We start from the raw sequence: 576,716 nt of genomic DNA, 5'->3' as shown, positions 1-576,716 counted from the left end.
TCTATTTTCCCTATTTCAAGACCACCATGTGCAGAAAGGTGTAGCTCATTTAGCCTGCATGACAGAGTGAAAAAGATAAAGAACAGAGCTGAAGTTGCTCCCGAAAAGACAAGAGTTAGAAAAGAAACTTTGTTTTCGTAAGGTACTGAGACTTTGCAGTTGTTTCCTATCAAGCATCACTTAGCCTAAACTGGCTGATAGAGGGGTCAACACAGTGTGGGCAAAGGCTTGGCTCCTTGCGAAGGTCAGCTGCTGCCTCTGTCTCCATAGGATCTGATGAAGTAGCATTCCCAGGCTACAGGGTCTAAGGCAATCATCCTTTCTCTTAAAACATGGCTTGGCAGTAGGTAAACTTAATAGGAAAGAGTAACTGATTGGGTTGTGATACAGTGAAACAGAGGAAGAAGTCAAAGATGCCTTCAATGTTTGTATGGTTCTGGGATGCATCGACTACTGATTTGTCTTTCCCCCCACTCCTTCTTGGTCAAGTCCACCATAGTTGAATCTTTAGTGATGTTGATTCATCCTTGAAAACTTCATGGTAAATGAAAAAAATTTTGATCATGAAGAACTGGATATAAGTCCTGGATCTGCAAATGGCTAACTTTGTGACCTTCAGAATGTTAGCTATTGCTCTGATCCTCGAGATTTTTCAACCTGGAATATGGCAATAATCATTTTCCTTGTCTTCATTTCAGCTCCCTCCTGTCCCTGTCCCTCTTTTGCAAGCTTGTCTGTATAAAATACATACTTGCTTTTATCCTTTGCTTGCTTATCATTTTTCAAGAAGTCCTTCTGCCCACTAGACAAACTCTAAATTCTTTGACAAGGCGTACAAAACCTCCAAGAACTGGCCCCTATCTACTGCTACAGTTTTCATCTCTCGATGTCCCTTACCCTCACTTTGTGCCCTAACAATATAGAACTACTTGCATTTCCCCAGATGAGACCACGTCTCGCTGTCTTCTACCTGCAAACCTTTGTATATGCTGCTCCCTCTGGCTTGTCCTTCCGCTTGGAGCTCCTGCTTCCCTTACATTCGGGTTTGTGGTTTCAGCCGGAACTGTTTTAAGCACTCAGAAAACCTTCTCTTGCTTTTTGTTGGGTTAATACCCATTTATGTTTTCTTAAACACACAGGGAAAAAAAAAAAATCCAAGATAGGCATTTTACAGTGAAAAGAAGCGGTCTGGACTTGTCTTTTGAGAAAAAGGAAATATTCCGTAAGGTTCAAACTCTTATATTCTATGATTAGCAAAACATAATACTTTAAATTTATTTGTGATGTATATCTCTATCAGCAACCTCAAGAGGAAGAGGGTCTGGTCCTCTGACTGAAGATAGACCTGGGACAAAGATATTCTTTTTAAAATTTAATTAATTAATTAATTTTTTACTTTATATTGGTATTTTTAAATTTAATTTTTATTTTATATTAGAGCATAGTTGATTTACAATGTTGTGTTAGTTTCAAGTGTACAGCAAAGTGATTCAGTTATACGTATACATATAGTCCTTCTTTTTCAGATTCCTTTACCATAGAGGTTAGTACAGAAAATGGAATAGAGTTCTCTGTGCTTTACAGTAGGTCCTTGTTGATGATCTATTTTATATATAGTAGTGTGTATATGTTAATCCCAAACTCCTAATTTACATTAAGCGGTTTTGTAATTAATGGTTTACAGGTCTTCCCTCCATTGTAAACTGTAATGAACTTCAAGATATTAAACACGATCTTTCCATCTTTGGAACCCCAGTGCCTAGCTCATGCTGGTTCATTATAAATATTTTATTTTAATTTATCTCCAGAATAGAGTTAGATTCAGATTGACTAATATGTTTACTAGACACAGAGTACTAGGCACTTTGATATGTTATTTTATAAAATCTCTATTCATTGTATAATTTTCATTTCATAGCTACAGAAACTGATTTATTAGAATATAAGTTACACAGTGTCAGATAATAAGAACAGGACCAGAAATTCAACCGAGGCCTCTTTGAATCAATGTGTTTTGTTGCTTTTACTATATTATAGTCTGGCTTTATTATTGAAAAAAGCTACTCACAGAAATACTTAATGACCTTACCTCTAAAAGGAAGAAAAAATAATTAACAGTTCAAAGTATCCCTCTCATTTTCCTACTAAATTTGAAACAAAAAGCACTGATGGGAGGTTACGGGAACAGTGTGAGGGAAGACAAGAATGTTGAAGTTCATCTTCAGGAAAAAAAAAACAAGGACAGATCCTTAATATTTCATGTCTTGTAGGATATCAAAAACTATAAGCCAGACACTATGACAATAAGAGAGTAAAAATCTTAATAAATTTTGTAGACAGCCCACATTTATTCATTTTGCTATCAACTTTTTATTTCTCCACAGTGATTCACATTTAAGCCCTTAAAACATGAAAAGAAAGTGGTCTCTTGGGAGAACAAGAAGAAAGAATGGAGTCAGAGATATTACATCTTTCCATTTCAACAGCCAGGCATGGAGGAGAGCGATGTTTTGGGATTGAGTCACTTACATGAAGGAGGAGAGAAGGAAATGAGTCATCACAGTCTGTGAAACAGAAAGAAAAGAAAGAAAAGGAACCAAGGAATAACAAGGCTCATGTGAGTTAATAGGTTGTGCCCCTGGAAAATTACTTATGATCGTCAATCCTGAATTCCCTCTTTTTTAAAATGAGAATAATCGCTCTCATTTCACAGCGTTTCCTTGATGTTAAATTATGTAGATAACATGGGTATTGCATATAGAATTATTTCTATCATAATAATTCAGAGCTGAATTGTACTGGGTGCTTCAATAAATATTAGTTCCCTTCTCCCCAGTAAATGCTCATTTTTTGATCTGCCTACCTTTGGTGGTGATATTCACTTATTTTAAAGCTCAAGTCTTTGTGGAGTCTTGTGATTTTATCTCTCTTTCAAAGGAAACACAGAGACAGATAATATACTGCCTTGGTGGATTTGTAGCTATATGACTTCTTCTCAAGATCCCATATACCTCCATATCCCTCAAGATTCTTAGGAATGAAATATAATTCTTTAGGAGATACACAGACCAGTCTCTCTCTTTGGCAAGGCCAGTGCAAGGGTAGAAATGGAAGCTTACATACCTTATATCTAACTATCTAAAATTCATAAACACCAACGATCAGTTATAAGAATTATGTTCTATCTTCATGCCTTGATAAAATATCTTCATAATAAAAAATTTTTAAATGCACTAACCAGTGATTTTATATGATTAAAACTAAGGACAATGTTAAAAACTACTAATTTAATTTTTATTGCACATGTCTGCATGTTTTGTTGATGAGGTACTGATGTTTGGATGAGTAATTAAAGAAAAGAGATGTAATTCATAGTTTATTATATGTTTGTTCCATAAAATTTATTTTTATTGCCTTCATTTCAACAAAATCGCTATTTATATTGGTAAAAATCAAGATTTCTATATAATTTATGTTCTGTTCTATTGATAGTAATGCCTAATTAGGCAATCGTTACTAAGTCTTTGAAGTTTTTTTGATGAGCTCCTGTTTTTAGAAAGTTTCCTTTGTTGAAACAGAAGCAGCTAGATTTCTCAATGAAATTCTTTTTTTTTTTTAAGGTGATTTAAAAAAAATAAACTTTGTTTCTTTGTTTGTTTTTGGCTGTGTTGGGTCTTTGTTGCTGCACGGGCTTTCTCTAGTTGTGGTGAGCAGGGGCTACTCTTCGTTGCGGTGCGTGGGCTTCTCATTGCGGTGGCTTCTCTTGTTGCGGAGCACGGGCTCTAGGCATGTGGGCTTCAGTAGTTGTGGCATGTGGGCTCAGTACTTGTGGCTCGCGGGCTCTAAAGCACAGGCTAAGTAGTTGTGGTGCACGGGCTTAGTTACTCCGTGGCATGTGGGATCTTCCTGCACCAGGGCTCTAACCCATGTCCCCTGCATTGGCAGGCAGATTCTTAACGACTTCGCCACAAGGGAAGTCCCCTCTCAATGAATTTCTTAAAACCACACTTAAATTTGAAATAAACAAAGGATTTTAAATGTCGTGTTCAGTCTTGATAATGGGGTCATAGATGCTAAACTATTGGCAAGCAGAAAATATTGCAAGATATTTTGATTGCATCATAGAATTTTCTACAACTTTACTTTGATTTTCATAAACTCTTAAAGCAGTATCTCCATTTATATATAAGAAGTATCACACTTCAAATATATTGTCTAGATTTTATATATATGTACATAAAAATATATGTACAAATGCATACATAAAATTTTAGAGTAATGTGAATTATCTAGTATTGCAGACTGTTTCTCAGCTGCCCTTTTTAAAATCATGATAATTTGTGAGTACCTCTGGAGCAACAAATTAAAACACAAAACTAAATGGATGCTGGTTTCTTATGCAAGAAAGAGCATTCACACTGTTTAAAAGGAAGGCTTTGACAAGTTAGTGAACTTGTCTTTTTTTATTGAGACCTCTGTTGAAGTCTTCTTCCCATTCTGAAGCAGCATTGGTATCTGAAGTTTTCTGTGACACAACCCACAAACTTTCAACTCTCGTTCTGGCACAGTTACTAGCCTGAATTGTGCTAGTTATGGGTCAGAGTGTACCAGCCATAGTGCTGGATCCTGAGTGACAGAGACACTCATGGGCATCTCAATAAATTTATTTTGCATGTGCTTGTGATATGTGGGGCCTTCTACAGTACAGATCCTAAGGACAGGGATCCCTGTAAGGAAGAGTGTTGTAATTTTCATAAAGTGATCAGAGTAGCTCATGGAGAAGGTAATGGAGCAAAAAATTACAAATAGGTAGAGTGAGCCATGTGACTATAAGAGGGAAGAACATTCCAGACTGAGGGACTAGCCAGAGCAAAAGCTGTTGGGCTGGAAGTGCGGCAGATGTGTTGATGGATTAGCATGGATGTCAGTATGGCTGAATCAAGAGGAGAGTGAGTAAAGAGGAGCATGGTAGGAGAAGGAGGCCACTGGTGTGTTCAAATCAGAGGGTCGACATGGTTTTATTTATGTGCCAGACCACAGCAGCCAGAGTCATCTTTTTAAAGCACAACTCTCTCCCACTTCTTCTCCAACCTTCAGTCATTCCCTACTACCTAGAAAAGTAAAAGTTCATTCTCCCTAGGCTACCTCTTAGCAATTTCCACACTCTAGATACAATCTATCACCTGCTGTTAATAATCCCAAAGCACTATTTGACTTTTTTTAATTAATTTATTTTATTTATTTATTTTTGGCTGCATTGGGTCTTCGTTGCTGCACGTGGGCTTTCTCTAGTCGCGGTGCGTGGGCTTCTCATTGCGTTGGCTTCTCTTGTTGTGGAGCACGGGCTCTAGGCACATGGCCTTCAGTAGTGGTGTGCGGGCTCAGTAGTTGCGACTCACAGGCTCTAGAGCGCAGGCTCAGTAGTTGTGGTGCATGGGCTTAGTTGTTCTGCAACATGTGGGATCTTCCCAGACCAGGGCTCGAACCCATGTGCCCTGCATTGGCAGGCAGATTCTTAACCGCTGTGCCACCAGGGAAGCCCTTGACATTTTTTTTTTTTAATTTGTTCTTTCCTAAACATTCTCAAGTCTTTTGTCTCTATGACTCTGCTCAAGACCTCTCTCCACTTAAAACATTCCACCTCTGTCTTTATTGATGTCTTTCCGCAAACCTCACCTCCTCCATGGCAGTAGTCTCTGAAACTCTCAGCCAGAAACAATCCCCACCCTCCAGAGAGCTTGGCATTTGCATCCCTTATAGCAGTTAACATCTTCTACCCTTTGTCAGGATTATTATGCTCATGACTCAGTTCTTTTACTATTGAGTCAAGAATGCTACTTTATTTATCTTTGGATTTCTCTCATATGTTGCGCTTAATATATTCTCATAAGTGTTCTCGAGTAAATGAATGAATGAAAAGTCTTCTCTTCAGTTTACCTCAATATGAAGACAAAATAATAGTTAATGCTGTAGAATGCAGGTTAAAGGTCCCTTTAGAGTCATGATTCCAGACCAAGATCCCAAATATGAAGTCTTTTTTGAGTTTCTAAGAATGTGTCTTGAAGTGTGGAAGATAACTGTTTATAGAATTGAGAAAGCTATAAATAGGAATTGGTTTTTCAAATAATCTGCAGTTCAGCATTTGGCATGCTATAATAAATATAATGCTAAAAAAGATCTCAATGCAAAGCAAACTTACAGGTAACTTTCACAAAACACTATCTTGCATTAGCAAATTCTAAAAACGCATTAATTATACATTTATAATGGAATTAGATCTTTGAAAGAAGTTTTTCCCATGGCTTTTTAGTGGATCTTATTGTTTTCAGTATGAATTGCTTTTCTATACCACTGCATAAAAATAATACAATTCAATTAATTATTTTGTATGTTCAGCACAGTGTTAGGTTTATAACTCCATTTTGTTAAATTAAGACATTTAATATGACAAAAATTTCATTTTTGAAATCTCACATCATAGTGCTTATTCCTTTAAAGATAATTTGCCCTAGACACCATAAACTTGTATAACACTATTAATGAAAAAACCCAATATTATGCAGAGTTAGTTCAATAAAGTCGAGTGCTTGGAAAACTCAAGACCAGTAGTTATTTAACATGTTGAGAGATGATAACTAAATGACATCCATAGTGATGGAGAGTTTGTTTCTGGTGAAGAATAAAGTGCACAATTCAAATGATAAGAGAAATGCCACAAAAGAACAAGGTTATAAAAAGACAAACTGTCTTTGAAAGAGCAAAGAGAAGGAGAAAGAGCAAATAGAGTGTCAAAATAGTGAAATAGTTTTCAGGGGCAGCAATATCCATTTCCACCAAACTGAAAACTTTCTGCCAAATGCGGCAAGATACTGTTAGCATTTTATTCTTTTTCTGCCTAGATGGTTTAAATTCCTTTGGGTGTATTAGTTGCCTAAAACAATATTTCAAATGAGAAGTATTTGTCTTCCAACATTCAATTCAACATTAACACACTTAGAAGTAGAAGTAGCGCTTTCACTTGCGTGTGGTTATTGTAAAAGCTGAGAGAAAGTAGCATAACTGAACATAATAATACAGAACAGGTCATCAACCATTGTTCAATCCATTACTAGTCTAGTAAGACAGTCCTGAGTCATGGTATATTGTAATTATTTTTCCCACCTAGTTGCCAATGATCTGTATATTCTCTCTTGTCTCTTCCCCTTGTTTTCTTCCCAAAGTGGTTTCAGGCTTTTTAACTGATCTCCTTTCCTTGGGGTCCGGATTCTCCATTAATATTTTCCATTTGGAACTGCAGGTCGATGCAGGTTGCAAGTCACTCTCAACATGTGAGCTCCTTAAACCCAAACTGAAGAAGTTGGATTACCTCATTGCTTTATTGGCCTTGTACTTGGAAATCTAGGTTTCCACATAAAAATCTCAGAATGGTGAATAGTGGGGTATGGGGGAAGTGGTAGGTTAGATGGTGAATTTAATCTTCGCATCAAAAAAGGCAACTCCACTTTATTCTAGCACATTTTGGAACTTCACTTATGATTTTCTTTTTATTTTAATTCCACCACTAAAAACTGCTGTAAAACCACAATTTTCTTGAAAGTTTAAATTTAGTTTACCTTTATCTTCTTTATGAATTAGCATACAAAACTGATGTGTGATAGAAACACACTTTGTTGAGGTAGAAAAACCAAAGGCAATAGTAAAGAACCATTTTCAATATAAACAAAGAATAAGTCTTGTAAACTGTTTTCTACTTTTTCTAAATATTTTATTTCATAAAAAGTTTCCATGGTCAAATTAACTTAGAAACTGCTGTAAATCTCTTAGAGATTTACAGTGTACATTAATTGATTAAAGACACTGGTAAGTCTTTTATATTTTGTTCAACACAGTTTTCCCCAGTTTTATTAGATGACAGATGACAGACCTTCCTTTTAGCATAATATCTGTTACTCATTTATGGAAACATGCAGCCATAGGGAAATGGAAGTGAACCAGAAAGAAGATACTTCATTTTCCACTGTCTCTGTAGCCAGTACTTGGTGAAATAATCCAGAACATTAGCGAACTTTACATTCCCTTATTTTTTGACAGCGATATCTTGGATTCCTGCTACAGCACCCACGCCAAATATTGCCTGACATACTGACACAGAAGTTTTCAATATTGGTAAAAGATGACTTAATGCAGAATACATTACACAGGACTGTAGAAAGAATAAATAATTGTGAGTTTCTTTTCACGTCATGTCTTTTTAATAATAGGAATGGAATCCATTCACAGATAGGAAAAATACTTAGTTGCCATAGAAATGATATATGTTCATTAATAAAAGAAAGTGAGCTAAAGGCTTCAAATAAGAAAATTCCATTAATTAGTGGTTTCACAAAGTATTGATTGGTCTTATCAACTTAAAATAATACAAACTTTTAGCTATTAGTCTAATTGCATGCTATTTTAATCAAGCTTGTTTCTTGCATATGTGGTATTGCAATAGCATTATTTTTATATAAACTAGCATAAAATATTATGGTTGTGAATTGAATTAATCTATTTTAGCAAAAGAGGTAGAAATAAATCAATTACCATACCAAGAAGTCACAAATTGTATTCTTGGTGATCAACTATTTTATATGTTGGTAATATGGAACCAAACAAGGATAAATGAGTTATGTACACAAAAGCCTGAAATGTAATAGGGTCTCAGAATTGATAGCTCTTATTCTACATTCTACTGCTTCCTGAAATAGAAGCTTTCTTGGGCACATTACTTAAGAATTTAGAGTCCATGATTCTTTTTGTTGTTGTTTTAGTTTTTTCATGATTCTTTATTTTTTAAGTGGTCCTAATTCTAAGTCTCTGCTAACCTCATATAACTCTTGTGAGGATTAACTGATAATTCAGTAAAAAAAAAAAAAAATTCTCTCACCTCATGCAATGAAGACTGAAATTTGGGAAATTGAAAAAATGAGGTCTGGGGGGAATAAAGATTACGTATCAACTGTACACATTTTACTTAGTGTAAAATTTAATCTATATTTATTTTTCAGTCTTTGATTTTAGGTCAAAGCTTTTCCTTTAGCTAAGGGTCTACTCTGGCATTCAGACTATCTTTTGTACATATAAAACACTCACAGGCATGAGGTCAGTGAAAATGTTGGAGTAGGGACATCTGAGGACTGTCCTTCCCCAGAAAAATCCTAAAAATTTATCAAAAACTGTCAGGATTAACCTATTGAAATGCAGAAAGATAGTCAAATGTTTACATCAACTAAAAGGATGCATAGGAGGAGAAAGGCTACTGAAACAGCCTAGATCTTAGCAGCATATTAACTAACCTAGATCCACCCCTTCCCTTAGGCATCAGTGGTTTTGGAGATGACAGCCTGTTCCTAGTGTGGGCACAGAGTAGATATGGTTTCCAGGGAATTGTGTTATCTGCTTTTATCTGACTGGGGTTTTCCTGAAGGACTCCTGCATAGAGTTTCCCTTTGTTTTGCCTAACTTGGAACTCTTTCAGGGCTGAACAGCTGGAATGAAAAATAACAGTTGGGGTAAACAAATGATATACCAAAAACCTGGGAGGAAAAGCTGAGTAGTGAGGTTTTGGTGGGGGGAAGAAGGACTTTGAAAAATTACCACATAAGCAGAGGAAACTACAAAGCTACATAAATGCTCAGGATAGGACGCATATTCAGAAAAGACCTGAGGAGGCCACAGGCTTTCAAATGTAGCCAACTTTTAGGCTCAGGGCAAGCTGGAAGTGTAAACTAAGACAAAGTTGTAAACAGCCAGGGAAAGGGTTGAAAGAAAGCCACAGCCCAGAGCAAATCTGAAAAGACTTGCCGAGTGATTTTTTTTCATTATTTGCTTTATTGTTTACACATCATAATAGTCAAAGTGTCCATTTTTCAACAAAAAAATTATGAAGCATGCAATGAAGCAAATATGGCCCATACACAGAAAAAAAAAAATTGAACAAAAACTATTTTGAGAAAACACAGATATTGGACTTACTAGACAAGACTTTAAATCAACTCTCTTAAATATTCTCAAGAAGTTAAGGGACACAATACAAAATAAATAAAGGAAACAGGAAAATAATGGCTCAGCAAACAAAGAATATCAACAAAGAGAACCTGTGAAAAGGAATCAAATATAAATTATGGAGCAGAAAAATACAATAGTTGAAATTAAAAAACCCACTGGAGGGGTTTAACAGCAGATTTGAGCAGACAGATGAAAGAATCAGCAAAGTTAATAACAGGGCAAATGAAATTATCCAGTTAGAAGAGCAGAAAGCTCTTCCAAAGCATTCAAGTTAGTTTTTAATATAAGCAACACTCTCTATTTGCACTTTGATTTTATGAGCTTGCATAGAATTTAGTTAAAATATTTAATTGTATATTAATATGTTAACAAACATATTTATAGAGACATGTAACAGGAGTAAATAGTTCGGAGAAGAAACTCAAGTAATTTGCACTAAGTAGCTCAGCTGTCAGTAGCAGAGGGATGTGAGTACATAGCGAACATGCTACTACCAAGAATATCTGGGTACCATGGGCATCTATCACTATATTACTACAGAGAGAATCAAGAGAGTGGATAATTCAGGGAGTTGGTTGAAAGCTTCAACTGTGATTTGTATAGTGAGCTTTGGTTTACAAAACATTTTCTCATCAACTCTGTGACCTTTATTTATGCAAAGACCTTGTCTACATCATTCATAACTGGGTCCACAGTGCCTAAAAATAGTATGTGGCACATAATCAGTTCTCAATAAATATCTGTGACCAAGAAAGGACTCAACAATGGAGGGGTAATATAGGGGGTTGGGGAGTGGGAGGTACAAGCTATTGGGTGTAAGATAAGCTTAAGGATATATGGTACAACACGGGGAACATAGCCAATATTTTGTAAAAACTGTAAATGGAAAGAAACATTTGAAATTGTAGAAAAGAACTTAAAAAAAGAAGACTCAACAAACATGTTTTCTTCATTTAATAAGAGAGGATAAAATGTATGTGAGGGCTTCCCTGGTGGCGCAGTGGTTGGGAGTCTGCCTGCCGATGCAGGGGACACGGGTTCGTGCCCCGGTCCGGGAAGATCCCACATGCCGCGGAGCGGCTGGGCCCGTGAGCCATGGCCACTGAGCCTGCGCGTCTGGAGCCTGTGCTCCGCAGTGGGAGAGGCTACAACAGTGAGAGGCCCGCGTACTGCAAAAAAAAAAAAAGATGTATGTGAAAGTGTTTGAAAATATATACACTCTATATAATAGGCTTCATAATAACATATTTCTTTTTAATTTTGCAGCCCATATCTTCCTGTAGTATATACTTGATTTAGAACATGAACTTTCAATCAGCAGTCATTTGAAACTGTCTTATAAAGAGTTACACAGTTCTCTAAGAAAACCACAAGACAAAATGAATGGCACTTTTCATTATTTTGTAAGTTGGATTATGGGGCCAACAATTTACAAGGCAATAATAAAATGAAAATATTTAAGTAGAGCTTATGTACTATCATATACTTGTGTGTGCCAACTTGCTTTTGAATCTTAGCTTTGCTTTACAAGCAATTCTGTTAAGCCTGAAAACTGTCAAATGTGATGGGTGTGAGTATGTATACCCTAGCTTACCAAAGACTAAGTGATATACTTATTTTTAAAGATAGTTTCCATTCTTATCCTTGCTTTCCACTACTTAAATCTTTCTTTAAAAATGCCTCTTTTTCTTGAAAATTTGCTTGTGTGGTCTGACTAAGTGTAAACTCTCTTTGGGGCAAGAGAGGGAGGAAGAACAAAAGGACTTCAGCTATTTCCAAGTAAGGCAAGCATATGCTGTGTATGACCTTTTTTTTGTTTTCCTTTAGCACTTTATTATGACAGTTTCATAAACAATATTGAAGGAATATTACAGTGAGCACCCGTATATCCACCACCTGGATTTGGCCATTACCATTTTACTTTTTCTGGCTTTATTACATATTTATCCATCTATCCATTTCTCTACCCATCCATCAGTCCTTCTTATTTTTTTGGACACATTTCAAATGCAGGCATCCTTTAACTCCCCTAAAATACATCAGCATGCGTGTAATTATTTAGAGTAGGATATTTGTTTACATTTTTTCTTTTGATTTGAAAGTTACATTCAATGAAATGTACAAAAATTTTTAAAATTAATTTATTTATTTTTGACTGCATTGGGTCTTTGTTGCTGCACGCGGGCTTTCTCTAGTTGTGGCGAGCGGGGGCTACTCTTCATTATGGTGCGTGGGCTTCTCATTGCTGTGTATGCCCTTTATTTTAATGAATTAAGAACAGGCATTTGATGCTCCCTCAGCATTTTAAAAGTCATCCATACCTATCCTGGAGGCAGCGTGGATAATGGAAACATCAGGAGCCCTAGGACCAAAAAATATTGATTCCAGTAGAAACATTGCCACCTTTTTGGCGGCGTGATCTTAAACAAGTCCTACTACCGAGCCTGGCCTTGCTTTCCTTATTAGTCAATGTGAAAAATAATAATACCCATGAGAAAGCGGTAGTAAAACAGTCTGATAGCTTTAGCAGATAATATTAGTTACTATAAAGTTCTCAAATATAAACATGAGGAGTATGCTGAGTTCATACACACATATATAATTCTAATTTTAATCACATTCTTCACTTCTGCAAACTTTAGTAGCTTTTGGTATGATGAAATAGACACGATTTTCCAAGTGCTGATAAGTTCCCAGTGGTTTCTGCTATGAGCCATATGAGACTGCTAGCGCTTTATCAGAATCTACCCATATTTTGAGTCGAAAGAGAAAAAAAGAGAGTGAAACACTTTCGTTGAGTCCTTTCTTGGTCACAGATATTTATTGAGAACTGATTATGTGCCAGGTACTTTCTGTGGGCACTTTGGACTCAGTTATGAATGATGTGGACTAGGTCTTTGCATACACAAAGTTCACATAGTTGATGAGAAAAGGTTTTGGAAACCAAAGCTCACTATACAAATATTAACCACAACTGAAGTTCTTTCAACTCGAAATATGGGTAGATTCTGAAAATAAGGAGCTAGCAATCTTATATATGGTTCATAGCAAAATCCACTGCTAAACTGATCTACTCACCAGTTCCCCAGAGGTGGGGCAAATCCCTGAGGCTTCAGCTAGCTTTCACTTTTAGTTGTAGTTTTCTGCAAAAATCCCCAGCCTACATTCAGGTCCTGGACTCACTGCCATGGTCTAAAAACCCCAAATTGCCTAGCTCTGGGATAGAAAACTTTCCATAGACTGATGACAATTATTCTTTTTTCAGTCTTGCTTTGACTACCAACTTTGTCACCATCGTCTTCCATTATGGCTGCAGCAATTCACACACAAACAAATATAAAAATGCAGTGGGTTATTCAACCATCTGTGTACAAACTGTGACTAAAAGATGTTCTCTCTCACAGGAAGACCACGAGTAAAGTCAAGTTTTATGTATGGTTGGCTCTTTAAATATATGTGAATCTTAGTTTATCAATACTTTCTCCACAGGAGGACAGCTGCCCTCCCTGCTGCCTTGCTAATTCAACTGAGCATGACCCCTTCACATCCCAAAGACACACAGACATCTACTCATTATATGAGTCATGGTCTTCTCCTGATGCCAAGAAAGAACTTCATAAGGTAACACCTTTTTAAGAAAAAAAAAAAAAGGCAGAGAAGTGGAATTTTCAGCAAATTATTTGACCTCATTTTCATAGGAATATTTAAAGCCTTCATAGAAGTTGTTTGAGTGATGATCACTTTGAAGAAAGACATCCCAGAACAATCACTTTATTAAAATGGACTGTTTTTAGGATGAAATTTAGTAGGGCAGAATAAATGAAATGAACAGATTTTAGTTAAACAAATACCATACGCTAACACATATATATGGAATCTAAAAAAAAAAAAATGGTTCTGAAGATCCTAGGGGCAGGACAGGAATAAAGATGCAGACATAGAGAATGGACTTGAGGACACAGGAAGGGGGAAGTGTAAGCTGGGACGAAGTGAGAGAGTGACATGGACATATATACACTACCAAGTGTAAAATAGATAGCTAGTGGGAAGCAGCCGCATAGCACAGGGAGATCAGCTCAATGCTTTGTGACCCCCTAGAGGGGTGGGATAGGGAGGGTGGGAGGGAGACACAAGAGGGAGGGGATATGGGGATATATGTATATGTATAGCTGATTCACTTTGTGGTACAGCAGAAACTAATGCACCATTGTTGAGCAATTATACTCCAATGAAGATGTTAAAAAAATTTTTTAAAAAGAACATAATCCAGTATCCATAAATGAAGTACTATTCCATCCAACATCATGGAAATAGTACACGAAGGAATTTTTACATTCAGAAAACATTCAGACTTGCTATGGTAGCATTTTCCATAGGAATAGATAACAGTGAAACTCAAAAGCATGATTCTACAAAACTCTGATTTGAACACGCAATTGCTTTCCTGTGTGAGGTTTGAGATATGTTACCTCCCTACAACTGAGCATCTGTTTTTATAAACCTAAAATGGCAGACTATAAAATGTCTTGTTATTGAAAGCTCCTTTCAAAATATCATCAGGGAAATTAGCTATTTAAAAGAAACTCCATGTTCCTATAAATACCTTGTTAGAAAGTCCTCAAGCTCTTTCCTGTTTCTTGCAGGAGAAGCAGCAAAGGAACAAGACAGCTTGAGCCAGACGACTCATTACACCAAGAGCACATAAGACACACAGATCAAAGAGAATCTCAACCTCTTCCAGTCCTTTCTACAATACTCTCTTGCTTTGTGAAAGTTAACTCCTTTGGCTTTCTGAAGGATTCTTCAGTAGACGATTTATTCAAAGAAAAATGGGTATGTTTCCAAAACAAAGATACGGAGATAAGGACACTTCAAATAAGATGGAGCCCAGGGGCAACTCAAACCTTATCCCACACCTACTTGTATTCTGCACGGGAATAAAAACGTGGGCAAAGACAAGAAGTTCATCAAAGGACAACATTGACCTTGAATTTCTACCAAAGAAGATGATCAGGCTTCAAAACCTGAAGAAATTTCACAATCTTAGAGCCATAGCTATTTTTTTTTTTTTTTTTGGAAATTAAGGATTTCAGCTCGAAAAGAGGAAAGAGCTTATCATTGTGGTAGAAGCTAAGTAAATGTATTTTTCACATTTAAAGTTCATGAATGAGACTTTTGTCAAATCAACGTACGTCTCAATGAAGAATCACAGGAGAAATGTGAAGAGAAACAAGGAAAAAAATTTTTTTAAAGTATATGTTTTCTGACATAAGGGCAAACAAAATACAAATGATTGTTTCATATAAGAAGAAAAAGGAAACAATGAAAATGAAGCCTCTTTACTGTGACTGTAAAGCTGAAAAAGACAAATTTGGGGATAGTGAAGAATAAAGAAGAGTGATGGAATCCAGTGGCCAGTTAATGGTAATGGCACTTATCCTAAAGGAATGTCTGGGAAAATGTTTCCAGTGGAAGCTGGTGCATGGCTGGTCCCCTGATGAAAATGAAAGTGGGGAACCCCAGCCAGCCAAGGTAGGAGCATGAGAGGCAACATTCCGCTGGCCAGGACAGATGATAAAAGCTGAGCAGCCACAATCAATGCCAGGTCGGGGACAGTCTGGAGGGAGAGGACGCCAAGGTGGAGTCCGAGCTGGTAGGGGAAAAATACCCAAATCCCGAGTTAGAAAAGGCAAAACCAGAAAGGTCACTGAGGTACCCCTTACTCTTCAGCTTATGGATATCATGGTGGGACATTAAAATAATACTTCAGAAGTGCGTATTTTGATGATATGACCCCAACGAAATTGAGGGATTTTTAAAAGTGACTTTAAGCAGTTTCTTTATTCAAAGAACATTCACCTAGAGCCTATTCTTTGCTAAATACCAAGCTAGGTTTCAGGAATACAAAGACGAAAAGGAAGTCAGGACAAGAAAGGGTTTCAGTACTCTACTATGTTTAAAATAGATAACCAACAAGGACCTACTGTATAGCACAGGGAACTCTGCTCAATATTCTATAATAACCTAAATGGGAAAAGGATTTGGAAAAAAAAATAGATACATGTATATGTATAACTGAATCACTTTGCTGTACACCTGAAACTAACACAACATTGTAAATCGACTACAGTCCAATATAAAACAAAATTGTTTTTAATTTTTTAAAAATTAGAAAAGAAGATACAGGACCACTATTATTAGATACCACCAAGAAATCAAGATCAAACTTAAAAGTGTCCATTGGATTTGGGAATTAGAAATTGGTGGATGATTTTAGCAGGAGTACTTTTAGTGAATGGCAGGGGCAGAAAAAAGAATGTAGTGAACTGAAAGATAATTTAGTAGTAGGTTCATGAAAAAAGGAGTACATGTAAGTTTTCCATGTCCCTGGATGAAAGGAGGAAAGTAGGGTAGAAACTGAGGGGATATAGGGCTCAAATGGGTTTGGTGTTTGTTATTGCTGTATTGTTTTTCAAAAAGAAAATAGTAATTCAAATTGATAGTATTGTTTGATACATTATTTGATTTACCATAGTACTAGAGTAGTGATAATTTAGGCTGGGGGAAGACCCTAAAGATGATGCACTTTTCACATTTTACAGATGAAGAGCTGAGGACCTGAAGTATAGCCATTATTTTATAATAACTATAAATGGAGTATAATCTATAAAGATTTTGAATCACTATGTTGTACACCTGAAATCAATATGATATTGTAAATCAACTATACCTCAACTAAAAAAAAAAAACTTAGGACCTGGAAGTTGTGATTTTCTAGTCATTCATTTTAAAACCTATACCTGCAGACATCATCTGGGAATATGTGACATTATGAGGGAATAAAAAATGCGATGATAATTTAGGACTCCTTTCCTTCCTTCCTTTCTTCCCGTCTTCCATTTCCTCCCAAAATTTGAAATATCTTCCTAATGCTACCCATTCTATATAAAGTATATTATTGAAGCTAATATCAAGATAAATTAAGGTGAAAATATATAAACCATAAGTTTTAATATAGCCATGCATTCAAGCCATATAATTAAGTGAAAAGTGCATTTTGGAATTATTTTATTGTTACATTTTACTTTGCTTTTGTGTACCTGACATTCACATATAACTCTTCTTATAAAAGGTAACTTGTTTTAAAGCTGGGCTTCCCTGGTGGCGCAGTGGTTGAGAGTCTGCCTGCCGGTGCAGGGGACACGGGTTCGTGCCCCGGTCCGGGAAGATCCACATGCCGCGGAGCGCCTAGGTCCGTGAGCCATGGCCGCTGAGCCTGCGCGTCCGGAGCAAAAAAAAGGTAACTTGTTTTAAAACTAAAACAAACAAAAACTGGACACTCTTCCTGTACAAATTCTTAGCAATAATTTTTAAAGAAAACTGGACACTCTTCCTATACAAATTCTTAGCAATAATTTTTAAAGTATTGTCATTAGAAACTATAGATCTTATACCTGGATTCTCTTCATTTAAAGTGTCAGTAAAAGTACTAGTAAGTTGTAAGAATGCCTTAACCCTATACCAAATAGTAGACATTTTGTAGTGCTGAAAACGTTAGCATTAAACATATTTAGTGCTTAAAAGCAGGCATTATGTGAAACTAGAAAAAAAACCCAGGATTTAAAAACCTTATGTGACCTTCTGCTCTAATTGAGCCAAAATACATAAATTAGCGCACCATTGAACTTGTAGGAGGAAATGGCCTATTAGGTCACTTAGTATTTCCCTTACTAAATTTAAACAGTCCCCTACAGCATATTTTTTAACACTGTAAGTCTAGTTTTGAAAGTTTCACGTGATAATACTTTTCGCCACATCCTTAAAAAGCTACTAATCTAGTTGAGCTTCATAGGAAGTCACTAATAATGTTGAACTAGAAGCTTTCCTTTCTTAACGTGATTCCACCAGCTTCCTTGCCAGGTATCCAGGTATCCATCTCCAGAACTCTTCTACTTCCCTTCTTTTTTTTTTTCTCTCAGAGTATTTGAGTCGTATGGAATCCACCTGAAGGAAAACTGCAAAAATGGCAGAACGTTGTCAATAATGAACTTCCTCTTCCTGCTTCTTCCCCAAGTTTGGACAATGACGATGAAATGTTGCCCCTTGTACTTGACATTATCTTGCCCTTGTCAACTACAAATTGGCACTTGCCATTGGCACTTGCCATCTACCTCTACAGGGATTAAATCATGGGCTGCTGTATCTCTAATTTTCACCACCCCCTGAAAGGAGTTCAGGGTGGAGAGCAGAAATGAGGCACTCTGTGCTCTGAGAAAACTGGCAGAACAGGTCTTCAGAGAGTTAGGTATTTTCAGGAGCTGATTTTATGGGCCCAATTCTTGTATCTCCTCATATCTAGAAAAGCACTAAAACTCATCATGGTGATGAATGCTCCTCGTGACTAGCAGAAACCTTCTGCAAAACAATATGTGCTTGATTGCGTGTACTCTCCCTTCACCAAAATCACATATATACTGACCTTCCCCTCTACCTCTTTGGAACAGTTTCTCAGAGCTATGTGAAATGCTGCAGTCCTCATTTTGCCCCAAATAAAACTTAACTCGCAACTCTCATGTTGCACAGTTTTTAAGTCGACACCCTTTCCTTTCTTCTAAATGTAGTGTCCCCTGAAAAAAGGCTATGGGAGTTTAAAATTGTATTTACCATCCCTGAGAGATGGAATTGTTGTTGTTGTTGTTAGCCATATGCTTTCAGAAGCCTATGGGGAAAGCAGGGACTTTATTACTGCAGCTTGTTTAGAATAGATACAAAATGCCAAACTGATAATTATCCGAAGTGAATTTAGTCTCTTAATGCCTTTAGAGAGCAGAGACATACTTTGGGGCTTATACCTTGTGAGTGATAAGTCATTAACTTTTATTCTAATTGACAGCTGAGGTAGTCATTCTGAAAGACAATGGAAAGACGATTTTGGAAATTTGGGTCAACAATTGCATAAGTGATATTTAAAACACACTGATATATACGCATACATGTGTATATATGTGTGTATATATATAAAATATACATGCATACATATATGGGCCATTGTGTGCTAGGGCTGGCTTATACCTGCCCAGGGGTTCAGATTGTTGAATTTTCAGGAATTTTGTGAAGCAGGTAAACACACCCATGATTAAATATTAAATTATATAAGCTAATAAATAAATTATATTAAAACAAAGGTAAGCAATTCTAAATATTCATAGTTCCCTAATTTTTTTTACTACATTTTGGTATTATCAGTGCTCTAGAGATTATTTATATTTACTGCCTCCATATGGTGGAAACCCTATAAACTAGTGAAAACCTGAGCATTTCTTCCCAACACTGTGTTCAGTGAATTCATGGTGCTCACTTGAAATCAGCAAATGCTACAAAGCAGGGCCCTTCAGCCCACCAAAAGCTGGTTGTTATGCATTTACTATCACACTACTGTTAACAAAATTATAAAATAACTGTATTTTTAAAAACGCTAAACATATAAAGAACAGGGAAGACATTGAATATCTAGCCACAGTTTTATCAGTTGTATAATGTCATTTTTGTATGTTCATTTTGATACCACTATACATTTAGCTGAATTCCATTATTGATTTATTTTAATAATATTCTTCATACTATAATAATTGTGATAGGACATAAAATTTAAAAAATAAAATGAGAAAAATTAAAAATATAATCAGGCTTCCCTGGTGGCGCAGTGGTTGAGAGTCTGCCTGCCGATGCAGGGGACACGGGTTCGTGCTCCGGTCCAGGAAGATCCCACGTACCGCGGAGCGGCTGGGCCCGTGAGCCATGGCCACTGGGCCTGCGTGTCTGGAGCCTGTGCTCCGCAACGGGAGAGGCCACAACAGTGAGAGGCCTGCGTACCGCAAAAAAAAAAAAATATATATATATATATATATAATCAAAGTAAGGTTAATTACTAGAAGCAAAGTTATGGATGTCACTTTGTAACTTGAATAGGTTAATTCTTTAAGTACTGATCTGGTTCCAAATTTTCTAGAAGCAAAATAAAAATGGAACTCAATTAATTATATTGTGCTTTTTATCTGAAGAGGCATTTATTTTTATTGCCACTGAATACAGAGGTAACACATTATATGGGTCACTCTGAAATGGGTATTAAATAATATTTTTTTAATGTTGTAAGTCTCTAGGGGCATTAAGTTAAAACCTATATGCTCCAAATATGTTTTTTGAATCAACAAATTCATGAGCAGTTAAATCAATTTTTTTCTGATTACCCTTTATGTAAACCCAAGGTGTAACTTTTTAACAAATTGAAGGAAATTCTCTCACAGGGTTAGAGCTTAGAAAACAGAGAGAAGTGTTGATTTTTCGACAATATTTATAATCTTCTGTGTGCTACAGACTTAAATATTTTATGAAACAGATTTATTCCTGGCTTGAGAAACCTAAAACATAAAGCGAGAGATTTTTCACTATTCTCATTTTTACTATTCTCTTAAATGATAAAATTAAGTCCTAATCTCAATGACTTGCTCAAAGACACATAGCAAATAGGTGGTGATGTCTGAATTGCACCCATCCAGTCTGGCATTAAATGTCTGTTACATGTTATCAGGAGCTCAGTCTCAATCCAGAAGCCACATTATGTTTGCCAACTGGAAAGATATCCATGGGCTTAAGACACCAAGTACAAAAGAAGCCAAATTGACACTTTTTGACAGAAAACTTTGTGTACTAACTTATTTTTTCACAGATGGGTAAGCCAAACTTCCTATGCAAGGAGGTGGCCTACAGCTGTATTTTAGAAAAAGAAAAAGAGACATTTCTCCATACAACGAGGCAAACTGTCCCAGAGGCCATGCAATAGAAAGCTCACAGACCAAGGTAAGATTCTTAAATTACACACACACACACACACACACACACACACACCCGTCAAGAGCATAGATATTGTAAAATGTAGAAAAATATTGGGTCAATATTTGCAGATTCACAGGTTTGTTGTTATGATGCCACAAAATTTTCTATTTGTATCTCCAGAATAAACTCATCTGTATGCCGTTATACACTCTCCATTTACTTTATGAAGGCAACGTAATTTTAATACCAAAACTGTATCTGGGGAATGTACAAAAATAAAACTACAAACCAACCTCACTATGAAAAAAGGCAGTTTTTAAAATAAAATACTGCCAAATAGCAATGTCATGAAATAATATTTTAAATAATGTTATTCTAGTAGTTCAAGGGTAGTTCATTATTAGAAATCTATCAGCATAATTTATTAAGTCAAAAAAAAGAAAAATATCCATAAACCACAACAAAAGATGTTGCAAAGGCCTTCAATAAATTCACTGAGAACTGTAACATTCTAGAGCATATGCAGAAGAAAACCACTTAAGTATGATAAAAATTTAGTGTGGCCCAAATCATATATGTGTTTAATTTATTCCCAAAGTTGATTTCATGTTCAGAAAAATAATATAAAAGAAGTCTGAAATACTTTCATGTTCAAGTGTCAAGAAAAATATCACAGGAAATTAAGATATAAGCACTTCACAAGATCCAGATTTGAAAATGAAATGTGAAATCTGGAAATATTACTGTAAATGTCTCTTTTTGGTGTGCATGGAGAAAATATTATTCTGGGAAACCATGAAAGCCAACTGACTTAAATTACAGAATATTTTATATCTGAAGTAGCAGTTCTGTGAACTTTTCCTTTGTATCTCAATTTTTGCTCAAGATAAATCTCAGCATAAGATTACTTTTGATACCTAAATATAAGATATGACACCATAAAACTCCTAGAAGAGAACACAGGCAAAACACTCTCTGACATAAATTGTAGCAATATTTTTTAGATCAGTCTCCCAAGGCAAAAGAAATAAAAGCAAAAATAAACAAATGGGACTTAATCAAACTTAAAAGCTTTTGCACAGCAAAGGAAACTGTCAACAAAACAAAAAGACAACCTACGGAATGGGAGAGGATATTTGCAAACGAGGCAACCAACAAGGGATTATTATCCAAAATATACAAACAACTCATACAACTCAATATCAAAAAAACAAACACCCCAATCAAAAATGGAAAGAAGACCTAAATAGACATTTCTCCAAAGAAGACATACAGATGGCCAACAGGAACATGAAAAGATGCTTAACATCGCTGTTTATTAGAGAAGTGCAAATCAAAACCACAATGAGGTATCACTTCACTCTGGTCAGGATGGCTATAATCAAAATGTCTACAAATAATAAATGCTGGAGAGGGTGTGGAGAAAAGGAAACCCTCCTACACTGTTGGTGGGAATGTAAATTGGTGCAGCCACTATGGAAAACAGTATGGAGGTTCCTTAAAAAAATAAAAATAGAGCTACCATATAATCCAGCAATCCAGGGTATATATCCAGAAAAAAATGAAGACTCTAATTCAAAAAGATACATGCACCCTAATATCATAGCAACATTACTTACAATAGCCAAGACATGGAAACAACCCAAGTGCCCATCAACAGATGCTCGGCTTAAGAAGATGTGATATATATATATATATATATATATATATATATATATATACATACACACACACACACACACACACACACACACACACACACAATGGAGTATTACTCCCATAAAAAAGAATGAAGGGTTTCCATTTGCAGCAACATGGATGGACCTAGGGAATATTAATGCTCAATGAAATAAGTTAGAAAAGACAAAAATCATATGATATCAATTATACGTGGCTAAAAAATAATACAAATGAATCTATATACAAAACAGAAACAGACTCACAGACATAGAAAACAAACTTATGGTTACCAAAGGGGAAAGGGAAGGCAGGGAGGGACAAATTAGTAGTATGGGGTTAAGAGATACACACTACTATACATAAAATAGATAAGCAACAAGGATTTACTGTATGGCACAGGGAATTATACCCCATATCTTGTAATAACTTACAATGGAATATAATCTGCAAAAGAAAATCACTACGCTGTACACCTAAAACTAACACAATACTGTCAATCAACTATATTTCAATTAAAAAAATATTACTTTCGATTTTAATCAGGAATTCCAGCTGCCCAACAGCTGCTGCATCCATATGTGCTATTTCTGTGTTTATGCTAAAGTCACCTGCATCAGAGCTCAGCACCTTTCAAGTTGCGCTAAGAATCCAGTCTCACGCTATCAGTTCTAAGCAGTGTACAATTTACTGAAGATTTCACATGGGAGATGGGGGATGACCTTAATATTGTATATTCCTCAGCAAAGTATGTGATCAACCCCTGTCATTTCTCAGAAGTGTTCTTTTGGTGGTGTGGCACCAGCATAAAAGTCCTTTGATTTGCGTTTCCCTGATGATTAGGAATGCTGAGCACCTTCTTAATGTGCCTGTTGGCCACCTGCACATCCTCTTTGGATACCTTGATACTGGTAAATTTATGCTTTCTTCCTTTATCTTCATCAAATTAATTAATTTTTTGTACACTTGATATTCTGAATGATACTTTTTAAAGAATTAGTATTTTATTATCTTCTTATAAAGAGAAGCAAACATGTTACCTTGAACTTGTAGAGGATAGATCTTTTGTTTTTTTCTTAGTTTTAGGATGAATCCCTTAGTCCTGACACGTTTTGTTCCTACAATGTAATCACGATGGAACTTAAATAGAAAGTCACGGTTTAAGGTCCTCTAACAATGCAGGACTCAACCCCAAACTCCAGTCTTTATTCTGCCTTTTCAGCCTTTTTTAAAAAAAAATGTATTTTATATTGGAGCGTAGTTGATTAACAATGTTGTGTAAGTTTCAGGTGTACAGCAAAGTGATTCAGTTATACGTATACATGTATCTATTCTTTTTCAGATTCTTTTCCCATTTAGGTTATTACAGAGTATTGCTTTTCACTGGGTTCCTTGAAGTTCCCTCCATCCCCACAAACACACTTACAGTTCAGCCAAGGCTTTCATGGAAATTAAGATGCAGACATCGAGGTCTCCTATTCTGTGGCTGTTTCCTGTTTTGCATATTCCACCTCTATTTCTGGTTTTACTGGAAGCTCTAAAATCCATTCTCGGACAGCTTAAGCCAGAAAACCGTGGCTCTCTTTTTGAGTTCTAGCCAAACTACGCTACATGGGCAATGGACTGTGCTCAGGAGTAAAGCTCTACAAATGTGAATTCACTCAGTACAGTTCTTTTCTTTCAGAAGTATAAATCTCTCAACTCTCTGCCTGCTATTGATAGTATTTTATCCTGACACTAATATAAAATATTCAAGTAAATAAATATAGCATAAATATATTAAATTCAAATAAAATAAATACATTTTATCCATCAGCCTCATTCATTTGAAAAATGAACCCTAGTTACAAAACATATAACTTGTAACTAATTATAGAAAAAAAAGGGAAATTATAGTGCAAGATACTGAAAGGTTTTGTATCCCCTTTATCAGGGATTTTTGGGTGGAGATTTTTAAAAATATATCTTTTGCTTTTATAAAAATTTATTATATAAATGTGACAACAGAATTCTAGCGAATTCAAAAGATATAACATAAAGCATTAGGAAGAATCAAACAGTTGTACAAATGAGTTTTGAATTTGTTTCCCTTTGAGTCAGACTGTTTATATATATATATATATATATATATATATATATATATTTTTTTTTTTTTTTTTTCCGGTACGCGGGCCTCTCACTGCTGCGGCCTCTCCCGTTGCGGAGCCCAGGCTCCGGACGCACAGGCTCAGCGGCCATGGCTCACGGGCCAAGCCGTTCCGCGGCATGTGGGATCTTCCTGGACCGGGGCATGAACTCGTGTCCCCTGCATCGGCAGGCGGACTCTCAACCACTGCGCCACCAGGGAAGCCCAGACTGTTAAATATTTAACCATGCCCAACAAAATTATTTTTGTTGAAAAATTTTCAAACTCCTGAGGAAGCTTCAGCCAAAAATGCAGAACCTATTTGTCACATAACATTATCTTTAGTCTCACACTTATTTCTCCTATTTTGTAAATGCAGTTATTCTTTATGTCCTTCCACATAAGGCTATGATCTCATGTCTTTGATGATATTTATGTTGTGCCTTTTCATTGTGTTACCAAGTCCAAGCTCATACTGCTCGCCCTGCGACAGGCAAATAAATCGAGAGATGAGTTGCTGGGACAAGGAATATTGACTTTATTCAGAAAGTCAGCAGATGGAGAACATGGTGGCCTTGTGTCCCAAAGAACCATCTTGCCTGATTCAGAATTCAGGCTTCTTTTATACTAAAACGAGAGGAAATAAAGTCAAGCATTTCCTGGTTCTAGTCAGCCTCTGGAGGGGATGTGTTAATTTCTTCCTCCCTGCAGTCATTCACAGGTGGGTCTGGTCAACATGTTTCCTGTGCTCTAAGCAAAGGTATTTTAGCTTAACACTTATTACCTGGGAGGCAGGGTTCCCAGAGATGGACCACTATGTATAATTTAAGCTTATAGGCAACATCCCTTTAGTGATTAGCTTGTAATAGAATACAAAGTTTCTTCCCTATTACAACTTCAAGCAACAGAAGAATCGTCATCAGAAACATGCACTGAAGGTAAACTCAACAAAATCATGTTCAGTTTTTCTACATGGTTGTATTTCTATAAGACTATTACCCAAATCTTTAATTCTAGTCGAAGTTAGACCAGAACCACAGAGCACCCTTCTAGCCCTACAGTCACACACTCTGTCCTCTCTCCTCTCTTTACATACTTGCACTAGAAATATTATTTCCCACTGACCCTGCTCATATTCTTCAACTAGGAGCTGTGAAGAAAACCCATTACTGATTTAAACACACTTACAGCAGAAATATTTATATGAACAAATGAGTATTAGTACCGAGTCACTTATGAGACACAAAATGTGGAGAGAAGTGACATAGAACCTGGGAATAATGAGTGACCACTTGGACCATAGCTAGGTCTTAAAGAACAAATACTGGTAGGAAGAAGAGCCTGGAATAAAGAAAATAATTAGATGGGGATATTCAGTTGAGCAAAGCAGAGAGGTATAAAAAGAATGTTATGTTTAGGGAAAATAAAATGAGTATATCATCCTGGCTAATTCTACAATCAGAGGGTCCATTGAGAGAAAGGGAGATACTTCATGATAGAAAATATGCAATGGGGCTGGATTTATATTTTACAAATTTTATCCCCCAAAAAATCAGTTAATAAAGGCAAAGAGAAAATTCCTTTATCATATTGATTATTTTAACAGTTTCTATTTCTGAAAACTGCAATATTTAGCAGTGATCCTGTTGGAAAATAAATTCAAATTGTATCTTCTGTGAGCAAACATCTTTTGATGACTAAGCTGAACTCTGACTTTGTGTGGGCTTCTTGTTGATTGCCATTTTTAACTGAGAGTCAGTTCAGAAACACGAGTTTTATTTTCACAGCACAGATTACACAGGATGCTTCACAAAATCAATCCAGTTGAACAGACTCTCTTAAAATGAATCATAGGAGTCAGCAAATGATGGGCAGACAGGCCTTTCCCAACAGTCAATATTTTTTCTGTATTTTGACAGAATGTATGGTGAATGGATGAAAGGATGGATGTCTCAGAGGAAATTTAAAGATAGCTCTTAAGACATAAGATGAATCCATTTATGGGGCCACAGAGTCAACAAAGTTGTAATTTGTTGTAACCTGAACTAAGACATACAATATCAAGGATGTATAGAAACGTTTAAATAATTTCAAAAAATAATTTTCTCTTATGTCAATTTACTGTAACTTGAATATTCTCATTAGAATATTCAGTGTTAACATAATAGGTTTACTAGATTTAACGTTCATACCAAAAGAGCAGATAAAGTGTTCATATTAAAAAAATTCAAGGGCTTCCCTGGTGGCTCAGTGGTTGAGAGTCCGCCTTCCGATGCAGGGGACACAAGTTCGTGCCCCGGTCCAGGAAGATCCCACATTCCGCGGAGTGGCTGAGCCCGTGAGCCATGGCCGCTGAGCCTGCGCGTCTGGAGCCTGTGCTCCGCAACGGGAGAGGCCACAACAGTGAGAGGCCTGCGTACGGCAAAAAAAATAATAAAAATAAATAAAAATTTAAAAATTCAGTAATTCAACCCCTTTAAACAAATATTTATTAAGCACCTGTGTCGTATAAACCACTGTTTTTTGTTGTTATTGTTCTATAGACAAACAAAGATGGAAAACATACTGTTTGTGTTCTCAAGAAATTTACAATCTAATGATGGGGGTCGAATGCCCAGAATGCTGGAAGAGAGGCAGAAAGTGGTAAGTGCCCTAAGAGGGCAAACAAAACATTATGGAATCACAAACAGTAGTAAAAGTAGCAGTAGGGGAGGAATTGTGAAGAAAGAGCGGGGAAGAATTTTTTTGCTCTGGGCCAGGCTCTGTGCTAAACATTATATGCACATTACTCCATTTAACCTTAATAATTTTATGCCTTAAATACTACTGCTACATCAATTTTTTTTTTTTTAATGAAGAACCTGAGGCCTAGTGAGATTAAGTAACAAACTCCTACAACTGGAAAGCTCACATACTCAGATTTTTCTGACTTTAAATGTCCTCTTAAACCTGCACTATACTGCCTCCTAGGGGAAAGTTGCACAGAGATGGTATAATTATAACTCCCTTACATGAGGTGAAGATGGGGATAAGGGTATTCTGGAAAGTCACAAATATGAAAGAGAAGAGAACAAGGTTTGTCCAGGAAATGCTAACAGTATAACAAACTCATAGTGTCAGGTGTATAATATTGGGTAAGATGTATAATGTATACGCTTTATATACAGTGTTAAGTAAAGACTAGACTGGCAGAGCCTTGGTTCCCAGGAAAGTAGCTTGGACTTGACCAAGGGTATTGAGACCCCTTTCATATGGAAATAACAGTATTTGAATTACCTTTCTTTTTCTGTTTTTATATTTTCAGAATTGTAATTAGATATTACCAAATAAAGTAATAAACAACTCTTAACTTGGAGTACAAAATGAAAACACCTTATTATTTTAAAGGTGCAAAAGCAAGAAAATATGACATAAACTTATACATTTTTAGTCATCTGTATGATGGGTAAATGCCATTTAAAAATATTTTCAATAGAAAAATGAGTTATAAATCAGTTTTCAGAAGATCAAAAAAATCAATGTTTAATACCAACTTTAACTATAAATAAAAAGAATATTGTCATTTCTCCTGTTTTTGCTTCAACATTTATGTCTTCTGCTCTTTGCCTTTTGGAAAAAGTATTGCATTGCAAGGCTGCCGTCTTTTTGGACGAGGAGAAGGATCAAGATCTTTAATGTAACCTCTTCCCATACAAGTCTGAGTGGAAGGAAAACCAACTTCCCAGAAATTCTCTGGTGTGTTGGGTGGAATGTAGCGAAATCGGTGTCTTGAGCAGGAAGCCAACTTCTTTTCTCTTCTGCTGGAAAATCTGCATAATAAATTTCACATTCCTTACATGTGTGTCCAAGCAATTTTTTTCTTTCTTCTTTTTTCCAAACCACCTCAGTATGAGGAAAAGTTTGTAAGCTAGTCTCTCTTTCATCGTCTTTAAAATATGGCTTCACAAACGCTTTCTGTTTGACTTTATCTTGTTTATCACCAGGAGAGTTTGGTTTTTTTGTAGCAGTTGACAACTCCTTCTCTTCATCTGCTACTTAGGGGAAGCTATCCACCAAACAGGATTCATATTCTTCATGTGTAGTCCGATCAAACATATCTTCCAAGCTATCTTTCATTTTTCTTTCTCCATTTGGAATTTTTTCTCCCTTCTGCTCTTGGTTCTTCATTTTTAAAAGCATAGTTTCACTAACCAACCTACAGTCCATGTCCACTGTCTTTCCTCCTGCTAATCTTGACTGACTGCCACCCTTTGTATCTACTACAGTAATATCCATTTTATACTGAGAAAGATTTGCTCCTGGATCTATACTCCACTGGATGTTTTCAAAGGATACATCTTGGTTGTTCTGTAGAGACTTTGTTTTAACAATTCTACATGGATTTAACTGAAGAACTGATGCAAGTTCACATGTTCCATGGACTGACCTGGTTTTTATTTTTATAGGCTCACGAAAACCAGCACCATTCATGTCATCAAAAAGATTCTGTCTCCAAACTTTCACGTGGACATAGAGGAATTTCAAAGATAGAATTTTCTTCCTTTATTTGTAACAGTGCTTTATTATCTGGAGATTTACTCAAGGACGGGAGGAGGGACTCCTGTAAACTGCTGGTCTCTTCTGAGGAATCTTTGGTTAATCCACAGCTCCCACTCAAGGCCTTACGGCTTGAGGAAGAGCCCTTTGCAACACGCTTCAAAACCTCATAAAGGGTCACTTGCCTAAATCCAGTTTTAGAGTTGTCACTTCCTTGGCTTTTCTCTTGTCACTGAATAGCTGAAAATCGATCAGACAGATCCAGAGGTTTATCCATCACATGGTCTCCATTCATGTAAGAATGACTATCCAGTGGAAAAGGAAAAGCATTTTCTTTATCAAAGGAGGCTTGGGGGCAGCTTACTTCATCTTCACTTTCTTCCTTGATTTTCTTCCATTTGGTTCGGCCTCCCAGTGATTTCAGGGGTACCACATGTTTACCTTTATCAGTAACAGTATCTTTTTTTTTTTTTTTTTTTTTTTTTTTTGCGGCACTCGGGCCTCTCACCGTTGTGGTCTCTCCTGTTGTGGAGCACAGGCTCCGGACGCGCAGGCTCAGCGGCCATGGCTCACGGGCTCAGCCACTCCGCGGCATGTGGGATCTTCCCGGACCGGGGCACGAACCCTCGTCCCCTGCATCGGCAGGCGGACTCTCAACCACTGCGCCACCAGGGAAGCCCAGTAACAGTATCTTTAATGTGACCAATACTATCCTGTTCACTTAGGGGTTCACTTGTATTTTTATTTATAAGCATCTGCTTATTAGAAGATGACTCGTTAGTGATCTTGTTCACTTCAGCCCCAAGATTATGATGTGTGAAACGGGCACCATCTTCAGATTTTCATATAGGTTTCTCCGATCTAGAATTAGAAGTGTTGCTGAAAGACATTGTTTTCAGATGGTTTTTCTTACGAGTCTCTAAAAGAGAAGGGGACAAACTTGTATTCAAACCTAAACTACTTTTCACATTAGAGGTAGCTCCAAATACAGGAGATGATACCCAAGTAGTCAATTCTTCTTGAGGAGGAGCCTTTGAATTAGAATCTGAAAATCTTAAACTATCTTCACAATTTCTTCTAGATTCCTCAAAAGGTTTTCTGTGATCTCCTTCCACACAGTGGTAGAGCTCATCACCAAGTGGGCTCCTAGGGCCTCGAGATTCAGATTCATCTTGAACACTAAGTCCAAGTGTTTCAGCAACAACTGTAGCTAAATTATCAGGAGGATAACTGCTTTTTCCATGTGTATTAGCCACTGGAGCTTGACTCTGATCGCAAGTGTCAGCCACTAGAGTTTTACGTTCATTATGTTTATGTTGTGGATGAGGTGAAGACTTTGGTACTTTTCTCCATTCACGTGCACACCCAGAGTGCTTCAGTTTAGTATGTGTTGGTTCTACGTGTCGGACGTGGAGGTTCTCCTTCCTTCACAGCCGGTTAGTGCCAGAAAATGAAACGGTTGTTGCTGGTCAATCTGGAATAACATCTTCCTCAGATTCAAGATCGGTCGCTTGTTGTGGTTGATCATTCTCAATTTTCTGCTGCAGCTGTTCAGAAAGCTTTTTATTTTCTTCCTGCATTCTTTTCATTCATAAGCTCTGTGATAAGCTTAAGATTCTGCTGCTGAATATTTTCAAACTCTTGCTGTTTCTTCCGCATATGTTCTTCAGTTACCACACAGTGATCATGTAAACCTGCTCTTAATCGGTCTTCTAAAATTTTAATGGTTTCATGAAGGACTTTCCGTGGCTCTCTCAGCTGTTGATTTTTGGTGAAGAATTCTTCTAGTCTTAGTGCATCTCAAATCCATTCCTTTTTCAGTTTGGTTACTTTTACTTGTAGACCTTGTACTTCTTTATCGTGATACTCCTTTAGTGTTGTCCAAAGATCCTTAAAGTCATTAGATACATCTGCAGAACTAGGGCTTCCACAACTGCTTCCTGAGACGTTCATCTTACTTAATTTAATATGCTCACACTTCTACTGCCTAATGTTTTCTGACCTTTGCTGTTACATTATACAGGTCTGAAGTTGTCTTTGGCCAGTTCAAATACGGCTTGCAAGATGGCCTCGAGATTCTCGAAAGCCCCATCAGGAAAGCGAGCACGCTATGGGGCAGGGAGGAGACGGCCGTTCGCTTTTCTCCTCATTCCCTCACCAATCTGCCAAACCGCCTGCAGCCGAGCCGCCCCCTCAGGGCAGCCTGCGGTTACCAGAGCTGAGGGAGGGCCCAAGGGCCCTGAATTACCTTTCTGATGATTTTAAGTAAATTAGTATCTCCCGTTTTTCTAGATCTCATATCCACATTTCCTTATGGTAATTACAGCATGTCAGAATGTCTTAAAACAACCAGTCTTTTCAAATTTCCCAACAATGGACTTGATAAACAGAAAAAAATGAACCTAACAAAGAAATCACCATACTATTCAATTGAGTCCTCAGCCAGTGATTCATATGTGTAATCTGTCAAACATAGCTCATTCTATGTGAAAAAATCTTTCCTATAAGAAAATTTTTCTAAAAAATCCTTCCACAGTAGCACAGTTCATCTTTTGTTTGTGCGAATGTATAAATGATCTGCTTTCCAGATGTGGGTGGTTGAACACATCAATCGTTAAGTAATTTGTTAGTTTCTCCGTAGAAGTTCTATCAGCACCTGGTACTCTAACAGATGCTAGTATAGCAATAATGTAATGAGGTTGGTGATGCTCCAAGTTTGGTGTTTGCTTTTCTTTGAGGAATCATAATGGAGAAAAGGAATGTCACAGTTTTCTGGCTGATTAAGCACCAAGCAGTCCTGCCCTTTGCCTGGGTTGTAGCATTTTCCAGCATCTTAACATGGCTTGATGACACGTACTTGATAGGATTGTCTCTTTCCTATCAGTCTGCCTTTGAGAATCACTGAATCTGAATTATATGTGTGACTTCTGAACTCATCTCGGTCCAACTCCATCACGTTAGAGATGAGCAATCTGATGTCCGGAAAGATGAAATGACTGACAGTAATCTTTCAGCTGATCAGTGCTCACGTAGGATGTGAACCTGGGCTCTCAGCCGCGCTGTTACACTTCTCTTTCCGTCCTTTTGCCCTTCTTGAAGCTCAAGTCATGGTATCATGATCAAGTATAATACTTGATAACTAATGAAGGTTTGTTGTTGAATGTATGAATTAGGTACACCAAAAATAACTTATTTTGCCCTCAAATTTTTTTGAAAAATTTCAACTTTAAGTTAATTTGTAAGACATGTAAAATAAATATACATAACACCTTTTACCTAGGATCATCAATTCTTAATAATTTGTCACATTTTCTTTCTTTCCTTTTTCTTTCCTTCCCCCTTCTTTCCTTTCTTCCCTCCTTCCTTCCTTCCTTCCTTCCTTCTTTCCTCCCTCTCTCTTTCTGGACATATATATATATACATATATATACACACCATATATATGAGACATACATATATATACACAATGTGCATACATACACTTATGTGTATATACATATATATTCATAAGTGCATATATATATTTTCTCTGACATTGAGAAAAAGTTTCAGACATCATGAAAATTCACATCAAGTTCTTTATTGTGTATCTCCTCCACCCATTATCCAAAATTACCATAATGCAATTATCACACTCATGAAAATTAAATTGATACACTACTATTGTCTAATTTATAGTCAGTATTCGAATATCCACTTTTATTCTAGTAATGTATCTTATAGCTATTTCTTTTTCCATCCAATTCCTGATCCAACCAAGGATCAAAATTGCTTTAGTTATCATTCTCTTTAGTACTTTTACACCTAGTAGAGTTCTGCATTTTTTTAAAAGTCCATGACATGGACATTTTTGAAGACTCTAGACCTATTTTTTTTTAACATCTTTATTGGAGTATAATTGCTTTACAATGGTGTGTTAGTTTCTGCTTTATAACAAAGTGAACCAGTTATACATATACATCTGTTCCCATATCACTTCCCTTTTGCGTCTCCCTCCCTCCCATCCTCCCTATCCCACACCTCTAGTTGGTCACAAACCACCTAGCTGATCTCCCTGTGCTATGCGGCTGCTTCCCACTAGTTATCTATTTTACGTTTGGTGGTATATATATGTCCATGCCACTCTCTTACTTCATCCCAGTTTACCCTTCCCCCTCCCCGTATCCTCAAGCCGATGCTCTAGTAGGTCTGTGTCTTTATTCCCGTCTTACCCCTAGGTTCTTCATGACCTTTTTTTAAATGTTTTTTTCTTAGAGTCCATATATATGTGTTATCATGCTGTATTTATTTTTCTATTTCTGACTTCACTGTATGACAGACTCTAGGTTGATCCACTTCACTACAAATAACTCAATTTCGTTTCTTTTTATGGCTAAGTAATATTCCATTGTATATATGTGCCATATCTTCTTTATCCATTCATCCGTTGATGGACACTTAGGTTGCTTCCATGTCCTGGCTATTGTAAATAATGCTGAAATGAGCATTTTGGTACATGACTCTTTTTGAATGATGGGTTTCACAGGGTATATGCCCAGTAGTGGGATTGCTCGGTTGTATGGTCATTCTATTTGTAGTTTTTAAAGGAACCTCCATACTGTTCTCCATAGTGGTTTTATCAATTTACATTCCCACCAACAGTGCAAGAGGGTTCCCTTTACTCCACACCCTCTCCAGCATTTATTGTTTCTAGATTTTTTGATGATGGCCATTCTGACCCGTGTGAAATGATATCTCATTGTAGTTCTAATTTGCATTTCTCTAATGATTAAAGATGCTGAGCATTCTTTCATGTGTTTGTTGGCAGTCTGTATATCTTCTTTGGAGAAATGTGTATTTAGGTCTTCTGTCCATTTTTGGATTGAGGTGTTTGTTTTTTTTGTTATTGAGCTGCATGTGCTGCTTGTAAATTTTGGAGATTAACTCTTTGTCAGTTGATTCATTTGTAAATATTTTCTCCCATTCAGAAGGCTGTCTTTGTGTCTTGTTTATGGTTTCCTTTCCTGTGCAAACCTTTTAAGTTTCATTAGGTCCCATTTGTTTATTTTTGTTTTTATTTCCATTTCTCTAGGAGTTGGGTCAAAAAGGATCTTGCTGTGACTTCTGTCATAGAGTGTTCTGCCTATGTTTTCCTCTAAGAGTTTGATAGTGTCTGGCCTTACATTTAGGTCTTTAATCCATTTTGAGTTTATTTTTGTGTATGGTGTTAGGGAGAGTTCTAATTTCATACTTTTACATGTACCTGTCCAGTTATCCCAGCACCAATTATTGAACAGGCTGTCTTTTCTCCACTGTATATTCTTGCTTCCTTTGTCAAAGATAAGGTGACCATATGTGCGTGGGTTTATCTCTGGGCTTTCTATCCTGGTCCATTGATCTATATTTCTCTTTTTGTGCCATTACCATACTGTCTTGATTACTGAAGCTTTGTAGTATAATCTGAAGTCAGGGAGCCTGATTCCTGCAGCTCCATTTTTCGTTCTCAAGATTGCTTTGGGTCTTTTGTGTTTCCATACAAATTGTGAAATTTTTTGTTCTAGTTCTGTGAAAAATGCCAGTGGTATTTTGATAGGGATTGCATTGAATCTGTAGATTGCTTTGGGTAGTAGAGTCATTTTCACAATGTTGATTCTTCCAATCCAAGAACATGGTATATCTCTCCATCTATTTGTATCATCTTTAATTTCTTTCATCAGTATCTTATAATTTTCTGCATACAGGTCTTTTGTCTCCTTAGGTTGGTTTATTCCTAGATATTTTATTCTTTTTGTTACAATGGTAAATGGGAGTGTTTTCTTAATTTCACTTTCAGATTTTTCATCATTAGTGTATAAGAATGCCAGAGATTTCTGTGTATTGATTTTGTATCCTGCTACTTTACCAAATTCATTGATTAGCTCTAGTAGTTTTCTGGTAGCAGAAAACTTTTATGGCTGTTAGTATTTGCCTTCTGTATTGAGGTGCTCCTATGTCGGGTGCATAAATATTTACAATTGTTATATCTTCTTCTTGGATCGATCCCTTGATCATTATGTAGTGTCCTACTTTGTCTCTTGTAATAGTCTTTAAAGTATATTTTGTCTGATATGAGAACTGCTACTCCAGCTTTCTTCTGATTTCCATTTTCATGGAATATCTTTTTCCATCCCCTCACTTTCAGTCGTATGTGTCCCTACGTCTAAAGTGGGTCTCTTGTAGACAGCATATATACGGGTCTTGTTTTTGTATCCATTCAGCCAGTCTGTGTCTTTTGGTGGGAGCATTTAATCCATTTACATTCAAGGTAATTATCGATATGTATGTTCCTATTCCCATTTTCTTAATTGTTTTGGGTTTGTTATTGTAGGTTTTTTCCTTCTCTTGTGTTTCTTCCCTAGAGAAGTTCCTTTAGCATTTGTTATAAAGCTGGTTTGGTGGTGCTGAACTCTCTCAGCTTTTGCTTGTCTGTAAAGGTTTTAATTTCTCCATCAAATCTGAAGGAGATGCTTGCTGGGTACAGTAATCTTGGTTGTAGGTTTTGCTCCTTCATCACTTTAAATATGTCCTGCCACTCCCTTGTGGCTTGCAGAGTTTCTGCTGAAAGATCAGTTGTTAACCTTATGGGGATTCCCTTGTGTGTTATTTGTTGTTTTTCCCTTGCTGCTTTTAATATGTTTTCTTTGTACTTAATTTTTGATAGTTTGATTAATATGTGTCTTGGCGTGTTTCTCCTTGGATTTATTCTGTATGGGACTCTCTGTGTTTCCTGGACTTGGTTAACTATTTCCTTTCCCATATTAGGGACGTTTTCAACTATAATCTTTTCAAATATTTTCTCAGTCCCTTTCTTTTTCTCTTCTTCTTCTGGGACCCCTATGATTTGAATATTGGTGCATTTAATGTTGTCCCAGATGTCTCTGAGACTGTCCTCAGTTCTTTTCATTCTTTTTTCTTAATTCTGCTCTGCAGTAGCTATTTCCACTCTTTTATCTTCCAGGTCACTTATCCGTTCTTCTGCCTCAGTTAATCTGCAATTGATCCCTTCTAGAGTATTTTTAATTTCATTTATTGTGCTGTTCATTGTTGATTGTTTCCTCTTTAGTTCTTCTAGGTCCTTGTTAAATGTTTCTTCCATTTTCTTTATTCTATTTCCAACATTTTGGATCATCTTTACTATCATTATTCTGAATTCTTTTTCACGTAGACTGCTTATTTCCTCTTCATTTGTTAGGTCTGGTGGGTTTCTACCTTGCTCCTTCATCTGCTGTGTGTTTTTCTGCCTTTTCATTTTGCTTATCTTACCGTGTTTGGGGTCTCCTTTTCGCAGGCTGCAAGTTCGTAGTTCCCGTTGTTTTTGGTGTCTGCCCCCAGTGGCTAAGGTTGGTTCAGTGGGTTGTGTAGGCTTCCTGGTGGAGGGGACTATTGCCTGTGTTCTGGTGGATGAGGCTGGATCTTGTATTTCTGGTGGGCAGGTCCACGTCTGGTGGTGTGTTTTGGGGTGTCTGTGGCCTTATTATGATTTTAGGCAGCCTCTCTGCTAATTGATGGGGCTCTGTTCCTGTCTTGCTAGTTGTTTGGCATAGGGTGTCCAGCACTGTAGCTTGCTGGTCGTTGAGTGAAGCTGGGTGTTGGTGTTGAGATGGAGATCTCTGGGAGATTTTCACCGTTTGATATTATGTGGAGCTGGGAGGTCTCTTGTGGACCAGTGTCCTGAAGTTGGCTCTCCCACCTCAGAGGCACAGCACTGACTCCTGGCTGGAGCACCAAGAGCCTGTCCTCCACACGGCTCAGAATAAAAGAGAGAGAAAAATAGAAGGAAGGAAAGAAAGAGGATAAAATAAAATAAAATAAAGATAAAATAAAATAAAGTTGTTAATATAAAAATTATCAAGGAAAAAATTTTAAAAAGTTAAAAAAAAATAACAAAAAACGGACAGACTGAACCCTAGGACAAATGGTGAAAGCAAAGCTATAGACAAATCTCACACAGAAGCATATAGATACACATTCACAGAAAGAGGAAAGGGGAAAAAATAATATATCTTTGCTCCCAAAGTCCACTCCTCAATTTGGGATGATTCATTGTCTATTCAGGTATTCCACAGATGCAGGTACATCAAGTTGATTGTGGAGCTTTAATCCGCTGCTTCTGAGGCTGCAGGGAGGGATTTCCCTTTCTCTTCTTTGTTCGCACAGCTCCCGGGGCTCAGCTTTGGATTTGGCCCCGCCTCTGCGTGTAGGTCACCGGAGGGCGCCTGTTCTTTGCTCAGACAGGACGGGGTTAAAGGAGCCGCTGATTGGGGGCTGTGGCTCACTCAGGCCGGGGGGGGGGGAGGGGGGGGAGGGAGGGGCACGGCGTGAGGAGCGTGCCTGCGGCGGTAGAGGCCGGCGTGACGTTGCAGCAGCCTGAGGCGCGCCGTGCCTTCTCCCGGGGAAGTTGTGCCTGGATCACGGGACCCTGGCAGTGGCGGGCTGCACAGGCTCCTGGGAGGGGCGGTGTGGAGAGTAACCTGTGCTCACACACAGGCTTCATGCCCGCGCTTTTAGGCGCGGCTCGCGCCAGTCTCTGGAGCTCATTTAGGCGGTGCTCTGAATCCCCTCTCCTCGCGCACCAGGAAACAAAAGAGGTAAGAAAAAGTCTCTTGCCCCTTCGGCAGCTCCAGACTTTTTCCTGGACTCCCTCCCGGGTAGCCGTGGCTCACTGGCCCCCATCAGGCTGTGTTCACGCCACCAACCCCAGTCCTCTCCCTGCGCTCCGACTGAAGCCCGAGCCTCAGCTCCCAGCCCCGCCCACCCCGGCGGGTGAGCAGACAAGCCTCTCGGGCTGGTGAGTGCTGGTCGGCACGGATCCTCTGTGCGGGAATCTCTCCGCTTTGCCTTCCGCACCCCTGTGGCTGCGCTCTCCTCTGCGGCTCCGAAGCTTTCCCCCTCCGCCACCCGCAGTCTCCACCCGCGAAGGGGCTTCCTAGTGTGTGGAGAAGTTTCCTCTTTCACAGCTCCCTCCCACTGGTGCGGGTCCCGTCCCTATTCTTTTGTCTCTGTTTTTTCTTTTTTCTTTTGCCCTACCCTGGGATGTGGGGAGTTTCTTGCCTTTTGGAAGGTCTGAGGTCTTATGCCAGTGATCAGTGGGTGTTCTATAGGAGCAGTTCCACGTGTAGATGTATTTCTGGTGTATCTGTGGGGAGGAAGGTAATCTCCGCATCTTACTCTTCCTCCATCTTCTCAAATCTCTCTAGACCATTTTTTTTGTTGTCTGGATTTGTCTGATTTTTCCTTATGATTAGAATCAGGTTAAACCTTTTTGGCAAGAAACTGCCAAAGTGATATTACATCTTTCTTAGCACATTAATTCAAGTAACACACGATGTCAGCATAACCCATCATTGTTGATGTTAAATCAATCAACTAGTTAAGGTGATGTCTAGTTGATAAGAGCCTTTTAAGCAGTTAAATATTATCTGGATTCTAACTTTGTCATATAGTACCTACCAGATTGTCTGTACATTTCAATTTTTATGTTCTGTAAATTTTCAAAATTAAAAATATTGGTTATATAGTAAAAAAATTTATTTTTAGCCTCAAGACTAATTTTTTATATTTTCATCTCCTTTCTTTACACCTATTTTTAATATATTCTGAAGTTTGGAATTCATTATTTGTATGCTTCTGCTTTTTTTTTTTTTTTTTGCGGTATGCAGGCCTCTCACTGTTGTGGCCTCTCCCGTTGCGGAGCACAGGCTCTGGACGCGCAGGCTCAGCGGCCATGGCTCATGGGCCCAGCCGCTCCGCAGCATGTGGGATTTCCCGGACTGGGGCACGAACCCGCCTCCCCTGCATCGGCAGGTGGACTCTCAACCACTGCGCCACCAGGGAAGCCCTGCTTCTGCTTTTTGATGACAGATTTTTCAGCATTTTAAATATGGTTTTATTTGCTATTATAGAAGAAAGCATGTCATTTACACAGTTATTTATTTGAGTAGCATCATCATTTCTTCTAACCCAATAAATCAAACATCACTAAATGACTAAGATCTTGACCATGGCTGTAGTCATGACATATTAAGCTTTTCAACCTACTAATAACCTCATAAATTTAATATGCAGAATATGCACAATGAAGTAACTTGTGTTCTGTTAATATTGCATTAAACATCTAGCAATTAATAACATTATGTTCAACTGTGTGATTCCAATTAACAATTAACATAGGCATTAAAAACACCAATAATTACTGACTTTTTTATAGAGTACAAAAACACTTTGACATCTTCTGAAGTATTTGCTGTATGAAATTAATTATCTCTCATCAGTGTTATATTTTGACCTGTACTTAGTGTAACTAAATTATTTTCACTTGAATCTGATAACTTGAAGTTTACATAAAAGATAACAATTTGATGTTGCTTGTAACCTCATTCAAATACCATGTTGCCTTGGATAACCGTGTTTGCCAGTGTTTAATTAGGAGTACGCAGCATCATTTTGACAAAAGAAAGATATTCCAAGAAAGAAAGCATCCCTAAGGCCTTGGTGTTTCTTTTGCATCACACTAATTCTCTTGCCAAGTTGGCTATCTTTCATTCAGGCTGCTTGCCATTGTACATTCCATGTGTCAGCCTGAATCCGTCTCTTCAACACTGACAAGTTTTTCTTGATCTCAGAGATTGATCAAGGTTTTCACACAGGAAAAGAAATTAATATTTTTTTCAGAGTTACTTTTTATTTTTTAGTAAAACCTGGAACTCTTAAAGAATTTATTTGTCAGCAAATTATAATCAACTCTGTCTCTGTGATTTGACAAAAAAGTGCTATACCTGGAATGCTTTTTCCTGAGGTTTCCAAGTAAAAATTGAAAGGGCATTAAGTGAGGCCATGTGGGAAGCCATTCACTGCTCCATGTTTCTTGTAATGCACGCAGGTATCCCTGCAGGTACAATGTTGTCCCTAATAGTCACATTTAAGCACGACCACCAGGGATGCTCTTCCTATGGAGGAATCACCGTGAAAACTTCTTAACAACCTTGTCAATTTCTAATAAACTATTTCTAAAAGGTAATGTTCTCATGTGGTGTAACCCCATAACAGAATGGAAACAGGCTTAGAGAAATTGAATTTCATGATTTGGAAGGGTTATTTAGTGTAATGTTTCTTAAACTTGAAAGATAATCAGAATCATCTGGGGAGCTCTTCTGAAATAGAGATTATCCAACTGCAGACCTACTGAATCAGAATCTCCAGGAACCTGTGTTTAATTTGTAAAATTTGTTCAGCCTTCTAAGTAAGTTAGGAATGACATAAGGCCTAGCTCAATATGCGCAACCTTTTTTTCACATTATCCCCCACAAGGGAAGTTACCGTATTAATATGGCACACTTGGATAAAGGGCTGGGACGCCTCCAGAGGAGCTCCATGGTCCAACCAGTTGTACCCAGGCTGGAAGAAGCAGTATACAGGCACATCTATAACACATCTTTGGGTCATCGATATATTCTAACAACCCAGATTAGCTAACAGGAAAACCTAGGAGTAGAAAATAATCTAGAGTGGGCTCACCCTCAGAACAGTGTGATCTTTCAACTCTTCCACTCTTTCTCTGTTTTAAGACAGAATGATAGGATTCAAAGAGAAATTTGTAGCTTATGAAGAAAGTTAAGAAAGTGTACTCCTTAGAATTCTTCCTTTTAACAGTGACAAACACAGCTTACATTTGAAAAATTTAAAAAAAATATATATATATATATATCTCTCCAGTCTCCTGTATATCTGGGTTCTGCTTTCCACTTAGAGTTTCATTTTCAAACAGTCTCTCTCTACATTATCTCAAGAGGGCCACTAGCAGCTCTCAGTGGGACTAGAGCAGGGTTGTGGGAGAGAAATATGATGCTCATGGTAAAGAGATGCTAGGTACACCACTATATGTTTATGCTGAATAGAGAATATGTTCTTGCTCAGAGCCATGTGGCTGATAAGGAAAGAAGGAAAGAGCAAAGCTGTCCTAAATGTTCTAGATACAAAATGGGTTGGTATCCTACAGCAGTGGTTGCCTAGGGAAGGTTTCTTGCTCAGAAGATTTAGACTCTCCTAACACAGCAAAAACCTTAGGCTATCTGAAAGATTAGGTTAAATCGATAAGAATATTACTTTAAATTAATCTGTGCTTTAAATTTTTATTTATTTCATATAATAGTTATCATTGGTTTTTTATAAATAAAACATTTTTGTTATACAAAATATATAACACAATAGAAAGCATGCTGTATTTTTCTCTGAAAAATCTGATTTTGTAGAACACAAGGGTGTAATGAAGGCATTAATATTATCCATGTGGTTCCTCACCCCAATTAAAGGTAATTTACAAAAAAAGGTCATACTGAACTTTATGAGGACTACTTTGGCATAGATAAATGTAAAATTGCATTAAACATTACTTAACCTGACAGAGTCTTTAGTAGATAAATTATCAAGCTGCTTTTAACTGAATCATCACCACAGGTCACTGTGCCTGGAAATCCCCACCAGGAGGATGACTCCTAACTTCACCAGGCCCTCTTCAAGAGCTCAGCCTGTACAAATGGGTGAGAGGAAACTAGGAGACTGTTAATGAATCAAAATTGTTTTAGTTTGTCGATTTTTGCTATGAAAATCTGACTATGGGACAGTGTAGAACATAATTTGTATAAATTTATCTAATAAAATAGAATACCTGAGATGACTCACAATGAATAAACAAGTCATTCACAATTATTGAGTATTTTTGTATTTTATAATACTGATATTTATGATGACTTCCTCTAGTTTATCACTTTAGAGGTAAAGTATTTTTGTAAAGCATATGCCAGTTGAAAGTGTTCTTATTAAAACAGTACCATCAAATACCAGAGAACACTCTTTTAACGTTTCACTACTATTCTTTCCTTTGGGTTTTGCCTGTGGCAGTATGTACAGATTTGCTAGGCAGATCCGGAATAAAATCCCAGCTGATTGACTTTGTTTCCTAAAGTCAGCTTCCTAAACGTCAGTTTCATTTTCTATAAAATGTGATCTACAATTTTAATAACTATAATACTACCTATATCACAAGACTCAGAGAATAACATTAGATATTACCTATTACTTGTTCAGTACCATGTGTAATATGTGTTACTTTTAGATATTGATATTAAGCCCTATAAATATTCTTGAAGCCATATCTAAAAAAATCATAAACACATTTCCAAAGATATAAAACACATCCTTATTTTTAATTTCACCATTTTATTAATACTTCAGACACATCACCTTAGTGATTACACACATTTTTATACCCATGCATTAATTTATATTATTCTACCCAGAATCCCACGAGACAAACCTTTCAGGAGACTGGGATAGATTAAGATTGAGTGATTTTTCACACAGTCATTTGGTTATTATAAGACCTATGCTTCTATGACTCTATGGCTCTGTCACCTAAGGTTCTTGAGAGTCCTGCATTTTCTCTGAAATAAAGCAACACAGCTGTTAAAGAAGTATCATCAATCCTGTTTAGGAATCCAATAATATCACATTATATAATAACATAAATCTTCTTTTTTTCAAAGATTTTGTTTTTCTTAAGATGTATTACATACAAGGTCTTAACATGTCTTAAGACATGTTAGATTTCCCTGGTATACTCATTATAATTTAGTCCAATGTAGCATGAAAATATTTTTGACCCTGTGTTATCTCTAGCATTATCTGTAAATGTTAGAACTACATTAACATTTAACTTTAATTTTAAACTCATTTTGGGAGATACAGTAAGTTAAATATAACGTGTAATTAAATTCAAAACTACGTATTGACTACTTTGTAAAACACACGATAGATATTGTGAAAGCAATAGTATTGATTAAATCACATCTAGAAGAAAAAAATAGTGATAAAGAATAGTAGTACAGAAAGAGATTGATTTTAAATAGCAGAACCTGAGAAGGTTTACAGAGGAAGTAGTATGAGTTAGTTATTGAATGACAAGAGGGAAATTCATTTATTCACTTCTTTATTCATCAAATATTGAATAACATCTATTATATTTATTTTCTCATTCATTCATTCAACAAATATTTATTGAGTATGTACTATGCCATTCATTGTCATTGTCACTAGGGATAAGGAAATGAGCAAAGAGATAAGCGTTCTCCTTCAGGTATTATGTATTCCATGGGGCAGGAATAGAAAATAAGTACAGAAATGAATAAATATAAAATAATATAGATATGTAAAACATAAAGCCAAATGCTTTGGAGAGCAATGAAGCAGGATGAAGTGGTCACAGACAATGAATTTTGCTCTCAATCTTAACTGAATTGAAAGTTACCTGGAAAGCTTGTATTTTTATTGTTTTCCAGGTTTATTGAGATAAAATTGACATATAACAGTGCATAAATTTAAGGTATACAACATAATGATTTGATAGATGTATATATTGTGAAATGATTACAACAAAAATTTAGTTAATATCAATAACATAATCACAATTTTTTCTTGTGATGAGAACTTTTGAGACCCACTCTCATAGAGAGTTTAAAATATATAATACATTATTGATAATTATAGTAACTAAGCCATATGTTATACTCCCCAAACTTATTTATCTTATAACTGGAAGTTTGTACTTTTTGACCACATTCACACATTTTCCTTACCTACTACCTCTGGCCCTGGCTACCACCAATCTGTTTTCTGTTTCTATGAGTTTGGGCATTTTAGATTTCACGTATAAGGGAGATCATACAATATTTGTCTTTTTCTATCATATTGTTATGCCAGTACCATACTGTTTTGATTATATGTTTGTAATATAGTTCATTTTGATATAGCTTTATAATGTACTTTGAAATCAGGAGTGATGTTTCCAGATTTGTTCTTCCTCCTCAGGATTGCTGTGGCTAGTCAGAGTCTTTTAAGGTTTCAAAAAGACTTTAGGATTGTTTTTTCTATTTTCTGTAAAAAAAAAAAAATGCCATTGGAATTTTGATAGCAATTGCACTGAATCTGTAGAGACATTTTAACAATATCAATTCCTCTGTTCCATGTTCCTTGAACACAGGGTATCTTTTAATTTATTTGCATCTTCAGTTTCTTTCATCAATGTCTTATAGTTTTCAGTGTACAGATCTTTCACCTCCTTAATTACATTTATTCCTAGGCTTTTATTATTTTTAATACTATTATATATGGAATTCTTTTCTTTATTTCTTTTTCACCTAGTTCATTATCATAGATCATTGTTAGCATAAAGAATTGCAACTGTTTTCTTGTATGTTGATTTTTTATCCTATAACTAAACTGAATTTGTTGATTAGATCTAACTTTTTTTGGTGGAGTCTTTAGGATTTTCTCTATATAAAATCATGTCATCTGAAAACAGAGAAAATTTTACTTCTTTATTTACAATTTGGATGTCTTTTTTTTTTTTCTTGCCTGATTCCTCAAGCTAGGGCTTCCAATATTATGTTGAATACGAGTGGTGAGAGTGGCACCCTTGTCTTAGAGGAAAAGCTTTTAATCTTTCACCATTGAGTATGATATTAGCTGTGATCTTATCATATGTGGACTTTATTATGTTGAGGTATGTTTCTTCTATATCCAGTTTGTTGAGAGGTTTTATCATGAGTGGATGTTGAATTTTGTCAAATGCTTTTTCTGCATTTATTGAGATGATCATATGGTTTTTATGTTTCATTGTATTAATGTAATGTATCACATTTATTTTGAACCATGTTTGCATTGCAGTGATGAATCCCACTTGATCATGATGCATGAAATTTTTAATGTGCTGTTAACTTTGCTTTGCTAGTAATTTGTTGAGAATTTTTGAAACTATATTAATCATAGGTATTAGCATCTAGTTTTCTTTCCTGTAATGCCCTTATCTGGCTTTGGCATCAGGAGTATTCTCATTAGGAGTATTCTCTCCTCTTCAATTTTTGGAAATATTTGGGAAAGACTGCCGTGAATTCTTATTTAAATGTTTGATTAAATTCATCAGTGAAACCATATGGTCCTGTGCTTTTTTGTTTGGAGGTTTTTAATTACAAATTCAATCTCCTTATTTGCTTGGTTCTGTTTAGATTATCTATTTCTTCATGATTCAGTTTTGGTAAATTGTATATCTCTACAAATCTATCCATTTCTTCTAGGTTCTCCAATCTGTTGGTGTATGGTAATTCACAGTAGTTTCTCATGATCCTTTGTATTTCTGTGGTATCAGTTGAAATATCTCTTCTTTCACTTATAATTTTGTGGATTTTGGTCTTTCTTTTTTCCTTGGTTAGTTTAAAGCTTTGTCGATTTTGTTTATATTTTCAAAGAACCAAATCTTAGTTTTGTTAATATTATCTGTGGTTTTCTGTGTTTTATGTTATTTATTTATGTTCTAACTATTATTATTTTCTTTCTTCTGCTAACCTTGGGCCTAATTTGTTCTTCTTTTTGTAGTTCCATTAGGTGTAAAGTTGGGCTGTTTATTTGCTATCTCTCTTTTTTCTTGAGGTATTTTTACTGCTATAATCTTCCCTCTTAGAACTGGTTTTGCTACATTCCATTAACTTTTTTAACATCTTTATTGGAGTATAATTGCTCTACAATGGTGCATTAGCTTCTGCTGTATAAAAAAGTTAATCAGCCATACGCGTACACATATCCCCATACCCCTCCCACCTGCGTCTCTCTCCCACCCTCCCTATCCCACCCCTCCAGGTGGTCACAAAGCACCGAGCTGATCCCCCTGTGCTATGCAGCTGCTTCCCACCAGCCATCCATTCTACATTTGGTAGTGTATATATGTCCATGACACTCTCACCTCATCCCAGCCCACCCTTCCCCCTCCCCATGTCCTGAAAACCACTCTCCACGTCTGCATCTTTATTTGTGTCCTGCCCCTGGTTCTTCATAACCATTTTTTTTTTTTAGATACCATATATATGTGTTAGCATATGGTATTTGTTTTCATTTTCTGACATACTTCACTCTGTATGACAGACTCTAGATTCATCCACCGCACTACAAATAACTCAATTCCGTTTCTTTTTATGGCTGAGTAATATTCCATTGTATATATGTGCCACATCTTCTTTATCCATTCATCTGTCGATGGACAGTTAGGCTGCTTCCATGTCCTGGCTATTGTAAATGATGCTGCAGTAAATATTGTGGTACATGACTCTTTTTGAATTATGATTTTCTCAGGGTATATGCCCAGTAGTGGGATTGCTGGGTGTATGGTAGTTCTATGTTTAGTTTTTTAAGAAAACTCCATAATGCTCTCCATAGTGGCTGTATCAATTTACATTCCCACCAATAGTGCAAGAGGGTTCTCTTTTCTCCACACCCTCTCCAGCATTTATTGTTTGTAGACTTTTTGATGATGGCAGTTCTGACCGGTGTGAGGTGATACCTCATTGTAGTTTTGATTTGCATTTTTCCAATGACTAGTGATGTTGAGAATCCTTTCATGTGTTTGTTGGCAATCTGTGTATCTTCTTTGCAGAAATGTCTATTTAGATCTTCAGTCCATTTCTGGACTGGGTTGTTGGTTTTTTTGTTATTGAGCTGCATGAGCTGCTTGTATATTTTGGAGATTAATCCTTTGTCAGTTGCTTTGTTTGCAAATATGTTCTCCCATTCTGAGGGTTGTCTTTTGCTCTTGTTTGCGGTATACTTTGCTGTGCAAAGCTTTTAACTTGAATTAGGTCCTATTTGTTGATTTTTGTTTTTATTTTCATTACTCTAGGAGGTGGGTCAAAAAAGATCTTGCTGTGATATATGTCATAGAGTGTTCTGTCTATTTTTTCCTCTAAGAGTTTTATAGTGTCTGGCCTTACATTTAGGTCTTTTATCCATTTTGAATTTACTTTTTTGTGTGGTGTTAGGGAGTGTTCTAATTTCATTCTTTTACATGTAGCTGTCCAGTTTTCCCAGCACCACTTATTGAAGAGGCTGTCTTTTCTCTATTGTATATTCTTGCCTCCTTTATCAAAAATAAGGTGACCATATGTGCGTGGGTTTATCTCTGGGCTTTCTGTCCTGTTCCATTGATCTATATTTCTGTTTTTGTGCCAGTACCATAATGTCTTGATTAGTGCAGCTTTGTAGTATAGTCTGAAGTCAGGAAGCCTGATTCCTCCAGCTTCATTTTTCTTTCTCAAGATTGATTTTGCTATTCAGGGTCTTTTGTGTTTCCATACAAATTGTGAAATATTTTGTTATAATTCTGAGAAAAATGCTATTGGTATCTTGATAGGGATTGCATTGAATCTGTAGATTGCTTTGGGTAGTACAGTCATTTTCACAATGTTGACCCTTCCAATCCAAGAACATGGTATATCTCTCCATCTGTCTGTATCATGTTTAATTTCTTTCATCAGTATCTTATAGCTTTCTGCATACAGGGCTTTTGTCTCCTTATGTAGGTTTATTCCTAGGTATTTTATTCTTTTTGTTGCAGTGGTGAATGGTAGTGTTTCCTTAATTTTCCATCATTAGTGTATAAGAATGCAAGAAATTTATGTGCATTAATTTTCTATCCTGCTACTTTACCAAATTCATTGATTAGCTCTAGTAGTTTCCTGGTAGCATCTTTAGGATTCTCTATGTATAGTATTATGTCATCTGCACACAGTGACAGTTTTACTTCTTCTTTTCCAAATTGGATTCCATTTATTTCTTTTTCTTCTCTGATTGGGGTGGCTAAAACTTCCAAAACTATGTTGAATAATAGTGGTGAGAATGGGCAACCTTATCTTGTTCCTGATCTTAGTGGAAGTGATTTTAGTTTTTCACCATTGAGAACGATGTTGGCTGTGAGTTTGTCATATATGGCCTTTATTATGTTGAGGTCAGTTCCCTCTATGCCTACTTTCTTGAGGGTTTTTACCATAAATGGCTGTTGAATTTTGTTGAAAGCTTTTTCTGCATCTATTGAGATGATCATATGGTTTATCTGCTTCAGTTTGTTAATATGGTTTATCACATTGATTAATTTGTGTTTATTGAAGAACTCTTGCATTCCTGGGAGAAACCCCACTTGATCTGGTGTATGATCCATTTAATGTGCTGCTGGATTCTGTTTGCTAGTATTTTGTTGAGGATTTTGCATCTATGTTTATCAGTGATATTGGCCTTTAGTTTTCATTTTGGGGACATCTTTGTCTGGTTTTCGTATCAGGGTGATGGTGGCCTCATAGAATAAGTTTGGGAGTGTTCCTCCCTCAGCTATATTTTGGAAGTGTTTGAGAAGGATAAGTGTTAGCTTTCCTCTAACTGTTTGATGGAATTTGCCTGTGAAGCCCTCTGGTTGGGCTTTTGTTTGTTGGAAGATGTTTAATCACAGTTTCAATTTCAGTGCTTGTGATTGGTCTGTTGATATTTTCTATTTCTTCCTGGTTCAGTCTTGGCAGGTTGTGCATTTCTAAGAATGTGTCCATTTCTTCCAGGTTGTCCATTTTATTGGCATAGAGTTGCTTGTAGTAGTCTGTCATGATCCTTTGTATTTCTGCAGTGTCAGTTGTTACTTCTCCTTTTTCGTTTCTAATTCTGTTGATTTGAGTCTTCTCCCTTTTTCTCTTGATGAGTCTGGCTAATGGTTTATCAATTTTATTTATCTTCTCAAACAACCAGCTTTTATTTTTATTGATCTTTGCTATCATTTCCTTCATTGCTTTTTCATTTATTTCTTATCTGATCTTTATGATTTCTTTCCTTCTGCTAACTTCGAGGTTTTTTTTGTTCTTCTTTCTCTGATTGCTTTAGGTATAAGGTCAGGTTGTTTATTTGAGATTTTTCTTGTTTCTTGAGGTAGGATTTTATTGCTATAAACTTCCCACTTAGAACTGCTTTTGCTGTGTCCCATAGGTTTGGGGTCATCCTCTTTTCATTGTCATTTGTTTCTAGCTATTTTTTGATTTCCTCTTTGATTTCTTCAGTGATCTCTTGGTTATTCAATAGTGTATTGTTTAGCTTCCATGTGTTTGTATTTTTACAGTTTTTTTCCTGTAATTGATATCTGGTCTTATTGAGTTGTGGTTGGAAAAGATACTTGATATAATTTCAATTTTCTTAAATTTACCAAGGCCTGATTTATGACCCAAGATATGATCTATCTTGGAGAATGTTCCGTGAGCAGTTGAGAAGAACATGTATTCCATTGTTTTTGGATGGAATGTCCTATAAATATCAATTAAGTCCATCTTGTTTAATGTGTCATTTAAAGCTGTGTTTCCTTATTTATTTTCATTCTGCATGATCTGTCCATTGGTGAAAGTGGGGTGTTAATGTTCCCTACTGTCATTGTGTTACTGTCAATTCCCCTTTTATGGCTGTTAGCATTTGCCTTATGTATTGAGTTGCTCCTATGTTGGGTGCATAAATATTTACAATTGTTATGTTTCCTTCTTGAAATGATCCCTTTATCATTATGTGGTGTCCTTATTTGTCTCTTGTAATAGTCTTTATTTTAAAGTCTATTTTGTCTGATATGAGAATTGCTACTCCAGCTTTCTTTTGATTTCCATTTGCATGGAATATCTTTTTCCATCCCCTCACTTTCAGTCTGTATGTGTCCCTAGGTCTGAAGTGGGTCTCTTGTAGATAGCATATATATGGGTCTTGTTTTTGTATCAATTCACCCAGTCTATATCTTTTGGTGGGAACACTTAATCCATTTACATTTAAGCTTACTATCTATATGTATGTTCCTATTGCCATTTTCTTTATTGTTTTGTGTTTGTTATTGTAGGTCTTTTCCTTCTCTTGTGTTTCCTGCCTAGAGAACTTCCTTTAGCATTTGTTGTAAAGCTGGTTTGGTGGTGCTGAATTCTCTTAGCTTTTGCTTGTCTGTAAAGGTTTTAATATCTCCATCAAATCTGAACGAGATCCTTACTGGGTAGAGTAATCTTGGTTGTAGGTTTTTCCCTTTCATCACTTTAAATATGTCCTGCCACACCCTTCTGGCATGCAGAGTTTCTGCTGAGAAATCAGCTGTTAACCTTATGGGGATTCCCTTGTATGGTATTTGTTGCTTTTCCCTTGCCACTTTTAATATTTTTTCTTTGTATTTAATTTTTGATAGTTTGATTAATATGTATCTTGGCATGTTTTTCCTTAGATTTACCCTGTATGGGACTCTCTGTGCTTCCTGGACTTGATTGACTATTTCCTTTCCCATATTAGGCAAGTTTTCAACTATAATCTTTTCAAATATTTTCTCAGACCCTTTCTTTTTCTCTTCTTCTTCTGGGATCCCTATAATTCGAATGTTGGTGCATTTAACGTCCCAGAGGTCTCTGAGACTGTCCTCAATTGTTTTCATTCTTTTTTCTTTATTCTGCTCTGTGGTAGTTATTTCCACTATTTTATCTTCCAGGTCACTTATCTGTTCTTCTGCCTCAGTTATTCTGCTACTGATTCCTCCTAGAGAGTTTTCATTTCATTTATTGTGTTGTTCACCATTGTTGGTTTGCTCTGTATTTCTTCTAGGTCCTTGTTACATGTTTCTTGTCTTTTCTCCATTCTATTTCCAAGATTTTGGATCATCTTTACTATCATTACTCTGTATTCTTTTTCAGGTAGAGTACCCATTTCCTCTTCATTGGTTTGCTGCATTTTTACCTTGCTCCTTCATCTGCTGCATATTTCTCTGTCTTCTCATTTTGCTTAACTTACTGTATTTGGGGTCTCCTTTTCGCAGGCCACATGTTTGGAGTTCCCGTTGTTTTTGATGTCTGACCCCAGTGGGGAAGGTTGGTTCAGTGGGTTGTGTAAGCTTCCTGGTGGAAGGGACTTGTGCCTGTGTTCTGGTGGTTGAGGCTTTCTGGTTGGCAGGACTATGTCTGGTGGTGTGTTTTGGGGTGTCTGTGGACTTAGTATGATTTTAGGCAGCCTTTCTGCTAATGGGTGGGTTTGCATTCCTCTCTTGCTAGTTGTTTGGCTTAGGGTGTCCATCACTGGAGCTTGCTGGTCATTGTGTGGAGCTGGGTCTTAGCATTGAGATGGAGATCTCTGGGAGAGCTCTCGCTGATTGATATCACTTAGGGCCAGAAGGTCTCTGGTGGACCAATGTCCTGAATTCAGGTCTCCCACCTCAGAGGTTCAGGCCTGACAGCTGGCCGGAGCACCAAGACCCTGTCAGCCACATGGCTGGAGAAGATGGGCTATGAGTTGGGTGTCAGCCACTGCCCTGTTGTAGGTCTGTCTCAGCTGTCTCCAAAGGTCACCCAGATACACTGGGTTATTACACCATTCCTCAGAACTCGCACATGCCAGTCTGGGATCTGTAGATGTCCTCCTGATACTCTTCACTGAAATACCTTGCATTCATGGTGGTGAGAGATATGCTAGTAGTGTTGGTTCTCTTCAGTTCAGAGACTGGGACAGTCTGAGCCTTCATGTGGCCAAGTTAGGAGCAGCTGGCCAACAATCCCAAAGTGATAACATGTCAGATTCCAAGAAGGCTTTCTGCAGCACCCGAGCAGCAGTCCCAAGCAGCTGCTCCTCTCAGCTATAGTACTCTGACCAGGGAACTCGGTGGGACCCTCAAACGAGGATTTCTGCTGACCCTAGAGCCTGACTTGCCCACCCAGGTAAGGAGCTGAGGAGAGCATCTCCCCGCTCTGTCTCACCAGAGGAGTGGACACCTGCTATATTCCATTAATTTTGATATGTGGTGTTTCCATTTTCATTTGTCTCAAGATACTTTTTTGTTTCCCTTCGACTTCTTTGATTCATTGATTTTTCATGTGTGTGTTTAATTTCCACACATTTACTAACTTTCCAGTTTTTCTCCTGTTATTGATTTCTAGTTTCTCACCATTGTGGTTATAAAAAAAAATTTGGTATGATTGCAGTTTCTTAAATTTGCTAACCGTTGTTTGTGGTTTAACATATAATCTATACTAGAAAATTTCCTGTGTGTACTTGAGAAGAATATGTATTCTGCTGCTTTTAGATTGCATATTTTGTTTACTAGATCCATTTAGTCTATAGTGTTATTCAATTCCTCTGTTTCCTCATTGCTTTTCTGTCTGGATGATCTATGCATTATTGAGATTGGGGTATTAAAGTCTCAATTATTATTGTGTTGCTATTTATTTCCCCTTTTAATTCTGTTAGTGTTCGCTTTATATATCTCTTATATTGGGTTCATAAATATTTAAAATTTTTATATCTTATTGATGGATTGATTACTTTACTATTTTATAGTGACCTTCTGTTTCTCTTCTGAACATTTTTAGGTAAAGTTTATTATGTCTGATATAAGTATAGGTAACAAGGACTTAACAAGAATTTTGTTAAGTCCTTGCTTTCCTTTGGTTACCATTTGCTTAAAATATCTTTTTTTATCCCTTCACTCTCAGTATTTGTATGTTTAAAGCTAAACTGAGTCTCTTGTAGACAACACATTGTTGGATTTTTTTCTTTTTTAAATCCATTCAGCCACTCTGTCTTTTGATTGGAGAATTTAATCCACGTATGTTTAATTATTGATAATTAAAGACTTACTATGCCGTTTTGCCAGTTGTTTTCTGACTGTTTTATAGATCCTTTTTCCTTGCTTATCTCTTTGTCCTCTTTTGTGATTGGATCACTTTGTGTAGCAGTATGCTGTGATTCCTTTATCACAATCTTTTGTGTATCTAGTGCAGTTTTTTCTTTTGTATTTACCATGAGGCTTACATAAAATATCCTATTTTTGACATTCTATTTTAACCTGATATGAACTTAACTTTAATAGCACACCTAAACTCTATACTTTTATCTTTACCTCCTTCACATTTTAGGTTATTAATATTATAATTTACATATATTTATATTTTATATAAAATAAATTATTGAAGTTATGGGTTTTTTTTTAATGTTCTTTAATATGTTTAGTTTTTAAGTTTAAACTAGAGTTATATATTATAGAGTGATGAATTATGCATTACCACTATAAATTCAGAGAATCTGACTTTAACTATGTGTTTACTATTACCAATGAGTTTCACACGTAAGTTCATATGTTTTTACAATGTTAATTAGCATCATTTTATTTCCATTTGAAAAATGCCCTTTAACATTTCTTGGCAGGTCTAGTGGCTTTGAACTTTCTCAGCTTTTGATTGTTCAGAAAAGTCTTTATCTCTCCTTTATTTCTGAAGGACAGCTTTGACAGGTAGCATATTCTTAGTTGAAAGTTTTTTCTTTCAATATTTTGAGTATATCACCCCACTATCTCCTGGCCTGTGAAGTGTCTATTGAGAAATCTTTCAGTAGTCCCTTGGAGGTTTTCCTATATGTGACAAGTCACTTTTCTCTTGTGCTTTAAAAATTTCACCTTTTTCTTTGACTGTTGACAATTTAATTATAATATGTCTTGGTGTGGCCTTTTTCAAATTCAACCTATTTGAGGTCCTTTAGGCTTCATGAATTTGGATATCTGTTTCTCTTCCCAAGTTCAGGAAGTTTTTAGCCATTATTGCTTTAAATAAAACTTCTGTCTTTTTCCTATTGGCTTCTCTGCCCAATTTGGACTCCATGGTTGCCTGGATGCTCTGGTCAGTCTTCCTAGTCAGGTGGAACTAATGCTATATTCAGCAGTTGAGTGGGGCTACAGATTTGCTTCTCTGTCCAGGCAAGCTCACAAAATGGGCTCCATCACTATTATGGCTCAATGGCTAAGGACCTGAATTAGGCAGAACTGCCCACTAAGCCAGTGGGGGCTACCAGCTCAGCTCTTCAGGAGGCAAAATCTTTGGATCTAGGAGAATGGAAGTTCAGATTCATGACTCAAATTAAAAGCCTGGATCCCCAAGACTGTGGAGCAATGGTAGTCCTCACACACTGTTGGAGCGAGTATAAATTCATGCAATCATTTTGGAAAGCTCTTTGGCATTAACTATAAAGCTGGTCATGTTCATCTCCATGATGGAATATGACCCCTACTAGATATTTATCCCAGGGAAAATCTTGCTCTTGTGCATAATGGGTACATATAACATAATGTTCATAGCCACATTTTAGGTAACAGCCCCTCATTTAAAACACACATGTCCATGAATGGTAAAATGGATACAGAAATTTTTCTGCACTTAATGTCCTGATCCCTTTTTTATTGGTGTCAAATAACCACATGTTGATAGATGTCAGTTGCAATAGCAATCTTCCACCATACAAAAAATCATTACAAACGAATTGGATTTTATGAAATAAAAAAAAGTAAAAGCAATTGGTTAGGTGTTATCACACTCTTCAAGTGCATGTAAGGTGCCAAAATTCTTAAGTCCTCTGATTCTCTTTTCACATTCATTAGTGGTCCACATGTTGGAAAATGAGAGTCAATGAAGCTTTCTTTTTCATCATAATCAACTCTCCTTCTATTCCTTGCCATAACAACCCTGTGAAATTATGCTCTTTTAGTAAAAGATGACAATATAAGAACTTGGGGAAAATTTTAAAGGGATATAGACAGTTTGTAATGTAAGTTTTCAGCAGAAGACCTCAACATCTTAAAGCTGATTACAAAAAATAAATTGAATCTGAACCTTCCATCTTCCTGGAGCTAAAGAGTAAATAAATTTCTCTATGTAAATGCATTTACTGATACATATTATCTACTCATATCTCCCCTTTCAATGACAATTTCTATAATACCTTTGGATATAGAGTCACATATTCTTAACAATAAAATATGGCACCATTTACACAGATATGATTAGGTGTTTTTTATCAACAGACCTTATAGCCTTGCTGCCCATTCACTAAGTCCCTTTCTCTATACCTGTTTTTTCCCCTCACAGGCTCTCTAGCCCCTACTTTTTTCCCCTAAATTTCTCGGTGTCTTCTTGGACTCACTTCCTACTGTAAAGAACTTAGATTCAGTGGTCCGTCACTTCAGACACACTCAGGTCATGATATTTGCTCGACTAACTTACCTTATTTTATTATATGCATGATATCTCTCTGGCAAAGACACAAACCTACCTCAATCCAGTTTTCTGTCATTCTGAACACTCCTAAGGAAATCACTCAACTGGGCACATTTGAGACACTGGAAATGGCTAGTCTCCCACTTTGACTGGGCCCTCTGGGCTGCTCAGCAATACATCTATGTTTTCCTAGCAAGGTCTTTCTCAGCTTTCCAAAGTGACAATTTCAGGTCCCCCATTCTTCTCCAACTTCTGACACTATGACTTCCACTTCACTCACAGCATATAATCTTGCCTCTTAACTGACAGAGACAGTAGAAGACATCAGATTAGAATTCTCTCGACTTCTTTCAATTACAATGGCAAAATTACCTCTACCTATCTACCTTCTTCCCTTCGCTTTGGCCATTTTACAAAGAAAGTAGCATGATTCCTCTTGTCCAAGTGGAACTCCCTGTGCTCTGGCTCCTGACTTCTCCATTTTGGTAAGTTAGTTCACTCAATCACCAACTCTGCTGCCACCACTCATCCTTTTTATATCTGTAGACTTTTTTGTTGTAATGGATCCTTCTCTTGAGTATTTAAAGATAAGCATCTTTTAAAAATATCTCTTATTTTTCATTCTCACATTTCTCTTTCAGCTAATGTTAACTTGCCTATCCATTGAGAATCACATTTCTTGAAATAGTCCTCTGCATTCTCTGATTCCCCAACTCTCACTCTTTATCTCACATTTCTCATCATTCTTTGGTCTTCTACTCAGATTTTCTTTCTCTCTCCTTATCCTAAACATAAGCTCCTTGAACTCCTGTCCTTGGTTCTTTTCATTCTCTCCACTCTATACACTATGCCTGTGTGATCTCTTCTTTCAGTAACCATTTAAATAGAGATTATTCAGACAGAGTCTGTTCAAAATTGAATATCTGCTCCAGCAAAGCTGACTTTTTTCTCTCTGGGAATGAATATCACACTAACCAGTTATCCAGGCAAGAAAACACCCTACATCTCTACAACCATTTACTAGTACGAGTCATTGCAGTTTTCTGCCAGGATTATTGCTAAAGCCCTTGGCTCATCTTTATGAATTTAGTATTGCTCTTCTTAAGACGTTCGCCCTGAAACCAGAGTCATCCTCTAAAGAGCACATCTACTCCCATCACGCTCCCAACCGAAACCCTTAAATGGCTCTCCACGGATCCCTGATATAAACCTAACTCTTTTTCAGAGTTTACGAAGTCCTGAATGATGTGATTCAGGCAGGAAGGCCAGCTTCCTCTCATGTTACCTTCTCTTTATAGACTAAAAAAACTTAATTTTTCATTTCTGAGGTATATAATTCATCCTTTACTTCTGAAGCTTTCTAAACTATTCTTCTGGGTGGAGTAAGTTTTCCTCTGTGACCCACAGAAAACTGGCCTTCTCTAAAAGCACATATTGCATTGTGGAATTGCCTGTTTTCTTGCCTGTGGTCTCTGATAAAATTCCTGGGACAGAATCTGGGCAAAGTTTGTTTAACTTTATATTCCTAGCACCTAGCAGAGTGCTGGACACAGCGAAGGCAACTCAATATAAATGACATCTAATTTCATTGTAAAATGAAATCTAACCTGTCTGGTTCTTTCTACAATACCAAATTCCTGAGTTTAAATGCACATATTAGGTGTTAAATGATTATTGAATGATGCTTACTGAAAATTCTTTTCTTAGTCCACCTCTGGTTGAAATAATTTACACTTCTCCTCTTTTTCCTTTTTGTTTTTATTTGCTAGGAATATTAGCTTCATTTCAGGTTACGGTCATATGTTTTTCTATCCCCAATTCAAACTCTGCCAAATGCCTCTTTCCTTTCTTTTCTTTCCCTGTGACCACAAAGAAAAAATATATACACCTTGTTATGTCAAAAATCTGTGTAATTAAATGCAGCTGCTCCCCTTTTTTCCGGGATCTTTCTTTCTTAACTGTATCCATTAATTCATTCAGACTTATTCTTTCTAATTAGTTTTTTATATGCTGTCGTTAATTTACCTATATCCAAGTTCTACCCCTGATTTAGATAATTAGAAAATAAACTACTTGGATCAATCTGAAGAAGAGAAAAGAGATCAGAGACAATACAAACTCTGAGCTTTTCTTTACAATATTGTGAATTTCTTAGAACAAAAGTTATGCCTTATATATCTTTATATCCTTAGGACCCCAGCTTTGTCAGGCCTATAATAGTTGTTAAATAAATCCTTGTTGAGTGAATATCAGTTTAGTGTCCTTGAATTTAGACCACATTTTGTCCCCAGCTAGCTTTGTGACCCTAATCAAATCATCTTCCAAATGAAACAAGAGTAATTCATTTTTAAAGTCCTTCCAAGTTCTAAACTCTAAAATTCCATTTAAAAATTTTTCTACAGTAGGGCCCTCCCTGCTTTACCATTTAACATCCTCTCTTTGTACAGCACCAATTGAGGAATCGTTCATCAAACAAGTGTGGCAGTAAAATTAATCTATTAAAACTTAACCACAGATTAACTTAGCAAACTTTTTTTTTGACTAAAATTTAATCTTTGTGGGATGGAGTTAGTGTATTGGAAAATAATGATGGTGATGGTCATTTGCACTGGCTTACTAATTGTGATGAGTTCATGTGATTTTGTGATATTTGGTGAGCAATTTAACACATTTAAAGACAGAAAAAATGAGTACTGAAGTTTTCATATACAATATACATTAAATGTCAAAAATCTTCAATACATAATACAACTTAATTTGGAAAAAACTTGTTTTCCCACATAAAATATAACAATACAAGGGGCTCTGAATTATTACATTTATTTTAGGTAGATATTTGCTTTGCAGTTTATTCCAAGAGTAGAAGGATGTATCCATGGGAAGCGCCTTCTCTTGTTGGCAGGGAAACAAAATCACCAAGGTACTAGTTGACACTTGTGAGCTCAAAAAAATAGTAGGGACATTCATATTCTGCGGAATCCCCAGGGTAACCATGGATATATTGAATATACAGACAACCACAGAGTTGCTAGGTGTGTTCGGTGGAAAATTCATCTTCATGTCATTTCTATGGCAATCATAAATAAATCTAACTACTCAGAAATCAATACAGCAGCTGCACATAAAATGGATATGTTCAGCAAAATCTGGAGAGTTTTAGTGTACATCAGTAGTTTGGCTCTAGGCATGCTTGTTTACAATAACACAATGAGTTGTTGGGTAACTCTTACTTCCTACATCAACTCCCAAAGCTTCATTTTAGACTTGACTTTGTTCATGTTCAATAAATATTTTGAAGAGAGGACTGATGAGTTTAATTTTCCATGTAGAAAGACTGGCTTAATAATGTCTCCATTTATCAATGTAAGAAATAGTAAAAAAAAAAAAAAATAATTGGGTTCTTTGGAAAAAATGGTAATTGGTTCAGCACTCATTTCATTCAACAACAACAAAACAACTTGTTATTATTATCTTGTTAGTATAAGATAAACATTATGCTAAATACATTAAAGCTATTATCTTATTTAGTCCTCCCCAAACCCTATGAATTAGATGGTATTGTTACTCCATTTCACAGAGAAGGAATAGGCTCAGAGGAATTAAATTATTTGTCTAGATTACACAGCTAGTTAGAGGAAAACCTGGAATTTGAACACAAGCAAGCTTTGATTATTTTTGATTGAGAAAGTTTTTTCTAAGTAATATACAAAAAGCTAATGCCAGAAAACAGAAGGTTATACATTTGTTAACATAAGACATTTAAAAAAAAAATTTTGTATGATAAAAATCATAGTAGAGTTAAAGAAAACAATAAATCATGAACAAATACTTACAGCTCACAATGAAGCATTTATTTCCCTAATACATAGAGAGTGCTTATAAGTCACTAATAGAAAGATCACACATTCAATGGAAAAATAGGCAACAGATATGGAGTATGTACAAAAGGAAATACACTTAGCTTTGAAATATACGAAAGAATGCAAAACATCGCTCTCAATAAGAGAAATGTAAATTAAAAAACAATACCAAAATGTTTCTCACTTATCAGATTGGCAAAGATCGAAAAGGGATAAGAACATGAATTGAAAAAGATGTGTGAAAAAAGGCACTGGTATATCGTTAGTGAGACTATAAATAGGTACAAACCATATGGAGGATGATCTGGCAATAACTGTCAAAATTACAAATTCACTAACACTTTGACCAAGCAATTCTCCTCTAGGAATTTATAGCAAATATACACATTTGAAATGAAGTGTACATACGTTTCTTGTTGCAGTAATAGAAAAATACTGGAAGCAGCCTGAAGGCCTGCCAGTAGGGGACTGGTTAGGTGAATTGTTGTAGACAATGAGGTGGGTTATTTGTTACTTTGTAACCCCTAAGGAATCCCCATTTACTGGGACCCTAAGGCTGGGTACTGACTTGACCTCATTCTATAGTTTCCTCATTTACCACCTCATTTCCTGCTTCTCATTGGACAAGAGCCTCCATCCACATGACCAGACCTTGATACGCTGTCCATTTCTTTTCCTCAGAAGATACATCATCTCCTAAGTTAAAGACACCTTCATGGATGTGGGAAAAACATGCACACCATCTTGAAATGGTGTTCCAGGGGCAACCCATACCCTAGGCTCCCCATTTGACAAATAGGACTGTAGTGTCTTTTTAGGACACTGTGTACCACAAATCTCCAAATATTCCATTGTAATATTTTCTTCCTGGATGCAAAGTTTTAGGCCTTTTAAATATATTGTGCTATATCTTTTTTTTGAGAGTATTATTTTGGCTCCCATTTTAAATGGGTAGGAAATCTTGATTTTATATTCACATGTTCAATGAACATTTATTGCACACTTGAATACAGCACATGTTAAGCATGGTGTTAATTGGGGAATACAAAGAAGAATAACATGGAGGTTCCTGGTTCAATGACCTAACAGTCCAATGGGGAGTAAGGATAAGACAACAGGTGGCATAATCAAGGTGGTCCAGGACAGTGGGAAAGGGTGCATAATTTAGCTTAGCAGGTGGGAGGTGAGGCACTCAAGGTTTTGGAGAGAAAGTGAAAGTCAAGCAGGAATTGGGAGCAGAAAGCTAAGTGGATAAGAGAGATTCAAGTGAACTTCTAAGATAATTTCATATAAATGACTTAACAGGATGTTTAAAGGGCTGAGAGATTTCTTGTTACTTAAAGTTCACTAGCTGATGACATATAGTAAATGTTATCTGCTTAGTTATTTCAGACTTTGAGAACATCCACATTGGAGCAAAATGAAACCTTTGTTCTTTTTAGAGCATAATACCATGTTTGTTGATTTTGTGTCTCTGTGCTTTTTTTAAAACTGATGACAATCATGAATAAGTTCTCTTGCTGAAACTACATTATCAATTTTATGTAGACAGAAATATAATTACCGAAGATGGATTTTAGCCAGGCCACCTGAATTAATAACCAGCCCGAATCTTCTTGCTCTGGGAGAGAGTGGAACAGAACTTTATTGACCACAAACGGTCATGACCTTTGCTATCTTCCGCACTCAGAATACCACAGGAGGAAGTCATCTAAAACACCATGACATTTAAACCAAGTGAGAAATACGTGTGTAAAATTTATGAGGACAAACTAACACTTTTCTTAATTTGCACCACTGTTTTTTAGGTACCATGATTAAAATACGCCTATTTAATACCTCCAGAAAAATACTATAAATTTTTTTCTTTTTGATATATTGCTACTACCTTTAATCTATTTTTGCCCCACATGAAAATTTACCTTCTTTTGTTTTTTATGACTTTTTATGCCAGGTGGATGTAAAAGAAAATACTCAAATTCTCACTTTGCAGTCATGCATAGTAGCTATTCAGTCTTGGCTGGAAAAATGCATTCTCAATAGGCATATTCAGCCAATAGTCTATTCATAGCTTTGATTATATTTGCTATAGCTAAAGCCTAAATAGCCAAGGTGAATATGCTCTAGGGCTTAACTTAACTCTATTTTGATTGCAACAATAGAAATACAATTCAAAGTAGCTCAAGTAATTAATAAAGTAATTTACAGTTCACTTTACCAAACCATTACAAGAACGAAGAGTAGCTGGTCTTGCGGGGAGTAAAAACCAGAAATTCAAATACCATAAGGACTTCTTCTTGGTCTCTCGATTGTATTTCCCTTTGTGTTTCATCTTTGTCATTCATCCTGGCACCTCCATGTGGCTGAGACTTGGTGCATGGGTAGAAAAACACCTGTCCCTCAGCTTTGTTTAGAAATATACCAAGAAAGGGTATTGTTAAACCCAAATTAGCTCATAACTACCATAACATTAGGTCAGAAGACTAGGGCTGAAACAAACAGGGAAAAATAATTTCCAAAGAGACAGAGATGCTGTTTTCATGAGAAGCAAGAGTACTGGGCAGACAAAACCGTCAACAGTCTTTATGAGTGTTAACGCATCAAAATTGCATTTGTTCAAGCTGTAAACATAACTCTCAAGGATTATTTATTTTTCATTTTTATACACAAAATAATCACTAAGGCAGCAGAGTTGCTTGAGGACAGATGTATCATTCAGGGTAAAATCTGTTGATTTGCTGTTTATGAGGGATATTAACTCCTCTTCAAAGCATAACAGTGTGTATTATTGTGAACATCAAAAAATTTCAGAAAACCATAAGTTGTACTCACATTTTCAGCCTTCTGGTAGTTATTATCCTTGAAAGCAAACGCATTTGAAAATAAATATACAGGAAAGAATCAAATTACTGGAGGAAAAAAATGGTCATGAAGAACTTAGGGGCAGGATGGGAATAAAGACACAGACGTACTAGAAAATGGACTTGAGGACACGGGGAGGGGGAGGGGTAAGCTGGGACGAAGTGAGAGAGTGGCATGGACATGTATACACTACCAAATGTAAAATAGACAGCTAGTGGGAAGCAGCCGCATAGCACAGGGAGGTCAGCTCGGTGCTTTGTGACCACCTAGAGGGGTGGGATAGGGAGGGTGGGAGGGAGGGAGACGCAAGAGGGAAGAGATATGGGGATAATATGTATATGTGTAGCTGATTAACTTTGTTATAAAGCAGAAACTAACACACCATTGTAAAGCAATTATACTCCAATAAAGATGTTTAAAAAAAATAACTGGAGAAAGAACTGATATTAAAACAAAACTCACTATGATGAGTCATTCTTTGCCAAGTCCCTTTCAATCCAAAAAATCAATTTCATAAACAAATAATCCAGTCTATGGCCATACCACCTTGAACATGCCCAATCTCATCTGATCTCAAAAGCTAAGTAGGGTCGGATAGTACTTGGATGGGAGACCGCCTGGCAATACTGGGTACTGTAGGTTAAAACAAAACAAAATGAAACAAATAATCCTATGCCTTATTTGCTGGGAAAAGTCAATTCAGCATCCATTCATTTATAATAGAGCAATATTTGTTGAGTGCCTTATTAATAGTAAAGTACTGTGCTGGAGGACAGCTAGTATCTGTCCTTGAGGAGTATATAGTAATTTAGGGACAGTAAGACATAATCAGAAAGAGATATAACTTTAAAAAGTAAAAAAGGGCATATGGAAAGATAAGGACAGTTGAAATTTAAAAGAGAATGAAACATATTTCCAGATAAAAGAATAGAGGATGACTTTCATGGAAGAAGAATATCACAATTTGTTGTCCACGGTAATTTTTTTTTCTTTTTCGGTACTCAGGCCTCTCACTGCTGTGGCCTCTCCCGTTGCGGAGCACAGGCTCTGGATGCGCAGCTCAGCGGCCATGGCTCACGGGCCCAGCCACTCCGCGGCATGTGGGATCTTCCCGGACTGGGGCACAAACCCGTGTCCCCTGCATCGGCAGGCGGACTCTCAACCACTGCGCCACCAGGGAAGCCCCATGGTAAGTTTTATTGCTATGAATCTCCTTGTATTTAATCTTGAAGGAATTGCCCACCAAAGCAGAAGACAGTGTTGTGGGCATCATTTTGGCACCCAAGGCATCTTTGACAGTCCAGCTGTTCATCTTTCTCTTTAACTTCCACTCTTGAAGATTTGTCATTTGGTGGTAAAGAGTGAGGGTGGGAATATTTTCTATATATACTTGAAATATATATATTTTTTAACTTTCAGGTTTAATGCACACGAGCATACATATGAATGTAAATATGTGTTAGCATTCATTGTTGAAGTAATTATTGAGAAAAGTACTGTATTCATTCATTCATTTATTCATTCAGTGAATATTTAGTGAGGATTGAGGACATGCTGGTAAACAAGGCAAGGTTTCTGCTCTCATGAAGATTACAGTGTTGTGGGAGAGACTGGCATAGTCCTATGGGATGACAAACCATAAGTAAATACAATACAATAAATAAATACAATTGGAGATAGTTAAAAGTCCTTTGAAAATAATAAAACACAGTAGAGGGATAAGGAGTAACAAGGAAAAGACTCTAGGATGAACCATATAAACAGAAATGTCTTAATGATGAAACAGAAAAAGGACAACACTGTATGTGCAGTGTAATATCATAAGGCACTATACTAGTTGCTGAGATGTATAACAATATATGTTTGGCATGATGTTTACTTTAGCAACCAGAAGTTCTAAATTAAATTGGAGAAACAGAGCATATGTGTAGTAAAAAAAAAAAAATATGGAATAGTACATGTGACTGTGAACCTGCATATGAAGTATCAGAGTTTATGCAATCATGCAGTTATAAGGCTGTGAAACATAATTCATTATTTCGTGAACATATTTGATATGAGTGAATGAACTACCAAATTAGTATCTAAGCAAACATTCCTTCCAGTTAAACCCAATATCAGTATTTTTGCCAGTGGGTCTCTCACATGTTGTTGAAGATATACGGATGTAGAAGTACGTCTTCCTCCATGAGTGCCTGTCTCAGAAATCACCCAAATGCCTCAGCTAGAATAGCAGAGCTTACTTTTAACACATCTGCACTTACCCCCCATATTTGGTGCATCACTGAGGGCTTCTACTTGCCGAATTTCCCCCTAGTATTATTCTCTGCATCTTCACAAACTTTCCCAGCAACTTCTTTTATGGGCTGTTATGAAAACTAGTGCAATATTCTTCCTATTATTCTCCTAGCATCCTCTCTTCCCCTATTCCATTTTTATTTCCTAGGCAGCCAATGTGAGCTTAAAAAACTGAAATCTAATTGTATCTACACCCTTTCATCACTTCCCTTTGTTCATCGTACTGAGACCAAATTCTTTTTTTTTATTTTTTTATTTTTTGCGGTACGCGGGCCTCTCACTGCTGTGGCCTCTCCCATTGTGGAGAACAGGCTCTGGATGCGCAGGCTCAGCGGCCATGGCTCACGGGCCCAGCCGCCCTGAGGCATGTGGGATCCTCCCGGGCCGGGGCACGAACCCGCGTCCCCTGCATCGGCAGGTGGACTCTCAACCACTGCGCCACCAGGGAAGCCCCCTAGACCAAATTCTTTATCGTAGACTACAAGCCCTTTGGTCTGACCCTTTTCTGCTCACATATATGCCTGTTGTTCTCTGCATTCCAGCCACACTGAGTTTCTTCCAGGTCCTAGAATATGGGGTGCTACTGAAGCTGAATCTGACCACTGTACCCAGACACCAAATTAAATCTAGGAGACAGAGTTTTGCGTGAAGTAGAAAAGAACAGCTTTATTGCTTTGCCAGGCAAAGGGGGCCACAGTGGGCTAATGCCCTCAAAACTGTGTGTCACAACTTGGAGAGGGTAGTGAGGAGTTTTATAGTAATGGTTCAAAGAGGGCGTGATCAGCTCGTGGTCTGATTGGTTGGTGGTGAGGCAAGTGGGAGTCAACATCATCAACCTTCAGGTTCCAACCGGTCTGGGGCCTACGTGCTTGTGGACAGCATACCGCCGTTAACCATTAGCTTTTTCTACCTAGTGGGTTTCGGTATCTGCAGAACAGCTCAAAGATATTGTTGTGTGTATCCCTCGATGGGGAACCAGGACGCAGCCCCAAGTCTGCACTATTGTTTCTCTTGACTGTTTGTTTCTCCCTTGTCTTGCATCCCCTCCCTTCCCTAATTAACAACTGCTTGAATCTGCCCGTTGGAACTCAGGGAAGGTCATAGAGGCTGAATGAAGCCTATTTCCTGGAATCAAAGAAATGGGGGCACAGAAAGGCTTTTGTGCCCAGGAGCCCCACAGGGCCCTGCTTGGTATTGCTACCTCTTGCTTCAGGACTGTGCCAGGCTCTCTTGATTTTTTTACCCATTTCTGCTGCCTCACCTTGCTTGCTTCTAATGCTTGCTCATCTTTCATATCCCAGGTTGTTTCTTTTCCTCTGGGAAATCATCCTCAACACCCCCAAGAGGTGCTGTGTAGCTTCCCCCAAAGCTGTTATTATAATTTTATTTTTTTGTGTGATTGTTTTAGTAATATCTGACTATTAGGATGTAAGATCTAATGAGGATGGGAACTGCTTGTTTTGTTAACTTAGCACAGTGCCTCTCATACTGTTTGTTGAACAATTGACAGTATTTGAAGGTATTTGTTGAATGATTAAAAATCATTAATTTAAATTCTTTAAAGCTGTGTTCAACTTTGCCACTTCCTGCATTCTAAGGGTATAGTAGTGAATATACAAAATAATAAACTTTTCAAAACTATTGGGATACTGAGTTAATATGATTGAGAGATCTAGATTTATTGGGGTGAGAAAATGATAACCTTTCAGCATGATGTTTCTCTAATGAAGAAGACATTTAATTTCCTCCAATGTCTTTTCATTGACTTTGAAGAAAACTTAATAAGATGTCAAATCACCATAACAGGTTGTATCTTACTTCAAATATATGACTTCCTACTTGCTAGAATGAATCCAGATTAGCGTTTCTGAATGACTAGACTTAAACGGTCATACCATTTTTTTTTTCACCTGTAGAAACAAATGATGCCTGATATATTGCCAAAGATATGTCATTTATCTTTAAACCTCTCAGAAGCTGGAAAAGACACTAGAAATGCAATATATTTATATAATTCAGACAAGTAGAGTGGATTCCAGGAGTTCCAGCTATTTCCACCTCAAAGATTTCTGTCCCCCAACCTGCAGGCTCCTTCCCAGCTGCTCAGTTATTATGTTTGTACTCATTCTACATATGACCTCAAGGATTTAACAAAAGCCCTTCTGATAAGGACCCAAGTGTATATAAATAAATTCTATTTCTCCTGAAGTCATGTAGATCAACTACCCTATTATAACTTGAACAATACAAAATCAAGGATGACTGTTTTTTCCAATTTTACCTTTTAAGAACTCATTAGCAACACAAATTGGAGATCCTGGTAATTCTTCTCTTTGCTGGAGATTTTGTTTGGTTTTTTTTTCTATAGATATCTTAGAATAAACAAGCATACCAAAAACATCTCCTGGTTACTTTTTTAAAAAAATGTAATGACTAAATGGACAGAGCAGTTGTTGATTCCAGGAGGGTACTGTTAATCAAAAGTAGTGTTTTCATTTAATTTTTAATATATTTATGTCTCACCTGGTTTCACAAAAGATTTGGGGGTGTTTATTTATGTTCAAATTATTCAATGTTTCCTAAACACACCCTAAAACTTAGTGGCTTAGAAGAAAAACTATCGTTGTTTTGCTCATGGATCTGCAGTTCCCCTAACGGGATGGTTTGATTTGCTTCTTATGGCATCAGCTGAGTATTATGTATATATTAGGGGAATATGTGTACATTAGGGACTGGAATATCTACTTCACATGGTTGGGAAGCTAGTACTGGCTGCTGACTAGGAAGACTGTAGACTTGGAGCTTTTGTTCCCCTCTACATGGTTTTGCTTAGGTTTCTTCACAGTATAGCATCTGAGTTCCAAGAATAAGTATCTTTTTTTTTTTTTTTTTTTTTTTTGCGGTACGCGGGCCTCTCACTGTTGTAGCCTCTCCTGTTGCGGAGCACAGGCTCCGGACGTGCAGGCTCCACGGCACGCGGGACCCTCCCAGACCGGGGCACGAACCTGTGTCCCCTGCATCGGCAGGCGGACTCTCAACCACTGCGCCACCAGGGAAGCCCAAGAATAAGTATCTTAAGAGAGCAAGTCAGATATGCATGGCATCTTTATAATCTGGCATCACATGTTACATAGAATCATTTTTGTCACATTCTGTTGAATAATAATTAAATCCCACCCAAGCTCATGGAATGGTGGCATGGATCCCATCTTTTGATGGGAGCAGTGTCAATGTCAAATCCTCAGAAGAACATATAGAGTGGAAAATGTTGTGTCTACCTTTGGAAAATACACACTTTCCTCTTTGTCCACACAATTTATATCCCTCCCACATGAAAAATACAGCTATCACTCTCTCAAGAGTCTTGAAGTCTCATCACATTATGGCCTCCACTGAAAGTCCAACATGTCATCATGTAAATCAGAATTAGTCACAGATGAGAATTCTTAGGTACAGCTCCTTGGATAGTATTTTCTCAATCTAAAAATCCATAATCTAACAAGACAAGTTATTTGACCATCAACACTCTTTATACTATGGTGCAAAAGGATTGAATTACTGCTATAGCCAAGTCCATTCCAAAAAGACAGAAAAATGATATGCACACAGCAGACATTGGTCCACAGCAATTCTGAAACCCATCTGGGTATCTGTTGCCACCTTCTTAAATATGGCTCACTCCTACTTCCTGAGGATTGTTTTCCCCAGTCTTTGGCTCTGCCCTTTGAGTTCCTGTTGCCATCCTGATCATCTTTCCTTTTCCATACAAAATAGGTCTTCTGTGTAGCTGAGTAAATTTCTTACAATGCCTCATTCTTAGGGAATTTTAAGCTTCATAGTCTCAGTTCATTTTGTATTCTCCCTGTACTCTTCAGTCAAAATTGGCATAATTGTTTTTAAATCTGTGTTTCTTTTGTATAAATTTATAATTCACTCCATTAGAAAAAAATGGATTTCTTCCATACCTTAACCTCCTTGTGAAATTGCTGTATAATATCATTCTCGTGATTTCTAAAATCTCATCATTAAATAGAGAGAATTTGTGATACATATTGAAGCTTCTTAGAGGACTTATTTGTGTGTCTGGAAGTTTCTATGAGGTATTGCCTTCAAAATTTCTGATGTCTTAACAGAGAATTTTATAGTCCAATCCTGGATTTGATCTTTGCTCTGAAGCAAAGATTTCTTAATTTGAGAATTGATTGTCATACAGAATGGCTGAGAATGAGAAGTAGTTTTAGTTTTGAACTCAGAAGCTCCCAGTATCTTATATTTTACGGCTTTTTAAAAAATTTAGTTCATTTCTCTTGTGCTTTATTCATAGGTAGCAAGATCAAGTCAGAGGTCACTTTTTCTTCCCCACAAGGCACATTTCTTTTTTTTTTTAATTTCTTTATTTTTAAAAAAATCTTTATTGGAGCATAATTGCTTTACAATGGTGTGTTAGTTTCTGCTGTATAACACAGTGAATCAGCTATACGTATACATGTATCCCCTCCCTCTTGCATCTCCCTCCCACCCTCCCTATCCCACCCCTCAAGGTGGTCACAAAGCACCCATCTGATCTCCCTGTGCTATGCGGCTGCTTCCCACCAGCTATCTGTTTTACATTTGGTAGCGTATATGTGTCCATGCCACTCTCTCACTTCGTCCCAGCTTCCCCTTCCCCGTGTCCTCAAGTCCATTCTCTACATCTGCATCTTTAGTACATGACTCTTTTTTTTTTTTTTTAACAGCTTTCTTGGAGTATAATTGCTTCACAATGGTGTGTCAGCTTCTGCTGTATAACAAAGTGAATGAGCTATAGGTGTACTTATATCCCCATATCCTCTCCCTCTTGCGCCTCCCTCCCAGCCTCCCTATCTGCCCTTTTAATATTCTGCGGGATTCTCTCTTGCGATGTCACTGAGTTGGCTCCCACCTTTCCACCTTACTGCAGGGATAGTGTGGCCAGCCTTTCTACCTCCACACAATGTCACACTTTCCTGCTAGTACTAAAAGCATCCCTCTGGCTCTCCTTTAACATCTTACCATCAGCTTTCTCAAGTCTTTTTAGGCATCCATTCACACCATCCTCAAAGACTCTTAGTCTTTGCTTAACAGTATCCTCACAGTCCTCCCAGCTTCCGTGAATCTCTTGATCTCCAAGCCAAGACTGCAAATTTTTTTTCTTTTCTTTTTCGTCCTTGCACTCTTATTTGTTCTTATCAAAGTTGGCTTATTTTTTCAGGTCTGTTTCCATAATCTGTCAGTTTTTTTAAAAAATTAATTAATTAATTAATTTTTTGGCTGTGTTGTGTCTTTGTTGCTGCATGTGGGCTTTCTCTAGTTGCGGCGAGAGTGAGCTACTCTTCGTTGCGGTGCGTAGGCTTCTCGTTGCGGTGGCATCACTTGTTGCGGAGCAGGGCTCTAGGTGTGAAGGCTTCAGTAGTTGTGTCACATGGGCTCAGTAGTTGTGGCTCATGGGTTTTAGAGTGCAGGCTCAGTAGTTGTGGCACACGGGCTTAGTTGCTCCACGGCATAGACCAGAGCTTGCACCTGTGTCCCCTGCATTGGCCGGCAGATTCTTAACCACTGCACCACCAGGGAAGCCCATAATTTGTCGTTTTCATGTAGACTAAAATCAATTTCAACATCTTCAAATTAGGCTATTCTTCTCGAGACCAAAGCATTAATTCTTTCTTGGCTGAGCACCTGTAGTTTGGATGGGGCTGATTTTTCCTTTTCCCCTACCTTATAATCAATCAGTGCTTAAAACTTTATTGCTTCTCAGAAGTACGCTTTGCTACCCAATACTGAACTAGATCTATCTTATCAGGATTATTCTGCTTTCAATGACTCTGTTAGAAAACCTGGGAAGTTTGATTGATACTATATGCTAGGTACTATTTTAGGTGCTGGAGATAAACAGGTAAATAAAGAAAATGTAGTGGGCATGAATCTCAATTTAGGGCTCTCCCTTTTAGCTTTTTACTTTCCTCAATTTTCTTGCTCACTTTCCAGCCACTCTAGCAGGCAACATGAAACTCTGACCTTTAACTTCTCAACCAAATAAGGCTACTGATTTCTGCCTGATCTTTACTCTCTATGGAATACAGAAGACGATTATCTTCAGGTCAAAGCTGTTTTCATGTGGATCTCACTCACTGTATTTGCTTCTTTCAAGGGCCTTATCCATCCAGTTTCTGTCTGTGTTTGGTGCTATCTAGTTGCTTCAAGCTATAGTTGATTATATATATACATATATATATAATCAATAACTATTATATGTATAATTATATATATATAATTATAACTATTAAATTATTATTAGGATCATCTGATACTAGGTACTCTGCCTTTACTAGAACTCCTATCTGTATTAATGTTTAAAAATAAAGTCTCATCAGTGACACTAACAGACCCATATTAATAAATTTAAATTTCAACTACTTCATTTCTTGCAGGTATTGTGGTGAAGGAGTTGACAAGAAGCAAATTAGCCAATTTTCCAAATGTAGGAAGGAATAAAACGGGTTAATACCAATGAGATCCTTGGTCAACAGGCTAGTGATGTCAAGAGTATAGATTCATTCATTAAAACACTGACTATAAATAGTTCTTTTTACTTATTGTCTCTGTTAGGGATTCCCCCCCCCTTGCCAAAGAATATGTTTCTCTGACATTTGACTCATATTTTGCCAAGCATGTTGCCAATGAAAAATTTTGTCAAGAAGCATAATTTTTCAAAATCCTTAAAATTCTCTAGGCAAGTTTTTATTTAAGATCTGTTTCCACAAGAATTGCATGATGCATATGAACATGAATTTTGGGGTGGAGCCATAACTGATAAGAAATAAAAGAGTTCCTTTGCTATTTAGATATTGAGTTATTAACATACTTCTTGCAGTCAAAAGCAAATATCTAAACCGGAACTCATCATTACACTTAAAGAAAACTCCTGTTTTATGATCTGTGTAAATGAAATTAGCACCCAGGTGAGAGATCTGTTGAGACTTCCATGTTCTGAAAGTTTAGCCCTGAAGTTTAATTTTCTCTTTATGAAGGATTGGAACTATAGTTGAAGCACTAAATTTCTAGAAAGAGAGGTCCCTGAGACATGCCCAGATGGATGTTGGTGTATACATGCATAGGCCCATGTGGGAGGTGGATTTGGTGGATAAAAGTTAGCCATCAACTAAAGATATTATTTTTCATATTTTACATAAGACTGATGAAACTTCAGCTATTCATAGAAGCATATGGATGAAGATGAATGTTGGGGCTATAACCATGTGTATGTGCCAGTTTTTTATGCTATCAATGTTGATAAGATCACAGTCTACAGGCACAAGACCAATATCTCATGGGAGGATAGAGAACTGAGATCTTCCTGAAAAAAAAATATAACATAACCCATAAGAAAGATTATTATGGTCAGACTTGGGGACTTCGTGTTCCACTTCTAGTTCTGTCACTAACTGGTAAATCATTCACATGGCAAATTTTAACATCTTTCAATACTTGAGGATTTTTGGTTTTGTTTTCTTTTAATAAAAGGAGGAAATCAGAATGGAAGGCATCTAAAACCTACTTCATCTCTATAAATTTTTTGAGTGAAGAAACGTAAAATATTAAAAATAAATTGTCCCAGGAACTTTCTACCTTAGGTTTTTTGAGTATTGACAGCCACTGAGCAAAGATGAAACAAAACCAGGGATGATCAAAAGCTCAAGTGAGGCTTTACTTAACAGGGCCAAGTATTGCTTTTAGAGGGTTTTAACACTTATAAGGCTTGATTAATATCCTTAAGCATCTCAAAAATCTAAAAAGAAACATTTAAACATAATTATTCTTTAACACATCTATTACCTGGTCTAATCTTTCTAATTTTTGTTAACATGGCAAATCACCTATTGAGAGACACATTATTTTTTCTCATTTTAACACCACTGAAATCGAAATGGGCCAAATAATAAAAGATGTCTTAACATTGTGTCATTGTTTATTTGCTGGTATTTTTTTTTCCTTCTTGGTGTTACATAAAATAATGATGCATCTTAAAAATCGATGGTATTGGGCTTCCCTGGTGGTGCAGTGGTTGAGACTCTGCCAATGCAGGGGACACGGGTTCGAGCCCTAGTCCAGGAAGATCCCATATGCCGCAGAGCAACTAAGCCCGTGCTCCACAACTACTGAGCCTGCGTGCCACAACTACTGAAGACCGTGTACCTAGAGCCTGTGCTCCGCAACAAGTGAAGCCACTGCAATGAGAAGCCCACGTACTGCAACGAAAAGTAGCCCCCACTCGCCGCAACTAGAGAAAGCCCATGTGCAGCAACAAAGACTCAAAACAGCCAAAATTAAATAAAATAATAAATAAATAATAAATAGTAAAACAAATCGTTGATATCTTAGATTAGGTGAAGTACAGCATATGCATCTACCTTGGAATCCACTTTAAAAAATTTTTTTAAATGAATAATCTATAAAATGCCCAATAAATTCTCATTCAGATATTGATTATGAAAAACCTAGCAGATAGGCTCAGATCTGTGATACCTTGACCTTATGCTTCCCACCAGTGCCATCCAATGTCAAATGTCAGCGATGCCAGAAAGGAACAAATACCTCCATGATTCTGATTGGATCACTAAGTCCTTCTCAGAGTTTAATGCTCAATGTTTTACCAGATGAGGTCCGAAAACCTTTATAACTGAAAAGCTGAAGTTAATATTTACAATAATTATAATGATTGTTATATATATAAATAAAAGAAATTAGTACTTCTGTAGAAGTTAGTAAACTGGTCAATGTGCCAGGCACAACTACTGTGATATTTTTTGTTTTATATTGCACAATAACCTTATAAAAGAAGTATTACTGATACCCCTACCTTACAAATAAGTGAACTGAAGCATAAACTGAGTAACTTATTTAAAGTCCCAGAGTGAAGAGTGTGGAGAGCAGAATTCAAAGCCAGACCTCTGCCCCTTAACACAGCGTGGTACTTTCTCCCAGAAACATACAGAGGAAAACAAATAAATATAAGCACTAAGATAATGGAACCGGTAGAAAATAATTAACTATTAGATTGTTTGCTCCAAGAGGGAATTAATTTCAAACAGATTATTCAATCAATAATCCCATCTGATTTAAAAAATGAATTCAGCAGTGTGGGGATTAAGGGCAGATCCAAATGACACAGTAGGGTCAACCACTCATAGAAATCTATCCAACTGGAAAATTAATGGAAACAAACCGGTAATTAATGAAGATGACATGTCCCTTAGAGCTGCCAGAAATGATATCCCAACTCTGAGTGCTCTAATGGAAAAAGTAAACAAAGGGCGAGGAGCCACCAACAAAACTGTGGCCTTATGTATGTCCTTAAAAGCCTTTTGCTTCCTGATGTTTCAGTGACTTTAGAGAAGTTTTCACTGAGATGGCATAAAATTGAAGGGAGGGAACTCAAATAGACTACTTTTTCTACTTGGCAGAGTGTCAAAAACAATTTCCAATATCTTGTTTTTCTTAGTTTAAGATAGACTTTTTAAAAAGGTTTACACACTAAAAGATACAATGGGGCATCTTATGTTGCTATTGGTCAAATATACATGTTAGTTTCTATTTCTTTTAAAGGTATATTATTGTTATTTGGGTTTGAAAAGAAAACCATAAAGCTCTTGATATTTGAAACTGCTAAAAATAATCAGGCTCCTTCTGTCAGATGACAGAAGGTCATATTTGTGACGCAAACCTTACAATTACATGCAATTCAAACTTTACAAATGCAAGAGTCATTGAAATCAGTGATTAAACTTTTATTTATGCAAAAATATTAATTAATATGTCAGGTAGTCTTCCCCAGTCTTTTTCAAACAAGTTGTTAAATATACTGAACCGTAACGTATAAATCCTTGGGATTTTAGCAAAAAGAATATTTTGTTGTTAGTATATTTAGCCATTTTCCGGGTTAAAATTTTTTTTTTTTTATTTGAGTGCGTAAAAGCTGAATTTTCTTTTTACTCACAAAGCCATTACTGTTTCAGAAGGATTCCCCTTTAAAACTATTAATATATTTGATTTCCACTTAAAACCATAAAGGAATTCTAAGATTTAAGAAAAGTCTAGACTCCAGCTAGGCTGAATGTATATGTTCTTAGGCTGCATTTAAATGTCTGAATTTATTCTGAAACACATTGTCATAAGAGAAATGTATTATAACAGTATGTCTATTTATTTCATTGTTTATTCACTATAGCTTCATGTGTGCACAGTATCATTCATATAGTGGACCATTACAGCATTCTGCAGAGTGTCAAAACAAATGAAATCCCTGCAGGATATTTTTTGACAGAGAGCAAAAGATTTTACATGGTCTTATGTTAAGGCAATGAATGAATAAATGAATGAATGAATGTTCTGTCATTCCCATGTAAAAGTGAATTGCTTTTGATTTTCCTTATTGATATATTTTTTGAGAACTCATTTACCGTGTTAATAACTGCATAAAGAGTTTCAGAAGCTGGGGATCATTCCAGTAAACATGACTTATCTTGTATGGCAACTGCATTATACAGACTTACGATAGTCTACCATCACTCACCATAATCAGTCTGGTTTTTGCAGATTTTAACAAAGAAATGGTAGAAATCATCCCCTCTGCATTCTTTAAGATTTTGATAATCCCTCCTACAATTTTATTTTATCTTAACTGAGGGTTAGGAGAGGTTTTATATTTATAAATTCTGTATCCATTCATCTGTCGATGGACTCCTAGGTTGTTATTTCCATGTCTTGGCTATTGTAAATAATACTGCGTGAAAATGAGGTTACAGGTATTTTTCAACATACTGATTTCACTTCCTTTGGTTATATATCCTGAAGTAAGAGTGCTGGACCATACGGTAGCTCTATTTTTATTTTTATTTTTATTTTTTATTTTTATTTTTTTGCGGTACGCGGGCCTCTCACTGTTGTGGCCTCTCCCGTTGCGGAGCACAGGCTCCGGACGCGCAGACTCAGCGGCCATGGCTCACGGGCCTAGCCGCTCCGCGGCATGTGGGATCTTCCCAGACCGGGGCACGAACCCGTGTCCCCTGCTTCGGCAGGCGGACTCTCAACCACTGCGCCACCAGGGAAGCACTATTTTTAATTTTTTAAGGAAGCTCTATACTGTTTTTCATAATAGTTATACCAATTTACATTCTCTCCCACAGTGCACTAGAATTCCCTTTTCTCTACATTCTCACTAGCACTTGTTAATGCTTGTCTTTTTCATGATAGCCATTCTGACAGGTGTGAGATGATATTTCATTGTGGTTTTGATTTGCATTTCCCTGATAATTAGTGATATTGAACATCTTTTCATGTACCTGTTGGCCATTTGTATGTCTTTTTTGGAAAAATGTCTGTTCATATCCTCTGCTCATTTTTAAATTGGATTCTATTTATTTGGCTGATTGTTTCTTTTGCTGTGCAAAAACTTTTCAGTTTGATGTAGTCCCACTCGTTTATTTTTGCTTTTGTTGCTGTGCTTTTGTTGTCATATCCAAAAAATTGTCTCAAAGACCAATGTCAAGGAGCCTTCTTTCCTATGTTTTCTTTTTGAAGTTTTATGATTTTATATTTTAATCATTTTGAGGTAATTTTTGTGAGTGGTATAAGATAGAGGTTCAATTTCTTTCTTTTGCATGTGAATACCCATTTTCCCAAACACCATTTATTGAAAAGACTAATGTTTGAATGTTCTTGGCTCCCTTTCCAAATATTAGTTGACCTTCTTTGCATGGGTTTATTTCTAGGCTCTCTATGCTGTTCCATCGATCTATGTGTGGTATATCTCTCCATTTGTTTGTGTCATCTTTGATTTTTTCATCAGGGTCTTATAGTTTTCTGAGTACAGGTCTTTTGCATCCTTAAGTAGGTTTATTCCTAGGTATTTTATTCTTTTTGTTGCAATGGTGAATGAGATTGTTTCCTTAATTCTCTTTCTAATCTTTCATTGTTAGTGTATAGGGATGCAAGAGATTTCTGTGTATTAATTTTGTATCCTGTGACTTTACTAAATTCATTGATTAGCTCTAGTAGTTTTTTTTTTCTGGTGGCATCTTTAGGATTTTCGATGTATAGTATCATGTCATCTACCAACAGTGACAGTTTTAGTTCTTCTTTTCCAATTTGGATTCCTTTTATTTCTTTTTCTTCTTTGATTGCTGTGGCTAGGACTTCCAAAACTATGTTGAATAATAGTGGTGGGAGTGGGCACCTTTGTCTTATTCCTGATCTTCCAGGAAATGCTTTCATTTTTCACCATTGAGAATAATGTTTGCTGTGGGTTTGTCATATGTGGCCTTTATTATGTTGAGGTTGGTTGCCTCTATGCCCACATTCTGGAGAGTTTTTTTCATAAATAGGTGTTGAATTTTTTTGAAAGCTTTTTCTGCGTCTATTGAGATGATCATATATTTTTTACCCTTCCATTTGTTAATATGGTGTATCACACTGATTGATTTGCATATATTGAAGAATCCCTGCATCCCTGGGATAAATCCCACTGCATCATGATGTATGATCCATCTAATGTGTTGTTAGTTTCGTTTTGCTAGTATTTTGTTGAGGATTTTTGGTCTATGTTCATCAATGATATTGGCCTATAGTTTTCTTTCTTTGTGACATCTTTGTCTGACTTTGGTTTCAGGGTGATGGTGGCCTTATAGAATGAGTTTGGGAGTGTTCCTCCTTCTGCAGTTTTTTGGAAGAGTTTGAGAAGGACAGGTGCTACCTCTTCTCTAAATGTTTGGTAAATTCACCTGTGAAGACATCTAGTCCTGAACAGTTTTGCAGTTTCAACTTCAGTGCTTGTGACTGGTCTGTTCATATTTTCTATTTATTCCTGGTTCAGTCTTGGGAGATTGTACCCTTCTAAGAATGTGTCCATTTCTTCCAGGTTGTCCATTTTATTGGCATACAGTTGCTTGTAGTAGTCTCTTATGATCTTTTGTATTTCTGTGGTGTCCATTGTAACTTCTCCCTTTTCATTTCTAAGTTTTTGAATTTGAGTCCTCTCCCTTTTTTTCCTTGATGAGTCTAGGTAAAGGTTTATCAGTTTTGTGTATCTTTTCAAAGACCAAGCTTTTTGTTTCATTGATCTTTGCTATTATTTCCTTCATTTCTTTTTCATTTATTTCTTATCTGATCTTTATGATTTCTTTCCTTCTACTAACTTTAGGTTTTGTTTGTTCTTCTTTATCTAGTTGCTTTTAGTGTAAGGTTAGGTTGTTTATTTGAGCTTTTTCTTGTTTCTTGATGTAGGATTGTATTGCTATAAACTTCCCTCCGAGACCTGCTTTTGCTGCATCCCATAGGTTTTGGGTCGACACTTTGTAGATACTCATTTTCAGTCAAGGAATAAAGCTTTAGTTAACAGTTGCTTTTGGATTTAAATTATGTACTGAAAGATAATACATTGATTTAATAAATGAAATTTTCTTCAGTCATAAATTATTCTATCATTTTTAGAAAATTGGTACCTTTTAAGTGTACTTTTTATCTGTAAGTGTGGACTTGGTCAAATATTATTTGAAAAATAAGTTTTATGTAAGTTAAAAAATTCAATTCTTTTTTCAATTCTATGAAGTAATTTTTCTCTGATTTAATTTTCTTTTCAAATGCTTGAAAAATTATCAAGGTAACATGTACATAATTTAAAATTAAAAGAGCACATCAGATTCATAATGAAAAACAGCTTTTCAGTGTTTATTTCATGACTCATAAGACCAATTCCTTAGAGGTAACCCATTTCAAATAATTTAACTCTTCATTCTAGAATTTCTATCCATAAAATGCCTGTAATGGTATTTTTGATCCATAGATTATTTATTATTGGGTTATACATTAGCCATTATTACCTATTGCTTTTTCATTATGTAAATAGTTTTTATTTCCATTTCTTCATGGAGTTTTATACCTACCATTTTAATTTGCTAGGTTGTATTTATAGCTAGGGCCATACTATTCACTTTGATAGCCTCTGATATAATTTTCCACTAGTGGAACCTCTCCGTTCCATTCTCCCTCCCACACAGCCTGCCTCCTGAGCCCTTGATATTGGTACTCTTTCTCAGTTTTGATTTGCTTCATAGCAATGAGGTCCTGGAATTTGCTTTCACTATTATTCTAAGTATTATTCATCTCTTTCTTTCAGTGCCTATGTTTTGGATCATACCTTTTTCTTCCTTGGTGTATTCTATTTTTTTTTTTTTTTTTTTTGTGGAATACAATCTCAATGGGTTTCCCAGGGAAGTTGCATGGGAGGAAAATTTTTGTAGTACGTGAAAATAATCTCCTCCCTCTTGATTAATTTTTTGGGCGGCTATGGGCTCCTAGCTTGAAAATAAATTTTACTCTAAATTCTGAGGGCATTTGCCTCATTGTTTCCTGGATGTCTTCTGTTGATCTTGAGAAACACGATGCCATTCTGATGTCTGATCTTCTATATAGGACATGTTTTTTTCACCCATTCTTTGGCCTTTCTGCATATTTCCTAGTGGTGTGATTTGATAATGATCCCTTATACAGAATTTCTACTCATCTCTTTTCATCTCATACATCACCCTTTTCTGAGGAAATAAGTGTCTTCAATGTTTAAATCTATCCAGGGTTCTGTAGCATACATAGGCTTGCTGCTTGGTAATATCCCCTCTGCAGTCACTTGGAATTTGTTTGCTCAGTTGGGTAAAAATCTCACCAGATTTCTATTGCTCCCAAATTATTCATGCATCTTGTGCTTTATTTTGCTTTTCGTCCTTGTACAATTATAACTTTTTCTCATTTAAGTGAACCTCAGTAAGGGAGAAGATGTAAATGTATGACTTCAAACTGCTACTTTCAATTCCAAGTTTATTAATCACCTTTAAATATATTTTACTAATATAGATGTTATTATAGGAAGTTCAATTAAGTTATTTTTATATCTCCTGTTAATAATTATTTTTCTGTTTTTCATTTTACCTTTGTCTTAAACAAATAAATTGACTCCAAGTTTGGGCCTTTCATATATAAACAATATACTTATTAACATATATGATAGCAATCATTAATCTGGTAAGATCAAGCAATTAAGTTACTTTGAAAAACAAATTATTGTAGAAAATTGAAGTTTACATTTCAACTTATTGAAAATCGGTTCACTATTTTTGGGTGAAAATCTTCCTAAATACAGTGCTTACTTACTTTCTATCTTAAACTGGATCACATATACTAAATATTCTTTCAGCTACTGTCAATAATTTTTATTTATTTTTGATATATAAAAATTATATATAATAAAAATTATATAATAAATTGTATATATATATATAACTCAATAGCAAGAGTAACAATTCAGGTGCAGTTGAGATATGCAGGGAAGCTTGTTATGAAAGTATTACCAGATCACCATTAAGTTGATATTTTTCCTCTTGTCTTTGCTATCTACTCCTATAGTGATCATCTGATTTTCACCCTTTAGGCTCCTTTTTTAATCCCTTACTGTCTACTGGAGTCTATCAACTAAGGAAAAATCAAATAACAAATTTTTAAGTAAAGACATATATTTTGCTCACAATTGAAGCCTGTTATTCTTGGACTAAGGGCTCGTGTTTAAATAAAATAATAGGCTGTATAATAGATATTTTCCTCAGAGATTTTTCCCCCCATTTTTCTGGGTTCCCAGATGGGTTTTGACTGCTTTTTAACAGGGTTTACCTTCAGCTCTATTTCTTGTCTAGATATTGTAATTATCAATACATCCTCATTGAATTAAAGTTGAATTATGATAGACAGGATTTCTCTTAGTGATAAAATAAAACATTAAAATAATTTTAATAATTTATAGAGCACTTACTACGAAATATTAGTTAAAAGCACAGACTTCGAGTTAGATGTCTGTCTCAGCTCCATGTCTCACTGGCTGTGTGGTTTATTGCAAGACATTTAACCTTTCTAAATTTTGGTTTCCTCATTTTTAAAAACACAGGATTTTAGTAAAGATCAAATCAAATAGCCCACAGCAAACTGCTTCATGTGTAGTAGTATCTCCATAATCATCAGCTGTTATTTTATTGTTGTTTTATACCAAGAATCAAACTAGGTGTTGGTGATGAATAAAACAGTGTCAGCCAATGCCTTAATGGGATATTTCTTCTGCATTTCATGATAATGATATTTAATCAGAGTCTCTGGTAGTATAAGAGATGATTAATCCTAGGACAGAGGTGGTAGATGCAAGCGGCTTGCATGCAGATTGATCTCGATTTGGCATTAATATTTACGCCCATAACTAAATGTAAAATTTAATTAGTTAATGCTGTGTGTACTAACCATGATTTGTCATTTGAAAATTATCTATACATACCGAAATTTGATTTCATGTACACACTTTATGAAAAATATATCAAGTTTAAATGTTTACTATAATTATCTCTGGCTTCACATCATATCTTTTGAGAGCTGTCTCTTTGGGGGAATGTTTTGAATAACATGAAGGGATTCTATTTTTAGAATAGAATTCAAGAGGTAATTCCTCTTTCTGAGGAGGAATTCAAGAGGTATCTCCTCTTTCTGAGGAGAAAGCCATGTAGCAACTTTTAGTATGGATTCTGCTTTTTCTCTGAGATACAGATTTTGTTTTCTTTTCTAACAGAATGTTAGAGTTGCCAATTTCTCCTTCTCATCCCAGGTCTCCTGGATGTGGGTGTCCAAATTAGTCTCTAGGATCCTACAATGAAATTGGTGCAAACCTTTTTTTTTTTGCGATGAATCATAACAATCTAAAGCTTACTGGTAATATCTAAACAAAACCATGTTATTTAAATAATGTGAAATTATTCCTTACATCTCTTCCTCTGCAAGTAAACATGTCCAAAATTTCTGCATAGTTTTCTACATGGTATTGATACAACAAGCAATTCAGTGAATTGGGAGCTTTAAGAAACTTAGATTAATGATACCACATTTTGACAACCAGATAATTGATTAATTTAATTGTCACTTTTTTATAACATATTTTTGTAGCATTACCTAGACAAAAACCTAATAGAAACAATCATATTTTTTATTTATCGGACATTTTAATAGAATTTTACAACAGAAGAACATTTCTTTGCAAATGCAAGTTATCATTACTTCCCATGTCTAAAACAGTATATGATTTAGGATTAAATCAAATAAGCAGGATTTTACCAAATAACCCAGGACTTATATGACAACACATATAATAAAAACTGGAGAATTTGTTTAAATATTCTAAATTTGGGTCATTTCCCATCTAGAGAAATAACATACTAGTTCATATAATAAAAAGGAACACAAAAATAATACTTAGTGAGATGGGAGTCAGAGACCCACAATAGACAGAAATCTGTGAACAAACATACATACAAGTAGGAATGTAAAATAATAGTAATGGGGAAAAAAGTAAACGATATGTAAATACTAAGGAGGAATATGTAAAACTGTTACAAGTTTCCCCTTATATTATCTTCAACATTTTTGACACAGCTGATGTTTTGTCAAGTTTTCACAAGTAGTGAATTTTCCCTAATAGCAAGTAAGAATTATACAAACTATATTTCTTATTTGTTGAAACTTTTAAAAAGTTGCAATGTTAAAATAATTGCTGTATGCAAAAGTCAGTGAAGTAAATTTAAAGGTCATTTGTTGAACTATCGTATTTTATGGATGAGCAAACAAACCAGCTGGGTTAATTGAAGTCGTGGAGATCATCATGTGAGTTACTGGCTGATCTGGAGATGGAACATATGTGCTCAAGCTTTTCTGCCTGCATCACCCTATAGCCACATTACAGCAAAATGCTTCCATCTATCTGTGCTTTTTCAACAAACTTTTAAAATCTCTTTCCTTCTCTACCAACCTATTTCCTTTAATCAATAGCAAAACATATTAAAGAAGTCCTGTGTACCACCTGTCTCTCCACTAGGGTGAATGAAACTCGGAGAGTGTGCAAGACTAGTCACTACAGTACAAAATAAATAAATTAATTAATTTTAAAAAATGAGCACTTCCACTTACATTTACTTTTATTATAAGAAAACAAAGAATTAAATTTCCTGAAAAATTTATGTCAAATATCACAGTCAGATACTTTGGAGGACAATCCCTCTTAGTTTGTTCAGAGTAATTTTAGTTTGTTCCTGTCCTCTTTCACTTTCAAAATTGGTCCAGTTTGGACAATAAGTTATATGGTCCACATATAATTTGCATCTGTGGGTATATAAAAATACTCTGATAGACCAGTGGGAGTTTGAGAGCCTGGAAGTGTCCACTTGATCACTATTTCTCATTTGAGCATATCAGTGTATTTCAACACATTATTATTAATGAAACATAACAAAAATGGCAAGTGGCTGAAAAATATTACTACCAAAAAAAGTCTGTAGTTCTACATTTGCAATCATAATGTAAACATGAAGAAACCCCTAGAAAATGTCAGAGGGGATACTTTCAACCTTAAAACGACTAAAGCCATTTGTCAGCCCCACTATATGATGAAAGCTGAAAAGAAATAAACCAGGGAAATTATTAAGATTTCTTGAAATATTAATTTACATCATTATTATTAATTTTGAATCTTGCCTTAGGAATTTATATTAACAATTTGAGGTATAAACTGTCATGATTGGCAAGATATTTAAAATTAAAATCCATAAAATAAACTTATCTTCCAATTGTTTTGCAAAAATGTTTGGCAAGTCAATGCTTAACCCAAGTACTTTACAAAATATCACAAATTTCATTAAGCTTTAGAATAGTAATAAATAGTTAGCATTTTTGAACACTTATTATGTCCCAGGGAATGTTTGAATATTTAGCATATATTAACTCATTTGGTCTTTAAAACAAATCTAGAGGGTAGAAATGACTATTATCCATGCTTTAACTGATGATGAAACTGAATAACAAAGATTTTAAATAACTTTCCCAAGGCCCACAGATATTCTTTGTTGAAGGCAGTCTGGGGGATTTTTTAAAAAATTATATTATTAGTGTAATATTTTAATATCATTCAAATAAAAGCATTTATAGTGTAAGACATTTCAGATTGACTGTGGTTTTGGTCCATAAAAATGAAAAATAAGAACAACCACCTCTATTTTTGAAGTTTAATCTCCAGATTTATTTGCAGACATATGAAATAAACATATCTAAGTTTTTTCATTGCAGCATTGTTAGTAATGGCAACATTTGGAAATAACCCTAATGTTCATTATTTGAAGATTAAACAAATTACAGCAAAAAATATTTTTTAAAAGTCAGCTATACAAAAGAATTAGGACATGTCCTATACAACTATATTAAGTGGTGAAAAGCAAGATACAAACAATGTGTATAGTAGACTGCCTTTTTTAATAAAATATGGAAATAATTTATATTTATATTGGTATGTACATTCATAAAGACATTATGGAAGTTTAAAAAAAAGGGAGGGAAAGGGAGGAATTAATAAGTGTTTACCTTGGGCAGCATTGAAGTACAGGGCTGGTAGGCTAGGGAACCGGGATGAAAGGGAGATTTTTCACTTTATATTTTTGGCTTACTAACTATGGTCTTATATTGCCTACCAAAATTAAATTAGCTTAAAATTTAAAAGGCTATTAAACTACTGTATCACAACTGATCATGTTGGCAAAGAGAGGTAAACACATTTCAGAAAATAAATAGCCATGGTAGAAAATTAATAATGAGACATATGGGATGTAAACGACATTTTTCCTATTCAAGTGGCTCAAGTGTCAGGACCCCTGAAGGCAAAGTAGAGGAATGGAATGTGTCTTGTCACGAAGCAACAGATTTAGCTAGATTTTTTTGACAAAAGATAATAACAGTGGAAGAATCAAACTCTTTCCTTTTAAGTTCATTTATCATGTGATGATAATGACTACTCTAAAAATAGTTCTGTTTGTAAGATAGTATGATCTCGAAATGACCAAAATGATACTTAGTGTTAATTTGGAGCAAAAGGGATTTCAGATGAGTTGCAGAATTGTTCCTGGCATATTAGGATCTACCTTGTCAGTGTTAATTATAAAGGAAGCTTACATCAACTCTGAAAATAATCACGGACTTCACAAAACATGTTATTATATTTCTGAAAAGATTCCAAAATGAGTGTAAGTGATAAGCCTCCCAATGATTCCAATGAAAAAGGAGCATCACTATTGTAAGAGTGTTCACATATTGATTAAGGGTAAATTGTTAGTGTGGACAAACTCTTTGTTTAGGAAAAGCATTTAAAAATTATTTTCTTCTAATGTGTCTTTGAAACTGTAATAATGTACTAGAGGGATTCCTTGGTATAATAAAAATCAGCTTTAATTTTAACTTAAATTTAATTTTAATTTAATCTAAGGAGCAAGTGTATCACCTGAACGAAAATCTGGGCAAATTCCATGAAGTCTTTGCTTTCTCTTAGGCCATAAGATGGCCTTAAAAGATACTATTGGTTAAAAAATTCAGATGCCCAGTTCCATTATTAATAAAAACTTGAAAATTCACTTAAACATATTCTTTTAATCTCAATTTGTGGATAACTGAAGTGGAAAAGGGACATATTTGGCATCTTATTTTCCCTGCTTGGGTTTCTATCTGTTCTTCTTCATTGTATTAACTGTGGGTGAAGGGGTAGAGGAAGAGTGGTATCAGGAGAGGCCTTATTGACCAGCACCACCCAAGATGGCACGGCTCACCCACCTAGCCCTTGGCAACAATCTAAAATTGCTTCTTCTCATGAGTATCTCCATGGTCTCTTGAAAAGGTTCACTCTTTCTGGGCATCTTTTAACTGCAGGTCCCTCTTTTGATCTGGACAAATGGATCTTCTTCAGTTCAGTATTTATAGCCTTGTTCTCAGCCTGTGGAAACACAGAGCTCTTCCTCCAGCATTAGTTCAGTGTTTCCCTCCACGTATCCTCTGGATAACATCTAAAAGTAACTCATTCCAGCATGCTGTTGCTGGTAGCCCATGTAAGACATTGGGAAATATTCAAATTTGCTCCAACAAATTCTGGAAGACTCCCAGGGCAGCATTCCTTCTGTGTTCGCCATCAGAGGATCCAGTCAGTCTCTGGCCCTTTCAACTTCAGACTGTGTTCACCACGTCTACAAAATTATGAGGCCATATGTTAAGCTCTCTAATTGGTTGCACTAAGTCCCATTGAAGCCCCCTTTTGTAGGCTGATGAGAGGAGAAGCATTTCCTATATTACCCCTTAGAATGGATGTGTTAGGGGACCATTGACCAAAACCACCCACCCTGGCCATGTATAATAATAACTGCTTGTATGAGTGGTCTCACAACAGGAGGTTCCAATAAGGAATATGGCGCTGCCACTGAAAACTAACTGGGAGAATTCGGGAGGGGCCGAAAGGCAAGAGGAGATGCCAGCCTGTAATATGCCCTGCCAAACTCCCAGAAACCCTCACACTGGAATCCATCTTGGCTGAGAGATGCACCCGCCACCAGGAAGGACCCTGACTCAGACCAAATATGGGCACGAGCAAGATGATTGGCCGGAGACACCAGAAAGCTAATCCCACTAGCATAAACCCTGAGATTAAGAGCCATGGCAGAGCAGTTCTCTTGGCTTCCCTTACCCCTCTGCTCTCTGCCAGAGTGCCCCTTCCCAATAAAGTCTTTTGCTTTGTCAGTACGTGTGTCTCCTCAGACAGTTCATTCCCAAGTGTTAGACAAGAGCCTGCCTTCCGGTAACATAAGAGGTGAGTGGTAGGGTAAAAAAACCTACCAACTCTCTCCAAAATCTTCTGCTAAATTCCAATTATGTTCTCGTTCTCTCCAAACCTCCTATATAGGCTGAAGGTGGTGGTCAGCAATGTTTCACATACCTAGTTGCTTCCATCATTTTTACCAAGTCTTGCATGACGGCCTCCCTTTCAACTCCTTTCTATTACCATGGAGCCTAAACTGAAAATGAGGCAGTCATAGTTCTATTTTTATATCCTGTCACCCTTGCTAAGCTTAAGGGCATGCAAATCAAATGCACAGAGCTCTGATTTTGGTTAATGACTGGAATTTCACAGGGTAACCTTGAGAAGACAGTGTGTTCCACCATAATTCCAGATATTGCTGGTATGTTTTATAGGAATATTTGTGTGATATATTTTTTATGTTGCTAATAAATTATAAAATATTATAATATATAAATAAATATTTTAACATATAAAATAGAGATATTTAAAGTGAAATAACACATTTTACTTCTGTAATTAGAAGAGCATTACTGTATAGGAAAATAAGATAATGTAGCTTTTAAAGTATTTATCTGAAATCCATTCAAATTATTTTAGTGGGATTTAGTTAGATTATCCACCAGTAAGAGACCACTAAGTGTTATTCTGAACACAAATGAAAGATTGGCTCCCTGCCAGCCTTCTTGACGGACGTTGATGGAATGATAAAACAGTCAGCATCTGCCTGTTCTTCTATAGGACATTGTTACCATTGCACATTGCATCTGGGTCACAATCCCTTGGAGTTTATTATCACTGTTTCTAATCCTAGGTAAAGACTCCTGACAGCACCAGAGTAGTTCAAACATTTTAGACTTTTCTACTGTGAGATAAAGGATTAATGTCAGGTAAGGATACATTTTCCAAGGTACCTTAGGGATTGGTTAGTTGGACAAGTTGTGCCTGTAAAAAGAGAAAGTTAGAAGTACTGTAATGAAAACCATTTGGGCAGATACTGGATTGAATGCCAGATTCAGGACTTCAAAGAAATGCAAATCAGCCAAGCCTGAAGCTTCATTGTAAAATAAACGCTGCTTTGGGGAAAGCCCAGTCCTCTAAAGAGAGAAGAGAATGGAGAGGGCTGAGCATAGACCTACCACTTAGTTTTTTTCCTAGGTCCATCCTCTTCCTACTCTCACGTCCTTTTGATCCTCCTTATTACTCAGCATGAGATTTATCTTTATCTATTATACATTTCTTTTTATGAATTTAACCACATTAATGTTTTCTCTAAACCCACCACATGCATTCCTAAACTTCTTCTATGCTTAACAAATCATACACTGATATATCTCTGAAGAATTTAAGAATAGGCAAGAATTTAAGACCCTGCCCTTTGACAAGCTTGGTCACTTCCACATTTTATGAGATAGATAAACTGGATAGGGTTCTTAACCTACTGAAATCTCCAGTAAGGAATTTAGACCTAAAATTATAAAGAACAAATAACTGTTAAGGGTTTTTGTACGAAATGTTCAGGGTTGTGCTTCATGATGAAAATCCAGCAATAGCATATTTAGAGTGAAAAGAAGTTGGTTAGAAGAAATGGATTATGAGTCTTTAGGAAAAGCCATATAGGAAGTAAATAAGAAGGATGGATCTGAAAGGCTCTGGTGAAAAGGATGGAGTAGTGGCTACTAGAGATTCAAGGAAGGAAGCATCATAGAAATTTTACCTACCCATAAAGGAAACAAAATGGCATAGCTAGCATACATGGAAATTTGATAATGAATCACTGCTTTGTGGCATTGCCCAAACATTGTGTACTTTTCTTTTAGATGTCATGCCTAATAATATAGGGTGAAAGGTTTAATATTTATTGCACAAGAGATGTACCAAGAATCTAGCATTTGATATATAATCATCTTTCTTAGAGATGATTAGTCCTAACTCTTATGCACTTGGCATTTAATTTTTTTAAAACATCTTTATTGGAGTATAATTGCTTTACAATGTTGTATTAATTTCTGCTGTATAAAAAAGTGAATCAGCTATATGCATACATATATCCCCATATCCCCTCCCTCTTGTGTCTCCCTCCGACCCTCCTTATCCCCCCACTCTAGGTGGTCACAAAGCACTGAGCTGATTTCCCTGTGCTATGCAGCTGCTTCTCACTAGCTATCTATTTTACATTTGGTAGTATATATATGTCAATGTTACTCTCTCGCTTCATCCCAGTTTACCCTTCCCCCTCCCCGTGTCCTCAAGTCCATTCTCTACATCTGTGTCTTTATTCCTGTCCTGCCTCTAGGTTCATCAGAACCATTTTTTTTTTGATTCCATAGTATGTGTCATCCACCTCAGCACAAATAACTCAATTTCGTTTCTTTTTATGGCTGAGTAATACTCCAATGTATATATGTGCCACATCTTCTTTATCCATTCATCTGTCAATGGACACTTAGATTGCTTCCATGTCCTGGCTATTGTAAATAGAGCTGCAATAAACATTGTGGTACATGACACTTTTTGAATTATGGTTTTTTCAGGGTATATGCCCAGTAGTGGGATTGCTGGGTCATATGGTAGTTCTATTTTTAGGTTTTTAAGAAACCACCATACTGTTCTCCATAGTGGCTGTATCAATTTACATTCCTACCAATAGTGCAAGAGGGTTCCCTTTTCTCCACACCCTCTCCAGCATTTATTGTTTGTAGGTTTTTTGATGATGTCCATTCTGACTGGTGTGAGGTGATACTTCATTGTAGTTTTGATTTGCATTTCTCTAAAGATTAGTGATGTTGAGCATCTTTTCATGTGTTTGTTGGCAATCTGTATATCTTATTTGGAGAAATATCTATTTAGGTCTGCCCATTTTTGGATTGGGTTGTTTTTTTTTTCTTGATATTGAGCTACATGAGCTGCTTGTATATTTTGGAGATTAATCCTTTGTCAGTTGCTTCATTTGCAAATATTTTCTCCCATACTGAGGGTTGTCTTTTCTTCCTGTTTGTGGTTTCCTTTGCTGTGCAAAAGCTTTGAAGTTTCATTAGGTCCCATTTGTTCATTTTTATTTCCATTTCTCTAGCAGGTGGGTCAAAAAGGATCTTGCTGTGATTGATGTCATAGAGTGTTCTGCCTATGTTTTCCTCTAAGAGTTTGATAGTTTCTGGCCTTACATTAAGTCTTTAATCCATTTTGAGTTTATTTTTGTGTATGGTGTTAAGGAGTGTTCTAATTTCATTCTTTTACATGTAGCTGTCCAGTTTTCCCAGCACCACTTATTGAGAGGCTGTCTTTTCTCTATTGTATACTCTTGCCTCTTTTATCAAAGATAAGGTGACCATATGTGTGTGGGTTCAACTCTGGGCTTTCTATCCTGTTCCATTGATCTATATTTCTGTTTTTGTGCCAGTACCATACTGTCTTCATTACTGTAGGTTTGTAGTATAGTCTGAAGTCCAGGAGCCTGATTCCTCCAGCTCCATTTTTCTTTCTCACGATTGCTTTGGCTATTCGTGGTCTTTTGTGTTTCCATACAAATTGTGCAATTTTTTGTTCTAGTTCTGTGAAAAATGCCATTGGTAGTTTGATAGGGATTGCATTGAATCTGTAGATTGCTTTGGGTAGTAGAGTCATTTTCAAAATGTTGATTCTTCTATTCCAAGAACATGGTATATCTCTCCATCTGTTTGTATCATCTTTAATTTCTTTCATCAGTGTCATAGTTTTCTGCATACAGGTATTTGGTCTCCTTAGGTAGGTTTATTCCTAGGTATTTTATTCTTTTTGTTGCAGTGGTAACTGGGAGTATTTCCTTAATTTCTCTTTCAGATTTTTCATCATTATTGTATAGGAATGCAAGAAATTTCTATGCGTTAATTTTCTATCCTACTACTCTATCAAATTCATTGATTAGCTCTAGTAGTTTTCTGGTGGCATTTTTAGGTTTCTCTAGGTATAATATCTTGTCATCTGCAAACAGTGAGAGTTTTACTGCTCTTTTTCCGATTAGGATTCTTTTATTTCTTTTTCTTCTCTGATGCCATGGCTAAAATGTCCACAACTATATTGAATAATAGGAGTGAGAGTGGGCAACCTTGTCTTGTTCCTGATCTTAGAGGAAATGGCTTCAGTTTTTCCCCACTGAGAACGATCTTGGCTGTGGGTTTGTCATATATGGCCTTTATTATGTTGAGGTAGGTTCCCTCTATGCCTACTTTCTGCAGAGTTTATATCATAAACAGGTGTTGAATTTTGTTGAAAGCTTTTTATGCATCTATTGAGATTATCATATGGTTTTTGCCCTTACTTTTGTTACTATGGTGTATCATATTGATTGATTCGCGTATATTGAAGAATCCTTGCATTTCTGGGATAAATCCCACTTGATCATGGTGTATGATCCTTTTAATTTGCTGTTGGATTCTGTTTGCTAGTATTTTGTTGAGGATTTTTACATATATGTTCATCAGAGATATTGGCCTGTTGTTTTGTTTTTTCGTTACATCTTTGTCTGGTTTTAGTATCAGGGTGATGGTGGCCTCGTAGAATGAGTTTCGGAGTGTTCCTGTCTCTGCTATATTTTGGAAGAGTCTGAGAAGGAAAGGTGTTCATTCTTCTCTAAATGTTTGGTATAATTCACCTGTGAAGCCACCTTGTCCTGGGCTTCGTTTGTTGGTAGATTTTTAATCACAGTTTCAATTTCAGTGTTTGTGATTGGTCTGTTTATATTTTCTGTTTCTTCCTGGTTCAGTCTCAGAAGGTTGTGCTTTTCTAAGAATTTGTCCATTTCTTCCAGGTTGTCCATTTTATTGGCATATACTTACTTTTAGTAATCTCTCATGATCTTTTGTACTTCTGCAGTGTTGGTTGTTACTTCTCCTTTTTTATTTCTAATTCTGTTGATTTGAGTTTTCCCCTTTTTTTTTCTTGATGAGTCTGGCTAATGGTTTATCAATTTTGTTTATCTTCTCAAAGAACCAGCTTTTAATTTTATTGATCTTTGCTAGTTGCTTCCTTCATTTCTTTTTCATTTATTTCTGATCTGATCTTAATGATTCCTTTCCTTCTGCTCACTTTGGGATTTCTTTGTTCCTCTTTCTCTGATTGCTTTAGGTGTAAGTTTAGGTTGTTTATTTGAGGTTTTTCTTGTTTTTTCAGGTAGTATTGTATTGCTATAAACTTCCCACTTAGAACTGCTTTTGCTGGATCCCACAGGTTTTTAGTCATCGTGTTTTCATTGTCATTTGTTTCTAGGTATTTTTTGATTTCCTCTTTGAGTTCTTCAGTGATCTCTTGGTTATTTAGTAGTGTATTGTTTAGCCTCCATGTGTTTGTATTTTTTACAGTTGTTTCCCTGTAATTGATATCTAGTCTTAGAGTGTTGTGGTCAGAAAAGATGCTTGATACGATTTCAATTTTCTTAAATTTACTAAGCCTTGACTTGTGACCCAAGATATGTTCTATCCTGGAGAGCACTTGAGAAGAAATTGTATTTTGTTTTTTTGGATCGAATGTCTTATAAATATCAATTAAGTCCATCTTGTTTAATGTGTCATTTAAAGCTTGTGTTTCCTTCTTTATTGTCATTTCCCCTTTTATGGCTGTTAGCATTTGCCTTATGCATTGAGGTGCTCCTATATTGGCTGCATAAATATTTACAATTGTTATATCTTCTTCTTGGATTCATCCTTTGATCATTATGTAGTGTCCTTCTCTGTCTCCTATAATAGTCTTTATTTTAAAGTCTGTTTTTTCTGATATGAGAATTGCTACTCCAGCTTTCTTCTGATTTCCATTTGCATGGAATATCTTTTTCCATCCTCTCTCTTTCAGTCTGTATGTGTTCCTAGGTCTGAAGTGAGTCTCTTGCAGACAGCATATATACGGGTCTTGTTTTTTATCTATTCATCCAGTCTATGTCTTTTGGTTGGAGGATTTAATCCATTTACATTTAAGGTAATTATTGATATGTACATTCCTATTACCATTTTCTTAATTGTTTTGGGTTTGTTTTTGTAAGTCTTTTCCTTCCCTTTTGTTTCCTGCCTAGAGAAGTTCCTTTCGCATTTGTTTTAAAGCTGGTTTGGTGTTGCTGAATTCTCTTCACTTTTGCTTGTCTCTAAAGGTTTTAATTTCTCCATCGAATCTGAATGATATGCTTGCTGGGTAGAGTAATCTTGGTTGTAGGTTTTACCCTTTCATCACTTTAAATATATCCTGCCACTCCCTTCTGGCTTGCAGAGTTTCTCCTGAAAGATCACCTATTAACCTTATGGCGATTCCCTTGTATGTTATTTGTTGCTTTTCCCTTGCTGCTTTTAATATTTTTTCTTTGTGTTTAATTTTTGATAGTTTGATTAATATGTGTCTTGGCATGTTTGTCCTTGGATTTATCCTATATGGGACTCTCTGTGCTTCCTGGAGTTGTTTGAGTATTTCCTTTGCCATGTTAGGGAAGTTTTTGACTATAATCTCTTCAAGTATTTTCTCAGACCCCTCTTTTTCTCTTGGACCCCTATAATTGGAATTTTGGTGCATTTAATGTTGTCCCAGAGGTCTCTGAGACTGTCCTCAATTCTTTTCATTCTTTTTTTAAATTCTGCTCCCTGGCAGTTATTTTCACCATGTTATCTTCCAGCTCACTTATCTGCTCTTCTGCCTTAGTTTTTCTGCTATTGATTCCTTCTAGAGTATTTTTAATTTCAGTAATTGTGTTGTTCATCACTGTTTGTTTGCTCTTTAGTTCTTCTAGATCCTTTTTAATGTTTCCTGTGTTTTCTCCATTCAGTTTCCAAGATTTTGGATCATCTTTACTACTATTACTCTGAATTCTTTTTCAAGTAGGTTCCTTATTTCCTCTTCATTTATTTGGTCTTGTAGGTTTTTACCTTGCTCCTTTGTCTGTAACATAATTTTTTGTCATTTCATTTTTTTTTTTTTTTTGATTGGTGGTGCTGTATTCCTATCTTACTGGTTGTTTAGCCTGAGATGTCCAGCACTGGTGTTTGCAGGTTCCAGGAGGCCTCACTCTGATTAATATTCCCTGGGGTATGAGGTTCTCTGTTAGTCCAGTGGTTTAGACCTGGAGCACCCACCACAGGAGCTCAGGCTGGACCTCTGGCCTGGGAACCAAAATCCCACAAGCCTCATTGTACAGTGAAAGAAAAAAAGAAAAAAAGAAAGAAAGGAAGAAAGAAAGAAAGAGAAAGAAAGAAAGGAAGGAAGGAAGGGAGAAAGAAAAGAAAGAAAGAAAGAAGCAGTACAATGTCAAAGTATAAAAAACAAAATAAAATTAGAAGGATAAAAATATATTAAGAAAAATAAAAGTATAATTGAAACAACTGCAACAAGTTAAAATAAAAACAGAAAAAGAAAAAAAAGTGGTGATTGTGATCAAGCCAAAAAGAGAGAACAATAACAAACTATAATGAATATAATAAAATTAGAAAAATAAAGGATTTATTAAGAAAAATAAAAATATAAAAGAATCAACAACAATGAATGAACAAGGGAAAACAGAACCCTATTCTAAAAGAGGAAAAAAGAAAACAACAAAAAATGCCTTGGCTATGGGGGCAGAGTTAGGCAGGGGTGGAACTTGGGCAGGGGTGGGGTTTATGGTGGGGCGGGACCTAGACAGGTTGGGGGGTGACGTTTGAGTGTGGGGTGGGGCCTAGGTTCAGGACCCACATAGCCGGAAAAGGCTCTGGGGGTGGGGCCTAGGCCGGGTGACGTTCAAGCGTGGGGCAGGGCCTCTGCTTAAGACCTTCGTGGAAGGGGAGAGGCAGCACGTTGAAAGGAGGGCCTCTGGAGTGTGAAATTCTGGAGTTGGAGGTAGGGACCTGCGTGAGAGTGTGTGGGTGGGGTTTAAGCCCAGTGCATTGGAGGGGGTCTCCGAGTGTAGAGGTCGGGCCTTGGGTGGGAGTGCAGGGACAGGACTTGGGCTCTGCTCTGCAGGAGGGAGGCTCCGAGGGCAGAGGATTAGGCCCGGGAGCCCAACAGGCTCCCCAGTGCCTAAGTGGACAGGGAAAGTGCTGGCCACGTTCCCTTTCCTTCCTTTGCGCCCCTTCCCCACCATCTCCCCCAGAGTCTCCCCTGTTGCTGCTGGACCCCTAACCATGGGTGGGTCCCACTGGGTGTAGGAACTCCTCCCCTCCCCCTCTGCTGGTCCTGGAGATCCGGTCTTTACTTTTGCTCCCCCTTCCCTCCCTTCCACTCCCTCAGGACCTGTGTGGCTGGAGGGGACTTTGGTGAGCAGAGGATCAGGCCTGGGATCTCAACAGGTTCCTGGGGGCCCAAGTGGGCAGGGGAAACCTGGCCATGCTCCCTTTTGATCCTCTTCCCTCCCAATGGTCCCTCAATTCCCCCCTTTGGGTGTGGGATCCCTTCCCCTCCCCCAGCCACCCCTCAGGGGCGCCAGTCCCATCCCACCTCCACTTCTCCTCCCCCCTTACTCCCCGCCATGCCCCACGTCCTACCCAGTTACTGGGGGTTCCTGCTGTCTCCTTAGGTGTCCATGGTCCCCCACCGGTGCCTGGTAGGTGCCTAGTTGTGAGGAGACGTGAATTCTGTGTCCTCCAAGTATGCCATCTTGACTCTGCCCCCCCTAATTTTTATATTGCTTTGAGACACATTGTCATTTTTAATTTAACTTGATTTTTGTTTCATTTATTAACAGTGCCTCTCCAATAACATACAAACTTTAAAGTAATTTCTGTGTGACTCTCATCATAACACTAGAATTCATCACTTGACGGATTTTCACCTATGTGAAAAAGCTGGTGTTTAATTGTCTTCACACTCATTTTTATAGAATATCTCAATTAACACAAAATCTCATTTAGAGGAGATTATATAGAATCCTTCATTCTATCAACTGGATATGTGTTCCATTGGCAGTAAATACTAATTGATTAACAGTGTTCAATAAGAGTTTTCCCCACTGAAAATATCTCATCTTGCTAAATTTAAGGTAAAAATAATGTTTTGAATTTTTAAGAGTGAACTTTCACTCTGAGATTTTTTTATATATATAAAATAGAACACTTGGCTTGAATAATCAGCGCCATAGTATTTTCACTGGCAGTGTGCCAATTTGTAATTATATATCAAATTTTTATTTTAAAATTTGTTTCTAAAATATTTTATCCCTAAGAGTGCTATTTTTCATACCAAATGTTCTTGATTAATTGACAAATGATTCTCTTATCTCTCTACAAATAATCATACTTATTTTAAATTCCTATCTGCATTGCTCAAGTATCTCCCTGTCTTAAATATAAATTTTTCCATTTGCTTTATCTCTCAAATTAAACTGAGTTCCTTTACATATTTTTGTTTTCTAATTTCTGATCCCTGAAATGTCCACTTTTTGTTTGAGAGAGTGGCGGTGGTGGTGGTTATTATTATGTCTTTTCCATTATCCCTATGGATTTGCTCCATGAGGAAACCATTGCCCATACCTGATCCATGTGAAAGCTAGGGTTATGGGTACATTGCTATTCACAATTGCCCACACTATAGATAGAATAAAATAACTAGGTTCCTCTTTTGAAATACTTCTGGGTGAAGTATTTTACACAGATCTTGTTTACACAGATCTTCTCATGAATCTGTAAGACACCAATTTTCAGATTGTATGCCAAAAAAGACGTAATTCTTCCTACTGAGATAGAATGTACAGTAGCTAAGAAAATGGATTCTGGAGCCAGACTACCTGGATTGAAATGTAGGCTCTCCTCCATAATATCTGTGGTTTTGGCTGAGTTAATCTCCCTCTGCTGAAGGTTTTTTTTTTTTTTTTTTTTTTTTAAACTGAACAAGTATATTAAACCCTACCTCACAGAATTCTGCAAGAATTAAGTGAATTAATAACCTTATAATTCTTAGAAATATAAAGTTCTATGTAAATGTTTTGCTATGCTCAGCCACGAGAGAGAACTTCTAGACTTTAGACTATCAGAATTAAGAAAATAAAAGGTATTTCATGGATTTTTCAAGGATAACAAGAATTTGGACACCAGTGACTTCAGAATGTTTTTCCACATTAAATGTATTTACTATAAGTTCTTGCTTTGATTGCACTGCTGTGGCTATGATCTAATAGATAGATTGTGCATGTTTTTTAGTATTTCACATCAATTAAGTATGTGCTATCTGGGAACGTAGGATACTGATGAACAAGTCTAAGATTATTTTATGTTAAATATAGTACTACCTGGATTTGACATAAGACCGGTAATGTTAGCATACATGCACAACATTTATTAGTGGTTAATACATGTCATCATAGTACTTATTTGATTAGTATCAAAAAGTGCTGGTTTCTGGAATGAAACACTCAGTGGCAAAAAAAAGTGAAGCCATTTTACAATAGGTCTACTTCTTGCCTTGTGAGCCCATTTTAAGCTGAGTCATTATAACCAGTTTACATGAAGAAACCCCAAACCAGAAATTAGTGCAAAATATTTTTAAATTTCCTAATTTAAAATCTTTTCTTCCAAGACTACTGAAACTTAGCATATGTCTTTCTCTTGGTGCAATCGTTGTAAGATTTTCAGGCTTTTCTAGGAAAGGGAGAGTACTTTTCTTTTGTTTTCTATCTCCTCCAGTAATTAGAACAATTACCAATGACAGAGAACATTTAAAATAGTCCTGTTTGTGATTTTAGTCCCCTCATGATTTCATTTCAGGGTTCTGATTTGAATTCATCATCTCTATCCAATCTTGCTACCCCAGTTGTGGTTCTTCTCTCATTCAGTTATACCAGGAATTAATCATTTGCCTAAGCCACATATATCCACATGTGTGGTATTGTTCTTTATTCCTATCTTTCACATGTTTATCCTATTAATTGCCAAGTCCTCTGGTTTCTACCTCCTACGTATGTTTTAAAGTGATCTACAAATGAAAAAATGCGATTGGCCTCTGATTTCTCATACATAACTTCAGAAGGTAGAATATAGTCAATAGCATCAACAAATTCCTGACAAGAAAACTATGCCCCAAGATATTATTCAAAAAATGAATTGAAAGAATTCAAGAAAATTATCTTCCACTTATCCTATCCGAAGTAAATAGTTGAGAAAACACTGTCATGTAATACTAATCAGCCAGAACAGAGAATTCAAGATGGAAAAAGGCAAGGAGTAGAAAAAAAGGTAGAAAGCTTAGGAGAATGCAGACTCCATGCGGGCAAAAAAAAAAAAAAAATGCATAGCCATAGTCTGGTGCCTAGAACAGTCACATATAATGAACATTCCATTATTATTTGATGAACGAATGGATGGTTAATTATGTATAGTATATCTCATTCAGTCTGCATAATATATAATTAAATATGAATGGATAATGCTAGATTTTTTGCTAGCATGATGTATAACATGACGAATCACTGCTATAGAGTAGATTAAGTACAAGAAAACTTTATACCTTAGAGTTGGATAAAATGAGATTGGTAACTGTGTTCCTAAATTCTGTCTCATGGCTGAGAGGAGGGGAGGAAGTTATGCACTAAAGATTATTCTAAAGGTTTTATCTTATTAGGATGTATGGGAAAGCAGTAGGAGAGCAAAGTATTAGGTGAAGCAAGACAGTGTGATGTTATTTTGATATAAAAATGTGTAAGGTATGTTTCATTATAAATTCTGAGGAAGGGGAATTAAATAAACTCCTAAATTTATAATAGAAAAAGTAGAATGATAGAGCAAGTAATATAAAAATATATAAACATGATAGAAGAAAAAGAAGTCAAAATCAAATATTCCTCATACTAAAAATAGATTTTACCATTAGAAGATAAGATGGCGGGATTGTGTTGAAAGACCAGTTATTTGTGCTATTTACAGAAATGTTAAAAAATAATGTAATTAAATATGTGAAAATAAAGCAGTGGGCAAAGAGGAATGAGGAAATGCTCATAAAGTGGAAGTAGCAGCGGTCATACTAATACCAAACAAGATAGAATTTAAACAGGATATCATTATGTAATGGTATGAGTTTATGTGAAAGGCATTACAGTTAAAAATCTGTAACATGAATTTGCAGCTAAATATAAAGAGTAAAAGCTTATAAATACACAGAGAATATTGCAACTTATACAATTATATAGGAAGACTTCAATTCTACATGTTAGATAGACTAGAAGCTAAAACACAAGTGAGGCTATAAGAAAGTGAATAATCATTCAACAGATGTGTATATGTGTATAACATTGCATCTTTCAAAAAGAAAGGATGCAGGGCTTCCCTGGTGGCACAGTGGTTGAGAGTCTACCTGCCAGTGCAGGGGACACGGGTTCATGCCCCGGTCCGGGAGTATCCCACATGCCGCGGAGCGGCTGGGCCCATGAGCTGTGGCCACTGGGCCTGTGCGTCCGGAGCCTGTGCTCCACAGCGGGAGAGGCCACAACAGTGAGAGGCCTGCGTACAAAAAAAAAAAAAGAAAGAAAGGATGCATATTTTTCTTAGACTGTGGAACATTTACACAAATTCAATTAGCTACTTGGCTACCAAGAAAACATTAACTTATAGTATATAGTGGAGGTCTGGCAACTTGCATTTTCTGATTATAATCTAATATCATTAGAAATAAATAAACTAAGGTTGACAAAATATATTACATGTAAAAATTAAGAAACACACTACTAAAACAACCCTTGATTCAATCAGGACATTAAGAGAGAAATCATGCACAACATAGGAAGCAATGGAAAGGAGAGCAATTTATATTAAAACCTAATGACTATAGACAATTCAGAAGAAAAAAATGTAGAACTTTTGATGCCGTAATTATTATAGAAGGAAAATTTTTTAAAGGCACAGAGTAGGTAACTAAAAAATTGAAAATAAAACCAAAATACATCAGAAGATTAATTAGGGTTAAAATATAAAATTAATGAAATAGTAACTACACACACACACAAATTAGACAAGATAAGTAAATCCAAAAGCTGGTTTTTTTAAGAAGACCAATAAAACTAACACTACACAATCCTGATTATAGAAAAAGATGAACACAAAACTAAGTAAAAAAAAAAAAAAACCTGTATAAAATTAGTACAAAGGAAAGTGATATAGTTAAAGCCATAAGAAACCTTACAGGATTTTTGAGATGATTATATACTAGTCCATAAATACATATTTGAAAACCTTTGCTAAATTATATTTCCTAGAAAGATTTTTCTAGGAAATATAATTACTAAAAATGTCCAAGATTAAGTGGAAATTTGAATAATTTAATAATTATAGAAGAGATTAGAAAATTGATTAAAGTTCTGTAATCAAAAAGGCACAGATTAGATGAAGGTCAGAGCAGAATTTTATCTGACATTAAAAACATTCAATAGTATTTAAAGAATTCCAGGCTATGGGAAATGATGGGAAAGTCTCCAGTTTATGGTATGATGCCATAGTAAATTTCATGCTAAACCCCACTTAAAGTAATTTAAAGAAAACTATATTTCATTTATGAATATAGAATCAAATATTTTAAAGAAACTCATTACAACAATAAACTAGTACTAGTTGCTACTTGCCTCTCCCAACCTTGTTGACAGCTAATGGAAATTATCAAGATAAATATATAAAATTAACATATATTTTTGAATGTCACCCTTAGGGTTGTACAGTGCAAAGACTGCATAATCTGATGGATTAAATCTGCCCCATTGATACCTTATTCAAAAATCTATTCCAGTTGAATTAGAATTTACAAGTCAACATTAAGCAGTAAATTGTTGCAGAAGAATCTAGGAGATCTCATGTGAAATTTAAGGACATGGCAGAATTCTTAACCAAGACTAGAAACTCAAAAGCTTAAAAAAAAACCCTAAAATTTAAAACTTTTATGGTAAAAATATCTTATAAATGTCAACAGAATAAAGTAAGTTTGGAAAAAAAGTATTGTAACCCAGATGAAATAAACCCAAATTTATATCTAGAATATGCAAAGAGTGTCTCAGAAATTGAAAAGGGTAAATAACCAACCCAAATAAAAATCGGCAGCAAATATACCCATTTAATTTATGAAAGAGGAAATCCGAAAGCTAAAAAAAAAATAAGTTTAAAAAGTAAATCCAGGGGCTTCCCTGGTGGTGCAGTGGTTGGGAGTCTGCCTGCCAGAGCAGGGGGTGCGGTTCGAGCCCTGGTGCAGGAGGATCCCACATGCCATGGAGCAACTAAGCCCCTGCGTCACAACGAGTGAGCCTGTGCTCTAGAGCCCGTGAGCCACAACTACTGAGCCCACGTGCCACAACTGCTGAGGCCCATGTGCCTGGAGCCTGTGCTCTGCAGTGGGGGAGGCCGCCGCGATGAGAGGCCTGTGCACCACCACAGGGAGTAGACCCGCACTTGCCACGGCTGGGGAAAGCCCACGCGCAGTGGCGAGGACACAACACAGCCAAAAATAAAAATAAATTAAATAAATTTATTTTAAAAAAAAAGTAAATCCAAATGGCAAAAAGCAACACATGATAGCTGTTTTTACTTTTCATTTTGCTAACTGATAATAATAAAATTAAACTATGATACTCTGTCGTTCCAAAATCATTAAATTAGCAACCATTAGGGAGAGCTATAATACCTAGTTCATGATGGAGGGGGGAAGGGCTGTGAGGAAAGAGTGGTTTCACATATGCCTGATGGACATGTGAAGTGTTACAGCCTCTTTTGGAAAGCAGTCTGACAGTATCTCTTAATATTCAAAATATATTAAGGTCTTTGACTCAGATATCGCATTCCTAGGAATTCATCACATGGAAACCAAAGCATTAATAAGTAAAAAACATCTTTACATAAGTACGCTTACCTTGTAATTGATAAAGATAAATCAGCTAGAAGTGACTACATATATAGAAATGGATAATAAATTAAGGCACATATACTCCATGACATGTTTTGCATTTATTAAAAAAATAAATTAATTTAAAAAATAAAATTATATAAATAAATTAATTAAATTAAGTAAATTTTATAATTATAAATTAATAAATTTTAATATAATTTTATATATTTATATAAATAAATTTAATTAATTAATTAATTAAAATAAATAAAAATTAAATAAATTAAATAAAATTTATTTATAAATAAAAAAATAAATAAATTTTAAAAATAAATTAAATAAATAAAATTTTTATTAAATAAAAAAATAAATTAAAAAAATAAATTCACAGTACATTGCTAGGAGAAGATCAGATAAAGAAAAGTATATTAAATAATACCATTTTGTTATTAATGACTAAAACCTCCTCTATATATGCTAATTTGTATATCTGAATTTGGAAGAAAATATAGAAAGAGAAAAATTAGCTGTAAACATGAGTTGCCCCCTTGTGTTGGAGTGCAGAGTGGTCGGATGTAAGAAATCTGAAGAGCAGAAGGAGGAAGACAGTAAAGAAAGAGGAGAAAAGAAAACTAAAGTTGAATGTATTAAATAAGTAAAACACAGAGAATGTAATTTCTTGAGAAGAGAAAGGACCTGCTTTCAAAACAGGTCTTAAAAAACTGGTTAGCTTTATCAAATTTTACAGTCACATATATTCTTGTGGAATAAATTTACATTTTCTCAACATATATCAGTTGTTTGACTAAATCAAACTAAACTCATTGGTGATGGCCTGGAACTTTTTGAATTGAAATCCATGGAGACATATTCAAGTATTGGAAAAGAGTCTTTGAACAGTAATGTATTTTAGGGTACTGCTGTAAGAAAAATGTCCTGAAGTATGACCACCAAGGACTTTCAGTGTTCTCCCATGGACGGTCCTACTCAATGGACTTTCCATGTGGTCTGACAGCTATTGCAAAGACCATCTGAATTACAGGTATTCTTTGCCTTTTGGAGGATAAAAACAGCTTTGTGGTTGTATTTTGGAACTATTTTTAAAAGTCCTTATTTTTAAGGCATCATCTGCTGAATACAGTGAACTAATAAAAGTTTCTTTCTTTCTCCGGAGAGGACCTCTTGGGTCACAACTGATCACATCAAGTGAGTCAAGACTGTGATATTTTCCACTAATAAGATTTTCATCAATCAAATGCCTCTGGAAATGAAATAAGGCTAGAATGGAGATATTCCAATACCTGAAACACTTTCCTGGTAACAGTCAGTATATAGTAGAAACGCTTCTTAACGTGTTTCCTAGAATGAATTCATTCTACAAGGGGACTCAGAAAGAAATTTCTTATTCTCAATTAAAAAAACTGCGTTCTCTTGGTAACTCCTGGTAGGAATTCCTTGGCCACCATTCAAGATGAGGACCAAGTTGCGAAGATGCCCTATTCAGTGAAACAGGCGCCTGCATTTGGAATTAGCTCATCAATAAATAACCAGAAGGAATATTTCCTTTCTGTCACTTGGGAGCCACATACGAATTCGGCTTCTGCCTACTGCTTGTTCACGGCGAGGCCCAGACCTATTGGGGAGCGGGGAAGCCCAGGCATAATGACTCATTCAGGCCTGAAAACAAGGAAGGAAATGCTCAATGGTCAAATGCTATGTGGAGTTCCACTCAGAGCACCGCACATTTCCCTGAAACTTGCTTAGGAAAATATTCTAATGCTGTTTTTAGTGTGTTCTATTTGTCATTCTGAAACACAACACATTAGCTGCTTTGAACTCCTGGGCACTAAAAATATTTAAGTTACATAAGCAGATGGAGGGAAAGTCTAAACGGAGCTTTTAACTCAAAACACTCAAAAGCATCTCCTTATTGCCCTAATGAATAGTGCACCTCTTGTAAGCGACTGTGGAAACCCTCAGACAGCCAGCCCGTATTGGACAGTGCAGAGGAGCAGCGAAACCAAGATAAACAGCCATGCATATTTTCTCCTGCCAGAATGAAAAGCAATGTTTTGCAAAAATATATACTCTTTTTCCTATTCCTATTACAGTTCTTGCATAACTTTCATGTCCAATGGTTGGCTCGCCCAGACTTCCAAAATGTTTGAGGGTAGAAGGAAAGCAGAAAGAAGAGATACTGCTTTTGTGCCCTATTTTGTCCCATACATATTTGAAAAGCAGACACTACGTAAATATAAAAAGAAACTCTTCAAATTTACCAGTCCTTTTAATTTTTTTTTGCCTTCATCTGTGTTTTCTTTTGTATCTTACCTCTTTTAGTGTAGGGTTTTTCTTTATCTTTTGTACTCCTTTCTAAGGCAGCCTCTGCCTATTGGTAGGACTGTACTATTGCCAGTGAATCTAGGATTTTTTTAAAGATGGATATTGTCTATGTGTATGACGTTATATATGGAATATATTATATAAGTGTGATGAGAGAATCTTTATAGGGGCTCCTGTTGTACACAAGCTTTATTATGCATGTAAAAGTAAATTGAATAATGAGGAAAAGCAGAATAAATAGTATAAATATTCACAATATAATTCTTTTTTAAGCACTACTGAAAATAAACGTGACGCGCTTCAACAAATACACACATCAATTAAAGAGAGGTTAATAACCTGGTAACCGATTCTTTGCAGCACTGACTGAAGTACTTTACTGGAAAAAAGGGGAAAGACTTGGTGGTGGTAGTATACAACTCACAAAAGTCAAAACCAAAAGAATTTTTAAATTAAACTGTATTCCTTGATTTTTGATTTAGCATTTGGGTCAAATGTGTGCAAAATTCAAAAGCAAGCTATATTGAAATTTGTCTTAAAATATTTATCCCTAAATAAGACAAGTGTCTGTTACCTTGCTCTAAATATAAACCCAACTTCACTTCATAGTAGTTTCCGAAAGAAAGACCTCAAAATTATCTTACTCTAGGAAGAAAAAAATACCAAGGCAGTCAAATTAACCTGCGTAGCAATGAAAAAATAATTGTGCAACAGATATTTCTCAGAGGGAAATATTTTCTAAAGCCTCTATATTTGAATAATAACAATAATAAAAGAGATGGTATTAATTAGTGACAAACACAGATGTGAAATAAAATGAGGGGTGGCACAGGATATAGGAAACTATTTGAACTATTTTAGCACTTGAAAATGTCAGACAATTTATTGAGGATTTATTCACTTGGTTTGGAATGTCTTAGAGACTAGCCATGAAAACATCTAAGAACTGGTGGGGTTGTAACCGAGTCAAACACCAGTGTGAGCACAGAGAAACTTTTTAGGTTATCTCATTACACTAGTAAATGAAAGGAACAAATTAATTACTGTTCTTTTAACTTTAATCCCATAGATAAGAGACAAATCATTAAGAAAGGAAGGCAAAAGTTAAATCAGAAAAAAGTTCATTTTGGAAAAAAATAATTACACTACCTTCTTTTCATACGTCAACCCCAAAGGAAGATCATCCTCCAATTAACTTCTTTCCTGTATCAGCTTTAATTTCAGTGAAATTTTGCATACATTTGTGATCCTTCGGTTTTTAAAAGTAAAGCAAATCTCATAAGTACTAGCCTATTTCACAGGAATATTTTCACAATCTATGAGATAATTTATATGTAACTACTTGGAGTTCTGATGAAACAAAGAGTTGAGGTAATTTTTTAAATTGATACAGACATTTAAAATGTGGAGTCATTTATAGGAATTGTTATTCAGCTAATTAAATACATTTACATTGAACCTCTCCTCCAGGCTTTATGATAGATATTATATTTCTTCTTACAAGAAGACAGGACAGCGAGCGAATTGTAAAGTCATAAATAACCCAAGTCACAGGTTCTGAATTCCGACTCCGTTACTACTTGTATAACGTCTTAGCCTTAATATCATCCATTAGCTCATCCACCGAAGTCAGTTGAAAGGAAGCATATTTTAAAACAAAGCCAACCTTTGCCTCAGAAAGAAGCCTATTTTCAATGCAAATTTCTGGATTTTCCAGTTCCTGCAACACAGTAACCAAGAAGTCATTTCCTATTATTGGGCATGGGATGCAAGAGAAGTCAATACTATTTTCCTTATAAAACCTGGCAGATGTTTACACAAACCTTTTATAAAGTTTATTCATTAATCTTGTGGTGTTCTCTGTAGACACTGATGTTTTTTTGCCCCCCTGCCCAATGACGAGCGGGGAGTCTCAGAGAAGGAAAGAGAACCCACATTTTGAAAACCAAAAATATTATTTTAGGTTTTTTTCCCCCCCTTGGGTACTCTTGGATTACCACTGGGAGTTACTTGCTGCCTTTGTGCTGAATGTTCCTGTTGGCTCTCTGTGTAGAAAGTGAATCATCTCAGGTGTTGAATGTTTCTTCATAGCTTCAAATTTCAGAACAGTAATTGTGCACCGTTCAATGGGGTGTGTGTAGAATTGGTAAAGGAGTATTCAAATAAGAGATATTTCAAATCCCTCATTTCTTTTCTCTCATATTACAAACAAAATAAAATAAATGTTGTTAATGATCCTTTTAAAGCTAAGAAGGACTCCCTTTCTTTATGAATGTAAGTTTCACGATATCTCACAGAAGCCAAGGCCAGGAAGCTTTTCCATCCCCTTATCCTACTTTTAGAATTTTTTTTTTCTTTTTCACTTGGTGATTCAGAGAAAAATGAATAGCTGTAATCAAGTAACTTTATCCAGGTCACTGGAGCGCCCTCCCTTCCTTCTTTCCTAAGTTTTCCCACTGCCACACACACACTGGAATGTAGTTATGAGCATCATTTTCCTTTGCTCTAAAGACATCACAAAAGCAATTGGGTAAGTGTGAACGGTGGCCAACTTTTCTTTTCCTTTCGGTAAATACTGTTCCCAAGGCTTCCACTCTACTTCTGAAGCCTCAGTCACTCTTGCTGTAACCACCGCAGGCTGCCAGGGCAAGTACACAATCAGAGAAAAAGTGCAAAGAAGTAAAGGACAGCTGTGTGAGAGGGAGATACACATGAAATGGATGAGATGATGCTTTTTTCCAAAGTAGTTTCCATTACGTGTTACTTTTACTAGGATTTTGTAGAGAAAAACGAGGTGAAACATTATAAAATGACACAAAGTTGGGCTTTTTTAGGGATAAACTATGGCTGGTTCCTATCATATCTGGTCAACTGTCCCACGAACCCCTTGCATTTAATTTAACTCAATGAGAAAAAGCCAAAGCTCTTTGCTATTAAAGTAATGTAGATATCTACTGGTTTCATTATTATTTTAAACAATCTTTTCCAACTCCCAGCAAATGAACTTAATGTGATTCAGTTTGAGGAGTTCAGAGTTTACAATACAAAGTCACAGACCTCTGTATCTGCAAAGAATATTTGCATCAAATATTCACAAGCCCCGTTCAAATTTACCCATATCTTTCAGTACGTTTTTTAACTACACCCACTACTGCTTAGAGCAAACTAAGGGAATAAATGTCATTTTACCTTGTAATCAATATATTCAGACTTAATGCAAAAAAAAAATGTGAATGCAAGCTTTAAAGACAGTGAGCTAGAAACGGAACTGAAAGAGGAAAAGTGCAGAAACTGAGAACATAAATGAAGAAGAAAGAACGTGTAGATTATAAAGTAATTATATTCACTGTCTTCAGATGATAATATGACTGTCTTCAGATTATCATCTCAGTGGACAGTTTCCAAACCACCCTCTAAACTCTGTCTTACCTACCTCTATTTTTTCACAATCCTTCTTGACAAGTTTTTCCCAGACATATATTTGAAGCAATTCAGTGTATTCGTGTTTAAATATTATAATGAATAATGCCACCGAATTATTCACTTTAAGAACTATCTAGGATGATTTAGCCTCATTCTAAAAAAGACTTAACCTCTGTAAAATTTCATCTACCCTTAAATATAACTTCTGAGATTTGCTTAATTCTATTTGATTTTTAGAATTAAAAAATAAAAGTGGGGTGAGTACTTCACATGCCCTGATAGGTCAACCTGCTTGTGGTCGGGGGTAAACCAGTAACAGAGAGGATAATAAACATTGGTCAAATTTGGAGGTGGTTTGATTTCTATTTTTGTCTAAATAATGTAATTAGATGAGTTGAGGGAACGATAATTGGTAGATAGTATATACCCAGTCTAAACAAAAAAAAATCTTATCTTGCAAAAGAAGTGTTTTGAAAGAATGTGTAAAGAGAAGAATGTATAAAGAAGGCCTTGAATGATCGTATACTTTATTTATTAGAATGAATCAGGGTCTCAAATGTCACATTGTGGGCTTTTTTCTCTCTTGTTTTAAGCTTCCGGAGAAGAGAAAATCTTTATTCCATTTTAGATGCAACACTTAGACACCTATCTGTTCTCTATAAAGACTGATCGTAGAAATGATCAGACCATTTCAGGTGTAGTTAGTGATTTTAATGTTTGAGCTAGAGGTCTTACCAGTGTGACAAATGTATATCAGTACTTTCCAAAATTGTTGTCCTGAGTATAAGTTTGTGAATGAAAAATGTTGCCTGCCATATTGGTAAACAAAGGATGTTGCAGCATCAAGCCACTGCAGCCGCCCCTGACAGTGACCCTGAGGGAACTCAGGATGGAAACAAACAGGATGCCCATCATCAAGCCCTCAGCCACTGCAGCCTCCCCCAACCATCTACGTTGAGGGTGTTCAGGATGGGAAAGCACAGGACACTGGCCCTGGATAATTAAGGCGCATATCAAAGGAATGATTTTGATGAGCCCAAATTCTTGCATCTTCCCATACATAGAAAAATGCTTAATTCCTTAACTTGAGATATCTGGCTTTCTTTAATGAACAGTAATCTTTTGATGTTCCAACTACTTGGTGTTTGTTGCAAAACTCCTATATATCCTGGTTCCTCCCTTACCTCTTCAGGGCAGTCCCTCAGAGCTGTCTGAGAGGCTCTCTCTCCGGGCTTGAAGTCCTCAGAAAGTCCACCAAATAAAACATAAAACTCCACTTTTAGGTTGTACATGTTTTTCAGTCGACAATTTCTAAGGCAGATCTTATTATATTTTACATATTTAATAGAACAATTTAGAAGGCAAGGTATCCAATGGCCAGTAAGTGTGAAAAGCTAACTAAAATGACATAGTGCTATTAATACTAGTAAAAATGACTAATTATCAATCGGCTTCTTTGTGTGTCCCTTGTACTTTGTTCATGTACTCATTTGTGTATTTACGCAACAGATATAATGTAACAATTATTCCTACTTTAGAGATGAAGATACTGATGCTCAGAAACACTAAGGGACCCCCCAAGTGACATGGGAACTGACTGTCAGGGCCAGAGTCAGAGCTGGCCTCATTCTATTTTATGCTGTCAATATGAAAATAAGGGCTGGTTTGAAAAATTTTGGAGTTGAATTAAAATGCAAGATCAGGATTGTGAGTATTAACCAGTCTGATCATCTGAACAGTCATCTGAATCCCAATAAATAATCAAGTTCTGAATAATTTTTCTGGTTTTCCTTCCACTTTCCCCTCTTTTGATATACCATGCAAATAAATTGTAACAATATTTTTACTTGGCTGAAATACATTTATAAGCCATATTCAAGAGAGTCAGACATAAAATATCCAAGGTTTCTGCAACCTGCAAGATTAAAATCCTGGTAGCAGCTTTCATCCCACTCTGTACTTGAACCTGTCTGTGCCGACTGAGCTAGCAGACTGTTTAAAGTTCCTGTGGTTTGGGCAAAGGCCAGTCTTTACAGACACAGTTTCATAGAAGAGAAACTTTTTTCCCCTTACGACTGGCCAAGTTTTAAACCCTTCCTTGGTCGAGTCTGATTAGGAAGGTAACTCTGCAGGAAGGTACCATGGAGTGTGAGAATCTGCTTGTTGAGGAGAATGTATGTTTTATTAAAAAGTAATAATAATAGAAAGCCATCAGCTGCAAAAAAGGCATAATGGCACAGATATTTTCAGTTTATATCACAAACTAAAAGAGGGGCTATTCGTAAGTCCCTCTTTTGTCTCTAGGCTCACAGCTGCCTGGATGTAAATAAAACCATCCACTCCCTCAGCATCTTAGTGTCATTGCCATTTTCCTTGGCTGACTCTGAAGAGGTTTTTCATTTATTCACTCGCTCACTCATTCACTCATGCATTCCTTTATTTTTCACTTGTGCCTTCAATAAACCATACCACTGTTCTAAATTCTAAGGTTAGCTCTCTAGGTCCATCTCGCTCTACTCTGTAATGATTTAGTCTCAAAACTATTAAAATTTCTTTTTAATCCAGTGTAGCCTAAAATAGGACAGTCTTTCAAAGATCTGTAACATGACATTTTTTTGTGGCAGAGAAATATGTGTCACATATTCACATATCTTAAATTCAAAAATTTGAATGTAACTATTTATACTTCATCCATCATGCTAGAATAATGTAACAATTACTTTCATGTTCATGGAAAGACAAAACGATCACCAGTAACTAAGGCAGAGACTCTTAACCAAGGGTCCTTGTAGTCCCTAATTAAACGAGCTTTGATGAGTTTGTGAATACCTGAAATTATATAACAATTTTTTATATGTGTGTGTTTTTATATGTATATATAACATATAAAGTATCCAGTGAAGACTTTCGATATTTTTATCAAATTCTCAAAGTAGTCTGTGATACACACGCACACACACACACACACACACACACGAAACTGTATATCACTTCTGTGTACGTACTTTTATTAAAATCAGTAGTGAAATACATTCTTTTTTGTTATTTGGCAATGATTATACTTATCAATTCAGGAAATGTTCTACCAAAATCACTTTTCTAAGCCTTCTTTCTCTCATGAAACTACCAGTCACAAGTCTTTAGACATGATATTACACTCTAGTATATAGGAGACAAAAGTTAAAAACCAAAAATAAACAAAGCCTAAAATACTTCACTTGATCCTATTTTCTTAACCACATCCTGTGCTTTGCTTTCCTTCCAAATTTAAAGTTCTTCGGGAAAATTCTACAGTCATCCTTATATCATTCACGCATCATTTCATCTTAATCTCTGAGATCTGAGTTCCACCTAAATTTAACTAACAAAAAGTTTTATTTCTTTATTCACAAATTAACTGTTTTTTTCTCTTCCTCCAAGATTAACTTAAAATTCAGATTTTCAACAGTAGCTGTTATTTCTTCAGAACTCCAACTTTAAATTTTATATTTATGCTCCTCTAGGGCAGTGATCTGAAAAGATCAATCTCTAGATATGGAGGAAAAAGAAGTTTTAATCATTTTAGTGTTTAGATGTAATGACTTGTCTTGAGGAGATACATTGATACTGTTTTGCTTACTACTCCCTGAACATATCTTTAATTTTCTCCAGTCTTCACTTTTGAAAAGAATACCCTAACTCTGTTCTCTACTTGTCTAAACCTTATACATTATATAATATTTAGTACCAATTTTAATTCTTCTGTGAAGTGCTTCTTTAACATTGCAGCCTAAAGTTAATTCATGATCCTCTAAATACTATAACAAATATTTTATTAATTCATTGCAACTAATCATAGATTAAGGAGAACAAAATTCATTGAGGGAGAGCCAAATCTTTATCACCGTTTCTTTGAATTCTTGCACAGTTATTTCATTATGGTATTTTTCAGCATTGTTGATTTGTTTCCACAACAATGTAGTCAACTCATGGGAAAGGAATCTATCTCTTTGATCTGCTACAGTACTTGATGAATTTTGAGCACTCAACAAAAAAGCGATTCAAGTTTACTCTGATTTGCTAAATCCAGAGGAAAAAAATAATCCAAGAGACTGAACATTAAGAGTCTAATAAGAGTTATTTGGTAAGGAGGAGAATCTCATTTTACTTCAGGTGCATTTTATAGAAAATTCCTTCATTATTTCCTAGATTCAGTCCCTTTTAGAACACCAAGCATAAACCAATGGAAATGATCAAATTTACTTTTTGGTAAATTAGGTGAAAATATGCTTATGGAATAATGGACATGTCTTAAGTGTACAATTAAATGAACTCTCATAAACGAAACCCACACTTCAGTCAAGGTATAGAACATTATGATCACCTCAGGAAGTTCCCTCATGCACCCTTTCAATAAACCCCACTACCTCATGAGAAGACATTATTCTAGTTTCCATTACAAATAATTTTTTTCCTGTTCTTGAACTTCAATTAAACGAAATCATATGAAATATATACTCTGTGTTGGATTCTTTGGTAAATGAGGATTTTGCAATTCTTCCCCATATCTGCATGTATTAGTAGCTCATTCTTTTATATTCCTGAGTAGTATTCCTTATTGACCTATAATTTTCTTTACTTGTAATGTTTTTATTAGGTTTTGGTATCAGTATTATTCTGGCCTCATAAAACAAGAAGAGGTATCTTCCCTCCTTTCCAATTTTCTGAAAGGGTTTGTACCTAATTGTTGTAACTTTCTTAAATATTTGATAGGATCAACCTGGGAAGAAATATCTGGTACTGGAGTTTTCCTTGTTCTGGATTTTTTATGAAAAAATCAATTTTTAAAATAAATGAAGGGCTACTAAGTTTACTATTCTTTTCATGTTAGTTTTGTTAGCTTATGTTTTTCACAAAATATGTCCATTTTGCCTATATACTGTAATATATTTACATAAATTTGTACATGATATTCCTTATCATTGCAATATCTATTAAAGCTGTGGCATCTCTTTCATTTCTATACAGATAGTTTGTTTTTCTCTTTTATTCTTAATTACCCTTACCAGGTTTTCAAAATCAATTCTATTAACCCTTTAGAAAAACCAACTTTAGCCTTTAAAAGATTTTTCTATTTATTGTTTTCTATTTCAGTAATTTCTTCCCATATATTTATTACATTCTTATTTTTTTCCTTTTTGTATCTTTAATGGGTTTTTTTTGTTTTCTTTGAATTTAATTTAATTTTTTATACAGCAGGTTCTTATTAGTTATCCATTTTATACATATTAGTGTATATATGTCAATCCCAATCTCCCAATTCATCACACACCCCCACATCCCCGCCACTTTCCCCCCTTAGTGTCCTCACGTTTGTTCTCTACATCTGTGTTTCAGTTTCTGCCCTGCAAACTGGTTCATCTGTACCATTTTTCTAGGTTTCACGTATATGCATTAATATATGATATTGGTTTTTCTCTTTCTGACTTACTTCACTCTGTGTGACAGTCTCTGGATTCATCCACGTCTCTACAAATGACCCAATTTAGTTCCTTTTTATGGCTGGGTAATATTCCATTGTATATATGTACCATGTCTTCTTTATCTATTCATCTGTCGATGGGCATTTAGGTTGCTCCCATGACCTGGCTACTGTAAATAGTGCTGCAGTGAACATTGGGGTGCATGTGTCTTTTTGAATTACAGTTTTCTCTGGATATATGCCCAGTACTGAGATTGCTGGGTCATATGGTACTTCTATTTTTAGTTTTTTAAGGAACCTCCATACTGTTCTCCATAGTGGCTGTATCAATTTACATTCCCACCAACAGTGCAAGAGGGTTCCCTTTTCTCCACACCATCTCCAGCATTTGTTGTTTGTAGATTTTCTGATGATGCCCATTCTAACTGGTGTGAGGTGATACCTCATTGTAGTTTTGACTTGCATTTCTCTAATAATTAGTGATGTTGAGCAGGTTTTCATGTGCTTCTTCGCCAACTCTATGTCTTCTTTGGAGAAATGTCTATTTAGGTCTTCTGCCCATTTTTGGATTGGGTTGTTTGTTTTTTGATATTGAGCTACATGAGCTGTTTATATATTTTGGAGATTAATCCTTTGTCCGTTGATTCGTTTGCAAATATTTTCTCCCATTCTGAGCATTGTCTTTTTGTCTGGTTTGTAGTTTCCTTTGCCTTGCCGAAGCTTTTAAATTTCATTAGGTCCCATTCGTTTATTTTTGTTTTTATTTCCATTTCCCTAGGAGGTGGGTCCCAAAGGATGTTGCTGTGATTTATGTCATAGAGTGTTCTGCCTATGTTTTCCTCTAAGAGTTTTATCATGTCCAGTCTTATATTTAGGTCTTTAATCCATTTTGAGTTTATTTTTGTGTATGGTGTTAGGGAGTGTTCTAAATTCATTCTTTTACATGTAGCTGTCCAGATTTCTCAGCACCACTTATTGAAGAGACTGTCTTTTCTCCATTGTACATCCTTGCCACCTTTGTCATAGATTAGTTGACCATAGGTGCATGGCTTTATCTCTGGGATTTCTATCCTGTTCCATTGATCTATATCTCTGTTTTTGTGTCAGTACCATATTGTCTTGATTACTGTAGCTTTGTAGTATAGTCTGAAGTCAGGGAGTCTGATTCCTCCAGCTCCATTTTTTTCCCTCAGTACTGCTTTGCCTATTCGGGGCCTTTTGTGTCTCCATACAAATTTTAAGATTTTTGTTCTAGTTCTGTAAAGAATGCCATTGGTAATTTGATAAAGATTGCATTGAATCTGTAGATTGCTTTGGGTAATATAGTCATTTTCACAATATTGATTCTTCCAATCCAAGAATTTGCTATATCTCTCCATCTGTATCATCTTTAATTTATTTCATCAGTGTCTTACAGTTTTCTGCATACAGGTCTTTTGTCTCCCTAGGTAGGTTTATTCCTAGGTATTTTATTCTTTTCGTTGCAATGGTAAATGTGAGTATTTCCTTAATTTCTTGTTCAGATTTTTCATCATTAGTGTATAGGAATGCAAGAGATTTCTCTGCATTAATTTTGTATCCTACAACTTTACCAGATTCATCGATTAGCTCTAGTAGTTTTCTGGTGGCATCTTTGGGATTCTCTATCTATAGTATCATGTCATCTGCAAACAGTGACAGTTTTACTTCTTCTTTTCCAATTTGGAAAAGAAGAAGTAAAACTTTTATTTATTTTTCTTATTTTATTTCTTTTTCTTCTCTAATTTCCGTGACTAGGAATTCCAAAACTATGTTGAATAATAGTGGTGAGAGTGGACATCCTTGTCTTTTTCCTGATCTTCGAGGAAATGCTTTCAGTTTTTCACCATTGAGAATGATGTTTGCTGTGGGTTTGTCATATATGGCCTTTATTATGTTGAGGTAGGTTCCCTCTATGCCCACTTTCTGGAGAGTTTTTACAATAAATCGGTGTTGAATTTTGTCAAAATCTTCTTCTGCATCTATTGAGATGATCATATGGTTTTTATTCTTCAATTTGTTAATATTGTGTATCACATTGATTGATTTGTGTATTTTGAAGAATCCTTGCATCTGTGGGATAAATCCCACTTGATCATGGTGTATGATGCTTTTAATTTGTTTTTGGATTCTGTTTGCTAGTATTTTGTTGAGGGTTTTTGCATCTATATTCATCAGTGATATTGGTCTGTAATTTTCTTTTTTTGTAGTATCTTTTTCTGGTTTTGGTATCAGGCTGATGGTGGCTTCATAGAATGAGTTTGGGAGTGTTCCTTCCTCTGCCATTTTTTGTAAGTTTGAGAAGGATGGATGTTAGCTCTTCTCTAAATGTTTGATAGAATTCACCTGTGAAACGATCTGATCCTGGGCTTTTGTTTGTTGGAAGATTTTTAATCACAGTTTCAATTGCATTATTTGCAGTTAGTCTGTTCATATTTTCTATTTCTTCCTGGTTCAGTCTTGGAAGGTTATACCTTTCTAAGAATTTGTCCATTTCTTCCAGGTTGTCTATTTTATTGGCATAGAGTTGCTTGTAGTAGTCTCTTAGGATGCTTTGTATTCCTGCAGTGTCTGTTGTTACTTCTCCTTTTTCATTTCTAGTTTTATTGATTTCAGTCCTCTCACTCTTTTTCTTGATGAGTCTGGCTAATGGTTTATCAGTTTTATTTATCTTCTCAAAGAAACAGCTTTTAGTTTTATTGATCTTTGCTATTGTTTTCTTTGTTTCTATTTCATTTATTTCTGTTCTGACCTTTATGATTTCCTTCCTTCTGCTAACTTTGGGTTTTGTTTGTTTTTCTTTCTCTAGTTCCTTTAGGTATAAGGTTAGGTTGTTTATTTCAGATTTTTCTTGTTTCTTGAGGTAGGATTGTATTGTTAAAATCTTCCCTTTTAGAACTGCTTTGCTGCATCCTGTAGGATTTGGATTGTCATGTTTCCATTGTCATTTTTCTCTAGGTATGTTCTGATTTCCTCTTTGACTTCTTTAGTGATCTCTTGGTTATTTAGTGACGTATTGTTTAGCCTCTATGTGTTTATGTTTTTATGTTTTATTCCCTGTAGTTGATTTCTAATCTCATAGCGTTGTGGTCAGGAAAGATTCTTGATATGATTTCAATTTTCTTAAATTTACTGAGGCTTGATTTGTGACCTATCCTGGAGAATGTTCCATGTGCGCTTGAGAAGAAAATGTAATCTGTTGTTTTTGGATGGAATGTCCTATAAATATCTATTAAATCTATCTGGTCTATTGTGTCATTAAATCTTGTGTTTTCCTTATTAATATTCTGTCTGGATGATCTGTTCATTGGTGTAAGTGAGGTGTTAAAGTCCTCCACTATTTTTGTGTTACTGTCAATTTCCTCTTTTAGAGATGTTAGCATTTGCCTTATGTATTGAGATGCTCCTATATTGGGTGCATATATATTTACAATTATTATATCTTCTTCTTGGATTGATCCCTTGGTCATTATGTAGTGTCCTTCTTTGTCTCTTGTAATAGTCTTTATGTTAAAGTTTATTTTGTCTTATGTGAGTATTGCTACTCCAGCTTTCTTTTGATTTCCATTTGCCTGGAATATCATTTTCCATCCTCTCACTTTTAGTCTGTATGTGTCCCTAGGTCTGAAGTGGGTCTCTTGTAGACAGCATATATATAGGTTTTGCCTTTCTATCCATTCAGAGAGCCTGTGTCTTTTGGTTGGAGCATTTAATCAATTCACATTTAAGGTAATTATCAATATATATTTTCCTATTACCATTTTCTTAATTGTTTTGGGTTTGTTTTTGTAGGTCCTTTTCTTCTCTTTTGTTTCCCGCTTAGAGAAGTTCCTTTAGGATTTGTTGTAGGGCTGGTATGGTGGTGCTTAATTCTCTAAGCTTTTGCTTTTCTGTAAAGCTTTTGATTTCTCTGTCGAATCTGAATGAGATCCTTGCTGGGTACAGTAATCTTGGTTGTAGGTTCTTCCCTTTCATCACTTTAAATATATCATGCCACTCCCTTCTGGCTTGTACAGTTTCTGTTGTGAAATCAGCTGTTAACCTTATGGGCATTCCCTTGTTTGTTATTTTTCCCTTGTTGCTTTTAATAATTTTTCTTTGTCTTTTAATTTTTGTCAGTTTGATTACTATGTGTCTCAGCATGTTTCACCTTGGGTTTATCCTGCCTGGGACTCTCTGCGCTTCCTGGACTTGGGTGGTTTATCCTGTCTGGGACTCTCTGTGCTTCCTGGTCTTACTTCCTTTCCCATGTGAGGGAAGTTTTTGACTATAATCTCTTCAGATATTTTCTCGGGCCCTTTCTCTCTTCTCCTTCTGGGACCCATATAATGCGAATGTTGGCGCATTTAATATTGTCCCAGAGGTCTCTTAGGCTGTTTTCATTCCTTTTCATTCTTTTATCCTTATTCTGTTCTGTGGCAGTGAATTCCACCATTCTGTCTTCCAGGTCACTTAACGTTTCTTCTGCCTCAGTTATTCTGCTATTGATTCCTTCTAGTGTATTTTTTCATTTCAGTTATTGTTCATCTCTGTTTGTTTGTTCTTTAATTCTTCTAGGTCTATGTTAAACATTTTTTGCATCTTCTCTACCTTTACCTCCATTCTTTTTTCAAGGTCTTGGATAATCTTCTCTATCATTATTCTGAATTCTTTTTCTGGAAGGCTGCCCATCTCCACTTCATTTAGTTGTTTTTCTGGGGTTTTGTCTTGTTCCTTCATCTGCTACATAATCCTCTGCCTTTTCATTTTGTCTATCTTTCTGTGAAGGTGTTTTTTGATCCACAGGCTGCAGCATTGTAGTTCTTCTTGCTTCTGCTGTCTGACCTCTGATCATATTATGATTTAAATGTGGAGTTGATGTCACTAAACTTCTGTAATATTCTGGAGATGAATGCAAGATTTTTAGCATGAAAAGGAAAACAAAAACTAGGAGTGGAGTTAAATATCAAAATGCACAAGAAGGGGCAAAAATTAGCCATTTAAGAAGTGTATCCAATTACTGTCAGCTTTCTTATGAATTCTGTAATGACAGCATTATGTGAGAGAAAAGAGGTCAGAATGAAGCCATACAAGCAGACATTATGCATGAACTAGAGATTACACATGCGTGAAGAATGGAAACAGTGTCTGTCATCTGCGTCCAGCAGTAATGGAACCCCACGCACAGGTTGGCCTCTTAGTCTTTGTCTGGATTTTTGTTTTTCAATAGGTCAGTGATGGACAGAGAAAGGGGAGGCTCAGGTGGTTTCCTGGCAACAGGTAGAGAGCCCAAGGATCCCTGGTAGCAGAGAACACAGCTGGATTTAGGTAGTAGTATCCAAAAGTGACACCATTACAATACACCTTGTGTCCATTTACACTCCAATCCATTCCAAACCAATGAACAGCCATGAAGCCAGCAGCCCAAACTGCAAAAATTGTATTTACAATGATTGCTTAATATCTTCCACATTCGTTCTGTTCTGTCCTCATGCACAGTTTCCAGCCATCACATCAAATTTCCTCTTAACTTCTGGAGCTTCCCCAAAGACGGATTTGACTTGCCTTGCGCCATGCTCCTGGTTGTCCCATGATGTCTCAAATAGGAACTTTTATTTTAGCTTTGACCACATGGACCTAAACAAGAACATGGACCATTTGACAGTGCCCTGGCTGGACTAACTTAATCCTACCTCCACCATCCATCCTACCATACCATAACATGCTGGAAAAAGACTGTTTAGAATTTCCCTGAGGACGTGTACTATTATGGTTTAAGAATAACCCAATCTTCAACTGTTTAGCATACTTGTTTACTGCTCTCTAGTGCAAATTTTGTCAAGGCACACCTGTTCTGATGTTTCTGAAACCCTGTGTTGTAAACACATATCCCTACACACATATGGAAATATTTCATGTCCTGCAAATTCAAAGGAAAACAGATGAACTCACCGTAATTATAAACAAATAATTCTTTGAGTGGTTTGTCATGTCATGAGATAATTAGGGTTTAGTGCATCGACCCCAAATGATACAGTTATAACAGCCTGCTCTAAAAGATGTCAAAATTCCAAATTTGCATTTGAAAAAGTTATATTAAAAATTAGATTCATTCTTTTATGAAACTTGTCATTCTTGATGGCAAGTTTAGCATTCTTCGATAGTGAGCAATATTATTTTCTAATTTGTTTTTTTTACTTTATATAAACAATAGAAAGGTTCGTGGTGAGCATGGATTTGGAAAGGAAGAATACACTACCTAATACTCTCTTCCCAATACTTGGGAGTACAATAGAATATTTAGGGAAATATATTTTAGATCACTGAAATACCATTTCTTTCAAATAATGTACATAAGATATTAAAATAATATATTAACATTTGACTCATATCCCAAATGGACAGAATAAATCAAAGAAGTGTCCAGTCATTAAAATAGCTTACTATCAAGTGAGGAGAGGGTAATGGTGGATATAAAATCAAGAAACAGAGGGCAACCTATCATTTTTACATGTAAATAAGCTTAATTAAATGGTGCAAAAAACAAGAACTAAGTGATAGTGGGAGATTCTCAGATATTTCAAACCCACAGTTAGGGCTTTAGATCTATTCTGAAAGACATACACTTTCATTTACAGAGTAATTCCATCTCTGTAGAAAGACATAACATTTAAAAAATTACTAATGAGGATAAAAATTTAGAGGAAAAGGATTAATTGTTGGCTTGTTTTTCTAAAAGGTAATCCTTCTAAGAAACTAAATAAAAATTCACTGGCGAGAGTTGAACCAACCTGAGTATGTGTTCTTGAATCTCTGTGACCTTGGTCAAGTGAGATGACCTCTTGAACACTTAGTCTTCTAATCTGTTAAGAGAAAATAATTCTGATCTAATAAACTTATATAAAATGCATGATAATTCTAATGAAATAATATTTTTAAAGTTCCATGTCTGCAGATAGATACCAGATGTTTCTTTTTCCTCCCTGCAGAGCCCCATTGTGTACATAATTGTTTTTTATGTGTTGGTCTTCTCTGCTAGACCACATGTGCTGAGAGACCAGAAGCTCTGTATTGTGTAAATACCTGAAGAGATATTTTTCTGGAACATAAGTAAAAGTTAATAAATGCTTGTTGATATGTTATTGACTCATATAGCACAAAAGTTGAAATTTCTTGAAAGATAATATATCTCATACATAAACTTAAAGCCATAGTTCATGTTATTAAGAGAAGTGAAGTCTCTATTCAGCTGCATATATAATAATTTTATGAAATAAAAACTATTTTTCAAGTTACCTAATATAAAGCTACAGTTGGACTCTATTTTATTTAACATGAGATTTCTAAGAATTAGTTCAAGAGGGATATTTTCAGTGGTGGGCACATAAAAATAATAGCCTTTGGGATCTCACAGTAGTTTTATATTGTTGATCTTGGCTGAATTATATATACATATATACAACTCAATATTTATGAAAATGACAATGGCATTAAGCAGAGATGTGTTAGACATCTTAGGACCTTATGAATGGCCCCAAATAAGAAGATATTGTGAAAATAAGAATGATTCACATATTTGGAAAGTGAAATAATTCTTAGTTAGATATATTGTTTATATGAGATTTTAAAATATCATGAAGAAAATGACAAACATTCTTGTGATTGAAACAACTTGGGCAGAAAGTAAATAGGAATAAGTTACATGCAGATCTCCTCTGTTATCTTGACTCCTAGGATTTGAGTTGGGATTTATACCCGTATGTCACATGAACTAGTTCATGTGCAAATCCAAGAAGTCAGACACATAATTTAAAAAGTGAGTAGATAGAGGATAACTAACTCTTTAAAAATCGTGTGGCTTAAGAGAAGACAATTTAACTTTCAAGAAATATTTATTCATTGCTTATTTATTAAAGTCTAGGTAAAGTACTAATTTCTCAGCATACGATAGTAAATAAAATAGCTCGTTCCTGCCAAAATTTGTCTTAGATTGTGTTATCCAAAGACTCAGTATCGTTGAACAGAACTTTTTCTTCTGTGTGTTATGTGCTATGAGAAAAGAACTAGCACAGGTTTAAAAACGTCAAGGAAAACAAAAAGGAATGCCTAGGATGAAAAGTACAGGAACTGGGTTTAAAGCTTTGATGGTGAATGTGATAATTAGAAATCTAGGGGAACCCAGTAAATATCACCCTTCTTCTATCTCTGAGTTCAAAGCCAACTGAAAATTAAGAGAACCCATGACATTATCTTTGTTAGAGATAAAGGCTGATATTGGAGAACATTGCTTATATTTTCAATTTAGTAAACCTTCTCACAATTAAAAACACTAAAAATACAACTAGAGTGACCTAACTAGGGTTTTGCCTGGGACTGAAGGAGTTCCTGGGACATAGGACGTTGAGTACTGCAACTAGCATTCAACTGAGCGGTCCTGTACTTTCGGTTGCATGGTGCATGGATGCCCCCATGACCATCTTAGGGCTGAAATTTGAATGTAGTCCTATTCTTTATCCAACCACTTTCTCATTAAAAGTAGCTTTTCAAAACTGAATCATATAAAATCGTTGATATTTTACTGTTTTTGACTCATAAAAACAGACATTTCACATATTTCAGCAGAATACTACTACCTCAGCCAGCAGCTTCCTCTTCACTCCTCTGCTTCATGATTTCTCCTTAGTCATTATTCCTGTTGTCTTCCAACTTCTAGTTTCTTACAGCTTCTGCTTGTTGATTTCTGTGTCTGGTGGCTTGTGTGACACGAAATCATTTGTCTCTATTTGTTAACTGATGACATACTTTGCAAGAGGTGATCTGATTGGCTTGACCAGTCCTCACTCAGAGCAGGGCACACTCTTTGGGTAAAGTTCTCACAGTGGGCCTTTCTGTATTCCCTAGTATTCCCTGTCCAGCCTGCAGTTACCTATCTCTGGGACTGATACCATACCTGTTTACATGGTATAAAATTTGATTATTGATGAAGAATAAGCATGTATGAAGGGGATCATTGAAAGTAGTAGGCATTAGAGACAGTCAATATAGTTTCTCTCTCTCTCTTTTTTTTTTTTTAGCTCTTGTTATACTTGGAGAAAAATATACACTCATTTCCCAAGCATTCAAACCACATTTCTCCAGAGGCAGTCATGTTACTTTGATTCTCTTTTTTTTTTCTCTCTCTCTCTGTGAATCATTGGGGCACATATTCAAATGACCCCACTAAAAACACATGAAATAAAGAACCCCTGACAATCTGCTAGGCCATAGAATCAATTATGGTCATCTCTAACTTCACAAATGTAATCTATCTTGAAGATGACTTATGCACTTCCCTTTCATTTTCTTCTCCCCAAAATGGGGTTTCCCTATATTTAAATTCCATCCTGATCAGTCTTTGTATATTTAAGATCAATAACTTATATGTAAATAATCTTTGAAAACTGTATCCAGACTGAAGCAGTTTAGAATGGCCCTCAGCTTTTTGTTGCTTTAACACAAAAAAATAGGTCAAGTTTTCTCCAACTGAACCATGTCTAAGTCTAGTTCTCTCCCTCATTTTACTGTTTGGCAAGCTGAGGGCCCCAAGGTCAAGACCCACCTTTCCAAAGTATGATGGAGCCTGAAGTTGGCCTCTTCTTCACTCCCTTCCAGATTGTTTCTTTTTTTTTTTTCCCCCAGTGTGGCCAGATGGATTTTTTTATATCCTGTACACAGCACTAAGGTTGGATTCAGTTTTTCAAGATGAATCCAAGTTTAACCTCTCCGTGTTATGGAATCTTTCCAAGGGAAAATTTTTCCAACCACTCTTGTGCATTTAAAATGTCTAAATAATTGCATTAAAAAATGATTGCTCAATACAAACTTCCTTCTAGCTTCATATCTGTATCTAGTGGACATTAATTTAGCACATACAGGGATAGAATTGTACATGGATTCAACTCATTCTTAGTTAAAATTGTAGGAAAAGTCGATTAGAATAATATATTTTACATAAGGAACATACAAGAGCAATTGCAGGAAAACAGAACAAAAGATTATTTTCTCAGCTATGGTTCATTTTTCTCAATTATGGTATAAAAATATTAGTACTTTCTTATTCACTCCTAACCAAAAATGAATAGATCTCATCCTTTTTCTTCCTCAAATCTGGAGATAGGGCATCTGATCTTTGTGACATACTGTATCTGTAAAGTAGTTCACTGGGATTGTCTTTGAATGACAGCAAGCTGTATGCAATTTCAAATGTTAACTGCAGGTTGACCCTGTTTTGTTTCACTACTTGAAGGTTGGAATCAGGACTTATTCTATAGGTGAGAAACATCAAAATCTTAAGCAACCATCTAGGGTGTTCGGGTAAGGGGAATGGGGCACTGTGTCTGGAATACAGACTTTCTGGCTCCCCGCTATTGTTTTCCTCCAGGTAACTTCATCAACGTGGACCTTGGATGGAACCTTATGGACTGCCTTTATTTAGGGCACACAGGAGGTGAAAATTCACTTATTTCATGTCCAAACCGTCACGTTTCAGCCAATCCCAAGCTATATCTAAAAGGAAAACATCATGTTTGTTTAGCATCTTGAAGGTCTCGGTTAAATTTTGCATATCCTTTTCTCACATTTTAAAAATCTGAGCAGAAGGAAGAAATCAACTTTGGTTATTTTGGTTACTTATGTTAATGATTTAAACTTGTTAATAGTTCCAGGAAAACATGGATTTTAGACTTTATTTCCAATCATGGATTGAAAGACATTGTTCCTTAATAATACAATTTAATAAATCAGAAGCTAGGTAGTAGAAGTATCTGAAGGCAGAGGCCTTCCTGCCAAAGCACTAAGCCTGCTAGGATCTATGCTCTCCAGAATGATAGAACCCCTTCAGTTTTGGATTGACACATATTCATTACAAATAAATTAGTGTTCCCATCTGGTCTGACTCATTTGATGGGAACAAGAAGTTCCTCTAAAAGTACGAATTGACAGGGGGAAAGGATTGAAAATGAAGGGACGCATGGGACTGGCCTTGTGCAATTTTCCTAGGTCTAAGGACCATGAACGTAATTTTGATGTATAATTAAAATACTCTGAGCAGAATATCAGCAAGTCCACCTATATGTAGAGATATTTATTGCCCTGGATTACCCCTCAGATCAATTGAATTTTCAATCTTTAACAACTTTCTCTTAATCAGTATTCAAAATTAGCTTCTGTTCTACTATCAAGTGTTAGATTATTGAGGGTTGGAAATATAGGTGTTCTGCATTCATTCTTGTTTACTTTTACGAAAGCAATGGTGGCATTCATAAATAACTTAATTGAAATGTAAATTCCTTAAGCAGGGCCTCTTGAAACAAGTAGCTCTGAACATATTCCATCTTCTAAGCCCTCTGTAGGTTGCTTGTTACAATCTAAAGTGAGGGAGGGGGCTTCCCTGGTGGTGCAGTTGTTGAGAGTCCGCCTGCCGATGCAGGGGATGCGGGTTCGTGCCCCGGTTCAGGAAGATCCCACATGCCGCGGAGCGGCTAGGCCTGTGAGCCATGACCGCTGAGCCTGCACGTCCGGAGCCTGTGCTCCGCAATGGGAGAGGCCACAACACTGAGAGGCCCGCGTACCGTAAAAAAAATAAATAAAATAAAGTTGAGGGAGGGGAGGAGGGCATGGAGAAAGATAAAAAATGTATACATATCCAAAGCACTCAGTCACCATGGGAGACTCAAAATACTGTAAATCAAGGTTATTTATTACACTCCTTTTGGCAAGGCAAGGATTTTCTCGATTTTTTGTCAGGAAATCAAAATTCTCTTTTACTTCTCGAGTTCTTAAATTACATTTTATTCCCATCTTAATCTCTTCAGCCTTTATAGACTGATAAAATATAGTTGTCTTGGCAGAATTAATACACATTATTTTCTGTTTAAGTACTTCATGCAGAAATTAAATTTTCAAAAGCATACATAAATACGATCAATTAAATTGACACAGAAGTATAGTATATTTAGCTCTATACATCAAACTACCTTGATTATTATGGGCAATCTTAAACTGGCATGTAAAGTAAGATTTCCATTGAGTCATGTTTTTAATTCTCTCTGTCATCATATTGCAAGGGAAAAAGTTCATGAATGATAAGCCAGAGAGGTTTGCCAATTCTGACAATGTATTTTTCTTCTTTCATAGATATACTGGAAAAGAATTGTTCACTTATATTACTTATTTTTTGGAAACCTGATAATGTCTTTTTCAGAGAAGGACCATATGGAAGAGCCACAAAGATAATGTGTGAAAGGAAGTAAGGGTATGTTATCAAGAAAAAAAAAAAGTGGAAAACATAGACAAATTAGTTTTCAAGTGTAATTTTATCCAAATACACTGATTTTTTTTTACGCTGTTCTGAATTTGGAAACTAGACTTAAACTTGGCTTGAATTAGTACTGATTCTTGGGTGATAGGAGAGTAAGTTCAAGATGTCTAATGATCTTTCACTCTGAGGATCAAGCATTTTATCACGTGAAGGTAGAGCCAAGTTACAGTTGATAAGGAAAATAGTCTTATTTAATTTTGGCCCCAGGCTTTCTTCACTATAGAGAGCCCATATTTCCTTCCAAGGCACTTCTAGGATACAGCAGTCCTAATGTTTTATAACATGGCTACATGTCTATATGTATAGTTTAGAATCCACAGAGACATGACTGTTGGTTTTAAGTCAAGGTTCCTGAAATAGACTCAGAAAGAAAAAAAAAGAATGTGTTTATAGATGTTTGGCTGGCTACTTAGGGTCTTCTGGGGTAATACTTTAATTGAGTGTCACCACCAAGATCTAGTCATCTACTTAAGACATTTACAAACTCGATATTGTAAATACAGTCTGAGATAATCGGTCTCCCTAGGACTGATTCATGTGACTCCAATTCATAAGAGAGACTTATGGGCTATATTTAGTCTCCCTCTCTATGCTCTAAGCACTCGGGACATCTTCCTGCCAAGTATAATCCCTCCTCACATCTTTTAAACTAGATCCTTCCTATGTCTGAAATGCTGTATCATCATATCTCTGCTTCATTGGGTCTCAACAGAAACATCACTGCCTCAGGGAAGCCCTCTTTGACTACTGTCCAGAGTAACCTCTCCCTGGATTTCTCTGTTCTAACTTACTGTACTTTTTCACATAGCTCTTAGTGCTACCTGAAACACTATTATTCATTTAATTTTGTACCAAATTATCCTCACCTCCCACAAGTCCATGAGTCCCAGGAGGAGAGCCTTTGTCTATTCACTGCTGCCCCAGCACCAAGAACAGCAGAGAGCTTGTACTTAACATATTTACAGGGGGGAGGAGGAAATAGGGCAGCAGCAATGGCGTAACACTTGAATTTCCCTGTGTCAATGCATAAAAACAACACAGCAATTAAGATAGCAAAACATTAACACACACACACACACACCCCAAATAGCACATGTAGGTTAAAAGGTGATCCCCCTTCAAACTTCAAAATATGAGTAGCCATATGCTGCCACAAGACCTGTGGGGTATCAGCAACTGTTGAAAAATGCAGAGGGAAGTAAAAGAGACTTCTGCCGTCCTGAAAGCCAGAGAACCCAGAAAATGCCAACAGATACTTGGTCCCATAAGAAAGACTGCTCACTCTGTGTGCAAAGCCTGGTGGGCCAATGGGAGAATACCATCCCAAACCAGAAGGGGGCATTGTAGGCTCTGGTGTAAGGGTACAAGGACACTTCAGGAAAGCTAGGTTGTTCTGAGCCAAATGAACACTAGAAAATAATCGAAGTCCCTGTGATGGTTAATTTTATGTGTCAATTTGACTGGGCTATGGAGTGTCCAGATATTTGGTCATTTAGTATTCTGAGTGTTTTTGTGAAGGCATTTTTGGATGAGATTAACATTTAAACCCGTAGACTGAGCCAAGCAGATTGCTCTCCCTTATGCAGGTGGGCCTCATCTGAACACATGAAGGCCTGAATAGAACAAAAAGATGACCCTTCCTTGAGCAAGAGGGTGCTCCTCCTGCCTGGCTAACTTCAAACTGGGACATCAACTTTTTCCTACCTTTGGACTTGAACTGAAACAGTGGCTCTTCCTGGGTCTCCAGTCTTCTGACCTTCAGACTAGAAAGAACTACACCATCAACTCTCTTGTGTCATCAGCTTGCCAGTCCATCCTAAAGATCTGGGGTCTAGTCAGCCTCCATAATAGTGTGAGCCAAATTTGTATAATAAATATATTTAGATAGATAGATACACAGATCTCATATTAGTTCTATTACCCTAACTGATACAGTCCTTTTCAGAACAAAGTTTCACTGAGGAGAAACTGCTAGGAATAAAATCCAAATTGAGCTTCAAGAGTCACTAAAGACAAGAGAAGGAGAAGTAACTAGATGAAATTGTAAGAAGGGAATAATAAAAGGTAAAATTCAAAGAAGTAGAGCTAACCAACAGAAAAGACAATCTATAACCCTGTAGCTAGAAAAGCTATTCTGACCTATTCTCTTTCCTTAGAACACACAAAAAAAACACATCTTAAATATAAGAAACATAGGGTTATAATTTACATCGCATATGAAACTATTGTAATAAAAAGTGCCATTACAATTTTTTAAATTATCTGTACAGAAAAAGAAGGCTGGTCAGAAAAACATTCCCACAAAACAGAAGAAAACTATAATCTTATTTTAAGAGGGGTTAAAAGATAATTAAGGTGATTATATAAGATATGAAAGAAGGTCATATATCAGAGGCAGAAAAATTAGGAATGAGACAATTGGACTAAATGTAGATTTTAAAAAGGAGCTCACAGACCTCAGGGAAAAGTTAAAAAGAAAAGAAAAAAAATGCTGTCGAAATGAAAAATCAACTAGAGTAAATATTGGGTTGGCCAAATAGTTCGTTCAGGTTTTTTGAGCCCGATGTTATGGAAAACCCGAACAAACTTTTTGGCCAACCCAATACATACCATGAAAAATATTGTAAGGGTGAAGATAGGGAGAAGAAGAAGGAGGAGGAGGAGGAAGAGAGGAAGGGGGAGGGGGAGGAGGGGATCAACTTAAATATACTCACGGGGCTTCCCTGGTGGCGCAGTGGTTGAGATTCCGCCTGCCGATGCAGGGGACATGGGTTCGTGTCCCGGTCCGGAAAGATCCCACATGCCGCGGAGCAGCTGGGCCCGTGAGCCACGGCCGCTGAGCCTGCGCGTCCGGAGCCTGTGCTCTGCAACGGGAGAGGCCACAACAGTGAGAGGCCCGCGTACCGCAAAAAAAGAAAAAAAAAATCAAACAAAAACTGAATTTGCATTGGATTAAGTCTTTCAAATAAGTCTGGGTCTAATCGAGAGACAGAAACCGTATAGTGATTTGAGCAGAAAATGTTTAATATAAAGAATTATTAACTATATCTCATTACTGCAATAATGAGAGATTAGATACTATGGGATAAAAATAATTCTAGGAGTAGCAGAGATAAGGAGCAGACACTGCCTCTAGGGCTAAAACAGAAAACTCAAAAAAGGAACCAATCTGGAAAAGACGACTCCCAATCAGGGATGAGATCTAGATCTCATTGGAGAGGGTGTGGTCAGGTACATTGAATGGCAGTCACTGGAGTACAGGTTGAGGGATTTGCTGAGAATTCACCCTCTGGGGTCTCAGAGGAAGTTATCAAAAAGGACACTCCACTAGGGGAACTCACTGGGAAACCACTCTCTGGGGTGGTTGAGAAACTGCCCCAGGAAAGGTGCTGTGTCTTGGAACTTATTGCCAAACTGCCCAAACGGTGCCAGGGAAATCATCCCCAGAGGGGTGTCTTGTGCTGCTGGCCACCACCATGCACTGCGGAAGTTGGCCAAAAGAGCATCCCACGACCAGGAAGCAGAACATCTTTCCTCTTTTAGGATCCCTTTGGCGACCTCTACTGATAAATCATCATGCCCTCTTGCAAAGGAAAATACGTTCCAGTATCACAGGCCAGGCAATGAAGGGTGGATTGGGAACTGAGGGGCAATAGATCAATAACTGGTAAACTTCTGCCTCTAACTCCTCACATATTGAAATACGAGGGATACAAGGGGTGTTTTAGTTGGCTCAACCTGCATTAACAAAATACCACAGACCAGGTGGCTTTAAACGACACCAATCTTTTAAATAAAAGATTAATAATTGTAAAAGAATACTATATACAACTCTATGTGAATTCCTTTAAAGAAATGTCTATATTTTAGGAGACTATAAATTAAGAATACAGATTATTGATTGTCTTGAGAATTGGAAAATGAGAACCAACTGAAACGCTAAATATTAAAACATACTGTCAAATTCCCTTCCAAAGAGGTACCACAACTAAATGGCTTTATAGGAAAAATCTTTCAAACTGTCAAGGATCAGAATATATCATATTTTAGAATTTTCATATCATGCTGGCCAGTAAAGTCCACAATTTGATATCACCTTGTACCCAAAAGCTGCTTGAAAAGACAAACCATTTTGAAATATTAAAACAAGATCAATAATAGTATTAGGAAAAGAATTTAGTGGTCCTATCAAGAGTGAAGTTTTTGAGAATTTTCTGGATGATAAAGAGAAGATGATATTGGAATGATAGAGGAAAAAAACAAAGTTGAGAACCTCCAGACTATCAAGGATTACGAAGGGACTTGTGGAGAATTAAGTGTTCCTGAAAACTGAAACAAAGCTAGTGGTAGAGTGAGCCAGAAAGGCAAAAAACTAATTTAAGGAGTTCAGGAGGCTTGGGTACATCCCTGCCTTTGGACTCTGTAGTGTTTGTGGTGACCACGTAAGGGCTTCAGATGTGGCCTACGGAGCTGTGGATGGAAACCGGAAGGGCTCCTCGATGGCAGCAAAGATTTCCATGGTACTGAATTTCATGGGTTATTCTTAAACTTCACTTTGGCAAACCAAATTAGTAGGCTGAGGATAATTGTGTGTGAAAGTAGGGGCTTCAAAGAAGGAGGCTTCCAATTATTTTTCTAGACTGACCAAGGGTAACCAGCAACACTTTGGTGAGGGAGAGCTGTCGTGTCCTATCTGAATTTCATTTTACAGTGATTAAAAGTTGATGAATATATTTGCACTTTATTATGTAAGCAAAGTGTATGAATTTCTTAACCCATAGAATGGGTTCATTTCTTTTAACATTTTTGCCATATTCATAAATTCTGGCTTAAATAAATACTGCTAGGCAGTTGCTAGGAATGCATACAATACACCCATGTATTTTATTATTTATTTATTTGTTTATTTACTTTTAATACATCTTTATTGGAGTATAATTGCTTTACATTGTTGTGTTAGTTTCTGCTGTATAACAAAGTGAATCAGCTATACGTATACATGTATCCCCATATCTCCTCCTTCTTGCATCTCCCTCCCGCCCTCCCTATCCCACCCCTCTAGGTGGACACAAAGCACCGAGCTGATCTCCCTGTGCTATGCAGCTGCTTCCCACTAGCTAACTATTTTACATTTGGTAGTGAATATATGTTAATGCTACTCTCACTTCGCCCCAGCTTCCTTCTCCCCCTCCCCTGTGTCCTGAGTCTTCTAGGTTGTTTCAAATCAATTTCAAACATCTAAACTTTCTAGGGCTCACTTTCTGTGTGTTTTCAGACTCTTTATCTCCACCCCTGCTTTTCTGATTTCCTCCTACCAGCTGCTCTTCAGCCTTCTGAATTTGTGCCCCAGTTTGCACTCACTTTTCTAACTTAAATGCAGAGCTCTTTCAGGAAAAATTTTTTTTTAATTTGCTCTCCAACTCATGCACTGCCATTGTCAGAAAGATACAGTATGTCTGGTTCCCAGATTCTGTACTGTGAGAGAGTCTTCTCCTTGTAGAGACACCACAGCACCCGAGTAGATTTGGGAGGAAATGAAATGGATATCTTACAGTGGTGCTGGTGGTATGTCATGTGAAAAATTCTCAGCATTACCGTTTTCATAATGTTTCTGTGCATGTGCTGCATCTTAGAAATGTATCTTGCTATTTGAAAAAGGCAGACCTTCCTTAAAGGTCAGCAGTTGCAGGATTCATCTATCCTTTTAACCCTATCCAAATAAGTGGATTAATCCTATGAGATTCTCTCTGTTCTCAACACCCAGTGAACGAACTGAAAGACCTTACAGTCTCTATTATGGAAACCAAGGAATGGATGAAGTTTACACTTGTTATGTAATTGCTTTAACTGTTACTTTTAAAAAGAGAATTAAAAAGTCTTACACAGGGCTTTGTATTTTGCATTTCTTTTGGCTGATATCTGCTTAATAAGACCAAGCCTGGCACATTCTTCACCAAGTGGTCAGTGCCTTCTCTAAGGGTGCTGCTGGTGTGGCCTTATGCACCTTACGTATGTAAACGAGAGGATTTCTAGAACCTTTCTTTGACTCTGAGAACAGTTTATAAAAGAACAGAGTATTATGGACTTCCTTAAATCTAAGAGTGACCATAGATCTCAGTTCTTCCAAGAAAATAACAGTTTTAATTTATGCCCAGAATTAATTATTTCTAGTGTCTTTTTTCATTATTAAAAGTATTCCTATGCACACTGCTATGTTTAAAATGGATAACCAACAAGGACCTACTGTATAGCACTGGGAACTCTGCTCAATGTTATGTGGAAGCCTGGATGGGAAGGGAGTTTGGGGCAGAATGGATACATGTATATATACAGCTGAATCACTTTGCTGTGCGCCTGAAAGTACCACAACATTGTTAATTGGCTATGCTCCAATATAAAATAAAAAGTTAAAAAAAGTATTCCTACGCATAGGATAAATTATATGGTTCCCTCCCTGCACCTATGTCCTCCCACAGATGAGCAGCATCCTTTTCATCCTCAAACCAGGTGAAATAAAAGAGAAATATAACCACAGAGTACAGCTGTCTGCAAAAATTACAGTGGACTGCCAGCTACTAAAACATTGGGGTTTGCTCTTAATCTACCTATATAACAAACAATAAATGAAAAAAAATTCTGTGTGAAAAAAATGATTGGACATGCCATCAAGTAATTAAATTAAATTAAATTAAATATAACCATTTGCTATTAACCAGAATAATCTTTCCTTTATAATAATAAGTGATAATGGTAGGGTGATAAATAGAGTGCACATAAAGTTTTTAAAAATTTAAACACATATATAATTGTGGAGTATAGTTTAGAAAAATAGAAATAGTTTTAGGACAGTGGAATTAGAGGTTGACATAATATTTATAATTTTCTATAATTCTATTATGTTATTCATTGTGGAAAAGTAACTCACAGAAAAAAAAAATAGAATATAATCTACTCATATAGGGATAAAGCCATATAATATTAGTACTAGAGAGCAACTTTCAGTCAGTTGTAAGGTGATTTTTAAAAAAAATTTTGATCCCTGTTAAGTTTTTATATCTTCAGTTATTAGCTGAGATTCACATTGATTTTTCTCATTTTGGGGATTTCCATTTAACTCACTCTACCTGAAAATATATTCTCTTTACAAGGGTTAATATACTTCTGTTTACAATTAACTTGGATAATCTATGGCTAAGAAGAGCTGAAAAGTTTGTTCTTTGTGGGCAAATGTGTCCCCAGGGGCAGGACGTTTTGGATATCCATAAACTATTAGCTGACATCTAATAGTAATTGGCTTTGCATTTTTAAAGATGGAAAAATGTACACATGAGAAGTAATACTTCGTAGTACTTTTATTTTGTTCTTGGCCACACTGCATGGCTTGCGGGATCCTAGTTCCCCCAGCAGTGAAAGTGCAAGTCCCAGCCACTGGACCTCCAGGGAATTCCTGAGAAGTAATACTTTGTTATTGAACACAGAAGGAAGCTGTGAAAAGAGGAAAGGGCAGAGACTTTAAAATCAGAAGTCCCAAATCTGTGTCTCCCTTCTGCCATGAAAAAGTGGTGTGACCTTGGCTAAGTCATTCACCACCTCGAGGGGCACTAAGGAACAAAAGTGACAGTACACTTGAGAGTATTTGTAAAATGTAAAGTCCTATACACATATTGACTATAGAGCACATCATTATTACAGAAACATAAAGAAAATACAATAGAATGGGTTAATAATATTGACATGCATTTAAATAAAAACTAAGATACCATATGTAAGTGATATCATATATTTGTCTTTCTCTGTCTGACTTACTTTGTATGATAATCTCCACGTCCATCCATGTTGCTTCAAATGGCATTATTTCATTCTTTAAAATGGCTGAGTAGTATTCCATTGTATATATGTACCACATCTTCTTTATCCTTTCATCTGTCAATGGACATTTAGGTTGCTTCCATGTCTTGGCTATTGTAAACAGTGCTGCAGTGAACATTGGGGTGCATGTATCCTTTCAAAACTAAGACAAATCTACATGTAATGATGAAAAAGAGAGAAAAAAAAGAAAATAACAGATTCTTTCAGAAAATGCCAAAGTTTTCTCTGGAATTGTAGAGCAGAGTGATGTACATTGGCTCCAGTTAACCACACAGTGATCGAAAAGTTTCATTCATTCTTTCTTCCTCTGTAAATAAGAATGCTATTTAGCACTTCGCTTTCCCACAGTTCAGTAATGACATAATAATTCAGTGCTTTAAAATATTTTGGATCGTCTCAAGGATGAGGTGCTAAAGATACTTGCTGCGTCGTAAATCTAATGCAGAACATTCCTGCAGATTCCACTGTGGTTGAAAAGGTGGTAATTATAAATTGAGAGGAAGAAATACTTTAAAATGACAGGAAGAATTTAAATGATGCCATAAGAACCAGATTAAAAAAGAAAGAACTAGAAAGCCAGGTTATCTAGCCATGGAATTTGGCCCTTATTTAAAGTCAGATGTGACAGTTTAGATCATTCAACACCATGCTACGGTTGGCAGGCTGCCTATTCTGTGAGGTAAAAGTGGAAAAGGAATTCAATGTGGTAATTAGATAAGGAGTAAATCCCTAAGATTTTTTTCAAGGAGAAAATATTTTCAAATACTACTAAAGTCACTTTACATTTAGGTTATAGAACTTCAAAGTGCCTCATTTTCAAAACAGGCCTGAAGAAATGAACACCAAGTCTAAAATGCTATAGTTGTCTCTCCTGATAAAAGAGCTCAACTCATGAAAAAGAATAATGCAGTCAGGACCCTCAATACATTTCTAGAAGTTGTCAATGTGCCTATGATTCCAGTGATCACTTTGAACTTGAGGCATTCTAGTCCCATTAAAAAGAATCAACAAACAGAATGGTGCTTCACCACACCCACTGCACAACATCAAGCTCCTTTACTGAAGGATTTCATCTAAATGTGTGAAATTAATCCTTGTTCTGGAGCAGGGGCTTTAGTGTCTTAAAAGCCTACTTGTTTCCTTGAACTGTGCCTCCCAACACAGTTGAGTTTAGTATTTCAGGGGCAGACACTAGGGGAAGAGGTGAGCCTGCCAATTCTGTTACAGACCCTGGCGTGTCGTCATGTCTCACAAAGACCACCTTTGTGGTCCACATTCTTTTCCCATCAGGCAGTGCTGCCCTGACCTGAGGTGTGTTTTTCGTTTCCAAAGAATATGCTGATCCTCCCAAAATGATCTACTGAAAACTGAGTGTTGAAGCACAAATGAAAAGTGAAAGGTGCCATTTAGCACACAACATAATTATTTTATGGCTTACTGCAAGTTAGCAAAGGCACGTTTCAGCTTGTAAGATGTGAAAGCCAGCCCATGCCATATCATAATATTTTTGTGTTTTCTGGAAACAGCTTTAAATCCCTCTTTTCCTGGGTTCGTGGCTGTAGAGAAGGAAGGGAGAAGGGAATGATGTTTTCCTGTGGAATAGCTTTTTAAAGACCAAGTAGTCATAAAACCTCTATTAAAAGTGAACAGACATTGAATTCAATACCTGCGTGACCAGATTTTTTTAAAAGGAACTCGCTTAACCTCAGGAAATAGTATAAGCAATCATAGCTGTTAAATTTACTTTGTACTAAAATTTAATCCAGCCAAATATGCCATTAAAGTCAATACCGTGAATAACCATACAGTGTGGGCATGTACACACACACACTCGTTTTTAATACCACATAGGTTTAACTTTACACACATTTTATATAGTATGTGCTAAGTGGAAGAAAAAATGAGTTTATATGACTTCTAATTCTCACCAAGATTCCCTCAATAAATTAATCTTTATGATAGAGTATAAGATGTCATTTTTCCATTAACACTCTAATGCTCTGTAAAACTAGTGTCTTTGGTCCTAGTAATTGAGAATAACTTCTAATTAGAAAAAGGAGAGAAAAGATAAAAAAGAATGACATTGTTTGCCAGAAAATTTCTAAATGTTAACAATGAAAGCAACTGTTCTCCATTCTATAGGTAGCTGTTCACAGCTCTACAGGAAAGGATTTTCCTTTTGACTCACCACCACACATCATTATATACTCTTACATTATATACTCTAAAATGCGTTGCTACTGTATGTATTCTATACAATCACCTATCAATTAAAGGGATTTTAAAATGCAAAAAAAAAAAAAAAGAAATGCCTCTCAGACACAAACTTTCTTTTAAGTCCTAACTTGGACTTTGTGCCGTATCAAAATACTCGATTATCCTACACTATTTTGCCCTCCTTCTTTTCATACATATTTTGAAGTCTTTCTCCTTCCACTGTAAATATTTAAAATGTGTTTTTAATTGTTCATCTTTTGGTTTATTAAATATGTATGAAGGGTCTGTTGTGTGTCGGTACTGTTTATGGGTTAGAAATATGAAGGTGGATTACACTTCACATGATTTTAGATTGTTTACGTTGCTTAAAAATAATTTATACAGAGGAAAGTGTGCAGTATACATGTATAAGCTATGGGGTTCACAACAAAATGAAAGCCTAGGAACCTAGCCACTCAACCCAAGAACTGGAATACCATCAAAATTACCAAAATTTATGTGTTAATTCCCTATCTCATCCCCTCTGCTTTCTCTTAAGAGGTAACAACTACTTGAATTTGTCTTTTTCATTCCCTTTCTTTCTCCTGACTTTATTGTTCTTATCCTCCCTCTTCTTTAATAGTTGTAACATTCTTATAATTTATATTTACTTTCACTGTTCTCCAGTATGTTATTCTTCAAGAAGACACAATTTTATTTATACATCTCCTATTAAGGAAACTCTGGGCTATTTTCAGATTCTGCTATTATGAACAATAATGCAATGGACCTTCTTGTATATGTTCATTAATGCCTCTTCTAGAATCTCTTGTGCACAGAACATAATGAAATTTCTGTAGATTGTTGGAAGAGCCACGTTTTCAAGATGCTATCAATTTCTACAAAATTATACTCCCATCAGAATTGCATACGAGTCTTCATTAATCCAATTTTGGAAATGATCAGACTTCTTAAATTTTGCGCAACTAGCGTGTTAAATACTATTATAATGTGATCTTTACTGTTTCACTGATTCCTAGTGAAGTTTAATATATTTCATATGTGTATGGATCATTTCTATTGCCTCTTCTATGAAATACTGTTTCATATCATTTTCTCCCTGTTTTAAATTTTCCATTTCAACATAAGCATTAAAGCTTTTCATCCATGAAAAAATAATTTTGTTGTATAATATGAGGTAGATAGCCTATTTCATTTATTTTTTAATGATACATAATAAATAAGCTCCATTTATTACTGGTCCATACATTCCCTAGTGCTCTGCATGGTCACTTTCTGTGTCAAATTTGGATCTATTTCTGATACCTCTATTCCATTCCATTGGTACTTGCCCATTTCTGTACCAATGCCAGATGACCTCAGTTAGCTTTAAAACCTCTTCTTATTTTTCTTTTCAAAAGCATCTGGATTATTAAGAGTCCTCAAAAATCCCATTGGAAAAAAAAAAAAAAAAAAAAAAATCCCATTGGAATTACATTAAATCTACTGATCAATTTGGAGAGAATGTCATCTTTATGATGCAGTATCTTCTTACCTATGAAGACACTATCTGTAATGTTTTTTAATAACATTTTACACTTTTTTATGTATACATGTTTTGTGGTGTTTATTCATAGGTATCATGTTATTATTTCTTCTTGAATTGGTTTTGGTAAGTGATATTTTTGGAGAAATATAATCTCCAATAAATCAAGCTTTTAATTACATATTTCACATCTTTTTAAAAGTTTGCTAATTTTGTTTCAACTATCAATAATTGTGAAATATGTATTAAAATCTCCCATTGCAATGGATATTTACAAACTTTTTTCTAGAATTTATGTAAACTTTTTATATATTTTTAAAATTTTATTTTATTTATTTTTTAATATAGCAGGTTCTTATTAGTTACCTATTTTATACATATTAGTGTATACATGTGCATCCCAATCTCCCAATTCATCCCACCACAGCCACCCCCACCCCTCACTTTCCCTCCTTGGTGTCCATACGTTTGTTCTCTGCATCTGTGTCTCTATTTCTGCCTTGCAGACTTGTTCATCTGTACCATTTTTCTAGGTTCCACATATATGCGTTAATATACGATATTTGTTTTTCACTTTCTGACTTACTTCACTCTGTATGACAGTCTCTAGATCCATCCACATCTCTACAAATGACCCAATTTAGTTCCTTTTTAGGGCTGAGTAATATTCCAATGTATATGTGTACTACATCTTCTTTATCTATTCATTTGTTGATGGGCATTTAGGTTGCTTCCATAACCTGGCTACTGTAAATAGCGCTGCAGTGAACATCAGGGTGCCTGTGTCTTTTTGAATTATGGTTTTCTCTGCGTATATGCCCAGGAGTGGGATTGCTGGGTCATATGGTAGTTCTATTTATAGTTTTTTAAGGAACCTCCATACTGTTTTCCCTGGTGGCTGTATCAATTTACATTCCCACCAACAGTGCAAGAGGGTTCCCTTTTCTCCACACCCTCTCCAGCATTTGTTGTTTGTAGATTTTCTGATGATGCCCATTCTAACCGGTGTGAGGTGATACCTCATTTTAGTTTTGATTTGAATTTCTCTGATAATTTGTGATGTTGATCAGCTTCTCATGTGACTCTTGGCCATCTGTATGTCTTCTTCGGAGAAATGTCTATTTAGGTCTTCTGCCCATTTTTTGATTGGGTGGTTTTTTTTTTTTTTAACATTGAGCTGCATGTGCTACTTATATATTTTGGAGATTAATCCTTTGTCCGTTGATTCATTTGCAAATATTTCCCATTTTGAGTGTGGTCTTTTCATCTTGTTTATAGTTTCCTTTGCTGTGCAAAAGCTTTGAAGTTTCATTAGGTCCCATTTGTTTATTTTTGTTTTTATTTCCATTTCTCTAGGGGGTGGGTCAAAAAGGATCTTGCTGTGATTTATGTCATAGAGTGTCCTGCCTATGTTTTCCTCTAAGAGTTTTATACTGTCCAGTCTTACATTTAGGTCTCTAATCCATTTTGAGTTTATTTTTGTGTATGGTGTTAGGGAGTGTTCTGATTTCATTCTTTTACATGTAGCTGTCCAGTTTTCCCAGCACCACTTATTGAAGAGACTGTCTCTTCTCCATAGTATATCCTGGCCTCCTTTGTCATAGATTAGTTGACCGTAGGTGCATGGGTTTACCGCTGGGCTTTCTATCCTGTTCCATTGATCTATATGTCTGTTTTTGTGCCAGTACCATATTGTCTTGAATACTGTACATTTGTAGTATAGTCTGAAGTCAGGGACTCTGACTCCTCCAGTTCCATTTTGTTTCTCAAGATTGCTTTAGCTATTTGGGGTCTTTGGTGTCTCCATACAAATTTTAAGATTTTTGTTCTAGTTCTGTAAAAAATGCCATAGATAATTTGATAGGGATTGCATTGAATCTGTAGATTGCTTTGTGTAGTATAGTCATTCTCACAATATTGATTCTTCCAATCCAAGAACATGGTGTGTCTCTCCATCTGTGTCATCTTTGATTTCTTTCATCAGTGTCTTATAGTTTTCTGAGTACAGGTCTTTTACCTCCTTAGGTAGGTTTATTCCTAGGTATTTTATTTTTGTTGCAATGGTGAATGGGATTGTTTCCTTAATTTCTCTTCCATTGTTAGTGTATAGGAATGCCAGAGATTTCTGTGCATTAATTTTGTGTCCTGCAACCTTACCAAATTCATTGATTAGCTCTAGTAGCTTTCTGGTGGCATCTTTAGGATATCTATTTATAGTATCATGTCATCTACTAACAGTGACAGTTTTACTTCTTCTTTTCCAATTTGTATTCCTTTTACTTCTTTTTCTTCTCTTATTGCCATTACTAGGACTTCCAAATATATGTTGAATAACAGTGGTGAGAGTGGACACCCTTGTCTTGTTCCTGATCTTAGAGGAAATGCTTTCAGTTTTTCACCATTGAGAATGATGTTTGCTGTGGGTTTGTCATATATGGTCTTTATTATGTTGAGATAGGTTCCCTCTTTGCCCACTTTCTGGAGTATTTTTATCATAAATGGGTGTTGAATTTTGTAAAAATCTTTTTCTGCATCTATTGGGATGATCATATGGTTTTTATTCTTCAATTTTTTTAATATTGTGTATCACATTGATTGATTTGCATATATTGAAGAATCCTTGTATCCCTGTGTTAAATCCCGCTTGATCATGGTATATGATCCTTTTAATGTGTTGTTAGAATCTGTGCTAGTATGTTGGAGATTTTTGCATCTATATTCATCTGTGATATTGGTCTGTAATTTTCTTCTTTAGTATCTTGGTCTGGTTTTGGTATCAGGGTGACAGTTACTTCATAGAATGAGTTTGGGAGTGTTCCCTGCTGTGCCACTTTTTGGAAGCGTTTGAGAAGGATGGGGTTAGCTCTTCTCTAAATGTTTGATAGAATTCACCTGTGAAGCCCTTTGGTCCTGAGCTTTTGTTTGTTGGAAGATCTTTAATCACAGTTTCAATTTCATTACTTGTGACTGGTCTGTTCATATTTTCTATTTCTTTCTGGTTCAGTCTTGGAAGGCTATACCTTTTCTAAGACTTTGTCCATTTCTTCCAGGTTGTCTTTTTTATTGGCATAGAGTTGCTAGTAGTAGTCTCTTAGGATGCTTTGTATTTCTGCGGTGTCCGCTGTCACCTCTCCTTTTTCATTTCTAATTTTATTTATTTGAGTCTCCTCTCTCTTTTTCTTGATGAGGCTGAGGAAAGCTTTATCAATTTTGTTTATCTTCTCAAAGGACCAGCTTTTAGTTTCATTGATCTTTGCTATTGTTTTCTTTGTTTCTATTTCATTTACTTTTGCTCTGATCTTTATGATTTCTTTCCTTCTACTAACTTAGAGTTTTGTTTGTTCTTCTTTCTCTGGTTCCTTTAGGTGTAAGGTTAGATTGTTTATTAGAGCTTTTTCTTGTTTCTTAAGGTGGATTATATTGTTATAAACTTCCTTCTTAGAACTGCTTTTGCTGCATCCCGTAGGTTTTGAATCATCATATTTTCGTTGCTATTTGTCTCTAGGTATTTTTCGATTTTCTCTTTGATTTCTTCAGTAATCTCTTGGTTATTTAGTAATGTATTGTTTACCCTCCATGTGTTTTTTATGTTTTTTTTCCCTGTAATTGATTTCTAATTTCATAGTGTTGTGGTAGGGAAAGATACTTGATATGATTTCAATTTTCTTAAATTTACCAAGGCTTGATTTGTGACCCACAATGTGATCTAGCCTGAAGCATGTTCAATGTGCAGTTGAGAAGAACGTTTTTTCTGTGGTTTTATGATGGAATGTCCTATAACTATTAATTAAATCTATCTGGTCTATTGTGTCATTTAAAGCTTGCGTTTCCTTATTAATATTCTGTCTGGATGATCTGTCCATTGGTGTAAATGAGTTGTTAAAGTCCCCGACTATCATTGTGTTACTGTCGATTTCCTCTTTTATAGCTGTTAGCACTTGCCTTATGTATTGAGGTGCTCCTATGTTGGGTGCATATATATTTATAATTGTTATATCTTCTTCTTGGATTGATCGCTTGATCATTATGTATTGTCCTTCCTCATCTCTTGTAACAGTCTTTATTTTAAAGTCTATATTATCTTATATGAGTATTGCTACTCCAGCTTTCCTTTGATTTTCATTTGCATGGAATATCTTTTTCTATCCTCTCACCTTCAGTCTATATGTGTCCCAGGTCTGAAGTGTGTCTCTTGTAGACAGCATATATATGGGTCTTTGTTTTGTATCCATTCAGCGAGCCTGTGCCTTTTGGTTGGAGCATTTAATCCATTCACATTTAAGACAGTTATCAATATGTATGCTCCTATTACTATTTTTGTACCTATTACAATGTTCCAATTGTTTTGAGTTTGTTTTTTTAGGTCCTTTTCTTCTCTTGTTTTTCATACTTAGAGAAGTTCCTTTAGTGTTTGTTGTAGAGCTGGTTTGGTGGTGCTGAATTCTCTTATCTTTTGCTTGTCTATAAAGCTTTTGATTTCTCTATCAAATCTGAATGAGATCCTTGCCAGGTAGAGTAATCTTGGTTGTAAGTTCTTCCCTTTCATCACTTTAAATACACTGTGCCACTCACTTCTGGCTTGTAGAGTTTCTGCTGAGAAATCAGCTTTTAACTTTATGGGAGTTCCTTTGTATGTTATGTGTCATTTTTCCCTTTTTGCTTTTAATAATTTTTCTTTGCCTTTAAGTTTTGTCAATTTGATTACTGTGTGTCTTGATGTGTTTCTCCTTGGGTTTATCTTGCCTGGGACTCTCTGCACTTCCTGGACTTAGGTGGCTATTTCTTTACCCATGTTAGGGAAATTTTTGACTACAATTCTTCTAATATTTTCTAGGGTCCTTTCTCTCTCTCTTCTCCTTCTGGGGCCCCTATAATGCAAATGTTGGTGTGTTTAGTGTTGTCCCAGAGGTCTCTTAGGCTGTCTTCATTTTTTTTTTCTTTTTTCTTTATTCTGTTCCATGGCAGTGATTTCCACCATTCTTTCTTTTAGGTCACTGATCTGTTCTTCTGCCTCAGTTCTTCTGCTATTGATTCCTTCTAGAGTATTTTTCATTTCATTTACTGTATTGTTCATCTCTATTTGTTTGTTCTTTAATTCTTCTAGGTCTTTGTTAAACATTTCTTGCATCTTCTCGACCTTTCCCTCCATTCTTTTTTCGAGGTCCTGGATCATCTTCCCTATCATTATGCTGAATTCTTTTTCTGGAAGTTGCTTATCTCCACTTCATTTAGTTGTTTTTCTGGGGTTTTATCTTGTTCCTTCATCTGGTATATAGTCCACTGCATTTTCATTTTTCCATCTTTCTGTAAATGTAAAACGTTTTATATTTTGAAGCTTTATTATTTAGTGCATTCTAATTATATTTCTGTAATCTGAAACTTTCAGTTCTTAATAATGATTGTAAATAGTATTAGAAGTTGTTACTGTTTTCCTTATGAGTATATTACTCAACCAGTGACACCTGAATGAGTATTGTTTCATGGATGAACTAGTGTTTGGCTTGATATAATGTTATTATTTTGATTTGATTGCATCAAATCTTTATACCTACTTTTCCCTATATGTAGTAATTTGCTTTAATTCCTACTAGAAACTTATTATTAGTAAATAAGAATAAAAATAGTTTTCTATGATATCGTCCAAAATTTTAAAAATAGGTTTTATAAATATTATTCTTTAAATCAAGAGCCTTGGGCATATGACTAAATTGATCATGTTCCTGAGCTCACATCCTGCCATTGTCATTGGCTCCTACATGAATCCACGTTTTCACCTTTATCTCTGGGTTCCAGTTTTATCTGCTTCTCCCAACAGACATCAACTTTAGTAATTTTTATACATATGTTGTACTTTATCTTCCAAACAATGTTCTCATATTTTTGTATTCCATAACAAATAACACATGTTTTGTGTCTATGGAGTTTTTATAACATGTATAGCACTACAAATAACATTTGTAGTCATGACTCCATGATCAGTTAGGTATGGGGAGGGAGAGGTAAAAGGAGAACTCAAAATTAGCCCTCAGGTTTTTGATTTTAGGTCCAGGTATAAAATGATACCATTCACTGAAATGAGCAATACGGAGGAAGAGAAATGAGGAGGGTTTAGTTTTGGATGGTCAAGTTTAATGTATCTGGAAGACATCCATGTGAAGATTTCCACTAGGAAGCTGTAGTCTAGAACTTAGGAGAGATTGATGAGCAGAAAATAAAACTTTGTGAGTCATCCTTATGTATTCGGTAATTGAAGATACTTAAAAAGTTAAGATATTGTGGAGAGTAGAATGAGAAGTGAAACTAGGGCAGCCCTGATAATATTACAGTGTTTAAAAATGTACTAATATGCTGAGAACTCCAGTTCATATAAAATGGTAACATTTCCTGAGAAATAGTGAGCTTTATTAAAAGAAGCTATCGAGAGGAGAAGATCAAGATGGCAGAGTAGAAGGATGCGGAACTCACTCTCCCCAAGGACACATCAAAAATACATCTACATGTGGCACAATTCTCACTGAAAGCTAATTGGAAGCTGGCAGAAAGACTCCTGTACAACCAGGAGTGTAAGAAAGATATACATGTAATTGAGTAGGAAGGGAAGACAAACAATCTGGTCAGAACCTGTGACCCTGGGAGAGGACTCAGAGGAAAAGAGAGATTACGTGGTCAGAGACCCACCCTGGGGAGTGAGTGGTTCTAGCCACAGATTGGGTTCCCAGCACAGGGAAGACACAGGGATCCTACACAGGAAAGATGAGCCCCCTTGGCTGGTTGGAGGAACACTGAGACTAACTGGGAGGCTGTGGGAATCCTGGATGCTTCTCAGGAGGAGCTTGTGCACACTGGCTTGCCCCTGAAGCAGGGCAGCAAGGGCAGAATGAAGACTGCTTTAGGGGATGCTGGGTTTCCTGTAACCACCATGGCACACGCCCCAGCCTGAGCTGAGTGAACACTACAGTTTCACTCACTCCACTTCACAGGGTGGCACTGGATCTAGGGCCACCATGATCAGGGGAAAAGCTCAGCTGTAGGATGTAGAGGTGACTTGGTTCTGGGGTGGGATCTGGGTGGGGCAGTAGTGACCATTGTTGGCATGTACTCAAGCAGTGCCTCAGAAGCAGCTCAGCACTCTGACAGTAGCCAGTCCACCACAGCACAAACCCAATTTATACTGAGAGCTCATGTGTGCCCCACCTGCCCTGTGTTATGGCCCCACAACAGAGCAGGGGCAATGGAGGCTTGGGCAGTGATCTCTCTGAGGGACAAAGAGGACTTGGACCTGAGGCTGCATCTGAGCAGAGTGAGGGAAACAGTGTTGGTGCCTTCACAGGCAGCATGTTGGAGACAGCCCAGACCTCTCTCTGTGGCCAACACAAACTGAGAGCCTGCACAGGCTCCTGCTTGCTTCAGCACTTCCCTCTTCTGGGACAAGGGTCCAGTGCTGGGAGAGGGAAAAACACAGTTAAAGGGAATAGAACCAACTCAGGCCTGACCCTCAGGGCTTCTGCTCCAGCCACTTGGGATCAAACCCCACCCCTGACAGGGCAGTGGTGGTCACTGTGCAAAGAGGAAGTCCTGCCTCACACTTGGCTCCAGTTCTAGCCCCTCCATCTCCAGCCCCACCTCTACCAAGGATAAAACTGAGCACACCCTGAAGAAAATCATGACTTGTATCCACATCAAGTCCAGCCCTACCACCAAAGGCACTGGGCACATACAGTCTATATAGGGATGCTCCCACACCCCTTCAAGACTGAAATAGGTAACCGTTTCATTTAAGTTCATAGAGGCAGAGAAAGTCAAGCAAAATGAAAAGGAGGAACAGATCTCAATTTAAAAAGGAAGAGAAAAAACCCTGAAAAAAATGAATGAAATAGCGATAAATTTTTTACGAGATAAAGTATTCAAAGCATTGGTAATAAGAGTGTTAACTGAATTAGGGAAAAGAAGCAATGAACACAGTGAAATTTTAAACAAGGAACTAGAAAATATAAAAAAGACCCAATCAGAAATGAAGAATTCGATGACAGAAATAGAAAAAACACACTAGAAAGAATGATAACAGATTAAGTGATAAAGAAGAAAACATAAGTGATCTGGAAGACGGAATAATGGAGTTCAGTCAATCACAACAACAAAAAGAAAAACAAATTTTAAAAAATGAGAACAGTTTAACAGATCTCTGGGATAGCAGTAAATGTACCAACATTCACATTATCGGGGTCTCAGAAGGAGAAGAGAAAGAGAAGGGGATCAAAAATATATTTGATGAAATTATGGTTAAAAAACTTCCCAAACCTAAAAAAGAAAACTGATATCCAGGTATAAAAAGCACAGAGCGTCCCTAAAAAGATTATCCCACACTAAGACATATCACAATTAAAATGGCAAAAGTTAAAGGAAGAATTTTAAAAACGAGAGAAAAGCAAAGAGTCATATGTAAGGGAAACCCTGTAAGTTTTTGTATCAGCTAAGTTGCAGTATACAAGAATAATATACAGGAATCTGTTGCTTTTCTATATACTAATAATGAACTATCAGTAAGAGAAAGCAAAACAAAAACAAACAAAAAAACCTGAAACAAAACAAATTCTGTTTAGAATCACACCAGAAAGAATAAAATACCTAAGAATAAACTTAGACAAGGAGTTGAAGGAACTAGACTCAAAACTATAAGACACTGAGGAAGGAAATTGAAGATGATACAAAGAAATGGAACAATATCTCTTGCTCTTGGATTGGAATAATTAGTATTGTTAAAATGGCCATACTACCAAGAGCAATCTACAGATTTAATGCAATCCCTTTCAAAATACCCATGATATTTTTCACAGAATTAGAATAAATTATCCTAAAATTTATATGGAAGCACAAAAGAAACAAAATTGCCAAAGCAGTCTTGAGAAAAAGCAAAGCTGGAAGTATCACCTTCCCAGACTTCAGACTATACTCAAAGCTACAGTATCAAAATAGCATGGTATTGGCACAATAATGGACACATAGATCAATAGAACAGAGTAGACAACCCACTAATAAACCCACGCTCTTATGGTCAATATTTGACAATAAAGGAGTCAAGAATATACAATGGAGAAAAGACAGTCTCCAATAAGTGGTGCTGGGAAATCTGGACAGCTACATGTAAAAGAATGAGATTAGAACATTTTATAACATATACAAAAATAAACTCAAAACTAATTAAAGGCCTAAATGAAAAACCTGAAATCATAAAATTCCTAAAAGAGAACATAGGCAGAATAATCTTTGACATAAATCACAGCAATATTTTTTTGGATCTGTCTCCTAAGGCAAAGGACATAAAAGCAAAAATAAATAAATAGTACCTAATTAAACTTAAAAACTTTTGCACAGCAAAGGAAACCATAGACAAAGCATAAAGAAAACCTACTGAATGGGAGAAAATTTTTGCAAATAATGTGATCAACCAGGGGTTAATATCCAAAATATATAAACAGCTCATTTAACTCAATATCAGAAAAAGCAAACAGCCCAATCAAAAAATGGGAAGAAGAGCTGAATACAGATGTTCCAAAGAAGACATACAGATGGCTAACTGGTACATGAAAGAATGCTCAACATTGTTAATTATTAGAGAAATGCAAATCAAAACAACAATGAGATATCACCTCACACCTGTCAGAATGGCCGTCATCAAAAAGTCTACAAATAACAAATGTTGGAGAGGATGTGGAGAAAAGGGAACCCTCGTACACTGTTGGTGGGAATGTAAATTGGTGCAGCCACTATGGATAAAATTATAGAGGTTCCTCAAAAAACTAAAAGTAGAACTATCATAGGATCCAGCAATTTCACTCCTGATTATACCCAGAAAAAAACAAAACCACTAATTCAGAAAGATACATGCACCCCAATGTTCATAGCAGCACTATTTACAATAGCCAAGATATGGAAGCAACCCAAGCATCCATCAACAGATGAATGGACAAAGAAGATGTATTTATATACATATATATGTATATATAATGGAACATTACTCAGCCATAAAAAAAAACAGTGAAATTCTGCCACTTGCAGCAAAGTGGATGGATCTAGAGACTATTATGCTTAGCGAAATAAGTCAGACAAAGAAAGACAATGAATGTATATAGCAAAACAGAAACAGTCTCACAGATACAGAAAACAAACTAGTGGTTACCAGTGGGGAGAGGGAAGGGAGAAAGGGCAAAATAGGGGTATGGAATTAAGAGATACAAACTACTATGTATAAAACAGATAAACAACAATGATATATTTTACAGCACAGGGAAGTACAACCGATATTTTGTAATAATTTTAATGGAATACAATCTATAAAAATACTGGATCACTATACAGTACACCTGAAACTAACATAATATTGTAAATCAACTATACTTTGATTAAAAAGGAGTTATCAATATAAAAAGAGAAGAATAATGAATGAGCCTAGAACTGAAACATATCTCTGAAAATTTATCTGTATATATTGAAAAAAAATCCAAAATATTATGTAAACAATTTGTGACTTGACGTTTGTTTCAAGATCTGAAAGAAAAATCATTGAAAACCAAGTCCTCCATATTGTGTTGTTATTTTCAAGCCAAACAATTTACCATGCAGAGTAATGTCTCTCAGATTTATGTTAAATAGATTTGCTATGATTTTACTAATATTAAGTTTGCTCAACCAAACAGAGTTGTTAAATATACAAGGCCATGTTAAAGATGTAGGTTTGATTTTCCTATGTTTAGATCGTTTATCCTTTTATACATTTTTTGATTTAACTGAATTATTAAATAATAATTATCATCAGTTGGTAGAAGCCTAGTTTACAAGTAAGGTTTAAAGCAAAAATTAATTTAGACATTTAGCTTTGGGAAAGAAACTTAGTTAGAAAATTGACCTCTGAGATACACTTTAAAACACATATCCATAAACCTGAAATGGATTTACTTGTCTATAATAAAAATTCCTGGCAATAATTCATCCTGAAATTCATGGAGAGACAGTTTACTGGTGAGAATATCATACCTCCCTTAACAGCTTGAGGATGGAATTGACCTAAATTATAATGAATAAAAAAACTGTAAACTTGTGTATTCTGAAAGCAAATGGAAATGAAGATGTATGTATACATATTGATGGGCTTAGGAAAAACAGACATGTGCAGTGGCAAATGAAGGGATGCCCAGAAATTATAGCTTACTATATGCCTCGTAAGACAATTATTATTTAAGTCATTATTAAATATTTTAAAATAAATAGTATAATGTTCTGCATACTTTTCATTATATCATATATCTTACTCTGTCAATTATTTTTCTATTCTATCACTTAGGGATAAATATGGGGTGAGTTATAATTAATTTTCTGATCTTCTCCTCAAGCACTCCCTCCATGACTTAGTTACTTAACGTTTTGTCAACATGGGACAATAATTATTCAACAAAAGTTAATTTACTTCTTTCCTAGTTCAGTTTAGCCATGCAGATAAATACAAAAGGCTTAACAAACTAATCACACTTCAAGGTTTAAGTCATAGGATTTTGATTCCCTGTTTTAATAAAAAGAGCATGTTGCTAAAAGATAAGCTGAGTGAAATCAAAGACAGTAGGTTTTGAAGAAGGCACTGCAAGCCTTAAAGTGAACCTGAGGACGAGAAGTATCTGGCACTTTCCAAGCCCAGAGAGCTACTTCCACCTATTATTAAAACTCTTTATATTCTTAATGAATGCCTTTTTTGTTTCCCTATATCTGTCTGTTCAGCATACCTTTGGGGATCACCCTGCTCTTGGCAGAAATGTAGCCTTCATGAGGAAAGCCAACTTCAGCAAGCTCTGAAGGAAACACAAAGGTCATCTTCACAGGAGACGCGATGTCAGCTGAATCAAAGGCTTTAAGAGAAACCTAACCCTGATACTGACTCTGCCAATACTTTGCACCATTCCTATCTCACAGAGTGCATTGATTCTCCACAGATTCTGCACTGCTGGCCTAAATAAAGAGCAGATGAAGGGCAAAGAGCTGTGGCCCATCTCAACAGCCCTATGACTTTCACCCCCTGAGGGGATAAAGCCAGCCTGTTCGGTCTCATATAGCTTAATATGTGTGCTATGCTCTGCCTACACAGAAAGCACGTATCAAAGAGGTAGCATATATTTCATGCTTAGTAAATATGAATATATGATTAACCTGAACTTTAAATTGTATTCTCTAAATAGAGCATCATTTCATGGATTCCTTGGTTGTGTCAAGCTATATATAATACCAAATTCATGTCAGTGTGTCAACACACAACTAAAATACTTCCCTGATAGTTATAAGGAAAGCTCCTAGAAATGAAATTTTAATAAAAGAAGTGCTTTATCACTGCAATTTAGCCATAATAACCAGCATTTGGGGGGAGCATCACAACATGCTTTTTCCTTATATTTTATCCCACACTAACAAAACTGCTTTTTTCAACTGCCTGAAAGGGTGGGTGTTACTTTCTACTGTCTTATAAAAATTTTGACTATAGTATATAAAAATAAACTAAAAAAAATAGAAAAATTCTCATTAACATCTATAATGAGGTCTAACATTATATCAATAAATTGTGCCCCCTCTCTTCCAATATTTTATTCATCCTGTATTTCAGCAAGAAACTCAACATTGTGTTCTACATCTGGGGCTTAGAAGTAGGTTGTAAACTCTTTTTAACTCCCAAGGAGCATAATATTGACTCAAACATTTCATCTAAGTGGTGTTTCTTCAACTTTATCTAGTGATGTGCAGTGCATGACAAAGAAGGATAGAATTTGTCCCAGTGTGAGAGAAACTGTCTGAGCCTATAAGATCTGACCTTTCACTTCCAACTTTTTCTTTGAGCTCTTTGCTTTTTTCAAAAGAAACAATGTCCTTGGGGGATGGAAGTTGGTTTTTTGCTTAGGATTTGATACTTATCTAGTACAGAAGACTCAGAGAAGATGGTAAGTAAGAGCACCTAGTTTCATAATTTGGTCTAATAGTAATCAGGATATAAATAGAAAAATATGCATTTAAATATCTTTAGAATTAAATATTTTATACATTTTATTAAATATAAAACCACTCTGTATGATATACAAAAATTCAAAGGCACTAACAAAAACATTTTAAAAATTAGGATAATAGTAAATTAGGCAATTAGTGGATTTCATGGGATCAAATATATACATATGCATATTTAATGTATAATTAAAATATGCATATTTAAGTGTATAATTAAACAGAATTTAACTCTTAGAAACAATAGTTGCTCAATAATTACTTTTTTCCTTTTTGTCTATAATTTTTGTAATCTGGTAATTTTAATAAATTCATAGATATTTCTAATTTTATGTTTAAAATAGTCAAATATTTGACTATTTGTAGTATACTACTACAAAAAATAGGACTAATACTATTTGTCATAGTATACTACTACTACACTAAGTTCTTGTTCTGAATTACTCTGATGGCCCCAAATTTTGTTTCCAAAAATGTGTTAGTGAACCTTGGTCCTAATCTATTGTAAAATCTATTAATTAATGCTTATACTTAAAAAAGTACTTTCTTAAAGTAGATTTACTTGAATTATGAATTTTATCTATGCTTTTGATTCCATGCTTTATATTTTAGAAGCCTTTACTCAGAAGACTATGGGACATTTTAAACACCAGACTGTTAATTCTCAGAGCAATTTATAATGGTTGGAAAGTACAGGATTTTAAACTAGAAAATTGAAAATGTAATTTGATAGTCCTGCTCAGCTGTCTTCAGATCGAATACACACACCAGATATTGGCCATTTTAGCTGCTTAATAAGTGCTCAGTAACAACGGAACCTACTACTTTTGGGGCTATATATTATGTGAACTATAATGTCATTGTGAGAAAATCCTTGGACATAAGCTGCTTTATATCAAGGCTTTCAAAGATGCAAAAGAAATTATCTCATGCTATGAAGATTTCAATAATGGCTTTAAATGATAACAGGTTGGTACAACCCTGGTCCAAATGCAGTAGGAATGAAAGACCTAAAACTGCATATCACCTTCGAAATAGAGCAATTACTTTCAGTCCCCTAAGGTTCCTGGTACGTGAGCTCTAATACAAATTGATTTTGAAAGCACATAACTTAATGTGGCAGTCCAGAAATTACATATATGCCTAATTCCACCATGCATTATTAGGGTGTGAGTGGATAGAGCAGATTAAACACTTGTTGCTTTAGGCTTAAAATAACCATCAACTGCTACTGATCTGAGTAGACAGTGACATCTTAATATACATTACTTTTCTTTATATTATAAACCTCCTTGGTAAAGCTGCTTTTATCTACCTTGTGAATAGTTACAAGATACCATCAGATGCTTCTGTTTCTGATAACAGATTGTGTTTACACACACACACACACTCACAGATTTTATGTTATTCAAACAGTGATTATCACTTGTCCAAAATTTACTAACTTCAGATGATTAATAAGGCACTTGAGATGTGGTTTTCATTTAGATTTTAGTAAGCATCAGAGTTTACATGTGATTCTTACCCAAAGTAAATTGTCGTCTTTGAACTGTAAACAACGCAAAATAGTAAAAAGAATATGAGTATGTGAAGACCAAGACGTGATGTGGGGGAGGAGAAGGAAAGGAAATTGGAAAAGTTTCTCCATTCTTCGAATCTGAACTATTAGAGGAAATTTGAGGAAAAAGTACAAGAAAAACATAGGCTATTATCCTTAACATTTGAAAACCTTCACTCCTTTCGCTTCAACAACTAGCCTCATTTTTCCCCTCATAATTCTTCTGCCATCTTAGATTTCTCCAAGGATTCAGAAACTAGAGAGGGAAGATATAATGGCAAGAATTTCCAGGAGGGGGTCAAACAAAATGTTGAGTGCTCTGGTTCCTTCTGTGTGCACAGATACGGCCAAGGTATTTTTTTAGTGTAACTGAACTTTCTTTAAGTATTGATTATAAACTGATTCAGGGGTGTTAAATTACATAGTAAAGGGTTTGATATAACATAAAAGCTCAATAAAAATCAGTTTCAGAATTCTCAAAAGACACTTTTAAAATCATTTAATTAATTATTATTATTATATTTTTTTACAAAGCAAGTGGGGACTGGGTCATAAGGAGTGATGTTACTTAGAATTCTACATATGATGTATTTCAATACACTTTTTTAAAAATTAAGCTTCATGTTATATAGATGATTTAGTCATCTAATCTATAATAATATAGTTTACATATACCAAGTGTATAAATTAAATTAGTACCTTTACATTCTACATCAAAGCTATTTGCTTAATGGTATTAAACGTTTTAAACATGTTGCCAAAAATTTTAATAAGGAAATTTTTAAAGGTTCATGATATGATAGTTTAGTTATATTTAGAAATATTCTCACATATCATGGAAGCTAATCATAAGCACAGCTATCATTTTTAAGAACTTACTATGTGTGTTTTTCTCTATTTGTATTGAGATGGAATTTAGGCCCGAGAAAACATCAGAGATTGACAGTTTTCCTAGTTTAAATTGAAATTATCTATGTCGAGTACCAAACAAACAAACAAAAAAGAACACTAAAAAATGTTTGTCAAACTCAATTTTATAAACCTTTAATAAATCTTTTATTAAATTCTTTAAACACATCTGGAGAGCAAACACTTAGGAGATTATATATAATAACATTTTCTTGAATAATATCTCTTTTTTTTTATCTTGTTTCCCTTGTCAGTTTCTTTGTTTTTTTGAATTTTTGAATTTTATTTTTTTATACAGCATGTTCTTATTAGTCATCCATTTTATACACATCATTGTATACATGTCAATCCCAGTCGCCCAATTCATCACACACCCCCACATCCCCGCTGCTTTCCCCCCTTGGTGTCCATACGTTTGTTCTCTACTTCTGTGTCTCAATTTCTACCCTGCAAACCAGTTCATCTGTAACATTTTTCTAGGTTTCACATATATGCGTTAATATATGGTATTTGTTTTTCTCTTTCTGACTTACTTCACTCTGTATGACAGTCTCTAGATGCATCCACATCTCTACAAATGACCCAATTTCATTCCTTTTTATGGCTGAGTAATAGTCCATTGTCTATATGTACCACATCTTTTTTATCCATTCATCTGTCGATGGGCATTTAGGTTGCTTCCATGACCTGGCTATTGTAAATAGTGCTGCAATGAACATTGGGGTGCATGTGTCTTTTTGAATTATGGTTTTCTCTGGGTATATGCCCAATAGTGGGTATGCTGGGTCACATGGTAATTCTATTTTTAGTTTTTTAAGGAACCTCCATACTATTCTCCATAGTGCCTATAACAATTTACATTCCCACCAACAGTGCAAGAGGGTTCCCTTTTTAGAGTTTCATGTTTTGAATTACTTTTTGGCCAGATGTGGATCTTTCCCTTTCACCAAAAAAACGGACTCAATAGTCTTGTTAGTCTTTCCTTCCTTCAACAGTTGCCTTATAGAATCCCTGCACCGGGATTGCGCCGGCACTGCCAGGAAGGTTGGAGCACGGCTGAGGGCCCATGTCTGCAGGCAGGACCAGTCTCTTCCAGAAGAAGATTCTCCAGTCTTGCTGGGGGATTGCTTGCAGTGGGATCTAGCAGAAGAAGTGTGCTTGTAAAGAAAGAGGCACAGAAGTGGTGTCAGGAAGGAAAGAGGGATGGGAGATGTTACTTGAATTAACCTTTTGAACAGGACTCAGGCCTGAAGGATCAGATGAAATACAGCTGTACACAGACTTTGAACATCTCTCTAGCAGCTTTTTTCTCCCTGATATATACAGTTTTAAGAAATACTCTCCTAAGTTCTCAACTTTTAAAACATTTTCCTCCAGAGATATGAGTAAGGAAAAGATGTTACCTCTAGTATATGTTTCTTCTTTTCCTCCTCCATCCTTCCCTTTTAAAAAAAGTTTGCAAAAGCATTATAAGAGCTCCACCATAATAATTAAAATAAATATATGCCAAAGTTAGAAAGTATCAGTAATTACAAATAGAATATGTTGAAATCTTAATTTTTTAGTTTAAACTGACTGAATTTACTTTCAATTGTCAGCCATTTTAGTAGCCTGCAAAAGCTTAAAAAGCAATAATAATAAACAACTGCCACTACTTGTTATTTAACTAATGAAAATATCTAAGCCTGGAATATTGCCAACTTTATTTATTGTGTGGGGAGGGCAGAAGAAATGTTTTTCTCTCCTTCGTCCCTCTTGCTGCCTCTCTAAAGTTTCCTTACGTTCAGCCTGAAGTTAATGGATACTTTATTTAAATGCATGATCATGAGTAAATAGGTATATATTATTAGCTGGTACAAATTGATAAAAATAACAATTTTGGGTGTATACAATGAATCATAGAAAGATTTTTAAGGTGAACTTCATGACTAAGAAGGTAGAGTGTCAAGTCAGGACTCTAAGGGTTCAGATATTAGTGTTGATAATGTTTCAAACTGTGAAATACAGGCTTGAGCATCTGAGGAAAGAATGACTTTGAAAGTTTGCAATGTAGACTGTAATGCAACATCTTCCTAACAAGTCTTTGAAAAATCTCTATTATTCCCCCCTTATCTACTTCCTCCAAAATGTCTGCTAAAGATAGATATTCCCTCTACAATATTTCAGCGTGAGCTAAAACCACCTGTGGCTGTAAAACTCTACAGCATAAGCCTTCCATATTTGGAAATCCTCTATTTTATAATATCCATCTTTATCTTTGCCTCCATGTAATTGTGATTCATTGTCTATTTCTCAGCACTCTGCAAATTAAATGCAACAAGCCAAATCATTCTGTCTTTATAATTTCTTCCAGCCTAACAATTTTTAATTTCTTTCAACACATTTCAAATGGTACTTTTTTGAGTCACTTGATCCTCAAGGTACCTGCTTCTGGAAAAGATCTGCATACCAATTTTTGAATTAAAATATGCTACCCCAAACTATAGGTATGGCTTGATCTGAATGACAAGAGCAAGATCATCATTTTGTTCTGGAAAACATTTGGTTACGTACAACAAACATGATAGCCTGAGTAGTAGAACGTTACTTTACTAGGCATTCAGGGAAGAGAAATACAGTTTGCAAATTATGAATTATTTTCAGAAAGCAAAATGATACAAGAAATAGAGTGGCACAAATTTTATATATATATATATATATATATTAATAAGATAAGAGAGAGCTACCTTTTATTTTTTTCTTTAAGACTTTATTTTTTAGAACAGTTTTAGGTTCATGACAAAATCGAGAACATATAGAGATTTCCCTTATACTTCCTGCTACCACACATGCACAGCCTCCCACATTATCAAAATCCCCACCAGGATGGTACACTTATTACAATTGATGAACCTACACTGACACATCATAATAATCCAAAGTCCATAGTTTACATTGTCATTCATTCTTGGTGTTGTTCGTTCTGTGGGTTTAGACAAATGTATAATGACATATATCCATCATTATAGTTTCAAATATAGAGTATTTTCAAGGCCCTAAAAATTCTTTGTGCTTCCCCTCTTCATCCCTTCCGACTCCTGGCAACCAGTGATCCCTTTACTGTCTCCATAGTTTTTCCTTTACCAGAATGCCATATAGTTGGAATCATACAGTATGTGGTCTTTTCTGATCAGCTTCTTTTACTTAGTAATATGCCTTTAATTTCCCTCCATGTCTTATCATGGCTTGATAGCTCATGTCTTTTAAGCACTTAATAATGTTCTATTGTCTGTATGTTCCACAGTTGATTCATTCACCTAATGAAGGATAATTTAGTTGCTTCCAAGTTTTGTCAATTATGAATAAAGCTGCTATTAACATCCGTGTGTGTTTCTGTGTGTGTACGTAAGTTTTCATCCTCTTTGGGTAAATATCAAGGAATGCCATTGCTGGATTATCTGGGAGGAGTTTGTTTAATTTTGTTTGGAACTGCCAAACAGTGTTCCAAAGTGGCTGTACCATTTTGCACTCCTACCAGCAATGAATTTGAGTTCCTTTTGCTCCATGTCCTCACCAACACATGGCATTGTCAGTGTTCTCATTTTGGCCATTCTAATGTGTGTAGTGGTACCTCATTTTTGTTTTAATTGCACTTTCCTGATGATGTATAATGTGGGGCATATTTTCATATGTTTATTTGCCATCTGTATGTTTTTGTTGGTGAGGTGACTTTAAGGTCTATGGCCCATTTTTAGTGGGTTATTTTTCTACTGTTTTAAGAGAGTTATTTTTGTATATTTGGGGTAACAGTCCTTTATCAAGTGCGTCTTTTGCAAATATTTTCTTGCAGTCCATGGCCTGTCTTCTCATTCTCTTGGCATTGTCTTTCATAGAGCAGAAGGAAGCTGGCTTTTGAGTTAGGCCTTGAAAAATAAGACATGTCGTAAAGCAGAATTGGAGAAAAATATACCTTCTGGCTGAGGGAGTAGCAAAAGGAAAGAAAATTGATTGAAAAATGTATCAGCTGTTCCAGAATTGAGGGAATGGTGATGTTAACTTAGGATGGCTGGTGAAATATGGGGAAAAAAGTGAGACTATAAAGACAATTGAATTCAAATTGTGAAGAGCCCTGAGTGTCTTAATGAAAAGTATATGTGTTTGAGCAGTGAAATACAGATTTAGGAAGAGAGGAGTAATCCAGGTTTTGGCTGATGTGACACAATTCACCTCTACTAAATTTACTGTTAACATACTTGTAACTAAATTTTGCTTTTCTAATGCCTTACTTGTATGATTGCATATAGGACCACAGACCCTGATCTAAATCAGGAGAGCAACACAATCCTGAGAAGTTCCATCTTTATAAGGAAACCCATCGTTACAACCTGGCTGGAACTGTGGATATCTTAACGCTAATGCTAGAAGCTCTTTTTCCCACATTTGGCAAGCTATTATCCTTAAAATGTACATAATTGTTTCCCTCATATTTCTTTTAAATTATAAATGAGAGCAGAGGCATTATGCCTTCTTTGAAGGCTACCTATAAGAAGAGACCTCTACTACACCTAGCAGAATGAAGCAACGAGATTAAATTGAAGCCAGGCACTCCAACTGAGTAAGCTATTGCTATTTACACTCTGTGAACCTCTTGGTCTTTACTTGTGAAATAGGAGGGGATAATAAGACCAAACTGATAATATTAATTTGAGGATCACAAATGATAATATATATTTTCTTAGCTCATACTGACATAAGACAGACACTCAATACATGATGGCGTTTATGTATACATATATATTATGTCTATTATTAATATGAGTAATAATTGTATTTCCTTTGAAAATATTCTTATTGAATATTAATTATAATCAAAGACTATATCAGTTGAAATATTACTTTTATATTAAATAATGTATTTGATCCTTTCAACACATTGTTGGGAAGGTACTGTATTAACTCACTTTTGAGCAAGGAAACAACTTTTGTTAATGAAAGTGGTGACCTCAGAGGGGCCATTAACTGCTGAGACTTCACTTCTCTTGAGTGCTTGGTTTATTTGAAATAAAGCCAACATCACCACATTTGCATGCCACAGACTTACAAGGATATTTCCCTTTTAGAGTTTCTTCTTGGTTGATCAATTAATTAGAAGTCACAAGACTAGTGCCTACTCCTAAAGCTTAAGCCTATATCTATTAGACACTATTAATATTTCCATTCTTCTTTAGAAACATTTTTAAAGTTCTTTAAATAAGAAAGGTATTTGGATGCAAAATTGTATGAAAGTGAAGTTTGTTTATTTGTTTTGCTTTTTAAATGTAAACATTCACTCACAATTTTCAAAGGTTAACGACGTTTGTGATTTTTTTTCTTTCTTCTATCTCTGCCAGAAATGACACTTTCCTGTATAAGAAAAGGAAGAGAACATATTTAGAAGTGTTTCTGTATATTGTTGATTTTATATATCAAGTTGCTTTAGGAAGTCATCAGTTAGGTCTGCTGTTGGGAACACAAGTCTGAAAAGGCACAATTGTGGTCAGTATTAGGATTAACCTTACATTGACACTAAGCTGGAAATCAAAAATATTTTCTAGTAATGATCTAGCTTTTCTATTTCATCACTCTTTTCCAAAGCCCCCTTATACCTAGTGATTCTAAATGTGAAAGACTGAGTCAAGATGGGCCATGTCCTCCCATTTGGGGATAATGCTCTTGCTACATTGTTATTTAGTACTTGAAAATTTACCAAAGTTTTAACAAGACTAAAATATAAGATTTATCCTTTGATTTTTCATGCATGTTCAAGCCAATGGGATCCTTTAGAGAGCCCAACTTGGTTCATGCTGTTTCCTCACTCCATTCAAAAAAAGTGATTCATATCTCCCATAACATAAACTCAAAATTCCTTAGCCTCACATGTGAGGCTTTGACTATCAGTACAAAAACTTCTTTCCCGTTTTTATTTCTAATAAAACATGAACCCTACCCTTTGGACACAGTGAATTGCGCTCCATTTTCCAAAGGTACTTTCCACATTGCTGTCTTCGAGATTTTGTTTATGTTATTTCTTCTATGAGGGGTGTAATCTCTCCCCTTTTCTCTTCCAGTTAATATTCTACCTTGATCCTGCTTGAAATGCTACCATGGATCTTGAAGTGTGAGGTATGTTTGAGAATTTGGGAAACACATCACTTGGAGAAATTTTGAGTTTTTGACTTCTTGTATTTCAGGTTGGCAACAAGGGTTCATTTTCTAGCTTGCCAACAAGATAGTTCAGTCTGAGTTTTCTGATTTTAAAAATGACACATTTTCATCTGAAAGAAGGACTCACTAGAAGTAAAATCTAATGGGAACATATTGTTTTATTTTAAACATGATTTTTCACTATCACATCATCCCATCCCTAATATCTTGCTGGATTTGTTAGCAGGTAAAATCCCAAATTGGCTGAAACATTCCACTTCTGCTTCTGGAAAATCCAACACTGTGAGTAGTTCCAGCAAGTATTTACAATTCCCATTGGAACGTGGAGACAATCCATGTTTAATCTTTCCACTCATCATCCCCAGCTCTGTATTTATGAACAGCATTCTTACCATGGGTATCATTTCATTTTCATTTTAGTTGAACTGAACAAATTGAACTTCTCAAATAAAGAAGGAGCCATTGAATGAACAGTGAATCAAAGACCAGATGCCTGGAGGCACTTAACACACCAGACTATTAGAATGAAGAAGTGTTTCAGGGGATGCACATATACCACATGCTACTCTAAAGCCCATTGAGTATTGAACAGCAACACTTTTTGTCTGTTTTTACTTAGTGCTCATAAGACACTGATTGATTGACTTCCAAATAAAAGGATACGTGGTAAAAGTTTAAGTTGTGAAACAAATAAGACCCCTGGAGTTCAAAATTTCTTATCAGTTGGGTTACAATGATGCTTCTCTAGTCTTTAACATTTGCAAATATTTGTCCTACTGTTGGTATCTCACACTATTCTAAGTGCCACACTAATATCAGCATAAGTATATTATAACATGTGTTATTATAGTATTACAGAAGTAAGTTAGAGGACTCGATTTATTATTCCTGGTTAGCTTTGGGCCTGGTTTAACAATACTAAATTATTATTTTAAATTCTGTTGACCTTATAAATGTTTTATCAACCATCTATTAAATAATAAATCAGATATTTAGGGCAGTAAAGTCGAATAAATTTCTAAATCATGTACAGAGTGAGCTAGCTTTGTAATAAAACAGAACGCATTCTAAGCACATGAATGTTCCATTTATGTAGTTCATTTACAAGTGTAATTTCTCAGGGTCAAAGCAGTTCATTATGTTTTATGAATCTTCAGAAACCATTAAGAATGTACGTTGATATGCATAAGCTTGGATGCATTCTAACACTGTGCGTATTCAAATAGGATTACTATTTAATCCTATCATAAAAATAATGCAATCAGCTTGTAATTTTCTTTCCCCTTAAAATATTTCACACATGTTACCTCTTTAATCTTTAACTACTACCACATATTTGTTTCAACAAGGTCTACAAATTCTTCCAACTCAATGATAAAATTTCAGTGGGGTCAACCTTTTTTCTTTATTGTTTTTGTCTTATTTAATGTAGTAATGCTTCATAGAGCATTTTTGTCTTTGTGTGCTTTTTAATAGCTTTGTCAGCAGGAGTGAGATACAAAACATTTAATAAGTGATAAGGCAAGAGCACTAACCAGTCACCCTGGATTCTTAACTGGTCCCCAGGATGCCACAGCTAACCAGAACAAAAGCTAACATGGTTTTGGTTGACCAGGTGTGCTTGGTTGCAAATTATCCCTGCTCTGAAGGGGATGCCCTGCTCTGTGATTTGGGTGCCCAGAAGCACAATGACAATAGAATACACCCTAATGTCTCTCGAAGAATGTAAAGTTCTTATTTTTTGGCACCAAAGTATAAAGTCATTATTTGGTGATTTGTTGTTTACTTCTGGTTCTTTCAGATACATTTTCAGAGCCATTTTCATTATAAAGATACTATGTATAATTTGGAAGACACCATTTTCCATCAGCTATGCCATATTTAGTCTTCCACTATGTGGCCTATGAGAATACTTGTCATGTGAGGAGTCAGAAAAATCAGGGTCTCAGACCCAGCTTTTCTGCTAACTAATATTGTATTCACAGATTAATCCTATCTTTTGAACTTCTGTCTCTTTTCTTGCAAAACCTAGGATTTCAAGTTACCTATCTGTAATTACTCATGTGGCTTTTTAATTGATTGGAAATATGTCTGAAATAAAGTCAGATATTTCTAGATGTAAAATAGAGATGTTATTTCATTATGAAAAAGGGAACATTCATCATCAATACTATTTTAAGGCCATAATTCTAGAGGAATTTTTAGTTATGTGCTGAAATCTCAGTGCTTTAACTAACTTCAAGCTCATGTCTATCAAATTCCATGCTCACTGGAGTAAACAGGCCTTACTTTTATTTTTTTTACCATTTAGATATTAACTTTTCAATTCTACCAAGCAGTAAGGGGCAGTGGAATTAGTAAAGATATATTAAGCAGCATATAGAGAATTTCTCTTCATCTTTTAATGGAATCTTAATCATTTTTAATCTGTGATCATTTCCCTTGTATTGATTTTAAGTTCGATTTTGTTTGAACACTGAAGATATAATCATCTAAGCACTTTCATAATATTAATATGATTGCAAGACACATTCCTGAGGAAACACATATTTGAAAATAATTTAGTATATAGTTATATGAAAATGCTACTACAAATGACAAATAAGTCGTATCTGATCATGTAGTTGCATCTGGTCATTCAAGTCGGTTTGGAAGGTATTAGGGAACACCTTGTTAGCAGTTTGGGGCAGAGGTTCTCAAACCCAGCTTTGAAAATTAGACTAAGCTGGGGAACTGTGAAGTAATACTGGTATACGAGCTCTGCCTCAGAACAATTCATTTAGAACTTCTTGAAACATTAAGCTGGAATAAAAATGTGTACCTAAAATAAATTAAAATGCCATTTATTTGAGCTATTACATGATAGAGACATTAAGGCAATGGTCTCCAAACCTTACTGCATATTGGAATCACGTGGGGACTCTTCAGAAACTACTGATACCTGTATTGCCTCCCACATATTCTGATCTAATTGGTTCGAGGTGCAGAATGGGCATGAGATTTTTAAAATCTCTGCAGTTGATACTAATGTGAAGCAAAGTCTGGAAACCATTGCATTAAAGAATGCTCCTTCTATCGTATAGAAGGAGCATTATAAATATAAATATCGATATATTTTGCTATCTTATAATAATTACATGTTAAAAATGGGAAAATCTAAAAACTAACTCTTCAGAGATCTCTAAAAAGAAACAGAAATAGAAGAAGCTCAGAATGGAGTATTCCAGGTTTATTGGACCCAAGTATTGCTCCAGGTATGGTGAACAAAATCCATTTCTTCAGAAATCTATTTTTTCCACATACGTGGCATAATTTTTGTGGGTTTTTTTTTTAGCTTTTTAACACATTTGTAATAATATAAGCTGTTTAGAAAATTGGAAATATTGGGAGCTGTCAATGTGAAAAACAGACAAGTTGCCTAATTTTTATTGCCAGTTCATCTGGATTATTATTTTCACTTGCTTGACCTGAAATTTCAAGGTTAGATTCAGGTTAGCTAATGCCAATGGATATCCCTTTTCAAAAAATGTTTCGACTTATTTTTTTAACAACTCCAGTCCTATTCATTAATAGACAAAACAGATTATTTTTCACTTGTTGTCTCTTGGTAATTTTCAACAGGTAGGTAGCATAAAGTCTTGCTGTATATGTTTTGAATCGTATTGGAAGATTATTCGTACTTTCAGCGATTTTTATTTCATTTTGATTTAATTTGTTTAGGAAAATCTATAATGGGCGTGAAAGGAATGTAGTGATTTGAGTGAAATACATTACTCTTGGTGAAAATAGGTGTCTATTGTTGACTTTGAAACCAAATCTTTCGTTATTAACAGGAAGGATGAAATTGAGGAAGCTGCAATCATTAGGTGATCATTGAAGATGGCCCGTAAAAGTGCTTGAGCAGGGAATTCCTTGGCAGTCCAAGTGGTTAGGATGCCACGCTTCCACTGTTGGGGGCCGGGGTTTGATCCGTTTCCGGGGAACTTGTGGGACCTAAGATCCCGCAAGCCATGTGGCACGGCCATAAAAAAAAAAAGTGCTTGGGCAAAGAGGGACTTCAATGTCACTTGGCAATGGGCACGGCTGAGAATACACAGAAAAAAAGTGTCGATGTGTTATCAATATAACAGATACTTAGGAGGGCCTGGATATTTTTTTTAACATCTTTATTGGAGTGTAATTGCTTTACAATGGTGTGTTAGTTTCTGCTTTATAACAAAGGAAATCAGTTATACATATACATATATCCCCATATCCCCTCCCTCTTGCATCTCCCTCCCTCCCACCCTCCCTATCCCACCCCTCTAGGTGGTCACAAAGCACCGAGCTGAACTCCCTGTGCCATGTGGCTGCTTCCCACTAGCTATCTCTTTTACGTTTGGTAGTGTATATATGTCCATGCCACTTTCTCACTTTGTCACAGCTTACCCTTCCTGCTCCCCATATCCTCAAATCCATTCTCTAGTAGGTCTTTGTCTTTATTCCTATCTTACCCCTAGGTTCTTCATGACCTTTTTTTTTTTTCTCCTTAGATTCCATATATATGTGTTAGCATACGGTATTTGTTTTTCTCTTTCTGACTTACTTCACTCTGTATGACAAACTCTAGGTCCATCCACCGCACTACAAATAACTCAATTTCGTTTCTTTTTATGGCTGAGTAATATTCCATTGTATATATGTGCCACATCTTCTTTATCCATTAATCCGATGATGGACACTTAGGTTCCTTCCATCTCCTGGCTATTGTAAATAGAGCTGCAATGAAAATTTTGGTACATGACTCTTTTTGAATTATGGTTTTCTCAGGGTATATGCCCAGTAGTGGGATTGCTGGGTCATATGGTAGTTCTACTTATAGTTTTTTAAGGAACTTCCATACCGTTTTCCATAGTGTCTGTATCAATTTACATTCCCAACAGCAGTGCAAGAATGTTCCCTTTTCTTCACACCCTCTCCAGCATTAATAGTTTCTAGATTTTTTGATGATGGCCATTCTGACTGGTGTGACATGATATCTCATTGTAGTTTTGATTTGCATTTCTCTAATGATTAATGATGTTGAGCATTCTTTCATGTGTTTGTTGGCAGTCTGTATATCTTCTTTGGAGAAATGTCTATTTGGGTCTTCTGCCCATTTTTGGATTGGGTTGTTTTTTTGTTATTGAGCTGCATGACTTGCTTGTAAATTTTAGAGATTAATCCTTTGTCAGTTGCTTCATTTACAAATATTTTCTCCCATTCTGAAGGTTGTCTTTTGATCTTGTTTATGGTTTCCTTTGCTGTGCAAAAGCTTTTAAGTTTCATTAGGTCCCATTTGTTTATTTTTGTTTTTATTTCCATTTCTCTCGGAGGTGGGTCAAAAAGGATCTTGCTGTGATTTATGTCATAGAGTGTTCTTCCTATGTTTTCCTCTAAGAGTTTGATATTTTCTGGCCTTACTTTTAGTTCTTTAATCCATTTTGAGCTTATTTTTGTGTATGGTGTTAGGGAGTTGTCTAATTTCATTCTTTTACATGGAGCTGTCCAGTTTTCCCAGCACCACTTATTGAACAGGCTGTCTTTTCTCCACTGTATATTCTTGTCTCCTTTAACAAAGATAAGGTGACCACATGTGCGTGGGTTTATCTCTGGGCTTTCTATCCTGGTCCATTGATCTATCTTTCTGTTTTTGTGCCAGTACCATACTGTCTTGATTACTGTAGCTTTGTAGTATAGTCTGAAATCAGGGAGCCTGATTCCTCCAGCTCCATTTTTCGTTCTCAAGATTGCTTTGGCTATTTGGGGTCTTTTCTGTTTCCATACAAATTGTGAAATATTTTGTTCTAGTTCTGTGAAAAATGCCATTGGTAGTTTGATAGGGATTGCATTAAATCTGTAGATTGCTTTGGGTAGTAGAGTCATTTTCACAATGTTGATTCTTCCAATCCAAGAACATGGTATATCTCTCCATCTATTTGTATCATCTTTAATTTCTTTCATCACTGACTTGTAATTTTCTGCATACAGGTCTTTTGTCTCCTTAGGTAGGTTTATTACTAGATATTTTATTCTTTTTGTTGCAATGGTAAATGGGAGTGTGTGGTTAAATTCATTTTCAGATTTTTCATCATTAGTGTATAGGAATGCCAGAGATTTCTGTGCGTTCATTTTGTATCCTGCTACTTTACCAAATTCATTGATTAGCTCTAGTAGTTTTATGGTAGCATCTTTGGGATTGTCTATGTATAGTATCATGTCATCTGCAAATAGTGACAGCTTTACTTCTTTTCCAATTTGTATTCCTTTTATTTCTTTTTCTTCTCTGATTGCTGTGGTTAAAACTTCCAAAATTATGTTGAATAAGAGTGGTGAGAGTGGGCAACCTTGTCTTGTTCCTGATCTTAGAGGAAATGCTTTCAGGTTTTCACCATTGAGGATGATGTTGGCTATACGTTTGTCATACATGGCCTTTATTAGGTTGAGGAAAGTTCCCTCTATGCCTACTTTCTGCAGGGTTTTTACCATAAATGGGTGTTGAATTTTGCCAAAAGCTTTCTCTGCATCTATTGAGATGATCATATGGTTTTTCTCCTTCAATTTGTTAATATGGTATATCACGTTGATTGATTTGCATATATTGAAGAATCCTTGCATTCCTGGAATAAACCCCACTTGATCATGGTGTATGATCCGTTTAATTTGCTGTTGGATTCTCTTTATTAGTATTTTGTTGAGGATTTTTGCATATATGTTCATCAGTGATATTGGCCTGTAGTTTTCTTTCTTTGTGACATCTTTGTGTGGTTTTGGTATCAGGGTGATGGTGGCCTCCTAGAATGAGTTTGGGAGTGTTCCTCCCTCTGCTATATTTTGGAAGAGTTTGAGAAGGATAGGTACTAGCTCTTCTCTAAATGTTTGATAGAATTCACCTGTGAAGCCATCTGGTCCTGGGATTTTGTCTGTTGGACGACTTTTAATCACAGTCTCAGTTTCAGTGCTTGTGATTGGTCAGTTCACATTTTCTATTTCTTCCTGGTTCAGTCTCAGCAGGTTGTGCGTTTCTAAAAATTTGTCCATTTGTTCCAGGTTGTCCATTTTATTGGCATAGAGCTGCTTGTAGTAATCTCTCATGATCTTTTGTATTTCTGCAGTGTCAGTTGTTACTTCTCCTTTTTCATTTCTAATTCTATTGATTTGAGTCTTCTCCCTTTCTTTCTTGATGAGTCTAGTTAATAGTTTATCTATTTTGTTTATCTTCTCAAAGAACCAGCTTTTAGTTTTATTGATCTTTGGTATTGTTTCCTTCATTTCTTTTTCATTTATTTCTGATCTGATTTTTATGATTTCTTTCCTTCTGCTAACTTTGGGGTTTTTTGTTCTTCTTTCTCTAATTGCTTTAGGTACAAGGTTAGGTTGTTTATTCGAGATGTTTCCTGTTTCTTAAGGTGGGCTTGTATTGCTATAAACTTCCCTCTTACAACTGCTTTTGCTGCATCCCATAGGTTTTGGGTCGTCGTGTCTCCATTGTCATTTGTTTCTAGGTATTTTTTTATTTCCTCTTTGATTTTTTCAGTGATCACTTCGTTATTAATTAGTGTATTGTTTCGCCTCCATGTGCTTGTATTTTTTACAGATCTTTTCCTGTAATTGATATCTAGTCTCATAGCATTGTGGTCAGAAAAGATACTTGATACAATTTCAATTTTCTTAAATTTACAAAGGCTTGATTTGTGTCCCAGTATATGATCTAACCTGGAGAATATTCCATGAGCACTTGAGAAAAATGTGTATTGTGTTGTTTTTGGATGGAGTGTCCTATAAATATCAATTAAGTCCATCTTCTTTAATGTATCATTTAAAGCTTGTGTTTCCTTATTTATTTTCATTTTGGATGATCTGTCCATTGGTGAAAGTGGGGTGTTAAAGTCCCCTACTATGAAAGTGTTATTGTCGATTTCCCTGTTTATGGCTGTTAGTATTTGCCTTATGTATTGAGGTGCTCCTATGTTGGGTGCATAAATATTACAATAGTTATATCTTCTTGGATTGATCCCTTGATCATTATGTAGTGTCCTACTTTGTCTCTTGTAATAGTCTTTGTTTTAAAGTCTATTTTGTCTGATATGAGAATTGGTATTCCAGCTTTCTTTTGATTTCCACTTGCATGGAATATCATTTTCCATCCCCTTACTTTCAGTCTGTATGTTTCCCTAGGTCTGAAGTGGGTCTCTTGTAGACAGCATATATATGGGTCTTGTTTTTGTATCCATTCAGCCAGTCTGTGTCTTTTGGTGGGAGCAATTAATCCATATACATTTAAGGTAATTATCAATATGTATGTTCCTATTCCCATCTTATTAATTGTTTTGGGTTTGTTATTGTAGGTATTTTCCTTCTCTTGTGTTTCTTGCCTAGAGAAGTTCCTTTAGCAGTTGTTGTAGAGCTGGTTTGGTGGTGCTGAACTCTCTCAGCTTTGGTTTGTCTGTAAAGGTTTTAATTTCTCCATCAAATCTGAAGGAGACCCTTGCTGGGTACAGTAATCTTGGTTGTAGGTTCTGCTCCTTCATCACTTTAAATATGTCCAGCCACTCCCTTCTGGCTTGCAGAGTTTCTGCTGAAAGATCAGCTGTTAACCTTCTGGGGATTCCCTTGTGTGTTATTTGTTGTTTTTCCCTTGCTGCTTTTAATATCCTTTCTTTGTATTTAATTTTTGACAGTTTGATTAATATGTGTCTTGGCCTGTTTCTCCTTGGATTTATCCTGTATGGGACTCTGTGTGCTTCCTGGACTTAATTAACTATTTCCTTTCCCATATTAGGGAAGTTTTCAACTATAATCTCTTCAAATATTTTCTCAGTCCCTTTCTTTTTCTCTTCTTCTTCTGGGACCCCTATAATTCGAACGCTGGTGCATTTAGTGTTGTCCCAGAAGTCTCTGAGAGTGTCCTCAGTTATTTTCATTCTTTTTTCTTTATTATGCTCTGCAGGAGTTATTTCCACTATGTTATCTTCCAGGTCACTTATCCGTTCTTCTGCCTCAGTTATTCTGCAATTGATCCCTTCTAGAGTATTTTTCATTTCATTTATTGTGTTGTTCATCATTGATTGTTTCCTCTTTAGTTCTTCTAGGTCCTTGTTAAATGTTTCTTGCATTTTGTCTATTCTATTTCCAAGATTTTGAATCATCTTTACTATCATTATTCTGAATTCTTTTTCAGGTAGACTGCCTATTTGCTCTTCATTTGTTAGGTCTAGTGGGTTTTTATCTTGCTGCTTCATCTGTTGTGTGTTTTTATGTCTTCCAATTTTGCTTATCTTACTGTGTATGGGGTCTTCTTTTTGCAGGCTGCAGGTTCGTAGTTCCCGTTGTGCTTGATATCTGTGCCCAGTGGCTAAAGTTGGTTCAGTGGGTTGTGTAGGCTTCCTGGTGGAGGGTACTAGTGCCTGTGTTCTAGTGGATGAGGCTGGATGTCGTCTTCCTGGTGGGCAGGTCCACGTGTGGTGGTGTGTTTTGGGGTGTCTGTGGCCTTATTATGATTTTAGGCAGCCTCTCTGCTAATGGATGGGGTTGTGTTCCTGTCTTGCTAGTTGTTTGCCATAGGATGTCCAGCACTGTATCTTGCTGGTCGTTGAGTGAAGCTGTGTGTTGGTGTTGAGATGGAGATCTCTGGGAGATTTTTGCCATTTGATATTTCATGGAGCTGGGAGGTCTCTTGTGAACCAGTGTCCTGAAGTTGGCTCTCCCACCTCAGAGGCACAGCAGTGACTCCTGGCTGCAGCACCAAGAGCCTTTCATCCACACGGCTCAGAATAAAAGGGAGAAAAAGTAGAAAGAAAGAAAGAAAGAATAGAAAAGAAAATAAAAATTAAGTTATTAAAATAAAAAACAATTATTAAGAAAAAAAATTCGTTTAAGTAAAACAAAAAGAACAAATAAAGAAACGGACGGACAGAACCCTAGGACAAATGGTGAAAGCAAAGCTCTACAGATAAAATCTCACACAGAAGCATAAACATACACACTCACAAAAAGAGAAAAACGGGAAAAAATAATCTTGCTCTCAAACTCCACCTCCTCAGTTTGGGATGATTCCTTGTGTATTCAGGTATTCCACAGGTGCAGGTATATCAAGTTGTTTGTGGAGCTTTAATCCACTGCTCCTGAGGCTGCTAAGAGAGATTTCCCTTCCTCTTCTTTGTTCGCACAGCTCCCGGGGCTCAGCTTTGGATTTGGCCCCGCCTCTGCGTGTAGGTCGCCGGAGGGCGTTTTTTCTTCACTCCGACAGGGAGGGGTTAAAGGAGCAGCTGATTCGAGGGCTGTGGCTCACTCAGGCCGGGGGTGGGAGGGGCACGGAGAGCGGGGCGAGCCTGCGGCGGCAGACGCCAGCGTGACGTTGCAGCAGCCTGAGGCGCGCCGTGCGTTCTCCCGGGCAAGTTGTCCCTGGATCCCGGGACCCTGGCAGTGGCGGGCTGCACAGGCTCCCGGGAGGGGAGGTGTGGAGAGTGACCTGTGCTCGCACACAGGCTTCTTGGTGACGGCAGCAGCAGCGTTAGCGTCTCATGCCTGTCTCTGTGGTCCGCGCTTTTAGCCGTGGCTCGCGCCCGTCTCTGGAGCTCCTTTAAGCAGCGCTCTGAATCCCCTCTCCTCGGGCAACAGGAAACAAGGAGGTAAGAAAAAGTCTCTTGCCTTTTCGGCGGGTCCAGACTTTTCCCCGGACTCCCTCCCGGCTAGCCGTGGCGCACTAACCCCCTGCAGGCTGTGTTCACGCCGCCAACCCCAGTCCTGTCCCTGCGCTCCGACCGAAGCCCGAGCCTCAGCTCCCAGCCCCGCCCGCCCCGGCGGGTGAGCAGACAAGCCTCTCGGGCTGGTGAGTGCCGGTCGGCACGGATCCTCTGTGCGGGAATCTGTCCACTCTGCCCTCCGCATCCCTGTTGCTGTGCTCTCCCCCGCAGCTCCGAAGCTTTCCCCCTCCGCCATCCACAGTCTTCGCTCGCGTAGGGGCTTCCTAGTGTGTGGAAACCATTCCTCCTTCACAGCTCCCTCCCACTGGTGCAGGTCCCGTCCCTATCCTTTTGTGTCTGTTTATTCTTTTTTCTTTTGCCCTACCCACCACGTACGTGGGGAGTTTCTTGCCTTTTGGGAGGTGTGAGGTCTTCTGCCAGCGTTCAGTAGGTGTCCTGTAGGAGTTGTTCCACGTGTAGATGTATTTCTGGTGTATCTGTGGGGAGGAAGGTGATCTCCGCGTCTTACTCTTCTGCCATCTTCCCCCTCTCCCGGGCCTGGATCTTTAATACCATCAATACGTGTAAAATAACAGTTCCTCCTAATATTTGGTAAGAATCTAAATGCTATCCCTTATGTCTTAGGATACTTTAATGATTTGGTTTTGATATGGTCTATAGGTTGTAAGCAAAATAAGAGTTATAAATTTGTAAACTGTGGGAAGGTGGCAACCTCAGCAAGAGCCTGGTACCCTGTCTCTGCTGCTCATCCAATTATGGCTAATTATTAGAACCTTAAGTATATGTCATCATATATCACATAGAGCTGTACTGCATATAGCCGAGACCTTTAAAGTAGGGTGTCTTTGATCAAGACCTCGATAAATAGAACCTAGAAAAGCGCCAGATACTTAAAAAAAAAAAAAAAAAGTCTTGTACTGCCAGTGAAATCTGAGGCAAAGACTCAGAGCCATTATATCTATGTTGGGTGGTAGGAAGTGAGTTGATCTGTGTGAAAATCTATTTGGAGCATGGTTGAGTGCTTACTCCTGTGACTTGTGGAGACCAGCTTTTAGGAGAGATGGAAGCATTGGAGAAGAAGCATGGTACCTGGCTGAGTAAAACCTACATTTCTTCTTCCTGAGAGTAGAGTAGCCTCAACAGAACTTCCTAAACTAATCACCCTTAGGCCCCTGGAGAAGAAACTCTTATCCCAGTTTCTACTATTTCGCAATCCAGCACTAGTCAAGAGACACCAACAGCTTGACCTCCATGTTGAGAGGTCACAGGTACTAATGAGTTAGCAGAGAAATCTGTGTTCTATGGAAGCTCTTGATTAATTTTCACTGCTAGGAAGTATTTCATTGTATGAAATATAATTCTATATCACAATTTTTTTGTCTATTTTTTGTTCACTTAGTTTTCTTTTTTTGTTGTAATTATTAACATCCTCCTATAGGTGTCCTTGTTCTTGTGAAAAAGTTTCTTCAAGACAAATTCCTAGGAATGGAATGGCTAGAAGTATGCATATCTTCTTCTATACTAGATGTTTTTAAATTGCATTTCCAGGTGGCAGTACTAATTTTAACTTCAGCTAGCAGTTTCTTAGAGTTGACATTGTTTCATATCTTTTCTGACATTTTATTGCCAGTCTTTTCAGTGTTTACTCTTTTATGGTTGTGGTTTTAATTTTCATTTCTTTGATTACTAGGTAGTTGAGCTTTATTTGTGCATCGCAGTTTTTATTGCCTCTTATGTGATTCGTTTACACATTTTCCCAAAAGGTTTATATTTTTCTCATGACAGTATTGCTGTATATAATATAAAATAATAAAAGAATCTTGGAGGTTTCCTGTAATTGTGACTTCTAGTTGCCTTCCAGTTTCTACTGTCCCCTACTTCTTTAGTAAAAGAACTCTATATTTTACCTGAGTATATTGTCAACCACCTATATTATTGTATGTCCAAATCTCCTTTTTAAGTTAAGTGTAGCCATGAGTTGGCTTCTGGCCAGTGAAATATAAGCTGACACGTTGAATGGAACCTCCAGAGTGTCTACTTACATGTCTGTTTACTACCCTCTCTTAGTTTCTAGTCAATATGGACTACCTGGTAACAGACTAGCTCTCCCAGTAGAAACAACTAGAAAACCGAATTAGTAACTAAGCACTCCCTTTTAGGCATTAGTCAAGAGGCACTATAGACTTATGATCCCAGAGAGAATGGAAACAAATGAGGTAAGCCCAATAATTGCCCCAGCTTTCTACCTGGGAGTGTTTTTTAGATACTGGTGCAGAAAGGGAAAGTTCAAAGATCAGCTACCTCACTGAGTTGAAGAAATAGAGATTGTTGGGCATCTGGAATATAAAGGGCATAGTTCTGGAAAGGAGTGAGATAATGTAGAAAGAGAAACTAGATATCTGCATGAAGAGTTCCTTGAGTCACTGGCTGAATATTAAACATCACGTCATAGGGTGGTACACTACAAGACCAGATGAAGAACCATTACTGGGAGCTCTAAATGGAGCAACTTAGAAATAAAATGCTATTCATCAATAAAAAGGTACAAACTACCAATACAGAAGAAAAAGTGATGTCTCAAAACCATTACGTGAGGAAGAAATCAGATACAATGTGATATATACTGTATGAAGCCATTTGTATGAAATTCAACAGTAAGCAATACTATTATATACTGATAAAAGTCAGATCTATATTTGCCTTAAAAATGATGGAAATGTTCAAAATTTTGATTGTGATGGTGCTTACACAAATATATACAAATGCCAAAATTCATCACCTGAAAACTTAAGAGAGCTGCATTTTATTTCACTAAAGTTATACCTTCATAAACTTGATTTTATGAAAGAAAACAAAGGCCATTTTCTTCTCTTTTTTTCAACTTATTTCTTAGAATGGAAATCTGACAACCGGAGAACTAGATGCCCATGAGGGCAAGATCTATTTCCTATGGAGAGATGTAGGAAAGACCTCCAGCCTCTGAAATGATTATGAATCTATTATAGATGTACATGGGTCATGTGTATCTAGATGGGATGTACACATCTAGAAAGAGAGATCACTGGACTCTTCTCTCTTGACTTCTTTTACATGAAGGAGAAGATGAACCTCTGCTGTTTAAGCTACTGTTCTTGAATATTATGTTCCCTGAAGCTGAGCCTAATTATAAATAATACACATGACTTCCAGGCAGAAAGAATATTTTATTTACAAAATTAGACTGGTGTTTTATGATCTACAATACTAGAATCTAAATGAGTAAAACGTATAGACCTTAATGAATAAAATTAGTGCAATCCAAGTATTCTACATACAGAGTAGTCCTATATAAGGGCTAAAGAAAGATTTTCTTCAACTTAGAAGGATTGGGAATGCATGCCATCTCTGTACCCGACATGAGGAAATTCTTTAGGAAACTATTCTAATTAAATAAAATCAGAACAAATTCTCAAGATGGGGAAAGATGAAGATCATACCAAATGATAGTAAGCAATAAATACTGCTATACTGCTGTAATACTGATACAATGAGAGCTTAATCTATATGAATATAATGATAGTAAAACTGAGGATTGGTAAAATGGGTAATATAAAGATCACACACAGACGTACATATACACACACTTAGGCACACAAACACTAAAGGGAAGAAACAATAGCTTAGACAAAAAATTCTAAAGTTTTGAATAATTAAACACTATTGGGAGAATTAAACCATATAAAACTTTCGTCTCAGTGGTCAAGAGATAAGAAAGTAGGTAAGCCAACCAAATATGGAGGGGCATTCATTCTTTAAAATTAATATGACAATATGGAAATATAGGTTCAATATTCCTTTAAAGGTAGAATGACAAATGGTAGACAAATGGAGGTATACTTTGAAACTTCCAAATTAGTGAGGGCGTAAGCCATAGAAGGAAACATGTTCAATCAAAATTTAAACGGATAAAATATAAAGAAATTTATAATAGAGGATATTAAGTTAATGGAAAAATTATAATGAATATGAGTGACTCTGTTTCCCTAACAAAAAACAAACATTATTATTTTTGTTATTTATTTATTTATTATTCTTGTAAAAGAAATGTGACCAAGTTCTAGTCTTTATGATGGGATGTCAACATCTAGAAAGAGAGATCACTCAATTGTACATTGATTAGACTGTTTCCATGAATTTTGGAATTAATCCCTATGAATAAAAAAAATCCTCACTTTTCATTTTGAATTTAAAATAACTGCATATCTTAAATTCCTACTTGATCATCTTCCCTCTTATCTCTCTTCCTTATACAAACAATATGTTATATGTTTATTATAATATTTCTCTATTGTGGTTAAGTGTCATTTCTGTCTACAGATTTTGGCCTCTTGGAAGAAATATTGAATGTTACACATTATAACAGCTCAATAAATGTTCTATGTCAAGAAAACTTATCTCTCTCCTTATTATAAACCCTTTGTGTGATTGCTTTTGTCACATTTCCATCATTTATAGGGCATAACATTACGTTTTGCTAAAAAGAATGTGATCTCAGTGATTGTTGAATGAAACTGAGTTTCATACATAGAACACTTTCAAATATAGGAAATACTGTTAAGAAACAAAGTAGAACATGAGACATCAGAAGGGTGAAGAAAAATGACATGGACATCAAGGTCTAAATCTCATCCGCTTTGTTCACAGGCAGCTCTTTTGTTTTTAATAAACATGCATTTCCTTTTATTTGGCCACATATTTAGCAAAATTAACTGTCTCTTTTTCTAGCTCACAGAAGAGTTGAAGCAGCATATTACAAAGGTGCTCATTGGACGAGAGGATTTTAAAGGTAGGTACAAGGTACACATGTAGCAGTAAGAAAAGATTGTTAATTGCATAAATATGAGAGAAAATACGGAAAAGTTATACAAAGCAGATTTAAGAATTGTAGTGGCAAAATGTCCTGGAAACTTAATGGCCCTTTTGGACATCTTTCTACCACAGTGAAAACAATAAGAACATGTTTTTAATGATTACATTGCTACTTAAAAATGTACAAAGTGTTCCACAATCCATTTGTTGTAGAGAACGTAGAGAGAATGCAGGTTTTACATCTTTCTATCAAAATAAGAAAAGAAAGTTCATTTATTATAACATTCACCTAAATGAATGCCTCATTCTATGGCAAAGCCTAAATGATGCTCCATTTTACATTATCTTATGTTCTTTTAAATATGATATGATTTGTGTATATTTCCTCTCATTCCTTGAACATCACTGAAAAATAGGTAAAGAAATGATTTCTACTGCATAGGAGGAGATATAAGTTTGCAAATAACACAAATTCCCACACAAAACCACTTTGGACAATAATTTTGAAAAAACAATTCTAAATGTTTTGTCTTCATCTATTTTTCATATACTCATAGTTTGGACTATTTCCTCAAAAATACACTATTATTCTTTTATTTTTATTTAATTTACTCTTGTTATAGATGCACAATCACTGAAATTTACAAGTCAGTTGAGTGCAGCAATTCTTTCAAAAAATTGTGCTTTGTTTGACCTGTAATACTAGCTAGGACATTGTTAAACCTCCCTGCAGGACCAGGAGAAAAGAATGAAGTGATGAATAGAGGTAAAGAATATACCCAAGTGGACAGATAAAGCCTATGTTTTGCAATGGTTGAAGGCTGTGGACTTTGTTCAGTACCTTCCAAGGTATTATTTCTTCATGAAATGGTATTCTCAAAACAAGTTCTTCAAATGTCAGAAGGAAAGAGGTAGCCAATAGCCTAGAGCTTGGAAAAGCAGTGAAACCTTTTTAGAAGTAACCCTGCTTGAAATGTATTTTGATTGCATTTCCTGATATAATGTTTTTTCCCCCCATGGTACATTGTTTAGTGAACTTGTTTGCAAAAATAAAAATGTTTTCGCCTACTGATCTCCAAAGTAAACATGATCAAATTAAAGCTCAAAAGATGGCTTTACAGATACCATATAAGAGCAATCATTTTCAATATTCTTTTATTTTACATGACCATTGCCAAGAGGTAAAAGCTGATGCTGAAAATTTTCTCATTAGATTGAAAGTTATCAAGACCCATAAAAGAATTATTTCTTTGAAAATGTGTTTGTTCCTTTCTCCTTCTCCTCAACGCCTTCTTGAATGGTATAACGTACAAATTAGCACTCAGAAAGTTGTTTATGTAGATGGATTAATTTGATTACATAATAATTCCCTGATGGGACAGCTTATTCTTGTGCTCAATTACATAAATACCATATGAGAGTGATGAATGAGAATTTACTGAGATCACTTTTTTTTTTGACATTGCCCAAAGTTGAAACAAAACATTGGGCTTTCTGCTTTTGGCTTGGTAAAAACATTGAGATTTATTTTTCCCCTCAGGGATCACAAGTGGATAAAGTGACATAGAGATAAAAGTCATTTTCTAAATAAAGGTACAATCGAGGCACCCACATAAGAAACTCCAGGTCTGACTGACTAGTCAATCGTCACAAAATTTCATAATTCGGATGCACAGCTGGGATTTGAGGGTTGATTTAGGATGTATGCTGTTCAGGATTACTGCTGAGAGGAACACACTTAATGAGGATTGAATGGGTATTTCATTCATTCATGTTTGTTCTACAGCATATCTGAAATGTGTACTATCAAAAGAGATTTGGTTCCACTAACATCAAGTAGAGCAAGTATATGTATTCTCCCGGAAAGGCACTGAGTGATTGAGTGATTCTTTTTCTGTTTCTTCCTGGTCATATTTAAGTCTAGCTCTAAGCATTTAGTTTTAATTTTAATTATCATTGGTTAGTCTAAAAAAGGATATAAGAATTCTTCTGAAAAAAAGGTATTAAAATGTTCCCTAGTAAGATTGCATGCTTTGGAATGCTCAATTTACATTATGAAAGCACTAGGTCAAAAAACAGCAATGGCAATGACAAAAATATACCTTGAATTCATAAAGCTTTCCTACAGCACTTACACATTTACTCTATAAAGTTAATTTTCCACTTTGTTTTTAGTGAAATCACAAGTGCTCAGAGCCAGTATTATCAGTTAATTGTAGCACACATGTGCAAGATGCTAATTATGTTTGGATTTATAGTAATACTTCTTAATAGCATGGGATTACTCATGAGAAATAAATAGATAACACAAGAAAGCAATTTCATCCTTCAACCTTTCTTTTAAAGACATGCAACTTAGCAATTATTTAGTAATAGTACTTCTAATGTATAGACATTATTTGATTAGTAGACCACATCTGAAGTATAGGAAAAAGGTTAAAACAAAATGCCTTCATTTTTCGTGAGATAAAACTCCAAATAGTCTCCAATAGCATGATATCATATATCTTCCTAATATCTTTTTTTTTTTTTTTTTGCGGTACGCGTGCCTCTCGCTGTTGTGGCCTCTCTCGTTGCGGAGCACAGGCTCCGGACGCGCAGGCTCAGCGGCCATGGCTCTTGGGCCCAGCCGCTCTGCGGCATGTGGTATCTTCCCGGACCGGGGTACGAACCCGTGTCCCCTGCATTGGCAGGCGGACTCTCAACCACTGCGCCACCAGGGAAGCCCATTCGTAATATCTTTTAGTTAATTTCCAGGTAAATAAAATATACAAAGTTCACATGCAGTCTTGAGAACAAGATAGGATGGGAACTTATTCTACCTCTCGTCATCAGAGTTTCACTGCTCAGAATATGCAAACGATGGTTGTATAGATTTCAGTCATCAAATTTTCTCAAGACAGGGCTCCATAACTATTCTATTTTGCTGTAAATAAAGCTAATTATTTCTGTGTTTTGGTTACTTACATTATGCATCGACAGCTGTCATCTGGCTCCAATCTATAAAAAAGCAAGTAACACTTAAAAGTGTTAAGGAGGGCTTCCCTGGTGGCACAGTGGTTGAGAGTCTGCCTGTCGATGCAGGGGACACGGGTTCGTGCCCCGGTCCGGGAAGATCCCACATGCCGCGGAGCAGCTGGGCCCGTGAGCCATGGCCGCTGAGCCTGCGCGTCCGGGGCCTGTGCTCCGCAGCGGGAGAGGCCACAGCAGTGAGAGGCCCGCGTACCGCAAGAAAAAAAGAAAAAAAAAAAAGTGTTAAGGAAACAAATCCAAGATTACTGTTCAAAGTCATAATATAAGTGTTCTTAGTGTGTTTGCACAGGGAAAATCTTAAATGGGTATTTATTGAGGCTATTCAGGCTTCATCCATTATTTGAACTTCTAGCAACAATTAAGGATTGACATAAACATTCAAAAACAAGTCTATGCAGTTCAAAACTACAACTTAATCCTTAACCCTTTCAGCATTTAAAAACAGTAGTTACAGATTTTTAATTGGGAACTGGCGCTAGTAAAATCTGGAAAAATGGTTAGTTTCTTATAATATAAGCCAGACTAAGTCTATTTATATGGTACCCTAGGGTATCAGAAATAAAAAATGAGCCATTTCAATTTGATAATAATATTGTAATAATAAAGACAAAATTTTTATGTTAATCCTTCAAAGAAGATTTTCATGTTAACCACATCGACAGAATTGTGGAGAAGGAAAAATAATTTTTCCTCTACTCTTCTAGGTTCTTGGCTGAGACCCCCTATATTAGAAGATAAATTAACAGGAGAAAAACAAACCAAAATTTAATAACACATATATCTCCTGTATACAAGGGAGATAACCAGGAAAATTGAGTCTATTCCCTGAAATGGCCTAAGCCATCACCTTGAATACCATCTCCAGCTAAAGACAAAAGATTTTGGGGCTGGGGAACCAGTTATAAGACGTTTTCATGCAAAGCACAATAAACAAGAGTATGGTTGTTATGCAGATTTGTCTCTACCTTTTCCACTGGTAAGAGTTTCTAGAGATACAGTCATCTCCCTCTTCCTGGTACAGGGAAGGAGACGCCCTTATAAATGGAGATTGCCCTTATAAATGTAGATGTCTCTTACAAAAGGGTTACTTCTACTCAGTTTCCAGAGTTTCTTCTATGTCTGCTGTTTCTAAAACTAATCAGCCAAAAAAAATCTTATGTCAAAGAGGCATATTTCTGTTGCCCTTCTGAATAGCTCTCATTCTTGGAGTTATTAGTGCCCTGTTATTTTCTGGTCATCTTAATTACATAAAAAAAAATTTTCCTGCCTGTGTTATTTAAGAAACAATGACCCTAAAGAGTGTAAGGTTGTGAAATAGTTAATTGAAAGAACTCTCTTCTGAGCATTTATAAATGAGATTTATATTCCAAAACTGTATGGAAGATTATTTATATTCCAAAACTGTATGGAACATGTATTTTCAATTTCATGTGTTTGTTTCCCTTTCCCTTCTTTTTTCTATATATTTTAAAGAAATTTAAAAATAAAGAAAATGTATGTAAAATATAAAAATATTCCCAAAGCTTAGAATATCTACTGCAGATATTTTGTCATATTTGTCTCTCATTCTTCTTACTTAAATAAAACAAACATTAGCAGTTTAGCTAGTCTCCTGTAATGAACCCTGTCAGTAATATTCCCCTCCAAGCTCCCCAACTGCCATCCGACATTTTTATAAGAATCTTTCCAATCTATTTATGTTAAGATTATTATCCTCTGTGTTTTTAAACAATATTTGGTGAAGTGTTGTATGTATTATCCTCCATCTTTCCATTTTCATTGAACATTATTTTCAACATCTCCCATGTTGATCTGTCTGGAACCAGCACCAACATTTTGAGCATCCCACTATTAATAGATATTTAGATTCATTCAGATTTTTCAAGATTACAATTATCTTCACAATGCAAATGCTCAGTTTGGTGTCTTTACTTTGCATGTGGGGAACAGATGAAAAATGGATGAAGTTGGTCATGTATCTACTCATCAAGATTATGGAGCTGGAAAGGGGCAAGGAAGGTGAGTTACCATGAAATGATTATGATAATTGATTATGGCTGTTAAGTAAGGAGGAGGAGAGGGGGTGTATGAGTTGGCTTGGGCTACCATAACAAAATACCACAGACTGGGCGACTTATATAACAGACATTTACTTTCTTATGTATCTGAAGACTTGAAGTCCAAGATCAAGGTGATATCAGGGTTGATTTATGGCGAGACCTCTCTTCCTGACCTATTCTATGCCATTTTATATTTTTATTTTTTTTTTTTGGAGTATAACTGCTTTACAATAGTGTGTTAGTTTCTGCTTTATAACAAAGTGAATCAGCTTTACATATACATATATCCCCATATCTCCTCCCTCTTGCATCTCCCTACAACCATCCCCAACCCACCCCTCTAGGTGGTCACAAAGCACAGAGCTGATCTCCCTGCGCTATGTGGCTACTTCCCACTAGGTATCTATTTTACATTTGGTAGTGTATATATGTCCATGCCATTCTATCACTTCGTCCCAGCTTACCTTCCCTCTCACCATGTCCTCAAGTCCATTCTCTACCTCTGCGGCTTTTTACTGTCCTGGTCCTAGGTTCCTTAGAACCATTGTTATTTTTTTTAGATTCCATATATATGTGTTAGCATACAGTATTTGTTTTTCTCTTTCTGACTTACTTCACTCTGTATGACAGTCTCTAGACCCATCCACCTAACTACAAATAACTCAAATTTCATTTCTTTTTCTGGCTGAGAAATACTCCATTGTATATATGTGCCACATCTTGTTTATACATTCATCTGTCAATGGACACTAATGTTGCTTCCATGTCCTGGCTATTGTAAATAGAGCTGCAGTGAATATTGTGGTACATGATTCTTTTTGAATTATGGTTCTCTCAGGATATATGCTCAGTAGTGGGATTCCTGGGTCGTATGGTAGTTCTATTTTTAGTTTTTTAAGGAACCTCCATACTGTTCTCCATAGTGGCTGTATCAATTTACATTCCCACCAACAGTGCAAGAGCGTTCCCTTTCTCCAAACCCTCTCTAGCATTTATCATTTGCAAATCTTTTGATGATGCCCATTCTGACCTGTGTGGGGTGATACCTCATTGTAGTTTTGATTTGCATTTCTTCAATGATTATTGATGTTGAGTATCCTTTCATGTGTTACTTGGCCATCTGTATATCTTATTTGGAGAAATATCTATTTATGTCTTCTGCCCATTTTTGGATTGGGTTGTTTCTTTTTTTCATATTGAGCTGCATGAGCTGCTTGTAAATTTTGGAAATTAATCCTTTGTCAGTTGCTTCATTTGCAACTGTTTTCTCCCATTCTGAGGGTTGTCTTTTTGTCTTGTTTATGGTTTCCTTTGTTGTGCAAAAGCTTTTAAGTTTCATTAGGTCCCACTTGTTTATTTTTGTTTTTATTTCCATTGCTATAGCAGATGGGTCAAAAAGGATCTTGTGGTGATTGATGTCATAGAGTGTTCTGCCTATGTTTTCCTCTAAGAGTTTTATAATGTCTGCCCTTACATTTAGGTCTTTAATCCATTTTTAGTTTATTTTTGTTTATGGTGTTAGGGAGTGTTCTAATTCCATTCGTTTTCATGTAGCTGTCCAGTATTCCCAGCACCACTTATTGAAGAGGCTGTATTTTCTCCATTGCATATTGTTGCCTCTTTTATCAAAGATAAGGTGACCATATGTCTGTGGGTTTACCTCTGGGCTGTCTATCCTGTTCCATTGATCTATATTTCTCTTTTAGTGCCAGTACCATACTGTAGCTTTGTAGTATGGTCTAAAGTCTGGGAGCCTGATTCCTCCAGCTCGATTTTCTCTCTCAAGATTGCTTTGGCTATTTGGGGTCTTTTGTGTTTCCATACAAATTGTGAAATTTTTTGTTCTAGCTCTGTGAAAAATGCCAGTGGTAGTTTGATAGGGATTGCATTGAATCTGTAGATTGCTTTGGCTAGTATAGTCATTTTCACAATGTTGATATTTCCAATCCAAGAACATGGTATATCTCTCCATTTGTTCATATCATCTTTAATTTTTTTCATCAGTGTCTTACAGTTTTCTGCATACAGGTCTTTTGTCTCCTTAGGTAGGTTTATTCCTAGATATTTTATTCTTTTTGTTGCAATCGTAAATGGGAGTGCTTCCTTAATTTCTCTTTCAGATTTTTCATAATTAGTGTATAGGAATGCCAGAGATTTCTGTGCATTAATTTTGTATCCTGCTACTTTACCAAATTCATTGATTAGCTCTAGCAGCTTTCTGGTAGCATCTTAACGATTCTCTATATATAGTATCATGTCATCTGCAAACAGTGACAGCTTTACTTCTTCTTTTACGATTTGGATTCCTTTTAGTTCTTTTTCTTCTCTGACTGCTGTGGCTAAAACTTCCAAAACTATGTTGAATAAGAGTGGTGAGAGTGGACAACCTTGACTTGTTCCTGATCTTAGTGGAAATGCTTTCAGTTTTTCACCATTGAGGATGATGTTGGCTGTGGGTTTGTCATATATGACCTTTATTTTGTTGAGGTAAGTTCCCCCTGTGCCTACTTTCTGGAGGGTTTTTTATCATAAATGGGTGTTGAATTTTGTCAAAAGCTTTTTCTGGATTGATTGAGATGATCATATGGTTTTTCTCCTTCAATTTGTTAATGTGGTTTATCACATTGATTGATTTGTGTATATTGAAGAATCTTTGCATTGCTGGGATAAACCCCACTTGATCATGGTGTATGATCCTTTTAATGTGCTGTTTGATTCTGTTTCCTAGTATTTTGTTGAGGATTTTTGCCTGTATGTTCATCAGTGATATTGGCATATTTCTTTGTGACATCTTTTTCTGGTTTTGGTATCAGGGTGACGGTGACCTCGTAGAATGAGTTTGGGTGTGTTTCTACCTCTGCTATATTTTGGAAGAGTTTGAGAAGGATAGGTGTTAGCTCTTCTCTAAATGTTTGATAGAATTCGCCTGTGAAGCCATCTGGGCCTGGGCTTTTGTTTGTTGGAAGATTTTTAATCACAGACTAAACCCAGCGCTTGTGGTTGGTCTGTTTATATTTTCTATTTCTTCCTGGTTCAATCGCAGAAGGTTGTACTTTTGTAAGAATTTGTCCATTTCCTCCAGGTTGTCCATTTTATTGGCATAGAGTTGCTTGTAGTAATCTCTCATGATCCTTTGTATTTCTGCAGTGTCAGTTGTTGCTTCTTTTTCATTTCTAATTTTATTGATTTGATTCTTCTTCCTGTTTTTCTTGATGAGTCTGGCTAATGGTTTATCAATTTTGTTTATCTTCTCAAAGAACCAGCTTTAGTTTTATTGATCTTTGCTATCATTTCCTTCATTTCTTTTTCATTTATTTCTGATCTGATCTTTATTATTTCTCTCCTTCTACTAACTTTGGAATTTTTTTTCTGTAATTGCTTTAGGTGTAAGGTTAGGTTGTTTATTTGAGTTTTTTCTTGTTTTTTGAGGTAGGATTGTATTGCTATATACTTCCCTCTTAGAACTGCTTTTGCTGCATCCCATAGGATTTGGCTCATTGTGTTTTCATTGTCATTTTTTTCTAGGTATTTTTTTGTTTTCCTCAGTCATCTCTTGGCTATTTAGTAGCGTATTGTTTAACCTCCTCGTGTTTGTATTTTTAAAAACTCTTTTCCAGTAATTGATATCTAGTCTCATAGCGTTGTCGTTGGAAAAGATACTTGATACAATTTCAATTTTTAAAAATTTACCAAGGCTTGATTTGTGACCCAAGATATGATCTATCCTGGAGAATGTTCCATGAGCACTTGAGAAGATAGTGTATTCTTTTGTTTTTGGATGGATTGTCCTATAAATATCAATTAAGTCCATCTCGTTTAATATATCATTTAAAGCTTGTGTTTCTATATTTATTTTCATTTTGGATGATCTGCCCATTGGTAAGAGTGGGTGTTAAAGTCCCCTACTATGATTGTGTCACTGTCAGTTTTCCCTTTTATGACTGTTAACATTTGCCTTATGTGCTCAGGTGCTCCTATGTTGGGTGCATAAATATTTGCAATTGTTATATCTTCTTCTTGGATTGATCCCTTGAACATTATGCAGTGTCCTTCTTTGTCTCCTGTAATAGTCTTCATTTTAACGTCTATTTTTTCTGATATGAGAATTGCTATTCCAGCTTTCTTTTGATTTTCATTTGCATGGAATATCTTTTTTCCATCCCCTCACTTTCAGTCTGTATGTTTCCCTAGGTTTGAAGTGGGTCTCTTGTGACAGCATATATACAGGTCTCATTTTTGTATCCATTCAGCCAGTCTATGTCTTTTGGTTGGACCATTTAATCTATTTACATTTAAGGTAGTCATCAATATATATGTCCCTATTACCGTTTTCTTAATTTTTTTGGTTTGTTATTGTAGGTCTTTTCCTTCTTGTGTGTTTCCTGCCTATAGAAGTTCCTTTAGCATTTCTTGTAAAGCTGGTTTTTGTGGTGCTGAATTCTCTTAGCTTTTGCTTGTTTGTAAAGGTTTTAATTTCTCCATCAAATCTAAATGAGATCCTTGCTATGTAGAGTAATCTTGGTTGTAGGTTTTTCCCTTTCATCGCTTTAAATATGTCCTGCCACTCCCTTCTGGCTTGCAGAGTTTCTGCTGAAAGAACAGCTGTTTACCTTATCGGGATTCCCTTGTATGTTATTTGTTGATTTTCCCTTGCTGCTTTTAATATTTCTCTTTGTTTTTAATTTTTGATAGTTTGGGGTGTTGCTCCTTGGATTTATCCTGGGTTTATCCTGTTTATCCTGGATTTATCCTGTATGAGACTCTCTGTACTTCCTGGACTTGTTTGACTATTTCCTTTCCCATGTTAGGGAAGTTTACAACTATAATCTCTTCAAATATGTTTTCAGATCCCTTCTTTTTCTTTTCTTCTTCTGGGACCACTATCATTCGAATGTTAGTGTATTTAGTGTTGTCCCAGAGGTCTCTGAGATGGTCTTCAATTCTTTTCATCTTTTTTTCTGTATTTTGCTCTGTGGTATTATTTCCACTATTTTATCTTCCAGGTCACTTATCCATTCTTCTGTCTCAGTTATTCTTCTGTTGATTCCTTCTAGGGAATTTTTAATTTCATTTATTGTGTTGTTCGTCATTGTTTGTTTGCTCTTTTTTTTAAATTCAAAATAATACAGGTTTATTTTCAAACATTTATAAAATACAGAAGAGAAAAAAGAAAACAAGAAAATAACTATAATCCTGCTTCCTAGAAAAATACTGTGAGCATTTCGGCACATACCCTCCTATGTTTTTTTCTCCTGTTCATGAATTTTTAAAGCATACGGTTAGAATCATACTATAGATATGTCATATAATCTGTTTTGAAATTTTCATACATTATTAACTACTTTCTAGATCTAAATATTGTCTGTGACTGCCCTGTTCAGTACTGTCACCACAGCAGCATGGGCTGTTGAGCACTAGAATTGTGGCTAGTTAGAATTAGGATGTGCTGTGACTACAAAAAAACACATCAAATTCCAGAGGAAGTACAAAAAAAGGGAAAATGCCTCATTATTAATTTTTATATTGATTACCTGTTGAAATATTGGGTTAAATAAGATATAGTAATAAAATTAATTTCACTTTTTTAAAACTTTTTTTCATGCACCTACTGGAAAATTTAAAGTTACAAATATCATTCACACTCTGTTTCTGTTGGACAGCACTGGTTCTATAGCAGCATTTTTATAGCTGTGCAATTTTATACCACATGAATATAATTATTTAACTAATTCTTAATCAGTCCCATAATGTTGAATCTTCAAGGTACTTCTTATTTTTCAGTATTAAAAATTACTCTTGGAACACCCTGTACATAAATCTTTTTGCACATCTCTGATTACTTCTTTAGGATTTACTGCTAGAAGTAGAAATGCTGGGAGAATAGAAATTCTTTTTTTTTTTGGCTGCGTTGGGTCTTCATTGCTGCGCACAGGCTTCCTCTACTTGTGGTGAGCGGTGGCTTCTCTTGTTTCAGAGCACAGGCTCTAGCCATGTGGGCTTCAGTAGCTGTGGCTCAAAGGCTCTAGAGCGCAGGCTCAGTAGTTGTGGTGCACGGGCTTAGTTGCTCCGCAGCATGTGGGATCTTCCCGGACCAGGGCTCGAACCTGCGTCCCCTGCATTGGCAGGTGGATTCTTAACCACTGTGCTCCTGCCCTGTCATGTGCACGGCCACCCCCGCGATCAGCATCCCTCACTGCAGTGGTACGTTAGTTACAATTGATGAACCTACATTGATGCATCATAATCACCTAAAGCCCATAGTTTACATTACATACAGTTCATTCATAGTGTTGTATATTGTATGGGATATGACGACCTGTATTCATCATTGTAGTATACAGAGTATTTTCTCTGCCCTAAAGATCGTCTGTGCTCCACCTTCCCCCAACTTCTGGCAACCACTCATCTTTTTACTGTCTTCTTTCCCTGAATGTCGTATTGTTGGAATCATACAGTATGTAGCCTTTTCTGATTGGTTTCTTTCACCTAGGGATATGCATTTAAGTTTCCACCATGTCTTTTCATGGCTTCATACCTTCTTTCTTTTAGAGCTGAATACTATTATCTGAACGTACTACAGTTTATTTACCCATTTACCTATTGAAGGACATCTTAGTTTCTTTCAAGTTTTGGCAATTATGAATAAAGCTGCTATAAACATCCATATGTCTGTAAACATAAGTTATCAACTCCTTTGGGTAAATACCAAGGAGTGTGATTGCTGGATCGTATGGTAAGAGTATGTTTACTTTTGTAAGAAACCACCAAATTGTCTTCCAAAATGGCTGTACCATTTTGCATTCCTACCAGCAATGAATGAGAGTTCTTATTGCTCCATATCTTCACCAGCATTTGGTGTTGTCAGTGTTCTGAATTTTGGCCATTCTAATACGTGTGTCAGTGGGTATTTTTTGAGCCACTGTGAGAATATCAAATGGAGTCTCACTGTTATATTCCAAACATTTCTAATTACATCAAATTCTGCCTGATTGATAGCTATAAAAATTTCTGGCAATTTAAATTTAATACATTTAACTTTTTCCTAATACCTAAGATCTTTAAAATAATAATGTTTTATTATGAAATAATGTTTAAAGGCAAATGTAAAACCAGGCCATAAGTATTATGTTCTTATCTTTATAAATATGAAGACTTCTTGCAAATATTCAGTTTTTCTCAAACTTAAGAAGTTTTTCTCAAAACTTTCCTTAAATATAATGTTTTCCACAGTAAGACTGCCATACAAATTTAGCTTTCCCATGTAAATTTGAGAAAGCTTGCACTTCATTTTATTTGTTTAATTGATTTATGGCAAAAAGATACAAAATAAAACTTTAGATAGACATTAAAGAGTATAGAGTATATATAAAATTTTTAATAGATTGCTTATCATTAGATAGAGAACTTGGGTAGTTACTACTTTCCAACATCAATACTTCTTGATCAGGTCTTGCTTATTTTAAGAATTTTCTTTCTCTAATTCCTAACATTTTAATCTCCATTTTGTAAATTTATTTATTTATTTATTTTTGGTTGCACTGTGTCTTCGTTGCTGCACGCAGGCTTTATCTAGTTGCGGCGAGCGGGTTCCCCTCTTTGTCACGGGCTTCTCATTGCAGTGGCTTCTCCTGTTGTGGAGCACAGGCTCTAGGCATGTGGACTTCAGCAGTTGTGGCACGCGGGCTCAGCAGTTCTGGCACGCGGGCTCAGCAGTTCTGGCTCGTGGGCTCAGGAGCACAGGCTCAGTAATTGTGACGCATGAGCATAGTTACTCTGCAGTATTTGGGATCTTCCCAGACCAGGGCTCAAACCCATGTCCCCTGCATTGGCAGGTGGACTCTTAACCACTGCACCACCAGGGAAGCCCTCATCTCCATTTTATAAATGAAAAAAATCAAAACACAGGAGTTCAGTAGATTCAAGTAATTTTGAGACCCAGTCCACTGTTTTATTCACTTCCTGCTTATCAAATTCACGGACACGCGTTTATTAAGCGCCCTCTGCATGTCATGTCTTCATGGGCTCCCAGTAAAGTCTTCCCATAACAAGGTGTCCTGGTCAGGAGATGGGGCCTCTAGTAGTGCTTGTTGCCTGCTAAGTGAATCTTGAGTTGCATCTTGGGTTGGAAGGAAGAGAGAAGGAGGCAGTTTTCCTTTAGGAAAACACACCCTTAAATTCTACCCTTTCCCAGTGACCCAATCTCACTTCCTCACTTTTCCTTTTTTTTTTTTTTTTTTTTTTAACATCTTAACTGGGGTATAATTGCTTTACAATGGTGTGTTAGTTTCTGCTTTATAACAGAGTGAATCAGTTATACATATACATATGTTCCCATAACTCTTACCTCTTGCATCTCCCTCCCTCCCAGCCTCCCTATCCCACCCCTCCAGGCGGTCACAAAGTACCGAGCTGATATCCCTGTGCTATGCGGCTACTTCCCACTAGCTATATACCTTACGTTTGGTAGTGTATATATGTCCATGCCTCTCTCTCGCTTTGTCACAGCTCACCCTTCCCCCTCCCCATATCCTCAAGTCAGTTCTCAAGTAGGTCTGTGTCTTTATTCCTGTCTTACCCCTAGGTTCTTCATGACTTTTTTTTTTCTTAAATTCCATATATATGTGTTAGCATACGGTATTTGTCTTTCTCTTTCTGACTTATTTCACTCTGTATGACAGACTCTAGGTCTATCCACCTCATTATAAATAGCTCAATTTCGTTTCATTTTATGGCTGAGTAATATTCCATTGTATATATGTGCCACATCTTCTTTATCCATTCATCCGATGATGGGCACTTAGGTTGTTTCCATCTCCGGGCTATTGTAAATAGAGCTGCAGTGAACATTTTGGTACATGACTCTTTTTGAATTATGGTTTTCTCAGGGTATATGCCCAGTAGTGGGATTGCTGGGTCATATGGTAGTTCTATTTGTAGTTTTTTTAAGGAACCTCCATACTGTTCTCCATAGTGGCTATACCAATTCAGATTCCCACCAGCAGTGCAGGAGTGTTCCCTTTCTCCACACCCTCTCCAGCATTTATTGTTTCTAGATTTTTTGATGATGGCCATTCTGACTGGTGTGAGATGATAGCTCATTGTAATTTTGATTTGCATTTCTTTAATGATTAATGATGTTGAGCATTCTTTCATGTGTTTGTTGGCAGTCTGTATATCTTCTTTGGAGAAATGTCTATTTAGGCCTTCTGCCCATTTTTGGATTGGGTTGTTTGTTTTTTTGTTATTGAGCTGCATGTGCTGCTTGTAAATTTTGGAAATTAATCCTTTGTCAGTTGCTTCATTAGCAAATATTTTCTCCCATTCTGAGGGTTATCTTTTGGTCTTGTTTATGGTTTCCTTTGCTGAGCAAAAGCTTTGAAGTTTCATTAGGTCCCATTGTTTATTTTTGTTTTTATTTCCATTTCTCTAGGGGGTGGGTCAAAAAGGATCTTGCTGTGATTTATGTCATAGAGTGTTCTGCCTATGTTTTCCTCTAAGAGTTTGATAGTTTCTGGCCTTACATTTAGGTCTTTAATCCATTTTGAGCTTATTTTTGTGTATGGTATTAGGGAGTGATCTAATCTCATACTTTTACATGTACTTGTCCAGTTCTCCCAGCACCACTTATTGAAGAGGCTGTCCTTTCTCCACTGTACATTCCTGCCTCCTTTATCAAAGATAAGGTGACCATATGTGCATGGGTTTATCTCTGGGCTTTCTATCCTGTTCCATTGATCTATCTTTCTGTTTTTGTGCCAGTACCATACTGTCTTGATTACTGTAGCTTTGTAGTGGAGTTTGAAGTCAGGGAGCCTGATTCCTCCAGCTCCGTTTTTTGTTCTCAAGATTGCGTTGGCTATTCGGGTCCTTTTGTGTTTCCATACAAACTGTGAAATTTTTTGTTCTAGTTCTGTGAAAAATGCTAGTGGTAGTTTGATAGGGATTGCATTGAATCTGTAGATTGCTTTGGGTAGTAGAGTCATTTTCACAATGTTGATTCTTCCAATCCAAGAACATGGTATATCTCTCCATCTATTTGTATCATCTTTAATTTCTTTCATCAGTGTCTTATAATTTTCTGCATACAGGTTTTTTGTCTCCTTAGGTAGGTTTATTCCTAGATATTTTATTCTTTTTGTTACAGTGGTAAATGGGAGTGTTTTCTTGATTTCACTTTCAGATTTTTCACCTTTAGTGTATAGGAATGCCAGAGATTTCTGTGCATTAATTTTGTATCCTGCTACTTTACCAAATTCATTGATTAGCTCTAGTAGTTTTCTGGTAGCATCTTTAGGATTCTCTATGTATAGTATCATGTCATCTGCAAACAGTGACAGCTTTACTTTTTCTTTTCCAATTTGGATTCCTTTTCTTTCCTTTTCTTCTCTGATTGCTGTGGCTAAAAATTCCAAAACTGTATGGAATAAGAGTGGTGAGAGTGGGCAACCTTGTCTTTTTTCTGATCTTAGTGGAAACGCTTTCAGTTTTCCGCCATTGAGGATGATGTTGGCTGTGGGTTTGTCATATATGGCCTTTATTATGTTGAGGAAAGTTCCCTCTATGCCTACTTTCTGCAGGGTTTTTATCATAAATGGGTGTTGAATTTTGTCAAAAGCTTTCTCTGCATCTATTGAGGTGATCATATGGTTTTTCTCCTTCAATTTGTTAATATGGTTTATCACGTTGATTGATTTGTGTATATTGAAGAATCCTTGCATTCCTAGAATAAGCCCCACTTGATCATGGTGTATGATCCTTTTAATGTGCTGTTGGATTTGTTTGCTAGTATTTTGCTGAGGATTTTTGCATCTATGTTCATCAGTGATATTGGCCTGTAGTTTTCTTTGTGACATCTTTGTGTGGTTTCGGTATCAAGGTGATGGTGGCCTCGTAGAATGATTTTGGGAGTGTTCCTCACTCTGCTATATTTTGGAACACTTTGAGAAGGATAGGTGTTAGCTCTTCTCTAAATGTTTGATAGAATTCGCCTGTGAAGCCATCTGGTCCTGGGCTTTTGTTTGTTGGAAGATTTTTATTCACAGTTTCAATTTCAGGTTGTGACTGGTCTGTTCATATTTTCTATTTCTTCCTGATTCAGTCTTGGCAGGTTGTGCATTTCTAAGAATTTGTCCATTTCTTCCAGGATGTCCATTTTATTGACATATAGTTACTTGTAATCTCTCATGATCCTTTGCATTTCTGCAGTGTCAGTTCTTACTTTTCCTTTTTCATTTCTAATTCTATTGATTTGAGTCTTCTCCCTTTTTTTCTTGATGAGTCTGGCTAATGATTTATCAATTTTGTTTATCTTCTCAAAGAACCAGCTTTTCGTTTTATTGATCTTTGCTATTGTTTCCTTCATTTCTTTTTCATTTATATCTGTTCTGATTTTTATGATTTCTTTCCTTCTGCTAACTTTGGGCTTTTTTTGTTCTTTTTCTCTGATTGCTTTAGGTGCAAGGTTAGGTTGTTTATTCGAGATGTTTCCTGTTAAGGTGTGCTTGTATTGCTATAAACTTCCCTCTTAGAATGGCTTTTGCTGCATCCCATAGGTTTTGGGTTGTCGTGTCTCCGTTGTCATTGGTTTCTAGGTATTTTTTTATTTCCTCTTTAATTTTTTCAGTGATCACTTCGTTATTAAGTAGTGTATTGTTTAGCCTCCCCGTGTTTGTATTTTTTTCAGATCTTTTCCTGTAATTGGTATCTAGTCACATGGCATTGTAGTCAGAAATGATACTTGATACAATTTCAATTTTCTTAAATTTACCAAGGCATGATTTGTGACCCAAGATATGATCTATCCTGGAGAATGTTCCATGAGCACTTGGGAAGATAGTGTATTTTTTTGTTTTTGGGTGGAGTGTCCTATAAATATCAATTAAGTCCATCTTGTTTAATGTATCATTTAAAGCTTGTTTTTCTTTATTTATTTTTATTTTGGATGATCTGTCCATTGGTGAATGTGGGGTGTTAAAGTCCCCTAGTATGAATGTGTTACTGTTGATTTCCCCTTTTATGGCTGTTAGTATTTGCCTTATGTATTGAGGTGCTCCTATGTTGGGTGCATAAATATTTACAATTGTTACATCTTCTTCTTGGATCGATCCCTTGATCATTATGTAGTGTCCTTCGTTTTCTCTTCTAATAGTCTTTATTTTAAAGTCTATTTTGTCTGATATGAGAATTGCTACTCCACCTTTCTTTTGGTTTCCATTTGCATGGAATATCTTTTTCCATACCCTTACTTTCAGTCTGTATGTGTCTCTAGGTCTGAAGTGGGTCTCTTGTAGACAGCATATATATGGGTCTTGTTTTTGTGTCCATTCAGCCAATCTGTGTCTTTTGGTGGGAGCATTTAGTCCATTTACATTTAAGGTAATTATAGATATGTATATTCCTATTCCCATTTTCTAAATTGTTTTTGGTTCGTTATTGTAGGTCTTTTCCTGCTCTTGTGTTTCTTGCCTAGAGAAGTTCCTTTAGCATTTGTTGTAAAGCTGGTTTGGTGGTGCTGAACTGTGTCAGCTTTTGCTTGTCTGTAAAGGTTTTACTTTCTCCATCAAATCTGAATGAGATCCTTGCTGGGTACAGTAATCTTGGTTGCAGGTTTTTCTCCTTCATCACTTTAAATATGTCTTGCCACTCCCTTCTGGCTTGCAGAGTTTCTGCTGAGAGGTCAGCTGTTAACCTTATGGGGATTCCTTTGTGTGTTATTTGTTGTTTTTCCCTTGCTGCTTTTAATATCCTTTCTTTGTATTTAATTTTTTAGTTTGATTAATATGTGTCTTGGCGTATTTCTCCTTGGGTTTATCCTGTATGGGACTCTCTGTGCTTCCTGGACTTGGTTAACTATTTCCTTTCCCATATTAGGGAAGTTTTCAACTATAATCTCTTCAAATATTTTCTCAGTTCTTTTCTTTTTTCTCTTCTTCTGGGACCCCTATAATTCGAATGTTGGTGCATTTAATGTTGTCCCAGAGGTCTCTGAGACTGTTCTCAGTTCTTTTCATTGTCTTTTCTTTATTCTGCTCTGCATTAGTTATTTCCACTATTTTATCTTCCAGGTCACTTATCCGTTCTTCTGCCTCAGTTATTCTGCTATTGATCCCTTCTAGTGTATTTTTCATTTCATTTATTGTGTTGTTCATCATTGTTTTTTTCCTGTTTAGTTCTTCTAGGTCCTTGTTAAATGTTTCTTGCATTTTGTCTATTCTGTTTCCAAGATTTTGGATCATCTTTACTATCATTATTCTGAATTATTTTTCAGGTAGACTGCCTATTTCCTCTTCATTTGTTAGGTCTGGTGGGTTTTTATCTTGCTCCTTCATCTGCTGTGTCTTTTTCTGTCTTATTTTGCTTATCTTACTGTGTTTGGGGTCTCCGTTTTGCAGGCTGCAGGTTCGTAGTTCCCGTTGTTTTTGGTGTGTGTCCCCAGTGGCTAAGGTTGTCTCCATGGGTTGTGTAGGCTTCCTGGTGGAAGGGACTAATGCCTGTGTTCTGGTAGATGAGGCTGGATCTTGTCTTCCTGGTGGGCAGGTCCACGTTTGGTGGTGTGTTTTGGGGTGTCTGTGGACTTATGATTTTAGACAGCGTCTCTGCTGATGGGTGGGGTTGTGTTCCTGTTTTGGTAGTTGTTTGGCATAGGGTGTCCAGCACTGTAGCTTGCTGGTCGTTGAGTGAAGTTGGGTGCTGGCATTGAGATGGAGATCTCTGGGAAATTTTTGCCATTTATTATTATGTGGAGCTGGGAGGTCTGGGGTCTGGCCTCTCCCTGGGGTCTGACCTCCGAAGCCCGAGCCTCAGCTCCCAGCCGCACCCACCCCGGCGTGTGAGCCAACAAGCCTCTCGGGCTGGTGAGTGCCGGTCGGCACCGATCCTCTGTGCGGGAACCTCTCCGCTTTGCCCTCCTCACCCCTGTTGCTGTGCTCTCCTCCGCGGCTCCGAAGCTTCCCCCCCGCCCACCCCCCATCTCCGACAGTGAAGGGGCTCCTAGTGTGTGGAAACATTTCCTCCTTCACAACTCCCTCCCAGAGGTGCAGGTCCTGTCTCTGTTCTTTTGTCTCTGTTTTTTCTTTTTTCTTTTGCCCTAACCAGGTACGTGGGGAGTTTCTTGCCTTTTGGGATGTCTGAAGTCTTCTGCCAGCATTCAGTATGTTTTCTGTAGGAGTTGTTCCACATGTAGATGTATTTCTGATGTATTTCTGGGGAGGAAGGTGATCTCCACATCTTACTCCTCCACCATCTTGAAGTTCTCTCTCCTATGCCATTTTAGAAAGATAATTCATAGATGAAGAAGTAGTACTTCCAGGATGGAGGGTCTGAACCCATCCTGGTGCAAATGAGTTCTTTTAGATCAGTGCTTTTCTTGCCACAAACTTTGAATTACCCTATTGAGGCTCTATGGGAAATAGTTCAAGTAATCTCTGGATATGAAATTGTTGCTTCACTTTATTATTTATCAATTCAATGACAGTGTGTAGACAAAAAAAAGGAACTCTATCCATATCCAATAAAACCAGGGAAGTGTTGGGATACATATATAGATCTATTAGCCTAAACGATTCTGCATTTCATCCTTGACATTTATGGGCAGTTTATCCCTCCAGTCTAGGGTAAACCTATATCTGAGTTGATCTGGGCATTTGCCAGTGTATGCTTGTTAACCTGTTATCCTGAGGTTAGCACCTTCCTTTACTCTAAAAAGTGTTCCAGTTTGAATAATGAGTTACATTCAACCATTCACCAAGATCTGGCAATATAAGCCAATTTTAAACATTAATATTTCCTCCAACACTTATCATTCAAAACTAGATAAAAACACAACGACAAATCTGACATTTACTTATGCTCATACATGTCACCTAAAAAAATTCAGAAAAAGGAAATGAATGCTTAGAATATTAAATATAAGAATACATCACCTTTACTATGAAAAGTTATTGTGACTATGTTTTATTTTCATATAACATATAAAACATATAAGACAAATATTAGGCCACTGGATTTTGATGTTATGAAAAAACAGCCATTTAAATGTAAAAAAAAGTCATCACTCTTAAAAACTTCTCCATCAAAAGATCACAAGCTTTTTACAAGAGAGAAAGCATTTCTCAATAAAGTGCTTTATTTTGCTTTGTTTTAATATGTGATATCCATTAAGCTCCACTTTAAAAATACAAAAATGGATAAAAATAATAATACATAAAAACATTCTTAACATGACAGATAAATATGATTCCCTTTGCTTGGCTCAGTTTTCCCCCAAATCCATCCAAATACATGAATCAGCGATGTTCCCATGGCAAGTCCTTAGAGATGTGAATACAGGGTAAAAACAAATATCTAAAAATAACAGACATGGGCTTCCCTAGTGGCTCAGTGGTTGAGAGTCCGCCTGCCAATGCAGGGGACATGGGTTCGTACTCTGGGAGGATCCCACAAGCCGCGGAGTGGCTGGGCCTGTGAGCCATAGCCACTGGGCCTGCGCGTCCGGAGCCTGTGCATCCGGAGCCTGTGCTCCGCAACGGGAGAGGCCACAGCAGTGAGAGGCCCGCGTACTGCAAAAATAAATAAATAAATAAAAATAAATAAAAATAACAGAAAAAAATTAAATGTGAAAAATTTTATTACAGTTTTAAAATTAGGAACAACCCTTTGGGAGGTAGAGGAAGCATCTCATTGAAATTGTACACCCAGAAGTGTAGGAGTGTACAAGGTCACAATATGTCATTTCTGAATGTGGGAGAAGAGAAGTTGTGAGGACCTTACTTGGCAGATGACAAATGTCCTCTAGGTTTTCCTAGATTAAAGCCTGTCAAACATGAAATTTCTACATAAAGCACTAAAACACATGCAAAAAAATTAAAACAAGTTTTGAATGTTCCCTATTGTGATTACCTATTTTTTATCATTAATATCATATTTACCTTTAGGTCTTAGTACATTGTTTAACACTTGGGACAAAGTTAAAATAGTTGCTCTGAAATCTTTATATGCTATATACCACAATTGGGTCCATTTGGAGTCAATTTCTAATGACTGGATTCTTTCCTGAATGCGTTCTTATGTTCATGTTCTGTTGGTTATTGTGAATAATGTTTTGCAGACTATGGGATCTGGTCTTTTTTTTTTTTTTTTTTCCCCTAAAGATGATTGTTGCCCTTATTTTGTCATAGTAGCCTCTTAACTAGCCAAGACTAAAACTGCATGTCTTTCTCCCTCATGGTGGGTAACAGTGATGACTCTGCTCAGTCTTTTCTTCTACGAGCTATAACTTATTTAGCTTGGATCCCTGGGAGTCTCCCCTGAGCCTGCCTATCTCAGTACTGATTCAAAGATCAGGTAGAATTTATATTCAGATTTTGAGCCTTACCATCTCTGACATTTCTTTTTTTCTGGGGTTTGCTCCCAATCTCACTGTGTGCTGCAGTTTTGGCTCACAAACCTCCCAAACTGTATATGGGTTTGAAAACACACTAGAAGTCCAACATACATTCAAATCTCACCAGGAGCAGTTCTCTCTTTGGAAGTTAAGTACTCTTTGATTTCTGTCCAGTTTTGTGCTGGGATCCCCGAGGTCTTCCATGTGTTTGCAATGTTTTCTAGATTATCTGTTCTTTAGAACCCACTTATATGCATCTGGAGTCAGAGGTTCTGCATATTATAACTACCTGAACTGGGAGATATCAGGCCAAGGTACCATCTTCAAACAAGAAGCCACAAATTAGCTGCTCTTATCTAATGGAACAGTTGCTCAGGAGTAAACACTTTACACATTTCTTTTTTTAATTAATTTTTATTGGAGTATAGCTGATTTACAATGTTGTGTTAATTTCTGCTGTACAGCAAAGTGAATCAGTTATACATACACATATATCCAGTCTTTTTTAGATTCTACTCCCATATAGGTCATTACAGAGTACTGAGCAGAGTTCCCCATGCTATAGAGTAGGTTCTTATTAGTTACCTGTTTTATATATAGTAATGTGTATAGGTCAATCCCAATCTCCCAATTTATCCCCCCTTTCCTCCTTGGTGACCATTAGTTTATTTTCTACATCTGTGACTCTATTTCTGTTTTGTAAATAGGTTCATTTGTACAATTTTTTTAGATTCCACATATAAGCGATATCATATGATACTTGTCTTTCTCTGTCTGACTTACTTCACTCAGTATGACAATCTCTAGGTCCATCCATGTCTCTGCAAAAGGTATTATTTCATTTTTTTGGTATGGCTGAGTAATATGCCATTGTGTATACACATGCACACATACACACACACACACACCACATCTTCTTTCCATTCCTCTGTGATGGACTCTTAGGTTGCGTCCATGTCCTGGCCATTGTAAGTAGTGTTGCTATAAACACTGGGGTGCATGTATCTTTCTGAATTATGGTTTTTTCTGAATATATGGCCAGGAGTGTGATTGATAGGTCTTATGGTAGCCTTATTTTCAGTTTTTAAGGAACTTCTATACTGTTCTACATACTGGCTGTACCAATTTACATTCTCACCAATAGTGTAGGAAGGTTCCCTTTTCTCCATACCCTCTCCAGAATTTTTTTCAAGTAATTTTTATTGGAGTATAGTTGATTTACAATATTGTGTTAGCTTCTGCTAAGTTAGTAGAAGGAAATAAATCATAAAGATCAAAGCAGAAATAAATGAAATAGAGATGAAGAAAACAATAGCAAAGATCAATGAAATAAAAAGCTAGTTCTTTGAGAAGATAAACAAAATTGATAGACCTTTAGCCAGACTCATCAAGAATAAAAGGGAGAGGACTCAAATTAATAAAATTAGAAATGAAAAAGGAGAACTTACTACTGACATCACAGAAATACAAAGGATCATAGAAGACTACATTAAGCAACTATATGCCAATAAAATGGACAACCTAGAAGAAATGGACAAATTCTTGGAAAGGTATAATTTTCCAAGACTGAAACAGGAAGAATCAGAAAATATAAACAGACCTATCACAAGTAATGAAATTGAAAGCATAATTAAAAATCCTCCAACACACAAAAGTCAAGGACCAGATGGCTTCACAGGCGAGTTCTATCAAACATTTAGAGAAGAGTTAACACGTATCCTTCTGAAACTCTTCCAAAAAATTGCAGAGGAAAGAAAACTCCCAAGCTCATTCTATGAGGCCACCATCATCCTGATACCAAAACCAGAAAAATGTATCACAAAAAATGAAAATTACAGGCCAATACCATTGATGAAAATAGATGCTAAAATCCTCAACAAAATACTAGCAAACATAATCCAACAACATATTAAAAGGATCATACACCATGATCAAGTGGGATTTATCCCAGGGATGCAAGGATTCTTCAACATACATAAATCAATTAATGTGATACACCACATTCACAAACTGAAGAATAAAACAATATGACCATCTCAGTAGATGCAGAAGAAGCTTTTGACAAAATTCAACATCCATTTATGATAAAAACTCTCCAGAAAGTGGGCATAGAGGGAACTTACCTCAACATAATAAAGGCCGTATATGACAAACCCACAGCCAACATCATTCTCAATGGTGAAAAAATGAAAGCATTTCCTCTAAGATCAGGAACAAGACAAGGATATCCACTCTCTCTACTTTTATTCTACATAGCTTTGGAAGTCCTATCAGAGAAGTCCAATCAGAGAAGAAAAAGAAATAAAAGCAATACAAACTGGAAAAGAAGAAGTAAAACTGTCACTGTTTGCAGATGACGTGATATTATACATAGAAAATCCTAAAGATACCACCAGAAAACTACTAGAGCTCATCAATGAATCTGGTAAAGTTGCAGGATATAAAATTAATACACAGAAATCTCTTGCATTCCTATACACTAACAACGAAAGTTCAGAAAGAGAAATTAAGGAAACAATCCCATTCACCATTGAAACCAAAAGAATAAAATACCTAGGAATAAACCTACCTAAGGAAGTAAAACTCCTGTATGCATAAAAGTATAAGATGCTGATGAAAGAAATCAAGGATGACACAAACAGATGTAGAGATTTACCATGTTCTTGGATTGGAAGAATCAGTATTTTGAAAATGACTGTTCTACCCAAAACAACCTACAGATTCAATGTAAGCCGTATCAAATTACTAATGGCATTTTTCACAGAACTAGAGCAAAAAAATCTTAAAATTTGTATGGAGACACAAAAGAACCCAAATAGCAAAAGCAATCTTGAGGGAAAAAAACAGAGCTAGACGAATCAGACTCCCTGACGTCAGACTATACTACAAAGCTACAGTAATCAAGGCAATATGGTACTGGCACAAAAACAGAAATATAGCTCAATGGAACAGGATAGAAAGCCCGGAGATAAACTCATGCACCAATGGTCAACTAATCTATGACAAAAGAGGCAAGGATATACAATGGAGAAAAGACAGTCTCTTCAATAAGTGGTGCTGCGAAAACTAGACAGCTACATGTAAAAGAATGAATTAGAACATTTTCTAACACCATACACAAAAATAAACTCAAAATGGATTAAAGACCTAAATGTAAGACCAGACACTATAAAACTCTTAGAGGAAGTCATAGGCAGAACCCTCTCTACATAAATCACAGCAAGAGCTTTCTTGATCCCCCTCCTAGAGCAATGAAAATATAAACTTTACACATTTCTGACTCCTTCATTTTCAAAAGCCTTAAAATAGTTGTTTAAAAATATTTCTTTTGTAATTTTTAAAATGTGAAATTTTTATCTATGGTTGTAATCACTGCCTTCTTTATACAGCCATTATTAGAAGACCTGGTTATGTGTATTTTTAGTTAGAAGTATTTTGTATTTAAATAACTCTAAAATCATCTGCTCTTATGTTGTTAGAAAGCACATTGCAGTTGTTAAGTTCAATCACAATACCATATGAATTACCTAAATTTAAATCCTGAACACTTATCAATATGTGTTTAAAACCAGTGCCTGTATAATCAAAACCTTCTCTCTCTGACTTTTCATAAATGGGATAAGCTTATATTTAACCAAAACACATGTAATTCTGAAAGGGTACTAGTAGAAGTCCAAAATCCTCAGACGAAGTTTATTTTTCCAAGACTCATTTCATTGTTCACTGGATAAAACACGTCCCCATGTTCCATGATTTCAAATTTATTATGCTTTGAAGAATACTGATAATTCACTTTAAAACAGGCAAGAAAGATTAGGGAAAAGAAACAGGAAACATCTCACATTTCCTAATTTCTTTTATTTTACCAGTGTTATTTAAATGAAATTTTATTTGCTCTTTTTTGGTTTTATGTTTCCAGTGTTTTATTGCCCTCAGATAAGATTTGACTCCTAATGAAAAAAAAATCATTAAATTTAAAAATGTAATTCATCTTTTTACTTTACAAAGTGTGTTAGAACTTTGAAGAGTTTTGATGGCTATTCCTGTGCTTTATATTATGTGACATAGTTGCCTTTTCAAGGTGTGTAGAATATAATCAGTTAATCCATTTTCTTCTGTTTGTTTGTTAGTTGAAACTTTAATAAGGATAAGGAAAAGTAAAGCAAAGGAGAGAGAAAAATGAGGAAGAAGGAGAGAGAGAGTTTGGAAATCATATTTTCTTTTATTTTCATTTTTTCATCTTACTGATGGAAATAAAAGAAATTTCATGTATATCTTTGCAGCACTGCTAGTGGTTGTTTTACCTTGGTTTCTCTTCTCCACTGGACTGGGAGCGTCTTGAGGTTAAAGAGGTATCTACACATCCTTGGATCTTTTAATGCCTATCTCAGTGTCTGACATGGCGTATGCAATGCTAGTCTTTGCTGAACGAATGAATAAATATTAGGTTTTATTTTCTAAGCTTATATCTATCTTGATACTCATTTGCAGTTAAATTGAACACATTGTTCTTTTAGCCTCAGTGGAAGAGAGGAGAGTGTCATATTTCAGTGAGGAAACTGAAATAGGAAAAGGAAAGCAGTCAGTAAATCATTATCAGAGGGTATAGACAATTGTACTGTTAGCCTTTTATAGATAATCAGATTTCTGCCCACTGAAGCAAAACCATCCTCAACAAGAAACAGTGAATTGATTAAAGCTTTGTTCTACTCTGGCTGACTTCCAGCATTCTTGTGTTTTATACAGAACACAGACAAATTTTGGATTCTGTAGTACAGGATTACATGATATACAAAGAGGATCAGTACCACAGCCGTCTGCCTCTCTACCAGAAAAGTCTGCAATAATTTGCACCAGATGGTGCTTCAGAAGTCTTTAGTTTATAACATTTTCTAAAGAACATTTCTAAAGAACTCATGACTAAACTCAGGGTAAAATTGAGGAATAAAACTGTAAAATCTGTGGAATAAAGTTGAGTAGTTCTCTATTAGTTAAAAAATATTTGTACTGTTGCTACATATTTATAGGGCGCTCTCCCTTAGTATGGTTAAACAGGATGATGTATAAACAGGATTAGGGGAAAGTTCTGGAAATAAAAATAGACAATGATCTTTGTGAGCATTTTTACTACACTACTGAAATAATTTACAATGTATATGCATGAGTGTGCATATATTTTAAATTAATCAAAAATTGGTTTGCTGTATGATAGTGTCTTAAATGTTAGGTTTCTTTCAATTTCCAACTTATATATTATTAAGTAGTTGGGTACTACCGCTGGTGTTACTCAAGATGTGATTCCCACATGGAACATGCCAGGGATGTGAGAAGAGACATTAGTATTCTGATATCAAATATACTTGGATGTGAAGCTTTCAATTACCTGATATGTAAGACTTTCAAAGAGTCATGTACTAAAGATGCAGACGTAGAGAATGGACTTGAGGACATGGGGAGGGGGAAGGGTAAGCTGGGACGAAGTAAGAGAGTAGCATTGACATATACACACTACCAAATGTAAAATAGATAGCTAGTGGGGAGCAGCTGCATCACATGGGGAGAACAGCTCAGTGGTTTTCGACCACCTAAATAGGTGGGGTAGGGAGGGTGGGAGCGAGACGCAAGAGGGAGGGGATATGGGGATATATGTATACCTATAGGTGATTCACTTTGTTATACAGCAGAAGCTAACACACCATTGTAAAGCAATTATACTCCAATAAAGATGTTAAAATAAATAAGAATGCACATAATAAAATAAATATATAAAAGTATGAGAAGTTTATTCCAGCAGCACTGTGTTAAATAAACCCTGTCAGATACTGTGGATGAAGGCATAAACTGTAGATAACAATGTGCCCAATGGTTATAAAAATGATAAGAAGATTCTACCAGCACAGAGATTGACAAAGAATTTTAACAAGGACTGTATATCCTCAAACCATTGGCAAAATATTTGATCATATCTTCCTTTGATCAATAATTTATAAATATTAAAAACCCAATATAGTAGCTATAAAAAATTCTTTAGAATAAAAGAGAACATATTTGGAAGACTCAGAGAAAATATAATACCTGTAAATTATTTTACCAGAAAATAAATTGAGTTAAGAAAATTATTTTGCATCCTCAGTAGAAAAAAATATGACATGGCTCATACAACACAGAAATCCAGTTTGATAAAGAAAAAATAAAATGAATAAAAAGGCCAGAATATGAGGTGATTAGGAAAATGTGAGAAAAAGAAGACTGTGAAAAAAAATCAAATGATACAGCAGTGTTCAAACTTTATTTGAAGGTTTAAATATAATAAATATAATAAGAAATGCAAAGGAGAAATTCAAGTTTTGTATGGCATTTATAGAAAATGGGCAAAAAATGTAATAATGTGGGATGCAAAAATTTAGAGAACAGGGAATGGAGAACCAAAAAAATTATTAAGAAAAAAATAAGCAAACCAGATCAACTTCAATAGCAACAATTACCAAAGATGTAAATGAAGTAATTCTTGAGGTAAAAACTTTACAGTGTACAGAAATAAGGGCATCCTATGTCAAAAAGCTATTCCTCAATGTTTTCTTCCAGAAATTTTACAGTTTTAGCCCTTACATTTAAGTCTTTAATCCATTTTCAGTTGATTTTTGTGTATGTTGTATGATAGAGGCCCAGTTTCATTCTTTTGCATGTGAATATCCAGTTTTCCCACATTTCTCCAGGGCAGACATACAAATGACCAACAGGTATAGGAAAAGATGCTTGACATTGCTAATCATGAGGGAATGCAAATCTAAATCACAGTGAAATATCACCTCACACCTGTTAGGATGGTAATTATCTAAAAACCAAAAAGATAACAAGTGTGGCAGCATACGAGAAGTTGGAACAGTTGTACAATGTTGATGGGAATGTAAAATGGTGCACCACTATGGATAACACTATGGAAGATCCTCAAAAATTAAAAATAGAACCACCATATAATCTGGCAACCTTACTCCTGGATATATATCCAAAAGAATTAAAATATGGATCTCCAAGAGGTATCTGTTCTCCCCTGTTCACTGTAGCATTATTCACAATAACCTATATGTGGAAACACTCCAAATATCTATCAACAGATGAATCGATTAAGAAAATGTGGTGTATACATACAACGGAATATTATTCAACCTTAAAAAAAAAAGAAGGAAATTCTACCATTTGCAACCATATGGATGTTCCTTGGAGACATTATGCTAAGCGAAGTAAGTCAGGCGCAGAGCACTTACTGCATGATTCCATCCATATGAGAAATCTAAAAGAGTTAAACTTATCAAAAAGTAGAATGATGGTCTCCAGAGGCTGGGAGGAGGGGGAAATGGGGATTTGATGTTCAGTACATTATACAAGATGAATTATTTCTAGATATCTGCTGCAAAGCATAGATCCTATAGTTAATACAGTGCTGTGCATCTAAAAATTTAAGAGGATAGATCTCATGTTAAGTGTTTTTAACACACATATACACACAAAACAAAGGGCCACAAGAAAACTTCTGGAGGTGATATGTTTATTACCTTGATTGTGGTGATGGTATCATGGGTGTGTATATATGTCCAAACTGTATAATATATGTGGAGTTTTTTGTATATCAATTATACCTCAATAAAACCAAAAAAGTAAAAACTAAAGGCACCCCATGACCCTTAGCAACCATCATACTTAATGGTGAAATATTGAATACTTTCCCTTTGCTGTAGTGAAAAGATAAGAATGCTCACCTTTAGTACCTTTATTTAATAATTTATCAAAAATCCTACTGAGTTTAGTAAGTCAAGAAAAAGAAATGATAGTGTATGTATTGGAAAATAATTATTAAACACAAAAATATAGTATTATACATTATAATATACATTATACAGAGTGAAGCAGAATATACTGATAAATTATTAGAATAAGAGACTTTTTAGCATGTTGCTGGTTACAAAACGACAATGACAGCTATTTTTCTGTTTCATGTCCGATTCCCATGTTTCTCTGCCTTCCTCTTTCTAGAAGGGAATAGCATTTCCCAGATTTCCTTGCTTTCCATTTCCAAATAGCTTTAGTCTACACAGGTATATAAGAAGACTGCAAGGCAGGAAGGAAAGGAAAAGGCAGGATATCCCCACTAACCTGCTTTAAACATCATCAACAAAAGCAGTTACATTCCTTAACACCACCGCCGTTGGTCCATCAACTGCTGAACAACGCTGAGCTCCATAATCTCAGGTCTTGAAAGACAGACTCACTACAGTTCCTGCTTCGGTGTGATGGACCTGCTCCTGAGCTCATCTTTTCCTTTTATCTTTATAGTCATAGAGGTGTGAGGGAATTCCTGCTACTGCTTGCTTTTGATTTCCTTGTTTCTGGGTTATTTCTATGTTCTTCCATTACACAGGTAAATAGCTTCTTATATTAAATTACCTCTGCTTGAAATACATGTGATGCTTTCCATTTTCTGACCAGATTCTGACTGATATAGTTTCTAGTACCAAGACTCTCAATATGAGATTATGAGATTGAAGTGTTCTGTTCTTTGAGTATTAATACTTTGATAATATATTTTCTAGTGCAAATGGGATACTGGTAATGTGTGATTTTATGAAATTATGATCTATAAATGCTTGGGTGAAGTGTTGGTTGCCTGCAAGTCTTAGGAGGCCAAGTAGTTGTTCTACTTGACAGTAGAGACATAATAATGACTACGAAGTCTGAGAAGTAGGATGACTACTTATGAAAGTGCTGGAGTGTACAGAAAAGGCACTTGGATTTATAATGCTTACATTAAGGCAGTGTCAGCGGAAACCCCAGGCCTTCTGCATAACCTTAAAATAATCACTTTTTTTTTCTTGTTCAAGGTTCAGCAACTTATTTTCTATAAAGGGTCAGATAGTAAAAATTTCAGGACTTGTGGGATAGTCTATGTTACATAATCTTTTTCCTATTAACCCTGTAAACCATTCTCAGCATGGGCTCTGGGCTATAGTTTTCAGTTTTCACATTCCTGTTTTAGTAACCTCAGAGAATACGTGGTTTAGGATTATATCAAAAAATAAATATGCGTATTTCACAATCAAAACTCAAGTTGAAAACACAACCTAAACAAGTCATTTTTTGTTTAATTTAGGACATTATTTGGAATGAGTGAGATTCTGATCTTTTTTATTGGATTGTTTTAGATAAGCTCTGATGAAACTTGAACCTCTAAATATTTCTAATCTCCCTTTACAGGCAGAAACAGCCTCTCTTCTCCTGTCTAAATAGATTAGTCTGGGACTTCCCTGATGGTCCACTGGTTAAGAATCCATGCTCCCAGTGCAGGGGGCCTGGGTTTAATCCCTGGTCAGGGAACTAGATCCCACGTGCTGCAACTAAAGATCATGCATGCTGCAACTAAGACCCGGCACAGCCAAATAAATAAATATTTAAAATAATAAGTAGATTAGTCCTTCCATTCTTAAAGCTCCTGTGAGGCTTGCTTCACAAGGGGCATCCTATTCTTTTCATAATTCACCCAAATGCCCTTCATTACTCTCAAGTCCATAAGTAGGTAAATATCAATATGCCCAAGGAGGAAACCTACAAGAATCACCTCTATAAACAGATAGCTTACAAACCAAAGAATTCCAATATATTGCTAATTTATATCAGCTGGAAAATAGGGAGTATGTCTGGGATTGGATTTTAAGAATGTTACACCAGAGAGAATAAATTTATTAACATGGGTGTATTTAATCAAGATTCTTTTTTTTAACATCTTTGTTGGAGTATAATTGCTTTACAATGGTGTGTTAGTTTCTGCTTCACAACAAAATGAATCAGTTATATATATATATACATATGTTCCCATATCTCTTCCCGCATGCGTCTCCCTCCCTCCCACCCTCCCTATCCCACCCCTCCAGGCGGTCACAAAGCACCCAGCCGATATCCCTGTGCTATGCGGCTGCTTCCCACTAGCTATCTACCTTACGTTGGGAAGTGTATATATGTCCATGCCTCTCTCACGCTTTGTCACAGCTTACCCTTCCCCCTCCCCATATCCTCAAGTCCATTCTCTAGTAGGTCTGTGTCTTATTCCCATGTTGCCCCTAGGTCCTTCTTTTCTTTCTTATATTCCATATATATGTGTTAGCATACAGTATTGTTTTTCTCTTTCTGACTTACTTCACTCTGTATGACAGACTCTAGGTCCATCCACCTCACTACAAATAACTCAGTTTCGTTTCTTTTTATGGCTGAGTAATATTCCATTGTATATATGTGCCACATCTTCTTTATCCATTCATCCGATGATGGGCACTTAGGTTGTTTCCATCTCCGGGCTATTGTAAATAGAGCTGCAATGAACATTTTGGTACATGACTCTTTGAATTTTGGTTTTCTCAGGGTATATGCCCAGCAGTGGGATTGCTGGGTCATATGGTAGTTCTATTTGTAGTTTTTTAAGGAACCTCCATACTGTTCTCCACAGTGGCTGTATCAATTTACAGTCCCACCAACAGTGCAAGAGGAACGGTTCCCTTTTCTCCACACCCTCTCCAGCATTTATTATTTCTAGATTTTTTGATGATGGCCATTCTGACTGGTGCGAGATGATATCTCATTGTAATTTTGATTTGCATTTCTCTAATGATTAATGATGTTGAGCATTCTTTCATGTGTTTGTTGGCAGTCTGTATATCTTCTTTGGAGAAATGTCTATTTAGGTCTTCTGCCCATTTTTGGATTGGGTTGTTTGTTTTTTGTTATTAAGCTGCATGAGCTGCTTATAAATTTTGGAGATTAATCCTTTGTCAGTTGCTTCATTTGCAAATATTTTCTCCCATTCTGAGGGCTGTCTTTTGATCTTCTTTATGGTTTCCTTTGCTGTGCAAAAGCTTTGAAGTTTCATTAGGTTTCATTTGTTTATTTTTATTTGCATTTCTCTAGGAGGTGGGTCAAAAGGGATCTTGCTGTGATTTAAGTCATAGAGTGTCCTGCCTATGTTTTCCTCTAAGGGTTTGATAGTTTCTGGCCTTATATTTAGGTCTTTAATCCATTTTGAGCTTATTTTTGTGTATGGTATTAGGGAGTGATCTAACCTCATACTTTTACATGTACCTGTCCAGTTTTCCCAGCACCACTTATTGAAGAGGCTGTCCTTTCTCCACTGTACATTCCTGCCTCCTCTATCAAAGATAAGGTGACCATATGTGCATGGGTTTATCTCTGGGCTTTCTATCCTGTTCCATTGATCTATCTTTCTGTTTTTGTGCCAGTACCATACTGTCTTGATTACTGTAGCTTTGTAGTATAGTCTGAAGTCAGGGAGCCTGATTCCTCCAGCTCCATTTTTCGTTCTCAAGATTGCTTTGGCTATTCGGGGTCTTTTGTGTTTCCATACAAATTGTGAAATTTTTTGATCTACTTCTGTGAAAAATACCAGTGGTAGTTTGATAGGGATTGCATTGAATCTGTAGATTGCTTTGGGTAGTAGAGTCATTTTCACAATGTTGATTCTTCCAATCCAAGAACATGGTATATCTCTCCATCTATTTGTATCATCTTTAATTTCTTTCATCAGTGTCTTATAATTTTCTGCATACAGGTTTTTTGTCTCCTTAGGTAGGTTTATTCCTAGATATTTTATTCTTTTTGTTGCAATGGTAAATGGGAGTGTTTTCTTGATTTCACTTTCAGATTTTTCATCATTAGTGTATAGGAATGCCAGAGATTTCTGTGCATTCATTTTGTATCCTGCTACTTTACCAAATTCATTGATTAGCTCTAGTAGTTTTATGGTAGCATCTGTAGGATTCTCTATGTATAGTATCATGTCATCTGCAAACAGTGACAGCTTTACTGCTTTTCCAATTTGTATTCCTTTTATTTCTTTTTCTTCTCTGATTGCTGTGGCTAAAACTTCCAAAACTATGTTGAATAAGAGTGGTGAGAGTGGGCAACCTTGTCTTGTTCCTGATCTTAGTGGAAATGCTTTTAGGTTTTCACCATTGAGGATGATGTTGGCTGTGGGCTTGTCATATTGGCTGTGGGCTTGTCATATTGGCCTTTATTATGTTGAGGAAAGTTCTCTGTTGAGGAAAGTTCTCTCTATGCCTACTTTCTGCAGGTTTTTATCATAAATGGGTGTTGAATTTTGTCAAAAGTTTTCTCTGCATCTATTGAGATGATCATATGGTTTTTCTCCTTCAATTTGTTAATATGGTTTATCACATTGATAGATTTGCATATATTGAAGAATCCTTGCATTCCTGGAATAAACCCCACTTCATTATGGTGTATGATCCTTTTAATGTGCTGTTGGATTCTGTATTTTGTTGAAGATTTTTGCATCTATCTTCATCAGTGATATTGGCCTGTAGTTTTCTTTCTTTGTGACATCCTTGCCTGGTTTTGGTATCAAGGTGATGGTGGCCTCGTAGAAGGAATTTGGGAGTGTTCCTCCCTCTGCTATATTTTGGAAGAGTTTGAGAGGGATAGTTGTTAGCTCTTCTCTAAATGTTTGATAGAATTCGCCTGTGAAGCCATCTGGTCCTGGGCTTTTGTTTGTTGGAAGATTTTTAATCACAGTTTCAATTTCAGTGCTTGTGATTGGTCTGTTCATATTTTCTATTTCTTCCTGATTCAGTCTTGGCAGGTTGTGCATTTCTAAGAGTTTGTCCATTTCTTCCAGGTTGTCCATTTTATTGGCATAGAGTTGCTTGTAGTAATCTCTCATGATATTTTGTATTTCTGCAGTGTCAGTTGTTACTTCTCCTTTTTCATTTCTAATTCTATTGATTTGAGTCTTCTCCCTTTCTTTCTTGATGAGTCTGGCTAATAGTTTATCTATTTTGTTTATCTTCTCAAAGAACCAGCTTTTCGTTTTATTGATCTTTGGTATTGTTTCCTTCATTTCTTTTTCATTTATTTCTGATCTGATTTTTATGATTTCTTTCCTTCTGCTAACTTTGGGGTTTTTTGTTCTTCTTTCTCTAATTGCTTTAGGTACAAGGTTAGGTTGTTTATTCGAGATGTCTCCTGTTTCTTAAGGTGGGCTTGTATTGCTATAAACTTCCCTCTTACAACTCCTTTGCTGCGTCCCATAGGTTTTGGGTCGTCGTGTCTCCATTGTCATTTGTTTCTAGGTATTTTTTGATTTCCTCTTTGATTTCTTAGTGATCACTTCGTTATTAAGTAGTGTATTGTTTAGCCTCCATGTGTTTGTATTTTTTACAGATCTTTTCCTGTAATTGATATCTAGTCTCATGGCATTGTGATCGGAAAAGATACGTGATACAATTTCAGTTTTCTTAAATTTACCAAGGCTTGATTTGTGACCCAAGATATGATTTATCCTGGAGAATGTTCCATGAGCACTTGAGAAAAATGTGTATTCTGTTGTTTTTGGATGGAGTGTCCTACAAATATCAATTAAGTCCATCTTGTTTAATGTATCATTTAAAGCTTGTGTTTCCTTATTTATTTTCATTTTGGATGATCTGTCCATGGGTGAAAGTGGGGTGTTAAAGTCCCCTACTATGAATGTGTTACTGTCAATTTCCCCTTTTATGGCTGTTAGTATTTGCCTTATGTATTGAGGTGCTCCTATGTTGGGTGCATAAATGTTTACAATTGTTATATCTTCTTGGATTGATCCCTTGATCATTGTGTAATGTCCTTTGTCTCTTCTAATAGTCTTTATTTTAAAGTCTATTTTGTCTGATATGAGAATTGCTACTGCAGCTTTCTTTTGGTTTCCATTTGCATGGAATATCTTTTTCCATCCCCTTACTTTCAGTCTGTATGTGTCTCTAGGTCTGAAGTGGGTCTCTTGTAGACAGCATATATACGGGTCTTGTTTTTGTATCCATTCAGCCAATCTGTGTCTTTTGGTGGGAGCATTTAGTCCATTTACATTTAAGGTAATTATCAATATGTATGTTCCTATTACCATTTTCTAAATTGTTTTGTGTTTGTTATTATAGGTCTTTTCCTTCTCTTGTGTTTCTTGCCTAGAGAAGTTCCTTTAGCGTTTCTTGTAAAGCTGGTTTGGTGGTGCTGAACTCTCTCAGCTTTGGCTTGTCTGTAAAGGTTTTAATTTCTCCATCAAATCTGAAGGAGATCCTTGCTGGGTAGAGTAATCTTGGTTGCAGGTTTTTCTCCTTTATCACTTTCAGTATGTCCTGACACTCCCTTCTGGTTTGCAGAGTTTCTGCTGAGAGATCAGCTGTGAAGCTTATGGGGATTCCCTTGTGTGTTATTGTTTTTCCCTTGCTGCTTTTAATATGTTTTCTTTGTATTTAATTTTTGACAGTTTGATTAATATGTGTCTTGGCGTATTTCTCCTTGGATTTATCCTGAATGGGACTCTGTGTGCTTCCTGGACTTCATTAGCTATTTCCTTTCCCATATTAGGGAAGTTTTCAACTATAATCTCTTCAAATATTTTCTCAGTCCCTTTCTTTTTCTCTTCTTCTTCTGGGACCCCTATAATTCGAACGTTGGTGCTTGTAATGTTGTCCCAGAGGTCTCTGAGAGTGTCCTCAGTTCTTTTCATTCTTTTTTCTTTATTCTGCTCTGCTGTAGTTATTTCCACTATGTTATCTTCCAGGTCACTTATCCGTTCTTCTGCCTCAGTTATTCTGCTATTGATCCCATCGAGAGTATTTTTCATTTCATTTATTGTGTTGTTCATCATTGTTTGTTTCATCTTTAGTTCTTCTAGGTCCTTGTTATTTATTTCTTGCATTTTGTCTATTCTATTTCCAAGATTTTGGATCATCTTTACTATCAATTATTCTGAATTCTTTTAAAGGTAGACTGCCTATTTCTTCTTCATTTGTTAGGTCTGGTGGGTTATCATCTTGCTCCTACATCTGCTGTGTGTTTTTCTGTCTTCTCATTTTGCATATCTTACTGTGTTTGGGGTCTCCTTTTTGCAGGCTGCAGGTTCGTAGTTCCCGTTGTTTTTGGTGTCTGTCCCCGGTGGCTAAGGTTGGTTCAGTGGGTTGTGTAGGCTTCCTGGTGGAGGGGACTAGTGCCTGTGTTCTGGTGGATGAGGCTGGATCTTGTCTTTCTGGTGGGCAGGTCCACATGTGGTGGTGTGTTTTGGGGTGTCTCTGGACTTATTATGATTTTAGTCAGCTTCTCTGCTAATGGGTGGGGTTGTGTTCCTGTTTTGCTAGTTGTTTGACATAGGGTGTCCAGCAGTGTAACTTGCTTGTCATTGAGTGCAGCTGGGTGCTGGTGTTGAGTTGGAGATCTCTGGGAGAGTTTTGCTGTTTGATATTTTATGGAGCTGGGAGGTCTCTTGTTGACCAGTGTCCTGAAGTTGGCTCTCCCACCTCAGAGGTACAGCAATGACTCCTGGCTGCAGTACCAAGAGCCTTTCATCCAGACGGCTCAGAATGAAAGGGAGAAAAAGTAGAGAGAATTCGTAGAAGTAGAAAGGAAGGAAGAAAGAAAGAAAGATGGGAGGGAGGGAGGAAGGAAAAAAAGAAAGAAGATACAGTAAGATAAAATAAAGATAAAATATAATAAAGTTACTATAATGAAAAATAATTATTAAGGAAAAAAAACAAAACAAAAAGGATGGATAGAACCCTGGGATAAATGGTGGAAGCAAAGCTATACAGACAAAATGTGACACAGAAGCATACCCAGTCACAAAAAGAGGAAAAGGGGAAAAAATCATAAATCTTGCTCTCAAAGTCCACCTCCTCAATTTGGGATGATTCGTTGTCTATTCAGGTATTCCACAGATGCAGGTACATCAAGTTGATTGTGGAGCTTTAATCTGCTGCTTTTGAGGCTGCTGGGAGAGATTTCCCTTTCTCTTCATTGTTCGCACAGCTCCTGGGGTTCAGGTTTGGATTTGACCCCGCCGTTGTGTGTAGGTCCCCGGAGAGCGTCTGTTCTCTGCTCAGAGAGGACAGGGTTGAAGGAGCCGCTGATTCGGGTGCTCTAGCTCACTCAGGCCTGGGGGGAGGGAGGGGCACAGAGTGCAGGGCGAGCCTGTGTCAGCAGAGGCCAGTGTGACGTTGCACCAGCCTGAGGCACGCCGTGCGTTCTCCCGGGGAAGTTGTCCCTGGATCCCAGGACCCTGGCAGTGGTGGGCTGCACAGGCTCCCCAGAAGGGGGTTGTGGATCATGACCTGTGCTTGCACACAGGCTTCTTGGTGGTGGGAGCAGCAGCCTTGGCGTCTCATGTCTGTCTCTGGGGTCTGCGATTTTAGCCGCAGCTCGCGCCCGTCTCTGGAGCTCCTTTAAGCAGCGTTCTTAATCCCCTCTCCTCGCGCACCAGGAAACAAAGAGGAAAGAAAAAGTCTCTTGCCTCTTTGGCAGCTCCAGACTTTTCCCCGGACTCCCTCCTGGCTAGCCGTGGCGCACTAACCCCCTGCAGGCTGTGTTCACGCCGCCAACCCCCATCCTCTCCCTGCGCTCTGACCGAAGCCCGAGCCTTAGCTCCCAGCCCTGCCCACCCCAGCAGGTGAGCAGACAAGCCTCTCGGGCTGGTGAGTGCTGGTTGGTACCGACCCTCTGTGCGGGCATCTCTCCACTTTGCCCTCCACAGCCCTGTTGGTGTGCTCTCCTCCACAGCTTCGAAGCTCCCCACGTCTGCCACCCACAGTCTCCGCCGGTGAAGGGGCTTCCTAGTGTGTGGAAACCTTTCCTCCTTCACAGCTCCCTCCCACTGGTGCAGGTCCCATCCCTGCCCTTTTGTCTCTGTTTATTCTTTTTTCTCTTGCCCTACGCAGGTACGTGGGGGGTTTCTTGCCTTTTGGGAGGTCTGAGGTCTTCTGCCAGCGTTCAGTAGGTGTTCTGTAGGAGTTGTTCCAGCAGTCGATGTATTTCTGGTGTATCTATGGGGAGGAAGGGGATCTCCGCATCTTAGTCTTCTGCCATCTTCCTGGAAGTCCCCAAGATTCTTGATTTAATGTGTTACTGCGAACAGCTGGAAGTGACCCAGCAGGTTATTAGTTTGATTGACCGAATCATGGTTTTAATGATGACTTCAATTCAATAAAATTTCAATGACAGAATTTCCCTGGCATAATTTGTAGGAAGCAATCAAGACAGAGAGATGCAAGTAGTGGATTGAAGTTATTATGTAGAATTAGTACACCGTTTCCTTGACTCTAAACCACCAGGAGGACCCAGTGGACACTCCACTCTAAAACATTACAAAATTAAATAATAACAAGAGGGACAGCATCCATAAAATCTCCATGATGGCTGTCCCTTAGGCTAGGACTGATAGTGTGAAATGCTGCCTTTAAAATGAACTTCCTGAATTCAAGAGATGATGGAATTCTGCAGCAAGGAGTCCAGGTAAGAGTATTTTGACATAAAGGAATCTATGAGAGTGGTTTATGATTTACAGTGAGCCAAGGAATGAAACAGATGGTCAGTTTACTAAAGTGCTACTTCATCTACAGGTGTCTTTGGTTTTATTGCCCTTTGCAGTACTGAGCTTCCCAGATATTGTGTTTTTTACAAGTTGACCTTTTGTGGAAAGCCTACATGGAGAAATTCTATCAGCACCATTTTTCGAGCAGCAATTGCTCACCTCATGTCTCTGTGTCACAGTTTTGCAATTCTCAAAATATTTCAAACTTCATTATTATTATGTTTGTTATGGTGACCGGGTGACCTTTGATGTGACTACCATATTGTCATTGCTTTGGGGAAACATGAACTGCACCCTCATAAGATGGCTGTGAACTTAACTGATAAATATTGTGTGTATTCTGACTGCTCCACCAGCCAGCCATTTCCCCCATCTCTCTCCCTCTTCTCAAGCCTCTCTATTCCCTGGGACACAGCAATATTGAAATTAGGCCAATTAATAGCCCTACAATGGTCTCTAAGTGTTCAAATGAAAGGAAGGGTTGTACAGCTCTCACTTAAGATAGAAATAAATTAGCTTAGTGAGGAGGGCATGTACAAAGCTGAGATAGGGCAAAAACTAGGCTTCCTGTGCCAAACAGCCAAGTGAATGCAAAGGAAAAGTTCTTGAAGGAAATTAAAAGTGCTCGTCTGGTGAATACATGATAATAAGAAAGTGAAAGGGCCTTATTGCTGATAAGAAGAAAGTTTCAGTGGTCTGGTTAGGAGATCAAACCAGCTACAACATTCTCTTATGCCAAAGCCTAATCCAGAGCAAGGTCCTAACTCTCTTCAATCCTATGAAAGCTGAGAGAGGTAAAGAAGCTGCAGAGAAAAGTTTGAAGTTAGCTGAGGTTGATTCATGAGGTTTAAGGAAAGAAGCTCTCTGCATAACAGTGTAAGGTGACGCAGCAAGTGCTGGTGTAGAAGCTGCAGCCAGTTTTTCTGAAGATCCAGCTGAGATAATTCATGAAGGTGGCTACTCTCAACGGTACATTTCAATGCAGACAAAACAACCTTCTACTGGAAGAGCATGCCATCTAAGACTTTCATAGCCAAAGAGAAGTCAATGCCTTGCTTCAAAGTTTCAAAGGACAGGCTGACTCTCTTGTTAGGGGCCAGTGCAGCTGGTGACTTGAAGTTGAAGCCAATGCTCATTTACCATTCCCCAAATCCCAGGGCCCTGAAGAGTTACGCTAAATCTACTCTGCCTGTGCTCAATAAAATGGAGCAACAGAGTCTCAATGAGAGCACATCTGTTGACAACATGCTTAACTGAATACTTTAAGCCCACTGTTGAGACGTACTGCTTAGAAAAAAGGATTCCTTACAAAATATTACTACTCACTGACAATGCACCTGGTCAGCCAAGAGCTCTGATAGAGAGGTACGATGAGATTCATGTTGTTTTCATGCCTGCTAACACAACATCCACTCTGCAGCCTGTAGATAAAGGAGTCATTTTGACTCTCAAATTTTATTATTTACGAAATACATCCCATAAGGCTACAGCTGACATAGATAGTGGATCTGATGGATCTGGGCAAAGTCAACTGACGACTCTATGGAAAGGAGTCACCATTCTAGATGCCATGAAGAATATTAGTGATTCATGGGAAGAGGTCCCAATAACAACATTAATAGGAGTTTGGAAGAAGCTGATACTAACCCTCATGGATGACTTTGGAGACAATAACTGCAAATATGGTGGAAATAGCTTTGCAATCACCTAGAGGGGTGGGGTAAGGAGAGTGGGAGGGAGATCCAAGAGGGAGGGGATATGGGGATATACATACACATAGAGCTGATTCACTTTGTTATACAGCAGAAACTAACACTACACTGTAAAGCAATTATAGTCCAATAAAGATGTTTAAAAAAAAGTGGAGCCTGAACATGTGACTGAGTTGCTGCAATCTCATGATAAAACTTGAACAGGTGAGGGGGTGCTTCATATGGATGAGCATAGAAAGTGGTTTCTTGACATGGAATCTACTTCTGGTGAAGATACTACAAATAGTTTTGAAATGAAAATAAAGGATTTAGAATATTATGTAAATTTATTTGATAGAGTAGGGGCAGGGTTTGAGAGGATTGCTGCCATTTTGAAAGTTCTGTGAGTAAAATTCTATGAAAGGGCATTGTAAGTGACAAAGATATCATTAGTGAGAGGAAGAGTCAACTAATGTGGCAACTTCACTGTTGTCTTAAGAAACTGTCACAGCAACCCCAGCCTTCAGTCAGCAGCCATCAACATGGAGGCAAGACCCTCCACCGGCAAAAAGACTGTGACTCACTAAAGGCTCAGATGATGGTTAGTAACTTTTAGCAATGAAGTATTTTAAAATTAAGGTATATGTACATTGTCTTTTAGATATAATGCTAGTGTACACTTCATAGACTAGGGTAAAGTGTAAACGTAACTTTTATAGGCACTGGGAAACTAAAAGAATTATGTCCCTCACTTTATTGTGGTATTCGCTTTATTGTGTTGATCTGGAGCTGAACCTGCGATATCTCCAAGGTATGCCTGTGTATAAACAAATATTCCCTAGGCATGGTGAGCAGTCAGCTCATTTGAACTGTCAACATAGATAGATAGTCAAGGCTTCTCACCCAATTAGCAGTCCCTTATAGAAGGGGAGTCTGATATCTTTGAGGAAGTACTCTGCAATAAGATTATAGTATTGTGGTAGGCAGAATAATGAACCCCCAAAGATGTCTTTGTCCTAATCCAGGAAAACTGTCACTATGTTAGATTATATGGCAAAATAGAATTAAGATTGCATATGGAATTAAGATTTCCAACCAGCTGACATTTAAAAAGGGTGATTTTTCTCCCTTATCCAGGTTAATTCAATGTAACTAAGAGTCCTTAAATTGGAGGGCAACTCGGGCTACTGAGGTGATCTGGCGCTGGAGGGAGGTGATGGAGGCGGCAGAAGCCTCGATGGCTAGCTGGAGTTTCTGTTCTAGGTCACGGGATGTTGAGACACTGTGTGTTAGAGCTCCTCCCCCGATGCCCGCAGCAACGAGAGAGGAGGAGAGGGAAATGCCTGCGACCATAGGGAGAAAGATGGCCCTTTGGCCCATAGGGAGAAAGATGGCCCTTTGGCCCTAAGAGAGGTCGAGGGCCTGTGTGAGTGCTATCAGTTCAGCCCTTTGAGAGGTTGTCCCTTCTGGGAGGCGGGAGATCAGAGAGTCAAAGGGAAATGTTACAAGGAAGAATGGCCAGAGAGATGAAACGTTGCTGCCTTTGAAGATGGAGGAAGGGAGCCAGGAATGTGGGCAACCTCTAGAGCTGGAAAATGCAAGGAAATATTTTCTCTTAAAGGTGCTGTAAGGCCAACTGGCCCGAGGCAGGGGAACGCAATCAGACTCACAGGTTGCATCAGACCGAAACTCTCCGGACCACCCAGTTCCAGAAACTGACCTGGAGACTGTCCGGACCACCCAGTTCCAGGAACTGACCTGGGGACTTTCCACCCGGCCCAGCCTTCCCGCCTTTCGAGGGGCGGGACTAACGGTCCCAAGACTGATGCAACCGGCACCAGATATTGCCACGATACCCGAAGAGACCACCAAATAAGGAACACCCTGCGCCCTCCCGGATTCACCACACCCCTTTCCCTTCTTCCCCTATAAAGTCTTGCCCAAGCCTCGCCCGGGTGTGACTTCTCTGGCCCCTTTCTCTCGGACCAGTGAACCTCGCCCGGGAGCGCTCCCTAATAAAGCTCTCTTGAAGCTTTCCTTTGTTTCGTGGTGCCATTTGTTAAGATCCGACCTTACATTTGGTGCCGAAACCCGGGAGGGGTATCAAGCCCTGCGGGTTACCGCGCGGGCCGCTCCTCCCCTCCCCCAGGAGACAACAAGGGAACCTCTACTCATCCACCCGATCCGGCAGAAAATGGGGTAAGTCCCCCTCCCTTGTTCCCTCCGACCCCCAGAGTCCCGGCCCACCGGACTCCCTGTCCCTAATCGCGGCCGCGTCAGGGACCTCCGTCCTCTCTTCGGGCCTCGGGCAACTGTGGAGACGTCCCAATCGCCTGACTGCCCTCTGACCTGCCGTGAATTGGAGACTGAGACCAGGGACGCCTCTCTCCCTCTCCAATCAAGCACTCAGGGACAGACGGGGGGTCATGGGAACCTCACAATCGAAACCAGATCCTAAGACGCCCCTGGGGTGTCTCCTAGCCAATTTTACAGCCCTCAGTTTCTCCCAAGATCTCCGTCGCCGACAGCTTATCCTCGAGACAATCAATCCAAATGGTCTCCTGAAGGGACTTTCGATTTTAACATTCTCCGTGATCTAGATAATTACTGCCGCAGGACCGGCAAATGGTCTGAGGTCCCCTTTGTCCAGGTTTTTTGGTATTTGCGCTCTCGCCCCTCCCTTTGCATCAATTGTTCTACCTCTCAAATCCTCCTTGCCAAACAAACATCTCTTCCATCCAAAACCTCAATCCCCTTGGACGATGATTCCTCCCCACTAACCGACCCACCCGAATCTCTCGCCTCTCCCCCCTCCAGAACTCCTCTCCAACCTCCACCCTACCCTGAAGCAGTCCCTCCTCCTCCCGAACCCCGCTCCGGCCCCTCCAACCGCTCCCCCGCCTCCCTCAACAGTTTCTCCTCCCACGCCCCTTGCTTCGCCAATTAGTGCACATACACGCTCTCACGGCTCCCAAGATGCAAATCTCCTGTGCCCTCTGAGGGAGGTAGCAGGAGCGGAAGGACTGGTCAGAGTCCATGTCCCTTTCTCTCCCCAGGACCTCTCTCAAATTGAAAAACGATTAGGCTCCTTCTCTACTGACTCCTCCCACTACATCAAAGAATTTCGCTACCTATCTCAAGCTTACGATCTAACCTGGCACGATATCTTTGTGGTTCTGTCCTCTACCTTAACCCCTGATGAGAGGGAAAGAATTCAAACTGCTGCCCGAAACCATGCAGGTCAGATTCACCTTACCGACAACTCCATGCCTGTCGGAGCGACTGCCGTACCTGGCACCGATCCAGGCTGGACTTATCAGGATGGCCAAGATGGCCGCCGTAAACGCGACCTCATGATCCAATGCCTCCTGGCTGGCATGCAGGCTGCCGCTCATAAGGTAGTCAGTTTTGAAAAACTAAAAGAGATAACCCAAGAACCTAACGAAAATCCAGCTATCTTTCTCAATCGCCTTACAGAGGCTTTAACTCTCTACACCCGGCTGGATCCCGACACCCCGGCAGGGGCAGCGGTCCTAGCCACCCATTTTATCACCCAATCAGCCCCAGACATCCGAAAGAAACTAAAACGGGCAGAAGACGGCCCTCAAACCCCTATTCGAGATCTGGTAAAGATGGCCTTTAAAGTCTACAATGGCCATGAGGATTTGGCAGAATCAGCCGACAGGCTCGGATGCACCAGAAGGTGGCCCTCCAAACCCAAGCTCTTGTAGCTGCCCTAAGGCCGGCCATCTCCCATGGATCACAGCATCCATGGGGTCCGCAAAAGGCAACCCCGCCGGCGGCCTGCTTCAAATGTGGAAAAGAAGGCCACTGGGCTCGCCAATGTCCCAATCCCCGACCTCCTTCTAAGCCCTGTCCCAGCTGCGGGCTAATGGGCCACTGGAAGAGTGACTGCCCTACGACTGGCCCTCCCTCAGCGTCTCCACGCAGGGGGCAGGCCGACCCAACGGCATTACCACTCGAACTGCTGGGATTGGCTGACGACTGACGGTGCCCGGAATCGAAGACCCCCATCACCCTTGCAGAGCCAGGGGTAACACTACAGGTAGCGGTTAAGTCCATCTCATTTCTGGTGGACACGGGGGCTACCTATTCGGTCCTGCCTACTTATCCCGGGCCAGTTTCTCCTTCCCAGATCTCGGTCATGGGTATTGATGGCAAACCATCCTTCCCACTCCAGACCAGTCCACTCCCATGTCATATCGAAGGACCCCCTTTTACTCATTCCTTCTTAGTCATACCATCCTGCCCAGTTCCCTTGCTAGGCCGAGATATCTTTTTCTACTTAGGGGCCTCCCTCCAGCTGGTTAGACTTGACCCTAAGGTCCCCTCCTCCCAACTCCTGCTTCCTCTTCTCGGCCTGTCTCTAGAACCCTCCCCCTCCTATCCCCCTCTTCCAATCACACCGAACCCAATCAATCCCCAAGTCTGGGATACTTCTAAGCCCATAATAGCAACACACCATTCCCCCGTCCTCATCCGCCTAAAGGACCCCTCCAAATTTCCAACAAGGCCCCAATTTCCCATCTCTTAGACTCACCTTAGGGGCCTACAACCTATTATCACCAGACTCCTAAACCAGGGACTCCTTATCCCCACTGGCTCTCCCTGCAACACCCCCATCCTGCCTGTCCGCAAGTCCTCTGGGGATTATCGCCTGGTCCAGGACCTCCGACTAATCAATGAGGCCATAATTCCTCTCCACCCAGTAGTACCAAACCCATACACCTAGCTCTCCCATATCCCCCCATCCACAGCCCACTTTACGGTTCTGGATCTCAAAGATGCCTTTTTCACTATCCCCCTACATCCCGACTCCTATTTCCTCTTCGCCTTTACCTGGACGGATCCGGATACTCATACTTCCAGTCAGCTCACCTGGACAGTTCTTCCCCAGGGCTTCCGCGACAGTCCTCACCTCTTCGGTCAGGCGCTGGCACAGGACCTCACTTCCTGCTCCCTTACTCCCAGCACACTCCTTCAATATGTAGATGACCTCCTCCTTTGTAGCCTGTCTCTCATCCTCTCAAGACAACATACTGCAGATCTCCTCAATTACCTTGGCTCTTGTGGTTATCGGGTGTCCCCAGCCAAGGCTCAGTTATCTGTATCTTCTGTAACCTACCTGGGGCTCCACCTTACCCCTACCACAAAAGGTCTAACAGCCGATCGCACCCGGATTATCCGTGAACTCCAGCCTCCGGAAACAGCGGAACAAATTCTCTCCTTTTTGGGCCTTATAGGATTTTTCCGACACTGTATCCCTAACTTTGCTCTCCTCGCTAAACCCTTACATCTAGCCGCTAAAGAAACCCCTCAAGGACCCCTCACCTCTCCTTACGCCGTTCGACAGGCCTTTGTCACCCTCCATAATGCTCTGATACCTTCTCCTTCCCTTTCTCTGCCCAACCCAAACTGACCTTTTCACCTTTTTGTGGATGAACGGGCCGGAATAGCCACTGGACTCCTTGCCCAGCCTGTAGGGCCTTCCTACCGCCCCGTGGCTTACCTCTCCAAACAGCTAGACCCAACCATTCGGGGATGGCAACCATGCCTTCGGGCCCTAGCAGCGGCAGCCGAACTGACCAAACAAACACTCAAACTGACTCTGGCCCACCCACTAAGCGTGTTTTCCTCCCACCGGCTGGTCGACCTCCTAGGCCACAAGTCTCTCTCCCTCCTGGGCCCCTCCCACATCCAGGAGTTCCACCTACTGTTCAATGAAAACCCTGCTATCTCCCTTGTCCTCTCCCCCCGCCTAAACCCGGCCTCCCCCTTGCCTATCTCTGATACCGGGACCTCCCCTTCCCACTCCTGCCCCCAAGTCGTAGAGGCCCTCAGCCCGCCTAGGGAGGGACTCTTTGATACTCCACTGTTAAACCCGGACCACACCCTCTTCATAGACGGCAGCTCAATACTCGGCCCCGATGGCCACCGGGCGGCCTACGCGGTAGTAACCATCTCAACCATTATCGAGGCCAACCGCCTCCCAGAAGGGACAGCCTCTCAAAGGGCTGAACTGATAGCACTCACACGGGCCCTCGACCTCTCTTAGGGCCAAAGGGCCATCTTTCTCCCTATGGTCTCAGGCATTTCCCTCTCCTCCTCTCTCGTTGCTGTGGGCATCGGGGGAGGAGCTCCAACACACAGTGTCTCAACATCCCGTGACCTAGAACAGAAACTCCAGCTAGCCATCGAGGCTTCTGCCGCCTCCATCACCTCCCTCCAGCGCCAGATCACCTCAGTAGCCCGAGTTGCCCTCCAAAATCGACGCGCCCTGGACCTTCTGACAGCCGACAAAGGAGGTACCTGTCTCTTCCTACAGGAAGAATGCTGCTACTACATCAATGAGACAGGGGTCGTTGAGGACAATGTAGATGCTCTCTGGCGCTTAAAAGAAGAACTCCAACGCAGGCAGCGACAATCCACCTCCCCCAATTCCCGATTGGTGGCGATCCACCCTCTATACCTGGCTAACACCAATCTTAGGCCCCTTAATTCTCATCTGTATCTTGCTCATGCTTGCTCCCTGTTTTCTTAGGTTCCTTCGCAGGCGCATGGAGGAAGTCTCTCGGGTGGCCACAATCCAAATGCTCCTCGGCCCTTACACCTTGCTTCCTACAGAATCATCCACTGGTCTCCCCTAAGCCTCGGACCTCTTGTCGCCCGACTCCCCTTTCGACGCCTCCATTCAGCAAGAAGTAGCCAGAGATCAGAATGCCGCCCCATTACACCAAAGATGTAGGGATGTAAGGCCAACTGGCCCGAGGCAGGGGAACGCAATCAGATTCACAGGTTGCATCAGACCAAAACTCTCCGGACCACCCAGTTCCAGAAACTGACCTGGAGACTGTCCGGACCACCCAGTTCCAGGAACTGACCTGGGGACTTTCCACCCGGCCCAGCCTTCCCGCCTTTCGAGGGGCGGGACTAACGGTCCCAAGACTGATGCAACCGGCACCAGATATTGCCACGATACCCGAAGAGACCACCAAATAAGGAATACCCTGCGCCCTCCCGGATTCACCACACCCCTTTCCCTTCTTCCCCTATAAAGTCTTGCCCAAGCCTCGCCCGGGTGAGACTTCTCTGGCCCCTTTCTCTCGGCCCAGTGAACCTCGCCCGGGAGCGCTCCCTAATAAAGCTCACTTGAAGCTTTCCTCTGTTTCGTGGTGCCGTTTGTTAAGATCCGACCTTACAGGTGCCAGAAAGGAACAGAGCCTTACCTTGATTTCAGCCTAGTGGGAACTGTATCAGACTTCTAACCTATGGAAATACAAGATTATAAATTTTTGTTGTTTTAATGCCACTGAATTTTTGGTAATTTGTTACATCAACAAGAGAATACTAATACAAATATATACTGCAAATATTTCTGCAAGATGTTTCCAAGGGTCTGTGAAGCTATTTACATAGAATGACTATGAACTTGGAAGGAGTAGCAATCAGACTTTAGGGACACTGGCTCTGAATTAATGCAAATGTGGAGGAATAAAATAGTACTGTGGTCCATGTGGAAGTTAGGTCAATAATAAATGGACCTTCAGCCTGAGTCCATCTTGTGTTCGTCCTAGTTAGTCAAGTAAAACATCCTGTGGTGTTCCCACATGTTAATTTTATATTTGCAGTTGAAATAGCTATACTCAGCAAATGGAAAAAAATCCATAAGCTGGTTTTCTGACTCATGGAATAAGGGCTAATATGGTAGAAAGACCAAGCGGACATCCCTAAATTTACTAAACCAAGTGCAATACCACATTTCTGAGTGAATTACAGAGATTTCTTTAACCATCAACAACTTGAAAGATGCAGGGGTGATGATTCATAGCCTATCCTTGTTTAAACTGCCTGTTTGGCCAATGCAAAAGCTGGATGGATCTATGACTGTGGGTTATTGTTAATGTCATCAAAGAGTGATTCTCGTTGCAGCTTTCCTCCAGATGTGTATCTTTACTGGAGCAAATCAACACAGCCAGTAACATGTGGCATGCAGCTATTAATGTGGCAAATAAACTTTTCTCCATTGGCAAGGCACATCTGAAGTAATTGGATTTTACCTGGCAGGGACATCAATACACCTTTATTGTCTTACCTCAGGGCCTGTCCACAGGGACTTGAACTGTCTAATATCCCAAAGAATATCATGTTGGTCCACAACACTGATGACATTATGATTGCACCTGTGAATAGGAAGTACCAGACACTAGCTGTCAAGATGCCTTATGTCAAGTACGTCAGAGGGTGGAAGATAAACTCCCTGAAAATTTAGTCTCTAGTATATCAGTGAAATTTCTAGAGATTCAGTGGTCCATGTTATCTATGGGTATCTAAAGAAAAAGCAGGTTGCCGCACCCTGTAATTTCTACCAGTTGTTGAAAAGTGCAACCTATGATGGACCTCTATACTTAGAAAGCAACATAAACCACATGTGGGTGTGGTGCTCTTACATTTTACTTAACACATAAATCAGCTAGTTGTGAGCGGGACCCAGAGCACGACACTACTCTGCAGCAGACTCAAGCTGTGGTGCAATTAATTTTTCCACTTAAGCCTTGTAACACAGTAGAAGCAACAGTAGTCAAAGTATCTCTGGCAAATTAAGATGCTCTAATGGAGGCCCTAGTTGGCCCCAAGAGGAGAATCAGTATAAACATCAAAATTTTCAGATAAAAACTACTTTCTTGTGTGGATAACTATTCTCGTTGGAGAAACAATTACTTTATTTCTACTAAACTCTGGTAGAGACTGAAAGCCTGACTAAAGGAAACAAAGGGACTATTATAAATTGGCTTTTTTGGGCTTCCCTGGTGGCGCAGTGGTTGAGAGTCCGCCTGCCGATGCAAGGGACACGGGTTTGTGCCCCGGTCCAGGAAGATCCCACATGCCGCAGAGTGGCTGGGCCCGTGAGCCATGGCCACTGAGCCTGCGCATCCGGAGCCTGTGCTCCGCAACGGGAGAGGCCACAACAGTGAGAGGCATACGTACCACACACACACAAAATATATATATATATATATATATATATATATATATACATATATATATATAAAAATTGGCTTTTTTATAACAAAGTAGGTACAGTATTAGCTGACGCAACAAGCCATGAGTTTAAGAAGATGCAGTATCAGTATCTTTAAGTGGAAAGGACATATACAATATCATGTCTTAACAGATCAGAAAACAAGTATGTTGCTTGAGCAGATAGATAAGTTTCTCCTGATCCCTACTTCTGTGTGTTGCCCACCCTTCCTCAGGCCCCAGTTATGCAATCATGTGAGGTTCCCTATAATCAGGTGACAGAGAAAGAAAAAATCAGCCTTGTTTTTACAGGTGGATTTGCATAATATGTGGGCAGTGGAACTAATGAGATACTACTGCATTACAGCCCATCTCAGGGGTGACTCTGAAGAAGAGTGAAGAAAAATCCTTTCACTTTTTCATCTGCCTGTTGGTCATCTGTAAGTCTTCTTTGGAGAAGTGCCTATTTAGATCTTCTACCCATTTTCTGATTGGGTTGGGGTATTTTTTGATACAGAGCAGTATGGACCGTTTGTATGTTCTGGAGATTAATCCCTTGTTGGTTGCGTCATTTGTAAATATTTTCTCCCATTCTGTACATTGTCTTTTCATTTTGTTTATGGTTTCCTTTGCTGTGCAAAAGATTTTAAGTTTAATTAGGTCCCCTTTGTTTATCTTTGTTCTTATTTCCATTATTCTAGAAGACGGATCCAAAAAGATATTGCTGTAATTTATGTCAAAGGGTGTTCTGCCTATGTTTTCCTCTAGGAGTTTTATAGTATCTGGTCTTACATTTAGGTCTTTAATACATTTTGAGTTTGTTTTTGTGCATGGTGTTAGAGTTGTTCTAATTTCATTCTTTTACATGTAGCTGTCCAGTTTTCCCAGCACCACTTATTGAAGAGACTGTCTTTTATCCATTGTATACTCTCTTACCTCCTTTGTTGTAGATTAATTGACCATAGATGTGTGGGTTTATTTCTGGGCTTTCTATCCTGTTCCATCTATCTATATTTCTGTTTTTGTGACAGTACCATACTGTTTTGATGACTGTAGCTTTATAGTACAGTCTGAAGTCAGGGATCCTGATTCCTCAGCTCTGCTTTTCTTTCTCAAGATTGCTTTGGCTATTTAGGGTCTTCCATTGTTCCATAAAATATTTTAAATTATGTGTTCTAGTTCTGTGGGAAATGCCATTCATAATTTGATAGGGATTGCACTGAATCTGTAGATTGCCTTGGGCAGTATAGTCATTTTAGGGAAATGCAAATCAAAACTACAATGAGGTATCACTTCACACCGGTCAGAATGGCCATCATCAAAAAGTCTACAAATAATAAGTGCTGGAGAGGATGTGAAGAAAAAGGAAACCTCCTACACTGTTGGTGGGAATGTAAATTGATACAGCCACTATAGCGAACAGTATGGAGGTTCCTTGAAAACCTGAAAATAGAGCTACCATATGATCCTGCAATCTCACTCCTAGACATATATCTGGGGAAAACCATAATTCAAAAAGATACACGTACACCAATGTTCACTGAAATGCTATTTACAATAGCGAAGACATGGAAGCAACCTAAATGTCCATCAACAGATGAATGGATAAAGAAGATGTGAGATATATTTACAATGGAATATTATTCAGCCATAAAAAAGAATGAAATAATGCCATTTGCAGCAACATGGTTGGACCTGGAGATTATCATACTAAGTGAAGTAAGCCAAACATAGAAAGACAAACACCACATGATATCACTTATATGTGGAACCTTAAAAAATGATACAAATGAACTTATTTACAAAAGAGAAAGCGATTCAGAGCTCTGTACTGAGCTCTGCCCACCAGAGCAACACCCAGCTCTACCCAACACCAGTCCCTCCCATCAGGAAACTTGCACAAGCCTCTTAGATAGCCTCATCCACCAGAGAGCAGACAGCAGAAGCAAGAAGAACAACAATCCTGCAGCCTGTGGAACAAAAACCACATTCACAGAAAGATAGACAAGATGAAAACGCAGAGGGCTATGTACCAGATGAAGGAACAAGATAAAACCCCAGAAAACCAACTGAATGAAGTGGAGATAGGCAACCTTCCAGAAAAAGAATTCAGAATAATGATAGTGAAGATGATCCAGGACCTTGGAAAAAGAATGGAGGCAAAGATTGAGAAGATGCAAGAAATGTTTAACAAAGACTTAGAAGAATTAAAGAACAAATAAACAGAGATGAACAATACAATAACTGAAATGAAAACTACACTAGAAGGAAGCAATAGCAGAAGAACTGAGGCAGAAGAATGGATAACTGACCTGGAAGACAGAATGGTGGAATTCACTGCTGCGGAACAGAATAAAGAGAAAAGAATGAAAAGAAATGAAGACATCCTAAGAGACCTCTGGGACAACATTAAACACAACACATTCACATTACAGGGGTCCCAGAAGGAGAAGAGAGAGAGAAAGGACCAGAGAAAATATTTGAAGAGATTATAATCGAAAATTTCCATAACATGGGAAAGGAAATAGCCACCGAAGTCCAGGAAGTGCAGAGTCCCATACAGAACAAACCCAAGGAGAAACACGCCGAGATACATAGTAATCAAACTGGCAAAAAATAAGACAAAGAAAAATTATTGAAAGCAGCAAGGGAAAAATGACAAATAACATACAAGGGAACTCCCATAATGTTAACAGCTGATTTCTCAGCAGAAACTCTACAAGCCAGAAGGGAGTGGCATAATATACTTAAAGTGGTGAAAGGGAAGAAACTACAACCAAGATTACTCTACCCAGCAAGGATCTCATTCAGATTCGATGGAGAAATCAAAAGCTTTACAGACAAGCAAAAGCTAAGAGAATTCAGCACCACCTAAACTACAACAAATGCTAAAGGAAATTCTCTAAGTGAGAAACACAAGAGAAGAAAAGGACCTACAAAAACAAATCCAAAACAATTAAGAAAATGGTCATAGGAACATACATACCAATAATTACCTTAAACGTGAATGGATTAAATGCTCCAACCAAAAGACACAGGCTCGCAGAATGGATACAAAAACAAGACTCATATATATGATGTCTACAAGAGACCCACTTCAGACCTAGGGACACATAGAGACTGAAAGTGAGGGGATGAGAAATTTATTCCATGCAAATGGAAATCAAAAGAAAGCCGCAGTAGCAATACTCAGATAAAATAGACTTTAAAATAAAGAATGTTACAAGAGACAAGGAAGGACACTACATAATGATCAAGGGATCAATCCAAGAAGAAGATATAAAAATTATAAATATATATGCATCTAACATAGGAAAAAATACATAAGGCAACTGCTAACAGCTATAAAAGAGGAAACAGTAACACAGCAATAGTGGGGGACTTTAATCCTCACTTACACCAATTGACAGATTATCCAAACAGAAAATTGATTAGGAAACACAAGCTTTAAATGAAACAATAGACCAGATAGATTTAATTGATATTTATAGCACATTCCATCAAAAAACAGAAGATTAAACTTTCTTCTCAAGTGCACATGGAACATTCTCCAGGATAGATCACATCTTGGGTCACAAATCAAGCCTCAGTAAATTTAAGAAAATTGAAATCATATCAAGCATCCTTTCTGATCACAATGCTATGGGATTAGAAATGAATTACAGGGGAAAAAGCGTAAAAAACACAAACACATATGTTACTAAATAACCAAGAGATCACTGAAGAAATTAAAGAGGAAATCAAAAAATACCTAGAGACAAATGACAATGAAAACATGACAGTCCAAAACCTATGGGATGCAGCAAAAGCAGTTCTAAGAGGGAAGTTTATAGCTATACAAGCCTACCTCAGGAAGCAAGAAAAACCTCAAATAAACAATCTAACCTTACATCTAAAGGAACTAGAGAAGAAAGAACAAACAAAACCCAAAGTTAGCAGAAGGAAAGAAATCATAAAGATCAGAGCAGAAATAAATTAAATACAAACAAAGAAAACAATAGCAAAGAACAATAAAACTAAAAGCTGGTTATTTGAGAAGATAAACAAAACTGATAAACCATTAACCAGACTCACCAAGAAAAAGAGGGAGAGGACTCAAATCAATAAATTTAGAAATGAAAAAGAAGTTGCAACAGACACCGCAGAAATACAAAGCATACTAACAGATTTCTACAAGCAAATCTATGCCAATAAAATGGACAACCTGGAAGAAATGGACAAATTCTTAGAAAGGTATAACCTTCCAAGACTGACCCAGGAAGAAATAGAATATATGAACAGACCAATCACAAGTAATGAAATTGAAACTGTGATTAAAAATCTTCCAACAAACAAAAGTCCAGGACCAGATGGCTTCACAGATGAATTCCATCAAACATTTAGAGAAGAGCTAACACCCATCCTTCTCAAACTCTTCCAAAAAATTGCAGAGGAAGGAACACTCCAAAACCCATTCTATGAGGCCACCATCTCCTTGATACCAAAACCAGACAAAGATACCACAAAGAAGAAAATTACAGACCAATATCACTGAGGAATATAGATGCAAAAATCCTCAACAAAATACTAGCAAACAGAATCCAACAACATATTAAAAGGATCATACACCATGATTAAGTGGGATTTATCCCAGAGATTCATGGATTCTTCAATAAATGCAAATCAATTAATGTGATACACCATATTAACAAATTGAAGAATAAAAATCATATGATCATCTCAATAGATACAGAAAAGGATTTTGACAAAATTCAACACTGATTTATGATAAAAACTCTCCAGAAAGTGGGCAAAGAGGGAACCTACCTCTCCATAATAAAGGCCGTATACGACAAACCCACAGCAAACATCATTCTCAATGGTGAAAAACTGAAAGCATTTCCTCTAAGATCAGGAACAAGACAAGGATGTCCACTCTCAACTCTATTATTCAACATAGTTTTGGAAGTCCTAGCCACGGCAATCACAGAAGAAATACAAGGAATACAAATTGGAAAAGAAGATGTAAAACTGTCACTTTGCAGATGACATGATACTATACATAGAGAATCCTAAAGATGCTACTGGAAAACTACTAGAGTTAATCAATGAATTTGGTAAAGTTGCAAGATAAAAAATTAATGCACAGAATTCTCTTGCATTCCTATATACTAATGATAAAAAATCTGAAAGAGAAATTAAGGAAACACTTCCATTTACCACTGCAACAAAAAGAATAAAATACCTAGGAATAAACCTACCTAGGGAGACAAAAGACCTGTAAGCAGAAAACTATGACACTGATTAAACTAATTAAAGATGATACCAACAGACAGAGAGATATACAATGTTCTTAGGTTGGAAGAATCAATATTGTGAAAATGACTATACTACCCAAACAATCTACAGATTCAATACAATCCCTATCAAATTACCTATGGCATTTTTTACAGAACTAGAACAAAAAATCTTAAAATTTCTATGGAGACACAGAAGACCCTGAATAGTCAAAGCAGTCTTGAGGGAAAAAAGTGGAGCTGGAGGAATCACACTCCCTGACTTCAGACTATACTACAAAGCTACAGTCATCAAGACAATATGGTACTGGCACAAAAACAGAAATATAGATCACTGGAACAAGATAGAAAGCGCAGAGGCAAACCCATGCGCCTATAGTCAACTAATTTATGACAAAGGAGGCAAGGATATACAATGGAGAAAAGATAGTCTCTTCAATAAGTGGTGCTGGGAAAACTGGACAGCTCCATGTAAAAGAATGAAATTAGAACCCTCCCTAACACAATACACAAAAATAAACTCAAAATGGATTAGAGACCTAAATGTGAGACCAGACACTATAAAACTCCTAGAGGAAAACATAGGAAAAACACTCTTTGACATAAATCACAGCAAGATCTCTTTTGATCCACCTCCTAGAGTAATGGAAATAAAAACAAAAATAAACAAATGGGACCTAATGAAACTTAGAAGCTTTTGCACAGCAAAGGAAACCATAAAAAAAACCAAAAGAGAACCCTCAGAATGGGAGAAAATATTTGCAAACAAATCAATGGACAAAGGATTGATCTTCAAAATATATTAACAGTTCATGCAGCTCAATATTAAAAAAACAAACAACCCAATCCAAAAATGGGCAGAGGACCTAAATAGACATTTCTCCAAAGAAGACATACAAATGGCCAAGAAGCACATGAAAAGCTGCTCAACATCACTAATTATTAGAGAAATGCAAGTCAAAACTACAATGAGGTATCACCTCACACCAGTTAGAATGGGCATCATCAGGAAATCTACAAACAACAAGTGCTGGAGAGGGTGTGGAGAAAAGGGAACCTTCTTGCACTGTTGGTGGGAATGTAAGTTGATACAGCCACTATGGAGAACAGTGTGGAGGTTCCTTAAAAAAACTAAAAATAGAACTACCATACGATCCAGCAATCCTACTACTGGGCATATACGCCGAGAAAACCATAATTCAAAAAGGCACATGCACCCCAGTGTTCATTGCAGCACTATTTACAATAGCCAGGACATGGAAGCAACCTAAATGCCCATCGACAGAAAACTCGATAAAGATGTGGTACATATATACAATGGCATATTACTCAGCCATAAAAAGGAACGAAATTGGGTCATTTGTAGAGATGTGAATGGACCCAGAGACTGTCATACACAGTGACGTAATTCAGAAAGAGAAAAACAAATATCGTATATTAACGCATATATGTGAACCTAGAAAATTGGTACAGATAAACTGGTTTGCAGGGCAGAAATTGAGACACAGATACAGAGAACAAACGTATGGACACCAAGGGGGGAAAGCGGCAGGGGGATGGGGGTGGTGTGATCAATTGGGCGATTGTGATTGACATGTATACACTGATGTGTATAAAATTGTTGACTAATAAGAACCTGCTGTATAAAACGATAAATAAAATAAAATTCATAAATTTTAAAAATTCAAAAAAAAATAAAAAGTCCTACCAGGAAAAAAACAAAAACAAAAACAAAAACACTTGTGATTCAGTAATGACCACACTGGGGCATCAAGCCTTCCTGTTAAATTTTTTAGGAAAATCAAGTCATCTTAATTTGGGTTTCTCATGATGGTGTTCATTTTTACTTGATAGTTATTTTAAACACTTTTTCTAATAATTTATTAGAATAAGATGTTTAACATACATTGGTAGATTTGTGCTTTGCTTGAGGTTTTCTATTTCCAAATGTATTTTAAATATCAAATATTTTATTTCACTGATATGTTTTTAATTTTGTGAATTCTACTTTTTTAAAAACAAAATATACTCATATTGGTATTTCAGTATTAGGCAAAATAATGACCAAAAAACTGGCATTGGTCTTCCCTGGTGGCTCGGTGGTTAAGAATCTGCCTGCCAATGCAGGGGACACGGGTTTGAGCCCTGGTCTGGGAAGATCCCACATGCCGCGGAGCAACTAAGCCCGTGTGCCACAACTACTGAAGCCCTTGTGCCTAGAGCCCATGATCCACAACAAGAGAAGCCACCACAATGAGATGCCTGCACCCAGCAACGAAGAGTAAGTGCTGCTCACCGCAACTAGAGAAAGGCCACACACAGCAACATGGACCCAACACAGACAAAAATAAATAAATTAAATAAAATTTTTTTTAAAAAAAGCATTATAAAGAAATGAATATGATCATAAATTTTGAAAACCCAGGTTAACTATTTTAAAATCTGCATATTGTCTACATTTGTTTCTTGAAACTCTCACCAGAAGTATTGCAAATTCATTATTTATTTTCAAAGCAACATCAAAATAGACCACACATGTAATGGATGAGCTTGGATGGGAGAATTTATATATTGGCTATATGGACTTGAAAATCAAATCAGTGTGCGTCAGACACAATCAAAAGTGGGCAACTTGATATATATTCCATGTGGTATGGAACAGAGCAGCTATTTGAAGATGAAGGAAAACGATTCAACTAAGAAATAAACAGTGATGAAATGATCAGCTGAGCAACAAAGGGAAGTTCTTAAGTTCTAGCAACTATTCAAGATCTTAAAGCCTTATGAAACCAGAAAAACAAGCTTCCTTATAAGACATACAATGTAATGCATTAATTACTACTACTACTTATTATTTCTTACTCTGAAAAGAATAATTTTAGTTTTGTGGGTGAAAAAATGATGAATAAGGATGAAATATAATAAGAAGACAGGACTAGAACATAACTTTTTGCAATCTGCAGCCAAATGTGCTAATATAATTTGAAAAATACAAAGGGTTTCAAGTCAGAGTGAGAACATATCTAGCTCGGTGTCAGGAGAGGCTTCTTACTGAAAGTAGCATTTTTGGTCAGCATATGTCTGGTTGATGTTATTAAACCAAAGTGTAACCTGACACCAATGAAAATTTGAATTCAGAATTATCAGCGAAATCAATAAACAATAAATAAGTGTTGCAATCCTCAATTTTTAAAGCTATGAGTTATTTTAAGAAAAATATAACTATCAAGTACTCTCAGCTTAGTTGAAATTTCAAAATTAGTCGAATACTATGTCAACAAAAGAAACCAAAGCAAATATGCATTTGCAAATCCCCCTTCCAAGGATTCCAATACACCCCTTCCAATTTCTGTTTCCTAGTTTCATTCCTTCTCATTTAGAATCACAATATGGTATACGAGTTCATGATGAATAATCTGTGACTATTATCTACCCACCAAATATTTATTGAGCAGTTACTATTTGTAAGGCAATATGAAATTAAGGAAGGAGTCATACTCAATACATATATATACTCACATCTATGAAAAAGAGAGATATGAGTATAATGAGTAGAAGTTAGTATGGAATAGTAAATGAAGATAGTATTTTCAAATGGAGTGTTATGAAGAACTTTGAGGATGTAGTGATATTTGAACTGAACCTTGAAGTGTGGATATGATTTGGTGTACAGAATTGGGGAGATGTAGCTGGAAAGACATCTCTGAAAACTTTCTGAGAAAGAACAGAAATGTCAATCACATCCAGGTACCTCAATAGGGAACTCCATGGAGGCAGTTGCTGGAACATAAACTGTGGGAAGAATAAGGAGAATTATTTTTGGAAAATAATATTTGAGCCAAATTATAAGGCAAGGGAAGGAAGAGCACAGGGTGACAGAGATTGCAAGACAAGGCATGAAGGAATGCCCTGTTCATCCCATTTCTTAGAGCCCAGTTGCAAAAAGGACCTTGTTTTCATAGTTTTCTCCCCCAACTCTGCTTTTATCACCAAATGAAGGCCTCCAAACCTTGTAAGCCTCTAGGTTTTGATGGGAAATCATTGCTGTTTCCTTGCCATTTTCTAGTAGAACCGCTGAATTTCAGAGCTGAAAGATGTCTCATCTGTCAATTAGGTGAGTCTCCCATTTTTATATGAGAACACTGAGGCTCAGAGAAATTGAGTACCTCATTCAGAATTACACAGGTAACTATTGTCAACTCTCTAATGAAAATCCGAGTCTCTACCTTGCCAGTTGAGTGTGCTTATGAATCTATGTGTGCCTTGCCTGTAGCCTGCCCCATTCTGCATCCAGAGTTATCAAGGGACCTATGAAGAGGCAAACAGAAACAGTGTTTGGAAGGGTGACGCCAATGGAGAAAGTCATTTTAGATACAACACTAAGGATGCAGCTGACACAGATATTAATTTTAAGGCTGATAGCTTCTACCCACCTGATGGTGTTGATATAAACATTGATAAATCATCTCCATTGATAAGCTCATATTTTTGGAAGAGGAGTTATGGAGGCATATACATTAAGTTTATGAGGCAGCTATGCTTCAACAATCCCTTTGCCTTCCCCAATCGTTCCTTAACAAAACCAGGGACACAGCAGCCATCCGTACCAAGCCTGCACCACTCAGAATCAGACATTCTATCTGCAAAGGATCCACAGACTGGCCAGCTCCAATGACATGAGTTATAGGTAAGAACAGAACACTATAAGCTTCACTTATATCCAATAAAGAAAAAGTCTATTTATAGAGACTCAAACAGTGGTTGGATCTAATGCAAACTTAATGGTCTCTGTATTTGCCAGGATTATTTGGCTTTTTGTATTCTGCCAGTTCCAGGCTAAATATAGTGTAGTACATGGGTAACTCCCTCTGTATCTGAACAGAGAGGCAGACAGGCTGCCAGAGCACCACATGTAAAAGACCTAATTGAGGGGGAGGGGATGGGTTGGTCATCCGCTCCTAGAGGCTTCTGTACTTAATGAGAGTGCAAACCTACTACATTACTACACAGCTGACTCAGTAAGACTTGTGGTCCACATCGTCTACAGAAGCTACTCAGAATTCACAAAGGTGGAGTGTTAACTGAAAGAGGACTCTATGTAGGGAACCCCGAATTAGCTACTACCAGCCAATGAATGACCTCTTTAGACTCAGTCTCCCTTATCCCAAACTGAGCGTACTTTTTGCCAGACTATAAAAGACCCAGGACATACCAAAGTACTTCAGAATCTGACTGCTTTAATTCTGGTTTTCTGCCATTTCTGAGCTTTTTTCTGTGTGATGCAGGGGAAATTACTCAGCTTAATTTGCTCTTCTGTAAAAAGGAGCTGCAAGGAAGCATCTTGGTATAAACATTACATGTAAAACATCTAGCAAAACCCCTCATACATGGTAGACACTCAGGAAATTGTAGTACATTGTAGCTCCTTTATCATTCGGGATTTTATTGCAGCATGGATCCTAGGCTCTTAAATATTATTTGGTCTTCCTTTCACATAATCTATATATAATTAATTAGAATAAATCATAAATCCAGAAATGATGATAAAACATCATCTTAGTTTATTTCCTTCTCTCTAGGAGGTAGACATTATTCAATTACTGGAATTAGATCTACCTTCCCAGTTATTACAACTTGTTACTTTATAGTTCAAGAGAAAGTGAATGAGTCCAGATATTGAGAAAGAAAAATAAAGCCACATGTGGAACTGTGACACTAAATTATTCAAGTTCATAGATTCATTTAATCCACTCTTTTAAATTGAGAGAATTGGAATTAAGTAATTGAGAGGCCACAGCTCCTGTCTTTAGAAAGTTAAAATTTAGCAGGGGAAGCAGAAAGCTAAACAAACTGTGTGTGTATGTGTGTGTGTGTGTGTATGTGTGTGTGTGTGTGTGTGAGAGAGAGAGAGAAAGAGTAAACAGAACGGTGTATACAGTTTTATGAAAACACTCAAGATGGAGCAAGTTCCTGTTCAGACACCACTTCTTCAAACCACCCTTGTTAGTATACTATTTTTTAAAGGACTTTCCCTGATAGAATGTTACTATAGCACCTTCAAATAATCAACTGTTCTCACCCAAATTCAACTATTTCTTTCTGTTTTATAAAATCTCAAGTTATTCTTATCCGGGGAACTCAGTGAACAATGAAAGAACATAGTCGCGAGTACGTCAAAAATATACTGGGTTAACTGCATACACATTACTAAGCAATTAACATAGGAATATTAACAGTTTAGTAGCTTTGTCTTATACAACAAAGGCATTCTTTTAACAGTCTTTTCAGGGTCCCTGATAGATTTCATGTAATTTCATCTAATTGAATTGATCAGTGCTTCTTCGATTCTCTGAGCCACTAGGAGGCCTCACAATGACTGAAAGATTTGGCTGGCTCACCTTTCTGGAATCAGAGGCTGCTGGTCAGAAGTGGCCACACCCTCCACCTCACTCCAAAGTTATTTAAGGGTTTCTAGGGCTCCTGTAAGCCCTCGAAGTGGTCTATTTGTCTATTCCCTGAAGGAAGGATTCTTTTTCCAGTAAAACCTAAGAAAGTCTTTTAGAAAACTGTCCTCCCAGGAAGCTCAGTTAACTGTTTGTCATTGGTCCTATTTACCACTTCAAAACTTCCTAAACTGTGCCCAGAAACTGGTAGCCTTAAGTTGTGTTTCACAACCATATACTGATGGTTGGAATTAGAAATCTTCAAATGTTTACTGGCCCACTAAGGATGGACTACAGACTCTGAAATACAGAAAGTCCTTATTACCTGAGGGTCATTTGCAGTGGGAAAAACTATATAAATTATTTAAGATAGGGATAAATTAATAAATTTTTTAAAAAATCAAGTGACGTTATCTTAAAAATGAAACTAAATTAAGATGCTGTTTGATTTTTTATTCATTAACTTCAAAATGTAATTGAAATTCTACTTAATTCTTACAATGGAGGAAAAAAATTTTTAAATCAATCACATGTTATATGAAAGCTCTGAATGACAACTTTCTTCAGGTTATATTTCGTCTTTACAACAGATATTTTAGATCTTCATCAGTTTCCCTAAGGGCTTCTGTTAATCATTTGAAAAATCAAATCATGCTCTTTAGAAGCATCAATCTTATCATTACCCTTGTTATTTTTTCTTAATCAGTATTAAGCAGTCTAAACATGCTAATTCTAATGTCAGTGATTTGCCTGTGGTTTGATCAAGTCTCCAATACAGTATTGGAAAATTAGCATTTTCGTCTTAACTGATGTTCATTCTATGTGCATTGTATTATTTAGTGTTAACGATATCCAAAAATCAGTAAGATGAGAAGTAGAGCAGAGTGTTACTTAGTTATCAGTTGGGGACTTAATTTTATAAAGGGTTGATTTGTTTGTAAATATGTTCTTATTATAATGCCCTCTACCTCATTAATTATAACTTTTCTAAATCAAAGGACACAGATAATGAATATTTAGATAATGTGGACCCTTATATTTTCTTTTCATTGTTCTTAGTAACTGTCAGCCCAACTTGTTGTCCATGATTAATTTAGGGGATTGTCTACATGTCACCATGCAAAAACAAAAGTTACTTGATTGCTCAAATTCTTCTTAAGGGAGTAGGCCAGCAGTGAGAAATTGTCACGCCATTTAGTGATCCTCCCAATTCCAATCCAAGGCACGATAATGCTGCAATTGTTTCGGTAGTGGAGGTGTCCAGTTCAAATCTCATGACTCCGAGGGGAAACTATGAAGAATTGTTACCAAATGCCTGGTTCATCCTGGTAGAAACGTAATCAGAGTGGAAGTGGAAGTGCCTGCTTGGCACAGTCCTAGTCCAAGGATCAGCAGTTGCATCAGAGAGAAGTCTGACAATCTATAAGAATCCAGAGCTCTGGATCCTGACCCTAGCTCTTCCTCTAACTATGAGTAGAACTTCATAAAAGCCTCTGTGACCCCCATTAGTTCAGTTTCTGTATCTGCCAAATTGGATAATAATTTGTTCCCTCCTAATCCTTGTAATAGGCTGAATAATGAGCCCCTGACGATGTCCATGTCCTAAATTTCCTAGAACCTGTGAATATGTCACCTTACATGTTCAAAGGGATGTTTCCGATGTGACTAAGGATTGGGGGATGGGAATATTATCCTAGATTATCTAACTGGGTCCAATGTAATCACAAGGGTCCTTACAAGAGGGAGGCAGGGGGATCAGAGTGAGTAGCAGAAAAGGTCACCATGGAAGCAAGAGGTTGGAGTGATGTGAAGAAGGGGTCATGAGGCAAAGGGAGCAGGCGGCCTCTAGAAACTGAAAAAGGTAAGGGAATGGATTCTCCCCTGAAGCTTCCCAATGGAACACACCCCCACTGACATCTTGATTCTATACTTCTGACTCCCAGAACTGTGAAAAAATAGATTTATGTTGTTTTAAGCCCTCAACTTTTTGGGGATTTTCACAGCAGCAACAGGAAATTAATACAATGTGTAAATGACTAGGAAAATCAACAGAGCAGTAAGTTTGAGATCCCTCAGGAAAGTCAAAAGAAGCATTTCAAAGCAAGATGACATGGTAGGTCATACTCTGTCCATAGATAATTAGTAAAAATTCCATGAATTATAAACGCGTATGAACCAGGATTGGGTCGTTCCTTGGTTTTTACATGCTTTAAAACAAGTGGGAAAAGTACAATTAGACGTGGCATGAAGGTCTCAGCTTTCTTGATTACATCACAATGGTCTCCAGGTGTAGTCTACCTTATCACTCCCATGACCTTCAATCATCCACTATGCTGTCCATTTAACCTCATACCTTTCCCCCTTTTTGCTCTTCTCCTCCCACACCTCTTCTTGCTTTCTGAAAATGTGACCGCTGCACTTTGTCAGAAAACAAAACACTGAAAAGCACCTGAAACTAACATCTTCAGGGCAATTTTCTCAGCATTAAGCAGCTAGTCCCTTGTTTAGGAAGAAAGAATGGGGTGAGAGCAAGGGATAGCTTGAAACACACCATAATATTCAGACTCCAACTTGGAAGTCCACAAAGGAAATGCATCTCTCACGTTATTAATATTCTGGTCATCACTTTTTGGCTCCAAATAAACTTGTTCTAAAGCCAATCAGTCCAATGTTCGAAACTTCAAATGTGACATAGAAATATTTACAAGGACGGGAGTTATTACTTCGAGTATTATGTATAGTCCCTAGATTTATTAAGTGTGATATTGTGATTTATAATGAGAAATATATACTTGGTCTTCTTCCCCTTCCTGGCACAGACGTCCTAAAACCATTGGAATTTCCTAAGTGTTGAGAGCAACCAAGGTGTCTTTTGTTATGTTAATGAGGTGACCTTCGGAAAGCTTTCCAAGGTAACCTAAGAAGGGAGTTGTTTGCCAGTAAAGCCAACCTTGTGATTAGAGGATTGAAACTTTCAATCTCACTCCTCACCTTCGACCTCCAGGGAGTGGAGTGAGGATGAAGATTGAGTTCAATCACCAAAGACCAATGATTTTTTTTTTTTTTTTGCGGTACGCGGTACGCGGGCCTCTCACTGTTGTGGCTTCTCCCGTTGCGGAGCACAGGCTCCGGACGCGCAGGCTCAGCGGTCATGGCTCACGGGCCCAGCCGCTCCGCGGCATGTGGGATCTTCCCGGACCGGGGCACAAACCCGTGTCCCCTGCATCGGCAGGCGAACTCTCAACCACTGCGCAACCAGGGAAGCCCAAAGACCAATGATTTAATCAATCATGCCTATGTAATGAAGCCTCCATAAAACCCCAAAAGGACAGGGATCAGAGAGCTTCCAGGTTCAAAAAAGCATGCCCAGAGAGGACATGGACTTCCCAAGTCCCTCCCCACATACCTCGCCCTATGTATCTCTTCATCTGGCTATTCATCTGTATACTTTATAATATCTTTAATAAAGTGGTAAATGTGTTTCCCTGAGTTCTGTGAGCAATTCCAGCAAATAACCAAATCCAAGAGGGAGGAGGTTATAGGAACCTCCAATTTGTAGTCAAGTTAGACAGAATTTGTGGGTAACCTGGGGACCAATTACTTGTGATTGGCATCTGTAGTATAGTCTCCTGGGACTGAGCACTTAACTTGAGGGATCCGATGCTATCTCCAAGTAGACAGTGTCAGAATTGAGTTAAATTGCAGGACACCCAGCTGGTGTCCCAGATTTGCTTGGTGTGGGGAAAAAAAACACCCATCTGGTGTCACAAGTGTTGTTAGTTCTGTTTCTCTAGAGAACACTGACAAATACAATGGCTAAGTTAGAGTCCTTTAACAGGAAAAGAAGCAAATCATAACACAATATTCTAATATTCCCAGGTTCTGCACCACTTTCAGAGCAATCTCAGATGTCTTTAAGATATCACCAATGATATTATGAAAGAAAAGTTCACAAAACTAAAAAAGTTCGATCTGCTGCTTTACCTCTGTACCCCATCCCAATGTGGTATTTTGAGATCCAATCTGTAAAATCCAACTCTGGAAGATTGCAAAACTTAGAATGATTCTAAATTATTTTCTGTAGTAGCATTCTTTGATATTACAAGTATCAACATAGGATTACCCTACAACAATATTCATATACCTCACCCATCTCAATGGGCAGCACTAAATTGCTTGATTGCAGCAAGTAAATTGAGATAGTAAAAAGAATTTAAGACTCCAACAGCCTCATTTTTCTTAGAAAATCTTTGCCAATGGTTTCTAATATATATCATTAATATTTACTTTATGAACATCTAAAAAGCATGAAACTGAAAGTATCTTGATAGTCCCTAGACTGACTTAACTTTCTCATTAGTATAACAAGAAAAAGTAAACTATGTGTTTTCTCATTACAAAAATAACTACTATTTTCATACTGAAGTCTGTTCCCTCTTCTGGTTGTTACCTGGGTTAGGTTACCTGATATGTATGGGTTCCAAAGAAACCTTTCTGCTTTCTCCTGGAATATTGGCCCCTGTGCTACCTTTGGGATGTTTTGTTCTTTTGTTTTTCATTCCTGAGGCAAGGAATGATTATTCCTTCATGTCTCAGTTTGATTCTTGCCATGTAAGTGCTCTAATCCAATATCAAGGCATTAAAAACTTCCAGCAGTTACTTAGCAAAACAAACCCTGCTTTTTCATTAAAATCCATTATCATCACAGCTAGAAAAAATGATTCAGGGCGACTCTGATATGCTTACCTCAAAACATGATTGTTTCAGTTAATATATTGACTAAAATTTGAATGTATGAACAATACAGTTTCCAGGAAATCATCTGTGAAATGTACATGCTGCTTATGTAGTTTATATAGTTTAAACAACCAAAAAGAATAAGGTAATTTTGTTCCAAATGTCAAAGGAATGTCCCAAAAGTTCTTATCTGTAAATATTGTTGTTTTCTTGCTTACCCATTTACTAAAATTTATGGGTATGAACAATAGAATTTTCTGGAGAACTTCATGATAAAGCAAAAGCTGCTGTGTAATTTAAACCAACAAATAGTACACAATGACTTTGCTCCAAATCCAAGTCAATATTCTTGAATAGGAAAAATTAAGAAAGTAAAAACAAAAGAGGTGTAAGAACTCGGGTCTTCCCTCCTTTCATCAAGTATGAAGATTGGGCATTAGGAAGTGGAAAATTTTGAGCACGTTAATAGGTAAAAATGTATGATAGTGTTTAAAAAGATGATATAATTGTAAGGTTTTTTTCCTCACTTAATATAAGCATAACCAAAAGAATTATGTACAGTGATTATTCCCATTTTATGGATGATGCAGCTGAGGTGGTGAAGTTCTCAAGGATACAGAGCTAGTGAGTATCAAGGCCAGGATTTGACTTAGTCGTTCTGTCCTCAGAGCCTTGCTCTAGATAGGGTTTACACAATTCAATAATGTACAAATATAGGAAAAGGTGAAAACAAGGTTTTTTTTTACTCAAATTCAGATGCCTAATAGGTTTCTTATTTTCTTAAAACAAAATGACACAAAAAAAATTAACTTCTAGGCTTCCAAGTCATAAATGTTACCATATCACCTATTAGACTACAAATACTTAACAACACCCCCTGGTCAATGGCTCAACAAATTGGACTATTCCTGCAATCCATCTGCTTAGCAGGTGGCATAACTTTCACTGTTAAGGGACCTTTGTGGTTCAAGGCAGGTACAACAGGGTGGGAATAGCAACAAGGTGGATGTCATCTTTAAGTAAAATGGACAACTTCTTAAAAGAGATGCGTGGGTAGTTAATGGCAGGAGTTTTCCAGAACCAGAACGTTCTCTAAAAGTATCATGTAATATTAACTTTTCTCAGCCGTCTGACCTCTCCACTGTCCCCTGTAAGACATGTGGATATTCCTATTGTTGAGCCCTCTCTCTTTATTGCTGATTAATTTATTTCCAGAATCTACAGCAGTCTTTATTTCATAATGAAATGATGTTTTGTTGTTACCTCAGTAAATAAACTACTCTGGCTAGAGTGGAAAATAAGAATCCCATGTTAAATGTAAAATATGGAATTCCATGCTAAAGTAAACCATGTTAGAATAAAAAATTCTGTCCATTGGAAAAGAATTCCATATGGAATAAATATGAATTAGCCTGAGTTATATTCTTCATATCTTAATTATTTTATTACACCCTTGCTTAACTATGCTGAAAACACTCATTGTATCTCATCCTTGCATAAGACTTAGAAATAATAAATTTTTTGGAAATACCATGGCAGCAACTGTCATTTCTTACAATTTTTAAAGTCTTTTCTCTTAAAAGGGCTGAGCCCCAAACTCAATTCCTTAAGATGAGAAACACCTTCACTCCAAATAATGAAATGTGGTGACAGTGATGAGAAAGAGATGACAAAGAATATTTAAAGTGGAAATGAGTTGTACACCTGAAACTAACACAACATTGTTAATCCACTCTACTCCAATATAAAATAAAATTGTTTTTAAATAATAAAGTCACTGAAAAAATAAGTAAAGTGAAAATGAAATGCTTACCTCTTTATCTATGGCCTGCAATGTTTTGGGGTTTTTTGTAGCTTGAATGTTTAATAACAATCTAGATACTCACTAGAGAGTAATCCATCTGAGAGCCTGACCATTCATTCTTCTATGACTTCAGCACAGAGCACCAAGTCTGAAACACAAAAGTTTCTTGGTAAATATTTATTAAATTAAGAGAAAGACAACTGTTTTTCTCTCAAACATAGGGTATCACTCAAATTCACTGACAAAGTATATAAATTGTACCCAAATGGAAAGTGAGATCATAGGATCATAGAATTTTAGAAATGCAAGGAAGTTCATGAGGTTTCTTTCTTGGTGCCTAAGAAAATTCTAGGCTGTAGGAGAAAAGTACACACTAAGAGAATAATCCAGTTCTCAAGCTGCTGTGTTTTTTCTCCTAGTTATGTGCATTTTTCTGATATTTTAAAATTCAGTTTCCTTTTCATTCACATTGGAATGACCATCCAGTCTACTTACTAGATGCCTCTTAGGCGAGCTCTTATCAAAGCTCAGCACAGAAGTATCATCTATTGGGATCAGGCCCCTTTCTGTTCCTCCTTTACACTTAAATTAAAAATTCAGTGTGTCTCAATTATAAGAAAATTATAGCTCAATTGCAAAGAATAATGCCAATTTCAGAGAGAAATGTTTAATATCACAGTAGAAACAAATATTGTAGAGCTTTTAAAATAGAGAACTAGGACTTCCCTGGTGGCGCAGTGGTTAAGAATCCACCTGCCAATGCAGGGGACACGGGTTCGAGCCCTGGTCCAGGAAGATCCCACATGCCACGGAGCAACTAAGCTCGTGCACCACAACTACCGAGCCTGCGCTCTAAAGCCGCAACTACTGAGCCCGCATGCCACAGCTACTGAAGCCCACACGCTTAGAGTCCGTGCTGTACAACAAGAAAAGCCACTGCAATGAGAAGCCTGCGCACTGCAAGTAAGAGTAGCCTCTGCTAGCCACAACTAGAGAAAGCCCACGAGCAGCAATGAAGACCCAACGCAGCTGAAAATTAAATAAATACACTTATTAAAAAAATAAAATAGAGAACTGTAGAACACATCCAGAGAGCTTACCTAAATCAAAGATATACCATGGTTATTCTTAAATGTAATGGTTTAACTGAAAGATGTTAAGAGGTCAGTCAAGGACCTACAGCAAATAAATCAATCCTTCTGCCTGTTATTATATCAATAGTTTCATTCCTGTGGATTTGTATAGCTTTAAAATGCAAACATACTTGAGACAGGTCATATCTGCAAACACCCTATCATTTAAAACCTTATCAGGGGGACTTCCCTCATGGTCCAATGGTAAAGAATCCGCCTTCCAATGCAGGGGATGCAGGTTTGATCCCTGATCAGGGAACTAAGATCCCACAGACCACGGGGCAACTAAGCCCGTACACCACAACTACTGAGGCCGCGTGCCTAAACTAGAGAGCCTGGGTGCCGCAAACTGTAGAGCCCATGCGCCCTGGAGCCTGCACACCACAATTAGAGAGAGAAAACCCGCATGCTACAACTAGAAAGAAGCCTGCACGCCGCAACAAAAGATCCCGTGTGCCTCAACGAAGATCACATGTACCGCAACTAAGACCCAATGCAGCCAAAAATAATAAATTAATTAATTAAAAATAAAAACAAACAAACAAAAAACCTTATCAGGATTACTAATCACTTGACAGCAAGTCTGAGAATCAAAGCAGGTACCCCAGGATGTAAAGGAAAGATAGCTTCAGAAGTAATTTAAGTACATCAAAGATAAAATGTATATCAACTGGATTTGAGCTCTTTTTCTTCAGAGTCCATAAACGTTTTGTACAATTTTATGGGGCTTATGTATATTGCAGTTACATGACTGTTTTATTCTTCCCTTTAGCGTGTGTCCTCTGTGTGGGTAGGAAAAGCTTCTGTTTGTTTCCTCAGTTCCTATTCAGTGCTTTGCATGAAGCCAATGCTCATTTTATGTTTGTATATTAAATTCTGCTTTGAGCCATCATTACATTTGGTAACTACACTCTTTGGTCATATTTAGAATAAAAAAGAAGCAAGCGACAGTCCATAGACATGGGCTAATTAATTGCAGAAGCACTAATACTCTAAAACAAATCAGCTGTAATGTACAGCGGCATCCATTTTGTTGATCTTCTATCTCCAGATACAATTAAAAAGAAAAAGACAATTAAACCTGGCATATTTTTGTGTGCTGCAATGTTGACCTATGAAGCTCCATTCTTTCACCAGCAACCTTTGCAAACCACTAGTTACTGGTTTTATTTAATATGTCCAAATCTGATTTAACGGAACTCCGAGCCATTCTAGCACATCAGGCACAAAAAGTCCCTTTGATCTTCTTGCCACTTTTAAGAAACATCTGCATCTTTGTAAAGACCTGGTGGGAAGAGCCAAAAGTTTGAGAACAGATACAGCCACATGTAAGAAGATAGAAAGAATTGTTAGAGGAACCAACCCTTCTTGTTAGAGTCCCAGAGACCTGAATGGAAGGCTGGCAGCATCTAGGGCTATAAATGTAGAGTCGTTTCCAAGAGTTGGATTTCAGAGGTGACCCATTCCACCATTCTATTGAATAAAACAGCCTGATATCATTGTCAAAGAAGGACAAAGTAGTAAGATTGGTTTTAAGGTTATCCAAACATTTGCTTCACAATAAGGAAATTACAAGGAAAAAAGTTCCTACTTGGACTTTGCCCTTTTCTAATTTTTTAAATTAAAATTTAAACCTTTTTTTGTCAAAATTTCTCTGTTGTGTTTTATTCCATCTGGGTTTCATTTCAGGGAAAAAAGAATAGCCTCCATAAATATCCAACATATATCTCTGTGCATAGGGTACACAATGGTCAACTACTGCATCTGTATCCTCTACAAGATTCTGATCCCACCAAGTGCTTAGAAACGCTCTATATATTCCCCAGCTCCAGTCACGTGTTAACTGAACTGAACTTTTTTGTGTTCCAGATAAATGCTGGAGTGTGCCATGTAAAAAAAATGTTCAAACACTTCTTTTGCACTGAGTTTTGCAAATGACAAGATGAAGATCCTGGGACTAGCTCAGATGTGCTGGATAAGAGAGATCCCTGAGGGCTAGTTCCAAGACCTGGGAAGGGTTAGCCCTTACCTCCCATTCTGCCGCGAGCCTGAGGTCTCCTTTCCCACGCAGGTGGAAATGGAGAACTGAATGAAAGAAAACGCAAAGTAGCAGATGACAGCAGAAGTTTTCCATCATAGCCTCACCCAGTTCTCTAGCACATGTTGCAGACTGAGTGTTCTGTGAAGCCCAAGAAGCATGAACTGAACAGGAGGTTGAGCCAAAACTCCTCATGGTTTATTGAAAACATTTCCAGGGCTTGGAAATGTATCCTAATAGGAATTCCTATCATTTCTGGCAAAGCCAGGCAAACTAGGATGTTCTGAGAACCCAGTGGCCTTCCCTCTCCCCTTTTAGCAAGAAAGACAAAGTAGTCCAGAGGTACATATTTGAAAATAAGTTGCTCTCAGAATTTAAACAAGATTCAAAGTCTTATGTCCTAGAGTATTCTGAATTTTCACTTATATAGGTATACATGTACATATTTATGTAGTTAATACGGCACAGGCTGGGAAGCAAAAAAAATCTAGATTCTAAACTATGATCCCCTTCTCATGGAAGGCTACTAAATGAGCTCTGAGGTGTCTCCAAATTGTAAATTATGTTGCTATTCCATTTTATTTTTATCAAATTTTTTGAAGTATGTTTTAGGAATGGTAAACTGCGTACATATGAAGTGTACCATTAAATGAATTCTGACAGATGCACACATCCATGAAACCACCAATACACTAAAAAAGCAGAATATTTCCATGACCCCCAAAAGACTGCTGGTGCCCCTTTGTAGTCAAGCCCTTTCTCTACCTTCAACCCAGCCAACCACTGATCTGTTTTCTGTCAGTATGAAGGAGTTTGTATTTATGGAAATGGAATTATGTAGTAAGTACTCTTTTATGTCTGGCTTTGTTCACTCGGCATAATGATCTTGAGACTTAACCATGTGATTGAATGCACCAGTAATTTCTTCATTCTTATTGCTTTGTTTTATTTTTCTAACCACATATCTGCTGATGGACAGTTGGGTTATTTCTAGTTTGGAGCTATTTTAAATAAAACTGCTATGGACATGCATATACAAGTCTTTGTGTGTTTCTCCTGGGTAGGTACTCAAGAGTGGAATGGATGGGTCATCTGTTAGTTGTATATTTAAAATTTTTAAAAAGTACAAATTTGTTTTCCAAGCTGGTTATCTAATTTTATATTTCCATCATGAGTAATTTTATATTCCACATTGTCACCAACACTTAGTATGGTTAGTCTTTATAATTTCATCCGTTCTATTTGTGCATGTAGCTCTGTCTCTCTCTTTTTTTTTTTTTTTTTGTGGTACACGGGCCTCTCACTGTCGTGGCCGCTCCCGTTGCGGAGCACAGGCTCCGGACGCGCAGGCTCAGCGGCCATGGCTCACGGGCCTAGCCACTCCGCGGCATGTGGGATCTTCCTGGACCGGGGCACGAACCCATGTCCCCTGCATCGGCAGGTGGACTCTCAACCGCTGCGCCACCAGGGAAGCCCTCTGTCTCATTTTTTTGTGGATTTTCCTGATGACTAATGTTAAGCATCTTATCATGCCCTTAGGACCATTACTTTATCTTCTTCTGTGAGGCATCAATGAAGTTATTTTTATATTTAGAAGTTTGTTTCTGTTTTCACTGTTGAGTTGTAAAAGTTATTTATGTATTTTGGTTACAAGTCTTTTGGCAGATACACATATTGCAAATATTTTCCCCAATCTTTGGCATGGTTTATTTTCTTAACCATGTCTTTTGAAGAGAAAAAGAGGATGTAATAATAAAGCTAAATTTAATGTGTTTTTGTCTGGTTTATACTTTTTGCTGCCCCAAATTGCAAAGATTTTCTTTTTTCTTTAGAAGTTTATTATTTAACTTTTTATTTTGTGATAATATTAGACAGTCAGAAAAGTTTTCCAAGTAGTATTGAGGGTTCCCAAAGACCTTCACAGAGCTTCCCTTAATTTTAACATTTTTATATTCATACAATTATCAAAACTAAGATGATAAGACTGGGAAAATGCTGATAACTAACCTGGAGGCTTTATTTGCATTTAACCAGTTTTTACACTAATGTCATTTTTCTCTTTTTAATTGAAGAATAGTTAGCTTACAATAGTATATTTGTTTTACTTATACAACACAGTGATTCAAAATCTTTATATACTCCATTTAAAGCTATGATCCCTGTGCTGTACTATACATCCTTGTAGCTTATTTTATACATAGTACTTTGCACCTCTTAATCCCCTACCCCTATCTTGCCCCTCCCCCATTCACTCTCTTCACTGGTAACCACTAGCTTATTCTCTGTATCTGTGAGTCTGTTTCTGTTTTGCTATATTCGTTTGTTTTATTTTTTAGATTCTACATATAAGTAATAACAAGCTGTATTTATCTGTCTCTGACTTATTGCACTAAGCATAATAGCCTCTAGTCCATCTCCATTAGTGCAATGGCAAAATTTTATTACTTTTTATGGCTGAATAGTATTCCATTGTGTGTGTGTGTATGCATGTGTGTGTATGTATATATATATATATATATATATATATATATATATATACACACCAAGTCATCTTTATCCATTTGTCTGTTGATGGACACTTTGGTTGTTTCTGTATCTTGGCTATTGTAAATAATGCTGCTGTGGACACTAGGGTGCATATATCTTTTTAAATTAGTGTTTTAATATTTTCTGGATATATGCCCAAAAGTGGAATTACTGGGTCATATGATAGCTCTATTTTTAGTTATTTGAGGAACCTCCATACTGTTTTTCATAGTAACTGCACCAATTTACATTTCCACCAACAGTGTACAAGGGTTCCCTTTTCTCCACATCCTCTCCAGCATCTGTTATATGTGGTCTTTTTGATGATAGCTCTTCTGACAGGTATGCAGTGATAGCTTATTGCGGTTTTGATTTGCATTCCCTTGATGATTAATGATGTTCAGTATCTTTTCATGTGCTTGTTGGTCATCTGTATGTCTTCTTTGGAAAAAGGTCATTTCAGGTCTTCTGCCCATCTTTTAGTCAGGTTGTTTGTTTTTTTGATATTGAATTTTATGAGCCATTTATATATTTTGTATATGAACCCCTTATTGGTCATATCATTTGCAAATATTTTCTCCCAATCAGTAGGTCATCTTTTCATTTTGTTGAAGGTTTTTTTTTCTGTGCAAAAGTTTTAAATTTAATTTGGCCCCATTTGTTTGGTTTTGCTTTTATTTCCTTTGCTTTAGGAGACAAAAAACATATTGCTATGATTTATGTCCAAAAGTGTTCTGCCTATGTTTTCTTCTAAGAGTTTTGTGGTTTCATGTCCTACACCTAGGTCTAATCCATTTTCAGTTTGTTTCTGGATATGGTGATAATGTTCTAATTTTATTCTTTTACATGTAGCTATATAGATTTCCCAGCACCACTTATTGAAGAGACTGTCTTTTCTCCATTGTATATTCTTGCCTTCTTTGTTGTAGATTAATTGACCATTAGTGTGTGAGTTTATTTCTGGTATCACTTCCTTTCAGCTTGAAGAACTGCCTTTCTTGAAGTGCAGATCTGCTGACAATTTTTTGTTGCTATAATTTTTTGGTTTTGTTTGCTTTTTTTAACCCAAAATGCCTTTATTTCACCTTCTTTCTTAAAGCATATTTTTACTGTACTAGAATTTTGGCTTAACAATTTTTTTTCCTTTCCATACTTCAGAGATTTGATCCATCGTCTTCTGATCTTCATTGTATCTGGTGTGAAAACTACAATCTTTCAAATCATTTCTTTTTCCTAACTGCTTTCAGTATTCTCTTTTTCTCTTTGATTTACAAGCAGATTCATTTAGATGTGGCTAGGCATTTCACTTGTACTTATTCTACTTGTGGTTCACTAAACTTCTTGAAGATGTAAAATTAAGTCTTTCACCAAATTTGGTATGTTTTTGACCCTTATTCTTAAAATGTTTTTAGTAAACAGTTAAATTGATTAGACCCCAACTGCAAATTCTGTTTCACCTGCAGTGGGCGGTATTGCAGATCTCAGTTCTATCCTTTTATCCTTAGGAGCAGCTAACCTTGATTTTGCTCCATGTATGCTTGGTCCCAGGGTCAATCAGAGATTTGGGTAGAGTGTAAATACAATTTAGAATTCCTCTTCCTTGGCTTTTTCCTCTTCGGGACTTCTTCCCCACACTCTAGAGGCCATGGTTGTCCTGTTTTCTGTCCTCTGCTTCTTTAGCTGCCCTTCACTACTTTGTACCTGACGCTCTGGCTAGCCTCAAGCTCAGGTCATCAAAATAGGAAGCTCAGCCCATGACAGCCCTTTCTTCCAAATTTCAACTCACCTCTAATATATGTCTGCTCTTATTCACTTTCCAAGAGTCATTAAGTAAGACTGCGTGTTGGTATGTCTGTGTGCATGTGTATGTATATGTGTTTTCTCTAGAGTATATAGTTGTTATCTGATGAAGCATCAATCTGTTGTGACCTTTTCTACCATACTAAAGACACAAATGCCCCAAATTCTATTATTTAATATAGCAGTAAATGTGTGTGTGCTTTTGCCTAACTAAACTGTTGCAAATGCTACTTATTACTTCCCTTTATTCATTTTCCCATAATGTTAATATTTAATTTAAACCAGGTGTTGTTTTAATTGCTGGTATGTAGAGTATTCACAGCTTAGCACCATTTTTGCTGTTCTCAAATAACTCACAAAAAAGAGTAGGTAGAATTTTTAACAAGTTTGAGAAAAGGAAATTGGGATTCCAAAGATTAGAAGATCACGAAAGATCACACATGCTATGGATTCATGTGTGTGGAGAGAAAAAACTGTCCATTTTGAGAGCAGAAACAACCTAAAGAAACCTTAGGAAATGCAAGCATTTCCTATGAAAGACTGGAGTTAGATCACTTAGGTGACTTTCAAAGATTGCATAAATACTTAACGACTCAATCAGAATGTCTTCTCAGTCTCAAGGATCAAACTAGTAGGAAAGTGGGCATAAAAAACCCAAAGTCTGTTCTATAGAAAGAAGGACTTCCAGCAAAAGTGCCACATAAAAATGACAGACTAAAGAATTGTACTTTTTCTATATTAATTTAGAGGCATTTAAGCAGAGACTGAACTTGTCAGGGAAGCTGTATATTAAGCATTTGATGGGTAATTGAACTAGATAACCATTAAGGTTCCTTCCAGACCACAGCATTCACAACTTGACAATTCAGTGACCATTATCATTGCACCTAAAAGTGCCATTTTAAAAATTCTGACTCTATTACCTTGACACATTTGTATTTGTATGTCCTAAAGAAATAATTTTTTGAATTGAGGGATTAATGTTCTTAGCATGTGGTGCTTGCAGAGCTATTGATGCTGCCTAAGAAAATATTTTAGAATTCCTGTCCATAGCAGACATAAATTTCACGTAATGAAATCATTTTCATAAAGTTGTCATTTACTCTTCTTTGCAAAGAAATTAAAGTTATGTTCCTATTATGGTTAAAGTCAGCTCTTATATTAAACAATCAGAATTTTCTTATAAATCAGACACACAGACATACTAATGTATATAGAAATAGAGATACGTGGATTAAAAGTTTCCTTGGAAGAATATTTCTTTGAATTTATTAATATAAATGTAATTTGAATTTTAAATTTTTAATCAAAGAGAAAATGTGAAAATTGTAACTTTTTTGTATTGTTCTATAATTCAGCTTAATGTACTCATGAGCCACTCCCTTTTTTCCAGTAGGACAATTGTTCTCAAAGTGTGGTTGAAGGACCCCTAGAAGTTCCCAAGACAATTTCAAGGGTTCTGCTAAGCCAAACTACTTCCATGCTATATAATATGGAGATATTTTTGCCCTTTTACTTTCACTCATGAATAAGTGTGCAGTACATCTTTCCAGAAACTACATGTTATGCAGGACATGTGTTTTTACTGCTAATGGAATATGTGCTTGTGTGGAATATTCCTATGTTTTCTGAAATCTATAGCATATAAATATTTTGAATTTTCATAAATTAACTTAATTTTTAATTAGTACTTACACTATTCTATTACTATCACTGATTATACTTCTTTTTATGGAAGTCATAACATGGATGTAGTTTTGTTTCGTGCTGCACCACGAGGCATGCGGGATCTTAGTTCCCTGACCAGGGATGGAAACTGCGCCCCCTGCAGTGGAAGCGCAGAATCTTAACCACTGGACTGCCAGGGAAGTCTTGATTATACTTCTTTTAATCTTTGTAAACTCATTATCATCCAATAAATCTTACTCTGAAATTCTCCTTTTAGCTACATGGAAACACAAAAAGAAGTAGAAGTTGTCTAGATTTGTATAATTTTAAATTTTAAAAAAGTTCTAATCTTTTAATTATCTAAAGATAATATTTTTAGTAATAATATTACTATTTTAGAATATAATCATTTATTTTCAAATAGAGGAAATATATATTTGAGGAATGATTATTGGCTTAAAAAAAGAAGACTCATTTTCTCAACCCACAGATGCACCATCTACAACTAAAAATGCTGAGAAAAATTAAACTCTCATATTAGAGGGTTATTTGACTAATGGAAGAGAGAAATCTTCTCTAAGGAACCTGGTGAAACTGTAACCAAGAAACAAAACTTTGACAAAATGCTACTTTCCTCACCTTATAAATGCTAATAATTTTTTATTGTGTCTTTTGAAACAGAATATTTTAAAACAGTTTTGTAGTGCCAGTTAAGTTGCAATGTTATTTTGAGACCAAGCATTCAAAAGTTTAAAAAATAAATAATTAAATATTTAAAACATAGTTGGGCTAAAGTCTTTAGCAGACAAAACTATTTCTTACAGTTTTTCAAACTAGACTTGCAGAAGCCACTGAAATATCTTACAGGGAATGTTATCATATTCCATTGGCTAGAGAAGAACACACAATAGCTAGGGTTTAATAAAACTTTGGACCACTGACGTTGCTCAATGCTTGCTGATGAAAAATAAAGCCATTCACATCAGTGCCAATTTGCGGTATTAGAGTATCTTGTCAAATTAAAATTTTCCTTGAAAACATGGAGATGAGATAATATCTCATCTGCACAACTGTAGTTTTTCCTTACAAATGGATGAATCTACAGACGTGGCTGGACTTGCTCATTTGCTTGTATTCATCTGTTATGGATACTAAATAAGCAACCGGGAAGAGCTTGTTTTATGTGAATTTTTGACAACAAGCACAACTGGCACTGAAATATTCAAAATATTGAGTAATATTTTTTAATTACATCACTTTTTGGGCCCCATGGAAGAAATGTGTTGACTTTTGCAATGATGGTACAGAAGTAGCTATGGGTAAAACTGCTGGTACCTTAGCACAAATCAAGGTAGTGGTACCTAACTGTACTACTGGCCATTGTATTCTTCACTGATGGGTGTTTGTAAGTAAAAAAAATAACAATAAGGTCAATGTTAATTAGGAATATTTGGTTTCTTGGCTCTCCCTGAGCACCTAGGATAATGGAATCTGGTGCTTGCTTTCTCCCTTGGAACATTCAGGGGACACTTGAGGGATTTCATTTGAGAGTGGTTTTAAGTTGGGAAGGAGAAGGATTCAGGAATGAGGGAGCATGTTGCTATCTTTCCAGAATTCCTCTTCGTAGTTAATTGGTAAAAATATGAATGACTAAATCCATTAACCTTTTCCTGGATGGCTAATTTATTAAAAAATTTAACACAGAGATTCTTTGTTTTTCTTCACTAGTTCTAGGTTTGCAGATTTCCTTTCTGCTCTTACTTGTTTGTTTGTTATTTTATTGATTCTTAAATTTATTTACAGTCAAAATATTTCATTTATCGTTGTCTCTCTCTCACTATTATAAGGCCCATAAGGATGGAGTTGATGTTTATGTTCTATTTGTTACTCCAGTGCCTAGAATAATGACAGGTACATAGTGGTTACTCAACAGATAATTGCAAAATGAATTATTTTTATATTTAATTTAAATTGTCTGAATTTTGTGAGATTTTTTTGTGAACTATGCTTCCAGTAAATCATCCTTACGAACAGCAACAACAAAAAAGTCTATCCAATTATATTTACCATTATTTACAAAACAAACTAACAAAATTTCCTTTCTGTGCATAGCAGGAATCTTTTAAAGCTTTTTTTTCTGTTTTATTATTCTCTTTTCTGACTTGAGATTTATTGCATTTAATTTGTGCTATCTCATTGTTTTTTCTCTCCAAATTGCTCTTTGATATTTTTGCTTATTTACATCTTCCAGATTTATTTAATAATAAATACATGTTCTTAAATATGGCTCTATCTAATGGGTTAAAATCATGTAAATCCCTGTTTATAGGATACATGAATAAACCAAAGACATTAAAAATCAGAAATGTTACCATACTTGTCATTCACTGACATTTTCTGGTGGCCAATGCTGTGTTCCTTTCTGCTCAGGATGTTAAAACTAGATCCAGCCTCACCCTGATTAGTCCTACACAACTGCGAGTCACCACGGACCTAATTAAAAGCCCTTTCCCTTTTAGTTAAAGACTTTGAAGAGTCTCTTTCCCAGTTCGAGGTTAATTGTACTTGTCTTCACATTCATATCTTTCTCACCCTAGTACATCCACAGGAACATCAGACAACAGTTAATCTGATCCCTATTGCGTCTGACTATCCACCTTACTCACCTTCTGCCTGTCTTCCTGATTCTTAGTTCTTAACAGAATCTCCTGATGGGTTTGAAGACCGGTTTAGAATCACTTTGTTGATGAAAATAGTTCCTCTCCTTGTCTTGTGTCAACCGACTCTTCCTGCTTTGTTTTATATACAACCCCTTGATCCACAGTTTGGAGAACTACAAATATGCTAACATACACCTGTGCTTACACAATCATACAAATACTGAATGACAGGGCACACAATCACCAAGATCAAATGTGAGCACTCAGGTCGGTGTTCTTGTATAGTGATGCCAGTTCAGATCACACTGGAGAGGGCTAATTTGGCTGGCAGTGCTCTTAAAGGGCACAGGTGATTTTGCCCTTCCACATTCACAACATAGCACATCATGCTGCATCAATATGGCTACACCGGCTGATGTAACTTCCTATGTAGTTGTTTATTTTTTATTACTATCATCATCACTATTTACAACGACACCTATTTGCTATTTCTTCGCATTATAAACACAGTATGAGTTTCATTGTCTCATTAAATCAAAGGTGTTCTAGAATATTGAATGTACGTATATTTGCCAAATCCAACATTATTTTCCAAGCCACCAACTTCATTTCCATTTTAAAGAAGAGAATTCTGATGTTCAGAAAAGTAATTTTTCCCTAATGGCACACTGTATGTCATTGATGGAGCTGGTAATAAAACCCTAGTTGTCTGAATCTCCAACTCTGTGCTCAACTGAAATTGCATTCTTCACTCAAAGCTAAAGGAGAAAATAAGAGTTACACGCTGATTCCACAGGATATGTTGTGCTAAACTAATGTCACCCATTTCATTCCTTGCAACCCAAGCATACTTCAAGTACTATTTACTAAATGACCTGTGAAGGTCATTTCATGCAACAGTACAATGTTTGAAGTTTCTGAATTATCCGTATTTTGAAATATTAACAAAATATGTTTTGTGAGCCTTCTACCCCCTCATAAAGTTAACAGACCACTTACCTACACTAGTCTCCTAATAAGGTTATGGTTGTACTAAATAGTGAAGAAGGTTTTTTAAAAAGCTCCCTACCATTTGCCAAGCAAGCAATACCATTATAATTTAACATATACTATCTCATTGAAATGCCTTAAAAACCAGTAAGATTGGTATTCTTATTATTACTTTACTAGACATAAAGATAAAGCTTTGAGCATTCAATTCATGTAATTAATTAACAGAACCAAGTTTCAAATTCCATTCTTCAGATCAACATCTCCTGCACTGAAAATAAGGCATGATTTTAAAACCTCTCAATTTCAAATCTAATAATAAATACGAAACTGAATTTAAGAAAGAGAAACTACTAGGCTCAGCCTCTCCCTGCCAGCCCCGCCATCACTGCTGCAGTCACGACTGCTGATGGGGTGGACGAACGTTTGCCTCTGCTCTCCGCATCCCATTCAAGAAATGTCACTCCCATGTCCCCGCTATACTTACAAGAAAGCAGCCCCAGAGCAGAACTCCCACCTCCATACACAGCCATCGCCAGCCCAGACGCCAGTGGTATTCCAGTAATAAAGTGCCATGTGTGCCAGTCTCTCATCAATTTGGATGGCAAGCTTCACCAGCATGTGGTTAGGTGCATGGTTTACAATGATTCTAGGCCAGTCGACAATCCCCCAACAAGGAAGAAGTATGTTAGATGCCCTCGTAATTGTCTCCTCGTTTATAAGGACACATCACAGCAAATAGGATGTCCAAGACCCACCTGTAGACACATAATTAACCTTGGCCTAGTAATGCTTATTTCTGAAGAACAGCCAGCTCAACCTGCATTGCCAGTCTAATCAGAAGGTACAAGGATCATGTGTGGGCACTGTGGAAACATGTTCTTGTGGATGGAACTGAGGTTCAACACTCTGGCAAAATGCCCACACTGCAAAAATATTTCCTCAGTGGGTAGTGCACTTCCTCGAAGGTGCTGCTGTGCATATATTACCATTGGAATGATATGTATTTTCACTGGAGTTGGATTAACTGTTGGCACCCAAGATTTTGCAAGGCAATTTCATGTAACCTATGTTTCTTGGGCAGTTGCTTATCTCTTAGCTTTGATCTGCCTTATCTGAGCTTGTTATTGGGGAGCCATAAGAGTGAGTTATCCAGAACTTGGTTTTGCATAAGCTTGTTTATGATTTGGTCATGCAGGTGAGAGAGTATCTAGCAGTTCTCAATAAGCTACTCTGGACATCTTTAAATCATTCACCTAATGGATTTTTTTTTTTTTTTTTTTTGGGTGTGTTGGGTCTTCGTTTCTGTGTGAGGGCTCTCTCTAGTTGCGGCCAGCGGGGGCCACTCTTCATCGCCGTGCGCGGGCCTCTCACTATCGTGGCCTCTCTTGTTGCGGAGCACATGCTCCAGACGCGCAGGCTCAGTAGTCATGGCTCATGGGCCTAGTTGCTCCGCGGCATGTGGGATCCTCCCAGACTAGGGCTCGAACCCGTGTCCCCTGCATTAGCAGGCAGATTCTCAACCGCTGCGCTACCAGGGAAGCCCAACCTAGTGGATTTCACTCTGGTTTATGTATGAAGTTTTAAGACTTTGGGAGTCTTTTATGAACAAATGCTCATTGTACTACATTATATGCAAATAGTTTGTTTTGCTGCTAAGTTTTCAAGCTCCAAATAATAAAGCTTGGTCTTCATATTCTTTCACATCTCTTAAAAAAAAAAAAAAGAAAAGAAAGAGAAACTACTTATCATCATCAATATCTTCTATTTGATCCAGAATACTTTACTAGAGACACAATAAAGCTTGTTTGACCTGCAGTCCACATGCTAAACAGGTATGCTCTTTACTATCACAATAAAAAGGGACATATATTTTATTATCTAAGAGTATCCTGGACTTCCCTGGTGGCACACTGGTTAAGAATCCGCCTGCCAATGCAGGGGATGCGGGTTTGAGCTCTGGTCCGCGAAGATCCCACATGCCGTGGAGCAGCTAAGCCTGTGCGCCACAGCTACTGAGCCTGTGGGCCTAGAGCCCGTGCTCCACAACAAGAGAAGCCACCGCAATGGGAAGTCCATGCACTGCAATGAAGAGTAGCCCCCGCTCGCCGCAACCGGGGAAAGCCCCCATGCATCAATGAAGACCCAATGCAGCCAAAAATTGATTAATTAATTTTTTAAAAAGAGAATCCTAACCACTTTGAAATGAATGTTCTTTAAAATTTTTACCTTATTTTAATAGACTAAATATTTAACTACCATAAAATAAAGGATGCCATATGAATCACCATATAAAATAGATGTTAAACTAGGCAGAGAATTACCTCAGCTTATTACACTTCTTTGGTTAAATATTCATGAAAACAGTCATTATCTATAGAAACCATCATAAAAAAGGTTAAGAGTAACACAACTATTGAAATATTTAAAAGTACTTCAAAAAGCTTTTATGCTAAGGAATCAGAAATCTTAAGAATAGAGAGGAAACATTAAATAAAACTCAAAACTAGATAAACCCATAGTGATTATGGTTATTCCACACAGGGCTTGGTCTTTCATTCTTTCTTATAAAAGATTTTTTATAATAACATGGAAGATGTGCATATATATATATATATATACATCTGAAATGTATATAGATATATATGAAATATATATGTATCTGAAATGAATGGTTAAAAAAATGACAAAATTGAGATTCAGGAGTACTCTAACACATGATGGTTTCAAACAGTATAACAAAATAAGAATAAAGGTAAAGTCCTGATTTGGGAGCAAAAGAAACTGTGTACGGATAACATGGGGTAGACCTGGCTTGACAGCAATTTAAGTGAAAAGATTCAGATTTGTCCTAATTGGTATTGACATATACACACTACAATATATAAAACAGATAACTAATACGCTTTCACATATGGGGTGGGGCACAATAGCTAGTTGGCATCCCCTAGAATTACAGAAGTAGACAAAAGTCTCATATTCTCCCTGAATAGACTTTTCTGGGTCCTAATCTAATCTAAAAAGAATAAAATTAATAGAATCATCTTTCTGACCTTATATTTCATCATGTCATCTAAGTCACTTTTTAGTTAACCACCAACTCAGAAAACATAATCATCCATAGTAGTATAGGGTTAAAAGTAAAAACCTGGATTCTGAAGCCAAACTGCCCGGGTTCACAACCCAGCTCCGCCACCTGTTAGTTATGTCCCTTGGGCAAGTTGCTTAGCTACTCTGTGACATAGTTCTATTTAAAATGTAGGTAATAATATTACATATCTCATAGAGCTATTGTGAGAATCAAAAAAATTATTAAATGTTTGAACATTGCCTGATACACAGTAGATGCTATATGTGTGTTTGCTATTATTACTATCATCCTACCCTTTAAGTTATCTGGAAATAGAAAAATTGAGTAGATTAGCATGAATTTATAACTAACTCATAGCCTTCTCTTCTCTTTGCATCTCTTCTCAGCAAAGATATACTTTAGTAATATTATAACAGAATATAAATGTTAAACTAAAATTAATTTTACCTTTTTCTTTTAGCATTTTAAAGAATCATTCTGCTCATTTTGATGAAAAGAGAATATTTTTCCAGCAGTGGGTAAAAATAAATTTCCTCTTTTCCAAGAAGAAAAGATTAGACAATCGTGGTTTACAAAAACTAGTTTCTATCTCTTCAAGGAAAGGAAAAAGAGTTTTCTTTAGTTAATGGTATAGAGTCCAATTATCATGTGTCACTGAGGCTCTACCTGATAGACCACCAAATGCTTCTGTGTGGGTAAATAAAAGAATAGGGATTTGATGTGCATCTTAAAATTGGTAGAGGCTGGGAGGTTGGAGAGCCTTGTGTGGACAAGAGAATTAGAAGATTGGAGAGAAGGAGTATGGAAAACTCAGGAAGATAATCCAAGAGTCCTTTCTGGGAAGGATGAATCAAGTGGGAAGGAGAAAGGACACTACAAGGATATTACTTCACTGTCCATGAGACATGTTGGAAGAGGTTATTTGACAGCTAATATGTCTTTGTATAAATTATATGGGAACTTTTAGTAGTGGCCTTTAGAATGTGAAACACCTATTTCCTCCTTCTTCAATCAAAAGTAGCCTGATTTACCCTTGGAGAAGTTTACTTCTCCCAACAGTATAGTGGCAATGCTGTTGAAGTGGTCCTGAACAGGCTTAATCCAATCAATTCATCTCATCACCATGGCCTTGATATTCAATTTAAGGGTGAACCTATAACACAGTTCAAGTAAGGGAGACCACAGGGAAGTAGCCATTTTCTTCCTCTGCATGAATTGCTGAGATAATATGGGATACAGAACTGCACTCTACATAAAAGAAAATCCTGGGGCCACCATGTAGAACTGAAAATGAATACTAGTGCCATGGAAGATGGAGCAAAAAGACAAGGAAAAAAATTAGATGACTAGTGGCTTATTCACTGTGCCAAGTCACATTAGCATCCTTTATCTGGATTGCTGAGTTATAAAGTCAATAAATTCATTTGTGGTTGTTGATTATACCAGTTCATATTGAGGTTTGTTATTTGCAATTAAAATAGTCCTAACCGATACAAATTTCACATCTATATAATAGGTTTGCACCACTTGACTAACAAGTGTTTAGGCATGTAAGAATTTTGTTTTTTGTGAACCATGAATCCAGTTAGCTGACACCTCTGCTAAAGTATGTCACAAGTGTTCAACCTACTCCTCTCTAGCAACCCCACAAGAATCTTAGTGAAGTTGAATGAAGCATGCTTGATTAACCAACACTGGGCTAGGAGAAATGAAAAACATTATTAGAAAACATTTTTTCAGTCATTTGTAAGCATTGTAATTTCTACCCTAATAAGCAAAGACATAACTGCTCTGACTGTATATACTCATTTAAAAATAGCACTTCACAAGTCAAACACACACACACACAAGCACATTAAACTATTCTACTGTGTTAAAAGAAAGTCATAGAAGTGACATATACTCCAATGACCATCCACACATCTTAGTCAGACACGGCCATATCAGTCTTTCTCCTGTATTACTTGGAATAGGAATCACTTTTTGTTTCCCAGCATGATAGGAAAAATTGATGTCAGCAGCAAAATTCCATCTGTTTGGCCATGTGAGGGCTATTAGCTTGCTCACAAGATAACCTCTCCCAAAGGACTCAATTTCATGTTCTAAAATACAAATTTGAAATTCATTATTTAATATTTAAAATAATTCAGGATGCAAAAAATGGTCTCCTAAAATGCTAAATTGTTATAGTAGTTAGTATACGAGCCTCAGTAGATACATATATTCTTTCCTTCTTAACAGTTTAGTATATTGAAAGAATATATTAAACCACCTCATGACATTCAGGACAATATTTGCATAGCCATAACAAAAAAACCAAATCTCCAGTCTTTAAAGAGCTTTAGGACTTTTAAAAGATTATAAAAGAGTGAAAATAGAAGATTATAGTCAACACCTAATTTACATTTTTTCATATCACACAGGACTTTCCACAGTCTAAATTGTGTGTGTTGTTGTTGTCATTGCTTTTGTTGTTTTCTTATTCATTGTTATTTCTTCTTCTAGTCTATAAACTACTAAAGAGCAGGGAAAAATCTGTTAGGTTGACAAATAGGAGGTTCTCAATATCTTTTTGTTGAATGTGTAGATGAATAAATTAATGAATCACTAAATGAATGGATAGGTGAAAAAGGGTCATCCTATATTCTGTATTGATCTAACAGTAAAGGCAAATGCTTCAATGACATTAGTGTGTTCATATCCTTGTTGAGTTATCTCCATTTATTTACTGGATAAATATTTATTGAGCACCTACTCTGTCCAACAGAATAATGATGTGCAGACCACCACACACAGCAGCATGGTCTTTGGCAACTCATGCTCTTCTGAGAGAAAATCAGGCTTCAGAACTACCTATAAATGAGTTTAAGGGTTGTGTTAAAAACAAACAAGCCTGACTCTTCTGGTTTGCCTGGGTCTTAGATGGTTCCTGTGACTTGGGTTTTTAATACTAACTCTGGGAAAGTCCTGTCAAAAGAAAAATGCATCAAATGGAGTTAAACAATCAAAGAACCCTTGTTCAACACTATTGCAACAGGAGAGAGAAATTGAACTCAACTCCGCTGAAACAAAGGTGAGAGGGTTTTTAAGCTGTAGGGAGAGTTAGTGGAAAAGTACTGGGGAATATTAGCGAGGCATTGATTAATAGGGTTAGGCCATTTGTGTTTGTTAATTGTTGTTTATTGAAGTTAGGCTCCTACCTCACACAAAAACAGGGAGATAGCATGATATCTTTCATGATGATTATATATCAAATAGATGATTCCCAGATCCCCCGGAAAGACATTCCTGGGTTGTGAAACTGTCAAGGGGCTGTGAGAAGATTTACATCTCAAAGGGACAGAAAACAATTTACAACTCTAAGTTTCCTAAAGTAAATGCTCTAAGTAAAGGGAGGTCAGGGGCCAAGAATTAGGAAAAAGGCATCCTAAAGTTCAGTCAAGCTGAGGAGAATGTTAAGACCCCCATGATCAGTCTCAAGCAAACTGAGAGAGGTGATCACTTACTGGGTGTTAGGTGTTGCACAGAACTTCACTAAAACTTTTCTATAGCTGAAATTTGGAATAATCATACTTAGCAAATTCTCATGTAAATCTGTGAGTTCATCAGCTTTTACAGGCTTACCAAGAAAGTGATTTTTTTTCTCTTGGAAGATAGCTATCTCAAAATGCAATAATGATTTTTGTTTTCATGAAACAGTTTTTAGAAACACATATTTTTGGAGCTTTTGTTGGATTGTACAAAAATGAAGACTTCATATTCAGTGAAAAGCTTTAAACAAATCACCAAAAAAAGCATTCAAAGAATGAATCTCTATTCCATGGTGCTTCTGCTGTACCAGAACACTCAGAATATCCCATAAAAGGCTTTAATTTATTGTCACAAACTCCACTAACTCATCTTAAGCCTCATGATTATTTTAGATACTGAGTAAAATCAATGACTTGAGATTTGCTTTTTGTGAAAGCTTGAATTATAAGAATTCTGCCACATTGTCAACTCTGATCATTTAAATCCTGATGATAAGTTCATGATAATTTGTATGTGGCTTGAAATAGAAGATCTGTTGAAAGGAGTATTTTTGCTGTAATGAAAAATAAAACTTACAAGTTTCTAAGTTAAGGTTTTATGTAATAAAACACTGTATTTTTGAACTTTATTGTTCATTTCCTATATTTTTAGTTTTTAGGAAAGTTCTGAGCCCATATGGTGAAGGTGTTAGGTTCTAGAAATGCACTGAACCAAACACAGTACTAGAGACAAAAAGGAAACCCTTTTCCAATGTCTGGGGCCAATTCATTGTTGGCTTGGGCCAAAAGAGTGAAATGAGAAAGGGCCTAGGTATTTTTGTAAAGAACTAAATAATAAATTATCGACGTCAAAATGAGGTCAACGACCTTCAATGTTTATCTTATTAAAAGAAAGACCATTACTTCATCTGTAGCCTAACATTAATTTTCTTCAGACAGTAAAAGAATGAATTGGTAATTCCAGGAGGGTTTCTATTTTCCTGCTAATTCCAGGAATTCTGCTTCTCTGTGGTGTGTGTGTGTGTGACAGGAACATTTCTGAGAAACTACTGAGACTAAATAAAATTAGGAAAAGGTCATAACTTAGGTGTGTTATATTGGGATTTGAGAGAAAATTAGAAACCTGAGTATACATAATAAATAAAAATATATATTGGGGTAAGAATACATCTAAATTGTGAATCAACTTTGGTAAATCTTTCCAAAAGGAAATGTCATGTTGCAGGTCAAGACTCAAATGAGCAGCTTGTTGTTTTTTTTGTTTTTTTTTTTGCGGTACGCGGGCCTCTCACTGTTGCGGCCTCTCCCGTTGCGGAGCACAGGCTCTGGACGCGCAGGCTCAGCGGCCATGGCTCACGGGCCCAGCCGTTCCGCGGCATGTGGGATCTTCCCGGACTGGGGCACGAACCCATGTCCCCTGAATCGGCAGGCGGACTCTCAACCACTGCGCCACCAGAGAAGCCCGAACAGCTTGTTTTTAAAAATTATGCATTATTTAACTCATTCAAAAAATATTTACTGACCATCTTCTAAATGACCAAGCGTTAAGATAGGTGTTATATGGATAGGAATGGTCTCTGAGGAAGTAATCGTTAATAAATAGACTCACACGTGTATAATTACTCCAATACAATAGAAGCTTAGTTTTTGATCCTGTAACATGGGACCAAGTGGGTTTGTCAGCAGAACAGCCCTCTTCCATGCCATCTTTCTGAACTAAATTAAAAGAGGCTCTGCGGGGCTTCCCTGGTGGCGCAGTGGTTGAGAGTCCGCCTGCCAATGCAGGGGACACGGGTTAGTGCCCCGGTCCGGGAAGATCCCACATGCCGCGGAGCGGCTGGGCCCATGAGCCATGGCCGCTGAGCCTGCACGTCCGGAGCCTGTGCTCCGCAACGGGAGAGGCCACAACAGTGAGAGGTCCGCGTACCACAAAACAAAAAAACAAACAAACAAAAAAAGAGGCTCTGCAATCTTCAATATATGGCTTCTAGCTGGCTGAAATGGGGAAAAAATAGCGGTAGCAAGGTGAGGGAGAAGTCCAGGGACATTTAACAGGCCTGGCTTGGAAGTGAGCCAAATCTCATTTATTCACCTTGCATTGAATAGACCTGGTCATAGGATCCCAGCTAGATGCAAGAAAACCTGGGAAATTCTATCTTGTGCTTCCCATATACACTTCATAACATAAAAAAGGAAACGTGTTTTTGGTGGACAGTTAGACATTTCTTCACAATCTACCTCTCTCACCATCAGATATTACTCTATACCCCATCCCTAAGAAGACAACTCAAAATCCAACCCACTTGCTGCATACAGTACAAAGTCCAGGATATATAGGTGCTGCACTGTCTTCTTCATCATTTCCAGAGGTGGATTCTCATAATTTAATGATCCACGTACCAAAAGGCCAATTATGTGCATTTTCCAAGTTCACATGCCTATTTTATAAAGTGGAGCAAGGATAGCAATAAAAGCTACCATTCAAAATGTTGAAGGATACAAGATATACAGCAGTCACTCATCTATAACAATCATAGCATCCAAATTGCCAATTATCATGGAAGTCTCCACCCTGGCACGAGGGAAAGTCCTTCATTGACCTAAATACTATGGCTCCGGACGCGCAGGCGCAGCGGCCATGGCTCACGGGCCCAGCCGCTCCGCGGCATGTGGGATCTTCCCAGACCGGGGCACGAACCCGTGTCCCCTGCATCGGCAGGCGGACTCTCAACCACTGCGCCACCAGGGAAGCCCGACCTAAACACTATTATCTGAAAGAAACTGTAGTTATCCTCCAAAACCACATATAAGGGGGTTTTCGGAGAGTATGTCCTCCTTGAGAGCAATATAGATTTCACAACTCCCTACTTGTTACATATATAAATTAGATAGTTAAGAAGTTGGTCTAAGGCTTGACTATTCAAAGACTCCTTTAGTGAAGGCTCACATTTCTTTGGAAACACCAGCTTTCAAAAACAGTAAGCTTCTGATTTACTTGCCTTCAGTCAGCACCAGGTGCCAGTAACTACAACTTAAATTTTCTCCTAGACATAATTTTCAAGTTTGATTTATTCCCTTGCCTCCATGCCCCTAGGTCTCTCTCCATAGCAGCTACCTTGAGGCCATATGAAGTGACAAACTTGAGGGGAAGGGAAGAATTTTTAATTTAAACCTTTCAAAGCTGAGTTTCTCTGTTTACTGAGAACACTGATGAACCTTTGTTACTTATGTTCTTTTCAAGTCTCGTTTCCTATGGTTTAAGTTTCAAAACTCTTCACCCTTTTGTTTCTGCTTTTTGTTTCTGCCCCTGAATCAGTGAATTCTTGACCAAGATCATTGTTTTTATGTAATATCTTCCTAAATACAGTAAATAACAAGCTACCCAAGCTAGTAACATTCTGCTCTCCAGCCTCTTCTAGGGCCACAAACATTGAAGGCAATACTTCTCCTTATTAGTAAGGTTAGACTAACTGCCATAAAAATTAGAAATTAAAATGTAAACTGTATAAATACAATAGAAGGTTACTTTTATTCATGTAAAAGTATTGGGTAGGTGAACAGGTTAAAGGGATTGTACTTGTCCACACAATTGTTCAAGAACCCTTTGTGATGGAGCTGCTGACATTGTCAACATGTTGCTTTCAAGGGCAACTGAGAGTCACTCTAATTCAAACCATACAAAAGTTCAGAGAAAATAGAGGAGCACAGGAAAGGATTTTAGTGCTAAACCTTGCCATACCACATGGCATGTCCACTCATATTCCCTTGGCCAGAACTAGTCACATGGCTCTACCTAGCTGCAAGGGAGATGGGATATGCACTGCTTTCCTTTCAAAATCCTGTTTTGGAAGGGGGAACACATTTTTTGGTTGGTGGATAATTAGTCAAATCTGCTACAATTTGTGATTTGACAGGTGAGAAGCAGAAGACATTTTGGGGTGGGTGGGTTGGCCTGATTCTCATTTGAAGGGACATTTCAGGCAAAACAAATTGATAGAAGACGCCTTAAAGTGGACAGATCTTGTTCTGAGGTTGTTTTCAATATCTCAGAGTAGGCCACTATGATGAAAGGATGATGAGGGAAGTAGAAAAGATGGTGCTAAAGAGGTAGACTGGAGACAAATCAAGCAAGGAGAGTTGACAAATTTGAATTGTGTTCTAAATGCGATAATTTAGAATGTATTTTAAGTAAAAGAAGAAATTATTTAATATTTTAAAGACCACATCAGCATTAAAAAAAAACTCTGCTTGCGGTATGGAGAATGGGGGTAGGAGTAATGGTAGAAGGTAGTAATCTTGATAAGACACTAAGGGATGTGAAGAAGAATTAGAGAAGGTCTGGCACCATATGTATCATTAAGGCATTAACTAGGCCCAGTACGGGTCACTTGGACAGTCATACCTCTGGGAGATGTGAGAAACTGCTATCTATAAACACAGGATGCTTACTGACCTAAATGAAAATCCTGGAAGCAAGGATCTCATTTGGACAAAGACAATAACTTGTATGTTCTCTTATTCTTTCCACATATACACAAAGTATTTCTTCCCTTTGATTATCCTCTATTTCTTCGTGTTAAAGGTCTGCTCCCTAATTATTGAAACATTTTATGATGAAAATGTATACGTATATTTTTCTTAATGGAACTTCCCTTACACAGGGATTAGAGATCTCATGGAGAGTGGAGGGAAACAAATATTTTCATGTTTCTGTATGATTAGGGCATTCAGAAAAAAGAAAACTGCAAGCTGGATTGAAGGATAAGTCTTGAAAGGTAAAAGATGACTGAAAAGTGAGAGATCTCAGGGAGATTTAAAGGGTTTATCTCCTTGGTGTTTGTTTACATTTCAAAGGATGAAACCCAGAGATGTCCTTTTACTTTCTGAAGGATTTTAAACCATTAGGGAACAAAGATTTCTCTCCCTCTTTCAGGAACAGAGGAGTACTCTGTAACCTATATAAACTCCCACATACATAGTTTTGGGCTTCCTCTCCTATAGTACAAAAATATCCTTGGCATGTATGTTGTGATTTTGCCCCTGACTGTATTATTCTGAAGAGGGGATAATAGAACATGGAGAGCTAATACAGTTATTGCTATAAGTGATAATACTCTGTCTCGGACCCAGAACCTTGGCATTGGCTTTCAGGTTCATGTAAATAAATATACATATTAAAAATGTATCAGATTCATCAAAGGCAATCCTTTCAAAGAATCTGTACCACAGATGGATGGAAAAATCACTGAAGGAGAAATAAACATGGGAGAGTGGCATGCACCTCTATGAATAGCATCCATGGCAATAAAGCTCAGAACAAACTGAGACTTGTAAAAAACAATACGGACAATACAAAAGGATTCGTAGATAGTCCTTAAGCAAGATCAGCAGTGAAGGGGAAAAGGCTGTAATATTAAGAAAAGACAGAAAGTAGTCTACTAGTAAGAAAAATAACTTTTTTTCACTAAAACAAATTATAGTAAACCAAATTCATTCACTGCTTGATTAGGGTAATAAAACAGAAATAATGGAATTTATTTAGGCAAAGCATTTTGACTGCTTGTTACAGTACCTTTAGAGAATGTTTTAAATAGGCTAGAATTAATAGAGTTATTGGACGGATGTGTGTCAGATTCTAAAACTTTGCATTGCATTAATGATTAATAGTGTCTTGTAGGTCAGGAGAATGTTAGCCACTGCTCTGTCACAAGATGTAATCCTGTTTTGCATTTTAATCAGACTTGGCTAAAAGGTATATGCACTTTTTTGAACAAAAGAATTATAATTCAAAATTATCTTAGCTAGGTAAGCCAAAAAGTAGAAAATTAAATGTAACTGGTAAGTTCTCACTTGGTTTCAGAAAGCTAGCTACAAACTGGGGAACCCAGGATTAACAGAAGTTTAATTTGAACCTATCTTTGGAATTAGCACCCAACATTTGTCATGAAATCTAGATTCTGAGCTAAATTACTGTGCCAGGAGTTTCGGTTCCAACATCATCGCTTAGTAGCCAACAAGAGCGTAACCTGAGAATAGCAGCCAGGCTGTGGCCAAACCCCAAAGCTAAGTAATGGGACCCACTTGAGAACTAAGGGCTTTCAGTTCAGAAGGCAGAACACTGGGTAGGGGGTCTCATCTACATAAAGCAATATTATATTGACAAAATATTATATTGACATATAAAAAATATTATATTGACATTGGCATGTGTGTGGGGAAAACATAAAAACGAAACACAAAAATCGAATAATGTTATTAGTTAATTATATTAATTGAATATTTACAAAAATAGCATAAATGAGAAAAATCATAGTGACAAACATTTCAAATCCATTATTTTAATTGTTTGAATTAATTTAAAAAATTAGAAGTACAGCAAGTCCCCTACATACGAACCTTCAAGTTGCGAATTTTCAAAGATGCGAATGTGTGTGTTCGCGTATCCAATCACTTAAATTAGTTCATGTGTCTGGCGTACATTGTCATGTGTGTGCATCCTCTACAAAATTAGAAATGTCCTCTTTATTTTCTGTGTTTGTTTTTTATGTATTATGTGTGTGAAATGTGTTATAAATCTATTACAGTGCAGTACTATATAGCCGATTGTGTTAGTTGGGTACCTAGGCTAACTCGGTTAGACTTACAAACAAATTGGACTTACGAATGTGCTCTCAGAACTGAACTAGTTCTTATGTACGGGACTTACTTATTGTCTTATAGACAACCAGCTTTTGCTATGGGAGAAAATTCTAGACGTTAAAACATCTAGATGTTAGTAACACAGAGGCAATTTGGGAGTAATAAGAGAAAAACATTTTTAACTCTGAAAAGAATTTCCTTATATAATAGAGGGTGCCAAGTCCCTGAAAATTGTTGAAGCTAAGGCTGGAAAGTCATGTAACTAGAGATGGGATTGCTCTGAGATAACTTCCAAGACCTTGTCCAAATAAAATTCATTATTCTATTAAATCAGGCAAGTCTATGTGGAGAAGAGGTCAGGAAGATAGAAATATCCAAATATTATGAAAATAACTAGCAAAATTTGGGAAGGATAATGTTAGAGTAGAATCTGGAATCATGTCTCTGGGAAGATTTTCAGGAATGCAGGAAACAATGGATCCTAAATAAATCTTGTAAGAAAAGCACTGGAGCTTGAAAAATAAAAAGTATTTGAAAAGAAAGTAAAATTCTAACTTTAGTGCTTTCCCAGCATTACTGTAGTTTCATGGGTTGAAATTTTCAAATTATTAATATACTTAAAACACTGTATATTAATATATCATTGTGAAAATCACAAAATACATGCAAATGAAACAGACTGTGCACATATGTATGTGTGAATATATATATATGGAATATATATATGGAATATAATATTTTATATATATATATAAAAATATATATGGAATATCCCTCTGCCATGAGAAAGTGAGAAATTCTGCCATGTGTGACAACATGAATGGACCTTGGGGCATTATGCTAAGTGAAATAAGCCAGGTATAGGAAGACAAATATTGCATGGTATCACTTATATATGGTGTTTTTTAAAAACTCAAACTTATAGAAACAGAGAGTAGAAAAGTGGCCGCCAGGGGGTAGGGCGTGGGGAAATAGGGAGAGGTTGGTAAAAGGGTACAAACTTTCAGCTATAAGGTGAATAAGGTCTGAGGATCTAATGTATAACGTGGTGAGTGTAGTTGATAACACCGTATTGTACAACTGAAGTGTGCTAAGAAAGTAGACCTTAAAGGTTCTCATCAAAAAACCAGAAAGAGGGCTTCCCTGGTGACGCAGTGGTTGAGAGTCTGCCTGCCGATGTAGGGGACACGGGTTCGTTCCCCAGTCCGGGAGGATCCCACGTGCAGCGGAGCGGCTGGGCCCGTGAGCCATGGCCGCTGAGCCTGTGCGTCCGGAGCCTGTGGTCCGCAACGGGAGACGCCACAGCAGTGAGAGGCCCGCGTACCGCAAAAAAAAAAAAAAAAAAAAAGATGGAAGGATTCCTTTTACAATGTATACATATATCAAATTACCACACTTTAAATATCTTACAATTTTATCAATTTTATATGTCAATTATCCCTCAATAAAGCTGAAGTTAAAAAGAAGGCAACAAAAAAAAGGAAAACGGTGGGCTAGAAACCTGGGTATAGCGATCTATCAGCAAATGGGTGGTTACTGAAGCCATAGGAGTGGGCAAGATTGTCCAGAACAATAAAAAGACTGAGAAGAGAAGATCTGGAGCAGATCCCTGCCTCACTCCAACAATTTAAGACACAGGCAGAGGAAATATTGCCTGGAAAAGAGGTCAAGAATAAATGACAAGATATTGTCAGAGAATATGAGGATAGAGGTGTTTGTGGTTGAAAATTTTAAGTGATTTGCTTAAAGGTCCTGTATTAGTTTTCTAGGGCTACCATAACAAAATGCCACAGGCTACGTGGCTTCAACAATAGAAGTGTATTTTCTCACAGTTCTGGAGGCTGGTTGTTCAAGTTCAAGGTGTGGCAGGTTGGTTTCTCCTGATATCTCCCTCTCCTTTTCTCACAGTTGGCTGCCTTGTCGCTGTATCTTCACAAGGTCTTTCTTTTATGCATGATCAATCCTGGTCTCTCTGCTTCTTCCTATCAGGACACAAGTCATATTACGTTAGAGCCCCATCTTTATGTCTTTTTTTAACCTTAATTAACTCTTTAAAGACCCCACCTCCAAACACAGTTACATTGGGGGTTAGGGCTTCAACATATGAATTTGTGAGGGGCCCAGTCTAGTATACCACAGGTCCACAGGTGGGAAATAATGACCTTGGGGTTCACCTGACTATTCACCCCATCCTGTTATTCTTTCTGTTATAGCACACTATTTCCCTGTGTGATATATGAATTGGAATTTATTACTAACTCCATCTAGAAAACTGTAAGCTCTCTGTGTAACTTGTTCTATTTATGCTTATACCTAAGAGTAATTACCATAGCATCCAATAAATTGATGTATTAAAGGATATATATGAAGAAAAATCTCTGTCCATCCATTCAACGTAAGTTAGCCTTTCAATTAGTTATGAATGGCCCTTGCTAATTATCTTCACTGCAGTGCACACCTTTTATAAACTGTAAATGGATATAACTTAGGGGTCTCTTAGGAGGAATAAGGTCAAAGTGTTTAAGAGGAGAAAAGTCAAATACTAAAAACACAGCTGGCAAAAAAAGAGGAGAGAAGATATATCTGCAGATATCATCTCTACTTTATCCATTCTCCTCTCCTTTATTCAGTTTCTCAGTCCCTCTATTTCACAGAAAAGCAATGCTGGAGATTATAGGAGAAATGGTAAGTTAACCTATAAAGGATTGATGGCAGGAAAGGGAGGAGTGGTCCCACTGTGACATGCTACAGACTGTAAACAGAAAGCATCTACAATTGACACCTTGGAGCACAGAGACTGATAGCAAAATTAAAGTAGTAAAGATGTCTTTCAGTTTCCTTAGCGCAAATTTCCTTTTTGATTAGCTCTCCCATTTCTTACATCCTCTATTCCCTTTCAACAATCACTTTGATCAAAAATGGGAAGAAAGGAGCTGAATTCCTTGATGGAGGAAAGAGGTTAGGCGAAGATTTCTAATGCAGATGGAGATGGAGGCCAAGGATATCAAGGATGCAGTCAGTGGTTCAGATAATAATAGAAAGCCACGTGTAAAGCACAGCCAGGAAATGACTTGATGGGTTACAGTGTTAAACAGTCATTTTCTTATTAAGAAACATGGTCTTTACTAGCCACCAGAAAAGCTCCTTGCAATTTTTGCCTGCTGGAATGTAAGATACACATTTCATTTGTCTCTGTTCCTGAAATCCATGGCTTGAAACTTGGAGAGCAGAAAGGTCATTAGATTTAGCTGGCCTAAAATAATACTCCATGAACCAATTTCGATTGTCAAGTAGAAGGATTGGCTTGGGATCTAAAAACCTGTAATTCTTTGGAATGAGTTAATTGACATCTTTTAAAATGTTAAATTTATTTGCACCGTTTAGGAAAATGTGTAGTCTCCATGAGCTCAGGATTGTGTTTTAAGAGAAAGATTTTATTTTAAGCCTGACGTTGAATGTTAAAAGACGTTTTGTATTATTTGATAATTTTGATAGATTTATCAGACATTATCCCTCATCCATTACTTCTGTCAAGGCATGAGATTTTAATATTTGATTCACCAAGCAAAATTTTCACAAAAGGAATTGTTGAAACTTTAAAATTTACGAACCCCAATGCTGAGACATTCCTACCTTCTTCCTTATTTCCAACATTTTCCTGGATATGTATGGCTATAACTCCTCCATTTTACCTGTCAACTGATGAGATCAGAATTTGTTTCAAAATTCTAAATTAAGAGAACTGTTGGAAGGAAGGAAAATATTATCTTATCTATGGATCGTTAATGATGTTCAGGACAGTTCTTTTTCATACATGATCTCTTATATATATTTGTAATATGTGTCTCTGAGGTGTGTACAAGGGATGGCCCTGGCGAGCAGCTCTGTGTTTATTTAAAGGATGCTCAGTTGATCTTAGGTCTTCCAGACTCCCCACATTTCAAATGCAGCGGCCATGCTTTCTACTTAATAAAAAGTATTTTCAATAATTTGTAGATAATCCATGGAGTCTTGATGTAAATATTTCTGTCAGACAGACTTGGGGCAAGGAAGACAGAGAATTTTTGACTTCTTAGAGCGCTTGGCTGAAGGTCATGATTTGTTTAAATGCTGTGGATTTTGCCTATTGTAGGACAATTCACTGCAGCAGGGAGTTTGATATTTCTCAGGGCAGGATGTACTCATAGATGTACATATGAATTCTGAGCATAACCAGAAAATCATATGTATTATGTAATATATATGTATTTGTTGTTATTGTTGTTTGCTTGCTTTTTTAAATTTCTATTTATTTTATTTATTTTTTTACATCTTTATTGGAGTATAATTGCTTTACAATGGTGTGTTAGTTTCTGCTTCATAACAAAGTGAATCAGTTGTACATATACATACGTTTGCTTGTTTTTAAGATATTTGTTTTACTCCTCTGCTCAGGGAAAGACCTAAAGACATCTGTTCTCAAGCTTGACTGGCTGTTAGGATTACCTGGAGAGTCCTTAGAAATTCTGATGCCTGAGATCCACTCCCAGAGATTCTGATAAAATTGGATTAAAATAATGGTATTTTACAGCTCCCCAGGTATTTCTAACATGCACCTGAGGTTAAGAGACATTGCCTTTGGCCACTGTGCAAAGTCAGACTCTAAGGGCCCATGGCAATGTCTATTTCTTGAATTTTGATTTTAGACTCAGAGTTGCCTGAGTTTAAGTTCATACTCAGCTGCCTACTATCTAGGAAGGGCCTTATTAGTTTGTAAGGCTCAGATTACTTTATGTTAAATATGGAAAATAATAGTAGCTACCTCATGGGACTGTTGGAAAGATTAAATGAGATGCTGCAATTTAAAATTGTTAACTAAGGGCTTGGCATAGAGTAAGACCTGAATATATACTAGCATTACTCCTGCTACTACTGCCGCTGTTATACTTTTCTGAACACTAACCACAGTATTCAGACATTTCCAGTGGAGAGACGGCCATGGGGGGTGGATTTTTGCAGACTCCTTCTCACAGAGGGAGGCCAGGCTTCCACCCAAATCCTCAACCTGTCCTCTCCTCTTGCTAGCACATTTGATGAAAACCTCTTTCACATAGAACACAAATATTTTTGAATTGTTCTCTTAGGTTAATGTTGCTTAGTAAAATGTAAGCCAGGTAAAAATGGACCTATGTATTTTCAGTATGTTTGTCTATATTAGACTGAAATCTTGAAGTCAGGGTCCAAGTCCAATTCTTCTTCATGTTTACATAATATCTAGCCCAATTTTTTACACCAAGTATTCACTCAAGACAAATAAGTGGTTAAATGAATCAACAAGTTATCAACCTAACAACCCAGGCAGATCACATCTTGCTTCACTGACTTTTAGTCTCTGGAAAAGCATCACAGAATGAAAAGTTTTGGTAGCTACTATCATGCTATCTTGTGATTCTTCATTCCTTGTCAGCTGAAAGCTTGGTGATAGTATGAGCTCTGTCTGTTACTCTCTTCCCTAGGAGAATTTCTCTTACTCAATAAATACTTGTAACAGGATTGCATGAATTTATGAATAAATACTTGAGATATAAGCCCTTCCTCCTCTGCGTGGATAGTTTTTGCGCTCCTGACAATTCCTTTCTGCATTGCATAAATCAGCGTATCTGTACATGGTGTCACTGTTTCAGAAGTATGTGTGTGCATATGCTTGTATGTGTGTATGCTTTCTTTCCTAAATTAGATTATATCTTCCTCAAGGGAGGGGGCTTAAGTCTGACCCCCTTCGCATCCTCCGGGCTACTAAGCCAAGGTCTGGACATGCGCTGAATGATGATTAATAAAAATGTTTATTGATTGCTCTCTTCCCAAGCAGCAAAGGCAAGAATGTTGTTAGTGTTATCTTTTCCATTTTCCACTTCAGTTTTGTTTTATAGGGAAGCCTAAGAAGTCCCCTTCCATGGGGAAATCTTGTAGCAAATTAAATCCTCATTTCTGTGGGCCCATGTGTGTGATGAGAGCTGCCTGGAAGAGAAGGAAAACCCAGCCTGCCTCCAGGCTCTGTCCCGCTCTATGGCTCAGAGACCTCAGCAAGGAAGTAAACAGGGTCTAAATGAATTCTGCAGACGATACTAAAATGGGAAATGTTGGAATAATAACATGGGCCCTAGCAAGGAAAATAAAATAAGGTTCATCTTGGAAAAAAGAACTAACACATCGAGGGGAAAAATAATTCGAAACACAGATTCAGCAGGAGGGACAAACTTGGAAAGCAACGCATATGGCAGGCTCTCCTTACACGGTCCCAAGTCAGGGTTGACATTTCAGTGCACTCACCCACCTTCCTCCCCTTCATCACCGAAAGGGTGACACTTTTCTGTGCTTCCAATAAAATTTGGGGCTGAAATTTTCATATCCCAAGTTGAACCCTTTTGACGTAGGCAGGCAAATGTAACTAGAAAATTTCAGACATAAGTAATGAAATGGACAAAGGAAAAATTCAAGTATTTATTCATAATGATAGTTTCTCAGAGCAGAACAAGAAGAGATCATCAGAACAGAAACCATGGGGCAAAACACACTCTACAAAGTAAAATATTTACATTCATATCCCATCACAACTTCCACCACATTTATTTTATGGCCACAGCATAGGGGCTCTTGCTTTAGAAAGCGATGAATTGAGGATGCTGTTCAGTGGTTCAGATGGGTTACCATTTTGATTTCTCCCTCAGTCTCCACAGTGTTATCTTATTTGTAGCATCATTACTGGCCCTGTTATGGCCTTCTGCTCTCAACTGTCAACTATACCACTTTTACTTCTACCAAGGCACAGTGAGAGAACTGATATTTCTATAGTGCTGGGATATATTGGTCTTACTGATATTTAAAACATTCTGTAGTATAAAGTGGCTTTAGTGCAATCTCACATATAATCCTCAAAAAATGGATTACAGCTTCAAACAGTCTGTTTGACCCCTACCATTTTTTATCATTTCAGCTCTCTTTACTTTACTAGATCTCTCTACATTAGATTCCATCCATACTAACAGTTAAAAGGAGCAAAAGAATCTCACCCAAACAGATTTGGAATCTTGCACAAATTCAGATTAGCATGAAAACCAGATAAAAAAAGAGACAGACTAAACATATTGACTTTCATCATTAGCCTGTTGCCTGATGTTCATTTGCTCCACCCTGATTTCTTTTAGGCCAAGAGTATGAGACTGCAATTATTTTTAAGGTTTCTAAGAAAAAATTGTTTACCATCATTATTTTAATAAGCAAGAACCCTGGTGTTTTCTAGGAGTGAGTAAATTTCAGACAGAATGAAAACAATGTATATTTTCATTCTCTTAAATAATATTTAGACTGGAACTCATCTGCCAATTAAAAAACTATCCGGACTTGTACTTCTCACCAATATAAGGTAAAAGAGACTAAATTTACCCTATTGCCTGAAACAACCAAAAATAGACCGTCAAAATATGTGAGAAAAAGTTTACAAGACACTACACATCAGACAATGAAGAACACTGGTCTCTGAGAGATGGGGGAAAAATGAGACCTAAAATTGCCCCCAAGCTATTAATTTGGGAGACTTTTCAGGTCGCAATGCAGGGAGAAGGAACCCATACAGAGACTGGTAAACTACTTAAGATGAAAAGACAGCTGAAATTCTGGGGAGATTCTGAAATACACAGGAAACTGTATCATAGATGAAAGAGTCAGGAAAGACAGATTTCTAGTTTTGGAGAGGGTCTATCTTGAGTATCCAATTGAGTACCGATCAGCAAATTTGTGTGAGAAAACTACCCTAACCAGGGGAGACTACTACCTAAAAAGATAGACCTAAAAGCATTGCTCAGCACCTATATAGATGCAGGAATTTTATCAGTTCCCACTAAGCGTATTGGGAAACCTTATATCCGTAGCTCATTAGGTCTTGTCTTAATAGTGGGAAATAATTAGCCATAGGCTGATAACTGCTCTAGCTCCACCTAACCAATCTTAAAAGCGAAACAAAAAAATCATTTCTTCATGTAATTTAACTTCATTCTAGAGCAAAGCTCAACATTTGTGGCAATGTGAAAATATTCAGCACCCAACAGAGTAATATTTACAATGTTTAGCATGCAATAAAAAAAAAATTACCAGGTAACGACAAACCAGTAAAATATGACTCATAATGAGGGATGATTAATCAAAAGCAACCCAGAACTGACACAGATGTTAAATAGCAGATAAGAATATTAAGCAGGTATTATAAATGTACTGCATATATTCAAAAAGTTAGAGATATGCAAGATTTAAAAAACTTTAAACTTCCTGAGATGAAAACTACAATGTATAAGATAAAAAAAAAAAATACACTGGCTGGGATTAATGGCAGATTAGACAGTAGATACTGTGCCAGAAAAGGTAAGTGTACTTTGATATCATAAGTAATAGAACTATCTAAGATGAAACACAGAGAGATGAAGAAAGCATCAGTGAACTGTGGGAAAAATTCAAATGGATTAATATGTATGTAATTTGCATTCTGGAAGGAGAGAGAGGAAGGAGGGAAGTAAAATAAAATTGAAAACTAATGGACACAGGTTTTCTTTTTTAATTAAAAAAAATCTGTAAGTATGAAAATCCAAGAAGCTCAGTAAACCCCAAGCACAAGAAATATGCAGAAAACTGTACCAAAGCGCATCATGGTTAAATTACTTAAAACCAGTGAGAAGTAGAAAATCTTAAATTCGGTGAGGGAGTATTATGTACAAAAGAATAAAGATAAGGATGAAAGCATTATGTCCTGTTGTAAACAACAGAAATGAGAAGTCAGTGAGACACCATTTTAAAAATACTGAACAACAAAACCTCCACTCAGAACCAGAGGGAAATCAGTGAAAAATTTTATAAAAAGAATAATAGAGAAACTACATAAAACCTATATTTAGTTCTTTGAGAAAATCAATGAAACTAAGAAACCTCTAGCCTAAGATCTCAGGAAAAAAGAAGATACAAATTAACAATACCAGGAATGAGAAAGGTGACATCAGTATAGTTTCCACAGATATTAAAGGATAGTAAGAGACTATAAACAACTTTATGTCAATAACTACAACAAATTAAATGAAATGGACAAATTCCTTGAAGGACACAAACTACTTTATTCAGCTCACTTAAGCTAACTCAAGAAGAAAGAGATAACCTGAAGAAATAGATAATCTATTAGAAAAACTGGAAGTTAAAAAAAACTTTACACAAAGAAATTGCAGGAGTACACGGCTTCACTGGTACATTCTACAAAACAGTTAAGAAAAATCTAATATCAATTCTACAAAAACTCCTCCAGAAAACTGAAGAGAAGGTAATAATTTTTAACTGATTTATGAGGCCAGAATTACCCTGATACCCAAACCAGGAAACTACAGAGAAATGTTCCTCATAAATATAGATGCAAAATTTCTAAACACAATTTTAGCAGATCAAATACAACAATATACAAAAAGCATGACCAGGTGGGATTTATCCCAGGAACACAAAGTTGATTTAAGATTTGGAAAATCAATCAGTGTAACTTACCATATTAACAAACTAAAACAAGCAAAGCAACGCCGCCACAAAAATTCAGGATATAATCATTGAACAAGTGCAAAAAAACTATTTGACAAAATCTAAACTCTATTTCAGATAAAAACTCGCAGCAAAGTGGAAATAGATAAGAACTTTTTAACCTAACAAAGGACACCTATGAGGAAGCTTTAAAGCTAACATTATACTTAATGGTGAAAGACTGAATATTTTCTAAGTTTACAAATAAGACAGGATGCTCTCCTATTTAATGTTGTACTGAAGGGTCTGGAAAGTAAAATAAAGTAAGATAAATAAATAAAATGTATCCATATTGGAAAGGAAGAAGTACAACTGTCCCTATCCCTAGATGACATGAATACCTATTTAGAATACCCAAAGCAATCTATACAATTGACTTACAGCTAATAAGTGAGCTTATCAAGTTTTATCAACTGAACACAAGATCAATGAATAAAAAATCAATTGTATATTTTTATACTAGCAGCAATAATAAATTGAAATTAATAACTAATAACATTTACAATAGCATCAAAAATATGAAAGTAGAAACAAAAGAGACTTCAGGCTGAATGTTGTTAAATCAGTTATTAGAAAAATTATTTAGATGGTAGTATGGTTTGGAAGGTTTAATAATGATAGATATTGAGACCTGAAGGACTTTTGCAAGAATGGTAACCAAAATTGTCCTGCCACTGCTGCTTAGAAAATAGCTTCATATCTATTGCATTACTGTGTAAATTATATTGTAATTGTGTAATTTTATTTTGTTATTTAGCTAGTGCATTACATGCCAAAACTGTTTTTAGAGTTTAATAAGTTTAAATTGTTTGAGGAAATTTCTTCATCTCTTCATGAATATAAATGCCTCTTGATGTTATTTTTGTTAGAATTAAGTATGATGGGTGAGGCACCCTCAAGATGGCAGAGGAGTAAGACGTGGAGATCACCTTCCTCCCAATAAATACATCAAAAATACATGTACACATGGAACAACTCCTACAGAACACCTACTGAACGCGGGCAGAAGACCTCAGACTTCCCAAAAGGCAAGAATATATCCCCACGTACCTGGGTAGGGCAAAAGAAAAATGAAAAAACAGAGACAAAAGAATAGGGACAGGACCAGCACCTCTGTTAGGGAGCTGTGAAGGAGGAAAAGTTTCCACACACTAGGAAGCCCCTTCACTGGCAGAGACAGGGAGTAGGCAGGGTGGAAGCTTCGGAGCCGCGGAGGAAAGCACAGCAACAGGGGTGCGGAGGGCAAAGCGGGAAGATTCCCGCATAGAGGATCGGTGCCGACCTGCACTCACCAGCCCGAGAGGCTTGTCTGCTCACCCGCCGGGGCGGGCGGGGCTGAGAGCTGAGGCTCCGGCTTCGGAGGTCAGATCACAGGGAGAGGACTAGGGTTGGCGGCGTGAACATAGCCTGAAGGGGGCTAGTGCACCACAGCCAGCTGGGAGGGAGTCTGGGAAAAAGTCTGGACCTGCCTAAGAGACAAGAGACCATTGTTTCAGGGTGCACGAGGAGAGGGGATTCCTTCCCTGTCTGCCCACAGAAGGCAGAGCAGCACCTAAACGAGGTCCAGAGACGGGTGTGAGGGGCAGCTATCAGCTTGACAGGCATGAAATGCTCAGGCTGCTACTGCAGCCACCAAGGAGCCTGTGTGCAAGCACAAGTCACTATCCACACCCTCCCGGGAGCCTGTGCAACATGCCACTGCCAGGGTCCTGTGATCCAGGGACAAGTTCCCAGGAGAACACACAGCATGCCTCAGGCTGTTGCAATGTCACGCCAGCCTCTGCCGCTACAGGCTCGCCCCGCATTCCAATTGTAACTACCCGTACCCCTCTCTCCCCAGGCCTGAGCGAGCCAGAGCCCCTTAATCCGCCGCTCCTTTAACCTCGTCCTGTCTGGGCAGGAACAGATGCCTGAGGGTGACCTACACGCAGAGGTGGGGCCAAATCCAAGGCTGAACCCCGGGAGCTGTTCGAACAAAGAAGAGAAAGGGAAATCTCTCCCAGCAGCCTCAGGAGCAGCAGATTAAATCCCCAAAATCAACTTGATGTACCCTGCATCTGTGGAATACCTGAATAAACAACAAATGTTCCCAAAATTGAGGTGGTAGAATTTGGGAGCAACTGCAGACTTGGGGTCTGCTATCTGTGACTGATTTGTTTCTGATTTTTATGTTTATCTTAGTATAGTTTTAGCACTTGTTATCATTGGTAGATTTGTTCATTGGTTTGGTTGCTGTCTTCTTTTTTTATTATTATTTTTATTTCTTTATTTTAATAACTTTTTTTCTTTCTTTTTTTCTCCCTTTTCTTCTGAGTCATGTGGCTGACAGGGTGTTGGGGCTCTGGCCTGGTGTCAGGCCTGAGCCTCTGAGGTGGGAGAGCCAAGTTCAGGACACTGGACCAGCAGAGACCTTCCGGCCCCAGGTAATATCAGTCAGCAAGAGCTCTCGCAGAGATCTCCATCTCAGCACTAAGACCCAGCTCCATCCAATGGCCAGCAAGCTCCAGTGCTGAACACCCCATGCCAATCAACTATCAAGACAGGAATACAAACCCACCCATTAGAAGAGAGGCTGCCTAAAATCACACTAAGTTCACAAACACCCCAAAACACACCACTGGATGTGGACCTACCCACCAGAAAGACAAGACCCAGCCCCACCCACCAGAACACAGGCACCAGTCCCCTACACCAGGAGGCCTACACAGCCCACTAAACCAACCTCGCGCTTTGGGGGCAGACACCAAAACCAAAGAAACTACGAAACTGCCACCTGCAAAAAGGAGACCCTCAAAACAGTAAGTTAAACAAAATGAGAAGACAGAGAAAGATGCATCACATGAAAGAGCAAGGTAAAAACCCACCAGACCAAACAAATGAAGAGGGAATAGGCAGTCTGCCTGAAAAATAATTCAGAATAATGATAGTAAAGATGATCCAAAATCTTGGAAATAGAATGGAGAAAATACAAGAAACGTGTAACAAGGAATTAGAAGAACTAAAGAGCAAACAAACAATGATGAACAACACATTAAATGAAATTTAAAATTCTGTAGAAGGAATAAATAGCAGAATAACTGAGGCAGAAGAATGGATAAGTGACCTGGAAGACAAAATAGTGGAATAACTACTGCAGCGCAGAATAAAGAAAAAAGAATGAAAAGAATTGAGGACAGTCTTAGAGACCTCTGGGAAAACATTAAACGCACCAACACTCAAATTATAGGGGCCCCAGAAGAAGAAAGGAAAAAGAAAGGGTCTGAAAAATATTTGAAGAGATAATAGTTGAAAATTTCCCTAACAAGGGAAAGGAAATAATCAAGCCCAGGAAGGGCAGAAGAGTCCCATACAGGATAAATCCAAGGAGAAACATGCCAAGACACATATTAATCAAACTATCAAAAATTAAATACAAAGAAAAAATATAAAAAGCAGCAAAGGAAAAGCAACAAGTAACATACAAGGGAATCCCGATAAGGTTAAGAGCTGATTGTTCAGCAGAAACTCTACAAGCCAGAAGGGAGTGGCAGGACATATTTAAAGTGACGAACAAGAAAAACCTACAACCAAGATTACTCTACCCAGCAAGGATCTCATTCAGATTTGACAGAGAAATTGAAACCTTTACACACAAGCAAAAGCTAAGAGAATTCAGCACCACCAAACAAGTTTTACTACAAATACCAAAGGAACTTCTCTAGGCAGGAAACAAGAGAAGGAAAAGACCTAAAAAAAAAAAAAAAAAAACCCAAACACTTAAGAAAATGGTAATAGGAACATGCATATCAATAATTACCTTAAATGTGAATGGATTAAATGCTCCAACCAAAAGACATAGACTGGCTGAATGCATACAAAAAGAAGACCCGTATATATGCTGTCTGCAAGAGACCCACTTCAGACCTAGGGAAACATACAGACTGAAAGTGAGGGGATGGAAAAAGATATTCCATGCAAATGAAAATCAAAAGAAAGCTGGAATAGCAATTCTCATATTAGACAAAATAGACTTTAAAATAAAGACTATTACAAGAGACAAAGAAGAACACTACATAATGATCAAGGGATCAATCCACAAAGAAGATATAAAAAATTGTAAATATTTATGCACTGAACATAGCAGCACCTCAATACATAAGTCATATGCTAACAGCTCTAAAAGAGGAAATCAACAGTAACACAATGATAGTAGGGGACTTTGGACTTCCCTGCTGGCGCAGTGATTGAGAATCTGCCTGCCAATGCAGGGGATATGGGTTCGAGCCCTGGTCCGGGAAGATCCCACATGCCATGGAGCAACTAAGCCTGTGTGCCACAACTACTGAGCCTGCTCTCTACAGCCTGTGAGCCACAACTACTGAGCCTGCATGTCACAACTACTGAAGCCCATGTGCCTAGAGGCCGTGCTCTGCAACAAAGAGAAGGCCCCACAATGAGAAGCCCGAACACCGCAACGAAGAGTAGCCCCCACTCGCCACAACTAGAGAAAGCCTGTGTACAGCAACAAAGACACAACACAGGCAAAATTTAATTAATTAATTAATTAAAAAAAATAATAGTAGGGGACTTTAACACCCCACTTTCACAAATGGACAGATCATCCAAAATGAAAATAAATACTGAAATACAAGCTTTAAATGATACATTAAACAGGAAGGACTTAATTGATATTTATAGGACATTCCATTCAAAAAAAACAGAATACACTTTTCAATTGCTCATGGAACATTCTCCAGGATAGATGATATCTTGAGTAACAAATCAAACCCTGGTAAATCTAGGGGATATTGAAAGCATATCAAGTATCTTTTCCAAACACAATGCTATGAAACTAGATATCAATTACAGGAAAAAAATCTGTAAAAAATACAAACATACGGAGGCTAAATAATACACTATTAAATAACCAAGAGATTACTGAAGAAATCAAAGAGGAAATCAAAAAATACCTAGAAAAAAAGGACAATGAAAACACAATGAACCAAAACCTATAGGATGCAGAAAAAGCAGTTCTAAGAGGGAAGTTTATAGCAGTACAATCCTACCTCAAGAAACAAGAAACATCTCAAGTAAACAACTTAATCTTACACCTAAAGCAATTAGAGAAAGAAGAACAAAAAAACCCAAAGTTAGAAGAAGGAAGGAAATCATAAAGAAATGAATGAAAAAGAAATGAAGGAAACGACAAATATCAATAAAACTGAAAGATGGTTCTTTGAGAAGATAAACAAAATTGATAAACCATTAGCCAGATTCATCAAGAAAAAAAGGGAGAAGACTCAAATTAAGAGAATTAGAAATGAAAAAGGAGAAGGAACAATGGACACTGCAGAAATACAAAGGATCATGAGAGATTACTACAAGCAACTCTATGCCAAGAGAATGAACAACCTGGAAGAAGTGGACAAATTCTTAGAAAAGCACAACCTTCCAAGACTGAACCAGGAAGAAATAGAAAATATAAACAGACCAATCACAAGTACTGAAATTGAAACTGCGATTAAAAATCTTCCAACAAAAAAAGCCCAGGACCAGATGGCTGCACCGGTGAATTCTATCAAACATTTAGAGAACAGCTAAGCCTATCCTTCTCAAACTCTTCCAAAATATAGCAGAGGAAGGAGCATTCCCAAACTCATTTGATGAGATCACCATCACGCTGATATCAAAACCAGACAAAGATGTCAAAAAAAAAAAACAACTACAGGCCAATATCACTGATGGACATAGATGCAAAAATCCTCAACAAAATACTAGCAAACAGAATCAAACAGCACGCTAAAAAGAACATACACCATGATCAAGCGGGGTTTATCCCAGGAATGCAAGGATTCTTCAATATATGCAAATCAATCAATGTGATACACCACAGTAAAAAATGGAAGGATAAAAAACATATGATAACCTCAAAAGATGCAGAACTTTCAACAAAATTCAACACCCATTTATGATAAAAACTCTCCAGAAAGTAGACATAGAAGGAACTTACCTCAACATAATAAAGGCCATATATGACAAACCCACAGCCAACATCATTCTCAATGATGGTGAAAAACTGAAAATTTTTCCTCTAAGATCAGGAATAAGACAAGGTTGCCCATGCTCACTGCTATTATTCAGCATAGTTTTGGAAGTTTTAGACAGAGCAATCAGAAAAGAAAAAGAAATAAAAGAAATCCAAATCAGAAACGAGGAAGTAAAAATGTCACTGTTTGCAGTTGACATGATATGATACATAGAGAATCCTAAAGATGCTACCAGAAAACTACTAGAGCTAAGCAATGAATTTGGTAAAGTAGCAGGATACAAAATTAATGCACAGAAATCTCTCTCATTCCTATACACTAATGATGAAAAATCTGAAAGAGAAATTAAGGAAACACTCCCATTTACCACTGCAACAAAAAGACTAAAATACCAAGGAATAAACCTACCTAAGGAGACAAAAGACCTGTATGCAGAAAACTATCAGACAATGTTGAAAGAAATTAAAGATTATACAAACAGATGGAAAGATATACGATGTTCTTGGATTGGAAGAATCAACATTGTGAAAATGACTCTACTAGCCAAAGCAATCTACAGATTCAATGCAATCCCTATCAAACTACCAATGGCATTTTTCACAGAACTAGAACAAAAAATTGCACAATTTGTATGGAAACACAGACGACTGCACATAGCCAAAGCAATCTTGAGAAAGAAAAACGGAGCTGGAGGAATCAGGCTCCCTGACTTCAGACTATACTACAAAGCTACAGTAATCAAGATAGTATGGTACTGGCACAAAAACAGAAATATAGATCAATGGAACAGGATAGAAAGCCCAGAGATAAACACACACACATATGGTCACCTTATCTTTGATAAAGGAGGCAAGAATATGCAGTGGAGAAAAGACAGCCTCTTCAATAAGTGGTGCTGGGAAAACTGGACAGCTCCATGTAAAAGAATGAAATTAGACAACTCCCTAACACAATACACAAAAATAAACTCAAAATGGATTAAAGACTGAAACGTAAGGCCAGACACTATAAAACTCTTAGAGGAAAACATAAGGCAGAACACTCTATGACATAAATCACAGCAAGATCCTTTTTGACGCACCTCCTAGAGAAATGGAAATAAAAATAAACAAATGGGACCGAATGAAACTTAAAAGCTTTTGCACAGCAAAGGAAACCATAAACAAGATGAAAAGACAACCCTCAGAATGGGAGAAAATATTTGTACATGAAGCAACTGACAAAGGTTAATCTCCAAAATATACAAGCAGCTCATGCAGCTCAATATCAAAAATACAACCAAGCCAATCCAAAAATGGGCAGAAGACCTAAATAGACATTTCTCCAAAGAAGATATACAGATTGCCACCAAATACATGAAAGGATGCTCAACATCACTAATCATTAGAGAAAAGCAAGTCAAAACTACAATGAGGTATCACCTCACACTGGTCAGAATGGCAATCATCAAAAATTCTACAAACAATAAATGCTGGAGGGGGTGTGGAGAAAATGGAACCTTCTTGCACTATTGGTGGGAATGTAAATTGATACAGCCACTATGGAGAAAAGTATGGAGGTTCCTTCAAAAACTAAAAATAGAATTACCATATGACTCAGCAATCTTACTACTGGGCATATACCCTGAGAAAACCATAATTCAAAAAGAGTCATGTACCACAATGTTCATTGCAGCACTATTTACAATAGCCAGGACATGGAAGCAACCTAAGTGTCCATTCATAGATGAATGGATAAGGAAGATGTGGCACATATATACAATGGAATATTCCTCAGCCATAAAAAGAAAAGAAATTGAGTTATTTGTAATGAAGTAGATAGACCTAAAGTCTGTCACAGAGTGAAGTAAGTCAGAAAGAGAAAAACAAATACCATATGCTAACACATGTATATGGAATCTAAAAAAAAAAATGGCTCTCATGAACCTAGGGGCAGGACAGGAATAAAGACGCAGACGTAGATAATGGACTTGATGACACGGGGAGGGGGAAGGGTAAGCTGGGACGAAGTGAGAGAGTAGCACGGACATATATACACTACCAAATGTAAAATAGATAGCTAGTGGGAAGCAGCCACATAGCACAGGGAGATCAGCTCGGTGCTTTGCGACCACCTAGAGGGGTGGGATAGGGATGGTGGGAGGGAGATGCAAGGGGGAGGGGATATGGGGATATATGTATACATATAACTGATTCTCTTTGTTTTACAGCAGAAACTAACACAACATTGTAAATCAATTATACTCCAATAAAGATGTTAAAAAAATAATAAAATAAAATAAGTTAAAAAAAAAGAATTAAGTATTATGTAAAACCCTTACTGTAGCACCTATTTCCTAAGAAATGTTCAAAAAATTTCAGTGGAATCCGGTTAGTTTTTAAAATTTATGTTAATGCATTGATTTGCCTAATATCATAATTCCAGTATAAATTCCCTGAAAATCCAAGACTCAGTGAAAGTATTGAGTAGATCTTCAACCAAAATTAATACAAACAAACCCTGCACTCTTGTACTTACCCCTCTCAGTAGAGACTGGACCCACTAAACTTTGTTAATACATCCTCCCTTTTGTTATCTAGGATTAGTCTCTGCTAAAAATGCTTACCCAATAATAACTCATATATTTTTTCTGTTAAACAAGGTCACTGAATGATAAACTGTAAACAATTTTTTTTGCTTGTTTGTTTAGAATATTTTAGTTTCACCTTTTCCCTAGTTTTTGTGTAGGATTTATGTATTCTTAATATTTTTCATATAAGTGAAGCCAGACATATCAGAGAACCAAACTAAACAACAAAGTTGTACCCTATTTATCAGAATAATAGCTGGATTTTTAAAGAAAAAGCTTTAGAATCAGATATATCCGATATAACTCTTAACTTAGCTTTGTGACTTTGGGCAAGTTATTTCTTCACTCTGCTTCATTTTCCCCTTTTGTAAAACATAGATTATAATCGTACCTTACCTAACAAGATCACTATATAGATTTAAATAGATGTAATTAGTGTTTAGCACAGGATCTGAATAGAGTTCACACATATAGTTATTGTTAGTATACTGATGGGTATATCGTGGATCCATAAAACTCTCCAAAATCTATGGGTGTGTTGTGTGTCACTGGACTCTGAGGTCTCATGGATGATGCCGTAAACCTATCAGGGGAAATTAGATGTAAAGTTTATTCTTCCTTCCATCTCTGATGATATGGCCACATCTACTTTAGATGTGAGTTGTTATGTTGATGGGAGGGAGGCAAGTGCTGGGAATGAGTGAGATGTTGCAAAAGGAGAAGAGGTTTTGCGGGACTACATAAGTATTTGTCAAAATGTACCCCTTTGAGCCAAAATTGTAGACACCTATAGTCTCGTGATGTTTGCATGCATGGGAACATCAGTCCAACTGTCTCTTTTCTACTCCAGACTTCTAAAGAATTGGAGCATTTACAAGAGGTGGCTTTGGAACACTCAAATTAGGTATAAATTATTTTCCTTGTTTTCTCACCTGATTTTTAAAAAATTTTCTCCAACTAAAGAAAGAAGGCCAACAAAAAGTTTTATTGTTTACTATTATTACCACTATTACTATTATAGGTAATTTACTGATTACCTACCATGAGTTAGACATGGTGCTAGGTAATTTTTGTTATTCCATTCATCCTCACAAAAATTAATCCCAAAGAGTTGTTATTCTATTTCTCATTTATAGATGAGAAAGCTGAGGCTTGGTGATGTTAACTAATTTGCCCAAAGACATACAGGTAGTAAATATCATATATGGGCTTTGATCTCAGTTGTCTGAAGGTAGGGTTCATGTGTTCCAGCCGTGGAATGTTTTCAAGCATTGTGTGTCTGGGGTTAAGATTGCTTAAGAACCAAGTTCTGAGAATCATATCTTGACTTTGACATTACTATGTAATTTCAAACAAATTACTTAAACGCAGTTTTCTCAACTGTTCTATTTATTCTACTGTTTTGTTACAAGGGAAAAATGCAATTCAGTTCTGTAAATTACACTAAGAATTTGCATGTTACATATAAGGTTGCTTCCTTACCACCATGATTATGATTTTATAGCCCATATTAGTAAGAGTTTTCAGGTACCTTCAAAACAATTATTTTACAATTAAAATAAGCATCTTGTTGAATTAAGGTTAGAACCTAAGAAAAATAGTAAATTTTTAATGTTGCCATAATTACCCAAGGGAGACTCCAGTTTGATCACAAAGATTATAGAAAAGCATAGAACAAGCTTTAAGACAGCTAATACATGCCTTATCCAGGAAAAATATAATACAACCAAGTTATTACCATTTATCACATATGCTAGCCTCCACAGCAGTTTGAAACTTCTCAACAACAAATCTTAATGAATATATAAAAAGATATATCTTACTATCATAAGTAGACATATGACAGGTACATATTTTAACTCTCCTTAAGCACAGAGAATCAGATTTTCAGAGTTCAGTTCAAGCAATTTTGATCAGATTGAGGTGTTTGTAGAGAAGTAATAGGTGATGAAGTTACAAATGGAGTTTAAGGACAGATTGCAAGAGTTCTTACTGCAAGTCTAAAGAATTTGTATTTTACAGTGTGACACTGGAAAACCATTAAATATATCTGACTAAAGAAGGTACGTGTTAAAAGTTTGGGGTTAGAAATACCAGCAATACATCAGAATAATTCATATAGGGAAGGAAACCGAAGGCAAGAACAGTCCAAGTGGCTATTTAAAGCTCAGGGATTGAAATAATGTGGCAGTGAGGAAAAAAAGAAGTGAATTAAAAAATGAAAAATCAGGGGCTTCCCTGGTGGCGCAGTGGTTCAGAGTCCACCTGCCGATGCAGGGGACGTGGGTTTGCGCCCCGGTCCGGGAGGATCCCACATGCCGCAGAGCGGCTGGTCCCGTGAGCCATGGCCACTGAGCCTGCGCGTCCAGAGCCTGTGCTCCGCAACGGGAGAGGCCACAACAGTGAGAGGCCCGCGTACCGAAAAAAAAAAAAAAAAAAAAGGCAAATCATAGTCAACTCTGTTTGGTGACGGTTGAGTTTGCAAAGGAAAATTTGAATCTGATGATGTGAAAGAATACGTATATCAAAAGTAAAAGTAGGATATTTGCCTGAAAGTAAAGTCAGTTTTGAAGGAAAAGTTGAAGCACGCAGCATATGAGGTGATTACAAGATCACAAGAATAATTAGCTGAACAGAGAGTTAGAAATATATAGCTGGAGCCCAGGAGAAATTTTGGATCAGGCTAATAGATCTGAGAATCATTTACTGAGAGAAGATATGTTTTCAAAGAACGAAAACTGAGAGAAAAGAGATGGGTTATTTTTAAATAACTCATATTTTCTATACAAGAGGGATAAATAAACATATGACAGAGAAAAGCAAAGATCAGAGAAGTAGCCACAAAATGCAATATATATATTAAATATATATAATATATTAAATATATACTAAATGTATATATATATTTAAGAATACTATATATATATGAAATATATATATATATATGAAGACCTAGGAAGGTAGACTTTCAAAATGCAGATGGAGAGGTGGATAGGAATTGTATTCTTTGTTTTCACAAATTTAGGAATCGGGACTTTAAACCAGAAGGACAAAGACTAGAAGAAAATATAAAGAAGAATGTTTTAAATTATTGAAAGAAATGGTAAAGAGAAAGTGGAGAAAGAAATATTTATTGAGGGCCTACTATGTCTGATCTATGTGTTGGACTTTGTGCTACAGAATCAGAGAAATGAATATTAATTAAAGGATGTTTCTTTCAAGAATAATCCCAGGGGCATCAGAACCATCCTATAAGTGACTCAGAAGAGATAATGAAGAAACTGGCTCAAGATAGAAGAGCCAATTTTTCATTACAATTGTGGAATTTCCAAAACTCAATTACCACGGTTCATAACATTTCATCCCAGTTGTTGGGTGTAGTTAAAACAGTGAATTTAAGCAGCAGAGCCATCACACCTTACTAGCAGAGTTTTGAAGCAGGGTGATGTCATGGCAATGTGCATGAAATGTGCACTGAAAGCTAGATTGGAGTTCAAAGTCAGTCTCCACTACTTACAACTAGTTTCAGTTTATTCTTATAAAAAATAAGAGAATTATGTTAGAAAGTAGCTATAATAGCTCTAATTGTTTTATGAGCATGACATTGAATAACTTTACAAAATGGAACATAGAAATCAATCTAATCTTAAAGCTTGAAAACAATGAACCAAAAGCAAATCATGTTATATAGACCAGGACAGCAACTATCTCCAAGTTAAGTCATAATCTTCATATATAAGTATTTCCTACAAGTCTTTGAGCTGAGAGAGAAGACCTGATGATATTAAACACATACCTTGGAGGTTTATCATTAAAGCTTAAGTGCATTCAAGTGATGTAATAGAACGATTTCCACTCTAGGAGATCAAAAACAATGTCTTTATAACACTGGAGACTGAGCTAAGGGTGGCAGTTGAAGTAGGTAATCAAAGTCTGCTTGTCAGAGACAATGAATATCGTTAGGATTTTGTTTGGTATAACGGTTCATTTTATAAAAAGAAATTTTGTATTCCTAGAAATCCACCAGAGGGTACAAAACTGGGAAAATTAATGCCTCACATCAAAAAGAAAAGATTCAAACTGGCAACCCCAAAGCTAATGATGAGAGGTTTGCTCTCAACTTTGATCTCTGCCTTGTGTACTATGGCCTCACAAACATTACAGTAGCCCCTCCTGGGTAAAATAAAGAAATCTGATTTAGAGTCCACACATTCTTTTCCCACTTAGACACACATTCAATTGTTCCTTGGAGGATATTGTATGACATCGAGTGTTTACTGCCACAATATAAATGGGAGAAAAGTGAAAGAGGGGAAGAGCAAATGAAAAAAAAGATTTTATGTGTTTAAGGTTCAGGTTTAGTGCCTCAGTAGATATAATTTTAGCTCTGAAAACAAATCTTCAGTGGTCTTGTTAGAAGCACGGCTCAAGGACTTCAAGTAGTATTTATCTCAAACTTCAAATATCTGCACACACACACACACACACACACATTTGAGTTAATCAAGAATCACTCGAATAAGGACCTGAGAAAGTACTGGTATATAAAATGTATATAGACACTAAATTCTAGAGAGCTAAGGTATGACTATGTAAAATTAGGAGTTTGGGATTAATAGATACACAGTACTATATATAAAATAGATAAACAACGAAGATCTACTTTATAGCAGAGGAAACTATACTCAATATCTTGTAATAACCTATAATGGAAAAGGATCTGAAAAAGAATAATATATATATGTATAACTGTATCACTTGACTGTATATACTTGAAACTAACACAATATTGTAAATTAACTATATGACTATGTATCCAAAAAGAGATATGTTTGCTGTACCACCTATTCTTCGACCTTCTGGTGTCCAAAGACTAGAGAGATATCTAAATTTAGTTATATATTAAATCCATTGAAAAATCCATCAACATTACAAAAGCTTCCACTGCCAACAAAAGGCATTTATATCTCCAACTACTTTGTGGATGAGGAATTAATCTTTGCTGACCACTGATGCAACAAAGAGTGAAAAGATGCATGTGTCTTCTCCACGTGTAAAGTTTAGGAACAGAGTTTCACAGATTAGTCTGCAAAACTAATACCCTAGACAGTTGGAGATGAGCAACTCCCTCTATAAAAAATTATATTTTTACTAATCAAGTCATATAGCTTGCTTAAGAGTTTTCTGATTTAATATCATCTGTTTGGGCAACTTTTTATGTAGGTGAGGTAGGATATCTCCGGTTATACCTGGTACTGAAAGATTTCCTCCTAAAGTCCTGGAAATGTAAATAAATATTAATAATATCTAATGGGGCTTAAAATGTATATAAGATTAAAATGTATGACAACCTGTATTCTTTTTCCTATGACTGCCATAACAAAGTACCACAACGGGGTGGCTTAACAGAAATTTATTGGTTCACAGTCTGGAGCCTACAAGTCAAAGGTAGGGCTGTTGGCAGAATTGATTCTGTCTGAGGGCAGTAGCCACAGGCATCCCTTGGCTTGTAGATGGTGTTCCCCGGTGTCTTTACATTGTCTTCACTCTGTACATGTCCCCATGTCTGAATCACATTTTCTTATGTGAACACCAATCATATTGGATCAGGGGCCCACCCTACTCCAGTATGACTTCGTCTAATTACATTTGCTAATTATTATACATGAACTAATTACATTTGCAAGGGCTTTATTTCCAAATAAAATCATATTCTGAGTTACTAGGGATTAGAACTTCAATATAACAATTTTGAGGGGACACAATTCGACTCGGAATACAACCATAACCGTGAAGTTAAAGAGTGCTGAAAACGAGACAACATTTCTTATTATCCAATTCTTCTAGGTCTACAACAATCATAATATATATGTTCCTAGATTTATAAGTTCCCTGTGGAAATTATTAAACCCACAGAAATAGTTTTAATCTTACAAATAACAGAATAAGAGCAAGAAAAATCCTCAAAGACAAAACCAAACTATCAGGATAAGATGCGTTAGAATAGTTTTTATTTAATGGCTCCCAAAGGCATGCTAATAACTACTCATGGAAAGCCTTTAATAGCATTTGGGAAATCTGTAGATAACTAATGGATGTGCATAACTGGGTTTGGCTCAAACCTGATGCAGGCATGCTCATCACTTTTTCAGCTGTCTGTAACACTAGGTAACTTCACTAAGGTTTAGTAAATGCTGGGAACTATTATAGTTCCTTTACCTGGATTTTTCTCACTACAACTCTATAAAAGATATTGTCCCTACCTCCATTTAAGGAAATATGTCTTGGGGAGGTTAAATAACACAGCCAGGGATACAATGCTTGTTCAAAGGCCCTGAAAACTCCTGAAATGCTTCAGATGTTAGAGATTACAATATTTTAGAGAAAACTAGGAATGTACACATCTCCTTCTAGCTATCTCTTGAGAAAATTATGCAATATTTAATTTTTCAGTTTACAATATTCCATAAACCATCTTTCCAAACATTACAGGCAAAAAAACAGGGCAAATTAATTCCCCAAAAGTGGTAAGTTTAATTTTCCCTTTCAAAGTAAATGATTAAACAACCCAAACCTACATACTCAACTGGGTGATAAATCAGATTATGTAATCTGCAACTTCAAAAGTCTAGAATATTGAAAGATAAATCTTTTGACTGACACAGGTTGGTGGCTTGGAGGTTATTTGCTAGTGCTTACCTATATCCAGCTGTCTTCTCACGCATCCCGTTTACTGCTTTCATATTATTAGGTGGGACCTTGTTACAAATTTTAATCAAAGAGCTGGGAAGAGAAGTGGTCTCTATCACTTCTGGGCTAAAGCACATATAGCTCATGCTTAAACCTCTGGGGCTTATGACCCTGGAAGCTTTGTGCTCTGCCATTCTGGACCCTGGGATACCTCTGAAAGGAAATTGCCCTAGTGTAGCACCTGTGGCAGACTTTGTATGTGTCAGGCCACTAAGCATCTGGGGTGTATTTGTCACCAGAGCATAGCCTATCTACCCCAAGTAATACAGAAACACCAGAGTTTAGATTTTATTCATCTGTCATTTTTAAGCTTCCTTAAGATTTGTCAAAAAATTTAACATTTCCACCTGAACAGTCACAGAAGCCCAACACACAGGTGACTTCTTCGAGAAATCGGATTGGCAACACAAAAAAGGAAAGGCCTGCTTTTACGGTATGAAACCCATTCTTCACTTCACAACGGCCCTAAATGCATGGGACAGATGGAGAAACAAAGTGCCATCAAAAAGTTGCCAGCCTTGACATTCCTGGGACAAAAATGCTTCCAGAAGGGCATAACTGCACAAGCCTTCAAAATCTGGAGGACTACTTCACTTCATTGCCTTCATCAAATGTTAGGAATAGTAAAATGTTCACTGGGATAAAAACTAATGGAGAAAACAGGGAATGTGCTGGTGCTTTTGTGCAAATCAGGCATTTTAACTTTAGAAGTTCATGCAAAACCACAAAAAACAATCTTCTGAATTTAAGAAACTGTTGACCCATCCAATTTCTCTAAAACTATTGTGTCCAAGTTATATAATCAGCTATAGAGACTATAAAATTTCAGACATTATAGTCTTGGAAAGAATATATTTGTTACAACCTGAATATTTGCTGAAATATTTGAACTGAATTCTCAACTAACATTGCAGGGTTTGGAGTCTGATTGGCTTTGATTCCCAGCTATTCTGCTTAATAGGACAAGGACTTTGGACAAATAGAATGTTTTGCTTCTTATAAAATGGGGAATATTTCCACATTATAGTGTGGTAAGTCATAAAGGAGGCTTATATACGACAATCCATTTACCAAAGGGCCTGACACATAAAATGTACACAATGCCTTTTAATAAGTACTATTATTGTAAAGAAAATACATGAGTAAAATTAAATTAAAACGCACTTACAAATGACTTGTGATCTTTAATTTGAGCAGGCATAGGTATACTGTATTGGTGAATAGTTTAGGCTTTTGGGTTTGTCTGCTGTGCTCAAATCTCTGTAATACAACTTCCTCATCGTTGGGTGAAAAATTGAGTCAACTTGGCTAAATTATTTAATGGCCTCAAATCTCTGTAATACAACTTCCTCATTGTTGAGTGAAAAATTGAGTCAACTTGGCTAAATTATTTAATGGCCCAATTCTTCAGTTTCTTCCTCTGTAATATAGCCCAACTTAGAGGAATGTGAGAAATAAAAGTGAAAAACCATGAAAGAGCCTTTTATCACCAAATTAGTATTTCCAAAAGTCAAAAGGGCTATTGTATATACATCACTATTTAGAAAATTGTTATTAAATCTAATTACAAAAGTGTTCACTTGATATTATGTTATAGCTATCCCCAAAGATAATTAAGATGTAGCATTTGATAATATGTAAAAAATAGTGTATATAGAAATATTATGGAAAATTACTATATGCTTTAAGAAATACTTACAGATCAATTATAAAAAGAAAGTTAATACTTTCTATACAACAGCCGCAATATTTTGCATGGCTCCTCACTGGGTGTACTGAAATCTGTCCACAGTAAAAGCCTTATTAAATACATTATATGAAAGCTATGAAATAACAATGCAAAATTGCTTTTTATTGTTATTTCAGATAGCTACAGAAAGGTGTTGAGACAATACACACAGCTGAAATAAATGACATTTTATTTGGGGAAGGAAATTTTTTTAAAAAAAACAGAATAGAGTTGGGAACACAGAGCAGGAACACACACATCTTTCCATGAGTTTTACTTTGCTTAGGCAGGGAACTGTTAAATTAGAGAAAAAAGTGGGCAGTCATTTTCCTACTTTGTTGCTAATCTTTTTACTATGGAAAGACTCTTTCAGGGCCCAGGAAAATGTGTACATGCCACCTGTACCCCGGTTGACTCCATTTAAGAAAATGTTTGTGAACATGGAACTGTCTTTGTCCATGACCTCACCTGAGCATCTCTACATAGCCATGTTCATTGTAGCACTATTTACAATAGCCAGGACATGGAACCAACATAAATGTCCATCGACAGATGAATGGATAAGAAGATGTGGCACATATATACAATGGAATATTACTCAGCCATAAAAAAGAAACAAAATTGAGTTATTTGTAGTGAGGTGGATGGACCTAGAGTCTGTCATATAGAGTAATGTAAGTCAGAAAGAAAAAAATAAATACCATATGCTCACACATATATATGGAATCTAAAAGTACTGATGAACATTGTGGCAGGGCAGGAGTAAAGATGTAGACTTAGAGAATGGACTTGAGGACACAGGTGGGAGGGGGAAGCTGGGGTGAAGTGAGAGTAGCATGGACATATACACTACCCAATGTAAAACAGTTAGCTAGTGGGAAGCAGCAGCATAGCACAGGGAGATCAGCTCGGTGCTTTGTGACCACCTAGAGACATAGGATAGGGAGGGTGGGAGGGAGGCTCAAGAGGGAGGGTATACAGGGATATATGTATGCATATGGCTGATTCACTTTGTTGTACAGCAGAAACTAACACAGTATTGTGAAGCAATTATATTCCAATAAAGATCTATGAAAAAAAAAGAACAAAAAGATAGTCTTTAAAGTTATCAAAGTGTAAAAACCAATTACAGTAATTCCATGGTAGACTTATCTATAAATGCCAGAAAACTATGGGAAAATATCTTCAAAGTCCTTTAGACAAATACCCATCAATCTAGCATTCAAAAGTGACATCCATATATTGTTGGATCTGCACAGACTGAGTTATTTCATGGCCAGAGAAAATCCTCTCTAATAAAATTCTTAAGATCGGTCTATCTATCTATCTATCTACACCAGTAAGAAAAGTAAACTCAAAAGAAGGAATAGATTTTTTTCAATGTTGAAAATAAAAATTGATCAAATAGTTAGTAAACTTAATTAAACTTTGTTCATAAAAAAAACCCAAAGAACTATTTTTTATATTTAAAAATGGCAAGGGAATTCCCTGGCGGCCCAGTGGTTAAGACTCTGTGTTTCCACTGCAGGGGCACAGGTTTGATCCCTTGTCAGGGAACTAAGATCCCACAGGCTGTGCAGTGCAGCCAAATAAAACCCAATAAAAATAAAGAAAAAAAATTTTTTTAAATTAAAGAAAATATAAAAATTAAAATGGCAAGGTAAAACCTCTAAGGAAGAGTAAACATATGTTAGGGCGGAGTTTTGAATAATTTTATGAGGTCCTGTGTGAGGATGGGACAGCAGAGCACAGCCAAGAGTATGAAGCTCCATGAAGGCAGGTATCATGTCCACTGTGTTTCAGCACAAGAAACAGTACCTTATGTTTAATAGACACTTAATAAAGACTTTTTTCCAGCTTTATTGAGATATAATTGACATATAAAATTGTGTAAGTTTAAGATGTGCAACATGTTGATTTGATACACTTATATATTACAGAATGACTACCACTGTTGGGTAAGTTAATACCTCTGTCACCTCACATAATTACTATTTCTTTTTTGTGGTGAGAACATTTAAGATCTACTCTCTTAGCAACTTTCAAGTATACAATACAGTATTGTTAACTATAGTCACCATGCTGCACATTAGATCCCCAGAAATTATTCATCTTATAACTGGAAGTTTGTACCCTTGGACCAACATCTCTCAATTTCCCCCACCACCTAACCCCTGGCAATCACCACTCGACTCTTTTTATGAATATATATATATATCACTTCTTTATCCTTTCATCCATAGATGAACACTTAGATTGTTTCCATATCTTAGCTATTGTGCATAACATTGCAATGAACATGGGAGTTCAGATGTCTCTTCAAGACAGTGATTTTGCTTCCTATGGCTATATACCCCAAAATGGGATTGCTGGATCATATGGTAGTTCTATTTTTAATGTTTTGAGGAATCTCCATAATGTTTTCCACAGTGGCTGTACCAATTTACATTCCCACCAATAGTGCAAAAGTGTTCCCTTTTCTCCACATACAATAAAGATTTTTTTGATTGTCCAACTGTTGTCATTAATAGAGTTAATGAGAGAGATCCAACAGATGTTTATTTTAGTATGAAGCAGGCTCTGTATCTTAGTGTGAAAGTATAATCATTCAGTCATTTGCTTTGGCTTCTTTGGCCTAGAACATTTTCAGTAGCTCAGTCCACTCCTGCCTGCCTTCCTATTGCCTGTTCTTGTTGATGTCACATTCCATTACCACTACAAATATTTCACACCATTTTTCCCTCTCCTTTTCCTAAAAATACTAAAATAGTCAAAGCTTAAAAAGGTGAATGCTTTAACCTCTACTGTCAAGTCAGCAATTCACGCTTGCCCTTTGTGACAGAAGCACACTCACCTTCACTCACCTGTGATGGTAAGTTAGAGCCCTGTTCATATGGTTACGGCTGAATTCTCACATCAGCACTCTTATTGCAAATTCAGCTTTACACTCCTTCCCAGTGGCTGGACAAGTCAGTGATAGAAACTCTCCTAGAGCTGAGATACAGAGATCCCACTGAGTTGACTAAGGAGTTTATCTTCCTCCCTCCCTTCCTTCCTCCCTTCCTTCCTCCCTTCCTTCCTTCACTCCTTCCTTCCTTTCTTCCTTCTTTCTTTCCCTTTGAAAAGAATCTCAAAAAGAGTGGATATATGTATATGTATAACTGATTCACTTTGCTGTACACCTGAAACTAACATAATATTTTAAATCAACTATACTCCATTAAAAAAATTAATTTAAAAAAAAGGAAATGGAAATATATCCTACGTAATGAGCACTGACAGATAGAGTCGTTTCAGCAGACAGCCCATAACAGAAGATTAGTCATGTAACGGGAGCCATTAATACATCTGGGCAGGTACAGCACATGTCCTCAGGCATGGCAGGTACACTCAGCAGGCATGTGGAAATACTTAGCTCTTAGGTTGTTACAACACACACACTGTTTGCATGTGTTCATCACTTAGCCCAGGATTTCTGCCCATGAGTCTCACCTGCACTCTCAACGATATATTTTTGTATCAAGCAAGATCTTTTTAAATATTTTAAGATTATGGTCTTCCTCAGCATGCTTCGTTTTGATTAATTTAATGATTTAATAGCTTATTAATAATACCTACTCATAACACCTGCTAATAACATGTATGTGTGGATTTGTTCTGGGACTTTTCACATTTGGGTGTGTTGTTGTTTTTCAGTAAACTAAAGAAATACATGTAAATAAACAAGTTTCTTCTAAGTGACACATGTATGTTTGCATATCTATGTTCACAAGTATAAGGAAGGCACGCTAAGTTTAAGCTATGATTGTGCTGTTACTGAATTTCTTCTGTAAATAAATGACTTTAATTAAGTATGTTCCAGATATATAACTTTGAGATAGGCACCATAAAACATACATACGCAACTAAAACACACACACACACGGAAGGAGTTATGTACAGTACATCTATATACACCTTGTAGTAAAGTTCACCGACCTTGAGAAATGTATGAATTATTGTCCTTTTACTCTACAGAAAGGCAGTAAAGTTATCCCAGAGGAATTGATCACTTTGTACTAAGGATTAAATCCTTGGGAATTTAAAGGATTTGTACCAAGTGGAATTTTAAACCCTGCTCTTGTCACGTGTCTATCCAGTAGCTAGATTGAGAACTAAAGTATAATTGAATATCAGGTCTTTCACAGACTGAGGGGACTTCATGGAACATTACAGATGACTCAGAATAAAATGTGTTTCATGAGTGTCTATTATATGAAAAACATTCTCTGAGGATGCTATTAAGCAGAAAGTAAGTTTTATATTTAGTTAGTGAGATTCAGTAACATATAGTAAATTGAAAAAAGGGAAATAGTAGGATGTAACTTTGCTCTAAAAAAGGTAGACTCAGCATTTAAATGAGAGGATCAGAGTAGACTTAATAAAGTAAAAATCACAGGAGATGGAATCCAAGGATGGCTAGATTTGATGGAGGTCAGAGGGAAAAGAACAAGTCAAAGTTCTAAATAAATGAACCCACGTAAGTAAAGACATGGTGCACTCCAGGCATTGAATTATTTTTTCATGAATGATGAATAAAAGTAGAAAGTGTTGTGTATATTAAATAAACAACTACATATGTTCAAATATTAAAATGTCTTCAGGAAAAATTTCCGGATTATCTTCACAGTGGTAGTATCTTCTAGCATCCATTTTTTTAAATCCTGTATTCCACTTCCTTCACCTTACAGAATTTTGCTTCCCTTGTTGTCTCATGGTCACAAGACACCGGTGTAACTCCAGACATCAGGTGCTCATCACACAACAAATCAAAAAGTCCAGGGGTAGGGAATCATTGCTTATACATCTCCTTCTTATCATGGAGACAAATCTTCCTCAAAATGTTCCATGGTAGAATTGCTCTATATTTAATTGGCCAGAACTGAGTCACATAATCATCTCAGACTAACTGCTGGCAAAAAGAAAAGGAAACCACCATGATTCATGCCCCTGGCACTGTGCAAGGTGATTCCTGAAGAAAACTGGGGTTATTTTAGCAAGGAGGATGGGCTGTTTAGTAGGAATTAACAATTCATGCCATTGTGGGTAATTCTAGAATATGCAACACATGTAGAGAAAACATATGACATCAAACTAGAAAAGATGTGAATAGGAGAATGAAAAATATTGACCATCAATCTAAGGAGCTGATTTTTAATTTGACTGCCAGTTGGAAGACTTTTAAAATGAAAGCTTTGTTGGTTTGTTTCTTTATTTTTTAGTTTAGTTTCCTTTGGGTTTAGTTTCATTCCATTAGTAGAAAAATTACTCTAGCAGCAGTGTGTAAACTGGATCAAAACTGAAAATCTGAGGATAGCTTCAAGATGGTGTAGGAGTAAGATGTGGAGATTACCTTCCTCCCCACAAATACATCAAAAATACATCTACATGTGGAACAGCTCCTACAGAACACTTACTTAATGGTGACAGAAGACCTCAGAATTCCCAAAAGGCAAGAAACTCCCCACATACCTGGCTGGGTGGCTGACAGAGTCTTGGTGCTCCAGCCAGGTGTCAGGCCTGAGCCTCTGAGGTGGGAGAGCCCAGTTCAGGACACTGGTCCACCAGATACCTCCCGGCCCCACATAATATCAAACAACGAAAGCTCTCTCAGACATCTCCATCTCAATGCTAAGACCCAGCTCACTCAATGACCAGCAAGCTACAGCACTAAACGCCCTATGCCAGCTAGGGCACAGGACACCATGGAAGCCTACGACAGAAACAAAACCCCAACCATTAACAGACAGGCTACCTAAAGTCATAATAAGTTCACAGACACCCCAAAACACACCACCCGACGTGGTCATGCCCACCAAAACGACAAGATACAGCCTTATCCACCAGAACAAAGGCACTACTCCCCTCCTCCAGGAAGCCTACAAAAACCATTGAACCAACCTTACCCAGCAGGGACAGACACCAAAAACAATGGGAACTACAAACCTGCAGCCTGCAGAAAGGAGACCCCAAACACAGTAAGTTAAGCAAAATGAGAAGATAGAGAAACACACAGCAAATGAAGGAGCAAGGTAAAAACCCACCCGACCAAACAAATGAAGAGGAAATAAGCAGTCCACCTGAAAAATAATTCAGAGTAATGATAGTAAAGATGATCCAAAATCTTGGAAATACAATGGAGAAAATACAAGAAATGTTTAACAAGGACGTAGAAGAACTAAAGAGCAAACAAACAATGATGAACAACACAATAAATGAAATTTAAAATTCTCTAGAAGGAATCCATAGCACAATAACTGAGGCAGAAGAATGGATAAGTGACCTGGAAGATAAAATAGTGGAAATAACTACTGCAGAGAAGAATAAAGAAACAAGAATGAAAAGAATTGAGTACAGTCTCAGAGACCTCTGAGACAACATTAAATGCACCACATTGGAATTATAGGGATCACAGAGAAGAGAAAAAGAAAGGGTCTGAGAAAATATTTGAAGAGGTTACAGTTGAAAATTTCCCTAACGTGGGAAATGAAATAGTCAATCAAGTCCAGGAAGAACAGAAAGTCCCATACAGGATAAATCCAAAGAGAAACACGCCAAGGCACATATTAATCAAACTATGAAAAATTAAAGAGAAAGAAAAAATATTAAAAGCAGCAAGGGAAAAGCAACACACAAGGGAATTCCCATAAGGTTAACAGCTGATCTTTCAGCAGAAACTCTGCAAGCCAGAAGGGAGTGGCAGGACATATATAAAGTGATGAAGGAGAAAAACCAACAATGAAGATTACTCTACCCAGCAGGGGTCTCATTCATACTCGAAGGAGAAGTTAAAACCTTTACAGACAAGCAAAAGCTAAGAGAATTCAGCACCACCAAACCAGCTTTACAACAAATCCTAAAAGAACTTCTCTAGGCAGGAAACACAAGAGAAGGAAAAAACCTACAATAACAAACCCAAAACAATTAAGAATATAGTAATAGGAACATACATATTGATAACTACCTTAAATTTAAATGGATTAAACACTCCAACCAAAAGATATAGATTGGCTGAATGGATACAAAAGCAAAACCTGTATATATGCTGTCAACAAGAGACCCACTTCAGACCTAAGGACACATACTGACTGAAAGTGAGGAGATGGAATAAGATAGTCCATGCAAATGGAAATCAAAAGAAAGCTGGAGTAGCAATTCTCATATCAGACAAAATAGATTTTAAAATAAAGATTATTACAAGAGACAAAGAAGGACACTACATAATGATCAAGGGATCAAACCAAGAAGAAAATATAACAATTGTAAATATGCACCCAAAAGAAGAGCACCTCAATACTTAAGGCAAATGCTAACAGCCATAAAAGGGGAAATCAACAGTAACACAATCATAGTAGGGGTCTTTAACACCCCACTTTCACCAATGGACAGATCATCCAAAATGAAAATAAATAAGGAAACACAAACTTTAAATGATACATTAAACAAGATGGACTTAATTGATATTTATAGTACATTCCATCCAAAAACAAAAAATACTCTTCCTTCTCAAGTGCTCATGGAAAATTCTCCAGGATAGATCATATCTTGGGTCACAAATCAAACCTTGGTAAATTTAAGGAAGCTGAAATCACATCAAATATCTTTTCTGACAACAACGCTATGAGACTAGATATCAATTACAGGAAAAAAATATGTAAAAAATACAAACAAATGGAGGCAAAACAATACACTACTAAATAACCAAGAGATCACTGAAAAAATCAAAGAGGAAATCAAAAACTACCTAGAAACAAATGACAATGAAAACACGATGACCCAAAGCCTATAGGATGCAGAGAAAGCACTTCTAAGAGGGAAGTTTATAGCAATACAATCCTACCTCAAGAAACAGCAAACATCTCAAATAAACAACATAACCTTACACCTAAAGCAATTACAGAAAGAAGAACAAAAAAACCCCAAAGTTAGCAGAAGGAAAGTAATCATAAATATCAGATCAGAAATAAATGAAAAAAAACAAAGGAAATAAATAAGATGAATAAAACTAAAAGCTGGTTCTTTGAGAAAATAAAATTGGTAAAACACTAGCCAGACTCATCAAGAAGAAAAGGGAGAAGACTCAAATCAATAGAATTAGAAATGAAAAAGGAGAAGTAACAACTGACACAGCAGACATACAAAGGATCATGAGAGATTACTACAAGCAACTATACGCCAATAAAATGGACAACCTGGAAGAAATGGACAACTCCTTTGAAAAGCAAAACCTTCCGAGACTGAACCAGGAAAAACAGAAAATATAAACAGACCAATCACAAGCACTGAAATTGAGACTGTAACTAAAAGTCTTCCAACAAACAAAAGTCCAGGCTGCACAGGTGAATTCTATCAAATATTTAAAGGAGAGCTAACACCTATCCTTCTCAAACTCTTCCAAAATATAGCAGAAGGAAGAATACTCCCAAACACATTCTAGGAGATCACCATCACCCTGATACCAAAGCCACACAAAGATGTCACAAAAAAAGAAAACTACAGGCTAATATCACTGATGAACATAGATGCAAAAATCCTCAACAAAATACTAGTAAATCGAATCCAACAGCACATTAAAAGGATCATACACCATGATCAAGTGGGGTTTAACCCAAAAATGCAAGGATTCTTTAACATATGCAAATCAATCAATGTTATAAACCATATTAACAATGAAGGAGAAAAACCATATGATCATCTCAATACATGCAAAAAACTCTTTTGACAAATTCAACACCCATTTATGATAAAAAACCCTCCAGAAAGTATGCATAGAGGGAAATTACCTCAACATAATAAAGGCCATATATGACGAACCCACAACCAACATTCTTCTCAATGGTGAAAAACTGAAACCATTTCCTCTAAGATCAGGAAGAAGACAAGGTTGTCGACTTGTCATCACTATTTTTCAACATAGTTTTGCAAGTTTTAGACACAGCAATCAGAGAAGAAAAAGAAATAAAGGAATCCAAATCAGAAAAGAATAAGTAAAAATGTCACTGTTTGCAGATGACATGATACTATACGTAGAGAATCCTAAACATGCTACCAGAAAACTACTAGAGGTACTCAATGAATTTCGTAAAGTAGGATATAAAATTAATGCACAGAAATCTCTTTGCATTCCTGTACACTAATGATGAAAAATCTGAAAGAGAAATTAAGGAAACACTCCCATTTACCACTGCAACAAAAAGAATAAAATATCTAGGAATAAACCTACCTAAGGAGACAACAGACTTGTATGCAGAAAACAGTAAGACAGTGATGAAAGAAATTAAATTAACAATAAGACAGTGATGATACAAACAGTTGAAGAGATATACCATGTTCTTGGATTGGAAGAATCAACATTTTGAAAATGACTATACTATCCAAGGCAATCTACAGATTCAGTGCAATCCCTATCAAACTACCAATGGCATTTTCCACAGAACTAGAACAAAAAATTTCACAATTTGTATGGAAACACAGAAGACCCCGAATAGCCAAAGCAATCTTGAGAAAGAATATTGGAGCTGGAGGTATCAGGCTCCCTGATTTCTGACTATACTACAAAGCTACAGTAATCAAGACAGTGTGGTACTGGCACAAAAACAGAAATATAGATCAACGGAACAGGATTGAAAGCCCAGAGATAAACCCACGCACATATGGTCACCTAATTTATGATAAAGGAGGCAAGAATTTACAGTGGAGAAAAGACAGTCTCTTCAACAAGTGATGCTGGGAAAACTGAACAGCTACATGTAAATAATGAAATTAGAACACTCCCTAACACCATACACAAAAATAAATTCAAAATGGATTAAAGACATAAATGTAAGGATAGACACTATAAAACTCTTAGAGGAAAAGATAGGCAGAACACTCTATGACATAAATCACAGCAAGATCCTTTCTGATTCACCTCCTAGAGAAATGAAAATAAAAACAAAAATAAACAAATGGGGCCCAATGAAACTTAAAAGCTTTTGCACGGCAAAGGAAACCATAAACAAGATGAAAAGACAACCCTCAGAATGGGAGAAAATATTTGCAAATGAAGCAACTGACAAGGATTGATCTCCAAAATTTACAGGCAGTTCATGCAGCTCTATATTAAAAAAACAAACAACACAATCCAAAAATGGGCAGATCTAAATAGACATTTCTCCAAAGAAGATATACAGATTGCCAACAAACACATGAAAAGATGCTCAACATCACTAATCAGTAAAGAAATGCAAACAAAAACTCCAATGAGGTATCACCTCACACCGGTCAGAATGGCTATCATCAAAAAATCTACAAACAATGTATGCTAGAGAGGGGTGGAGGAAAGGGAACCCTCCTGCACTGTTGGTGGGAATGTAAATTGATACAGCCACTATGGAGAACAGTATGGAGCTTCCTTAAAAAACGAAAAATAGAACTACCATACGACCCAGCAATCCCACTACTGGGCATATACCTGAGAAAAGCATAATTCAAAAAGAGTCATGTACCACAATGTTCACTGCAGTTTTATTAACATAGCCAGGACATGGAAGCAACCTAAGTGTCCATCGACACTTCGGATAAAGAAGATGTGGCACATATATATAATGTAATATTAGCCATAAAAAAAATGAAATTATTTGTAGTGAGGTGGATGGACCTAGAGAGTGTCATACAGAGTGAAGTAAATCAGAAAGAGAAAAACAGATACCATACACTAACACATATATATGGAGTCCCCCCCAAAAAAATTGGTTCTGACTAACCTAGGGGCAGCACAGGAATAAAGATGCAGATGCAGAGAATGGACTTGAGGACACAGGGAAGGGGAAGTGTAAGTTGGGATGAAGTGAGAGAGTGGCCTGGACAAATATATACTACCAAATGTAAAATAGATAGCTAGTGGGAAGCAGCCACTTAGCACAGGGAGATCAGCTCGGTGCTTTGTGTCCACCTAGAGGGGTGGGTTAGGAGGGTGGGAGGGAGATGCAAGAGGGAGGAGATATGGGGATATATGTTACGTATTGTAGCACACCATTGTAAAGCAATTATACTCCAATAAAGATGTTAAAAAAGGGCTTCCCTGGTGGCGCAGTTGTTGAGAGTCCGCCTGCCGATGCAGGGGACACGGGTTCATGCCCCGGTCTGGGAAGATCCCACATGCCGCGGAGCGGCTGGGCCCATGAGCCATGGGCACTGAGCCTGCGCGTCCGCAGCCTGTGCTCCATAATGGGAGAGGCCACAACAGTGAGAGGCCAGCGTACAGCAAAAAAAAAAAAAGATGTTAAAAAAAAAACCCTGAAAATATTAGGAGATTTTCTAATTACCAATAATGACCAGTGGGAGATGGAAATAGAAAATTGATTCAAATGGCATTTCTGAAGTTCAGCTGAAGAACGTGGAAGTTCATTGAGTGAAAAAATAAGTATCAGGAGTCAAAAAGTGACTGTAAGACTTCAAGATTAGGATTTTAGGAGACTAATGCCCCCATGAATACAACAGGGGAGTAAAAGAGATGATTCCGTGAGAAATATGATTAGAACAGTTTTTAGTAGACTGAAATAATCTTAATCATCCTTTGGCCAGTTATTTAACCAAAATTTCCACCATATACAATACACAGCCATGTGACATTTGATGCGTGAATTATTAATTCAGACCAATTAAGCAATTTAGTAACCAGGCAGCAAATACTATTAAGGAAAAGCCTGAAAAAATCCCAAGTTCAGAGTTATTTTTTATATTACAGATAATTTATGTAATATTACTTATTAATTTATATTATATCTATATTTTAAATTAGTAATAAAATATGTTAACTTTAAGGATGAAGAATATTATATATAAAATACTGGGCTTGTTAACATGTACTCTGCACTTGATGACTGAATATAAATTGTGAGTTGCCTTAAGGGAGAAAAAATTTTAAATGGATTATTTATAGCAGCCACATTCTGACAATTAGTTTGAAAGTGCTTAGTTTTAGTACTGCATTTATAAACCTGTTTTGAAATAACACTAAAAAGGGATACGTTATTTTAAGTGCACTTTTGAACCAATCATCATACATAAATCTGATGTTGGTAAAAGAAAATTTTTATATTTAAAATATAAAATGTATCAATATTTCAAGTTTTTTCATCACTCTTCTTGTTATGTCCATGTTTTTGCTAAAAATGTTATTACATACCATAAAATACATACAAATATAAATTGTATTAAAGAATCACATAGAAAAGAAATTGAATGAGTTGAAAATAGTTTAATAGAGGAGAGATCATTGTAAAATATATTAAGCTTAAATATTATGCTAACTACTTTACATTAGCCATAGACTACCTTTATAATAGGTTCTATTTTACACATGAATTGGGATAAGTGATATTATTTAATCTCCCCAAGATCACAGAGCTCGGTAATAGAAGAATGACTCCACAGCCCATTTGCTTTTGTCCTTTTGTGTATATGTGCTGTGTGTGCATGTGCTTTTAGAATTCATTTCATTACAACATCACTGTAAATGTGTAGACATAATGACACATAAAGCTGGTATTCTTCTATTAGAATACCTGTGGTCAATTGAGAAAAGCAGTTATGCTGAAAAAAAGCCCACAGAAGTCGTATCACTACTGAATTTTAGGTCATGCTTGGCAACACAGGCCCAAAACACCCATAGAGTTTGCCCTTATACCTTGAGCTCCTATGATGGTTTCAGGGTAATTATGATTTTGTTTAATAAGGTATGCCCCTACACAACTAAAACATAAAGCTCTTATTTCAACCTATTGTTTATGCCCTTTTACATACATTCTTATGATTAATGGGTGCTCAAGATAATCATTAAAGTAATCAATAAATACTTGTTAATTTTCACTTTGTTAATAATGTAAAAAGTTTTACTCATGTATATATGGCTCTTATTTGAAGTTATGTCCTATTAGTCATTTTTATTATTAAAAACTAATACATTCCTGGGACTTCCCTGGTGGTCCAGTGGTTAAGAATCTGCCTTCCAATGCAGGGGACACGGGTTCGATCCCTGGTCAGGAAACTAAGATCCCACATGTCGCGGGGCAACTAAGTCCGTGTGCCGTAACTACTGAGCCAGCAGGCTCTGAAGCCTGCGCGCCACAACTAGAGAAAAGCCCACAAGCAGCAATGAAAATCCCACGTACCGCAACTAAGATCTGACGCAGCCAAATTAATTAATTAATTAAAAGAAAAACTAATACATTCCAATTCATGGGAAGACTTCGATGTTCATTAAGTTGAACTGAACCACACCAGCTATGAATAATGCCTTCTAAACACCACACCCCTGGTGAACCTCAGTATCACGTGTTTTCAACCTGCACATGAAAGAATTGATCATAACCGTAATCTCTTATCCAAAACGAGTATAAATTTTATAATAATTAGTATGTTATTAATTATGAGTTAATGGTTTATCTTCCTAAATAAAGGTTCAAAAAAACCTTCCAGTGGAGACTTTCTTTTCCTTTTTCCTCCTGCTCTAACACTCCTGAAGGACATGAAAGGCACTCGGGGGAAATTCCTTAATTGTACTAATCAAGTTTGTCTATGGCAGATTCTAAAAGAGCAGCTGAAAGAAAGTAGAAAGAAAATAATGTGTTTGAAATGTTTATCCTCCCCCTGCCCCACCTGCCATTCCAATATCCACTGCCGTCACTACCGCAGACATAGAGGCAGTTCACCTCTAATCTTATTAACTTAAAGTTGCTACCTTTATTGTGTAAACAGGCAGCAAGAGAAAGTAGTTCCATTTTTAGGATGCTAATATTACTTCAAATTTTCCATATCTGAAATGGTGGTAGTCAAAATAATTCAAGAGAGATGTCTATATTTTCATATACATATTTATAATGTTGATAAGAATATTCAACATCTGATGTTGTATATATGTAAGTTATTACTTGGGTATAAAAAAGTGTGTAATTTTCTCATTATATGTGGCTGACCTTTAACAGGGCCATTATACAACCTTGGTCATTCATTAAAGCTAGCTCCATTAACAAATACACATGGGACCAACTAATGTCCTTGCACCTTCCCTGTATTCTGGTTTCTTCCTCAATGCATTGTTGCCCTAACTTATATTTTAATTAGAGCATTTCTCCCTCCAAATTGCAAGATTTTATTACTTCTTTGAGTACCCGGGCTGTCTATTTGTGCAGAGCTGAACATATGTGATTTCCAGCTCAGTTCATAAACCCATCTATCCTAATTCTACTTGTCAGTGGTAACCAGGAAAGAGCAAGATGAGATGCTGTTTCTTAATACCCTACTGCCAACTGTTTAGAACGTTGGAGCCAAGCACGTTTAGATTTAGGGCTTATGTTTGTCATTAAAGGGTGAGAAAAGTTTGTAAGAGGAAGAAGAATCAATGTTTAGAAGAGAAGGAATGGGTACTTAATATTCATCCCTAGCAATAAAGAATCATAAATTTTTCCATATAACAGAGGTGAGCCATTTACCCCTCACAACGTTAGCAGTATTCACTGTTAAATTAATCAGAAATGAATTATCATGCAACAATAAATGCCCCTTCACTTGACTTGAGGAAATAACGTTAGAGATCAGTTTAGGGACATGTGCATTTTGATTCCATAAGTAACGAACTGAAAATAGAGTACTTCAGGAAAGTTTATCATTACAACTCAGAAGAGGTATGTCCTTGGAAGAGCACAAGTAAGCAAGTGTTTCTCCTGAGGCTTAGCTTTTAGATTCTGTAAAATGTCTTTCTCTATTTAGGACATTTTCCTCACATATTATCTAGATCATGCTTACCTGGGGAGGAGTAAAGACTGTAAAACCACTCAATCCACTCTTTAAATTTTTCACTAAATCCCCCACCTGGTAACATTCTCCTACAATAGCTGTATTAACAATTTTCAGTGGGTTGCAGGAATAAAATAATCCTATTTTTGGTAGATAAACTAATAATTATTATAATGTATGCCTGTTGATATTATTCTCACATGGATCTATTTAAGAAGCATCTCACAATAAGATAATCTTGTCATAAGTATAACCTAGTTTAATTATTCAAGCAAGATTTAATTAGGATCAAAATAGCATATAGAATATAATAAAATTCAGGCATATTCCAAAGTGTCACGTAATTTACTAAGACAGACAACAGAATAAGTGAAATTATATTGCTAATTATACAGTATGTTGATAAAACATATGAGTAAAATGTGAGTGTTCTTATCCAGATCATGTGTGTGTATCCATGAACATGATATTCCTCCAAAATGTTCAGTAAACTTGCACTGTCATACAAGGTCAGTGATTGAGATCTGGTTGAAAATACCAGACAGAAGCAGTGGTCTGCAGGTAAATGTATAACAACCAGTTTTCTGGGGGTAAAACCCTTGCTTTGTGATATTGACTAACTTTTATGGTATAAATACTCCCACAATGGCCAATTTCCAGCTACCAATGTGACGTCACAAAATGTAGAGTTGGGAAGAAATGGGCAGTGGCTCAACATTACACTGTATTTTTAATATACAGGTACAATAACCTCAAGATCATGGATAACCGTAAAATATAATTTAAAAAATTAAGAAGCAATGAGTTTTGAGTATTTATCACCTTTGTTTTCAATATAATTTATTTAATTGCAAGTTATATAATGTACTATTTAATAATGGCTGTGTTTAACAGCAAGCACACAGAAGTTCTCAAAATTTTAATCATTGGTCCTTGCAAGCCTGTAAGAGCCAGCTCCAGCATACCACTGAATAGAGCATATGTGTTCATCTCCCCTGACTCCCTATATATCACAAAAATAATAGCAAAAGTTCAAGGAAGAAAAAAAGTACAGAGCAACACTGTGAAAAACCCAGCAGACAATGAACTAGACTGTTGGAGAAATTTCATGATGGAAGAATCATGAAATTGACTGATAATAAACCATATTAATGGAGAAAGTAGACAGAAAGTGAACGGAAAAAAGAAGCAACACAAACAGGTAAATCAACAGGTCTGCAGTTCACAGGGCGGAAGGGCAGCTCTTCCCAAGAGGGAAAACCCAGATGCTTCATCCCTAATATAAAGCCTGCCTACCTCTTTCTCACCCATTTAACCTACATTGAAGACTCCCTCCAACTTACATAGGTCTACAGGGAGTCTCCCATTAAAATGAGAGGCCTGTGGAAAAAACAGACCTGCTCATCTGCTGAGGAAACTAACTAAGCATATATTAATTACTTGTTATTCACAAATAGGAATAAACATTTGAGTAAAACCAATAATATGAAAGCAAAGGAGTAAAATAAGCAGAATAATTAACCCCAAACACAGAAAAAAGAAGGAACAGAAAAAAAAACTTTAAAAAATTACTGTCATTAAAGGTATATAAGACGATATTTGAATTCATAATATAAAATCAAACTGCAGTGAAAGAGAAAAGTAAAAAATCAAGGAGTTCTTGGAAAGTACAAACACTAGTGTCATAAATTGAAAAAAAACTGTTGAAAAGGACTATAGAAATAGGATGAAAATGGTTAAAGAATGAAATTTTTATTTCAAAATAAAGTTCAGGAAATGCCCAAATTTTGAGCAAAATCACTTAAAAGTTAAGAGGCAAGAAAGATATATCCATAAGTCTGATTTTCATCTGGTTCCAGAGTTTTATAAAAGAGACTGAGAAAATGGAAGGATGAAAATAATCAAATAAATGAGTAGTGGGTAAGACTCTGCACTCCCAATGCAGGGGGCGCGGGTTTGATCCCTGGTCAGGAAACTAGATCCCACATGCATGCCACAACTAAGAGTCCACATGCTGCAACTAAGAGCCCACATGCCACAACTAAAGATCCCATATGCTGCAATGAAGATCCCGTGTGCTGCAACTAAGGCCCGGCACAGCCTAAATAAATAAATAAATATTTTTTAAAAAATTTCCTGAGAATAATAAAGGTATACATTTCATATTAAAAGTCCTCAGCATGAGAAAAGATAAATGGGTAAAATCCACACCTGCACCTAACACATTCTCACAAATTTTTTTTATAACGCTAAGGAGAAATTCTAAAATCTCCCTAGAGAAAGATAGAGATTATCTTAAAGAAGCTATAATCAAACTGACATCATCATCATTGGGTGTAACAATAGAGGAATGCATCAAAGTGGTGAGAGTAGGTTATCTATTAAATCTAATGTGCATTTAGATTAATTCCATTTAGATTAATATCTATTAATTCCATGTGCATTTGAACACTTAATTATATAGGAAAATAAATATCTTTTTCAAATATGCAGACAAAAATAAAGCCCACCAATTAGACATTCTTTCTAGGAAAAAAATTACATTTAGTCAGGAATACTCTGATAAAAACTAAAAGTAAATCCAAGAGATTAGAATAAAAATGTAGAACTAACTGGGGGTAAGTCAGGTTTGGGTGTGAAATGGATACGCTGATGTGTAGTTCACTGGAACCCCATCGAATAGGAGAGAGTGTCCCAAATGAAAATGGGAACAAAAGCATGAGTTATAAAAGCATTAAATTATTTCAAGTTATAAAAGCAACCACTAGACTAACATTAATTTGGAGAATGAGGAGGGAAGGGAATGCTCCTATGGGTCCTACACGCTTCACATTTTATAATGAAGTATAAATAGAGGTTAGGTGCTAACTCAACACTTTCTGTTGTTCTGATTTGATTTTTCTAGAATAATTGCTTTTTATTGGCTTAGTTGCTTTTCTTCATTTGTTTGTTTACATAAATATATCTGGCCATATACTATTATATCAAACACCACTTTTTACAGACTGTGCACCAAGGCATCTTGATGCATTGCAGCCAACTCACAGGGATGCTGTGGGATATTTCACATTGTTGAGGGAAACAGCTGTGCTCCACATCCTCCAGACACTGAGCAAAACATTAGCTCTAGGTAGACAGCAGCTCCAATACTAAATAGAGCTACATTCTTTCTGATGGTGTCACATCTACATTCTTTTCATGGACATATCTTTGCAAAGTCATGTTTTGCAAGGTTGCTGTGATAAAAAATCAAGAACTAAAAGAAAATCAATGTGCAATAGGAAATGAGGGTGTCATTGTTTAATCTAATTTCCAAGTTGTACAGAGCCCAACAGCACCTCAGATTCTATTAGCAAATAATTATGTTTAATAATGATATAAAGATGCTTACTTTCCATTTACATGTATTTTTATTTCAAACACTTACTGTTAGGATAGAAATACTTATTAACTTGTTTGGACTTTATAAATCCAGCTCTTATTTATTTCTTTTGTTTTGGAGGCACCATGGAAAAAAGTTGCTAAGATACAAAGAGTGCCATGAAATGAGAAGATTTGGGGATCTCTGGTCTAAGTGTAGAACTTTTTGTGTTGAAACCTATGATGTCCATATTTTTCCTGACATGCTTCCTCCTAGGGAGAGTCCTTCAGCTTTGGCTCCAGTGTCCTCTGATCACTTTTCTAAACTTACTGCTCAGGTGTGGCAATGGGATATCTCTTTACCTTCATTCTGGGGGTTCCCTTCACTTCTTGGTTGTGTTAGATCACACACCTTCTGGTTTCCATTCTTACTCATCTTTGTTTATTCCTTTACTTTTCTGGAGGGCATCTTCAGCAATTTCCTGGGAAAACTCTTATTTTTAATAGTTTTAATGTTTGGAGATGTCACTTTTTTTTTATCTCTCCAGTAATGTTTAAGTTAGTTGTCCCTCCTCCACACTTTTTTCCTCTAAATAGAGATGTTTTGAAGTCACAGATATATTTTAGTTTTAGTAAAAATATAATTATATTTCTGTTCTCATTCTCCATTTTCTTTGGAAGTGATTTTCAAGGAAGGAAGATGGCAGAGACATCTTTTTCCAAGAGATATTTAACTTCTGTGTATATACTTCTGTATCATTTTAATAGTTAAAAAATGATGTGCATGTATTACTTTTATATTAAAGAATTAATTTTTTATAAAAGAAAAGTTCAAATTGGCAACCAAATAAAATTTAAAATTCAAAATTGTGTGAATGCTAGAATGATACAATTTTGGGTGATAATGAGACTAAGTTTTGCTCTATAATATTCCTCATACATTATCATAAGAAAGTCTCTCCCATCAAATCTGTGTTTTTCTCTCTTTATCTCTATCTCTTCCTCTCTGTCTCTCTCTTTCACACACACACACACACACACACACACACACACATATATATATATATATATACCCCCTTTAACATGCCTCTTCATTTTCAACTAGGGAGAAGAGGCTGAGAAGCTTTTGACCTTGATTACATTGCTAGTGGGAGTATAAAATAGAGCAGCCCTTTGAAAACGCTCTAGCATTTCCTCAAAAAGTTATACACAGAGTTACTCTATGACCTAGAAATTCTACTACTAGGTATATACCCAAGAAACTTGACAATATATGCCCACACAAAAACTCTTATATGAATGTTTATAGTGGCATTATTCATAATAGCCAAAAAAATAGAAACAAGTTAAACAACCATCAAAAAATGATGAATGGAAAAACACGTGATATATATTTAATACAATATATGTATATACAATATTTATACATTGGAATATTATTTAACGATTAAAAAGAATAAAATACTGATAAATATTACACAAGGATTAACTTTTCAAACACTGTGCTATGTTAAATCAGCTAGACCACAAAAATCATATAGTGTATGATTCCATTTATGGGAAATATCCAGACTAGGCAAATCCATAGAAACAGAAATTATACTAGTGGTTGTCAGGGACTGGAGGAGTGAAGAAAGGAGGGTGATTGTGTATTTGAGATTTCTTTTTGGGGTGATGAAAATGCTCTGGAATTAGACAGTGATGACAATTGCATGACACTGTGTATATGCTAAAAACCACTGAACTGTGTACTTTAAAAGTGTGAATTTCATAGTATGTGATTATATTTCAATAAAGAAATTATATCAGAAAAGGGAATGTTAAGTTAGTGCTCTGTGCTTTACCCATTTTACCCCTTGAAATAGTTTGGTATCTGACGCCTCCTTCTTTAATGCAACTGGAATTTGTTTACTTGACTTGAGTATTCAAGAGACCTTTTCTTCCATGTCCAAGTTCTCAGACTCTTTAGAGAATCCCCAGGACACTTTGGGGCATAAGGATGGATTCCTTCTCTTCAACATATAAGCTAAGACTCCCTTTAAATTTTCCAGTCCAAGAACAGCTGTTCTAATTACTTTAAAATCAAGAAAAGAAAAAAGAATGCAGAAGTTTCACTTTGTGAAAAAAAAAATATATTTTCTTTCCTAAGGGAAGACATTTTGTCCAGATACCTTTATTTCAGCCAAAGAGTGCTTTAGCGTGTCTATTCAATTTTTCTGGTGTGCTATCCTCTTATTTTTTTTTAAATATTTTTAGGCATAAGCAAAAGGAATAAATGTATCCTTTCCTTAAGTTAATGTAATCAAGTATTAGAATCTGTTATTTGGGACAAAACTGAAATGTGGGTGTAAAATTTGATGTATTCTTAACAACTAGACCAGAGAGTAGTAACTTCTTATGTCAAGAGACAGATAGTAAACTTTTAGGCTTTGCAGGGATATCATCTTGCAACTATTCAACCCTGATGTTATAGCGTGAAAAGAGCAATAGACCATGCTTACTAGCATTATAATGTCTGTGTTCTAATAAAACTTAATTTACAACGACAGGTGGTAGCTGGATTTGGCTCAGAGATCATAGTTTTCTGACCCCTAAACTTGACCAAAATATTTGAAAAAAAATTAAATAATTTGAGAAATTTATAATGATCAAAATGTTCATATTTTGGGGGAAAAGTAGTCATTGTTTATATTTATAATGTTTATTGGTGTATCTGATGTACTATTTTATTTTTATAACTTACAGATCTGAGAATTATTTAAACTTGTAATCAGTGAAATTATTCACTTATTAGATCACCCCTTTTTTAGCCTGTTTAAAGAGTCAGATGGCTTTGTATTTTTACTGTGTTTTATCCTAATTTTTTTATTGACTTCATTATAAGAAGTATTCTTGTGAGGAGTATGTCAGCAGTTATTGTGGCTTCCATTTGATCTCTATATCATGTTTTAATGACCCTGGTGTAATCTTAGAACAATAAAAAACTGTGCATAATGCCCACTTCAATCACCAACACTTCATCAGAAAGGAAGTGTTTGTACATGTTCCAATGGCACAGCCAGAACAAGCAGAGGCCAGAAAACCACAACGGTTTTCATTTCTTATTTCTTCCCATTAAAATTCTCTGAGATGATGATCAAAAACAAAAATTATGATGGCAATGTGGTTTAGGAAATTCACAGCCATCGTGTGTTTTGAAATTTTGAGACATTGTCTGGTCCACCAAGATAGTGAAAAATAATGGTTCTTTTACCACGGGAGCACATACACAATTTAATGATCCTTCTGTGCTTGCCCTAATTATGTCCTCACAAAATTTGAAAAATGAATTTTGGTTGAAAACCAAAGAAAAGACTAACTCAGAAGAAATATAAATGGACTATTGGAAACTGAATCCAGACTTTTCTAATGATTTATTTACCCTTGTTCTCTTAAAGGTTTTAGCTCAGCAATAGAATTTTTGACCTTATACCAAAGAACATGGCTTTAAAAAGTAAGACTATTAATCCTCCATCTGAACTTTGGGGGAAGATTTTTTCTTCAGGATACTTAATATTTCTTTGAAATAACATAACCAAGAATGAGAGAAAGCATAATATTTTATAAGCTAAATGGACCTCTAAAATTGATGTAAGATGCCTAAGAAAATTTGAAATCTGCTGGAGAGTCTTCATTTTTTTTTTCTCTTTATCCTGACCTCTTGAAAAACTATTGTTAATTTGGAAAAAATATCATTTAATGTAGACTCTAACATTCTGCTTCATGTTGAGATTCTGTAACATGAAAATTAGACTATATATGCATAAAAATGCAACATCTCAAAAGGTAGCAAAACCAAATTAAACTTGAATATTTTAAGTTGAGCTATAATTTTAGAAGTTATAATGTATCAGTATATTCAACGTTTGTAAAAATAAATCCTTCTGTACTCACTGTAAAGTAGCTGCAGTTTCCCCTGGCAAATCACACTTAAAGGGATTCCCTAATTGACTGATACCTAAGATTTTGTTTTAGACATCCTATCTTGGCCAATGTCTTCTTCAACTTGACCTGCCTGCAAAATTCTTGGAAACCCAAACCAAACTTTTATAGCCAGAACAAAATGCTGCTCTCATGAGCCCTAAGAATTATCAGCAGTGTTGTTGCAGTTTAATAAATTTTGAGACAGTCAGCCTAGATTTAAGTTTGGCTTATTTTTCCCCTTAGCTATAGTTTTCTATCTCTTGTTTTTTCTCTTTTCTAAAGAAATCATGTATAGAAAAAGAAATAAGTTATTCACACTGTAAAGTGAATATTTTCTAGATAATCTTGGCAAATTTGGAAGAAAGAGCTGGAGGTGGGAGAAGGGGAATATAGTTTAATTTTTTCAATCTGAAACAAAAGTTTTTGTTATTATTACAAAGAAATGATAAGAGCACTGAAAAAATATATTGAACAGATTACTGCAAAACTAAATATAAATGGCATGTGTTTTGAATTACATTTTTATAGCTTCACCATGTTGCAACATATACTTTACATATAATCTACTGGCCATGAAATATTCTAATAAATTATACTATGGTTCTGTTTTTTTCAAAAACTTTAGCTTATTTTTTCTTCATTTTGCTTCTTTTATAAATAACACATTATTTCATTCAGTTTTTCCTTTTTTTAGATTTATTTCCTTTACAAAAATTCTCAGTAATTTAATATTGAGTAAAAAAATATGAACTTTTTGAAACTTTTGAAAATATTTTGCTAAATTACATTGCAAAACTATTGATAAATTACGCTGTCACTACTTTGGATTTACTAGTTTCATACATTTCGCAAGCATTATGTTCTAATATTTATTTTTGCATATTCAGTTTTAAATCACTCATTAATTTATTTAACAAACATTTTCTGAGCACTACTTTGTGTCAGACATTGTTCTAAGTTCAGAGAAACCAGATACAAAGGGGCACAAAAAGTTATTACTTTCATGGAGCAATTTTTGATTCTGGAATCTTCACCAATGTCCATTTTGGTTTTGATTTGTTTTTAAGAAAACACATAACATTTGTTTAGGCCAGAAGCTATTATAAGTGCTTCATTTAGATTAAATCATTTAACCTTCAGAATACCCTTGTAATATTGAATAGATATATAGATGGATAGATCCCCGTTTTTTCAGAGAATTAGAAAACAAAGCAATCAAGTCAATTTTTCTAAGATCACATAGCCAGAAAATGGTGCCGACAAGACTGAGACCAGGAAGACTGACTCCAGAGACTTTGTACCTAATGATTATGTTCTATGTCTGCTTCATGATTATCAGCACAGACAGATATTTCTCAATACATTTTGTCAATTGTTTTTACACATCCTCTCATCTTTATTCATGTTGATACTGTCCTTATAATTGTCTAATGAAAATTAATATAATATTTAAAGGAATTTGTTAACAGTATTAACTTTGGAATCATACAGATCTGAGTTTGAGTTCAGCCACTGCACATTAAACCTTTGTCATCATGAGTAAACTAGTATCTCTAACACTCCCTTTCCCCATCTACAGGAATAATGCTAGGTCTGCTTGAAGGGTCGTGGTTAGGGTCAAGTGGGATAAGAGATGTGAGCTTCTAGCTCAGTGTCTAGCACCTAGGGAGTGTTCACTATGTTTGGTTTCTTACTATAAATATCAAATGACCTCAAATATTTGATAGAGTAAAATATTTACTATAGAAGGCATGAGGCATTGGAAATCTTTGGCATAACACAGATATTGGGGTGCCAGAGAGTGTGGGACTTTAGCCAGTCAAAGCCTAGCATGGAGATTCAGACCCATCAATGGCAAGCTTTTTAAATTTCAAAACTGTGCATTGATGGAGGGAACCCTTATATCACTAAAATCTAGGAGAGGCTTCCTGGGCCATTGCTGTCTAGCTTCTGGCTCCTGACTGGACCACAGCTGTGACAGACAAGTCATGAATTGATAACCTTGGTATATGTGTTTCAAGGTGTGCTGACTACTCTTCCTTTAACAAGGAGCTCTGTCCATCTACATGTGTGTTTATAAAGCACTTGCACTGCTTTGTTGAATGCTATGACAGTATTTAGTGTGATACTATTTGCGGTACACCTATACAGTATTAATGTATATGCATCTCTAAGTGATTATGACATAGCAATTTATGATAACTTGAATTTAGGTATTTGATGAAGAGCGAAAAGTATGCTGACAATTCCTTTGGGGCTCAACAGCATCTCAGTTATCTCAGTGGTCATTTAAGGATCATTGCTTGAAAAACTAGTGTTTCCAGGTCTTAACAGTTTCCTCAAGTACAAGCCCCAGATGTTCTCCTCCAGAGTCCTTCTTTATGCACATGTCTTCTTCCAGACAGTAATCTGGATGAAGCTTTCTGGATCCTCTCCACATAGGTAGACTGCCTATCTCTTCAGGCACATTAAGAGAAATGAGTGGATTTAAAGTTCTCAATCTTATTCCCACTCCCATTTTTTCCCCCATCCACAAGAATGTGTGATTAAAAGAAATGATTGGGGTATGACAAACTCATTTTCAATTCATACAGAATTGTGGGTACATTAATTCAGTAAAACAGGAAAGAAAGTTTGGAAGAGAGATTGGTCCTGTTTCATGGTCTTCGAATGAGCCTGGCCCCCATCATCATTTTGGTGTACTTGGTAGGAAGATGTACAGTTTATGATTTCCTGACTGGAAAAGCTCTAAGGCCAACCTCCTCTACTTTTACCTCCCATACAGTAGATACCCACATTGAATGAAGTGAAGAGAGTATCTACATCTGAGTTTTACAGAAACTACATTAATTTGGCTTACAGATGGAAGAGAGCAAGAGAGGGGCTGATACATGTACGTAGTAACATGACACAGCTCTCCAGGATTTGGGGGAGTTTCATAGCAGGCTACTTTCACTTGAGACTTCAGAGCTATAGAGCATGAATAAAATGGATGCCTACATTTTAAATCACCCCCTCCTTATTAACCTTTAATGCCTTGCAAAACTTTAGTTTTCAAGATAACTAACCTGGTTAAGTGTTAGCGGCCATATGAAATTATTTGTGCATTTATTCCTATTTTAGTATGAGAAAATTTTGTCACATAAGGAAGACAAATCACTTTCCCAAGCACACAGAATCAATCAATGGCTAGTGTTAGTCCCACAAATCTTGATCTTTTCCATCTGCTGCTTCTTTCAAGTAGCCTGTCCCATTTCCCCCCTTCTCTCTTTGACATTAAAATTAAGAATTCTCTTTACACAGACCTGTGCTGATGCTCAGCAATTAACAGCAATGATAAGACGTCTCAAGTCCTTTTTTTGAAGTGGAAATGATACCAATAACATCTAAACGAATAAACATCATTTCAAACGCATGCGTGTTTTAAGAATGATCTGACACGAATGCAAAGACCTAGGGAGCTATAATTGAGCTGAGAGAATGACTAGGTTTGCAGCTGTCTTTAAAACAGTTCAACAGAGAATCTCAGGAATTAAAGGAACTGTGCTGTTGTAACAGAAGGTAAAATGGATTCTGAAAGTCCTCAAAAAGCTAAAGGTAAGTGTGGAGACGCAAAGGAGATAATGATACTTGGAGGCTCCATATATTGGGAACGTCCTCATCTGTCTCTGATGTACAGAAAAAAAGTGGTGGTTTTTAGGTTAGCATCTTCAGTTCCTAACTATATAGATGAGCTTATAGGAGAAGGTCGGGATATGCAGGATAGGGGACGGGGGGAAAGGAGAATAGACTAATTTCCGGGGGATGGAAGGAGAGGGTAGATGGCGAAATGTGTTTCATTCACTCTCCTTTCATCATGGACCTAAACTGTAAATCTTGGAATGTCATTGCATAGAGATCCTTTCAAATTACTTCATGCATTTTTTACATTATTATCTCCTTTTATCAGCCAGTCTAAACAATGAGTATGTGTGTGTATACACCCATGTGCATGCAGGTATGCATATATATGTATACATGCATATAGATACCTACTACTTTTTGATGCTTACCTATAGGTGTCTCTACAGACAGATCTATACACACATTTGTAAATATAGCTGTCTTGAGTACCGCTCTGATTCAACCATGTGTGACATCAGAAAACAGCAAAGACACATTTATAAAGTGTTGGAAGACTGCCTGGCACATAGAAGGTACTTAACACATATTAGCTGTTATTAATTTGCAGGTGTGGGGTTACGGCAGAAAGGGAGGGAGGGAGGAATTAATGTTCTTCTGCTATGTTTTCTGATTATCCTCTGCTCCCTGTGTACAGCCAATGCCTTCAGAAAACAGTCTAGTACAGAGGGCTTATAGATTCTTAGATTATTATGTGCTGGATAACTCAGATCTATATACAGTGATTTATTCCCAAATTCTGTCTTACAAATGCTTCACAGCACTTCAGAGACCCAGACATTATGCACGCACTTACACAGAAGCAATGCATGTCTTTTCAAACATGAGATCTTTGTTATCACTGATAAGATACAAAGGGCTTAATAAATTCTTTCCACAGGGGATATTACATCATGTAGTTGGCCACTAAGAAAAGTTACATTTTACCTCTACATTTTTATTATCACTAAGATTTCCCCCAGTTCCTTATACATCATTTTAAATAACATTTGGCAATAAAACTTTGGCAAAGGAACTTGTTCAATTCTTTTTTTCTCTTTTCCAAAACTGAAACATCCAGTTATTTTTCCATATGCTCTCATGCTCAATTATTTCTGAATTTTTGTACTATAGAGAAACAGACCAAAAGTGTTAAGATTAAAGTGAATGAAACCACAAATGTAATGAAGAAGATAAACTCAGATTTCTTGATTAAATCCCAGGAGACACTAACAGATTTGTGGAATTTCTCTTGAATTTTATAGAATGAATTTTTTAAACTCAAAAAGGATAAAGTATTCAGCAACTATACATCAATAAAATTTTTTTTAATTTTTAAAAGTTTTAAAAATCCTTTCACAGAAAAAAATGGAAACAAACAAACAAAAAATGGAGAGCCTGGATAATTACATCTCCCCACAACATGATGTCATTGTTAAATGTGCATATATACACATATTTCCTTTGAATATTATAGCCAGAACAAGTTGATATTTTACACTTTTAGATGTAGTACCAGTTAACTCTCCTCCCCACATCTCTTGGGCATAAACCAACAGGTCCCTTGGCTTACAAACTCTTTAGCTGCAAAAATATTTTTCTAATTAAAAAATATTCTACTTTAATCAATAGGCAGTAAATGAAAGAAATTGTCCACTTCAAAGAAACAGAGCAGGATAACACTAAATAAGCACATATATCAAATAGTTCCCAGGAAGATCCCATTCTGAGATACGGGAGAAAACTAGAATTAGCTGATATTTATCTTTAATGATAATTTTTTGACATTTCAGATAAGATGATGTTAGCTTTCATAATTTGCCTGGGAGTCATCAGGCTCAGACCTATTAAACACAGGAGGGAAATTTCATTTTCAGCCAAGCCTTTCTCAGTACTTTTGAAGAATTCCACATTTTTCTTCTGGAGTTCTTATTCAATGGTTATTGCCAAAGCCCTTTGTTTGTTTAGCATCTGGCGGGATAATCTTGAGAATCTGGTTATTTTAGTTATGTGGGTACTAGGGAAGGGAGGTAATTCTAGATATGCAAATCACATGAGCCTGGACTTCCAGATCACATCTAAACCTTTGCATATTTGAGTTTATTTGCCTTTGGCAAAACAAGTTCTCCTGTTGTTAAAAGGGAAAAGTACTGAAACATACCTTATGGGAAGGCAGCTAAAGTTGGTTGTATATCAAAACACTCATAAAACTAAAATTTGGTGATATAAATGTAAATGAATTAAAAGCACATGCATGAAAATTCCCTTAAAATACACAAAGTTATATGAACTATGTATTCGTTTTTTCTTAGCCTGGCATGGTAGAAAATTAATTTAGGATCATTGGAACATTAAAAATGTGGCCAGGTTCACTGATTCTTCAGACATATGCTGAAAGAATGGCATGTTATTTCAAGAGCAGAATTCTTGTGACCTGAGAGTGTATCCATCCATTTCTTTCTATGGGTCCTCCAATTGTAAACAGCCTCTGGGAGACTTCAAAAATTATGCAAGAAGAATCAGGATCTAAGGCATTCTTGTTACAGCTGAGACAGATAAAAAAAGAAAAACCTACCACTCAATGATCCATGCCAAACCATATGTAGGTCTCTACTTATGGTCCATTAAATTCATAAAAATGTTGCCACGGTTGGTAGATCAGCTTACAGCATGCACATTTTATTTAGAATTTCTCGTTTCCACAAAACTCTGATATTTTTGTGCCATGCAAGTAGGTTATTGCTGATGAAAAAATTGCTAGAGTCACTCAAAGCTATACATTTTATATCGATCTTAATCTTTACTTCCCTTTTCCTAGCTAAGAGCCTTGGTCACATAGATGGTGTTGCCAATGGATGCAACTTTATAGAAAACCACAGACTAATTTCAAGATTCGCATTTTCTATATGTGCATACATACAATCCCTCTGAATTCTTTGAGACACGCAGCTCTGCAAGTAGGATGTGCTGGGGTACAGATGGCCAAAAGGCACATGAAGAGATGCTCATCACCACTAACTATTAGAGAAATTCAAATCAAAACTACAATGAGGTATCACCCCACACCGGTCAGAATGGCCATCATTAAAAAGTCTACAAATAATAAATGCTGGAGAGGGTGTGGAGAAAAGGGAACCCTCCTACACTGTTGGTGGGAATATAAATTGGTGCAGCCACTAAGGAAAACAGTATGGAAGTTCCTTAACAAACTAAAAATAGAGTTACCATATGATCCAGCAATCCTACTCCTGGGCATATATCCAGAGAAAAACATAATTTGAAAAGATACATGCACCCCAATGTTCATTGCAGCACTATTTACAATAGCCAAGACATGCAAGTAATCTAAATGTCCATTTACAGATGAATGGATAAAGAAGATATGGTATGTATATATATATATATATATATATATATATGAATATTACTTAACAACAAAAAAGAATCAAATAATGCCATTTTCTGCAACATGGAAGGACCTAGAGATTATCATACTTAGTGAAGTAAGCCAGGCAAACAAAATATCATATGATATTGCTGGAATGTAAAAAAAGGATACAAAGGAACCTATTTATAAAATGGATATAGACTCACAGACATAGAAAACAAACTTATGGCTACCAAAGGGGATGCGGGTAAAGGGATAAATTAGGAGTTTTGGATTAGAATATACATACCACTATATATAAAATACATAACCTACAAGGACCTAATTATAGCATAGGGAACTATACTCAATATCTTGTAATAACCTATAATGGAAGAGAATTTTAAAAGAATATATTTATATATATGTAAAAAAATAAAGTAAAAATTATTCCAAAACAGAAAAAGATGTGCTATGGGTGACCTAGGTTTGCTAAACACTCTCCCCTGTAGATTACTTCACACCTCATTCCCTGAACTCTGTCCTCTCTCTGTCACCCGCCTCACAGCCTGCTCCTTCCTGTCTGGTTCTTCCAGTCTCTTCCCACGCTTCCACGCTCTAAAGCCCATTTATCCTCCATGACCACTTCAAAGCCTTCTGTTTCCATGAAGACATTCCAAGGATGGCAGCCTACACTGATTACTCCCTTTCCAAACTTGCATTATCTTATATTTTATTATTTTATATTTCTGCTCTACCCCCGTTTGTTTGATCTATGTGGACAAAGCCTTCTCAACAACCCAGTCATAAACGGGTAGAGGACAAGACGATGCTGGCTCTTGCCTTTCTTTTTCAGAGCACAGAATGGGGAGATGTATGGTGTTTCCGTAATTAAAAACTGCCTTATCTGCTGTTGGATCTTTGACATCAATTTTTGGTTTTTGGAAGCTGTACCCTCCTCTTCCACAGGTAGGTGAAAAAGCCCCATAATAATAAAGTACACACTGAAGTACGCATTTCTAGGTATGAAAAAGAAGGTAAGGAGGTCCTTGATGATGCAAGACTGTCTCTGTCTGGATTCTTTGCTCCTGAGGATAGAACGGCTGCTAGTGCAGTGGGGCTATTCTTTTTTTCTTTTTTAAAACATCTTTATTGGAGTATAATTGCTTTACAATGGTGTGTTAGTTTCTGCTTTACAACAAAGTGAATCAATTATACATATACATATGTTCCCATATCTCCTCCCTCTTGTGTCTCCCTCCCACACTCCCTATCCCACCCCTCTAGGTGGTCACAAACCACCTAGCTGATCTCCCTGTGCTATGCGGCTACTACCCACTAGCTATCTATTTTACGTTTGGTAGTGTATATATGTCCATGCCACTCTCTCACTTTGTCACAGCTTACCCTTCCCCCTCCCCATATCCTCAGGTCCATGAGAAAGTCAGGCCCGGCTCTCCTTAGACATCTTCATAGCGTTTGTGGTTGGACTGTTGCTTACAGTCTCTCCCTTCTCCTCATCTCCCTTCTCTCCCTCACTTAACCATTTACTGTTAATGGTTTAAATATAGTATCTAGTTCATTAATTTGCATTTTCTAACATGGTATAATGAAAAATAAATCAGTTGCTTCTCAATTCAAAGCACTTCTCTGGTTACATTGTGAGTATTTACATAGGATTAGAGAACTTGACTCACTGCTTCATCTGATATATTTTCTCTTACAACTCTTCCATCTTATGTTACTCTTTCTGTTCTACGTGCTTTTGTATTTCCTTTTTATTTGGCTTTTTCTATTTGGATTATAATAATTTTGCTTTTGTTTTCTACAGAGTTTTGGAAGATATATGTGCCAATTTCTAATTCAACCACACTTTAGATTCAAAACCTAACAACCAGTTAAGTTTTAAAGGTCGTAACAATTTTAAGATCATATCAGAGGCATGATCTGATATTTTCATCTATTTAAGATGAAAATTTAATCCACCTTTCCTCCCCATAATTTTCCCCACCTATTGACTAATCCCCTTCTTGGTCTTTTTTAATATATATAGAGTGTGATTTAATTTTAGATTGTTGAATTCTTGGTTTGACATAATATGCCACTGTCATTTTTGACATTTGTATGCACTGTTGTAAGTGATTGGTGTCAGTGATCAAAACTAGGTAAAGCCTACATTTCATCTTTTTGAGTTTTCTTAAATTTTATTTTAACCACTCAACCCCCTTGGCAGTAGAACAGATATGTTACAGAGAAGTAATTAACCTGTATCTAACAGATATCAAGAGAATATGTCCGGCCATAGATTATCTAAAGCTAAGAGTCCCAGCTCTTGACACTCTGAGATCTTTAGTTTTTTAAAGTGTCAGATTTATGATTTCTCCAATCAGAAATACCACCATCAGGATCTGTTTCTTCATTATAATCATCACAGATGTGCTTAATGATTAGATATGGGTTGCTAACTCCCACAGGTTCCTGTAGCTTTTGGGCTTCCTCATCAAATGCCTATTTGTACAGCCCTAGAACCAGTCGTTTACATTTGGGAGACCTCAAGACTTCAATTTTCTTTTACTTTTTCAGTAATAAGAGTTTTCCTTCAAATAAATTTTTATTTTTAAGACAATGAAATGTGTGCTGTATTTCATAAGAAATCTTATAATATTTCATAAGAATATTTTGTAGGAATATTTCATAAGAAATTTTAAAATATTTCATAAGAAAAACTTACGAAATATTTAACTTTATATATGTGCTGTACATAAATGACATTTTCAACCTTTTTTATTGCAATAACATTTACATAAAATAATGGCACTCATCTTAAGCAGATGAGTCTGACAAAGGTCAAAACATTCACACCATCACAATCAGGATAGTACTCCAAAAGGTCTGCAGTCTATCCCACCTTCCTTTGAAGTCAGTCAACTACTGCTCTGCTTTCTGTCACTATAGATTAGTTTTGTCAGTTCTGGAATTTCATAAAAATAGAATAATATAGTAGTATGCACTCTTTTATGCCTGGCTTCTTTTATTCAATATGTTTTTGAGATCCATCTGGAATTTGTTTCTATTTTTTGCTGAGCAACATTCTGTTATATGGACATACCACAATTTGTGTAACAATTCACCGGTTGATAAGCCCTGGGCTGTTTCCATTTGGGGTGATAATAAATAAAGCCACTAACCATTTATATGCAAGACTTTGTTTCAACATACATTTCATTACCTTAAAGTGAATTACTGGGTTCTATGGTAACTCAGTGTTTAACTTTAAAAGAAACTTGCTAAATGTTTTCCGAAAGGGTCACACCATCGTACATTCCTGCCAGCAATACATGCAAGTTCTACTTGTTCCACTTGCTCAACAAGTTTTGTTTTTATTTAGTGGTGCTTTTATATTTCAGCCATTCTGGTGTGTATGTAATGGTATCTCATTATGACTTGATTTGCATTTTCTGATGATTAATTATGTTGGGTAACTTTTCATATGTTTTTTGGCCATTTGCATATCTTCTTTTGTGAAGCATATATTCAAATTGCTTGCCCATTTTTATTGGGTTGCTTGAGTCATTATTTTAAGTGTTCTTTATATAGTCTAGGTATAAATTCTCCACTCTGAGATATGAACACTGTAGAGTTTGATTCCTAGTCACAGTTACCTTCTCCTGACCTATGACCTATGACAGTTATGCTACAAGGTTTCATACAGCACTATTCATGATGACTGCTATAATCTAGTTCTCTCAATTCTTTGTTTATATTAATCTCGATGTATATTTATAGGTATTAATCTCTGTTTATATTAAATTTTTATAACAAATGATAGAAGTTTTTCTTTAGGACATTGTAAAAAAGTGGCATAAAGTTTTATGAATTAAAATTTCCCCATTCTTTTCTCTCTGCTTATGACAATTACATCTTACAATTTCAGCTTTGACCATTTTTCCTTGACAATTACATTCAGCGATGGCAGGTAATGGTTGCCCAAGTTAGAAACAAGAAAGTTGACTCCCAGAAAGTTAAAGTGAAATGGATTTTGTGGTTTAATGTTTATTATATTTGCATTTAATATTCAATTGATGTTTAATATATTAATATTAAATTAATGCATTCAATAATTTAATATTGAATTAACACATAAAACTAGGAACCATTCTCTTAACAAATAACATTTTTTCTATTTTTCTTGTGGCCCTACATTTATTGCTAAAATAAATCTAGTTATTGAACCTTAATTTAGAATGAAACACAATGTATATTTAACACTTTTGCATAGTCTATATAATTCATGATCCTTTTGGAACACTTTAAAAGCAGTAGCTGCAGAAACTCAGCCTGGAGGAGAAATATTAGTTAGCAAACAGCTGTTAGAAAAGTTTATGATAAAGCAAGAAAATAGTTTGATTTCCAACATACATGGGTATGTTTACATAAAAATATTTTTTTCAAAGGACTGGTTATGCACATAAGAATTAACATAAGCACATACTAATAAAAATGGGCAGCACATATGATACTAGGTCTAAAGTATCTATGACACCAGTTTAACAAAACAAGAGTTGTTACACCTTGCTTTCCTAGTGAGAGCTGGACCCCCTGACTATCAGCAAGATACAGTTAACATCAGGACTCTAGCTATTGGGGTCACGGCTTTTACAAGGCAGAAATGAGAAACACTTATTATCTGAAACAGTCTGTGGTGCTGAGCTCCTTCCGTTGTAAACCTCATAGGCAGCTGACGCTACAGGATGAACTAGAGATGCCTTAATGATGACCGTCTAAGGTCATTGAAGGAGCCTAGGTAAAGACTAAAAAAGTGGCTCCGGGTAAGACAGGAACCCTACTTCTTTTGCAGACGTTCACAAACACACGCATATTGCGATTTATGTAACACTCTATCTTTTTTAATTAAGTAAAGAAACGTTACATTAAAATTGGGAAAACTGGCCCATTCCCCTCTCCTAATCAGGCACAAATCTTGGTATTGTTCAGGATACAGTTCTTCTTGGAGGTTACCGTAGGAAGTACAGTTGTCCCACGGTATCCACAGGGCATTGGTTTTAGGACACCTGCGGATACCAAAATCCATGGATGCCCAAGTCCCTTATATAAAACGGTGTAGGACAGTGGCCCTCCATACCCGCAGGTTCTGCATCTTCTGACTGGTTGAATCCGCCAATGTCCAACCCACGGAGGACCAACCATATCTATGCTTTTAAGCCACAAACATTTTTTCACTTAATTATTTTCAGTCTTATTCCCTGTATGCATTGATTCTTGTTTTCTTCTTATTGAAAGGCATTACTCAAAAGCACTGTCCAGGAGGTCTTTGTGTGTTAAACTTCTGACCCTTTGTATGATTCCAAAATACGCTTGTCACGCTCATGTTTAAGTGTTGCAGTTCTATTTTACTGTCGAGAAATCTGATGTGCATTCAATTCTTGTTCTTCTGCGAGTCATCTTCTCTTTCTTTTAAGAAGATTTTAGACTTTTTTCTTTGTCTCCATTGTTATTGAATCTCAAGATGTGTTTATTTCTCTTATCTAACTTAATTAGTGTGAAAGATTTTTCATAAAGATAACCTCAGTAAGTTATCCTTCCATGTTTGCTGCTTTGCAATGTGTTTTCTGTTGTTGTTGGGTTTTTTTTGTGGTACGTGGGCCTCTCACTGTTGTGGCCTCTCTCGTTGTGCAGCACAGGCTCCAGACGCGTGGGCTCAGCGGCCATGGTTCACGGGCCCAGCCGCCCCGCGGCATGTGGGATCTTCCCGGACCGGGGCACGAACCCGTGTCCCCTGCATCGGCAGGCAGACTCTCAACCACTGCGCCACCAGGAAAGCCCTGCAATGTGTTTTTAATGCTCCTCCTTTCAAGAGGAAGAGTTTATTTCTCCATCCCTAAATCTAGGCTTGGCCATGTGATTTATTTTGTTAATAGAATATTAGCAGACGTGATGCAAGTTAAGCCTTGATCAGCACATGCACATTCTGCCCTGTTTTGCAGCTTTCAGAATCCCCAGATTGTGTGAAGGTGTGAATGAGGCTGAGATAGCCCACTGTAGAGACCACATGGAAGACAACCCAGGGGGTCTTGGTTTACAACTTGACACCTGCCAAAAATGTGAGGGAGGGCTTCCTAGGCTGAGTTCCAGCCAATCTGACAGCCAACTGTAGGTCCACGAGGGAGCCCCAGAGAGGGCAGCAGTAAAACCACCCCAGGTAAACTTCTTTGAGGGTATTAGCTATTTCTTGCAACCATCATCCAAGTCCTATAGGACATTTTCAGCTTTTCAAGAAATTCCCATTATACTTGTATTAATATGCATATCACTATGTGATCTAGTTCTTTGTAAATTTATCACTATCTATAATTGTATCTTTAACATATTTTCCTTTACTTTTATTGTTGGATTTGTCTCTAGAATATAAAGTCCATTTTTCTTGCTAATGGCTACATCCTCTGAGCCAAAACAGTCTCTAACAGAGTAGGTTCTCAACAACTAGGTTGAATTAATATTAAATTTCAATAAATATAGTAAGTAAATTAGATACATCTGCATCTGGAGTCTTTATTACTACATGAGTCTACTTTTTTTTTATGAGTCATTTTTTAAAAACAAGTTCCCAAATTAAAAAAAATTGTTTCTTTAAATTTCCGTTACCATTCTCTGAGACAAATATTATTTTCTCCTTTTGTAGATGAGGAAAATACAGCTCATAGTTTTAGAACCATGCTTAATGTCACACAATTAACAACTCAGGGAGCATTTTGATATGAGATCTGTCTGACTCCGAAGCTGTCTCTCAATAGATCATTTTGCTTTTATGAGGGCTTGAATTTACTGTGTGACTACAAACTTCACTATTTTATCTCTCTATTTCCAGACATAGGAAAAATATGGAAAAAGTTTTAGAAGAGTACAGATTGTAAAAATAGTGAAATAAGTCAGAAAGAGAAAGACAAATAGTGTATGACATCACATATGTGGAATCTAAAAAATACAACAAACTAGTGAATATAACAAAAAGAAGCAGACTCACAAACACAGAACTAGTGATTACCAGTGGGGAGAGGGAAAGGAGAGGGGCAATATAGGGGTAGGGGAGTAAGAGGTACAAACCATTGGGTGTAAGATCGGCTACAAGGATATATTGTACAACATGGGTAATATAGCCAATATTTTGTGATAGCTGTAAATGAAAAGTTACCTTTAAAAATTGTATAAAAATTTTCTTAAACAATGGGATTGTGGGAAATTCTCTGGCAGTCCAGTGGTTAGGACTCCACACTTTCACTGCTGAGGGCCCAGGTTTGACGCCTGGTCGGGGAACTAAGATCACACAACCTGTGCGGTGTGGCCAAAAAAAAACAAAAAAAAACCAAATGGCATTGTGGAGCAAAGAAAAAAATACAGAAATATTTTCTGCCATATGATTCAAGAAATTAAGATAACATTTATTCAATGTATTTAATGATTTGCTGCTAATTTTACATGAAGTATTTTATTTCTATGCTTTCTATAAATATGCATAGAATAAAGGAGCTTTTTGTCCCTGGAATGAAATATAGTATCCTGGCACTTAATAAGGGTAGCACAATGATGAGAGTTGAATTCTATTACTATGTTCAATATTCACAAAATAAAGATTATTAGGGCAAAACTGAAAAAGAATAGTGTTCAACTAAACTTATGCTATTTCTTGATGTCTTTTATCACATAAAATTCCGACATCTTATTTCTTTCTTTTTCTCTCTAGATCCCAGATAGTCATTTACCCTTCTCACTCATTCAATTCCATTTAAGGAAAAATATAAACACTGACACTATGAAAAAAAAAAGAATATCACTCTTTTTATTAGTGTGCTGTGATGTGGATTTGCTCCTTATAAATTTTCCCCAAACTTTTTCCTTAGTGATGAAATATTGTAATTCAAATAAAAAATATATAATTTTCATTATTATCACAATGCTTTGGGCTTTGCCAATGGAGAACTAAACAGGTTTCTTCTGCATGTTTTCTAAATGTCTCCAGCTGTGTTTCTCAGAATCAGACCAGACAATGGCTAGACAGACAGTCACATCAAAGTGGCATCTTATACACAAAGAAGGCTCCCTCCTCCAGCAGCCCCTAACAGAGGGTCTGTGAGCATGAGATCATGCCAGTGAATTCTGTTTGCCTTGCTTTTTTCTTTATTTTCTTAACCGGGAGAGTGTTTGTCCATGAAATGGTTTGGCAAGGTCTGTTATTCCAAAGGCTTTCTTAAACTAATAGTCCTGATTTCAAGCCTCAGAAGAAAAGCAATTATATTTGAATGTAGAGTATCCTCTACTATGAATTGGCAAATTACTTTTTCTTTTTAAGAAAAAGTTAATTCTAAATTCTAGATTCTGAATTCTTTTTCCTACTCCCATTTAGGTCCAAGTATGATACTATCTGTGAAAATCCTATCGCATTGGTTATTTTTGATCAAAAGTATAATATTATTTGGGGTTGAATGGGTGCCTCAGTTCTCTGAAAAGCTCTCATATAGCCCAGTTTCATTAGGGAACACCCTGGAAAGGAGAATCAACAGCGGATTTGTTTTCCTAAGCTCACTACCTGTTAGGAACTGTCAAACACGCTTGTTCTCCATACAAGCCATTTGGAATGTTCACTTCCAAAATAACTGGACTGAAATTAGGAAAAAAATGTTCCCATCCCATTTCGTCCTTTTTTCCCCATCCGACTCTCCCTGCAAAGTGACTAGGCTCTATGGCTAAGAAAATAGTCTCACACTCACAAGCTGTGAAGGGTAAAGAAAATCACTACTCAAAATGTAATTCACTTGCCAACCACAATTCACTACTTGAACAACCAGCTATTGATTCATCTAATCTTATTCTCACATTCACAGGGACATTTTTCTAAAGCCTGAAGGCTCTTGAGCAGATTCTTCTTAAACTAGTACTTGCCATTGGCAGATGAACCACAATTTTTAGCCTACACGGCTTTGTACGTGCTGCCCTTTTTTTCAGGAATACCCACTTTTATTCACCTGGTTAATTTCTATTGAACCTCATCTCAGGTACATCATTCCCAGAAAACTTTCTTGCTAACTCTTCACTCTAGTCATTCCTGGTAGATGCCACCTAGTTGTTCTCAGGTGGTTGTTACACTGATATAATATATTATACTTGCATTTGACTTGTTAATTCATCAGTCTCCCATTGTGAGCTCCTTGAGGATAAGTGCTGTGTTTTGCCCATATAATCAACCCCTAATACAGTGTCTAACACATTTTATGGTCAATAAATTTTTGCCACATAAATAAATTAACAAAAGAATTATTAATACATGAGCCAATTAATGCAAAAATTATTTATTCCAGATGACATATTCATTTTTCGTGGACCTTCCAACGTTCATTGTCTACCATCTACCTGACAGCAATTTTCCTCGTACTGGCAAAGGATTAACCCCTCCTACATTTTCAGCCATGTGGATTTGTGGGAATTGGTCCATGAGGACAAATGTAAGCCAAGGAATGGCTTAAAACAATTTGGATTCTACTGAGAGCCAAAGGAACTTCTTCAGGGATGTGCGTGTGACCTACTCAGAGCTAGTGAGGATTTGCAATAGTTTGAGGGAAGGCGAGATCCTTTTCTTTCGCAGAACCTGTTGAAAGAGATTATTTTTGTTCTGATGCACATTATCAAGGAAAAATGAATGCAATCTCAAGAGCTACTGGTGACAACTGTGTGATGAAAACAGGAGAACATGCCGAGAATGGAATGTAGAAGGAGAAAGGAGAGTCAGGAAATGGCAAGACAAGCCAGATCCTGCTCACATTATTTAAGCCCGGGGGAAAGATGTCCTTAAAGTTAGACGTCCCCGGGCTATTCAGTTAGGAGGGTTGATAATATTTTTTTAATTGTTTGAATAGTTTTCTGTTCCTGCAACTTAAATAGTTCTTTTTACTTAAGGGGCTCAATTTTTTCCATCCAAAACTTACTTTAGCTCAATCTCTCATCTGGAAGAATATCTCATCATTTGCTTTAGATCTCCCGTAGTGGCGTAATAGTAGCAGAGTAGAAACGACATGGGTTTTGAATTCAGATAAACGACATTTTGTCTAAGTTCCACCTTTTATCATCTGTGGACACTAGGCAAGTCGTTTTACCATTCTGGGGCTCCTTTTCCTCAACTGTACCTATCTTAGAAGTTGCTGGAAGACTGAACCAGATAAACATATTGAACATTTCTAACTTCATGCCTATGATTTCAAAGGTCATAAAATAACCTAAATCTTGTGTTTTTTCCCTTGTTAGTAAGATATCCTCACTAACTTTAATGGCTTCATGGGAATTCTGACATCTCGTTGTGACATCTCAAACTTCTCAAGCGTCAGCACCGTCTTCATTCGACAACTGCCGGTTACCATATTACACCATGAACTCATCACTATTCAGAGCAGTTCAGCCTATTATGTCTTCCATTCTCTTATTCCAGCGTCTTTGCCTGTCCTACCACTCACATCTTCACATCACAGTTTTGCCTTTATTGTAAATGCCAGCTCATCAACTTTCCCAAGTCCATGTCCACACTCCACATTCATTGCTCTTGATAACATGTCTTTGTTTAGTTCCACTTGCACTTATTGAGCACCTACTGTATGCCAACTTCAGACAGACATAGCTGAGTAAGACATGGGTTCCTTACCATCTAGAACAGATTCTAGATTAGATAAATTTAATAAACAGTCGAAAATGATGAGAGAGAGATGTGTGCATGGGATGATACAGGTGCACGCTGAAAAAGAAACTAGTATGGAAGCAATCAAAATAGGAGGCAACTGCAATCATCGTGGGAAGAGGTGACAGTGCTTGACTCAAGGTGGTGTCAATGGAGGAGGTGAGACACTGACAGAATTAATAATCTCCTCTTCATACCCTATTGGAAATTCGGCCTCTTTTTTTGCTTTTTTGCCTTAAAACAACAGAAATTTCTTCTCACACAGTTCTGGAGGCTGGAATTCTGAAATCAAGGTGTTGGCAGGGCCTTGCTCCCTCTGAAGGCTCTAGGGAAGAATCTTTCTTTGCCTCTCCATTCTTTACTCTTATGGATCTCCTGTCCCTCATTACCTGGTAGAAGAATGTACCTCCAGGTGCTTTATTCCCAAAATAAAACAAGTAGTCACACTATGCTATCATTTTCTTTAACCCAATGGACTATTCTCTTGACATACTTCTGGATTTTGACCAAATAATGTTTACCTTTGTAATTTTCCTGAAAGCATAAGGCTCATTTATAAATAAAAAGGTCAGAAAGATCAAAGTTATAGGTATATACACAATGGTAATAAATGAATTGTCAATTTATTTGTAATCACTCTGCTAAAAATTGCTACAGTTTTCCTTTCAAACTGTTTTTATCAAACATTGTCACTCACAATGAAAATGCTTAATGAACAGATCTATCATGAAAGCATGCAAAATATGCTTTTATTTAAAAACTAAAATTGTTGATTGCTATCATATTTAACAAAACATCCTGGAGGTTATCTATGTTCCCAAGTGGCAGACATATTTTGTATCCCATATACTATGAAACAGCATGCAGAAACCACTTATATTATATTTGAAGAACATGTAATTTAGCAATTACATTTTGGAGTGCATGTTCTCCTACATAAACTCAAATATTATTAGGTGATGGTCTGCTTACTTTGATGCTTCTACTTTACCAAAATTATTAACTTTACTCAGATCCCACTACGCATCAGGAAAGGCATGTAGCGTTAAAACGACAGAGCCCTGGGAGCTTCCGGGAAGATGACGGAACAGTAAGACGCGGAGATCACCTTCCTCCCCACAGATACACCAGAAATACATCTACACGTGGAACAACAACTACAGAACACCTACTGAACGCTGGCAGAAGACCTCAGACCTCCCAAAAGGCAAGAAACCCCCCACGTACCTGGGTAAGTCAAAAGAAAAAACAGAGACAAAAGGATAGGGACGGGACCTGCACCAGTGGGAGGGAGCTGTGAAGGAGGAAAGGTTTCCACACACTAGAAGCCCCTTCGCGGGTGGAGACTGCGGGTGGCGGAGGGGGAAAGCTTCGGTGCCGCTGGGGAGAGCACAGCAACAGCGGTGCGGAGGGAAAAGCGGAGAGATTCCAGCACAGAGGATCAGTGCCGACCGGCACTCACCAGCCCGAGAGGCTTGTCTGCTCACCCACCGGGGCGGGCGGGGCTGTGAGCTGAGGCTCGGGCTTCGGTCAGAGCGCAGGGAGAGGACTGGGGTTGGCGGCGTGAACACAGCCTGAAGGGGTTAGTGCGCCACGGCTGGCCAAGAGGGAGTCCGGGGGAAAGTCTGGACCTGCCGAAGAGGCAAGAGACTTTTTCTTCCCTCTTTGTTTCCTGGTGCGCGAGGAGAGGGGATTAAGAGCGCTGCTTAAAGGAGCTCCAGAGACGGACGCGAGCCGCGGCTAAAAGCGCGGACCACAGAGACGGGCATGAGACGCTAAGGCTGCTGCTGCTGCCGCCACCAAGAAGCCTGTGTGCGAGCACAGGTCACTGTCCACACCTCCCCTCCCGGGAGCCTGTGCAGCCCGCCACTGGCAGGGTCCTGGGATCCAGGGACAACTTCCCCGGGTGAACGCACAGCACGCCTCATGCTGGTGCAACGTCACGCCAGCATCTGCCACCGCAGGCTCGCCCTGCACCCCGTGCCCCTCCCTCCCCCAGGCCTGAGTGAGCCAGAGCCCCCGAAGCAGCGGCTCCTTTAACCCCGTCATGTCGGAGTGAAGAACAGAGGCCCTCCAGCGACCAAAACGCACAGGCGGGGCCAAATCCAAAGCTGAGCCCCGAGGAGCTGTGCGAACAAAGAAGAGAAAGGGAAATCTCTCCCAGCAGCCTCAGGAGCAGCGGATTAAAGCTCCACAATCAACTTGATGTACCTGCATCTGTGGAATACATGAATAGACAATGAACCATCCCAAATTAAGGAGAGCCGTGTGGATGAAAGGCTCTTGGTGCTGCAGCCAGGGGTCTGTGCCGTGCCTCTGAGGTGGAAGAGCCAACTTCAGGACACTGGTCCACAAGAGACCTCCCAGCTCCACATAATATCGAACGGTGAAAATCTCCCAGAGATCTCCATCTCAACACAAGCACCCAGCTTCACTCAATGACCAGCAAACTACAGTGCTGGACACCCTATGCCAAACAACTAGCAAGACAGGAACACTAGAGGCTGCCTAAAATCATAATAAGGCCACAGACACCCCAAAACACACCACCAGACGTGGACCTGCCCACCGGAAATACAAGATCCAGCCTCATCCACCAGAACACAAGCACTAGTCCCCTCCACCAGGAAGCCTACACAACCCACTGAAACAACCTTAGCCACTGGGGACAGACATCAAAAACAATGGGAACTACGAACCTGTAGCCTGCAAAAAGGAGACCCCAAACACAGTAAGATAAGCAAAATGAGAAGACAGAAAAACACACAGCAGATGAAGGAGCAAGATAAAAACCCACCAGACCAAACAAATGAAGAGGAAACAGGCAGTCTACCTGAAAAAGAATTCAGAATCATGATAGTAAAGATGATCCAAAATCTTGGAAATAGAATAGACAAAATGCAAGAAACATTTAATAAGGACCTAGAAGAACTAAAGATGAAACAAACAACGATGAACACCACAGTAAATGAAATGACAAATACTCTCGATGGGATCAATAGCAGAATAACTGAGGCAGAAGAACGGATAAGTGACCTGGAAGATAACATAGTGGAAATAACTACTGCAGAGCAGAATAAAGAAAAAAGAATGAAAAGAACTGAGGATAGCCTCAGAGACCTCTGGGACAACATTAAACACACCAACATTCGAATTATAGGGGTTCCAGAAGAAGAGAAAAAGAGAGGGACTGAGAAAATATTTGAAGAGATTATAGTTGAAAACTTCCCTAATATGGGAAAGAAAATAGTTAATCAATTCCAGGAAGCACAGAGAGTCCCATACAGGATAAATCCAAGGAGAAATATGCCAAGACACATATTAATCAAACTATCAAAAATTAAATACAAAGAAAACATATTAAAAGCAGCAAGGGAAAAACAACAAATAACACACAAGGGAATCCCCATAAGGTTAACAGCTGACCTTTCAGCAGAAACTATGCAAGACAGAAGGCACTGGCAGGACATATTTAAAGTGATGAAGGAGAAAAATCTACAACCAAGGTTACTCTACCCAGCAAGGATCTCATTCAGATTTGATGGAGAAATTAAACCTTTACAGACAAGCAAAAGCTGAGAGGTCAGCACCACCAAACCAGCTGTACAACAACTGCTAAAGGAACTTCTCTAGGCAAGAAACACAAGAGAAGGAAAAGACCTACAATAACGAACCGAAAACAATTAAGAAAATGGGAATAGGAACATACATATAATTACCTAAACGTAAATGGACTAAATGCTCCCACCAAAAGACACAGATTGCCTGAATGGATACAAAAACAAGACCCATATATTTGTTGTCTACAAAAGACCCACTTCAGACCTAGAGACACATACAGACTGAAAGTAAGGGGATGGAAAAAGATATTTCATGCAAATGGAAACTAAAAGAAAGCTGGAGTAGCAATTCTCATATCAGACAAAATAGACTTAAAGATAAAGACTATTAGAAGAGACAAAGAAGGACACTACATAATGATCAAGGGATCGATCCAAGAAGAAGATATAACAATTGTAAATATTTATGCACCCAACATAGGAGCACCTCAGTACATAAGGCAAACACTAACAGCCATAAAAAGGGAAATCAACAGTAACACATTCATAGTAGGGGACTTTAACACCCCACTTTCACCAATGGACAGATCATCCAAAATGAAAATAAATAAGGAAACACAAGCTTTAAATGATACATTAAACAAGATGGACTTAATTGATATTTATAGGACATTCCATCCAAAAACAACAGAATACACATTTTTCTCAAGTGCTCATGGAACATTCTCCAGGATAGATCATATCTTGGGTCACAAATCAAGCCTTGGTAAATTTAAGAAAATTGAAATTGTATCAAGTATCTTTTCTGACCACAACGCCATGAGACTAGATATCAATTACAGGAAAAGATCTGTAAAAAATACAAACACATGGAGGGTAAACAATACACTACTTAATAATGAAATGATCACTAAAGAAAGCAAAGAGGAAATGAAAAAATACCTAGAAACAAATGACAATGGAGACACGACGACCCAAAATCTATGGGATGCAGCAAAAGCAGTTCTAATAGGGAAGTTTATCGCAATACAATCCTACCGTAAGAAACAGGAAACATCTCGAATAAACAACCTAACCTTGCACCTAAAGCAATTAGAAAAAGAAGAACAAAAAAAACCCAAAGTTAGCAGAAGGAAAGAAATCATAAAAATCAGATCAGAAATAAATGAAAAAGAAATGAAGGAAATGATAGCAAAGATCAATAAAACTAAAAGCTGGTTCTTTGAGAAGATAAACAAAATTGAGAAACCAGTAGCCAGACTCATCAAGAAAAAAAGGGAGAAGACTCAAATCAATAGAATTAGAAATGAAAAAGGAGAAGTAACAACTGACACTGCAGAAATACAAAAGATCATGAGAGATTACTACAATCAACTCTATGCCAATAAAATGGACAACCTGGAAGAAATGGACAAATTCTTAGAAATGCACAACCTGCCAAGACTGAATCAGGAAGAAACAGAAAATATGAACAGACCAATCACAAGCACTGAAATTGAAACTGTGATTAAAAATCTTCCAACAAACAAAAGCCCAGGACCAGATGGCTTCACAGGCGAATTCTATGAAACATTTAGAGAAGAGCTAATACCTATCCTTCTCAAACTCTTCCAAAATATAGCAGAGGGAGGAACACTCCGAAACTCATTCTACGAGGCCACCATCACCCTGATACCAAAACCAGACAAGGATACTACAAAAAAAAGAAAATTACAGACCGGTATCACTCACGATTATAGATAAAAAAAATCTGCAACAAGATACTAGCAAACAGAATCCAACAGCACATTAAACGGATCATGCACCATGATCAAGTGGGGTTTATCCAAGGAATGCAAGGAATCTTCAATATACGCAAATCAATGTGATACACCATAGTAACAAATTGAAGGAGAAAAACCATATGATCATCTCAATAGATGCAGAGAAAGCTTTCGACAAAATTCAACACCATTTATGATAAAAGCCCTTCAGAAAGTAGTCATAGAGGGAACTTTCCTCAACATAATAAAGGCCATATATGACAAACCCACAGCCAACATCGTCCTCAATGGTGAAAAACTGAAACCATTTCCACTAAGATCAGGAACAAGACAAGGTTGCCCACTCTCACCACTCTTATTCAACATAGTTTTGGAAGTTTTAGCCACAGCAATCAGAGAAGAAAAGGAAATAAAAGGAATCCAAATCGGAAAAGAAGAAGTAAAGCTGTCACTTTTGCAGATGACATGATACTATACATAGAGAATCCTAAAGATGCTACCAGAAAACTACTAGAGCTAATCAATGAATTTGGTAACGTAGCTGGATACAAAATTAATGCACAGAAATCTCTGGCATTCCTATACACTAATGAAGAAAAATCTGAAAGTGAAATCAAGAAAACACTCCCATTTACCATTGCAATAAAAAGAATAAAATGTCTAGGAATAAACCTACCTAAGGAGACAAAAGACCTGTATGCAGAAAATTATAAGACACTGACGAAAGAAATTAAAGATGATACAAATAGATGGAGAGATATACCATGTTCTTGGATTGGAAGAATCAACACTGTGAAAATGACTCTACTACCCAAAGCAATCTACAGATTCAATGTAATCCCTATGAAACTACCACTGGCATTTTTCACAGAACTAGAACAAAAAATTTCACAATTTGTATGGAAACACAAAATACCCCGAATAGCCAAGGCAATCTTGAGAATGAAAAGCGGAGCTGGAGGAATCAGGCTCCCTGACTTTAGGAGTCTGCCTGCTGATGCAGGGGGCGTAGGTTCATGCCCCCGTCGGGAAGATCCCACATGCCACAGAGCGGGTGGGCCCGTGAGCCGTGGCCGCTGAGCCTGTGCGTCTGGAGCCTGTGCTCTGCAGCGGGAGAGGCCACAACGGTGAGAGGCCCGCGTACTGCCAAAAAAAAAAAAAAAAAAAAGAAGAAAAAAACCAACAGGATGTTTTCCCACTGTTTAATAATATTTAGTGAGATTGTTTTTTGTTTGTTTGTGATTGTTTGTGAACACTTAGCATATACAATTTAAAGAATGTCAGCTCTGTGCAAAACACTGTCCTAGACTTATCCACTTATTCATTTCATTATTATCAAGCCATATGTTTAAGTAGAGCCTATTAAAAACAGATCTTCCCTTGCCATGGATAATATGATGAACCTTTGTAATTTAATCCAGAAGTAAAATTATACCGACAAACTTCCCAGTTTCTGTAATTGTTCTGGGGGTCTCTAAGGATTTATTCAGTAGCTGCAACTCAGACATGCTTTATAACTTCATACTCTTAAATGATTTATTTAATTTATCTAAAATTAGCAATCACTCACAAAATAAAAAATCATGCTGTAGGCAAATCCCACCTCTCAAATAACAATTAAACAATATTCAAGGAGATAAGCTAGAATGATCCCAGGTCTGCAGGTTTATCCCAGCGCCAGTTCAGAAAATTTCATCCTCAGTGAATTTTTTCTTTCAGGTTGGAGTCACCCTTTCCTGTGTCTGAATGACTAGCATTCTCTTCCACTCAAAACTCCCTTTTTCTGCAAAAATCTGAAAAAAGTTTTCTGAAGTTTAGTCCATTTGTTTGAAAATCCATTATTCTATCTTAAAAGTCTCTAAGGGTATCATTTATGGCACTGTCTCATAACTTTATCATATCTGAATAAGTGACTCATGTGCTCCAGATAAAGCTTGTGGCAAGCTCTAACTGGGAGGGAATGCAAGGAGATGGGTGCAGGTAAGGGGCATTAAGGCTGGCAGGCCAACCAGAAGCCTTGTCAGCATGTTTGCTGGAGTCAACAGAAAATGTGGCTGATAACACACTTCATGTTTACATATAGGAACTGACTAGAATTCAAGGACTCACATTAAGAAATGGTGGCTTAGAGGTGACAGGGAAAATACTTGTAATCAAGAATCAGATTTGTATCACTTAGGATCATAAAGTATGTATCTTATTCAATCAACCCATTATTATCTATATTATTGAAGGGTGAGGGCTAAGACTAAGATGATGCTCCAGAATATCATAAAACCTCTTTCCAGCTTCAACTTTCTTCCTCCATTTTTATTAACTTAGTTTACAGGTAACAAAATGGAATCATTTTCTGCCTTCCTTCCACCTAAGAGAAATACTAAGAAGTAGTGAAATTTCAGAACCATGTAACATAAGAGGCAAGGAAGAAAAATCATTACCACCTGAAATACTTAGTAAATGTTTAAAATAAGTCATCAAAGGTAGTGAACATTCAAAAAGTGAAGAAATGCCAAAAAGCATGATCTACAAAAGAAAAAAGTTAGACTTCATTACATTTAAAAACTTCTCTGCAAAAGACTGTTAAGAGAATGAAAAGGCAAGCCACAGACTGAGAGAATGTCTTTGCAAAAGGTATCTAATAAAGAACTGGTGTGCAAAATATACAAAGAACATTTAAAATTCAACAATAAGAAAGCAAACAACCAATTAAAAGTGGATACAAGAACTGAACCGGCAACTCACCAAAGAAAGTTTACAGAAATCAAACAAGCATATGAAAGGACGTTCAACATCATATATCACTGGGGAACACAAATTAAAACAATGTGATACCACTACATACCTGTTATAAAGCCTAAAATCCAAACAGTGACAACACTAAATGCTGGCGAAGACGTGGAGCAATAAGAATTCTCATCATTGCTGGTGGGAATGCAAATGGCACAGCCACTTTGGAAGACCGTCTGGCCATTCCTTACAGAACTAACCATAGTATTAGCAGACGATCTGTCAGTTGTGCTCCTTGGTATTTATCCAAAGGAGCTGAAAACTTCCACAAAAAAATCTGTACATGAATTTTTACAGCACCTTTATTCATAGCTGCCAAAATTTGGAAGGAACCAACATGTCCTTTAATAAGTGAATGACTAAACAAACTGTGGTATGCCCAGACAATTCAATATCACTCAATAAAAAAAGAAATGAGCTATCAAACCATGAAAAGATATGGAGGAACATTAAGTGCATATCGGTAAGTGAAAAAAGCCAATCTGGAAAGGCAACATGCTGTATGATTCCAACTATATGACATTCTGGAAAAGGCAAAACTATGGAAATAGAAAAAAAGATTAGTGTTACAGGCAGAGATAGCGAGAGAAGGGATGAATAGGTGGAGCACAGGAAATACTTTAGGGCAGTGAAATTATTCTGTATGATACTGTAATGGTGAATACCTGTCATTATACATTTGCCAAAACCCATAGACTATGCAACACAAAGAGTGAATCTTAATATAAACTATGCAATTTAGTTAATAGTAATGCATCAGTACTGGCTCATCAACTGTAACAAATATTGCAAGATGTTAATAATAGAGAAATTGGAGGATGGGGTGGGGGATATGTGGGAACTCTCTGTGCTTTAGCTCACTTATCCTATAAACCTAAAACTGATCAATTGTTTTTAGAGAGATGAAATGATGCTGGATGTTATAAGCATTCATGAGGACAAATAAACCCAGACTAACAATATTTGTGTTGCTGTTTTGTTTTGTTTTGACTCATTTTAGTGCTTGCTTAGAATACTTATGCTAGCAAGATATACATAAAAAAGCAAAATAAACAGGTTAAAGATGGTAGAATGGAAGGATGTGCACTCACTCCCTCTTGCGAGAGCACCGGAATCACAACTAACTGCTGAACAATCATTGACAGGAAGACACTGGAACTCACCAAAAAGGACACCCCACATCCAAAGGAGAAGCCACAGTGAGATGGTAGAAGGGGCGCAATCACAATAAAATCAAATCCAATAACTGTGGGTGGGTGACTCACAAACTGGTGAACAATTATACCACAGAAGTACACCCACTGGAGTGAAGGTTCTGAGCCCCACATCAGGCTTCCCAACCTGGGGGTAGGGCAACAGGAGTAGGAATTCACAGAAAATCAGATACTGAAGGCTAGTGGGATTTGATTGCAGGACTTCAACAGGACTGGGGGAAATACAGACTCCACTCTTGGAGGACACACACAAAGTAGTGTGATCATCAGGACGCAGTGGAAGGAGCAGTGACCACATAAGAGACTGAACCAGACCTACCTGCTATTGTTGGAGGGTCTCCTGAAGAACGGCAGGTGGCTGTGGCTATTGTGGGGACAAGGACAATGGCAGCAGAAGTTCTGGGAAGTACTCCTGGGTGTGAGCCCTTCTAGAGTCAGCAATTAGCCCCACCAAAGAGCCCGGGTAGGCTCCAGTGCTGGGTCACCTCAGGCCAAACAGTGAACAGGGAAGAAACTCAGCCCCACCCATCAGCAGACAAGCAGATTAAAGTTTTATTGAGCTCTGCCCACCAGAGCAACACCCAGCTGTACCCACCACCTGTCCCTCCCATGAGTAAGCTTGCACAAGCCACTCAGATAGCCTCATCCACCAGAGGGCAGACAGCAGAAGCAAGAAGAACTACAATCCTGCAGCCTGTGGTACAAAAACAACATTCACAGAAAGACGAGATGAAAAGGTGCTATGTACCAGATGAAGGAAAAAGATAAAACCCCAGAAAAACAACTAAATAAAGTGGAGATAGGCAACCTTCCAGAAAATAATTCAGAATAATGACAGTGAAGGTGATCCAGGACCTCAGGAAAAGAATGGAGGCAAAGACCGTGAAGATGGAAGAAATGTTTAACAAAGACCTAGAAGAATTAAAAAACAAAGAAACAGATGAATAATACAATAACCAAAATGAAAAATACACTGAAAGGAATCAAGAGCAGAATAACTGAGGCAGAAAAATGGATAAGTGACCTGGAAGACAGAATGGTGGAATTCACTGCTGCAGAAGAGAATAAAGAAAAAAGAAAGAAAAGAAATGAAGACCGCCTAAGAGACCTCTGGGACAACATTAAATGCATCAACATTTGCATTGTAGGAGTGCTAGGAGGAGAAGAGAGAGAGAAAGGACCCAAGAACATATTTGAAGTGATTATAGTTGAAAACTTGCCTAACATAGGAAAGGAAATAGCCACCCAAGTCCAGGAAGTGCAAAGAGTACCAGGCACGATAAACCCAAGGAGAAACATGCCAAGACACATAGTAATCGAACTGACAAAATGTAAAGACAAAGAAAAATTATTAAAAGCAACAAGGGAAAAATGACAAAAAATATACAAGGGAACTCCCATAAGGTTAACAGCTGATTTCACAGCAGGAACTCTACAAGCCAGAAAAGAGTGGCAAGACACATGTAAAGTGATGAAAAGGAAGGAAACTACAACCAAGATTACTCTACCCATCAAGGATCTCATTCAGATTCAAAAGAGAAATCAACAGCTTTACAGACAAACAAAAGCTCAGAGAATTCACATCACCAAACCAGGTCTACAACAAATGCTAAAGGAACATCTCTAAGTGCGAAACACAAGAGAAGGAAAGGACCTACAAAAACGAACCCAAAACAATTAAGAAAATGGTATTAGGAACATATGCATCAATAATTACCTTAAATGTGAATGGATTAAATACTCCAACCAAAAGATACAGGCTCTCTGAATGGATAATAAACAAGACCCATATATATGCTGTCTGTAAGAGACCCACTTCAGACCTAGGGACACATACAGACTGAAGGTGAGGGGATGGAAAAAGATATTCCATGCAAATGGAAATCAAAAGAAAGCTGGATTAGCAATACTCATATCAGACAAAATAGACTTTAAAGAATATTACAAGAGACAAGGAAGGACACTACATAATGATCAACGGATCAATCCGAGAAGAAAATATAACAATTATAAATATATATGCACCCAACATAGAAGCACCTCAATACATAAGGCAAATGCTAACAGCTATAAAAGAGGAAACTGACAGTAACACAAAAATAGTGGGGGACGTTAACACCTCACTTACACAAATGGACAGATCGTCCAGACAGAAAACTGATAAGAAAACACAAGCTTTAAATGATACAAGTGACCCTGTATATTTAATTGAAAAAAGACATTCCATCCGAAAACAGCAGATTACACTTTCTTCTCAAGTGCACATGGAACATTCTCCAGGATAGATCACATCTTGGGTCACAAATCAAGCCTCGGTAAATTTAAGAAAATTGAAATCATATCAAGCATGTTTTCTGACCACAATGCTCTGAGATTAGAAATCAATTACAGGGGAAAAAAATGTAAGAAACACAAACACATGAGGCTAAACAATACATTACTAAATAACTGAGAAATCACTGAAGAAATAAAAGAGGAAATCAAAAACTACCTAGAGACAAATGACAATGAAAACATGATGATAAAAAACCTATGGGATGCAACAAAAACAGTTCTAAGGGGGAAGTTTATAGCAATACAATTCTACCTCAAGAAAAATCTCAAATAAACAACCTAACCTTACACACAAAGGAACTAAAGAAAGAAGAACAAACAAAACCCAAAGTTAGTAGAAGGAATGAAATCAAAAAGATCAGAGCAGAAATAAATGAAATAGAAACAAAGAAAACAATAGCAAAGATTAACAAAACTAAAAGCTGGTTCTTTGAGAAGATAAACAAAATTGATAAACCTTTAGCCAGACTCATCAAGAAAAAGAGGGAGAGAACTCAAATCAATAAAATTAGAAATGAAAAAGGAGAAGTGACAACGGACACCACAGAAATACAAGCATCATAAGAGATTACTACAAGCAACTCTATGCCAATAAAATGGACAACCTGGAAGAAACGGACAAATTCTTAGAAACGTATAACCTCCAAAAATGAACCAGGAAGAAGTAGAAAATATGAACAGACCAATCACAGGTAATGAAGTTGAAACTGTGAATAAAAGCCTTCCAAAAAACAAAAGTCCAGGACCAGACGGCTTCACAGGTGAATTCTATCAAACATTTAGAGCAGAACTAACACCAATCCTTCTCAAACTCTTGCAAAAAATTGCAAAGAACACTCCCAAACTCATTCTACAAGGCTACCATCACCCTGATACCAAAACCAGACAAAGTTACTACAAAAAAAAAGAAAATTACAGACCAATATCACTGATGAATATAGATGCAAAAGTCTTCAACAAAATACTAGCAAATGGAATCCAACAACACATTAAAAGGATGATACACCATGATCAAGTAGGGTTTATCCCAGGGGTGCAAAAATGCTTCAGTATACGCAAATCAATCAGTGTAATACACCATATTAACAAACTGAAGAATAAAAACGATATGGTCATCTCAATAGATTCAGAAAAAGCTTTCGACAAAATTCAACAACAATTTATGATTAAAAAAAAACTCTCCAGAAAGTGGGCATAGAGGCAACCTGCCTCAACATAATAAAAGCCATATATGACAAACCCACAGCAAACCTGACTCTCAATGGTGAAAAACTTGAAAGCATTTCCTCTAAGATCAGGAACAAGACAAGGATGTCCACGCTCACCACTATTATTCAACATAGCTTTGGAAGTTCTAGCCACTGCAATCAGAGAAGAAAAAGAAATAAAACGAGTACAAACTGGAAAAGAAGAAGTAAAACTGTTGCTGTTTGCAGATGACAGGATACTATACATAGAAAATACTAAAGATGCTACCAGAAAACTACTAAAGCTAATCAATGAATTTGGTAAAGTTGCAGGATACAAAATGAATGCACAGAAATCTCTTGCATTCCTATACACTAACAGTGAAAGATCAGAAAGAGAAATTAAGGAAACAGTACCATTCACCATTGCAACAAAACGAATAAAATACCTAGAAATAAACTTACCTAAGGAGGTAAAAGACCTGTACTCAGAAAACTATAAGACACTGATGAAAGAAATCAAAGATGACACAAACAGATGGAGACATATACCATGTTCTTGGATGGGAAGAATCAATATTATGAAAAAGACTACACTACCCAAAGTGATCTACAAATTCAATGCATTCCCTATCAAATTAACAATGGCAGTTTTTACAGAGCTAGAAAGGGAAATCTTAAAATTTGCATGGAGACACAGAAGACCCCAAATATCCAAAGCAATCTTCAGGAGAATAAAACAGACCTGGAGGGGTCAGGCTCCCTGACTTCAGGTTATACTACAAAGCTACAGTCATCAAGACAATATGGTACTGGCACAAAAACAGAAGTATTGATCAATGGAACAGGATAGAAAGCCCAGAAATAAACCCATGCACCTATGGTCAACAAATCTATGACAAAGGAAGCAAGGATATACAATGGAGAAAAGACAGTCTGTTCAATAAGTGGTTCTGGGAAAACTGGACAGCTACGTGTAAAAGAATGAAACTAGAACACTCCGTAACAACATACACAAAAATAAACTCAAAATGGATTAACGACCTAAATGTAAGACCAGATACCAGAAAACTCTTAGAGGAAAACATGGGAAGAACACACTTTGACATAAATCACAGCAAGATGTTTTCTGACCCACCTCCCAGAGTAATGGAAATAAAAACAAAAATAAACAAATGGGACCTAATGAAACTTCAAAGCTTTTGCACAGCAAAGGAAACCATAAACAAGACGGAAAGACAACCCTCAGAAGGGGAGAAAATATTTGCAAATGAATCAATGGACAAAGGATTAATTGTCAAAAAATACAAACAGCCCATGCAGCTCAATATTAAAAAAACAAACAACCCAATCAAAAAATGGGAAGAAGACCTAAGTATACATTTCTCCAAAGAAGACATACAGATGACCAAGAGGCACATGAAAAGCTGTGCAACATCACTGATTATTAGAGAAATATAAATCAAAACTACAATGAGATATCACCTCACACCAGTTAGAATGGGCATCATCAGAAAATCTACAAACAACAAATGCTGGAGAGGGTGTGGAGAAAAGGGAACCCTCTTGCACTGTTGGTGGGAATGTAAACTGATACATCCACTATGGAGAACAGTATGGAGGTTCCTTAAAAAACTAAAAATAGAATTACCAAATGACTCAGCAATCCCACTACTGGGCATATAGCGAGAGAAAACCATAATTCAAAAAGACACATGCACCCCAATGTTCATTGCAGCACTATTTACAATAGTCAGGTCATGTATGCAACCTAAATGTCCATCAACAGACAAATGGATAAAGATGTGGTACATATATACAATGGAATATTAGTCAGCCCTAAAAAGGAATGAAATGGGGTCATTTGTAGAGACGTGGTTGGATCTAGAGACTGTCATACAGAGTGAAGTAAGTCAGAAAAAGAAAAAAAAAAGTCATACATTAATGCGTATATGTGGAATCTAGAAAAATGGTAGAGATGATCTGGTTTGCAGGGCAGAAATAGAGACAGATATAGAGAACAAACGTATAACACCAAGGGGGTAGGCGGGGGTGGTGGTTGTGCTGTGATGAATTGGGAGATTGGGATTGACATATATACACTAATATGTATAAAATAGATAAGTAATAAGAACATGCTATATGGAAAAAGTAAATAAAATAAAATTCAAGTCTAAGAAAAAGGATTAAACACAACTTATTACATTTTGAGAGTTAAAAATCAAATGGGGTATCTCTGTTTAATATTAGCTTGATGTACATTATTTTCAAGTAAAATCCATAAAGATATACTTTCTATTTTTAATGTTATTATGGCTTGACTTAACATTTTTATCACATTACATAGCTAGAAGTTACTTATGTAAAGAAGAAAGAGCATATTAATATATCAGAAGTATATAACTAAAATACTGTTGTTTGCCATTGATAGGTTTCTGGGGAGTCCCAGTATATAGCATTGCCATCTCCACTCAAGTTCTAAACCCACTGGGAAATAAGAAAATCGAGTAAAGCACCTGGGGCCAAAGTATCGCCAATCATTAAGGTGATATTGGAGAATGAGACTTATTTCCAAGGACAAATAGATTTCCTAATCCCAAGCACCAGAATTAATCCAACTTACTCTCAACCATGGCAGTGCTGGCAGAATTATAGTAATAATAGTACAGAGAAGGCTGCCCCTGGAGACGACGTCCAGGTTCCAGAATAAAGGGAGAGGAAAGGGCTGAGCTATACATGCCCAGTTAATATTCCCAAATTCAGCAACCAGCTTGTCCTTCCACCCATCTTTTTGCCCTCAACTCCCTGTCCCAGGGAAAGGGGGCCTGAAGATGGAGGGAAGCCAGAATTGTTTTGCTAATAGCTCTCCCTTCAGTGAGAGGAAACATCAGAAGAAGAGAAATCACTGCTTCAGCTTTGTGCAATATATTTTAAAATTTGAAATTCTAAATGATGAGCAGTTAAAAAAGTAAATAAACCAATAACCTATATCTGGTAAGCCAAGAAAACATGAGGAACTACTTGGAAAAGTTAAGGATGACAAGGAAATTCAAAGTTAATAATTATAGTGTAACAGTAAATAGAAGTATAAGCTAAGAAAAGTTAACTTTTTTCTTTTTTTATAATGGCTGTACATACAAACACAGGGGCAAGGCTGGTATATTTGACAGATAAAACATCTCATTTTTAAAGAGCTCCATCTTCTCGGCAGCAAAATTATTTTCAGTAATAAATCCTAATATGAAATCAATAATAACTGTGGGAAGAAAATAAATGCAGAATTTAAAATTTTATTTTAACTTTGTATATCTAGATTTACCTATCTATATCACGTATATGCATGCATCTTCTATATATACATAATATCATTCCATTAAAAAAAGTAAAACCAAATATTATAGTAAAAAAAGGATTAGATGAATACTTTTTAATTAATGTATTTTTGACAAAGTAGGGAAAAAATCTTATACCTACATATTGAGCTGTCACAGTAATAAATAATAACAATATTGTGATTATCAATGACTTCATGAATATGGATTTTGTTTACATATTCATGTTCAAAAGGCAATATAGCCAGATTTTTGTCAATCTATCTTCACTCATAGCTGATTGAAAAAACTATTTTATTAATGTTTATTTAATTAATTTATGAAGCACCAAATATACAAATAAGGTTAGAAAGGTGTTAAAATAAGTTGGGTAGCAGTTAATGAAAACCCCCTTTTACACTGAATTTCAGAATTTGCAATATTATTGAAGGCCTTATTTCACCAGGATTGATTGTAGCAGCTTTCAAATGCCTTTGCACTTGAAAAAATTTCACTAAAATGTCTACACCAGAAAAATTCATCATAAATCTTGATTACATTCTGTAAAAACTTCCAAATTTTTTCTTCCTGAAAATATCAGAGGAAAAGATTAAACGATGACAAACTCTGACATTATTTGGTCCACCTTTTTAGAAAAAAACATTCAATTTTTGGTAAAAACAATGACTACATTCAACTTAGTCATCTTTATTTCTTCTGGCAATGTAAGAGCATCTTTTATCATGCCTAATGATTTTCTTTAATATTTGTGTCCTTCTTCTCTGTAAATACCAATTTCCTTACATTTTATTCTTGCATGGCTAACATTCTTCAGAGAGTTTGTCCATCACTAATCATTGGGGAATAATTTTAGATTTTGTATTTCACTCTTCAAGGCTAATTGTTTGCAAATATTTTTGTGTTTACAGAAAATGTCAAAATTTAAATAACTGTAGTTCTGTTTCTTAGTATTTACAATTAGCATGCTATTGTTGTTTATTTCAAATGTCTAAACATAAGCATATGTAGTACCACAGAATTGGAGGTACTGACAGGACGCAAAAGTAGTTCAAATGGTTCCAAACCATTATAAATTTACTCTGGAACCTAATGCAAGCTTGGGTGTTAGGGGCCTTCTTTATAATTTCTTCCCAAAGTAACAATGCTATTAAAATATAAATAATTAAAATGTGATAATTTCAATCTTATAGATCTGAAGTTGTTTTTTATTTATTTATTTTTAACATCTTTATTGGAGTATAATTTCTTTACAATGGTGTGTTAGTTTCTGCTTTGTAACAAAGTGATTCAGTTATACATATACATATGTTCCCATATCTCTTCCCTCTTGTGTCTCCCTCCCTCCCACCCTCCCTATCCCACCCCTCTACATGGTCACAAAGCACCAAGCTGATCTCCCTGTGAAGTTTTTATATATTACATATATAAAAATAAGACATTAACCTCAGCAATTGTTTAAAATATGGATTAACAAACGGTTTCTTTAAAGAGCCAGATAGCAAAAATTTTAGGCTTTTTGCAGGCCAAAAGCAAAACTGAAAGTAATTTGTAGGTCGTTGCATAACAAGAGAAAAAAAATTTTTCACAATTTTTTGTCAACCACTTAAAAATGTATTTATATTATGTTATATTCTGGATGTGGGCCATAGACCATAGTTTGCCAACCCCTCCCTGTTTAGAGCTTAGGCAAACAAAAACTTGAGAGTGATGAATATTTTAAGCATTGACATTGTTTAGAATGCCAGGGCAATGTAATTTTTTAAAATATACAGTCAGTTTTATTTTTTTTTATTTATCTACAGAAAATGCAATCCCTGTTATTGTTTGCAATTAAACAACTTCTATAGGGCTACCATTGGATATCAGTAAGAGGGCAATGGAAACTGGCTTTTTTAAAACATTTAGCCCATAGAATATGATCCCTCTCTCTCTCTCTCTCTCTCCCTCTGGCTCTTAACTTTCTGTCTCTTGGTGGGTCATTGTTTTGTTTTGTTTTCATTATCAGAGTACCTAGTAAACTACTAATAAAAGATGCAAAGCAAACTGAAAAGGTCAGAAAAACCACAGCTTAATAAATGATGGCTCTATTTTTTTTTTTGCCTCTTAGTTAATATTCTCTGAGTTTAGTAGAAAAATCCTTATGCTGTACTTGAATTCAATAAACTCAGAATGTGGGTTCATCTCACTCTGAATAATCCATATCACTACACAAAAAGAAACGAGGCAGAATATTCAGTTGTTATAGATAGACTACTTTTAGTAAATAATCTCTTTAAATTGTTTTAATGTAGGATTTAATATGTGCTAAATCTGTTAGCCAAATAATAGTTATTTGCCTATTATTTGCTGGCAATAATATGAGTGCAAAATGCCCATGAGTCTCCAATAGAAAAAAATTGTTTAAAACTGTGGATAATATTCACAACCTGCTGTTGAATGAAGAGAGAAAACAGATGTCTTTTAAGTCTTTTTACCTCTGAGGTTCTATGACACTGTTATATAATGTCATCAACTGGTAAATTAAAAAAACAAATTATCAGTATAGTATTAGATTATGAACCATTTATAATTGTAACAGAGAAACAAATGAGAGGAAATTAAAAGTACAATAAATACTAAAGTCTGACAGACTAAATCAAGGAAGCTCATTGGTCTACTTCCCTTTTTGAATATCTAAATAAACAAATATGCACTTTTAGGGCAAAGTAAATGAATTGGTTTATTTTGTATAATAACATCCTAACACTGAAAGGGCTAGGAGTAGAGGTTGAATGGCCCAGGCAATCACTTTTGGCAAGTTTCACCTCTTAGCCTAAAAAAATCGCTAATCATCCATTGTTAACGAATTTTCCTCATTGCAATTTAGGAATAATTCAAACACTGTGTAAATATGTTCAGTAGAGACTTTAATAAACAGCTTCCTATATGAAACTCAGGTTTGATGTAGTAACAAAGGGAAAACGTGAAGGTGTTTAGATACCTCATGGGAGAGTATTCTCAGGACATAGACATATTAATAAATCAACTGTCAAATTATGTGTATATTAATCAAAACCAGAGTTGAGTCTTAAGACACGTGAAAAGCATTTCACAAATAAACTTTTTTAAATTAACCTGTTTCATGTTTTAAATAGATGATTCAAGTCATAAAAAAATAATTCTAAGAGTTTAGGATTTTTTTGAAAATGTAACAAAGATTAAGAACCTAAGGAATTGATCTCTGGTCTTTTGCCTCAGCTGGAAATAACCCTAAACCAGGGGTGAAAAGCAAGCCACATTCACTCACCACCTGGTTTTGGAAATAAAAGTTGGGGAAACTCAAGCATACCCATTCATTTACACATTGTCTCTGGCTGCTTTTAAGCTACCACAGCAAAGATGAGTTTTTGTAACAGGTTGCATGGCCAAAAAGTCTAAAATATTTACTACCTGGCCCTTTACAGGAAAAGTTTGCTAACCACTGGCCTATACTAACAAATTCAATTTTTGAAAAAGGAAATAAACACTACAAGGACATTAAAAGTGAAGTGGGATAAGTTACTTTACAAATTGTCATCTTTGTACTATAAGCATACGACATTCCTGACACATGTATTAACTACCAACATGATATTTGTGTCCTAATGGGGAAAAGAAACCGGAATCTCTGAATCCATATGCAGGTTGGGGTTCCCCTTTTTATATTCTTAGATCCCGACTATTCTGTTCTCTTCTAAGAATCAACTTTTCTGATCAAAAAATAATCAGTACCTTAAATCCAAGTCTCCATTCTACATAGTTCCTTCCCAGTAAAAGCAGAGATGGTTATGCCACTGTTTTAAGGTTTTCCAGTTTATAAGATGTTGGAAATTTCCTAAATCTGAAGCTCCCTCTCTGTGGTGATTCATAATAATAATATGCTCTGAATAATCTGTTTGCTGTAGTATAGCAATGTGGTAGCCTGGGTCTAAACTGTTCCAAAGAGTTGAGAAAATATAACCTAAGTCTGAGAGTACCCAGAGGAACAGATACGTTAGCTGCAGCTGTCTTGAAAAGAATTGAGAGATACAATTTTGGTTTTTATAAGGTAAGTAAATATGACTAATAAACTTGAGGCTCTTGCATAAGATTCTACTTTACAGTCACAAGCACCCTGGTGAGGTACTAAGAGGTGAAATCCTGCCAAACTCGTTGGATATTAACAAACCTTACTCATAACACAATTTTGCTATTTAGATCTCTTCTGGATCACACCAAAAAGACATTTCCCCCTGGATGAGAATTCACATGAGATTTGTTTTCATCCATGTGTGGGACTAGATTCAGCTCAGGAAATAAAGTGACTGGGTTAAGATGCAGACTGCTTGGCTGGCTTTGGATTTCACGGCTAGAAAATGGTAGCAAATAACTGGAAAGCAAGGAGCAACTAAAGTAATGCCTTAGTTGGTGCCAAAGTTTACTGGGTCTAATAAATCAGAAACAACAACAAGGTGACAGCAAGGGAGAATATCACCTGCTTTATTGGGTGTGGGTGGAAGTCATATTAATTTTTAGCTGGCACTGGAAAATAACATAAATTAATATTATCTTTAAAGGTATAACAGAAGAACTGTGAATGGGTAAACTGAATTTTCTTTATTTACCTATGTTACCAATTGCCTATCAATTTAAGGCAGTGAATAAAAAGGTACTGGGCTTCAATAATCACATGCTCCTCTAAGCTCAATTTAGATTGTGTTATCTTCTATCTGAACTTCTTTTTCCTTCCTCTGTTATTTAGTTTTAAGAGAAGATTCATGAAAGATGAGCTGTGAGGGTTGACAGAACTATATCATATAATGCATATTCATATTGTAATTATTAATGAAATAAATTTTGCTATTTATCTCTCATGAATTTACACTGACATTATAATGCAGCCATCCCTCAGTGGGGGTTGGTTCCAGAATCCACCACGATACCAAAATCCATGGATGCTCAAGTCCCATAACCTGTATAACCTGAATCAGATACAGAGAAGGGAGTTGGGGTACAGATGGATGCCCAATTTGACTAGAAAAAGAATAGGTCAAAGTTAGCAGAACAAAGGAAATAAAGATATGAGCAGAAATAAATAAAACAGAGAATAGAGAAATAATGGAAGATATTAACAAAACTGAGTTGGTTCTTTGAAAAAATTTTAAAAATTACAAACTTTTACCTAGACTAACCAAGAAAAAAGAGAAAAGACTCAAATAAGATTGTAAATGAAAGAGCAGAAATTACAAACAACACCACATAATTACAAAAAATCATGAGAATACTATGAACATTTATACACCAACAAATTGGACAATCTAGAAGAAATGAATAAATTCCTAGAAACACACATCCTACCAAGACTAAATCATGAAAGGTAGAAGAGGTGTGAACCCGAGAAAGTTTTTTCATAATCATGTTACAAAGCTGTATAATGGAAAGAGCACTAAATTTAGAGACAGGTTTTGTTGGGGTTTTTTTTGGTAAGGGAGGTCTCTTTTAGTTTAATATTACTTCCAAGAACTGGAAACATCTATTACATTATTTGAAATTTAGTTTTACTTATAAAAGATGGAGATAATATCTATTTTACAGGCTTGCTGTGAAGATTAAGTGAAATGATATTAAAGCAACTTGAAAATAAATACGATAAAAATGACATAATTTAGGTCTTATATTCCATTAATTTCTCAAAAGTAGTTACTCATTTCCAAGAATACAAGACAAAAAGGCAATTCATCTAAATAAAGAAAATAATAATAAACAGGCTAGCCCAGATTTCTTCATAGCAACATAGAATGCCAAAAGACAAGTAGGAGTGCCTATGAGTGAAAAAAATTATGACTCAAGATATTACAAGTAACCACTATGACCATTAGTCATAAAAGCAATGAAGAGATACAGGCATACCTTGAAGATATTGTGGGTTTGGTCCCAGGCCACTAAAAATGGTGCATACTGCAATAAAGTGAGTCTCACGAATTTTCTGGTTTCCCAATGCATATAAAAATGTTTACACTGTAATGTAGTCTATTATGTGTGTAACAGAATTATGTCTAAAAAATATACATACCTTAATTTAAAAATACTTTATTGATGTAAAATGCTAAACATCATCTGAGCCTAAGCAAGTGACAGTCTTTTTGCTGGTGGAGGGTCTTGTCTCAATACCGATTCCTGCCGACTGATCAGGGTGGTGGTTGCTGAAGCTGGGGGTGACTGTGACAATTTCTTAAAATAAAAGAGCAATATTCTCAAAGGCTAGGTAACTTGGAAAATTCAATATCTAAGAATGTGTCTTTTTTAAAAGTGCCATCCAATTATCAAGGTAACTAAGAGTCAAAGGTAAATAAATGTGAGGGGAAAATCATCATACAATGACGGGATAAATCATTGAACAGTTTGAACATGCAAGTATGGGAATTACAGTTATAAAAAGAATGTAAATGTTTAATATCTTAACAATGTAACACTGTCAATATAAATTTAAAAATCAAGGTATGAGGGACATAACTCTGTGGTAATTTTATTTTATATCAGTTCAGTAAAAAATTTAAATATGGTGTTTAAAAAACATAACGATTTAAACTTGTTAATAGTTTTCATTGACTTTTTCTAACCCTACAAGTATGTTTTAAAAAATAGTAAGTATTTTAGTGAGAATATATTTATAAGAAGATCAATATTTCCTTGAATTTTACTCTGGGTTTTTCCATCTGTAAAACTAAACTTAACATATTTTCTTTGAAAATATCAAGATTAAATATGATTTCACTTTTATGCATTTTTTATGAAAAAACGTATTTCTACCTTAACATATTTTCTTATAAAGTCTGCAAACTAATTCCTCACTTTTTCAGCTCCAGGGCTGATGCCCGCCCACTAATGGATGAAGCCAAGTCCTGGGGTTAGTCCTCCCCCACTGGCACCAAAGCCATGTCCTAGATTCTGGCTTCAGGGCCCAGGGTATCCCAAAGCTTGTGTTGGTCAGCTGGCGGATGGGGTGGGAGCCCAGCCAGTCCCAGGGTTGGTTCTTGCCTGCTGGCCAGTGGGCTGGGTCCTGCCATAGCAGGCTGTGGGGCTGCAGTTTTCCTTTGGCTGGTGCCTGCCCACCAGTTGATAGATCTGGGTCCCAGGGTCTCTGGCTGCAAGCCTCTGGGGTTCCCAGGTCTAGTGCCTGCACACTGGCATGTGATGTCAGTTCCTGGGCTTTCTGGTTGGTATGGCCATGTCCAGGGGCAACTGTGGGCTCAAGGGTTTTAATGCAGCCTGTCTGCTTGTGGGTGGGACTATGTGCTCACCCAGTTATTTGCTTGGCCTGTGGTGTCCCAGTACTGGTTCTGGCAGGCTGGTGGGTGGGGGCAGGGTTGCATCCCAAGGTTAATAAGCTAGAGGGAGGACTCCAGAGAAGCACTTGCTAACTCCAGTGTCCATGTGGCAGATCAAGCTCCCAAAAGTGGCTTCCAGCAGTGTCTATGTCCCCAGGGTGAGCTCCAGTTGTCTCCTGCCTCTCCAGGAGATCTCCAAGATCAGGAGTTATGTCTGACCCGGGATCCTTTCAAATTATTGCTTCTGCCCTGGGTCTTGGATCTTGTAGGATTTTGTGTGAGCTCTTTAAGAGTGGAGTCTCCATTTCCCACAGGCCCCTGGCTCCCACAAAAGCAAACCCTGCTGGCCTTCAAAGCCACATGTTCTGGGGGCTCATCTTCTAGGTGCAGGACTCCCAGGCTGGGGAACCCAATGTGAGCTCAGACCCCTTGCTCCTTGGGGAGCAACTCTGACTTTATAATTATTCTCCTGTTTGTGGGTTCAACCCAGGGGTATGGGTCTTGACTATACTGCAACTCTCCCCATCCTACCTGTCTCATTTTCTTTCCTTCTTTATATCTTTAGCTGTAGAAGAACTTTTACAGTAGGTTTTGGTCTTTTTCATCAATAGTTGTTCTACACTATACTACAAAGCTACAGTAATCAAGACATTATGATACTGGCACAAAAACAGAAAGATAGATCAACAGAACAGGATAGAAAGCCCAGAGATAAACCCATGCACATACGGTCACCTTATCTTTGATAAAGGTGGCAGGAATGCACAGTGGAGAAAGGACAGCCTCTTCAGTAAGTGCTGCTGGGAAAACTGGACAGCTACATGGAAAAGTATGAGATTAGATCACTCCCTAACACCATACACAAAAATAAGCTCAAAATGGATTAAAGATCTAAATGTAAGGCCAGAAACTATCAAACTCTTAGAGGAAGACATAGGCAGAACGCTCTATGACATAAATCACAGCAAGATCCTTTTTGATCCACCTCCTAGAGAAATGGAAATAAAAACAAAAATAAACAAATGGGACCTAATGAAACTTCAAAGCTTTTTCACAGCAAAGAAAACCATAAACAAGACCAAAAGACAACCCTCAGAATGGGAGAAAATATTTGCAAATGAAGCAACTGACAAAGGATTAATCTCCAAAATTTACAAGCAGCTCATGCAGCTCAATAACTAAAAAACAAACAACCCAATCCAAAAATGGGCAGAAGACCTAAATAGACATTTCTCCAAAGAAGAGATACAGACTGCCAACAAACACATGAAAGAATGCTCAACATCATTAATCATTAGAGAAATGTAAATCAAAACTACAATGAGATATCATCTCATACCAGTCAGAATGGCCATCATCAAAAAATCTAGAAACAACAAATGCTGGAGAGGGTGTGGAGAAAAGGGAACCCTCTTGCACTGCTGGTGGGAATGTGAATTGGTACAGCCACTATGGAGAACAGTATGGAGGTTCCTTAAAAAACTAAAAATAGAGTTACCATATGATCCAGCAATCCTACTCCTGGGCATATACCCTGAGAAAACCATAATTCAAAAAGAGTCAGGTACCAAAATGTTCATTGCAGCTCTATTTACAATAGCCCGGAGATGGAAACAACCTAAGTGCCCATCATCGGATGAATGGATAAAGGTGTGGCACATATGTACAATGGAATATTACTCAGCCATAAAAAGAAACGAAATTGAGCTATTTGTAATGAGGTGGATAGACCTAGAGTCCGTCATACAGAGTGAAGTAAGTCAGAAAGAGAAAGACAAATACCGTATGCTAACACATATATATGGAATTTAAGAAAAAAAAAAGTCATGAAGAACCTAGGGATAAGACAGGAATAAAGACACAGACCTACTAGAGAACGGACTTGCGGATATGGGGAGGGGGAAGGGTGAGCTGTGACAAAGTGAGAGAGAGGCATGGACATATATACACTACCAAACGTAAGGTATATAGCTAGTGGGAAGCAGCCGCATAGCACAGGGATATCAGCTCGGTGCTTTGTGACCGCCTGGAGGGGTGGGATAGGGAGGGTGGGAGGGAGGGAGACGCAAGAGGGAAGAGATATGGGGACATAAGTATATGTATAACTGATTCACTTTGTTATAAAGCAGAAACTAACACACCATTGTAAAGTAATTATACCCCAATAAAGATGTTAAAAAAAAAATAGTTGTTCTATAAATAGTTGTAATTTTATTGAGAGGAGGTGAACTCAGGGCATTCTGCTCTCGATCTTGGGAACTTCTCCAACTTTCATATCCTAAGTTAGGCTTTATGATCTCACAGATATGAACACTTTTGCACTATTTATGTGGATAGTTATGTTAAAACAAATTAGTAATGGTATAAGACACTCTAAAGACTCTGTTTAACCTTTTTAAAAGAAGGGACTCGGGGATATTAGAAATGCCCATTTATTTAATAACAATTGACTATAAATTCTCAGTGTTTATGATGGAAATGTATCTTTTAATCAATAATATGTTTTTAATGTAGCTCATGTTAATATAAATGTAACATGTTTTTCTTTTTTCTATAATCCAATAAGGCTATTTCTCTACATTGGGCTAAATTTTAAGATTTAGTTTTACAGTAGGTGGCATATGATATTAAGCTCTGAACATTTTTAGGATCATATAATTCAATCAACCATAGACACTTGAATATTTAATGCTTATTTTTGGTTTGGTTATTGTTTTTGCCTCATCTTTTAATTCATGATATTCTACTTCATGTTAAAACATAATTTAGCTTTATTATAGATAAAGCATATTAGTGAAGTAGAAATAGCTCAGAAAGGAAGTCAGAATACTTAACCTCACCTGCTTTGAGTGAATTTATATTCTGTAAGCATCAGTTAACACATATGTAAATTAGACCAATAATTTCCTCTCTCTTGCAAGGAACAAATGAAGTAGAGCAGACTGGTTTTATTAGTACTATTGCCCGATTGTAGCAAAGATTCCAAACTAAAATCAAGATACTTTAGACTATGCAAAATATGGGGGATTTTATTTTTATTTTTTTCTTTGAAATGCTGTTTCATGAGATTCTTGATCTGTTTTTGTTGTTTTTCCCACTGTTTCAAAGTTGCTTCATGGAATTCCTTCCAGAATATGATAAGGAACAGATACAAGAGTTTGCCAATAGGATTATGGAACAGAATAAAACTTCTGATGCATAGCACACATCTGGTTTAACAGTGACATCAAAGAAGGGAGAGTCTGAAGCCCACACGTTATTTTTAATTTGTTATATTCTTTGGTAATCCTTTCTTCTTTTGGGGTTTGGAAAGAACAAATATACAGAAAACTAATCAGTTAATGGGAAATTTTGAGGCAGAACAACTACTACGTGCATACGAAAAGAAAAAGTGGCAGTATTTTTTTTTCCCCAGAAAAATAAAAAAGATGAATCAGGCATTTTTCTCTCATTATTCCTGCTCATGGATAAAGCAATGAAATGATGTTTTCTTCTATACATAACCAGAAGGTCAGAATCAGGTATGTTTATAAATAGACTATATATATATGGCTAGATTGTTCACTGAAGTTCTGTGAAGAAAAGCAAAATGTATTTTAGAGCAAATGTATGTTTGCGTGATACCTTTGGCTGAACTGAGCAAAGCACAAAAGAAACCAATTATACCCCATGTTGTTAAATTACTTTAAAATTCTACTTTTAATCCTTGTTGGTTAAACTCCTGATTAACCATTCAAAATGTGTTATTACAAGTCTGCCAGAGCTCCTGGGGTCATTGAATCTCTGTATACTACCTTACTAGCTAAAGCGCTCTGCCTTTCTCTTCTAATGGGTGATGTGTGTACTGGAGGGCGAGGGGTATTGGAGGAAAATGAGGAGAAATCACCCTCATCACAGACATTGTACTGGCATATTTGCCTCGATATATACCCCTTGCACCCTTCCATTATAGCATTTTCTTAAATAAGTGTTGATGAATGAGTTACTAAATGAAGTTGGCTGAGCCTCTTTAATATTCAGAAACTCATCGAAGGGGGACAGGTAGAAGGCAAACTCCACCAGATAGCTGGGAAGCTCTGAGAATAAAAGACCCAATGAGGCCTTGAACTTCATCTGGGAACTGTGCCCTGGGAGCTATCCAAGGTACTAACCAGCTATAACTTAAACTTTGTTCCAATTCGGATTAGTTTGTCCTTGGAAAGCAGTGGGGGCAAAGGGGGTAGAGAGAAGGGAGAGATGTTCTTCTCCCAACTATAAATTTAAGGCCTGCCTTTGTTCCAAGTCATGTACACCTGGGACAATTATTTAATTTTTTAAGTCTGAATATCTTCACCTGGAAATGAACATAATAACTACCTATCTCATAGGATCATAAAATATTGTGAGGATCAAATTGGTTAACACATGTAGAACATTTAACACAGCATCTAGCACAGAATAGGTACTTTACAAATGTTAACTCATTATTATGCATTCAAAAATATAACAAGCACCCATGTACCTACCCCCAGAACTACTAAATGTTACACAATCCCCAGATTTAATGCCTATCTCTCTTACTAGAATTTTATACTTCATAGGGACAGAAAGCATATCTGCTTTTATCCATTGCTTGCCCAGTACCTGGTCCAAAATAATAGAGTAGCCACGAAGGAAAGAGAGCGGGTTGCATCATTAAAGCCATTTGAAAGAGGGGGAAATGTACACAGTATGCCAGCTTAGGAAAAAAATGGAGCCAGGGACTTTACCCAAAATATGGTCCTGCACTTTTTCTATCTATTAGAACCCCTTTTTAGTCATTCTTGAAGTATAAAGTAATATTATAAATACCTGGGCCAATTTCACAATAAAATGCTTTGGGAATTAAGGTATTTTTCAGCTTTGTCTTAAGGCTGTCTGACCCTACAAGTTCCTCTAAGTTTATAAACTCACCCCAGCACCACACAGGCAGCACAGCATAAAAACAAGCCACTTACACCCTCTTAATGTTTACAGTCTTCATTCTAAGCTCTAACTGTAAACTGTTTTGAATCTGGAATCCAAATCTGTTCCTGGATTCTCCTGTATTCAGACCTCAAGTATCGTCTTCCAGCAGATTGTGCTTCCTCACACTGTGCCTGACATCCATCATGCTTCTCCAGCTCTAATATCTATTTTCTTTTAACACTACGATCTTCTTTTCTCCTGTTATTCCTTATGGATTCAATCTGGATAAACATGCCAAATAGCCAGTCTTCCCTGGAAAACACCTCAACTCTGTAAACCAGAGACAAGTTAACTCTCCAGCTCTCATTCAACATGAAATCAGTAGAACTTTGGAAAATGAGTGCCTGAAAGAAATTCAGTGTACAGATCATTTGACTTATAATCATTCCAACCTCACCAAATACCAAAACAACAAAGAAAGTTTGATATGAATGGAATTCTTAAAACCTATTTTTCTGTATTTCCTAAAATCTACCTGGATTTTGTACAGTTATATCAATCTCTTTGTATTCAACATACCATATTTTAAGCACAATAAAGTTCATGCTAAAAACTAAGCCTACTTTTTCCTAATTAAAAATTTTTTATACTATGGAATGAACCCCTAAATGAAGCAATAGAAGGATAATTACTGCAAAATCAAGCACACTGAACAAAGAATAATCCAATATATTTGGAATGATGGACAGAATGATCTGCTAGCTTTGTCTCCTTACAGTTTTTATGATTATGTGAGATGTATAGACTGCATAAATGTCTACTTATTTCTCCTTAATTATTATTTATTCTTTTCTTCTTTTAGGATGTCAGCCAAAGGGGACATTAGGTCTTTCACGATAATCAAAGATGAACACTCTGCTTACAAATAAATATGTACATAGTCATGATTGCAGGCTGTTGAATCTGAAGTCCTTTGGAGACCATATACTTTCTTACTAATGACTGTAACAACTACACAGAACTAGTACTGAGAGACTAAAGAATTATCTTCACACATGAAATAATTGCATAGCTATGTTGATTTTCATTTTAGTAGCAGGGAAATATCCTCTGCTTGAGAAAGAATTTAAGTTTCTAATTTAAGTTTTTAAAAGTTTATTGGACTGGTTGTAGGGGTTAGTGGGAATGGAAATGTGGGTGCTATAAGTTGCCATCAAAGCCATTAAGGATAAGTTCCAAAGTCTTCATTCAAATAAAGAATGTTATATTAAAGAGCAATGTTATCAAAGATCACATTCATGTTCTGTGAATTGACTCTACTTTTTAATGTCCATTTAGAAGAAAATATAAAATAATATTTTATAGATTTATTTGGAAAACTCTGTCCTACGTATTGGCTTCATAGGATTTTTAGGAAAAGCACCTTCTCAAAATCCCATTTAATTACAAATATACCACCCTTCCCAATAAAGATTTAATTGGCTCCCAGAGTATTGGGAATTTGAATAATTGAATCAATTGTATGAACTAGGAGATGAGATATATTCAAAATCATCTTAAAGAGATAGAATGGCTTTCAGGTGTAAAGAAAGATCTTAGGCTAATACGACTAATGGCATTGGGATATTTGTAAGAATGTATGTATACCTCAAAATTGTGCGAGGATCAGCATAGAACAGAAAAAATATCTTCAGTGAACCAAAATTTATAGTGATTCCCTAGTACTATGCAGAGAAGAAGTAGCCAGTTAATTAAATTCAATGTTTTGTACTGTAAGATATTCATGCCTCTTATGGGAATGGATAGGTTATCACAGCTTAATTTTATTAGCCATTTAAATCAATCAAACAACTCTTGTTCCAATTTCATGGTGTCTCAAAAATATGATTTCCTGAATAGAGATTTCTGAACAGAGATGATAGAACAGCCAACATGAGTATCTAAGTTCAGACTTTGCTGTAAATCACTATGAGTTAATAAGTAGGCAACCTATTTAATATATCAGTCTCTTACGATGTTTATTATGAAGAAGTCCTTAAAGACAGATTCACTTTCATGGCACTGAATGAATCAAGTTTGGGGTTCCACAAGCCACTGACAGTTGACACAAAAGCAAGGCACAGCTTTTGAGTTACCCTCACCATGGCATAAGACAACTAAGCATTTCTTAGATGCTATTTAACCTCATATTTGTCACCTAAACTCTGAAATAAGAAGTGACATATGAGGTTTTGAAGCAACTCATGGCAAATCATGGCCATTCTCCGAGATGTGACCTTAAGGAATAGAGATATGACCCTTGTTACATATTCTACTGCTCTTAAATAAACTACCCTCATAGCATAGAACAAAAAACATATCATGCTCAAGGATTCTGTAGGTCAGGAATTGACAGAGTACAGTAGGGATATCTTATTTCTTTTCCTGGAGCCTCAGTTAGGAAGACCCAAATGGCCAGGAGTAACTTGCATACCTGAGCACTAAAGTTATATGGAGGCATCTTCACTGACATCTTGGGCATTTGGGCTGAAATGGTTCAAAGGACTTAGGCAACTGGGACTGTTAATCAGAGCACCTACATTTGACTTCTTGTGATTTCGGATTTCCAGAGCAGGGGTTGCCAGAGGAAACATCCTATGAGAAAGCAACCAGGGAGTGGCCATTCCAAGAGAATCAAAGAAAGCAGTATGGTCTTTTATGACCTAGCTTCAGAAATCACATAGTTTCACTTCTGCTAAATTCTCTTATTAGATTTATTTATAGCAAATCTCTAAAGTTAATCCAGTATTCTATCTTTATTTTCTACATAGCACACAGTTATGTTATTTATATGTTATATTTATGTTATTTATATGTTGACTTGTTTATTGTCTCTTCCTGGCACTAAAATAAGCTTAATGAGGGGAGAAATTGTGTTATTGACATACTTATTCACTGACTTACTTGCAACACTTAGCACTGTCCTAGCACATAAAAGGTGCTAAAATCTTATTGAATGAATTAATGAACAAATAAATGTTCCTACATTCCTTGATAGATTAAAATAAGTAGGACTATTTATAAAACATAGACGCACTGAATTTTCAAAGCTAGATGCTATAATACTGTGCTTGAAATCTGCGATTATCATAAAATATTTCGGGGAACACTAAATCTATGATATGTTGCATAAAATGGGTTTCATGGTCAAGTGTGTTTGGGAAACACTTAACCGAGTTAATTCCTGAAAAATCACTCTGCTCTTTCGCACATTAAAGTCTCTGAGAAATCTTAGCATTTAAAAAAATGTTTAATTTTGTTCTACTCACTTTACTCAACTTATTACAAAACACCTTAGAATAGTTACTTAGCTCCCATGGCTCTAGCTTTCCACTGAACACATTTTAGTCCAACCTCATCCTAATTTAGTTAGTGTTGATTCCTGGATATCTAGGTGCCAGAAGGATCTAAAGGTGAGGACCCCCTTTCTGGAGATGTCACCATATGGTGACAGAATTCAAGCTACTTGTTTAAGGTCACAAGGAGAGTTGCTGGAAAGCTGAGAACCGAAGACTATTTCTCCTTCCTATTAGTGAAATGTTTCATTTACAACACGGCAGCCTTTTCAGATTCATAGACACAACTCTACCTTGTGCTCATCATGGACATATGATTATCCTCTTTTGAAAACCCTTTGAGAGATATCGTTTGTAATCTCCCTCAGTAGTCTGCCCGATTATTTATCAGGTCAGACTCAGACTGCAGTAGGGTGGGATTCCATTCCGGAGGGAAAGCATTTTCTTTGTCTGATTTAAAATGTTCCATTAACAAGTAATTTATGATAAATTCACAAGCACAGTTTGCACTTGTGCCTTGGCCAATAGGGTGGTGGAACTTGGAGCAGGGTCTCCAGCATGCACTCAGTCCTTGGCACCAGGCCCCAGTTTAATGACAGTCTGAGCCCTCACACTTTCAGGCCCCGCCCAGTGAGGTTGCCAAGCGTTTGTCATAGTCATGCACATCAGTCAGTCACGGGAATGGAATGTGAAATGGTCCAGAGTGCAGCAGACCCTGAGGCAGAGGGTTTTCCAGCTCTAAAATGCTGAACATTTAAAATACAACCTCTACAGAGTCTACTGAATTAAAAAAATATGTATTTAAGTATTCAGATTCTCTCTTCAGTTCCTCAAAGATTTTAATCCCTCCACTGATTTAGAGACATAACTTCATTTATAAAAATCTTTCCTCTAGGCAGATATTTATCCATTTGTCCAATTATGCTATGTAATAAGCAGAATCTTAGGAAGCTGTTGATAAAATATTATGCAAGAAAGAGCATTGACTTTGCATTCCCACAGGAGCAGTTTAGTATCAATATTAGCTTCATCAGTTGCTATGGAACCCTCAGCAGTTTACTCAACAAAGCCAAGGTTCCCAAATCTGAAAAATAGAGACAGTAAGTACAGCTCCACTCTACTGTTGTAAGAACTAAATAAGAAAACATATTTGCAAATAGCTGACAAAATGCCTGGCACATGGTAGGCTTTCAATAAATATTCTTTCCTGTCTCACACAAAATCATCAGAGTTATATTTTAAGTCTACTGGGAAACAGTAATTAAAAGAATCTTGGGACAGTGGAATTGGGAAGTTGTTGTTCAATGGGTATACAGTTTCAGTTTTGCAAGATCAAGAAGTTCCAGCCATCTGTTACACAACAATGTGAACATAGTTAATTATTGAACTATACACTCAAAAATGGTTAAAATGGGAGAGGACATCAGCAAGATGGTGAAATATGAGGTCCCCTGCTCATATTCCCCCTCAGCAACAATAATTCGACAGCCATCCATGGACAAAATTGCCTTTGGGGGAGTTTTGGGATTCAGGTAGAAGATTCTGAAACAATGATGGAACCCAAGACAAAGAAGGGTTGTTTGAAGAGGTAGGTCTGAGCCCAGGTAGCAGATTTGTTGACTCTAATCTCAGCTACAGCCCTATAAACAACCCTGTCCCCGTGTGGACTTGACTACAGCCTCGTTTGGCCATGGTCCTGCCACCAGCACCATCTGCCAAGAAATTTAGAAGTCATGCCTGCCCATGGCTTGGGTAACAGGCCCATTGACCTTGGTTCTGGCTGTGGACCCTGAAGGGTCTTGTAAACCTGCTCCAGGTCCTCTTAGCCACCAGTCCTGCCCATCCATGTCCCAAAGCAGGCCCTCCAACCTCAGTCCTGTAGACCCTGAAATGTCCCTGTAACTCAGTTTTAACCTCTCTCAGCCATGGGCCAGAAACACTCCTTCCCTCCCAGGAACTCACCAAGGCTCATCTGTGTCCCCTGACGTAGGCCCATTGACCATGGTCCAACTGTGGATCTTGAAGCAGCCCTGTAACTGAGCTCCAACCCCTCACAGCTAAGTCTGGGAGCCCTCCTGACCACACAGGGACCTACTGGGAGTCATACCTGACTATGCCCCCCTGGAGGCAGGGCTGCCAACATCAACCCCACTGCAGGTTCTGAAGCAGCACTGTAACCTGGTCCCAGTCTCACTTGGCCATATTCCTGGGGAAGTCACGCCCAACCAAAAACCTAGTAGGAGGCATGCCTTTCCATGCCCCCAGAGGCATACTGCAGACCTTGGCGCAAGCCACGGACCATGAAGCAGCCCTGTGACTTCCTTCTAGCCCCTCTCAACTGTAGCCAGAGCTCAATCCTTCCTACCCTAAGACCTGTCAGTGATCTGTCAGGAGCCATCCTAGAGACCCAAAGAGAACCACGCTCATCTGCACACCTGACAACAGACCTACCAACTGTGAAACTCATTTTGGGCCCAGCAGCAGCCACGCGACCCAGCTCCAAGCACACTCGATTGTGATCCTGGAGAAAATATCATCATCCCAGAGACCCAACAGAAGACATGCGCCTGATAAAGGCAATCTGTAAAAACTAGAAGAGGTGTTTACTTCTTCAAATGTACAGACACCAAAACAAGGCTACATGGATCACAAAGAATCAGGTAAACATGACACCACCAAAAGAACCTAATGAAACTCCAATAACCAACCCCAGAGAAATGGAGGCTGATGTACTGCCTGACAAAGAATCCAAAATGATCATCATATAGAAGCTCGATGAGGTGAAAGAGAGCACAGATAGACAGCTAAATGACATAAGGAAAACAATGTATGGACAAAACAAGACATTTAATAAAGGAATAAAAACCATAAAAAAAAAACAAGCACAAATCCTGGAGATGAAGAATACAATAACAGCACTGAAGCATTCAATAGAGAGCTCAACAGCAGCCTCGATCATGCAGAAGAAATAATCAGCTAATTCAAAAATAAGTCATTTGAAATTAGCCAGTTAGCAGAACAAAAAGAAAAAAGAATTTTAAAAGGGTGAAGAAAACACATGGGACTTATGGGTTGCCATCAAGCATTATGGGAGTCCAAGAAGAGAGAGCGAAAGAGGTAGAAAGCAATTTTAAAAATCATGGCTGAAAACTTCCCAAATCATGGGAGGGATATGGGCATCAAGATACATGAATCTCAAAGGACCCAAAACAAGATCAACCCAAAGATTATCCCTAGAAACATTACAAATTAATTCTCCAAAGACAAAGAGAATTTTGAAAGTAGCAAGAGAATAGACTCATCACATATAAGGTTATCAGTATACTTCTCATGAGAAATCCTGCAACCCAGGAGGGAGTGGGATGATATAGTAAAAGTGCTCAAAGGAAAAAAATAATAATATTATACCCAGCAGAGCTGTACTCCAGAAATGAAGAAGAGATAAAGAATTCCCATTCAAAAAAAAGCTGAGGGTGTTCATCACCACTAGACATGCTTTATAAAAACGTTAAAGAGAGTTCTTCAAGTTGAAATGGAAGGACACTAAGTAACAACATAAAAACATATGAAAGTATAAAACTTACCAGTAAAGGTAAATATATAGTCAAACTCAGAATACTCCAATACTATAATTATGGTGCATAAATCACTTTCAACACTCGTATAAAAATTAAAAGACAAAAGCATTTAGAATTACTGTAGCTATAATAATCTGTTAATGGAGAAACAGAATAAAAAGACATAACATAAAATGTGGAGAAGTATAGAGTTTTTGTATTTAACTGAGGTTAAGTTGCTATCAAGTTAACATAGACTTATGAGAAGTTTTATGTAAACCTTATGGCAACCACAAAGAGGAAACCTCTAGTAGATACAAAAAGATAAAGTGTAAGGAATCAAAACATACCACTACAAAAAAACCCAACAAATCACAAAGGAAAAAAACAAAAAAGGAAAAGAGAGACAAAAGAACTATAAAGCAGATGGAAAACATTAGAAAAATGACAAAAGTGCTTCACTAAAATAATTAGTTTAAATGTAAGTGGATTAAATTCTTCAATCAAAAGACATAGAGCAAATGAAGAGACTAAAAAAAAAAAAAAAAAAAAACAGAATCCAACTCTATGCTGTCTACCAAAGACTCACTTTAGATTTAAGGACACATATGAGTTGAAAGTGAAGGGGTAGAAAAAGATATACCATGTAATTAGTAAACAAAAGACAGCAGGGGTAGCTAAACTTATAACAGAAAAAAAAAATAGATTTTCTGTCAAAATCAGTCACAAGAGAATGTCACTATATAATGAAAAAAATTAATTCATCAAGAGGATATAACCATTATAAATATATATGCACCCAATTTTGGAGCATCTAAATATTTAAAGCCAATATTCACAGAACAGAAGGGAGAAATTGACAGCAATACAATAATGGTAGGGTACTTCAGTACCTCATTTTCAACAATAGATAGATCATCCAGAGAGAAAATCAACAAACTTTAATAACACTATAGACTAAAAAAAAATCTAAAAGACATATATAGAACATTCCATCCAACAGCAGAAGAATGCACACTGTTCTTAGGCACACATGGAAAATTATCCAGGATAGATTATATCTTAGGCCACAAAACAGGTCTTAACAAATTTAAGAAGATTACAATCATATCAAATATTTTTCCTGACCACAATGGTATGAAACTAGAAATCAATAACAGAAGGAAAACTGGAAAATTCACAAATATTAGGATATTAAACAACACATTACTGAATAACCAATGCATCAAAGAAGAAATCAAAATAGAAATCAAAAAATATCTTGCAACAAACAAAAATGAAAAACAACATACCAAAACTTATGAGATGTAGAAGGAGCAATTCTAAAAAGAAAGTCTGTAGTGACCACTGCTTACATTAAGAAAAAAGAAAGATCCCAAATTAAGCTATCTAATTTTACATTTCATGAAACTAGAAAAAAAGGAACAAACTAAGCCCAAAGTAAGCAGAAGAAAATGATAAAGACTTGAGGAAAAATAAATAAAATAGAGACTAGAGAGAAAACAGGAAAGGTCAACAAAACTAAGAGTTGATTTTTTGAAAACATAAACAAACTTGACAAAACTTTAGGTAGACCAACCAAGAAAAAAAGAGAGGAGGCTAAAAAAAATAATTGTATAAATGAAAGAAGAGAAATACAACTGATACTACAGAAACACAAAGGCTCATAAGAGACTGCTATCAATTATATATTGACAAATTGGATAACACAGAATAAATGGGTAAGTTCCTAGAAACAATAAACCTACCAAGACTAAATCATGAACAGAAAATCTGAACAGACATTAACCAGTAAGGAGATTGAAGCAGTACTAAAAAATTTAAAAATCCCAACAAAGAAAAACACAGAACCAGATGGCTTCATGTGTAAATTTGACCAAACATTTATAGAAGAATTAATGCCAACTCTTTTCAAACTCCTTCAAAAAACTGAAGAGCAGGAAACACTTCCAAACTCATTTAAGAGGTCAGCACTACCCTCATACCAAAGCCAAACAAGAATCCTACAAGAAAAGAAAACCACAAACCAATATATTTGATGAACACACATGCAAAAATTCTCAAAATAAAATACTAGCAAACTGAATTCAACAGCATATTAAAATAAACACACATATCATCGAGTTAGATTTATCCCTGGGATGCAAAGATGGTTCAAAATACACAAGTCATTGTGATATACCACATTTATAGAATGATGGATAAAAACCATGGGATTATCTCAATAGATTTAGAAAAGCACTTGACAAAATTGAGTATTTTTTCATTAAAAAAAAAAAACTCAACAACTTAGTATAGAAGGTTTAGAAGAAATGTACCTCGACATAATGAAGGCCATATATGACATGCCCACAACTAACATCATACTTAATGGTGAACAGATGAAAGATTTTCCCCCAAGATTAGAAACAAAATGAAGGTTCTCACTCTCACCACTCTTATTCAACATATTCATAGAAGTTCTGGCTAAAAAAAATCAGGGAAGAAAAAAAAATAAAAGGCATCCAAGTAGGAAAGGAAGAAGTAAAATTGTCTCCGTGTTGCAGGTGACAAAATTTTATTTATAGAAGACCCAAAAAACTCCATCAAAAAACCGTTAGAACTAACAACCAAATTCAGTAAAGTTGTAAGATACAAAATCAATATAAAAAAATCAGTTGCATTTCTTTATCGAACAACAAACTATCCAAAAAAGAAATTAGAAAAAAAAATTCCATTTACAATACCATCAAAAAAGAATAAAATACTTAGGAATAAATTTAACTAAGGAAGTGAAAGAGCTGTATACTAAAAACTATAAAACACTGATGAAAGAAATTGAAGAAGGCACAAATAAATGAAAATATATGCCATGTTCATGGACTGAAGAGAGAATTAATATTGTTAAATATTCATACTACCCAAAGTGATCAACAGATTTGATGCAATCTCTATTAAAATTGAAATGTCATTTTTCATAGAAATAGAAGTAAAACAATTATAAAATTCATGTGGATCCACAAAACTCCCTGAATAGCCAAAGCAATCTTGAGAAAGAAAAACAAACCTGGAGATATCACACTTCCTGATTTCAAATTATATTACAAAGCTATAGCAATCAAAACAGTATTGCACTGGCATAAAAAACAGACACACAGACCAATGGAACAGAATAGAGAGCCCTAAAATAAACCCACACATGTATGCTTAACTAATCTTGACTAGAGTGCCAAGAATACACAATGTGGAAAGGATTGCCTCTTCAATAAACAGTCTTGAAAAAACACTAGGCAAAAGAGTGAAATTGGACCCCTATCTTACACCATACACAAACATTTACTCAAAATGGATTAAAGACTTAAATGTAAGATCAGAAACCATAAAACTTCGGGTTTGGTGGGACTACTCAAACTAAAAATCTTCTGTACGACAGAGGAAATAATCAATGAAATTAAGAGGCAACTTATGAAATGGGAGAAAATAGATACATCTGGTAAGTGGTTAATATCCAAAAAACATAAGGTACTCATAAAATGCAATAGTCAATGGTGAGGCGAAGGGTAAGCTGGGACAAAGTGAGAGAGTGGCATGGACATGTATACACTACCAAATGTAAAACAAATAGCTAGTGGGAAGCAGCCACAGAGCACAGGGAGATCAGCTCGGTGCTTTGTGACCACCTAGAGGGGTGCCACAGAGAGGGTGGGAGGGAGGGAGACGCAAGAGGAAAGAGATATGGGCATATATGTATACATATAGCTGATTCACTTTGTTATAAAGCAGAAACTATCACACCATTGTAAAGCAATTATACTCCAATAAAGATGTTAAGAAAACAAAACAAAACCCAATAACCCAATTATAAAATGGGCAAAGGACCTTAACAGAAATTTTTTCCAAAGAAGACATATAGATGGCCAACAGGTATATGAAAGGATGCTCAGTATCACTAATGATCAGAGAAATGCAAATCAAAACCACAATGAGACGGTTAATAACAAAAAGAAAAGAGCTCACAAATTTTGGCAAAGGTGTGGAGAAAAGAGAACACTTGCACTGTTAGTGGCAATGTAAATTGGGCAGCCACTATGGAAAACCATGTGAAAATTCCTCAAAAAAAAAAAAACAGAACTACCATATGATCCAGCAATCCAACTTTTGGTTATATATCCAAAGGAAATGAAATCACTATCTTGAAGAGATATCTGCACTCATATGTTCATTGCAGCATTATTCATAATAGCCTATATATATATACACATATGTATACATATATATGTGTGTGTCTGTAGAAAATTGGAATATTATCCAGCCATAAAAAGAAGGAAAGCTTGTCATCTGTCACAACATAGATGAATCTGGAGGACATTATGCTAAGCCAGGCATAGAAAGACAAATACTGTATGATCGCACTTATACGTGGAATCTAAAGAAGTTAAACTCATAGAACCAGAGTGTAGAACAGTGGTTGCCAGGCATCAGGAGATGGAAGAAATAGAAATGCTGCTCAAGGAGTATAGACTTTCAGTTATAAGATGAATAAGTTCTGAGGATCTAATTACAGCATAGTAATTATAGTTTATAATACAGTGTTGTGCACTTAAATGTTCTCACCAAAAAAAAAAAAAATTGGTAACTATGTGACATGATGGATGTGTTCAAATTGGGAAAAAAGGTTAACATAGTTTTATGTTATATGTTTTTTTACCACAATTAATTTTTTTAACTAAAAAAAGAGGAAAACATCAGGAAAATCCCAATTGAGGTACATTCTACAAAATACCTGACCATTACTCCTCAAAACTCTCAAGGTCATGAAACACAAGGAAAATCTTAAAAAACTGTCACATCCAAGAGGAGCCTAAGGAGACATGATAACTAAATGGAATGTAGTATCCTGGATGGAATTGGGGGGTGGATGGGGAGAGGTGGGGCCTTACTTAAAATCTATAGGAATCTGAATAAACTATAGACTTTAGTTAATAATGATGTTTCAGTATCAGTTCATTAATTGTGACAAGTGTACCATACTTGTAAAATATTAATAATAGGAGAAACTTTGTGGAGGATATATGAGAAGTCTCTGTACTATCCTCTCAATTTTTCTGTAAATCTAAAACTGCCCTAAAAATAAAGTTTGTTTTTAGAATAAAGTTTTAAAAGATTGGAGTTGATCCCTTTGTAAAGCAAGGTAGTGTTTTAATATGAATAAATACCTATGTATTTACTTGTTCTGAAATGTCAGATTTTAGCACGGGCAACTTTTAAAAAGGAGAACAACTTATATTATGTCAATATTTCTTCTGTATCACTTGTGGATAAAATATGAAAACTAAAATATACTTATTTATAAATTTTTAAACTATAAAAGGGCTGCTTATTCTTTATCTCTTCATAAAATTACAGCACTTATACTTCAGAGTGAATATTTGGGAAATTGTAAATGTATAACAGAGGAAAAAAGCACATAATTAAGCCTCCATGTATTAAAACTTTGGCCAAAAATAGGCCAATAGAATAGTAGGCCAGGTAAAGCAAGGAAAGGACAGATCTGTGATATACGTATGGTGATAGAAAATCTTTGGGACTGGTTAATTAATAAAATTACAAACTTTAGAAAACATTGTTTCACTGATACATGATGCACCAATTCCACTCTGTAATATCCACAGAAATGTGTGCATATGTTTACCAAAAGACATTACTAGAATATTCATAGCAACACTATACATAACAACACTATACATAACAGCACCAACAGAAGACGCTACCTAAATGTTCACCAATAGAAGCGCTAAAAGGAATTATGATATGTTTATACAATGGAATACAGCATTACCCAAGATAATAAATAATCTATGACTAACAGCAACACTGAGGAATCTCACAAGCATAATACTGAGCCAAACAAACCAGACGTGAAAGAATACATATTATATGATTCATTTCACATAAAGTAGAGAAACATACAGAACTTATCTATTACCAAGAGAGCTGTTATTCTTTGGGAGTTAGTAAGTAGAAGGAACTAAAGAGGCTTCTGGGGTGCTGGTAATAGTCTCTTCCTTGATCTAGGCATGTCCAGTTTCTCAACATTGATGAGTTGCACACTGATAACGTGCTACCTTTCCTGGTGGTACTTTATACTTTAATTAAAAATTCCAAAAATTTTACTTGAAATTAGTTTGGCCATGACCCCAATATTTAAAAATTTGCATAATATCAAACAGACTCTACTGTATAGCTCTAAGTACATCAGATGAAAAATGGTTCAGAATTCAGCTTGTAAGGGCTCAAGGTCATGTAGAAGAAGAAAATACCATGTATTTAGATTACGTCCATATAATCCTGAAGTATAAGATTAACTGAGCCAATTAATCAGACCAATGAAACGGAAAACTGTAAAACCAGTCCATTGACTGAGGGGAAAATATTTGTTCTAGATTCCTCATGGGATTCTATTCCTGCTTATTCATCACTAGTCACTGAGGATCCTCAACCATAGGCTCCAGCCTCGTTGGCCCTTAAGCCAATGAGCATCACACTGAGAGACCATCTCCGAAGTAATCAGTGGGGTCTAGAGTTAGCTGGAATCCCCATAACTGAATCACTAAACCTCAGCCTTTGTGTCTCCTCCACCTGTGCAAATTCTGTATATTTGGGTTTTACCACTCTTCCTACTTTGTGTTCCAAATATCTCTAGGACCAGTATCCTAAACTCTAGCCAGTTTGGCCAGGATCCTGCAAGCCTGCCTGGCTCTAGCCAGCTCCCTCTCCTTTCAGAGTTAGGTCCTGTCCCAGTTTTATTTAAAACTGTTTGAGCTCCCCTTGGACTCAAGAGAGGACCACCAGCCTAACTATAAGGGTTTCATTTGCTGCTAGGCACCCAACCACCAGGCAGGGCCTTTTAATTATGAACACTGTGTTCTCAATTACTTTAACTTTGCTTGCTGACCTCCCTTCTGAGCATGAGCCCTAAGCCAGGCCATTTTTTAGAATGGTTTATTCCCCTTTTCCTGATATGCCACCATTGTATTCCAAGATCCATAGGCAAAGCCCATGAAAAATATGATATGGTGAAAAAAGCTCCTAGTCACTGCCTTCTTGGCTACAGAGTTAACCAAATAAAAATGTACCAGCTTACATTATTTTGATGCTTAGTAACCTAAAGGCATGGAAAATTCTCTCAATAAAAAGGCATTTAGGCCTGGCAAAGCCTGGAACTGCAGACAATGATTTGCAGTTCTACATTTCAACTCATTTTCCATAAACATGTATAATCATTACAAGGTTAAAATTAAAGTTCACTTGTGCCTCAAACTATAGAAATCACTTTATATCAAATGTCAACCAAATCTGCAAGCTATTTTCATGTAAGGAAGAAAAACATACTTTGATATTTCACACCAAAAATATGCTTTCTGGGCACGTTCAAATCAAAATAAAATTATTCACCTTAACAATTCAATCTAAAAGTAAATTAAGATAGTTACATAACCTAATTTGAAAAGACTATAAAATTTTAAAGCAAAAATTAGAAATGGCTGAATTCTGAAAATATATATCAAAGGGAGTACCTGGAACCACAACTACCTTTCAAATGATTCTATTACAGTAAAGTCAAGCTTAACAGTTCAACTAGACTATTTCCCTGAAATAATCATTTTTTTACTGTTTTGTGGTTGCCCAATTATTCAGGTGTCCTTACACTGTGTGTTCATTGGCTCCTGTTGGCCTGAGGTCTCCACTGCATCATGGTCTACCTGGCCTGACCACCACAAAATGAAAAGTGAGCAAATCCACTTATTGTAAGGTAATAAAAGGCACTGTTCACAGGCTAGGCAAGATCATTGTCTATAAAGTGGTTGATGCAGGAATAGATAAAGATATACCAGTTGGGAAAAGCTTTGGATAATGTCAAAATGAATACCTGACTGAAGATCAAGAGAACCAAGCTACTTCAAGGCTACTTCCAGGCGTAAGTAGTTGTAGGATTGAATACATTTGATGAATTTGATTGAATACATTGATGCATTTCTAAAACTTAGTAACTGAGCACAGACAATAGATTTTGGTACAATGAGGTGCTGTCAGCAAATTCTATAATTACAGAATAATTTCGATAAGTTGTTGTCCTAGTCAGTTCAGGGTGCTATAACAGGATACCAAAGATAGGGTGCCTTAAACAATAAACATTTAAATTTTTTTTTGGTTGAAGTATTTACAATTTACAATGTTGTGTTAGTTTCAGGTATACAGCAAAGTGATTGTTATATTTTTCTGATTCTTTTCCCATATAGGTTATTACAAAATACTGAGTATAGTTCCCTGTGTTATACAGCAGGTCCTTGTTGTTTATCTGTTTTATATACAGTAGTGTGTGTGTATTACTCCCAAATTCTAATTTATCCCTTCCCCTTCCCCCCTCCTTTCCTCTTTGATAACCATAAGTTTGTTTTCTATGTCTGTGAGTCTGAAAACAACAAACATTTATTTCTCAAAGTTCTGGAGACTGGAAAGTCCAAGATCACGGTGCTCAATCCAGCATCATGTAAGAGTACTCTTCCTGGTTTGCAAATGACTGGCTTCTCATTGTGTCCTCACATGCCAGAGAGAGACAGAGAGGAGAAAGCTGTCTACTGTCTCTTCTTATAATAGCACTAATTCCCTTCATGAGGGCTCTACCCTCATGACCTAATTACCTCCCAAAGGCCCCACCTCCCTACATCACAGTACTGGGGATTAAAATTTTTCAAAACATGAATTTTGAAGAGACACAAACTTTCCAACCATAACAGTTGACATTCCTAGAGCATGAAACTGGATAAAAGAAAATTTTGCAGTGCAGTGAATATGGTTTCTCTGACAGGAATTTAGAAAAAGCTACATGACTTCGTTAAAATTGTAAATATTTGCTGTGGGCACACTGGACCACGATGTTTCTGGTTCACTCTGCTTAAAAGAAAAACTTAACAATAAGAGGTGTCTGCTCTAAACTCTCTCTTTTCAAAATTCATTACTAACCAAACTTAATGATGGCCTGGATTAATTTTTAAAGATAGGACATAAATTTTCTTGATGTATTTATATGAATCACTTTATATACTGCACAATGCATAATGAATTCAAGCTTTCAATGATTTAAAACTAGTTAAGCTGTAATTTAATATACTGTCTTAGTGTTTTTATCTTAATTCCAGCTATAATGTTTATTTCCTAGCTTTCCATTTACTCATTTAGATATCTTAGGTAATTTATTTACTTTTTTGTTATTTTTATTTTCATATGTGTGCAGGCAGTAGGAAACATTTCTTACCTATTTCACAAGACTATTAGATCAGCTGAATTACTCTTCATCTCCAAAGAAGGAATAAATGACATTAGCATAGGTTACAATTTTTCCAAATAGACAATGACTATTGTTATATTTAGTTATATTCTCTGTACTCATAGTCATATATGTTCCAATATTCTGTAAAGAGTATATATGCATGAAAAATGCTTATAATTAATTTTAAAATTTTATTCAAAAACTCAGGTAGGTAACAGAGCAGATGAGGCAATGTATTAGAAAAACAATCCCAAGGAGACAGTGAGTGAGAAGAGTTTCTAGAATCGAGACTATTCTTTCCTTTGACCTTATTTTCTTTAAGAATAAGGAATCCAACAACTGATCGTAGCCATCAGATCCACTTGGATCAGGAAAGCAAAAGTGATACAGGGCTTCCCTGGTGGCACAGTGGTTGAGAGTCCGCCTGCCGATGCAGGGGACACGGGTTAGTGCCCCGGTCTGGGAAGACTCCACATGCCGTGGAGCGGCTGGGCCCGTGAGCCATGGCCGCTGAGCCTGCGCGTTCAGAACCTGTGCTCCGCAACGGGAGAGGCCACAACAGTGAGAGGCCTGCATACCGCAAAAAAAAAAAAAAAAAAAGTGATACGAAAAAGCAAAAATAATCATTTAGGTATTTCTCAAGAAGTGTGATATATAAAAAGATCCTTAGACTAGATTCTTTGATTTTTTATTTCTCTCTGTGAATATAAACTTTAAGTACAGTAGTGGATAAGTTAAGGCTTGATCATAACTCCTTATACCCTATTGTTCAATGAAGGGCTGAGCTTTAAGTATAAGCATAGAAACATAAGATGTCTTATCCCCTTATTTTACAGATGAAGATTTCTAGTTCACTGGGATAAATTTACTTGTCCTAGAATAAAATAAATTCAGGTCAGACCTAGAATTGGAATGCAGAGTTCTCATTCTTTGTTTAAGATCCTTTCCATTAACCCAAATTATCCCTAAATTATTCTTAGTTGGACCTGATAGTTATTGAGATTATTAAATTCTTACTTAATTTGTACATTTAAATTTTATATATTTATATACTATGTCACTTTCTAGCAAGGGGTTATTCCTAAATTATGGAGAGCTTTAAGGAATTAAGTCTTATCTGAGTTTAGAGCAGTTCTTCTACTCGCACATTAATGAACAGTCACCATCAAAGCTGAATCTTCTTTTGCTCTAAGTAAAATACTTTTTTTTTTTTTTTGATAAGAAAGTAGAATTTATTGGTGGGCATGAGTAAGGAGGGGACAGTGCCAAGGCTCTCACGAGCGCAGGGCCTGCCATGTGTCCAGAGGGCCACGATTAGGGATGTATTCGACCCCACAGCCATCGGGAATGAGCCGCTTTTCTGCCACCATGTTTTCAAATTTGTCTGCATTAAATTTAGTAAATCCCCACTTCTTGGAGATGTGGATCTTCTGGCGGCCAGGGAACTTGAACTTGGCCCTGCGGAGGGCCTCAATCACATGCTCCTTGTTCTGCAGCTTGATACGGATGGACATTATGACTTGGCCAATGTGGACCCTGGCCACTGTGCCCTGGGCTTTCCAAAGGCACCATGCATAGCTGTCTGGAGCCTAGACTGGGGACAGCATGCCTGTCATTAATGTCCACTGGAAAGAGCTGTCTCCAAGGTCCCTCAGGGCAACCCATACAGGCAACAGGCTGGTACACTACCAAGGAGGCTACTCTTTACAGCCATTGTGCACGGGGCCCCCATCGGGAAAAGAACACAGTCGGCTTAATTGGCTGCTAAACTCTTTTTTTAATCATCAGTACTTATATTTAAAAATTATCCAAATTCAAGATTTCCTAGCAGGCTAAATTGATCCTAAAACATCACAATCAGAATTAATTGAAATAAGACATTATTCACATAATAGATTTGTGTAAGTCTATGTTACATTGGTTCCATTAGAAATAATTTTCTACTTGCTTAAAAAATAAAGAAAAAAAACTCACCATTCAAGATTTCCGTTCTAAATAAAAGCAATTATGTGCTACCTCCTCTGATTTCTGCTCCATTTGGAGTTTGTTTTAGATATTTCACTTTGGTGTTTTTTAATAAATACTAATGCAATAAAAATGAGCCTTGTCTAGTTTTCCTACTAATAATTTATATATGTATACATAATTTCCAGAAAAATATTCAAATATATTTCAAATCTCTCTTACTATTAATATAGGTTCTGTTAAGCTTTCCAAGAAATGTGAGATTGTATTAAAATTTTAATTGAGGGTTTTTCAATGTTTGGAGTTGAGAAAAAGTTATCCTGATTTAGGCAGTGTAATTCAACTCCTGCAACTACTAAGATAAACTCAAATAAAACTTATGGATATGGTTATCAGACAGCCGACAAACGCAAAGTTTTCCCTCTGTCAGGAAAGTTTCCAGTGGGAGAGAGAGCATGCATAAGATAAAATGTGCTCCATAATCAAATGGATAAGGCTATTTATTGAGAAGAAAATAAATGAACCATAATGTTATAGATGTATAGACTTTGACATCCCATAAAGTTAGTCTGAGTCAAAAACTAGTCATCAAAATAAATGACCTAGAGACTAAAAGTAGTACAATGGTCTGCCTGTTTCCTGCCTGCTCCTCTAACTCTTACCCAAGTCTAATCATCCTTCATCTCTAGACTCAGTCCTGTGCCAGACTTGGCACCCATTTGGTCTCAAATACTGGAGCTATCAGCTGGCCTATGGCAGGAAAGTGGCGGCAAAGAATCTGTTCTGACCTTGGGATTATATTACTTACTTCATTCATTCATGTATTTAAAAAATATTTATTGAGTGCCTACTATGCACCAGGCATGATACCAGTCCTAGGAAGACAGGAATGAGTAAAAGTTACATCACAAGTTGCATTTCATTTTCTATCGTAGAGAGATTGAGGTAGATATTGATAAAATATTATTTCAGAAGTATAAGATTAATACTTTATCAATTCACTCATGTTTTAAAAAACATTGTAAGTGTCTTTTATGATCTAGGGTTTATCCTGGATTCTGGGAATAAGAGGATGAAAAGGGCAGGCAAGGTATTTGCCTCCCTGGGGTATTGTATTCTGTAGAGGAAAGGGGAAGTGGAGAAGGCAGAGCTGGGCAGATATAAACACATAAAAGCCGTTTTAAAAATTCAAAGAAAGATATTGTCGTTTGTGGTAAATGTGAAGGAGAAAGGCTAAGTGGTGAGACAGAAAATAAGAGGGGATGAGGCTACTTTAGGCAGGATAAGATGAGAACTCTTTGAGAAAGGTGATTTGAAATCTGAAAACACTTTTTTTCTGATTCAAACAGGAAAGAGTCAAGCTTATGAAAAGTCAGAGTATGTTCTACATAGAGGAAAGTAAGTGCAAAGTCCTAGAAACAGGAAAGGTTTGTGATTATTCAAGGAAAAGAAATAAGTCCTCCATAGCTGGAGCATAGTAAGTGAGACAGCAATTAGTAAGAGAAATGATTTGGGGAGATAGAGAATTACGTAAGCCATAGTAAGGAATTTGAATTTTCTTCCAAATGAAATTGGAAGCTATGAAAGGGTCTTAAGTGTTAAAGTGAAATAATCTGATTTATGTTTAAAAAGATCAGTCTGGCTGCTTTGTAGCAAATGGAATACAGAAGGGCAAGAATGGAAATAGCAAGACAAACCAGAAAGCCCTTATGATGTTCTAGGCAAGAGATGATGTGATGGTGATGGTAAAAATTAAGACAACCAATTTGAGATACTTTAGGGTAGAAGAAACAAAGATTATTGATGGATAAAATAATGTGGAGTTTTGAGTTTCTTGCTTGAGCCAATTGGCTAGATGGTATTAACATTTATTGAAATGAGGAAACCGGGAGCGGAACAAGTTTGTTTTTTGATGGATTTTTTGCTTATTATCGTTGTTGCTGTTTTTCTTTGTGGATGGAGGGAGAGCAGTAATGAAGAAGTCCATTTCGTTTTCTTGCAAAACACTCACTATCAATAAAACTTAGCTCTTCAATAAGTTATTGGATATATGATTCTGGATCTCAGGTGAAAGGTTAAAGCAACAGATAAATATTTGGAAGTAATCAGCATAGAGATATCACTGAAAATTGAGGTTGCCCAAATTATATTACTTATTGGGAAAATAGAGCAAAAGCTAATCGTCTGTAGAAAAAGTAGAAGCCAACCAATGAGACTGAGAAACAGTAGCCAGTCAGATCAAGGAGAAGTGGTGTTAAAGGAAACTTTCTTTGGAAGTAAAAACCGTAACTGTCATACAGACATGAAATAAATGTGTCAAAACTTTATCTCATTAATTAAGGGAACCAGACAGATGTCACAACCAATTCAAAGGAGAAGTCAAAGAATCACAAGCTTATATGGATTAAAGAAATAATAAATTTATAAATGGACCCCCAAACTGGGTTTATTAGTAGGAAGGGGAGAGAATTATTTCCCCCACCAGATAAAATCTATTTTCATGTCTGCAGACAAGAATTATTTCCATTGCTTTCAGTTATCTATAATTCCCAGTTGTAAAACAGATCAAAGGCAAGGCTCAGAATCCCCATACAATCAGACAATCCCTCTAGGCTGCAGCATGACATTAAAAAGATATCCGGTGATCTCTTTTCTTATTCCAAAATCAAATTATTCCTTATGTGGATAACCAAGAGAATATGGTGTTCTGAAATCCAAGAAAAAAATTATTTCTATGTAAAGTGAGTGGTGATTTGTGTTGAATACTAAGAAACACAGGGAAGTGAGGACAGAGAAGTATCCTTTTGATTTGATAACATGGAAGTCATGAAACAACAATTTTAGAGGGGAATGGAGATGAAAACCAGACCACTGGAAAGTGAATGAAAAATCGAGAAGTCAAGAATGGAAATTTAAACGAAGTCTTGAGAGGTTGCGTTTTTTGTTATTGTTGTTTGCTTGTTGATCCTACTAAGGAAAACATGAAAATGTGATGGAATCTGGAAGCAGACTTCTGATGAAAGAAATTCTTTGCTTTTTTTGATTATACAGAAAGATCTTGGATTATGTTTGAATTTCTGAATGCTTTAAGAACATGCAAGAAAGAGGGAGAAACTGCTAAAGTAGGAGAGAGAGGAAAATAAATATATATACAAAGTGCCTATGAAAGCAAAATTTTTAAGAGCCTGTGTATAAGTAGAAGGGTATATACAACAGGAAGAAAGACAAGGATAATACAAAATGGATAGTATCTGGAACTCCGCCCCCCACCCCCAACTATGTAATCGGAGTTCTGAGATTCTTTTTCAATATTCTACCCAATTACCAAGTTTCCTTAGAGCCAGTTCTTCCATTAGCTGGACATTCCATTCCTACAACCCTCTCTCCATGTCTGAGGCCCTGCATTTTATCTGCCTTTCCATTTCTAGCTGTCAAGATTGCAATCAAGTTCTCGGTCTAGAGCCATCTACAAATCGGCAGTCCTATGCCTGCTTAAATGAACATCAAATCTCCTAGATTCACTTTAAATTTATGACTCGTGGTGAACCATTTCCAAGAGGTTCTTGACCTCTTGAAGGATATCCCACGTTCGAATTTTTCTTGGCCCCAAAGTCTTCATGACTCCATGCCTTGAATCACTGGCCTCTGATGCTGCTCCTCTGTGTTGATGTCTTTGTTGGGTGAGCATCCTTTTTCCTAACGGTCACAACTGATTCTCTCCTGGAATTTCTTTACTAAATCATAATGACAAGAAGCTTAAATGCAAAGAATTGAGAAGACTTTATATTCTAACTAAATAATAGAGATTTAGGAACAGTATAATCAAGTTACAGAATACAATCAAAAGGTATCTTTCTTATTTAGAAAATTTACACAGAAAAAAAAAGCCTTATGTTTTATGATATCCCACTAACAGGGTCTTAGAGAGATTACGTATATCTGATGTAATCAGGTTAGACTGGGGGGGGGTATATGAGAGAGAACCTTGCTAGACGTTTCTAGATATTTTGAAATTTTGAAATAACTTGTAGCAAATTTTTTCCTCCTGTCTCTGAAGACAGTGGTCCTAATAATTTTTAGAAGCAGTCAGTATAAATGATACAGTAAAGTATCTTGTCAAATCATCAAAAGTAGCCAATTTTTGATAAACTTTTCAACCCAAAAGAAATATATATATCCTATGATTACCACGGACTTAAACGTATCCAGCTTCTTAAAATTCTTAATAAAATTGTGAATGCCTATGCATAAATTTTAAAAATCACAATTCTAGTTGTTCAGTATGAACTAGATAATATAAACAACTGGGGATATATTTTATGTATTTCTAAATCCTCACTTATACAAGTCACTATATTCTGTACAGAAGAAAAGAGATCACTGGTTAATCTGGTGACTTAGCTCAGCGAAGTTCTTTAAAAGAGCTTCTAATCCTTCCAAAGGTTATTTACCTTTCGCCATGGCACCAATAAGCCAGTGTTAGTATAAAGTTTGTATTAAGGCTATATTATAAGATTAATATTATTATTCCCAGGACTGGTTTAAATAAAAAGAACATTTGAAGTCAGATCTTAAGTCATATAGAACTAGGCTTGAACACCACCACCTTGGTGAAGATCTCAGGCCATAGAGTATCTCTGACCTTCATCTTTATGTTTGAAATAAAGATAAGAAGCCATTCCCCATAGGATGAGGGGATTAAATATTTATAAATAGCCCAGTGACTGGCATACACTAGATGGTGGACAAATGTTGGTTCCTTCCCTCCCATTCAAATTGAGAAAACAGATGCAAAGAAGATGCAATAAAGTACTCAGCAACTCACAAACAATTAACTAAATAAAAAACACCTAGATCAATATCCTTTGTTTTCACTTACAATATCTACCGATTGATCACTGGAACATGAAAAGTCCAGTCAACCAGTATGTTACTGTTTCTAAATATTAGCACAGTTATTTACACACAACAATAACAGCTCCTTGTTAAGAAGCTCAGCCCACCCTTAACCCCAGTTAGCTCTCCAAAAATAGAAACTATCTGGTGACCAGACATAGATTGATGTTTGTCCACAGCCAGTGGTGAAAACTGAACAGTGTCTGTGATGGTGGGTCAGTAGCGCCATCTATGTTTGAGAAGAATAACATATGTTTCTTGGTGCTCCTTTTCAATATAAAGACTGGTTGTTTGGTAATAGAGAAAGGAAACAGAGCTACAGTCTACTGCTCAGGTTCTGAGCCATCCAGCTTCTGCAGAGGCCCTGACTGACTTTTTAATTTCAATTTTCTAAGTGAGTGGTTTAGGTTAGAGATATGAACAGTTAGACTAGGCAGGTAGATCAAGTTGCTGAAAGGACTTAACAGCATGCTGAATTAACTTTTTATGAATAAAGAATAAAAATCTTTGGACATTGGTTGGTATAGACATATATTCATGCTCTGCCTAAAATACTAGTAAATCATGCTTACATAAAAACTAAGTATTTCTAAATGTTTTCATCTTATATTAATAGAGAAAAGAGCTTTAATGTCCACTATCTTTTGAGCCTCACAATAACAAGTTGTAAGGAAAAACACCCATTGATATACTTCCTACTTTGTGCAAAGACAAAACTACTTATAATTATACTTATTTTAAGTTAAAATAGAGCAAAAATACTAAGATGCCTCTCCAGTTATGGAAGTAATTAATTCATATTATTTGTTATTTTAAATTACATTATATTTATCATTTTCTTCCAGGAAAAGAAGTAATTTTTAGGCTTCTCTGAAAATTATGTCAATTTGCCCTCCATAACTCAACTCAGTTTTTCTTCAAAAAGGCTTATTTTTCAGAACATATATAAAATCACTGAAACTTTAACTTAGATAAATTTATCTCATTTGATCATTTTCAAACATTAATTTTTAGTATGAACACAATAATAAACAGTGTTCACATTAAATATAATTATATCCTAGTTTTTAATACACTGACATCTCAGAGAGTAACACTTATTCCACTAAATTTAAGACTGAAAGAATGTCTGAGAATCCATCATTAGCCAATTGCGGAGGAGAGAGGAAAGAAATCACCTCCAGGAGGTGGAGTTTTACATCCAATCTCCCTGCTTTATAACTTCCTGCCATTAGCACAAATCATAGGTCATTTGACCTTTCCTTGGGCATGTAGTAAAATCTGAAGTCTTCCCAATGTTATATCAGTAGAACTGCAATATGTTTAATTTGCTGGAATTTAAAGGAAGGAAAAAAATTATGATCATTTAAAAAATTCTAGCAAAGGGGGCTTCCCTGGTGGCGCAGTGGTTGAGAGTCCGCTTGCCGATTCAAGGGACAAGGGTTCATGCCCCAGTCCGGGAAGATCCCACATGCCGCGGAGCAGCTGGGCCCGTGAGCCGTGGCCGCTGAGCCTGCGTGTCCGGAGCCTGTGCTCTGCAACGGGAGAGGCCACAACAGTGAGAGGCCTGCGTATCACACACACACACAAAAAAAATTCTAGCGAAGATTTTTGTGTTCCTTTAAATAACACATGGATCTTCCATGACGAAATCTTCTTTAGGTTTCAAGTGGAATAATAGCTTTGTGGGGGTTTTTTTCTTTCACTAGTACATTTAAATAGAAAAGGTGGGGTGAAGAGACTAGCGATTATTAAGCTTCTACTATTTTTCCAGGTACTTTACACATAGTATCTCATTTAATCCTCCCAGCAGTCTTTTAAGAAAGTATTACCATTTCCATTTTAGAGGTGAAGAAACAGGGTCCAGAAGGGTTAAGTACCTTACTGAAGGCTAATACAGTTAGTAAATGGCAGACTCAAGATCCGCCTTCCAGTTTCCCCAATTTAAATATGTTCATTCCATGACCCTACACAGCATACCGATTAAAGCAAAAATTAATATTAAAACATCTACACTAATTTTAAAAGCCAGGCACAAAAATTTTCATTATGTATCATTCTTTTAGTAAAGGGTTCAAATAATAGTAAAAACTAATCTGTGGTGTTAGAAGTTAAAACAGTGATTTTCCTTGGGGGGTAGAGATTAGAAGGGGGTACAATGGGATCTTCTGAGGTGTAGATAATATTTTGTTTTGTATTCTGTGTGCTAATTATGCATAAGTGTTTGTTTTGTGAAAATTCACCAAGTTGTACACTCATGCTTTCTGTGCTTTCTCTTTGTGTATATATAGTACTTCAAAAATTTTTTAAATACTCATTTTTCAGTTGGATGAGATATCTATTCCATGATATGTAGGCTTGAATTGATTCCAACACAATGCTTCTCTTTAGTTTATACAAAGTCCAAACATCTTGGATTTGAAGAGCTAGGCAGAACATCTTTCCAAAATGATTTTCATCTGAGGCGTATTTCTGTTTCTGATCCCATCAAATCCTTGGAGGTCAGAGGTAAATACTTAAAAATAAAAATATGAACACTTCATATGCCACCAGCCACTTCAAAGGTGACTCAGATCAAGAATTGGCTCCTGCCTTGAAGATGATGTATTTTTTTCTTGTGCTATATCAGGCTGCTTGGCCCAACCATACCTAGAAAATACACTGCAGTACTGACTTTTATTTTTATATTTAATATAAATGCTATAACAAAAAGAAAGCATTTGAAATAAATTTAACTCAAGAAATTTCCCTATTCATTACTTACTTCTGGATTGATTGGTTCTATAACCTAAAGTCTTTGTGTAGGTAGCAGTTTTCTTAAAAGAGACTATTTATAACCTCAGTATTGAAAGGAAATTGGAAGGAAGGAAGAAAAGAAAGAAGGAAGGAAGGAAGGAAGGAAGGAAGGGAGGGAGGGAGGGAAGAAGGGAGGGAGGATGGATAAGGGAGGGATGGAGGGAAGAAGTTAGACATGAGTTCTGGTTTTAGAAATGAATTCTGAAATTTCTTGACATGTTATGGAATTTCTTTTCTTTTGCCCATATTTTAGAGATACCTATAAAAATTACAAATTTACAAGTCAGAAAATACTGTGAAGTGTTCTACAAGTATTTCAATAAGACAGTTTAAGAATGATTTTACACTTGATCTTATCCAAAAGGACAAGAAGAGATGAGAATGATTTTTTAAAAGTAGGTAACATAACCAAATCTCACCAAAAATGTTTCACTTGAATACTAATCAAGCCTTTACACTTTATTCTGGGCTACATGAAAAAGACAGGACAGAGAGGAACAAACTAAATGACACTCCTCCCTCTGAACAATCAGAGCAAATCTGAAATGTAGGATATTTCACAAGACAACTGATTCACTCCATGCAACATTTCAGCATCATAAGTAAAGATATCACTGGAGAGCCAAATAGATTTAAGGAATATATCAACCAATGTGATGTGTGGCACTGGACAGGATCCTGATTTGCACAGACCACCTGTGGAGAACATTTGGGGGACCAACCAGGGAAATTTGAATATAGACTGGGTATTAGCTGGAACTGTCACTAATTTTGTGAACTGTGATATAATTTTATCATCTAAAAATATGGCCTTAATTTTATAAGACGCACAATGACATATTTAGAGGTGAAATGTCATGATAACTATAATTTACTTTAAAATATATTACATTACAAAATAAAAAGCTGTGAAACTATTTTTAATATTTATAAGACAGCTCATAGAGCTCAACTTACACTTACTTCAATGATACCAGATATTTTTTCAAAAAAATTATAGATGTCATATTCTTTTAATAAAATTATGAAATCCATTCACATTATTTACAGAATTAGCTTAAAATGCGGTTGGTTCCCGAACTGACCCCTGTATACAGAGGGCAAGGAGAGCCTGAAGAAAGAGGCAGACTTCCAGATGGGTAGGTGGCAGGTTTAATAAGCAAGAAAACTTACTTATGATCCTTGTTTTTGCAGCCATAAAATAAGTAGATCTCGCCGAACCCCCCAGACAGAATCTCAAAGTTTATATAGAGGCTTTAACTGGGTTCAGTCACGTATACTGTCCAGCTGGTCTCAGCAACACAGGGCTCTCTCAAGGCTGTGCCCTTGAAGAAGGCTCTCACTGTGGAAACTCTGGGCGGAAAGTATATTGCAAGGACAAAGGAGGGGTGCGGAGCCTCCCATCAGCCGGGCCCAACTTGAGGATCAACTGGCAGTCACGTCCTCTCCATGACCTCCTCCAACATACACTAACACAAAAATGAGCTTCTACTTTACAATTATACTTTTTAGTTTCAGAAAGAAGACAACCTCAGGTATCGCCTACCTTAATTGCCCTCTTATTTACCAGATATTTCTTAGAAGTACCTCTGACTGTTTAAAAAGCCAGTATCTCTGTCAAAGGATAAAAGCACTACACCTAGGATTCAAAATGAGTTTCAAGAGAGTAGTTCAAAGTTTCTGGGTAGCAGGCATAATCATGTCCTTTATGGAGTGCCTATTACACGGCAGTCACTGTGTTTTGCATTTCACATCATTTTGTAGCACTCTTAACAATACTAAAAGGCGGTAACTGCCATCATAATCTTACCTGTGGAGGGAACTCAGGAACAGGAAACTGAAGCTTGTAAGTGGCTGAAAACTAAAACATGAAATTCCATTTGTTCAACTCCAAAGTTGATACTTTCATTCTGTCTTCTTGCCTACAGAATATAAACATATTTAGAATAGGCATACAAGCTTTAGAAGCTCGGAAGTGAAAAACTAGTTATTTAAATATACAAAACCCAAGATTTTCCTTTAAAAATTTACATTTAACTCACCACATTTTTAAGTGCTTATAGTTAAGTATTACCATAAAGTCTTAATCGTTGTCTAGACCAAGTTGAAATGTTACATAAAAAATAAATCAAATACATATCATATTTAATATATCATATTTTTACTTTAAATTAACTTGTTTTCTTTGCTTCCTTTTTTTTTTTGGCCTGGTTATACCTGCAAATTTATTTACAATCTCAGATCATTGTTTGTGAGAAAGGGTTAATTACAGTAATCACCACCACAATATTGAAACTAAGGCTTCTCAAGGTCTTCATCAGGGGTGGTCTAGTGAACTCTATCCACAGCCATCCTTTGACTCAATTATTCTATTTGATATTATTCTAAGAGCCAGGGGAAAAACTTGTTTTGCAGGGGTTTTTTGTTTTGTTTTCAGTTTCCAATGTTTATGCTATACCTATAAATTGAGTCAAATTTGCATGTATTATCCTATAAGATAACCATTTTATTTTGTTAATTGAGTAAGTCAATTATAGAATAATATGTATGCCATCACCACTGATGTTTTAAGGGGAAAAACACTGTTTAAAATGCTTTTGACTTGTTTGTATATACAGAAATTGTGGAAAATACACTTAAATCCTTGCTACTCAAATGTGGTCCTCAGATCAGCAGCATCTTGGGATTATTTTAGGAAGGAAAAATCTCTACACTGGATCTGTTCAATATGAATCTTCATTTTAACAAAGTTCCCAAAGTGATTTATATGCCCATCAATGTTAGCAAGGACTGTTCTGAACAATTAATATTTGTTATAACCAAAAGATGGAATTAAAATAGGAAGGAGAAATTATTGAATTTTTCTGTATACGTTTCTGTATTCTTCAATAGTTTATGACAGATAAGTATTACTCTTATAATTAAAAAATAAAATAGAAAAATTTGGGAATATATGCATACATCAGACTACACAGGCTGCCATAACAAAATACCATAGATTGGGTGGTTAAAACAACAAAAATTTATTTCTGACAGTTCTGGAGTGTAGGATGATCAAGATTAAGGTCCTGGCAAGGCAGCTTTCATTCTGAGGCCTCTTCTCTTGAACTGTAGGCAGCAGCCATTTCACCACATGCTCACATGACCTCTTTTTTGTGAGCTCCTAGAAACTGAATGAGTTCTCTGGTGTCTCTCCTTAAAAGGGCACTAATCCCACCAGATCGGGACCCCACCCTCATGACTTCATCTAACTGTAATTACCCTCCAAATACCTATCTCCAAATACCATCACATTGGTGGTTAGGGCTTTAACATACAAATTTGAGGGGAGCAGACAAAAACATTCAGTCTGTAACAATGCATACATACATACTATCCCAAATTATCATCTAAGAATAATTATGAAGCAATTCTTCTGAATATCTGTTTTGGTGAAGTGGAATTTTATTCATTTAAAACTGAGCAAGAAGACTACAAATTTATCTGCTCTATTTCATAGAAAAGTGTTCCCTGTTTTTTTCACCTTTTAACTTCATTAGACTTAATGTTGCATTAATTTAATACTGCTCCCCTAGGAAGAGTATGAAAGTCCTTTTTGTCTGCTCAGATATTCAGAATCACCCGTGAAGTAGGAGCTTCTTTATAAACTATGCCGTATGTAAATAAAATGGCCCTTCAGGCATTGCCTGCTGTTATCACGGAACATGGATCCAAAACTGTTCACCACATGCTGGCACAGAAGGTGTTTAAGGTAGGCAGTCTTATGAATGTCTGAAAGACTAACCAGAGAAATCTCAGAGCTACTCTACCGGAGCTCATAATAAAGACAGTGATGTACACAGGAGATTAAATTAAATGATCCAACAACTCTGAAAAATATATATTCTTGTTCACATATCATTTTCATAAACTGTTTCTGAAAACCTGTCAGTTTTGATTCTTTTAAAAAAATTGCAAAAAACTCTGAATACATACAGGAACGTCATTAACCTTTTAAAGAGTATATATGTAAAACCTAAACTAAAATCATACTGATGAGAGATTGAACACTTTTCCCCTAAGACTGAGAAGAAGGCAAGGATGTCCTCTTTCACCACATCTATTCAGCATCATACTGGAAGTTCTTGCTAGTGCAATTAGATAAGAAAAAGAAATTAAGTATGCAAACTAGAAAGGAAGAAAAGACAGAGTTTTGATTAAGGGTGGACTCTGCTCAAAAGCTTTGAAATACATAGTGACTTCAGCAACATTAAGTTTTACCACTTACAAGATAATCTATAGGATAATCAATGGGAACTTCATTTGCAAAACTCATTCACTGCCTTTCTCTAGATTTTCTTTCATAGCACTGTGGACACAGGAAGATTTCTTTTCAGAACAATAACAAAAGACTTATCCCATCTCAGGGTTTGACTGTAATGTGTGATTTTGCTATTCAACATAAAAATGGGAAGATGTAAAGTATGGTAAATAAGAAATAAACTTTGGTGTCAGGCTCTCCTGGGTTTGATAACCAGGTCTACCTGTCACCAGCTAAGTGACCTTGGGAAAATGGTTTTGACTTCTCTAAACCTCAGTTTTCTCACATGTAAAGTGTGTGTTGGGAGGAATATATCAAAAATTTAAATGAATTTAGCATATAACAAATACTCTATACACAAAGTAGTTATTATAATTACCATTATTTCTATCATCCTACTTCCTTAACTCTCATATTTTTTCTCATTTCAACATTTCTCTAATCTGGATGTATCTATGAAGTGAGATAAAAAGAAACTTGTCAATGGGATTAAAGGGGAGACGCAACGTATAAATAATTAATATTCTCTACACTTGTATGATTTTTTTTAAAGCCATATGTTAAAAGTCATCTGTTCACTCAATTTAAACCACATTTGAATTATTTGCATTAGCAGTGCCTCACACAGCTGAGTTTTACTTTAAATTCAGATCCCTAATAACAGCTCTTCAAAAATTACGTGATTCATCCTTGAACTAAAACATGATACCTGCAACTTACTAGCCAGTGCAATGAAAGGCAATAGAAATCACCATAGTTTTATCAGTAGTCTTAAGCTTTCCTGTATATTAGAATCCCTTAGACTTTTTTTTTCTTAAGTACCAAGGCTGCAGATTCTGCCTCAGACCAACTAAATCAGATTTGTGGAGGGGTGTGGAGAAGACTAAACATTTGCAGGTTTTTTAAAGTACCCCTAGGTGCTTTTAATAAGCAGCCAAGTTTGGAAACTACTAATTGGCAGAGGACTTTTCAAAGTTAGAAGAGGTTGGTAAGATTTCTGGCTGAATTTCAAGATAAACTGCTTAACTTCCAGCAATAGGCATTCAATGTAAGTATAATATTTCACTTACGATGATTGAAAATCAGCAAAACCCAGAGGTATAAAGATGGAGGTTTTCTGTTTTTCTTTTAAAATTCTCTGTATCTGAAATTTACTCTCAAGAACCCATTTTTGTCAGTAGCAAAAAATGTTAAATTAACTAATTAATAACACCTAGATACTTTCAGGTAAATTCAGGTCCATCCAATGGTTTGAAAAGCCAGCTCAGTGTTATTTTCTCAACCGTCTTGCTGATCACAGGCACCACAGAAACTTTCTCTCCTTCCTCCAGTCCTGGCCCTACTGGTTGTTTTTGGACAGAGGGAAGGAGGGGGAAGAGCCCCTTAAAAAACTGAGCATGCGTTCATTGTGAGGAGATCATAGGTGATTGTGGTGTCCTTTCCCAAGTCTACTGCAGGTCCAGCTCCTGGAACTTTTGTAGTCTATTTTCTCAGTGAGGGTGATATTTAATGCTGGTCCTACCAGGTGGCACATTGGGTACTGCGTGGGTGTCCATCTTCCTCTGTACTGCTTCTTGGTATGAGTAATTTCCAGAAGCCCAGCTGCACTCTGCATCAGGTAGACCCTAGCTGGGGGTCCATACCTCAGGTCTCTCAAAGGGTCAATTTTCCCTTCACTGAGTCATTGAATTTGCTCCCTGGGATGATTACTTTTATGTGTCAATTGGTTAAGCTATGGTACCCAGTTGTTAAGTCAAACCCCAGTCTAGATGTTGCTGTGAAAGTATTTCTAAGATGTGATTATCATTTAAATCAGACTTTGAGCAAAGCAGATGCAAATTAGACTTTGAGCAAAACAAACTTATGCTTATCATGGGGAAAAATGAGGGAGGGATAAATTGGGAGGTTGGGATTGACATATACACACTACTATATATAAAACAGATAACTAATAAGAACCTACTGTATATAGCACAGGGAACTCTACTCAGTACTCTGTAATGACCTATTTGGGAACATAATCTAAAAAAGAGTGGATATATGCATATGTATAACTGGTACACTTTGCTGTATAGTAGAAACTAACACAACATTGTAAATCAACTGTACTCCAATAAAAATTAATTAAAAAATAAAAAAGACTGCAACGTAGATTCCCCCACCTGAGTTTCCAGCCTGCAGATTTTGAACTCAAGACTGCAACATCAACTCTGACTTGAACTTCCAGCCTGCTGGCTTGCAGCACAGATTTTAGACTCATCAGCCCCCATAATCGCGTGAGCCAATTTCTTAAAATAAATCTCTGTGTGTGTGTGTGTGTGTGAGATCTTCTATTGGTTCTGTCTCTCTGGAGAACGCTGACCAATATTTTAATCAACCCACTCATATATTTTGTGTTCTACCACTTATACCTGTAGGAATGAAATATTTTAACATTTCTGATCTCTATGCCAGGCAGGGTGCTTGCTTGCTTTCTCTTCCACTGACCACCCTTTCATTAGGCCATCCTGTTACTTCTCTTGCTTTCTTCAAGCCGTTGTAGGGTGGAACTCAACTTTTTTCAAGCCCTCGTAAGGTGGAACTCAGGCTTTCATATATTGGAACTCTAGGCAAAATAGGGTATGGTACACATCCACACTCTGAATTCCACCAAAAAATAATTTATGGGAAAAATCTAATTGTTCTTCTCTGCCCCAGTTGTTCTTCTCTACTTCTTCTGTTACTTTGAGTAACAGAAACCGTCATTCTCTTCACTTCAGTTTGTTTACCATTCCCTGACCCCTCAGCCTCCTCCAAAAGGCAAAAAGTTGAATGGATATAGGTAGGATGACCAACTCTCCCAGTTTGCCCAGGACTTTCCCAATATTAGTACTGAAATCCCAATCCTAGGCAAACTGGAATGGTTGACCACATTCCAGGGCAGAAGGCAGAGGGGATCAGACCAACCTATCAGATTTTCTCACTTTAAAATTACTTTGAAATCTTCTCCATCCATCATACAGTAGGCTTTTAATCTCAGGAGTCAAGAATCTTTTAGATTTGAATTCTTGAAGAATCTCCCATCAAATGGAAACTTCATTTCTCCAATCTGAATGGTGGGAGGGGTTGCTGCAGAAGAGCTTACATACTATATGATATCTCAAAGTAGTAGTCTGTCACAAATCAATTCTTCATATATTAATCTAAGAGTATACTTTGATAATCTTCCAAATAACTTATTAATCCTCCAAAATAATGAATCTGGCATGGACTGTGAAAGAAGACACAGGCTATGGCACTAGCGAAGTGGCTTTTTGAAAATGAACAAATGTATATTAGTGCCGGTTTATAATAAAGTTGTGCTTATATTTAATATAAAGATTCTACATTGAACATATATCTTAAAATCAATAATGTCTTAAAAGCGAAGAAATTCATTATTATTGTTAATGATTTAGTAAAAGCAATGTGGAAATGGCACCATCAGTCCACAGAGCTCCTCAGTCACATCCAGGACATGAACAAACAGACCAAACAAGAACAGAAGAATGAGAATCCAGATAAACATGAGTGACTTTTCAGCTGTCACTGAGTACATAAGGCCACAAGCTCAGAGAAATTAACTAGAAATGCAGTAGCAGATCTTGTAGATGTAGGAAGGCAACTCAGAGTCAGGAGGTATGAGAAGCATTGGTTTCAGAAATATTGTGTATATTATGAAACCAGTTGTAATTCTAAAGGTAAAGTCTGCCCTTAATTTATGCAGAGGCAGGGAGGCCAAAACACAGGAATAGAAGTGAAAGGGCATATGGGCTGACACCTTGCTAATATATCCCTGCTCTGAATAGATTTTTCAAGGTCCAAATGAGAGAAAACTAGTGCAATGGAAATGTGCCACATAGCTAATATCAGTCTAAAGATCTACCATTATAATTGTATTATATGTACTCACTCAAGCGTTTATTATACTTTCAGTAAATTAAATAAACACTATTCTGATTTATACAGTTTATGTGCTATGCAATATCTGAGAATTGTTAGAAAAACAAATTATCTTTTTTATTGCAATGTACTTTTCAAAAACTTCACTGTGCTACTTTGGCTAAGGTTTTATTATGAAATAGATTGATCACGGGTAAGTACTTCAGAATAAATATCAAGATGTAATATAAGGAATGCTTTATTTGCTAATAATTAATGTTTGCCATTTTAGACAAAGCAAATACTAATATGTATGAGCCAAAAAATATAAACAAAGTCCACAGAAGAAATGACAGGGAAATACAACGTGTAACTTGGATTTAGTTCAGATGGCACTTTCACCTTACGGATTCACAAAATTAAAGAAAACTGAACTAGTACCTAGTACCTCAGGAGGTCTCGAGAGAGAAAATTTCATCTTAATTCCTTCTCCAACAGCACTGAGTTCACACGGAAGTTGCCCAATAAAATATGTGCTTATTTGATTTGTTTGTTTATTTATTCTACCTGGGGGAAGCACTGCACCATAATAATACTAAACCATGTACCTTATTACACCTCTGATAAAATGTGAATGCTTATGCTTCAAATTATACTTATATCCTTTCAATTATATAGGATCAGAATGGACTAAAATCCCATAATTTTCATCCTAATAAAGGTTTTTCTTTTCCCTGTTGTCATCTAATTTAGATCCTCAATCCACATGATACAAAACTTGTAGTTACTATGTTAGGACTTCTCTCCTGTGTCACTTAGCCTCACAAAATTTCTCAAGTAAATTATTATGATTAAATCCATGTTTTAAAATTACAGCTTAAACTAATTTGAAAAGTGACACCAAATGTCAGCATACAACAGGGCTGAACATATAAAGACTGAGGAAGTAGGATACTTCACAAAAAGGCAATAAAAATTCCTTAAAATGTTAGGAGATTTTTGTACAATTAGATCCATAATCTCAGAAAGAATTTTGTCCTCATCCTCATATAGTATGTGTTGAGAGACATTTACTTCTCTGAAAAAAATAAGAATATATTCTCCCATTTTCTCAAAAGACAAATTAGAGAAAACCTAAAGTCTGTCTACATCAATTGCTTTCTCAAATGTATTATCAAACTTTTATTGGGTTGAACACTAAACTTGTGACCTTAAAGTCCTTAAACTAACTATATATCCAAGGTGGAATTATGGAGTCAACAAGGCTCCCCTGGATATCATTTTGGGAAACTTAAATATTTACCACTTAAAATGACAGCTCTTCTTGTGCTCCAATATAACAGATCAGAATACCAGCAAGTCAAGTTGCTGACTACTCGCATTAACTTTTGTAGCTATAACATTCTCCTGAATTTTACCTAATTACATGTAGTAAAGTCCTGAGAAAAAAGGTATTCACATTTTCAAAACTGTTTCTCTCATTTAAACAACACCCACATGGTAGCAACGAATTGCTAAATCTTTCACAAAATGCTACCTGATGTTCTTTAAAATACCTAGCAGCACTGGACATTCATTTTGGTTAACCATTATAGTCATTTTTTACGTTTTTGTATCCTTTTCCAAAGAGGGAGAAATATGGCCCTATATAAACCTAATGCCAAAAAAAATGTAAGCTAGGGCTCATTAAAATACCCAGTCTTTGCCAAAGCTAAATTCTGCCTCAGAATTGGGAGGGCAACGCCCATTCACAATGCCTTTGATGCCACAGCAAATTGTTTCAACCATCTTCATGCTATTTAAAGTATGAAAAAAATACAGACAATCATCTGGAATGCATTACCTTGAAAGTGCTTGACATCCTGGCCATGCCAAAATGAATATGATTGCAGCTCTTGTGGTACAAAACACTTTTACCTCATTATAGTCTCCAGACAACTTCTGTTATAATCCCATTTTCACTTACTATTGCTCTCAAAATTCTCCATTGAGAAACTTTCATACTACAAACACAGACTTAAATTTACCTTTTATATTTTTTAAACATGGGGGAAAAAACTCCCCTCCACACCAAAAAAGAGTCCTTAAAAATGTCAGAGATTAGATATAAGATCTGAAGATTCCATACTACCACAGTCATTTCAATGATAAGAATCACACCTACAGAGCACAAGGAGAAGCGAAAATAAAATAAATTCTGAGTTACTCAGTGTTAATGTTTAATTACCATCTGATCTGTGAGAATGAAATTTGAGATTAAGGTGTGAAAGAAAGGTATTTTAATTATATACAAATGATCTATGCGCTCCTTCTACCATATTACTTGCCACAAATAATGAAGCTGATTTTCTTGCCAGAGTAAATGCTATTTATTAGTAAAGAACAATATGCTTAGAGAACATTCACAATTTAGAGAATTTAAAATGTATACATTATAAAAATGTAGGAATTAATATTTAAACTAATGGTATTCAAAACTGATTGAGCTATGACTCAATAATAAGGTTAAAAGATTTCCTATTCATAGAAAAATGTACTACTTTTCCCCCACTCTACAATTATGCTGTCTTCTTCTTCCAGGTAACGAATCTCCCTATATCCTATTAGATAATCCAAACTCCTCACTGTGACCTGCAGTGTCTGACCCTGCCCTGGCTCTGGCGTGTCTGCGCTCACCACCCTGCTGTCCTTTCTATGCCTTCACTCATGCTGTGCATCTGCCCAAATTACCCTTCCTCTGCTCTACACCTCCTCCAACTGCCTGTGAGCACAAACTCATCTTACAGACTTAACTACAGCATTACCACCCCCTTTCAAGTCTTTCCTGGTTCTCCATACACTTTGAGGAGGATTGACCACTTTTTCATCTCGGCCCTTTAGCATTACACCTGTAACACTTTACTGCACATATCCATTTACAAATTCTATCCATCAGCAAGCCCCAGCAGTCCTACTTCTGACATTTGTCTTAAATTACCCACCTCTTTTCATCTTCTTTACCACCACTCAGCTCAACCCATGGCATCATCTCTGGTCTTGTTGATCACAATTCTCTCCTAACTCGCCTCTTACTTTCCACCCTGCACCTTCCACTCTTTTCCAACCCATACTCCATGCAGCCTCTAGAGTGATCTTTTCAAAATGTCTTCGGATCAGCAACCTGCTTTAAGTCCTTGAATATGTTCCTGTTGCTGTAAGAAGCAAACCTAAAGTCCCCATGGCCTGCAAGGACCTGCTTCCTTGCAGCCGAGGATCCGGCTCCTCCTGTCTCTCCAGCCTCAGCTCAGATCACGCCTGACCCCAAAGCCTCATCATTCTCCAGCAGTACTGGAATCATTCTGCTCTTCAAAGACTCGGAAGTCCCCCGTGTTCATCTCTAACTTCTCCTAGCTCACACAGTGCATTCCCACTGTCATTCCTCAGGTCTCTGCTTGGTATCACCCGTAGAAGCGTCCCTCATCATTCTGTGTAAAGTGGTCCCTCCCTCAATTACCCTAGATCGCATTACCCCATGTTTCCGCATATACTGAATACTCTGTGCTCATTTGTTTACTTGCTCACTCTCTGCCTTCATTCCTAGAACATACAGGTTTCGTGAGGGCACCACTTTTGTCTGATTGGATATACCATGGCCTCAGTCTCAGCTCCCTGTCTGACCCATGGCAGATGCTCATTAAATGGGTTTAATTAATTAATTAATGACTTAGGTTTTTCTCCCTGTTACACTATAAACTCTTTGAAAGCAAGCATCGTGCCTTACTTGTCTTTGTGATCCAGAATCTAGAAAAGTGCTTGGCATTAGATAAATTGTCCATAAATGACTGTGGAATAAATAAACGAAAGAATATATTTTACACCTTGGTTAGCATCTTTAGAGACACAAAATGTATAAATCGAACCCTCGAACAGCATCTGGACCTTTGAAGGTATTCAATAAATGTTTGTTAAGTGAAAGAATGAACAGAATATGCACATAGATAACTCACTCCTCTTGCTGCTCTGGTACCTGAAAACACCCACCATAAACCAGGACATTAAAATTCCTTGTCTAAGGAACAAATCAAAATGTGTCAGGACTTCAAGTTTTCGTTTTGTGCTGATAGTGAGAATCTCTCATTCAAGGCCAATGTCTTTCAGGTGTTCCCATTTTCTCTTCCCAATTAGAGCAAAATCTGCAAACATCTGGAACTTTATACAACTATGCTCTGTGATTTCAGAAAATGTAGTCAAAAATTCTGGCCTTGAAAGCACTTTTAAAGTAAAACAGACTAATTTGGTAAGCACTGTTGCTGAAGAGTGCATGTTCTTTAATGATAAAAACCTCTAAATTGTTTCAGTTGTCATTCAGAACAATGAAAAGAATCTCTTTGAACCAAGCTATTGATAACAAGTTCATAGTTTGAAAGTGAAGTTTGAGGCTTGGAGGGGTGTGAAAGCAGGAAAAAGCATTCTTTATAGTTTTTTTTTTTTGAAGTAAAACATGTGTTTGGATTAAAAGCAATCATCCTTTCGTGCTTATATTTTGGCAAGGAACCTTATGTAGCAATCACAAGATTAAGACCATAAGTGATAGACTTAATAAAAGATCAGTCCATAAAAAAAAAAAGTCTGCAATTAAAATCTAATATTTTCCTATTAACCTTGATCCTACCTGGAAAACACACTTTTTCTGTGCTCATTTCACAGGAAAAATAGCCATTCATTTTCTTTTCTTTAGATTCTGCTTTCAAATGACTGCATATACCTTAACTATGGGGTTAAGGGAACTATGTATCATAACAAATAATAGTCTACACAAGATACATTTGAACAAAATAATGTTTTAAAAATATAAAACTTCTATGTGGTACATATATACAATGGAATATTACTCAGCCATAAGAAAGAATGAAATAATGCCATTTGCAGCAATATGGTTAGACCTAGAGATTATCATACTAAGTGAAGTAAGTCAGACAGAGAAAGACAAATAGCATATGCTATCACTTATATGTGGAATCTAAAAAATTTTTAAATGATACAAATGAACTTATTTACAAAACAAAAACTGACTCACAGACTTCAAAAGCAAACTTATGGTTACCAAAGGGGAAATGTCATGAAGAGAGATAAATTAGGAGCTTGGGATTAACATATACACACTACTATATATAAAATAGATAATCCACAAGGACCTACACAGGGAACTCTACTCAATATTCTGTCGTAACCTATATGGGAAAGGAATCTGAAAAAGAATGGATATATGTATATGTGTAACTGAATCACTTTGCTGTACACCTGAAACTAACACAACATTGTAAACCAACTATAGTCCAATATAAAATAAAATTTAAAACAAAACAAAAAAATATATATAAAACTTCTAAGAAGTCAGAGAAGACTACCAAGATGTTGTTTTATGAAACTTCAGAAATTCCAGAGGTGATTAAAATTTCAGTGTTGCATATTCTGAGTCTTCATTTGCATCCTGTAACTGTATTGCTCTTTCCACTACAGCCGCCATATTTTGAATTCCTAATATGAACCAGGCACTTGACATCTGTTATCACTAATCTTTATTCCAGACAGTCAAGCTAGACATTGTTTCCCTTTTGTCGATGAGAGAAGTGAGGCATGAGGAAATCTGACCACTTGCCAGGCAGGATTTAGTACCCTCAGAATCTCCACAGAGAGTCTCCAAGCCCCCCGACAGGGACAGGCTCTCTCTGTGAGTGGTTCTCAGATCAGCAAGAGAATTCTTACTGAAGACCTTGTTAGAAATGCAAATTCTCAGCCCTCCCAGTGGAACCTTCTGAATTAGGAATGCTGGGGTTGGGAGGTGGAAGTCAGTCATCTGTGTTTTCAGAAGCCTTTCAAGTGATTTTGCTGCAAGCTCAAGGTTAAAATGACTGCTCTTGTTGAAATCATTTGCTTTGAAATGTAACTTCAAGGCAAGCTCTTGGCCCCTTTTCAGGTGAGGACTGCTTCTCCTAAGCCCTATGTGTAGCAGAGCCCTAGCACCTCCACTCTCTGGTCTGTTGATCTCAATGCCACACTCCCTGCCTCTTGATCTGTTCTGCATCTCTTCCCCTTATTCTTTGCCTGAATCTCTTTTTCCTTTTGGTTTTCTCCTCTGAGATCGACTTTGCAACTCCTGAATCTGCCGTTGAGACATCCCAATCCTGAGATCACTCAACTACTCCCCTTGGTCTTTTTCTTACAGAAGAGTTCCCACTCTGGGAAGTGACCATTAGAAGGCTACAGAGGGCCTACAAAGTTCACCAGAGAACAACAAAACAACCCTTTCCATCAAAGGCTGCTCTGCCATGGCAGACCCAGCCTGGCTATATATACAGCTTGCTGACTTCCACTGTTATCTTCCTGGGGCCTCAATAGCTGGCTTTGGCCAGAAATTGTTAAACTCAATGTCAGGTTGGGCCCGGGTTCAAAAATACAACACAAATATCATGGCTTATCCAGATATTTTAATCTGGCATTTAACATCTCATGTAAAGTTAACATCAGCTATGTAAGTATGTGTACTCTTTAGACAGAGTTACAAAAATCATGAATAATCTCAAGATTACATCAGCTTTGTAACCAGAAACAGAGGACATTTCAAGATAAATATCAATGGAGGAAAATGCAAAGTTTTAGATTGTAATCCAACACCAAAATGGCCAAAGGGCAAAGGAGTACGATTATCCATCAAATCACATACTTAGGCACTCAACAGAAAAAAAAGCAGTAAGTTGATAGATGATTGATCAGTTGGATATTTCTCCAATTAGTTATATTACTTTCTGAAAGCCATAATAATTGTTGGAATACTATGCAAAATAGGCTGATTATCAGAAAAAAAATTTTATGTAATAGTTCCCTAATTTATAAAAAAAAAAAAATTTAAGAAAAATAACTAATCATAGAAATCTGAAAAAAACCAATCCTTATTGATCTTTCTAGTTTCACAGGATTCGTGTGCTCAAATATTCAGTGGAAGGCTATGACAAAGTAAGGCTGTTCATATATTCCAATTGTATGACCCAAGTTAAAAATACAGAATGTGACTAAACCAGATTGACCTCCCATGACTGCCATGGGAAGAAAAATTATTAATGACAAAAACCCTAAGTCAAGTAATCTTTATTGATTACATCACAATTTCGTAGGAATGGGGAAAAGATGAATGGATGTTCACCACCCCTCGTAACTGTATTAGAAAAGAAAGCAAAGGCATAATCCACCATGTACCCCACATTACTTTTTTCTTGCAAAAACTATTAAAACTCTTGGACCGACCATCAACAGATGAATGGATAAAGAAGATGTGATATATACACACATACACACACACAATGGAATACTACTCAGCCATAAAAAACAATGAAATTTTTCCATTTGCAGCAACATGGATGGACCTACAGGTTATTATGTTAAGTGAAATAAGCCAAAGACAAATACTGTATGTTATCACTTATATGTGGAATCTAAAAAATAAAACAAATGAATATCACAAAACAGAAACAGATTCACAGATATAGAGAACAAACTCTTGGTTACCAGAGAGAAGAGGGAAGGAGGGAGGGGCATGAGGTTAAGGTGTTAAAAGGTACAAGCTACTAAGTATAAAATAAACAAGCTACAAGTATATATTGTACAGCACAATGAATATATATAGCCAATATTTTTAAATAACTTTAAAAGAATATAATCTTTAAAAATATTGAATCACAATGTTGCACACCGGAAACTAATATAATCTTGTAAATCAGCTATATTTCAATTAAAAAATAAAAACAATAGGACACAAATTTTAAGATGTACTCTTATAAATGTACTAAGTCTCTAATTCACTTCAGAGTAAGAACAATGGTACCTTGCCATGGCCTAGTTTTGCCATACTTTTTGTCAGCATATGATGAAATATTTTTGAGGCAGAAAAAATACTCCTGGAAATTTCCAATATGTCATGAAATATCAATACTAGATCCTGGATGTCGAGGCTAACTCTGGGTCATCAATTCATAAACAAATACCCATCCTGCCAATTAATTTCTCAGGCAATTAGTACCAAGAATAATACTGATGCCTAGTTTTTACATAATCCCTAGAGAAAACAGTGATGGAATTCATAAAAATGGTTCATTGCCAAGTACTGACAGAGCAAAAGGGCATTTAAAAAGAAGCCATCAAATTTTATTTTCAATATGAACCACAGAGTTTGTTAAGGAAATTTCAACTTCCAAAAAATTTTTTAAAGGAAGTTGCTCTGCTTTTTACTTCCAAATATGTACAGCTGCTTAGCTCTTGGCAAAATATTGATAAATGAAAATGTGTGTCAGAATTTTAGGAGAAAAAAAGTCTATCCATAACATTTAGTGAAATGAATTATCAGTCTTCTATTGCTGAAAAAGTCACTTTAATAAAGTATTTTTTTAAAGTGTTGCACAACCAAGATGCTATTGATCTCTATTTATATGACATAATTATCATAACTAATCAAATAAAATAGGCATAACATGAAATGTGTTTAATAGTTTGATGCCATCCAAAGGACTGGCAAATTGAACACTGTGTTTAAATTATTTATCTAGATAAGAGAGAACTACTACCAGATTAATGACTTCACAAAAATTAAGTTTCTTGTTACTTATATGATTATTTCCTTCTTTGTTTCTGTTTTATTGTATGTTGTGTTGTTAGGGAAATATTTGTAGCTCTATCCTCCAACTGTCCAAACGTAATCTTCTTATGACACTGAGACACACTAAAATTAACTCAAAAGAGAACACCACTGTCATTTTTATTATTTAATACAACCCATTTACAAGCAATTTGAGAACATGCGTGACTTTAGCAAGTTATCAAGATGTTTGGAGAAAGAGAATGTTGTATTTTTTTGGAAGTAATAAAGTGGAGAATAATTATGAGTTACACTTCAGCTATCAATTTTTGCTTCTGAAAAAAAAATTGTTTCAAATCTGTTAAATAACTCATGTTCCTTAGCAGCTAATAAAACAAATAGAATGTAAGCTCCATGAGCACAGAGGTCATTGTCTGTTTTTTCACTGATACATTCCAAACACTGAGAAAAGTGCTTGTTACATAATAGGTACTCAATAAATATTTGTTAAACAAATAAGCAAATCATGCCAAAGTATCTAAATGTATTTCTCTAACAAATTCTGACCCTATTGATTCCAGGAAACAATAGCTTTGACTTAAGATTTTCAACAATTTGTCACATTATTTTGTTACCTTAATAAACATAATGTAGAATATCACCATGCTCACTTATAGAGGTTATGTTGTCAAAGTAAATACTATCATATCTCAAAACATTCTCCCTTTCAATATTTACAAAGTTTTATGAAGAAGCAAGGTCTTTAATTGTAAGAAAAATCATTTTTGTTCCCAGCCTATACTCATCTATGTCAGACATACTTGAACTAAGAGACTTTTAAGCCTCAAACCCTGAGGAGAGGGGTCCTTAGTCACAAGAGGGGAATTTGCCTAAAATAAGAGCAAACATTTCAAGTCAGCCTTTTAGGTTATTAGGATTGAGAACAGGAACCTCTGTTCGAGGTGGGACAGGCCAATACTGGAAATGATAAATTTCAAATTTGAGAGTAAATACAGATCTTGGAGATCATCTACCCCAAAGTTTCATTGTACAGACAGGAAAAATTAAAGTCCAAGAAGATAAATTAATTGCCTAATGTCATATATTTAACAGTGAAACTAAATTTGAACTCCATTTTTACTTCATCCATACAAAGAAACATGGAAATGGAAAAATGTAATTTTTATAATCTCCATCTTGGAAAAAATTATTGAAGCCTGAGAGAATCAACTATTGCAACACCACCAGATTTTGAACACTACACTCCACAAATGGAAATGGTGATAACTGCCCATACTTACCCAATAGTGGCCCAGATACACTTGACAGTATCAGCTCTGTATTATTTTCCATATCTCATCATCTATAAATGCCTCCATGTACCCCACACCTCTGCCATCCCCACCTTACTTCTCTTCTTCTCTTATACTATTTCACATGTTGTGGGAAGCTTATTTTTGCTATAACAACAGAAACCCAGCTCAGTGCAAGAATAGCAGCCCATATTTCTGCTACAGACCTGGAATCTGCCAACTGGCTGGCTTCACAAGCTGCCGGAGAAGGGAGATTGAAGCCATGTGTCAAGTCATCTCCTCCAGAAACAGCTCAAATATAAGCCCTGCTGTTAACAGGAAGACTGGCTCAGAAACACAGAATCGGCAGTATCACGTGCAACCATAAAACAAGGCAATGGTCAAGGGTGAGTTTAAGAGTAATGTACTTGGGCAAACAGTTGTTTAAAATGAGTAATCGGTCCTCCCTAGAAGACTTCAGGGGGATGATATCACACCGATACCCACTAAAATTAACAAAATAAGTCCAAGTAATTCCGTTTGTGTCATCCCTCGAAGATTTCATTGCCCAGAGAACACTGACACAAGTGAGATCTGAGTGCATTATCTGCTCCCCTTCCAGATCTTTTCAGTGATTTGTCATTACTGCAGAAAGGGAGACCACACACAATGTTAGTTCTTCCTACACCACCCCAGAAATGCCCAAAGGAAGAACTTGAGCATTGTCCTTAAGATCTGGACTCAAAATACTTCACCCAAAATAGATGTCTATTCCTACTTGTAGAATGCTTTATGGGTGGTTGAAAGGTTGTGGTTCCCCATAAACTCAAGAAACTTTCTATTTTAAGAGTCATTACAGTTTGGTTTAAGAGCATTTTCATTTGATTTGAGACTGAAGAGATGCATGGGGAACTACTTGGTCTATGTCAATCATGTAAAAGGGTTGAATTTTGCTTTTAGATACTTTGCATTAAGTTAACAAGTTAGAGTGACTTTCATCATAGGTTACTTTCACTTTTTAAAGCTATTTTTTCAAAAGGCCTGAATAGAACCTAAAAGCTATTTTGCAAAGCATTTTTGCTTCTAAATTCCAAATCTACACTTCTAGTTCCTTCATACACAGGACATCAAGTGTTATTTAAAGAGCAATTTTTATGTCCAAAAATTATTTTAGAGACCTTTTAAAATATAGCTTTAAAAACTAGAGGTCACTGTTTTTTTAACAAGATTAGATGAACTCAAACTTAGATCAACCCGACAAATGCAAAAATTATAGGTAGTCTCCTAGGTTTGAAGAACAAAGTTCTTTCCTGCTAATACACTTTCAGTATATTTAAACAATAAACAAATGGTTTTAATAGGATTTCCCCTCCACCACCAAAGTTGAAATTTAAAGGCATGCAATACTAATCCATAATTTTATTTAAATAGTTGTTTATTAAACTGCATATTTTTTTAATTTCAAAGGCAATATATGATAGTTGTAGTAAATTGGAAAATAAAAACAGGTGGAAGAAAATAAGAACCACTTATCTTGCCACACAGATAATCACTATTAACACTTTGTTTCATATTCTTCCAGTTTTTCTATGAATATTTATGTATTTTTTAAAATTTAACTTTCATATTTTAACAAATAGCTTTCAAGATCTTAAATTCTGGAGTTTTCCCCATTATAAAACAAAAGTGTATTAGAGAGACTTAAATGCCACTTGGTTCTTCGGTTTTACAAACACTCTATTGTTTCCCCTATCTTCTTTATTACTGAATCAAGTTTATATCTCTACTGCTCTATTTAAAATATCCTTTCCCTAAACACTGTTAATTATTTTACCTATTTCTCTTCTTACTTGATCTTTTCTGAAATGTTTCATAATCCTTTTCCTACTCTTTCTGAAATTGTGTAGACTTTTGCCACCATCCCCTTTGTAAAACACCTTCTTTAATTTAGTGCCTTTTGCCATTTTTCATTGACCTGTTCTTACCACATTTTCTCAGTCTTTTTCACTAATTTCTCTCCCAATGTGGCCTTTGGATCTCAGTAGTCTTGGGGCAGTAACCTGGCCCCTCTTTTCAATATTTTCCTTCCTTTAATGATCTCTTTCATTCCCATGCCTTGGAAAATATGCTGATATTATTTTTAGGAAAATTGCAAAACTACTGTGGGCTTAATATAACTTTTTAAAATTTAATATTGTGATACTTTTCCTAAGTTATTTACTATTTAATATGTAAAGTCCAGATAAAATTCTATTATACGGAAATATATAATTATTATTTAACTAATCTGTTATTAATGGACATTAATGAGGTTTGTTTTTTTGTTGTTGTTGTTGTTTTTGTGTGTGTGTGGGATCTTCCCAGACCAGGGATCAAACCCGTGTCCCCTGCATTGGCAGGCAGATTCTTAACCACTTCACCACCAGGGAAGTCCTTTCTTTTTTAGAAGTAATTTAAAAAAAGGCTTTTGTAACATGTTACCTCTGATACTTCTGCATTCTTTTTTTTTTTAATATTTATTCTAAACAATGCTGCTATGAACATCTTTATATAAACATCTTTGTATATGTTCTTAATTTAATTTTTAAATGGGTATTTCTAGGTTATGGGCATATTTTTAATATGCTTAATTAATTTTGCTAAAATGCCCTCCAAAAAGGTTATATAAATAAATGACATTATTCCCTTTCCCTACTCTTTAACTATATTAGGCATCAATATTTTATTTAATCATCAGGTTTTGATGGGGGGGGCTGGTGAGGAGTAGATAGTTATATGTAACATTATTCTTTCCATGTATCATGACAGTTGCCCTTCTGGTTACATACATCTATTGAGTAAATCTCTGAGTCCAGTCACACAGGCCAGCTGGAACCTAATCTCATAAAATCTCCTTTTTATCTTAATAGTGGGTACATTCTTTATTGAGCTCTGAGGAGTGTTTTTAATGATTTTTGAAATAAAAATCCTGGTTGTAACAATTCAGATACTTTCTAGAAACGTCCTTATTTAAAACCCCTGTTTATTTCAGTTGATGTAGAAAAAGGATAAGGGCTGGTCAGGAGTGGGGGATAAGCAGGAAGAATACATCAAACTAATTCTTGTGGTCTGTGCTCTTCCAAGTGTTAAAAAATAAATAAAAGGATTCTTTTTTGAAACAGTTCCAATCAAATCCTCAATAATCTGTTATAAGGCAAAACCTTAGGAGTGGGACCTGTGTTGAACAAGTTACCTGATAATCATCTTCAACTCGATGTCATGCTGGTTTTAAAATGGCCCCGCCTCCTGATTTTCCTGTCACACTCAATGGCGTAGTCATTGTCCTACATGCCTTGAGTGAAAATTTTGAGTCATCCTTGAATCTTTACTCTCTCAATTCTATATCCAAAATACTTCTTACCTATTTCTTCTTTCCCATTCCTCTTATAACCACTCTAGGTCAGCATCTCATTGCCTTTTACTTTGACCAGGGGCTATCTTACTGTTATTGAGAATGCATATGGGACAAGGGAGAATTGGAAGTGGACCAGAGAGGGATGTGTTAACCAGGACTCTGAGACCCATCTCTGCTTCAACCTGGTGCAACTGGCAGAGTTGTGGGTAGGGTTGTCAGACTGAGCAAATAAAAATAGAGTATTTTTCAACTTAAATTTCACAAAAATAATAATATTTTAGTATAAGTATGTGTCAACTATTACATGGAGCATACTTCTGTTAAAAAATTATCTGTTGTTTATATGAAATTCAACTTGAACTGAGCAGCTTGTATTTTATCTGGCAGCCCTACTTGTGAGTGGCAGGAAGGAGGGAGGAAGTGGTACCTGAATCAAGGATCAAAGTGCCTCACCTGTGTCTTATCATGTCTAACGTATGTCCACATGTCTTGGAACCTAAAAGCCCAGGCAGTCGAACTCCATAAGATATAGATAAATGTTTGAAACCAGGTTCGACGGCCTGTAGAGAATTTAGATCACTTTATCTGCTTAATATTGAATAGCAGGAATTAGACTTTATTTTGAAAACCACGGTAGTCTCAAGCCAAAAAAAAAAAAAGAGTTTTGAAATATAGATTTTAAAATATTTTACAATGTGAAGTTCACTGAAAGAGTAGGATACAAAACTGTATGTGTGTATATAAGATGTATCAAATATACAGAAAGAGATAGAATAGATATATTGATATATATTGTCATCATTGCATATTTTATATAAGCACACAAATATACATACATAGAAATAGTAAAAGACTAGAAAGAAAGACACAGATATATTAACTAGTTATTTCTGGGTGGTAGGATTATGACTGAATAACTTACATATTTTGGCATTTTCCAAATTTTCTCTACAACCTTCAAAGAACGGTTGTCTAATACTGCTCGGTCTCAATGTGGAACTTTCTTCAAATATACAGCATGACTTTTTAAAAATCCTATTTCCCCCAAATACTCTTAAAATCCCAACATACCTCCCAAAGTCTTTCTTTCTCCCCCTCCCACCACCCCCGCATTCCAAAATCTCCTCAAATCTGCTGTATTAGTCAAAACATGTTCTATTCCAAGTCTTAGATAACCAACTCAGAGTAACTTACACTTTAACTGAAAAGTCCAAGGATGGTTTTGACTTTAAGCATAGCTATATTGTCAAGCTGAGTTTTTTGGATGTCCTAGAGGGCGGATTTTTGAGTCAAAACAATTATTCATTGGGAACCTTGGTATATTATTATTCCCCTTTTTAAAGTTACCAATTCAAAACACTTCTTTCTTAATCTTTCTGTTCAATTTATAAATCTTACTATTCTATGTATTAATTGAGCCTATTTTAATAATCATTGGCAATAGAGATTTTACAATGTAATTATGTATATTTCCCTTCAATATTTTAAAACTGTAGTTAGAAATGTAATAAATTTAATTTCCTTTTGAAGGACACCCAGATGATTAGAGAAGCCTTCCTATGCACCTCAGTAATTCTCATAAAGACATGCTTAAAATACAAGCTTTGAGATTTTTTACATGGTCAAATCTTATTTTATAATGTTGTAAGACTTCAACTAACAATCAGAAGTTTAAGCATTCGTTACTCAGTTACTCATTTGTTACTCTACCAGTATAATCTCTCCATAAGTTTTTTTAAAAGCTTAAACTGCTGAAATCTGCACAAATAATATTTCACCACCAAAAACTGCAGTCCTGTAGGTTTGGTTGCTTCATCCCTCAATGCTCAATTCTCAGAGCTAGAGTTTCAGTTCTCCGTGGAGTTAAAGACATTTATCTCCTAGGAGGCAACCACCCTCTCAGTTGGTGAGGCTGAGGTGGCTTGAAAACCCGAGGTTTTGTCTCAGGTGTGAAATCTGGAATTGTAGTTATCCAGGGTCATTTTTGTCAGGACTCTAAAAACTAAGCTAGGGCTTCCCTGGTGGTACAGTGGTTGAGAGTCCGCCTACCGATGTAGGGGACATGGGTTCGTGCCCTGGTCCGGGAAGATCCCACATGCCGCGGAGCGGCTGGGCCCGTGAGCCAGGGCCGCTGAGCCTGCGCGTCCGGAGCCTGTGTTCCGCAACGGGAGAGGCCACAACAGTGAGAGGCCTGCGTACCGCAAAAAAACCACAAAAAATAAAAAAATAATAAAAACTAAGCTAAACTTATTTTTATGACTAATGTTTCATGGGATCTGCTTAGAAGTCCGCAGAGTTCATGTCTTTGGGTTAAATCTTATCATTTCCTAACTCTTCCACCTTATCCCAGAAAACTAAAGCCTTTCAGATAAACTACTTCTCAGAGTGAACAATGGATATCTATATATACATGATACACAACAACATAGTGTATATGTATGTGTGTGTGTGTGCATATACTGGATATATATGTAGATGTATGTATGTGTATACACACACAAAAAAAATTAACTTCCTTAAATGATCTGATGGTCTTGTGTTCTTCAGCTCTCTAGAAATATTAATGTGTCTCTCTTGCAGCTCTAATACTGCATGACACACAGCACATGCACAACCCCAGGAGGCACCAGAGACCATAATGTGAACCAGACATTCTGAAACTGTGCATCTCTACAAAGATATTAAAGCCATTGCATTGGATTTCGACATTCTTTTAATTGGAAGAAATCCTGCATTACTTTGTTATTCTCATCAGCTAGGTTTACCACCCTTAAAAATATTAAAATCTTCTGATTAAATTCTCTCATATGTCTTAACCTTCAGTGATAGCTTCTAAGATCATTCTAAGGACAACCACAGAGAAAATAAAAAATCAAGGAGACATCAGTCTTTAGATGCAGCTTGACCCGGTACAATCAGGGCTGTCTCTTCCCATCTCTCAGTTCTCAATTCTGGTTTCTCTCTTTGTCTGTCTCTCTCTGTTTCTCTCTCTCTCTCTCTCCTACTCTCTCTTTACCTTCTAGTGAATATACTGTCCTTTGTTCTACTAGTGTCTTTCTTCCCCTTATCAAAGAAATCCCCAATCCACTTTGATTTTCCTTTTTTTTTTTTTTACTCCATTTATTATTCTACCTTACATAACAGCCTCACTGAAGCTTCTTCGATAACCCAGAACTTGCCAAATTTTATATTTAGAAAATATCAATGCTATAATTTTTGAGGAACACATATACTTTTCTTAGAAAATATCTTTAAATTCTGTCTATAAGAAGAAATTGGATCAAACACCAACAAAAGAAAGTAATAGCTCTCTCAGAACAAGACAGCAGAGGAGTAACATGGAGATCACCTTCCTCCCCAGAAATACATCAGAAATACATCTACATGTGGAACAACTCCTACAGAACACCTACTGAATGCTGGCAGAAGACCTCAGACCTCCCAAAAGGCAAGAAACTCCCTACGTACCTGGGTAGGGCAAAAGAAAAAAGAAACAACAGAGACTAAAGAACAGGAAGAGGACTTGCACCTCAGGGAGGGAGCTGTGAAGGAGGAAAGGTCTCCACACACTAGGAAGCCCCTTCGCGGGTGGAGACTGTGGGTGGCGGAGAGGGAAAGCTTCGGAGCCGCGGAGGAGAGCGCAGCAACAGGGGTACGGAGGGCAAAGCGGAGAGATTCCCGCACAGAGGATCTGTGCCGATTGGCACTCACCAGCCCGAGAGGCTTGTCTGCTCACCCGCCAGGGCGGCCGGGGCTGGGAGCTGAGGCTCGGGCTTCGGTCGGAGCACAGGGAGAGGACTGGGGTTGGCAGCACGAACACAGCATGAAGGGGGCTAGCACGCCACAGCTAGCCAGGAGGGAGTCCAAGAAAAAGTCTGGAACTGCCTAAGTGGCAAGAGACAATTGTTTTGGGGTGCAAGAGGGGAGGGGATTCAGAGCACCACATACAAGAACTCCAGAGATGGGCACGAGCCACAGTTATCAGCACAGACACCAGAGATGGCATGAAAACCTAAGGCTGCTGCTGCCGCCACCAAGAAGCCTGTGTGCGAGCACAGGTCACTCTCCACAGCCCCCCAGGAGCCTGTGCAGCCACCACTGCCAGGGTCCTGTGATCCAGGGACAACTTCCCCAGGAGAATACACGGAGTGCCTCAGGCTGCTGCAACGTCATGCTGGCCACTGCCACTGTAGGCTCGCCCCCATTCCATACCCCTCCCTCCCCACAGCCTAGGTGAGCCAGAGCCCCATAATCAGCGGCTCCTTTAACCCCACCCTGTCTGGGCGAAGAATAGACGCCCTCAGGTGACCTACACGCACAGGCAGGGCCAAATCCAAAGCTGAACCCCAGGAGCTATGTGAACAAAGAAGAGAAAGGGAAATTTCTCCCAGCGGCCTCAGGAGCATCAGATTAAACCTCTACAATCAACTTGATGTGCCCTGCATCTGTGGAATACCTGAATAGACAATGAATCACCCAAAAATTTAGGCAGTGGACTTTGGGAGCAACTGTAAACTTGGGGTTTGCTTTCTGCATCGAATTTGTTTCTGGTTTTATGTTTATCTTAGTCTAGTATTTAGAGCTTATTATCATTGGTAGATTTGTTTATTCATTTGGTTGCTCTCTTCCTCCTTTTTTTATAGATTTATAGATTTCTTTTTCCTTTTTCTCTTTTTGTGACTGTGTATCTGAATGCTTCTTTGTGTGACTTTGTCTGTATAGTTTTGCTTTTACCATTTGTCCTAGGGTTCTGCCTGTCCATTTTTTATGTTTGTTTGTTTTTGTATAGTTTTTAGCACTTGTTATCATTGGTGGATTTGTTTCTGGGTTTGGTTGCCCTCTTCTTTCTTTTTTTTTTCCTTTTCTTTAGTACTTTTTAATTTTTATAATTATTTTTTTTTAATAACTTTATTTTTTTTTCTTTCTTTCTTTTTTTCTCACTTCTCTTCTGAGCCGTGTGGCTGACAGAATCTTGATGCTCCAGCCAGGTGTCAGGCCTGAGCCTCTGAGGTGGGAGAGCCAAGTTCAGGACATTGGTACACCAGATACTTCTTGGTTCCTCATGATATCAAACAGCAAAAGCTCTCCCAGATATCTCTATCTCAATGCTAAGACCCAGCTCCACTCAATGACCAGCAAGCTACAGTACTGAACCCCTGTGCCAAACAACTACCAAGACAGGAACACAACCCCACCCATTAACAGAGAGGCTGCCTAATATCATAATAAGGTAACAGATACCCCAAAATATACCATTGGATGTAACCCTGCCCACCAGAGAGAGAAGATCCAGCCTCATCCACCAGAACACAGGAACCAGTCCCCTCCACCAGGAAGCCTGCCTACACAACCCACTGTACCAACCTCAGTCACAGGAGAAGACACCAAAAACAATAGGAACTATGAAACTGAAGCCTGTAAAAAGGAGACCCCAAACACAGTAAGTTAAGCAAAATGAGAAGACAGAGAAACACACAGCAGACGAAGGAGCAAGGTAAAAACCGACCAGGCCAAATGCAGAGAAAGTAGGCAGTCTACCTGAAAACGAATTAAGAGTAATGATAGTAAAGATGATCCAAAATCTTGGAAATAGAATGGGGAAAATACAAGAAATGTTTAACAAGGACCTAGAAGAAGTAAAGAGCAAACAAACAATGATGAACTACACAATAAATGAAATTTAAAATACTCTAGAGGGAATCAATAGCAGAATAACTGAGACAGAAGAACGGATAAGTCACCTGGAAGATAAAATAGTGGAAATAGCTACCGCAGAGCAGAATAAAGAAAAAGAATGAAAAGAATTGAGGACAGTCTCAAAGACCTCTTGCACAACATTAAATGCATCAACATTCGAATTACAGGGGTGCTAGAAGAAGAAAAACAGAAACGGACTCAGAAAATATTTGAAGAGATTTTAGTTGAAAACTTCCCTAATATGGGAAAGGAAATAGTCAATCAAGTCAACGAAGTTCAGAGAGTCCCATACAGGTTAAATCCAAGGAGAAACACGCCAAGACACATATTAATCAAACTAGCAAAAACTAAATACAAAGGAAAAATATTGAAAACAGCAAGGGAAAAGCAACAAATAACATACCAGTGAATCCCCATAAGGTTAACAGCTGACCTTTCAGTAGAAACTCTGGAAGCCAGAAGGGAGTGGCAGGACATATTCAAAGTGATGCAAGGGAAAAACCTACAACCAAGATTACTCTACTAAGCAAAGATCGCATTCAGATTCAATGGAGAAATTAAAACCTTTACAGACAAGCAAAAGCTAAGAGAATTCAGCACCACCAAACCAGCTTTACAACAAATGCTAAAGCAACTTCTCTAGGCAAGAAACAAAAGAGAAGGAAAAGACCTACAATAACAAACCCAAAACAATTAAGAAAATGGTAATAGGGAAATACATATCGATAATCACCTTAAACATAAATGGATTAAATGCTCCCACCAGAAGACATAGACTGGCTGAATGGATACGAAAAGGAGACCCATATATATGCTGTCTACAAGAGACCCACTTCAGACCTAGACAAATAGAGACGGAAAGTGAGGGGATAGAAAAAGATATTCCATGCAAATGGAAATCAAAAGAAAGCTGGAGTAGCAATTCTCATATCAGACAAAATAGACTTTAAAATAAAGACTATTACAAGAGACAAAGAAGGACACTACATAATGATCAAGGGATCAATCCAAGAAGACACAGCAATTGTAAATATTTATGCACCCAACATAGGCACACCTCAACACATAAGGCAAATGCTAACAGCCATAAAAGGGGAAATCAACAATAACACTACCATAGTAAGGGACTTTAACACCCCACTTTCACCAAAGAACAGATCATCCAAAATGAAAATAAATAAGGAAACACAAGGTTTAAATAATACATTAAACAAGATGGGTTTAATTGATATTTATATGATGTTCCATCCAAAAACAACAGAATACACGATCTTCTCAAGTGCTCATGGAACATTCTCCACGATAGATCATATCTTGGATCACAAATCAAGCCTTGGTAAATTTAAGAAAATTGAAATTGTATCAAGTATCTTCACTGAACACAACATTATGAGACTAGATACCAATTATAGGAAAAAAATCTGTAAAAACTACAAACACATGGAGGCTAAACATTACACTATTTAATAACCAAGAGATCACTGAAGAAATCAAAGAGGAAATCAAGAAATACCTAGAAACAAATGACAATGAAAACAGGATGACCCAAAACCAACAGGACACACCAAAAGCAGTTCTAAGTGGGAAGTTTATAGCAATAAAATCCTACCTCAAGAAACAAGAAACATCTCAAATAAACCTAACCTTACACCTAAAGCAATTAGAGAAAGAAGAACAAAAATACCCCAAAGTTAGCAGAAGGAAAGACATCATAAAGATCAGATCAGAAATAAATGAAAAAGCAATGAAGGAAATGATAGCAAAGATCAATAAAACTAAAAGCTGGTTCTTTGAGAAGATAAACAAAATTGATAAACCATTAGCCAGACTCATCAAGAAAAAAAGCGAGAAGACTCAATCAATAGAATTAGAAATGAAAAAGGAGAAGCAACAACTGACAATGCAGAAATACAATGGACCATGAGAGATTACTACAAGCAACTATATGCCAAAAAAAATGGACAACCTGGAAGAAATAGACAAATTCTTCAAAAAGCACAACTTCCGAGACTGAACCAGGAATAAATAGAAGATATAAACAGACCAATCACAAGCACTGAAATCGAGACTGTGATTAAAAATCTTCAGACAAACAAAAGCCCAGGACCAGATGGCTTCACAGGCGAATTCTATCAAACATTTAGAGAAGAGCTAACACCTATGCTTCTCAAACTCTTCCAAAATATAGCAGAGGGAGGAACACTCCCAAACTCATTCTATGAGGCCACCATCACCCTGATACCAAAACCAGATGAAGAAGTCACAAAGAAAGAAAACTACAGGCCAATATCACTGATGAACATAGATGCAAAAATCCTCAACAAAATATTGGCAAACAGAGTCCAACAGCACATTAAAAGGATCATACACCACAATCAAACGGAGTTTATCCCAGGAATGCAAGGAATCTTCATTATACATAAATCAATCAATGTGATAAAACATATTAACAAGTTGAAGGAGAAAAACCACATGATCATCTCAACAGATGCAGAAAAAGCTTTCGACAAAATTCAACACCCATTTGTGATAAAAACCCTCCAGAAAGTAGGCATAGAGGGAACTTACCTCAACATAATAAAGGTCATATATGACAAACCCCAGCCACCATCATTCTCAATGGTGAAAACCTGCGACCATTTCCACTAAGATCAGGAAAAAGACAATGTTGCCCACTCTCAACACTATTATTCAACATAATTTTGGAAGTTTTAGCCACAGCAATCAGAGAAGAAAAACAAATAAAAGGAATCCAAATTGGAAAAGAAGAAGAAAAACTGTCACTGTTTGCAGATAACAAGATACTATACATGGAGAATCCTAAAGATGCCACCAGAAAACTACTAGTGCTAATTAGTGAATTTGGTAAAGTAGCAGAATACAAAATTAATGCACAGAAATCTCTTGCATTCCTATACACCAATGATGGAAAATCTGAAAGAGAAACTAAGAAAACACTCCCATTTACCACTGCAACAAAAAGAATAAAATACCTGGGAATAAACCTACTTAAGGAGAGAAAAGACCTGTATGCAATAAACTATAGTACAATGATGGCAGAAATTAAAGATGATATCAACAGATGGAGAGATATACCATGTTCTTGGATTGGAAGAATCAACATTGTGAAAATGACTATACTACCCAAAGCAAACAAGAGATTCAATGCAATCCCTATCAATCTACCAATGGCATTTTTCACAGAACTAGAACAAAAACTTCCACAATTTTTATGGAAACACAAAAGACCCCGAATAGTCAACGCTATTTTGAGAATGAAAAATGGAGCTGGAGGAATCAGGCTCCCTGACTTCAGACTATACTACAAACCTACAGTTATCAAGACAGTATGTTACTGGCACAAAAACAGATATAGATCAATGGAACAGGAGAGAAAGCCCAGAGGTAAACTCACCCACATATGGTCACCTTATTTTTAATAAAGGAGGTAAGAATATACAATGGAGAAAAAACAGCCTCTTCAATAAGTGGTGCTGGGAAAATGGACAGCTACATGTAAAAGAATGAAAACAGAACACTCCCTAACACCATACACAAAAATAAACACAAAATGGATTAAAGAGCTATATGTAAGGTTAGACACTATTAAACTTTTAGAGGAAAACATAGGCAGAACACTGTATGAGATAAACCAAAGCAAGATCCTTTTTGACCCACCTCCTAGAGAAATGGAAATAAAAACAAAAATAAACAAATGGGACCTACTGAAACTTCAAAGCTTTTGCACAGCAAAGGAAACCATAAACAAGACAAAAAGACGACCCTCAGAATGGGAGAAAGTATTTGCAAATGAAGCAGCTGACAAAGGATTAATCTCCAAAATGTACAAGCAGCTCATGTAGCTCAATATCAAGAAACCAAATAGGGCTTCCCTGCTGGTGCAGTGGTTGAGAGTCCGCCTGCCGATGCAGGGGACACGGGTTCATGCCCCCAGTCCGGGAGGATCCCACATGCCACGGAGCAGCTGGGCCCGTGAGCCATGGCCGCTGAGCCTGCGCGTCCATAGCCTGTGCTCCACAACGGGAGAGGCCATGGCAGTGGGAGGCCCGCGTACCGCAAAAAAGAAAGAAACCAAATAACCCAATCCAAAAATGGTCAGAAGACCCAAACAGACATTTCTCCAAAGAAGATATACAGATTGCCAACAAACACATGAAAGAATGCTCAACATCACTAATCATTAGAGAAATGCAGATCAAAACTACAATGAGGTATAAGCTCACACCAGTGAGAATGGCCATCATCAAAAAATCTACAAACAATAAATGCTGGAGAGGGTGTGGAGAAAAGGGAACCCTCTTGCACTGTTGGTGGGAACGTAAATTGATACATCCACTATGGAGAACAGTATGGAGGTTTCTTAAAAAACTAAAAATAGAATTACCATACGATCCAGCAATCACCCTACTGGGCATATACCTGGAGAAAACCATAATTCAAAAAGAGTCATATATCACAATGTTCATTGCAGCACTATTTACAATAGCCAGGACATGGAAGCAACCTTAGTTTCCATCGAGAGATGAATGGATAAAGAAGATATGGCACATATATACAATGGAATATTACTCAGCCATAAAAAGAAACAAAATTGAGTTATTTGTAGTGAAGTGGATGGACCTAGAGTCTGTCATACAGACTAAAGTATGTCAGAAAGAGAAAAACAAATACCGTATGCTAACACACCTATATGGAATCTAATAAAAAATAAAATAAAATGGTTCTGAAGAACCTAGAGGCAGGACTGGAGTAAAGACTCAGACGTAGAGAATGGACTTGTGGACACAGGGAAGGGGAAGCTGGGAAGAATGGAGAGAGTGGCATGGACATATATACACTACCAAATGTAAAACAGCTAATGCAAAGCAGCCACATAGCCCAGGGAGTTCAGCTCGGTGCTTTGTGACCATCTAGAAGGGTGGGATAGGGAGGGTGGGAGGGAGACGCAAGAGGGAGGAGATATGGGAACATATGCATATGTATAGCTGATTCACTTTATTATAAATCAGAAACAAACACACCATTGTAAAGTAATTATACTCCAATGAAGATGTTAAAATAAATAAGTAAATAAATTAAAAAGTAACAGCAAATATTTTAGTGCCATTTCCTGATTTCTTTTACATTTAGAGGGCTGTCTTTAAATCCCTGGGTTTTGTTGACTTACAGTTGGACAACCTTAGCCTCGTTTCATATGAAATCACTATTTTCTTTGAGCTACTAAAGTATATTATTTCTCTTCCCGGTTGATGATAAGAAGTCTAAATGGCAATCAGGTACCATGATTTTTACTCATCTTTGTATTCTCCCCAAGTCCTGGCACAGGACCCAGCATATGCTAGCATTCATTTAATGTCCTGTAAAAAATGCAAGGAAATCATAGGTATTTGGGCTTCCCAGGTGGCGCAGTGGTTAAGAATCCGCCTGCCAATGCATGGGACACAGGTTCAAGCCCTGGTCTGGGAAGATCCCACATGCCGCAGAGCAATGAAGCCCATGCACCACGACTACTGAGCCTGCACTCTAGAGTCCATGAGCTACAACTATTGAGCCCACATGCCACAACTCCTGAAGCACACGCACCTAGAACCCCTGCTCTGCAACAAGAGAAGCCTCCCAATGAGAAGCCCATGCACCACTACGAAGAGTAACCCCTGCTTGCTGCAACTATAGAAAGCCCATGTGCAGCAATGAAGACCCAACGTAGCCAAAAATAAATAAATAAAAACATAGGTGTAATATGCTTATCAAATTCAAAACTGACCTGGAACCAAGGGGACCACTCAATTTGATTAACTGACTAAAATAAGATGCACAAAGGATCTAGGATACCATAGAAAGATAGGGAAATCTAACAAGACAATATGTAACAGAATAAAGTGTTTTCATTTAGGAAATATTGAGAAAGTATGTACAGGTGTGTCCAGAAATCAAAATTAGAACCATTTCAGGAAAGAAGAAAAACTTTTACTCACTGCAAGAAAGAATATCCTAATAAATTTTTAGAGATTGATCAGAACAACTTATTCTAGAATTGTTCATGCTGAGAACATTCCCTCAATCTTTTCCTACCCCTGGTTCTCACTCCAGACCTTCTGAACTCATCCTAAAGTTGAAAATGACTGATCTTAGGTGCAACACTATATTTTAAGCAGTTTTCTACCATGGGTCAGCTTTTCCATTGAAAATAGAAGAAAAGGGATTACTTAAATAATATATTTGCACAGCATCTCACAGATTAAATTTGTTCTACAAGTGTCATTTTATTTGACCTTCACAGTAACCTTTTGAAGTTTTCAATGGAGACATTATTATTCTCAATTTTATTTTTATTTTTTTTATTTTTGCGATACGCGGGCCTCTCACTGTTGTGACCTCTCCCGTTGCGGAGCACAGGCTCCGGAAGCGCAGGCCCAGTGGCTGTGGCTCACGGGCCCAGCCGCTCCGCGGCATGTGGGATCTTCCCGGACCGGGGCACGAACCCGTGTCCCCTGCATTGGCAGGCGGACTCTCAACCATTGCGCCACCAGGGAAGCCCTATTCTCATTTTTATATGAGAAGGTTTAAATTCAGAGAGAATAGGATTTGCCCAAGGGCAGAGTAAGAGCTCTTGGTTAAAAGCCAAGGTTAAAACCAAAAGTGATAGTAAAATAAAGTTGGTATTAGATTCCAAATATGGGTGTTTCCTAATTACAATGGAGCAAAAATATATGCTCTCTCATGGAAATACAGATAGAATTCATTGACAGAAGCACAGAGATAAGCTGCCCAGGAAAATATCAGACTTTGCCTAGCTCTGAAAATGACCTTGAGTCAATTCTTTATCTTTTAAATGCCCCTTCTTGCCTTCTTGTCTGTCCATAAAACTTAACTATTACATAACTAATAAAAGCTAGTAGTTAAATGCTAGAAATAAGTCAATAAAGGAGTTAATGAAAAAAATTAAAAACCCAAAATGTGCCTTCTTGAATATTCATGTTTTTCCTATAGAGTTTTTCATATAATAATACATTATATATTAAATAATATTACAGTAATATATATAATAGTCCTTGCAGACAACTCCAGCCCTATAAATAACTCCACTAAACTGAAAGGATATTTTGCTATAGTAATAGTGATCAGTCAACACATAAATAGCTACCACTGAATTTTAGAGAATTTCGGTGTTTAATTTGAGGGCATGGTTTGGCTCGTATGGCTGGGCTGTCCTACCACAAGCGTGACCAGACCATAGGAACTGAGAAACACATTTATCAAAAATGAAATGTTCAATGACTCCTTTTACTATGTACAAATACACTGTGTACCTATCATGATTATGAGGTTGTGAATGAACATTCAGTCTCCTGGTTTTGAACAGAAAATGTCTTCATTCACATACCAGATGAGATTTTTCAGGTGATGTGTGAGATTTCCCCAAGGCAAGTAAATTGAGACTATATAGAACCCATGGAACTACTAGATGATTAGTGATAAAAATTCCACCATTTTTATGGAAACTGAGGGAAAGTTACAATTTGTTAAGTAGCAGACAAGAGATATATGGCTCACAAGTGAATTCATCTTCATTTATTATTTACTGTCATTTGTTATCCTATGATTCAAAATATTAAATTCAGTCAGTGTGTGGGGCTGATTCACTTCTTGCCTTTAATGTTACGTGTCATGTGTGAAAGAATTGCTTTTGCAATATCTACACGAACTGCATCATAGCTCACTGTACTTTTCCCTCACATCATTTAGCATGGCTTGCACTTTGTATTTGTGTGATGATTTCATTGAATCTTATACCTCTCATCCCCCAACCAGATCCTATGAGTACGAGGACTGTGTGTCTGACTTGCATATCACTGCATTCTAGAACCTAGCTAGAGGTGGGGAGTGGGTGGATGACCAGAGGACAGAAGGTATGGCTTTCTCCAGTGCACTGGATGCAATAATGGCACATCTAAGATGGCACACTCGTCCTTGGAAGAAGTGGTGGCCAGACTTACAGAAAAAAAAAATATATATATATATTTATATATATATATGTATGTTTGCAATGTCATGGGACTTTGGCCCTCCTAGCCATAATTCTCTAACCTTCTCATTCTCTTTGTTACATTTTTGTTTTAACTGTTTTCCACTCACAAATAATGTCTATTCCTGAATATCTATAATTGTCTGTGTGAAAGGTGAGGTTGAGGACACTGGAAACTACAGAGATGTTCATGGAAAAAAAGAGTGATTTAGGACTTCGTGGGAATAAAAAAATGAATGGGTCAACAGAGTGCTGTGGCTAGAGGAAGACCAGAGTGGAGTTTTAGAAAAGAACTGAAGCACTGTGTAGGGAATGAAAAGAAGTCCAGTATAAACTGCCCCTAAAACTGACAGAAGCAGCCTCTGGTCTACACCCCCTCTCTCATAAAGCACATGGGACACTGAAGGAAATCTGCTAGCTTCTGTGGACCTCAGTCCAAAAACAACTGCAGGAGGGCATGTTGTATTCTTTATAGAAAGAGACAGCCTGTCATATTAACCCAGGTTGTTTCTTTACAATTTTGAAAACCTCAACGTTGTAGACAATGAGTCCTCCTTCTAGGGTGGACATTTCTACTTGTTCTCAATGCATAAATAGTATTTTTAAAAATAACAATTTTATACACAAGGGTACACAAAAGTAGTCCATGCTCATATCCATAGCTTCTTCAACCCTATATTTTTCGCTTCCTTTTTCGACTTTTCCCATCTAGAGGAATTCCCAACTACATCAGAATCACAGTGGCTCGGTGATCTGGACTTGCACGTGTCCAGGCAGACATTCCTATAATGAAGCTCACAACCTGTTTCCTCTACTCTCATATCATCTTTAAAGTTCCCCTCTATTTTCTGCATTTTGCATTTCTTCAGGAATACATGAGTTGTACTTAATGGGAAAAAATTAAAGTAAAAATACACTTACTCTGCTTAACGTGAAACTTTCTGAGCATGCTCAGTGCCTTTATCAGTCATCTCCTTGCTAGGACTCTTACATCAGATGCTCCTCAAAGATTCTGTCTCTCTTGTATGCCATCGCCAACATTTCACCTCCATCTTTTTTTTTCCCATTTACATCAATGATAAACCTCCACTATGGATGCAGTTTTTGCTCTGGGATTAATGTTTTGAACAGATTTCCTAAAGCTCAACTCCCACCTCAGTCTCTCATAAAGAACTCAGATCTTGTTTTTGTTTTGCTCATGCCTGCAGCTGTAGGTTAGTCAAATCCCACCCAGCCCCAAATTCCAGGGATCCCTGCATTGGGCACAGCTCAAGACCTTTTACTTCCCCAACAGGGCCATTCATGACTGTAGGGCCTGGGAAGGGTCCCAAGATTCTAAGGGAGCCTCTGTGAGTTTAAGGTCTGAAAGTTGGAATCAACACACTAATAAAAGAATAAAGAAATTGAAAATCAGTTTGTAAGGTTGTCACTGGGTAAACCATAAAACGTGCTCAGAGGAACCTTTGAAATCACAGTGTCTTAAACTGATATTTTACAACTTCAGATTTTGCGTAGACCAAAGAAAGCACTCTGAGTCGACTTCTCTCTTACTCTTATATGTGCTCTAATGACAAGGAATCCAGTTATGGCCTAATATGCCTCATAGATTCAATCAGGCATGGAGTTTAAGAGTAAAGTCAGGTAAATGGGGAAGACCCCCTAAGGTTCCTACAGTGTTTCTCCACCTAAACTAGTTTTAGTGGATAATACTAATACCTGCCTGTCAAGAACAAGCATCAGCACTTTTCTTGACATTCCCTTGAGTTTATTATTTCCTGAAACTCAAAATATAAATACATTGCTCAGAACCAGTAGAGCACCAAGCCCCTAACCACCACTGATATGTTACCAAAGGATGCATATTGGAGAACCCTGAAAGGGGTGGAAACAGGACAGTTTTTATATTTTGCTATAAGTTGGAAACTCATGGTACATCATGGCATGGGAGGCTGGGTAAAGGAGGAAAATGAGGGCCCTGGGCTACAGAAATAAGGAGAGAGGGAAAGAAAAAGAAGAAAAGGAAGAGGAAGGAGATGGAGAAGAAGAAAAGCAAGAACAAGAAGAAGAACAAGAAAGAAAAGGAGAAGGAAGAGCAGAGGAAGAAGAAGGAAGAGAAGAGGAAGAAGAAGGAAGAGAAGAGGAAGAAGAAGGAAGAGAAGAAGAAGAAGAAGGAAGAGAAGAGGAAGAAGAAGAAGAAGGGGAGGAGGAGAAAAGAACATTAGAACTTTACGCCTAGCTAAGCAGCTCCAGGAGGAAGAGTGAGGATCAATGACCATCATACAGGCTTTGCTTCCTTCTCCATTAGCGGGGAGATACATCGGGCATGAAAGCATCATGAGCAGCCTGAAGAGAAAGAGGTTCAATGACTTCACTGCACAGTGAAGGAACTTGAACTCAGCCACTAGAATCAGGGTCCCGGATGTCGATGTTTGGTGGAATCTACCTGCCAGCTGATCTTTGAGAGCTGAAGTGATTTTCTCAGTGACATAGAAGGTAAATGAGTGTTTTGAGACTAGAACTCGGGTCTTCTGACTCATACTTCCGAACTCTTTCAAGCTAAGCATGGCCTGGTAAGGGACACATCTCTGTCAGCAGACACTAACCTGAGATGCCTTGATCGTGCAGTCCTCCACAATAGACACTATGAAGGTATCATCTCCCTCAGTTCCAAAGTCAGTATCTTTCACTGTAACTTAACAACAAAACAAAATCAAAGAGAGCCTGTGAGATTTACAATAGGTAGAATAAAGATCTAGGGTATGGGGTGTAAAAACTTTAATGAATGTTTTTTAAAGGTACCGTGTAATCTGATTAGATTTAACCTGTTCATTATTCTACCTTAACCATCTGGAACTCCTCTGAAAAGTTCCAAAATACACTACGCTTGAACAATTTACAATTGCATGGGTTAGTCAAAATCAAACTTATGTAAAGAAGATTAAAGGGCAGCAAAAAAGTTACTGTTTAACTGAACTTTACTTTTACACACTTTATAAATTTAAATTAAAAAGCATGAACTGTGGCTGTATAACTCCCTTGTTTACTTTAAGAAAGAAATTCTACAGAGGAAATTATATCAATGGAAAAGGAATCATGAAATCAGTCATTTATTGCCTTAGTTCCTCATCTGACTTGTGTATTATTTGAAAAATAAAACATACGTATGCCATGTTAAACTAATACTGATAATGTTAAATACTGAATAAGTTATTAATTTGAAATAAGCTTGTTATTTATACCTGCAGAAACATAAAAGAGAAGCATACACTATTCAAGTAAGGTAACTAAAAAAACGACAAACTTCTGTAGAGGTTTTCTTTCCCTACTCCCATTTTGACTTATATTCTAGTGGTTTATGATCAGAGCTGGAGCATAACATCAGATATTGAGTGTTAATTGCCTGATGCTATATCACCACGCTAACAATATTTTTATACTTCAAGTGCCAAATTCTTGAAATTATAGGTGAATCAGAAGGAGGGCGTATAGGCCGAGTCCTGGAATATGGCAAGTCTGACAAGGATGAAGACGCAAAGGGATATATCAACTCATAAAAAGATACTCAACAAAGGATGCAGCTGCTTGCCAGATCAATTCCATCATCACCACGACACTTCCATCACTCACTTGCTAACAATTCAAAATGGAGATAACACAATCACAATGTCACTTTATCTAAGGACCACCCCAAAATCTCCTGAGGGCTGAAACAGCAAAATTTTGCCAACTCATTTATTCCACCTCTAACACAGAAAAAAAAATGAATTAACAAAAAGTTCAAATGGAAGTTGTCATTTGAAAAAGTGTGACATTAACAGAACTACATATGTTCACCAGTGTTGACACTTATTGCTCTGTAGGCATGGAGAAAAGGTAGAAAAATTCTGGGCAATCGGAGGGGCAGAAAAACACTTTATATTATACCTCTCAAATGGCAAGAGCTAAAACAAGATTTTTTTTAATTCAAAATTGCTTTCTGCAAGTTTCTTAACTAAACAGAGGTCTGAATCACTCTTACAAAATACACAGCAGCACATTCTCATACTAGAGTCTCTGGAGGGGATGGGCCTGTCAAGAGTCACATACTGAAACAATTTGTTCATGGATGTTTAGTTATAGATTTCATATTTTTACCCAGGGAAAAATTAACAGTATTTCCATGTTACAGAATATGTTGGGTATAATCTACAGTCTGGCAGATGCTATATTCTATTCATGATGAAAGAGAATTTGTCAGATGCTTCTGAAACATGTTATTTGCCAGATTATATTCCCTTTCTTATTTAATGAAACCCAATCACCTAAGACAGAAATCTGGAAGTCATTCCATTTTCTTGACTCTCTCTCATCATCCATTTCACATAGATCATAAAGTCCTGCCTACTTTTTGCCTTAGCATCTCTGAAATCCCTCCTCTCTTCTCCATCCTCACTGCTCAGAATTACATTAATTTCTCCCTTAGACCATTTAGGAGCCTCCTAACGCTTTATTCTGTCTCTTTTCTTTCCCACATCCTTTCCACCCTGTACATTCTAGCAAAGCAGAATAGCTCTAGAGCTTGAATATGATTAGCTTACTTCCTTCTGGAATAAGAGCCCTGCATGTTTTCATTGCAGTCTCCCCACCCGGTATACACTGCCCGCACAGCCACTGAAACTTCTGCCATTCATTGTGTGCGGACTGTTCTCTTACATTTTAGTGTTCTCTCTGTTTGTAAGGCCCTTGCCTCCATTATTCTTCTTTACCTTCCAACTCTTGCTTATCTTTCAAAATTCTACATGTACCTCTCCTCTATAAAATCTTTCTTGTTCTATTATTTTCTGAATTCACTTCCTTCCTCATGTTCTCCTAAGCCCCTACATGTCTCTGCTAGAGCATGTAAATCCTTTCCCCTGAGAACTATGTGAAGGCAGGTTCCCATGGCCCAACAAATGCAGCACAAAACAGACACTCAATAAGCTCGATAAGTGGCTGCAAAATTGAACTGATGAACCAAGTCAAGTATTTATCAAGATTGTTCTTAAGTAACATTTACTAAGGGAAACAAACAAAGATAAACAGAAATATTATCAAATGACTAACACTGCAAGCAACTGAACATTTCACTAACACAACATTTTACATCAACTATACTCCAATAAAAATTTTTAAAAAACTACTTAAAACATAAAAAAAGAAAAAAGAAAGTTTATCTTTAAAATATTTTGACACCTGTGAACTAACTAATCTAAGCTACATACAACACACAGTTATACGGTATTCTATACAATACAAATATAATAAATAAGATCCCTATAATGACATGTCAAATTTGTTGGATGTTCTTCTGACTTACTGTTGCTCCTAGTAACATATGACCTGAATCTTGGACTCAAATTCATGCAGGGTAGTAACAGAGTTCCTGAAAGCCCAGAGCATTTTCTTCAGCCTATGAGAGGCTGGGGTGAAAGTAGCCAAAAAGACCTCAAACGCAAGTTCTGAATTTTAAGCCCAGGTGTATTATTCCACAGGGAAGCTATGGTCTACTCCATAGCTCCAGTTCATCCCTTTATCCGAGGTTTCCTAAAGTCTTTAAAACTATCCATTCATCCACTAAATGCATTATGATCATTCCTTTAAGATACTGCCAAAAGGAATGCTTTCCAGACCTGCTCCATGATAAATATAAGTAGAAGAAGAGCAGACTTCTTTCTTTCACATTAATTTTGTGCTCAGGGTCTTGAATGCCTTTATAGTACCTTTTCTTTATATACTGGATACACATAACAGAGTTGGAGACATTGCAAAGTTTTAAACTTTTAAATATCTTAACCATCTGGCTCCATGTCACTTTCTTCTGTTTCCCTTCTTCACTCAAATCCATTGAGGTCCTGGTTTCCTTCTGTTTCAGAGGATGAAACTCATGGAAAGAGCCCTCTCTGTTTTATACACTACTGTGCTAAAACACTCTGGAAGGTCCTTTGCAGCCCAAATAGTTCTAAAATATTGCTCAATATTGTATCATTCACATTTTGTGGAATTATTTTTTACAATATTATACAAGCTTCAGGTGTACAACATAGTGATTCAGAGTTTTTAAAGATTATACTCCATTTCTAGTTATTATAAAATATTGGCTATATTTGCCATGTTGTACAATATATCCTTGTAGTTTATTCTGTACATAGTAATTTGAACCTCTGAATCCCCTACCTTTATCTTGTCCCTCCCAGCTTCCTCTCCCCACTGGTAACCACTACTTTGTTCTCTATATCTGTAAGTCTGTTTCTTTTTTGTCATATTCACTAGTTTGCTTTATTTTTTAGATTCTGCATATAAGTGATATCATACAGTAGCTGCCTTTCTTTGTCTGACTTATTTCACTAAGCATAATACCCTCCAAGTCCATCCATGTTGTTACAAATGGCTAAATTTCATTCATTTTTGTGGCTGAGTGGTATTTGACTGTGTGTGTATATATATATATATACACCACATCTTCTTTATTCATCTACTGATGGACACTTAGGTTGCATATCTTGGCTATTGTAAATAACGCTGCTATAAAGATTAGGGTGCAATTATCTTTTTGAATTAGTGTTTTTGTTTTCTTCACATATACACCCTGGAGTGGAATTGCTAGATCATATGGTAGTTCTATTTTTAGTTTATTTATTTATTTATATTTGTTTGTTTTGCATCTTTATTGGAGTATAATTGCTTTACAATCGTTAGTTTCTACTTTATAACAAAGTGAATCAGTTATACATATACATATGTTCCCATATCTCTTCCCTCTTGTGTCTCCCTCCCTCCCACCCTCCCTATCCCACCCCTCCAGGCGGTCACAAAGCACAGACCTGATCTCCCTGTGCTATGCAGCTGCTTCCCACTAGCTATCTACCTTACGTTTGGTAGTGTATATACGTCCATGCCTCTCTCTCACTTTGTCACAGCTTACCCTTCCCCCTCCCCATATCCTCAAGTCCATTCTCTAGTAGGTCTGTGTCTTTATTCCTGTCTTACCCTTAGGTTCTTCATGACATTTTTTTTTTCTTAAATTCCATATATGTGTTAGCATACTGTATTTGTCTTTCTCTTTCTGACTTACTTCACTCTGTATGACAGACTGTAGGTCTATCCACCTCATTACAAATAGCTCAATTTCGTTTCTTTTTATGACTAAGAAATATTCCATTGCATATATGTGCCATATCTTCTTTATCCATTCATCTGTCGATGGACACTTAGGTTGCTTCCATCTCCAGGCTATTGTAAATAGAGCTGCAATGAACATTTTGGTACATGACTCTTTTTGAATTACGGTTTTCTCAGGGTATATGGCCAGTAGTGGAATTGCTGGGTCATATGGTAGTTCTATTTGTAGTTTTTTAAGGAACCTCCATACTGTTCTCCATAGTGGCTGCACCAATTCACATTCCCACCAGCAGTGCAAGAATGAAATCAAGAAAACACTCCCATTTACCACTGCAACAAAAAGAATAAAATATCTAGGAATAAAACTACCTAAGGAGACAAAAGACCTGTATGCAGAAAATTATAAGACACTGATGATAGAAATTAAAGATGATACAAATAGATGGAGACATGTACCATGTTCTTGGATTGGAAGAATCAAAACTGTGAAAATGACTCTACTACCCAAAGCAATCTACAGATTCAATGCCATCCCTATCAAACTACCACTAGCATTTTTCACAGAACTAGAACAAAAAATTTCACAATTTGTGTGGAAACATAAAAGACCCCGAATAGCCAAAGCAATCTTGAGAATGAAAACCGGAGCTGGACGAATCAGGCTCCCTGACTTCAGACTATACTACAAAGCTACAGTAATCAAGACAGTATGGTACTGGCACAAAAACAGAAAGATAGATCAATGGAACAGGATAGAAAGCCCAGAGATAAACCCACGCACATATGGTTTTACCTTATACTTTTAATTTTTTGAAGGACCTCCATATTATTTTCCACAGTTGCTGAAACAATTTACATTCCCATCAACAGTGTACAAGTGTTCCCTTTTCTCCACATGTTCTTCAACATTTTTCATTTGTGTTCTCTTTGATGATAGCCATTCTTACAGGTGTGAAGTGATATCTCATTGTGGCTTTGACTTGCATTTCCCTAATGATTAGTGATGGTGAGGGTTTCTCCATGTGCCTTTTGGCCATCTGCATTTACTCTGGAAAATGCCTATTCAGGTTTTCTGCCCATTTTTTTGTTTCTTTTTTATTTATTGAAGTATAGTTGATTTACAGTGTTTCAGGTTTACAGCAACGTGGTTCAGTTATACACATGCATATGCCTATTCTAAGTCTTTTCCATTACAGGTATTACAAGATATTGAATATAGTTCCCTGTGCTATACAGTAGGTCCTTGTTGTTTGTAGTGTGTATCTGTTAATCCCAAACTCCTAATTTATCCCTCCTGCCATTTCCCCCTTGATAACCATAAGTTTGTTTTCTATGTCTGTGAGTCTGTTTTGTAAATGAGTTCATTTATATCATTTTTTTCGATTCCACATATAACTGATATCAGATAATATTTGTCTTTCTCTGTCTGACTTCACTTAGTATGATAATATCTAGGTCCACTCATGTTTCTGCAAAAGGCATTATTTTGTTCTTTTTTATGGCTGAGTAATATTCCTTTGTATAATATGTCACATCTTCTTTATCCATTTATCTGTCAATGGACATTTAGGTAGCTGTTTATATATTTTGGGTATTAACCCCTTAATGGTCATGTCATTTGAAAATATTTTCTCCCATTCAGTGGGTTGTCTTTTCATTTTGTCAATGATTTCCTTTGCTGTGCAAAAGCTTTTAAGTTTAATTAGGTCCCATTTGTTTATTTTTGCTTCTGTTTCTTTTGCCTTAGGAGACAGATTAAAAATATATATTGCTACAATTTATGTCAAAGACTGTTTATGTTTTCTCCTAGGAGGTTTATGGTTTCTGGTCTTAAATTTAGGTCTTTAATCCATTTTGAGTTTATTTTTGTATATGGTGTGAGAAAATATTCTAATTTCATCCTTTTACATGTAGCAGTCCTGTTTTCCCAGAACCACTTATTGAAGAGACAGTCTTTTATTCATTGTATATTCTTGCCTCCTTAGTCATAGATTAACTGACCATAAGTCCATGGGTTTATTTCTGGACTCTCTATTCTGTGCCATTGATCTGTGTCTGTTTTTGTGCCAATGCCATGGTGTTTTGATAACTGTTGCTTTGTAGTATAGTCTGAGGTTAGGGAATGTGATATCTTCAGCTCTGTTCTTCTTTCTCAAGATTGTTTTGGTTACTCTGAGTGTTTTGTGTTTCCATACAAATGTTAAAATTATTCGTTCTAGTGTTGTGAAAAATTCCATTGGTATTTTGAAAGGAATTGCACTGAATCTGTAGATTGCCTAGGGTAGTATGGTCATTTTAACAATGTTAATTCTTCCAATCCATGAACATGGCATATCTTTCCATCTGTTTGTGTCATCTTCAATTTTTTTTCTCAGTGTCTTATAGTTTTCCAAGTACAGGTCTTTTACCTCCTTAGGTAGGTTTATTCTTAGGTATTTTATTCTTTTTAGTTGTAAATGGGATTATTTTCTTAATTCCTCTGATAGTTCATTGTAGATGTATAGAAATACAACAGATTTCTGTACATTAATTTTATATCCTGCAACTTTGCCAAATTTATTGGTGAGCTCTAGTTTTTTGGTGGCATCTTTAGGATTTTCCATGTATAGTAACATGTCATCTGCAAACAGTGACAGTTTTACTTCTTCTTTTCCATTTTGGATTACTTTTATTTCATTTTCTTGTTTGATTGCAGTGGCTAGGAGTTACAATACTATGTTGAATGACAGTGGCAAGAACGAGCATCCTTGCCTTGTTCTCGACCTTAGAGAAAATGCTTTCAACTTTTTACTGTTTAGTATGATGTTAGCAGTGGGCTAATTACATGTGGCCTTTATTAGGTTGAGGTATGTTACCTCTATACCCACCTTGTTGATAGTTTTTATCATAAATGGACGTTGAATTTTGTCAAAAGATTTTCTGCATCTATTGAGATGATCATATAGTTTTCATTCTGCAACTTGTTAATGCAGTGTATCACACTGACTGATTTGTGGGTCTTGAGCCATCCTCACATTCCCTGGAACAAATTCTACTTGATCATGGTTATAATCCTTTCAATGTATTGTTCGATTAGTTTGCTAATATTTTGTTGAGGAATTTTTGCATCTATGTTCATCGGTGATATTGGCCTGTAATTTTCTTTTTTGTGTGTGATATCTTTGTCTGATTTTAGTATCAGGGTAATTCCGACCTCTTATAGTGAGTTTGGAAGTGTTCTTTCCTCTGCAATTCTTGGAACAGGTTAAGAAGAATAGGTTTTAATTAAATAGCATGCATAACACATTTATTTATTTAATAATTAATATTGATTAAAGTTGGTGATTTGTTTCCTTTGCTGATCATTGAGAATTTAATGACTCCTCCCTAAAAGCATGCCCATTCACACAAAAATCTCATATATAATTAATTTCAAGTGCTTCAAGCACCCTCTGGAGCTTGACCACACTGTGTCTCGAATTGTTTATCAAAGTTTTAACATCAATATTCCACTTAATGGATTTTGGTTTTCCTGCAGAAAAATCCACAGTAATTCAGAAAAATTAAAATTACATCTAATTTGAAATTATTGTTAATAACTATTTCATATCTGTGAGACTTCTGCAAAGTATTTGATGTCTCTGTCAGATAGTGTTGCATAATTGGATACATGTGGACCCAGGAAAAACGAAACAATGTCTTACTGAGGAGTATTTTCAAAGTGCCATTAGTTGATAATTGAATGACTATTTCCTCCTCAAATGCTGGAATGTTGACTGTTAACTTGGAATAGACACAGATTCTTTATCTACTCTCTGGTTGTATTTGGCTCCGGAAAACCATTACTTCATATTCTGTAAAAATATTTGGAAGTTTTTCTAAATTATGATAAGGCACATGACCTTAATTTATCATTTAGGTGAATGAAGAAATTTATCAATCTGTGGGCACATGCCTGTAGCAGAAGCTATAACACTAACCAAATATGCCCACCAATTATTCCCTTACATTTCCCTGTCTCCCCACAATTAAGTAGAACCATGTGTCTCATTCTGGCCAATAAAATGAAAGTGAGATTTATGCACATCATTTCCAAGCCAAGGTAGTAAACAGCTGTTGTGTGCATATCCAGGCTCTCTCCTCTGCTGTAGTGACTGGGAGGTTGTGTGTTCCAGATGAGGCAACTGGAGTACGGTAGAACCTCTATCAGATTTGATTTCTCTGTGGCTATATGAGGCCAAGTCTTGGCTGCCCTACAACGGCCAGAATTGAGAGTAAGAAATAAATCTTTATGATTTTAAGCCACTGGAGTTTCATGGAAACTATTACACTGCAACATAGGCCTAGCTTGGTCTAACAGTGTTGTGATGGTAGCTACTGGAACATTTGCACTCAGATCCAATCTGTTTTAGCAATCTCGATATCCTCAGCTTTTACAAATCATGATATTTCAGAATACTGAACATATCATGCCCATACGTGACCACTGGAAATCTTAGACATGTTTTTATTAACTTTAGTGTCACTTTAAAATATTTTAATATTTCCTCACTTCAAAAATATTTCATACCTTTTTCCCTTCATCAGCAGGCATAGTTCAACGTCAAAAGCAGAGTCATCTTGTATTTGCAACAAGTGTCATTATATTGCATGCTTAAAAGACATGTGATCTAGACTAGATTCTTAATTTTCATGTTTTTCTTATACCACTGAACCAAGATCCAGAGGAAAATTGTTGTCATCAATAAATAATGTATGGATTGGAATTCAGGTTATATAGCATAAACACTGTGACTAGCAGTCCACCAAAATATTTGCTTCCCTTCGTGAATGCCAGATTTGAGACTGGAAAGTAGCTGGCCATCCAGGCCTCACATTTCTCAGTCTCCTTGGAATTAAGTGTCGCCATATCATTGACTACAAACCACTGGGGTGTGAATGGAAGTCATGAATGCCATTTACAGGACTAGCCCATAAAGTTCCCCAATATAGTGCTCCTTTATGCTCTTGTCTGTTACTGGCAAGCTAGTATGAAGAAGACCCTCAGAGTAACCTTCAAGAGGGAAGAGACTGTCACTCTTGGTCCCTGATGAGCTAGCTATATAAAGCAAGGATGCCCCCAAAGTTTTTATCTATTCAGTACTGCTAGTAGGACAAGAAAAATCTATTATAACCTATGATAATTAAATATTGTACACATTTGGGTCTATTTGTTACAGAAGTTAACCTTTTCTAGCATTCTTCGTTGAATACATAAATGGTGCCCAATGGGTAATAATTATCTTATACTTTTTCAAGTGTGTACTAAAAGCATAATATATATCTTAAACTAATTTTTAAAAAATATTTTATCATACTATAGGTTTTCAGTGGTGAATGAAACAAAAAATATTGGAAAGTACCACTCTCTCATATAGGCACCAACCTACCCCCAGCACTGATTCATATACAGCATATTGCCATGCTTGTTTACTCCATATTCTCACTAGCATTCTGTTAGTATTGTTGGCTCAGATAATTTTCTAAATTATGGCATGTAGAATACTATTTACATCATAATGATGATGATGCTTTAATTAACCATTTAGTGGTAACTACTATTTAGGACTCTAGAAACACAAAGATGAGCAGGACATAGTTTTCCCATTTGTACTTGCTCACAATCTAGCCCAGACATTCTTAAATGTCTTTCTACACACACTTCCTCTTAGAAATGTTAGTGATTTTTATATGAACAAAATGCTACTGGTCAAATAAACTTGGGAAGCCCTTAAGTAAGAGCATCAGCTCTGGAGTCAGATTGCAGACTCTACCCCATAAGAATCCATGACTTTGGAAAAGCTGTTTAACCCTTCTATTTTTCTGTTCCATTACTTGTAAAATGGAGATAAAATTTTACCCCTTACTTTATGGATAAAATTAAATGATGAATTTAAAGTGCTTAGCATAGTGCTCGATACATGGAAAGGGCTCAACAAAAGTAGTTATGATTGTTAACCCCTTTTATCTCCATCTTAGAGACTCAGAGTATACAGTAGCGTAGTATAATCTCTGAGAAATCTTGCAATAAACTAAATCAAACCCAACTAGAACAACAATTTTAAAAATCCTGCTTACCAGGGATTTTATAATTACCTGTTTAGATATAGTTATGGGGAAACTATATATATACACATAATTAAAGGGGAAGACTTTATTATCCTTATCCTTATGCTTAATAACATTCAACAGAACAATTTTCTATTAACCGAAATTCTGGTTGCACCAGTCAATTCACATGTAGAAGGGCACCTGCTCAACACAGAAACAGTCCTCTTAGAAGAGAATGTCTTCTAAGCTGACTGTATCTTGGAAGATTCCACTGTACTTGAGATGTTAGTTAGGCATTTAGTGACAGTTTAGTTAACAAACCATATCATGCTCATTTCTGCTTCATCAAAGATCTGTTTCTTCCTTCACAGATTGAACCTTTTCTTGCATATTGTCGCAGGCTAGACCCAATACGAACTTGCGACAGGTGCTCAGATTTGATTTTCTGGTCAGTTTCACTTAACCAGCTCACTGCTCCTCCCTGATGAGAGTTGCTGGAATGCCTCACTGCTCAAGACCCTTTGGGAGTAGATTTCATGATGTGTGTCTCCAGTTTACTTTGTAATTTTCTCTTGCAAATTTCCTGGAAAATTAGCCAAAAAAATTTTTTTACTAAAAAATAGTAATAAATTTAAGTCTGGCAGAGTAACAAGCCCGGAATAGACACTCAATAATTGATGGTTTCTTTTCTCCTTTTTGACGCCCTTCTTGTATCATAGTAATGGTCACTCTAAGGTGGTTTCATGATTATAGGGAGTCCTCAAAAATAGGTTTTGGCTAATTAAGAATTTCAGTTTCTGGTTGACTCCTTCATGCAGCAACATTATTTATTATTCAAATAAAAAACTGGTAAAGTAGTTGAAATATATTTAATTCATTTATATTTTATATTTAAATCATCTTTAACATGTGTGCCATTATTATAAACATCAGTTATTACAATGTAATACTTGTAGGAACTAACAAAAGAACAGAAATTTGCCCCTGAACTAAATGATCCTAAGTTACATTTCTGTGATTCTTTTTGCTACTATTGTTTCTTTTATTGTTGTTACTATTGTTTGGCTTGATTTGTGAGAAGATTACCCTTGATTTGTGATCTGCTTTGCATTTCTCTATACTATTTCTCAGATCTGTCATCAGCACTTTCAGTGTGCCTGGCTACAGCAACTCTGGTTTCCACTTCCAATATTATTTCTCATTTTTTATCTTGGAAAATAAATAACCAAATTATTAAACTTGAGGTTAAAAGGCACATAAATAAGTTATGAATGCAGGACTGAAATATCTCATGCACAAAGGACATAAATTTGGGGTCAACTAATATGACGACCAGAGATTCTGTTTGTTAATGTTTAGATTCTCAGTGGAATTCCAGAAAATTATTTTGTTAGAGACTTGAATTCTGGATAGGAGCTATTTACTATAGGATTAATGGAACAGAAAACACGAGAAAGCAAATACTTGTTAAAACAGAGTAATCAAAATGAAGATATGGGACTTCCCTGGTGGCCAATGCAGGGAACATGGGTTGAGCCCTGGTCCAGGAAGATCCCACATGCCAGAGAGCAACTAAGCCCGTGCGCCACAACTACTGAGCCTGCTCTCTAGAGCCCACGAGCCACAACTACTGAAGTCTGCGCAGCTAGAGCCCATGCTCTGCAACAAGAGAAACCACCACAATGAGAAGCCTGCGCACCACAACGAAGAGTAGCCCCCGCTCGCCACAACTAGAGAAAGCCCACGTGCAGCAACAAAGACCCAATGCAGCCAAAAATTAATTAATTAAATTTATTTTTAAAAAATGAAGGTATAAAAAGATAATTTTTTTCATAGCTTGTCTTGCTATTTTGCAGCTAAAATACTGTGGGTACTATATCAGATGTGTTTAATTCTATAAGGTTGAAGATTTCTTCTGCAAGGTAATAAGTAACATTATCATTTAGAAATCATTTTCCCTTTATTGAACATAAACCATGAAAATATGCCTTGAAAGTTTCTGAAACTATCTCTTATTTTAGCGTTTTTTTCAGAGGAAGTTTTATTGGTGAACAGAAGCAGTTTTATTCCCTAATGTGCATAAAATAATTTCTTTTCAACATGAAATTTTCCAATATGAAGCAGAACATAAAAACATAAAATAGGGTTATCTCATAACATCAAATATATAGTAATTAATGTTGAATATAACTACTTTGATTTGTAAATACATAAAAATATGAGTCAATGGAATCACTATTGAAAATGTCCTTAATAGTATGTAATAAACTCATACTCTAACAAAGTAGAAGAGAGTCAATGATTCCTCAGATGGCTAAATTTGAAGTCTGTCTGATTCCAATTTATTATAAGCAAAGTACAAATTTACAAGAGAATTTAATTAGAAAGCAAATTGTGAAACAATTTCTGTACCCTGTATTTAGAAGTCTTCATTACTAATTTAGACTCCTACTACAAGCAGACCTCTTTTCATCGCACTTTGCTTCATTGTACTTCACAGATCTTGTGTATTTTACAAATTGAAGGTTTGTGGCAACTCTGTGTCCAGCAAAGCTATCGGCACAATTTTTCTGACAGCATTTGCTTACCTCATGTCTCTGTGTCACGTTTTGGTAATTCTCACAATATTTAAAACTTTTTCATTATTAATATACTTGTTATGGTGATCTGTGATCAGTGATCTTTGATGTTACCATTATAATTGTTTTGGGATGCCACGAACTGCACCCACATAAGATGGTGAACTTAATCAATAAATGCTGTGTGTTCTGACTGCTTCACCAACCGGCTGTTCTCCAGTCTCTTTCCCCCTCCATGAGCCTCCCTATTCTCTGAGACACAACAATATTGAAATTAGGCCAATAAATAACCCTACAATGGCTTCTAAGTGTTCAAGTGAAAGGAAGAGTTGCATGTCTCTCACTTTAAATAAAAAGCTAGAAATAATTAATATTAATGAGGAAGGCATGTGGAGAGCTGAGACAGGCAGAAACCTTGGCCTTTTGCACCAAAGAGCCAAGTTGTGAATGCAAAGTAAAAGTTCTTGAAGGAAATTAAAAGAGCTGCTCTAGTGAAAACACAAATAATAAGAAAGCAAAACAGCCTTATTGCTGATATGGAGAAAGTTTTCATGGTCTGGATAGAAGATCAAATAAGCCACAACATTCCCTTAAACCAAAGCCTAATCCAGAGCAAAGTCCTAGCTTTCTATAATTCATAAAGGCTAAAAGAGGTGAGGAAGCTGTCGAAGAAAAGTTTGAAGCTAGCAGAGGTTTGTTCATGAAGTTTAAGGAATGAAGCTGTCTCCATAATATCAAAGTGCAAGGTGACACAGCAAGTACTGGTGTAGAAGCTGCAGCAAGTCATCCAGAAGATTTAGCTAAGAGAATTCATGAGTGTGGCTACACTAAACAACAGATATTCAATGTAGATGAAACCAGCCTTCTATTGGAAGAAGATGCCATCTAGGACTTTCATAGCTAGAGAAGAGAAGTCAATGCCTGGCTTCAAAGCTTCAAAGGACAAGCTAACTCTCTTGTTAGGGGCTGATGTAGCTGGTGACCTGAAGTTGAAGCCAATATCCATTAACATTTTGAAAATCCTAGGAGCCTTAACAATTATGCTTAATTTGTTCTGCCTGTGTTCTATAAATGGAACAAGGAAGCCTGGATGACAACACATCTGTTTACAACATGGTTTACTGAATACTTTCACCCCACTGTTGTGACCCACTGCTCAGATCAAAAAGGTTTCTTTCTAAATATTATGGCTTGGGTGACAATGCACCTGGTCACCCAAGAGTTCAGATGAAGATGTACAACAAAATCAATGTTGTTTTCATGCCTGCTAATACAGGAGTAATTTTGATTTTCAAGTCTTATTATTTTATTATTTTAGAAATACATTTTGTAAGCCTATAGCTGTTATAGATATTAATTCCTCTGATAGCACTGGGCTGAGTAAATTGAAAACCTTCTGCAAAGGATTCACCATTCTAAATGCCATTAATAACATTCATGTTTCATGGGAAGAGGTCAAAATATCAACATTAACAGGAGTTTGGAATAAGTTGATTCCAGCCCTCATCCTCATGGACGGCTTTGAGGGGTTCAAGACTTCAGTGGAGGAAGTAACTGCAGATGTGATGGAAATAGCAAGAGAATTAGAATTAAAAATGGAGCCAGAAGATGTGACTGAATTGCTGCAATCTCATGATAAAACTTTCACGAATGAGGAGCTGCTTCTTCTGGATGAACAATGAAATTGGTTTCTTGAGGTGGAATCTACTTCTGGCAAAGATGCTGTGAAGACTGTTGAAATGAAAATGAAGGATTTAGAATACTATGTAAATGTACCTGATAAAGCAGCAGTAGGGTTGGAGAGGACTGATTCCAATTTTGAAAGAACTTCTACTGTGGGTAAAATGCTATCAAAGCACATTGCAGGCTACAGAGAAATCATTTATGAAAGGAAGAGTCAATAGATGCAATAAACGTCACTGGTGTCTTATTTTTAAAAATTGGCACAGCCCCCCCAGCCTTCAGCAACCACCACCCTGATCAGTGCAACCATCAAATTGGGGCAAGACCTTGCACCAGCAAAAGGATTATGACTCACTGAAGGCTCAGATGATAGTTAACATTTTTAGCAATAAAGTAATTTTTAATTAATTGCTTTTTAGACATAATGCTATTGCACACTTAATAGACTATGGTACATTGTAAACATAACTTTTACATGCACTGAGAAACCAAAATAATTGTGTGACTTCCTCTATTGCGGTGGTCTGGAAACAAACCCACAGTATCCCCAGGTGTGCCTGTTTACCTTTTGCCAGATATCTCTACAATATATTTTTAACAACATACATAAGGAACATACAATTAATTATCTCAAATGTATAAAAACATGGTAAGGGACAGTTAAAATAGCAGATAATCTTAAAGATAACTAGTTTAGTTTCTTAGAACTTTGGAGTATTGGAGAGTGAGTTTTCCATTTGACTATAACTTGAAAAAATGAATTTTAGTCTCTTTTCTCTCAACATGCCTGAGGTCCAGAAAATTATTCAAACTGACTAAAGCCTATACTTTACACACCTATAAATAAGACTTCCTGATTATCAAACAGTGGCTTCCTCACTTTATTCACTTATTTCACAAATAAGTATGAAGAGCTTACTACATGTCAAGTGTAACTCTAGAGTTGCAGATATGTTATGGACCATACCCTCATGAATCATCAAGTGATAAAACAGATGCTCAAACAAGCAGAAATGCATGATGCCATGAAAGCACGGGGTATCTGAGGAAGCCCTGCCCCAAATGAGGGAGGTTGGGAAAGGCTTCCCAGGGAGATGAGATCTGAAGAAAGAGGAGGATTTAAACCCTACTTGTTTGTTGTGTTGCTTTGGGAAAACTACTTAGATTAAGTAAGACTCATTAATTTTTTCTGAAAAATAACAGTACCAGTGTCACAAATTACTGTGAGAATTAAATTATATCATGCTTAAAAATCACTGAATATAATGCCTGCCATATAGTAAACACTTAAAAAATTTAGAAAGGCTGAACCTCAAACTCTTTGTTAACAATTATAATTATTTCAGTAATAATCACTATTTTAAATAACCACAAATTAACAGATACTATCTTCTGGACACCTCACTGATGTTTTTAGAAAGACTGGTGTCAACACTAAAAATAAATGAAAAATAATAATATCTAATTGTTTAGAAAGTGGCTGATAAATACGAAGTTGCCATTTTTGTATGTCAAAAATGGTCAAATATTAGCAACTTACCTGGTTCAACCTAAATATTTATGTCATTGTTATTCTCAAAGTGAATACTAAGTTTTATCAATATTTTCATGAACCTCAGGAAAGGGCTAATTAATACATACTAGCCCATCTCAAATACTTTGTGAAAAAAAATTTACTCTTGCCAAAAGAGGGCAGAGATATTTAGTACAAGCTAAATTCAGACTTTAGAGATCAGCATTACAAATCATTTCACTTCAAAGTGTGACTGAAGTGATAAATCACTCGTGACAAGATAATGTTTAAAAAGAGCTTGCATTTTCCTTGTAAATATGGATTCGATTTGCAAAGTCACCTTCTTGAAAAGAAAATTAGAGACAACTTATAGAAATTGCCTTACGATTTTCCTGTGATCAAGTAACTAAAAGAAACTGTTGCCCCCTCGCTCTTCTGAGCCCAACAAGTTCACCTATTTTTGTGACTGCAGGTGTGAAAAGGAAGTTCCACATAAAACTCTCCAAGATACAGAAGAGAATGAGATTCTGAGAGGTATATATTTAGTTAATGATAAATTTGTTCCATGATATACGATCAATGGCACATTTCCATGAATGCAAAAAGCAAGGGCCCCTTAGCCACAAAGACAAAGTCACTAATGTGTGTCACTTCAGTTGAATACTTAATTAGCTTCAAATCATCATCAGTCTAAAACTTAGGTAAATCTTTCCTGTTATAACCGAGTGAAACATTTTGAAGTGTATCTAATCTTTTGAGGAATTGATAATTATGTGAGAGGAAATACTGTGCTAAAAGACCTCAGGATTATGCTTTAGTCCCTCTTGCCACTAGTTTAAGAAGTGCCACTTTCACTTTACTCATATCAACATGTATCCAATATAAGGTTTCAAATCTATTGCTTTATTTGGAGAAGGTGGTTTTACAGCAATCAAAACCATATTTCATTATGCAGCAGAATTTTCAGAGATGGGGAAGTTAGTGGTGATGTCAAAATCTAGCATGTGGTGCACCCCAATGTTCATAACAGCAGTATTCACAATAGCCAATACATGGAAACAACCTATATGTCCTTTGACAGATGAATGGATAAAGAAGATGTGATATATATGTAATAAAAGAATGTCATTTGGAGCAACGTGGCTGGACCCAGAGATTATCACACTAAGTGAAGTAAGCCAAACAGAGAAAGACAAATATCATATGATGTCACTTATATGGGGAATCTAAAATATGACACAAATGAACTTATCTACAAAACAGAAACAGACTCATAGACACAGGGAATAGACTTGTGATTACCAGGGCAGGAGGTGGGGGGGGGGGAACGGGTGGAGTGATAGAATTGGGAGTTTGGGATTAGTAGATACAAAGTATTATATAAAAAATAGATTAAAAATCAATGTCCTACTGTATAGAAAAGGGAAGTATATTCAGTATCCTGTAATAAACCATAATGGGAAAGAATATGAAAAGGAATATATATACGTGTGTGTGTATATATGTATAACTGAATCACTTTGCTGTGCAGCAGAAATTAATGCAACATTTTAAATCAACTACATTTCAATAAAATAAATTGTTAAAAAATCTAGCATGTGGAGTGATACCTGTGAAAAAGGCAGAGTAAGAAAGTCCAAATTCTACCACTGCATTAAATCAATGAAAAAAGAGCAAAAACTTTCAGAATCAACTTATTTGGAACTCTGGAAATTAACCAAAGACTTGTAGCAACATAGGTAGCACTTATTGAAGGAAAACAGCTGATTTTCAGTAAGAACAGTGAAACTTGTGGCATTTTAACTTACCCCACTCTCATTTCCCTCACCTCAGCTCAGTGGTAGCCTTGAAAATAACAGCCTGCATTCCCAATACTGGAGGGAAAAGAATAAATCTCATTCACAGAGAATTTCAATTATTTGTTTTGACCTGTCTGATGGTTCCCTGGAGGAACAACCCAAAACTTTTGTCTTTACTTTGCCTAATTTGAAACTGACCCAGTGCTAAAGTTGCTTCCTGGGGGACATTTGTCAAAAACATTTGTAGGCTGATGTCTTGGTTGCTGCTGCCTGAGATAATGGGTGACAGTTGGGACTATCAAAGACTGTTGTATACTAGCCGAGGAGCTTAAAAGGTAAGGCTGAGGAGTGAGATGTACATGGGGGCTTTGAAAAGCTCCAATACACTGTTGGGAATATAGAAGGTCGCACACATGATTAGACCTGTGCAAATGCTCAGGCGAGACCTGAGAAGGTCCTGAGCTTTCATTTCCTGCTAACCTTGAGGTTCTGTGGAAGCAGAAAGGGAAGGCTAAGGCAGAGTTGTAAATGCCCTGGCTAAGCACTGACAGTAAGAAGGAATTTCCCAACAGAGAGCCAAACTGCAAAAATGAGAAGATTTTTTGTTTGCTTTTGTCTATAGTCATTTAAGGAAATCTCTGTAAAATCACTAGCTAACAGACTTCAGAGGAGACTTTCACAGCCACATACAACAAAGAAAACAGAATTGACACAATCAGTTTAGAAAAGTCACCAAACAACCAACCACTAAAACAAGCAGCAACAATAAATCTGGGAAGAGTTGAGAATCTGATTTCCAGAGTTGCCACATTCTAATATTCAAAATGTCTGGTTTTCAAAAAAAAATTAAAAGGTGTGCAATGAAACAAGGAGTATGGATCATACACAAGAAAAAGGAAAGCATAGAAACCTCTTGAGGAAGCCCAGACACTACTAGACAGAGACTTCAATCAGCTATTCTAAATCTCTTTAGCATGCTAAAGGAAGCCATGTCTAAAAACCTAAAGGAAGTATGAGAGTGATGTCTTATCAAACACAGAACATCAATAAAGAGATAAAAATTATAAAAAAGGAACTAAATAAAAATGTGGGGGCTGAAAATACAACTAAAGTGGAAAATTCAAGAAGGATGGAGCAGATTTGAGCAAACAGAAAAAGAATTAATGAACTGTAAAATAAGTCAATTGAGATCATACATTCTGAGGAACAGAAAGAAAGACAAATAAAAAGAAGTGAACAGAGCCTAGGAGACCTGTGGATCACCATCAAGTGAAAAAACATGCATGTCATGGTAATCTTAGAAGGAGAGGAGAGAGAGAAAGAGGTAGGAGAAATATTTTGAGAAAAATAATAAATGAAAACTTCCAAAACTTGATGAAAAACATTTTTTCTGCACTTTCAGGAAGCTCAACAAATTCCAAGTAGGAAAAACTTAAAGAGATCCACACCAAGCACACTGAAATCAAACACTGAAACCCAAGATAAAGGGAGAATCTTGAAAGCAGCAGGAGAGTAGTGACTCATCACATACAAGGAATACCTAATAAGATTAACATCTGATTTCTCATCAGAAACTGCAGAGGCCAAAAGGCAATGAGGTTACATATTTAAATTACTAAAAAAACAAACAAACAAACAAACAAAACCTGCGAAACAAGAATTCTGTATCTGGCAAAACTAGCCTTCAACAATGAAAGAGAAGTTAAAGCATTCCCAAATAAACAAAAATTGTGACAAGTCATTGCTGGCATATCTGAGACTCTAAAGGTAGTCTTTCAGGCTGAAATGAAAGAACTTTAGACAGTTAACAACTCCACATGAAGAAATAAAGAACACTAGGAATGGTAACTATACAGATAAAGATAAAAGACAATATAAATGTATATTCGGTTTTTAACTCCTTTTTTTTCTATCTAGTTTAAAAGAGAACTGCATAAAGCAACAATTTTAAATTGAGATTGATGGGCACACAATGTATAAAGATGTAATTTGCAGCAATAACAGCATAAAAGTTGAGGGACAAGTTATATAGAGAAATTTTTTTTTACTATTGAATTTGGAATTAATGTGAACTTGAGGGACTTCTCTGGTGGCACAGTGGTAACGAATCCTCCTGCCAATGCAGGGGACACAGGTTTGAACCCTGGTCCAGAAGATCCCACTTGCCACAGAGCAGCTAAGCCCATACCCCACAACTACTGAGCCTGTACTGAGCCTGCATACTGCAACTACTGAAGCCCACATGCCTAGAGCCCATGCTCCACAATAAGAGAAGCCAACACAACGAGAAGCCCATACACTGCAATGAAGAGCAGCCCCTGCTTGCTGAAACTAGAGAAAGCCCATGCACAGCAACGAAGACCCAACAGAGCCAAAAAATAAATTTAATTAATTAGTTTATTTTTTTAAATCTGAACTTGATTGTTATATATTAAGGTGTTAACTATAATCCCCAGAGCAACCAGGAAAAAATTAACAAAAAAATATAGCAAAAGAGATGACAAAGAAATTTTTTTAAGTACAATAGAATATATCTATATAACACAAAATAAGGCAACAATGGAGAAACTGAGCAACAAAAGACATAAAACACATTGAAAACAAAATCTAGCATATGATCGTGGGAGTGGATGGAAAAGTCATATGGAGAAAATGATTATTGGAAATGAAAGGTCAAAGTAATGGACAATTTGGGGGTATAAGAATTTTTATCCCTGTGGGTGTTAAGGTGGCAGAAAGGATAAGAGGTTTTAGGGAGGAGATGAACGTCCAGGAGCAAAAGTCCCCACTGGGTGAGGAAGAGAGGAGGTGACACCAACAGGGGGGGAGAGAAAATGTTCTAGTCCCAAAGGTTCAGGAGGACAGGCGCCAAAGTTATGGTTGGCAGCAGTGAAAGGAGGTAAGAAGACATACCCCTGATACTGGCCTGTGAAATGAGAGAGAAAAGAAATAAGATACTCAGAAGGCAACCAGAAATCACAGTCTTCTGGGCTGGACAGGGTGGGTCTCAGTAAAGCGAGTAGGTGACAGAAATAGTCACACACACACAAACACACACTGACCTAAGTCTATTTTCCTCCTCTTTTAGCATTATTCCTACAATGTTTCCTTTTCAATATGCAGCAGTGTTAGGACTTGGGTTCTCTAGGTAATACCTAGTAAGTACCGCATAAGAAGAAACACAAAAACAATGAAATATCATGGACTCAGTTCATTAGCATAGTGTTCTAAGTAGCAAAACTAAAAAAGAAAAATTAAAACAGACAAAATATTCTCAAGCATACCTATATTAAGACACTAGCTATTGTAGTAAAAACAAAACTATTTGGCAACGATTAGATATTCCATATTCAAAAGACAATCATATCACTTGTAGTTGAAAAAGGGAATCTGAAAAGCAAAATATTTTGGTAGGCTGAATAATCATTCAGAGAAAACTGCAGTTAGATAAGCAAAGGCATTTACTAAAGATGCTAATAATTACATACTACTATTCACTTTCAAAGAGCTAATCTGTTGAAAAGAGCTTACAAGGCTAAAATTGTGCAAGAGAAAAGATAGGGATATTCAAACGAAAGGGCTCCGTTGCACTGTTGCAGTACTGAAGCATTTAAATGCTGTTTGCTCCAGTTCCTGTTCCTGGCAGCTCCTACACATAAATAACATCAAATCAGAAATGAATTTTGTTTATTTTCCCAATGAATTATTCAAATTCCAGAACAATCCACATATCCTAATGTGTTCTATTCACATTTTGAAACAGCACCTTCTCCTCATTCTCTGAATTTTATCACCTTAATGAACAGTTAAAATCACAGACTAGGAGAATGACAATTACTATATACGTAACCTTGGCTTAGTTTCTTAGCTTCCCTGTAACTCAGTTTCCTTATATGTAACATGCAGAAAATAATACAGTTGGCCCTCCATATCAGCAAGTTCTACATCCATAAATATGGAAAGCCCACTGACCACTTTACAAAGGGTCTTGAGCATCTGTGGATTTTGGTATCTGCAGAGGTGCTGAAAACAACCCCTTTCCCTACTGAGGGACAACTGTATTATCTATCTCATAATATTGGGCTAAAACTAAATTATGTAATACATATAAAATATTTTGCAAAGTTCTCACACGTCAAGCATCAAATGTTAGCTGATATTGTTTAATAGACAAATATTTTTATTTATTTTCTATTAAAAGTAATAAATGCACATAGCTAAAAAAAAACCTTTTTTTAATACTCTTTCCTATATCTAGACTAATTCCCCAAAAGCAACACTCTAGGCCAATGATAAAAGCTCAAGACTTAGTGAATTTAACTTGTATAATTTTGTCTGATAGAGAATATTACCAATTTTAGTCCAGTGCAAAAGATAATCCTAAAGGGTACAATTTATTGGCCTGTAGGACATTAAGCAATTTTGTATTGACTCAGCATCTTATCCTAATATTTCTTTCTTCAATTGCCTAGCAATATTTAGCTCAAACGCTCTTTGAACTTGTCATACCACCTTACTAGTTCCCTCTTCAATTAATGAGTTGAATAATATATTTGACATGCCTTCATTTTATTGTTGTATGAGAGACATTCTTTTTAAAAATTACACTTTAACACAACTAATCCTAATTATTTAACTGTTTTCTCCAGTGGTACTCAATATATGTAAAAATTATTCTAGTGCAACTTCACAATTTATTAGATTTAGATATCTGAGGACAGATTTCTTTATCTAAGGACTTCCTGCTGCGACTGATGAGGAGTCAGTCTCTGTAGGCCAGCAGCTTTTAATATATTTCTGATGACATAATATTTTAATTCCTTTCTGACTTACTGTTACAACATTTAAGTAATAAAATAATTTTATTTTTGGTTTCTTCAGCTTAAAAAAGTATCATTTGATCATTTTACAAGAGGAGACTATTTGGACCATGCCTTACCTTTCCATATATTCTCATTATCTTTAATGAACATCAGTTTGAATAGGATGTGTATAAGGTGATTTTGTGTGTGTGTGTCTGTGTGTGTGTGTGTGTGTGTGTGTCTGTGTGTTTCAATGCCTTTCATTATTGGGGGAGAAATTCTCAGCTATGATCTCCTCATATATCTTCTTCTGCCCCATTATCTTTCTTGGACTCCAGTACTAAAGAGAGTTTGGTATTGTTTCATACCTCATGAATGCTTTTTTTTTTTAATGTGTTTTCTCTTTGTTTTCATTTCAATAATTTCTGTCAACCTGTCTTCATCATTTTTTTTCCTGTACTGTATTGAATTTTTTAATAAATACATCTCCAGAATTCTTCCTGATATTCTGTGTTTTGAAATTTCTATTATTCCTATTTGCCTCTTTTTATATTTCGTATTTCGCTGCTGAAATTCTCTATCTGTTTATGAATTTGCTTATCCTTTTCCACCAGATATTTAACATGCCATTCAGTTACTTTAAATTCCTTAAGAGTTCATACATGTGGGTCATTTCTGTGTCTAGTTCTGTTGATTGTTTATTTCTTTAAAAGTTGGGGGTTTTTTCCCAACCTTTTTGAGTGTGTCAATTTTTATTTTTTTTTTTTTTTATTGAATGCAGTTTTTAGTTCATTGTGTTAAGGAGAGTAGAGACTGAATTAAGTGATATTTATGCATCAGTATGTCTCTTCTGTCTTCTTCTGTGGGATATCCACTACCTATACTTTTAAAATATGAGCTTCTGGGCTTCCCTGGTGGCGCAGTGGTTGAGAGTCCGCCTGCTGATGCAGGGGACACGGGTTCGTGCCCCGGTCCGGGAAGATCCCACATGCCACGGAGTGGCTGGGCCTGTGAGCCATCGCCGCTGAGCCTGCGCGTCTGGAGCCTGTGCTCCGCAACGGGAGAGGCCACAACAGTGAGATGCCCACGTACCGCAAAAAATATATATATATATATGAGCTTCCTGATACCTACTATCATATTTACAAGTAAAATATAATTTGAGGAATCACTTGTTTCAGACTTAGAACTATTCTACTTCTCTAGAAACATCACTCATGATGCTATTATTATCTTTTCTTTTTTTAACCTGCATTGAATTGCCAGAACCCATTAAATATTTTCTTTTCTTAAGTTCTCTGTATAAATTTAAATCTATTTTTGTTTCCACATGAAAATATGTCATCAGCAATATGCTCATGATGAATATTTCCAGACACTACACAGGAAGTGTTCACCAAGTATAATTCAACTCCAGTACAACGTCATCTTACACATAAATGAATAGTTCCAAGAAGGTTAAATAAATGAAGTCAATTTGGCAACGTTCCTTTTTGAAGTCAGTGAATCATGAAAAATCTTAATCTAATATTTCTTTTCAAAGTATTCTATTGCCCATTATTTACAGAAGATTTAAGATATCTATGTTAAAGAGGGGAAATAATCAAATATAAAGATTTTGAACCATTTAGAAATTGATTAGGACATGGGACAATTTGATTTTTTTTCTTTTTTTTTTTTTTTTTTTTTTTTTTGCGGTACGCGGGCCTCTCACTGTTGTGGCCTCTCCCGTTTGCCAGAGCACAGGCTCCAGACGCGCAGGCTCAGCGGCCATGGCTCACGGGCCCAGCCGCTCCACAGCATGTGGGATCTTCCCGGACTGGGGCACGAACCCGTGTCCCCTGCATCGGCAGGTGGATTCTCAACCACTGCGCCACCAGGGAAGCCCGACAATTTGATTTAATTCGGTAATCACTGACACCCCAAAATAATGTAAATAGAAACTACAAAAATATCTCAAACTCATGTGATTTTCATTCCATGGCACTAAAAAATTAGAATATAAGAATTAAATTGGATAGACTACCTAGAAAAATTATCTGTATAAATATAAACTAAACAAAACAGTATTGTTTAGTTGCCAGATAACATATAGGTCACCCAGTTGACTTTCAGATAAACAACAAATAATGTTTTAGTATACATATGCCCCCAAAATTACAAGGACAATACATTTTGTATGAAAAAAAAAAAGACTAATTGAGTAGGAATGAAACCATATAAAAGGGAATATATACATAAGAATTATAGTAAGACAGATTTGAGTTCTGTCCTTATCTAACTACAAACTCTTGGGTGCATCCTTCAATATTCTCTTTATATTAAGACTGTATCTATCATACTCAAGAAGTCTCAGTGAATGGAATTGGACAAGGCAACATATTATAGGACTTTAGATTCACCTATATGTTAAATGAAGCTCTGCGCCTCGTATTGTGCCTGATACATAATTAATGCTCAATAATAGATAGTACTATTATATATTTAACTTAAGATGTTCGTGTTTGTGGGAAAGAGAGAGAGACTGACTTAACCTACAAATACTCCCCACTAAAATACTGATGCAAACCCTAAGTCAAGGGGATGCAAAATGCTACAGTCATTCTGAAAACCACTTTGGAAGTATCTCAAAAATGTAAATATACATTTACCAAGTGACCAGCCATCCCACTCCTACATATTTACCCCAAATCAATAAAAATGCAGGTTTATACAAAAACCTGTACATGAAGTTTTATTGCAGCTCTATTCATAATAACCAAAACCTAGAAACAAATGTTTTTCAACGGGCAAATGGATAAACAAATTGTGGTAAATCAACACAATTCCATTGAAAACTACTGAGCAAAAGATTGAACTATTGCTATACTCAACCACTTAGATCAATCTCAAGGGAATGTTTCAGAAGTTTATATACTGTATGATATATATTTCTATTACTTTCTCAAAAATACAAATTTATAGTGACAAAGCACTGATTAATAGCTGACAGAATTTGGGGTTGTAAGGAGGCTGCAACTAAAAAGAAATAGCTTGAAGGCTTTGGGGGGTTTACAGGAACTGTCTGTATCCTGATTTTGGTATTGGCTATTCATATTTGTAAACGTGTTAAAATTTATAGAGCTGTACACCAAAAAAAAAGTCAATGTACTAAGTGTTAATTTTTAAAATAGTATTAAAAATGAATAAGTACATAAGTGGTCTAGACATTCCAATTAAAAAGCAAAGATTTGGGGGACTTCCCTGGTGGTCCAGTGGTTAGGACTCCATGCTTCCACTGCAGGGGACATGGGTTTGATCCCTCCCTGCACAGGGAACTAATATCCCGCATGCAAAAAAAAAAAAAAAAATTAAAACTTTCAAATTTTGTTGACTAAATATAGAGCTGTATTTATGGAAAATGTATAACATTAAATGCTTATTCAGAAAAAGTAGGAAGGTCTAATATCAAAGACTGATAAAATTAGAAAATTTAAAGCAGATGAAACCCAAAGTAAATAGAAATAAAGAATAATAAAAAGAGCAGCAATCAATGAAATAGAAAACAAAAAACAATACATAATAAAAATCAAAATCCAAAACATTATTAGAAAAGATCAATATATTAATAATTGATCTATCTATGTCTATACTGGGAGACAGAAATAGAGACAGAGGTGAAGGGGGAGAGAGAGCATAAAAATTACCAATATCAGGCATGAAAACTGGAACTCTGACTCTGGTCCTATTAATATTTCAATGATATTAGGGAAATTTTATCAATAAATTATGCCAATAAATTTGATGAAATGGGCAAACTTCTTGAAAGATACAAATGATCAAAACTGACACAGGAAGAAACAGAATATCAGAATATTCATCTATCTTTAAATATTCAATTTTTAATTAAAAGCTTTCTAACAAAGAAAACTACAGGTCCAGTCACTTCACTCGTGAATTCTATCAAACATTTAGGAAAGAAAGAACACCAAGCCTCTAAAATCTCTTTCATAATAGAGATAAGGGAATACTTCCCAAATAATTTTATGAGGCATCATTACCCAGATATCAAGACTGATCAAGGACATGATAAAAGAAAGGATAGACTTCATAAACATCATACTAAAAATTAAAAGAGAGAAAGTCACAGATATTCATGAACATAGATAGAAACATTCCTAGCAAAACATCACCAAATTAAATCTAGCAATATATAGGAAAGAACATCATTACAAACTAGGGTTACTTGGCAATGAAAAGAAATAATAACATGTATATTATAGAGAGAGAAGTAAAACTCTTGATTTTCATAGGAAATGATATGCACATAAAAACTAAGGAATATACAACAAAAAGCTGCTAGTGCTAACAAGTGAATTTATCAAGAAAACAGAATACAAGTTCAGTGCACACAACAATAATTATTTTTCTATATACTAGACATAAACAATTGGAAAGTAAAATAAAAACTGGTATTTTATAATAGCATCAAAAATACCTAAAATACTTAGCGATAAACTTAATAAAAATTGTGCAAACTTCCAAACTATAAAACATTGTTGAAAGTTATTAAAGACCTAAGTAAATGAAGCAGTAGACTATGTTAATGAATTGAAAAAGTCAATATTATTAAGTTGTCAATTTTCTCCAATTTGATCTATAAATTTCAAACAAAATCCCAGCAAGTACTGTGAAAATTCACAAGCCGAATTTAATATTCAAGTGAAAGAACAAAAAATCTAAACACCCAAAACAACTTTGAAAAATAACAAAACTGGAAGACTTATAATACCCAATAAATCTATAGAAGTCAAGACAGTGTGGTACTAACATACAGATAGATACATAGGTCAATGAGACAGCATTTAAAGTAAAAATAAACACAGACACACACACACATGATCAGTTTATTTTCAACAAAGGAATTAAATTAATTTAAAGTGAGAGGATAATCTTCTCAATAAATGGTGCTGGAAAATCTATAATCTGTCCAAATGAAAAAAAGTGAATGGCAATACTTACCTCTCACCATGCACAAAATCTAGCATGGACTCAATCATACACCTAATCCTAAACTAAAACTATAACCAAAGGAGAAAAATCTTTGTGATATTTGAGGAGTCAGAGACTTCTTAGACAAGACACCAAAAATTCTAGCAACAAAATAACAAAATTCATACAGACTTTTTCAAAATGAAAATATTCTGTTCTTCAAAATAAAAGAGCAAACCCTAATTTGGAGAAAATATTTGGTATCCAGAGTATAAGAATTTTAAAACTTATTAATAAGACCACCCCCAGAAAAAAAAAACAGAAAAAAATGAACAACACATTTCAACAGATATTTCACAGACAAAAAGATATAAATCTTAAATATGTACATGAAAAAATTCTCAATATTATTAGTCATCAGGAAAATGTAAATTAAAACCATAACGATATACCACTACACACTCACTAAAAAGGCTAAAATTAAAAAGACCAACAAGTGTTGACAAGGATGTGGAAAAATAAGAAATTTCAAGCATTGCTAGTGGAATATAAAATGGTATTACCACTTCAGAAAACCATTGCTGAGAGTTTAGGTAAACTACCCCATGATATTGCTGCCTTGGCATCCATTTTGTGTGATCAAGCAGTCTGCAGGGGCTTTGAACTGACCCTACACTCTCCCCCAAACTCATGCTCTAGATAATAGCCCAGAGAAATACAAGTTCCTGATATGACTGCCCCAGTGGCCCTGTGCTAAACAGTCTCCTCCCACCTCCCAGGGCCTTTCCTCCTGTACACTTTTAGATAAGACCCCCAAAAAGCTTACCAAAACCCTGATCCTTTTGGTTTGAATTGATCTATCTGGTCTTAGCCCAGGAATCCGAAAGCACTCCATCCAGGAACCTAATAATGGCATATGCCCCAGGCACTGTCACTTTCTCTGCCTAGATCCTGCCCGACCTCCCTACATGGTCCTTGGAAGCAGGCCCTGTACTTGCTCCAGGACCTGTAAGTAATAAAGTTCTCTATTTCAATTTCTTTGTGGTCTTTTGTTCAGAAGGCTTACTATCTGACTCCCTGGGGCTCAACTTAACAAATGTTAATCCAACAAAGTCACAACAACCTTGTATATGATTTTTTTAAATAATGTTAAATATTATGATAGATCTCCAGGCTAGGACTATATAGCCTTCCTAGGAATTACTCAAAAAAAAAATGAAGACCTATGTCCACACAAAGACTTGTACTCAAATGTTCAAGGCAACTTTATGTATAATAGCCCCAAGCTGGGAACTTCCCAAATGCCCATCAAAACATGAATGGAATGCATGCTTGCAGTAGACAAAATACGGAGTTAATTGTGCACACTGTCTTGATGTCTCCTAAATGCAGCCTCATCAAGAAACAGCAAATTTATTGACTGGACCTGAGGGAGCAAAAGTTTCACCACTCGCAAATAAAGACTGTGAGCAATAAAATGGCACTTATCAGTCCAAATACAAATAACAGCCTGAGGCTCTTCACTTTACCTCAAACATAAGTCCCCATGGGAATTTCTAATGTGTAGACCAAATTATGGCAATAACCAATGAAGAGGAAAATGCCATGAAGTATGATCAATAAGGGTTTATGTGAAGGCAGTGATGCTGATGGCTAGAAAAATCCATGGATGTCCAGGAGTAGTAAAAGAAAGCGACCCAATCTAGTATACATCTTTGTGAAGATTTAGCGATCATCGATCTGATCATATAAATTGACAGTTTATTCTGTTAATTCTCAAGCATCTTTATTCAACGTGAGCATCCAATATAACATGATGTATCACAAGAAGACCAAAAAAAGTGTTTTGCATCTCATTAAGTGATCATAAAAAAACAGTTCACTCTTTTGAACTCTACATATGATTAATTCTCTCCACAGGAAATACTCGTATAATTTTCACCTATTCAAAACAGCTACTACATATCATACATTTTCTAAAACTTATGTTACAAATTGATTTTCACGAAAAGGAGAGTAATTGCTGGGGAACTGCCATGTTCCCAGAAATGGCAGATAAGAGAAGGGAAACCAAGTCAATTGAATTATTCTTGCTTTTCTGAGCTATAGTCAGAGTCTCAGTCTATTCACCAGAGTCATGATAAACTAGTTCATCTAACATCAATCTATTAAATAATTTCTCCACTAAAATAAATTTGCCAGGTATAACCCAGCGTGATATCTCCAATGAGGAAAGGAAATGCTGATTCCGAAGTAGCTGGTAGGAAGTATAAACACAGTCCAGTCGGGCAACGCTGGCAGTCCCTTTGCCCTCAGTCATAGTGATGAATGAAGGAGGGAACTAAAAATAACTGCACCACAGCTGGTAAGAAGCGGAGCAACAGCACCTGATTTTCTGCAACCCTTTTTGTAGATGCTAACCTGTATATGGCAGAATGAGAAAACGGATGCAACTTAAAAGATGAGGCAGCGTTCAGAAAACTCTAGATATTAAAGAGTAGCATAATAAGCATGGATGACTTGTCCCTAGCTACTGGCTAAGATTTTAAATTCCAGGAGCTTAGGAAACCCAGCCAAAGGATGTAGTCTTTCTTCATTGTCTGTGACAAGATCGTGCAGCTGTTCCAAACACAGCACATATCACATGACCAGTGTGTAGAATCCTATCTTGGCAACATATCATGGTGTGAAATGTTACAACTTTGACATAGCAGTCAAGAAAAATATGAAATGAAATGAAATGTATAAAAACAAGCTTGTGCAAGCATGGGAACAGTTTTTGAAAAAATTAGAGTCTTACTCCATAACCTACTCAGGCCAAAAGAGTCAAACCATTTGAAGCTGGTTCCATTGCAACCACAATTTCAATGACAGTCCTACTCACTAAATTGTCTACTTGTTGCTTCCTCTCTCCTCCACTTTTCTGCTCTTATTTGCCCATAGATATAGACACTATATTGTCAGGACGATCTTGTTCTTTAGGGGGAAAAAAGATCTTAATGGCATTTTTCTCTTTATGATTAAAAAAAAATCTTGTGAATTCAAATAAAGATTGAAAAAAATGTAACTATCGCTTGAGGGCCTATTACTAATTATATAAGTGCTGGATATTATGAGCAGGGTTGTACATAGTTTGTGCAGTTGGGCATGTTGGTACCCAGCCAAAGTGCAAGTGGAGGCTGAAATCTTCCCCCAGGATGAAGAGCCTCCTTCCTCTAATTTGTCTGTCCACTGATGGTGCCTATTTGCAATTTGTCCGCTGAAGGTGATTCTGGCAGTGGCACAGCTAGAAGAAGGACCTCAGTCCTGGTTTTCCTTGAAAAAGGAATTCAGCAAAGAGACCAAGATTGTGAAATAGAGACCGCATTTATTAGAAGCAAAGTACATGTGGAAGAGCACATGGGCAAACTAGGAGCGAGTTGAGCACAATAGGAGCGGCTTAAGTTCCTTACATGGGGCCAGTTTTCGAAGTTGTCTCTGACCAATCATCTGAGGACCTCTTCTGTGCATGCTTTGGGCTAGGAAATCCCCTTGACTACAAGAATGAGAAAATTATGGTTGCTTTGTCTTTAACCTAATAAGGCCCAACGCTTCTGCTGGTATCTCAAACTGTTAGCAGGAGACCACTTGCAGCTGCTCAGCCTGGTGGGGCCTATCTATCTCCTACATCAAAGGGGGTGTCTTCTATTAAGTCACACAAACATAGTGGTACGCAAGCAAGGATCCCAAATATGATAAGAAACTAATCAAATGTAGAAACAAAACAAAACAAAAAACCAAAAACTTGACAGGTTTATAAGGGCCAAGGAAATAAAAAGAACTGAAAGTGGAGAGTATTGTTTTTATAAAAGGCCCAGAAGGCTGGACCTTGAAGTAAGAGCAAGATTGGGTATCTGGAGAGAAAGTTGTAGGTCAGTATCATGGGGCATTGGAGTTAGATGGGACCCCAGTGAGCATATCCGCAAGAGCTACATCATTCATTCAAATTTGCATGAGATTAGAGCTGTGCTCAGCAACTGAGAAGATACATGTTCCTCTCCCTGTACTTTTATTGCTACAGAAAACTCTTTAAAATTTTTAAGAAAGATATCCCAAAAAACAGGAAGAATTTTTATATGTTTAACTGAAAATATATTTCTGCTCTGAATTTTGCCTCAGAAGAGTACAACAATTCAGGGTTTTATAAAAATAAAAACTGTCAAAGAAAAGAATGAGTTGATTGGTTGTTTGGGAGGAAAAGTACTGATTCCATTGAAGAGTCACATGTACATGTTGTAGAAAAAAAGATTAAGTAAGGTAATCACAGAGGATGGAAAAAGATATAAAAGATGTAGGCCATGAAGATTTGCCTAAAAATCAAGTGAATGATTTTTAATGTGAGGAAATCATGCATCTTTTAATGTGGGAAAATGCATCTCTTTTTTCTTTACATAGATGTAGTACTTTAAAATAGCTTTCAAATAACAAATCTCACAATAATGACAGGGATTGCTACATTTCTTCTATTTTAATACTCAAAGCCATGTTGATCACACCAGTTAAGTTCATCCATATAAGGGGCACCTTATTCATTTTCTTCCATGCCTCTTATCCTTTCATGACCATTACTGACTCCCTTTCTTTTCAGTGTCTTCATTTCCTGCTTGCCCTTCACCATATTTCTCCCTCCCTAATGTCCTAACTCACTTCCTAACAACCAACAGTGTGAAAAGTCCAACCCAGTACAATGTCTTTATTATACTCAAATATGTGTAGAAATGAGGTCAACTATTTCTGTGCTCACTGGATTTCTCTGTTATAAACCTACACATCCAAAGTCCTAAAGTGTAGCCAGACTGGAAGAGATCCAAAGGAATCAACCAGGAACAAAAGAACAATATAAAAGAACAATATAAATGAAGCCTCTTGAGGAAAAGAAGTGTTCCTCCAAGGCCACGCATATGCTGCTGCTTTCTCTACCTACGACATCACTCTCCCATGACACGTGCTACTCGGCAGGCTTTCCTACAAGTCATCCTCTAACTTGGTGTCATCCGCTCTGCAAAGCCTGCCCCGACTTCTTACTCTGGGGGCTCTCACAGCAGTCCATTTAACTAACTGTTAAAGCATTTACCATGAATCCTTGGTGAAAGAGGATCAGGTCTACCCACCTCATCTACGTTGAAAACCTGGTAGAAACAGGAGGAAGGAGGGAAGGAGGGAGAGAATAAAAGGAAAGGAGAAAGAAAAAGAAAAGGAAGGGGAAATGAAAAGAGAAGGAAATATGTTTAATTCTGAAGAAGAGAAGCTATTAAAAATATAATAGCTTTATTGAGACATATGAAGAACTGTCACATAAAAAAGAAGCCTCATTCTACATGGTTTAGCAAGAAGAAGAGTGACCAGTGATAATAAGATTCAGACAGGCAGTTTCTGACACACCATAAGAACAAATTTTATGAAATTGTAGTTGTCTGAAATAGGATAAAGTACTATGTTCTTTGTCTCTGAGTATATCCATAAAAAGCCTGCAAAACTACTTTCAAGAGATGTTGTTGGGGGACGAGGGGAAGATGGCGGAAGAGTAAGACGCAGAGATCACCTTCCTCCCCACAGATAGACCAGAAATACATCTACACGTGGAACAACTCCTACAGAACACCTACTGAACGCTGGCAGAAGACCTCAGACCTCCCAAAAGGCAAAAAAAACCCCACGTACCTGGGTAAGGCAAAAGAAAAAACAATAAACAGAGACAAAAGGATAGGAACGGGACCTACACCAGTGGGAGGGAGCTGTGAAGGAGGAAAGGTTTCCAAACACTAGAAGCCCCTTCGCGGGCGGAGACTGCGGGTGGCGGAGGGAGAAAGCTTCGGAGCCATGATGGAGAGCGCAGCAACAGGGGTGAGGAGGACAAAGCGGGGAGATTTCCGCACAGAGGATCGCTGCCGACCGGCACTCACCAGCCCGAGAGGCTTGTCTGCTCACCCGCCGGGGTGGGCGGGGCTGGGAGCTGAGGCTCGGGCTTCGGTCGGAGCGCCGGGAGAGGACTGGGGTTGGCGGCGTGAACACAGCCTGCAGGGGGTTAGTGCTCCACGGCTAGCCGGGAGGGAGTCCGAGGAAAAGTCTGGACTTGCCGAAGATGCTAGAGACGTTTTCTTACCTCTTTGTTTCCTGTTGTGCGAGGGGAGGGAATTAAGAGCGCTGCTTAAAGGAGCTCCAGAGACGGGCGCCAGCCGCAGCTAAAAGCGCGGACCCCAGAGACGGGCATAAGACGCTAAGGCTGCTGCTGCCGCCACCAAGAAGTCTGTGTGCGAGCACAGGTCACGATCCACAGCCCCCTTCCGGGGAGCCTGTGCAGCCCGCCACTGCCAGGGTCCCGGGATCCAGGGACAACTTCCCCGGGAGAACGCACGGCGCGCCTCAGGCTGCTGCAACGTCACGCTGGCGTCTGCCGCCGCAGGCTCGCCCCGCACGCCGTGCCCCTCCCCCCCCGCCGGCCTGGGTGAGCCAGAGCCGCCGAATCAGCTATTCCTTTAACCCAGTCCTGTCCGAGTGAAGAACAGACGCCCTCAGGCGACCTACACGCAGAGGTGGGGCCAAATCAAAAGCTGAGCACCGGGAGCTGTGCGAACAAAGAAGAGAAAGGAAAATTGCTCTCAGCAGACTCAGGAGCAGCGGATTAAAGCTCCACAATCAACTTGATGTACCTGCACCTGTGGAATACCTGCATAGACAACCAATCATCCCAAATTGAGGAGGTGGACTTTCAGAGCGAGATTTATGATTTTTTCGCCTTTTCCTCTTTTTGTGAGTGTGTATGTGTATGCTTCTGTGTGAGATTTTGTCTATATACCTTTGCTTCCACCATTAGTCCTAGGGTTCTATACGTCCTGTTTTTTTTTTCTTTAAAAAAATTTTTTTTCTTAATAATTATTTTTTATTTTAATAACTTTATTTTATCTTTATTTTATTTTATCTTCTTTCTTTTTTCTTTCCTTCCTTCCCTCCCTCCCTTCCTCCCCCCTACATCCGTCTTTCTTTCTTTCTTTCTTTCTTTACTTTTTCTCCCTTTTATTCTGAGCCATATGGATGAAAGGCTCTTGGTGCAGCAGCCAGGAGTCAGTGCTGTGTCTCTGAGGTGGGAGAGCCAACTTCAGGACACTGGTCCACAAGAGACCTCCAACTCCACATAATATCAAACGGTGAAAATCTCCCGGAGATCTCCATCTCAACGCCAGCACCCAGCTTCACTCAACGACCAGCAGGCTACAGTGCTGGACACCCTATGCCAAACAACTAGCAAGACAGGAACACAACCCCACCCATTAGCACAGAGGCTGCCTAAAATCATAATAAGGCCACAGACACCCCAAAACACACCACCAGACGTGGACCTGCCCACCAGAAAGACAAGATCCAGCCTCATCCACCAGAACACAGGCACTAGTCCCCTCCACCAGGAAGCCTACACAACCCACTGAACCAACTTTAGCCACTGGGCACAGACAACAAAAGCAACGGGAACTAAGAACCTGCAGCCTGCAAAAAGGAGACCCCAAACACAGTAAGATAAGCAAAATGAGAAGACAGAAAAACACACAGCAGATGAAGGAGCAAGGTAAAAACCCACCAGACCTAACAAATGAAGAGGAAATAGGCAGTCTACCTGAAAAAGAATTCAGAATGATGATAGTAAAGATGATCCAAAATCTTGGAAATAGAATAGACAAAATGCAAGAAACGTTTAACAAGGACCTAGAAGAACTAAAGATGAAACAAGCAACGATGAACAACACAATAAATGAAATTAAAAGTACTCTAGATGGGATCAATAGCAGAATAACTGAGGCAGAAGAACGGATAAGTGACCTGGAAGATAAAATAGTGGAAATAACTATGTGCAGAGCAGAATAAAGAAAAAAGAATGAAAAGAACTGAGGACACTCTCAGAGACCTCTGGGACAACATTAAACGCACCAACATTCGATTTATAGGGGTTCCAGAAGAAGAAGAGAAAAAGAAAGGGACTGAGAAAATATTTGAAGAGATTATAGTTGAAAACTTCCCTAATACGGGAAAGGAAATAGTTAATCAACTCCAGGAAGCACAGAGAGTCCCATACAGGATAAATCCAAGAAGAAATATGCCAAGACACATATTAATCAAACTGTCAAAAATTAAATACAAAGAAAACATATTAAAAGCAGCAAGGGAAAAACAACAAATAACACACAAAGGAATCCCCATAAGGTTAACAGCTGATCTTTCAGCAGAAACTCTGCAAGCCAGAAGGGACTGGCAGGACATATTTAAAATGATGAAGGAGAAAAACCTGCAACCAAGATTACTCTACCCAGCAAGGATCTCATTCATATCTGATGGAGAAATTAAAAACTTTACAGACAAGCAAAAGCTGAGAGAGTTCAGCACCACCAAACCAGCTTTACAACAAAGGCTAAAGGAACTTCTCTAGGCAAGAAACACAAGAGAAGGAAAACACCTACAATAACAAACCCAAAACAATTAAGAAAATGCGAATAGGAACATACATGTTGATAATTACCTTAAATGTAAATGGACTAAATGCTCCCACCAAAAGACACAGATTGGCTGAATGGATACAAAAACAAGACCCATATATATGCTGTCTACAAGAGACCCACTTCAGACCTAGAGACACATACAGACTGAAAGTACGGGGATGGAAAAAGATATTCCATGCAAATGGAAACCAAAAGAAAGCTGGAGTAGCAATTCTCGTATCAGACAAAATAGACTTTAAAATAAAGACTATTAGAAGAGACAAAGAAGGACACTACATAATGATCAAGGGATCAATCCAAGAAGAAGATATAACAATTGTAAATATTTATGTACCCAACATAGGAGCACCTCAATATATAAGGCAAATACTAACAGCCATAAAAGGGGAAATCGACAGTAACACACTCATAGTAGGGGACTTTAACACCCCACTTTCACCAATGGACAGTTCATCCAAAATGAAAATACATAAGGAAACACAAGGTTTAAATGATACATTAAACAAGATGGACTTAATTGATATTTGCAAATGAAGCAAATGACAAAGGATTAATCTCCAAAATTTATAAGCAGCTCATGTAGCTCAATAACAAAGAAACAAACAACCCAATCCAAATATGGGCAGAAGACCTAAATAGACATTTCTCCAAAGAAGATATACAGATTGCCAACAAACACATGAAAGAATGCTCAACATCATTAATCATTAGAGAAATGCAAATCAAAACTGCAATGAGATATCATCTCACACCAGTCAGAATGGCCATCATCAAAAAATCTAGAAACAATAAATGCTGGAGAGGGTGTGGAGAAAAGGGAACACTCTTTCACTGCTGGTGGGAATGTGAATTGGTACAGACACTATGGAGAACAGTATGGAGGTACCTTAAAATACTTCAAATAGAACTACCATATGACCCAGCAATCCCACTACTGGGCATATACCCTGAGAAAACCATAATTCAAAGAGTCATGTACCAAAATGTTCATTGAAACTCTATTTACAATAGCCAGGAGATGGAAACAACCTAAGTGTCCATCATGGGATGAATGGATAAAGAAGATGTGGCACATATATACAATGGAATATTACTCAGCCATAAAAAGAAACGAAATTGAGCTATTTGTAGTGGGGTGGAAGGACCTAGAGTCTCTCATACAGAGTGAAGTAAGTCTGAAAGAGAAAGACAAATACCGTATGCTAACACATATATATGGAATTTAAGAAAAAAATGTCATGAAGAACCTAGGGGTAATACAGGAATAAAGACACAGACCTACTAGAGAATGGACTTGAGGATATGGGGAGGGGGAAGGGTAAGCTGTGACAAAACAAGAGAGTGGCATGGACATATATACACTACCAAACATAAAATAGATAGCTAGTGAGAGCATAGCACAGGGAGATCAGCTCGGTGCTTCATGACCGCCTGGAGGGGTGGGATAGGGAGGGTGGGAGAGAGGGAGACGCAAGAGGGAAGAGATATGGGAACATATGTATATGTATAACTGATTCACTTTGTTATAAAGCAGAAACTAACACACCATTGTAAAGCAATTATACTCCAATAAAGATGTAAAAAAAAAAAAGATGTTGTGAGATTTATATAGTGGATAATGGTTGGACCAGATTAACATTGAAGATACTTTCAAGCTTGGATTATATTCTTTTGTTGAACTTCAACATCTTCAGATGAGGTACTACATTGATTAAGGCTATGTATTTTTTTCCCTCTGTCTCTGTCTCTCTCTTTTTTTAAGTTATTGAGCCCTGCACAAAGGGTAATATTTTCAACAAATATTTATTTTACAAATCTGCAAAGATTTGGAAGAACAAAAAACATTTCATGAAGTCCTTATGGTAAGTTATCACATTACACAGATTGACATCTGAAAACAGTTTTAAAAAGTACAAGGCAATGAGACATACCGCAAGCAAATATTTTTATGCCTACTGTACATGAGAAAAAAAGAATTTCAAAATATATAAACCATATTTCACAGAAAAATATTTGTGATGCATAAACAAAAGCTATGAGTAGACTCCATACAAATAATTATGATAATTTCTAAATATAGTCATTACACATTTATATCATGTGTTTAGCTTGTTACATGTGGGTATATCTAGATTGTGCTGTGTTGATCAAAAGTTGTGTGACTTTTTTTGCCAATATTTGGAAACTGGAAAAACTTAAAGTGAATTTTTCCATTATTTATTAAGCCCATATGAATTTCAAGGATTATTTATGAGCACAGTTTGATACATTTATAAGGTTCCCAGTGATGGATTTGTTTATAAAAGTATGTTAATGCCTAGAAAATGTACTCAAACAAAATTTTCATGTGAACTTTTCCATCAAAAGGAACACTAATTCTGAATTTATCCTAACGACTTGGATTCCAATCCCTCTTTGGCCAGGTTTCCTTAATGGGTTAGCCATTTCCTGAGCACCCACTCCATGCCAGGGATTTTACATGTGTACCAAGGAAGCCCTGGCTGAGTTCATGCCGTAAGAAATTTCTTTTTCAATTGAGAGAAAACTAATTAGGAACTGGACTGGGCTTGATGTAGCCCCATGTGAACTAGACATCTGAAGTCCCACAGATGGTCTTACTTAACACTAAAGAACTTAGATTTTAGGAAAAGAATCTGACGTTCAACTACCGTGGGAACTGGGCACTGCATTGTTAATGCCATGGGTCCAAACTGGAGTCTTACTCCTAAAAAATGATAATGAAAAACCAGCATTTACTGTAGACCTTGAAACTATGCTTTTCATCCGAAAAGTGACAGAGAGTTCAAAATCATGAGCATACTTTACTAAAAATAACCAAAAATCATGAATCTATGAGTAACAGCTAATTCCTGCAAGCTTCTGAACACAAAGGAGACATAGAGCTACAACCCTTAATTGTCATGTAGAAAAACAGGTTGTGCATAATTTTATGAATAAAGGCAAACTAATGTTGAGTAGCTTTAAAGAAGATATTTTCTTTCCCATGAAAATGTAATGATAAATTGATGGTTCAACTTTCAGTAGAAGCCATCTTTAACATTTTTGTTCTAATTTTGGGGGAGCTAGTTCAATCAAATATTGTGGTCTGGTATAGTTTTGACCATTTCCTTCCCCCCCCACCAAAAAAAAATTTTTAAACACATTAGTGGTATTTTATTCAACTGTGGAACACACGTCCGCCACAGTGCTCTGACTGTTCCACTATACTCTGTATCAGACTCTAGGCATGCAAAGGGCGTAGATCTAAAATGGAAGGTTTGTGAAAGGAATCACTATGCATAGTAGTCATCACTGAATAGGCAGAAAGCTTAGTAGACTGAGATGAGGGCCAGGAGGTTGAAGATTTAAAAAATCAAGAGGGCTTCCCTGGTGGCACAGTGGTTGAGAGTCCGCCTGCCGATGCTGGGGACACGGGTTCGTGTCCCGGTCCGGGAAGATCCCACATGCCGCGGAGCGGCTGGGCCCGTGAGCCATGGCCGCTGAGCCTGCGCGTCCGGAGCCTGTGCTCCGCAACGGAAGAGGCCAAAACAGTGAGAGGCCCGCATACCGCAAAAAAAAATAAAATAAAAAATCAAGAGGTGATTTTCTTTTTTTCCCAACCTTATTGATAGGTAATTAACAAATAACACTGTATAAGTTTAAGTTGTACAACATGATGATTTGATATATGTATATATTGTGAAATGATTACAATAAGGTCAGTTAGCATATTCATCACCTCACATAATTACCGTTTTGTGTGAATGTGGTGAGAACATTTCAGAGATGATGTGATTTTGAATATGATTTTATGATTCTGAATCTTTCAGTTCCAAGGATTGTTTTTTATTTCCTTAACCACCTAGTTACTAGCCTCCACATCTCTTTTTTGTTCCCTCTTTCTCTCAGGGTTTTCTTTTTCAAATGTTACGGGATTCTCCTGGGAACATAACCTTTGTAATATGAGGCATATTTTAGAACCAGATCTGATCCAGTGACCATGGGATCAGAACCATTCTTTTATTCCTCATGGAACATAATGGCACCGATCATGTTTTAGAATAAAACAGGAAGGTAAACAAAACACCTTTCCAACTTTCAAGTAACATACAACATAATGAGCAAAGATCTGGAAAGCGGACTTAACTATTTTTCAGTCTACAAAGAGTTTCAAAGGCATGACCGTCCTTTGCTGCACTGATGTCTCTCCTAATTTGCTGAGGAGCGGGGTTGATGGCAGGCGATGGAATCCAGGAAGCTGTATATAAGCCATTGCTATTATTTTCTTCTTTTGAGGAAGCCTGGCATTCTAGGGATAAGGAAGATGTCTGAGCCAAAACTCGAATCTTACTTGATTTACTTCCTTCTCCATAAACTTTTCAACTTTGTGAGTGTTACCCTGGCTCTACACACTTTGCTTCTCCTTTCCTTACTTCCACTTAGATGGTAAACTTCTTGAAGACATAATGGTGTCTTTTTTTTTTTCCTCTGAGTGTCCCTCAAGTTGCCATCATCATGCTTTGTACACAAATGCTTAGTGAATTCTTCTTGGATTATAAAGTTTGCATTAATGAAAAGGAAACCATAAACTACTACTATCAAAGTAGTAAAATAAAACTTTCCAAAAGCTACTAGAGTTTAACAGGCTTCTTATCAAAAAGTAAAGTGTTTGTACTCAATTGCCTATAATGTCGTGTGCACAGTAAGCCCATTCAGTGTTGTGTTGAATTTTCCACTGGTCAGATAATGCATGGATAGGGGTGTTCAAATTAATGAGGAAGAGAGAGAGAAGCACTGTAAACGTATTAATTAAAAATTACTCCTCAGAAAATCTATAAGATAAAACCTATTTTTATTTCAGCATACGTGGCAGATACCATAGGTTGCCGAGAAAAAGCTATTCCCCTCCTGTTCCACTGGCTATCCTCCCTCCCTCCATGATAATTTGAAAATGTCAGCTATTCAAGTTACCAGCTTCAAATGCCTGTAGATGAGACATAAAAGGATTCCACAGAGAGGCTCTTAGTCATAAGGTTCACTCCCTGATGAAAAGAGCAAGACCCATGAGGACATTTCTCTCACCCCGTATCCCCTGCCTTTGTATTTCTGTGGGTCCTACAGTGGCAGGCATCTTGCAACCATGAGAAAACATGTGGAGGATGAAAGGCAGCACCCAGAGGCTGGGGAAAAGTGAGGACTGAAGGAGGCTGGCCTCCCAATGCTGGACTTGTGAAGTGGGACAGTGTAAAACTCCATTGTTTAAGAGACATTTATCCAAGTGTGCTGTCCTGCATGTGAGATGCTCTGCTAAAAAGTTTACATACATCACCTCATTTTATTCTTTTCTTTAATTTTTATTTTATAATGGAGTATAGCTGATTTACACTGTTGTGTTAGTTTCAAGTGTACAGCAAAGTGACTCAGTTATACACATACCTATATCTATTCTTTTTCAGATTCTTTTCCCATATAGGTTATTACACAGTATTGAGTAGAGTGCCCTGTGCTATACAGTAGGTCCTCGTTAGTTATCTATTTTATATACAGTAGTAGGTATATGTTAATCCCAAACTCCTAATTTAGCCCTCCCCCCTCCACCTTTCCTCTTTGGGAACCGTAAGTTTATCTTCTAAGTCTGTGAATCTGTTTCTGTTTTGTAAATAAGTTCACTTGTATCATTGTTTTTAGATTCCACATATAAGTGATAGATGTGGCACATATACACAATGGAATATTACTCAGCCATAAAAAAGAATGAAATAATGCCATTTGCAGCAACATGGATGGATCTAGAGATTATCATACTAAGTGAAATAAATCAGACAGAGAAAGACAAGTATCATTTTATTCTTCAAACAGCCCTGTGAGAAGATGTCTGCAGTCTGTTTCAATGAATAAGGAAATCGGGGCTCAGGAGGTTCAGTTCCACCCCAAGGCCATCCTATATGGCAAGCTTGGGGTTCAAAGCCACAACTACCTGAGACCGGACAGTCTATACTTTAATGATACTTTAAAACTAAATGATTGGCTCAATTCTCATTGTTGAAAGCATGCACAAGCATCTAGTTCAATGCAATTCAGCTTTACTTTAAAAGAGATGGCAGGCTTCCCTGGTGGCCCAGTGGTTGAGAGTCCGCCTGCCGATGCAGGGGACACGGGTTCGTGCCCCGGTCCGGGAAGATCCCACATGCTGCGGAGCGGCTGGGCCCGTGAGCCACGGCCGCTGAGCCTGCGCTCCGCAACGGGAGAGGCCACAACAGTGAGAGGCCCGCGTACCGCAAAAAAAAAAAAAAAAAAAAAAAAAGATGGCAGAAGACAGTAATATTGGGCAAAGGTCTTTGGGGATGGCTGATAAATCAGGATTCGTCATGATGAAGAGTTTTCTGATTTCACACCCTATAACTTGGGCAGGTAACATAATCCCCCAAGAGGCTCAAGTCTGGGACTATGCATTTGTAGTATTCAATAAGGGCGTCTGCGTAAGAGGCACTCAGTAAATATCCGTGTATGAATGAATAAGTGAATGACTGCTGACTATTGGGATAAGTGAGGAAGTACACACATAAGGATCAGGTCAAATTCATTCTCTGAGTAGCCACAGGAGGCTCAAGTAGCATGTAGTACGTCAACTGTTTATTGAATGAAGGAAGGAAGGAGAGAGAAGGAAGGAGGGAAGAAAGAAGGAACCTAAGAGAAGTCACTGTCATAATTGAATGGCAGCCACACTTGAATACTGAAGCACTGGTCCAGGTCCCTCCCACCACTCTCATTGATTTTTAGGGTCCCAGTGATCACACAGACAATACTTCAATCCTACCATCTCTTCCACAGGATTTCCTGATCTTGGCTTCTAATCTCCTTGATCTCCAGTGGCTGGAGACATGGCACTACAACTGGATCTCTTTGATGCCATTTGACTCCATGTGAGTTTGTACAGATGGCTGCTATTCGATCATTGACCTGCCTGCTCAGTCTTACATGAATTTTCTGATTCTTGGATATCTATCATGACTTTAGTGCAATACACTCCTGCCCTTTTTACCTTTTTCCTTAGATTTCTTTCTCCTCAGAGTTGCTTCTGGACCTGTGTCCCAACATGTTCCTAGGTATTCTACCTCATTCCCATCTACTATGGCCTGAATGTGTGTCATCCCAAAATTCACATGATGGAATCCTAATGTCCAATGTGATGATGTTAGAAGGCAGGGCCTTTAGGAGATGAGGGTGGAGTTCTCATGAACGGAAATAGTGCTTTTACAAAAGACATCCCACTATATACACTACTACATATAAAATAGATAACCAACAAGGACCTACCGCACAGCACAGGGAACTATGCTCAATATCTTATAATAATCTATAATGGAAAAGTATCTAAAAAAGAACATGTATATATATACATATATGTATATATATATATATATACGTAACTGAATCACTCTGCTGTACACCTAAAACAAAAAATTGTAAAACAACTATATTTCAATAAAAATTTTTAAAAGAGAGAGAAAGAGATTCCACTGAGTTCCCTAGCCCTTTCCACCATGTAAGGATACAATGAGAAGTCTGCACCCTAGAAAAGGGCTTTTATCTAACCATGCTGGCACCCTGATCTTGGATTTCCAGCCTCCAGAACTGTGAGCAGAAAATTCCTGCCATTTATAAGGCACCCAGTCTGTGGTATTTTGTTAGAGCAGGCCGAATTGCTTAAGACATTAATATGCATTCATTCTCATTCAAGGTGTTGCTTGAACCTTAGGTGTGTTTATTTACAACACACTAATGCAGTGGTTCTCAGGGTGTGGTCCCAGAAACAGCAGAATAAGCATCACCTGGAAACTGGTGAGAAATGCACATTCTTAAGCTCTACCCCAGACCACCCAGACCTACTGATTCATTGGAATGGGGCCCAGCAATCTGTGTTTTAACGAATCCTCCAACAGATTCTCATGAGTTCAAAAGCTCGAGAAGCACTACACAAATGATACTAATGGATTTTATTTTGAAAGAAACACATTTGTCGTTATCTTTTAGGTACAGAAACTATGATAAACACTTTTATTAAATCACTGAAAAGGAGAGGTAATAGACTGAATTTCTGGGCTTAGTTCGGACTTGAAAGCAAAGACTGATATAAGAATGAAAACATCGGTAGTTTTTCTGGGAAGTAATACCAAGAAGTAGGATTTGGGAAGCACTGAGGTCACTATCCTCAGCAATAAAAATTCAGCTTTGCTAGGGCCTCTCAGATGAGTACAGGAAAAGAAAAAACAAAAAACCCACCATAAGCAAAAAGGAAAGACAACTGATGGACTGGGAATAAATATTTGCAAATGATGCAACCAACAAGGGCTTAATTTCCAAAATATACAAACAGTTCATACAACTTAATAACAAAAAACAACCCAATCAAAAAATGGGCAGAAGACCTAAATAGACATTTCTCCAAAGAAGACATACAGATGGCCAACAGACACGTGAAAAGATGCTCAACATCACTAAGTATAAGAGAAATGCAAATCAAAACTACAATGAGGTAACATTTCACATGGCTCAGAATGGCCGTAATTAAAAAGTCTACAAATAACAAATGCTGGAGAGGGTGTGGAGAAAAGGGAAGCTTCCTGCACTGTTGTAGGAATGTAAATTGGTGCAGTCACTATGGAGAGCAGTATGGAGGTTCCTCAAAAAATTAAAAATAGAGTTGCCATATGATCCTGCAATCCCACTCCTGGACATATATCCAGATGAAACTATAATTCAAAAAGATACAGGCACACCTATGTTCATAGCAGCACTATTCACAATAGCCAAGACATGGAAGAAACATAAATGTCCATCTTCAGGTGGAATCTAAAATGTAACACAAATGAGCTTATCTATGAAACAGAAACAGACTCACAGACATAGAGAACAGACTTGTCATTGCCAAGGGGGAGGTGGGGTAAGGGAGGGATGGATTGGGAGTTTGGGATTAGCAGATGCAAATAATTATGTATGTGTATAACTGAATCACTTTGCTGTACACCAGAAGTTAACAAAACATTGTAAATCAACTATACTTCAATAAAATAAATTTATTAAAAAAGAAAAAAAACCCAGAACATTTCATACAAAGTCTAGGAGTGTGGAACACTTACCCACTGATTCCTGTCCCCCAGTCTTTTAAGGCTTGCCCAAGGACTACCAATGCCCTTGCACTATGGCTGTACCTGTGTGGAACTAAGGTTGGCAGCTTTGGTTGGAGAAAGTCCTGAGGCAGAAATGTGGAATGAAGCATGGGAGGCCCCTGAGGCAGGACCCTTCCTGTGCACAGACATGCCCATCACAGCTAGGACTCTAATTCCATGTGGGCTGAGAGGCTGGAACAAAGTGGGGCATCAAAGACTTCTGCTACCACTCCTGTTATAAAATTACCCTGAAGTGTTTACAGGGTTGCAGAAGGGCAAGCCTTAGTAACAGGAGACAAAAGATTGGTAAGTTGCTTTTCTTGTTTGCTTGTTTTTAACTCACAGTAGTTCCATTTTTACTTTAGTTATATTTGACCTGACTGACGAGAGTTACACTTTATGAACAATTACTATTTTTTACATGAGCCATGCTTTATAGCCAACCACAATTATCTGATACATGTTTCACAAACCTCGACACCCAGACAAACTTAGACGGGAGTCAGGGTCTGAGAACATGGCTTAGATAATGATGGATAGTCACAAAACATGATAAATAAGTCTACTGATTAAAAGGGTTTTTCACTACATCAAAAATTATGAGTATTTACCACTACTATATGTAAAATAGATAAACAACAAGGACCTACTGTAGAGCACAGGGAACTGTATGCAATATCTCATAATAACCTATAATGGAAAAGAATCTGTAAAAGAATACATATATATGTATAAGTAAATCACCTTGCTGTACACAAGAAACTAACACAATATTGTAAATCAATTATACACCAATTTAAAAAATTAGTGTATTTACAAATATAGAGTAGAGACAATGCACAGAGTCATAAGGGAAAAAAAACTGTGGATCAAATAATTTGCTTTATAGTTTTTTAAATTGTTTTCCTATTTATAAAGGAAGATTCATATTTCTGATTCTTATTTTCCTTTCTCAAAGAGAAAGCTTATGCCATATTGTTTTTGAAGTAGGCATTTCCCTTCTCTATGATTTAAAAAAAATAGGATTTAGTGAAACAGTAATCATGCCCAATCATGTGGTCAGTGAATTCAGTTCTTCTGTCTCTTCACCTCCACACTCTGCACACTAAACACCAGAGCCTGCCGGTTGTCCTGCAGTGTTATTTTCCCCTTCCTCCACAGAGAAAGAACCCCCAGTTTTTAGCTAGGCAGTTGACTGATCAGCAAAAAGCCTGCTAATCCCAGCTTCCCTTGCAGCTAGTTGTGACCGTGTGATTAAATCTGGCCAGTGAGATAGAAGGAGAAATGTCACATGGCAGCTTTTAGCAGCTTTCTTAAAATCCAGCCTGAACATGCCCTTTGCTCCCTTTTTCTTCTTCCCTTCCTTCCTACCGACTGATACAGCTGTGATGCTTTAGCAACCATTTGATACTTTAGATGATCTGGGGCAGGGGTCAGCAGACTACAGCCCCAGAGACAAATGACGCCAGCTGCCTATTTTTATACAGTCACAAGCAAAGAATGGATTTTACATTTTTAGATGCTGAAAAAACTCAAAGACAAATAGTATTTCATGACACATGAAAATTATTTGAAATTCACATGTTAGCACCCATTAAAAAAATGTACTGAAACACAACCACATTCATGAGTTTACTTACTGTTTACAGCTGCTTTCGCACTACAATGGCAGCACTGAGTGGTTACAAGAGACCTTATGATCCACAAAGCCTAAATATTTGGTATCTAGCTCTTTAGAGAAAAAGATTGTTGACACCTACTCTTGGCAACAGTATGCAGAGTAATAAGACAGAAAATAGAAGGAGCCTAGGTCCTTCAGGTCTTTGTGGAGTGAAACTGCTATGCATTCTGGACAAGGTATCACCAAACCTTCCTGTGATAGTGAAACAAACACCTATCTTTTTAAGCCACTGTTCCATAATCTAGTACACTGAATATTGGCCCCAATTCCTCACCTCTCCCTGTATCCCACCTGCTATGTGTCTTTACAGTTCTTCCCACAAAAGGCATAGTATTTTTCCCCAACCCTTACCTTTGGCCTTGGCCAGTGGAATATTAGCAGCTGAGGCTTGAAATGTATATGTGCAGTTGAGCTTGTCCTATTTTGCTTGTCATTGTCATGAGAAGAAATTGGCTTATTAGCCTGCAGGTCCCTGAAGAATGAGAGACAGAAGGATTTGAAGTTCACCTTCAGATCTGCAGGTGAAGCAGAACTCCACCCAACCCCCGCTGATCCACAGACCTTCAGCTGGAACCACCTTAGCTGGAACCACCCCAAGACCTGTGAGCATGATAAATGCTTGACTGCTGCATGCCATTAAGTTTTGGAGTGGTTTGTTTTGCAGCAACACTTGACTGATACAGGTGGTCCTTTTTAGTCTGTTATTTGCAGCCAAACCTAAACCTACACTGTGGTCTCTGTCAATTATCTCATAACTGAGAAGACAAAAAATTCTAAGCTTTCTGAAGAGGTATTATGCTATGGAATCCAGCAGACCTAGGTAATAATAATAATGAAGCCCACCTCTGTCCCATAACATTTGTGTGATCATAGACATGCTATCAACTGAGCCTTAGTTTCCTCATCTGAAATAAAACAATTATTCTATCTACATCATGGTGCTCGCTCAGAATTTAATTACAGACCCCTGGAATTCTCACTCCAGAATCTATCATCTTAATTTCTAACATTTAGTTGCTTCAACCTTTCCTTCCTTACAATCCTTGTATTCCTTATAGCCTAATTAGTATTTACTTTCAGGAGAAAATCATCCTTCTATATCTGGTAAGCTAAATGCACCACCAAGTGTTGACTCTGAAAGCAAAGAGTCAATTCCCACCTTTTTAAGAGCAGACTTGGTGGCACCCAGGTGTACCCTCAAATCAGTGGTGTCCTGGTAACTCACCTCCACACCCACCCGCCATTTATAGCAGTTGTAGATTTCCATGGTGTAAATATCACAAGGGCTGATTTCAAGCTACCAAGCTAAGTGTTCCTGATCAGGGCTTGGGAAGAATGTGCATAATGAGCTGTCTGGCCCACCACTGCCTTCAAGCTCACCATGTAAAGAGGCTACTCACATCTAGAAAGAGTCAAAGAATGAGTGCAAGCAACTGAACTTCCCTTCAGATGCCAGAGTCAGGAAGTAGCCTGATGGGTTACAAACTGACAGGCACAAATGCCTCAAAACCTGGACAATTAATATCACTGTAAGGCAGCGCAGAAGTGTTAAGACAGAAATGGTGGAGCCAGTGATGAGCCAAGGGGTAGTGTAGGTTACTGAAAAAAGGTATTTCAAAGTCAGATTTTTTCAAACGTGCTCACTCTACACATTCACACACACAGAGACATTAAAAATATATACTGGAGGGCTTCCCTGGTGGCACAGTGGTTGAGAGTCCGCCTGCCGATGCAAGGGACACGGATTCGTGCCCTGGTCCGGGAAGATCCCACATGCCGCGGAGCGGCTGGGCCCGTGAGCCATGGCCGCTGAGCCTGCGCGTCCAGAGCCTGTGCTCCGCAACGGGAGAGGCCACAATAGTGAGAGGCCCGCGTACCATAAAAAAAAAATATATATATATATATATATACTGGAATGAATGAGGTGTTTTCAAGTTCTGCTTCTCTGTGACTCAAAAAAGGAGTAATTAGACTGTGTTGGAGGATTGTATGCAAAACAATTATTCAGGAATCTTCAAAATTAATTCTGCTCATGTAGCCTTTATTGTAATCCTGTGAAACAATATTATCTTCTCTGTAACAAAACAAACTCTTAAGTGACAAAATTCTATTGATGTCTTCATTCCCTGTTATCCTTAATTAACCCAATATAATAAGCCAAATGTCTGCTTTGAATTTCAAGCTGCTTTTTTTTTTGTAGATTCTATATTTTTCATGAACAAAGGTGCCCTGCTTGAAAATGTTAATCTCCAAAGCAGTATTAGTTACTAAGCTACCAGCTCTATTTCCATGGTTTTAAAAAATACCTCAGACAGAGATTTGGAATGAAGATTTCCAAAATCTGGAACCAATCAAGAAATCAATCCCTAAAAATCTTGTTAGCTCGATTAAGTGTTTCCATCTAAAAAACAAGTTTTACTTTAGAACAAATCCAAATCCTCTGAATTAATTTTCCATTTTCCCTTTTTACTGTTCCAGCACTTCTTTTCATATATGCCTCTGTTTTTTCCAACATGGCAGATGTTTAAAAATTTTAATGAGTAGGGCAGCTTCAAGATGGCGGAAGAGTAAGACACGGATATCACGTTCCCCCCCACAAACACATCAGAAATACATCTACAGGTGGAACAACTCCTACAGAGCACCTACTGAACACTGGCAGAAGACCTCAGACCTCCAAAAAGCAAGAAACCCCCCACGTACCTGGGTAGGGGACAAGAAAAAAGAATAAACAGAGACAAAGGAATAGGGACGGGCCCTGCACCAGTGGGAGGGAGCTGTGAAGGAGGAAAGGGTTCCACACACTAGGAAGCCCCTTCACGGGCAGAGACTGTGGGTGGCGCAGGGGGGGGAGGTTCGGAGCCGCGGAGGAGAGCACGGCCACAGGGGTGCGGAGGGCAAAGCGGCGAGATTCCCGCACAGAGGATCCATGCCGACCGGCACTCACCAGCCCGAGAGGCTTGTCTGCTCACCCGCCGGGGCGGGCGGGGCTGGGAGCTAAGGCTCGGGCTTCGGGCGGAGCGCAGGGAGAGGACTGGGGATGGCGGCGTGAACACAGCCTGCAGGGGTTTAAGGCGCCACGGCTGGCAGGGAGGAAGTCAGGGGAAAAGTCTGGACCTGCCGAAGAGGCGAGAAACCATTGTTTCAGGGTGCGCGAGGGGAAGGGACTCAGAGCACCGCCTAAACGAGCTCCAGAGACGGGCGCGAGCCGCGGCTATCAGCGCGGACACCAGAGACGGGCATGAGACGCTAAGGCTGCTGCTGCCGCCACCAAGAAGCCTGTGTGCGAGCACAGGTCACTCTCCACACCTCCCCTCCCAGAAGCCTGTGCAGCCCGCCACTGCCAGGGGCCCATGATTTAGGGACAACCTACCCGGGAGAACACACAGCGCCCTCAGGCTGGTGCAACTTCACGCAGGCCTCTGCCGAAGCAGGCCCGCCCCGCAAGCTGTGCCCCTCCCTCCCTCCGGGCCTGAGTGAGCCAGAGCCGCTGAATCAGCGGCTCCTTTAACCCCGTCCTGTCTGAGCGAAGAACAGGCGCCCTCAGGCGACCTACACGCAGAGGTGGGGCCAAATCCAAAGCTGAGCCCCGGCAGCTGTGCGAACAAAGAAGAGAAAGGGAAATCTCTCCCAGCAGCCTCAGAAGCAGCGGATTAAAGCTCCACAATCAACTTGATGTAACTGCATCTGTGGAATACCTGAATAGACAACGAATCATCCCAAATTCAGGAGGCGGACTTTGGGAGAAAAGATATATTATTTTTTCCCCTTTTCCTCTTGTTGTCAGTGTGTATGTGTATTCTTCTGTGTGTAATTTTGTCTGTATAGTTTTGCTTTCACCATTTGTCCTAGGGGTCAGTCCATCCGCTTTGGTTTTTTTCACTTTTTAAATTTTTTTCTTAATAATTATTTTTTATTTTAATAACTTTATTTTACTTTACTTCATTTTATTTTATCCTCTTTCTTTCTTTCTATTTTTTCTCCCTTTTATTCTGAGCCGTGTGGATGAAAGGCTCTTGGTACTCCAGCCAGGAGTCAGTGCTGTGCCTCTGAGGTGGTAGAGCCAACTTCAGGACACTGGTCCACAAGAGACCTCCAGCTCCACGTAATAGCAAAAGGGAAAAATCTCTCAGAGATCTCCATCTCAACGCCAACACCCAGCTTAACTCAACGACCAGCAAGCTACACTGCTGGACAACCTATGCCAAACAACTAGCAAGACAGGAACACAGCCCCATCCATTAGCAGAGAGGCTGCCTAAAATCATAATAAGGCCACAGACACCCCAAAACACACCACCAGACGTGGACCTGCCCACCAGAAAGACAAGATCCAGCCTCATCCACCAGAACACAGGCACTAGTCCCCTCCACCAGGAAGCCAACACAACCAACTGAACCAACCTTAGCCACTGAGGACAGACACCAAAAACAACGGGAACTACAAACCTGCAGCCTGCAAAAAGGAGACCCCAAACACAGTAAGTTAAGCAAAATGAGAAGACAGAAAAACACACAGCAGATGAAGGAGCAAGGTAAAAACCCACCAGACCTACTAAATGAAGAGGAAATAGGCAGTCTACCTGAAAAAGAATTCAGAATAATGATAGTAAAGTAGATCCAAAATCTTGGAAATAGAATAGACAAAATGCAAGAAACATTTAACGAGGACCTAGAAGAACTAAAGATGAAACAAGCAACAATGAACAACCCAATAAATGAAATTAAACATACTCTATAAGGGATCAATAGCAGAATAACTGAGGCAGAAGAACGGATAAGTGACCTGGAAGATAAAATAGTGGAAATAACTACTGCAGAGCAGAATAAAGAAAAAAGAATGAAAAGAACTGAGGGGAGTCTCAGAGACCTCTGGGATAACATTAAATGCACCAACATTCGAATTATAGGGGTCCCAGAAGAAGAAGAGAAAAAGAAAGGGACTGAGACAATATTTGAAGAGATTATGGTTGAAAACTTCCCTAATATGGGAAAGGAAAGAGTTAATCAAGTCCATGAATCACAGAGAGACCTATACAGGATAATTCAAAGGAGAAACACACCAAGACACATGTTAATCAAACTATCAAAAATTAAATACAAAGAAAACATATTAAAAGCAGCAAGGGAAAAACAACAAATAATACACAAAGGAATCCCCATAAGGTTAACAGTTGATCTTTCAGCAGAAATTCTGCAAGCCAGAAGGGAGTGACAGGACATATTTAAAGTGATGAAGGAGCAAAACCTACAACCAAGATAACTCTACCCAGCAAGGATTTCATTCAGATTTGATGGAGAAATTAAAACCTTTACAGAGAGAGTTCAGCACCACCAAACCAGCTTTACAAAAAATGCTAAAGGAACTTATCTATTCCGGAAACACAAGAGAAGGAAAAGACCTACATTAACAAACCCAAAGCAATTAAGAAAATGGGAATAGGAACATACATACCGATAATTACCTTAAATGTAAATGGACTAAATGCTCCCACCAAAAGACACAGATTGGCTGAATGGATACAAAAACAAGACCCATATATATGCTGTCTACAAGAGACCCACTTCAGACCTAGAGACACATACAGACTGAAAGTACGGGGATGGAAAAAGATATTCCATGCAAATGGAAACCAAAAGAAAGCTGGAGTAGCAATAATCATATCAGACAAAATAGACTTTAAAATAAAGAATATTAGGGCTTCCCTGGTGGCGCAGTGTTTGAGAGTCCTCCTGCCAATACAGGGGACGCGGGTTCGTGCCATGGTCCGGGAGGATCCCACATGCCGCGGAGCGGCTGGGCCCGTGAACCATGGCCACCGAGCCTGCGCGTACGGAGCCTGTGCTCCGCAATGGGAGAGGCCACAGCAGTGTGGGTCCCGCGTACCGAAAAAAATAAAGAAAGAAAGAAAGAAAGAATAATAATAATAATAAAGAATATTAGAAGAGACAAAGAAGGACACTACATAATGATCAAGGGATCGATCCAAGAAGAAGATATAACAATTGTAAATATTTATGCACGCAACATAGGAGCACCTCAATACATAAGGCAAATACTAACAATACGTAAGGCTAACACTTTTTCCCATAACAGGAGAAATCGACAGTAACACATTCATAGTAGGGGACTTTAACACCCCACATTCACCAATGGACAGATCATCCAAAATGAAAATAAATAAGGAAACTCAAGCTTTAAATGATACATTAAACAAGGTGGACTTAATTGATATTTATAGGACAGTCCACCCAAAAACAAAAGAATACACATTTTTCTAAAGTGCTCATGGAACATTCTCCAGGATAGATCATATCTTGGGTCACAAATCAAACCTTGGTAAATTTAAGAAAATTGTAATCATATCAAGTATCTTTTCTGACCACAACGCTAGGAGACTAGATATCAATTACAGGAAAAGATCTGTAAAAAATATAAACACATGGACGCTAAACAATACAGTACTTAATAACCAAGTGATCACTGAGGAAATCAAAGAGGAAATCAAAATATACCTAGAAAACAATGACACTGAGACACGACGACCCAAAATCTATGGGATGCAGCAAAATCAGTTCTAAGAGGGAAGTTTATAGGAATACAATCCTACCTTAAGAAACAGGAAACATCTCAAATAAACAACCTAACCTTGCATCTAAAGCAATTAGAGAAAGAAAAACAAAAAAAACACAAAGTTAGCAAAAGGAAAGACATCATAAAGATCAGATCAGAAATAAATGAAAAACAAATGAAGGAAACGATAGCAAAGATCAATAAAACTAAAACCTGGTTCTTTGAGAAGATAAACAAAATTGATAAACCATTAGCCAGACTCATCAAGAAAAACAGGAAGAAGACTCAAATCAATAGAATTAGAAATGAAAAAGGAGAAGTAACAACTGACACTGCAGAAATACAAAGGATTATGAGAGATTACTACAAGCAATTCTATCACAATAAAATGAACAACCTGAAAGAAATGGACAAATTCTTAGAAATGCACAACCTGCCAAGACTGAACCAGGAAGAAATAGAAAATATAGACAGACCAATCACAAGCACTGAAATTGAAACTGTGATTAAAAATCTTCCAACAAACAAAAGCCCAGGACCAGATGGCTTCACAGGCGAACTGTATCAAACCTTTAGAAAAGAGCTAACACCTATCCTTCTCAAATGCTACCAAAATATAGCAGAGGGAAGAACACTCCCAAACTCATTCTAGGAGGCCACCATCACCCTGATACCAAAACCAGATGAAGAAGTCACAAAGAAAGAAAACGACAGGCCAATATCACTGATGAACATAGATGCAAAAATCCTCAACAAAATACTAGCAAACAGAATCCAACAGCACATTAAACGGATCATACACCATGATCAAGTGGGGTTATTCCAGGAATGCAAGGATTCTTCAATATTTGCAAATCAATCAATGTGATACACCATATTAACAAATTGAAGGAGAAAAACCATATGATCATCTCAATAGATGCAGAGAAAGCTTTTGACAAAATTCAACACCCATTTATGATAAAAACCCTGCAGAAAGTAGGCATAGAGGTAACTTGCCTCAACATAATAAAGGCCATATATGACAAACGGACAGCCAACATCATCCTCAATGGTGAAAAACTGAAACCATTTCCACTAAGATCAGGAACAAGACAAGGTTGCCCACTCTCACACTATTATTCAACATACTTTTGGAAGTTTTAGCCACAGCAATCAGAGAAGAAAACGAAATAAAAGAAATCCAAATCAGAAACGAAGAAGTAAAGCTGTCACTGTTTGCAGATGACATGATACTATACATAGAGAATCCTAAAGATGCTACCAGAAAACTACTAGAGCTAATCAATGAATTTGGTGAAGTAGCAGGATACAAAATTAATGCACAGAAATCTCTGGCATTCCTATACACTAATGATGAAAAATCTGAAAGTGAAATTAAGAAAACATTCCCATTTACCACTGCAAGAAAAAGAATAAAATATATAGGAAAAAACCTACCAAGGAGACAAAAGACCTGTATGCAGAAAATTATAAGACACTGATGAAAGAAATTAAAGATGATACAAATAGACGGAGACATATACCATGTTCTTGGATTGGAAGAATCAACATTGTGAAAATGACTCTACTACCCAAAGCAATCTACAGATTTAATGCAATTCCTATCAAACTACCACTGGCATTTTTCACAGAACTAGAACAAAAAATTTCACAACTTGTGTGGAAACAGAAAAGACCCCGAATAGCCAAAGCAATCTTGAGAACGAAAAACGGAGCTGGAGGAATCAGGCTCCCTGACTTCAGACTATACTACAAAGCTGTAGTAATCAAGACAGTATTGTACTGGCACAAAAACAGAATGATAGATCAATGGAACAGGATAGAAAGCCCAGAGATAAACCCACGCACATATGGTCACCTTATCTTTGATAAAGGAGGCAAGAATATACAGTGGAGAAAAGACAGCCTCTTCAGTAAGTGGTGCTGGGAGAACTGGATAGGTACATGTAAAAGTATGAAATTAGAACACTCCCTAACACCATATACAAAAATAAACTCAAAGTGGATTAAAGACCTAAATGTAAGGCCAGAAACTATCAAACTCTTAGAGGAAAACACAGGCAGAACACTCTATGACATAAATCACAGCAAGGTCCTTTTTGACCCACCTCCGAGAGAAATGGAAATAAAAATAAACAAATGAGACCTAATGAAACTTCAAAGCTTTAGCACAGCAAAGGAAACCATAAAAAAGGCCAAAAGAAAACCCTCAGAATGGGAGAAAATATTTGCAAATGAAGCAACTGACAAAGGATTAATCTCCAAAATTTACAAGTAGCTCATGCAGCTCAATATCAGAAAAACAAGCAACCCAATCCAAAAATGGGCAGAAGACCTAAATAGACATTTCTCCAAAGAAGTTATACAGATTGCCAACAAACACATGAAAGAATGCTCAACATCATTAATCATTAGAGAAATGCAAATCAAAACTACAATGAGATATCATCTCACACTGGTCAGCATGGCCATCATCAAAATATCTAGAAACAATAAATGCTGGAGAGGGTGTGGAGAAAAGGGAACCCTCTTGCACTGTTGGTGGGAATGTAAATTGATACAGCCACTATGGAGAACAATTTGGAGGTTCCTTCAGAAACTAAAAATAGAACTACCATACGACCCAGCAATCCCACTACTGGGCATATACCCTGAGAAAACCATAATTCAAAAAGAGTCATGTACCAAAATGTTCATTGCAGCTCTATTTACAATAGCCAGGACATGGAAGCAACCTAAGTGTCCAGCAACAGATGAATGGATAAAGAAGATGTGGCACATATATACAATGGAATATTACTCAGCCATAAAAAGAAACGAAACTGAGTTATTTGTAGTGAGATGGATGGACCTAGAGTCTGTCATACAGAGTGAAGTAAGTCAGAAAGAGAAACACAAATACCGTATGCTAACACATATATATGGAATCTAAGGGGAAAAAAAGGTCATGAAGGACCTAGGGGCAAGATGGGAATAAGACACAGACCTACTAGAGAATGGACTTGAGGATATGGGGAGGGGGAAGGGTAATCTGTGACAAAGTGAGAGAGTGGCATGGACATATACACATTACGAAACGTAAAATAGATAGCTAGTGGGACGCAGCCACATAGCACAGGGAGATCAGCTTGGTGCTTTGTGACCACCAGAGGGGTGGGATAGGGAGAGTGGGAGGGAGGGAAACGCAAGAGGGAAGAGATATGGGAACATATGTATATGTATAACTGATTAACTTTGTTATAAAGCAGAAACTAACACACCATTGTAAAGCAATTATATTCCAATAAAGATGTTTAAAAAATAATTTAAATGAGGAAATTCAAGTTCTTACGTTAATTCAGAAGGATGGGATTATACTAATCTATGGCCAGTAAATTATCAATTTAAATCACCAGGCAACCAGAATCCATATTACTCTAAAAAATCATCAAAATACACCAGAGACTGTCTAAACACTTCATACTGTTTTTGGAATTTGCTGTTGCCAGTTTTCATACTCTATATAAATGCATGGTATTTTGCCAGTGAATACAACCTTGAATGGTCTGCTGTCCTAATCTTATCAAAACCCATGTAAAGGAGAGTGATATTTATAGCATGTGATTTGAAGCACAGGTGGCACCCACTCCTCTAAAGCAAGGCCTTCCTTATTATGTTCTCAATTTCTATGGTTGGGTTTCAAGCAGAAGGGCAGGCCAAGGTGGCAGATTTCAGAGTCTCTCACTCCCGTGTAAATCAAGGGAGTTTGATTTTATATACTGACTTTCTGCCAAAGATTTCACTTGAAAATAGAAGATGGATTCTGATAACTAAAAACTATGAAAACCAGTGCTGTAATAGTGTTAGATTTTATACTTAAATCAACTCCAAGCACCGGAAATCTACACCACGTTGATTCCAGGATAGTAATGATCTTGATTACTGTGATTAAGGAGCACACAAAGGAACTACACTGTGAACCCTCTAATACAATTGCTGTGAGTAGTTACTGAGGTCCCTGTTCACTGCATATGTCATTGCAACACTTGTCATATGTCAAGTAGCAAGACATGAAGAAATTGTTTTAGAATTAAGTCATAAGACAAGCTTTACCTTATGATATTGGAGAAAGTGTATCTATCCATGTACTTTTTACTTCTACCTCATAGAAACTTGGAACGAAATGCATGTCTCAGAGATAACCAGTTTACATAAATACGACTTAAGGTTCTGGTTTCTATTTTGGTCTTCATATATTAACTTATATTTTTACCAGGCTCTATGCTTTTTTTTTTTACAATTTTATCATGTTATGTTATTTAAGATATAGCTTGATAATATGTAATGGAGATCTGAAATAGCTAGATAGAAATGTCTCTCTGTCTCGTGAAAGGGCTCTGCTCCATGAGAATGTCCAGAGACTCTGACTCCCTCTATCTCGCTGCTCCCTCAAACCTACAGTGTGGTCCTTATTTGCATGGTCTATGATGGTGCACCCACCATGTCCATATCCCACCCATGCAGCAAGATGAAGGCAGCGCTGGAAAAGCAGCTCAGACTGTCTCCTTAAGGACAATACCAGGAAGTTATATATGTCAGTTCCACATATATAATATTGGCTATATCTAGTCACACATACAATTTTTAAAACTGTGTCTTCATTTGTGGGTTCCACTGATATAAAAAAGGAAGCAAAGAATAGATATTGGAAGAGGAAAAAAACATCCATTTTCTTAATATTATAGCCTATACCATTGATTCTCAAACAACTACCATGCACCAGATTCACCAGGAGTGTGCTGGTTTGAAACCCAAATTCCTGTGCAACCAACGCTGGCTTTCTAAACTAGGATTTCAAGGCAAGAGGCCTGGTAATCTGTATATTTAACAATCATTCCAGATGATGTTGATCATCAGATATATTTGAGAAACTGTAAATTATCTTTCGTGTTTTCAATAAGATATCTATGCTGAACTAGGTAATTCAGGTATCTTATCCCTTTAAATCATGTTGGAGGTAAAAAGTAACATAAATAATATAGCCCCCAGGCTTATCTGCAACAACCAAGACAGAGCCTTCAAAGAGCCTCTTCTCTAAAATCAGTGTCTTTTTTTAATGCATAGCGGCCATTTCCTCCTAAATTAGGCTTTTTCATCACTGTTCTACTTGAGTCCACCTCTTTTTTCCTAAAAGCAGCCCCGCTGTAAATTCAACATCACCCTTGACAGTACATGGTGTCCTCAGGAAATTAACAAATAATTACATTGCACCATGACAATTGCAATTTTGGAGGCAAGTGCAAACTGCCCTAGATGATGAATAAAGTGATGGCATCATGGAAGTCTCAAAGTGAGCCTCCATATGAAGTCTGGTTGGAGTAACTGGAGAGAAGAAGAAAGAACAAAAAAGCCCGGGCTATATGGACAGCAGTCAAAAAAGGCAAAAAGGGTACCAAGGCTTTTTACAGCTCACAAGCCTACATCAAAACCCTGATCAGAAACCTACGGGGAATTGGTATATACACCTCTCTTAATTCCTTCTAATATCATTTTCCTGCTATTGCTGGGGTGGCTCACAGACTGACATGTCTCTAGAAAGCCTCTGCATCAGCTCCCCATGGTGCTGACCTGGTCATCAGCAGAATGGACCATCTTTTCTGTCTGAATTCTTAAGCCAGACCACTCGGAGTGTCAAAGGAAAAGTTCTCACTGTCTCTCCTGAGGCTCCCAAATCCTGCGTGTTATACACAAGCAGACCTCATGGCCAGGATAAACAGTGCTTCCTCCCTGTGCCCCATTAGCCAATTCCTGATTTGTTCCAATAAGTTTGTACTTAATCACATTGATTGTGTGTTTAAAACTCCACAGTATTCTAAAGTAAGTTTATTTCCATTTGAAAATGATGTCTTATTTTTGACTTGACAAAGAAATCATGAGAAATCTGAATAGTATTACAGAAATATATTTGCTGTCACATTTTTAGGCTCATACATATTCCAGGAAGATTGACTTATCCTTCTATCATCAGACTAAAAACCATGCATTCTCAAAACCACACTGACTAGGAGGTTAATAATATCACGTAGGCTGATATATATAGCTAGTAAGGGGTTAAAGCTGTGTCACTAAACAAGTGATATAAAGAAAAAAAGATTCCCATTATAGGTCTTCTAATAGACCTTAGCAAAACAAAGGAGTCATGAAAGAGGAAAATTTTCTGAGAAAAAGAGCCTGTGTAACCAACATAGACAGAAATGGTAAAGAAGTTTCGGGAGTTGATGCCCAGAAATGTACATTCAAAATGCTGTCCCTGGTACTAAAAAGTAATATTTGATTTGAGTCGTTGATTTATATGCAATTGTAACACTAAAGAAGGTGATATTTTATATATAAATATATATGTAAGGTGATATTTATATATAACTGAAATTAGTTTGTGATACACAATTTAAAAACACACAGGCCTTTGTAGCAATTAAAGCTTCATCTCATTTTCCACTGTGAATTTGATATACAAGATATTCACTAGAGCTAAAATAATTCAAAAATATTTTACATTATTTCTGCAATAAAATATGATTTTTAATATTAGAAATAAGGAGTTAAAAGCATTATATTTTTAAGATGATAGAATTATTTAACAAAGAATTTCAGACAATCAAAATAAAAATTATTAGACTTGATAAGAAAGTTGACTAAGTGACTGGATACCAGAAAATAAACAAAAATAAAGAATTTTCCCACTATTATTTAGAAAATTGAAAATAAAACACTAATTTAAATACAAAGAAAATATAAACAATTCTATAAAATGCCTGGGAACAAAAAAAATACTAATTTTGGGCTTCCCTGGTGGCGCAGTGGTTGAGAGTCCACCTGCCAATGCAGGGGACACGGGTTCGTGCCCCAGTCCAGGAAGATCCCACATGCCGCGGAGCGGATGTGCCCGTGAGCCATGGTCACTGAGCCTGCGCGTCCAGAGCCTGTGGTCCGCAACGGGAGAGGCCACAACAGTGAGAGGCCCGTGTACCGCAAAAAAAAAAAAAAAAAAATATATATATATATATATATACACACACATATATATATTAATTTTAAGGAATCTATAAAAATAAAAGTCTAATACTTTATTGAGGGATGTAAAAGGATTTGAATAAGTTTTTTTTAATTTTTTAAAATTTATTTATTTATTTTTGGCTGCATTGGGTCTTCGTTGCTTCACGTGGGCTTTCTGTAGTTGTGGCGAGAGGGGGCTACTCTTCATTGCATTGTGCAGGCGCACGGGCTTCAGTAGTTGTGGCTCATGGGCTCCAGAACACAGGCTCAGTAGTTGTGGCACATGGGCTTAGTTGCTCCACGGCATGGGGATCTTCCTGGATCAGGGCTCGAACCCGTGTGCCCTGCATTGGCAGGCGGATTCTTAACCACTGCACCACCAGGGAGGCCCAATCTGAATAACTATTGAACAAAACTAGTTTCATAATTTGGAATACTCAATGTAAAAATATTGATACTCTATGCTTTGGTCTTAAATAGTTACCTAATATAATTCCAGTAAAAGTCAATATGGAACTTTCTGACATATATTGAATTGATTCTAAAGTTTCTTAGAAGAAAAAGACAATATAAAGAAGAAAACTGGGGGCTAGAAATGAGCAGGGAAATGTTAATTAGCACTTTAAGATTTTAAAATATAGAATAAAATCAAAATATCATCATATAGTATGGTCAATAATATACAATAAAGTAAAAGAGATGCTGAAAATATAATCAAATATGAAAGCACATATCTTTAGAAAGCAATAGGACTATTCAATAACCTGGTTATAATATAGAAAACTGGTGCCAGATAACTAACTGGTTATAATGTACAAAAATATAGACTTCATGTCACATTTTTTTAGCCTTGCCATGTGTTGTGTTTCTTTCTAATTCCAGGTTTTTTTTAGATATAATTGACATATAGCACTGTGTAAGTTTAAGGTGTTCAGCATAATGATTTGACTTACATACATCATGAAATGATTAGCACGATAAGTTTAGTGAACATCCATCATCTCATATAGATACAAATAAAAACATTTTTTTCTTGTGATAAGAAATATTAGGTTTTATTCTCCTAACAACTTTCATATATAACATATTGCAGTGTTAACTATATTTATTTATATTTTTAAATATTAGAAATAAGGAGTTACATGATCACTGTGATAAGTCTAGTGATGATATGTCACCGTAGAAAGATTATTACATAGTTAGTGACTATAATCCCCATACTGTATATTTCATACCCATGACATTTATTTTGCAACTGGAACTTTGTACATCTTAATCTCTCTCACCTATTTCTTTCTTCCCCCCACCTCCCTCCCCTCTGGCAATCACATGTTGGTTCTCTGTAACTATGACTCTGTGTTTTGTTATGTTAGTTCATTTGTTTTTATATTCCACATATAAGTGAAATCATACAATATTTGTCTTCGTCCAACTATTTTACTTAGTATAATACTCTCTAGATTCATCCATACTGTCACAATTGGCAAGATTTCATTCTTTTTTATGGTTGAGTAATATTTCATTGTATATATATACAACTTCTTCTTTATCCATTTATCTATTGATGGGCACTTGGGTTCCTTCCACATCTTGGCTATTGTAAATAATGCTGCTGTGAACATTGGGGTGCATGTATCTTTTTGAATTAGCATTTTCATTTCATTTCATTTCAGATACCCAGGAGTGGAATTACTAGATCATATAGTAGTTCTATTTTTAGCTTTTTGAAGAATCTCCATACTGTTTTCCATCATGGCTGTACCACTTTGTATTCCAACCAATAGTGCACAAGAGCTCTGTTTTCTCCACATCCTCACCAGCATCTGTTATTTGTGGTCATTTTGACAACAGCCATTTTGACAGGTATGAGGTGATATCTCATTGCAGTTTTAATTTGCATTTCTCTGAGGATGAACAATGTTGAGCATATTTTCATGTGTCTGTTGGCCATTTGTATGTGTTCTTTGGAAAAATTTCTATTCAGATCCTCTGCCCATTTTTATTTGGTTGTTCTTTTGACTTTGAGTTTTATAAGTTCTTAGTATATTTTGGATATTAAGCCCTTATCAGATATATCATTTGCAAATAAAGTATCCTATTCCGTATGAAGCCTTTCCTTTTTGTTGGTATTTTCCTTTGCTGTGCAAAATCTTTTTAGTTTGATATAGCCCCATTTATTTTTGCTTTTGTTTCCCTTGCCTGAGGAGACATACCCAAATGTATATATATTATTAAGACCAATGTCAAAGGCCGTACTGCTTATGTTTCCTCCTAGAAGTTTCATGGTTTCAGGCTTACATTTAAGTCTTTAATGCAGTTTGAATTTATTTTTGTACATAGACTGAGAGAGCAGTCCAGGTTGATTCTTTTGCATGTAGCTATCCAGTTTTCCTAACACCATTTATTGAAGAGGCTATCTTTTCCCCATTGTATATTCTTTCCTCCCTTGTCGTAGATTAATTGACCATATATGTGTGGGCTCATTTTTGGGTTCTCTATTCTGTTCCATTGATTGATGTGTCTGTTTTTGTGCCAGTACCATACTGTTTTGATTATTGTAGCTTTGTAGTATAGTTTGAGATCAGGGAGTGTGAAACCTCCAGTTTTGTTCTTGTTTCTCAAGCTTGTTTTGGCTATTCAGGGTCTTTTGTGGTTCCATAAAAATTTTACTTTTTCTAGTTCTGTGGAAAATGCCATTGTCATTTTGATAGAGGTTGTATTGCATCTGTAGATTTCCTTGGGTAGTATGATCATGTTAACAATATTAATTCTTCCGATCCAAGAACACAGTATATCTTTCCATCTGTTTGTGACATCTTCAATTTCTTTCATCAACGTCTTATAGTTTTCTGAGTACAGGTCTTCTATTTCCTTAGGTAGATCTATTCCTAGGTATTTTATTGTATCCCTTCAGCCATTCCAGGTCTTTTAATTAAAACATTTAAACATTAAAAGGAAGATGACAAGCTGAGGACAAAAATTCATAAAATATATAATGGGAGGTGGAAAGCTGATATTCTTGATAAATACACATTGTTTAGAAAAAATTAAATACCCTAAAAGAAAAATGAACAACTGTAATAAAAAAGAAAAAGAAATATTGATGGCCATCAGGTAAGTGATCTGTTGAGGGCCTGAATAGAACAAAAGGCCAAGGTAAGAGGAATTTGTCCTTTTTTTCCTGCCTCAGTGATTGAGCTGCTACATCTCACTCATTTCTCTGGCCTTACATTGGAATTTACATGATTTACTCCCCTGGTTCTCAGACCTTCAGATTTGAACTGAATCACACAATCATACTGCCAGCTTTCCTGGTGGTTCTGTTTCTCTGGATAACCTTGACTAATACAACACCTCTAAAGCAATCTAAACACTGGAGGAGAAGCATGGATTCCTATGCTCCTGAATTAACCAAGAAAGTTAAAAAATGGTTATTACACGAAAGTAAGTTATCCAGCTGTTTAGCATCACTCAAATAAATATCTAAATAGGTGGCTGGAATTTCCACTTGAAAATTTTTGGTCTGGTATTATGTAGGCACAGGCTGATCTGTAAGTTCAGAATGTGTCCAATTGACCATGTGACTAGATCCATATATGAAACAAAACAATCTGAACAGCTAATGCTTTTCTCATCACCCTGTTGTGCCTGAAGAGATCACATACATCATTTCACCAAAATCAAAGTGGCAGCCGTTCTCAGCAGGCCTCTGCTACCACTGGGGGAGCCAAGGGAGGTGCTGACTGAGTTACCAACTGAGCAACAAACTGGAAAATGAAAAATCAAACGGCTGGATCCGAGAAAGAATGCAACAGTAACCCACAGCTTGGAATCAAGCAGAAAGTTTACATGTCATCAATTCTGGAGCTGTTGGAGGTATGCCCTTTGTGCTACACCTGCACATAATTTCTTCTGTATTTGCTGAAGTTTATGTCAAAGAGTGAGAACTTCTACAAATTCTACCTTCCATATAACTCCACTTTCCCTGTCCTCGTTCAGGAGATTTGTTTTTTACCTGCCTTCTGCCATGACCTTCTCATCCATCTGCTTTCTTCACTCTATCACATCTCTAATCTAGGGGTCTCCAAAGTGAGACCCACATAGCCCAGGGATGATGAAGTCAATGTCCTAGAGTACTGGAAGAAATATGAAATCTTCTCTTTACATTTATTTTTACCTACAAAATTTAATGAAAATAAAATTTAAAAATGATACATTACTTTATATATAATAGGAAGATAACATTAATACTTTTCCTATAGAAAAATTCTCCTATGTGAGAATTGATTAATAAAGAACAGTGCATGGGAAAAATAATAAGTTCTAGGTAAAGCTTACCTATAATTATTAATAGGGAAGTCAATACTAGCACCCCCCCACCACCTTTGCCAGATGTTCCCTCTAACATGGTAATTCTCCTTTGGGAAAAGAGGGTGTTCTGGAGTAGAGGAGTTGACAGTGATAGTCCCTTCAACATATTGCTTCACAAAGCTGTTAAGGTAGGGTTTTGATGATATTCAGTTGTAATCACACCGGTCATCACTAAATAGTGATAAAAAGATTTCCACACCAAAAATAAATAAAATGAAATAAAACAGTCAACTGAAGAGAGCACTAAACAGTCAAGCCAAAGCCCAGAGAAGAAAATCGGAGCATCGATATATTTAAGAAGCCACATTCTGAGGTAGAAACATGATGAACTAGACAAATTTAAGATGGTTATATAATTTTCCCCCAGGTAGTAATACCAGCAACCATAAAAATTCTTACCCACACATTTAGAAACTCAGAATACATCTTGCTCACTTATTAAGAATTTTTACAAATAGTATCAGTGGGTATAGAGCTGATTTATTAAAAATTTAAAATCCTACAACTTCCAATTAGCTTATAACAACTGCCCAATATTAGGAAAAATGGAAATTTCCTAGGCAAATTTTAATACAAAACTTTTCTTAATTGGAGGACAGGATTTACATATGAATAAATACCATGAAAACTGAATAACTATTACAACAACCGTCACAGCAATGGAATTAAAGCATCAAGACAAACTAAGACAGGCACTTCATATAGCTCCAGGACAACGTGTAAACTATAGAGTTGTTGGGTTTTTTTTTAAGAAATGTATTCAATCACACTGTTCTCAAAATAAACAGACATAAATTATATATAGTAGCAAAACTGTATGACTACCTTAATTTTATATTAGCAGCATATTTTACTGTTAATAGTAAAATGTAAAAGAATTAAAGATGGAATCTTTATTTCACTTCTCTCTTTTGTAAAATTTTATAATATACATAATTTTAGTACTATAATATAGTATATATTATACTATATTATACTATATTATACTATAATAATACTATATACTATAGTATATAGTATTATAATATATATAATATACTATATTATACTATATATATAATATATATTATATATATATAATATATATTATATATATATAATATACTATATTATACTATATATATAATATATATAGTATATATATTACTATAATATAGTAATATAATTTATAAATAAATTATAATATAATAAATAATAAATTTATAAATAAATTATAATATAAATTATAATATAATATAGTAATATAATTTATAAATAGTAAATATGTAGTAAATTCATGAGCAATCAAAAAAGCCAGAAAAATAAACACTGCTCTAGTCTTTAATTCTCACAGCTGCTAAAGTTATTCTCTTAATACACACTTGCACCATGCCTTATGCTTCTTTAAAAATCTGTTAATGGCTCCCCATGGCCTAATGAACAAAAAGCAAACTTCTTAGCAAAGTATATGAGTGACCAGGTCAAACATTTTCGGCCTTATAGCTATCTGGTCTTTCCCACTCCCTCAGACATGATTAATTCCCCATATTTCCATAGCACTTGACCTGTAACTCCAGCAAAGCACTCATTTTACTCTGCAGTATTATTAGAGGTATCTATGGAATGGTGACTAGAAGATGGAACAGTCAGGAAACCTCTGGTCTCACGCAGTTCTACTATCGCCAAACTATGAGACCCTGACTTGGCACTTTCTGAGCTTCAATTCCTCACCTTTAAAATGGGATAATATGAGACTCAGAAATAATATACATAATATACATTTTCTAATAAAGTTGTCTGTTTCCAGCAGTCACTCAATACATACTAGTTGAATCAATACACCAATGAGTAAATGATTCATTTTGAGAAATGGATTTATATGTAGAATTTGACCCAAAGTAAATTACATTCTTATTTCTATAGATCTCTAAAGGAATCAGGGATTCTGATTAATTAAAAATACAACTTAATAGAAGTACTATATGTTACACAGGAAAATAATTTTCAAAAAATGTAAACATAACCAACTCAACACTTGTTACTTCATTTAATCACCTTTAATTATTTCCAAGAGACAGTCAAATTGTGTTGCCATTTAACACCTAAAGCATTTGATTTTTTTTCCTATTTCGGACAATTTTATTTTAGGATTAACAGAAGTTGTACCTATTTGGTTTTCAAAAAGATTATCACTCCTCACCACTTATCCAGAAAAAGGGGGCATTTGGATTTTAAATGGCCTAGAAGTCTCAATCTACTGTAGGTCTTCTCTTTAATGTTCTTCAACATACAGCAGAAATCACTATGGGTGAAGTTTATCTTAGACCCTTTGTAGGAAATTTAGTTAACCAAGCAATTAAAATAAGTGTAACTAAATTTTTACCAAGTATGTGACCATGTAGCCTGGTGGATGGTGTAAGGTTCTGAAAATTGATTAAGCTCCTTTACTGATGCAAATCACAAAAGATCCCACCTGTGGACCAAGTTAGTTGATGATGCTTTGAGCCTCTGGAAATCAAAAAGAGCGATGAAAGGGAATTGTTTCTGACTTAAATCATTATGGTTTTTCTCTACACTCCACAAACTAAGAGCAGAAAGCAATTTTTAACCGCACAAACTCTTCCCAAATGCACACACATATGAGAAAGGAGTATTAGAAAGGATTATGTGTATTTTTATTAGTAAAAATGCACAACGAGCATATGCATGACTTAAAGGACAACTAAAGCTTCAAACTCTTGTCTGGGCTCAGGTTGATGACTAAAAACACTGTTATGACATGCCATGAAGATATCTATTTATATATATTTATGTATTAAATAAATGTAGTGGGATCCATATTTTGAGTAAAATAAAATATGAACATATGTCTGTAAGTATCCCAGAAGCATTTCTCTAGGTGTTGCATGGCTGTGTTTTGCAGAAAGTGTCAGAGAAACTCATATGTGTGTGGGGTGGATACAAAGAGAAAAGCAGTAACTCATTCCCTATAGAATACTGAATGGTTTTAATGCCCCTGGTAGAATCTAAGCTAGGGATATACTGAAATCTTCTGGCTAAAAACATTATTAATAAAATTATTTATTTTGAAATTCTTTCTTGTTTCTAAAAATGGTACAAGACTCTGGCAAGCCCACCACTAAACTTTACTAGCATGCTTCAGATCTAAGAGCATTCACCTTCATTTATCCATCAAATAGAACAAAGACAAATCCTGAAACTCATGAATTCTGGAAACAGAGAAAAAGGATGTGGAGAAAGGAAGGTAGACAATAAGGTTCTAATGTCGTTTACAGACTTTAGCTTTCAACTTTCATTTCAATAGGTGGATAGAAGAATCCTCGACCACAGATTGAAGATACCCTATAAGAAGAAACTTTGCTATTAAGGTAAACAAGACTCTTTAAGAATCACAATAGTAATCTGGGGAAAAAACATCTTAACAAGTTTCATATGCACTTAAGATTTTCTAATTTTGAATTTTCCAATGATTTTGAACCTGCTGGGATTGAAAAAGATCTTTGGAAAAATCAAGTTGTGTTTATAAGAAACAATATTTCAAAGATGTGCCGTGACCACTCCCCACCTTCCCCACCACCTACAAAACTAATTCACAAAGATGAATAATTAATTCAATGAACAGTTAATTTTTTCCTAAAATTTATATGGATTTAAATATTGAGATGAATCATCTATAATGGAAAAGAATCTGACAAACAATATATATACATGTATAACTGAAACACTTTGCTATACACTTGAAACTAACACATTGTAAATTAACTATACTTCAATTAAAAATAAATAAATATCAAGGTGAATATATCATGAACTTCATCTTGAAACTTTTAAAATTACTTTCTGTGAACTGTGTTAATTATTTGATAAATCTATCAAAATAAATTTGGCATATTGGGGTGTAGTGGGTGAGATGGCAGTAGGCCATTATTGAACATACCCCATGTTGAAATAATTTATCAAACTGAAAATAGGGTTCTTTTTCGAGTTCATTTTTATTTCTAAAATATATCCTAGGTACACGCTCAAAGTAAACAAAATCCTATAGAACAAGATTCTTTATGCTAAGAGGCATATACTCAAATATTTACTGATGAAATGATATCCTGTCTGGGATTATATTCAAAGTAATTCAAAGTAACCCAGAGATGGCGATAAAAGTTGGAGTGGGTTATAGAAGAAACAAGATTGACCATGGGCTAGTAAATGCTGAAGTGAGATAATAGGAAAATGTCAGTGTATTACGTTACCCTGTCTCAATTTGAAATGTTAGATAATCATTGTTTAAACATTATGCAGATATTAAATACAGCACTCTTTGTTGAAAAAGAGAATGGTAATAAGCTAAATATTCATCAATAGGATAGAAAACTGATATAAAAATGTATTGCAACCCTTATCAAAATAGTACACAGCTCTTAAGAGAAAAGGTATATCTATTTGAGCTGACAAGACTATATTATAAAATAAAATGGAAGGTGCTTAAGTGCATATAATATGTTCTTATTTCCAGAAAAGATAGAAATGTGATATGTATGTGTGTGTGGGTGTACATATATATATATATATACCAATAGAAATATAGATTTATTAATTTGCTAATGCTGCTTAACAAATGGCCCCAAACTTAGTGACTTAACACAAATTTATTCTGCAGGTTGGAAACTCAAAACAGGTCTTACTGGGCTAAAATCAAGGTGTTGGGTGGGTTACATTCCTTCTCTATGTTCTAGGGGATGATTAATTTCCTTGTTTTTTCCAAATTTCAAGAGGCTACTTGAATTTCTTGTCTCATGGCCCCTCCACCATCTTTAAAGCCAGCAGCAAAGCATCTTCAAAGTTAGTTTCTCTAACTCTGACCCTCCTGCCTCCCTCTTATAAGATAAGGACCCTTGTGATTACAATGGACACACCTGGATAATCCAGAATACTATTCCCATCTTATGATCCTTAAATTAATCACATCTGCAGTCTCTTTTCCCATATAAGGCAACATATTCATAGGATTTGGAGATTAGCATGTGAATGTCTTTGAGGTGGGGGCATTATTCCCTACCACAGTTATGCACATATATATCTTTCTAGAGATAAATCAAAACTGGTAATATTGGATTCCTCTGGGGAGAGAGGCTATGGCACTGGTGGTCTAAGATAGGAAAGAGATTTACTACTTACTCTATGTCATTTTTCACTTTGACCTTGAGAGCTTGTTTGGAGGTTCTAGGAGGGGAGTGCAGCTACTTGTATACCCTTGACCAGAGAACGGTCCTCCTCTATCAGAAAAGGTCGTCCTCTTCGACTGAGCGTGCAACTTCAGGAGGGATGCACATGGAGCGGTGAGGGAGGATGGGGACACGCACCTAGCCAGTCGGATCAGCTGAATCCACCCTGGCAATCAATGGGATGACAGATGTCTCAGCCAGATCACCCTCACATCCTGTCATTTTGCACTTTGAATCTTTCCCTTGTGTATGCCTTATTTTAAGGCATTATGTTTAAAAGGTCATCATTTAGACAATGTTTTAGGAAGCTATAATTGCACCTGTCAAAGAAACTCGAGTAAAAAGTTACAATTAAAAAAAATGACTTCAATACAAAAAATGATCCTTGGGAGGTTGGATCTTAATTTTAAATATTCCTTAAATTCTAAATCTTTTTGTAGCATTTGTTTCCATTTATTTTAAGATGACCACAGTCTGCTTTAAGCCTGAATGTGCATATAGAAAATCTAGCCACAAGCTTAAAAATAATCACCCTGAGTTTAGGATGTACTTCTGAAGAAGTACATCCCACTAAATTATTTATTGTTTAATTAATTCAAATGAGTATCTTGTTCTTGGAAACATGAAAAAGGAAAAGTTGAGTAACAACAGAAAGGAATTTATTATGGGCTATCCCAGATATCAGCCCCACACTCAGGTTCCTGAAGTGGTATGTGCCATGATTAGGAGAGCAGACATATGCTCTCATTTGCAGTTAAGAGAATGAAGTGGAGCTAACAGCTACTCTGGTCCATGAAGATGGATAGCATATGTGGAAGTAATCAGGGCAGTTGAGGACAGAACTTTAAAGGCTCAAAATTATAGAGAGAAGAGTCAGAACCTTGAGCAGTAGTGTAGTGTATGGACTGATGGCAATACAAACATATGGCATGTACACAAGCACTGTTTGCCAAGTCCTACTAGAAAAGTGACCAGAAGCCACAGACCTTATTTACCTTCCTTTAGTTCTTAGTACGTTTATTTTTAACAATGGCCAATGAATTGCAACAACCAAATCTCTTTTCCATTGTTTTACTCCCATTTCCCTAGACGTTGAATGTTGCAATGAAAACATCCAGTTTTAAAGGCTGTTCTCTTTTTGTTTTTGATCATTAACATTCTACACAGCACGTCTCAGGAAGCGTAAAATGAGATGTTCATATTCTAATTTGTATGAATGAGTTAATGAGGGAGCCAGAAAAAGGTGGTAGCTTAGATACCAGATTCAGGAATGAATGATGTCACATCTCAGTGCGAGATTGATATCTCAGCTGCAATTCCTCCTGCTAACTTCATTCTTAAGTCTTATTCAAATCTTTCCCATGTTTGAGAAAAAGATAAAAATTCATTCATGGGTTTAAGTCGTTTGTACGTATGCCAATTTTGTATTCTATCCCAAAGGTGGAGATAAGCAAACCTTGCTCACAGTGAAAAAAATAAATCATCCAACATTTCTGAGATTTTATAATATAGCATGTACATAAATCTAAGTAATCAACCGAAAATATTTTCATATTAAGTGTTTCATCCTATAAAATACATATAGGCAGATGGGCTATTTCTCAGTGGCACAAAAGTTATTTTTAATTGCTACACTCTTTTCCCACCCCATATTAGTAAATTCAGGCTATAAGGGATTTTGTCCTAGAGAAGGAAATGGGAAATAATATTCTGAGCCCTTGTCTGATGTCAGCACTATGCTCTTCTATGTATGTCATTTAATTCTCATGAACACCTTGGGAGGATGGTGTCGTCCTCAATTTACAGATGAGCAATACAGAGCACAGGAATTAACTAATTTGCTTGAGAGTGTTCAGCTGGTGATTTAAACCCGATCTAAAAAATTCCGAATCCTCGCATGCCATGTCCATGCACAACATAATTATTCCCATAATATTTTTCATGTGGAACTAGGAGTGTATCTACTAAGAATTATTTTGTTCATTTATTCAAGATTAAAGCACACACCAACATACCTATACAGGTAGTCAAGAACATTCTGTCCTATTGAAATTTTAGAATCTTAAACACCTTTAAAGTTTTTATTCATAAAAAGAATCGGAAGACAGTAACAACTATCCCATCCTGATATCACTTTGATACGTTACAATTACAACCATAATTTAAATTATATCTAGAGTGAGCATGACAGTACAGACAACCTAAAGAGACTAAAATTTGACGGCACTTGGCTAAGGTTGAAAAGTTCAGTAAACTGATACATTTTCTAGAGTTTTTTGGTTGAAGGGGCAGAAATTGCTGACTTCCACTAAGATAAGCACACTGTCAGAGGAGCCCCTGTTATCTCTACAGAGGCTATTTGGGCTTATTCCTGTGTGGGTGATTCTAAGCCAAACAAGAACCCCCCAGGCAGCACTGTCCTTAAAGAGTGAGCCAGTAACATTGTAAGATGAGTCCCAGCCTAACAAAAACTTGTTTCAATTTACAGTTCCTTGCTATTTCTATTGTGTCTGGATTATTAGCTTTTACTTCTCCTTTTCCTATTGGTTTCCTATAGCCTTTGAGACGACTTGCACTCAAAGCCTGCTGAGAGAGGAAGGCTGGGAAAACCACAGGCATTTCCCACAATCACTACGCCTACAGAGCAGCGAATCTTCCAACTGAGATCCGAGCAGAAGGGCCTAATGTGTCTGCTGGCAAACAGGCTTCAGTGTTTTACCCTTTCTCATCCCTTCTGTCCTGGCCCCAGCCACACGGTGGCATTCCAAAAGTGTCTCATCACACTTTTCAATTCTAAACCAGTCTTCATAAATCTCTTTCACAGCTTCATCTACTTTCATCAGCAATTTGGACCGGCCCTTTCAAGACCTTTTGACACAGTTCTTTCTAATCTCTGGCCTTGTAGAGCAGTTGTCACTGACAACGAGATGAAGTCTAGTGAACCTCTGAATGCCAGCCCTTCCACCAAGTTCTGGCGTCATTATAGTTAGAAACTCATCTACCCAGTACACATTCTCAGCGGGCAGGCAAAGGAAACTATGATTTCCAAGTGGTGTTGAGGAGTTGTATGTGAAAATGATATGCATGCCATTATTTGAGCTGTATTTTTGTCCAAGCAAGCTTTCCATGAAAACTATTGTCTGCATTACATTTGGAGGAGGTGGTCAACACTTAGGTACTCACACTAACCAGTGTGTGAATAACAGTAGTAAGAACTCGCAAGAATTCATCTTCCAAGCGTTATCTAACAAGTACAGTAAGTCCCCTATATATGAACCTTCAAGTTACGAACTTTCAAAGATGTGGACGTGCGTGCACATATCCAATCACGTAAGTTAGTTCACGTGTTTGGTGTCCATTGTCACGTGCATGCAGCCTCTACAAGTGGTGGTGCTTTTGTGTACTTTACTGTGCAGTACTGTATATACTACAGTAGTACAGTATCTTTATTTCAAGCCCAGGATGTCCAGAAGCAAGCGTAAAAGCAGCGGATCGGTTTTTCAAGATGGTAGATAGAATTGAATCCAGCAAGGAACCAGAACCTGTGCCCTCAACATCAGGTGTGAGTGAAATTGCAGCTTGCCCTCCATTTCCTACTGCTGACAATCCTTCAGCTCTACCACCCATCTCTATACTATCCCATCTCCTCTCCCTCCTCCAGTCAGTAACTCTTTTTGCCTGTTCCCTCGATGCCAGCCCCTGTATCCCAGCTGTTGTACTGCACTACTGTACTTTTCAAGGTACTGTACTGTAAGATTTGAAATGTTTTATTTTTTGTGTTTGATTTTTATGTATTATGTGTGTGAAAAGTATTATAAACCTGTTGCAGTACAGTACCATATAGCCGATTTTGTTAGCAGGTACCTAGGCTAACTTCATTGGACTTACAAACAAAATTGATTTATGAACATGCTCTCAGAACAGAACTCGTTCGTATGTAGGGGACTTACTGTAGGGGCTAGTTTGCACTGATTGTCATCACCTAAGCAGCCTGCAATGTTCTGAACCATCCCTCCAGATGCTCTTGTAAAAGGGACATGGGGAGGAGAAGAGGTTCTTCTGCTGTCTCCCCATCAGCCCAGCCCCAAGGCTTGGTTCTTCTCACCATCAATGTGAATCAGTGCTAATCAGCTTTATTACTCAGTCAATTTCTCACACCAGGGATGAAGCTATAGAACCCAAGATGACAGAGAGTTGACTTTTATTTTGTTTTAAAATCCATCTTGGATTAACTCTCACATTTCCCTTCCATCCTACTGGTTGCCACTATTACCTTGGTTCATCAAGATTCATGATATTTTGCTCTTTGGGATGATTATAATGGTAATATTAAACTTTTCTACATAAATGCTTTTTTATTTATTTGAACCTCACAGTAACCTAGTTGGAATAGATGATAAACCAAGGCTTACAGGAGGGTAGGTATCTAAACTAAAGGCACTCAACTATTAATTATGGAGCCAACTCAAGCCCAGGTTTTTTATTTCAAAACTCTCTGTTGCTTCCTCTATGTTATACTACCTTTCCTTGATGGAAGAATGTGTGACCCACTCGGGGAGATCATTATTTAACACAGAATCCACTTTAATTCTGAATGTGAATCTCTATTTGAAATATACCTAGTTCAACAGCTCCTAAATATGGTGATAATGTTTTACCATATGCTAATATCCTTAATTAATGTTGATTTTTAAATTCTGTTCAAAATGTTTAAATGACCTGTCTGTGGATTAGCAAGCTAGGTTTTCCTGTGTCTGTAGTATCTACAACAAAATCTGCTAAATTTGTTCTGAAGGCTCATAACTCCCAAGGAGAATATATATAGCAGATAAACAGCTTCATTTTCTCAAAGAACTTGGATATCACACTTGGACTTGTTCACTGAGACATTGGGAAAACTTCCCATAAAAGCCAAGGGAAGAAAATAAATTTGGAACTTAATTGTGGAGCTTTTATAAAACCTTGGGGACTCAAAGCTAACATTAAAAAAAAAATGATACTCTAGGAAACAAAACAAGGACTTATGACACTACTGTGTTGTTAATGAAATGGAACAAACATTTACTGAAAGCATATTATATAAACACTCATAAAATTAGTACAAAGATTCACAACCCTAACATATGGAGTTGTCCCACTTTCAAAGGAGATGCGAGTTTTCCAATGGTCCTATAAATTGTTAATGGCAAATCTCTAATTAACACATTGGTCTAACAAGATTAAAAACTCTATGCTCTTTTATTGAGTGCATTCAGCCATTGTGCTGACACTGTTTTCCTCAAATATTAAGTGTTTTACACTCTGCAAGTGAAAATAAACAATTTCCACGAAGCGTAGACAAAGTTTTTCTTTAGTGGGTCCCCCCTTTCTCCTGGTATGCCTCTGGCTACCGTCACCACTTCCACACCTTAGCCTTTCCTTTCTGATGTTTACTGACGTCATCAGCTCAGTAACTCTTAGATATGGTCTCTTCAGTTTATTATTAGAGTTCAAGATAAATTTTACCTTCCCAGTACCTTAGCCCATTAAAAACGTGCTCAAGATAAGAGGCAGTTGAATGGTGAATATTTTATGTACTGCAGCAGTCTAAGTGGACAATTTGTTTTCTCTAAATTGGCTTATAACCAGAAATTTTTCTGGAAAGGAATGGAGCTATTTCAGACTCTCCTTCACAAATACAGGCACCCTGAGTACAAAAGCCAGGGGAACAGGACCTGAGTTAGTGGGTTTCACAGACTACCATTTTCCAAAATCATTACTGGGTCATAGTCATGTTGGAAGGAAAGTGATGTTTTTACTTCTCTGGTTCTCTCTAGAGAGGCAAGATGGGGGGACACATATTTGGGGCTAAATCTCAGCTTTAGCCCTTATCAGCCAGGTGATTAAAATAGGCATTAGTTCTATCTCTGTCTCTATCTCCATCTCTCTTTATCTCTCTGTCTCTCTTTCCCTCTTTTTGAAACTCTATTTTGCTTTCATCTGTAGAAAGAGGATAAGACCACCTACCTCAGGTTAAAGTTTAAACAAGGTCATGTATGTAAAGCTCCTGGTGCAATGCCTGATCCATAGAAGATGTTTAAAAAATGGCCAGTCCTCATATCTGAGTTTGCATATAAATATTCTGGCCACGCACTGACAAAATGTGGCATATTGTCCTATTTTCATGATGCCTAACCTACACGTCGGAGGCATTCATTTCATTTTATTTTTTTATGATTTCTCCAATACCAGGTTTACTATGATGATGAGATTAATAGCAACCACTTCGATTTATAAAGCACCTTTCTCCTAACAACCTCAAAGACAAAAATAACGAATGTTGGCGAGGACACGGAGAAAAGGGAATCCTCTTGCACTCTTGGTGGGAAAGGAAAGCGGCGCCACCACTAGGGGAAACAGTATGGAGAGCCTTCAAAAAATTAAAAATAGAACTATCATATGACCCAGCAATTCCACTCCTAGCTATGTACCTGAAGAAAATGTAAACACTAATTAGAAAAGGTACATGCACCCCTACATTTATTGTAGCACTATTTACAATAGCCAAGACATGGAAGCAACCTAAATGCCCATCAATAAAGATGTGGATAAAGAATATTTGATGTATATATATATTTGATATTATACATATATAATGGAATACTATCCAGCCATAAAGAAGAATGAATGAAATCTTGCCATTTGTGACAACATGGATGGACCTAGATGGTATTATTCTAAGTGAATAAGTCAGACAGAGAAAGACAAATATTGTGTGATTTCGCTTATGTGTGGAATCTTAAAAAATAAACAGGCATAAAACAGAAACAGAGTTATAGAGAACAAACTTGTAGTTCTATCTTTAGTTTTTTTTGAGGAACCTTCATATTCTTTTCCATTGTGGCTGCACCAATTTACGTTCCCACCAACAGCGTACGAGGGTTCCCTTTTCTCCATTTCCTCACCAACACTTGTTATCTCTTGTCTTTTTGAGGATAGCTATTGTAACGGGTGTGAGGTAATATCTCATTGTGGTTCTAATTGGTTTTCACTGATGATTTCAGTGATGTTGAGCATCATTTCATGTAGTTGCTGGACTTCTTTGGAAAAATATCTATTCAGATTCTCTGTCCATTTTTTAAATCAAATTATTTGGGGTTTTGCTATTGAGTTATGTTAAAGTTGTTTAATAATTGTTTCTGTGTCATTTGTTTAGAATGAACTCAGATTACTTTAAAGACTCTATTCTTCTATTTAATCTCTCTCTCTCTCTCTCTCTCTCTCTCTTTGCCCTTTCTCCCAACTGGAGGAGCAGAAAAAAAAGAGAAAAGAATCTTGCTTAGACTGTCAATAAAGAGTCTGACTTCATTTTTGGTGTTTGACTGCCAATAGGGGTCAGGCCCCACCACTCCTCCTTCCTTTCTGCCCCCCAATTGGCAAGCTGATACAAAAGCCCACGTGCTTCCTTCTTCGGTGCCAGCAGGAAGTTCAAACCACATAAGCCCCTATCCTCAAGGGAACCTCATCCCAGCTCCACTCCCTAACCACAATAAAAACCCCAAGCCACTCTCCTTTCCCTGCTCTCTTAGGCCATTTTTTGGGACATGCTTGGAAGCTTTCCTGCTCTCTCTGTAAAGCCTCATTACATTGTAATTAACCTCTTTGTGCATGTGTGGTATCACCAGTCTGAACCAGTTTTTGGGTGAGGGTCGTTTCGTCTCTGAAGTGTCCTCCTAATAGATTGCCTTCAGGCATTTTTGCAGCCAATAGCAAAGAGGAGGGCAATCTTTGATGAAATTCAAAATCAGAATTTGAACTATAGTGAATGGATTCATAAGATTCAAAAGTAATAAAAATAATTTATGAAATCTGCTCATTATTTCACTAAAGGATTGGAAGTAAATAATTTACCAGGGCAGAGTTGGGAGCAGGATTAGAGAAAATAAATATGTTTTACACCCTCTGTGTTGTGGATCCTCAATTTAAAAGTTATATTTATATTAGGAAGAAAAGCAATTTCACTTCAAGTGATTTTATGTGTATTCTTTTAGTATAAGTACTTTGTGTAACTTAATAAATAGTATGAGAGAAGTGTCTGACAGAAGGTCTACATTTTCAGTCATACCAGAGTTACTGTGCTTTTGAATGACCTATTACAACTATGCAACCTAAATTACCCCCAAAACAAGCTTTTCAGAATTTTGGGGTTTCTCTACATAGACTCAACATACTCATCCACTTATCCCTCACAACATATATAAGCTTCAAGAAGGAGTTTGTTGTCTTAACTTTCAAACTTATCCTGAAAACCTTATACTGTGCTTGGAAAATAACAATCATTCAACTCAAATATTTGTTGAATGAAACACAACCAACCAGATTTATCAAATAACTAAATGTCAGGCACTGTTCCAATTACAGCTGCTAAATATTTTGGATTCTTTAGACACAGAATATTATAAATAACAATTAACTGGATGCATTTGGTTACAATGATTTTCCTTTTACTGAGAATGTTCCAGAAACACAGAGAGAGATATGGTGATCAGAATCATGACTTATTTCATGACCTCAAGTCTCTGGCCAAAATGTTGAAAGGGGGAGCTTTAGACAGATAGCCAAGTCAGCCCAGTCAGGATCATTCTCCAGAGATTTTCCTAACTGGAACAAAAGGAAGATGGCCAACCCATCTCTGATGTGGAGGATACAGGATGTAAAGTTAAGGAGCTAGAGACAGACTTGTTTTTTATCCGTTGGGAAGCCAGTCTTGAGTGGGAGAGCATAAAATCGGCCAAAGAGGGGCTTCCCTGGTGGCGCAGTGATTGGGAATCCTCGTGCCAATGCAGTGGAAACGGGTTTGATCCCTGGTCCGGGAAGATCCCACATGCTGCGGAGTAACTAAGCCCACATGCCACAACTACTGAGCCTGCACTCTAGAGCCCGAGAGCCACAACAACTGAACCTGCGTGCCACAACTACTGAAGCCCATGTGCCTAGAGCCCATGCTCCGCAACAAGAGAAGCCACGGCAATGAGAAGCCCACACACTGCAATGAAGAGTAGTTCCTGCTTGACACAACTAAAGAAAGCCCACGCACAGCAACGAAGACCCAATGCACCAAATAAATAAATAAAACATGCACATGTTTAAAAAAAAAAACCGCCAAAGAGAGAATAGCACACCGATAGACTGCATCAGTAGCATCATTCCTTACCCACGTCTGTAATGATACCCTCCACCTCGTGACTTTGCAGTTTCACCAAAGAGGCCAGAGTCTATCTACCCATCCCCTGAATCTGAGCTTGACTATATAGTCAATAGTCAATAGTCTATACAATGAACAGGTTACCGTGCACTAGTTGCAAAGCCTTGTTTGTTTCTGTTCTCGCTCTTGTGCCTCTGCCACTGCTGTAAGAACAGGTCCAGGCTAGTCAGCTACAGTACAGAGTCAAGTGCCCTGATAGCCTCAGCTGACAGCCAGAAACCCTCAGACACATAAGTGAGCCCAGGCAAGGTGAGCAGAGCTGCCTCGCCATCTTGTAGCTGATCACAGACACAAGACCAGTAAGTGGTGGTCTGATTGTTACAGATCACTAAATTGGTCTAGAATAGCAATACTGCACAGCATTCTTGTGGGTATAACCAATAAAGTCCCCTATCCTATGTTTATTGGCCGTTTGGATATCCTCTTTTATGAAGTGCTTATCCATTCAAGCTCTCTGAGAGCTTCAAGAAAAACTTTTTTGTTGTTGGGTTTTTCATTATTGCAAGGATGGGAGCTAAGTTCTCTCGAGTCTCTGCCTTCCTAAGTCAACTGCAAACATCCTGACTTCTCCTTCTCTCCTAAATCAAATATTTGGGTGACTCGGGAGTCTGTTTATATCATCTGTGTTTTTTTTCTTGATTATCAGCCATATATTCTTGCCTTTTCATACGTCTAATAATTGTTTATTGCATGCAGGACGTAGTGTAAATAAAAGAACTGTATAGGTTCCAAATGGTGTTATCTACTATGAGACAGAATTTCCCCCACTCCTTTCAGATAGACAGGATAAAGATCTGATGAACTCAATTCAAATCAGACATTGATCCTGTTGGGAATGAGTTTCAGTTGTAATAAATCTCTGTCTGTATCTAGCTTTCTCTCTTTCTAAGATGGAACCCTTCCTGGATTTTGATTAAGAGTGCAATAGAGATCCTTCTCCTTAGTCCTGAGATTCCTAGGAAGATCCAGATCTAGATCGCCCCTGCAGAATCTTATAGCTTGGCCCTCTGCCCTCCATCCCCCACCCACCTCCAAACTCTAGCAAATGTCTTGAAAAGGATATTAGCTCTGTCTCAATTCTAGACACCACCTGTAATAAGTCTTGTTTCCTAAAAGCACCGTGAGACTGGGAGGTTTCACTGTACCTTGTAATAGTTCCAGCCTAGCTCCTCACAGTACTAGAACTTGGCAAATATCCAGTGGAAAAAGCCACCTGTCTCTTCCATGGTCTCTCTTGTTTCCAGTTTGTGACACCAGCCCTACATGATCAATGAAAGCATGGCTGGTTTCTCTTTCCCCCAGCAAGTCCAATGGACATGATCAGCTCATCTCGGAAAATTCTTTCACTTCGGACAGTTCGGTTCATCTAGTCCTTGTTGTTTTCAATGTCCTCTGATTTCTTTAAAAGTATCATGTTATTATTTATCTGGCCTTATTCAGTTGCCTCCATGAAAGCAGTGGCCTGCCATAAACTAAAATGCCATCCGGAAGTAAACATCTCCTATATCTGTTCCTAACAAATATTTTCAGAAAAAGAAAAAATAGATAAACTTGAGCATGGTATCCAACAGAAATAAGTTGGGAATATATTTAGAAGTTAAAAAAAATGATTAATCAAAATATAATATTTCCAAGGTTTGGAAATACCTTAAATGTAGCAATTTTCCTAAAAGCAAAATACTGTTAAAATATACGCTCAGATTAAAATATGGGATTTGATTTGCAACACCTTTTGTGCCTTACCTATAACACCTCCAAGACCTAAATGTTACCTTATTTCTTTCCTCATCCCTCTACTGACTATTCATACCAACTAATTTCTTCTACTTTTAAATTCCCGCAAGCACTGAAATAAGTGGCATCTCTGAGCAGCCTAATAAATTGGCCTCCCGTGTCAACATTCTTAAAATATCTGTACAATATTTACATAGTGTTTATAAGGAGAGATATTTTATTTTATTTATTTTTTTGCGGTACGCGGGCCTCTCACTGCTGTGGCCTCTCCCGTTGCGGAGCACAGGCTCCGGACACGCAGGCTCAGCGGCCATGGCTCACGGGCCCAGCCACTCCGCAGCATGTGGGATCTTCCCGGACCGGGTCACGAACCCATGTCCCCTGCATCGACAGGCATACTCTCAACCACTGCGCCACCAGGGAAGCCCAAGGAGAGACATTTTAAATTAAGGGACTATATCTCTTTTATCTGAAAGCTGGTAGTCCATATATCAGCGGAAACTTGATGTCCTTCTTTGCTCTTCCCCAAAACAACACTCCACTTGGCACAAGGTTATTGTCAAAAGGAAAATTCTATAGAGAAGACAGAAGAGGCCATTTACATTGTAGAGCATATGGTATTTTATGAGAAAGATTGTAAATAGATGTGTCCCTATGGTCTCACCTCCATGAAAAAAATACTTATAAAATAATATATGAAAGACGGCAGAAGCAAGAAGAATTAAAATCCTGCAGCCTGTGTAACAAAAACCACATTCACAGAAAGATAGACAAAATGAAATGGCACAGGACCATATGCCAGATGAAGGGACAAGATAAAACCCTAGAAAAAGAACCAAATGAACTGGAGATAGGCAACCTTCCAGAAAAAGAATTCAGAATAATGATAGTGAAGATGATCCAGGACCTCAGATAAGGAATGGAGGCAAAGATCGAGAAGGTGCAAGAAATGTTTAACAAAGACCTAGAAAAATTAAAGAACAAACAATACAATAACTGAAATGAAAAATACAGTAGAAGGAATCAATAGCAGAATAACTGAGGCAGAAGAACGGATAAGTGACCTGGAAGACAGAATGGTGGAAATCACTGCCACAGGAGGAAATAAAGAAAAAAGAATGAAAAGAAATGAAGACAGCCTAAGCAACCTCTGGGACAACATTAAATGCACCAACATTTGCATTGTAGTGGTCCCAGAAGGAGAAGAGAGAGACAAAGGACCCAAGGAAATATTTGAAGTGATTATAGTCGAAAACTTCCCTAACATGGGAAAGGATATAGCCACCAAGGTCCAGGAAGCACAGAGAGTCCAAGGCAGGATAAACCCAAGGAGAAACACACCGAGACACATAGTAATCGTGTCTCTACAGATGACACATCTTTGTTCTCAACCAAGGGTGATTTCTCCATCAGGGAACATTTGACAATGTCTAGAGATATTTTTGATTGTCGTGACTAAGGGTAATACTGGCATCCAGTGGACCAGGGATGCTGTTAAATATCCTACAATACATAGGATAAACTCCCATAACAAAGAATAGTCTGGCCCAAAATGTCAGTGGTGACGAGGTTCGGAAACCATGCTTTAGAGCAAAGAGCAGACATGCTTGCTGCCCATTATAAAATACTAAGTTTCCCTAAGCTCAGGGTTCCCCTCCTATACTGCATACCACTGTCTATGCAAGTGCCATCTGTCCATTTCTGTGTCACCTGTGAGAACTGGGGCTCAGGGAAATCACCCAAAAGTGCTGACACTTTTGCTACTGCTTTTGTCCCTCATCTCTGACCGAGGAGACTCATTCTTCTACCAGCATTTATGAAACTATGGCAGTTAGATTAAAAGCAGGGTAAAATTAAAGACCCTTCACATTTCTTGATAGACTGTTCTATATTTTAGACAACAGAAAATAAATGCAAAAGCAAAGTGCTTTTATTATTTCTTTTACATCTTTATTGGAGTATAATTGCTTTACAATGGTGCAGCTCAGTAACAAAAAAACAAACAACCCAATCCCAAAATGGGCAGAAGACCTGAATAGACATTTCTCCAAAGAAGATATACAGACTGCCAACAAACACATGAAAGAATGCTCAACATCATTAATCATTAGAGAAATGAAAATCAAAACTACAATGAGATATTATCTCACACCAGTCAGAATGGCCATCATCAAAAAATGTAGAAACAAAGTGCTTTTTAAAAGTGTTTTTCAACCTACATGGCATAACAAAGGATTCATTTGTTAATTTCTAAGCACTTTTATAAAACTATTAAAAAATAAGCAACCCAAAAGAAAAATGGTCACAGATATATGAGTTACATATTTTAAAAATATAATAGGTTTATGAACAATAAAAAAAATCTGCCTTGTTCGTAATTAAAGAAATAAAAATGAAAAATCTTTTTCTCTGATTGGCAAAAATTTTTAAGATTGATCATATCCAGTTTTAAGGGGAAACACTGACTGAAACCACCCACCCTGGCCAGGCACCACAGTAACCATTTGCATGGGTTATTTTACTACAGGAGGTCCTGGCAAGAAACATGGACTAACAAGCCACCACCAACCAGAAGAATTTGGGAAAGGTCAAAAGGAGACACCAGTCCATATGTCCTACCAACCTCCCAGAATCCTCTTCGCTGCAACCCATCTTGGCCGAGTGATGCGTGTGCCACCAAAAAGGACGCTGAGTCAGAATGATTGGCCAGAGACAACCCGGAAATTAACCCCATCACCATAAAACCCGAGACTGCGAGCCACTGGTAGAGAGGTCCTCCTGGGTTCCCGTACCCTCCTGCTCTCCACCCAGGTGCCCCTTCCCAATAACGTCTCTTGCTTTGTCAGCACATGTCTCCTTGGACAATTCATTTCTGAGTGTTAGACAAGAGCCCACTCTCAGGCCCTGGAAGGGGTCCCCCTTCCTGCAACACAATCCTGATGAAGCTTGGGGAAAAGGCACTCTTATCTACTTCAAGTGGAAATATGATTTAGATTAAACATTTTGAAGAAAAAATTTGAATAATTAACCAAAACTTTTTATTCAGTAGTCAGATTTCTAAGACTTTATAGACATACTCTCAAAGTTCACCAAAACCCAGTACATGGATGTTCATTGTATGGTCTCTTAAAATAGAAAAAAATTGGGCTTCCCTGGTGGTGCAGTGGTTGAGAGTCCACCTGCCGATGCAGGGGACACGGGTTCATGACCCGGTCCGGGAAGATGAGCGGCAGGGCCCGTAAGCCATGGCCACTGAGCCTGCGCGTCCGGAGCCTGTGCTCCGCAACGGGAGAGGCCACAACAGTGAGAGGCTCACATACCGCAAAAAAAAAAAAAAAATTAAAACAGTCTAAATTTATATTATTAAAGCAATGGTTAAATAATGTTTGGTACATCTAATTATATAATCATATGCAGCCACTGAAAGAATGGTCCAGGTATGTATGCGCTATTATAGAAGGAACTCCAAGATGTGTTAGTAAATGAAAGAAAAAGAATAAAAAAACCAAATATAACATAGGTACCCTTTTCAGGAAATAAAAGAGAGACACAGACAGATATTGAATAGATAGATGGAGGAGACAGAGAAGATGGTGAAAAAGGGGATGACAGGTTAGCTCTGAATGTACAGAGTTTAGAATCAAAAGTAAAGTTTTCTATAGTCATGAACTCAAGGAATATAATAAGAATAATGGCACTGGCATAAAAGGGAAAAGGATATAAAATAAAGTAGCATCTGGGAATCACCTACATTGGATCAACTTAAAGTATACCTGAAAATTATATTTTTGTGCCCCTCTCCTTGCCCTTCCACCATTGTCCCTGCCCTCCTTAATCTTCTAGTTCAGAATCTCTGGGTTCCAGTGCTCAGAAATTGGCACTTTCAGCAAGCTTCCAGGTACCCTTGACCTCACAGGGCCTGAAAACCAATAGAGTAGCTCTGAGTTTTATATTGTATGTTGAAACCATCTAGTCAGAATCTCTTGATTGTTTTTCCTCCTGGCTGCACCACCCAGTCTTGTTCAAAGTCCACTCAACCTCTTCTATCCCTCCTGTGTAAAAGGAAAGGTAACTCCTCTTTGTCAAGGTGTTCTTAACCCCCACCTGTTCATGATCAATAACTCCCTTTCTCCTTCCCTAGCCCATAACTTTAGTCAACATAAAGAACCACTGGATCATATTTTTGTGGTCCTGAAGGTATGGTTGAATCCATCTTGCAGGTTGTTTTAAAGTATGGGCTTAAGGGGCAAGATAAAAGTTGAACACAGGATAAAATAAGAGAAAAATAAACAGCTGTTTAACCATCAACATTTAAATGCACAGCCGGGTCCTTGATGAGTTTCAGTCTATAATGGTCTTCATACCAAAGAGAAAAAGAGAATGAACTGACAGGGATAAGGATAAAGATTGCCTCACAAATAGGCAGCCCCTTTCAGTTTAAAATGAGAAGTTGGATAAGAAAGAAGAGTGTTCTGTGAAGAGAGCTGTGGTTCAGGCTTGTGTCGCTTTGATTCTTCAGAGTGCACACAGTTACAACTGCCGGGGAGGTTTTGTAATAATAAAAGACCTGCTTCTAAAGCCTACCCATCTTTGCAGTACTGAGTAATTTTTACTATTACTCAATTTAGATTGATATGTCACTTTACACATCATAGAAGTAGAAGGTTCCTTTCCATTAATTTTGCTAAACATTTAAAATGTTTTTGATATCAGTTATATGTGGCATCTAAAAAATACAGCAAACTAGTGAATATAACAAAAAGAAAGGAGACTCGCAGATATAGAGAACAAACCAGTGGTTACCAGTGGCGGGGGGAGGGGCAATATAGGGGTAAAGGAATAAGACGTACAAACTATTAGGTCCAAAATCAACTAAAAGATACATGGGGGAATAATTCATCATATTTTCCTCCTACCTTGATTTCCTAAAAGCTCAAGCAGACACCATGCCCCACCTCTAGTGCATGTAAGAGCCGCCTCAACCATACAAACTGTGAACTAGCTTCTTCCCATATTTATTACTTTTTCATCTTTGTTTTCTCTTTTGCTCAATTAGCTCACTTGCTTGTGTCACATCTTCTTTTTTTTTTTTTTTCCTGTTCAGCGTCTTATAGTTTCTGAGTACAGATCTTTTACTGCCTTAGGTAGGTTTATTCCTAGGTATTTTATTCTTTTTGTTGCAGTGGTGAATGGGATTGTTTCCTTACTTTCTCTTTCTGATCTTTGTTAGTGTAGAGGAATGCAAGAGATTTCTGTGCATTAATTTTGTATCCTGAAACTTTACCAAATTCATTGATTAGCTCTAGTAGTTTTCTGGTGGCATCTTTAGGATTCTCTATGTATAGTATCATGTCATCTGTAAACAGTGCAAGTTTTCTTCTTCTTTTCCAATTTGTATTCCTTTTATTTCTTTTTCTTCTCTGATTACCGTGGCTAGGACTTGCAAAACTATGTTCCTGATCTTAGAGGAAATGTTTTCAGTTTTTCACCATTGAGAATGATGTATGCTGCGGGTTTGTCGTATACGGCCTTTATTATACTGAGGTAGGTTCCCTCTAGGCCCACTTTCTGGAGAGTTTTTATCATAAATGGGTGTTGAATTTTGTCAAAAGCTTTTTCTGCATCTATTGAGATGATCATATGGTTTTCATTCTTCAGTTTGTTAGTATGGTGTATCACATTGATTGATTTGCGTATATTTAAGAATCCTTGCACTCCTGGGATGAACCCCACTTGATCATGGCATATGACCCTTTTAATGTGCTGTTGGATTCTGTTTGCTAGTATCTTGTTGCAGATTTTTTTTATCTATAATCGTGAGTGATACCGGTCTGTAATTTTCTTTTTTTTGTAGTATCCTTGTCTGGTTTTGGTATCAGGGTGATGGTGGCCTCGTAGAACGAGTTTGGGAGTGTTCCTCCCTCTGCTATATTTTGGTAGAGTTTGAGAAGGATAGGTGTTAGCTCTTTCCCAAATGATTGATAGAATCTGCCTGTGAAGCCATCTGGTCCTGGGCTTTTCTTTGTTGGAAGATTTTTAATCACAGTTTCAGCTTTAGTGCTTGTGATTGGTCTGTTCATATTTTCTATTTCTTCCTGGTTCAGTCTTGGAAGGTTGTACTTTTCTAAGAATTTGTCCATTTCTTCCAGGTTGTCCATTTTATTGGCACAGAGCTGTGTGTACTAGTCTCTCATGATCCTTTGTGTTTCTGCAGTGTCAGTTGTTACTTCTCCTTTTTCATTTCTAATTCTACTGATTTGAGTCTTCTCCCTCTTTTTCTTGATGAGTCTGGCTAATGGTTTATCAATTTTGTTTATCTTCTCAAAGAACTAGCTCTTAGTTTTATTGATCTTTGCTATTGTTTTCTTCATTTCTTTTTCATTTATTTCTGATCTGATCTTTGATTTCTTTCCTTCTGCTCACTTTGGGGTTTCTTTGTTCTTCTTTCTCTAATTGCTTTAGGTGTAAGGTTAGGTTATTTGAGATTTTTCCTGGTTCTTGAGGTAGGATTGTATTGCTATAAACTTCCATCTAGAACTGCTTTTGCTACATCCCATAGGTTTTGGATCGTCGTGTTTTCATTGTCATTTGTTTCTAGGTGTATTTTGATTTCCTCCTTGATTTCTTCAGTGATCTCTTGCTTACTAAGTTGTGTATTGTTTAGCCTCCATGTGTTTGTATTTTTTACAGATTTTTTCCTTTAATTGATATCTAGTCTCATAGCGTTGTGGTCAGAAAAGAAACTTGATACAATTTCAATATTCTTAAATTTACCAAGGCTTGATTTGTGTCCCAAGATATGATCTATCCTGGAGAATGTTCCATGAGCACTTGAGAAGAAAGTGTATTCTGTTGTTTTTGGATGGAATGTCCTATAAATATGAATTAGTCCATCTTGTTTAAAGTGTCATTTAAAGCTTGTGTTTCCTTATTTATTTTCATTTTGGATGATCTGTCCATTGGTGAAAGTGGGGTGTTAAAGTCCCCCACTATTATTGTGTTACTGTCAATATTCCTTTTTATGGCTGTTAGCATTTGCCTTATGTATTGAGGTGCTCCTATGCTGGGTGAGCATTCAGTAGGTGTTCCGTAGGGGTTGTTCCACATGTAGATATATTTCTGATGTATTTGCGGGGAGGAAGGTGATCTCTGCGTCTTACTCCTCCGCCATCTTGAAGCTCCCTCCACATCTTTCAAAGAGTGACTTAAATAATTTGGGGAACCAAGAAGAATATAAACAAATAAATTAGACTTGAGCGTTGCAAGACCTCCCACTGAATCAAAGTTTTTCCTTATGATGCCCACCTCCTCCTGGTTGATAAATATAATTCTTAAAAATAAAAATGTCCCTCAGTGAATGCTTAGCCACTCCTCAAGGCTTCAGCATCGTTCGTTCAGTAACAGAAACTTGAAATCACAATTTGTTTCCATTAGTATCCCATGGACATAAAATGCTTCACTGCCTTCCCAGAGGCTAATTAGAAATCTTTGTACCATCTGCTGTTTGTTGACTATTCAGTGCCGTGAAGCTTTCCTAGGAAAGCCCTAGAGCCACAGACTTCTCCTTCCTTTCTTCCATTGGCAGCATCTGCAGTTAGGAAGGCACAAAACAAATCCCACAGAGCAAGGCTCTTACGGGGTAGCATTTACTGTTTCTCTACTCTTAGCTGCCTAGTGGCTCTTGGTCTTACCTGCCTCTTCATGGAATGTCTCTTTCTATTTGTATAGAAAAAGCAGGCTTGCTCTCAATTCTATTTGTTTGGCTTTCTGTTCTTGATTAAGCAATACCTTTTAAAAGGTCTGTTCTCTTAGCTTAATCTTATTCATTGAAGTACATTTCAACCTGGATGCAAATCTCAATATGGGGAGGTAGATGCACGAATGATTTCACGAGAACAAATCAGTGCATCCTTTTAAAGGGGCACCTTCAGATCAGCTGTCTCCCAGCAATGGACAAACACAGACCATGATTTTTGCCTGGCTGGGAAGGAACCAGTGTCAGTGGTGACGCAGGAGGCCGGGCAGGCTAAGTGTACGGGTGACTCACATCCATTTGCGCGTCAGCTTGCTTGTAGTTTGCTCATTAGCATCAGTGCTGGGGGCTAATGGATACTCAGGAGGAAGTCATTTTTCTCTGAAAATGTTTGGCGAAAAGTGGAAATGAAAACCCAATGAGGGTTCTGTTCCTGACAAAGCTTTCCAAGGCTGATAGGGAGTGCGTTTGGGGAAGTCTGGTTACAAAGTTCACAGGTGAATTTTGTGTTCTTAGGACTGTCTTCCTCCTGAGATAGGCTTTGAATCACAAAAAAAATTGTATGAAAAATAAGTAAAGCTAAGTCAAAGAGGGTGTGTTTCTCTCAATTGTCTGTTTGTTTTGTTCAAAATTATTAGAGGGAAAATTTTAACTACTGTGCATTCATTATGTATTCAAGCACCCAGTGGTGTGTTCCTAAATGTTTGACAACTGTCTCTGGGGAAAAAGAAAAGGCCCTGATTTCCACTGTTCCCTGATTTCCATGGTATAAATACTCTCATCATGGCCAATTTCAAGCTACAGCACGAGTCACTGAATGTAGAATGGGAAAAATTGCAAACATTCAGCACTCTTGTGAGCTGGTGTCAGCTCCAACAGTACTAGCCCTCTAAATGCAAATGGGGGCGCATCTTCATGTAGAATAAAAGATCACTACCCTTTTTCACAGAGGTACCCAGAAAATCAAACTATGATTCTCTTTGGGTAAAAGATAAAGACACACACACACACACACACACGTAATTTTTCAAGTCTATATTTTTTATTCTCATTCCTGACTCATTCAGCTCTCTTGGGTTCCTCTAGTTGCCCTATGAGTAATATTCGAAAGGTTATAGAAATGGTCAATTCACTGAAGATAAAAACTGTGTCCTCTGCTATTAGGAAGGTTTTTAAAACAATGTGTTTTTCTGCACAATAAAACTTATCACGACACAGGACCATTGACACACTAACCATATAGAGTAGTTTATTGCCTGCCATTGCAAGCTTTTCTTAGATTTTTGCTTTTATATCCAAATGTTTAATGCTTTTGGGTGGTGATTATTTTCATGCAAGTTATAAGAGGATGTGATATAATTCTGGGAATATGTAGAGACTCTATATCTTCATTTGCCTTTGGAAAACGAAGTGAAAATACTGCTACTCAAATAAATAAACTCTAACACCTGATCAATTTGACATCATGGTTGTGGATCTATTGTGCAGAAATCAAGATGAGCTGTAGGTAAAATACTATCAAAATGTTCTATGTTAAAATTCCAGAACACCGAGGATCTTAAGACAAAAGACAACTAAGAAGAAGGATTGTGAATCAGTCTGAAAGCATGTTCCTCAAGGCCTAGAATAATGGCTTAGAGCTTGGGCCCTGGAGCCAGACTGCATGGCCTGAATGCCGGCTCTCTTGCCTGCTAGCTGTATGATCTGAACGAGTTGCTCATCCTCACTGTGCCTCAGTTTCCTCCACTGTTAAGTGATGATCATAATAAAACCCAACTCACTGGACTCTAATGAGGATTAAATGTGTCAATATTTTAAATGCCTACATTTAAGGCATTTTGTAAGTGCCACAGAATGTTCGCTAAATAAACATAAACACGAATTTTCAAGGACTACAAAAAACAAGTGGATTTGAGATCTAATTTAAATCTTTCAAGGGAGCTGATTTATAGAAGAAAGTGCACTTTAGTCTAATGAATTACATGACCACTCAATATTGCCCCCACTCTCCTGACTACGCAAATTAATGCTAATGCTGCACTCTGGGTTGCAAGTTTTTAGTAGTCTAGATGAAAGAAGTTTCCTCTCTCTTCCAATCAGCCTGGAGAAATGTCTTAAATGTGAACATTCAGGCAGTCTACAGGGTACCATTCTTTTTTTTTTGTCTGTGTTGTGTCTTTGTTGCTGCATGCGGGCTTTCTCTAGTTGTGGCGAGTGGGGACTACTCTTCGTTTCAGTGTACGGGCTTCTCATTGTGATGGCTTCTCTTGTTGCAGAGCACGGGCTCTAGGCACGCGGGCTTCAGTAGTTGTGGGGCACGGGCTCTGTAGTTGTGGCTCACGGGCTCTAGAGTGCAGGCTCAGTAGTTGTGGTGCACGGGCTTAGTGGCTCCACGGTATGTGGGATCCCCCCGGACCAGGGCTCGAACCCATGTCCCCTGCATTGGCAGGCGGATTCTTAACCACTATGCCACCAGGGAAGTCCCCAGGGTACCATTCTGATGATCACAAAGACATTCATGGAACCATGAAATATTCCCTTCTCCACAGTGTGTAATGGCAGTGGTGGGGGTAGGGGAGGGCATGTATAAGGCTCTAAGGAGTTCTGAGGTATCGCTGGTCATATCTGGAATGGCCCTCAAAGTATTTCATGGAGCAATGATTCATAGTTCCTGTCAAATATCAGAGTCCTTGAGTTAGATTTAAGTCAAGTATTCTTTCTACTCCATGAACCTAGGTGATAATAACAAAGTGCTTCAGTGTTAGTACTGCACGTGGATGCGTTGAAAGAAGAGACAAGCTTATGTCTTCTAGATGTTTGACTTTAATTCTCACCTGCCCTCTTTTGGTTCCTCCTAATCTCTTCATACTGCTGACCTCCCCCTAAGTTTCAAATCTTCCTTTCCCCAACCAAAAAAATGGACTTTGTGTCCACCATGTTTCATAGCAGCCTATTCCCTGTGAAACTGAGCAGGACCCTGTGGGGCTCCTGGCCGTGAGAGCCTTTCTGTTCAGCCTCCATGACCTTCCCTGAGTTCCAAAGGGCAGATTCAAACAGTTGAAGAGACAGGGGAGGAGCAGTCAGGAAACAAGAGTGCAGCCTTGGGGCAGGGTCCTGGTTCCTCCTCAAGGGATACACATGACAATATCTTTAAGCTCTTCAGAGAACTAAAACCCAACAAATGGAAGATGTCAGCATTCTTCATACCAGAGAAAAGCATCTGAGGCCAGATTAAAGGAACCAGAGAAGCTCAGCAAAAGATTACCCAGACCAGATTAAAAGAGTGCAGGCCCTGCACACACCCTGATCCTTATCAGCAACACCATCATTGAATCATTGCTATAAAACTCCTCACCAAATCTTCCCGGGTTGGGACACACAGTTTTCGAGGGCAGGAGCCCGCTGTGCCCGCCTTTGTCTGGCAAAGCAATAAAGCTATTCTTTTCTACCTCACCCAAAACTCTGTTGCCAAGATTTGATTCAGCACTGGTGCACAGAGGCTGAGTTAGTAATATACATATATAACTAATGTCTCAGAATTTCCTTCCAGCTAACACATTTTCAAAGGACACTGTGGAAATATATTCTCATAATCTAACCATGGGCATATCAGGTGTATGGCAGACTCACAAAAGAACTCAAGGAAATCATTTTGGGTAAGGATGCATTTCCAAAGAAAATATGCTCTCCAGTTTCCTCTGAAACCACACTACACAAGGGATAACTTACTCTAACTGACAGGATTTTCTCCCATATTAAGACTCCCCAAAGTATTAAACATTTCCCCAAGTTAATTTGGTTTTATTGTTCATTTAGATTGTTCACATTTACGATTATTGAATACATATTTCTGCAATTTATTTAGTTCTTTTTATTTTTAATATCTAACACATCAGATGAAAATGAGATATCTGATTCTTGAGCCACATTGGATAACAACCAGAACTGATGGAAAAAAGCTGGGATATAGAGACTTGTTACATTTTTTTAGACATATGGACTTTTAAACAGACATTTCTTACATTTTTTAGACATATGGATTTTTAAATGTTAACAATAATTAAATCATTCAAGCACCATGATCATTGCAAAATAGTCACTACAGCATAAAATAGGAATAACCACAAAATAAGGAGAGGTCATTCTTTGAGGGCCCAATATGTATTCTGTATCTCACATGTGTCATTTCATATGACATCTCAACAACCAATGGAAGTTAGCTTTTCCTGATTGCAGACATTGATATTGCCTACACATTATCTATTCCCACCTGCTTTCTGACTAGCCAAACTAGGATTTTATTCAGGATGTCAATATATTCAGCAAAACTATAATGCCCTAGATTCCCTCATTTCTGGGGATAAACTTGTGTCACAGCTCTGGCTAATGAAGCAGAAGTGGAAAATTCTTGGGTTGTGAGGTTTGTTTTCCCCGTGAAAATTCACCTGGCATGTCCCTTTTGAACTCCACCCTTCCTTCTTCTTGCCTAGAATACAGATACTGTGCTTGGCGGTGCACACCCTTCCCTTCTTCTTGCCTAGAATACAGACACTGTGCTTGGCGGTGCACACCCTTCCCTTCTTCTTGCCTAGAATACAGACACTGTGCTTGGCGGTGCACACCCTTCCCTTCTTCTTGCCTAGAATACAGATACTGTGCTTGGCGGTGCACTTATAAAGGTGAAAACCACACATGAAGGATGGTGGAGCAGACCAGTAGAAGCAGCCCAAGGTAATGATTACATGTAGGAAAAGGCTCACCAGCTCTGGACCACCTATGTCCAGACATCTTGATAAATAAGAAAAGTAAACCCCTTGTTTGTTCAAGCCATTGTAGTCAGTTCTGTTATATTTAGCCAAACACAAAAACATCTATACCCCCTTTTTATGCATAAGAAAATACAAGCTTGGGAGTTCCAGTCCAAGATGGCAACCTCAGAGTCTCCTGAACTCACCTCCCGCTACAGACACACCGAATCTACAGCAACACATGGAAAAATTCTCTCTGAAAGAAGTCCAGAAACTAGCTGAGTGATTCCTACACATTGGGTGAACAAGAAAAAACCCACATGGAAATGGGTAGGAAAAGCCGAGACACAGTCTTGCCATAAACCTCACTCCTGGCACAGCAACATACAATTGAGAGGAAACCCACAATTCCCAGTTTCTTCCTGAGGACTGAAGGATGTGGACCTGCCTGACATCTAGCATCCCAACTTTTAAGACTTCCACCTCAGGGACAGGATCCCAAAACACCTAGCTCTGAAAGCCAGCAGGGTTTGCATCCAGAAGACCCAGAAGACTACCATAAACAAACAGTTCTTAACGATTATAGAGGACTTATCATGGCTATCCCCCTGGGGCTCAGCACAGAAGGAACAGAAAAATAAATGCCCACCTCCCAGTCTTTCCCTGAAAAGGGTCTGTTTGTTTACATTAAAAGTCGTTGCCTGGGGCTTCCCTGGTGGCGCAGTGGTTGAGAGTCCACCTGCTGATGCAGGGGACACGGGTTCGTGCCCCAGTCCGGGAAGATCCCACATGCCGCAGAGCGGCTGGGCCCGTGAGCCATGGCCGCTGAGCCTGAGCGTCCAGAGCCTGTGCTCTGCAAAGGGAGAGGCCACAACAGTGAGAGGCCCGCGTACCGCAAAAAAAAAAAAAAGTCTATGTGCATATTTTTGAAGCTGTTGCCTGAAGGTCCAGCTTCCAACCAGCCTGCATCTAGGTGCTGACTGAGATCCTTCCCTTTGGGATAATGACAGTCTTAGGCACACCCTCAACTACTGGGAACCAACAAGAACAAAGAAGGTCGCTTAGACAATCACAAAGGTTTGAGAGACAACCAAAAACTAAGGTGAGGCTGAAAGATAAGGTTCTTCTTCTACACAAGACCTCTCCATCAAGACTGGGAGAGGTGGCTGTTTCATCTAAGACACAGAGCCCAACAAAGAGAGTTAAAAAAAAAAAAAAGAAGAAGAAGAAGAAACAGAAGAATATGTTCCAAACAAAAGAAGAAGATAAAACCCCAAAACAGATCTTAATGAAATGGAGATAAATGATTTACCTGATAAAGTGTTCAACATAATGGTCATAATGATGTTCAACAAGGTCAGGAGAAAAATGTATAAACAAATTGAGAATTTCAACAAAGACATAAAAAATATAAAGGGGCACCAAAGAGAAAACACATAACTGAAGAAAACAAGAACTGAACTAAAAATTCCAAAGAGGCATTCAACAGCAGACTAGATGAAGCAAAGAAAGGATCTGCAAACTCAAAAACAAGGCAGTGGAATTCATTCAATCAGAGGAGCAAAAAGGAAAATAAATGAAAAAGAAAATGCATGTCTGAAAACAGTAAGCGGCAAAGTCACAGAGCTCCAAGATTTGCACTCAGCTTTCTTTGATGCAAAGCCCATGCTCTTTCTATTCTTCCATACTGCTTTTATGGACATACAGACATTCCACGTTAGCTCCAGAAAAGACCAGAATCACCATTTTAATCATAAGGAACTTGAGGCCCAGAACAGTTAAATGATCTGTCCTTCTAAAGTGTGATCAAGAATGAAATACCAAACATAAAAAAAGATAGCTAGTGGGAAGCAGCCACATAGCACAGGGAGATCAGCTCGGTGCTTTGGGACCACCTAGAGGGGTGGGATAGGGAGGGTGGGAGGGAGGGAGACGCAAGAGGGAGGAGATATGGGAACATATGTATAACTGATTCACTTTGTTATAAAGCAGAAACTAACACACCATTGTAAAGCAATTACACTCCAATAAAGATGTTAAAAAATAATAAATAAATAAGAATGACATAGAACAATCCAGTGCATCATCACTGAATATACTCAGAAATCATTAAGATAAAACAAATGGAAAATTAACTGGAAGCCAAAATCAAACATCTTTGATTCAGGAAAAAGTGAGTGAGATTAAGAACCCTGAAAACACAAGAAAAGAAAAAAATGCAAGTTCATTACAACCGATTGTGTTGGCAATGGTGAGGTGTGGTGTTGCAAAAAGCAGATATTTTGGTATCACAGAGGAGGATCTGAGGATTTCCAGGAAACAAAAAAGCTGTAACTGAGGAGCACAGCCTCTGAATGACCCAGGATGGGTCTTGCCAGGAAAGCCCTGTGAAGAATTTCACTTGTATACTCTTACGCAGGCAAGGCCAAACAAAAATTAGCTTCTAAAATTTAAAAATTCAGCATTTAAGATGTATCTTTTGAACATGTCCATAGTCCCAGGCCCTTTTCTTGCTTCACAATCATATCACTATACATATCCTGTGAATAAAAAAGCAGGTTGTTAAGTAGTGTACATAATAGTGCACAAACACATGCATGTATGCATGCACGTACATAGAGGTAAACACAGGGGAAAAAAAAGCAATACATCAAAATGTCAATAGTGGTTATTTCTGGAAAGTAGAGTCATGACTGATTTCTTAATATGCCTCATTTGCTTTTCTATATTTTTAAATTTCTACACTGAATATATACTACATTTGTAATAAGAAAGTGAATGAAAACATTTTAAAATCCATTTGATGACTGTATGGTACTATAGTACAACACAAATGGACAAATAAAACTTGGGGCTTTTAAATATATTTTCACATTTAATATCAATTTAATTCTCACAATGAACCAATGCATAAGATATCCCAGTAAAACCATTCAACTATGAGTTTTAGTATACTTGTTCACCACCATTTTCTATAAGGATTGAAAAATGTATCAGGTGCAGTAAAAGATGCTTTATTTAAAAATCAGATCATTACTATCTTGCTTAATTTTCCAAGACTGTGAGCTAAATTACAACCCTATGTTATATTTGAACATCTATACACCACACCAAAATTTAATAAGCCACCTACTCTCACTTAAAATAAACTATCATCGATGTAATTTATTAAGTATTAAAATCATTTACTGGTAGTTGTTTGTTTTAGAAAAGAGCATTTGAACTTAAAATCTCTAGCCTAATGTTGGGGAGGAAGTGATCACAGCATATCCTAAAAGGAATTTTGTCTCAAAATATTGAAAGAAATCTTTTCGTATAAACAGTTTCAATGTTTATCTTGGAAAATGTTCACTACTGAGAAAATAAATAACTAGGTGAATGTCAGTGCAAATACTATTTAAATACAAAAAATAACATTCAATTCATAGATTCACAGATTCAGAAATATTTTATTTTCAAGGAAGTGGCATTAAATATAAAAAAAAGACAATAACAAACTTTTTAAAACTATTTAAATATTGATGCAAGGAAAAGTATGTTACAGTAGACATTTGTCATTTTGGATTGACATTTGGAAGGATCATTTAGGATTTGGATTGACATTTCGATGGATCATTTAGGTATCCTATTTGAGGGAATCTCATACCAACTAAAGAAGCTAAAATAGTCCCTTTTTCAACTCCTAGCTTGACAAATCAGACAGTCCATTACTCTGCTGTAAGTGACTCACAGCCTTGACACAGTCTGCATTATTTGTAGTGCCTGATGCTGAATTCAAAATCCTGTGCCTTGATGGTGAGTTTCTCCGAGGAGCAGGGTCCAGAGGCTTCAGTAAGTGGTTATTGCTAATGGCACCAGTATTGGCATCAGACACAGCCACTCCTATGGCCACATCCTTGGCTGGCTTTGTGTCTATTGGTTCCTGCCATTTTCCAAGTCTAGTTCACAATCAATTTTGTGAACTACTCAACAAATATTATTCTCCTTTTAAGAAAATGCTCATGCATTTTAACTGGCCCAGTCAAGACTAAATACTTAACCATGAGCTGTACAGGACTACATAACCCAAATTTTATTTAGTTAGGCAAAAAAACTTTGGATGGAGTGAAAGAGGTTATAAGCGAAAAATGTATATGATGATTGGGGAAGCCAAGGCAGTGGACTGTGGTGAATATCTGTCATTTTGGAAGCCCACCAAGTAACGCCCTTTCTATCTGGTGTCAATACCAAAACAAATGGGAATCAAGGCCTCAGCCCACAATAGGGAAGTCAGAGAGACTTCTTTCAGATTCCAGATAATCAGTACATAGCCTCAGCCATTCAAGTACTTCCAGCTAGGACGTGGAGTATGGAAGTCATGACCTAAAACCTCAGAAAAAGTCATAGCTTACTCATTACGAGTTTGGCAGAGTTGAATGTACATCCACAGAGCAGCAAGTATACAGGAATAACAGAGTCGACTCATGGCAGTTGCTCTTCAATGCAAGAGCACACGTGGTGGTACCCTGGCCATTGCTGTGGAATGATGTTGAATGCTACTAGCCTCCCTTGGTGCCTGTCTGTTTTCTAAGCTTGGTGTTCCCATGTCCCATTGCCTTCATGAGCTACCCAATTTCCTTACAACAAAATTCCTTTTTATCTATTTAGACAGAAATTTCTGTTGCTTGCAATCTTTATCCTTTACTTTTCATCAGATCACTTACCAATTAGTGAGTTTCTTCTTCATTCTCTTCCTTCTACCCAGACTGGTCTTCCCTCACTTTATCCCCTGGTTAATGTTTATTCATTCTCTACTCTTAGCTCAATGTTTGCTTCTTAGGAAGACTTCCTGATTTTTCCCAGACCAGGTCAAATCTATCTATTTGTATATTAACTTATAGCACTAAGTCCTCTTACGCATAGATCTTGATTATTCTTCATTTAACAAGTACCTAATACATGCCAAACACTATTCTGGAGGTGTACAGGTCAACAAAAAGTAATTAGGATCTCAGCTTCCATATATCACACATTCTAGAGGGTGACTGGCCATAAGTAAGTAAATAAATTTCATCCAGGAATAAATGATATAAATGCATTTAAAAGGAGATGAGATTACGAGTGAACAGATCTTTAGCTGGTATAGTCAGCACAGGCTTATCTTAGAAGTAACTTTTGAGCCCAGACATAAAGAATAGAGAGATCAGGGAAGTTCTAAGGGAATAACTCTTCAGGAAAGGGGAATAAAATATATAAAGACCCTGAGGCAGAAATGAACCTGAGAAGTTCAAGCATCTCAAGGAAACCCAGTGTGACTGGAACATAGTGAACATGGAGAACAGTTTGAGATAAAGTCAGATAGAGAGAATGTGAAACACTACTGTCTAACAGAAATATAATGGGAGTCAAAAATTCCACCTATATTTGTAATTTTAAATGTCTTAGCAGTCATGTTTTTAAAAAGTAAAGAGAAACAAGTGAAATTAATAGAAAGAAATACAGAGCTGGAGGAATCAGGTTCCCTGACTTCAAACTACACTACAAAGATACAGTAATCAAAACAGTATGGTACTGGCACTAAAAAAGAAATGTAGATCAGTGGTACAGGATAGAAAGCCCAGAGATAAACCCACACACATATAGTCACCTAATTTATTACAAAGGAGGCAAGAACATACAATGGAGAGAAGACAGCCTCTTCAATAAGTGGTGCTGGGAAAACTGGACAGCTACATGTAAAAGAGTGAAATTAGAATACTACTTAACAGCATACACAAAAATAAACTCCAAATGGATTAAAGACCTAAATGTAAGACCAGACACTATAAAACTCTTACAGGAAAACATAGGACGAACACTCTTTGACATAAATCACAGCAAGATCTTTTTTGACCCACCTCCTGGAGTAATGAAAATAAAAACAACAACAAAAAAAAGCCAAATGGGAGCTAATTAAACTTAAAAGCTTTTGCACAGCAAAGGAAACTGTAAACAAGACAAAAAGACAACCCTCGGAATGGGAGAAAATATTTGCAAATGAAACAACGGACAAAGGATTAATCTCCAAAATTTACAAACAGCTCATGCAGCTCAGTATCAAAAAAACAAACATCCCAATTAAAAAATGGGCAGAAGACCTAAACAGACATTTCACCAAAGAAGACATACAGATGGCCAAGAGGCACATGAAAAGATGGTCAGCATCGCTAATTATTAGAGAAATGCAAATCAAAACTACAATGAGGTATCACCTCACACTGCTCAGAATGGCCATTATCAAAAAATCTAGAAACAATAAATGCTGGAGAGGGTGTGGTGAAAAGGGAACCCTCTTGCACTGTTGGTGGAAATGTAAATTGATACAACCACTATGGAGAACAGTATGGAGGTTCCTTAACAAACTAAAAATAGAACTACCATATGACCCAGCAATCCCACTACTGGGCATATACCCAAAGAAAACCATAATACAAAAAGAGACATGTACCACTGTGTTCATTGAAGCACTATTTACAATAGCCAGGACCTGGAAGCAACCTAAATGTCCATCAACAGATGAATGGATGAAGAAGATGTGGCACATATATACCATGGACTATTACTCAGCCATAAAAAGAAACAAAATTGAGTTATTTGCAGTGAGGTGGATGGACCCAGAGTCTGTCATACAGAGTGAAGTAAGTCCAAAAGAGAAAAACAAATACTGTATGCTAACATGTGGAATCTTAAAAAAAAAAAAAAATTGGTACTGCTGAACCTAGTGGCAGGGCAAGAATAAAGACGTAGACATAGAGAATGGACTTGAGGACACGAGGTGGAAGGGGGAAGCTGAGGTAAAGTAAGAGTAGCATCGACAATATATACACTACCAAATGTAAAATAGCTAGTGGGAAGTAGCCGCATAGCACAGGGAGATCAGCTCACTGCTTTGTGACGACCTAGAGCGGTGGGATAAGGAGGGTGGGAGGGAGGCTCTAGAGGGAGAGGATATGAGGGGATATGTATGTATATGGCTGATTCACTTTGTTGTACAACAGAAGCTAACACAGTATTGTGAAACAATTATACCCCGATAAATATGTATTAAAAATATATGTATATATTAATACTGTATTTCCACTATAATTCCAAGATATTATCCTTTCAGTCTGTAACCACTATTTGAAAAATTATTAACATATTTTATATTCTTATTTTCTTACCAAGATTTTAAATCTTCTGTAGATTTTCTATAAGCAACATGTCTCATTTTGGACTAGCCTTATTCGAAGTCCTCAGGAGCCGCCTATGGCTAGTAGCTACCATACTGGACAGCACAGGAGATCAGGTTGGCCTTCTAAATCATTGTACGGTTTGGGATTTAGTCTAAATTGAATGAGAACCCAATGGATGGTTTTTCAATGAAAAGATAATATAATGTGAACTATCCACTGGTAATTTATGGGTTCTTTTATCCTAACATTCAAACACAATAAAAAATGTTAGAAAATATTTTGGTATGGTATATGAACCTAATGTTTTCAGCCCAAAATATAGTCATTGATACTCTACCACTTATTGGGAATAATAGAAACCAACCAGTTCTCACCTCCCCCACCACTGCCATTCTGGTCCAATCTACCCGCCATCATGTCTGGTCTGGATCAGAGACTTTCCTCCCTGCTTCTCTCTTACCCTCTTCTGTCTATTCCCAACTCGGGAGCCAGAGTGATCTTATTAAAACCTAAGTGAGATCCTAAAACCTTCAATGGCTCCCCATATCCCTCCCTACCTGCCTTGGCCTCCTGTTATGTTCATGACTTCATCTCATATTAGTTGCCACCTTGCTCTCTCTTCCTTGGCCTTTCTAGCCTTCCTGATGTTCTGAGAATATACCAGGCATACTCCTGCCTCAAGACTTTACCCTGTTCCTCTCTCTTTGCTGAGAGATACGACTCTTGCCCTCACTTCCTTCTGTTCTTTGCTCAAATGTCATATTTTCTGTGGAAGCTTAGCAACCCCTTCATTTAAAACTGCACCCATATATCCCACCACTTTCCATATCACCCTCCTGCTTTGTTTTTCCCCATTTTCTCATTATCATCTATCTTATCTTTCTTTCTTTCTTTTTTTTTTTTTACTGTTTTTTATTTGTTTATAGACTCTTGCTTCTCATAAGAATATGAGCTCAATGAGGCAAGGAATTTTTTCGTAGGTCTTTTTTATCTCTACATCCTCAGTGCCTGCAAAATTACCTGGCACATAGATGTACTCAATAAATATTTGTTTAATAAGTTAAGATTTCACCAATGTCTATCATCCCGCTACATTCTAAGCATCCATGAGGAGAGGACCATACCCTCTTTTGCTCACAATTCTATCTCCAGGGACTAGTGCCCTATAAATATGTATTTATTTTGTAGAAATTCAATAAATATGTATTAAACAAATAAATATACTCATTCTCCTATATTAGATAATATTACAAAGAAAACAATAATTCTTCCATGATAGGTGGACAGAATGACAAAAAAAAAGCAACAGGTGGTAAACAGGAATTAAACCGGCTTTCAGTTATGGCACCTCAAAGATGGTGGTGGTTCATTTATGTGGTCTATTTATTATTTTGGTTGGAAAGGAAGAAAACAGTCTGAAAAATATTAACCTGAGTTTCCTTTATTTTTCTCCAATTATGACAGCTCTACTTCAAGAATATGAAAACCTAGTATCACAGGTTACCATCATTCGCCTCTGATGAAAAGAATTTAAGAACCAGGAAGATGTGAACACCTCAAGTAAAAAGGCTCAAATAGCTATTAACCATTCCTATCTAGATACGTTAATAAATTTTTCTTTGTAAAACTGAGGTTATCAGTATAGTTTCTACTCTATTTTCACCTAAATCTATCTCTTAATGTTTCATTTGTTAAAATGCAGTTAAAGCAATTTTATAAAGGGGATTCAAATTTGTATATGATTCATGGCATTTTGTCAAATAATGAATTTTTCAGAAGAACTGAAAACAAAGATTTAATGACTTGCCCGGCTTCCTTGCCAGTGTCAATAGGACATGCTTGTTGAGTAATTTTTTCCAAGTGTGAGGAGGGATTTGCTCTTTTCCATTCACATTGCACTTTGCTTTCAGCTAATAGTATGCATTAGCAAGGAGGTGGGCTGAGGTCAAGGGTGCAGCGTGACTAAGTAAACGGACCCACACAGGCACTGAATCCATAAACGTGACTTCATTCCTATGGTGCTTTAATCAACTGAATTAAGCAACCACAGTTCATTAAAGATCTAATCCTCTCTACCACTCACACACCTCTGACCTACACGTCAATCCATGCGCTGTCTCTCTGCACCATTGAAACGCTTGGTTTGGGGATAGGCTTAATTAACAGTCAATACCAGAAAACAGCCATAAAAAACCATGTCACATAGTTTTCCTTTACTGCTCTACTTAGTGGAAAAAGAGCTTACTGAGAAAATTGCTGCCTTCCCAAACTGACAATTTCATGAGTGACAGAAACATCAAAATGAACACAAATTGTAATGCCGTCTGATTGGCTTGAAGAAGCAGTGTGGTGTAGTAGTTAGAGACGCAAATGGGGTTTCAGACGTTGAAGGTTCAGCTCTGGCTCTGCCTCTTCCTGTTGCGTGACCATTGGCAACTTGGTTTCTCTCAGCCATAATTTTCCTTATCTAACAAAATGGAGTAATGATATTACTATGAGAATCAAAAGGTCTGATGTATGTTAAGTGCCTGGAATAGAGTAAGCAGTCAGTGCATTTTATTATTATAGACACATTTACTCTGGTAGCTGTTTCAAGAACAGATTCAATAAATCAAGAACGGAGGAAGGGGAACTAACAAGGTGTGGTTGCAACACTTCTGGTCCCCAAAACAGATTGGAGAGACGTTGAACCGACAGAATCGATCATTGTCTGGCATGTGGTGGAAACAGTGAAATTCAGGGAAGGGGTGCCGAAGAAAGAAGAGTCTAAAAGGGATTTCATGTAAAGGGTATTCTACAGAGTTCTGGAAGAAGAAGAGGTGATAAAACCAGCAAAAGTCGCATGAAGTATTGTCTTCATGCCAAAATCCAGTCTTCCCAGGCTCTTGGCAGCTAGATTCATCATAAGAGATATACTATAAATCTATAAGAACTCCAAGCTATCCTTGTAAATGAATTGAATACTATTCCCTTCATGTGTTTTACTATTATTTTTCTAATTCATGTCAATGCTGTAGTGATTAATAATTACAATTTCTTACGCAAACATTCTTAAAAAGTAACTTTTATTCTTATTTATACTTTTTAATTCTCAAATATCATGTCACGTTTTGGTAAATGGGCCAGAATATAATTCTCTTATTTTCTTTAGTAAGAGTCCTTGCCTTGAAAATAATGGTAACTAGGTATAGCCAGTCCTTGGGAACCACTTTTCAATTTCAGAATTTTTTTCTGATTATTTGAGATTTGATAAACACAACCATAATGGAGAGGAATTAAGAGGGAAGTCATGGAATCTTCTGCTGTACCCAAACAGTGTCATATTTGTTTCATAATTATTTTTCTTTGCATCAATTATTTCAGTCACTGTGACTGTTCCCATAAATACTTGTACACAGATGTACATAATTCTGCAGTGTTTATTTCCCTGTTAAAATCTCTACTCAACCCAACGGACCTCCAACAAATACTTGAGTGGAGATCCCTCCAGGTAATTGCAAGAGAATCTGTAACTGTCTGTGAAAGGACTTAGATTGATGAGTTGAGAGGAAACTAATCTAGAAAGAGAGGGAAATGTGAAATAGAGAGATGAGTTGCAAACACCGCCTTCCTGCCATTTTGACACACCCGGGACATTAGTCACTTGATCTGCATTTTTAGTTAGGTTGTATACAACCAAGAAAAGTTAACATTATCCAAGTCAGTGAGGACATGGGGAAATAATTGCTACCAGCTCATCTTTCACCACCAACCTATTTCATAGCCTATTTAATAGCTCCCTAAAAAAGAAATTGACTAAGAAAAAATACTCAACAATTATTCGAATAGGATGACAGTTTTACTTATTTTATTTTGTTCCTGGAAGCTCAGAACAAATGTATTCTTAGTCTAGTTAAGTCAATTAGAGTGTGCGTTCCCCTATCCTACCCACCCCATCACCACCACCACCACCTACACATACACAGAGACAACACACACACAGGCAAAACACACACTTTTTTGTTTAGAAATATTTTGGTGGAATTTAATATTTGGAGAACATGTTTACTACATGGTATGCATTGTCAGCTCTATAGCTGTGCTTTTCAAAACCAAGGACAACAGTTGTGGACTTCTGTTCTTGGTGAAAATAGCGAAGGTGAATTTGCAATAAGATCCAACTACTCCACCAGAGGTCTATGAGGCCTCAAATTTAGCAGAAAAGTTAAAGGACTAAGAGTCAGGAAACTAGGCTTAAATCCAGCTCAGCTACAACTGTGGCCTAAGCTGAGGCCAGTCACCTTGATAACCTGGGCCTCTGATTCCTGGCACAAACGGAAGATTCAGCCTAGATGGTATCTAGTTCCTTGCAGCTGTTGAGTACATTGTTTCTCTGAGAGGCCTCTCTTGCATATTTTAGATAGATAGATATATATATATTTTTTTTTTTTTTTTTGCCACCAGGGAAGGGGCCACCAGGGAAGCCCGCATATTTTATATTTTACCAGAGAAGAGACAACCAGGCTCAGCACCATCCTGATCCTAAGAGAATGCCTAAGCCTCACCTACAGAACACAAGTTTAAATTATTTCTACATTTGTCTTACCCTATGATGAAAACCCAATTCTATTTTGTCAAAGAAGGATGTGTGAAAAATACATATGAAAATGTGAGTAGAATGAGGTTAAAAGTGTAGGCCATGTGAAGACTCCTGTTGACTAAATAGGACCAGTGAAATACCTGAAACATGTATGGAAGGGAAAATTGGAATAAATGACCCATTCAGTCCAAAGAGTTAGTCAGAGAGGTTAAAACAGAGCAATAGGGGGCTTCCCTGGTGGCGCAGTGGTTGGGGGTCCGCCTGCCGATGCAGGGGACGTGGGTTCGTGCCCCGGTCCGGGAGGATTCCACATGCCGCAGAGCGGCTGGGCCCGTGAGCCATGGCCGCTGAGCCTGCGCGTCCGGAGCCCGTGCTCCGCGACGGGAGGGGCCACAGCGGTGAGAGGCCTGTGTACCGCAAAAAAAAACAAAACAAAACAGAGCAATAGGGACTTCCCTGGCAGTCCAGTGGTTAAGACTTTGCCTTGCAATACAGGGGATGCAGGTTTGATCCCTGGTCTGGGAGCTAAGATCCCACATGGTTTGAAGCCAAAAAACCAAAACATAAAACAGAAGCAGTATTGTAATAAATTCAGTAAAGACTTTAAAAATGGTCAACATCAAAAAAAAATCTTTATTTAAAAAAAAAAGAACAGAGCAATAATTACCAAATTGTGTTCCACAAGGTGTTAAACACGTTCCTTTTTTTTTTTTTTAAAAAAAAGAGAGAGTTTGGTTATTATGGTCAAATTAGTTTGGGACTAGATGGGTTAAATGAGTTAAGTAAATTTATTTTTGCTGCAGGACCTCTGAGACAATGGTTTGAAGCCTTTCCCAAACTAACTGACCATGGAACCCTTCTTTCCAGGAATACCTCATGGGACCTCTATGAAAGAAAGACCCTTTAGAATATACTAAGATAAATTAGGGAAACTAAAATATATTGACAAAACATGTCAATCTGCTTTCTGACATATATTAATGAATTGACATATCATCTTTAAGAGATGCCTCCAAATTTGATGTCTACTGGAGATTTTATCCAGCCAGGAATAAAAGCATTTGTTTCAAACTGACATTTGTTAAATGTCTGAATGGTTCTCAGAACCCCTGCTATTATATTCCAATATAAACATGGTATGTGTACCTTTTGAAAGTGGTCTTTGATATTTATGGACTGAAGAGCCAAAGAGAAATGGGAGAAAAACGACTTTTGAAGTGATCTATGTTTGTCTTCCATGGAATTTTTTCCATCTTTTTAAAAAGGAGTTCCTTGGCCAATTCTGGCAACTCTCGGGAAACTACAAGCCAGGGTAAACCAGGAGCCTGCTATAACACTTCATTCTTATGCATCATTTAAAAGGCATGCATGCTTCGTGTGAATCCAATAACACTAGGCATACGGAGAGCAGGGGTTATGTTAGGACCCCATAAATAATGCTTCATCTCGTCTTTTAGGCTCGACGAACAAAGAAACCTTGTGGAAGGGAGAGGTTACATTTTAGAATAAGGCGTCCTACTTTGTGAATACGTTGAAGAAGCCTTCAAGCCTACAACCACAAAGATAAATAAAAGTCTATAAAACAACACCCTTACTTAAAAACACTGAGATGGATATTTTTTGCAGCAATAATGGATGAGAGGGCTGTCCATGACTCATAAGCATATGAAGTACTAATATAAACATGAGAGTCTTCTCTAAGAATCAAACTAAGGGAAAAGGCTCAAAGTTGGCATGATCTAGAGATTTTATTGGGGTATTTGGGTTACAGTAAGTGTATCAGTTTAAGCCTAAACAATATTCACCTGTGTCTAGCAGGGTGCTACGGGGTGCCTAGTAGGGAGTATTACATGGGAGATTAAAACCCTTCCTTGGGTAAAACTTACAGAGAAAAGGAACTGAGCACACATGTTTGGTTCACGAATGATGTACCAGAATCAAAGGGAAGAGATAACTAGGGGGACACCTCAATGTCAATCACTCTTATTTCCCTCATCCCAGAGCTTGCAGGCTCACGGCCAAGTACCAGAATGTGGAAGCATCCACTGAGAAACAAGTGAAAACAAGAACAGCTGAGACAGACTTTCATCACTCAAGCACCAGCAGCACCGGGGCCAGTCTCACTCCCCACAGTAGGAGACACTGGTGGCTGATGCTGTGACAGATTCATCAAGACACTCAGCGATAGGCACTGGCAGCCTGGGCACAGACGCTATTGCTTCTAGAATCATCCCCATAGGGCAGCATTGGCAATAAAGCTGCTGTTTTTAATACTAGAAGGCAGTGAGCATAGAATAAGGAGTCAGGGTAAGAGAGAAAGAAAGCAGAACACAGGATGCCACTGGGTGGTTAAAAGGATAAATTTGCTGATGGTAGATGACATACATCTGAAGAATGTCATACAACTATTTAGTAGACGTATAAGTGTGGTCTAGAGTTCTCACATGGGGAATAGGAACAGTGCCAGAGAAATACCAACTGGCAACAATCATAATATTCTATTTTTATCCCCACGTGAGTCTGGCCTGAGAATCAAGAATTACATAAGAAAGGACTGCGTAATATTGAAACTGCTTGTATTGGAATGGAGTCCTGGCTGGCTGTGGTCGTCTTGGTAAACAATGGAAAATCTCGTTTAATTGAATTGGCTTAAACTTGGTCCATTGTGCGAGGTTATGAATTTGATAACCTCTTAAGGTCATCTCCCTAACCACTATAAAGGTTCTAATGAATACTGCATTTTCTCCATCTTATTCCCAAAGATCAGAGCACTTTGGCATAGTCCTAGTCAAGTTTTATTATCTTCAAACTATAGATTCTAGAGTATAATAAAAATGCATTTTTTGGGCTTCCCTGGTGGCGCAGTGGTTGAGAGTCCGCCTGCCGATGCAGGGGACAAGGGTTCGTGCCCCGGTCCAGGAAGATCCCACATGCCTCGGAGCGGCTGGGCCCGTGAGCCGTGGCCGCCGAGCCTGCGCGTCCAGAGCCTGTGCTCCGCAACGGGAGAGGCCACAACAGTGAGATGCCCGCATACCACAAAAAAAAAAAAAAAAAAAAGCATTTTAAAAAGCCATAATGCTCATCTACTTGAGTATTTTTAATATCAACAAGTAATTTTTATAAAGATAGCTCATATTTTTATAGGTATTTTCAAAGTTCCTCCATCTGATCATGTTATCCTCTAAGAAGAGGTAAGAGATTTAGCAGGTAAGGAAACAAATGTGCTGAACTGGCCAAGGACGGTCAATCACTAAGTGATAAAGTTAGGTCTAGAACTGACATCTCTGGACTGCTAATCCAAGCCAACTCACTGAACCACACCAGACCACCTTTTTTCTGGTACCTTCTCCCAATCTTTGCGTCACTTCAACAAGTTCAAATATTATCCATGCCAACTCCACCAAAAAACTTAAAACAATGAGCTTCTTTAACCTACATTAACCAAGAAGTACCAAGCTGTTAAATCTCCCTAGGGCTTTAAATTATTTTCAAGTAAAAGATGCTTTTTGACTGTGAGTTTTCAAACTTTGCTTTATTAGTGTCTTTCATGAAAAGAATGCCGTCATTAGTTTATTTGTTTCTGTTCTGGATGTTCTTACAAAACTCTCTGTGGAGTGTTCTTCTCAAGCCTTAACGTTGTTCTTTCCATGAGTTGCACAACCCAGCTACCCAGCCAGAAGACAGACAAGGTATCCCCTATAGAGGTCAGATTACCCTGTGATTTTATACCTCCAGCACAAGGAATGACCACATTCTAATACAAACTAATTCACTACAGGATAGAAAGAGACAACAGGGGAAAAAAAAGACTTTCACAGCAATAAGAAAGTTTGTTTATTCCTCGAAGAAGCAAATATTAAAGTTATTTCTGTTGTTGATCAGTCACACAAACACTTGGGTGCGCGCACACACACTTATCCAATCTGCTCCCTCATAAAAATAATCTCATTAGTCTCAGTCAGGGGAATCTCTGTATGACTTGTTTTTTGAAGATCAACTCAAATAACTAAATCTAACATAATCCTACCTAAAGTAAAAAGTTATTAAAATGATGAAGATGTCCAGCACGCCAGGATATCTGGAAAGTCCTAAGTTCGTGTTGTATTTTGTTGATATAAGAGTTTATACATCCCCAACACAAAAGAAACTACACAGACATTATTTATCATTATCTTCTCTTTAAAAATGAAATGCTTCCTTTTTCTGATATCCTTCAGCAGATGAATAAAATGATTTACATTAAACTCACATTAGCTCTGCATTATCACAGATTTTTCTTCTTTTTTGCTTCTTCACTTCCCCTGTGGCTGTACTTTAATATAACTTTATTAAATTCAAGGAACAGTTTGGGAAACTAGACCTTATACATCCAAGGAGCCCTCATATTGAGCTCATCCAAAGAATTCAAGAAATGACATTCCTAAAATTTTGCAAGGGATGTTGTAAGCCGCACACAACTCTTTGGCCTTCTTCATGATTATACTTGACAGAATTATGTAAACCAAAATGCTCAGGGTAATGAGAAGCTCTTTTGACCTATAATGTTTTGATAGACATTTTAAATGGGAATGTAGACACATTATGTATAGTATAGGTACTGTATGTGTATACATATATACATAAACACATATATTTGAAAGATTCTTTTCAGAAGGACCTTCTCTATTTATTTTCTTGATCAAATATAAAATACAATTTTATTGTGAATGTAGTAAAATCTCCAATGTAGAGTATGTGTGAAAATCTCTTCAAAAGTTTTAGACAACACAGATAATAGAAAAAATTTATTATCATTTATCCTAAGTAATAGCTCGAAAGCTATTTTTTTTACACATTCAAAATCCCTTTGATGTAGTTCCTAAGCTACCTAGGGTTTTGAAGGCCTAAAATTTTAGTCCTGAGTTTTCACCTAGTAGCTTTAGAGGTTTTCATGGGACTCAAGATTGTAGAAAGAAATCCTGTAGGTAGAATCTCTTAGAACTGACTTCACAAGTGCATGGTAATTATAAAGAAGAATTTCTGCCTTGGGATGACGGGGAATATATATTAAAAACATAGCCTAGCTCTAGAGAGCAACCATCCTGGAAGGTCCGCAAGCAGAAACAAGGACACTTAAACATCTCTTTTGCTCCCTCTGCTGGTTGCTTTCATAAAATAACGAATGGGTACTTTGATCTCTTTCCAGAAAGGCTGATGCATTTTAATTTTCCCAGACTTTCAGAATTTGAGTGTCAAGACTTACCTATTTGGTTTGTTATAACTAAGCTTTTGTGACTGACTTGTTATGACTCAGTTGAGGCTTTGCTTGTCTAAATTACAAATGAGTGTGAAATATTAGAAAAAAAGATATCCTATGAAAATGGAACTTCCATTAGATTAACAGTTCAGAGGTTATTGAGCATGGTACAAAAGAGAATATAAGATATTCTCATTTTAAAATAATATATCAAAAAAAATTTTTAATAAAATAATATATCAAGCAGGGTATAAGCACTTATATATAAAATTAGTTAAGAAAAAGACAGTACTTCTGGGAAGATGGCGGAAGAGTAAGATGCGGAGATCACCTTCCTCCCCACAGATACACCAGAAATACATCTACACGTGGAACAACTCGTACAGAACACCTACTGAACGCTGGCAGAAGACCTCAGACCTCCCAAAAGGCAAGAAACCCCCCACGTACCTGGTGCACAAGGAGAGGGGATTAAGAACGCTGCTTAAAGGAGCTCCAGAGACGGGCACGAGCCGCAGCTAAAAGCGCGGACCCCAGAGACGGGCATGAGACGCTAAGGCTGCTGCTGCCGCCACCAAGAAGCCTGTGTGCATGCACAGGTCACTGTCCACACCTCCCCTCTCGGAGCCTGTGCAGCCCGCCACTGCCAGGGTCCCGGGATCCAGGGACAACTTCCCCGGGAGAACGCACGACGCGCCTCAGGCTGGTGCAACGTCACGCTGGCCTCTGCCGCCGCAGGCCCGCCCCGCACGCCGTGCCCCTCCCTTCCCCCGGCCTGAGTGAGCCAGAGTCCCTGAATCAGCGGCTCCTTTAACCCCGTCCTCTCTGAGCGAAGAACAGACGCCCTCCGGTGACCTACACGCAGAGGCGGGGCCAAATCCAAAGCTGAGCCCCGGGAGCTGTGCGAACAAAGAAGAGAAAGGGAAATCTCTCCCAGCAGCCTCAGAAGCAGCGGATTAAATCTCCGCAATCAACTTGATGTACCTGCATCTGTGGAATACCTGAATAGACAACGAATCATCCCAAATTGAGGAGGTGGACTTCGAGAGCAAGATTTATGATTTTTTCCCCTTTTCCTTCTTTTGTGAGTGTGTATGTGTATGCTTCTGTGTGAAATTTTGTCTGTATAGCTTTGCTTCCACCATTTGTCCTAGGGCTCTACCCGTCCATTTTTTTTGTTTTTGTGTTTTCTTTACTCTTAATAATTATTTTTTTACTTTAATAACTTTATTATATTTTATCTTACTTTATTTTACTTTATCTTCTTTCTTTTTTTCCGTCCTTCCTTTCTTACCCCCTCCCTCCCTCCCTATCTCCCTCCCTTCTTCCTTCCTTTCTTTCTTCCTTTCTTCCTTCCTTCCTTCTTCTACTAATTATTTCTTTCTACTTTTTCTCCCTTTTATTCTGAGCCAAGTGGATGAAAGGCTCTTGGTGCTGCAGCCAGGAGTCAGTGCTCTGCCTCTGAGGAGGGAGAGCCAACTTCAGGACACTGGTCCACAAGAGACCTCCCAGCTCCACATAATATCAAACGGCAAAAATCTCCCAGAGATCTCCATCTCAACACCAGCATCCAGCTTCACTCAACGACCAGCAAACTACAGTGCTGGACACCCTATGCCAAACAACTAGCAAGACAGGAACACAACCCCACCCATTAGCAGAGAGGCTGCCTAAAATCATAATAAGTCCACAGACACCCCAAAACACACCACCAGACGTGGACCTGCCCACCAGAAAGACAAGATCCAGCCTCATCCACCAGAACACAGGCACTAGTCCCCTCCACCAGGAAGCCTACACAACCCACTGAACCAACCTTAGCCACTGGGGACAGACATCAAAAACAATGGGAACTACAAACCTGCAGCCTGCAAAAAGGAGACCCCAAACACAGTAAGATAAGCAAAATGAGAAGACAGAAAAACACACAGCAGATGAAGGAGCAAGGTAAAAACCCACCAGACCTAACAAATGAAGAGGAAATAGGCAGTCTACCTGAAAAAGAATTCAGAATGATGATAGTAAAGATGATCCAAAATCTTGGAAATAGAATAGACAAAATGCAAGAAACGTTTAACAAGGACCTAGAAGAACTAAAGATGAAACAAGCAATGATGAACAACACAATAAATGAAATTAAAAGTACTCTAGAAGGGATCAGAATAGCAGAATAACTGAATAGCAGAATAACTGAGGCAGAAGAATGGATAAATGACCTGGAAGATAAAATAGTAGAAATAACTAATGCAGAGCAGAAAAAAGAATGAAAAGAACTGAGGACAGTCTCAGAGACCTCTGGGACAACATTAAACGCACCAACATTCGAATTATAGGGGATCCAGAAGAAGAGAAAAAGAAAGGGACTGAGAAAATATTTGAAGAGATTATAGTTGAAAACTTCCCTAATATGGGAAAGGAAAGAGTTAATCAAGTCCAGGAAGCACAGAGAGCCCCATACAGGATAAAGCCAAGGAGAAATACGCCAAGACACATATTAATCAAACTGCCAAAAATTAAATACAAAGAAAACATATTAAAAGCAGCAAGGGAAAAACAACAAATAACACACAAGGGAATCCCCATAAGGTTAACAGCTGATCTTTCAGCAGAAACTCTGCAAGCCCGAAGGCACTGGCAGGACATATTTAAAGTGATGAAGGAGAAAAACCTGCAACCAAGATTACTCTACCCAGCAAGGATCTCATTCAGATTTGATGGAGACATTAAAAACTTTATAGACAAGCAAAAGCTGAGAGAGTTCAGCACCGCCAAACCAGCTCTACAACAACTGCTAAAGGAACGTCTCTAGGCAAGAAACACAAGAGAAGGAAAACACCTACAATAACGAACCCAAAAAAATGAAGAAAATGGAAATAGGAACATACATATCGATAATTACCTTAAATGTAAATGGACTAAATGCTCCCACCAAAAGACACAGATTGGCTGAATGGATACCAAAACAAGACCCATATATTTGCTGTCTACAAGAGACCCACTTCAGACCTAGAGACACATACAGACTGAAAGTAAGGGGATGGAAAAAGATATTTCATGCAAATGGAAACCAAAAGAAAGCTGGAGTAGCAATTCTCATATCAGACAAAATAGACTTTAAAATAAAGACTATTAGAAGAGACAAAGAAGGACACTACATAATGATCAAGGGATCAATCCAAGAAGAAGATATAACAATAGTAAATATTTATGCACTCAACATAGGAACACCTCAATACATAAGGCAAATACTAACAGCCATAAAAGGTTAAATCGACAGTAACACATTCATAGTAGGGGATTTTAACACCCCACTTTCACCAATAGACAGATCATCCAAAATGAAAATAAATAAGGAAATACAAGCTTTACATGATACATTAAACAAGATGGACTTAATTGATATTTATAGGACATTCCATCCAAAAACAACAGAAAACACATTTTTCTCTAGTGCTCAAGGAACATTCTCCAGGATAGATCATATCTTGGGTCACAAATCAAGCCTTGGTAAATTTAAGAAAACTGAAATTGTATCAAGTATCCTTTCCAACCACAACGCTATAAAACTACATATCAATTACAGGAAAATATCTGTAAAAAATACAAACACATGGAGGCTAAACAATACACTACTTAATAACGAAGTGATCACTGAAGAGATCAAAGAGGAAATTAAAAAATACCTAGAAACAAATGAGAATGGAGACACGACGACCCAAAATCTATGGGATGCAGCAAAAGCACTTCTAAGAGGGAAGTTTATAGCAACACAATCCTGCGTTAAGAAACAGGAAACATCTCGAATAAACAACCTAACCTTGCACCTAAAGCAATTAGAGAAAGAAGAACAAAATAACCCCAAAGTTAGCAGAAGGAAAGAAATCATAAAAATCAGATCAGAAATAAATGAAAAACAAATGAAGGAAACAATAGCAAAGATCAATAAAACTAAAAGCTGCTTCTTTCAGAAGATAAACAAATTGATAAACCATTAGCCAGACTCATCAAGAAAAAAAGGGAGAAGACTCAAATCAACAGAATTAGAAATGAAAAAAGGAGAAGTAACAACTGACACTGCAGAAATACAAAAGATCATGAGAGATTACTACAAGCAACTCTATCCAAATCAAATGGACAACCTGGAAGAAATGGACAAATTCTTAGAAATGCACAACCTGCCAAGACTGAATCAGGAAGAAATAGAAATTATGAACAGACCAATCACAAGCACTGAAATTGAAACTGTGATTAAAAATCTTCCAACAAACAAAAGCCCAGGACCAGATGGCTTCACAGGCGAATTCTATCAAACATTTAGAGAAGAGCTAACACCTATGCTTCTCAAACTCTTCCAAAATATAGCAGAGGGAGGAACACTCCCTAACTCATTCTACGAGGCCACCATCACCCTGATACCAAAACCAGACAAGGTTGTCACAAAGAAAGAAAACTACACGCCAATATCACTGATGAACATACATGCAAAAATCCTCAACAAAATACTAGCAAACAGAATCCAACAGCAAATTAAACGGATCATACACCATGATCAATTGGGGTTTATCCCAGTAATGCAAGGATTCTTCAATATACACAAATCAATCAACGTGATACACCATATTAACAAATTGAAGGAGAAAAACCATATGATCATCTCAATAGATGCAGAGAAAGCTTTTGACAAAATTCAAAACCCATTTATGATAAAAACCCTGCAGAAATTAGGCATAGAGGTAACTTACCTCAACATAACAAAGGCCATAAATGACAAACGCACAGCCAACATCGTCCTCAATGGTGAAAAACTGAAAGCATTTCCACTTAGATCAGGAACAAGACAAGGTTGCCCACTCTTATTCCACATAGTTTTGGAAGTTTTAGCCACAGCAATCAGAGAAGAAAAGGAAATAAAAGGAATCCAAATCGGAAAAGAAGAAGTAAAGCTGTCACTCTTTGCAGATGACATACTATACATAGAGAATCCTAAAGATGCTACCAGAAAACTACTAGAGCTAATCAATGAATTTGGTAAAGTAGCATGATACAAAATTAATGCACAGAAATCTCTGGCATTCCTATATACTAATGATGAAAAATCTGAAAGTGAAATCAAGAAAACACTCCCATTTACCATTGCAACAAAAAGAATAAAATATCTAGGAATAAACCTACCTAAGGAGACAAAAGACCTGTATGCAGAAAATTATAAGACACTGATGAAAGAAATTAAAGATGATACAAATAGATGGAGAGATATACCATGTTCTTGGATTGGAAGAATCAACATTGTGAAAATGACTCTATTACCCAAAGTAATCTACAGATTCAATGCAATCCCTATCAAACCACCACTGGTATTTTTCACAGAACTAGAACAAAAAAATTTCACAATTTATATGGAAACACAAAAGACCCCGAATAGCCAAAGCAATCTTGAGACCAAAAAACGGAGCTGGAGGAATCAGGCTCCCTGACTTCAGACTATACTACAAAGCTACAGTAATCAAGACAGTATGGTACTGGCACAAAAACAGAAAGATAGATCAATGGAACAGGATAGAAAGCCCAGAGATAAACCCACGCACATATGGTCAGCTTATCTTTCATAAAGGAGGCAGGAATGTACAGTAGAGAAAGGACAGCCTCTTCAATAAGTGGTGCTGGGAAAACTGAACAGGTGCATGTAAAAGTATGAGATTAGATCACTTCCTAACACCATACACAAAAATAAGCTCAAAATGGATTAAAGACCTAATTGTAAGGCCAGAAACTATCAAACCCTTAGAGGAAAACATAGGCAGGACACTCTATGACTTAAATCACAGCAAGATCCTTTTTGACCCACCTCCTAGAGAAATGGAAATAAAAACAAAAATAAACAAATGAGACCTAATGAAACTTCAAAGCTTTTGCACAGCAAAGGAAACCATAAAGAAGACCAAAAGACAACCCTCAGAATGGTAGAGAATATTTGCAAATGAAGCAACTGACAAAGGATTAATCTCCAAAATTTACCAGCAGCTCATGCAGCTTAATAACAAAAAAACAAACAACCCAATCCAAAAATGGGCAGAAGACCTAAATAGACATTTCTCCAAAAAGATATACAGACTGCCAACAAACACATGAAAGAATGCTCAACATCACTAATCATTAGAGAAATGCAAATCAAAACTACAATGAGATATCATCTCACACCAGTCAGAATGGCCATCATCAAAAATTCTAGAAAGAATAAATGCTGGAGAGGGTGTGGAGAAAAGGGAACCCTCTTGCACTGTTGATGGGAATGTAAATTGATACAGCCACTGTGGAGAACAGTATGTAGGTTCCTTAAAAAAACTACAAATAGAACTACCATATGACCCAGCAATCCCACTACTGGGCATATACCCTGAGAAAACCATAATTCAAATAGAGTCAGGTACCAAAATGTTCATTGCAGCTCTATTTACAATAGCCCGGAGATGGAAACAACCTAAATGTCCATCATCGGATGAATGGATAAAGAAGATGTGGCACATATATACAATGGAATATTAGTCAGCCATTAAAAGTAATGAAATTGAGCTATTTGTAGTGAGGTGGATAGACCTAGAGTCTGTCATACAGAGTGAAGTAAGTCAGAAAGAGAAAGACAAATACCGTACGCTAACACATATATATGGAATTTAAGAAAAAAAAACGTCATGAAGAACCTAGGGGTAAGACGGGAATAAAGACACAGACCTACTAGAGAATGGACTTGAGGATATTGGGAGGGGGAAGTGTAAGCTGGGAGAAAGTGAGAGAGTGGCATGGACATATACACACTACCAAACGTAAGGTAGATAGCTAGTGGGAAGCAGCCGCATAGCACAGGGAGATCAGCTCGGTGCTTTGTGACCGCCTGGAGGGGTGGGATAGGGAGGGTGGGAGCGAGGGAGACGCAAGAGGGAAGAGATATGGGAACATATGTATATATATATAACTGATTCATTTTGTTGTAAAGCAGAAACTAACATACCATTGTAAAGCAATTATACTCCAATAAAGACGTTAAAAAAAAAAAGAAAAAGACAGTATATAATTAAGGACTAAATTGTGTAGTATTGACTATATGTTGTAGACTTCAGAGAGTGGAAAAATTTCATAAACAAGAGACAGGAGTTGCAGTGAGACTCAAAAATGATTGATATAGAACACAGGCTGGAGCGTGATAGGAGTCGTTGCTGACAGAGCATCAGTAGTAATTAACTACCATCAATAACCCAATCTTTGGACTTTTCCACCCAAACACAACCTTCTTCCTATACATATAATTGCAACAATAGCAATAGCAGCAATAGCATGTCCATACCTGACATAAAGAAAATATCTATATTCCAAATTAAAGCATGTGCCTCTTCTCCCCAAAAGTGAATACCCACAATCATTCAGTCACCATCGCTATCTCTGAGAGATAGTCAGTCCTTCTCTATCAAGTCAGTCACAACTTTGATCTGCTACCTATGGATCAAATAAGAAAGCTAATCACCGGTAATACACACTTTATAAAATGCTAGAAAACAACCAGAAGGAAGATATACTTGAGACTGCTGCAGGGTTCTTCCTCAATGAGACAGATCTATCCCTTCATTTAAGGAGCTCTGAGTCTATGATCTGATTCAGGTCAGGCAAGTGTGGGAGGGACTGTGAATTTCCATTGTAGTGAGTCACTCAGGACACTGCCAAACCTAGAGATTTTTTTAAGTAGGACCTTAGTAGGATATCATCAATTTCAGTCCTAGAATCCCCCATGATCAGTTAGCCACTTCCAAAGTCTTCTGTGTGTCAAACTTTATTATTAACAATCTCACCCTGGTGATTATTACAGAACCACACCACCTTCCTTGGCTTATTAAGTGCTGCTAATTTGCCCTCAGTTGACCAAGGCTACCAATGTACATGGTGGTATCATCCCCTCCTAGAGATGCTAACCACTGCAGTCTTTTTCACGAATGCTGCACTCCCCTCACCAATGAATTTCTTAATGTCTAGAAGTGTTTTCTATTATCCCCTTAAGGAACAAAGTTGCAAAATATCAAATCTCCCAAAATTCTTTGGATTTATCTTTCTACAAGGTACCAATTTATTGGGAGTTCCCTGGTGGTCCAGTGGTTAGGACTTGGTGCTTTCACTGCCGTGGCCCGGGTTCAATCCCTGGCCAGGGAACTCCCGCAATCCACACCACAAGGCCGAAAAAAAAAGGGTACCAATTAATTTCTGGTATTTTAACTTCATCAGGCACATTCCATTGATGAGTCCAGGTTTGAGGCAAGCAGCCAAATAATCAATTAGAGCCATTTCCAGGTGCTCAAGCTAGTACATTGAATCTATCTCTTTATTTATCCATTTATTCAACAAATGTTTATTCAGTTTTCATTAGGTATCTGACAATATTCCATGTGCTGGAAAGACAGCATTGGATAAAACAAATAAAATTCCCTGGCTTCCTAGAGTCTACATTTGATGGGAGAGAGGAGAAAACAATAAACAAATAAGTATTTCTAAATACATAGTGCTTCGGGAGATAATTAGATTGGTGCTCTAGAAAGAAACAGAGCAGACTAAGGGAGATTGGGAGCAGTGGGGTGTGTAATTTTAAGTATAGGGATCAGAGGAGGCAACTCTGAGAAAATGACCTTGAACAAAGTCTTAAAGGATGTAAAGAAAGGGGCCAGTGCAAATATACAGGAGGAGAGCAGGCCAGGCAGAGGCCATAGCAAGTGCAAAGGCTCCGAGGCTTATTTAAGAACAGAAAGGAGGCCAGTGGTGCCAGAACAGAGTGAGCAGATGGAAAATAATTGTTAGCATAATACTTCAGATAAACTCATAGTTTTGGAAATTAAATTGAATACAAGTCGAATTTTCCTCACTCTCCCAACTCAGTTTCAGGTTTGTTAAGAACATGCGCTAAAACTTATCATTTTATATTAGCAAATACTTCATAGCCACCAGTGTCACTGGTTCTCTCAAGTATGGGGTTAAATTAACTAGAATAATTCAGAGCCGTTCTTTCCACCATAGTCATCTCACAGCAAGTTTATCAATCGTCTGTTGTGATTCTCCCTAATCACCACAACTACGGGGGAATTATCAGTGTGAGCTGGGTGTGTATTACAAAGTAGGAATATAATGCTAAGACTTCAGCATCCTGATCAAGGGTCATTAAAAGTTCTTTTCAAATAAAGCAATAATCTTCAGAGAGCTTATAAAAGAGCCTGACAACATCTTCCAACTTGTCAATAAATATATACTTTTTATAGCCTGGCTTTTCTATTTTTAATTGGCATGCTTTCAGGGAAACACCCAAGTCACATCTTTTGAGTGGGGAAATTAATTATTGATTTGCCTCTAGGCAAATAACTTCATTAAATTTGTGTGCTGAATGCCTGGTTTGTTTAAGAAATTGAATGTAGAAGCTCATTTCTTATTCAAAAATTTTGTGATTCACCTCAGTTATCAAAACAGATTACATGTTGGGAAAATAATAAATAGGTTTTAATATGGAAAAAGCATGTACTAATAATCAATAAAACCAATAGCAAAGCCTCATTGAAAAGCCAGAGCTGCAACCTCATGTTAATGGATGACGTTACAGAGAAATGACTTTTCCATGGAAGTTTTCCTTAAGTAAACTGCTCACTTAGGACTGCTCATCTGTATAGAGAGATTAAGTAAATCAGGATGGAAACAATAGAACTTCTTATAATCCCATTTCAGTGGAAAGGTTAATTTTCACTTTACTGGTTGAATCTAGTGTGTGTACCTGTCCCTGTTATTAAATTACTTACAAATGCAATCCGATGCCATCATCATAACAGTTTTGGGGGTCAGGTATTATTATCCCCATTTTACACATAAGGAAATTGAGGCTCCAGGGTAGGTGGACCTTCCCAAGATCATACATAGAGAAAGTGGCAGAACTTCTGATGCTACTTTACCACACCCCAGCTGGCCCTGTCATTCTCTCTTGCCTCCTGGAATCAGCAGCATTTCCTGTAATGCCTTTATCAAACTATCACTTATCATCTTCCTATAACATTTCCTACATTTTTTTCCAGGTTACTATTTATTAAGAAATCCTAGTCATTGCAGAAAACTACCCTGGAACGTTGCAAACACTAAATTGGTCTATATTATAGCAAGGAATTTAACAACCAAACAAGCAAGCAGTCTTGAGATTTAAACAGTGAAATTTTCTTCATGGTTGTGTTTGCTTTTAACAGAACATGAAGCATACACAGATTCATACAGGTCTGTGGAAAGCAATCTTTTCCTTTAAATACTGAAGAAAATACTCATGTATATATGTTCATATACAAACTATCATGAAATATTAAATTAATGTTTTGGCTACAACAAATACCTACAAGATTCTATACAATTTTCTTGCGCTTCTATATCACTGTATTATTAATTATATTACAACTAGTGCTATTCCTAGAAAGACTATTGTTTCTTAGTCTTTGAGTATTATTATTATTACTATCAATATTATTATTAAAAGTTAGACCTGTCATTTAGATATTGTTTATGTAATTTTTAGGTAAACAGCTTTTAAATAATATTTATATGGTTAATTATTTTTAAAAGGTCCACTTTAATTCATAATATATGTGCAGTATAAAAACTAATTCCAACATCTTTGTGAGTGTGCTCATATTTTTTATATTTATTATGAATATTTTTCTACTTCTTTTCATGTCTCAGTTTTGATTTTATATCAGCCACTGTGAATGAAACAACAGTTGGGACTGAAATTTGGTGATATTTTCCATAGAAACAGCTCCCTTTTCTTTGCCAGACATCTAGAGTAAAGTCCTGTGGTTCTAAAATTGATAAATCTATTTCATTCAAAGTCCTGCTAAATGATATATGGGAATAAAGATGCGGACCTATTAGAGAACGGACTTGAGGACATGGGGAGGGGGAAGGGTAAGCTGGGACAAAGTGAGAGAGAGGCATGGACATATATACACTACCAAACGTAAGGTATATAGCTAGTGGGAAGCAGCCGCATAGCACAGGGAGATCAGCTCGGTGCTTTGTGACCACCTAGAGGGGTGGGATACGGAGGGTGGGAGGGAGACGCAAGAGGGAAGAGATACGGGGATATATGTATATGTATAACTGATTCACTTTGTTATAAAGCAGAAACTAACACACCATTGTAAAGCAATTATAAAAATGTTTTATAATTCCAATGAAAATGTTTTATAACTCCAATAAAAATGTTCAAAAAATAATGATATATGAATGAGAAGAAAGAGGTGTCAAGAGAAGCAGATGAGAAAAGTGAAAGATGAGAATTACTAATTATTTTTAAGTAACAGAAGAGGAAAGACAAAGGATGATAATAGTCATCATAATACAAACACTTTTGAACAGTCACCATACAGAGGGAACTGTGTATGCTTTACAAGCATCATATATATATATATTTATATATATATACATTTTTTTTTTTTTTACAAAGTAGGCAATGAAGGTTTAAGGAAACTAAGTAATGTGCTCAAAGTTACAGATAGAGAATGACTGAATCAGAATTTGAACTGAAGGCTGTCTGATGCCAAAGTATATACTTTTACCAGTGTGATATACTGCCTTCCTAAAACTCTAATGAATCCTTATAGACACCCTTAGCTCTAGCAGTTACAATCAGTGGTGTAGATTTAGAGGGCAATGTTACACACAATATCATTTCAGTAAAAGCAAAGATCCTGCTGATGTCTGGTACATGTATTTACACTGGCTTTACAATATTAGATCACATTTTTAACTTGGAAAAAGCTATCGAACTGTCTAAGAAACAGCAACAATTTGTTTCATTATTTACTTTTTATTAATAACTAAACTCTTTAAAGGAAATGTTGTTCCCAAAGATTTCAAGCTTTTATAAATAAAACATAACTAGATTATATGAATTTTCCATGCAAATGGAAGATAAATCAAAAAAAAAAAAAACTTCGGTCTAAGTATCAGCGGGGAAAAATTCCTTAAGAAGTTAGCCTTCACTATTAATAACACCAAGAACCAGTTTAGGCCAATGACGGACAACTCAGGTAAGAGAAACTTGTTTTCTCTCCTTATCTTTCACCTACATCTACTCACACACAATAATGCTTTTGCATCTCACCCTTCTTGCAATTCTCTCTCTCTTTCTCTCTGTGCATGGTAACAATATTTCTTCAATCCGATGGCTTTCCCTCTTACCCATTCTTCAAGTTCACTATTTTTGCATGACTTTATAATTTCCTAAGTCTCTTCCAAGTCATACTCACTCCTTGTTCAGACCTTCGATCTTTGAGATGTCCGTCAATCCTTGTGTTTGGCAATCTCTAGATCAAACGAGATTAGTAATCATACATACTTTGAAACCTGTGCATGTGATCAGGTGAACTTTAGAAAGAAACAGATGTATAGAAATCTGGGAGGAGGTGTAACCCTTTGGAAAATAAAATTTTCATGTGCCAATCTGTTATTCATAGCATCTTCTCCACACAGCTTGTAAATTATTGCCAAAGGACTTTATTTCCCTTGGAGATAACACTTTCTAAATTGTTTAGACATGATTTACGTTACTTACCATTTTTATCTGACTTCATTAAATGAAGAACTAATGAGTCAAAGCATCATTATCATTTCTTTCCACCATCATCACAATAAGAGCTGGTAGTTTTCTGGATAAGGGGGTGGAGTGTAGGAACAAAATATCAGGTAGTATTAGCCTGACCATGGTGTAGGATAAAACAAAGTAGCTTTACTATAAATAATGTTACTTAAATACAGTTTTCTTAAATCATTCATTAGCACCATTTTTCTTCAGAGAAGAAAATGAACCTTCCCAAAACTGACTATATAGACATCACAGACTATCCATAGCAAAGAGGCAGTAGAACAAAACAACCAAGATAAACAGTAGTACTTACATAAGTGACTTGTTTACACCTGAGTAAGGAAAAATAAAAGTGTTTGTATCCTATTTTAATGTAGTAGTTACAAGTATGCATGGATAGGAAAATGTATTACCCTAAACCCCAAAGTAACATTTATCACAACTCAGATCCATCTTAGGGGGGCCTGGGGGGTGCAGGTAGTTAAAAGGTGAGAACAGCTCTTGTATGTGCTGTTTTTTAAGAGTGCAACCAGGATCTATAATTACTTCTGAAAAGAACAAGTAACAACTGAGTATATTAACTGTCAACAAACATCTGCTAAAAGTGGTAATTAACACCATATGGCTCATGAAACTCAAGACAGACATCTGATCATCTAGGTAGCACCACAGTAAACATTTGCTGGGACATCAGACCATCTTAGCCTTGTCTGAAAATTTCCCTAGTTAAATACTCCTGGTTTATAGTCTAAAAAGCCTGCTTCATAAAAGCGTGAGGTGTCAAAAGTCCACACTAGTAGGTGTTTTTAAACACTAAGTTCACTGGAATATTTGCAATGAAATACCCGGTGTCAGGTCTCCAAAAATAAACTAGTAACAGAAAGGGAGAAATAACTAAACAGTCAAAACAGTCATTGCATAATCCATCTTCTAAAGCCCTAATGTAATCTTATCAAGGAAACCACTCGGCCTCTATTTGCTATTATTTTAAACAACTTTTCAACAGATTGTTAGAATAGAGCTTCAGGGCCCATATTTGAAAGTGGACAGCTACACTCAGAACAGAAAGAAAAGTCAGGTGACAGCCGACACCCAGTCAGGAAGAGAAGAAGGGGAAAAACTATAAAGAGAGCATCAAGAGTTATTGAATGCAGCCATCCAGTCCACTTTTTATGTCTGGGACATTTCCTGTGTTCAGTATTGAGATGGCTTCTAACAATTCCTGCAAGATCCGTCTCTTTTCAGAAAGTCACTCAGGTCTGTGTCACAGTGAGCTGAAAATCCCAGACACTAAGGCCCGCTTTAATGAGACTATCTTCATATATGTAATTGGAGGTCTACAGGAGATACACACATAAATGTTACAGACTAGAAATTGCAGCATGTTGACATGATGTTTGCATCATAATGTTAATTTATATACACTGCTTGAGTTTTCTGTTCAATTATATTTGTTGCTTCATTTGCATATACTCAACATCATTAGTTAGTTATTAGGGAAGTGCAAATCGAAACTACAATGAGATATTCTCCAGGATGGCTATAATTTAACTAAAATAAAATAAAACAGAAATAAATGTTGGGGAGATTATGGAGAAATTGGAACCTCATCCTCATACATTGCTGGTGAGGATGTAAAATGGTTTGGCCACTGTGGAATTTTACATTTCCTCCAAAAGTTAAAGATAGAGTTACCATATGACCCAGCAATTCTACTCCTAGGTATATACCCAAGAGAACTGAAAACATATGTTCACACAAAAACTTGTACATGAATGTTCACAGCAATATTAACCATAATAGCAAAAAGTGGAAACAACTCAAATGTTTGTCAACTGATCAATGAATAAATGAAATGTACATACAACAGAATATTGCTCAGTCATTAAAAGTAATGAAGTAGTGATACATGCTACAACTTGGATAAATCTTGAAAATATTATACTAAGTTAAAGACGCCAGACACAAAAGGGTACATATTGTATGATTCAGTTGATATGAAATGTCCAGATTAGGCAAATCCATAGAGACAGAAAGTAAATTTGTGGTTGCCAGGGGATGGGGGTGGGAAGCATTGGGAATAGAGTTTATTTTGGGGGGTGATAGAAGTGTTTGAGAATTAGTGGCAATAGTTGCACAATAGTGTGAATATATTAAAAACCACAGGAGTGTGTACTTTACAATGGTTAAAATGATGAATTTTATGTTATGTGAATTTTATCTCAATAAAAAAATGAAGAAATCAAAATATGTACATTTTTTTTCCATGTGATCATTTTCTAAGTCCACTGTGTTTAAATGCTTCCACAGGTAATTAAATGCATTCAAAAAGCTAAAGTTCAACTCTCTGATCTGACAAGCAGGATTGCTTCTAGGTACTTCATAATGTTTCAGTTCCCAAAAGAATACACTTTACTGAACCTTATGAAATATTTAAAGGGATATAAGACTTTAATATAGAATGTGTTACCTACATAATACTCTACCATGCCATTCATATTCCTCTTGGCAGAGGGCAATCTTCTCCTCAAATATTCCATATAGTCTTAGAAACAGAGGAAAAAAAGGTAAAAATTATGGCCTATTCTCAGATAGGTCTAATAGCGTTGGTCAGTATTATCTCTTCTATGGGATATACTTTAAAGGAGAGCAATTCAGAATAGCTGAGGATTTTCTAAGCAGCCCACTCCAATTCTTCTTTAGACAGGCACTTCGTTTCCTTTAAATTTTAAATTGTCTTCAAAAAAAATTTATATATATATATTTATTTATTTATTTATTTTTGGCTGCGTTGTGTCTTCGTTGCTGTGCACGGGCTTTCTCTAGTTGCAGCGAGCGGAGGCTACTCTTCATTTCGGTGCGCGGGCTTCTCGTTGCAGTGGCTTCTCTTGTTGTGGAGCACGGGCTCTAGGCATGTGGGCTTCAGTAGTTGTGGCACACAGGCTCAGCAGTTGTGGCTCGCAGGCTCTAGAGCGCAGGCTCAGTAGTTGTGGTGCATGGGCTTAGTCGCTCCATGGCATGTAGGATCTTCCCAGACCAGGGCTTGAATCTGTGTCCCCTGCATTGGCAGGCGTATTCTTAGCCACTGTGCCACCAGGGAAGTCCTCCCCACAAAATTTTTTTTTTATTAAAAATCAATTTATTGATATGCAAACCAACTGGACCAAACAGGACAAACAGGATAGAAGCAATACTCTAAACAAGCATCAACTTAAGAGCTCTGATGCCAACTAGGAGGACACCCAAACACAGTTTAGCATGGGGGTACGAGTCTATGTCTTCTGGTGAAGGCAAAGCCATTTGGTTGGCACTTCGTAGGAATATCTTTCCACCAGGTCGTCATTGTAAGGTATGTGCCACGAGTCTCCAGTTGTTTGCACCATGGTGTCAAAGATGAGAATATGCTGAAAAGTTATTTTTGATCCCGGATGCCTACAAACAATTGCTAGCTGATGTCCTTGCTGCCACTTAAAGAACAGGTGTTGGGTCTTGGCATCAGGAACACAGGCCTTGTGGTCCCGCATCAGATCTTTTGTGATAAACTTGCAGTGGTTCCCTGAGTGCAGTGTGGCATACAGGAGGAACGACATCCTCTGAGATGTTGTCAGCAAAAAAAAAAAAAGCTGGCTTGCTTTTGCACATTTTCCATATCATTCTTCCTCCACCAGGAATTCTGCATTAACATATGCTTCCAGCCCAGGACCAGCACTTGAAGATTCTGCTTGGCTAGTTGAGAGACCACATCCAAGAGAACTTGAGATTCACGAGCTTTAGGAAACATTTTGGCAGCATTGAGCTCATCAATGACAATATCAAAAGGAGGACAGTATTTTACAAAGTTCTGAAATCTCAAGTTCCTGAGGTGCTGTCTTTTTGTATTGGTCACCTCCATCTATCACATCCCTCATGATTTTTTCCTTGAGAAATTCATACTCTTCTGAACTCAGGTGAATCGACTCTACAGTTTTTCCACAGCCCAAACACTGACGACTTTGCTGGACTGTGGTGAACTGTCCTTTCCATTGTTCTCCAGGAACACTTTCAAACCATGCTTTTATACTGTGTGCAAATGACTCCCCAGGATATAGCTGATTATTTCTTAGATACAACAGAATGTCATGTAGTTTGTTTGAATGCGATCATCTTTCATGTCTTTTCCAAAATCAAAGAAGGCTTTTAATGTTTCCAACATAGGAAAAATATCATGACCTAACAACTCTTAATACAAATTCCAAACTACACTTACATCTTGATGAAAGAGGGCTCCCTGGATACAGTCACTATAGTTCTTTTTTTAAGGAATCATGACTTGTTTGATGTCCTCTAACAGCAGCAAGGCCTCTCTCCATCTGTCTGTATGGATTAATCCCTGGATGAGAAGAGTGTACGCTCCAGCTTCTAAACGCTTGTATCTGGCTTTCATGATTTCATAGACATCAATAATTTCGATGTCTGCTTATGAAAAACACAGAGATACAAATACTTGACCAGCAAATCATAGCCTACAATACCATTGTTTTTTGCAGCTATCTGTGCCAGCACAGATTTGGCCACATCTACAGAAATATGGCATTTAACCATCTGTGAAATGATCCAATTTTCAAAGTTAGCCTTTTCTTTGAAATCTTCCTTAAGTTTATCCCACTCTTCTGAATTCAAAGGTTTTGTCAGGACTTGAATAATGTTCTTCACAGGTGGCAAGATGTGCTCTTTACTCAGAGGATTCATCTGTTATCTCTTCTTAGCCGCTCCAGCTGCAAATATGTGAGCAGAATCGGCAGAAACTTGCTTATTACTGCCCTCATCTTTTTTCCTGACATATCTGGCTTTGGCAGTCAGCAGATTCATTGCTTTGGTATTTTGTGGAGACACTGTTTTAAGAGAAAACCACTTCTCTTGGTTCCTGAGGCCATAACAGTCTTTGAGAAAGAGAGAGAGAGAGAAGAGTGACCTGGGCCTAGCCCAAGGTATGGGTTGCTCTTCCAAAGTTTAGGAAAGCTTTGAATACCAGTGAAATAGAAAGTCATTATGCAGTTAAGTCAGCACCAGATTGTGAGAGAGATGTTCAAAAAGCCCCAACTTCTACAGCGTAATTAAGGGATTTGCGGGTAGGGGGCAGAGAATCGAAGCGCAACTTTCTAAAAGATGATTTTCAGCTTCTCACAGACAAATCAAATGCTTTTGGGGCTAGCAGCAATGAAGCTTGGTTCAGTTCTCTCCATTCAACAAGGATATGGGGACATGCAACCTTGGTCGCAAGTTCCAGGACCAGGGGACAGAGCAGGAACCCTCTGGTGCCTGTTACATTCCAGTCCGTAAACAGCAACACCCACGTACCATGCAACCATAAACGCGGCGGAAATTCCCAAAACAATTTGTTTAAAGAATTTTATTATTAGATTTTCTAAATCTTACTAAGACAAAAAATTAAGCATTAAAACATTATCTTAGGGTTACTGAATATACTATTTTTTGAATTTTATTTTATTTTTCTATACAGCATGTTCTTACTAGTTACCTATTTTATACATATTAGTGTATATCTGTCAATCTCAATCTCCCAGTTCATCCCACCACCAACCCCCCACCGCTTTCCACCCTTGGTGTCCATACATTTGTTCTCTACATCTGTGTCTCTATTTCTGCCTTGCAAACCGGTTCATCTGTACCATTTTTCTAGATTCCACATATATGCATTAATATACGATATTCATTTTTCTCTTTCTGACTTACTTCACTCTGTATGACAGTCTCTAGGTCCATCCACATCTCTACAAAGGACCCCATTTCATTCCTTTTTATGGCTAATATTCCATTGTATATATGGTTCTGCTGGGGTTGTCAACCACAGTAAGTCACCCTCCTCGCCCTCACAAAATAAAAATACAAATTCTCTTTCTCTCAGATACAAACACACATGTAGAGGTGGGTACAGGAGCTCAGATCAGCTAATCAGATGCTCTCCGGACATTTCCACTCTCAAGAGGGCACCCACAGGGTCCAAAAGCAGCACCCAGAGGTTTGGGTCTCAGATTTCTGAGGCTGAAGTCCCTGTAGCTTCTCAAGTTTTGTCCGTCCTAAGGCCTGATTTTTCAAATCTTCATTTAATTCTCTAAGCAATCCATTATATCTCCAGGATATGTCTTCTCCCTTGTTTGACTTAGTCAAAGTCATTTTCCTTTGCTTACTGCAAAGAACCCTAACTGATGTGGCAGGGCTCACATTCAGGGCGTTCTGAGGCAGTGCAACTGGTAGAAATGGCCTTGGACTTGGTTGGAGTTGCAGGGGGAGGGGCAGGTAAAAGGCTCCCAGTCTTGGTTGAGCCCTGATTCCTTATGTAACACTGAGCAATCAGGACACTTCTCTGAGGCCCATGTCTCACAGCTACTAAATAAGGAGTTGAGCTTAGAGACTTCTTTTTTTTCCAGCTCAAAAACTGGACAGTTTTATGAATGAAAGGGAACTGAGTAGGACAGGAGAGTAGGCTAGCATAGACTTGCTTTGCCAATATGACTTCACAGGACTTGGAGGAACTTTTCTGAAGGAATTGTGGTGACTCTCAGCATTGTCGCCCTCTACCACGGAGAGGACTTGGCTATGAGCTAGTCGGCTGAAAGCTGCTGCCAGTGGGAGCTTTGCCAACAGGACCAGCTGACCGAGTCCGAGGCCACATCCATGCTGCCTGAAGTTCCTGCCAATAAGGGGCTGCTTCATCGAAACCTTGCTGGGGTCTTGCCAACAGTTACCATTTCTAGAAAGGTGTCAGCCCGTGGTGACCATATCCAGCCCTCACCACCTTAGTGTGAATCACTCTTAAAATGTGAGGGAGAGAAGAGACTGCCAGCTTTTGCATATATTTCTTGAGGAGGATGAACAGAAGTTTCCTACCAGTAATACATTGTGGGTTTGATTCCCGGAAGATGCGTGCAAGGGAAAGCACACGGACCTGCGGAAATCTCCCCAGGCCCTAGGGTCCCAGTATGCTGTGCCCAGGTGTCGCTTCTCAGGTGGCACACAACGCACAACCACAGGACACCATGACACGGGAGCACAAGAGGAAAAACCAGGGGGGGCAGAAGCTGTCACACTTCCTGAAGAAGAGCCTGGAGAAATGGAAAATGAAGTCTGCCCAGAAACAATGAGCCAACTTGCTCTAACAAATAGTATTAGCCCCAAGGAACTCTTAACTTGTAGAAAACGTGTAACAGAATGGAAATAAACGAACGGTAATTCAGGGCACCATCTTAGGTTCTGCTGACCTCCTGGCCGGAGAAACTCTGCAGAGTGAAAAAATGTTTTTTGAAACTAAGGCTTTCCAGGCTAACTGGGATCCCCAGAGAGTAGGAACCCAAGAAAAGGATGTAGTACATTTTGGAAATGTCTCCTGTACATTCCTCTCTTCTGTTGTTAAATTACACCAAAGCCCAAGCTAGGTACCACCGATGAACAGAAGGCTCATTTACAAGCCAAAGATATAAGTGTTTGTTCTCGAAGTAAACTGTGATGTTACCTATGAGACCAGGATAGTCCTACTTGAATGACTCTCGAATCAGGTAGCAAAGACCAAGCTGCACAAAGAGAGATGAGAAACAGTTAAACAGCCAAAAACAAAGAAGAAGAAAATGGACATATCTTTGTCTCTTCTTTATTCCCAGCTACTGAAAATGAGAAAGAAGGAATAAAAGAGATAGATATATTTGTAAGTACAACCTACACATCAAAACTAAGGGATTTCTAAATATTGGAGGGAAAGTTAAATGTCACTCACCCTGTATATTATATTTGACCACCTAAATTCGAGTTATAGGAGTTCCTTCAAATTGGGGCAGCACAGGAAAGAAAATATTTTGCTGTAAGCAATAACCAGAGTGCATTCTCACGGAAGCACCGTAAACCTGTTGCATTGAATGCACCTGGGTAGTAGCTCACAGGAGCTGAAATAGTTAAGCAACATTTCCAAAACTGTGCTCTATATAAATTAGTTCATTGAGATATTACTAGGTGCTTCACAACAGCCCCTCCACGATAAAATAATTTGAAAACATTCACTTCCTGCAGATGTTCAATGCACATTAGCATTTTAAAGACTAAGAAGCTCTGCATTCAAATAGCTTATTTATCTTCATATAAACTAGTGTTTCTAAAAATTACTTGGCCATGGGACCATTTTTCACATAAAAATTATTTTTAAATCTTCTGGAATAGTTTTCCAAAGAATATAATTTAGAAAAGATACACCTACAGAAATTAATGGAGTTTATGTAAAAGCTAAATTTTTAACAACTGTAGGCAAGGAGATCTCTTTTTCAGTTTGTACATGATACTAAATACAAGAAAATTACAAGTTCAATCTGAGCTTCAGTGAATTTGTTTGCAATGTGGCATCAGTTGAGAAACAAAGTTCTAATTCTGTTTCAGCCGCTCGCGGGCTTTGATATTGGACAACTTAACCTCGATGACTTTCAGCCTTCAAGACTGAGAAAATCAGATGCTCAACGTTGCTAATTACTAGAGAAATGCAAATCAAAACTACAGTGAGGGGGGCTTCCCTGGTGGCACAGTGGTTGAGAGTCCGCCGGCCGATGCAGGGGACACGGGTTCGTGCCCCGGTCCGGGAAGATCCCACATGCCGTGGAGCGGCTGGGCCCGTGAGCCATGGCCGCTGAGCCTGCACGTCCGGAGCCTGTGCTCCACAACGGGAGAGGCCACAACAGTGAGAGGCCCGCGTACCGCAAAAAAAAAAAAAAAAAAAGATGCATGCACCCCAATATTCACTACAGCACTGTTTACAATAGCCAAGACATGGAAGCAACCTAAATGTCCATCAACAGAGGAATGGATAAAGAAAATGTGGTACATATAGACAATGGACTATTCCTCAGCCATAAAAAAGAATGAAATAATGCCATTTGCAGCAACACGGATGGACCTAGAGATTATCATACTAAGTGGAGTAAGTCAGACAGAGAAAGACAAATATCATATGACATCACTTATATGTGGAATCTAAAAAATGATACAAATGAACTTATTTACAAAACAGAAAGATCCACAGACTTCAGGAATAAACTTATGGTTACCAAAGGGGAAAGGTGGGGGGAGGAATAGATTGGGAGTTGGGGATTAACATATACACACTACTATATATAAAATAGATAGTCAACAAGGACCTACTGTATTGCACAGGGAACTCTACTCAATATTCTGTAATAACCTATATGGGAAGAGAATCTGGAAAAAAATGGATATATGTATAAATGAATCACTTTGATATGCACCTGAAACTAACACAGCATTGTAAATCAACTATGCTCCAATATAAAATACAAATTAAATTTTTAAAAAGATTTTAAAAACAGAAATCTTGATTTCTTGGCAAAAAAAGACTGAGAAAATCATTAAGATATGTGTGTACATAATTTAGCACTATATTCAGCACATACTAAGTACTCAGAAACAGTTTGTATTATGGTAAGAAAATCAGTGTGTAGCAAAGAACTAGGTCCATGAATAAAGAAAAAGCCCTAAATTGAACTAGGACAAAATTTCTCTATGAAAGCCCATTTCTCAGGTGCCTTAATAAAGAAGAATGCACACTCAACAACAGACCTAGAGGCCGGCATGCCTAGGTACTATTTATACATGTGCACTAATTTATGTAACACTCCAGCAAATTTTTTTAAACAGCTATGTGCTCCTAAAATAGGCCAAGTTTTTTCTTGACTTAAAAGTCTTCATACTCCAGTGACACCGTGGATGGACCTTGAGAACATTATGCTAAGTAAGATAAGTCAGACAGAGAAAGACAAATACTATGTGATATCACTTAGATGTGGATTCTAAAAAAGCCAAACTCTTAGAAACAGAGAGTAAAATGGTGGTCAGCAGGAGAGGGAAGGTGGGATATGGGACAGATGTTGTTTAAGGGTACAAACTTGCAACAAGTAGTAAATAAGTCCTAGATATCTAGTCCACAATATAGTGAATATGGACAAGAATATTGTATTATAATCACCAAGTTGCTAAGAGACTAGAACTTAATTATTACAACCACTGAAAAGAACTTATACTTATGTAATGTGATAGAGGTCCTAATTGTACCCTAAAATGACAATCATCTTACAACATAAATGTATCAACTTTTTTTTAAAGTCTTCATACTCACTTCCCTTTGTGTGGAATGGCTTCTCCCACATGTGCATATGGCTTGTGCTCTCAGCTCCTTCAGGGCCCTTATCTGTGAGGCACCTAACAGGTGTTCAGACCTCTGACCTGAGGTTTTCCCTGATCACCTTATATAAAATGAACAATCCCTACCCACCCACCAACCTAAAACTGAAATGTCTGCTATTTTTCTCCACAAGTATTTTCTAACACCCTCTGACATACTACATGTTGATTTGCCATTTGTTTACTGTCTGTTTCCCCTACAAAAATATAAGATGTATGGAGGCCTTGTCTGTTTTGTTCATTCCTATGTCTTCATCTCCTTGAATAGTTCCTGACCCATAGTGGGAATTCATAAATATATGAATAAACAGTATGAAGATAAGTATCTTCTTTTCACCTCCTCTCATTAGTCTCCCAGGGACAAAAGTATACACTCGATGCCGTTTTTTAAGTCACCATTATTATTTTTATGTTGCCTTTTTTCTAAAAATGTTTTAAAGTGTCAAAATGAAATTTAAAGCCTTTAAAATTCAAACCTGCAACATTAATATAGTATTTATGCCTTATAAATCATGAATTTATCCTTGATGCTTTTTCTCCATACATTACACAAAGCATACTCCATTAGTTAACTCAAAAGCAATTTCCTGGATTACATATACTTACCCTCACAAATTCCCCTACATTCCTTAAATTTTAAACAGAATAGTAACATGCAGCTTTGTCTTTAAAATCATTAAGCTCTTCTTCATCTTATATAACTCCTAACCCTTTGAGCTAGGCAAGTAAATATCTATAAACACACTGCCCCATGAACATGTTTTATTACCCCCTTATCTATAAAAGAGTTTGGGCTTCAATCAGCCTAACATCTCATCTGAACTTCTTCCAACCCTTCTAGCCAGTCATTCTTGGCATGGATTGGATTCCACCTAACAGAGATTGCCCAAGTTTTGCCAAACGTAGCAAATACCCTCCCTCTACTCAAATTAACTCATAAATATTAAATACATAACTATATTGAAAATAGATTTAAAATATATAAATAAGGCTATTTCTCTTACATACATCCACTGAGAATACTTCTACCAGGACCAAGAAGCAAATACTTCTCACAGTAATTAGTTGGACACTTCATGAAATGTCTGTGAAGTGAAGAGTGAGCTCCTGCTCTCATCCCATCAAACTATAGTTCTAGCCCTTTACCACTGGCTTCAGAAAAAAAATGGACAAGACATTTTGGAAACATTCCATGTGATAGAGAGAGAGAACTGCTAACATGTGATGGTCTAGCCTGCAGTGTGTCTACCTCCTTGGTACACTGAAGCCTTAATAAAGATTTAAAAAATAAATAAGTCAATAAAAATAGGTTGTGGACTCTGTCAGATGAAACGAGCTGGCTTTTCTGTGGCATCAGCCTTGTGTGCCAGTGTCCGCAGGGTCCTCTTTCCTTCCAACTGCATCTCACAGCTTGAATTTTCACATGGCAAAGTCCAGCCCATGGAATCATTGGTTGCACATTGGAGAATATTAGAGAGACCAAGAAAGGGTCTGACTTCTTCTAAAATGTATTACTGACATTTTTCTAACTATTGAATAGAGACGATTCAATATCCTACCCTGGGCATAACGGGCTAATTTATAAGACATACTAGCCTGGTCCAGTAATAGAGAAGAAAGAGTAAAGACAAAATTTCATTCTTTCAGCCGTCTGAGGATTTTTCCATGCCAAATGCAAAATATCTCTTAAGTTCAGGGCATTTTGCATGATGTTTCTATTTTTTATGTGCTCAATTTCAATATGTAATTCAGAAATATGAAAATCAGGCTAGGGTCTTTTGTTCTGACTCTTTTGTGTTCAGAATAATTCATGTTACTGAAGTCATATTTGCCATGACTTGGTGGATGTTTCTGTTGCTCAAGGCAGGTTATTTTTCCCTTTTCTAGGATCTTCTGGTCTACAATTAATGTATTAAGGAAATAAAATATCAGAGTTTTTACTAGAAAATATGCTTGAATCCAAGTTCTAAATATGCATATTTGAAAGTATTAGATTGAATGACAAACCGTGGTACACAAATACTAACCACGCCAATCATAAATAGTACGCATTATAACCTGGATATGTGCCCGACACTTGCCAGGCCACTTCACATGAAATAAACTTACACTTTACACAGGGCCTTTATTTCCAGGCGTGGCCGCAAATATTCGCTTCATTTGTATTTCCATGTGATAACTGGAAGGCAAGTATTATTTTGCTTTCATTTACATGTAGAAAAATGGTGACAACGTTCATGTTTTGTTTATGCAAAAATTAAAGCAACAGCTTAATGTTTCAAGGAAGTCAGGAGGCAGAAGGAAGTCCAGTGTCTTTATATGCTTCTAATTTTTCCTCATGAAATATTTTCTATGAAATTATATTTGCCAAGCATTAGACTTCTCAAGTGCTTTTCCATACAATATCTCATGTGAACCTCACAATTGCTCTCTTCATGTGTGTGCTTGCATGTTTTCCACTTTGGACGGTAATATTTTGGCCCTTCTTCCAAAAGTAAGCATAACCCCATATTTTGTGTGTGTTAAACTTTTTAATCCAGTTGTGTGAAAGTCTTTTTAAGGCCCGGGTAAGCTGTAGTTTTCATACTTACTTAGAACAAACACATTTCAAGGGCATCCTGAACTCCCATGGTCCATCATATAGAGGACAATAGCACAGACTGGGAAAATGAGCTTTGTCTTGATAAATGATATTTATAGGCACATATGCAGATAAGCAGGTGTTCTTGAAAACTGTCACTCTTGAGAATCTGCTATTTATTGACACTTCCTTCTCTGTTTTTCTTATATTTGATGGTTTTGTTAGATATGACATAACATCATTAATTATGACTCCACTAATTTCAAGTTTATGTTATACTGGATGAAGAAAGAGTTGGCCTTTTCTTCCACCTACCTTTCCTTCCTTCCTTTTTTCTTCCTTTTCTTCCTTTTCTTTCTTTTTACTTTTCCCTCTCTTTACTTTCCTCCCTCTCCCATTCTTCTTTCTTTTGTTTTTAATTAAAAAAATTTTTTTTTACTTTGACTTTAAATTTAATTTTTATTTTATAGTGGAGTATAGTTGATTTACAATGCTGTGTTAGTTTCAGGTGTACAGCAACGTGATTCAGTTATACATATACATATATCCATTCTTTTCTCAGATTCTTTTCCCATATAGGTTATTACAGAATATTCAGTAGAGTTCCCTGTGCTATACAGTAGGTCCTCGTTGATTATCTGTTTTATATATAGTAGTGTGTACATATTAATCCCAAACTCCTAATTTATTCCTCTCTCCCCACCTTTCCCGTTTGTCAAAGTGACTGATCCAAGGTCACATGGCCTCAACTCTGGCCTTCTGGTAGGTATCATACTCTTTCCCATACAGCACACCACAGCAAAAACTTGACTCTTTATTTTTCTATAAAAATTTAACTGTGCATTGCTCCCATGTCTTAAAATCACCAAGAAATTTTCACTAGACCTTACTACCCTCTACTTCTCTCTCTTTATAAGTTAAAACTATAAACACCATGATACTGGCTTTCTAGCCAGCATACTGGAACTCATTCTAAAATTAGCTTTCAAGGCAGTCACCTTGAGAATCTTTTGTCCTGTTACAGACATACCTCACTGATCAAAATATGTTTAAAATGCTTTGGGAATTACTTTGAAATCCAGGTTACAAGCCACAAAAGAATATCACTTTCTTTACTTAATAGTTACACCTCAATTATTTTTTAAATTAGTAACATTTTAATCACTCACTTTCTTTACCGGATGAGACTCTGATTTCTTTGGATCTTTCCCAAATACAATATTTTCACTCAAAGTATGAAAATTTTTCACTGTTAAACATAATTTTTAAAGTTTGCCACTATCTTGCGGAACGATTCCACAAGAGAAATTCCAAGAATGACTTGTCCAAAGGCAGCATCCCTGAAATGAGTATGGAGCCTGCCAAGGTGATGTCTTGGATGGGACTAACTTTCCCTTAGCTTTGAAATTTTATTCAAAAATAAGTTTTTGAAACTTATAGTCACATATCATGTATATATGAGTCAGCCTATACCCACAGCGCTTACAGAGGAATTCTACATAAATGCCTAAAAAGGAGAGGCTGTTCCCACGGCTGCCGAAATAAAGTCCTCTAGAGATAGACAGTGATTTTCTGAACTAGCAATGCTTCAATTGACAAAGGACTTCTGTTTCTTCCAATTTAGCAAGTTTCAGTTCAATCTACCAATTTTCCCATTATGCCACTTTTAAGAAAAAGGATCATTTTAACCCCAGTAAAGCATTTCAATAAATTGCCCACTATCAAAAGCCAAAGGATGTGTTATGACACCTCTTTCCTGCCTCAGAAATAATACCTTTCTGTCATTTTGACAAGTAAGTGAAGCATCTCTTTCCCATCTGAAAAAGTCAGTTGGCATTCCTTCATCAAGCAAGCTTCCAAGTGTTTCTTCATTTGACCCTCAAAACACTTTTTAACACTTTACTTGTGAGTGATGTCAACTGGTATGCAAGCCACTTGGTACATTCCCAGACCCTTTAAAATAATTCCATCATATTGGCTAATCCTAGGGGGTCTCTCCAGAACTAAGTGTGCTTGTAAAACTGTTCATAAAAGGGTCTCTTATTTCTGTCTCTACTTCCTTTAACACCCTGGTTTTGTTTTACTTGGACCAAGAAACGCATCAAATCTCAAAGCTTAGAATATTGGTCCATTTTTCAACCGCTTCAAGGAGCCTGTTCTCTGAACCCTCATCCTTCTTACTAATACATTTCATTAAAGCAAATTCCCCTTTGTGAAACCAGAAACCAAATTTTTCTGCTTTACTCCTAACGCTTGCATTTGGCTTCAGTCTTCATTAATTAACCACTTGGATATTTAAAAGTCCTCACCTCTTTTTCCCAGTACGTATATACTCTTCAAAAGTCTTTCAGCAGTTGGTTGAAATGCTTAGTCTTGCTTGAAATTAATTTTCCACTTTTATTGTTCCAATGATTTGGCAGGTTTTATGTCTTTATAATAACTCCCCAGAATCCTTTGAACCTGTTATGCTTTTTATGTTTGTGCTTGATATGTTTCCTTAGCAACACCTCAATTCTGCCAGCTCTGTTCCATGAAATTTAAAGAGTGAACATGTCTGAGATATGAATATGAAGACGACTTTCATAGGTTTTGATGTTTTGATGGTCCTTAAAATAGTTTTTAAATTATGGCTGCGATCAGAACATATACCTTTTATTTCAACTCCACTTTTTTCAACCAATGTGATTCCTGTGTTTCTTTGATTCTTTTCTACTTCCTTTACTAGAGCAAGATTTTAAAACTTGGTTAATTAATAAGGTCACGGAAATACTACAGTAGGCAGATTTTATCAATTCCAGAAACCAACAGTTTCCACAAATCTCACCACTTTAGCTTTTTAAACACATAAATGAATCACACTAAATCCTCATAATATTATTGTTTGGCTGCAGAAATATCATCTAGCCATTCATTTAACAAATATTAATCTGGCAGTACTGAATACAGATTTTTTGAAATTACAGAGTATGCTTTACTGAACATTTTTCCATTTCTTGTAGGTCATTAGATTCTGCTAGTCTCTGTACCTCCCACTGAATGGGGTCCCCACCAAAAATAAATGGGGTCATTTTTAGTAGTTCTCTAAGGCAAGAGCAGTTAACCAACACATGGCATTCCTGTCCTTGCTGACTCAGAGGATGACTATCACTTACATGGAGACCAAAATAATAGTTATGAAAAATATGTATATATTTCAAGCCCCCATGTGGTGGAAACATCACGGGCTTAGGGGCAAACAGATCTGAGCTCAGATCTTGGCTATGCTCCTTACTGTGTGACCTGGGACAAGTATGTAATCCTATTGAGTCCAGGTTTTCTTACATGCAGCATGGATTACTATGCTAATTAAATGACATATATGAAGTGTTTGGTATGTAGTTGGTATTTCTTGAGTAAATATTTTAATTAACACTCTTTAATGCATTAACGTTGGAAATTAGAGTTTTCACAAAAACAGTACCTGTGTTAATGGTTTAAATATTATACAGTAAATCCTTCTCATCCATGAAAATTCTAGTAGTAAGAGAATCCCTGTTGAGGAACTTAGAAGCTTACAACAAAAAAAGCGTTCAGTTCTGTTTTTGCTGTGTTTTGAAGCTGAGTTGCCAGTTGCATAAACACTGAGGGTTGTTCTGTTCTTTTGGTAAATCAATTTCATTATCAATATGTAATCTCTCTCTTTATTCCTGGTAATATTTCTTGTTCTAAAGTCTACTTTGACATCAAAATTAAGTCTTCTGGTTTCTTTTGATGAGTGTTTTCATGATACATCTTTTCCTATCCTTTTCCTTTAATTCATCTGTGACTTTATATTTCAAGTGGAACTCATAAACAGGATATAGTTGGGTCTTGCTTTTTAGTCAATCTGCTTTTTATATGTGATAAAATGACATAATTTATGTATTGACATACAAATATCACTATGATTTGGTTAAAAAATCACCCACCTTTCTAATAGTTTTCTATGTCCCATCTGTCCTTTGTACTTGTTCCTCTTAAATATTTTTTATTCCCTTTTATCTTTTCTATTGGCTTATTAGCTATAACTCTTTGTTTTATCCTTTGTAGTGGTTGATCAGGGGTTACAACATGCCTCTGAAACCTATCACACACTAACCTAATGTCATTTATCATTACACATACTGTAAAAAAGCTTACAGCCATACACTTGCATTTCTCCCTCTTAGCTTTTATGTTGTTATTGTCATGCATTTTACTTCTACATGTGTCATAAACCCCACAATTCATTGTTGTTATTTTGACTTTAAACAATATGTTATTTTAAAAGATTTTTTTAAATAAGAAAAATACCTTTTGTATTTACCAACATTTTACCACTTCCAGAACTCTTAATTCTTTTGTCTTTCCTACAATAAGTATACAATCCTATGAACAAAAATTAAAATTATAAAAGTTATATTCAGACTCAGTATAGGCTAAAAATCTCATTTAATAGTCAGATGTCCAAAATATAATAAGGTATACATTGATAGCTGTTAGAAATTTTCAGGCTATTTCCAACCTTTAAAATAAAATCAGACCAAAATAAGAAGTTTGCTCACTTGAAGTTTAAATTATTTTTAAAAAAGAAAACATATATTAGTGACTATTTTTTCAAATCTAGCATCATGGGATCACTAGTCTATTTTATCTCAAAAAGAGCAGTGGGAAGCAGGGTCCCTTTCATCTCCAAAGAAATCCAATTAGTTTATCAATTTCTACTATTTAGAACAGCAATATATCCCATAATTTCTGATCCTAAACTCCCAGCTTATTGATGATTTTTAAAATTATCTTCATAGAGGGACAAGTCTGACTTCCTGCATCCATCCCCTTTTCTAAAGCTTAAGAAGTCATAAACAAGAGAAAATCTTTTTTGTTCTTTGATTAGACAAACTATAAAATGGGAGCAGAACTTTCTAGGAAATAATATCCTATCAGCCAAATAAATTGACAAAATTATCACCTGTTGATATGTTGATCAGAGATAATGTACATTATACACTTTCATTCAAGTCCAAATATTAAAGCATTCAGTGCCAACATTAATTTTGCTTTCCACCCAGAACTGACTGGGTATTAAAAATAGTTAGGTAGATTTTGCTAAGTAATCAATGAAATAATAGTGACAATTATATCCTGGTGCATTCTGATCATGTTACGGTAGAAAATAAGTTGGAGGTTGGGGCGAGGAGACTCAGTTTGATAAGTATAGAAACAGGGCACAATATTTCTAGCACCTAATTCTACTGCAAAGATCAAGACATATGGCAAAGCTGTTTTTCAGTCAATAATTATTGACTCAGAGCCCACAGTGTTCTGGGTGCTGACATACACCAGTAAACAAGACAGACAAAAATCCCTGCCCTTAAGGAGATTTTAATTCTGATTTTTATAGAACACAAACACAAATCCTTCTCTCTTTAACATCTCGCAACGCATCATGGAATGTAACCATGTCCCAGTCTGACATTTCATCTGGTGCCACTTAGGAATCTTGACATAATGAAGAGGAATAAATCTTTTTAGATCGGTGCTTAGATACACAAACAAACTAGATACACCCAACATAGTAACCACCTTTTTAAACCATTCACAAATCACAGACCCGATTAACATATTTTTTTCTACTCCACTGTGCGTGAAAATAACAGGAAAGCTGTTTCCATTACCAAAAGCTCAGGCACATGGACTAGTTTTAGGGCCAATGGAAGTGTGGAAGTTTGTCGAGGTGTGTTGGGAGGCTGGTACGCAAACTGGTGGGCATCTAATATTTAGATGTGGTGAAATGGAAACGTCATGGTACTGGAAACCAGAAGACCTGCCACATCTTAGAGAAGTCTCAAATTTGGGGGTTTGCATGAGCTCATTCCTTTAAAAAAAAAGTTCTGAACCACAGTCATATTCAGCTCTAAAACTTTGACTCCATGTTTCCCTAGGCAAAACCCAAAGCTCCAACTCCTGAACTTTACCTACAGGGTGCAGAAGACAGTCTTGTACACTAAGAAAGGAGCAAACAATAAAGTAAAGATCAATAGTCTCAGACATACTTCTCTTTCCACCACTCAGTTTCTTCCCAGTTGCTTTCCTTCCATGTATTTGGAGAGTCTGATCAAAACGCAAGTTAAGGCTTCCCTGGTGGCGCAGTGGTTGAGAATCCACCTGCCGATGCAGGGGACGCGGGTTCGTGCCCCAGTCCGGGAAGATCCCGCATGCCGCAGAGCGGCTGGGCCCGTGAGCCATGGTCGCTGAGCCTGCGCAGCCGGAGCCTGTGCTCCGCAACGGGACAGGCCACAGCAGTGAGAGGCCCGCGTACCGCAAAAAAAAAAAAAAAAAAAAAAAAAAAAACCACAAGTTGTAGGATTAATATGTGCAGCAGTTAATGAAATGAGGAAGGAAGGGAATTAATTCAGAGGAGGGCGTGATAGGGAATCCTTGGAACTTTGATGAGATAAGCAGAAGACTGCAGGGTACAATGAGGAAGGGGGGTGGGCAATGAAACTATGATAATGACAGATGAAGCAATGATATGAAATAAAACATGACTGCTCTTATCGGTGAACCCTCTTCAGAATCCACAGCACCCTCCTGAGGCTCTACAGCAACCTCTGGGCACTCTTCCCAGCTCCACAGGACTTCCTGCCAGTGACTATTCACTTGTTCTCTTCCAACTGCCGTTCATTCTCGTACATGCCCTTCTCTAATATATCCAACTGGGGAACAATCTAATTAGTGAATTCTCACTACGTATTACTGGTTAATTTGATTATCAATCCTAAGAGGTTGTGCATTTTAACAGGCATTACCTTCCCTCAAAATGTTGTAGGAGGTGGGAAAGACCTTAATTTACAAAGAACTGAAGCCAAATCCATCTTCCTCCCTCTCCACCTCGCTGGCATCCTACCCCAGCCATGCTGGTGCTGATGCTGGCTGAATTAGTCCTTCTTGGACTACCCTGCCTCCCATGAGGAGCTCTCAGCACCAGGAGAGGTGTGTTAGGGATAGTTTTGAAGCAAAAAAGCCTTTCCAGTAGCGTTAAACATTCCCTCCAGGTCATCGGCTTCTTGACTCATACGTTAGCCTTCTCTGAGAAAGCAGACAGCCAATATCTTTAGCCCTGGATATAAAAATGTATCTGTAAAAGCAAGCCAGTTCACCATTACTTTAAATATATTTTTTAAACTTTGGATAAAAGGTTTTGGTTAAATAAGCCATCCTTACATTGCTTATTACAGTCCCAGTTTTCAAAGTGCTTCCCACTCACCAACTTCTTTGTGTCTGAAGACAGTCATGTGAGATAGTTGGAGAGTTAAGAATATCAGATTTGGGGCTTCCCTGGTGGCGCAGTGGTTGAGAGTCCGCCTGCCGATGCAGGGGACACGGGTTCGTGCCCCGGTCCGGGAAGATCCCACATGCCGCAGAGCGGCTGGGCCCGTGAGCCATGGCCGCTGGGCCTGCGCGTCCGGAGCCTGTGCTCTGCAATGGGAGAGGCCACAGCAGTGAGAGGCCCGCGTACCGCAAAAACAACAACAACAACAACAAAAGTATCAGATTTGTCACTCTTCCATATAAAAAGTAGTGGTTTAGAGTACAGTATTTAGACTAAACCGACCAGGGGTTGAATCATACCTCTACACTACTATTGTGTGACCTCAAACAAGTTTTTAATCATTCTTTTCCTCAATCCATTTGTAAAAATGGGGGTAAAAATAATACCTACCTGCTAGGATTCCTTGAGGATCAAATGAATTAGTGCAAGAGTAGCACTTAGAACAATGCCTGACACCCAATAAGCACCTGATAAGTGTAAGTTGTTGTTAATATCGTCACCATCACCATCATCACTACCACCACCCCCATCACAACCATTATCATCATCGATGGGGTCGTTATCTACTCTGAGAAAATTAATCACATGATCACCAGATCCTCATGTCACTTTGTGCCCCTGTAGATACAGTCATGAAGTTGCTGCTCATGGCCAATGTTGTCCCTTTGTCTTTGACAATTATTGTTCTCTTTTTTTGCCACAACTGAGTTCAAGAAATGTTGAGTTGTTTCATGAAACTAAGTGAACTCAACGAGTCATCTTTGTCTCCATTAAAAAGAGGAAAGTGGGCTTCCCTGGTGGCTCAGTGGTTGAGAATCTGCCTGCCAATGCAGGGGACACGGGTTCGAGCCCTGGTCTGGGAAGATCCCACATGCCGCGGAGCAACTGGGCCCGTGAGCCACAACTACTGAGCCTGCGTGTCTGGAGCCTGTGCTCCGCAACAAGAGAGGCCGCGACAGTGAGAGGCCCGCGCACCGCGATGAAGAGTGGCCCCCACTCGACGCAACTAGAGAAAGCCCTCGTACAGAAACGAAGACCCAATACAGCCAAAAATAAATAATAATAAAAAATAAAGAGGAAGGTAAGATTTGAAGTGGGAGCATGTTGAAAAAGTGCATGAAGACTTTCTCTCTACCTGGAAATAAATATTAAAATATTTCAGGACTATAACTTAGTGTTACAGAACATCCAAAAATTTCTAAGTATCCTTATATTTAGGCTTTTATTCTTAGCTGTAATAGCCTTTATATATGCTCTTTCATACCAGTCTTTCATCCTAGAATGTGTAATATATTTGTTTTAAGGCTTCAAGTAATTGGGCCCAAAAACAAATAAAAACTTCACTAAGGTTTATGACCCTTGGACAGTAAACTCATATGAATAACTCACAATTAGCTCTACAGTACTAATGGTACCAACAGAAATTGTCTTCATTTAACAAAGTTAGGATTCCAAAAATAAAACTGTATCAACCAATGTTTCGCATCAGGCTTGAAAGACTTCATAGGAATTGTTTGCTTGATTTTTTGATGTTCAACACAGTTACAAAAGATACAGGTACCAAAATACATATCTCTTATGACGGTCAGGTTAGAGAGTACATATTTGATAATATGACCTAGGGAAAATTCATTCAATCAAACTACAGGTAATGGCCCATAATCTAAACACCTATTATGTTCATCAAAGACACATTTCTGGTATTAGCACCTTTTCCATTCTTAACCAAGTACCTTTATAAATTATTTAAGTTGTGATTATAATCTCAAGGCCAGATATATCGATATTTTGTCTGCATCTAGCAATATTCTTTTGAAAATTGCCTCCTTAATTTAGGTAGGGAAACGCACATCCTTTCAGCTGAGGAGAAGTGATCCTGTCTTTGGACACCTGTCTTCCTTGACTGTTTTTATCTTCATGTGACAATGTAAATCCAAAACCAGTGCCTCTTTCTATTAACATGAATGCCTCTGACGCTTACTCTCCAGGTACTTTTCAGGATCTTGGACATGGTGTCTTACAGTAACTATCAAAAGCCAAGAAAAGCAATATTTATTAATGTTGTTTGAGGGATGCCAGGAGTCAGTGCCACCAGATACTCTAAAATCTGTCCTTGGATTGAGATAAACCAGTAAGTAGTACATTGCCCACTTAGACTGAATTATTAATTTGCACATATTCTCTGTTCTCCTTCCTAACTCATTGGCTTGTATTGAGGGATAGTTTAAGAAACAACCTTATAAGAAGGATTTTTTTACCATCAGAATGTTGAAGAGGTCACTGTTTAATACATGACAGTAAGCCCTCATGGGGAGAAGGGCAGGGCAGAGGATTTGAGGCAAGCTGCTCAATAAACCATAAGCAGAGCAAATTCAAGATGGCAACAGTGCTTGATATAGAAGGATTCATGTTGCCAAAGTTAGCCCTTCTAGCTTTCCTGTGGGAGAAAAGCATGTCCATCCCAGATTTCTACCCTGGTCTTAAGGTGCTACCAGACTGGACCCCCCACCTCTACTGGATTCATTCTTTACCAAGCCTCCAATTTGCTCCCTGGGCTTTCGGCCATCCCAAAGAATTTTCTGAAGGAAGTTTTCTGCTTTTGCGAATCCCACTCTCATTAATTAAAGCAGGTTCTATTTTTAGATGAAAGTGGATTTCTTACTGTAATGTTATCAACGTATTTCTGACTTAAATGCCAGTGTCTATGGCCCCAAGGCAAATACCACATTCCTAGAACTTTTATTGCCCTGTACATTATGCTTGTAACTTTATCTAATGCTTTTTCCTGGTTTATCATCTCCTTACTTCTTCCTAGATGTCCCAAAGTAATCAAAGTGTTTTGATGAAAATAAAAGAATGTGTATGTGTGTGTGTGTGTGTGTGTGTGTGTGTGTGTGTGTGTCTATCAGGAAAGAGTTAACACAGTATATTTGAGTTTGCTACCTTTGGAAGTTTCTGCTTGCACAGTTGGCCTTTGGCTGGTATCTGGGGACTTGGCTTTTGGCATGTTCCCTATGTTAACAAGGCTGTTTTGTTCACCTGGAGTACTGTACCCTGTTGTACCAGGCTGCCTGGACTGTACAAAAAAATGTGGTTAATGGTGAGTACCTACTTTCCTTTTGAAATTTTGGTACTATGGCTGGCTATGTCAGCAAAGAGTACTTATAAGACTGGCCCCAAATAGAAACTCTAGACTCTGAGTCACAAGCAAGCTTCCCTGGGCCAAAATACTGCACACATATTGCTGCACCTCACTCCTGGAGGAAGGAGTGTGTTAGGTGTGATCCCTCCTGAGGGGACATGTTGGAAGTCTGCACTGGACTCCTCCAGACTGCCTAATGCATCCTTTTCTGTTTCTGATCACTGTAATAAAATATACTCACGAGTACTGCTGACTCTGAGTCCTGTGAGTATTTCTAGTGAATCACCAAACATGTGGATGGTCTTGGGACCTCTGAGTTATATACATGAAAATTTTAAAATAGGCAAAAGAATGTAACAAACCCTGCATGAAAGAAGATATATGTATGGCAATAAGCACAGGAAAAGATGTTCAATGTTATCAGTTATTAAGGAAGTGAAGTTAACACCACAATGAGATACTACCACATAGCTATCGGACTGGCTAAAATATTTAAAAACCGACCATACCAAGTGTGTCAAGTTCTAGCAATGAACAAGTGGAATCTGAAATTAAAAACACAATGTCATTTACATTAGCACCTAAAGAATGAAGTCTAGGGATAAATCTAACAAAGTATGTACAAGATCCATATATGGAAAACTGCAAAACTCTGATGAAAGAAATCAAAGAACTAAATATGTGGAGAGAGGTTCCATGTTCATGGAAAGGAAGACTCAATATTGTCAAGATATCAGTTCTTCCCAACTTGATCTATAGATTCAGTGCAATCCCTGGAGATGAAGAGAGAAAACAGGGAAAGTCAGGAAGGAGGTATTACCGAAAGGCACAGGGCACTTTGGGCATGATGAATATACCATCTTCATTGTAGTGATGGTTTCACAGGTGTACACATATTACAAAACATATCAAATTTTACCCTTTAAATATGTGCAGTTACTTATATGTCAACAGTACATAAATAAAGCTTTTTTTTAAAACGTTCACATAATCAATCCTTTCAGGCTCCAGTGACAGGCTATTAGAAACACCACCCATCCTAGGTTTCCTATGATAATATATGCAACTTTATAAACAATAATTTTAAACCAATAGGAAGGAATCTTTGGGAATTTTAGCAATAAGCGTGATATAACACCTACCGAGAAAGTGTACCTGAAAATTGACTCAGATTAAAAAGGGACTAAGGTTAGAAAGATAATGACTGGACACATTCCAAATTTCTAGTCAAAATTCTGCAGCATAATCCTTAGTTACTATAGGTTATGTAAATTCAAAAAGTACCCTGAGTCACTGAGGTCTCAGAGCATACAGCTTGTCTAGACATAAATCTCTAAGATTTATGATGTACCTTACAGTGATCATTGTAATTCTGTGACTGGGGAAAACCACCCAAGTCTTAGACATATTCTGAACTTCAGTGTCTCCAAAGCCTTCTGGGAAAAGGTTAATTACCAGGTACGTGGAAAAATGCATGCTTAAATGAAATTCTTACTAAAATTTTTGAATTTACTTTAAAAAGTCAGAAAAGCAAAAAAAAAATATTTAATTCAAAAGCATAGTTTTTATTTCTTTCATTGGTCTTACACCTATGAAGTTAGGCTATCAGAACCAACTCCACACACTGTCCACAAAACAGAATCTATTATCTTAAGTGGTCATTTCTAGAAATTGACAAGCAAAGTCCTGAAGATTCTGTGATGGATATTATTTTTTTTAATTTATTTATTATTTTTGGCTGCGTTGGGTCTTCGTTGCTGCATGCGGGTTTTCTCTAGCTGCGGCAAGCAGGGCTACTCTTAGTTGCAGTGCACGGGCTTCCCATTGCAGTGGCTTCTCTTGTTGGGCAGCACGGGCTCTAGGCATGTGGGCTTCAGTAGTTGTGGCTCACAGACTCAGAGCACAGGCTCAGTAGTTGTGGCGCACAGGCTTAGTTGCTCCGCGACATGTGGGATCTTCCCGGACCAGGGCTCAAACCCGTGTCCCCTGCATTGGCAGGCAGATTCTTAACCACTGTGCTGCCAGGGAAGCCCCTGTGATGGATATTATTGATCTTGGTAATTTCTTACTCAACACATTAATCACTTTAAATATTTCCAATTAATTGATAGGTTATATTTCTGAGCATATCAACATCTGGTAACTAATTTCTCTTCATTTAATCTATTAAGGGGATTTTATAAAAACAGTTTACATTCCTAGCTATGAAGCTGATTCTAGCGTCAAGTAAGTCTTCCAAAATCATTTCATACATACACATAGGAAATAAAGCACACTCACTGAAATCACGGCAATCTTTGTTAAGTATAATATCTTTATTATTTTTTTCAATTTTTATTTTATATTGGAGTATAGTTGATTAGCAACGTTGTGTTAGTTTCTGGTGTGCAGCAAAGTGATTCAGTTATACACATATATGTATCTATTCTTTTTTAAATCCTTTCCTCATTTAGGCTGTTATATAATATTCAGCAGAGCCTCCTGTGCTATAGAGTAGGTCCTTATTGGTTATCTATTTTAGATATAGTAGTGTGTGCATGTCAATCCCAAACTCCCAATCTAACCCTCCCCCCTCCTCTCCCCACTGGTAACCATAAATTCGTTCTCTAAGTCTGTTTCTGTTTTGTAAATAAGTTCATCTGTATCATATTTTTAGATGCCCCATATATGCGATATCATATGATATTTATCTTTCCCTGTCTGACTTACTTCACTTAGTATGATCATCTCTAGGTCCACATAGGAAATAATGCCCATTCACTGAAGTCATGGCAATCTTTGTAAGTACAATATTTTTAATTAACAAAATTCAGATGTATAAAATAACGTATCTCTCTGAGCTTAGTTGCTAGATGACTGAAACTTGGCTAACTCGATTCCAAGATTTTTTCTCAACCACTTCAGAGTTTTCTTAGTCAAGTGAGGCATAAACTCAGTCAATTTATGCCACAAGGGGTGTCTAGTCATGGCAAGGAGATGAAGGTGTCTGGAGTTAAGTTGGTGGTCGGCCTCTTGCTTGATCATCCTTCCACTCCAGCATCCTCTGAGGTGTCTGCTGAGTTCACCTGCTCTGCATTCACCTCCCCCGCCCCACTTCCTCCCTGGCATCCCCTCATCACAACTGAGAGAACTCTTCAGGGACCACTGGCTTGTGAGTAAACCTTCTCTCCATTTAAGGGCTAAATATTCTGGTATCGTGATTATATGACGAGGTCATCGGGCAGAGTTCACGGTCATTTTCCCAGGCCCCAAGAAAGAGGCAAGGGAAGCCTTCCAGCCTTTCACGTTCCCAAACATCATTTTATCTGGTGGGAGTATAAGGGGTTGGGGGATTTTATTGTCCCTCTGAGACTCCTAGCCTCTGAGAACTTCTAAGACTTACTTTTGCTTACTCTTGCTTTTGAAACTTCCTCCTCCCGTTCCCTTCTCCTGGCACTGAGAGTTCCAATCTAACCCATTAGATGTGATTTATAATGAAAGTTGTTTTTCTGACGTCATCCGTAAGAAAGGGATTCAACAAACAATTCTTGCAAAGAAAATGGACACAGTCTGAATGATTAGATCCTTAATCAAAATGCAGTCTGAGCAAGTATCTGATGCATTTTGCCATCAATCTTGAAAACCACTACCAAAAATAGCCAATTGCCTTTATATATTTATGAAAGTAAGTCATCACCTCTAGCAGAAATTAACACAACACTGTAAATCAACTATACTTCAACAAAATAAATTTTTTAAAGTCATCAGCTCTTCAGTAAATTCCACCAAATTTAACTTTCCTACATAAAAATGTAAACACTATTTTTCTCTCTTTTCATAGTGCCTCAGACATGGGATGTCCTCCATAAAAGATTCCTGGATGAATAGCTTCCTCTTAAAGAAATCCCTTCCAAATAATTCCTCACGGTGTTCTATTCAGAACCTGAACAAATGATGTATTAATTTCTGAGAGTGCAGCCACCACATCTAACTATTCTAGTTTGAGGTCACATTAGATCCAAAGCAGCTTGGTCCTCCAGGTAAACAATGCCTTTGGTG

General features: G+C 37.0%; 1 long non-coding RNA gene, 1 other non-coding gene and 4 pseudogenes across 5 annotated transcripts; 1 reads left to right on the top strand and 5 right to left on the bottom strand.

Annotated features, from left to right (window-relative positions):
- Positions 1-27,759: 27,759 nt before the first annotated feature.
- On the bottom strand, positions 27,760-31,722 carry LOC111183305 (DNA endonuclease RBBP8-like; annotated as a pseudogene).
- A 119,270-nt stretch (positions 31,723-150,992) lies between these two features.
- LOC149747846 (uncharacterized) lies at positions 150,993-476,548 on the bottom strand. Of its 4 annotated transcripts, XR_016395135.1 has the most exons (10): positions 476,441-476,548; positions 473,419-473,539; positions 425,742-425,830; positions 389,714-389,825; positions 268,892-269,043; positions 240,996-241,134; positions 221,801-221,888; positions 220,935-220,974; positions 156,668-156,736; positions 150,993-152,511 (listed from the first exon to the last, which is right to left on the bottom strand). It is a non-coding gene; the product is annotated as an uncharacterized LOC149747846 (long non-coding RNA). The 4 variants fall into 4 exon arrangements; XR_016395134.1 differs by lacking the exons at positions 150,993-152,511; positions 156,668-156,736 and adding an exon at positions 211,350-211,540 and having other exon boundaries at positions 476,441-476,546; XR_016395136.1 differs by lacking the exons at positions 150,993-152,511; positions 156,668-156,736; positions 476,441-476,548 and adding exons at positions 211,350-211,540; positions 476,015-476,400.
- LOC111183276 (type 2 phosphatidylinositol 4,5-bisphosphate 4-phosphatase pseudogene) lies at positions 253,099-255,476 on the top strand (annotated as a pseudogene).
- Positions 338,290-379,920, bottom strand: LOC149747847 (large ribosomal subunit protein uL16-like; annotated as a pseudogene).
- Positions 379,880-380,013, bottom strand: LOC115801811 (small nucleolar RNA SNORA70). Its single transcript, XR_004022163.1, has one exon. It is a non-coding gene; the product is annotated as a small nucleolar RNA SNORA70 (small nucleolar RNA).
- Positions 476,549-547,341: 70,793 nt separating the features above from the next.
- On the bottom strand, positions 547,342-555,272 carry LOC149747845 (mitochondrial ribonuclease P catalytic subunit pseudogene; annotated as a pseudogene).
- Between the last annotated feature and the right edge of the window lie 21,444 nt (positions 555,273-576,716).

The sequence above is a fragment of the Delphinapterus leucas genome, chromosome 12 (genome assembly GCF_059928025.1).
Source record: "Delphinapterus leucas isolate spDelLeu-1000000601 "Yukka" chromosome 12, BTC_Dleu_Yukka2, whole genome shotgun sequence".
In the NCBI taxonomy this organism is placed as follows: Eukaryota; Metazoa; Chordata; class Mammalia; order Artiodactyla; family Monodontidae; genus Delphinapterus; species Delphinapterus leucas.
Note: the sequence above shows the minus strand (reverse complement) of the source record. Positions and strands in the feature narration are given on the sequence as shown.